A 576,716-nucleotide genomic window follows, 5' to 3' on the forward strand; every position below is an offset into this window, starting at 1 on the left:
CTCCCTTCCAGCCCTGAATTCACCATCTACCTACCTTCCCCATCAGATAACCTCTGCTCAGTGCAGGCCACTTATCACCTCATCAAAGCAGCCTGGCTAATCCTGTTAGCGCTGGCCAATCAGGCGAGACCACTAGCAGGCTGGAATTTGGCTACAGTAAAGAAAGTGTCATAACTTCACTGTAAAAGTCATTCCAAATTCAACATTTGCAAAATGCCAGCATTTATCATTACCATTCATTTGAGTCCTCACATGGCATTTTAAACTTTTTTCTAGCAATATTTAAGCTTATGAACAATATCTCCACTATAGCCCATGGGACTGACCTTCTACAATTGGGGGAATGAAAGGTGCAATTTTTCCCTCACCAGGGCATATAAAACAACTTTTATAATGTCCCTGCTTATAGATACATGCCACCCTACCTCTGGGGCATCTAGCTGAGACCTTGGGGGTGACTTATATGTAAACATAAGGTAGATTAATACTTTGGAAATACCTTTAATTCAAAAGTTGAATTTGCATGCATTTTACATTTAAAAGACAGCAGGCACTCAGCAGTGCACACTAAGTGCAGACAATCTACTGGGCCTCTAAACTTTCCTGCCCTATTATATACTAGGGACTTATAGGTAGCTTTAATCCCCCTTGCCCTATTATCTACTAGGGACTTACAGGGTCTGTCAATGTCAATTGGAATTATAACATTGTACCATTTGACCACATACCTTTTATTCAAAGACCTGGCCCTGTTAATCAGGGTCAGTTACCATCAGTATCAATCAGAAACATGGGGGTGAACATGCTAAAAGGGTGACTTTCTCACATGCCCACATTGTGGTTGGCTCTGAGACAGACAAACAGTGACTCAGCTATGTTGTCTGTCAGCTGTCCACCCCTGCCTACACCTGGAGGTGTTGTGGCCTTACCTTGCTGGCCTGCGTGCCTTCAGCTATCATATCTGTGGAGAAAAAAACAGTGAGAGAGTTAGTCGTCTTCACCTAGTGTGACTGGGGTTGGTGAATTTACATCAGGATGTCTGAATTATTGATTCCAAAAGGAGCAATGCCCAGTACTGGCCACCGCCATAACAATCTCCACCCCCTTCTGTATAGTTGGGCCACAGGGTTCTAGATAATTTGATACCTCTCATTAGTTTGCACACAAAAGGGTGGGAGCCCACTGGATTACCTGCTACCAAAAATTGTCCAACCGAGATGTCAGATCTAAACGAATTATTTGTGTAAAATGCTCTATCCACTTCCTCCAATTATGAAAGAAACTTCAGGATGAACACATTGGGGCCCCTCAAGGGATCCATGTACTTCTCCATACACCAAATGCACCAACCTGACCAGGCAGATCAGTATCTCTTAAGGGTTCCATAGACCAATGCTTGTTTCATGAAGAATGAATCGGTTTGTGAAAGTCCTGGCAGATTCCACCTCTGCCTGAGATCTGCCAGGCCATGAGTGCCAGTAGGTTGTTCAGAATCAAAGGGAGTAAAGCCCCCCGCCTCTGATAATTGGGAAGCAACACCAGGCAATCACAGGACACTTCTAGAAGCAACTGGAACCATTATGTGCTCTCCAGAGCCGAGTCACTGGGATCATCTCCCTTCTCTTTGACACCTGACCTGGGCCACAACTCTGGTTATAATACTGAACGGTGTCAACCAAATCACACACTCATTCATAAATACCAATCCTGGACTTCTGTTTAATTAACTGTGCACAATCCATACCCATGTTAAACATGTGCCAACGTGTTATAGGGACCAGCAGCCAGCTGAGACTGTGGCCTCAGGGGGAGAAGAAAAATATACTAAGACTGGTAATGTAATCATCACGATCCCGCAAGCACCCCCAGACATGTTGCAATTGCGCTCTATTGGCTGCATCATCTAACCATCAAATAAGTAACTGGAGGACATAGTTTGGATAGAATTGACCCGAGGCCATTCAGATACTCTCCCTGGCACAGTTTCCAATGCCAATAGAGAGTACAAGAACCGGAGACCCTAGTAGAGACCCTGAGTGATTGGGACTTCAACAATTGAGTAGATGGACGCCGGTTATTACAACAGTAGCCATAGCCCCAGGTGGCAGAGTCAATAAGGTCAATATAGCACAGGTGTGAACATAGTGAACCGTCATTACTCTGCTTAACAAAAACCTATATTAAAGACCTACATTGTATTGAAATTTAATCTGGGCCCCCTGTGCGCTCTGAATCTCAACTTTACTACAGAAAGGTTTGTTCATGTATTTTATGTGGCTTCCAAGCACCAAGACACAAACAGTGGCAAATTGACACTTTCCTTTACACCAGTTTATCAATCTAGGGGTAACCCTGATATCCTTAATAGGGGAAATGTACTTAATTTAGTGAATTAATTCCCAGGTTTACAATAGATAACATCAAGCGATCTGTGCACTGTAAGCTTTGTCCTGTCAACTGTGCCACAAGACATGGAAAAAACAATAAATACATGGTTTCACAATAACTTAGTCCAACACATAGTTATGCTAGGGATCTGGCAACCTGGATAGTACTAGTAGCCAAGGTAAGAACTGAACTGTGCCCCGACATTTTTCTGGAGGAAATGTAAATGAATAACCACACTTATCGGAATCGATAACCAATAATTCAACCAGTCCTGAAAACAGTTAGTGATCCTTCTAAGCCTTTTTCAATCGAAGAACATCTCTCAAAGATAAGTTTCTATGTTTCCATTGACAATAGCATTCCAGTTAAATGACCTAGCCCAGATCAACAGCCTACAGACAGTTATGATGCTAGAAGATTCTCCAGGATCTTGCCACCAGCACACATGGTGGCAACAGCCTACAGAATCTTTGAGTAGATGACTACAGAAAAAAACTCCAATCCCGAAATCTGCAAACAAGTTGCTGAGATTAACATGCAATATTTTTAAATAAACCTTGGTATAAGGCATAGCTGTGTCGCCCCTGTACTATTTTACATATATATAAACAGTGTAGGAAGCATTTTAACTGAGGTTTGTCATGATGTCCAAAAATTAGATGATGAATGAATGCATCCCAATGTTACTATTTGGAGGTGATCTAGTATTACTTGCACATTTAAGCTACCAGGCCCATATGTGCATTCTAGGCAGCATTTACAATGAACCCAGAGGGAATAAAATAGGCTAGTCTGGGAGTTCCAATGTACAGCACGTTTTGGGGGAATGCACAAGAGCTTTACTACCGTCTGGCGGGGGTAGTGCACACAGAGTGCTTAAGCCACTAGCACTTTTTTGAGCAGTCAAAGGGAGATGAAATGATAAACTGCTGCTGCATCCCTAAATTGATGGGACGAAGGAGTGGGGGGAAGAAATATGCTTGTCTCACCACTAGGGCCTTTGGGGGTTAGCACTTGTTTTATCGCAATGCGCTCTTGCACATCCCTTGATAACCTTGTTTTTTTAATTGGTTTACATTTTACCTGGTTATGTATTGTACAAAACACTTACATTTTATTGAACAGCCAACATTGAGATCAAATGATCAATTGTCGCTAGACAAAAAATGAAAAGTTGGTGGAAAGATGAGGAGGGGTAGGCATGTTTGTTGCGCTACAAGGGCCCACCTTCTTGTTAATGTTTTTATATTGTGTGATGGCACTTACACTATCTCAATGCATTTTTGCACTTAGTCTAGGAATCTTCTTTTTTCATTGTTTTAACTACTACACTGGTTCTGTGTTGTAGTAAGCAGATGAGATATGACCAGCTCACTACATAAGCTGAATTTGTTTACTTGCCAAAGCTTAATGCTGTGAAATGATGCTTACACTAATATCATATGTTTTTGCACTTTGTCTATTAACTTCGCTTAATGCTTGGTATTTAATGATACACCAGAGTGTGAATATTATTTGTAGCCAAAGCTGAGACATTTTGTTAATTTTATGCTATGATTCAGATTCCTAAAGGGCAGGTAATGTATTTTTTAATGAATATAGGTAAACTATGTTTATGAGATGTTTGAACCCTACCTATTGATAAACGTTTTTCATTGCGACTCCGTATTATACAAAATGAACTTTGCCATAAGTAATGTATTTATGTGTTTCTGAATTCAGAATTGTAGTAATTGTTATGGCTTAATGCTGAAAACAAATATATACAATTGAATGGAATGTAACATTTTCTAGCTATCATGGACGAAAGTTTCAATTCTATTATGGACACGGAGGCAAGGATTCTGCTTAACTCTTCCTTTAATTTCCACTCAGCAGCCTTAATATACAACATTAACACATCAAAATTACAAACCCCAAAGGTCTTTGCTGTAATGAGAACAATCACAGAGATACAGTCCCATAAATACAGCCATCCAGGACCACACTTTCTCTTTCTTCGAGCATGCTGCCTGATCCCGGTGCCTTTCAAAACTCCTGTTTTTGATCTGATCCTAAGAAAAAAATAAACAAAGAACCAGCTGTAAAAAAATTCTGAAACCATAACCTGGAATCATGAATCACCATCAATCAAGCTGAATCAGCAAGGAGCAGAGGGAAAGGTAATAAACTGTACCATCAAGAAAAGAAACACTGTGTCATGCACAGCATACAATTATACCATAGACCATCAAAGCGCTGTATACTTATCCTCACGTTGAACTACCAAAAAGCTAGGAAATTTTACATTCCATGTCAAGACCCGAGGCTCGGATTTTGCTAGTCTAAAGCTGAAAAAGAAAGTTTCAAAGGTAGATTCCGATGACCAATCAGCTGCTCTAAGAATGTCTTTTAAAGCCATGGCACCCCTAGTAGAGTGAGCACCAAAGGAGGACGTATTAATCCTCACTTCCTAGAGAATCCATCAAACCCAATGGGAGAGGGTAGAAGATGACACTGGTTTCAAGGGTTTCTTGAGTGAGATGAACAATATAGCTGTCCCAGCTGGGCGATAGTCTTCAGTCATGGTCTCATATGCTCTCAAACAACGGACCACACATAATTTAGGATAGTCAGAAAAGAAAGAGTAAAGGACCACCCCGGTATTGGATTTGGTTTGTCTCAAGATCGTAAAGGAGACTGCTTCCAGAGTAAACATATGTGCCGTGATGTCCAAGGCACGAACATCTGACACTCTTTTGCAGGAGATTAAACACAATAACATAGCCAACTTCAATGGCATGCTAACCCTTTGTCCACCAAATCAGAAAGGAAATTGACCACCTGGACTACATATGCCCCCACGGGATCCAAATCCCATTGCATACACCAGCGTAACCATCTATGCCAGATTGAGCCATATCGTTTAACTGTAGAGTCGGACTAGGCTCATTTGATAAGGGAAGCAGCGTGTGCCGTAAGACCTGGGACTTCCCAGCGACCCCTGTAATCCTCAACACCACCAAAATGAGATTGCCTTCCTGAACTAGCGGGTGTGAGTTGCCGTGTGGCTCTCTCAGCATCTGAGGGGTCTGGGGAAGACGAATTGGAGAAGCCATGGAAGAACTGGAAACCAGGCTTGAGATCTCTAGAGCTGTATAACCAGAATCACCTCTGGTTTCTGCTGCCTGGCCAAGGTCGACAGTCTGGTTATCATTGAAAGGAGGGCAGTGCATGACTCCAAAACTGGGACCAATCCAGGAGAAAAGCATTGGTAGCCTCTGCCAGAGGATCTGGCCACCAACTGAAAAAAATCCGGGTAGTTGGTGATTGAGGCGGGATGCAAACAGGTCCACTTGACAAGGGCCTCACAGGGCCATTATCTGCTTGAAGTGGACTGGGTCTAACTGCCAGTTGCTGTAGTTCTTTAAATGTAGAGATTGCCAATCTGCCATTTGACTCATTCTCCCGGGAAGATATTCCACTGTCACCGACAGGTTGTATTGGAGGCAGAAGCCCAAAATTCCTTGCCAAAATCCCCCAGAACCTTGGATCATGTGTCCCCAGGGATTGATGTATGTTACTGCAGAGACATTGTCCATCTTCAGTAGGATAGAACAAGACACTCTATTGGTTGCCAAGCTCCGAATGGAAAAGAAGCCTGCCAGGAGGTCCAAACAATTGATATGGAGAGATTGTTCTTGTTCTGATCACTGACTTTCTGTGGTAATATCTCCACAGCGGGCGTCTCATCCCTGCCGACTGGCTTTGACTCTATGACTAGAACCGGAGGAGACCAGAAAATGGCTGTGCCATTCCAGGCATGCATGTGATCGAGCTACCAATGAAGCTCTGTGCGAGTGTACGGGCAGAGGGATATCTCCTGGGTATACATTAGGCCTTGTCTGAGGTGTAGGGCCTTGAGGCGTTGGAGTGCCTGATAATGTGAGGGCCCGGGAAAAATCGCCTGAATGGACAACGACAGGAGGCCCACTATCCTGGCAAGGTTTCGTAAAGACATTTTTTCTCTCTGCAGCGTTCTCCGCAGCTCTCTGTGAATCAATGCCATTTTCTTCAGGGGAAGATGAAGGAACTGTTGCACTGTGACTATTTCGAATTCTAGAAAAGGCATTCTTTGGGCCGGAGAGAACTCCGATGTTTGATAATTCAGGAGGAAACCCAGGTCTTGTAGGAGGGCTTAGGTCGAGTCCAACTGTTGGAGGATCAGGAGAATATTGTCTAAATAGATGATGAGTCTGACTCCCTGGCCCGCAGCCATTCCACGACCGGTCTGATTACCTTGGTAAAATTGAATTGAAGGAACCCTCTGTGAGGTGGGAAAATGGCCACGGTAAGGTGGGCATCCTTTAGGTCGAGTCTCACTAACCAATTGTTGGGTAGAAGGATGTCTCTGAGGAAGTGAATACCCTCCATTTTCAAATGGCGATACACCACCCACCGGTTGAAAAACTTGAGGTTGATAATAGGTTGGAACCCTTTGTCTTTCTTTTTTGACAAGAAAAGTGTTGCTCACAAAGCCTCTTGGGTGGAACATTGAGTGGGCTATTGCACCTTTCTTGAGAAGCTTGGATACTTTGTGATCCACCATCCATGAATCTTACCGTGAAAACACCAGAGGTCGTGGATAAGCCCGTTGGACTGGGGTCCCGTAAAGTTCTACTTGAAAGCCCTGAATGGTTTGTAGGACCCAAGCATTCCCTTTGATGGATGTCCACTTTTGGGTGAACCACTGAAGTCCCCTCCCTACCACACAAAGGAAAGAAGGGGTATAACTTACTAGAGGCACCTTCTGGTGCGTTGCTTGCTCCACTATATTGTTCTCTGCTGCCACGTCCTCATGAGGGGTAGAAGCCTCTTAAGCTCTTCTGATCCTGCCTGCATGGGTCTCTTTTTTTGTGGTCGTGGGGGTTTATGAGGGAGCGGCTGAAGGAGCGCCCCCTACCTCTTCTGGCCCTGGCAAAAATGTGTTGGTTGAAAACTTTTTTAATAGATTGTTGTGCCTTATCCACAGAGGAAAAGGTATTGACGAAGCGGGTAAGCTCCTTAATGAAGGGATCTTCAAAGAGACCCGCTTTTGTGACAGGATCCGCCTTCGTAGAGGTCAGTTTGCCCAACCCAGGTTAAATTTTAATTAATAGGGTCGCCTCCTCTCCATGTAGAGGGCGCAGTTCACATTGCCCAGAAAACACAAGGCACGTTGGACCCATCCGGAAAAGACTGTGAGGTCAATGAGGTCACCCCACTCAATGGCATTTTCCGCCATGCCCAGGATCTTTGTAAGAGGTCCCAGGATGTCCAAGACTTATCCTGGCAAGCCCTCCAGGATCGATCAAGACCTTTCTTAGGGTCCTTAATAAACTTGACGATAAAGATCTTAGGAGGCCTCGCTTGTCTTGGTCCATGGGCTTGAGTATCCAGCCGGCCACATACCATGTCACCTTTTCCACAGGGACCCAATCTGCCGAGCAAGTACGATAAATGTCTTCAGGGTTGAACATCCCTGGCACGCTGGTGTCCTTGTCACCCTTATCCTCAGCATCGTCCACCTTGACTCTCTTGGTGCCACCTTGCGGCCGCCATAGTCTACTTGAGCCCGGCTCAGCTCCCCGAGTCCCCATCAGAGTTATCTGAGTCTTCCCCGGCATTGTCATCTGTTCCCCGGGGGGGGACCGGAGTTGTCTTCAGGGGTAAACACAAGCTGGGTACCCGCCCGCTGTTCTCTGGCTTCAAGGTTTCTTTTCAAAAAGGCCAAGCGTAACCACTTGAAAGCGTTGGAAGAGGAAGTTGGTGATTTAACAGTGGCGTTCGGTATAACCTAGTTCGAGGGCCCTTGCGCATTGACAGGAGGCAGTAGCCTTGGGCCTTCCCCAGCTGGGGGTGTAAAGTTACTTCTGACTGCCAGCTCTAGAAGTTGTTGACTCAGGGGTTGTAAGGCTTTAGCAACCACCCGTTTTAAGGATTAAGGATGCAGCAATTACATCCACTAACTCCTCATCAATAGGTACGAGAGAATGAGTCTCCTCCACTGATTCCCAACTTACATTAGTCTGATCGGCCATATTAAGTATAGTGCAGTACAATCAAGGAGGAAGAAAGAAAAACCTTGGAAAGGCCTTGTTCAATATTCAAAGTCACCTAAGCCAATGCTTATTTGTTATACGCCAGTCAGGTAGCACTGGCAAAAAACTCTTGGCTTTGCCAAGCCTTATTGACAGGAAAGGAGAAAAACCAAACTGCTGCCCTCTAAACAATAATGCAAACAACCACAAATGATGGAAGAAATGCAGAAGCAATCACTCACCTCCAGTCACAGATCTGGGTTTAATCCTTCAATTCTTTTGCTCACCACTCCACCCCAGTTTGGACCCAGCCATATGCAAATCAGTCTTGACCCTGTGGGAACAGCACAGTCCGAACTGCCAGGCCAGGCCCGCCCCAGACCGGAAACAACCATCCTGGGACAGGGTTCAGGGTATCACCCTTCATCAGTCAGGCTAGCTTGAATCCAGTGGCATAGTGAGCCCGAGACACACGTCTGGGCATACCTTGCACACTTATGGCGACAAAAGCAAACAAACACAAATGATGGACGGAATGCAGAACCAATCAAACATTCACCCCCAGTCACAGATCTGGGTTTAATCCTTCAATTCTTTTGCTCACCAGGCCACCCCAGTTTGGACACAGCCATATGCAAATCAGGCTTGACCCTGTTCCCCATAGGAACAGTCCAGCCCGAACTGCCAGGCCAGGACCTCCCTGAACCGGAAACAAGCATCCTTGTACCGGTTTCAGGGTATCAACCTTCATCAGACCAGGACCTTGGGCAAGATCGGCCTATTGTTATGAGGCCGCTCTGCCCCCGGGGGTGCAGAAACCTATAGACGCCAGGGATTTTTTTTTTGTTTTTTCAGAGGTAGGGAGCGAACCCTTAGGCAAGGGTCGCTCACCAAGGGGCAAATTATATTTAGGCCATTTCTGCCCCCCTTGGCCTATTTTTATGAATCCAATCTACCCTCAAGGGGGGCAGAAACCACTAGACACCAAGGAGGTTTATTTTTTTACAGCAAATTCACGAAAGGGGAGAAAATGTATTTTAGGCTATTTTTCCCCCCCCTGGGGGCAGATCGGCCTATTGATATTAGGCCGATCTGCCCCCAGGAGGGGCAGAAGCCTCTAGGCACCAGGGATCATTATTTGATTTTTTTGTTTTGTTTTGTTTTTTAGAGGTGGGGAGCGACCCCTTAGGCAAGGATCGCTCCCCTGTGGAGCAAATTATATTTAGACCATTTCTGCCCCCCTTGGGGGAAGATCGGCCGATTTTTGTTAGCCTAATCTGCCCCCAAAGGGGGCAGAAACCACTAGACACTGGGGATTTTTTTTTGCACCAATTTCACACAAGGGGAGCGACCCCTTAGGCAAGGGTCGCTCCCTTGGGGGGGGGGGCAAATTTATTTTAGGCCATTTCTGTTCCCCTTGTGGGCAGATTGGTGTATTTCTATTAGGCCAATCTGCCCCATGGGGGGCAGAAACCACTAGGCACCAGGGACTGGTGTGTGTGTATGTGTGTGTTTTCTTTAGGGGGACAGCCCCTTAGGTAAGGGTCGCTCCCCATGGGGCACATTACTGTGGGCCATATCTGCCCCCCTTGGGGGCAGATTGGCCTATTGTTGGAAACCCATCTGTCCCCAAGAGGGGGGGGGGGCAGAAAGCCCACCAGAGACAAGGGAAGTTTTTTTTTTTCCCAAAATAAGATGGTGGGGGTATGGCCATGCCCCTACCCCAAATAAATGGAGCCAAAGTTGTTCTGCCCACCAGTGGGCAGATGGGGCAATTACCCTTGATCCACACCCCGGGGGCAGAAAGTCTACTAGATGCCTGGGAATTAATAAAAAAAAGAAAGAGTGGGGTGGTGGCTACCAACCAGTATGAGCCTGGTTATGCCCCTACCCCAACTGAAGGGGGTAACAGTCTTTCAGCTCTCCCCCACACACTAAAACATCTTATCCCAAAGCAAGCAAGAAGACAATTGATTATTTGGGGTTTTGGTTTTACATTTGGGCCATGAGAGCTTGGCTAACTCTCAAAACCGTCCCACTTGGAATGGTGAGGGCTTCACTTTATGGATTTTGGGATGCTGCCATGTAGAAAAATCCACAGGACCTAGACACATCTGAATACTAAACATCTGGGTGATTCCAGGGTGGTGTGTTTCACATGCACCCGCACCATTTTCTAACCCACAATGCCCTGCAAACCTCCAACTTTGCTGGAAATCACACATTTTTCCTACATTTTTGTGATGGAACCTTCCGGAATCTGCAGGAATCCACAAAATTCCTACCACCCAGCATTGTCTCATCTATACCAATAAAAATTCTGCTCCACTTGTCAGTCTAAAAATGTTTTTTTTTTTCAAACTGCCCTTTTGGACCCACTTTGGTTCCCCCTCAATGTCAACATGTTTTTGGCTCTTCCCTGTCACAAGCACTTGGCCCACCTACACAAATGAGGTTTCATTTTTACCTGGAGACTGAGGGGAACGTTGGATGGTATGAAATTTGTCCCGGTGTGGTGATCTCACAGAGAAATGTGGGAAAATTTTGATTTTTTAGGTAATTTTGAGGTTTGCTGAGGATTCTGGGTAAGAAAACATTGGGGTATTCACGCAAGTCACACTTCCCTGAACACCCTTGGTGTCTAGTTTTCAGAAATGTCTGGGTTTGGTAGGTTTCGCTAGATGGCTGCTGAGCCCAGGACCAAAAACGCAGGTGGCCCCCACAAAAAGAGGTAGTTTTGTATTTGATAATTTTGATGTGTCCAGATAGTGTTTTGGGGCATTTCCTTTCACAGGCAGTAGGCCTACCCACAAAAGTGAGGTACCATTTTTATCAGGAGACTTGGGGGAAAGCTGGGTGGAAGACATTTTTTGGCTCCTCTCTCATTCCAGAACTTTCTGTCACCGAAATGAGAGGAAAAGGTGTTTTTTGGGCCAAATATTGAGATTTGCAAAGGATTCTGGGTAACAGAAACTGATCAGAGGCCCACAAGTCACCCCATATTGGATTCCCCTAGGTGTCTAGTTTTCAGACCTGCCCAGATTTGCTAGGTTACCCTAGGTGCCAGGTGAGCTAGAGGCAAAAATCCACAGCTAGGCACTTTGCAAAAAACAGCTCTGTTTCTTTGTGAAAATGTGATGTGTTCACGTTGTGTTTTGGGGCATTTGCTGTTGCGGGCGCTAGCCTAACCATACAAGTGAGTTACCATTTTTATCGGGAGACTTGGGGGAACACAGAATAGCAAAACAAGTGTTATTGCCCCTTGTCTTTGTCTAAATGTTTTCCTTCCAAATGTAAGACAGTGTGTAAAAAAGATGTCTATTTGAGGAATGCCCTGTAATTCACATGCTAGTATGGGCATCCCGGAATTCAGAGATGTGCAAATAACCACTGCTTCTCAACACCTTATCTTGTGGCCATTTTGGAAATACAAAGGTTTTCTTGATTCCTATTTTTCACTTTTTATATTTCAGCAAATTAATTGCTGTATACCCGGTATAGAATGAAAACCCATTGCAAGGTGCAGCTCATTTATTGGCTCTGGGTACCTAGGGTTCTTGATGAACCTACAAAGTCCAGCAGACATAATGGCATATTGCTTTAAAAAATCTGACATCGCAGGAAAAAGTTACAGAGTAAAACGTGGAGAAAAATGGCTGTTTTTTTCACCTCAATTTCAATATTCTTTTATTTCAGCTGTTATTTTCTGTAGGAAACACTTGTAGGATCTATACAAATGACCCCTTGCTGAATTCAGAATTTTGTCTACTTTTCAGGCTGAAAGCACAAAAAATAGTTAAAATGGGGTATGTCCCAGTATAATGTCAAAATTGTGTTGAAAAATTGTGTTTTCTAATTCTAGTCTGCCTGTTCCTGAAAGATGGGAAGATGGTGATTTTACCACTGCAAACCCTTTGTTGATGCCATTTTTAGGGGGAAAAACCACAAGCCTTCTTCTGCAGCCCTTTTTTCAATTTAAAAACTAAATTCTCGCTGTATTTTGGCTAATTTCTTGGTCTCCTTCAGCGTAACCCACAAAGTCTGGGTACCTCTAGAATCCCCAGGATGTTGGAAAAATAGGACGCAAATTTGGCATGGGCAGCTTATGTGGAGAAAAAGTTATGAGGGACTAAGCACAACTGCCCCAAATAGCCAAAAAACAGTATCGGCACAGGAGGGGAAATGGCCTGGCAGCGAAGGGGTTAAAAGAAGTACATGTTACGGCGCAGTTTACAATAGTCTTTCTTTTATGTTTAGCTACCTAGATTTTCACTGTGCCGTTAAGGTAGTCTTCTCTCTACGCCCACGACGTACTGTTTTCCTCTAGGCTCATACTTTCTATTTTAAATAACTGAAAATAAAACCAAAAAATGGCACACCCAATGTTTAATCGGGAAGAATCCCCCTATTTCTGTATAACAACCTTGAAAGTTATTTAAAACCGCGTTTATCCTTCCTTTGAACGGAAAAGTTGGTAAGTAGTGCTTTTACAAGATGGCGCCTTACTAGGCAGATTCCAGCATGGAGCAAATGCGTGATCAAGCATGGGAGCTAGTCCATCTCTGCGATGACGGTTGTAGTTCTTCGATGACTAGATTTTAGAAGTGCCTTTCCAATATGGCGGCCTTATTGGAACCTAGCATTCTCCTCTGTTGGAGGTGACAGTTGGTGCTGTTGGTTCAGAGAGCTTTAACTGACAAGCGCTAATTTTGTGGCAGGAGCCCTGCGGATGCGGGATGGCGCTGCTTCTCCGGCTGGCTGTTCTGCGCCCCAGAGGTCTTCCGCGGGTCCTGTCCCTGGGACTACAGCGTCACTGTCTCTCAACCGCAGGCGGACCCAGAACCCAGGGGGCGGGGATCATGGAGGTAAACAAGGGGTATCCCTGACAAACTGCTGGGTGTGGGAGAAGGGGGCTGGTTAAATTATGTCGTTTGTTTATAAGTTTGTGTGACATTTGGGGTGGCGAATTCACTTTTAGTGATGTTCTGAAGACTTTATTTGGAATTTCGTATTCATTTGTCTACACCACATTTGACTTAAGGTGTTCTCTTTTGGAGACTACCCTTGAGGAGTTTTTGAACCACACTGGGACGTTGTGCCCAGTTCTGAAGATGTTTAACTGTGCCCATTTGTGTTTTTGAGGGGCCAGTCTATGTGTATAAGTCGTTGTTTGTAAAGCAGAGGAAATTTCAGGCGTGATGCAGCCAAAATAAAACTATTTTTGGCTTCAAGATTTCGAGTCTCCTGCCTTAATCTTGTCTGTTGACATATATTATTGGTAGATGAATAGTAGGCTAAATAAAACCATTTGTAGATTTAATTTATGATTATGTGGATGGGCGAGAGTATGGAGGAGGATAGATTTGTGGATAGATGAATAAGAGTGTATTAATAGGAGCCATAGCAAATGGGTAAGTTGGTGTGTCAGGAATTGAGTTATTATTTTGGATTGGGGGAGGGTTCCTGTCAACTCAATAAACGGATTGTGGTTCACACATAGTGGTTCTCTGCGCTGAAAAAATATTAATTAAGAGAGAGGAAGATCATTAAAATAGGTTAAGGAGATGAATTGTTGAACTTTTAAGATATAAACGCCCTAAGAAAAGTAAAATGCCATTGGAAAAACAATAGTATGTGGTGGACCGGGATGTATGTACAATTTCAAGCCGACTGCGATAGAGCGGATGCCAGATACACAAAGCTAGTTGTCCTACTGCTTGGAGACTTACTACTGGACAGTCATACAGCCCTAGGGCAGTTTTATGGCCACCAGGCCATTTTCCAGCCAGGTTTCTTGTGGTCAGCTGGCCCCTGTTGGAGTCAGGAGCACCTCTTATTTTTGTGTTCCTAAAGCAGGCAAACAGAAAGCCCACAACCTAATCTCTGGAGAGCAGTTTCAAGCCCAGGATGCTAGCAAGAGTCTTTGTATGAGTCCTCTTCATCCAGAAAGGTCTCCTTCTTCAGTCTTCCCAAGTCCAGGAATGTTCTGAGGAGTTGAGGTTGAGGTGCCTGTTTTACTTTCTGCACTAGACAGTGATGGGAGAACTGTCACTCAATCCTAATAGTTTTCTTTTAGTCTCCCCACTTCCTTTTGCAGCACTTCCACTTTGCCTTACTGTAAAATTACCCAGGGGGCTCTGTTTCAAGATGTCAGAACCTGGCTACTATCAGGAAGGCCTGTCTTCACCTGCATAGCGGTTCTCTATTTAAATGAACTGTCCACCCACCTGATCGGGCAAAACTGATTCTACACTGCACTATGACTGGTGCCTGCCTGTCTGGGAGGATGTTTGGACAGATTAGGAGAAGCCCTCCTTGCCATCTAAAAGTAAAATGAGTTCGTGCTAAAGCTACCAACTGTTCCTGTCCACTCCAATATGGTGAATCCCTGCTAAAGGGTTAGCAGGTAACACCTGTTTACCCTTCTTGGTCTCAGATGAATGCTATCATACTCTGAGACAGATCTGTTAACTCTTCCAGTGTATTCCATCAGTGGAGGCTTGATGAGTGACAGACCTGGTCCCCTTTGGCTCAGCCAGCCTAAAGCACATCTTTAAAAAGTCACCTTTGCACTCAAGTTATCTAAAATTCCATTTCAACATTAAATCAGATTTTCAGATCTAAGCAAAGAATAACTTTGAAACATTTCCTAGCATTATCCTAAACAGATATAGAAATTAAGATTTTAATCCCATGTAGCCCTGTTCAGGGAAAAGTGTAGCGAGGCTTACACAGTTAAATTGTCATTCACTCCTCTGGTTCCAAGCCACAGGGACAACACTGGAGCCAGTGCTGGACTCCCACTCCCAATCTGGAAGAAGCCGAAAACCAGTGAGAGTAGTTGTAGTCCCAGTCCTGCTTCCAAGGGAGGAAAGGGGAATGGACAGAATAATAAACAAACACTTGTGGTACTGGTTCTGCTCAGTGACGGTGCTACTTTGCTTAACAGGGTCGTCACTTCTGGTACTCTCTGGTTTAGAGGGTTCCAAGAAAAGATTTTGCATTTTACAAGGACCATGTTGGTTTATTTTTCTTGTGACAAGCTAAACCCGATCTCCTCTTTTGTACTCTGGGGTTGTCTAGGATTTGTATTAGACTTTTTCTCAAAGTTCATCTGAACTTGTTCTAAGTGAGACCTCTTGTGGAGAATCAGAGAGGTGCTTAACAAAGTATTGTATTGCAGATACATTTTCTAGGTTTGTTGCCGACTTTTCGGGTCTCTTACATGGATATATGCTATTTACGCAACTAAAAAGGGAAGCCCCCATAACTGACTGTGGTGTGTTATTATAAGCAAACTCAGTGAATGGCAAAAAGGACTCCCAACAATTGGGAGCAATGGTCACAAGACATTAATGCATGCTCTAGACCCTGATTTACCCATTCTGTCTCTCCATCAGCACATAGGGGTCAGGCAGACACAAGTTGGACTTTAGTGTCCAAAGATGTGCAAAGACTGCACAAGCATCTTGAAACAAACTGCTTATCCCTTTTAGACACGACATCCAAAGGCAGCCTGTGCAATCCTACAATGTATCTATCAAACAGCATGGCAAGGGTTCTTACAGTAGGTGTTTTTTTAAGGGTAATAAAATGTGCCACTTTGGAACAAAGGTCTGTTACCACCAAAAAAATAGTATTGCCATTGGAGTTAGGAAGGTCCGAAATAAGCTCCATACTGATGGCATGTCAAAGATAACGAGTTGTGAACAGGACACATAAATCACTTAAAAGGGCAAAGTGAGGAGTTCTGTCCTGAAAACATATTGGGTTAGTCTGAGCACAATCATATATATTCCTGGACAACTGGAGCTACAAATGACAATCCGTTAAATTCTGTTGGATCTTTTGAAGTTCGACTTTTGAAATCTCAGGACACCTACCCAAGGCTTCTGGTTTTAATTCTTCCTTAGGAGCAGATAGGGCGTTGTCATAGTAAGGGAATTGCTGTTGTACAGGCTCATCTGTTTTTAGTTACCCACAGATCAGTTTCATCCTTAATCTCTTTCTGCCTCACACTATCCAAACAACATTTTTGGCCTCTGCGACTTTCACTGTGTTCAGAGTGGGTCATGTTTGAGGAATTTGGTTCCTGAGTATCTTGATTAAAACACCTTTGTTCTGCAGGCAATACCCTTTTTAACACTGGTAAACCTGGAGGCACGTTTTCATTCCTATTACTGTGTGATGTAAGAATCCTTCCAACAGACGTCTGCTATGCACTAACCTCTATAAGATAAGGCTGAGCCAGCTCTAAGTGTCGAAAAATTGAGTCTCTTTTTTTATTCAGAGTCACACCCTCAGCTGTCAAAATTGGTTCTGTCTCGGGCCCTAAAGGGTCAGAAGTCTGATTAGGGAATGGTGTTGTGTCTCATGCTGAATCAATTTGGTAATTGGATTCCTTATGGGGAAGTAGAGGTGAACTTGGTTGTTTGTCACTGTGGTCTGGAATATTCAAGTTACTTTCGGAGTTCAGAGTTAAGGAGTTAAGTGTAAGAGAAGCTCGTGCCAATAGAGACACACCTTTTAGTGTGTTATCATAGCAATGAATTTGACAATAATCTGATTCAAAAGTGACAAGGTGTATAGACCATTCAATGCCAGGATTGTACAATTGGAGCTAAGGAATCTCTAATATAGAGCCAAAGGTAGGTATATTAATGAGATCATAGGTCAGTCTCTGTGTGCCCTTCCTCACATGACACTGGAATAGTTTAGGATACGTTCAACCCAGAAGAGAGTTAAGAGCCCTCTGCTGTTCTTTCCTGTTCTGGCTCATTTTTAATGACCATGGGGAAATGCACTGAATGCGCTAGGTTTAAATCTAAGAAATTCCCAATGGCCCCAGAATCTATGAGCATAGAAAATCTCAGTTTCTGTTGAGAAGAAATGATCGAGGATACCGTTAGCATTATTAGTTGTGGAATATTGTGGGAAGTATCGGTCATGTGAGGGAGTTCCGGGTCAAGCGTAGTGTCAATCTGACTAGTCTCTATGTCAGTTGGGCATTCAAGTCTGTTAGGTGCTGTGTCCAAACACAAGGCACTAAACCTTCAAATTTTCTTTGTTTTGGCAGATCACTGTGAGGTAGAATACTCCGCCTCACCAAAATAAATACCCATTTATTTTTCTTTCTGCCTTCCATGTGTTGTTTTTGCTTTTATTGTTTTTTACTGTATTCAGAGTTGCATTACAAGCTCATAAACATGCATATTGTATCAACATACATTGCAGTGGGGGAAAGCTAATAACACATAGACCTCTGCTGGGGACATTCAACGCATCAGGTTTACAAGTTGTATTGAGATGCCCTGGCAATGAACAGCTCCGTTACATAGCATCATTTAAAGGTAAAGATTCAGCGTTAATAGTATGTGAAACAATGCAACCACAAGAACAGTTAACAACTTGGAGTCCGTTTCAAGCACCCTCCGCCTCCCAATCCCATGGATTCCGCACACCTCACCCATTCAATTCTCTCCTGCTTGACCATAGGGATTGTTTCCCTCCCGATCCACCAGGGCACCAACCCCTGCAAAGTGGGATGTAGACAGTGTGTGCGCGTCACTTAAGGTACAGCAGCCAATTCCTGCATGCAGGCAGGTCATCAAGCCATCAACGATGCATCATTGACCACAGCTGTTTCTGTGTCTGCCCTCCGCCCCAACTCCCGCAATTTATCCAGCATCACTTTCCAGCCAGTGGGTATTTACGTAGACCTAAACTGTCTTCCTTGCACAGCACCACCCCCTCGGCTTCTGCCCACACTACGAAAGATTTCTCCCATGCCACTGGTGTTGGTGACTCCATGGCTTTCCTTCGCCTGGTGATTAGGCGTTTGGCTGTCAAGAGACCAAGATCTAGGAATTTCAACAAGGCTTTGTGTTTCTTGGCTTTGGGAAAGAGGCCTAGGAGGCAGGCTTCCCATGTGGATAGCAGCGGATGCGACGTTCATTCCGATATTCGTACCGTGACGCAGCGCCAGTAAGTATTTAAAGAGGGGCAAGACCATAGCATATGGAGCAAGTCTGCCCCTACCAGCATACGGCAGGAACAGGCAGCGTCTACTCTATGGAAATATTTATTGAGTTTAACCGGCTTGAGATAGGCCCTGTGAAGGATATAAAACTGGATAAGGCGGAACCTAGAATTGCACGGGATGTTAGTGTGGCTTGACAATGCTACGGCCCATTCTTTGTCAAGACAGGGCCTGGCAAGGTCTGCTTCCCAGCTGGTGTGCAGCTCAAGTGTGGGCTGCATGTTTTCGAAGAGTGTCAGTAAACCAACTTACCAAGTGTCTGCCTTGCCCCATGACTCGCATATATTGTAACAATAAGTGCATTGGCGGCTCAGCTGTCATGTCTCCCCAGTGTCCTGATAGTGTTGCTAGCAAGGAATTGTATAAAAGAACTGCCCTCTTGGCAGGCCCGTCTCTGCCACTAACGTGGCAAAAGGGATGAGTGTGCCCTCACTGTATAGATCCCCAGTATATGCAACTCTGCTGCTTGCCAGGGTCTCAGCTCAGCACCGCTCCTGAGTCGCGAACCTCATGGTGTGCCCAGCAGTGCCACGGCTGGGGCATAGGGGAGGATTGCATGCGTGAGGCGAAAGCTTCTGCAGTAGAAGCGGTGCACCACACCCACCAGGGACACCTTAGGCTTTCTCGTCTTTGCAAGAGGGTGGAAGAGGTGTAGTATCTCGGACATTGCCGAGGGTGGTGGTTGTGTTGCTGTGTCAGACAGTTGGCGACCATTGAGCCACTGCAACACCCATTGGAGCTGGGAGGCCAGATAGTACTGCTCCATATTCGGCACTGCTAGGCCACCCCGATCCAGAGGCAGGTACAGTTTCTTCAGCGCTACTCTGCAGTGGCCTTTGTTCCAAATAAATTCCCTGATTTTGGTTTCCAGCTCCCTAAAGAATTTGGCCGGAACATAGTTTGGGAGATTGGAGAAATAGTAGAGCAGGCGAGGGAGAACCACCATCTTCAGGAGGGCAAGTCTTCCCATCACTGAGAGCGGTAATGTTTTCCAGAAAGTCATCTGGGTTTGGACGGAGGTCACTGCCCGTCTAAGGTTGCCATCATGAGGATCCTCTTCCATGTGGAAAACGTGGATGCCAAGATAGCGGAACGTTCTATGCTGCTAGAGAATATATACCCCGGAAAGGCAAAGGCCCGAATCTGGCAGGTCTGGGTTGAAGGGGAACAAGCATAATTTCTCCCAGTTGACCCGTAGTTCGGAGAGTGTGTCAAATTTTTGCAGTGTATTCACAATTCCAGCTGGGATGTTGTTCAATATTCCTAAGGTATAAAAGGAGGTCATCCACATATATGGATACAGTATGTGAGCCATTACTTTGCGGGATACTCCAGGACACCCCTTTTCGGCGGAGTTCGACCGCCAAAAGCTCCATTGCAAGGGAGGATAGCAGCAAGGAGAGGGGACAGCCCTGTCCGGTTCCTCTGCCCACCTTGATTGAGTCGGAAATGGTCACGCCAGTCTTAACCCTGAGCTGAGGTTGGGTGTATAACAGTTTCGCCAATCGCAGGAAGTAGGAGCCCAGTCCGAATCGTCGCAGTGCCTCAAATAGGTAGGGCCATTCCAGGGAATCAAAGGCTTTTTCCAGGTCGAGCACCAGGCAACTTGCCCGAGGCAGTCCTGTGTCTGGTATCTCCTGACCATGAATAGGCGCCTGATGTTCAGGGATATGTTGCGGGCCGGCACACAGCCGTTCTGGTCAGGGTGGATCAATCGGAGCACCAGGGGCGCTAGTCGCATCACCAATAGTTTGGCCAGGATTTTATAGTCTGTGTTGAGCATCGCCAGAGGTCTGTAGGAGCCCAGTTCCATTGGGCTTGAGAAGGGATACTAGCAGCACCTCTCGCTGTGACGTGGGCAGGATCGCAGTCTCCAACGCCTCTGCATAAAGGCAGAGAAGACGAGGTGCGGTCACTGAGGAGAATTATTTATAGGACTCTGATGGAAGGCCGTCAGGGCCCACGTTTTTGCCAGTAGTCAGTTCGCGTACACTGTCCTGTATCTCAAGTACCATCAAGGGTGCATCTAATTCCTCCCATTGCTCGTCCGCCAAATGGGGGTGAGTGTTAAGGGAGAAGAACTCTTCATAGTCTAGTGAATGCGCCGTCGCTGAGGAGCGGTATAGAGCTGTGTAATGGTGAGTAAACTTGGTATGTCTCTCACTTGGGATGTGGAGTATAGCACCTGCTGCTGAGCGCATTTCCACTATAGGGGCGCAATCTTGTTCTTGATGGATCAGCCAGGCCAACAGCCTGCCTGACTGATCAGCTGCGGCTTGCGTACGGGCTGAGTGGGCCACGTAATTGAGGCATCTTAGCCTCTCTAGTAGTAACACATGCTCTGCTTGAGCGGACACTAGCCCTCTGGTGTCTGGTGGGTGCTGTATGGTGTTTTGTTGATGTGATAGCAGGGACTTTTCCACTTGGGTTAAGTCATGCTCAATGGATGTGTGCAGGTTCCTTTGTGTGCCTAGACAGTGCCCTCTTATGAAGTCCTTGAATGCCTCCCATTCAAAAAGTCCTGACGATGTGGAACCAGTGTTGTGTTCAAAGTACTCCGGGATCGCTGCGTCCAATGATGCCTTAAACACAGCATCCTCCAGCATCTCAGGTCGTAGTCGCCATGTGGAGATGACTGGGGACGATGTGTTCCAACCCAACTGTAGAAACCGGGGATTATGATCAGAGTGAGTATGGCCTAAGTAGTCAGTCCGTAGAACCGCGGTGTTCAGATTGGTTGTGCAAAGTATTCTATCAAGCCATACTTGTAACTGATGTGGTGCTGAAAAAAATAGACCCTAGTTTCAGGATTATGCTGGTGCCATAGGTCCAGCAGCTGCCAATGCTGGAGCCATTTCTGTAGTGTGCAGCAACCACTTTGGGCACAGTAGGTAGCGGGGGAACGAACGATCCAGGTGGGGGTCTGGCACACTGTTGAAGTCACGTTCCAACAGCCAGGGAAGGTCGCTCTATTAAGAGAGGGGGCCAAATAGCTGGCAAAGGAAGGAGGCCTGATCTGCATTTGTCGCATAAATTGACCCCAGCAATACCGTCCGGCCCCTCAAGCATCCATGCACAAGCACATAGCTCCCCTCAGCGACAACCTTGTAGTCTTCAGCCACGAACATAGTACCTGGCCTTATCCAAATTAGGGCCCCTGCTGGCATAGGAAGAGAAATTTGTAGCGAACAGCTGCCCTCACCTGCGCGGCTGCAACCTGGCAACCTCTGGCTGTGTAAGGTGCGTTTCCTGTTAAAGCGCTATGTGAATTGAATGTCTCCTGAGGTATGAGTATATGGAATATCTGCGTGCTGGGGTGTGTATGCCGCACACGTTCCATGTAAGGATGTTGGTAGAAGTCGTATTTGTCAGAGGATGAATGGTTCCCTAGAGTCCTGGTCTCAGGAAGGTCCAACCCTACATGGCTGCTGGATGGTGTGCGTGGGGTTCGAGCTCCAATTTAAACCAAATGTACGCAGCTTGAAACTAACTGCTACCATAATGATAATGCTGTAGAATACCATCAGAGCAGAAGGACAACAGTATCTACCCAATCTATGTAACTTGCCTTTCTTGCGTTACCAATGCAGAAAGGAAGGACCCACAAACAACGGAGTGGAGGGGGGCTGAGTGTTGGTCAGCAAGCTCTAGGTCTGAGGCCCCTAACGCATTGCAGTCGTGGGCAGTAGATGGGCACGCAGCGCAGCACCTAATGCAGGACCTAACTGTCTAGGCATGGGACGGTCTCCGCCTTCCATCCAAAGGATGAGGGCGGCACAGGCAAACAGTTCACATAAGAAATGTTTCAACCAGACCATGTGGAAACGGGGACAATATATAGCGCAGCACGGCCCTTTAGTCATTTCGTATAAAAACATTGCATGCCAGGTTGCAGACTGAAAGTTCTGCATTTGACGGCTATAAAAGCTCAGATGATATTGTCTGCTGTCTAAGGTGACACTGCATGGGGGGGGCGGAGGAGCCAGTGTCAGAAAGCATATCGGCGAAGAAGCTGTTCTCAACATCAGAGTCAACTAGTTCTGCTCCTGTGCCAGAAGTGGCTATGGTTTGCTGACAGCTGCTGCGCTCTGCAGCCCCTGCCGTCGTTCCCATATGATCTGTTCCAGGTCAGGAGCGTGGCATGCATCTAGGGGAAGGGAGGAGCATCAGGTCATCTGCGTTTTTTCCGTCTGCGGGGTTGAGAGTCCCTTAGTGTCGTCCCCTCTGCCATTGCCTCTTTTTGGCTGACCAAGTTCCTCATTTCCAGCCACTCCCCTGTCTCTTCTGGGGTGTTAAAGAATTGAACCTTTTCATGGGACACTACTCGCAGCCTAGCGGTAAAGGGAAGGGAATATGTTAGGTTAAGGGCATGAAGTTTGGTTTCACAGACAGGAAGGAGGTCCGCTGTTTTTGTACGACTATGGTGTAGTCTGGGAACATCCTAACCTGTGCATTGTTGACCTGAAGTGTCAGGAGTGATTTTACCTCCCGTAAAATAATGTCTCTATCCATGAAGTGTAGCAGGCGGTTCAGGAAAGTATGCGGGCCCGCGCCCGGCGGTCTGGTCCTTGTCGGGACTCGATGGGCGCGTTCAACGGAGAAGAAAGGTGTTAGTGATCCCGCTGGGACCAGTGCTTGAAGGCAATTTGCAGCGTAAGTGACTGCGTCTGAGCCCTCTATGCCCTCCGGAAGGCCCACGACACGGATGATGTTTCTCCTGGCGCACCTCTCAACCTCCTCCGCACGGTGCTCCAGAGTCGCCAGCCTGCCCAGTACTGGTTGCATAGAGGTTTCTAGTTGATGTGTCTTGGGAGCAAGCTCATCCAGTCGGCCTTCCAGGGAGTGGGTTTTTTCTGCCAGTGTGTGATGGTCAGCATGAAGCAAGGTGAGGTCACTGGCCACCTTATCAATCTTGCTCTCCAGCGAGGTTCGAGCCTGGTCCAGCGAGTTTCTGATGCGTTCCACAGCTGCCAGCACTGCATCTAGTTTGTGGCCGTCAGAGTCCAAGGCACAAGTCCTCAGTGCTGGCTACTTGTTTCCCGTTCTGGAGCATAGGCGGCCCATCCCTTCAAACTCGGGGTCCTGACGGCTTAGGCTGATTGATTCGGTTGCTTCAGGCCGCAGCAGCCGCCAGGATGTAATGTTCCAGAGAAGCAGGGGGGCCCGCTTGCGTGCGCATTGTGTGGGTCACAGTGCGCAGCAGCACGAGCAGCCCTCCTCAAGGTGTCGACAGGCCCTAACTAGGGCATCGGTCCACATCGTTGCTCTGCCGCATGATTTCAAGTTTAGTCTCTGCTCCAGGGACTGCCCGAGGGCCTTCCTCGTGTACACCTCTAGTGTGGCCCCTCCAATATAGTCAGTGTCCCCAACATGGGCCATTGGCCCAGAGTGGTAGCGCCACATGGGTTCAGGGCTCCCGACTGTGTCAGAATCAGTCCGGATAGCTATGAGGGGGAAGGAGGGGACGGACAAAAGTGGGGACCCCCATACCTTCACCTTAGACCCAGTGCCGGCGGTCTTCTGGGCTGCACTGTCACCGGCGGTGGCAGTGCAGGGAAAGTCTAGTGGTTACCAACGCTCCCAGGCGCAGGCTGACTACCCACGCCGTACTCCGGTAACTTCTCACCGCCGCGTGGGCTGAATCCTTGCCATCTGCCACACTCCTTCCTCCCGCTGGTCGTCTGACCTTCGTTGGGTCTGCCCGGGCTAAATTGCCTGTGCGTAGGCTTCCCGGACCAGGCCTCCACTCACCGCCCGAATCCTTGTCGTGTAGGCCTTGATGGTTCCAGCGCCTCCCACGGCGACTCCTCTGGCTGGCTGACCAGCGCTGCCGGCTCTCTCCAGGCCCGCACACTTGTGTCCTGAGATGCGGTGGCCCATCTCCTGCCCATGTCGGTTAGGAGGCTGAAAACGGTGCCCTGCCGCGGAGCTCCACTATTTTGTGCCTGCCATCTTGGCCGGCCAAGCCACGTCTCCCTTCTGCCTTCCAGTATGTTATGATTTGACACAACAACTGAGTCAATATACTGGGAACAGTCAGAAGGTGGGCTTATAAGCGCATGTAAGCGCATGTACATTTTTTATTCACTACTCAATTCTCTAACAAAAGGAAGTCTTCTTGTTTCTTAAGACCATGGCAATTCCACAACTTGTTTATCAATGGCAATAATGTAAGTAAAAGGGTTCTTACTATTCTTCTGTTGAATTAGCAACTCAATATCAGTGGTCCAAACTAGGGTATGCACATCGAAGGGACAAGGTATCATCTTTTTTAGGTTTTTAAAGTCAAGTGAAGTCGGGCCAGTACGATTAGGAAATAGCTTTGCCCAGATAACTGTGACAGGGACAGAATTAACACGTCGGTTAGTGAGTGCTTTTGTTTTCTCAGATTGCCAAAATTAACTGCAAACTGCACATTCACTAAAGCCCTGACAAGGTCTACAGCTTTCAAGATATCTGTGAAGGGAATCTGGCCCAGATTCAAAAGATTCATCCGGCCACCCATGTTGCTGAAGTAATGGAATGTGTGAAGCTTGGCCTTCTGTCATGCACTCGCCTGGTTGCCTACCGCTGGGCCTGCTTCCCAAGGAGAGGAGGGAGCGAGGGACGAAAGGACAAAATAATACATGAACACTTGCAATATTGGTCTTGCTCAGCGACAGTGCTACTCTGCTTAACAGGGTCGTCACTTCTGGGACCTTCTGGTTTAGAAGAAGGTGGAAGATTACAAGACTGTACTATACTGGAAATAACAAGAAGAGACAAATACCATCAGTGCATCAAATCCTCCACACATGTTACAATACAATACTTGAGTATTTCACACGTGCAGGTTTCTTAATAATTGTAACATGAGAGCAGATCAACCAGATACTCGGTTGGATTCTTTTAGAACTCTTGAAGAAGAAGAACTTGAAGTACTGGGTAGAGTTTAAGGCACTCCACGGGCAAACTCAGAACATAGGTTGGAGTTAATGACTTTTCCACAATGGCACTGGTACTTAGTTTGTAATCGGACTGACTAATAAGGAAATAGAAAACCATTTGCTCTAGACACATAGGTTGGAACTTGCTAATACTCTCAAGGTATATTAGTGACCAGGTTATTCTCAGATTACATTCAGATTAAGTAAATTTGGAACAAGAGTATACATGGCACAAGGTTGGAGTTACTGACACTCTCAAGGTTGTACTCAATATATGGGCTAAACTCGGACATGAAACAAGATTACTTTGGGCACAAGGTTGAAGTTACAGACGCTCCAACGGTTGTGCTTGAAACATGGTTTGGAGTTATAGACACTCCCACGGTATGCTTAGAAAACAGGGATACACTCGGTACTAGGTTGGAGTTGGGGGTACTCTCAAGGTATGTCAGAAAACACGCTTACTGTTGGCACGAACGTTGGAGGTATGAAGTTGGTTCAGAAGACCGTGTCTTGTCCACGAGCAACACTACTCAGAAGCCAAGACTTGGCGAGAGGATCCAGAGCTAGGGCAAGCAAGAAGATAACAACAGGCCTGCAAATACTACTAAGGATTAGTGCTCACTAACTGGGGGGGGGGGGTTAAATATTTAGCCTGGGCTAGCACTTGGGCTGGAGTTAGAAGGAAGCAGGTAGGTTGTTGCAAGAAGTTCGAGAAGAGCCAGAATCGTAGTTCAAGGAGGGAGGCTTTGCAGAAATCAGCATCTCGGAGTCATCGGAAAGGACTTGGAAGACTAGAGTCCTGGAAGGTTTCCGGTTAAATCAGGAAGATGGGTCCAGAGACGAGGTTGCATAGAACTGAAGTGATGAAAGTCCGGGCTACTTGGGAGACGAGTGATGGGAAGCTGCTTGCGTAGGGCTGGGCAGGTGCTGGTCCGGATACAGCACAAGGCCAAGCCCGAAGGCAAGTGCAGAGGGGCTATTTATACAGGAGGCCAGGAGTGTTCCAGAAGGGTGCATGTCTCACGTAGAGGTTTCAAAGGAACCTGGGAAAAATCATGTGTTCCATACAAATGAATATGGCTTAACAGGCAGCAGATGCAAATGGTAATTGACAAGTACAACTGAACCCAAGTGCATGATGGTACAACCCAGTGGTTCACAATAGAAATGAAACATTACTATCCTAAAAAGGGCTTGTGATATCTGCAGGTGCTAACTCGCCTAAACTTGCATAGCAACGGAACTGAAGAGCTAATAGTTTAGGCCTTCGGGGAGGGGGAAGCCATGGAGTACTTGAGACAGAAAGACGCCACAGGGGAAGAAATGACATGAGCGAGTAATACCCACTGCACATAGGACACAAGATTGAGTTGTGACAGAAGTAGCTATGCCCAATATGCAGTAGGTCACATATATACATACAAACAAGGCTACACGTTTTACTGTTTTCTAGGGTTTTTTCCGTTTTTTTACTACAGATAAATACAGACAGAAAACCATCTATTTTCCTATCTGCGTTTATTTTGAAAAGTGGATAAAAACAGAACCCAGGATGTTATTCTAAATGCTGCCCGTCATGACTGGCAGGCCAATAGCAGTGTTGCATGTGAGGTAAACGCTTTATTAATTGAGAGGAAGTTTCTGTAGGAAGCTGGCTCATTATATAAAGGACCAAAAGTGGTACACTGAGCAAAGAGTCCAGGGAAACCTCAACGGTATCACAGAGGTACAAATGACAGCCCAAATGCTCTCTTTTGTGGTAGTGTGGGCGATAGTTGGGCATTTCAGAGGGTAGTGCTAAGCATGTAAGACACACACATAGGTAGTAAGTGAGACACACACACTTATTATAGAAATCCGACACCAATTTACAAAATAACACATACTTCTATATAAATTTAGATATCAAGCTCATCAGAATCAGTTGAGTACTGTTTGAGGTATGAATTTTTAGAGTTTGCAAAAGTTGATAGTACATTTTTCAGATGCAGTAATGGTATCCTATGGAGGAAGAACAAGCACTGCATACAGGTATAGTACAGCGACTTACAGGACCAATCTCCTGGAATAAAGGTACGTATGACACAGGCTACAGATGCCTTTGAGAATTCCACAGTGGGAAAGTTCAAGGTGGGCTTCATCTCTAGAGGGCCTGGGAACCACGCTGGCACTGTTGGTCCACTTCAGCTTGGGCTAGGAGACACGGGTGTAGTGGTGCTGTCCAGCATCTGGTTTTTTTGGAGGTCCTGGTCCTCACAGTTCTTTCTTGGGTGCCTGCAGATGCAGAGAAGCAGCTCCTATGCTCCAAGGGAGTTCTTTATGGTGATTTACGAAGCACTGGTAGCTCTCCCGGTTTCTTGGAGGCTGCAGTGGCAGGACAGGTTAGTTGCTCCTTGAGGGTCGGTGCAGCAGACAGGCTTGCAGGATTGGTGCTAAGTCCTCAATGCTCCTCAGGTTCCGCAGGCTTCTTGTCCACTCCTTCTTTTGCCTCCTGCGAAGATCTGCAGCCATGGTATCAGGGGTCCCCTAAATAATAATTTTAGGGTGCCTTAAGGGGAGTGAAAGGTAGTAGCCAATGAGCTGCTTACCCCTGGGATCACTACACTCCTATAGATGACCACTTCCTTTGGGGAGTAGGCGTCACCCTGTCCCAAAATTGCTAATTCCACCACACACAAGATGGGGGAATTCCTAAGGCTGTGCTCACTTTAGGCTGGTCACCCTAGGGGTGTGTCCAGCCTGCAATTGCAACACACCTCCCACATAGCTAATATTCCCAGGTGCTAAATGGACCCTGGGTGGGTGGCATCTTCCTCTGAGGAGAGCCAGATGTGCACACTAAAGACAGTGGGCTCCTTTGAAGCTTCCTGCCTTTGAATGAAGATTTGCAGGTCATCAAGTTGGGAGGGGTGTGTAACACACCTGCCAGAGCAGTCCTTGTTTCTGACATCCAGAGAGCAAAGTCTCTCACCCTTGGGGGTTAGAACTTTTTCTGTTGGTGGCAGGCTGCCTAGAACTAGTCAGTTAGCCCACCAGCAGTTGGTAGGTTTTCAGGGGGCACATCTAAGGTTCCCTCTGGGTGCAGGTATTAATAAATCCTTAAGTGAGGATTTATTAATATGAGATGCTTGATACCAAATATCCCTACTTTTAGTGAAGCCATCATGTAACTTGGGAGCTCGTATTGACCAGTGTCCAGCACTTGTACTTAAAATAGCTTCTCTGTTCACTTATTATGTCTAAGGATCAAGAAAGACATAGCAGGGGCATACCTGCTTTTGCAGATATGTCCATACATGTAGGATAATGCGCCCTGCCTTAGGGATGCAAAGCCTGCTGTAGGGGTGACTTACAAAATATTACATACAGTGTTTAGGGTCATGGCCCATAGGCTGTGTTTAATGCTGTGCTTTTGCTTTTTGGAGCACCCTTTTCAAGCAGACTGCAGTGGCAGTCTGTGTGAGATTGGTGTTGGGTCCCTTAGAGTGGCACAAACTGTGCTGCAGCTCTTATGGACCATCTTCAGTACCTAGTCCCTATGTACCAGGGATACCATTTACTAGGGGCTTACAGAGATGCTAAAGGGCGTGGCCACTTGGGGATCAAGTTACCAGGTGTCTTGTTTTGGGGGAATGGACACTGGCACTGGAGACCTGGTTAGCAGGAACCCAGTGCACTTTAGTCAATGTTGCATCAAAAACTAGGCAAAAAGGGGGAGGGACTGCAACCAGAACCCAGCTTCCTACAGTTTCCTAATGAGGCTGAAACAAGGGGGGGGGGGCAAGTGTGTGTATGTATGTGTGTGTGTGTGTGTATGTATGTATGTATGTGTGTGTGTGTGTGCGCACAAGGTTGTTACTAAAAATGTGCATGTTTTCATGTTATATTCATGTATCATTTATTAGTATTCTTATCATTGAAAGCTGTTAGACATTCACATTTATCAGTAAGAAATTGTGTACATTTACAATTTGAATATATGTAGAAATATACTAGTTTCAGCTTAATTTTTCACAAAACCCAAAATAATTATGACAAAAAAATTGATAACTACAAATGGAGTTGCCAAAAAATAAATAACATGAAACCGGAAGCCGTACTAATGAATGTATAAAAATAGGCTTTTCCTACAGGGCCAAAGCACTTCTCCTTATGTGCAGCTACAGTGTATTTAAACTGTGGCCCAGTCAGAGCAAAGTGGTGCTCTTTTCAGGCATATATGCAGGTGTTGTCAATACATTCTAAAGCCCGCATTTAAGCTACCAGGGTACAGGTGCATTTTAGGCAGAATTTACAATGAACCTAGAGGGAATGAAGTAGGCCAGACAGGGAGGTCCAATGTACAGCACACGTTTTGGGGAGATGCAAAGGCGCGTTACTACTGTATAGCAGTGGTAAAGCACACAAAGTGCTCATGCTAGCAAAATCAGATGGGTGAAAATATGGGGTGACCATGGGAAAAATTGAGATACTTCTCACATGGTAGATGGTGTGTTTTTTAAAATCAATCTTTATTTTAAGGAGACCATACAAAAATATTTGCACAATTCACGGATCCTTTTCGCGCTAGAATAAGACCCACATATTCTAGCCGTTCCCACCCGACCACCCCTCTCCCCAGCATGCCATGCAAAATTGTCACTAATTGTATATAACAAAGGAAGTAAAACTGATGTTTTTCGCTGTTGCCAAACATTTGCAGACATTATTTTAGCCCTACATAGGACATATGGTAAATTTTTATCATCGTGGTGGTCAGCTGTTTTAGCTTTTGATGCCAAAAGAATTGGGAGCCAAACCTTCGTAGGTTGCATTTAGTACTCCGGAGACACAGAGTAGTCAACATTGTCAGTGCTGCATAGTTCCTTTTAAGAATATTGTACATCTTCTTACTTTGTTCAAGTGCACCCCTTGCCTTCCAGGCCATTGGTGTGTCTGTTTGGTAATAATTAATGACAAATCTATGTACTTGCATTTTTGTGTGGTATCCTGTGTTCTCTTAATCTGCCCCAGCAAGAACTGTAGTGGCTCTGGGGGATCTCCAGCTCTGAGACCTGTTTGATTAACAATTGAACCTCTTTCTGGAAATCCTGTATGTATCTACATTCGCGTACCAAATGATAGAACCTGGTGCACAGCTGCACACATCTAGGACAAACATCAGTCACTCCAGGGGACATTGTGACTCTTCTATATGGAGACAGGTACATCTGTTTAAAATATTATATCTGGGTAAAACTGAAACGGGCGTTTTTAGAAACCTTATGGACATATTCCTAAACATTGCCCCACATGCCGTCGTTAATTTCTGTACCGAACGATCTCTCCCACACTTGCTTAGCACCTATTGTATATACATGAAAGATAGGGGGATACTGCATTTTTCAATATTGTGATCCTCATTAGATCAAATCGTCCTTATTGCAGCCCCAAAGCGGAATGGGCCAGATGTACTAAACTTTTTGCACATTTCAAACAGTGAATTTTGCTGCCTGCGACGTACAAAAAGCACATTGCGATGCCCAAACCCCGTTTTGCGATTCGGTAACCTGGTTACCGAATCGCAAAACGGGATTGTGAGTCGCAATTAGGAAGGAGTGTTCCCTTCCTAATTGCGAGTAGCAGCGCAATGTTGTATTGTTTTGTGACTGCGAACGCGGTCACAAAACAATCGCAGTCAGCACCCATTTCAAATGGGTGATAACCCATTCGCACCCCTTCCCCTTTGTGATTGGCATTAAAAACATTTTTCCAGAGCAGGCGGTGGCCCTGAAAAAATGAAACAAACGTTTCATTTTTTAGTTTTGTAATGCATCTCGTTTTCCTTTAAGGAAAACGGGCTGCATTACAAAAAAAAACTGCTTTATTTAAAAGCAGTCACAGACATGGTGGTCTGCTGTCTCCAGCAGGCCACCATCCCTGTGAGTCTCAAGGGAGTCGCAAATTGCGACCCACCTCATGAATATACATGAGGTGGGCCTTTGCGACCCCCTTGCGAGTCGCAGATGGTGTCAGGAACACCATCCTACATTCCGATTTGCGACTCGCAAATTGCGAGTCGCTTGACTAGCAATTTGCAAGTCGCAAATCGGAACATACCTACATCTGGCCCAATGTGCCTTAAACTGCCCCACAGACAGACCCATCTTAGCACATACATCAGGACTGTAACAGTCCCCCAGTAAAAAGATCGTCCAAATGTGAATTCCCACCTCAGCCCCGGTCCTCTTACCATTGTGTCTACCTACTTCCCTAAATTTTGGTAGACTCCACAGCAGGAACTGGGGCGCATATAGACGCATATTTTCAAGTTTCTGACTGTATTTATTCTTGCACTGGGCGCCCTTGCATGCTTTCTTGTTAGCTGATCACTTTCCAGTAGTGCTGCCACTATTGGCATTCCCATTACATCTGCCTAACCTTCCCTGGTCTTACTCCCTTTCTTGTCAATCAACCACCTCGTTGGCCACATTAATTGGGCTGCCTAGTAAAATGTCTCTGTGTTAGGCACCCCCATTCCTCCTCCCTACATTTGTTTGGGCCATTGACTGCCTTTTCCTCTTGCACATTTACAGCAAGTCAGAAAACAGATTGTTCGGCTCCACAAAAAAGCCCTTCTCAGGACCGTTGGTATTACCTGGAAAATGTGCAGCAGAACCACTATCTACAATATAGTAACCCTTCCCAACAGGACAAATGTCAGTAATACCCAAAATGAGGCTGAATACCTCCCTCCGCCGTTCCTGAGTTTAATCTGAGTAGGAGCTCATCAGCTCAATTTTTCCACACCCCAAAATACTTGACCGTGTGAGGAGGATACTGCAAAGATGTCTCCAGGTCTGTCAATCAATCAATTTGAACTGTGGCAGGTACAGGTTGCAGCAGCGACTTTTCCTAATTAATCTTTGATCCTGTTACTTTCCCAAAACATGTCAGAATAGATGATACTTGCGGAAGGCTGTTTCTCAGGTCCCTCGGGTACAATAATGCACCGCCTATGTACAGAGAGACCACATATGGCTCCTGTGTTATCTGTATTCCCCTATTCCAGTAGCCTTTCACGCAAAAGACACACCAACAGCTCAATCATCAAAGCAAAGAAGAGAGTCGACAGTGGGTAACCCTTTCTCACGCCCCTTTCTATGTACCATCTCTCTGTAATCACTCACCCATTCTTACCCTCGCAACTAGGTCAGAATACAACAGCTGTACCCATTTCAGAAACCAGTGAACGTCAGGCACATTCTATCTAGGACCTCTTACAGAGAAGACCATAATAAGATGATCAAGGCCTTTTCAATGTCAATGGATGCCATCATAGGACTCATAGGTGAATCAGGCGATCTATCCAGAATTAAAGGTGCTGAAGACGTATTTATGTATTCAGCCTAGGGGTAATTATTCAGAGAGGCCTAGTCAGCAATTGGTGGGTCGATGACTGAATGGGTAGGTAAGGGAGTGAAATGATGAGCTAGTGGGTGTATAAATGTACTGTTTTTTTTCAAATATGTAGATGGATGGGAAATTGGATTGACGGATAGGTAGATCACTCTGTATTTGTGTGAGCATAGATCATGGCAAGTTTGTGGATGGATGTATTAATGGTCACAGTGTGTTTGTGAAAGGGTGTGGATTGATGGATAGACCAACAGAAAGCTTGTGTTTTAAATATAGATGTTGCACGTGTGGCTGGATTGATGTTCAGTTGATGCAAGGAAGGATAGTGGGTGGAAGGTGTGCATCTGTCGATGGTGAGTGTCCCTCATTAATTCTTCCATCTTTCGTTTTACCTCTTTTATTCCATTGTCACCTCTGATATTGTACTGTTTCAAATAACCTCAAAACTCCTCTTCCTGCTGTCCACACACCAGCTGTTCTCTTTCACAATGATTAGCTCTCAAGTGACCCTCACTTTCAGAGCTCATATGGTGCTTTACCCCAGTTATGTGACAAAAATTACCAATTTCTTGCTGTGTTTCCCCCTTTCAAAAATAGTTTCCTAGGGTTTCTTCTTCCTTCAGGTTTTCCATTTACTGAAATATTCATAAGTGCCAGACTGGATTTGAAAACCTAATCCTGATTTTGGGTGACGGAGTATACCTCAGGGTCATAAAGGAGCTCCAGGCATCATTTTATTTGATGACACCACCCCATTTGGCTCTCGTGAAATCAGTTTTTTTTTCTTTTTTTGCATGTGCCATAGATGCTAGGATCTAGAACTCGTCCCACTGGATTCTAAAGGTTTCATCGTTTTTTAGTGCTCTTTGTTTATGGGGCTTAATCCATACTGTTGGACGTGCATTAAGTACAGAAATCAGAGGTTGGTGAACAACTACATTATAATGAAGGTTTGTCAAGATTGAGGGCTTCATAAGCCGCGTTGGACCGCCAAACTCACGGTAGGATGCCACTGCCATAGCGGTGGTATTTTCCTCGAGTGTATTACAATGTTCCTGTCAGGCTGACCGGTGGGAACATTGTAATAACCGTTCCCGCCGGACTGAGCGGCTGGAACAGTATTAGGCTATTGATCTCAGTTTCTTTAAGGGAGCCAAGGCCAATATCTTAACACTCCAGCACCTTTGGAATGCGCGCTGTCTCCTGGTACAGGCTTTCCACCAGCCTTTTCATGGCCAGGCCCCCTCTATGAGAAGGCTTGCGGAAATAGGGGTTGTAATCAGTCAGGCGGCTCTGAGTTTAGCGCTGCCCTGGCTGGTTGCAAGCCCGACCGCCGTCATGCCATCAAGAACCATGTTCCCAGCGGGGATGGCCGTCTTGTGGCGGGTCTGCCCACCAGGATTGTGATTCGGAGGTTGAACCGCCAAAGTTGCGGTGGTCCGAGCATCACCACCACACTCATAATGAGGCCCTGAGGCTTTTTCAGCCAGTCACTTTTTCAGAGGTGGACTGTAGGAAGAAGAAAGGGATTTTACATCTTTTCCTGGAAGGACTGAAAATAGAATGAACCACTATTGGTCCTCTACTCCTTCATTGTTCTTAAGGCACATCAAGACACAATAGCTTTAGTGAATCCATGGTATCTAAGCCCTCTTCATCTGAAGAACTATTATATCTTAGTGTAGATTCTAATTCTGTCAGTATCCAATCCATAAAGATAGTGTTGTTAACTTTGTCTATTAATTTTGGCTCAAGGCCTCCCTTTTTGCTCCAGTCTTTAATGCTCCTTTTTCTGGATGCTTTAGTCCCGTGAACTTGATTTTGGTTCTTATGTCAGCACATGTGGCTGTGGACCTGGTGCCTTTAAAATCTACAACATTTAAGCCCTTGAAGCCTGTCTGATGCTTACTGATGTCTTACAACTTCACAGTTCCCAGAGGCTCTGTCACACACTAAGAGGTAGAGCAGGAGACTTAAGAGTCCTTCCAGGACGTGCTCAAGTGTCCTTAAAGTAAAGGTAACAAAACATATTGCCCATAGCAACAAAGCAATTTGGGAAATAATTAGTTCCAAGTTTGACACGAAAAAGCAACCAAGTTTTGGTAGAATCCACAGCAGGAACTGGGAACCGAGGAGAATGCTTTTATGTCTTTAGAGACATATATGGAGGAAAGATGCACAAACTGTACCATCCCCTATTGAAGAATAGGACTCTAAAAATGAAATATTCTCCCACTTTAAGGTTTAAACACATAATTGTAGGTAGACATACAAAGAGTGAGTGTTCTCACAATCTTAGTCAGAATTTAAGTTTCATTACTCTGCTCTTTCAGAAGCATCTTCCTCATTGGCCACATGTTGACCAGGGCAGGGTAGGCACTAATCATTTCTTGTGTTGCAGCAGAAAACCGGACATTCATCCTAAAGGAGATTATCTTGTCTGAAAGTTAAAAAGTAGAACTCTGGCATCCGTTAAAGTCCAGGCACCCCCGGATCTGATTTTGGCTGTGTGGCACGGGCGGTGGTAGGTGGACGGAGAGGCAGCCAGTTAATTCTGCCCCCCTTGCCTCCCCATAGACCTAACTCAGGAGAACTTTGTTATGGTATCATATTGTCATTTCTGTGGTGGTTACACCATTACAGCCAGTATGACATCTGGACCCAGGAGTGCTATTGATTGTGTCTGTTTGGTTGTGTGAGATTATTACAGAGCTTTTTCAGTGTTTAGTTTAATAATAGTTTGTGTAAGCTACTATCAAAGTAAAATTATTCAGATTTTGGAAGATCTTTGTAGTGTGTCACATGTATTGATGAGTGTTCCAAAGGACTTTTCCTTTTTTCTTTGGGTTCTTTGTTCAGCGCTCACTTTAAGATAAGTGCTCTCTATAAATGCATCACTTATTATATGGTCATTCTAATGCATTGCTGCATTGTAGTGTTTCCATGGCCTTCCACCACTTCTCTGTTGGCGGATGGAGGTGTCATTTTTCTAGAGACCTATGATCTTTGACCCGTGGGTTGTGCAGGTATTAACTTAAGGTTACTATCTACCTTCTCTCACAACCATATCCACAGCCCCCGTCAACCTTCCCACTTGGAAGTCCTTGTTGAAGGACTCGAACCACTGTGTCATAAATGGATGATTGACCCGTTTATACCTCAAGATAGTGGTTGGCTGCTATTTCAGGTATTTCTTGCCTGAGAAAGGATGCAGTTTTCTTCACATCTTGGGGCTGCATTATTGTACAATTGCATGCTTAAATACACTTTCAAACAAGTGATTTAAGGCCTGATTTAGATTTCTGCGTACGGGTTCCTCCGTCACAGTGGTGACAGATATCCCATCTGCTGAAATATAAACCCCATTGTTTCCTATGGGATTTATATTTCGACGGATGGGATATCCGTCACCGTTGTGATGGAGTAAACAGTCAGCTGAAATCTAAATCAGGCTCTTAGTCTTTTGAATCCCCAGGACTAGTTGGTTAGCCTGAAGTTCCACTGTGCATATTTTTACATCCAAGTTTGAGCCGGCCACCGGAAATTCCTTAGGCTTCTAGTGGCTGGAGAGCAATTCCATTTCACCATCCTTACTTTTGGCTTAACGGCTGGCCCAAGTGTCTTCAACAAGATCAGAACTGTGGTATAATGTGCAGGAATTGAGGATCTTTATCTACCAATATCTAGATGACTGATTTTTCAAGGAGAGTTTTCCTTTTCTGTTGTTGAGCATCTTCCTCAATTCGCAGTCACTAAATTCAGCTGTTACTTGGCACTCTGTTAGGAGCTTCATTTTCATTAGAGCAGCCATGATCAACTGGAAGGAGTGTTGCCGTTCAGCACTCAGTTGACGTGTCTGTCTCAGAGCACTCTTACAAGCCCATGTTTTCTTCAGATCACACAAATATTTGAAATTTAATATCAAGAACAAAAATATTGCCTCTGTATACATAATAAAAAAAAACACTAATATCAGCACATAAATATCGTTGTTACAAACACAGATTTTTACAAATATCATTAACAAAAATATCGGACACACAAATATCGTCCCCTATAAACAAACATATAAAATGTTGCAATATCGACTACCAAAGTATCATCAAAATCACTAATAAATACACAAAATAAATACCAAAGTTCTTTGCAGTGAGCGCTGCAGCAGCAGGTGAATTGGGTGTTGAGCACGTCGGTTGTAACAGGTATAAGAGGCCCTAATAAGCCTTGAGTCAAACCTGATCAGTGTCGGGTGTGGAAGCGCGGTGAGTCGTCTTCGGATCGTCTAGACGATCCGAAGACGAAGATCAGGTTTGACTCGAGGCTTATTAGGGCCTCTTATACCTGTTAAAACCGACGTGCTCAACACCCAATTCACCTGCTGCTGCTCGGGCAGCTATACTACTCTTAGTTTCACTATCACTACAAGATCTTCTTCTTTTTTCGTATTTCAACTTACTTAGCTGATTATTTTATACTACTCTGGCCGGACGGCCCAGCCTTGATGAAGTCACTTGTGTGACGAAACACGTGTTGGCTGTATATCTATGATGACATTAAGATTTCTAATCTCTACAAATAAAGACGCCATCTACTAACAAGACTCAAGATTTCTCTTTACCTCATACTTCTTCTAGACCTTCAACACACCACCAGGGATTTTTTTATCCTCACTACATGATTGGACAATATACTCTGTGTGCTGTGGCCAATTTGTTCTAACAGATACAAAAGTGTAATATCCTGGAGTAGTTGACATGGAAATACCCATGTCACAATGGACACATTTCACCAATGTACAGCTCAAAAAGTGGCACCTGTCCCAATAGAGTCAAGGAGGTAGTATCAATGTCACTCTGATAGGCCTCACATGTGTCATTGAAAGGAACAACATTGACTTCAGGTCCAATATGTCAGGGAGAGATGTGTTCAGAATACACACAACAATTAATCAGTCAGCCCCAGATAGTCCCCACTAATGTCTGACACCTATTACAGTGACATCATCTGAGTGTGTCTGTAGTACACATCTGTACCTTGCATGTTGGAGAGAGACAGAAATTGCAAGAAAAAATAGAAGGACCCCAACCTGTTGTCCAATGAGACGCAACATCACTATCCATATCTAAGACATGCCAACTGTGGTATTTGTCTGTGGATGCATGCCTGAACCCAAACATATGTGATGTCAACATCACCGCAAGTCACTCCATAATGCATGCCAGGGAACAATCCTCAATCATTCAACATGTGCAGTGCACTTTTCCACAAGAATTCACATCAAGGGCGTAAATAAACACAGCGTGGTTCCACAATCTGGGCCTAAATGTCATGTCCCTCATTGCTATTGCAGTCCTACATGACAAATGACATACTATGATGCATGGAGGTGTCTGTCAGACAAGAAACAATGCTGACACACTCCTCTCTGTGGCATGGCATGAAATGGATCAGCATTGTAAATGTGCTATTCCACTAACAGTTTTCCATGCTCATATGTTTGAGGGAATACAGACATCATCCCATCAACATGGGTAGAACCTGCATGAAATTGCAGTATAAGGATGTTTCCTAAAGAAAAAAGGACTCATGCTGACATGTAGGCACAAGTAATGTTGGCTACAGTCATGGTACGTAACTCTACTCAATGGAAATTCCCCACTTATCGAGGGAAAGTAGCTTGCTACATCTGCAAACCATTGACCATGCATGCCATGTCACATGTACGCTGGGCACAATCACATCACAGGCTGCCGTGAGGCACCAGCCTCACATCATCCTCTCAAGGAAACTTGCTTTTGATTGGCAGATGTCCACATACACATATGCCCAGACACATGGCAGAGGACAGTGATCCATAACCCACTTTGCTTTGTTGGGTGACTTTCAGAGGAAGTGATCTTTGGGTCAGAAAATACACCCACCACAAAAAGTACATGAAAGAGCGCTGTACACAGCCATTCGTGGTGATGTGCAGAGAAATTTGTTTGACGATTACCCCCCAGGTTTGTATCAGTTCCCAGGTTCAGAAGGCAAGGTAGACCAGTTTGATACATGACATGTCAATACAAACAGTCTTCCATCTACTATCTGACACTTGGCTCATCCCTAATTGTCTGTGGGAGTAGTCAATACCCCACTCAATCACCTGACAAAGGGATAGGCAGGAATTTGCTGTCTACTCACCACTTGTGGCTGAGGGCTGCCCTCAAACGGACATCCAGCTCCAGGTAGGCTACTGTCAGAATGCTGGCCATTGTCCGACAGGCACCTCGCCCACGTTGAGAGGACAGCCCCAGATGTGCATCTTCGATCTTCCAGGGCTAGCGTCTCGGGACCTCCCACCATTTTCTGCAGTGGGCGCCCCGCCAGTTGTGGACCTCCAGGGGCGCACCATCTTGGCGATGTCTCTCAAAATCCCTTTCTTCTAATGGGTGTTGACCTGCATGGATGCAAAAGAAAATACAAGAAATTATGTCCACGCCTCTGTGAGTTCTGAATGGTACACTCCTTAGGCATGACTGCATTAATACATTCACACTCTGTGAGAATGATTCCCTGCATACATTTCCTACAGGCTACTGCCTGAATACAAACTCAAACATTACACATGGGTAACGATGAAGGGACTGGCATAGTGGGTAAAGAAGGTGTCAAACCTGTCCATATGTGGACTGAAAAATGCATACTTATGCCACCTCAGGGGGTAGGGTCTGTATCATGCACATGTGCCACCAAACATGCTACTGGACATATGTGTCCATACTACAGAGATGGCTTCCAATAAACAAAGGCATGCATTGTCCATTATCTGCTAGGTGACCAAAGCAGTGAGTCACATATCATGGGTTTCAAGGAATCTTGCACTATGGGACTATCACTTATGCAATAAGTCTGTAGAGGACAAATATGACCTGTGTGATGCTGTCAACAGGGCTGTGGGAGTAAGGGACCTGTCAGAGGTCAGACACGCACATTGACAGTGGTGCAAAGTGTAAATAATACACAGATCATTGTCTCCGTAGTGAAACCATTTACATACTCATCAGGGAAAGAACCTCAATAAGCTGCATTTTTTTTTTAACAGAGCCTACTTTGGTTCACATGACAGGACATCCTTGGATACAGGGAGTGGACACAGTGTCACAACTGCATAATCAAAAAGACTCAACACAAGCCTAGACTTGGACCCATACTGGGAGATTAATTTGACAGGCCCTGGTTTCCGCAGGCTGAGCAGACAGAACCTACATGGTGCTCCATTCCCTTCACTTCCATTCATGACAGTACATCATGCAGCCAACACATCTTGGCATGTGGTGTGTATGTGGTAACATGAAGGGCAGAGTGAGTCCGGAAATGCCTTCTGAGTAATAGTTTAGTAAGGCCAGATGTGATTTGAAATCTCACAGGCAACATACATATAGCTCACTTGACACACACCAGACACATACAACATGCATACATAGCTCATGTTGTCATGAAAATACATGTTGTCTCACGTTGACAACATCCATGTGTGAAGTGATGCATGGGGGTGGCTGTGATGTCACCTCACCTAGTTTTGTGAATCCAACATAAGGTACAACAGGGTACAATCCAAACAGACACACAAACTAAAGTCTAAGGACCCAACATCTGGCACTGAACACAGTTCCATGAACATTGAGTCTCCCATTGATGCCACACCAACTCCACCCGCATGGCCCTGACTTTTCCTTCTGGCACAAATGGGCACAATTTAGCTTATGAGGAGGGAAAAAATAGTGAGGTACAGTGGAAAAAAAGCAGATATGAGGTACTCACCTGCTCCTCTCGTGCACCATAGAGCTGTCCATACAGGAATAAGACCTCCTCCACTAGCTTCTCCAGTTCCTCTGGGAAAAAGGGAGGGGCCCCATCACGTGTTGGACGTGGCATGATTGCTCCCAAAGGTGGTACACAGCAGCTCAGGTCTTGGAGGTCTTGCTGGCAGCAGTGTCAGGAGTCATGTGAGGGATTTTTCAGAACATCAGGGTCACGTCCGCCACGTACGAGGCCAGCAAGGCACATCGCCATTGGCCTGCGACCGCCACTGCAACAACGTTAGCCTACAGCTGTGTCTGCTGCGGTAGCAACTGCCATGACTACTTCTATCAGCGATCTTGGGCGGTTCATAATGTCCAGTGGAGTTGGTCAGCCACTTGCTATTTTAGAGGCATGAAATGCGTTATATGGCTAAGAAAAATGTGTCACAAATCCGAAAACATTTTTAATACCAATAATAAGTGCTTGTCCTGTCCAGTAATGTGGGTCCTCGAGTTGGACACCATTTTTGTACATTGCTTGACACATGTGGCAACCTCCTTTGTGGCACAGCACGCCTCCCCACCAGCACCAGTGACCCCCCCCCAAGTAATTTAAGACTGCTGACATCAAGTCACAGTCCGACAGGCAAGTATTATGCACAAATTATTGCTGTCCAGATAGATGATGTGTACACAATTGTGGCAAAGCAAGAGGGAAACATGTTGATTCTGTGTCATTGACAGTGGTGATGTGTATCATGTCCTCAATTTATGACATGCCTTGTCAAAGTTTGTCATTGACATGCCTAATGTTTGTTGCAAGGGATACATTGAGTGATGGCTAAACTCATTACTTGTCCTGCATAGGTACCTAGGGAGAGGAAGGATCAGACATTCTCCTGTCTGCTGTCCACTGTCAGACCTTCAGGCCATGAAAAAAAAGATACATTATCCAGACCTACCGTCTGAATCAGCAAACAATTGTATATCTCTGTCGTCAGTTGGAGCCAGATCTGATGCCTGCCATTCGTCATGCAAATAGCATACCTCCCATTACACAAGTCATGGTAGTGTTGCACTTCCTGGCCACAAGGTCTTTCCAAAACATAGTGGCCCTATCTGCTGGGATGTCCCAGCCTATGTCCAATTTGTTGTTGAAGGATGTACTCTCAGCAATGTTAAAACACCTGGATACCTACATTTGGTTTCCTCAACATGTGGATTTTGCCCATGTTGTATGGTTTGGCACACATCCCAATTGTTGTGTGAACCATTGATGGTACACATGTTGCCTTAGTTCCACCGCATGGCAATGAACAAGTCTGTCGTAAGAGGAAGAACTTCCATTCCATCAATGCCCAAGTTGTTTGTCTGGCAGGCCTCTACATATCACAGGTCTGTGCCGGTTATCCTGGTTCAGTCCATGATAACTTCATCGTGCGGAGCGGCGCAATTCCACAGCTGATGTCACGACTGTTCCCAGAGAGCGCCTGACAGGTTGGTAAGTCACATATGTCCTGTTTGTTTGTATGCAATGTCTGCAGCAAACATTTGGATGAGAGGGACTCCTAGTTACACATATGTCCCATTCCGTTGCAAGGGACTCTGCATACCCAAACCGGACATGGTTGTTGATACCAGTGAGGAACCCAAATAGGCCAGGGGAAGTCAGCTTCAATTATGCCCATGGAAGAACACAGCTTGTCGTGGAGCAGGCTTTTTGGCTCCTGAAAGCCGGATTTAGGTGTTTGGACAAGACAGGTGGAGCCCTCCTCTACTCACCCGAAAAAGTAAGTAAGATCATTGTGGCCTGCTGCATGCTCCACCGCATTGCCCTCAGGAGAGATATCCCATATATTCCAGATGAGGGGGAGCTAGCAGTACCACTGGGTGAGAATCCACAAATACTAAGTGAGGATGACAGTGATGAAGAGGAAGGTGAAGACCTGCGGGCAGATCTCATCAATCAGTACTTCACTCGAGTGTAAGTATGTAATGTTATGTGATTAATGTTACTGTATGGGGAACTGTAGGGGTCAGGATATGTTGAGTAGGGTATTTGTTTCCAGTCAACAGGAGATATGAAGCTATGCAGTATACAGCCAAGGTTTGCTTGCTGAGTCAGACTCGGAAATGTTGCTACCTTGATGATCTGCTTTGTTTGTATTAGTCTCATTGCAATGTGAGTGGATCTACTGAAGTTTGAAATTAGTTAAGGGTCATATGTATGATTTTTCATGCCTACACTCCTTGTATTGTGTGTTATCCACATGTGGGCATTTCAGAGATGTGACATTGGCAGGGTCTTGTTGCTGTTCTGACATAAGAAGTGGACATGGATTGATCCTGTTCATGTTGGTCACAGATATGGGGTGTATGTGTCCTGTGCCAAAGCAGTTTGGACAGTGGGTGGATGGAATTCTGAAGGGCACAATTCACTTGTTTGATGTGGTGAGTTGGTCCTATTGTATCATGTGTGATCATGTGCTCTTGAAACATGTCATCCAGTGCAATCCATGCATTCTCCCTTCACATTAGGTTGACAATGATCCTGTATGAACTTTGTATAGCTGTCAATGTGTTTCCTCATTGCAAGCAACAGTGCCTGTGCCACAACACTGAGATAGGTTTGTGTTATGCCACCAGATGCTTGCTCATTATAATAGGATGGACCAATGATCAGGGACGGTTGTACTGCCCTCTGTCTGTGCCATGGCGGATGTTAAGTTGGCTGGCATGGTTTTGGTATGTGATGAAGCCCTAGCTAGTGAAAAGATACACTAATTTGTTAGGCTATTCTATGGGGCAAGGTCGGGCAAAGCCCTTTCTTCTGTGGTCTGGGGGATGGTACCTTTGGGATATCTAGCCTGACTCAAGATGGTTCTGTCATTTTTGGCTATGACAGTCCAGACATTTTGACAGCCTATGTGCTGTACTGTGCAATAAACTGTTTGATGTGACCAGACACTTGTGTCATTTTGTTGCTAATTCTCCTCAGTATGACATTACCTGAGACATATCCCTCCTTCCATGACCATCTTATATCTTCCTCATGTGCATCACATGGGTTTACAATTCAACCTTTAAAATGTAGAAAAATTGTAGTAGGCAGTGTTTTTGCCATAGGTGTGTTTATTTACACATGTAGAGTACATAATTGTAAGCGACTGAAGAAAAGGAAAGTGAAGGGATCAGTCACAGTGGATGAAATCAAATTAAAGGATGCCTCAACATTTGTAGTCCAAAGTCCAATGTCCTCCAACTTTAGAAAATAGGAAGTGGTTTAAGACCAGTCAACAGAGAGAATCTGTGGTACACAAAGGAGTTCCTTCAGGAAGGGGCCCCTTCTTGCTGTGGTTGATGTTTTGCCAGCCTCACCTCCTGGAGTCTTGGGGGGATGTCTCCGTTTGTGGGGGGTAAGGGGGGTATATTTCCCCTGACAGGGCCTCTCTTCCAGATGTTGAAGGGACTGGTGTTGCTTGGCCAAAGGAAGGGATGTGATGTTGATCTGGGTTGTAGTACCCTGATCAGTAGTACCCTGATTAGGGTACTACTGATCTCCCTGAATACCCCTGTTAGGGAGACCAAAATTATGTTAGTGTCCTCCCACTTTTCCAGAGACTCACGATGGAAGTCCCTCTGCAGCTGCTTCATCTCCCTGAGTTCGACAAGTACCTGGCCCATCACGCCTTGGGTTTATTGATAGGCTTCCAAGACTTGGCTGATGGTGTCCTGGCCAGGGCCATCTCTAGCAGCCTCATGCCGCAGGCACCTACCACTGGTTCCAGAACCATCATTGTTGGATGTGTTTTGCTGTGACTCCGGATCCTGGACTGGGGGCCACAAGATGGTAGTCACAGTCCTCAGGACACAGGTTTGTGGGCAACTGGCTGCCTGAGATGTTGAAGCAACGGGGCTGGGAGGAGTCGATGTGGTCACGTGAGGCTCACTGGTGTTGTCTGACCAGCTTGCCCGGATGGGCCAGAACCGTCTTCAACATCCAGACGTCCAGGAGTGGTGTCCTCACAGAGGGCTTCATCCACGGGGGTAGTGGCTGTCTCTTCAGTGGTCTTAGTATTCACAGTGGCAGCTAGACCTGTGGATGTGAGAGATACAATTTTAAAGGTTGTATTGTGAGATCTACTTCCAATAGTAAACTATGACATTTGGCTAAGGCCATGTCCACATTGTATTTGCAGATTTCTCCATATGTGACAGGTACACATGCTATTAATTGTACTGGCCTGACATTTGGGGAACATACCAATTTCATTTCAGTCAGCTAGCTTCAGATTGTCTGTGGTTATCAGCACTTGGAAGGATGGTCATAGACACATTTGGTGCCAACAGTGCAGGCGAAACAGTGCCTGGGCAGAATGTAGTTTAGGTCATTTTGAGACCTAGTTGACTGTTATGCAGGCAGACCAAGGACCTTGTTGTATGTCAGTGTATTGGGAATGTATCTGCTGCCAATACATTCATATAATGCATCTAGGGGCCTTTGATCTTTCTCAAATTTATTTGGCACACAGGTTGAGCTGTCCTTCCTATCCACAATATGTTCATCTTGGCATAGCTGCTGAAGATGGATCTAGGTGTTTAGCCACATCGCAGAGTATACCCTGATGTGTATCCAGGACCCTCCCATGTGGGTAAACTTCATTTGTGAGTTCACAGACAGATGCAGAATGTTACATGGACTCTGGCCTGGTGATTAGAGTTACAGGGACTGGCCCTCCTGGGAGCTAAAGTCATCTTATTCCAAGTACTACACACAGTATACAGATGTCATCCTTTCAGGTGAGCACAGTTCAAAGGCTGAGTAGAGGGAGAAGGGTCATTGGAGCAGAGGACACTGTGGTGGATGAGTGGAGTGAGAGTAGCAGTGCCTCCTGGCCTTAGCATTCCTGTCAGTGCTTGTCCCACCCACACTGTATACAAATGTCATCCTCTCAGGTGAGTACAGTTCAAAGGCAGAGTAGAGCGAGAAGGGTCATTGCAGTAGAGGACACTGTGGTGGCTAAGTGGCGTGAGAGCAGCAGTGCCTCCTGGCCTTAGCATTCCTGTCAGTGCCTGTCCTACCCACACAGTATGTAGATGGCATCCTCTCAGGTGTGCACATTCCCATGTGGCGATGACCATCAAGGTAATTTCGAGTAGGATACACTGTTCAGGTTTTTGTAATGGTGGAAGAGTGCCTGCTGGTAATTGTAGTGAAGTTAATCCTTGTACTACACACACTATACAGAGTTGTTGTTACCCCCAGGTAAGTCTAGTTCACATGTTGGCGGCCATACAGGAGTCTATGTACAGGTGGACACTGGGCTGCTGAGTAGGTTGACAGTGAATTTAGCAAAAGGCTGATCAATAAGCATGCATGACAATACAATTTGCTGATATTTTGTTGTTGTGACTTACCCGACTCCAAGCCCCCCAGTTATTCCTGTCAAGCCCTTGGGATGCAGGATGGGCAAAACGTTCTCCTCCCATGATGTGAGTTATAAGGGAGGAGGTGGGGCCCTCCGCCAGTCTTCTGGATCGTACCTTTTGCCTGAGATCGTTCCACCTCTTCCTGATGTTGTCCCTTGTGCGAGGGGTGGGGCCTACAGCATTCACTCTCTTGACTAACCTTTGCCACATTTCCATTTTCCTGGTGATAGTAGTGTGCTGGACCTGGGCTCCAAATAGATGTGGCTCTACTTTAATGATTTCATCCGCCATGACTCTTAATTCATCTTCAGTGAAACGGGGATTTTTCTGGGGTGACATGGTTGTGTTAATAAAAATCTGATTGGCAGTGGCAATTAAAAAGGTGACGGGGAGTAAATGTGGTAGTGTGGTGCTAATGGATGGGATAGTGTGTGTTGGGGGTATGGGATATGTACTTAGTGTAAGTTTATGGGGTGCCTATTCTATGGTTTTATTTTTTTTGATGATGCGCTCCAGTTACAGTGTTTGGAGTTATGTTGTGTGAAGGGGTATGTTTTATAGAGTGCTTTGCAAGTATGTCAGGTGTGGCAATGTGTGTCAGCTGTGTGGTTTTCAAATCCATCCAATGTGGTGTTATGTTTTACTTTGTTGAGCGCGACCCGCTGTGGCTTTTGGTGCTGGTGGTCGGACGGCCTATTTCCCGCCCTCCAAAGTATTGGCGGTGTTGAATTTTTGGCTGACTTTTGTCGGTCCTGCCTGTGTGACTCGTAATAAGGCGGTCTGTCCGACCACCAAACTCGTAGTGAGGCCCTAAACATCTAACCAACTTTAAAACAAATTCAAACCGTCATCTTAACTAAATACAACACATAATCCAAACAACTCTCATAATAATAAAATAAACAAAACATAAACAAAATATATCATTTCTTACCCACAACAAAAAATCAATATAAAAATATTGGAGCTGTAGCTTTCTCCACTTTCACTTAATAAATTATGATAATCCAATCAAAAAAGAAGAAAATTATTCTAAAAAGCCCCCCGCCTCCTCCAAAATGCAAACATATAAACAATTGGTTCAAAATTCCTCAAAATAATCCAAAGTGTGCAGGTTCCATACAAAAGAGTATTTAAAAAATAAAAAAAAGAACCGCTCTAGGAAACCTGAAAGGAAATCTAAGTAAAAACAATTGGTTTATAATAAGCCAAAATTAATTTCCCTACAAAAAAGTAAACTCCAACATTCTGTCAAGTTTGTTCGTAGATAAGAATCTGTAAAAAAATAAATAAATAATAATTAAACACCCACCCGTACAATACATTACATTCCCAAATATACATATACATTACACTTAGGGGTCGATTATGAGTTCGGTGGTTGAACTCCTCACCACCATCATATTATGATGTTTCTCTCGGGCTGACCGGCAGAAATAGGGCAGCAGCATTGGCCTTGGTTCCCTCAGGGAGCCGAGGCTAATACCCTAGGAATGCGCACTGTCTCCCACAGCAGACAGTGCGCATTCCAAGGGTACTGACGGGGGGGGCCTGCACTCCCCACGACATGGCCTCTGCCTATACACCAGCCTTTTCATGGTGAGGGCACCGCAATGAAAAGGCTGACGGAAAGTCGTGAACAGCATGGCAGTGTCGAACTCTGCACCCCGTGGCTGACCATGACTTTCACCGCCACCAACCCGTCGGTATCCCTGATCCCAGCGGAGGCAGTGGTCTCCAGGTGGCTGGCCAGGAATGTAATCTGGTGGACAGACCACCAGGATTTTGCAGTCGGACTGCCACCGCGAGTTTGGTGCTCTCAGGACCGCCAACTTTGTAATGAGGCCCTTAGTCATCAAAACATAAGGGCCTTATTGTGACATTGGCGGTCCAATGTCTGCCAATACCGCAGTGGGGTCAGACCGCCGCACTCCAGGCGGCCAACCACCACATATACATACTATAAATTATATACACTTATTTTATATTTAAAAAATGTTAAATGTTTAAAAATGTATAAAAAAAAGTTTTGAAATATGGGAAAATTGTATTCAACGTAAAATTACATGTGAAAATATACATTATACAGTTATGAATTAAAAAATATTTCTTTTACTTGACTTTATAATTTTTATTTTTTATCAAATATATTTAACAAAATGTTAAACTGTACAATAAATACAAATTATAAAAAATAAAATTTGAAAAATATGACATCTCTTTATTATTCTAAATGTCGTGACAATTTTATACACTAAAAAGTTCACATTTACTATTCCTACTCCAACCTAAACCAACTTGGGGAAGGTGTTACACACTAAAAGGGTGACATTTATTATTCCAACCACAACGTAAAACAACTTGGGGAGGATGTCGCATTATAAAGGAGTGACATTTACTATTCCCAGTCCAACCTAAACCGACTTGGGAAAAGTGTTGCACACTAAAGGGGTGACATTTACTATTCCCACACAAATCTAACCATATTGGGGAAGGTGTTGGACAGTGAAGGGTGGCATTTACTATTCCCACTCCAATCTAAGCCAACTCATAAAAGCTGTTGGATGCAAAAAGGGCAACATTTACTATTCCCACTCTAATCTAAACCAACTCATGGAAGGTGTTGTACACTAAAGGGGTGACATTTACTCCAGTCTAATCCAATTTAAAGAAAAAATAAAAACTACAATTTATTTTTATCCAATTCTAAATACAACCTTCACTTAGAATATTATATGTTAAATAACAGAATTCACCATTAATTGTAGAAATTACAAAACGTCAGTAAATGTTTACATTTGAAAAATATTAACATCATAAACCACTAATTTTAACCACCAACATTTATATGCAAATTTTAATTAGATGTTTTTAAATTGTATTTAATAATAGATTTTTCAATTTTGTAAATAACATTATTTACATACATAAACTTTAAAGAAAGAAGATACAATTCCAATTATTACAAATTAGCAAATTTACTAAATAAATTGCATAGAGAATTTTACATTTGTACATTAAAATGTTTTAAACATATTAAAAAAAATGATTTCCCCAAATTTAAATAATTTATACTATTATAACAATTTCGTTATAAATTTGCATATTTTTAACTAAACTATTCTAATTAAATATAATTCTTTATAAAAAAAAAATGTTTTTTTTACATTTTGTAAATTTGGAATATTCTATTTTTTTATAAAACAAATGCATTATCTTATTTCACATAAAATGTCAATATAAATTACAAATTTAACAAAATACATAACAATTGTATATTTAAAAAAATATTAACTTGAAAATAAAAATTAAAATATACATTTTTAAACAGTTGCCCTACTCTTTCCCCGATTAGCTAAAAATCCTGATACTAAAATTATTTTTTCTATAATTAATAAAAATATATCAAAATAATTAAACATCGAAATGTCAAACATAAACTTCCAAAATTAAAAAAAATATATAAACACAAAGATTATTTTTTTCAAGACATTGCATACTATTTCATAATAAAAAACAATACTATATCCAATTATATTTTGTACATCGATATTTGACATCGAAATTATAGACCACACTAAAAACAATATTTTTACTTCAATATTACCTACCACGATATATGTGACATCCCGATATTCTTGACACAATATTTCTGCAGCACGATATTTTTTATCCAATATTTTGTCCAAACACCCTTTTCTTAACCTGTTGGGCTCCAAGGCCTTGTGCAATGTACATTTTTCTCAGACGTGCCTGCAGATGTAAGTTCTTAAGTTGGACCCTGGAGGCTTTATTAGGGCTAATTGTTGGGTGATCTCTAGGATCTCATAATGGCAATACCAGTGGCAACAGTTCATAAGCGTTACCCATGCCCCCTTCATCAATTAATCTGTGGAGACCTCTCTATAAGCAATGTGTGCTGACCATGAAGAGTCAGTATTGCGTCAATCTCCCAGTGATTTATCTGGTTTGCTTTCTCTTGGCAGCTTTCTTTTTTTCCTTTCCTCTCTCTTGTGCTGTATGGCACAATATTTACAGAACAGCATCATGTCCATGGATAACTTTAACCAGAGGAAAGTTGTAAGCTTCTTTGAGTTTTACAATGAGGGCAGGATACTGTTGCATTGGTTAATGACTACCTGTGCCTTGTTGATAGCAGTTTACTTAGCCAATCTGGACAGTGATAATGTGATACACTGAGCATGTTAAGCAGGTGATTAAACAAGACATCTTGGGAATCTTTTCTTCTTTGGAGGATGACAGACATACATTGTGCCTTGATTGTGAGCAACAAGTGTCTGCAGATTTGCTTAAAGGAAATTTGAATGCGGTTTCTCCATAAGATGCTTTTTTATTTCCCATTCTTCATTTGTTTCCAATAATTTGGGGATCAGGCAAATAGAAATGATACTGATTGCATCTGACCGGGGTAATAAGAACCTGGTTTTCGGATCTTGTGATTCTCAGCTGGACATCTAATTTGGCTAGGTTTAGGTTGGACCTTCTGCCTGAGCAAAGTTGAAAGAAACTAGTTAGTGTCCCAGCTGGTTGTCAAAGCCACAAACATGGAGCCAACTGGTGCTGGAAATTAGTAAGCACCTGCTGTATGCCAGTAAAATTAGGGCTCCTGTAATTGATGAAAGGCTGGTGATGGTCAACAAAATCAGGTGGTTTGGGGAGAAGTTTTGAATTCTCTTCCTTGAAACGACAACCACATAGGTTTTCCCTCAGCTGGGTATCCTTATTCTCTTGGTCAGGTGTTGGGTCTTCTATGTGCACTAGCAGTACTGCTTCCCTTTCTTCAAGATCGATCATAGCAGCAGAAAGTTCACTTGATTTTCCAGGCTTGTTCCTAGCCTTGGGGCAGTAACTCACAACTTCCACAGTTCTGTTCCTATTCAGATACCATTCTGCAGCATAGCTTTTTCTGGGATCCAAAAACATTTAGCCTGAGGTTCGCATGGGGGAATTACACAACTAAAACTGTGGTCTTTAACTGGGTGCCAGTACCAGTCAGTTTTGGGTGAAAAGTTTAAAATTACGTTTAAGTAATGGTAATCCATTTTCAGACCTGTTTTTGTAATTAAATAAATTATTCAAAACTGTTTATTTGCATGTTCAGTAAAACAGTTACAAAGTGATTTTCCAGTCAGTTAACCTGCACATGACAGAAACTAACTCTGTTAATCCCAGCATCATATAATGTTCTGTTCTAAAATACCTAGAAGGCTTTTAGCATTCAAATCTAAACCTATTCTGTGAAACAATCTGTGCTACTCCAGTTTGTTTTTCTTATGGGTCTTTTTGCAAATAGAACCTTTAAAACTATTTCAGTATTATTATCAAACTCACCAGTTTGGGATCATCACTATCCATAATGTATAAAATGGCGTTCCAACAAGATTGCAGACCAAGTAGTGAATAAATTGGTTTAATCTCAGTCGGCGGTCCATGTTCAATAATGTACAAGAATGTAAAATAATCCAACAAATGAAGTTGTGCAATCAACAGCATCTGAATTTTCTCACAGCGATTAAGCAAAAGTATTTCTTTTGTGTTATCATGGAAATTGATTCATACATGCACGCCTATCTTAGACTTCATTTATAAGACTTCAGGTCAAGACAAGCATGTTGTGTCCCTATTGTATTTTTGGAACTCTTCCTCAAAGAAATAACATGAAGGCGAGCAGCAAATATCCTTTTGAAAGAAAGGTGTGGTAGTCAAGAGTTATCAAAAATGCCGACCATGTTCTCTTTTTACACTTGTAGTATGTCCCATAGCATGAATGTTAAGATGCGTGAAAGAACAATACGAGCCTTGTAGCAGATAAGTAAAAAATGGCTTTAATTGCACAGAAATGCTTAACAAGACCAAATTCAAGCCTAATGCGAGGTTGGACCATAGTGATTGGTAAACTAAGCATCAATCTGAACATGCAGCCTTTGAGGCTGGTCCAACCATCTCAAGAGGTTGGCTGAATAAGTCTCATCCCATACAAGAGAGATGCATACACTTTGTTTTGATCCCCTTTAATAGATCTGACAGATTGCAAGAGGGTTCCTTTTATAATAAGTGGAAAAATGTGAAAACATAGCTGTAGGCTAAAGTGGGGAGAGATGCAGTTGATGATTGTCCTTGTCTTCAATCAGTGATCTAACTGCACATAACCTCTCTTTCCATTTTGGAACAACTCAGAGATTATTTTCCTGGCTTTTAGGTTTCATCTACAGACTGATTTAGCTACCTGATGAGAGATCATGACATCACACAACACACCACACATACATACACACACATACCAACATTTTACACAAGGAAAGTAGGAGACTTGAAAAAAATAATAGGCAGAATGTATTTCGCCCATTGACTTTTATTGAAGTAGAGGGATTTTCATGTGTGAGACCGCAAAATAAAGCCATTTTTGGCTTCATGAATCTGGAGTCCCCTGTCTGAATCGGATATGTTAACATGTATACATACACAGAAAGGGGCTTATGGACAGCCCCTTTCAGCCATTGGTTACTAAGGTTCACCTTGTTTAGGCATTTTCTAAGAGGACTGTCAAGCAAGTATTAGCACCAGCCCATGTTATTTCACAGGTGTGAGCATACTAGAAGAAGTGCACACACACACAACACACCCCAACCCACCACAGCACACTCCATTCCAGCCTTGTGAAGTCCTGCCTGTGTTGCCAGATGTAGTTGGAGCATAGCACAATGATCCAGATTAAAATTCTAGTTGTGGTTGCTCAAAGAGAAATAGTGCAGTGTACTATATGCTCTTCAAGTATTTTACTGAGAAGGCAACAGTAACACCAACGCATTTCGGACTTTCCGGCTTTGTGCAGGCGAACATCAAAAGCCCTTTCAAAACTTTTAGGTACAAGTGCAATGTCACTGAACAAAGGCCTAAAGTGATAAGTGCTCAACGTTGAAAGTAGACAGCATTAACATACTTCCTTATTCTAATTGTGTTCTTTCACATCAAACTATGGGGGTCATTCTGACCCTGGCGGTCCAAGACCGCCAGGGCCGGGGACCACAGAAGCACCGCCAACAGGCTGGCAGTGCTTCCCAGCCCATTCTGACCGCGGCGGTAAAGCCGCGGTCAGAAAAGGGAATCCGGCGGTTTCCCGCCGGATTTCCCCTGCATGGGCTGAATCTCCATGGCGGCGCTGCAAGCAGCGCCGCCATGGAGATTCCGACCCCCTTCCCGCCACCCTGTTTCTGGCGGTTTTTACCGCCAGGAACAGGATGGCGGGAATGGGTGTCGTGGGTCCCCTGCACTGCCTATGCCACTGGCATGGGCAGTGCAGGGGCTCCCTAACAGGGCCCCATAAAGATTTTCACTGTCTGCATTGCAGACAGTGAAAATCGCGACGGGTGCAACTGCACCCGTCGCACTCCTGCAACTCCATTCGGAGCCGGCTTCATTGTTGCAGGGCCTTTCCCGCTGGGCCGGCGGCCGCTCCTTTGGCGGGCGCCCGCCGGCCCAGCGGGAAAGCCAGAATGGCCGCAGCGGTCTTTCTTCGGCCTAGTCTTTTCTCAATTTGCATATATTTTCAGTCATCATAAGCAGGAGACAGAACAGCAAACGTAAAGAACATTCCTTCCAGTTTTTTAAAGAAAACATGGCATTATTTGTTTTGCTTGGTTTTCATAGATATTCCTTTCGCTGTTCCATCATCACAGATATAATAGTAATAGCACAAAAATATAATTTAGCAGCACAATTCATTCCTCTACCATAAAAGGCAATAGTACGAGACAAAAGTGCTAAATAAAAAAAAATAAACGAAAATGGGACAATTCATTTAAGAGACATGTTGGTTCATTTAAATAGCATCAAAAACATACAACATAGTTTTTGATAACATTTATAATGATAGATTACACCCTGCATAACAGTTTGCTCAAGTGAGCAATTGAAATACTTTATACCAAGTTTGCTAGCATGTCCTCTATAAGGATAAAGTGCAAAAATGTGGAATTACAACTTTTAAAACCTATATAAAAGGAAAACTGCTGAAAACGGGACAATTCATTTAAGAGACATGTTGGTTCATTTAAATAGCATCAAAAACATACAACATAGTTTTTGATGACATTTATAATGATAGATTACACCCTGCATAACAGTTTGCTCAAGTGGGCAATTGAAATACTTTATACCAAGTTTGCTAGCATGTCCTCTATAAGGATAAAGTGCAAAAATGTGGAATTACAACTTTTAAAACCTATATAAAAGGAAAACTGCTGAAAACGGGACAATTCATTTAAGAGACATGTTGGTTCATTTAAATAGCATCAAAAACATACAACATAGTTTTTGATAACATTTATAATGATAGATTACACCCTGCATAACAGTTTGCTCAAGTGGGCAATTGAAATACTTTATACCAAGTTTGCTAGCATGTCCTCTATAAGGATAAAGTGCAAAAATGTGGAATTACAACTTTTAAAACCTATATAAAAGGAAAACTGCTGAAAACAAAATATTCAAATTCAAAGATGTACAAAGATAATTTCGTTTTAATTGTTAAGATCTAGGGGGATCATTAGTCAATTAAAACCATAAACATTGTCAAAGCATACACTTAGCATCAAAATAATGAATATTAAAAACAAAATATGCAAGCAATATGAAGGGATGACATCACGATATAAGACCACCTCCCAGTATTAAAAAGGCCTTCTTAATTATGAGCCCGGGATGCCTACTACATAAAACTTGCTGAGGTGCATGTCTTAGCAAGACTAATTGGTCGCTGCCCCTGAGTGCTAAAGCATGCATAAAGTACTGAGGTGCATATGCGGAACCTGTAGTATAACAGTATCCAACAAGGTGGGATGGGGTTTTAAGCATCCTAATGGAAAACTTACTACTCCCCTAGCAGCCCACCTTGATCTTAGCAATGTTGACTAATCACTGCCAATTGAGATTTTACCCTAGCAAGACTAACTGGCCTCTGCCCACGAATGCTACTGCACATCTAAAATGCTGAGGTGCACTTATGGAACCTGTAGTGAAACTGGTGCCCAACACAGCGGGATAGGGGTTTAAAGCATCCTTAGAGAAAGCTTGCTACTTCCCTAGCAGCCCACCTTCGTCTAAGCAGGGTTGAACAAACACTGGCCATAAGATCTAAAGCATATGTAAGTGCCCAAGTACATATACAGGTCCGGTTGGTGAAATCGATGCCAAGCAAGGCAGGATAGGGGAGGGGTAGGAGTATCCTGAAGAGGAAAAGCATACTACATCCCTAGCAGCCCACCTCGATCTAAGTAGGATTGACTAGTTTGGACCTTAACATTAGCTAGTTGGTGAATTTGGATCTCCTCATCTTGCTTAACCCCCTTGGCCTCCCACTTTTGCCTTCCTTAAGATTCCCATTAGGTGCACCCATCAAGTTATAAGTGACAGCCTTCGCCCCAATCTAGACAGAATTATTAACCTTAACAAGGTCCTTAAAAAAGTTCAAAAATTGCACCAGTCGAATATCAAGCATCACATTCCGTGGGTTCATTGATTCTATTACTGCCGATTTACATGTCCTAATTCCCAGTGCCTCAAACTCCTTTCTCAACAAGTACTTTCGCTGTTCGGCTAAGCGGGGGCTGTAGGAGGCTGGCCTGGCTTGTAGTGGGTACCAGAGGTACTTACACCTTGTGCCAGGTCCAGTTATCCCTTATTAGTGTAGAAGAGGTGTTTCTAGCAGCTAAGGCTGATAGAAGGTAGCTATAGCAAAGCAGCTTAGGCTGAACTAGGAGACATGTAAAGCTCCTACTATACCACTGGTGTCATATGCACAATATCATAAGAAAACACAATACACAGATATACTAAAAATAAAGGTACTTTATTTTTATGACAATATGCCAAAAGTATCTCAGTGAGTACCCTCAGTATGAGGATGACAAATATACACAAGATATATGTACACAATACCAAAAATATGCAGTAATAGCAAAAGGAAGTAATGCAAGCAGTGTAAAGTTACAATAGATTGCAATAGGAGCACATAGGTATAGGGGCAACACAAACCATATACTCCAAAAGTGGAATGCGAACCACGAATGGACCCCAAACCTATGTGAGCTTGTAGAGGGTCGCTGGGACTGTAAGAAAACAGTGAGGGTTAGAAAAATAGCCCACCCCAAGACCCTGTAAGGTAGGTGTAAAGTGCACCTACAACCACCAGAGAGCACAGAAGTCGTGATAGGGGGATTCTGCGAGGAAAACCAACACCAGCAATGCAACAACAGTGGATTTCCAGACCTGAGTACCTGTAAAACAAGGGGACCAAGTCCAAGAGTCGTGACAGTGTCGAGGGTGGGCAGATGCCCAGGAAATGCCAGCTGAGGGTTCAAAGGAGCTGCCACCGGATGGAAGAAGCTTGGTGTTTTGCAAGAACGAAGAGGACTAGGAACTTCCCCTTTGGAGGATGGATGTCCCACGTCGTGAAGAAGCTTGCAGAGGAGTTCCCACGCAGAAAGACCGCAAACAAGCCTTGCTAGCTGCAAGGGTCGCGGTTAGGGTTTTTGGATGCTGCTGTGGCTAAGGAGGGACCAGGATGTCGCCACGTGGATGAGGAGACAGAGGGGGCGCCCAGCAAGTCAGGGAGCCCTCACAGAAGCAGGCAGCACCCGCAGAAGTACCGGAACAGGCACTTAGAAGAGGAGTGAACTGGAATCTACCCGAAGTCAGAAAAGGGAGTCCCATGACGCTGGAGGACAACTCAGAAGGTTGTGCACTGCAGGTTAGAGTGTCGGGGACCCAGGCTTGGCTGTGCACGAAGGAAATCCTGGAAGAGTGCACAGGAGCCAGAGCAGCTGCAAATCACGCTGTACCCAGCAATGCAGTCTAGCGTGGGGAGGCAAGGACTTACCTCCACCAAACTTGGACTGAAGAGTCACTGGACTGTGGGAGTCACTTGGACAGAGTTGCTGAGTTCCAGGGACCACGCTCGTCGTGCTGAGAGGGGACCCAGAGGACCGGTGATGCAGTCTTTTGTTGCCTGTGGTTGCAGGGGGAAGATTCCGTCGACCCACGGGAGATTTCCTCAGAGCTCCTGGTGCAAGAAGGAGGCAGGCTACCCCCAGAGCATGCACCACCAGGAAACAGTCGAGAAAGCCGGCAGGATGAAGCGATACAAGGTTGCAGTAGTCGTCTTTGCTACTTTGTTGCGGTTTTGCAGGCGTCCTGAGCAGTCAGCGGTCAATCCTTTGGCAGAAGGTGAAGAGGGAGATGCAGTGGAACTCTGGTGAGCCCTTGCATTCGGTATCTGAAGAATTCCCCAAAGCAGAGACCCTAAATAGCCAGAAAAGGAGGTTTGGCTACCTAGGAAGGAGGATAGGCTAGTAAGAAAGGTAAGAGCCTATCAAAAGGAGTCTCTGACGTCACCTGATGGCACTGGCCACTCAGAGCAGTCCAGTGTGCCAGCAACACCTCTGTTTCCAAGATGGCAGAGGTCTGGGGCACACTGGAGGAGCTCTGGGCACCTCCCCTGGGAGGTGCAGGTCAGGGGAGTGGTCACTCCCCTTTCCTTTGTCCAGTTTCGCGCCAGAGCAGGGCTGGGGGATCCCTAAACCGGTGTAGGCTGGCTTATGCAGAGATGGGCAGCATCTGTGCCCATCAAAGCATTTCCAGAGGCTGGGAGAGGCTACTCCTCCCCAGCCATCACACCTATTTCCAGAGGGAGAGGGTGTCACATCCTCTCTGAGGAAATCCTTTGTTCTGCCTTCCTGGGCCAGGGCTGCCTGGACCCCAGGAGGGCAGAAACCTGTCTGAGGGGTTGGCAGCAGCAGCAGCTGCAGTGGAGACCCCGGAAAAGCAGTTTGGCAGTACCCGGGTTCTGTGCTAGAGACCCGGGGGCATCATGGAATTGTCTCCCCAATGCCAGAATGGCATTGGGGTGGCAATTCCATGATCTTAGACATGTTACATGGCCATGTTCGGAGTTACCATTGTGACGCTATACATAGGTAGTGACCTATGTATAGTGCACGCGTGTACTGGTGTCCCCACACTCACAAAGTCCGGGGAATTTGCCCTGAACGATGTGGGGGCACCTTGGCTAGTGCCAGGGTGCCCACACACTAAGTAACTTTGCACCTAACCTTCACCAGGTGAAGGTTAGACATATAGGTGACTTATAAGTTACTTAAGTGCAGTGGTAAATGGCTGTGAAATAACGTGGACGTTATTTCACTCAGGCTGCACTGGCAGGCGTGTGTAATAATTGTCAGATCTCCCTATGGGTGGCAAAAGCAATGCTGCAGCCCATAGGGATCTCCTGGAACCCCAATACCCTGGGTACCTTAGTACCATATACTAGGGAATTATAAGGGTGTTCCAGTATGCCAATGTGAATAGGTGAAATTGGTCACTAGCCTGTTAGTGACAATTTGGAAAGCAGAGAGAGCATAACCACTGAGTTTCTGGTTAGCAGAGCCTCAGTGAGACAGTTAGTCATCACACAGGGAACACATACAGGGCACACTTATGAGCACTGGGGCAGATACAAAGGACATGCAACAGCATTGCGTTTGTCTGGTGGCAAAAGTAGCACTTCATGTCCCCCCCCCCCCCCCCCCCCCCCCCTGCATTGCTCTACTTCCTGCCATTTTGACTTAAAGTCCAGGGTGGGAAGCTCTCCCAGTCTCATTTAAAGTAACGTCTGCTTGACCTACAGGGAGTAGGTAGCTCTCAAGTGAGGCCGGTCCTTTTGATCCTCATAGGAGCTCAACACCAGCCACCTGTGCGTTTGTTGGGCCACGATTCCTTTGACCTCTATCCAACTCCGCAGTTTGGTAATTTTGTTTACCATCCTTCTAAACCCTTGTTCGGTTGTATCTAGCTTCCACAGTTCACCCAGCCCAGGTTTTTCTGTTCTGTCCTCTAGATAATTTTTATAATCACCATATCCTCTTTGGAGGTAGATTTCGGCCCAGGCAAAGTTAGCTAGTGAACCCTTAGCGGCTGATCTCAACTTGAGACACCATTTTATAAATGCTCCTGGTTTTGCAAGAGGTAGTGGTCACTCTCTGGTGAGTGGGCAAAGCAAAAAATACACATTCCTGCTATATAATGGCTGATTTACCATGGTTTAATCCAGATAAGAGTCAGATTTGTTGGACGGCCTTATCCATGATGGTGTTGCATCATCCGGTAGGCAGCCATTCAGAACAATAAGCCCTGCTAGCTCACATGTTCTTAATAACGTTTGCCCAATCTTATCTTGGCGCTTATAACATGGGAGACATTGATCGAGAATGGACCCAATTGCCTAGGCATGCTCCTCTCTTGACCAATGAAACAGATTTGAATTAAAATATCCAGTGAATAGCAAATAAGATGTCTGACATTCATAAACTTGTCAACTGTTGCAGAGTTCCCCTTTGGGTTAATATAGACATAGTTAATAATTAATTAAAAGTATAATTAAAAGTTAATTAAAAGTATAATTAATTATATTTACTTTTACTTTTAATAAAAAAACGAATTAAACCGTGTTTCCAAGTCATAATTATATCGGGGCTCTAATCTTCTCAAGGAAAACAATCTGTTACCCGCCATGTGGGGTTTTATGTTCTTTATCAATTCCACAATATTTTGAAGATCACTTCTACCATCATGACTTTCATGGAAATGCCAGGCTAAAGGTTATGTCTTATAATTACTTTTATTGCCCTTGTGTGCTCCAAGGTTCTCTTTTTTGCTGGATCTATAGTGCTACCTATATATTGCAGATTACATGGGCAGGTTAGCATTTACTCTCTGTAATTTGAGTTAGAAGTAATGTTTATTGATCTTCATCTTTTCTTTCGCATACGGGACAGTATATTCTTGAATTGCACTGCAGGATGTGTTTCCTTTATTGCAAAGAGAGATTTTTTAAAAATATATATTTACCAACTGTTATTTTTTTTTCTTCTTTTTTTCGGTGGCTAGAAAGCAAATGTTTTGCCTTCCTATGTATTATCCTGGGCGTGGGGGTAATTATAGTTCCAATAATGTTCTCAGTTTTGAGAAAATGCCAATGGTTTCTCAGAAGGTTGAATAATACAGCTCTCTATTATTCATTCCTTCTTTTGGGTAAGGCCTATCTTTTTGCAAACAATGAACAAAATATAATTTACCTGATGTGATTACATAAGGATAACGTGTGGAATAAGCCTAAACTGTGCTGCATAAGGACACCTTGTTCTAGACTAGCATTGTGTACAAAAGGATTGATGCTGCCCTTCCACACCTCTTCCTTCGATTGCCGCCTTCACGTCCATGTCGCCCCTGCCTTCCTGTTCTGTCTATCTTTAATACCGTTCCTAACTTTTTGTTGTCTGCAGCTCTCACTTGTGTGTCCCATGACTACCAGTCTTCTGTTCTTCCCAGAGTGCTCCGTAGTGAACTAAAGGTGTAAATGTGCACTATAAAACACAATGAAAATAAATCAATATATACAATATTGTAAACTTCTGGAATCCTTGTTTCCCATGTAGAGTGTGCACACATTCAGCTGTCTGAATGTTGCATCCTGCTGATGCATTCCTATAGTTTTTCTAGATGTTTCCCAAGAAAGACATTTCTCTTTGCAAGTCCCTTATTTCCTACAGGAAAAATGATTCGAATTAAAACACAAAATTCCATGTTCTTAATCATAGAGTTGAAAGTAACATCTTTATTATTAGTAGGAACAAATGATTGTCATTGCGCCAAGCTCTTTCAGTCTTAACTACAATGAAGCCTATGTTTGAATATTTTTCTTTGCTGTCTTTCTCATTTACAGACTTTGCTGACACGGAAGCTTTCCCATACATTTCAAGGGGTTAGAGGATTATTGGTGAAACAGCATCTAATGCGTGATCCTATCGGGCTCTGGAAACTGCTCGGTGAGTACTTATAAATACATAGCGATTAGTGGTGTCCAACCTGGTCCAACAGATTTTTTTTTTTTTTTTTAATTAAAACAAGATGATTGTTAATCATGGTTTGCAGGCTTGTGTCAAGAACCATTTTTTATCTCACAAATACAACATTGGCTTTCTGCTTTATAGCCATTTGAATATATTTTTTTGTTACATAATGAAGTGAATCTTTCATTATGATTTGTATGTAAATCTAGGTAAAAGTGTCTTTATTCTCTGAGGCATTACATGTAGGTTTATAGATGGATAAGCTGGTGATAGATATGTATATATTTATGAAAACATGTTTAGAAGGAGTTGTTCTGCTTTCCCTCTTATTTCACAACCGAGCTTACAGAACCTCTCTGGAATGCACTTCTGAGTTTAAAGAAGACATTTATTGTTATTAATTCTCCACCACGAGGTTCCTGAGAGACGAAATTAGTAGATTGGAAGCACACGTTCAAAAGTAGTCGCAGCAATGAAAGCAAAATATATCAAAGTACTTCTCAGTTGCAATGTACACTTATTATATTATAGCATAACTTCAAAGCAAAGCATACAATTTAAAATTCACCACCGTAGGGCCTATAGCTCAGCTTAATCTTTCTGGGGTCTGCAAGTTGATGATTCCGGTCAACTGCGAGAAAGAGATTCTCTACCCAAACGGGAGACAGGCAACTGAGGTCTATCTCCTGTCTGAAGTCAAAGCAGATTCAATCTACCTCTCTGTAGCCCAGAGTCATCCTTAAAAGCAAACTCAGTGTGCGAACCGAAGGACCCTGGAGAGTGGTCAATTCTCCCAAGCCCCCGAGCTCTCAGGCTGGATTGTGAGGTAAACACAAAATCTATGTGCTCTTATCAGCTAAGGTCTGGTGTGAAGAAAACAGCTTGGTCCATCTGGTGGAAAAACACAGCTTGGAGAAACACAGCTCATCTGCAATGTCTCAAATGCAATGTCTAACCCCACGTCAAAGCCAATAGGCAGCTAACCTAAATAGCAAATGTAATGTCTAATGTCTAATGTCAAAGCCAATAGGCAGCTAAACTGAATACAGAATGTAATGTCTAATGCCATGTCAAAGCCAATAGGCAGTTAAACTGAATACAGAATATAATATGCTACTGGTGAACATTGAGCAACTAATCTGTGCAGTGGTGAAACACAAAGTCATTGGTCAAACACAATTAATAGCATCACATTCCACCCTATGACCAATTAATTTTTGTTTCATATACCTCTTATTTCAAACAAAGACATCAACACAAAAAACATTATAAGCAAATCAAATTTGAATGATAAAAGCAATCACTGTAAAGCAATGGAAGTGGATTAACATATTGATCTCATAACCTATCACATCAGATACATCTACACAGAAAAGACTAAAACTTATATACTCTGACTGGGATAATAACTGATTGAACAGTGTCTCTAAAACAGCAATTTGATTTAGCATGAGTTCTACTCATGTAAAGGTGCACGGTCCACCTGAAAGGTTTGCTGGAATGTAAGTTCCATACGAAAAAACACAGACAGTTAACTGGTTAGGTTGCTTAGTTCCAGTGGAAGAATGTAATCAAAGTTGAACTTGAACTGAAGGCGCCAGTTGCGCAAAATGGATCCATGGTGCTTGTACTTTAATCAATCAGGTTCAGGTTGGGGGTTCGTCCCTTCCCCGACCCCACACGCACACACCCGAAGGGAGACCACACAGCACACTCATGGTCAGTGGCGAAACGTGGTAGGATCTGCAAAAGAAAAAAGTATGACTTTTCATGCAAATAACATTTGTCATCTGAAATGTGCCCTTCCTCTTCCTTTCCCTGTTTTATAATCAGCAGGACGTTTTTGGGGCCCTTTGTTGTTATTTCTGCAGGTTCTGGAAGGTCATCTGGGTCTTCAACCCACACCTCAGCACTGAGGTTTTTATCTGCTGCACCACAGCTTCCCTTTTCTTGCACTGTCAGAAGGGCTGGGGCAGACTCCTTCTTTACCAAACCTCCATTCACTGCACTTTTGACAAGTTGGGCCATTCTGTCTCCAATTTGTATGAATGAATCAGATTATTTTCTAGTGATCAGCATAATTTGTATTTCTCCTTGGTAATCTGCAACAATCACTCCCCCTAAAACCTGATCAATTTGCCATATCTGTCCTGGCAACTTTCCTCTCCCCAACTGATCTTTGACTGTTTGTGGGACAGATTGCTCTTGTGTGTGCTGCACAGTTTTTATCAAATCTAAGGGAATGTGCATCCCTCTCATCTCTGCCCACCTGTAAGTGGCTTTTTCTCCCAGATGTCCACATTTCTGGTGCACCCACTTAGCCATCCCCACTAAGTCAGAATTCTGGATGGACATTTCAGACTCTGAATTTTTCTCTTTAACATCTACAAGCGAATTGAACCAGTTATGTACAAGCCATGTGGAAAACCAAACGGCTAAACCATTGGCAGTGAACCAAGAATCAGTGTAAAAATGACGCATCTCAAGCAGCTCTTGCTTTAAAGTCCGACACACATTGTACAACGCTGTTCCTTCTCCTGTGCTAGAAAACCACTTTTCAGTCAATTAATCATTGGTCAAACAAACATGCTTTTTATCCTCAGGGGACACAAATTCAAATGGTGCACTCAATTTCACTGGTGACTCTTTTACCTGTGGTACTCCCTGCACCCTCTCCACATCCTGAAAAGTGGCTTGTGACACCTGTTCATGTAGGGCTGCAGTGACACTAGCCCTGTCTTGCATGTACGAGATCCAGTTTATGATACTAGCTTCCTGTGCCTGTCCTAAACTGTGAGATTTAGGTGAATTCATCACCCACTACATGCTTGATATTTCAGTTTCCATACTCCAAAGTTCCAGGGGCACTCTTGTCTTCCCCTGTTCCTGATTTACATGTAAATCAGTGTTTCCCTCTTGCACTGCACAGAAACCTAAAGTCTGAATTATTTCATTTGCCAAATTAAAAGCGCGCAGCTGCTTATATTTTTTCCTAGTGACTTTATACCAAAGTGTTAGGATTTCACTCAGATAAGGGCTATACTGTTTCCAAAAATCAAACAAGCTAATGAAACTTGGTGTCCCTTGCTTAGTGCAAATAGTAAGAAACTCTAAAATCTTTTGTTTTACTTGTGCCAGTAACTGCACATTTTGCGACGGTACTTCTGCCATGTAATGAATTTTTCTTTACAGAAGCGGTCTGTAAATAACATTCTGAGCTCTGTTCTCAGTGTTATCAGTTAAGGAATGCGGGGTGTTTTGCTCTATGCTCTGCTCACACGGAGGCTCAGACTGGCTCACAGCTGTCTTAACCCCCTCATTACTGGAATGGGAAAAGCCAGATTATTCTAAAACAGCAGTTTTATAGATTTCAGCATTATCTTGCATTAATGTGTTCTGGCTAATTTGCTCACGTAAATTCTTATTTTCATGTGCTAACTGCCTACATCTCTCCTGCATTTTTCTGTAAGCAGATAAAAGTATCCAAACCCCTCTGTCAAGAACAAAAGGAGCATCATTTCTTTCAAAAGGCACATTTTCTAAATATGCTTTATCACAGCAAGAAAACATGTTTCTCACAGCACCATAAGGCAGTTTAACGTCACATGCATTTTCAAACATGGTCTGCTGTGCTTCTGTAATTCTCTAAACAACAAAAAACAATTACACTTTTAAATTGTGCACTAAGAAATCTCAAATTCCGACTCCGAAAACTGACGACTAAGCCAAAATGTTCTGCTTTCCCTCTTATCTTATAACCGAGCTTACAGAACCTCTCTGGAATGCACTTCTGAGTTTAAAGAAGCCATTTATTGTTATTAATTCTCCACCACGAGGTTCCTGAGAGACGAAGTTAGTAGATTGGAAGCACACGTTCAAAAGTAGTCGCAGCAATGAAAGAAAAATATATCAGAGTACTTCTCAGTTGCAATGTATACAGATTATATTATAGCATAACTTCAAAGCAAAGCATAAAAGCCAAAATTCATCACTGTAGGGCCTATAGCTCAGCTTCATCTTTCTGGGGTCTGCAAGTTGATGACTCCGGTCAACTGCGAGAAAGAGATTCTCTACCCAAACGGGAGACAGGCAACTGACGTCTAGCTCCTGTCTGAAGTCAAAGTAGATTCAATCTACCTCTCTGTAGCCCAGAGTCATCCTTAAAAGCAAACTCAGTGTGAGAACCGAAGGACCTGGAGAGTGGCCAATTCTCCCAAGCTCTCAGACTGGATTGCGAGGTAAACACAAAATCTACGTGCTCTTATCAGCTAAGGTCTGGTGTGAAGAAAACAGCTTGGTCCATCTTGTGGAAAAACACAGCTCATCTGCAATGTCTCAACTGCAATGTCTAACCCCACGTCAAAGCCAATAGGCAGCTAACCTAAATAGCAAATGTAATGTCTAATTTCATGTCAAAGCCAATAGGCAGCTAAACTGAATACAGAATGTAATGTCTAATGCCATGTCAAAGCCAATAGGCAGCTAAACTGAATACAGAATATAATGTGCTACTGGTGAACATTGAGCAACTAATATGCGCAGTGGTGAAACACAGTCATTGGACAAACACAATTAATAGCATCACAGAAGTCATTCCACTTAAGCCTTTCTCCTTATTCACCAATAAGGGAAGGGTATATTGTTCTATTTGCACTGCCTCCTAGCTGGGTTTTCACATGCACGGAACAGAGGCTCCAACTTCAGAAAGAGTAGTTATGGACCTTGTTTTTGCATAGTGTGCAATTTCCATTTGGGGTGATCCTCTTCTTCAGCCACCCTTGGCAGTTGGTCTGCTGCATTGTTATCTAGGTCACTCTGTTTTAACCATAGATGTGATCTCTTTGTTGAGGTATCCTTTGTTTAAATATCTCCTTTCAATTGCATACCTCCTACAGTTTTTTTTATCACCGTTAAAACAAAACTTGTAATATCAAATGTGTGTTTTCTGTAATGGCACCTTTTTACATCTTGCTATGTTAGTTGTCCCAGGTACACTAGCTGGCTTCAGAGATTTATCTTGTTATGACTACCGCTCTCCAGCTTCTTTTTTTTTTTTTTTTTTTTTTTAAACCATGTTTTTATTGGTGTTGATTCAAAATTATGACATGGAGGCAGAGTATGAGTACTGAGGTGCCGCGCAGGGCAGCCACGTTTTCAGCACAACTGTCCCTAAATATAAATTGCATAGTGAATCAACTGTACATTATCAATAACACAGGAGGGAGTTTAGAACATTTGCATGAACAACTTATATTAAGAAAAAACTGCAGCACAACAGGGACTGGCCTTGGGAGCATGAAGGGGTGTGGGGAAGGGACAGCGGACCATTGGCCCATAGGAGGGGGAGCGGGGAGGACTAAGCAGTATTACCTCTCTCTCACCATGCCAACCTCCAAAAGGTCTTAACATGTAGGGGTTATACATTCTCAAACTCTAACCTATCCCCCCGAGCTGGTTATGTGGAGCCTCTCTTGGTCTTGGCTCAGTGGGGTCGAGTGAGGGGTGCGTGCCAGAGCATCAATATCTGACAGGCTATTCAGCATATCCTCCCATATGTCTAAATCCTGTTCGGCATTTTCATCGGTGCGCTCCGCTCATAGGCGCGTCTCTTCTGCTACGCCCCATTCTTGCATATCATAGAGCCACCTATCACCCTTCGTGGTTATGGATGGGGTCCCGTGTATGGCCACCCTATGCTTAGCCATCACTAGACCCAGCTGTGCAAATCTGTGGCTGATTCGGTCCCCCTGTTTTGGCATCGGGAGCACTCCAAGTAAACAGTGTATTACAGAGGATTCTATTGACACCTGTGTGACCCCTGGACTCCCTCCCAGTATTTCCGCAAGGTGCCGCAGTTCCACGCCATATGGAGAAAGGTCACCTGTGTCATCCCACAGAGTGGGCATTCTGCTGAACGAGCACTATCAATTCTGTGTAAACGCAGAGGGGTCAGGTAGGCTTGGTGCAGGTAATAAAACTGAGTAAGTTTCACCCTGGCGTTGCTGACCACCTCCGGATGTACCCGCACCCAACGTGAGCCACTGTGGGAGTTCTGCCCATCACCCCCCGGACCACTTAGAGACTTCTCCATATTGGGGTCCTCTGAGCACCACTGAGCGGCATATTGCTGGAGGCTCGCAACGTAATACAGTCTGAGGTCTGGTAATCCCAGACCCCTTAGGTTGGTGTCTAATTTCAGGAAATCAAGCTTGACTCTGCTGCGTTTATCTGCAAATACTAGGGACACTAGGAGTTTATTAAGTTGAGTGAAGGTAGTTGGTGGAATTTTGTACATAGCATTTTGCAGGACGTATAAACAGCGAGGTAGAAAAACCATTTTACACAGTGCGACTCTGCCCACCACCTCTGGCATGCACAGAAACTAATGGATTCCTCTAGGCCTTGAAGAACTCTACCCATATTAAGGCAGTAGTGAACCACCAGGTCAGTTGCAATCTGGATCCCCAGATACCAAAAATGAGCGACTTCCCTTTGAAGCTGAGTCATAGGAAGTTCAGTGGGGCCTTTCCTTGCCAGTGCGACCAGTGGGAATAGTACTGTCTTCTGTTTATTGACCCGGAGGCCCGCCGCCCCTCGAAGTAAGACATGATGTGTAACAGTCGACAGACTGTTATCGGTGTGGACATACACCAGTGCGTTGTCCATATAAAATGAAACAACATGGTTGTTACTCCCCACTGCAATCCTCCAAACGGCCATGTCTTGCGATGATGTATCGCCAGCGGCTCCATCACTAAAGTGAAGAGGCGTGGTTATTAAAGGCACCCCTGCCTTGTACTCCTCTGAGGGGGGGATCCATTCCGACCCTAGTGGTCCTGTTCGAACCCTTGTGACCAGATTATCATAAAGTAGATCCAACAAGGACAGAAATGCCGGTCCAAATCTCATTCTCCGAAGAACCTCCTAGAGATACTCCCAATTGAGAGTGTTGAACACTTTCTGGATATCTAAAGCAACCAGCGCCGCTTCCATCCCACTGTCAGCGACCGAATGTTGGATGTGTGACAGCCGCCCAGGCATAAAGCCACACTGGTCGTTGTGTATTAAATGAGTGACCATGCCACGTAGTCTAGTGGCAAGGGCTCTTTCAAGAATGTTTGCATCGACTCCCAACATGGACAGGTGTTGGTAGGAACTGGAATCCAAGGGGTCACTGTTTGGTTTATGGAGCATAACTATCTGTGCTTCACGCATGGTCTGCAGCAGTATCCCACGCCCTTGCGCCTCTAACAGCACTTCTTGCAGGTGTAAAAGGAGGAGCACAAAATATGTTTGGCAATATTCCGCTCGCAAGCCATCTGGGCCTGGCGTCTTACACCGTGCCATTCCCCGAATAGCCTCTCCAAACTCTAGACATTCAGTCTGTGTGGCTGTGAGGCGAGTGAGTGGAAGCGGGTTCAGGAATCACACATGTTCTCTAATCTATTAACTTTTTGTGCATCATAAACTGACGCAAGGTGGTCCCGCAGAAGGAGGTTGACTGTCACCTGTGACCCTGCAAGAGTGCCATCATGTTGCCTTAGAGATAGGATCACCAGAGTGGTTGTTCCCTCTTGAGCAACCATGGCAGTAGGTATCAGGATTTATCACCCTCTCAATGTAGTAATTGGCAATAATCACATGAACTAATGTGTCCAGCCTATCCCAGGTCCCCTCCACTGCTCTACGGGACACCGGCATTGGTGCACTCTGGGCCCCCAGCACTGGTGCATCACGCTGTAAATGTCTTTCCTCCCCAAGCAGTTGAGCCTCCAGGCGATGTCTTTAGCCTCCTTGTCACTGCCTTCAGGACGTCGCACTCTATGCCCCTATAGGTTGATGTGGACCAGTTGGAGGCAAAGTAACCTGCTGTCATCGACCTGAGCTCCTTTAGAAAAGGGATCAGTGAGGGCCTCTGGAAGAAGTCTACTTAGGGGCACCAGGGGTCTCTCACCGCCCACATTCGAGTCTAGTAGGAGTGGTGCATGATCTGAGAGAAATCTACCTAGTATCTGTGACCGCACCACCTGGGTAGCAATGTTCTCTGTGGCCAAAAGGCCAAAAAGCAGTCAAGACGGCTATATGTATTATGTGTTGGAACATAGCAAGTGTATTTCTTGTCGTTTGAGTGCATCATTCACCAGACATCTAGTCAGCCTATTCAGCCTATCACCTCATGCAGTGCAGCCACCATATTGGGTTTCGTGCTCAACCGGGGTTGGGTTGTCGATCCCAATCACCATCCAGTACACAGTTGAAATTCCCAGCCCAGAGTATGGGGGTTCCCTGATATGGGGGGATTTCATGTTCTAACTTCAGATAGAACAACCCATTATCTGTTTTGGGTGCATACACATTCAGAAGACAGACTTCATGTCCATCCAGTAGATCGCATAGCAAAAGGTATCTACCTTCTAAATCCGCTTTTAAACTTTGCATCCGAAATGGGACCTGAGGCACAATCCAAACGGATACTCCCATGGCATAGTTGGAGAATGTAGCAGAGTAGAATTTCCCCCTCCATTTCCTCTGCACCTTCTGGGCCTTACTGTCCAGGAGGTGCATTTCTTGCAGCAGAGCATTCTGTATGCACTGCCATATGAGGTATGTGTGAATCCTGTATCTTTTAACACAAGAGTTGAGACCCCTCACATTCCAGGTCACTACCTAAAAGCGTGTAGCCATTGCCCTGTAGAACTTCAAGTCTCACCAAGTCCAACCCCCACCCACCACCATGTCCCTGCTGCAAAATGAAAAACAATTCAAACAGACAAAATCCCATCCCACCCACCAGGTAAACACTGTAGAGCAGCCTGTGTCTTCCGAATCCCCCAAAACCCATTACTCCCACGATCACTAGTTAACCCCCCCAATAACAATACTGGCTCTCAAACAGCCTACACATACACACAAACCTCTTTCAACCGCAATGATAGAAGTGGGGAATCAGAGCCCGGCATTCATGTTGGCCACTGACGACCCTGTTAGCCCCAATCACACACCTATGGTGGACATAGCACACACTCACTCAGCACCACAAACAGTCCTTCACACTCCTTGTTCCAATGCATGATCCCAAAAGAATTCAGAAACCAAGGTGTAGGAGCAAAGGGAGAGAAAGAGTGGGAGGCGTGGGTCCAGCCAACCCTGTTTAGCTCAGTACAATTCCCCCACAAGTCATCATCAATGATCAATACTTCGGACTCATCAATGGTAGCAGCAGGTGGTCGCTGTTGACACCCACCCACCCTACTCCCTAGTCGCCAAACAGAAAGGCCACGCCCAACGGAAGGGGGAGAAAATAATCCTCCACTCAGTATGATCTGGAATAGGATACTCGCACTGCTGGGACAATCATCGGGATCACAACTCTCCCAAGTCTGGTGTCTTCCCCACCACCACGTCTGCAGTGCTGGAGTCTGAGCCAGAGGCTGACACCGCTTCGACCAGTGCCATTTCTGCCTCTCTTTCTGATTTCTGCTGCTCCAGGTCCAGTGTACCACCACGCCTACCCACCACCCGGAAGGTGGATATAGATGTGCTGACGTGGCTTCTCCTTTTCCCTGATTGCCTGGACTACAGAGGTTCTTCACATGGTTGTCAGAGGCCTGGGGGGGTTGGTGTGGGGATTCTACCGTCGCCATGGATCTCCAGGCAATCCCAACCGCCTCAGGGCTGGTGAAGAAGTGCGCGCAGTCGTTGTGTAATACCTTCAATTTGGTGCGGTACAGGAGCATAAAGCGGAGTCCCATAGCCGTTTTTGCTTAACTCCCTCAAAGGTCTGGCGCAGCTGTTGCACTTGCTAAGTATAATTGGGGAAGATACGTATTACATGATTCTCAGATTTATGGTCTCCTTCCTGACAGACTGCTCAAAGTATAGCATCCCTGTTTCTATAGTTGAGAACCTTTGTTATGAGCGTGTGGGGGAAGGCCCATGCGTGAGGCCTAAGCACCAAGGTGTGATGAGCTCTCTTGACCTTGAAACATGTGGACAATTGAGCAGAGGGGACCATCGTGCTTATCCAGCCTTCAAGAAGGAGTTCCAGACTCTGTCCCTCCACCCCCTCCAGGAAGCCTATGAAGCGAAGGTTGCAGTGGCGTGAGTGGCCTTCTGAGTCCTCAGACCTGGCCGCTAGCATATTCGCTCTGGTCGATAAGGACGCCAGTTCAGCCCGTAGAGAGACAACCTACCCCTGCAATCAGAAGACTTCCTGCTTGGTAGATAAGGCGCATTCCGCCACTCCGCGGAGATCCGCACACAGGAGACCTACATCCTGAGACAGCCTCAATTTTTGCCTGAACAACCTCACTTAAGGCCTCTGTTGCAGCTAGCAGCTGGCCACTAGTCAGACCCTGGGGTTCTGGCCCACATCCTGGGGGTTCCTGTGGCAGAGGGTTTAACCCAGTGCCTGATACTGGAGCAGTGAATTGGTTTATTGTGGTCTGCTGAGCCCATCTCTGTTGTCTATCTTTCCTCATAAAGGGCGGCGACGCAATTGGCCTGTGTCACAGTGTGGTAGAAGACACTATTCTTGGGTAGGACCCGCTTGCTCTTCCAAGTTACCAGGCATGTGCAGCACAAGCAGCCTTGTGGCTTTAGTTGTCCATAGTGTCCATAGAAGGCACGGCAAATAATCTCAGGAGGGAGCAGAGCCTGCTTGCGCCTCTGTCAAAATGCAGCACTAGCAGCTCTGCGGGTCCAACAGTCTCAGCGGGACCCGATAAGGCAATATGGGTATCACACTCTGTGAAGTCTGGCAGGTTAAGGTGACCTGTGTCTCCTTTTTAAGCCACTCCCGGTGCCAATCCCCTCAATCTGGGTAGCCAGTATCTGTGGTTGCAGTGCAGGGGAGGCCGGATGCCTCGCCACAAACAGGGGGATAAAAGACTGTCCGAGGTGAGAATAAGGATCAGTGAGGCTCCCCCCCATGCTTACCTTCGCCTCTCTGTGCTCCAGAAAGGGCCGTAATCATCTCTGGGTTTTCCCAGACTTTTGTATTGTGGCGCTTCGCGAGCTCGGGCCTCATTCAGGAGCAGCAACGCATCAGTCGGTGCTGTGTTGAATGAATCTGGGCAGGTAACAGCTCAACGGTATCCCTACTGCTCTGACCGTACCTCTGGTTAATCTAATCCTGCCGATGAATCCGTGGGGACAGGATAAATGCAGCATACCAGAGTTCGGGGCACAGAGCTTACTAAACTACAGCCACCAATTTGCAATGCAGGCCACACCCCCAGCTCTCCAGATTCTTTTGAATGGTGAAAGATACACTAATTAAACCACAAAACATTCAACGGCAGTGTAAGTTATTAGCAACTTCATCCTTCTGTTAATACTCATAAATTGGGCAGGTCCCGGCATTCATTGGTGTTCAGACATGACAGTTACACTCATGACATGAAGCAGTGAGGTTGTTGGAAATGTTTGTTCAGTGTTTAAGGTGTGCATTCTGTGCTTCCTGCTCCAGATTTCCCAGTTCAAATTATTTTTCAAGCTCTACTTTTCTATCTTCTGTGTACACTATTTCCTTACAGTGTATTGTGATGTCACTTACTTCAAAATTACACTTTGTTTATATTTTGTAGGAGGAATTCACTATTTCAGTTCTTCTGAATCACAAAGGAATAGTAATAAAAATGAAGGTGCCAAAGGGAAGTCTCCAGAAGAGGATGAGGGTAAGTAGCGGGAATATAGGCACAACTGCCAAAAATCTTATTGTATCATTGGTGGCCTGACTTTTGGATTACAGTAGATACTTGATTGCTTTTCATTTAAACAGGTAGGTGTATATTACAAGTAGTAGCGTCAGCACAGTTTGTGTCTATTATTGTTTGCGTGAAATTTTCTTTGGCTTTTGGTCTCTGATGATTATTGCCTTGATGCTGATTATATGGTCAGTTGACTTGGTTCTCTTCATCTACATTGGGTTTCGTTGACTACATGAGCATTACTTATTGATTCTCATAGCTTATGTTGGATGTTTGATTGTGGTTTTTTTTGTCAGACCTGGTGGATTTTCTGATCAGTTTAAATTAGCTGTTGGAAGGACAATTATTGTTGTTCTCAGTCTTTTTACTCTGTGCTTGATGTGAGCAACACTGTTGGCAGTTGTTTCATCATGGATCATGGGTATTGAGATATTTGCTGTTTCAAAAAGACTTATTGTTCACATTGTTATGCAACTCGTGGATAGATAAGTACTGTACAGTGCTTTCTTGTCTGTTTGGCGTGTAAGGTGTATTGGTGCTGATTAGCGTGGACCAGAAGTGCTGTTAAGCCTACATTTGACCTAGACTTTGCTGTCTACTGTGATTGTATGGATGCTGAACATATAAGTAGCAACTGTCAAATCTTTAAACTGTTTGTTTAGATGCACACTTCATAAACAGTAGCCTCCTTTCCTTGTGTTTTGTTACGGATTTGTGCATGCTTACGGTTGGAACATTTAGGGCCTCATTACGAGTTTGTCGTCTTCAGGACCGCCATGTTGGTGGTGACGGTCGTACTGCCAATAAGCTGGTGGAGAAGTCCGCCAAATTATGGCCATGGCGGTATTTCCAACAGAATACAGCCAAAGTACTGCCGGCAGCGCCACTGTGGTCTGACCGCCACGGATGACGGTTGCCACCTGCAGGCCTACGGAGACCCTGTTTCTGCCGGATAGATTAAGAGGTTTCACACCGCCAAGGTTTCCACCACGGAAACCCAGGCGGAAACCAACTGCATAAAAGGAGACACTGACCTTCAGGGAGCCGCTATGGAACATGAACTACACAGCTCCCCGCTGCTCCTGCTCGGCCAAAGACTCTGGAATCTGTAACGACGACAGCACACTCTTACCTGGTACTGTTGTAGATTGGCAATTTTTGTACACTCGCACAACTGACATTCGAGAAGGGGGTGCGAGGGCGACACACGTAACTGCACACTTACATGCACACTCACATACAATCACACATACACATGCATATACACAACAAATACTCCACCAAACACACATACACACTTCACTAACACTCACAGGTACGCACGGAAACACCTCACAGGCCCACACTCACACAGTACAACACAACACATCTCAAACACAACACAACAGCACCATCTCTAATCACTTGGCAGGATCCACAGGGGAAACTATCAGGGTACACATCACACATACATCACAACGTAACACCAACAGGCACAATATTACATACAAATACACAATCACACGACTTGCACATCGACTTTCCAAGAACACCCTATCTAATATTTCATGCACATATCACAGACACAGTCAAAGCATACAAAGCCACGCAGCACACCAACAAACACCTCAACACAAACAACACACAATACCAACACAACAAAACCTCTTGGACACACAACTGTCCATCACACAACAGATACCATACCACTTTAATACAAAAGATTGCCACAACCTCACATACTGCCTAAGCAAAACACACATAGCCCAAGCAGAACACACACAACTATTGTCAGCCAGGAACAACTCCATACTGGGGAAAGAAATGCATGACAAAAATGTAACCAGGAAAACAACTACTTGTTGGTCCTAATAATTATTAAGTTAAACATTCTAAAAATATAAAAGGCCAGAGGCCAGTCCATTTATCTAACAGTCTGTATTCACACAAAGCACAGATGTGTGCCCCGAACTTGACTCCTGACTGCCATGTAACCTCCACAGGTAGGACCATCTATGGGGCAGACATGAATTACCAACCCTCCTGTGTTGCTCTATTTTGTCTATGGTGTACATGTGGTCTTGCACATTTTGGGCAGGACTTTTATTCCTTCCAACTCTATCGTCCCATTGGGTTCTAGAGCTAGTTTCTCCTAGTTCTTCTAGGACATCCATTGCTGTTTGTCTTTGTGCACCTTCAGGTGTTCTGTTATTTACTTCAGTACATCATGTCCTTCTGTTTTTTGCTTGTGTGTTCCTTCACACGTCTGCTCTGTTTTGGGGTTATCTATTTCTGTAGTGATACAGCTGTCACTAGCACATTTACTCTAGTCCTTCTGGTACCTTTTTTGTTACCTGTTTCTTCTTTCCAGTTTCATCTCGACACATTGTCCTTTGATGCGTGTTACATACCTATCTCTCACAGTCCTTTGGACATTTCTACCCCTTTTTCATTCAGTTCATTATTGGCAGCTCTGCCTACCTCTCTTGTCATGATCACAACCACGTGCCCTTCAGAGACATTCCTTTCCAGTCACGACTTATCATATCTCCTGTTGATATGTCGGTCATTTATTCATTGGGGGTAACTTACATTATCTTCTCAACATGTCTGTCTCGTGCCTGGCTTATTTCCTCTTCATTACCGGGATGTTCATTGCGAGACTGGTGAGATCCTTTTCGCAACCCTACTCCTGGATTGATATTGCTTTGGTATCGAATTCTAAGATAAGGAATCTGCGGCTATTTGTCTTTATCAGATGGACAAGTTATTTACCTTCAGTAAAGCCTTATCTGGTAGAGTCACAGCCTAGCTGCAGATTCCTTATCGATCCACCCATCCTCCCGCTTGCAAACTGTGTTCCCTTCAGTTTCCCTTTGGGTAGTCTCCGATGTCTTATCGTTATTGTACGCATAACATCTTGATTTTTCCATCCTAGTTGGCATATACACTGTTCCACTGCCAGTTTCTTTGTGGGTCCGCGTTGATGTTTAGATTCTAGTCACAGAAGAAACTGACATCAGCGTGTGGGGGGAGGGACTATATAAACTCCGCTGACGATGTCGCTGCGGAGTTGCTCGACGCCCTCTACTGACACGCAGGTACTGCTGAGGAAACGTTTCCGGATCCAGTCTGACGCCTGGGGAGAATTCTAAGATAAGGAATCTGCGGCTAGTCTGTGTCTCTACCAGGTAAGGCGTTACCGAAGGTAACTAACTTGTCCGTTGCTTGAGCGCATGCCGGTGGTGTGTCTTTGTGGTGCTTGTGTTTGTCAAAGCAACCCTTGAATGTTGAGGTGGATGCATGCTTGTCTGTCTGTGTGCTTTTGCTCGGTCTGGGAGGAGGGGTTTGGGATTGGGAAGAGGAAGGTGGAAGGGGACGGTAGACAAAGGGTGACTGGCTGCCGTCATTGTGGCGACCAGAGCCTGAAAGGATCTCTGTAGGCCAGCCAGTGCACCGTGAATGCCTTCCAGGAACGCATTACTCTGTTGGATCTAAGTTGCCAGTCCCTGGATGGCATTCACAATGGTCGACTGAGCCACAGAGATCGACCTCAGGATGTCAATAGCCTCCTCACTGAGGGCAGCAGGGCTGACAGGGGTAGGAGCAGGGGCAGAGGTACCTGTGGCAAAGGAGATGGCCACCCTCTCGGGTGAGTAGGCACGGCCAGCTGAGTGGGGAGCTACAGGGAGGGTGGTGGTAGTAAGGGGGGGTGGCAGACAGAGATGGTGCTGGGGTGGTCCCACATGGGTCCGCCACCACCAGGTAGTGTCTACTGGAGGAGGATTCTGAAGATGAAGATGTGGATCCTGTCTCCCCTGTGGCACTCCCCTCACCCTCCGGGCCACTGGGTCCCTCGGTGTTGGTGTTATCAGCACTCCGGGTCGCATGGCCAGCAACTTCCCCACTCGGCTGTGCCCAGTCTCCTTCGCCTGCCGATGCTGATGTAGAGAAACAGAGAGGGAGAAAGCACCATCACATTCTTAACATACACAATACACAACATTAGCAACATATCTATGTCTAATAAAGCCCCAGGTAAGGGCCATTTAGAGCCTATATCATGTCACAACTACATACTTCCAACAATCCATTATGACAACAGTATCACCACAACATAAGACAACCATTTAACCACTACATCACCATCCCATCAAATCAGCTGTAACACAAACTATTCATGCAAAAGATGAATTGGCTACATCCAAAGCCTCTCCCTATACAGATCATCACTGTTTATCAACAAATCATCCTTAGAAAATGCTGTCAACTGACAACACAATATCATGCCTACCCCTAATCCACACTTGCCCAGCCCATCACCAATAGTCATGTTACATGAAAGTAACTCTTTTCAAATACAACACAGCATGTTGCTTTGCAATCACATACCTAACATGTGGCTCTATCAATAACATTCATGTCAAATACCTCAGATTAAATCCCTGCATGTGGCATACCCAAATTGTGAGACTCATAAAATAACATAGCATGGCATACAAACATCTATCACAAGTATCTAAAAAAGTGTTAGAATGAGTTTCGCAACTCACTAAACTTACTCATTGACACATAGACAACAATTACATGCCCAGCAATAGGGACCTACTTAGGACACAGGATATGCCCACAGACAACCACAGGGAGCATACCAACATCTTCAACAAAATGGACACTAATCATGTCCATAAAAGCTGCATACTATTCCACTATTCATGCTGAGTATAAACTTCTACATGAATACATCCAGATACCTACATCACTAGCAAATGTCCAGCGATGTGTAACCTAACACCTTAGGACTGAAGTAACACTGACATAATCCACTACCAAGGTAACCATGATTGGCACATACAGCTAGAGTCCAGCAAATTGACTGACAACATACCCCAATGCATCCAACATGTGTTTGTCAAATGGAACCCTAGCTACACTGTTAAGTGAGGCAAAAATTAACTTATCAATTACAAAATCTGTCATAACTGCCTCAGATTAGCAAAGGTGTAAGTCTAGCAAAGTAGAGGCCTCCACATAACAGTAGTCACAAAGTACCAATTGACACATTATGTAGGCACAAAACAGAGTATGTTGCACCCATATAAGTATGGTACAGCCCTATGTAGCATGGACAAAATACAGGCTAATCACTTACCTTTTCAACACAATGTACATGGTATAAAATGTTTGGAAACGCATTTCAATGACATGTCTTGTACTTTTAATGCGTTATTAGCACCATACTTTTCACTATGCAGGATGTCTACCCTGATCAAACATCACATTTGCCAATGTATAGTGCAGACATAACAATGGGGACACTTCCATAACCTCTGGGGGAGTGTAGTAAGTATGCCATGTAACATTCCTGGTTGGGATGACAGCCTCACATGAAGTTCCCGATGATTTCAGGACACAGGATTATTTGGAATCTGTTACTCATCTGTCAGACCCTATGTTGCACATAGAGCTAAATCCAGTAGAATCGGACTGGTGAGAGGCCAAAGAGCTGGACAACTTACCAATTGGGTATATGGACTGTGGAACATTAGGTGGGAAGGATGACACTGCAGGTTACACATATGTATAGCAGTGAAGAGGTACACATATGACACTGTCACATGTGCATCACCACATGCTATCATATTATGTGGTTGACATAGGTGTGTAACATGTCCCTATACACAATACTGTGTCCACATCTGAGTATCAAAGTTGGCAACTGTACTACTATGTCTTCCTAGGAGACCCTTTACTTGTACCACTTACACATTGTCGCAGCTGAGATACTTAGACATCATACACCTAACTGGCAGAGGCATAAACGTGTTAAGTCAGTACTTACCCCTTGTGGCTGCTGTGCTGCCCTCAAATGCCCATCCACCTCAGGGTAGGCCACTGCCAAAATGTGGGCCATTAGGAGGGGTCAGAGTCCGACGGGTAGCCCTCCCTCGTTGGGAGGACATCCCCAGCTGGGCCTCTGCAGTCTTCCGGGCCCAGTGTCTCAAGTCCACCCACCGCTTCCTACAGTGGATGCTCTACCGGCTGTGGACCCCCAGGGTCTGCACTTGCTTGGCAATGGCACGCCATATTCCCTTTTTTTTATGGGAGTTGACCTGCGTGGATGCCACAGACAAAAGCAAAAAGTCAGGTCCACATGCACCATACCAACACAAGTGGACAGAACACTTCAGCGACAGCAGGTAGGACCACATTACCATCCTCTCAGTTGACACTCCAGCACAGTTTAGCATCTGCATGCATCAACAACTTCACAACTTCACACCTCAGGTACACCATCATACACCCCAAGTTTCACACATTGGTATACCACTGGACTCACCTGCTCCTCTGGTGCACTTTATAGCTGTTCATACAGGGGTAGGACCTCCTCCACGATCTTGTCCAGCTCTTCTGGGGTGAAGGCTGGGGCCCTATCACCTGCAGGATGTGACATGATAGCTGCCAGAGGCAGTACACAGCAGTTCAGGTAGTGGAGATCTTGCTGGCAGCAGTGTCAGGAGTCAAGTGAGCAACACTGCAGAAGATGGCGGTCATGTCTGCTACGGACAGGACCGTCACCGCTGGCGGACATTGCCATTAGCCCAAGTCCACCAAGGCAGCAATGTGTTCAAATGGCAATTTCCACTGCGGTTGTGACCACCTAAAGCCATGATGACGTCCGCCGGCGGAGTTAGGTCACTTCCACATGTCCAGTACAGTAGGTCAGACGGCAGCCATTTTGAGCACATTTCATGTATGGAAAAGGTTTTGAATCTGCGTCATTAACAAATCCTTATATTGTGCAAATTATCAGTAAGTACTGCCTTCAGGTTTATTAGTCTATTTGTGCATGTGAGTAGTTAAAGCAATGTAATAGAGGGATTTGTGGTGATATAAATGTACACCTATTCTCAACATTCTATGTGCGTTGGTAATGTATAGTGTGCTAAAAATGTGTTTTACTTGTAAAGTCGGTTGGAGTAACAAACACTGATAGTCACAGATAAATATGCATGTATAGTACATTAGAAAATTGAGGGAATGTGCACCAAAGGGAGTGTCATAGGTGGAATATCAATATGCGGTCCTGTAGATGTCAAATGTTGTAACCAACCTCGATTGAGGATATGTGTGAGTTGTATATGTATATGCTCATTATGTGTGCATTGTTCATGTCACCTACAAATTTTATATGTTTCCACATAGTTACCCCGGCATGAGGAGAGGAAGACAACCTCCAGTGTACCGCCCACTAGTAGACCTGTACACCGTGGAAGAAAGACATACTATCCAGACATATCGGCTGAATAGGCATACAATCATAAATCTTTGTGATCAGTTGGAGCCTGACCTGATGCCTGCCATTCGTAATTCCTATAGCATACCTCCCATCATTCAAGTGATGTCAGTGCTACACTTCCTGGCCACTGGGTCCTTTCAGAATACAGTGGCCTTAACTGCAGGGATGTCTCAGACCATGTTCAGTCTGGTTTTGAAGGATGTATGGTCAGCAGTGCTGAAGCACCTGTCCAGCTACATCAGGTTTCCCCAACATGCGTATTTGGCCTATGTGAAGGCAGAGTTTTATGCAATGGGACACATTCCACATGTGGTTGGAGCCATAGATGGCACCAATGTAGCCATGTTCCCCTCCCCCCTCCCCCACCCCCCAGTGCCAATGAACAGGTACACAGGAACAGGAAAAACTACCACTCCATCAACATTCAAGTTGTGTGTTTGGCTGGCCAGTACATTTCACAAGTCAGTGCAAAGATTCCAGGATCAGTCCATGATTACTTCATCGTGCGGAACAGCAATATCCCACTGATGAAGACATGACTCAAAACAGAGAGGGCCTGGCTGATTGGTATGTCATATTTGACATGTGTGTTTGCAAAGTTTATCTCCTGCTATCACAATTGTGCATGTCCTTGATATATATATAACCGTCTTTGGTTGTTGGCACCAGTGAGGTACCCAACCACGCCAGGGGAGGTCCGCTACAGTGAGGCCCATGGAAGGACAAAACGTGTTGTGAAGCAGATGTTTGGGCTCCTGAAGGCAAGATATTTCTGCCTGAACAGATCAGGAGGAGTCCTCCTCTACTCACCCAATAAGAAATAATTGTTGCCTGCTGCATGCTCCACAATCTTGCCCTGCGACGTGAGATACCATTTCTACCAGATGAGGAGGAGTCAGCAGAACCTGTGGGTGGAAATGCAGATTTGCCAAGTGATGATGCGCCAGATGAGGATGAAGCAGGAGACTCAAGGGCAGATCTCATCAATCAGTACTTCAACTAACTCAAGGTATGTGATATATTTTTGCTGCAATGATTTAAATTTGTAACCTAGAGTTGATGGATAGCATGTCACCTCCTTTTTACCATTAGCTATGAGATTTTAGGTAGCTCCAATGCCTACGAATGAGTTGTGCATGTAGACTGTTTTGTATTGTGGACAGAACAGAGTGGCCTACAGTGTCATATTTTGTTAATGAACATGCAAAGTCACTCTTGTGAACATGACTTTGTCTGAAATGAGGAATGTTTTCTGCTATCTCCTATCTCTTATCTATGTGATTCACATATTTGCTGAGTTCCAGTTTGGCTCCTCATCCTTGGCAAGTCACAGACCGTGTTAAAAGGAGATGGGAATTGCAGGCAGACATTAGAAGTGGACATGGCTGAAACCAGGTAATGATTGCAATGTGTATGTTGAGTATAGGTAATCTGGCCAGACTGTCAGGACACCGGGGTGGAACTGTGTTTTCCCATCAAGATAACCTGTAGAGTACTGGAGGTGGTCATATGGTGTCATTTGTGTGTCCATATGTGTCTGGCACATATGAAAATGTAGAACCATAGCCTCTATCATCACAATAGTTTTTGATGTATGTAAACTACCTTGGACCTAGCTGTCAGTGTGTTCCTACTTTGCAGACCAATGTGCATGTCCCCGTGGACTGACATAGGTGAGTGGCAAGCCTACAGGCATGTGACCAATGTAAGTGAAAGATCCCTGGACTGGGGACATCAGTACTGATATCTGTCTGCACCATGGGGTATGACTGTTAGGAAGCAAAGGTATGGTTATGTGATAAGGCTTTACCCGGTGATACAAAGGACCAATCTGTATGCCTTCTGGCTTGTAGGAAGACTGACATCTCCCTAACTTCAGTATTGTGTGGTTTAGCAGTGTTTGACACCTTAGCAAACATCCTGATGTTTCTATCAGTCATACTCTGTGCTGTTTGCATGTCTACAATAAATGTGTGTAGATGTAGCATACAAGTGTTTTTGAAATTGTCCATGTTGCAATCCTAATGTAATGAGTCTCCTGCCGATAGTCCACGTGTGATGTTCATAACATAGGTTGTAAAATACAGAGGGACATGTTGATAGCATAGTAGCCATGCATAACATTTGTACATGGTTGATAACTGACACATACACAGGACCTGTGTTCAAGTGTGATTTATTGTGAACAGTAAAACAATATTTGTGACCAGTAACTAACAAAAACACAATATAAACAGTGAAGGGTTCATACATGGTGGCTGGAATCATGAGGGAATCTGCTACACCATTAGGATACACAACTCCAGTGTCCTTGTACCATGGGAAAATGGAGATTGGTTTCAGAACAGTCAAAAGGCTGTATCTGTGGCACACAAGGGCAACAAGTCAGGAGAGGTTCACATCCTGGCTATGGGTTTTCTCTTGGCATCTCCTCCTCCTGGATGTCTGGGTGGACGTCCACAGTTGCGAGGGGGTCCTCTGCTACAGAGGGTGGGGTGTCTGAGGAATGTCCTTCCCCTGGCAGGGCCTCAATTCCACTAGCAGCCGCACATGTTGAAGGGCCTGAAGAGTTATTACTAGTGGAAAAGGCCTGATGTTGTGCTGCAGACCTACTCAGGGTAGTGCTGATGTCCCTCAGCACCCCAGCAATAGAAACCAGACAGGCATTTTGTGCCTGTCCCTGCTGCATGGCTTCCCTCCGCAGCTGTTGGATTTTCCCCATCATGGTGATTACCTCGCCCATCATGCCTTGGGAATTTTGGTAGGCTCCCAAGACTTGAGAGATGGTTTCCTGGCCAGTATTGTTCCTTTGAGTCCCCATCTTCTGGCCAACACCATCCCTCCCATGCACCCTACCCCCACGTGCCTGTGACCCTGGCACAGTGTGCCCACTTTCAGTGGTGGCAGAACCATAATTGTCAGGAGTGACAAGAGGAGACTCTGGTACCTGTACTGTGGGGCACACAATGGAGGATACAGTCCATGGGACTCAGGTTGGCGGGCGAATGGTTGCCTGTGATATAGATGCAACAGGGCTGGGAGGAGCCAATGCTGCAGGGTGAGGCTGACTGTTGTTGACTGCCCAGGTGTCCCTGATTGGCCAGCTTCCTCTTCAGTGTCCACACTTCCAGGGGTGTTGTGCTCACTGGGCCTTCATCCAGAGGGGCTTTGTCAGTCCCTGTTATCCTGTCCATCATGACATTGGCAAGGTTACCTGTGGGAGAAGTGGAACACAAAGTTGCTGTTATATTTAGGGTATTATTGATGTGTGAGATGCAGACAGTGCCTTAACATGATCACCAGAAATGACAATGTCAGCTGCTGCACAATATTTCTTTGTACAACATGAGACTTTGTAATTTCAATACCATACACCATGCTTGTAGCTGTTAAACTATGTTGGTAGTGATTGGACTGCTGATACCATCTTATGTTGCCAAATGATTCATCCTTTGTCGAAAATCCCAAATTGTTTCATTATTGCGATTTACTTCCATTTGGCGCTGTGAACTGCACAGCTATTCATGTTATTACTGTGACTATCGCTATGATATATTTATGTGCATTCCAAAAATAGTGTTTTTTTTCAGGGTGATGACATAGACATTAATTATTAATGCTAGACTTGAGCAGTGAAAGGGTCATCAACTGTAATTAACCGTCTATTCCACAAGCACCTTTTCTCTTTTAAAGCTAAGAGTTTTGAAATGGAAAGAATGAGAACAAAATTGATCTGGGAACTTGGGGTGCAAGAGGAGCCTATACAAGATGAGGATTGGCTTCAGGATAAGGGTTTCAAGACACTGTCATTGAGAACAGGATGGCTAATAGTATTTTGGAGTGGGCTGCACAGTGAAGTATCTGCTATGCTAATATAAGAGAAGTTAAATAAATGGAATCTTTGAATTCCATAATCCTTGAACTTCATTCCTCATAACTTCCTCTTAACGACGACGTGCATTTCCCCAGTAATTCTCTTGAGAAAATATAATGATGCAGTGATGTATTAGTTCATTTTTAGTATTCATTTTGTGATGTGCATGTTTACTTGATCATTGCAAAGTTTCTTGTTCCAAATCAAAGACCTTTGTGTGGGAAGGATTCAAAATAAGTCGATTAATTACAGTGAGTGTTCACACCTGCTGTTCATATGGACTTTCTCTTGAATGCTACCTGACAAAATTATTAGATGTCATGTTGCCAAACACTCTTCCTATCCCTTTGAAAAATAAGACTATGCAGCTGATCTATGACCATACATTTGTGAGCTTTCTAAAGCTAGAAGAGTTTATGTGGTAATCGTCTAGATTAGATGATCCTCTGCAGAACTCTTTTTGTAACTGTAAGTTGAAGCTTAGATCTTCCCTAATGCGGCACCCCCCAGTCTGGATCAATGCTACACTGTAATTTGATTCTGTGTGTTTTTTGCCCCTTGTACTCTTTTCCTTGATTTATATTTGTACAATTGCACTGAAGCTAGTTTTTTTATGTACTCTATAATCATTATCTGAATATTCTTAGTAGATCTCCCTTGACTCCTGGTATACAAAGAAATTACGTACGTAATGTTATCACTGTACGATAATTGTGAGTTGTATCCTTTATGATAATAGATTAATGTACCGATTGTAAGCTCCTGTAATCAAACTTTGTCAAAGTGTAAGAATTTGGGTTGCTACTATTTTGATCTTAGGGTGCCAGTTACTTAGTTAAATGAAAAGTGTAGTTTCATGCAAAGTAGTAATTAAAATAAAGTCGGATGTTCAAGCACTATCTGTGGTCTTTATTACACATACAGTGTCCATATATTTGCACTTTCCACCCAAGAACCAACAGCAGGCAAAGGATATAACCTTGCAGGGCACCATGCTTGTACAATTGGTTAAGAAAGGACCTGTCTAATTTCTATAAAAGTGGTTCACAGCAGTTTAGAATTAAGGAAGGATGTAGTACTTAAAATTAAGTACAGCTACTGCTAAGTTTATCCAATGAGAGGATACCTCCTGAACCCATAACTCTGCCAAAGGCAACGAAAAAAACAATGAAACACAAAGTGGAATGGGGAGTGCACAAACAAGAATAGGGGTTAACCTGGTTAATTGTAATTGATTTTCTTTGAGCAATTCCAGGTTCTTCAGCTAGGACAGTGGTTCCCAACCTTTTGATTTCCGTGGACCCCCACTGAATCATCATGGGAATCCGGGGACTCCCATCTGAGTCATTACTGGAAGCTGGGGACCTAATTTGTCAATATTTGTCAATATTTAGTAATTTTCCAGGCTCTCGCGGACCCCCTGAGAAGGCTTTGCGGACCCCCAGCGGTCCCCCCGGACCACAGGTTGGGAACCACTGAGCTAGGATAATTAGCAAAGTTTGCACATATTACATATTGAGATGAACAAGGAGAACATTGTTACACAACAGATCTATTAATTTTAGCAAAATAATTTGTTTGGGATCTAATTGGGAATACGTTCTTAAGAACTAATAAGCATTAGCCAGGACTCCTAGAATTAAAAAAGCCTCCTAAATTATAAAGACACTGACACCTGGATGATTAAACACTGACTTAAGAGTACAGATTGCTCATTTTTACTGTGTTAGGGTCCATTCTAGTTTGTTTATTCAACGTTGAACTTCTAATTGTAGTTTTCCCAAGTTTATCTGTTGTGTTAGGCTATAGGACACCGCCTTTCTACTGCCAGTGGCTTATGATGGAATTGTAGGGGTGAAGTGTCAGTTTGGTGCATAATCAATGATGTTTTCCAAACAGCTCACATGCTTAGGTAGACCTGCGTTGTGCTTAGTACTAGTCTGTCTGTTGAGATATTTCCTTTTAGGTATGTGCTCGGGTACTGCCAGACTGCCACATACCAGTCCTGAACATGGTCCGCGTTTGTTTGTTAAGCTCGTATAGACAAAGCCACCCTTCCACCATTGATCATAAATTAAACTTTATTAAGGAAATCTGGGTTATTGTGGTCCTAAATATGAGTGGTATGCTAACTTGTAAGCCATGAAACTACAGAAACAATTAAATGGCAATTTGATGTAGTCAAAAATGAATGTCCAAACTCCTTCACCATGAATAGAAAATACTGTATTTGAAGTATAAAAGTGTTACATAAGTAAAACATTTTCATAAAACATGGTACTGTAGCTTAATTGAAACTGGAATGAGAGTGGACTCTTGTATTGCACAGTGCCCCTTGGGGAAAATAAGGGGCTGCATTAGTGGTTTGCTCATTTAGAAAGACTAACGTGATGATGGTCCAAACATGGTATCTTAAGGTGCATATGGGGTTAAGTAATTGACCAAAATATTCTTGATAGTCTTTAATTGCTCTGTGATTTTCTTTTGATGAGTTCTGGGAATCCTCTAGGTGCACACATCAGTCTATGTGCTGTATTTCGACTGTACGGTGCTCTGTTTCAATCACATAATATGCCATTTCTCACTTGTGTGATTCACATGTATTGTTTTTATTCACATTCTTTTATTTTGGACTCTTGACTGTGTCAGACATCATGTTGATTACATTTAGTTTTGTGTGTTCTGCATCGTATGATCTTCATTGGTAGTCATAAACACTTGAATAATTCTCCGCTGGGTGCATGGACCTTAATATTGTCCATCCATATGATGAACAGCAGCCTTTAAGATTGCGTTTTTCTTGGCTAATTCCTGTTGCACGCTATATAACCAATTTTAAGCTTGCTTTTGAGCATCAGATGTACAAAATGGGCAGAAAGGTATTCTAAGAAGGAAAAATGCAGCCTGATAAGTCCAGATTAAAAGCTGTGGAAAATCATAAGAGTCCCTTTTCACACCTTTTTTTAATGAAAATTCTGCCAGTACTTCATTTTTCTGACTTTCACTCAACATTTTTAACATCTTATTGCTGAGTAGAATGATTTTTTCCATGGTTTTTAACAATGCATTGCTTTAAAATGTCTGTACCTACTAGACTAAGATTCATCTAAAGAATATGACATTTGAGAAAACAAATATTTAAAAGGACTTTGAAAGACCGGGAGAGCATAAGGCACATAGGGATATCCAAAGCCAAAAGAGCGGAGGAGAAAAGGAAATAAGAGGCTGGAGAATGCATGTACCATCTGAAAAAAGCCAGCTCCTAAAAAGGCTGGAAGATGTGAAGAAAATAGTTTCTTAATGTAGACATCAATATCGAAGACACCGTTCTCAATGCCACTCAATATGGATGTCCATTGTAATGGTGTCGATGTTGAGAGCATCCGCACCCAGCTACTCTCCATCCAAGACCAGCATCATCTAACATCATCACTGCCATTGAGAGCAAGCTTCTATGGTGCGACACCCATCGAAATCAGGACACTGACCTATTGGGGGCAAACCCATCAACACTGCCATGTAAGCCTAAACACTAATCTGCGCTGCCAACCCTCAACATCTCCTCCAATGTTGAAGATGACGCACCAATCAACGCCAGTCTCATCTGCGTGTTAGAAAAAATACAGAATGATGTCAACACGATCTCCATTGCTGTTGTCTTCAAAACAATCAAGATGGATATTTCTCCTTCTCTTATGAAGTCTGTTCCATTGCCACCCATAACTTATCTTTCCACAACATCGTCTCTCCACTCAGCAAGGCTAGGATCACCTCATCAAATTGTCATTTCTCCAAATATAACTAGCAAGATTTTCTATTCCCTCTTAATATTCAACTCCAAAGAAGAGACAAAATGCTCTAAAGTGTCCTTCATGTCCTCCTGAATCTACGTGTCCTCCTCCTGCCCTCCTGAATCTACGTGTCCTCCTCCTGCATGTACTACCTTCCGACCTGTGGCACCTATAATTCCACATGAAGACCCATCCCAGGTGCTATTAGCACATTATAACTGTTTCCTCCCAGGATGGCGTCAAGACCCACTTCTATGTCTCCAACAAGAGCAAGTAGACTGGCAACAATTTCCCCTCCCGGACGTACATTATCGCAGTGTCACATTGGAAAGAAGAAAAATAAAGATATCCCCTTCCAGGGCCTGATCTCCCATTTTGGATTCATATGATACCCGTTTATCCTATATGCCAGTGGCATCTCCCACCCTTGTCGCTGGCATGGATAACATTACTGTCAACTTCCATGCTGTCTTAGCCAGGGGTGTGGATCACCTAAATATACCTCTTGAGACACTGCAACCAACGGTGGTGGTCATATTGGATACAATACAGCTGAGATAAACTCCAAAGCCACTTTTGCTGTTAGTACTGGCCTTTCTTAACATTAAGACCGAAAGTGTCTACACTGATACACTAAAGACTGAAATTCTGCTGCTAATGAAAAATATAGCGAATCTCAAAAGGACCCTGAATTTCTGAGAAATGAACCAAAGCCTGATTCAGTCATAATGACTTCTATGAGACTCGTGAATACCCCAGCACCGGAGATTACCACACCCTAATAAAAGCATTTAGACACTACAGCACATAGCTGCCAAGTTTTCTGTTTGCTTATAGGTGACATTCCCATGGGTTCACTGTACAGATGAATAACATTCTACTGCAAAATGTGTGACACTTCAAATGACACTTATCTTATACTACGTATAATACAATTTTAAAATTATAACTTACATATTCACAGTATACACACACACACACACTCTCTCTCTGATTGCATTAACCACTTGTTGTTTCATAATGTTAAATAATGCATTTCCTTCTAGTTATTTATATTGCATTTATCTTTAAGGCATGTGGGTTATTTTAAAAGCAGGTACATGTACGTATTCCTAAACATATATTTTGAAAGCAACCTTTTATACTAACACTAAATCTCTGAACATACTTTAGCAGCCTATCTTAAACTGTGATACCATTTCAAAATAACTTGCATATTCAGTGCATTTTTGATCACAGACTGGAACCTTGTCAAATTATTAATATGTAAGTGATTAATCAGCACTGTGCCTTGCAGGATTCACATCTGGGAATTCAACCCAGATGTCTGCAGTAATTTCATTAACCAACTGAGGTTTCATAACGTAAAGGAGTGCTTTTCTTACAGATTACTTCAACCTGCATTTATCTTTCATTTAGGGGGGTCTGCGTTAATGTGTGTGCAGTTACATGAATGCGAGAAGCCAACAAAACAATATTGTGTTCTTTTTTTAGCCACATGTTTGAACCTGACCCCCAGTGCACATACGATGAGTTCAGTGTTCTGCTGAGCTCACTTGTGTCAGCCAGAAGTGCCTCCCCAGTTACAGCCAGGATAAGTCAAATAATATCTTTAGGCCATGCTGGGGGCCACTGGGCTGATTGTAAGCAGGCCTGATGGTGATTGGCCTGATAGTTGCTTGAGGCACCAGTAGGTTAAAGAGCACTGACTGTTTAATTATAGCCTGCAGCGCCTCACCAGTGAAGCTGTAATATGCATCAATAATGCATTGTGGTGCATTAGTGTAGACACCCGCACTAAAATTTGCTTGTTTAACCCCTGTTGCTTGGTATGCTAGCAGGATGGTATGTGGAACAACTGCCACCCAACTAAACGCGGGGGCCTGTCCATGTACTGCTCCACAAAGTTTATTTGGGTTCCCGAAACAATTGTTGCGGAGTAAACTGGCTACAAGCAATCAAGTTAACACATAAGAAGGTTAAATCCAATCAAAAGTCACTCCTTCATTAGAAGCGTTTACATTCATCCATCTAAAGAGAGGAAAGTGGAAAAAATGGCAATCCTGTTCAAGTTAGTAAAGACACCACAAAATCTACATTGGGATTTGATCATTGTCATTTCTGGTGACTTCAACACAAACCTAAGCCACGGCTGCAAAGGAAGAGGCAATCAACTTAGTGGCGTAAGGGTACAGAACAGGTTGGGAAAATTAGGCCTAAAAATCTTGGATGGTAATTTGGAGGAGGACAGCCCAGCATCAATTACCTATCTATGTGGCAGAATAAGCTCAACTATTGATTTCCCCTTGGAAAGTGAGGCAGCCTTGTTCCTATTGCGCCAATTTCAAATTATCCCACGGAAAGTGACAATTTTTCACAAACTTTACGAATAGGCTGTACATTCAACCAGCTGAGTGCAACAAATGGACTCATTACTGCCCCAGGCACCTACATCCTAAAAATAAATTACAGTGCCATGGTCCAGGGATAGAGAAAGTAATGGTGTTGTGCAGGACCGCATGAAGAGGCATAAAGAGTATTGTAAAATCCTGAGGAAGAAAATATGGTAGCAGGCGAGCATGATAAAGCATGGGTAACCCTGATTGCGTCTCTACTCACCAGATTCCCAGCCATAATGCAACCGTCATAGCTCTTTGTCAGCACATGTAAAATAGGGTGCTCAGTAAGGCAATGCTGGTACAGCAGTGAATTACAAAGCTAAAATCTCAGATCACAATAGAACTGAGAAGAATAGCAATAGAAGTTAATAAAGGGAAGCAGCATGATAAGTCTATATACTGCGTTTCTTGAGATTTCAATATTAAAAGGAATGCTGAGCAGTAGAGAGAATGTACCAAGAGGGTATCTTGAACAAGCTCTTATGGTACAGCAAACAGCCAAATAGCAATGAAATTTGGAAAGTGATCAGAGGTTTGCAAACTGAAAAGACCAGATATCAAAATGCTGGGATTGCCCGTAATCCTGGGAAGAGCACATTCGAACAATTGATGGCGGGGTCAAAGGCTGCCAGGTCAAACTCGAAAATAGTGATCGCGAAGCGGCAATGGCAGCATCTACATCTTGGGGGCAGCCAGGTACAGCTTGTAGAAAAGATGAGACGCACAAGAAACCTCCATAACAACACAACTCTAATTATGGACACTGACCAACTAGTAAAAATATTGAAAAAGCTGAATGGGCCACAGGGCCAAACGGTTTGCCAAATACCCTTTTTAAATGGGACATAGTTTATTGGGCCCATCATTTTTCACCGCTCTTGAACCTCATTTTTCATACAAATATCCCTAATTCATGTAAAGGTAGTCTTTCAACCAATTAATAAGAGCCAGAAGTCCAAACTCACCAAGCAACTATAGGTTAGTTGCTCTTATTGCTGTGGAAGCAAAATTATATGCGTCTTGTCTGCTCCGACAGGTGAAAGTATGGGCCAATAAACAAAATGTAATACCATAAATAAAACGGGGTTTATCCTAGCAGAGACAGCCAAACGGAGGAAAACACAGTTGTTTGCATGTTTCAGTGACATTGTCATCTTTTGACCAGGTCCCTCATGGTCGGCTCTGGGCGAAATTGGAAAAATGGGACATCCAGAGAGACTTGTTGAGGACAATTACAGCATTGTACTTTGAGGCCTGTGTGCAGCTCAAAATAGGAGACGGCAGCCAAGTCACGAATAAAATCACCACAATGAATGGCCTCAAACAGGGATGTGTACTTGCCCCAAGTCTTTTTAATTGATACCTAGCAGACCTTGTACAGTCCCTTCCACAAGCCAACTGCCATCAGCCATCGTTAGCATCAGAGAAAATATGATGTCTCCAATATGCAGACAACATTGTTCTCCTGAGTCAGACACCAATAGAGTTGCAACGCAGCATGAATGCCTTAAAATGCTACATGGACCATCATTGCCTGGAATTAAACTTTAGCAAAACCAAAGTGGTTCTCTTAATTGACACCAAACACAACTAATTCATCTGGTTCATAGAGGACAAAAAGGTTAAGGTCGTCACCACATATTGTGTTCAAGCAAATTACGTTCAGACATCATTTAGCCACATCGCAGGCCAAAGTCGCTTACCTTTGAGTTTAAGTTACTGCAAAATAAACTAACTTGCTTGTTTTTAGAGAATCGATTTTGCCTTAGTCAATTGTATGTTATAAATTGCGTTAAGTAAGATCTGAGGTCATCAAGACTTCTGATTTTTAAGAATTTTTAATGGTGTTACTTTCATTTTTTGTTAAATTAGGCTTTTTTTTGTTTTTGTGAACTGTGATTGTATTTGGCATTGTGAGAAATTGCTTATTTATAGCTGCATGCAATGGTTTCAATTAACTACGCAAATAAATACATTTGAAACATGAGATAAAGTATGAGTTCCCCTGGCTCTGCCTTACCACCTTAAAGCTGGAAGTCAAGTTGAAAATAATTAATCTTTCATTTTTTTGGGCTCCTTCTTCTTTGGCCAACACAGGAAAGAAGAAATGTTTAAAATGAAAAAATGAATTTCTGTTTGAGGCCATTCATTGTGGTGATGAAAGAATGAGGCTGAGACCCAGAAAGCGGTAGGCCAGGAAGAAAAGAAAAAAATCTTTAAAGTACTAATTGGAGAGACCGCAGATATTGCCTGTGGATTCAATCTCCTTGCTGGCATATTAAATCAAACAAGAAATATCTAGAGATACCCTTGCTAGGTGAGAACTACCAAGACCAAATCTTTGTCTACAAAAGAGTCCAACTTCAGAGGAAGACACTTCTCTGACAGCGGTTGGATTAATACCACCCCCTCTGTTTACCACTCCTGTAGGGGGAGCAGTATCTTTACATTTGGGACAGTGGTAGTCAATCACAAGAAACATTTGGGTGCTAAATATTGCATTATGTGGACAAATTCTTGTTTCAAGGCCTTTCACCTACAAGTTCCTCCAAAACCAAAGCCAAGGTACCAGATTTTCATCCTGTGGAACAAAACTTCTATCCTCCCAAAGAAGCATGCTGTCAACCCAGTTCCATGTCACCAAAAAAGGCTCTGAGTGTACTCCAGGAATTTCTTGGTGTAGAAAAAAAAAACAAATTCAGAATAGATATTAAATATACATCCTGGATCTCCAACCACTTCTATAACAAGCTATTCTTTTGATGAAAATAGTCCTGAGCTAATAATGACTTTGTCACTTGTTAAAGTAATGACCAAATCAGAGGCAATCACAGTGGTGACCATATCTTCCAGAATTACAATTAGTGCACACCCAGAGGTATGTCACAATATTGAGTGATGTCAAAATATTCTATCTTGAATATTGAATAATACAATATCATGAAGGTACATATGTATGTGTAAGAAATCTTTGCATTTCCCCCTCACCACCCCCAGATTTTTGCCTAATTAGTTTTGCTGGTGTTAGAACTCTGTGCACTTTATCCCTGCTTACCACTAGTAAAGTGCCTGTGCTTCCTCTTTAAACATTGTTTAATCAGCATACCTCAATTGCTATAAATACCTGAGCTAAATGTCCCCAATATATGGTACAATTTGTATCCAAGTCCTGGAAGGTAAAAATCACTAGTAGACTGCAGCACTTATGGTGTCGTCCACTATTGTGACAAGAAAAACATGGTGTCAGGCCTACCATTGTAGCCTGACTGCTGCAGTTTAAATCTGCACTCCCATCTGTTAAAATACTCCTTTTTTGGCAGGTAAAAACCTCCTTTTTAAATATTAGTAAGCAAACCCCTATGTGAGCCTTTCAGCCCACAAGGTAGTGGTTTTTAAAAGTGGGAAATGCACAAAATTAATATTACTATGGCCCTACAGTGACAAGGCCCTATTTACACTGGATGTCCTATGTAGAAAACTGGATGTCCTTGGGAATAGGACAAGTTTGAAAAATAATTTAACTGCTATATTTAATAGTTATTAAAAATCTAATTACATTCTGAAGTTAGAATTTCAATAAATGTTTAGGAAAAGTAACTTTTAGAAAGTTACCCGATAATTTCCTGAACTGCCAGAAGGCTAATTAGCGTAAGTGTTTGCCATCTCTTAAGTAGTCCTCATCCTTGAATAGGTGTGAAATGTGTGCCAGGAGCAAACAATAGTACATCTGTCAGTTTTTTGTGTCACCCTAAATGGGACGGGTGTGCCCAAACATGGGCCCATGTACACTGTGTCACCAACCAACCAATCTTAAATTGCTTGTGTTTTGGCTCAGGTAGGACCAGGCCTGACAGTTCAGGCTGGACTATTCCCATGGAGTAGGGTGAAGACTGGGGTGCATATGGCTTAGTCCAAACTGAGGTGGCATGGTGTGCAGAATAAAGATGTACTGGGATGCAGCTGTAAGTAATTACCAGTGGATGAGAGAAAACAGAAGACTGACCTGAGTGACCAAAAATTACTCCTCTGAATTCCACAGTTGCACGGTGGGGCTGTGGTCATCCTTTTTGACATTAAAGTATCAAAACCTGCTTGACAGGTCTGTTGAGCCACATGTAACGCTAGGGACATACTTGCAATGGAGAGAACAGGATGCTAAGACCATTCTTGTGGATCCCCTGACTAGTTGCTGAAATACCCTGCTTTTGTACTACCAGACCTCTGTCTCTGGGTTTGTTGTGGCTACAGTGCCTTACCCAAACTGTATATGTATGTAGGAAGACACCTGGATAACCATAGTACACTCACCACATACACCCTCAGCCCTCCGAGCCCAAGATGAGTGTGACCGAAGCCTTTTACCATCTTCGATTTGCCCTGACACGTTGCATTTTGGGCATGTTTGCAGGAAGGCAGACATGAACCACTGTGAAAGTAGGGCGGTCAAAGCCTGGATCTTTTACCCCATTTGTTAGGGAGGGGCCTGGAGTCACCCCCATACACCAGCTCATGGCAGGCATAATTGTGGCATTTTGAGATACTCCCTTCAGAACACTTTGTGGACTTGGGTAAGGTTAGAAGAGGTCAGGACCTGCTGTATATCACTTGAGTGGAGCTCTGAAGGACTGAACGTGCTCCCTCTTGTACCCTGGACAAAGAAGTGACTCCACTACCAGTTGCGTGACCGCCAGTGTGCCTACAGGCAGAAAGTAAGCTACAAGAGGCCTTTTAATGGAAGTACCCAACTGATTAGTGGCACATGAACCTGGACTGGACCCTGGAGTCAGCTTCCACCCTGTGAATCTTTAAGAACCTCCCCTGAGATCCTGGAGGCCTTAGAAGTGTACATCTGTTGGTTGAGACTTAAAATTAAGTCAGAAGGGAAGATCTTTGCTCAGGACAAACCTGGTTGGTGTACCCAACCCACACTCCATCGTGGTCGACCTTAACTTGCACCTAGGTCCTGGTCTACCTCAACCATTGACCATTATTGGCACTTATTTGCTATTAGGTGCTATTCCTTCCTAAAAACCTTAAAAATTCATACATCTGATTCCCCTTATTGGATTTTTGTCATTTTGGTGTCATTATTTTGTTTATTAAATTTTAATCTCTGTTTCTAATTCAGTTTGGGATTTTTATTGTTTTGCAGTTTAACATTATTACTGTTTTATACTGCATAAATACTTTACACACCACCCTACGTTATGTGTCATAGCTACTGGGGGATTGAGCTCAGGTTAATTTAGTGATTTGGAGGTTCTCTCTGAAAAGTGTTGTGATTATTCATTGAAGTTAGCAGTTGCTCACCACAAAAAACAATGCAGTTTGTTACCATAGGTAATTATAGATATATTGTTCTAAATTCCACATCTGCAGACCTTGGCGCTAAATATATGTATTTACAAGATAAATAAAACTCAGCTGCCTATGTATTCTTACTGTCAAGATTTGTCGGTGTTCTGGATACGATACTTTCGTTGGATAATATTAAATTTTGATGTTGTAGAACACCGTACAACCCCAACTCATAAAACAGGGTTATTAACAGCAGGAAAAGCTTTATCGTAATGAAATGCCTCCACGTGAATAATAAAATAACAGCCACATCCGCAACTTCCTGCTGACACAAAGGAAATGCTAAAAGCTGTACATTTCCACAACTCTCTAGGAAATGTCATTCATATTTAGACAGATGTCCTCCTTTCTAGGTTATTCTAAGTTCTATGGCATCGTGTACCTATATTGTCCTGAATGCATGGCTGCACATGAAAACCCTGCAACGCCTAGATGCCCAATGGTGTTAAAGTGAGAACAGTTGAGAAGAAAAACTATGCATCCCCATTAATGTAAAACAATCTGTAGCATGGTGGTGCGAAAATCAGAATTTACTTAGAAGTTCCTTTTCAACAGGAAATATGATCAGGAGTTATTTAACTGTTGCATCCCTGGCAGGTTGTGGAGCCCATTTAGGCCATCTGTCGGTTTAGCGACAGTGGTCGAACAAAGGAAGTCTTGCAGCATATTCGCTGAAGAAGAATAAAACCATTCTAATTCAAACAGACAACGCCACCACCCAGCTTTACCTGAGCAAACAAGGAGGTACCAGGTTGAAAACACTGTCCAGGGAAGCTCGGTGGATCTGACACCGGTTTCTTTTCAGGAACCTGTCTTTAACATCTGTACATAAGTCAAGAGTGTTTAATCAGCAGGCAGACATCTTTATTCGTTAATATGAAGAAAATCATGAGTGGGTCCTGGGTAATGAAGTGGTAGAAGACCTCTTGGAAGAGTGGGAAACCCCTTCATTAGACCTCTTTCAACAGCTCAAAACTAAAAATGCAGAGCCTTCATGTGCTAACAAACAGAACTGGAATCTCTGGGCAGTGCCCTTTTGATGAGTTGGTCGAGAGATTTTTATATGCTCTTCCCTTATCCCACACACACCTTCAGTAACAATGAAACAATACAGGTCAGTGTCAAAAATGATTCCAATAGTGCCTTTCTGGCTGAGACACTGGTGGTGGTATATGGATAGTCTACAGATGACTCTCAGACCACACAGGAGACTGTAGGCATGCCCAATCTGCTGCTCAAACTTCAGGGGCAAATGCAACACCTAAAGTTAACATTATGGACTTCTAAATCTTCCACCAGATGTGAAAGGATACAAAACCTGCATCCACAAGAATCTGTTGCTCCAAGATATGGAAACGATTCTGCTTATGATGTCAGAAAAATAGATATGATCCTTGTTTGAAATTGGGTTTCTGGTTGGAAGAGGTATGCACACTGTCCAAGCAGGAACCACAATCCTAATCAAGGTAAGTCAGATACACACTAAACGTTAACCAGTGCTCACCCTCCGGTAGCTTGGCACAGAATAGTCAGGCTTAACTTAAGAGGCAAATTATAAAGTATTTGTACAAAACTTCAAACCATAAAGCAGTGAAAACACCACACAAAAATACTCCTCACCAGATAAGATAATAAAGCTTAATTTCATGGACAAAAACAACAAAAATACAATAAATAGAAGTTGAGAGATGATTTTGTAAAGATCATATGTAAGATACCACTTAGAAACAATAAGTGCTTAAATGATATATTGAGTTGCCCTTGACTGGGACAAAGTTAAGAGTTTAGGCCACCCGCAATGAAGCGCAGGCAGGTTACAGGACCCACGTAGGGCCCGCAGAGCAACAGTATCTTGAGCCTTGTCGCAGTTGGGATTTTGTGACCGAATTCTCCACATGACGGCAGTGATGCGTCAAGTGAGATACACTGGTTCGGGTGTGGCATTTCCGAATGCGATGTCTCGGGTCAGCCCACGCTCGAGAGGCGAGGCGCCGATCTTCTCCACACAATGGCAGTGATGCGTTGGTTCCGGAGCGGTCGTTCTGGGCGATGCGGCAATACAGAGTGCAATACACCAGTCTGGTCCCTGTCGTGGCAGTGATGCATCGATCCCAATGTTGCAGCAGCCGTCACGGTAGGGATGCACAGTTTCTGCCAGCTCCAGCACTTTACACTCTCGTTCAAGGGTCCTGGACGGGGTTGGCACCACTTGGCAGAGCAGAATCTAAAGCAGGTAAAACCCAGGTGCTGTTTGTGGATGGAAGGAACATCTTTGATGTCCCAAAATTTCAGAACAGGAGGCAAGCCTGCAAGCCCTTAGTCACTTTGGCTCTAGGTTGGAGAGATGCAGGTCCAGTCCTTCTCACCCACAGGCAGGAGGCAACAGGCAAAGGAAAAGTTCAGCAGAGTAGCAGCTCATCAGACTGGCAGTCCTTTTAGCAGCACAGCAGTTCTTCTTCCTGGCAGAGTATCCACAGTTCCAGAAGTGTACAGGGTTGGTGTTGTCAGAGGTATAGTACTTATACCCACCTCAAGGCAAAATGTTGTGGGGGATGACCACCCTAAGGCTTTCAGGTCTAACAATCATGTATCTTGTAAGGAGGACATTATAATACTTTGTCTGCTACGCTCTCAATCCAAACTACAATTGTCATCTATAAAAGTTATTTTGGCAGCCATTACAGTCTATAGGAAAGCTATGAACCAAATATGTTTTTTAAATTGTTTCCACCAATGAGAAGACCATCTCCAACTCTGGACTAAATATTGTTTGCTCATCCCTAATGGGCTCTCCCCTTGATCTGCTTCACAAGCCTATATTGCAACATCTTTCTTGGAAAACAGCTTATCTAGTTGCGATCACCTCTGCTCAAGAGGTGAGCGATATTCATGCATTTCTGTCTAGAGCCTTACACTGTTTTCACGATAATAGGGTGGTTATGAGACAACATTTGTTTTTCCTTCCCAAATTAGTATTTGATTTGTGAATATATGCACTCATTTCCATGACTTCTGTTGGACTCTTCTGGTTGCGGGGATATATAGGGCTTGTAGGTTCATCAAGAACCCTAGGTACCCAGAGCCAATAAATGAGCTGCACCTCGCAGTGGGTTTTCATTCTATACCGGGTATACAGCAATTCATTTGCTGAAATATAAAGAGTGAAAAATAGTTAGCAAGAAAACCTTTGTATTTCCAAAATGGGCACAAGATAAGGTGTTGAGAAGCAGTGGTTATTTGCACATCCCTGAATTCCGGGGTGCCCATAGTAGCATGTGAATTACAGGGCATTTCTCAAATAGACGTCTTTTTTACACACTGTCTTACATTTTGAAGGAAAAAATGTAGAGAAAGGCAAGGGGCAATAACTCTTGTTTTGCTATTCTGTGTTCCCCAAGTCTCCCGATAAAAATTGTACCTCACTTGTGTTGGTAGGCCTAGCGCCTGCGACAGGAAATGCCCCAAAAAACAACTTGAACTCATCACATTTTTCCAAAGAAAACAGGTGTTTTTTTTTAGAGTGCCTACCTGTGGATTTTGGCTTCTAGCTCAGTCGGCACCTAGGGAAACCTACCAAACCTGTGCATTTATGAAAACTAGAGACCTAGGGGAATCCAAGATAGGGTGACTTGTGGGGCTCTCACCAGGTTCTGTTACCCATAATCCTTTGCAAACCTAAACATTTGGCTAAAGAAATACTTTTTCCTCACATTTCGGTGACAGAAAGTTCTGGAATCTGAGAGGAACCACAAATATCCTTCCACCCAGCGTTCCCCCAAGACTCCCTATAAAAATGGTACCTCACTTGTGTGGGCAGGCCTTGTGCTCGCAACAGGAAATACCCCCAAAACACTATCTGGACACATCAAAATGATCAAATACAAAACTACCTGTTTTTGCGGGGGCACCTGCGTTTTTGGTCCTGGGCTCAGCAGCCATCTAGGGAAACCTATCAAACCCAGACATTTCTGAAAAGTAGACACCCGAGGGAGTCCAGGGAGGTGTGACTTGCGTGGATCCCCCAATGTTTTCTTACCCAGAATCTTCAGCAAACCTCAAATGTAGCTAAAACATCACATTTTTCCCACATTTTTGTGTGGGATCACCACACTGGGACAAATTTCCTACCACCCAACGTTCTCCTCAGTCTCCCGGTAAAAATGATACCTCACTTGTGTAGGTGAGCCAAGTGCTTGTAACAGGGAAGAGCCCAAAAACATGTCGAAATTGAGGGGGAACCAAAGTGGGTCCAAAAGGGCAGTTTGAAAAAAAAGATTTTTAGGCTGACAAGTGCAGCAGAATTTTTATCGGTATAGATGAGACAATGCTGGGTGGTAGGAATTTTGTGAATTCCTGCAGATTCCGGAAGGTTCCATCACAAAAATGGGGAAAAAATGTGTGATTTCCAGCAAAGTTGGAGGTTTGCAAGGCATTGTGGGTAAGAAAATGGTGCGGGCTGCATGTGAAGCACACCACCTTGAACTCACCCAGATGATTAGTTTTCAGATGTGTCTAGGTCTTGTGGATTTTTTTTACTTGGCATCGTCCCAAAGTCCAAAAAATGCAGCCCTCACCATTCCAAGTGGGACGATTTTGGGAGTTAGCCAAGCTCTCATGGCCCAAATGTAAAACCAAAACCCCAAATAATCAAATGTCCTCTTGCTTGCTATGGGATAAGATGTTTTAGTGTGCGGGGGAGAGCTGAAAGACTGTTACCCCCTTCATTTGGGGTGGGGGCATAACCAGGCGCATACTGGTTGGTAGCCACCACCCCACTTTTTTAGTTTTTTAATTCCCTGGCATCTAGTAGTCTTTCTGCCCCCCTGGGGTGTGGATCAGGGGTAATTGCCCCATCTGCCCACTGGTGGGCGGAACAACTTTAGCCCCATTTATTTGGGGTGGGGGTATGGCCCACCCTCTTATTTTGAAAAAAAAAAATCTTCTCTGGTGGGCTTTCTGCCCCCTTTGGGGGCAGATGGGCCTTCCAAAAATAGGCCGATCTGCCCCCAATGGGGCAGATATGGCCAACAGTAATGTGCCCCCATGGGGAGTGACCCTTGCCCGAGGGGCTGCCCCCAAACAAAACACACACATATACACACACAAATCCCTGGTGCCTACGTGGTTTCTGGCCCCCGGGGGGCAGATCGGCCTAATAGAAATAGGCCGATCTGCCCCAATGGGAGCACAAATGGCCTAAAATAAATTTGCCGCCCAAGGGAAGCGACCCTTGCCTAAGGGGTCGCTCTCCTTGCGTGAATTTGGCACAGACAAAAATCCCTGGTGCCTAGTGGTTTCTGCCCCCCTTGGGGGCAGATCGGCCTAATAAAAAAAGGCCGATCTGCCTCCCTTGGGGGCGGAAACGGCCTAGAATTAATTTTGCCCCCAGGGGAGCAACCCTTGCCTAAGGGGTCGCTGCCCACATACATACAAAAACAAACAAACAAAAAAATATTCCTGGTGTCTAGGGGCCTAATTATAATCGGCCGATCTGCCCCGGGGGGTGGGGGGGAGAAATAGCCTAAAAAAAATTGCCCCCCTGGGGAGCGGCCCTTGCCCAAGGAGCCGCTCCCTTTATATCATAAACAGACAAAAAAAAATCCCTGGTGTCTAGTGGGGATTTCTGCTGCCCAATCACATCGCAATCGGGCAGCAGAAATGCTCAGAGACATGAAAGGAGAGGAAAAGCCTTTCCTCTCCTTTCATGCCTCTCTGCCCCCTCCACGTGGGCAGGGGGCCCATAGCAGGACGAGCTGGTCTCGTCTTTGGCACCGGGCAACCGTTGCTGAGGGCGAGACTAGCGCGTCCTGGGCACCCTAGGGGTTAAAGGTGTTGTTAGACTTTTCATCCTTTGCGTGGTCTTCCTTAACTTTTTGCCTCTGTTTTCCAGGTTGTTGATGTGTGCTGGACTCTGATTTTGCTGTTTTTGTTACTCTGGGCACTTTACCACTGCTAACCAGTGCTAAAGTGCAAGTGCTCCTTTACAAAATGTGTATGTAATTGGCTTATCCATGGCTTATCCATGATTGGCATATTTGATTTATTAGTAAGTCCCTAGTACAGTGCACTAGAGGTGCCCAGGGCCTTTAAATCAAATGCTACTAGTGGGCCTGCAGCACTGGTTGTGCCACCCACATAAGTAGCTCTGTAATCATGTCTCAGATCTGCCACTGCAGTGTCTGTGTGTGCAGATTTAACTGTAAATTCGACTTGGCAAGGGTACCCACTTGCCAGGCCTAAACCTTCCCTTTTCTAACATGGCAGACTCCCATAAGGTAGGCCCTAGGTAGCCCCAAGGGCAGGGTGCAGTCTATGGTTAAGGTAGGACATATAGTAATGTGTTTTATATGTCCTGACAGTGAAATATTGCTAAATTCGTTTTTCACTGTCTCAAGGCCTGTCCCTCTCATAGGTTAACATGGGGGCTACCTTTAAATCTGATTAAAGTGTAGATTCCCTTTGGGAGTGGATGGACATGTGGAGTTTGGGGTCTATGAGCTCACAATTTAAAAATACATCTTTTAGTAAAGTTGCTTTTAAGATTGTGTGTTTGAAAATGCCACTTTTAGAGAGTGAGCATTTTCTTGCTTATACCATTTTTGTGCCTCTGCCTATTTGTGGATTCCCTGTCTGGGTCAGTTTGACAGTTGGGCTGGTTGCACCTCACACTAGACAGTGACACAAAGGGAGCTGGGGTGTAGTCTGCATTTCCTGATGAGCCATCTGTGCTAGGAGGGAGGGGAGGAGTGGTCACTTACACCTGAAAGGGTTGTCCCTGTCCTCACACAATGCAGTCTCCAACCCCCTGGTGAGTGTCTGGGGCCTGGCCTGGGCAAGGCATGATTTCTCATTCAAAAGAGACTTTACTTTGAAGTAGGCCTACTTCAAAGGAGGAATTGGGTATTAGAACCACAGACTTTAGAAGACTTCTGGAACCAAGAGAAACCTCTGCCTGGAGAAGAGCTGAAGAGCTGAGGAAGAGGAGCTGCCCTGCCTGTGACTTTGCTCTGTGGAGCTTTCCTGCAGTTGCTGCTTCTGCCAGAGTAAGAGGGCAATGACTGGACTTTGTGTGCCTTCTATTGTGTGAAGATCTCTAAGGGCTTGATTTAGAGCTTGCCTCCTGTTGTTTGAAGTCTCAGGGACAGCAAAGACTTCTCTCTGCCAGCACCTGGAGTCTCCAGAGAGACTTCTACTCTGCTCTGTGGTGCCCATCTTGGTCCTGGGACCCTAAAAGGAGAAGCTGGAAGCCTAAGAGGAGGAAATCCATGCACAGAGCGCCGTGCGGGGAAAAGATTGACGCAACTATGATCTGCGGCTGAAGAAACGACATGCCCCAGACTGGCAGGTGAAAATCTACGCTCGCTACGCGACCAAAGGATCGACCACGGAGCTGGAGAAACGGCGCGCAGCATCGCTGATGGAGGCTGGGAGATCGCGATCTGCACTGCGTGGTTTTCGGATCATTGTGCGGCTGGATCTCAAACGCAAGCACTGCAGGGCGTGTAAAAACAATGCAAGGCCTGCCCGGACCCGAGAGTGCTGACCAGATTGACGCATTGCTCTCCTACGGGGAGAAGGAACAAAACGCCCGACCTGACAAAGGAGTAACAATGTAAGGTCCCGCTCATGAGTGGAATCGATGCATCGCAAGCCCTTTTTGACACCCACACGCCGGTGCGGGGTTATTTTTGAAGCACCCAAGGTACATTTTCACGCTAACAGTGTTAGTGTGTGTTTTAAACTACATAAAGGCTCTCTTTGCTTTTTAGTTGATAACTTGACTTGTGTATTGTGGATTTTTGTCATTTTGGTCTTGTTTTGTTTAGATAAATATTTCCTATTTTTCTAAACCTGTGTTGTGTCATTTTGTAGTGTTTTCATTAAGTTACTGTGTGTGTTGGTACAAATACTTTACATCTAGCACTCTGAAGTTAAGCCTACTGCTCTGCCAAGCTACCAAGGGGGTAAGCAGGGTTTAACTGAGGGTGATTCTCTTTTACCCTGACTAGAGTGAGGGTCCTTGCTTGAAAAGGGGATAACCTGAATGTCAACCAAAGACCCCATTTCTAACATTGGTGATCAGCGGTTGGGATTTGGACTTGTATTTGTACTTGACATACAATAATTAAGTGTACACTACTGTTTTGAGTGCAGACCACTACGTGACCACATACTACTTGTTTGTTGATCTTTGATTTTTCTCTTTTGCTTGGATTTTTCCCTACATCCATTTTTGGGGTAATGTTTGATTGACTTCTGAACTTCATTTGGGAACTTTTCTGCTTTTTGGAACTTTATACTTTTGTTGACTTTTCATGTCCCAATCTGGAGATGCATCAGTTGGAGCTGCATTTGACCTGGAGAAATTGGATAGCTATACCAAGGCTCAGCTAAACCAGTTCTGTAAACGTTTTGACTGTCCCATTAAGAGCTCATCCAAGAAGGAGGAGCTTCAAAAGGCGCTGAGGGCCTGGGTGACAGCCAAGAGCACTGAAGGGCACACAGAATATGAGGAGGAGGAAGGGCAGTCCATACACAATGGTATTGTGGGTGGGCCTGTTATGTCCAGGGTCAGGGTCTCCAGGGCACGTAGCAGTGTCTCATCTAAGGGTCTGACCCCTGGGGAATTGCAGGACGGACAGGCAGAGAGGGAGCACCAGAGGTAGTTGAAGAAAATGAGGATGGCCATTGAAGTGAAAAAGTTGCTGTTGGCTCGTGAGCTCAGCTTGAGGGAGCTGGATCATAGGAGCCAGTCTAGTAGGCATGGTGGCAGCCACATCACAGTGCAGCTGGAAAGGGGTTGCCTAGGAGATTCCTAAAAATTTTGTGAAGGATTACAAGAGGGAGGATGACATATACTTGTGGTTCAAGGGGTATGAGTCTGCTCTCCACATGAATCTGGTCCCTGAAGCTCATTGGGGGGGTGGGTGGGCCTGTGCAAGCACTTTGAGGTAGAGGGGAGGGATACACTGACAGCCTTAGGGGATGCTCAGAATCTCAATTACTCTAGCATGAGGGGGATGCCTTGCTTACAAGGTATGGTCTTACCCCTGAGCAGTACAAGGATAAGTTTAGGTCCTACAAGAAGAAGGAATCCCAAACATGGTTTGAATGTGTTGATTCTTATTGCAGGTCACTGGATGGTTGGGTGAAGGGCAGTAAGGTATCTACGTATGAGGGGCTTTACAATCTGATTGCTTGGGAACACTTGTACAGTTTGTTTTCCAGAGCTGCGCCAGCACCTAATTGACATCAAGCTGACTGACCGCAGGAAGCGGTCTGCTGGGAGAGCACCAGGGTCCAAAAGAGGTATGGGGGAGACCACGTCAAGGGTGGGCAGGATCCCTCTCAGAAGAAAGGGGGGGTAAGGGTAAACAGGGGGAGTTCTCTAAAGGGCCACAAACTGATTCCCAGGGTAAGGATGCCCAATCCCCAGTGAGAAGAAGCCATGGTTCTCCAAAGGGAAGCCAGTGGCAGGTGGTCCCCCACTTAAGTGCTATTCATGTGACCAGGTGGGTCATGTGAGGGGGGACCCCAAATGCCCTAAAAGTACACCGGCACCCACTGGTGCGAGGTCCCAGGGTTTGGCCAGTGTAGCGCTTGGGGAAGAGTTGGTTTCAGGTGGGTGGGAACCAGCTGAGATGACCCTTGTCTCACTAGGGGACAGTGAGATGGTCCAGAGAACACTAGTGCCTGGAAACACTAAGAAGTACAGTCAGTGGGTGACCATCAATGGACAGAGGGTGGAGGCTCTGAGAGATACTGGAGCCAGCATGACTACAGTGAGGAACCAGCTGATGTCTGAAGAGCAGATTGATCCCCGGGTACTTCATCAAGTAGTTGCAGTGGACAACTCGGAGCGCCTGTGCAGAGTGGCACAGGTTCCATTTGAATGGGGGGGGGGGTCTGAGGTTCCTTGAAGGTAGCTGTGAGTCCAAACGTGCCTGTTGATTGTTTGCTAGGCAGTGACCTGGAGGATTCCCCTTGGAAGGAGGTGGAACACAGGTTTCACTTGGAGATGTTGGGTCTGCCTGGGTGGGTATGCGTATCCACCCGGTCAATGGCAGCTGTCAGGGTAGTCGAGAGCCCCTGGAGCCTGAAACAGTGACCCAGGTGACAGCCAAGAAGAGGAAGGGCAGGGGGTACGGGAAACTGGCCCTAGAAGTTCTCACAGTCCAGGAGGAGGCGGAGCTTGAGGATGACGCCCTGGAGCCTACAGGGGAACAGGTGGCTGAACTGGGAGAGGTCCCTGAGCTGTCGCAGTGGCAGCAGGAATGGAGGCCCACCAGTGATGCATTCTGTGCAGCACAGAAAACATGCCCTACTCTGGAGGGTTTGCGGCAGCAGGCTGCAGACCAGGTGGCTGGCAAGGAGCAAGGATCACAACTGATTTATTGGGAGGTTGACCTCCTGTATAGCGAGTCTAAGGTTCCTGAGCCTGGGTAAGCCTGTGTGCTGGTGGTACCCCAGTGCTTCAGGGCCTTCCTACTGAGGTTGGCTCATGATGTGCCTTTAGCTGGACATTTGGGGCAGGTCAAGACCTTTGAAGGCTAGTGACCCACTTTTACTGGCCCCTAATGCGCAGACACTCAGATGCACATTGCAGGGCTTGTCAGACTTGCCAGGCAAGTGGCAAGAGTGGGAGGAAATGTAAGGCTCCCCTCCAGCCTTTGCCTGTTGTCAGTACTCCCTTTGAGAGGGTAGGCATTGACATTGTGGGGCCTCTGGATCCCAAGACAGCCATGGGCAACGGGTTTATCCTGATTTTGGTGGACCATGCCACCCGGTACCCAGAAGCCATTCCTTTGAGATCAGTCACTTCCCCTGTGGTGGGTCGTGCTTTGATGGGAGTTTTTAACCCGCTTGGGGTTCCCCAAGGAAGTGGTATCTGATAGGGTACCAACTTCATATCCACGTATATGAAGTCTCTGTGGAAGGAGTGTGGGGCAACCTACAAGTTCACCACCCCTAAAGTAATAGTCTCGTTCAGAGATTCAACCACACCTTAAAAGGCATGATCATGGGCCTGTCAGAGCTCTTGTGTCAACACCAGGACAGTGCGTGCTCTACGGGCAACATAATGCAAAATGACAAACCTTATTATGCAATGTAATAATTCATGCATTGTGTGCTGATATTGCATATTAACTTTTGCATTGCAGGTATTTATCTTGAACTGTCATTAATGCTGTTTGTAATGTATTGTTCATTTTCAAGCTTGTTCATTTTCAAGCCTTTCCTGCAACCTGGCTGGGTGTGGCATGTGGGCGGGGCTTGGGTCTATTTAAGGATCCCAGCCGAGCTCCACGTGCTCACTATTCAGAGGTCCAGGTCCAGGTGCAGAGCAGCAGCATTTTCCTGGGCTCTGGTTCCAGAGGCCTACTTGGACATTTCCTGGCCCTGTCCTCATTATCTTGCTGATCTTCAAGAAGGGCGGTAAGGCGGGGTTCGGGGAAATTTCCTCTACTCCATTTTCTAGAAACATTTGAGTTTTGGCTTTGTGATTTACAGTGTGTGCGATTTATTCTTGACACTTAACCCTTGCAGTTCGGATCGGCAGAGTGTGCGATCATATCAAGGCATTTGAATCTTGATGGTTGAATCGGCAACAGTGTGCGCGATTCATTCTTGGCAATTAACCCTTGCAGTTCAGATCGGCAGAGTGCGCGATCATTTCAAGGCATTTGAATCTTGATGGTTGAATCGGCAACAGTGTGCGCGATTCATTCTTGGCAATTAACCCTTGAAGTTTGGATCGGCAGAGTGCGCGATCATTTCGAGACATTTGAATCTTGATGGTTGAATCGGCAACAGTGTGCGCGATTCATTCTTGGCAATTAACCCTTGCAGTTCAGATCGGCAGAGTGCGCGATCATTTCAAGGCATTTGAATCTTGATGGTTGAATCGGCAACAGGGTGCGCTATTCATTCTTGGCAATTAACCCTTGAAGTTTGGATCGGCAGAGTGCGCGATCATTTCGAGACATTTGAATCTTGATGGTTGAATCGGCAATAGTTTGCGCAATTCATTCTTGGCAATTAACCCTTGCAGTTCGGATCGGCAGAGTGCACGATCATTTCAAGGCCTTTGAATCTTAATGGTTGAATCGGCAACAGTGTGCGTGATTCATTCTTGGCAATTAACCTTTGCAGTTCAGATCGACAGAGCGCACAATCATTCCAGGTACTTGAATCTTGATGCGCAGTCTGGCAATAAGGTGCGCAATAACTTTTGGACAATCGAATCTTGAAATCTAGAACAAACGGAGTGTGATCTTTCTAGACAAAACAAGTTTAGTCAGTTTGCCTATGCCACAGTATTATTCATGAATCCTATAGCAGTTAATTCTTTGGGAACAAAAGTACTCATTGATTCTTGTTGTGATGTAATTGCTATGCTAAGGATTAACTTGAGTGAGTTCAATGTTCAGAGCATATGAATATAAAAAGGTCACGTTATTGAAAAGTTCTTGATCTCTCATGTTGTTAGAGCATAAAGAATTAAAATCAAAGATTAATGTGAATAACCTTGCTATGGTGTTCTTAACTCTTGCTTCCACAGGTCTCCTTCCCCGCTGTTCCCAACCTAAAACCCATCCCCCACTTGGCCTTTCTTTATTTCTGTGCTATGATAGGTAGCAGAGTTTGGAGCTGCCAAGAGGTGGACATATTGGGAACAGGCGCAAACCCTGAGGATCTGGTCTCGCTGACACCTTGAGGCGGAAGTGGGATGTCCTCTTGCTATGCCTTCTGTTCGCCTACAGGGAGGTGCCTCAAAAGGGACTTGGGTTTAGTCCTTTTGAGCTGATTTATGGCCACCCTATGAGGGAACCTTTGAGTCTCGTTAAGGAAGCTTTGGAAAAAGCTCCTAGTAAACCGCCCCCCACACTCCCACAGGATGTATTCAGTTACATGCTGGCCTTGAGAAACCAGACTGCCCGGTTCAGGAGTCTCACTCAGGAGAACCTGGAAGCAAGCCAGGAGGACATGAAGCCCTGGTATGACCAGAATGCCACTCTGGTCGAGTTTTAACCTGGACAAAAAGTGTGGGTGATGGCACCAGTGGAGCCTAGGGCGCTCCAGGATAAATGGACTGGGCCATTTGAGGTTGTGGAGTGCATGAGTGAAGTCACCTACCTGGTGGACTTGCGGTCTCCAAGGAACCCTTTAAGGGTCCTACATGTCAACTGCCTCAAACCTCACTTTGTGCGGACTGAACTGTCCATGCTCCTTGCAACATATGACGGGGTAGAGGAGGAGAGTGAGCCTCTTCCTGACCTCCTGTCAGCAGGAGAAAAAGATGGGTCAGTGGGGGGAGTGATCATCTCCCCCTCCCTGACTGAGGAGCAGCAAGGTGACTGTTGCCACGTGTTGGGACAGTTTTCCTCAATGTTTTTCCTGATCCTAGGAGTCACATACGATGTGGACACTGGGGACAGTACACCCATTAAACAGAAGGTTTACAGGGTGACTGACCGGGTCAGGGCACGCATTAAGGATGAGGTATTCAAAATGCTTGCCATAGGGGTTATTGAGCACTCCAGCAGTCCTTGGGCCAGCCCAGTGGTATTGGTCCCAAAGGCTGCTGCACCTGGTGCCACCCCAGAACTTGTGTTCGGTGTGGACTACAGGTGACTCAATGCGGTCAGCAAAACTGACGCACACCCCATCCCTTGAGCAGATGAGCTCATTGACCGATTGGGAGCTGCCATGTACCTCAGTACGTTTGATTTAACATCTGGGTACTGGCGGATTGCCTTAACTGAGGGGGCCAAGGAGAGGTCAGCATTCTATACCCCAGGTGGACACTTTCCATTTAAGGTGATGCCATTTGGGATGAAGAATGCCCCTGCCACCTTTCAGAGGTTGGTCAACCAGTTGTTGGCTGGGCGGGATGAGTTCAGTGCCGCCTACCTGGATGACATTGCTGTGTTTAGTTCCACATGGGAGGAACATCTGCAACACCTCTGGAAAGTGTTAGAGGCCCTGCAGAAGGCAGGCCTCACTATTAAGGCGAGCAACTGCCAAATAGGGCAGGGTTCTGTGGTGTAATTAGGACACCAGGTGGGGAGTGGTCAGGTGGCACCCCTACAGCCTAAGATTGACAATTCTGGCTTGGGAGCCTCCCAAGACCCAGACTGACGTGAGAGCCTTTTTAGGTCTCACAGGATACTACAGGAGGTTTATTAAGTGATATGGTACCATTGTTACCCCCTTAATTGAGTTGACTTCGAAGAAGCAACCCAGGAAAGTGATCTGGACAAAGGCTTGCCAGAACGCTTTTGATGCCCTGAAGGTTGCCATGTGCACAGCACCTGTGCTGAAGGCACCTGACTACTCCAAGGAGTTTGTTGTGCAAACAGACGCCTCAGAGCATGGTATTGGAGCAGTAGTCTCACAGTTTAATGAAGAGGGCCTAGATCAACCCATAGCCTTCATTAGCAAGAGGTTACTACCCAGGGAATGTAGGTGGAGTGCCATGGAACGTGAAAACCACAGACTTCAGAACACTTCTGGAACCAAGAGGAACCTCTGCCTGGAGAAGAGCTGAAGAGCTGAGGAAGGAGAGCTGCCCTGCCTGTGACTGTGCTTTGTGGAGCTATCCTGCAGTTGCTGCTTCTGCCAGAGTAAGAGGGCAATGTCTAGACTTTGTGTGCCTTCCATCTTGTGAAGATCTCCAAGGGCTTGATTTAGAGCTTGCCTCCTGTTGTTTGAAGTCTCAGGGACAGCAAAGACCTCTCTCTGCCAGCACCTGGAGTCTCTGGAGAGACTCCTACTCTGCCCTGTGGTGCCCATCCAGGTCCTGGGACCCTGAAAGGAGAAGCTGGCAGCCTGAGAGGAGGAAATCCACGCACAGTGCGCTGTGCGGGGAAAAGATCGACGCAACTCTGATCTGCAGCTGAAGAAACGACACACCGCCGGGCCAAAAAAAAAAAAGGCTGATCTATCCCCATGGGGGGCAGAACTACCTAAAAGCGTTTGCGACTCTTGCCCAAGGGGCCGCCCCCGCACAAAAAAAAACAAAAAAAACCCACATCCCTGATGCCTTCGTGGCTTCTGCACCCCCCCCCCCCCCACTCCCCAAGGCAGATTGGCTGAAAAATAATTTGCTGAAACGGCATATAACATTATGCCCCCTTGGGGTAGCATCCCTTGCCCAAGGGGCGCCCCCCCGCACAACACACACACTAAAACACATCCCTGGTGCCATCGTGGCTTCTACCACCCCTGGGGGCAGATCGGCTGAAAAATAATTAGACAATCTGCCGCTGAGGGGGGGCAGAAACAGCGTATTCTGCCCAAGGGGCCAACCCCGCACAAAACACACACGCGCACAGAACAAATTCCCTGGTGGCTAGTGGGCATTCCTGCCACCCGATCGCGCGCTGACATCATTAGATGGGGGAGGAGGGGGGTTGGAGTGGAAGGGGAAGCGATTCCCTTTCCAGCCCTGCCAGGGTGGGGTGGGAGGGAGACTATCGGGCGGAGCGCCAGCGCTTCCTCCGAGGGCCGGGTGCAGGACGGAACGGTTACATCCTGGGCACACGGGCGTTGCGTCCCAGGCACCCTAGGGGTTAATAAACATGCTGGGCATACGTTCAGCGTTGGGGGGGTTTATTTGAGTGTGATCTGCTGAGTAAGTTATTTACTTTTTCATGAAACCATATCTACTTGTTCTCATAATACAACTAACCCAGAAGCAGCCGCTGCATAAATTCAATAAGAACGACATCTCCAAGGTAGACAGTCTTCTCTGTACAAACTTGAGCAGTGCCCTTCTCGTTGAGTGGGTGAAACATTGAACATAGATGATTTAGCTGTAGTGCCCCTATGTAGGTGCCAAAATGTAACCTGCCAAGATACTAGCTTCCTTTGAGGCAACTGTCTCCTACATTCCATCTCTTTTTCCTTTTGGAGTTTGTGTTTTTAGGTTTCATCACCTGCCTATAATTGTTACAGGCTAGCTGGTTATATTTGCAGTACCTACCCCAATTTTCACCACACTTTTAGGCCAGTTTTTTTTTGTTTTATCTTATGTCATACACAAGGAAACCAACCTTTTCATGGGTTGCACCTATATGGCTGTAATGATATTTGTGTTTTGACCGACCACTGACTCCACGTTGCTCTTAGCCTAGCAGCACACAGTCACTTTGGTGACCACCAGCTTCATTTTAACCTACTGACTTTATTTTAGCTTTAGCCACTGCCACGCTAGAAGTGCAGAACTGCAAGTATTTTTCCGTGCCCACGTTATGCAACATGCGTTTTGCTCATGTTTTAATTCTCATGTTCTTTCTTACCAAGTGCTTGGAGAGATAAGGATGTGCTACGATTATGTTTATTGTACGGCAGTGAACGGTTTTCTTTTGAGAGAGCACCTTGGGATCCTGGCCATTTCCAACGTGTTCCTTTCAAAGCTGACTTGAAGTAACCAGCATCTTTGAACAAAAACTTGCAGAGTGGGAGGGGTTTTCTAGAAATCTCCTCTCTGGCTTGTTCAAGGTATATAAGAGACCGAAAACCAGATAGAAGTGAAGTGATTCAGATCTCTTGCAGGGTCGGGACGCTGATGCCTGTCAACCTTCCTGTGAGGGCAGATCTTTTTCTTCACAGTCGATCTGGCTTTAACGACTTGTTGCTGGCGGGATAAAGATGAAGCAAGCAGCTGTGCCCCATGGTGAATTTTTAGTTCCTATTATCTGCTTTGCATTGTGTATGAAATATATATATATCTCCAAAACAATGCGGTCGATGATTTGCAAGATGAGGAATACACTGAATGGAAGTTCTGCAAACATTGAATATTGATATTAATCAACATAAATTTAGTAATTTTAAAGAAAAATCGAAATTCTGTCCAGTTTTATTGCCGGGCAATAAAATTGATATTTTCTCAGAACTTGTGTTGGAAGATGTTGAAAGATTGCAAAAGAGGAAACATCATGGATTACGAGAAATGTAACTAAGAATGATCGTTTGGTGTTGAAAAATCTGATGAATCACAATGAAATCATAATTAAACCAGCGGATAAGGGGGGAAATATTGTGATTCTCAACACACAAGATTATATTGCAGAAGCATATAGACAATTAAATAATGAGTCTAACTATAAAAAACTCACTCAGAATCCAATAAACCGAATGGTTTATCAATTACACTCAAAATTGGATGATTGGCATCAACAATTGTTGCTTAATACTGATGAATATACATTTTTGAAAAAGGAAAATCCAACTCTACCTACAATTTATTTTTTACCAAAGATTCATAAATCATTGACTGCCCCGCCAGGTAGACCAATTGTATCTTCATGTGACTCACTCTATGAGAGGATATCTGATTATGTAGATTACTATTTGGCACCTATTGTAATGACACTGAGTCCATATATAAAAGATTCAGGGGATCTATTGAGAATTTTAACAAATATAAGCTGGAGTGATGAATGCTTGTTAGTTACAATTGATGTGGTATCTCTATATACATCTACTAATCATGAAGTTGGATTGAAAGCCTGTGAATATTTTCAAAGGCAAAGATGCATAGCAGAATTTGAACACTCAAAGATGTTACTCTCTATGATAGAAATGTGTCTCAAGAATAACATATTCATGTTTAATCATTAGATTTATCAACAAATGTGTGGTACAGCAATGGGCGTTTCTCTTTCTCCAAACTATGCCAACCTAGTAATGGGATGGTGAGAAAGAGAAATAGCATGGGGTAAGACCAATGATTTGTATATGGATAAGATTGCATTGTGGGTACGGTTTATTGATGACCTTTTTATCATCTGGAAAAGGATAAACTAGAGACAACAGTATATTTCGTAAAGAAACTTCAACTAATAGTGTAATGCATGGTGAAAGCTTCCATCCTAAGCCTTTGATAAAAACATACCATATGGTGAGTTAATAAGAATGCAGAGGAATTGTTCAAGTGAAAAGGAGGTACAAATAAAATTTAAGGAAGCAATTTAGATATTTAAAAGGAGAGGCTCTAATCTAAACATTTTGAACAAAAATTTAGAAAAAATAAAAACGATGAGTCGCAACGATGTATTATTCTCAAAACAGACAAATAAAAGAGAAGAGAAACAAGATCAGAATAATTTGAGAATGATAATGACACAAAGGAAAGTGGTCTAATAAAAAACATCTTATGCAAACACTGGAATGTGATTTGCAGAGATCCTGACTTAGGTCCTAAAGTGGGCTCAGTACCTTTATTTACATATCGTAAAGCACCATCAATTAAAGATTATGTAGTGAGGAGTCACTTTTCATTAACAAATTAACAAAACTGGTTAGTGGGACAACAACAAGGATTTATCAAATGTAACAACTGCAGCGCATGTAATATTGGCAAATCAACAAAAATGATTAAATTGCCCAATGAAACTGAAATTCAAATTAAGCGTAGAATCACCTGTAATACCAAATACACAGCTTATGTGATTGAATGCCACTGCGGTTTGAAATACGTTGGCAGTACTATTTGTATGCTTAAAAAAATAATTTTGGAACACATTAGAGTGATTATACACAATGACTTTACTTATGCAGTAGCCAAACACCTAAAAATGCATGAAACTAACAGTTGGAAAACTTTGAGATATTATGGAATAGATCACATTCCGGAACATGAAAGAGGTGGTGATAGAACAAGGAAGTTAAGACAATTAGAGTCTAGATACATTATTCAAATGAGAACAAAAACACCTTGTGGATTGAATAACGATGAGGAACTGTTTGTACATTTATACAGGGAGTGCAGAATTATTAGGCAAGTTGTATTTTTGAGGATTAATTTTATTATTGAACAACAACCATGTTCTCAATGAACCCAAAAAACTCATTAATATCAAAGCTGAATATTTTTGGAAGTAGTTTTTAGTTTGTTTTTAGTTTTAGCTATGTTAGGGGGATATCTGTGTGTGCAGGTGACTATTACTGTGCATAATTATTAGGTAACTGAACAAAAAAAAATATATACCCATTTCAATTATTTATTATTACCAGTGAAACCAATATAACATCTCAACATTCACAAATATACATTTCTGACATTCAAAAACAAAACAAAAACAAATCAGTGACCAATATAGCCACCTTTCTTTGCAAGGACACTCAAAAGACTGCCATCCATGGATTCTGTCAGTGTTTTGATCTGTTCACCATCAACATTGCGTGCAGCAGCAACCACAGCCTCCCAGACACTGTTCAGAGAGGTGTACTGTTTTCCCTCCTTGTAAATCTCACATTTGATGATGGACCACAGGTTCTCAATGGGGTTCAGATCAGGTGAACAAGGAGGCCATGTCATTAGATTTCCTTCTTTTATACCCTTTCTTGCCAGCCACGCTGTGGAGTACTTGGACGCGTGTGATGGAGCATTGTCCTGCATGAGAATCATGTTTTTCTTGAAGGATGCAGACTTCTTCCTGTACCACTGCTTGAAGAAGGTGTCTTCCAGGAACTGGCAGTAGGACTGGGAGTTGAGCTTGACTCCATCCTCAACCCGAAAAGGCCCCACAAGCTCATCTTTGATGATACCAGCCCAAACCAGTACTCCACCTCCACCTTGCTGGCGTCTGAGTCGGACTGGAGCTCTCTGCCCTTTACCAATCCAGCCACGGGCCCATCCATCTGGCCCATCAAGACTCACTCTCATTTCATCAGTCCATAAAACCTTAGAAAAATCAGTCTTGGGATATTTCTTGGCCCAGTCTTGACGTTTCAGCTTGTGTGTCTTGTTCAGTGGTGGTCGTCTTTCAGCCTTTCTTACCTTGGCCATGTCTCTGAGTATTGCACACCTTGTGCTTTTGGGCACTCCAGTGATGTTGCAGCTCTGAAATATGGCCAAACTGGTGGCAAGTGGCATCGTGGCAGCTGCACGCTTGACTTTTCTAAGTTCATGGGCAGTTATTTTGCGCCTTGGTTTTTCCACACGCTTCTTGCGACCCTGTTGACTATTTTGAATGAAACGCTTGATTGTTCGATGATCACGCTTCAGAAGCTTTGCAATTTTAAGAGTGCTGCATCCCTCTGCAAGATATCTCACTATTTTTGACTTTTCTGAGCCTGTCAAGTCCTTCTTTTGACCCATTTTGCCAAAGGAAAGGAAGTTGCCTAATAATTATGCACACCTGATATAGGGTGTTGATGTCATTAGACCACACCCCTTCTCATTACAGAGATGCACATCACCTAATATGCTTAATTGGTAGTAGGCTTTCGAGCCTATACAGCTTGGAGTAAGACAACATGCATAAAGAGGATGATGTGGTCAAAATACTCATTTGCCTAATAATTCTGCACTCCCTGTAAAGTCTCTGTAGCTTGCAATCTGGTACCATACTGACATTTGTGAATAATCATTGGATTATTCGAATTAATACATATTTTACAGGTTCTTGACATAAATGTGAATCAGGCTCTGTAAAAACATCAAAGACATATTAAAATAAATCAAGGATTAATTTTTAAATTTCAAACATTTTGTATGGACTAGCAAACCATTTTTTGAGAATTTTTATACGATTTTAAAATTTATAGTCTTTTTTTCTTCAATTAATTTAATTTTGTAAAAATAATTCTTGTTGATATATATTTTTTTGTTTAGAAGTACATTGTGAGGTAATATAACATTTGGATTTATTTATATAGAAAGTAATCGACTTTTTTTTGTAACACACTACAAATCCCACAATGCATTGTAATGGTATTAATGATGTGTAAATATAAAAGTGAACAGAGTGAAAGGACTTGTAAACTTGGAAGAAGACCGTTTGGTTGAAAAGCGTCGTTTGTGGCACTGATTAAAATGAAGAAATAAGCCTTAACAGAGTGTATTGACATAATCTCTTTGTCTTACTAATATATATATATTATCATATATACTATCATCATCAAGCCCTCAGATAAGGGTGGCAACATTGTTGTCATGGACACAACTGATTACACTAAGGAAGCATATCAGCAATTGATGAATAGAGAGCATTATGAGAAGTTGAAGATTAGCCCCCTATCTCAATACCAAGGGACATATCATGATATGTTAAATGAATGGTATACAAAGCAATTGATGGATTATGATGAGTTTATGTATTTGAAAATTGATCATCCTAAAATTCCTTGTATTTACTTCCTACCTAAAATTCATAAGAACAAAACCCATCCTCCAGGTAGACCAATAGTTAGTATGAATCAATCACTACTTGAGAATACCTCACGATATTTGGACCTGTTTTTATGCACCTTTGTCACAGAATTACCTTCATACTTGCGTGACACCAATGATTTTCTGGCCAAGATACATGACATCCCATGGCATAAAGACTATTTATTGGTCACCATGGATGTAGCATCACTATATACATCCATTAAACATCAATATGGATTACAGGCATGTAGGTATTTTTTACAAACACGATCCATTGAATTTTTGGAACATACCAATATGCTCCTATCGATGCTACAATTCTGCCTGACACATAACCTGTTCCTCTTTGATAATGAAAGTTTCTTACAAAAACAAGGGACAGCTATGGGAGCATCCTTTGCTCCCACCTATGCCAATCTATATATGGGCTGGTGGGAGAAGGAGGTGGCATGGTCAGAAAGCAATAACATCTATATGGATAGAGTGATATTGTGGGTGCGATATATCGACGATCTGTTCATTATCTGGGATGGCACAGAACAACTGCTGTTGGAATACATAAATGTACTAAATAATAATCAATTCAACATTTATCTAGATGCCATCTACAATAGAGATACCATCTCTTTTTTGGATGTCCTACTACAAGTAGAAAACAATCATTTAAAGACATCCATATATCGAAAGCCCACGGCTTGTAATTCTATATTACATGCCAATAGTGGACATCCCCACTCACTGAAATGGAGCATTCCATATAGCCAGCTACTGCGGGCCCGCAGAATATGCTCTGATGAAAACCAATATGAGTTGGAATCTAAGGCTATGGTGAACATGTTTTTAAGTAGAGGCTATCCTCCAAAAATCTTAAATGATGCTTTACACAGAGTACGGAATAAAAGCAGAGATGAGTTACTTTTTAATAACAGCCAAAAAAGTTTGGGATTTTGGAAATGTGGCCACTGCAAGGCCTGCAAGTATGCTAAAAACACATACAAATACCAAACTTTTGATGGTCGACAGTGCGAGATCAAAGATCGGATTACATGTGACACTGAATTTGTGATTTATGTCATCGAATGTGGATGCCAGAAAAAATACATTGGAAGTACCATTCATAAATTAAAAGTTAGGTTCTTACAGCATTTTAGAGCCATTAAAAATCAGGACAAGACCTATCCTCTGGCTAAACATTTTTGGGAAGTACACAAAGGAGAATGTGGCACTTTAGCTTTCTATGGCATCAAACACATTAAAAACAACTCCAGAGGTGGCAATAGAACACTCGAGCTCAGACAAATGGAATCCAAGATGATTTTATTATTGGGATCTGAGTCCCCATTGGGGCACAATCTTGATGCTGAGCTCTATGTCCATCTTAGATGAAAACACACTGTTCATTGCTTTTTAGATGGAGACTCCCCCAGTGTTTCAATTCCTAAAAATAGTAGTGCTAATTTGGTAGTATGTTATCTATATTTCCTTTTTAGGAAGATGGGTGATAAGATCGTATCTACTTAAATGATCGTGCCATGATGTAATCTGTAAAATAGACATGACTTAATAACTTTCCCTAGTTTGAATTCATATCACAAACTGATGAAACATAGATGGAATTAGTTCGTATACAGATTTGTACTGTACCATTGATGATGATGTTTGATTCCATTTTATTCTTCTATAACTTGGCGACTGAAGAATATCAAATATCATATATAGAGGTATATATGCACATCTAGATTATAACATGGACCAAAAGATCAATAGATCTGACTGTTTTTAATTGGAGTTTTTGTAACACTTCTATGCTCTTTATATGCTCTTTTGCACTTATTATTAGTTTAGTTTTTCAGCACATTGCACTTTACGCCAAGGCCTCATTTTAATACAACATATTTATATGTATGTGTATGGAATTACCTAGTATACAGATAAGGACAGTGAGGAACTAGATTTGATTATACGGGCATCCGATAAAAACTATGGTATTAAAACATAACTATTGTTACTACCTAAACATGATTTTAATACAAGATACTAATTATATAGTATATATAACGAATGATAATTTAAACATTGTAAAATTGAAAAAATTGATATTACCGTTTCTTCGTTTATATTTATACTATTATTGTTCTTGTTATTTAATTAATGTTTGTATATGATCAAACATTATGAATTATTGGAAGCAATTGTCCTTTTTCCTAATATATTTATTATTCAATATTTATTCCTTATGACTGTCCAATTTTAACTTTGATGTTATCTGTAAATATTGGCATCAATGTAGGTTTATTCCTCTATTAATTGTTGTATCTATAATAATTATAATTACACACTTCAAAATGGCCGCCGCGTTTGTAGTACATCACAGTGTTATAGAAATAAATGTAGGACGTAATAGCTATATGTAAATGATGCCGGCTGATTAGCCAAACTGTCCAGTAGAAGGCGTTTTGCCGAAACGCGTTGACAGACATCTCATTCGGGACTCTGAATTACCTATATAAGCTAAATAAATAAATTTATCAACTAAATACGAGCGCTTTGGACTCAATTGACTTCGACACTTGGGAGATACGTGATACGTGATGGGATCGGTGCAGCCGTCAGATGGCTATCAGTCCATCTGTTGATGAAATAATATATATATATATATATATATATATATATATATATATGATTCTTCAACAGATGGACTGATAGCCATCTGACGGCTGCACCGATCCCGTCGAGTGTCTCCCAATCGTCGAAACCAATTAATTCCAATGCGCTCGTATTCAGTTCATAGATTTATTTCCTTACACAGGTAACCCAGCCTCCCAGAGCCTCTAGAAATGCTTTAAAGGGCACAAACGGTGCCCTCCCTGCATAATCCAGTCTACATCGGTTCAGGGCCCCCCAGTCCCTGATCTGGTGCGAAACTGGACAAAGGAAAGGGGAATAACCACTCCCTGTCCATCACCACCCCAGGGATGGTGCCCAGAGCTCCTCCAGAGTGCCCCTCGCGTTAGCCATCTTGGATGCATGTTAAATTACGGAGACAGCATCGGCAAACGGGTTTCGTTTCCTCCTAAGCCTCATCCAGTATGTATTAAATCCTATCGGAGACCATACATCTTAGGACCAGTTCTTGCAACTTTTTCTAGCCCCGTTAGATCGTCCTTCCTGTCCAATTGATGTTATCACGTCCATCTCAAGGATTGGACATACCATGAGCTTTGAACATTGCTCGATTTACCACTATATATTACTTCAATGACATGACTACAAGATTCCAGCGTACCAAGTATTTAATGAAAAAATAATTAGAACATTGGTTGCTGAAATGAACTTTGTTGTTTGTTATTAAGGGGATTGGCCCTGAAGAAGGTGACCTATAACCAATAGGAATAGGAACACCGAAACGCGCGTAGGCCTTTGGTTCCCTAAGAGTATCCCTGTCTCAACACCACTCTAATTTAATTTTTTCTAAACATCAATCTATATATTTATATATATTTATTTATCAGTATGATATCAATGTACATTTATGTATTGTTGGAAACAATCTTTACATGTTTGTATGTACTGTATTTTAGACACGTTAGTTTATTTATGTAGATTTATACGTTAATTGTTTTTTCATTTACCTCATATGTCTTTCTTATCCATTTTTTGTCGTCTAGTTTGATTGTGGTGTGCCTGATTTAGAAGTTTAACGTTATATATATTTCCATTCGTGTTTTATATTTCTTGATTCCTTGTGTTTTGTTATATCGCTTCATTAAAATGTGTTCAGTTGAGATTTAGTTCCCTGTTATCTTTTGTCATTCCTTTAATTCTTTCAGCAGCTGCTTATTGTTTTCTCATACGACTTTGAATTATCAATGGATATTTATCAGTCCTTATAAGGCTTTTTCTCTGAAGTGTATCTGTTACTTCAGATATTATATTATTTAGGTAGCTCACATTGTAGTTCCTCTTAACTGTATTTTTCCCTGATTGAGCTACTGTTACTCCATTAGGGTATCCCCATATAGTTTTTCTCTCACAGGTAACACATAGTCCTGAATGTAATGTCTGTCAACGCGTTTCGGCAAAACGCCTTCTACTGGACAGTTTGGCTACAGAGCCAACATCATTTACAAACAAATTCAGAGTCCTTCATTTCTTTCCATAACACCCTAGTGTGATATAAAGCGGCGGCCATTTTAAAACATGCAATGATCATTATTTAAATACAACACTTAATAAAAGAATCACCTACATTCATAAGAATACTTTTGGAGAAATTGGAATTAAGAAGTCATAAATATCAAATATATTACTTAAGAGGCCTAAATAGATGTTATTATTGTATACCATTAATTCATTCTAATATCAATCATAGATTAACTATCAGATGACAAACATTGTATGCAATTAGTACAGTTGATTCATCATTGAAACCACAATTATCAATTGTTCAGATCAACCTCTAATCAATCAGAGGATCAGATGTTTAATAGAATATATTTAAAATTTTTAAATTATATTTCTATAAATTATATTCTTCTCTATAAGTATACCATTATTTACTTTTGATTATTCTTAGTTTATAAACATCATCATCCAAACTCAAATTGAATAAATCTTGTGGATATTACAAAAAATCCTCAATTAAAGACTAATACATAAAAATAAATTGATAAGTTGTGTTGCATATAAGTCAATATTGAAAACGGGTAGAGTATATATATATATATATAATAATAATATAATATATGTATGTGTCTTTGCATATGTATCTGCTATTTATAGATTGAAGATTCTTTGTACATGCTTTCATATCATTATTGCGCACATTTTTGAACGTGCTCTTTCAGTTGTACTGACTCCGTTGTGAGCCTTGCAGAGTGATTTAATAAATGTATTCTCTAGACTAAGAGTTGCGTACCAGAGATTCTTTTCAGTGTGTGTGTATTTCAGCTCGGTCAGCAGTGAAGCAAAACAGTGGCTCCTACTGGCTTAGCCAAAGCTGCTGCTTTTTGGGCATCCATGATTTCCTGGCTGTAGTCACAACCCCACACTGTAAAAGTTGTGGTTTAAGCAAATCTCAAGAGACTTCAGCTATTACACGACCATCTGTTCATGCTTCCCATAAGAGATAATTTGATCCCAGTGGTGTCTGTTAGGGGTGCAGTATTGAAAGCTCCAACATTATTTTTGTTTGCAATACTCCACGTACAACCAACTGAAGACATCTTAAAGATTATGTTCAATTCAGTGAGTGCAATGATCACTGACCCAAGGGCATTTTATTCAACTGAAAGTGATGCATTTTCATTTGGAACGACGGTCCCACCAGAGCTAACAAACCTGTGCCTAAAGAGAGGGTTGCAGTTGCAATTTGCACTTCACAGGATGGTGACTAATTAAACTCTGGAGTCCTTCAAGACACTCAAGCACAGGCCCGTAATTAAATTCATTGAGGCGTTGACAGGTGATCAGTCACTAACTAAAGATAATCTTTCAAAACACCATCTGCATGAGGGACAGTGGAGGAGTTTGTACTGCGGATTTAATAATTCTAAGGTAATTTGTGGTGATAATAATCCACTTTCTTTATGCAGGTAGTGGTTGTTGAGGAGTGCTGGGTAGCACAGGCTCGCTGTTTGAGTGGAGCTCTTGGAAGATATAGGGCACAGAGATGAGTTTGAACTATGTAGATGCTGCCTGTTTTGGAAAATGGGTACACAGTATCTCACTTGACACTAGGAGTGCCGACGGACTGCAGCAACAGTTTACAACTTCAAACATACATTGTTCAGAGTTGCTGGGGATTCACATTGTCATCTGTGTATCAGTATTACAATTATGGGCCCGGTGTATCAGACCACAGTACTACGTCCTTCTTATGCAGTTGTTTTCAGTAATACTGGAACATCAGTTGCAGCATAGTTAATCTTGAGTTTCACTTTGGTAGGGAATTGAAAACAATGTTTTGGCTTTTTTTGACTGTATTTCACAGCCTTTTGTATAACCTCTTAGAGATTCCATGTGCATGCCCAAGCACGTTACTGAACATTGATGAAGGACTTCTGTTTCGCGCATATTTTCTGAGGACCTGGAAAGTGCACTTGTTTTTACATGACTTCCATAACAAAGAAGTAGCTTAAAATTGGGCTCATAAAATGCAATCGAAATGTTACATACACTTAGAACTATATGAAGTATTTACACTTATTACCATATGGGTTTAAATCCTATTATAACTTTCTAGAGTTTCTCAACATTTTGGAATCGTTTTATTGCGGCAGTACTCTTGTGTTAGAATTCCAGCGCTGTGTCATTTTTTAAAATATATATTACAGGAGATGATGTTTACATTGGAATGCGACATTTATGGCCAAACTGGCCCTCTGCATCTATTCTCCCACCCCGCCCTGAGAGGCAAGCTAGCTTACAACACAACTGTGCACATCTTTCTCCATTGTCTGACTTTCAAGGATATGTTTTGTGCAAATATACCTCACAATTATACCTGCTAACATGTTCCAGTGTCTCTTAGCACGATCCCTTTGCCTTACATTTTTTTTTTAATCATTATGTCAAGATGGGCTAGTTTTATAATTTAACAACCCACATCTAACTGATTATGTTTTATGGTTCATAAAATACTTTGTGAAGGCCAACTGACAATAAAAAAGCAAAGAAAACAATTTACATTCTCCTTAAAATCATTACAGAGCAATAATTAAAACATATATTCAACCTCATACTAGGGACGTAGATATTACAGATCTCGTCCCTGAAATCCTTACAAAGGGAAAAGCACAAATTCAGTTTCACTTTACAGATTTCCAAGTACTCTGATCTAAGTTGATGCAGATCATGTGTAGTTCTGTCAGTTATGTATGTGCTGTCTAACTCCTTGATGAATGTTACATCAGCCAAATCCCTATTAGTGTTTTGTGCTCTTTATGCTAATGTACTTTTTGAGTAATAACGGTATTGTTCTCTGTTCGTTTTATCTTTTGATGAGAGCTTGTTGGCAAACCCACTTTTCTACAAATTTATTTCAAATTGAGGCAAACTACAAGTTTTTAGATGGGGGTTTCCTAAATACTGATGCTTTCTCCCGTCACTCCCTCTTTCCTCTCACTTATCTCCATGAAGAAGAGAAGAAACGTCGGGAACGTGAAGACCAGATGTACCGTGAACGTCTGCGTACTCTCCTTATCATTGCTGTGGTGTTGAGCTTGCTGAACTCCTTGAGCACAAGCGGTGGAAATATTTCATGGAGTGACTTTGTGAATGAGATGCTGGCTAAGGGAGAGGTACAGCGCGTGCAGGTGGTCCCAGAAAGTGATATTGTAGAAATCTATCTGCACCCAGGCGCTGTTGTCTTCGGCAGACCTGTGAGTATCTTCAACTGTTTTTGTAAATTACATGGCCATATGACAGCAAGTTTATTTGGTTTATACGCTAGGGGTTTATGCATTTGTACAAGTTTTGGAACAGCACAGATGCATGTGGAAGGAGGGACTTGGAAATTCATACAGTTCATAATCATAGAGCATTAAACATAACCAACTTGATGCCACACGGTCTCCAAGCCTGTGGAGTTGCTGGGACATAGGATTTCTCAAATTATCCATGCGCTCTTTGACAACTTGCTGTTACTAATATGAGATTGGGGATGTGTGTATTAGTACAAGGTGCACAAAAGTGTAAAGTCTGACTTAGATTAAAGAAGAGTCTTCCTGATGTAAGCTTGTGTGGTACGCTATAGCAGTGGTTCCCAACCTTTTGACTTCTGTGGACCCGCACATTATCAGAACAGGAACCCGGGGACCCCCACTTAATCATTACTGGAATCTGGGGACCCCCCAACGAGTCATTACTTAAAGCTGGGGATCTAATCTGTTACATTTTTTAAGCAGCTGCGGACCCCCTGAGGAGGCTTTGCGGCCCCCCAGGGGTCCCCGGACCACAGGTTGGGAACCACTGCGCTATAGTGTCCTTGATTAGCCTCAGAATAGAAGGTGTTTGTATGATTGAGACCAGAATTCAAGCTACCATGTGACATCTGTTTTTTGTAGGGGAGGATTGGGTATATGTAAAATTAACCCTGTGGTGTTGTTTTTTGTGGGTGGACTAGAGCATGGATAGGCACAATTGTTGAAAACATTTCTGATGACTTGGGTCCTTCTGGATGTTGAATTTAGAAGTGCATTGATGTGACCTTTACCCGGTTCCCATTCTGATTAGTTTTGCCATCACCAGGGCGATTCTGTTACTGTAGGCTTATTCTACTTGACTTGGATTATACTGGAGAACATCACTAGTTTAGTCACAAAGAGACTTACTGGTGGGTCACAGTAATGTTCAAAGCACCAAAATGCATCCTTCAAACTCTGTTAAATATGTGTTGTTATCCATAAGAATTTTGCGAACTATATAGGTGGATAAAATACAAACCTGTGAAATGAAGCCTCTTTTCAGCATATGTGACTGTAAGTGTGTCATGGAATTTCAAAATGCATTGAGTGGAACATTATTTTATTTTGTCTGAGAGGTGAAGTGGTGGTCTGCGCCTGTTTAAATCCATGCACTTCTAATAACTGACGATGAGCTTTGCAATAATATGAAGCAGTGAAGACACTTGCTTCTTTGGAGTAGCCGAGTGAGCTTTAACAAATCTGTTGCTCCTCATTCATGACCGCGTGGCCTCAGTAATGGATAAGAGGTAATCAGTCCGAAAATTAAACTATTTTCATTTAGAGCATGGAATCGTCAGTTAAAGGGAATGACCTCTGAAAGGAAGATGAGATGTATTCAAGATCACTGATGACATTGGTGTTTAGGAAGCCAGTGAGGTGTGAATCCAGTCACTGTACTTTTGTAAAGCACTGGCTGTAGAGGAATTTGAAGGCGTAATGCCAAGCCTGTAAAGATGACATCACACACTAGGATAGATCTTCTTGTATGTATTTAATCTCCAACACACTTGAGGAGTTGTCAGGTTCACATCCGCTTGACGTCCTTTCCTGTCGGCTTCCAGTGCCGTTCTATCAACATTCCAGAACGTTCAGTTGTCACTACTGACATACCGGTGATGACACTGAGTACGGTGTCTCACTAGGACATTGTTATAACATTAGGCACCTTTCCCCTTTATTAATACATGTTTAATGTACACACTAACTTAGACATTTGTAAATGTATAATTCTGCAAAGCCTTTCTAGAGCAGTGAAGACTGGCAATACTAGTACCAGCTACAAGGAAACATCACTGTGTTCTAAATGGACGATCGACCTTGGCAACTGTGGATTAGTTAAGCGAAACCTTCTTTCTGCTTTTGAGCACTGGGAAACCCTAGGCGTCTCTAAGAAGACGGAGCTGAAAAGAGACACTAAATACATTTTTGTAAATTGAAGACACTAGCAGTGAGAAGGCAGTGAACTCTGAGAACAATCTGTATTACCTTGAAGGCACTCCGTACTCCTGTCTCCTGGTCTCCATCCTTCACAACTGGTTGGGAATTGCCTGCATTTCAGGCAGGACTGTCAACTGCTTCTCTAAAAAGAGATGCTGTCACTTCATATTTTTCTGCCCTACAATGCACGCTTCCTCTCCTTTGTATCCATGTGTCGCTTTCGGTTCCAGTCCAATTCTTTAACATTGGGTCTGTGATAAATTCACAGGCACAATTTATTTCTCATCAGTCTTGGAATTCTCCGTAGTCAATGTTTACATATCAATGCACGTAGATTTCACACTCCAATAACCTTAAAACAGCCATATATTAGTTGTAGCCTACCCATCTCATTAGGTAGCACAAATTCCAGCAAGGGGTCAAAGAGAAACAGAGAGTACTGTATACTGTGGGAACCTTTTCAGATAAGGTGAGCATCAATCCGGTCATCTTCTTTTTTTTTTATTTTTTATTTTACTACTGTTTAGTCGCAGTTCAGGCATGTGAAACTATGGCAAATCCATAGATGGTGAAAAATAAATGTGTTGTAGGATTCGCTCAGATATTCATACAAATTCGAATATATTCCTACAGGTCTTGGCTCTCAGGAACAATTTTTAAACAACATTTTTGTCTTCCAAATTTTTTTTTTTTAAATAACGAAATATGCTAATAAAATATCAAATTTTCTAGTTTTTTTAAAAACGTATAATCAGTTAAAGTTACAGAAAAATACATTGGCCTGAAAATGCCACTGACCTAAACCATGCTAAAACCAAAAACTAAAGGGAAAATGCAGCGTCTGTTAGGTTGAGCATTAACTATGCCAAAGCCTAACTGACTGATAAAGATTCCAGAAGCTGCCAGCCTTCTAATTGTGCAGCAGTTCGTTTTGAGGAACTTCAGTGGAAGGATCACTGCTCCTCAATAATTTCCTTCCATGGCTCTGGAATGGGGAGGCAGGATGGGATGTTTATGGGTTCAGAGAAAATGCCCATGACAGAAAACTAGGACTCCTGTTAAGCAGCTTTTTCATTTCGGTCATGGGATATTCTCTGACATCCATAAACTCTAGACTGTAGTAGCAAGCTAAATAACATCCCTGGAGGAAAGACTAAAGGTATAGGCGAAAAGAAACTAATTACTGATCAGATAGATTATGCAGCAGAGCCTGACCCATAAGGGTATAAATTCTGAAGTCTGAATGGATACATTAGCGCTCAGCAAAATGTGTGAACTGATCTCAAGGTCGCTGCTCTGTAGTTTTCCAGGCTGTGAACAATAATAATTTAAGCAGAAATTGCAGCCTCGAATAGAATGTTTCTTGGCTTTGCTCGATAATGACACGCTAGCTTTCCAGTAACATGAGACCACCCATTAACTATGGTTTGATTAGAGGATACAAGGCCTAGTGAGAAACAACCCTATAAATAATGAAAAACTGCTCCATAATTAAGGAATTACTAAACTGTAATCCCCTTTAAACAGATTATTTTTTGTGGTACTTAAAAAATATGAAGTGTTCCCCCTCCTGGGGTAGTCACTCTTTATCTCCCTCCAACTCACTGACTGGTGTTTGGAATACATAGGGAGATGGATAGGCTAAACAAAATATACACGTTATTAACTAAGGGGTTATGAGCACTGCTAATTAAACATTAATTACTGAGGATTACCAGTCTGACATCGAGGAATAATTCAGGCATGTGCACACATGGAAGATACCCATGCTGGAGAACTGTAATTACAGGTAATTAACTTTTTCTTTTTCAATCTGTTGTCCTCTTTGAACTGTTTTATGCATAGGGACATCTCTTATGGAAAAAACACTTTTACCCTGAAATATACCTCTAAAATCACATTTCAAAAAGCTCTGTATTAAAAATATAAGGTACCTAAGGTGTAGGAATTTACTGTGATGCATCTCAGCCCTTGTGATTTTTCTGTATTGGCTGAGGAGCTTTAGGAATGATGCAATGTTTTGTATGTGATGGCTTAACATTCGAGCATCATCTCCGCCACTCCTTTATTAACAGAGTAAATACTAATTTTATCCATCTTTAAGAGTCACACTAGTCGCAAAATTGATGAAGTATTATTGTAAGATAATACTGGATTTCCAAGTCACACCGTATCTCTGACAGTAAACGAAGCACAACCCTTTCTACAATTTACTGAGAAGGTGGCGTATTTTTTTTGTTAGAGGTGCAGATTTCTTGTCATTTTCAGTCATGCACAAACATCGCTAATTATAGGACCAATGCATCCTTTGATCAGTAGTGGCCTGGAATCACTCATGACCAGTGACCAAAGTTGTGGCTGTAGCGCAGATGCTCTGCCACTTCTGGACAGGAACAACAAACTCTTTCTGTTGGTTCCTCTCACATCAGAGGCTCTTAACAATCATTTAGTTGTCATTGCCTGCATTAAATTAGAGTTCTACTTCACCTTGCCCTTCATTAGGACTACAGCTGAATACCCTATTGTTCTAGGCAGTTTGGTGCACCTGGGAATATAAAAACTCGACATTTATTTTCTTATTCATGCTGCTATACTTCCAGTCACAATAACAGGTTGTTTCCTTGAAGGATGCTTTCAGGGGCTCATACTTAAAATAAAAAAAAACTGCCTATATTCTGCTCAAGAGTGGATCTTCCACATCAGCCTTCTGGAACTCATGTTTTCATCCTAGGACTCAACTAATATCGGTCACTTCTTCGGGAGAACTTTGTTAACATACAATCAGACAACATTTGTTAAGTATTTTACCTGAACAAGCACGGGGAAGCTGAGTTTGCTAGCTTATGATCCAGCTGGACACTTGGTTGTCTAGAATACATTCTTTCTTTGCAGCAATGCTTTGGGAGACTGGACAGTGCTCACCAAGAGTGACAACTAAATCAGACGGTGACATGCAAGGAGGCATGGGGTGTTTAGGGATGCTATCCTAGAGAGAACTGAAAGGTCCATTAAGCTCTCACATATCCAGTTGTCTACGTGCCATTCCAACCATGCCTTCTGTTCTACCAACTTGAATGCTGAATAAAAATGTATTCATTAGTTGTTTGACTTGGGAGCTTAAATGAAAGTGGTGCATTGGCCTAACCCACTTTCTACCGCTGAACCTGAGAGAAGGCATGTAATATGACAATTTTCTGGTTGGATAGATATCAAGCGTTTCTACACAGATTGGGGATCAAGTCATTTGTAGTTCCTTATGAAACCAAGTAAACACTTGACCCCTTAGCCATTACTTTGTACATGTATAGCTTGAAAGACCGATATGTTCCTGTTTGGTGTTTCCTGGATGCTGACAGTGCACGCTGCCTGCCTCTACGGCCTCTTCAGCTTGGGACCAAGCTATAAATGGTGAGCCTAAAGTGGCCTGCTGCTGGCAGAAGAACTTGGCTGTAGACAAGAAGGATCCCTGAGATTAGCCTTGGTACTTTCTGCCACAAATGATCAGTACACTGTGATGCTTATCTAAAGAGGATGATCTCAAATGCTGGAGGACGTTCATTGAACCACTCTGATGTGGAGGTGAGTAGCTGGAGTAGTGGCACCGTTTGGTGAGCTTATAGGTGGAACTGGAAAGTCAATCTAATTGAATTAGACTTGAACAAACTTTGCAAACAACAGCATCAGATATCTTGAGTTAGTGAAGAGAACAGTGCCATCTCTGACCCTGCTCAGTTAACCACCCCTTGTTCCCCCAAATGCCAGGATCCGAAGGGGCAGGCAAAAACGTTTGGGACCCAAGCATCTTTAGTTCTTCTTCCATTCTGTCTTCTGTTTAAATGCTGTCCTCTCACTTTTCTCGCTCAGCGTCACTTTGCTTCCATTTGTCCCCCATGGATCTGCTGCTTTGGACCAGTCGGTCTCCGCCCTCTTTCTCTGTCAACTGGCTTGCTCCTCTTCTCACGTTTCCCCACACCAGCAAATGGCCGATCAGGACCTCTGTTCCACAGATACCTTGATAGGAAAACCACATTGTTTTGCGACTTTCCATCCTGATATACAGTCAGAAATTAGAAGAGTTGAACAGCCAGAAACAATCGAAATATTCTTGCATTGGGGCTCTTATGTCTTGCCAGCCACACAAAAGGTGAATGATCTGTGTACAATGTAATATTCTGTTGTAACTGGTAATATTGCAGCAAATTGATCACCCATTTTATCTTCAAATATTTATTCTCAATTGTAGAATAGTGTTTTTTCCTTGGAAGTAAATTCCGACTAATGTATAGTACTGGCTGTGATATTTCTGTATTTGTGTACTGCAACAAAGCTGCCCCATCACTTTCTCAGTTGCAGGAGCTTGTAAAAAAAAAGTAATAATAAATATTCCCAAAATTTAGACAGTTCAACAGACCTTTGACACAACCTCTACTTTAGTTCCTGAAAACTTTACCAAAACCTTGGATCATTTTTTTAAAATTTGAGTTCCTGTTTCATGAAGAGGTTAGTTAGTGGTTTCACTTCTGCAAAGTCTGGGAATGACCCTGCAGTAGTATTCTACATTCTTTTGATTTTTGGTTACAGAATGACTTGTAACTTACCTATATATGATGTATTTCACCTATACTAATATACTGTATATGCTAGGTTTTTCATTTCCTGTCTTCCGAACTTGCTCTTATTTGGATTAGCTCACAATCATGTTTCTCTTATTTGGATTAGCTCACAATCCTGTTTAATCGACAAAGGCTGGCATGCACTTTGGAAAGTGTCAGTTTTTAGCTCCAGTTCAAGGCATGGATGAAAACTTTTACTTATTAAAAAAATAGAAGTGTGTCAGGATCCCCATACGGAGGCAGGAATATTGTATGTTTATGACTTCAGTGACGATACCTATAATGCAGAACTAGGATTGCAAATAAGTAACATTTCCTTCTGTCCCTCACAGGCCTAAACATGAGATGTCTTTGTCTGTGTCTGCCCAAACAGAAGAAGATCTTATATGTGTCTGTCCAGGATGTGTGTCATCCTACTGAGTTGACTGAATTAGTGGGAGGAGGAAATAAGTGTCAGGTTTGGTAACTAGTGATGCCACCTCCTGTTGAGATGGATTCTGGGGCGTTTGATGGCTTGCTTAAATATTTTCCATGTCTGTCCGGAATCCAGCTCCTCATTAGGATCTTAACTTGGTCTTTACCTCTCTTATGCTTTCATCCTATGAACCTCATGACTGCCAAAAGCATTTCCTTGCTGACTTGTAACAGTTCCTGCCTTCCTCCTTTCCTAAGGTCATTATGCTTTATTTCTTAAAGTGTATAAGGTGAAGCTTGTCCTTCACACTGAAGGTGTTACTATACTGCAGAATAATTTGAAACGAGAATTAATCCTTCTGGCAGGCTTTGTTGGTTGTATGAATACTTTATAATTTAGATGTCTTTAAATCTTTGAATGTTGTACCTGGTACCTAGCAAAACGTTTTTCGCCAAAAGTTGGACCATTTATCACATCTGGTGGCCCATACAACAAATTATGTAAGTCTACTATTGCTAGAGGAAACATTTCTTACATTTCTAAATCCTACAAGATTTAAGGGTTTAATCTCCCCTGAAACTTTCCACTAAAGCCAAGACACTATCTCTGTCTTTTCAGTGTTACCTTTCCCTGGGAGACATTAGCAGCATAGTGATTTGAGCCAATTCTCATACATTGTTGGAAAAAATATTCTTTAAATCTAGGTGCCTGATGTATGTACAGGAGGGCTAGGACTGTGACAGAGTTTTAGGATAACCACATAATATAACTGTACATGCATTACATTTAAATAGAAGTCATTAGCATAATCTGTGGTTCTGACCTTCCTGCACTTCTGCTGAACACCTCTACCCTAGAGATATGCTTTCAAAGGTTCTGCACTGCTTCACATTTGGCAAATGTTTTTAATTTCTGAAATCCTACTCCCGGCAGTGTGGATGGAGACCAGGATGAAAATGAGGAAACAACTGCTTTTATATTAATTCTAATGTTCCTGGTGCATTCTTTTCCTCTTCTAAAGCACTCCCTTAGTGAATATATGCCTTGCAAAGAGTTACAAAATCATTCTAGAGATCATTTTTTAATTTCTTGGACACCTAGTTCTGTTCTGGGCACTCAAGGTCCTTTGACATGAAACCTGCAGTATCTGCGAACATGGAAGCATCTGCCCTCTGGTGAAGCAAGAGATCTCTAGCAGGGACCTCAAGATTCTGTCCTTATAGTGGTGAGATCACTGGCTTTAGGGTATAGGCTATTTATTGTCTTGTAGATCAAAAAGCCATATGTTTTTAAATTACTGGTTGCTCTAGCCTGTGTAGAAATTGATTGACAGTGCCTTCTGTTGTACAGATGTGCAGACACTGAAATGTGATTGGGGAATATACATTTTGTGGAGGAGCACAGAAAACACTAGGGGTTAGGTAAATGTGAGCGAAGTGAGCTGTGAGAGATTATGTCTGCCTATATTTTGACATATTTTGGTTTGCTTTTGTTCAAAGCGCCTTGCTCTGATGTACAGAATGCAGGTAGCTAACATTGACAAGTTTGAAGAAAAACTTCGAGCTGCAGAGGAAGAATTGAAGATTAATTTAAAGGATCGGATCCCAGTCTCGTACAAACGCACTGGTTTCTTTGGAAAGTAAGTTATCTATGTATATATTTTGATAATTTTAACTGTAGCTTCCTCATCTTTTGAATTTTCCCAGGTACCAGACTGGATGTGGAACTTTTCCAGCAGTTGCTCCAGCACACTGAAAGGGGGTGCCATCGGACCTCTCATCTACATTGCACCGCCTGCAAATGTAATGGCATGTGCTGTATATAGGCACCACCCCTGCACTCTGATGTCAGTTCTGTTATTTCTGTGGCCTTTGATGCCGATCCAGCTCTCCTGTCCCAGTTTTGTTCCTCTTTGTTTTACCGCTTATAAAATCATTCTCCTCATTACAGTGCCAGGCAAAATGACTCCTTGGAATACCACAGGAAAATAAACCGTGCCTTGACTGCAGAAAGCAGATGTTGGTCATGGATCTGCAAAATATCTGCCTGTGCTATCTATAGTCTAAGAATGACATTAAGTCCGGCGATAAGTGTTCCCTAATGCTGTCGAAGGCTTTCAGGATGCTGGAGGTGAACCTGTATGTCGCTGATCACAAGTTGGGCCGATTGTGCTTGAAACTGCCCCTCATTTCTACTTCAAGTCGTGAAGCAGCTCCTGTTACAGGTCCTAGTCCTGCTCCTAGTACCTGTCATTGTGTAAGTCAAAGACAAAATCTAAAGGGAAGCCTCCCCAAAAACACAAGACTTCCAACCGGAAGTCTTCTCGGTCCTGACACTCCTGTTGAAAAGAAGTTGCACTTTCAGCACTCTAAGGACCTGACTCGCCCCTCATGCAACTCAGTCTTTTCCGAGGCCTGTCCTGCCATTCCCCTAGTTCCCGGGGATGCTTTTGGCCCTGCAGAAAGTAGAGACCATGAAGGAGGCAATGCTGCCTCTTTTCCAGGTAATGGCATTCCCTTCTGGAGCGTTTTCAGGCCATATAGCTCTGAGGATGCCTCAAATTAGATTTCCGCCATCGAGGCCTGTCCTGGCGCTGACTGACTCCATTAATGGCCCTTACTTACAAACCAGCACCTAAGGCAGCGCTGGTTGCCTCAGCGCCTTGTCTCGCCTTGGTTTCAATTGTGCATATTGTGGATCTAACCCCAATGCCTGTTTTGTATTGTAAGCCGATGTCAGCCTATGACCTGTTATGAGATAACCAAGACGCAGGCAGTTCCACTCCTTCGATTCCAGTCCTGCCAAAGACTAGAGACTCTGTTTGGATCAAATTCAGATGCTGTCCAGGACCTAAAAAAAAAATCCACATGACAATAATTTTGGTGATAAGGAGGCATATAGGTTAATTTCATCTTGTTAAACGGATCTTGACCTATATTTAAATTTGGAGAAAGCCTCTTCTCTAGATACAGACAGAACTGAAATGGCCCTCCTGGGCCCCCTCTGGAGGAGACTGACTCTTTTTTAGTGGTAATGTGCACATAGTAGAAACAATAGGTAAACCTATGGACGGAGATGTTGTATGTTGAGCAGGCCATTTCAGAGCCCTATTCTAGCTTTAACAGAGACATTGATCGTGACTTGTTGCAAGCCGTGCTCTGCTCATGCAAAAATAACATCAGGACTGGGAGAATAACTCCTGCCTTAAAAGTAACAAACTGAAATCTATCACCTATGCTGGTATTTTATTGAAGGAGTTGTGTGCGGGAGGATGCAGAGTTGGGTAAGAAGATTCATTTTTCTTTAGCTATTTTCAATTTATAGCATAAAGCCATGGAGATCAAGTTAACAAATTGTTATTTTACTCACAATATGTTGTCCATGCCGCTTTCTTTTGATTTAAATAAAGCAACAGGAAAAGTAATGCCTCACTCAAGATCAGAGCATCTGCAGCCCAGATCCAAACCCAGGGTCAGTAGATTCCATCTCCCTTTTGTGTGTCTCAATTTATTCATTTATGCCATCCTAAACAACAGTATTATCAATTGCTACAGGTATCCACTCATACAAACAACGTACAATAGGAACATATCTTCAGTATCAGAAGAAAACATGCAAATTCCACACCTTGTAATAGCCATAACAAGCAATTATCATAATAATGAAAAAAGAATAAAATCATTAAATTATAAAATGATAATATCACGGTGTCAGCTCAAACTGTGGTGATTCCAACTTACTTTTAACTGGTTAGATTTTTTTTGTTCACAGATTCTTCCTTAAGATGAAAACGACATAGACGAGAGGACAGAATCAAATTAAATATAGATTACTAAATGGATAGTGAGTTTCCACTCCAGGATGACTTGAATTGAGCAATTTTTATGGCCGTCATGAAGAGGAGGATGATTGATGTTTCTGATCTGATTAAGTGAGATTTGCCCTAACTGCCCAAAGGGATACCCAAAGGCCAAAGGCTAGCTACTGAATCTGGTTTTAAACGGTGTCATGGGTAGTGACCTGGTAAGAATAGCGACGATGTGTGTGCTAAATCAAGGGTAGGCAAGTTTCTGTAAGTGTCTGTTGGTCTTGTTGCATTTCCTTCTGAAAGGAAGCCTGTTTTGTGTGGCAATTTCTTTATGAACAAGGGCCCATAGATGGACTGGGTAACAGAAGAGAGAGGAAGCAATAGTATTTAGCACAAGTCTCTCAGAAGTTCAAGGAAGTACTGAACAGTGGTTGCTGTTGTGCACTTTGTTCCCCAGCATATTCAATCTTTCATAGATGTACATGCTTGAATCATTCCCAGGGCCACTCTTATTGTGCAGCAGGGGAGAGACAAATTATGCGGCAGGGTTAGGTAAATTATGCAACAGGACAAAGCAAACTATGAGGCATAAAGTGACACATTTTGTAATAGTCTTACTTCATTATTTTGTCATTTTAAACCTTGTTAACACTGTCTGGCCATTGGTTGCACCTCATTAGTACCAGTTTAATATAGAAGTATTGCAATAAGCATAAAAAAAGGGACTAGTCAACCTTTGCAAAGGACCTTCCACTGCGCGGCAACATGTGCTGCTACATTTTTAGGAACTCTTAAACCGTTTGAGCTAGAAACAGTTTTGTTTGTTAAAATGTGCCGATTATGCTGCAGATGATGGATTATGTGGCAAACGCAGCAAATCCATAAATATGCAAAAATTGCAGAGGCCGCACAATCACATAATCACATTCCAGTGGCCCTGATCATTACTCATTGACAGACTGACACTCTCGGTACTCAGTGTCAATAATGCAGTGTGCAATATGCTCTTTTACATTGAAAATACCACAGACTAATCACAGATGGTACATCTCCTTGTCTGACCCAGTATTCAGCTAGTCAGAGAGGAGCACTCGCATCCCTTCCCCTGATGGAGGCTTCCATCTGCCGGATTTTCAACTGCATGTTTAGTGATAGGGAATCCTGTACAGGTGTGCGCCATTCGACCATTCCAAGTGATTTTTTCCCTAACTACCTAAACCTTTTCTTTACATTGATCTTCTCTGCAGCTAAAGGATAACATACTGTCTTATTTTTATGGACTTTTCTGGAGAATTACCACTATATGAGAATGTTCTGAGAAGATGTATATGATCTATATAGAGGATCCACACACCAAATACACCTATTGTCTTCACCTAGGTCATAAACATATAGAGTGCAACATTTGGAAGGTTTTTTACAACCAAGAACCTGAAAGATAAAGAGAGAAGGCTGGCGTTGATTATCCTAGAAGAAAAACATAAAGCCTCCACCTAAAAAAAGAACCCACTTTAGACTATATTGAGGAGTTCTTCAGCAAGGATGAAAATCAGAGGGCCAAGAGGCATCCCAGCCTGCAGATGTTCACATCCAGTATGTGGACACTGAGGATGAGGAGGAGCAAGAGAAATTGTAACTCCAAAGTGCAAGAGATATCGGTCTTTTCCTTCTGACTCGGTGAAATGCCCAAGAATGCACCCAGAATATTTTCCATGTGTGCCTGTCGTTCAAATGCCTTTAAACTTACTTAACATGCTAAACACAGTGGTGCAGGATATTTATCAGAGATTGCCTCCCTTTCGGCAGAAAAGCCCAAGAAGCTGTGTTAACTCCTTGGCCACCAGATTTGCCGCAGATCACACAAGTCTGCTCCGCACCAGACCTTTATAGCTGTTGTCCATAAACCTGCCAAGCAAGTGCCAGGATATAGTGATATTTAGGAGGAACAGAAATGTGATGATTCCTCAGATTGATATGCAGACAGTGAGAATGTGAGCAACAGTGACAATACTGCAGGCACATATTCAGAGTTGCATTGCTTGTGTATACTGACATTTAGGACAAATATCGACAGAGTGATGATTCCTTAGATGGATATGCCAGCAATGAGAATGTGAATAACAATGCGATAAAGATTTGGAGTGAGAGCACTTTGTGAGGCAGGACGATGTAAGCACGACCCCTGTTCCCTGGGTTTCCTCCCAAGATGATATCAGCAGATCACATGCCCTCATTGAGAATGAATCACAAAGGTTTAGTCTTCCTTTATTCAGCGGGGAAATGACTTGATCCTTTTTCATCCAAGGAAACAAATTCATAGAATTGGTAGAGTAATCCAAAATCTCGACCACATCTGGGAGGAAGTCCTTTTAGCAATGAAGATTCCAGCTAATGTATCTTTGAACCTATTGAGAAGAGAGAAGAAATAGAAGGTAACAGGAAGAATCTTCTTTTGCATTTTAAACTAGGTGAAAGCAGACTCTATGGCCTGTGCTGCCACCAGTTGAGTCAGGTGACTCTGCAATTCCGCTAACTGCTCCTCCAGAGAGGGAGGAGCTTATATGGGACTCTGTTAGTGAGAGAGTCACTGTCTTGGCAGCAGACGATATAAAGATAGCAAATACATCAGCGGTGGTAACCAGACCTGCGCGTCAGCTATGGGTCAGACATAGCTCCCTTCCTAGACAAATTACCAGTGGAAGACCGAGTTCACGTTAAGGCGATTCTCAAGGAGGGAAAACAAGCCTCTGCCTCTTTGATTGATGCAGGAATGGACTCTTCACTGTGGATTCTGCCAGATTGGAAACACAGTGCTAATGAAGCGTTGGGGTTGGCAAAAATTTGCCCTTTAATTGACAAAATGTTTTATCTAAAAAGTAGATGAAACATTTCACTCAATAAAAGCTGATACTGTCACTGTAAGATTGTTGGACTCGCTGCAAAACCATCATCCATACAAATACTACAATTGTACAAAACAAAGGCCTTTCTATATGCATCTAATTTTTGCTTGCTTAGACAATACAGTAATTATGGCTCACAATATCATTATTCTGACCAACAAAGGCAGTCCAATCTAGCAAACAAGGTCAAAAGCGAAGAGGAATCCAGAGGTCTGGGGGCAAAGTATGGGAAGAAAGAAAGCAGAACCTGACTTGATCAGAATCTCCTCCTCTTACTTTACTCTGCTGGTGGGATGCATATCATCTTGCTTCTTCCAAAAAATGGCACAACTCCACCACGACAAATGGGTACTGGACAAAATCAAGTAGCAGGCATGTTCTGGAATTCATAGAAAAAAACATTCCGTTATCTTAGGAGGGAAACACACAAACATGTAAAAGATCTGAAAATTGAGATTGCCAAGATTTTAGAAACCTGTGTTCTAAAATAAATGTCAGCCTTAAAAAGGGTCTGAGATTTTTGTTCAGGTTCTTTCACATAGAAAAGAAATCCAGAGAATGGCGTTTAGTGCTACATTTGAGACACCTCAACAAGTATCTCAAGAACCAAGGTTTTCAAATGATCACACTTCAACATTTCCTTCCATTCCTTAGGCAAAGGGATTTCTTGGCCTCGTTGGATTTAAAAGATGCATAATGTCAAAATTCTGATTCACATGGGGCACAGGAAATTCCTTTGCTGCATGGTAGAGGGTCACCATTATCAGTTTAGAACACTACCCTGTAGCCTTAAGTCTGCCCCTAGAGTCTTCCCCATGTGCATGGCTCCAGCGTTGGCATTCCTTCACAAAAAACACTGCACAATCTACCCATACCAACAGTTAAAGGTAATGCCAGAACACAAAATGGATACCCTGGCAAGTCTGGCCCTAGCTATCAATAATAGAAAATTAACCTTCATCCCAATAAGGAATGTATTTCTTGGAACCATAATATTATCAGAAAGATTTGTATATCTGTTGGCGGACAGGAGAAACAAGCTGATGTGCCTAGCTTCAATCCTTTCCTCAAAACAAGAGTCAACTTTTTGGACATTGAGTGCCTTGCTAGGGACCATGTTTCAGTACATCCTGTCAGTACCTCAATGCCGTCTAAAGATGAGGGTAATTCAAGAGCAGTTAAACATGCAAGGGAAATGAGTAAATAGACACTGGGATGATTTCCAAAAGCCCAGGTGTACTTAAAAACGGATGCTTCTCTTTCAGGATGGGGAGCACATCTACAAAGCCTGCATGTAAATGGCTATGGACAAGTGATGAAGCTAGTATTCACATCAGTCTGCTCGAGCTCAAGGTGGTCAAACAAGCTTGAAAAGGCTTCCTCACAAACATAAAGAAATCCCAAGTCCTTGAGCTAACAGACAGCACCACCACAATGTGCTACATTCAGAAGAAGGGATGTACAAAGTCTCTTCTATAATCACATGAAGCCAAAAAATCTATGTCTGTAGGCTCTGAGACACAACATAGAACTGTCTGGAGAGCATGTCCCCGGTTTGCAGAACCAGTTGAGAATGTTGTCTGAGGCAAATCCGCCTTTTAGGAAGCCGATCTGTGCAGGATGTACTAATGTGTTTAGTGCTTTATTTAAACATCTTGCTTGTATTTAAGCATTAATTTTGCAGTCAATGTTACTAAGAGAAATGGGTTGGCAGTTTTTTTCATTACAAAGGATCTTTTCTGTCCTTTGGTTTGACTATTATTGTAGTTTTTGCAGCAGGATGACATTTTGTAAAATGTTTGTAGAGGACTTCGAGCAATTCTATAATGAGGTGTGTGAGGAGGTATCATAGAATTTTTATGGATAATCATAATTGTAGATTTTTTTCATTTAGGCCGTCTGAACCAGGAGCATTGCCAAATTTTAAAGACTCTATGGACTTCAAGGTTTCTGAGCCTGCAATAGGTTGACTAAGCACTGCTTTTCCCTCTTCATTTTGTTTAGGAAGCTGGATGTTCTCCAGGTATTTTTTGCATACGTTACCAATTATCACCTCATTTCACTGGTATAGGTTTCTGTAGGAGGAGTGGAATTCCTCAAGCATCTCTTTGGTGCAGGTTTTGGTCTTTCCTTTAGAGTCCTTTATAGGTAGGATCGTTGCTTTATTTTTGTGGAAGTTGTTATAGGGAGCTAACCTGCCTTGTTACCTTGACATATGTTTTATTGCTTCCTTCCTAGTCCAGGTAGCTTGGGATTTCTATTTGACTTTTGTTGTTTGTTGTTTTAGGAGGCTTGACATTGGGACCGTTGGGAACACGTCATATAAGCATCTAGACCAGGCAGCCATCTCTGTTGTGAATCTCTGTAAACATTATTTTCATTCATTGACTAAATATTGTTGAAGGAGTGTTGCGGTTAGCTACACAAATCATATACCAGGGATTATAAAAATGGACTTGGACTTAAGCCTCATTTAAAGAGATCTTGTGGTTGAAATCTAAAGCATAAAATTGACCAGTTATGGTTAGCTACACATTATCTCATCATAAGCGCACAAATGCCAAAATGGATGAGTTAACTAACAAAAACCTCTTTATTATTCAGTCACTCAATATAGACTAGAATGATGCTTAAGTCTCTTACACCACTGAATTATTGATGTCAATTAACACCCACAATCTGGATCAAGTACCACAGTGTCCCACTCATAATGAAGGGAAACTGCTAGATCTAGATATCTCAGACTACAACAACATTTCATGCCAAGAATCGGTTGAGATGGATTGTCTGGCCATCATACGATCCCAATTGAAATTAGATTAAATAAGTTCCACCAAACCAAACACCACCCTTCTTTATTGCCAAAAGATATTTCCAAAATATATTGTATCTTGCAGTTATCATACAGGTTGAACTGTCATATCTAAGGAAATAAGCTACTCCTTTTTATTTAAGTTATGTCACTGTGGTAAAAAAAAACCAGCCTCTACAGTGCCCCTCAAAAATAAGAAAATACAACTGTGGTTCATGGATAATCTTTTCTTCACAATAAGAGAACAGAGGTCAGAAAGAAGTTGGAGAACTAGATCTCTATCAGATCGGAACACGACGAGGATACAGTATGTTAGGACATTACCCAATCACCATCTTAACATCTAACAAATAAAGTCAACAACTCTCTCAACAAAACCAAGTAAAAGAAAACCTTGTTAAATTTGCACCAAAACTCTGTACGACACCAGTCCTCAGACTTCTAAAATTACTTGCAACTGAAACTTCATCTGTATAGCAACAGATAATCAGTGATCACTAAACAATTAGTCGACCCGTGTCACGTTGGTGATCTGTAGGGAATTTGATCTGATCTCAAAAGATTACATACAGGGTCGAACTGGCCTATAAGTAAATCTGCCTGAGGCAGAACGGCTTGTCTAACAGATTATTGTGGGAGCTTTATTGGTTGTTTGTAGGTGTGTTTTGTGGTCTGGTGGGCCAGTTTCTACTGTTGATTTCTCGGTTATTACCACAAACCTATCCTGCTGTAAGCTCAAATGCATGCAGTCTCCGTTACACTGCTGAACACCTATACAGTGTGTCATTACAAGTGCAACAATACTCTGATTTGCCAAATGTGGGCTGCTTTTTTTATCTATTTAATTTAGTAATGAAAGCCAAGTTAATTTTAGTGCCTGAGCCTATTTTCTGTTACAGGCTGACCCAGATTATCTATCTGAAGTTATCAAAAGTATATGACCAATATCATACTTTGATCAGATTTTGCCAGCCAAACAAATCAAAGCTAACTTTAATCTTTTCAACAAAATACTGGGTTCCTGCATCAACACCTCACTTCTAACAGCATTTTTCCTCAAACCCTAAAAACTGGTCAAATTATTCCCAAGCTGAAGACATCTGCAGCAGACTCCAATGTGCTCTCCAGTTTCAGGATAGTTACATTGGATGCGTAAGGTGATCGAGAAATGTGTTTCCAACCAATTAGATTCCATCCTAGAAAATCACAAACTACTTGTTCCTTACAAACCAAGACTCTGCAAGGGATTCATTGACAGAACTGTCACATTAAAAATACTCTATGAAACCTATTGTATAATTGACAGAGGTGACCTCTTCCTGCTCGTTCTCCTTGTTTCTGTAAGTGGCATTTGGGGCTTTAGACCGCCAAAATCTAATCTGCACTCTTGATTAGCACATACAAACAAAATATAGAATTGATATTGACTGTTCATCAGTTAAAATCATTACAGTAAAAATGATATACATATTCCGTAAAAACTATGTCCACCCTCCATCTTGTGCCTTCTTAAACCAGGCATCATGCAGAATGGATCTTAATGCTCCCAGCAAACATGCTTACATTGCACACAGTCAAACTGACATGTATGTGACCAGGACACACAATATACACACCAACTCAACTTTCACATGAGTAGGGCTGGTGGGGCACACTTTGTGCTATGCCGCAAAACTATTGTGCTTAGGGTTGTTCTATAAAAAACCGGTACGCTGCAATCATCGCTTTATATCAGCAACCCAGGACGTTGACAGTAGTCCCATGTCATCATAGAAGGTGCGCTTCTCCAGATATGACAGGTTCTGGAGCTTGACTTTACCATGGGCAGGTCTAGGCTTCAGCACCAAACTAAATTGGTGTGCAAACTAGGTCAAGAAGAAGTCTGGATACCAGTTTCACATGTTGCTGGGGCACTCAGGGCAGGTGTATATGCCTGTATACCATCTCTCCCCACTCTCAATCATTTATTCCCGATTTGTATACCCTTGGGATGTTCCTGTCTTTGTTTCTGCCTCTTGACTGTCCCTTCACCTATTCTTAGCTCGTGTTTGTTTTTTCAGACGCCCTCCTCCCTCATTACTCTTCATTTCTCCAGCTTATTGTCCCCTGTTATTATGTAACCCGCGTTTTGGTTTCATAATACACTTGTGGTTTCTGTGTCATTGTGTTCAATGTAGGAGAGATCCATTTCAAACTGTAGGTTATTTGTTAAAGTGTATTGACACTGACCTTCGTTATGGTGTTCTGTATTAAAATCTAAAAGGAATAAAATAACCTGTTTACACATGGTTCCCTTGTACCTGGTATCTGCTGTGCATGGCCAGCAGATGGAGTGCACAGGAAATGGACACTGTATGTGACCTTCTGCCAGTCCTGTGCTCAGTATCCAAGCTTCTGTACCTGCTATGCATGAATTTGTAGGAAACAGAGTCATTTTCTCCCTGTCTTGTGAGTCACTAATACCAACATGATCATTTTTTCTACCTTCTAAGTCTGATGAGCCAGCGCGGCAGTGGGCAGCAGCCCCCTCCCAACTCCCCCTCCCCCTGCAATTGCTGAGCCCTTTTTTGCCTTTTTGGGATAGTTTGCGCTTAGGCCTTCATAATGTTTTTCCACATAGGCTCTCCATGTCAAATTTGTGTCTCGTTTTCCCAATATCCTGGGGATTCTAACGGTACCCAGGGTATATGGATTCCTCTTGAGGGGCCTGAGAAATTAGGCAAAATATTGGAAAATGTTCATTCTTTTTGGGAAAAATGGGGAAAAAGTGGTGCTGAAGAAAGTGTCTGTTTATTTTCCTGCAAATTGTATCAACAAAAGGCTTGCGGTGCTAAATCGCCATCTTCAGAAACAAGCAGACTTGATTCAGAAAAACAGTTTTTTTGCTACAGTTTTGGCATTTTATTGGGACATAGCCCATTTTTCCTATTTTTTTGTGTTTTTAACCTTCTTTCAGTTTAGGGTGGAAACAGGTGTGAAACCCATGGTGGATTCTTAGGAATGTACTGCCTAAAAACCAAATGCCCCTTGAGCAGGACCAAAGACACTTTCACTGCTATTTCTTTCCCTGGAACATAGATCCTTAGAAAGCAGTCTACAAAATGATCATGGACAGACCAAATCTTGAATAGATGGTCACAATCAGGGTGATCCCGTCACAATGCTGGAGCATTTTCAACAAAATGCAGCATCCGAAGCAGAAGCAAATACTGATCACGACTCATGGTTGCAGGAAATAAAGCAGTTGCCATCAAAGGACTAGTAGACCAATATGAAGACAGCGACAGCTTCCTTATCGAGTCCATAAAAAAAGTTAAACCCAAGAACTTCAACTGATCCAGATTTGTGGGAGTCCATCAGCTAGCTCTAGAGTGGTGCTTAAGTCTGGTGTTGTGGTCCCTCAAATACTGTTCAGCATACAAATTAGTCTGGTCAACAATCTCATCCAAAAATACATCATCTATAACAACTGAAAGAAACTTATAGGCAAAAAAAATCAGTATTGACTCTACACCCTGCAACACCATTAAAGGCAGGCATCACAGGCTGCACCATGTTTGGGGCAACCCAGAGTTCAGCACTTCCAGTGGGAAGCCTTTCAGCCTTAGGCTCCAGTCCAGATTCCTCTTGCTGCATTATTGGCATATCAGTGTCCTCCTCTAAAAAATGCACTTGCTCCACACTGAGAGTGTTGTCATGATCAGATGATTCCTCTCAGACAGAAGATTTACTGCCAGAACCTTGGGCTTCCTCCTCTGCCTCAGATGCAGAGTCAGTCTCAGAACCATGGCCAGAGGAAGATTCAAAAAGCAAACCAACAACCTGCTGAGTGGTAATCCTGCGGCTAGCCATAATCCTTACTAATGAAAGTAGCACAACAAATAGGTCAACTATAACCAACACACTGTAAAATAAGTAATAAACAAACTGTGGCTTTATCAGACAGAAAGGAAAAATACTGGCATATAGTAATCAGGAAGGAAAAGCCAATCAATACAAAGCACATAAAGACATATATACTCAAAAATGATATCACTTGTCGCCAGAGACAGCAAGACTGAGTATCAGCTGCACCTTCTCTCCACAGACACAGCAGGTACCAAAGAAGTCCCACTGGAAAGGAAAAAAAAAAAAAAAACACATTACACATATCACCAGGCAGTATAGAACTTGTATACAGCAATATGTTACTTTGAAAGACAGTCACATAAAATACTAAAGATTCAAACATTAGGACAGCAGACAAACAAAGTATACAAATATGCCAAGGATACACATTAGATGAAAAGATTACAAAATAAGTTGCTTACTGACCACAAGTCCACAAACTACAGATCTGCCAAAGCTGCACCTGCAAACAGGATTCACCACCATGACAAAGGAAACGATTGGCTCTGCAATAACAAAAATAAATCACAAATAAAAATGATAAGTATCAATCAAAAGACATTGATATTCCCCTGAAAGGAGGCGTGACAAAGGCAAAAAGCAAGCCTTACCCAGAAGCAGATCCCCCCACTTGCCAATCTGCCCCCTTTATTGGGGGGAGGGGGGAAGTGAGGGAAGGGGAGGATAAAAAAAAAAAACAAGGGCCTTCAACGGGAGCGACCCTTCTACACACTATCCCTGGTGTGAAGAGATGATTCATACAAACAATGAATCAGAAACCCGAAAGGCAGTTGGGCTTGAAGAACAAAAGAAATACTTTAAACAGTAGTACATGTTCAAAGAGAATTGATACATTAATCAGAGTGTCCCATTCCTGAAATAGTTGTATCAGCCTCATCAACACCAGAGGTATTGCATACACTGCAATATCATTATCAGTATCTAAAAAGGAAGACCACTACCCCAAAGACCACACATTCTAGAAAGTGGATTCCTTTGGAAATACAGTGTTGGCCTAACACCTGCACCTGCCCCTTCTAGCCACTTCTTTAGAAACTGTTATGACATCTTACCTGGACAGATGGGATCTGGACATCATATATCAAGGATATTTAATTTGTTTCAGGGCAGTTCCACTGCCCATTCCACCAAAACCAACATCAAAGCATCAATTGTCTCTACTGAAAGACAAAACTCATCTTCTTTAGCAAAAGCTGGCAATTTAAATGGTTCCATTTGATCAGCAGAATGAGGGGATATACTTCAGGTACTTTCTGGCCCTAATGAAAAACCAAGCAAACCCTCTACAGCAGTGCCTCAAAGGCAAGAGGTCTCAAAGAAGAGACAATTGGGAGCACAACCTTCATCTCGCATCGCCAGATGCGAGACTTACAGGCATTTCGGTCCCACAGTCAGAATCTGTTATTAGGAGTCCAATTCTAAAAGAAGGCCCCAATTCAAACCATAGTCACAGATGTGTTACTGTCAGAGTGTAGAGTCCACATGAAGTATCTGACAAACAAAAGGACTTTGTGCAGACGAAGAGAAGACATATTACATCAGTCTTGTAGAACTGATGCTGTACACTTGCAACGCAAGACATTCCTCCTCTGTCTGACTGCAAGAGACATCATGATTCAGATGTACAATACCACCATCATGCACTATACCAACAAACGAAGGGGAGCAAGGTTAAGTCGCTTATCTCTGCAGGTAAAAACCATGTGGTATTGGTCCCTGGATAGAGGAATCAGTTTGTGGCGATATATATACCATGAGTTCACAACCAATAAGCAAATTTCCTCAGCCAACATTATTAGGAAAACTGCACGTGGGTACTGAATGACGGAATCATAGAAGACATTTTCAGGGAATGGGAAACTCCATCCTTAAACCTATTTACTATGGCACAAAAAGAGAAAATGCAGAGACTTCGTGCATGGAGTACCAGAAGTGATCTCTTCTGGAAATATCCTTTTAATCAAATCCTCAACTTCATTTGTCTATACATTTCCTCTGGTCCCACTCATATCAACAGGAATTGTGAAACTATGCAAATTAAGGACAAATATGATATTAGTTTGGCTGAGATAAGGGTTCTCCCAGGACCTTCTGTAGATGTCACTCACGCAACACAAACGATTCTTGCCTGCCAGATTTTGTGACTAGACTTCAGGGCCAGATCCAGCATTCAAACCTTCAATCATTGAATTTGCTACATGGCTCCTTAAGGTAGATAGTACAACCATTTGTATCTGCCTTCTGATGGCATATAGATACTAAAAGAGGCAGAACACCTAAATCCCTGTTATGCAGTAAAATGGAGACTGGTCTGCGTTTTGTACCAGAGCAAAGGTCACAATCCCATTTTCTGTCAGCAGGATGTGATACTTTCTATATTTGCTACATCCTGCCAGATAGAAATGGTGTGTTTCATCATTAAAAGTTCATTTAATTGCTATTAAAGCTGATAGAAAATCACCACAGCAGTTATTCTTCTGTAATATTAGAGTGATTGCCAATTTTCTATATGGCCTCAAAACAGTTTTTGCCACAGTGAAGAAACCACATCCTTCAAAGGAGCTCAATTTAGTGCTGCCTAAACTAATGTGCCACCATTTAAGCATTTACAGCTTTTTTTAAACAAAGTCACATTCACTAGAAGCGTTAGTGAATTTACAAGCACTATCTAGAGTAGAACCTTTTAACATTTTTCATTATAATACACTTTTCTTCAGGACTCACCGTGCTTACCAAACGTGGTATCTTACACATCAACCGGACTATTACACTATATGCTTTCTTCTTATTCACAACGTACTTTCTTTCCAAATCCATCTGCACCAGCAGAGAGGACTCTTCATTCATTAGATGTTATGAGTCTTACCTTGTCACTTTGACATGACCAAGGGTATTAGGAAAATTAAACAACTGTTTTTTTTTTCTTCAAACTATGGCCACATTAAACAAGGGCTGACTACTTCCAAACAGTCTATTGCTAGATAGATAGTAGTGTGTATTTCTTTGATATCAGTTGTCTAACTCGCCTTTCCCTGGTAGCCCCAAGGCCTACATTATAAGAGGGAAGGCTTTGCAGGAAAGTAGCATCTTTCTGGTATAGGTGCCCCCACTTTTTGACAGCTGTCAGTGTGTTTAGACTGTAGTACACTGGGATCCTGCTAAGCAGGACTCCTGTTTGTGCTCTCTCCTCTAATTTTGGTTGCTAGTAAATGTTTACACCCTACAATTGGCATACCGGTGTGCCCATGTAAGTCCCAAGTATATGGTGCTAAGGTACCCAGGGTATTATGCCACCCATGGGAGCCCATCCAAACTGTGTCTGCAGGCCTGCCATTGCAGCCTGCGTGAAATGCTGCATGCATCTTTCGCTTTGGGTATTAGGCTTGCCTTATATCGTGGTCACTGCACTTGGACACTATAAGTCACCCCTCTAGTTGGCCCTTGAGCTCAAGGGCAGGGTGCATATTCCTGAGTGTAAGGGTATCCCTGTATGAGCAGGGGTATCCCTACAAACCTCGAACTCCATTCCCTGGGCTTTGTAAGTGTGGGGGAAGCCATCTTAAGATATGTAGTGGAAACTGGTCAACACAAGGGATCCAACTACATAATGGCTTCTCCGAACCTAGGCATGTTTGGTATCAAACGTGTTGGAATCATGCAACTACACCGATTCCAGTCTGAGTTGCATGACACCATGTACTCTGGGGGTTCCTTAGAAGATCCCCCAGTTCTGCCTGTACAGCCTTGCAGGGTCTGCATGCCAGCCCTCGCTGCTGCTGACCCAAGACACTGTTCTGCCTTCCTGCTGGTGAGCTTAACTCGACCAGGGGAAGGCAGAACAAAGGATTTCCTAAAAGAGAGAGGTGTGACCACCTCTCCCTTTGAAATGGATGTCTCTGGGCTGGGGTTGGGTGGCCTCGGAGCGCCATCAGACTGCTTTGAAGGGCACATTTGGTGCTCGCCTTGCATTAACCAGTTTGCACCAGTGCAGGAACCCACGGTTCCCGCTTTGGCATGAAACCACACAAAGGACAGGGGAGTGACCACCCCCGTCCAGCTCCTCCCTTAGGGAGGTGCACAGCGATCTGCCAGGTGGCCGGTTTATTATGCCATCTTGGAAACAAGATAGGTAGAGGCCCCTGGGAGCATCTGACTGGTTAGGCCAGGTAGCTAATGTCCCCCGGCCCGCTTTGATAGGTGACCAACCCCCTTTTAGGGTTACTCAAGGGTTCCCCCAATGGTGGGTCCTTAGATTCGTCAAGCAAGACTCTACAAGGAACTGTCTGCAAGACATCTTCTGCTCCTGGCCTCCGGAACCGCTGCTGGTCTGCTTTTGGAACTGAAACAAGACTGTATCCAGTTGGAAGGGCTCCCACTGCAATATTTTCTCTAGCTCCTGCAAGATGTCTGCAACATCTGTGGCTGTGCATCCTTCAGGGTCACAAAGACTCTATCAGGGTCACAAAGACTCTGTCTGCATTCAAGAAGCAAGAATGAATCTCCCTTGGAGTGAAGGGGTCACTCCCCTGCATCCATAAGCACCTCAAGACGACAACGACCTGATGGTGGATCCTCCTGTCCCACAGACCTCGAAAGCCTCTACAACACAGGTGGTGGTTCTGTGGTCCTCTCCGGTTCTCTGTTGTCTTCTGGCCAACTTGGGAGACTATGGGCCCTTGATACAGTCACTGGAACGGAACCGATATGCACCGTGACTATTGCTCTTGCAAAGGCTTGTTGACTCTTCCTCCAGGGGATCTTCAGGCTTCAAGAAGCCCCAGCCTCTAGCACTCTGCAACTCCGAGTTCAGCTTCCACTCTGCAGCTCCTGTGACGTGGGACTCCTGTTTTGTTGTGCTGCTGAGGCCTCCCTGCAACTCCCTGTACCTGCTGCTGTCACGTTACCTCTCATTGTACCATTGAGTCTGCTGGATTTGTTCGGCAGTATCACCTGAATTCTGAGTTTGATCCTACACCATGTGACATCTGTCGGCCTAATCTGTTTCTGGCCAGTCAGCAGCACCTCACCTATGCCAAGAGCAAGGGTGATTTTGGCAACTGGGTGCATGGCATTGTGACTTCTTAGGGAAATCGTGATGGATCAGAACTCATCCTTTTCTCACAGTTAGATTCGTCGCACTCATGCAAAGACAAACGGAAGCAGGGAATGGTTCATAGGATTTATTGAATTAACTGCGTCCTGGATAAAATAACATGAACTGCAATAATTAGAATGATAAAACATACTGGAAGTGGAAGCAAAATGGTGACAATAAAAGTGAAACAGAAGAAAAGTCTCACCATACTGTCACTATACAAGATGTGTGATTCCTACCTGCGCTACTAATGTTCTATGTTGGAGCACAGCCGGATAAGTCCTAATCTGCCCTTCAGGACCACCGGGAAGACATCATCCCCCCATACCGGAGTATGACAGTAGTGAAGGAGTCTGTTGTCTATTGAGACACCATCCCGATATAAGCCAGGGAATTGGCAGTCTCAGCAAGCAGCTGTACCAAAGACAGACAGCATGCAGTAGCGGTCATCTGGCTGGAACCTCCCTCTAATGTGCAGGGGACAGAGATGTTTTTACAAAAAAGCAGATACTGTCCTGAGAAAAGTGTCCCCGCGTAAAAATACATATTTTATGTGAAATGTTAAAGGCAGCGTGTACCCCTTGTGCTGGCAATAATTTCTCGTTACAACCTTGGCGAAAGCACAAAGTGATAGAATTTTGTGCTAAGAAAAGTAAATGCTTTCCTAAGCGAAAGAACAGCAAGATACAGGAAAATAAATAAAAAATCACCACAAATGTGATCATTTCTAAAATAATAAAATAAAATGATACATTAGTAGTTTAAAGGGCACGGATAGCAGGCCTAGTTACTAAAATAACGTGCCCACAGACATTACTAAAATGGCTCCACGACACCCGGTCTAACAAGATAACAGTCTGTGAGACAGGCATAGGTCATGGCACACATACCTAATCTGTGTTCGCTGCCATGACCAAAAATTAATACAAAGGATCCAGATACTTTTGCAGCTGGGTTGCTCAGGGCAGGGTTTCATGTCCTTCACCATGCGGGGGACATTTCTGTCCCAACATCCCATGTCTAAGAGGCTATAAGCTCATGTGAGCTACCTTGTTGACCTTTGAGAGACATATCCCTATTAAAGAGATTTGTGTCGCAGCAAAATTAGCGATCTTCTGAAAACAAATCTGGATTCACATGTGGCCAGGAAGTTCTGTGCAACGTATTTCCTAGAAGCCTGATTTGCTGCTTTCAGCATTTTGGAATATATAATCTAATACCTAACTGGTTAGAAAGGACTGAGAGCTGGACCACAAAGTAAGTTTCCTTCATGATGTCTTTGCTGTCCTTCTTCACAACGCACATTCAGCCATCCACTCAATAAGTATAGAGCGTGGGGATGATGAGGCAAATATAAGGATGTTAAAAGCTGGAGTTCTGGTTTGTTCATCAACTCAGCTCTTAGGGTAGTAGGTTCTTCAATCTGTTCCAAGTGTTTAACCGGTATGGAACATCTTAACTTGCTTATAACCAGGAAGTAGAACGACCCCCGCCGCAAAGTCCTCATTACAGGTGGATATCCTATTCATTCTTTGGTGTACAAAACTGTAATTTAGTATGCTTGTTAGAACCATGGTAAAACTATATACATGTTTGTACCTTCACTAATACATTTTCCCACATTTCAGCGCTCTCTATGCCCTGGGGATGGCAGCTGTAGGTGTGGGTATACTGTGGTACATCTTCCGCCTCGCAGGAATGGCTGGCAGGGAAGGCGGCTTCAGCGCTTTTGTAAGTAAATGCTCTGGATCCTTCTAGCATGAACCTTTACAAGAAGTGAACCAGTACCGAGTCATTGATGCTGTCACGATTCTGATTCTATGCCTTTCTCACGAAGCCTCTGTGAACCAGCCCTAGGATCACTCTTCACCACACTTGCTTCCAAATGAAGCCCTTTCTCTTATGCTATGAAAGCCCTTCACCCAATATAAACTTTACAAATTTTATGTGAGTGCTGTCCTAGGAGCTTGAAGATGGCTGCATCATTTGTATGCACATTTGTCCTTGCTTTGCTCAGCCATTATTTGTACTTTTTGTAATAAACTGATGTAATTCTTCTGGAAGGAGGGATTGCAGAAACACAAATTACTCTTGTTGTTGGAATCTGAACTGGGGCACACGTACTCTCCTCCTAATTCTGACTGACTGGATTAGACAAGGATGTAGGTGTGACCCCTGCTTCCTCCCTTGAATCATTGGTTGATCTTCAAGCCCTAAGGCCAGAAGCAGTCTGCTGTTTAGACGTAAATCTAGTGGCGTCATGAACCCCTCGCCTTCAAGGCATAAGCCGGGGTGGTGCTGACACATTTGTTCATGAGCCTGTTCTGTGCGCAGCTCTGCAGACAACAGCTCTTAAAAAAACAAAATAAGGGAAAACCATGAGCGAGGGCGGGGATGCGAAGCCGTTCATGATAGAGGAGGGCACATTGCGAAATCATGAGAGAGTGAAGGAATGTGCAGTGGCGTAGCTTCCAGTGGTGCAACAGGTGCATTATCGCGAGGGACCCACTGAACCCGTTCTATTGCGGCATTTTGTAATTCAAGTAGCAGTCGGGGCACCTTTCCTTCCAACCACTAGAGCCCACATTACACTGGCTACGCTACTGAGTGTGTGTGAGAGAGAGGCTGGAAGGAAGAGTGAGAGGAAGAACATGAAAATAAGTTTTGACAAAGAAGAAGGGCCAACAGCCTTACAAGATGAATGTGTGGATGAACAAACTGATTGATGAGGTATAAAACAACATTTGCATGGGTGGTTAAAAGGAAGAGCAAGATTGATGAAAGGGTAGATGAATGGGTGGGTGGATGGATGCATGAAAGTCTGGATGAATGGGTAGATGTATGAACGTCTGAATGGATGGGTGAATTGATAGGAGGGTGAAATCTTGCTTTGATGGAAATTAATGGATTTGTCTATGGGGAAAAACGGATGAATGGCTGGAAGTGTGAGTGGAAGGACCGAAGGATGGATGGAAGAGTGTAATGATGAAAGGGTGGATGGACTGAATGGTAAAGAAAGGATATATGGGATGGTGAAAGGATGGCTCGATAGATGGATGGGTGCATGAAAGGCTTAAAGGATGGAGAGAAAGATGAACAGAAGAAGGGTTGAAGGGATCTCGTTTAGGGTGGTAGGGATCACTCACTTCGCTTACCGCTTGTATTCGTGGCATGGATCAAAGTGCAGGGTAATTTCGTTTTCTGGCTAATCCATTGCCCAACAGGGTGGCATGTCCTGGTGATTTAAAGTTTAGACAATGACTCTTCCTGAACCGCATTTTCTGAGTTTACACGGCCACCCTGAGCGAGGCTGCCTGCTCTGCTTCCGATGGTTATCAGAACGCGTTGAGAGCCGCTGCACTGTGACAGTGGAGACCGTCATTAAACAGCTTCTCCTTTGCAGCTATTTCAGAAATGCAGTAAGGGGTGAAATGCCCTGAAACCGAACTGCTCTTTTGAAAACACCAAACCCACCGACTCGTCTTTTTTCAAAGAAAAAATATTCCTACTTAGAACAACAGATGAAAACAAATATTTGAAAACTGTTATAGGTTTTTCGCAATTATACACGCACAGTATTCACATTTCGATCGAGGCAGTAGAAGACAGTCGATCGCATGTTTATTTGTGTAAGAACTACATCAGAGTTTGCCAGTCGTACACCTTCAAATCTAGAATGTGCTACTGATCTCTGGGCAGCCCAGAATCGATAAAGGTGGATTCACTGAGGAATAATTTATTGTGTGTGGCCCCAAACAATTTAGAGATTTGATGTGAACCGCGATTATCCGACTTTTTGTTGGTTTTAATCTGAGAGCATGGAGACTGCATGCTGATTAGATGAATGGCCTGCTGAACAACCTCGTATCTTGTAGGCCTGCACTGAAAATGTTTTTGTTTCAATGAATTTCTGTCCTTATCTGCTCACGTGCTTTCTGTTTTTAACTCCTTAGTGCCAGGAAAACTTAGGGTGTCAGTTACCCTTTACAAATACATTAATAATACTACCAAATGGCCCATGGGTATTGCTCCTGTGCTCGAGGCATGGTTTATTCAGGCGCATTGGTCAGATTGGCTGATGATGGGGGAACGTGTTTGGTGATGTCACAGAGGAGCGTGTGTTGCGTCAGATTCCTCAAGGGTTAAGGAGATTAAGAAAGATAACTCAGAGGGAGTAGTTTTCCAGACCAGACAGTGGGATCTCTCTGGGTGAATAGTCTGCCACAAAGATTATGTTGGCTTCTGAGAAAGACTGACCACTGACGAGCACGGCCAGGTGGGGATTGGAGGTGGTTGGCCTGTCTGGTTTAGGTAAGGGGTTCTCTTTTCTCCTTAAGATGCTGACAGATTTGGGGTTGGAGGCAGTCCTTCACCTTGCTGTGGTCAATTTCTGAGGAAGACGGCTGGCCCCAAGAAGAAGGAATCATCATGCTTGGTGAATTAATGATATTAAACCTGTTGTCAAGCCAAATATCAATATAGTGTTGAAATGTAAGTGCGCAGAAGAATGTTTAGAAATAGATAACATGGGCTGGGTATGCTGTTAGGAATTGTCGATACGCAGGCGTCTACACAGTGCTCCAGATAAAAAGTGAAAACTCGTAGATCGGAGGACAGACAGACTGGAGTGGAGATGCAGCCCCCTTTACAACTCACTCAGAAACAAGACTGACAAAAGCAGACAGAGAGAAAACGGGAAATGTGAAAACAGAAATCAGGCTCTGGGTGAAGGGACACCAGCAGCTACATTTTCCTATATTTTGTCTACATTAATTTAAATTCTGTCTTACTCCAATATGATATTACAGCTTAATATATTGTCTCAGTTTGTCTGAGCTCACAGAGAGGACCATCTTATCTTGGTTATTTCTAAGAGTCCCTCAATATTATCATCATTAAACAAGTGATGCCCTAGCAGAAAGAAAAACTACTTGTGCTATTAAGACAATCTAAGGGTTAAGAGTCTCGGACACATGGACTGTAATACTTGCGCACAGGGTGGAGTAGAATAGCACAGACTCAGTAACCTAAAGGTGGACACAGAAACTAGGTATTAGGAGGAAGTCATTTGGGCCAGGGAGACAAAGGGTGAGTGAGACAGCCATTTGTAACTACTGAGTCAACTAGTGGAGGATGCGCAGTGAGCTTTATCTTCTTCATTTTATTAATGTCTATTCTGCATGTAAATATAAAGGGTTGACATTGTGTATGTTATGCTTTCATCAAATCCTACATTCTTTGGCCTGAGTGTTCAGTTCGACAAATCCAGATACTTGGTGGCCTGTTTTTCAATTTTAATGTTCTTTTCATCACAGAACCAGCTCAAAATGGCACGTTTTACAATTGTGGATGGGAAGTCTGGCAAAGGCATTAGCTTCAAAGATGTTGCTGGGATGCACGAAGCAAAAATGGAGGTCAAGGAATTTGTGGATTATCTAAAGGTAAAACAACTTGGAGCATTTTCTTGTAGATTTGGAGAATACACTGCACTTGCAGACCATTTCATCCACAGTAGTGCTCAAGAAAAAGCTAGGTGCTCTATGAGGAGGAGTAAAAGGCCTTATAGTTATCAAGATAAGACACAAGAACATTATCTGCTTTGCACAGGAGGCTGCTATTTAAATTTTAGCTTAGTAATGCTCTAGTGCCACCAAGCATAAACCATTAGACCGGTATAACAAGAAATTTATCATACAGCACAAGTAGGTGGTTGCGTTATGGAGCTTGGCCTTATTAAAGGCAAAGTATACAAAATGTTATGGATGGAATGCATTAATTAATCTCAGCCACTGGTAATTACTGCAGGAGGCTGGCTCAGTTAATGGTGTACACCTAGGGTGTGGCACCCCATACTGAGTCCAGGCAACCTTAAGTGATAATGAATAGGTGTCCAGATAGCAGAAGCTCTCTAGGGGTAGCTGAGGCGAGCAGCTAGAGCTTATCCAGGAGGAATGTAAAGCACTTGCCACAGTAGTCGGACAGTAACTCACTCACAAGAAAGAACCATACAAGTGTTGCAAAAATAAAGAATATTTAATTACAGCACTACTACTAAACTTGCATGGTATATCTCCCTTTGGAGATTTCTGCACACACATTGACCATGAGAAATAGCATAAAGTGTGGTAGTTAGCTATGGGCTGGGGGCTGTTACAAACACCAATGGTAAGCACAGTAAGTGTCCCCAGCAACCAGGTGCAAGGTAGTTACCCACCCAGTTGTCCCATAGGCTAACACAGAGAGTAGTGGTTGGGGTTTGTGGAATTCAGGACACCACCCAGTGGATCCCTAGGAAAACAGCAGACAAGAGGATGGATGGAGAGTGTCCCCACCCCAGAATACAGAGAAAACAGGTGTACCTACACCAAGGACCCGGATGCAGAGGGGAGAAGGGACTCTCTGAAGTTTGTGGATGCCTCGGATTTTCCCGGTGCCGTCACAACCTGTGAACCAGGTTGGTGGAACCCAGGGATGGATTCCGGACGTGGAGGACCTGCAAAGGAAGGGGACAGAGTCCACCACCCTTGAAGGTGCCAAGGTAGTGCAGGTGGCAAGGTTGAAGTTCCTGCAAGTCGGTGGAAGAAGATGTCAAGCTGTGGAGTCCAGGAGCTACCAAAGATCCCAGGAGTTGCCTACTAGCTGCCCCTCGACAGTCGCTGGATTGCAGGAGGGTTAGTGACCAGCCAGGGCACCAACAAGCATTGGCAAATGCAAACATGAGCTGAAGAAGAGTTTGCAAAGCTTTTGGGCCCAGCAAGGTCCAGGGGACTCTACCTAGGAAGGAGGAGTCAGTGCTGATCCTCAGCACACAGGAAGGCCAATAGAAGTCGATGGGGCCCCCCACAAGTAACGAGTGCTGGAGGCCAGGGCTTCTTGGAGCCTGAAGATTTCCTGGAAAAAGAGTCAACAATTCTTAGCAAGTGCTGCAGATATGGTGCACAGGTGTTCCAGTCCAGTGGCGGGAGCAGGGGCCCACAGTCTCCCAAGTTGGTTAGAAGACAAGCAGGGTCCGGAGGAGGTCACAGACTCACCACCTGTTTTGCAGAGTCATAGCCTTTCCATGGGACAGCAGACTCCACCATTCGGTCGACCTTGTCTTGAGGTGCCTGCGGTTGCTGGGGAGTGACTCCTTCACTCCAAGGCAGATTCTTTTGTGCTTCCTGGTGCAAACAGAGCCCTTGCGATACTGGAGGATGCACAGTCTTGGATGTTGCAGAATTCTTGCAAGATTCAGAGAAACAATGTTGCAATGGGAGTTTTCCCACCAGGCGCAGACTTGTTCGGTTCCAATGCAGACCAGCAGTTGTTCCAAAGGCTAGGAGCAGAAGATGTCTTGCAGAGAGTTTCAGCCAAGGATGAAGGTCGATCACACAGTTCTCAGTCTGTTGCCTCAGGGACAGAGTTTCCCTCTTTTGCTTTGGAGCAGTGGGCAGTGTCCCATTGTTGATGGTGCAGAACTTCTTCTGGTCCTTCTTTGAACTTAATTGCTCATATCAGATGTTCTGGTGTCAGGAGTGTCCCTTAAATCTTAGATTTAGGGGAGCTAGGGGCTGTGGAGACTAATGGTCAATGGGCAGCTGGCTCCTACAGCTAATCTGCCCCTGACGTCATCACATCCGGTGGGACAGGTCACCGTTAACTACCCAGAACCCTCTTTTCTGCCACTTCTAAGATGGCTGAAACTAAAATTTAGAGCACAGACCAGGATGCTCACCCTGGAGGTGTGGTCATCTTGCTTGGGGTGTGCACAGTCCTACAAACCTAATTTCCCACGTGTTCACAAGCAAATGTGCCTTGGGGCAGGGGGAGGGTTGTTTTATTGCTCAGAGGCTGCCTGGCAGGAGGTCAGAACTCTGTTGTGGCAGCAACAAGTGCGGGGAAAAAGTGCAGGCTGCTCGGCCACAGCAGAAAGGAGGGTGGCAGACAGTTGGGCAACCTCTAGTGTGCCACCTGGGTGCATGCCAGCTGTCCGTCAACATGAAATTGTGTTGGGGGAGAGAAGGCAAGCGGTTTGACACCAAACCCGACATATCTAGGTGGTACCATAATGGAGCTAGCAGCCTTGGTCAATCAGGGCTTGAGTCCTATGTAATCCTATGGACCGGCCTGCACTTATGATGTACCTTAATGGAAAGGACGCTATTGGGACATAGAAGCTCATGCTTCTGCACCTTAAATGTAATGTGCTGTGCCTCCTGGGTTGAAGAGTCCTACCCTACAGGAGTCTGGCATACGTAAGGCAGTGCCACTGGCACTCTTGGTGAGGGTACAGCCATACTCAAGCAGTTTGCACTGTTCTGGCAGTCTGCAAGGGCAGATCTGCCTCCAGTACTGTAGGAGGGCCACCTAGAGTAGCACAAACTCGTACTGCAGCCTTGGGGACCAATGCCTCGGGAACCCTGGGTACCATCTACTAGGGCCTTATAAGCAATTAAGGTTTTGCCAATCAGGTAATCACCAGGTATACATAGCAATTTAGGGAGAGAGCACACGCACTGGGGCCTACATAGCAGGCTTCCAGTGCACCAACTGAGTCACACACATCAGCATTGGGGGCCCAAAGTGGGGATGACATAAATAAAGGGGCACTTTCCTACAGCGGGAATCCCAGAACACTTTTGAATTACACATATGTTCATCTAACTTTGTACAACAGTACACTACGTATATGTTTGCAGCTTAAAGAATGGTTAAGGAAGGTAACATTTCATTTAGTTTTCATGATAGAGAAGTGACCATAGAAAATCTTTCACAAACCTTTTTAAAAAGGAATGGGGATGTGTGACTTTATTAGCCAGTAGGCCTCAATGAAAAGCACAAGAGAGAATTACTCACATTATGCCCTGCATGCCATCATGCCCCAATATTATTTTTTGCAAAATCCATTGGAAATCTTTCCAAAAGTTTTATTTGATATTTTTTGACAGTGCAACTGAGAACCCTTTGGTGACAGAAAAACATTTCTTTGTCCTGTCAAAAATGCCTTCACAGTTTATGAAGTGTCCTTGTGGAAAAAAGAAGACGCAGGCAGACAAGGTCTGTATACTGTGTCTTCCCGAAGATCACCTTTCCGACTACTGTACTAACTGAAACACCTTCTCAAGAAGAACTTTGAAAGATAGACAGAAGATTAGAATACATAGGTTGCAGCAAAGAAAGGAGCTTGAAGATGCTGCTAGATTTTCCAGTGGCCAGACTGCCCTTCTGCCTGCTCCAAGGACTACCCACGACTAGATCCAAGGAGAGAAGACATCAGAAGAAGAGACATCTCTCCTGATCAACGTTGAAAAGCATGACGTCAAAGACTGGCAATCTGCATGTTCACTGTAATCAGGTATAACGTTGAGACACCCCTTGAGGACAAGACACCACTTGACAGCAAAAGAACCCCGACAGTCGGCTTAAAAAAATCTATTGACTTTGAAGCCACCGTTGTCTGCGTCAAAGCCCCTGCTGCTGGTGTCAAAGCCATCAACATTGAAACCACCGCTGTCGACATCGAAGCCACCCCCTCCATTGATGTTGAAAACAAAACCTTTTTTGTCAACCGGAACAAGATCCCTTTCACCATCTTTCCAGTTTTCACCAATATGACCACAAGAACTTGTGAAAAGAGATGGTCCATGCTACTCCAGGCTCAGATTATCACAAACATACTCATCCTCTCGTCATACTTCTGCAGTAGTATTGTCTGATAGATCTTCACCTAGGGTAGCAACACCATCTGGTCCCTAGACATTAACCTAGGATCGCCTCATCACAATCACCGGCTAGTTCCAGAAGGTCACAAGTACTTACAAGTCCACGGTCAACTCAGACATCGTTCAAGATCTAATTTAAGATCTAGATCTTAGAGAAGGTCTTCTCACTCTAGGTCACAAAGATCCAGTACAAAACCTAGCAGGAAGTCAGAATCAATCTCGACATAGAATTGATCTCCATCTTGGACAACTACTTTGATATCTTCTATCAGAGATTACTCTCTGACTCGGTCAAACACACTTCCAGCAGAGGGTGTCACCAGCTGATGTCCTGAGAACATTTAATGATCTGTTAGTAAGAGAGGCAGCAAAGTTAAACATTGCTATGCTTACTGCAACTGTCATCTTTGAAACATTACAATAGAGAACACAGTCAAGAGGTCTCATCCCTCTAGTTCCTTGTCTTCCTGAGCCGTTAATGCAGTTACTTTTAACACATGCAGCAATAAAATCTGCTCCATCTAGGCTCTTGAAGAAATATAAGCCAGCTGTTCAGGACTCTCTGTTCTTGAGATCAGACTCAACTGGATTCTGCAAATGTAACTACAGCAAGGAAGTTATCCACAACAGTGTGCAAAGAAAGTAAGAAGATAGATTCTCTGGGAAGGAAAATGTGTGAGACATTAGCTTCCACTATGAAAGCAGCCTGTGCTAATGTTCCTCTAGGGAGATATGATCGATCACTCTGAGACTCTCTCCGAAGGTTTACAGGCAAAATTCATAAATGAGGGCATGCTGGACTAAAACCAAATAATCAGCTCTGTGACACATGTATCAAATCCTGCTGCTCATGGCTACTGCTATGGTATTTATGCTAGGAGACACTCATGACTTACGGCCTGATTTAGATCTTGATGGTGTTACCGCCATTCCGCATCGGAGGCAGATCGGAGAAGACCGTCAAATCGATAGTGTTCCACCTGCCATATTTAAATGTATTGCGGCTGAGCCAAAGACCACTACAACGGAGTGCCCTTCTTAGTCGTCAGACAGGCAAGTTCATGCTGGCCGTATGTAGATGTTACAGTTGCACAGGTGGTGTACTGCTGGCGGTTTGCTAATGGATGGAGGACATCGCTGGACCCAATGGACATCGGAAAATGCCAGTGACCGCAAAATAAAGGTAAGTCATACACACACACTCTATCCTTGCCATAAGTGTGCCCCTGCATCACATGACACCACACACCATATACACACCAATGTCCATTGCCATTCCGACACAACACATACATGCTGCAAACACTCTTACACATCCATGACAAAACATGCACACACTAGTAACACTGAGCCAACAGACAACACAGCCAACACAGGTACATACTCATCTACACAAACATATGCAAACACAAGTACAACTACACACATCATGATAGTGACCGCCACACAACAAAATGCAACTCAATTCTGCACGCACCAACACAACACACAACATACACGCCATATGCAAGTGGCACACATACTAACACAACATCACCCTCTACACCCCACTCCCCTCACACAGCCAGTTGCATCACACACACACACACACATACACGTACTGACTCACACACACAACTGGATGCACAACATGACAGGTACAGATCACCTTGCAATGTGCACACACCGGCACAGTTGACAAGTGTGAATGTCCTTTCATTGCGGTGCCAGCATTAATTTCATAGTGAATACTGACGCCATAATGACAGTTGTATATGAGTTCAATATGTGTTGTGTACCAGAATGCCCCCATCTGTGTCTGGCCTACCTGTGTCCCTGACATATGCATTTCACAGTGATTTAAAAAAAATGACTGTGACATGTATATGTCTGCAGTGGCCCCTTGCCCATGGGAAGTGACACCCCCCCCCCCCAAACGTACACAGTCAATGAGGGTGCCCTACCTTCGTGTCCAACGGGGGTGTCATATGTTCTCCATGGTCCTGTGACAGCAGCAACAGAGGGTCCTTTCCAGTCGGAAACAGAAGTGGAATAGGGGGAAACAGTGAGTTTTCACCCCAATCCACCAACTCACAAGTGGATGTCAGACCGGGAAGTGGCGGAATGGCACATCCAGATCTACTCGATGGTAAGTGTGGCTGAAGTCCCACTGTCAGCCGGGCTTTCCTGTGGCACTGTCGCCGTAGATGGGAATGCTTGGCGGAGTCGGTCGCTCCCCTCTCCGCCACCCGCGCCACCTCCTCACCTCTTTGTTCTGCTTCCAAATCCCCGCCGCTGCGTCCCCTGCGGCCCCTCCCGCCTCCCCCCTCCTCCTCCTCCTCACCGCTTTGTTCTGCTTCCAAATCCCCACCGCTGCGTCCCCTGGGGCCCCTCTCACCTCCCCCTCCTCCTCCTCACCGTCTTTTTCAGCTTCCAAGTCCCCGCCGCTGCGACCCCTGCGGCCCCTCACCCCTCCTCCACCTCCCCCATCCTTCTACTCACCGCTTTGTTTTGCTTCCAAATCCCCGCCGCTGCGTCCCCTGCGGCCCCTCCCACCTCCCCCCCCCTCCTCACCTTTTTGTTCTGCTTCCCACGTGCACCCCTTCCAGCCCCACACACACTCACGGCCCTTTCACCTGCCACACCTGTCATTTTTCCTGCTCCACATCCCTCACACCACACACCAACCATAGCGACCCCCCTTTCAGCAAACACAACACCCCCAACGCAATAAACCTGCTCTGCCCCCACACCCACCAAACAACCCCGCCGCACACCAGCCCACAACTAGACCACACCCTGCAACAACACCCTTATGCACCACACCAATACCGCCCATCACAACCACCTCAACTGCCTGCGCCTGAACACCCGCTCCCTTCACAAAGATGCTATAGAACTCTGGGACCTCATCACATCTCACTCACCTGACGTCGCCTTCCTCACGGAAACCTGGACCAACCCCTCCTCCGAACCCAACATAGCTATCGCCACCCCCAAGGGATACATTTGATTAGAGCGGGCTGATTGCTTTTGATTAGAGCGGGGCTGATTGCTTTTGATTAGAGCGGGGCTGATTGCTTTTGATTAGAGCGGGGCTGATTGCTTTTGATTAGAGCGGGGCTGATTGCTTTTGATTAGAGCGGGCTGATTGCTTTTGATTAGAGCGGGGCTGATTGCTTTTGATTGGAGCGGGGCTGATTGCTTTTGATTGGAGCGGGGCTGATTGCTTTTGATTGGAGCGGGGCTGATTGCTTTTGATTGGAGCGGGGCTGATTGCTTTGGATTGGCGTGGGGCATAGGGCCGATTGCTTTGGATTGGAGCAGGGCTGATTGGATTGGAGCGGGCTGATTGCTTTGGATTGGAGCGGGCTGATTGCTTTGGATTGGAGCGGGGTTGATTGCTTTGGATTGGAGCGGGGTTGATTGCTTTGGATTGGAGCGGGTTGGGGCTGATTGCTTTGGATTGGAGCGGGGTTGATTGCTTTGGATTGGAGCGGGGTTGATTGCTTTGGATTGGAGCGGGGTTGATTGCTTTGGATTGGAGCGGGGTTGATTGCTTTGGATTGGAGCGGGGTTGATTGCTTTGGATTGGAGCGGGGTTGATTGCTTTGGATTAGAGCGGGGCAGATTGCTTTGGATTAGAGCGGGGCAGATTGTTTTGGATTGGAGCGGGGCAGATTGTTTTGGATTGGAGCGGGGCAGATTGTTTTGGATTGGAGCGGGGCAGATTGTTTTGGATTGGAGCGGGGCAGATTGTTTTGGATTGGAGCGGGGCAGATTGTTTTGGATTGGAGCGGGGCAGATTGTTTTGGATTGGAGCGGGGCAGATTGTTTTGGATTGGAGCGGGGCAGATTGTTTTGGATTGGAGCGGGGCAGATTGTTTTGGATTGGAGCGGGGCAGATTGTTTTGGATTGGAGCGGGGCAGATTGTTTTGGATTGGAGCGGGGCAGATTGTTTTGGATTGGAGCGGGGCAGATTGTTTTGGATTGGAGCGGGGCAGATTGTTTTGGATTGGAGCGGGGCAGATTGTTTTGGATTGGAGCGGGGCAGATTGTTTTGGATTGGAGCGGGGCAGATTAGAGTGGAGTGGATTCGGAGGATTGGAGTGAAATGGATTGGGGTGAGTGGTTTTTATTTGAGTGGGGAGGAATTGGATTGGAGTGGGTGGTTTTGGTTTGATCTGGGGTGGATGATGTGGGTTGGATTAGCATTGATTGGAGTAGGGTGTATTGGGGTGTTCGGCACAATTAGGTGTTAAAACATAGGTTCGGAAATAACACATAACCAAAAGAAATATGTTGCTTTGCAATATTTAGATCACGGTAATCGTCATCATTTGAGAACAGTGCCCTCTAGCAAAAACAAAACATGAGTGCAAAGTGAGAAAATAGGACTTTGCAAAATAAAATAAAGTTAACTATAGAAAATACAACTTTGCAATTTTGTTTGCCCTGCTGGGCAGTCACACAATTCTGTTTGCAGGGCAGTAGTCGTTAAAAAGAATGAAATAGTACCTCTGTCATGTCGGGAGCAGTGCCCAGGCACTGATTAAGTGCTTGGTCCCTGCTCCCCAGAGGGTAATGGAAGCGATGCCAGGCCTGCAGTGATGAATTATGAGGCTGTAAAGAAGAGTTCCAGGCAAGTCAACAAATGCTAAGCAACAGGCGTGGGCTCCAAGCCCTTTTTTGTTAACATAAGTGTGTCGCAAGCAAAACACATGTGCTAGGGCTTGCTCCCGCTGGCTCAACTCTAAAAAGCACGTTTTTAGCCAAAGTTTAAGGTTTGGTAGGCCTTCTTGGTTAAAAAAGAAAAGCATTGTGAGATCCTCACAAGTCACACCACCCTGGCCTCGGTTAGGTGACTACCATTTCAATCTGTTGCGGGCAAGACAGAGGCCAAAATCCCTAGTTTCCCACGTTGCTAAACCGGGTCATTTTTCTCTCAGAGTTTTGATGTCTCAGTGTTGTTTTGGAGAGATTTGTGTTTCAGATGCTAGGCCCAGCTACATAGTGGTATGCCTTTTTTTATCAGGAGAAGTGTAGAAAAGGTAGGTGATAGGAATTTTGGGGATCCCCTCAACTTCCAGAGCTTTCTCTCTAAGAAATGTGAGATAATGGGTGTTTGTTCCAAAGTCTGATGTTTGCTTTGTTGTCTGGATAAAAAAAAAACATTGTGTGATCTGCATAAGTCAATCCACTATATACTTCCCTCGGTGTCTAGTTTTCAGAAATGTCTGAGTTTTATAAGTTTTCCTGGACCCCCATTGTTAAAACAAAAATGTGCAATGTGATCTCACCTAGCCAGGAGGTACCATGGTTATCTGGAACTGTGTTGGAACACAAAATAGTAGAACATTGGTTATTTCCAACTGGATTTCTCTACAATTTTGTCTTCCAAATGTGAGCCAGTGTGCAAGAAAGACGACATTCTGCAAAATGCCCTTCTGAATCACATGATAGTATGGGTAACCCCAAATTTTGAGGTGTACAAATAACTACTGTTCCTAAATTCTGGCTCATATTTCAGAAATGTGCAAGTTTCCTACATAACCATTTTTCATTCATTGTATATTACTACAATGAACACACACAATGAAAATTCACTATAAGCTGCTGCTCAGTTGTTGGCTCTAGCTATCATGTTGTTTGGGGAACCTACAAACCCTATGCCCAGAAAGGTCTGTCGGACTTAACAGTATATTGGTTTTGTAAATTGTAATTGTAATTGTGACAAAAAAAGATTGATGAAAACTTTGTCACCATTGGTCATTGTTTCCCTACTTTTTCATAGTTTTTTATTTCAACAATTAGTTTCTTTTAACCTTGAGGGATCTATAAAGATGACCCCTTGCTGAATTTAGGGTATTCTCTGTTTCAGTAATGTATAGCTTTCCAGAATCACCCATGGGTTTCATATCTGTTTTCACTGTAAACTGCAAATAGGTGGAAACCACAAAATTTAGCAAAACTTGACCACTTCTTAGAAAAATGCAAAAGCCGTTAAAATGTTATTTGCTAATGCTGTGGTTGGTCATGGAAGCTGAAAAGATAGTTCTCCAGTATTGAATCTTTTATAGATTCACATACTTGAGTCTTCCCTGTTGTCATGGTGGGAGCCTCACGGTATTGTAAAATAAGCAGTACCTGTAGGAAGTTCACCTGGTGTGTGGTGGACACCTATGGTGTTGGCACCTTATCCCAGGTCCATGCAACCCTTATTAGTGAATAAACACAGTGTCTAGGAAGACAGGGCTCTCTATAGGTAGCTGTGGATGAGCAGCCAAGACTTATCTAGGAGGCATGCAAAGCTTATGCAATACCACAATAGTCGCACAGTAACGTATCACACATGAAAGGAACCACACAGTGTTAAAAAATAAAGGTACTTTAGTACAGTAACACTACACTAGAATAATTAATGGGCAGTCCCCCCAACTGGAGGTAAGTACACACTAATATATATATATATATATATATATATATATATATATATATATATATATATACACACACACACATTAGCAATCAGAAATTAGCATAGAAACAACAAGCATTGGCAAGAATTATAGAAAATAGTGAGGGCCCTAGGGGGGGACCAACCCATATACTAAAATAGTGGAATGTGAAGTAAAGTCCCCCACCCAAGGATATGGAGTCATTAGAGAGAAGCTGGAAGAACCTGGGACCCCAAGAGGTGAGTACTTGAGTAATCCCCAGCGACCAGGAGAGCAGAGGTAAGTACCTGGTCTTCCCAAGGACTAACAAGAGGAGTTAGAAAATGGATTGTGCAAGAACAGGACCAGACTAGAAGAAACCAAAGGTGGACTCTGGAAGAAGATGACCTGCAAAAGAAGAGGACAGAGTTGAAGGGGGAAGAAGACGACCAGCTGTGAAGAGGAGCCCTTGGAGTGGTGCAGATGGTGTCCCACGTCGGTCGTCGGGTCACAGATGGTCAGTGGTGTAGGAGAACCACCAACAGGCCTTGGCAAATGCAAGAGGAGCAGAAGAAGAGTTGCAAGGCTGAAGAGGACCAGCAAGGTTCAGGGAACTTAACTCTTGGAGGGGAGTCCAGGCTGACCCTCAGCAGTCGGGAGAGTCAGCATAAGCAGTCTCAGCCTCCACAGGCAATCCACTGGCAGCAGGCACAGTAGGTTACAGTGAGACCCAGTCGGCACACCTGAAGAGATGTCCCACGTTGTTGGAGCAGCAGAGAGGAGACTGTGCTTGGCAAGGAGAAGTGCTGGGGGCCGGGGCTGCTCAGAGCCTGAAGATCCCTTGGAGCAGTAGACAACAAGCCTTCATAGCTGCAAGAGTCACGGTGAACAGGGGTACTGTCCTGCAAGGAGAGGCAAAGGCTCACTGTCTCCCAAGCTGGGCAGAGAGGACCGAGGGGGACCACACCGGACCACCACCTGTGATGCAGGATCCACACGTTTCAGGGGAGAGCAGATCCACGCAGCTGGCCATCGTTGCTGTAGGTGCCTGCAGATACAGGGAAGTGACTCCTTCATTCAAAGGGAGATTCCTTCGGATTTCCTAGTACAGCTGAAGTCTTGCCGACCCTAGAGGATGCTCAGCAGAGGAAATGTTGCACTTGCCGGAAGGAGCCGGAGAAACAATGTTGCAAGATGAGGTTGTCTCGAGAGTTGCAGTCTTGTTGGTTCTTAAAGTGTCCAATTGCGGTTTCGGTGGCCAGGAGCAGAAGTAAACGATGCAGAGGGGTCATGGTGGAGTCTTGCACGTCAAATCTGGGGACCCACTCTCAAAGGAGTCCCTAAATAGCCCTAAAAGGGGGTTTGGTCACCTTGCACGGTGACCAACTATCAGGAGGGGTCTCTGACGTCACCGGCCTGACCTGGCCACTGAGATGCTCCCAGGTGCCTCTGCACATCTTGGTTACAAGATGGCAGAATTGAGTGGCCACCTGTAGGAGCTCTGGGCACCACCCCTGGTGCGGTGATGGACAGGGGAATGGTCACTTCTCTTTCCTTTGGCCAGTTTTGCAACAGAGCAGGGACTGGGGTTAATGGACTGGTGCAAACCGATTTATGCAAGGAGGGCACCAAATGTGCCCTTCAAAGCAAACCTATGGCTTGGGGAGGTTACCTCTCCCAAGTCTTGAACACCTATTTTCAAGAGAGAGGGTGTTCCTTCCCTCTCCTACAGGAAATCCTTTCTTCTGCCTTCCCCTGTCTGAGCTGATCAAGCAGCAGGAGGGCAGAACCCTGTCTGAGGTGTGGCAGCAGTGTGGGCTGCCTGGAAAACCCTTGGAAGACTGGTAGGAGCAATGTTGGGGGGGGGTCCTCTAAGGAGCACCCAGAGTGCGGGGAATCATACAACCAATACTGGCATTAGTATTGGGGTATGATTACCACATGTTTGATACCAAGCATTTCCAGGTTCGGAGTTACCATTATGTAGCTGGACACAGGTAGTGAGTGACCATTGTCCAGTAAACGGGTAAAATGGCTTCCCCGCACTTACGAAGTCCAGTGCAATGGAACTGGAGTTCGTAGGGGCACCTCTGCTTATACATGGGTGCCCTCACACATAGAGACCTGCACCTTGCCCTCTGGGCTAAGAGGACGTACCATAGGGGTGACTTACAGTGCCCTGGTGTGGTGACCTGTGGCGAAAAGGTGCATGCACCTTTTCACACAGACTGCAATGGCAGGCCTTCAGGCACATTTTGCATAGGGTCACATTGGATTGGAGCGGGGCTGATTGCTTTTGATTAGAGCAGGGCTGATTGCTTTTGATTAGAGCGGGGCTAATTGCTTTTGATTAGAGCAGGGCTGATTGCTTTTGATTAGAGCGGGGCTGATTGCTTTTGATTAGAGCGGGGCTGATTGCTTTGATTAGAGCGGGGCTGATTGCTTTGATTAGAGCGGGGCTGATTGCTTTTGATTGGAGCGGGGCTGATTGCTTTTGATTGGAGCGGGGCTGATTGCTTTTGATTGGAGCGGGGCTGATTGCTTTGGATTGGAGCAGGGCTGATTGCTTTGGATTGGAGCGGGGCTGATTGCTTTGGATTGGAGCGGGGTTGATTGCTTTGGATTGGAGCGGGGTTGATTGCTTTGGATTGGCGTGGGGCATAGGGCCGATTGCTTTGGATTGGAGCAGGGCTGATTGGATTGGAGCGGGGCTGATTGGATTGGAGCGAGCTGATTGCTTTGGATTGGAGCGGGGCTGATTGCTTTGGATTGGAGCGGGGCTGATTGCTTTGGATTGGAGCGGGGCTGATTGCTTTGGATTGGAGCGGGGCTGATTGCTTTTGATTAGAGCGGGGCGGGGCTAATTGCTTTTGATTAGAGCGGGCCTGATTGCTTTTGATTAGAGCAGGGCTGATTGCTTTTGATTAGAGCGGGGCTGATTGCTTTGATTAGAGCGGGGCTGATTGCTTTTGATTGGAGCGGGGCTGATTGCTTTTGATTGGAGCGGGGTTGATTGCTTTTGATTGGAGCGGGCTGATTGCTTTTGATTGGAGCGGGGCTGATTGCTTTGGATTGGAGCGGGCTGATTGCTTTGGATTGGAGCGGGGCTGATTGCTTTGGATTGGAGCGGGGCTGATTGCTTTGGATTGGAGCGGGGTTGATTGCTTTGGATTGGAGCGGGGTTGATTGCTTTGGATTGGAGCGGGGCTGATTGCTTTGGATTGGAGCGGGGCTGATTGCTTTGGATTGGAGCGGGGCTGATTGCTTTGGATTGGAGCGGGGCTGATTGCTTTGGATTGGAGCGGGGTTGATTGCTTTGGATTGGAGCGGGGTTGATTGCTTTGGATTGGAGCGGGGCTGATTGCTTTGGATTGGAGCGGGGCTGATTGCTTTGGATTGGAGCGGGGCTGATTGCTTTGGATTGGAGCGGGGCTGATTGCTTTGGATTGGAGCGGGGCTGATTGCTTTGGATTGGAGCGGGGCTGATTGCTTTGGATTGGAGCGGGGCTGATTGCTTTGGATTAGAGCGGGGCTGATTGCTTTTGATTAGAGCGGGGCTAATTGCTTTTGATTAGAGCGGGGCTGATTGCTTTTGATTAGAGCGGGGCTGATTGCTTTTGATTAGAGCGGGGCTGATTGCTTTGATTAGAGCGGGGCTGATTGCTTTTGATTGGAGCGGGGCTGATTGCTTTTGATTGGAGCGGGGCTGATTGCTTTTGATTGGAGCGGGGCTGATTGCTTTGGATTGGAGCAGGGCTGATTGCTTTGGATTGGAGCGGGCTGATTGCTTTGGATTGGAGCGGGGCTGATTGCTTTGGATTGGAGCGGGGTTGATTGCTTTGGATTGGAGCGGGGTTGATTGCTTTGGATTGGAGCGGGGTTGATTGCTTTGGATTGGCGTGGGGCATAGGGCCGATTGCTTTGGATTGGAGCAGGGCTGATTGGATTGGAGCGGGGCTGATTGGATTGGAGCGAGCTGATTGCTTTGGATTGGAGCGGGGCTGATTGCTTTGGATTGGAGCGGGGCTGATTGCTTTGGATTGGAGCGGGGCTGATTGCTTTGGATTGGAGCGGGGCTGATTGCTTTGGATTGGAGCGGGGCTGATTGCTTTGGATTGGAGCGGGGCTGATTGCTTTGGATTGGAGCGGGGCTGATTGCTTTGGATTGGAGCGGGGCTGATTGCTTTGGATTGGAGCGGGGTTGATTGCTTTGGATTGGAGCGGGGTTGATTGCTTTGGATTGGAGCGGGGTTGATTGCTTTGGATTAGAGCGGGCAGATTGTTTTGGATTAGAGCGGGCAGATTGTTTTGGATTAGAGCGGGCAGATTGTTTTGGATTGGAGCGGGGCAGATTGTTTTGGATTGGAGCGGGGCAGATTGTTTTGGATTGGAGCGGGGCAGATTGTTTTGGATTGGAGCGGGGCAGATTGTTTTGGATTGGAGCGGGGCAGATTGTTTTGGATTGGAGCGGGGCAGATTGTTTTGGATTGGAGCGGGGCAGATTGTTTTGGATTGGAGCGGGGCAGATTGTTTTGGATTGGAGCGGGGCAGATTGTTTTGGATTGGAGCGGGGCAGATTGTTTTGGATTGGAGCGGGGCAGATTGTTTTGGATTGGAGCGGGGCAGATTGTTTTGGATTGGAGCGGGGCAGATTGTTTTGGATTGGAGCGGGCAGATTGTTTTGGATTGGAGCGGGCAGATTAGAGTGGAGTGGATTCGGAGGATTGGAGTGAAATGGATTTGGGTGAGTGGTTTTTATTTGAGTGGGGAGGAATTTAATTGGAGTGGGTGGTTTTGGTTTGATCTGGGGTGGATGATGTGGGTTGGATTAGCATTGATTGGAGTAGGGTGTATTGGGGTGTTCTGCACAATTAGGTGTTAAAACATAGGTTCGGAAATAACACATAACCAAAAGAAATATGTTGCTTTGCAATATTCAGATCACGGTAATCGTCATCATTTGAGAACAGTGCCCTCTAGCAAAAACAAAACATGAGTGCAAAGTGAGAAAATAGGACTTTGCAAAATAAAATAAAGTTAACTATAGAAAATACAACTTTGCAATTTTGTTTGCCCTGCTGGGCAGTCACACAATTCTGTTTGCAGGGCAGTAGTCGTTAAAAAGAATGAAATAGTACCTCTGTCATGTCGGGAGCAGTGCCCAGGCACTGATTAAGTGCTTGGTCCCTGCTCCCCAGAGGGTAATGGAAGCGATGCCAGGCCTGCAGTGATGAATTATGAGGCTGTAAAGAAGAGTTCCAGGCAAGTCAACAAATGCTAAGCAACAGGCGTGGGCTCCAAGCCCTTTTTTGTTAACATAAGTGTGTCGCAAGCAAAACACATGTGCTAGGGCTTGCTCCCGCTGGCTCAACTCTAAAAAGCACGTTTATAGACAAAGTTTAAGGTTTGGTAGGCCTTCTTGGTTAAAAAAGAAAAGCATTGTGAGATCCACACAAGTCACACCACCCTGGCCTCGGTTAGGTGACTACCATTTCAATCTGTTGCGGGCAAGACAGAGGCCAAAATCCCTAGTTTCCCACATTGCTAAACCGGGTCATTTTTCTCTCAGAGTTTTGATGTCTCAGTGTTGTTTTGGAGAGATTTGTGTTTCAGATGCTAGGCCCAGCTACATAGTGGTATGCCTTTTTTATCAGGAGAAGTGTAGAAAAGGTAGGTGATAGTAATTTTGGGGATCCCCTCAACTTCCAGAGCTTTCTCTCTTAGAAATGTGAGATAATGGGTGTTTGTTCCAAAATCTGATGTTTGCTTTGTTGTCTGGATAAAAAAAAACATTGTGTGATCTGCATAAGTCAATCCACTATATACTTCCCTCGGTGTCTAGTTTTCAGAAATGTCTGAGTTTTATAAGTTTTCCTGGACCCCCATTGTTAAAACAAAAATGTGCAATGTGATCTCACCTAGCCAGGAGGTACCATGGTTATCTGGAACTGTGTTGGAACACAAAATAGTAGAACATTGGTTATTCCCAACTGGATTTCTCTACAATTTTGTCTTCCAAATGTGAGCCAGTGTGCAAGAAAGACGACATTCTGCAAAATGCCCTTCTGAATCACATGATAGTATGGGTAACCCCAAATTTTGAGGTGTACAAATAACTACTGTTCCTAAATTCTGGCTCATATTTCAGAAATGTGCAAGTTTCCTACATAACCATTTTTCATTCATTGTATATTACTACAATGAACACACACAATGAAAATTCACTATAAGCTGCTGCTCAGTTGTTGGCTCTAGCTATCATGTTGTTTGGGGAACCTACAAACCCTATGCCCAGAAAGGTCTGTCGGACTTAACAGTATATTGGTTTTGTAAATTGTAATTGTAATTGTGACAAAAAAAGATTGATGAAAACTTTGTCACCATTGGTCATTGTTTCCCTACTTCTTCATAGTTTTTTATTTCAACAATTAGTTTCTTTTAACCTTGAGGGATCTATACAGATGACCCCTTGCTGAATTTAGGGTATTCTCTGTTTCAGTAATGTATAGCTTTCCAGAATCACCCATGGGTTTCATATCTGTTTTCACTGTAAACTGCAAATAGGTGGAAACCACAAAATTTAGCAAAACTTGACCACTTCTTAGAAAAATGCAAAAGCCGTTAAAATGTTATTTGCTAATGCTGTGGTTGGTCATGGAAGCTGAAAAGATAGTTCTCCAGTATTGAATCTTTTATAGATTCACATACTTGAGTCTTCCCTGTTGTCATGGTGGGAGCCTCACGGTATTGTAAAATAAGCAGTACCTGTAGGAAGTTCACCTGGTGTGTGGTGGACACCTATGGTGTTGGCACCTTATCCCAGGTCCATGCAACCCTTTTTAGTGAATAAACACAGTGTCTAGGAAGACAGGGCTCTCTATAGGTAGCTGTGGATGAGCAGCCAAGACTTATCTAGGAGGCATGCAAAGCTTATGCAATACCACAATAGTCGCACAGTAACGTATCACACATGAAAGGAACCACACAGTGTTAAAAAATAAAGGTACTTTAGTACAGTAACACTACACTAGAATAATTAATGGGCAGTCCCCCCAACTGGAGGTAAGTACACACTAATATATATATATATATATATATATATATACACATATATATATACACACACACACACATTAGCAATCAGAAATTAGCATAGAAACAACAAGAATTATAGAAAATAGTGAGGGCCCTGGGGGGGACCAACCCATATACTAAAATAGTGGAATGTGAAGTAAAGTCCCCCACCCAAGGATATGGAGTCATTAGAGAGAAGCTGGAAGAACCTGGGACCCCAAGAGGTGAGTACTTGAGTAATCCCCAGCGACCTGGAGAGCAGAGGTAAGTACCTGGTCTTCCCAAGGACTAACAAGAGGAGTTAGAAAATGTATTGTGCAAGAACAGGACCAGACTAGAAGAAACCAAAGGTGGACTCTGGAAGAAGATGACCTGCAAAAGAAGAGGACAGAGTTGAAGGGGGAAGAAGACGACCAGCTGTGAAGAGGAGCCCTTGGAGTGGTGCAGATGGTGTCCCACGTCGGTCGTCGGGTCACAGATGGTCAGTGGTGTAGGAGAACCACCAACAGGCCTTGGCAAATGCAAGAGGAGCAAAGGAAGAGTTGCAAGGCTGAAGAGGACCAGCAAGGTTCAGGGAACTTAACTCTTGGAGGGGAGTCCAGGCTGACCCTCAGCAGTCGGGAGAGTCAGCATAAGCAGTCTCAGCCTCCACAGGCAATCCACTGGCAGCAGGCACAGTAGGTTACAGTGAGACCCAGTCGGCACACCTGAAGAGGTGTCCCACGTTGTTGGAGCAGCAGAGAGGAGACTGTGCTTGGCAAGAAGAAGTGCTGGGGGCCGGGGCTGCTCAGAGCCTGAAGATCCCTTGGAGCAGTAGACAGCAATCCTTCATAGCTGCAAGAGTCACGGTGAACAGGGGTACTGTCCTGCAAGGAGAGGCAAAGGCTCACTGTCTCCCAAGCTGGGCAGAGAGGACCGAGGGGGACCACACCGGACCACCACCTGTGATGCAGGATTCACACGTTTCAGAGGAGAGCAGATCCACGCAGCTGGCCATCGTTGCTGTAGGTGCCTGCAGATACAGGGAAGTGACTCCTTCATTCAAAGGGAGATTCCTTCGGATTTCCTAGTACAGCTGAAGTCTTGCCGACCCTAGAGGATGCTCAGCAGAGGAAATGTTGCACTTGCCGGAAGGAGCCGGAGAAACAATGTTGCAAGATGAGGTTGTCTCGAGAGTTGCAGTCTTGTTGGTTCTTAAAGTGTCCAATTGCGGTTTCGGTGGCCAGGAGCAGAAGTAAACGATGCAGAGGGGTCATGGTGGAGTCTTGCACGTCAAATCTGGGGACCCACTCTCAAAGGAGTCCCTAAATAGCCCTAAAAGGGGGTTTGGTCACCTTGCACGGTGACCAACTATCAGGAGGGGTCTCTGACGTCACCGGCCTGACCTGGCCACTGAGATGCTCCCAGGTGCCTCTGCACATCTTGGTTACAAGATGGCAGAATTGAGTGGCCACCTGTAGGAGCTCTGGGCACCACCCCTGGTGCGATGATGGACAGGGGAATGGTCACAGGGACTGGGGTTAATGGACTGGTGCAAACCGATTTATGCAAGGAGTGCACCAAATGTGCCCTTCAAAGCAAACCTATGGCTTTGGGAGGTTACCTCTCCCAAGTCTTGAACACCTATTTTCAAGAGAGAGGGTGTTCCTTCCCTCTCCTACAGGAAATCCTTTCTTCTGCCTTCCCCTGTCTGAGCTGATCAAGCAGCAGGAGGGCAGAACCCTGTCTGAGGTGTGGCAGCAGTGTGGGCTGCCTGGAAAACCCTTGGAAGACTGGTAGGAGCAATGTTGGGGGGGGTCCTCTAAGGAGCACCCAGAGTGCGGGGAATCATACAACCAATACTGGCACTAGTATTGGGGTATGATTACCACATGTTTGATACCAAGCATTTCCAGGTTCGGAGTTACCATTATGTAGCTGGACACAGGTAGTGAGTGACCATTGTCCAGTAAACGGGTAAAATGGCTTCCCCGCACTTACGAAGTCCAGTGCAATGGAACTGGAGTTCGTAGGGGCACCTCTGCTTATACATGGGTGCCCTCACACATAGAGACCTGCACCTTGCCCTCTGGGCTAAGAGGACGTACCATAGGGGTGACTTACAGTGCCCTGGTGTGGTGACCTGTGGCGAAAGGGTGCATGCACCTTTTCACACAGACTGCAATGGCAGGCCTTCAGGCACATTCTGCATAGGGTCTCATGGGTGGCATAATACGTGCTGCAGCCCATGGGGGACCCCTGAGTGTCCCAATGTCCTGGGTGCCTAAGTGCCATATAGTAGGGTCTTATAAGGGGACAACAGTATGCCAATTGTGGAGTGCACAAAGGTCCTGCGTAACCAAATTTTGGGGGAGAGAGCACAATCACTAGGGTCCTGGTTAGCAGGATCCCAGTAAAGACAGTCTAAGCACACTGATGGGCAAACCGTGGGGGTAACCATGCCAAAAAGAGGGTACTTTCCTACAGTACAAAAAGTACATTAACAGGCCATAGAAAGTCAATTGACGTTGTTAACCAATTCACATTGTTTTAATAGACACAAACTACAGCCAGTTAGAGGCTGGACTCATGACCACTTCACACCAGCAGAGCCACTCTTCCTCAGATTTCTAACCACATGTCGTGTGTGAGGGATACTCACTGAGCTCTGCTCAGTTGCCTCAGTTTGTGAACTTTTAACCTCTTTTACAGTTAAGGACCTGTTGGTATCATCTTTGAGGTACTGCACTTTATTTATTTTTACCATGTCTGAGGGATTTAAAATGAGGCTTTCCAGGACCTGTAGATCATGTGGAAAAGCAAGACCGTTTTCTGAGGACCCTCACAAGGAGTGCCCCTGTTGCCTCCATCCAAACCATGTGCCTAAGGACTGTAAACACTGCAGAACTTTCCCTGCAGAATCTCTAAAGGACAGAGAAGCCAGATGCTGTTATGGCTGCAAAAGAAAAAATCCAGATCAAATTCTGGATCTGAGGAGGAGGAAGGACCTAGTCACATTTCTCAGGAGCACAAATGTAAAAATGAGGGCTCAGCCTCATTTATAAAGGACTTTAAGAATCTCAAAACTAAAGATAAGGACAGAACAGAAGAAATCAAAATCTTTTTCTTCGTGCCTGTTACACCTCAAAAAAGAGACCGTCAACTGACCCGTCGGCCTGAAAGGTAGCGTCAGCGAAGATTTTGTCGACGGCTATTTCTTCAGTGAACACAGTCACATCGATGATGACAACTACCATAACCACAACCACTTTGTAGACGGCAGCTTTGCCGAAGACCACCACCTTGTGGTCGACAGCGACATCAGCTACACAGTCGACCACTGTCCAATCGACACCACCAGTTGTGGCCGCTGCGTCGACAGTTTTCAAATCACCATCGATGAGACCTGTGTCACAGAACATTGCATCGTCGGCAAGAGAGAAAACTACAGCCTTCATATCTGCAAAGCTAAAAACCAGCTTTAACATCTCCCCACTGCCTCATCTTCTAGCTACAGAAGAATCAGAAGACAGGGGCAAGTTCGGGTTCACATACAGCCCATCACAGCTGCCTGTAAAATACCAGGACTCGGAGGATGATGCGGCCAACCTAGGCAAAGACACTTCCAGTGACTTGGAAGGTTACTACTCTTTTTCATTCTGTGATCAGCCCATCTCCCACAGATATGACTCTTTTCAAGAGCACTATCCCTACGATGAGCAAGAAGAGGAGGAGCAACACCATGTGCAAAAAGAGACCATCTCAATCCCTATTTCACTGGTATGTATATGATTTTAGATATATGCTCAGTGATTAATACAAACACTTCCCAGGTTCACATGCACCAACCACTCTCACTCCGGGAAGTACGGTACCACTCGTTGGGCAGCACCTACCTGCAACCCCTATACCAGAGGAGACTGGAGAGCAAAGAGCAGAAACACCCATTGTAACAATAAGAGATGACTATATAGAAAGTGATCAGGATGACCAGCCTGAAGAAGAATTGCTTAATGACCTTGGTACACCTGGAGACGAATGGGGCGATTATGTTACCCCTTCATCTCCTTCACCAACACCATCTCCAGCTCAATCCCCACCTGAGGATATTGGGGAATTCCATGAGATAATGGAGCGAGCATCCAAGAGGTTCGATTTGCCTCTTCCAGCTAAGCAGACTGGTTGCTTTCTGTATGATTTTAAAGATTCAATAAGAAAATCTTTCCATTCTATCCCAATTATAGTTCATATGTGGGAGGGAGATCTAAAATTGATGAGACATTCTGCATCGGTCCCTCATGTGGTCCCACGGATGGAGAAGAAATACAAAGCCCCGGTTGCCTCACCAGCCTGCCTAATAGGACATCCTGGAGTGGATTCTATGGTGATACAAGCAGCTCAAAGACGTTCACAGAACCCATCAGCCCCTTGTTCAACTCCACCAGACAAAGAAGGCCATAGATTAGATAACATAGGAAAACGTTTTGCTGCAATGTCAGCCACATCCATTAGAGCATCATATGCATTGGCCATTCTAGCTTGATAGGATAGGCAGATGTGGTCAGATCTCGCTCTGCTTCTTGATCATCTGCCGGAGGACAAACGGAAGGACGCCAAGGAGATCCTAGAGGAAGGTGTCAAAGCTTCCTCTGAGATAATCGACACAACCGTGGACTTGTCTTTGCAATGGGGCAGAGGGCTTTATTCAAACTTCTCCCTAATACAGAAAAGGGCCAGGAAATGAAGGCAGGTCCTGGATCTCAGGCAACTAAACAAATACATAAAAAAGCAACCCTTTTGCATGCTGTCATTTTAGGAGACCCTTCCCATGATCAACAAAGGGGATTTCACGATGTCTTAGTATCTTCTAGATGCACATTTTCACATATGCAGCAGGCATCTGCAATTTTTAAGGTTTGAGGTGGTGATGTCTGTCCCACCACCAATTCAGAGTTCTCCCTTTCGGGCTAAGGTCGGCCCCAAGAGTATAGAGTGCATGGCACCAGTAACGGCCTTCCTCAGAAGACAGGGTCACCAGGTATTTCCTTACCAGGATGACTGGTTGATCAAAGGTCCAACATTCCATGTTGCAAGAGACTCTACCATAGATTGCAAGCAGCTTTTCAAGTCTCTGAAGCTTCAGGTAATTGCGAAAAAGTTGTCTCATTCCAGCTCAGTCTTGACTTTTCTAGGAGCCATTCTAGCCAAAGCTTACCCAGCCAGGTAAAGAATACTCTGGTCTGGCCTCTTCTCTGCAGGTAAGAAAGTTAGCTTCAGTGGGGATGTACAAGTCAATGTTGGGGATGCTATCCTCATGTATCCCATTGATTCTAAACTGTCATTTTAAGGATTAGTCCTTTACAAGAGCAGCTCGACACTCAGTGGGTTCAGGCCACGATTCGTTCGAGGACGTCATTAACATCACACCTACCATGACTAAAGCTCTATCGTGGTGGAGAAAGGAAAGCAACATATCTCCAGGTCTCTCATTCGAAGCAACGCAACCGAGTTTCATAATGACAATGCGTGCCTCATTAGAAGGCTGGGAAGCACATCTTCAGGAACTACTAATCTCTTGGAAATGGTCCTCAAAAGAGGTTCAGAAACACATCAGTCCCTTAGAGTTGAGAGCTGTCTTCCTGGGCCTCCAATAATTTCCTCCCAGAATTCACGGCTCCTCTGTCCTAGTCAGTATGGACAACACCACTACAGTGTTTTACCTAGCAAAGAAAGGTGGCACAAGGTTGCAGACCCTTTTGTCTCAGGCCCAGCAGATTTGGGAATGGTTGCTGAAACACAACATATCACTGAAAATAGAGCATGTCCCACGCATAGACAGTGGGCAGGCAGACTGTCTAAGCGTTGTGTCTGCTCAATGCTGAGAGTGGGAAATAGTAAAAAAACTGCTCCTCAGGTCTTCAGGAACTGAGGCACACCAGCTGGTGACCTGTTCGCAAATCTATCCAACAAGAAGTGCCAGAGATTTACCAGCAGATTCTCACAGAAAGGGTCTTTGGGAAATGCGCTCCGGATTCAATGGAAGGGAATGTTTGCATATGCCTTTCCACCATTTCCAGGTGCTGCGCAAGGAGAGGAGAGAGCCATGTCACCTCATTCTAATAGCCTCAGGCTGGCTGAGAAAATACTGGTACACGGAGCCCCTCCTTCTGTCGATATTCCTGCCCATACACTTCCAACCAAGGAGCAATCTAATATCAATGAGCAACGGACAGAATCTGTATCCTCAGATACAATCTCTCAATTTATCAGCATATCACCTCATGAGCATGAGTTCAGATCCTTAGTAATACCAGAGGAATACAGATCTATACTGGGACAGGCAAGAGCTTTTTCCACAAATACATCTTACGCTGCAAAGTGGAAGATATTGTGTCAGTGGTGTATCAGAGAAATAAGAACCACCCATTTTATTCTGCCCCAGAGCAAATAGTACCGTATCTCCTGCACTTGGCTAAGTCAGGCTTAGTGCTATTTTCCATAAAGGCGCATTTAGCAGCAGTCTCCAGATTCCATAGAAAACCTGGTGAAGTCTCTCTATGGTCCTACAGCCTAGTAAAATAATTCATTAAAGGCCTTTTCAGAGTCTACCCAGCTAATTAAGCCTCCTTTTAGACCCTTCGTAAGGTAACATGAAGTATGCCTCATTTTAAGCGACCCTTCTTGTAGCCCTTATGTCAGCCAGGATATTTAGGGAAATTCAGGCTTTTTCTGTCTTCCGAGCCTTTCCTGCAGGTCAAAAACGAGAAGTTGCTCTTGAGAACAAATCCAAAATTAATTCCTAACATTCCTTCCTCTTTACATCTAAATGAGCCAGTAATCTTGACATAATATTTCAAAGACCCTTCTTCTTCGGAGGAGGAAACTCTTTGCTCTTTTGATGTAAGATGATGCTTAAAATTCTACATCTGCTGCATAAAACCTTTCAGGAAATCGGATCAATTGTTCATTTCCTTCGCACCTCCCAGAAAGGGGAGAACGGTTTCTAGAAGCATCATTGCTCTATGGATATAGTCAGCTATTACATTTTGTCATGACAAGGCGGGAAGACCGCTATCCAGGAACGTGACAGCACACTGGACTAGAAAGATGGCCACATCAACTGCCTTATGCGTGGGAGTGTCGCTCCCAGATATTTGCAGGCTTGCAACTTGGTCTAATGTGCACACTTTATCCAAGCATTATTGTTTGGAATCAGCATGGAAAGCTGATACAGCCGCCGGCCAGGCAGTCTTACGCCACCTCTTTGATCAAGGTACTGGTTTATATTACACCTTATCTGACTGTTTCTATCATTCGCTATAGTTATATATATATATTTTGGTTTTTTTCTTATAAGTGGTCTGTTATCGTGTGCTATACATTTCACAGTAGTTTGAAGCTTATGTTGAGTACCTTTTATCTGTCGCATGGTTATGCCTAAACGTGCTACGTTATCTACTGCTAGCTATTCTGATTCAAGCATGTGAATCTATGGAAGATTTGATACTGGAGAAAAAAACTAGTTACTTACCTGTACACTGTGGTTCTCCAGTATTGGCATATTTCATTGATTTACAATCGGGCCACCCACCACCCTGTATAGGCATACCACTCAACTATATTTATATCCACACTTATGCTAAGAAATCTGAGGAAGAGTGGCTCTGCTGTGGTGAAGTGGTCCTGGGTCCAGCCTGTGGTAGGCTGAAGTTTGTGTCTATTAAAACAATGTGAGTTTGTTAACAATGTCAATTGATTTTTTTTTATGGTTTGTTAATTTACTTTTGGCACTACTTATTTTAAAATACCGTGGGACTCCCACCATGACGATGGGGAAGATTCAAGCATGTGAATTTATGAAAGATGTTGATGCGGGAGAACCACAATGTGCAGGTAACAAACTAGTTTTTAATCCTAGCACAGCAAACCTTTTGTTGATGCCACCTTTGGGGAAAAAAATATGTTTTCCTGCACAGCACCACATTCCCAGTTTTTCCCCAAAAACATAAATTTAGATATATTTTGGCGATTTATCGGTTCTGTCCAGAGGGTTCTAAGACCCTAGTTACTGTATAAATCTCCAGGATGTTGCAAAAAAAGGACCCACAACTAACATAGCTACCTTTAGTGGAAAAAGGTTATAAAGCTCTTGCTGCCAACTAACCCAAACATCCAAAAAAGGGCTCTGTGCCGAGGGAGAATGGATTATCAGTCAAGTGGCTATCTCCTTCAGTTTTCAGATTCCCACTGGGCATCTGCTTTGAAGTGCTTAACTCACTAAAGACTGTTCCATAGGGTGGTTTGTGGCTATGTGGCTCCAAGTTTGAACTCTTGCACAGTCTCCTAGACTTGATGTTTAATGCCACTTCAATGGAATTTGTTCTATGTGTTGTTTCCGCCACCATATCATGTTGGTATGAGATCATTCAGTGCAGTGCTTGTAATCCTGTTATTCAGTCAATTTTTCCACATTTACCCTCTTCACTCTTTTGCTGATGCAACATTTGATAACTTGTTTTAACACCTTGATATTTGGCCCTTACCACTCATTGGGTTAACTTGGCTCGATCATAAACCATAAAACAAGCATGTGCAAAGCAAATAGATTGCTGTTGGAATGCTCCTTTTTGAATTTGTCAATGCTTGTTTTGACATTTTTTTTGTAAATATTATTTGTGAGGCAGCTGCTAGGCCTTCGGCTATATGAAAACTAAAAATATTTTTTGGTCTCAGAAAGTATACATTTCCATACTAGTGCCTAACAATGAAGGAAACTACTTTGTGTACAAATGTGCTCCTTGTGAAAGAGCAGAATGCCATCACTTATAGTGATGTTAGCCAGTGGCTGAAGAGGGTTGCACCATTGTCCCATGCAGTGGGCAGAAATAAAATCTGAATGATAAAATCTGAATGACACAACAACATACCTGTGGATGAAGAGGGACTGCTGAAAGCCACTACATTGAAGGTCTGGGATGCACTTGACGTGCCAAAGAGCAGTTGCAGTTCTGTTAGTCAAATGTTATTTTCTTTCTGGTATTGGGACAAAGCAGTACTGTGTTTAGCATATACAATCTATCCCATGTAATGTGTATTTTTTGTGTATCTGTAACTTTGAGACTAAAGATGTAAATGGCTTTGATGATCAAATAGGGGTAATCAATCTGTTTGTAAACAAAAATATAAATAGCTTACCATTTTATTTTACTTAGAGCCCCGAGCGCTACCTGCAGCTTGGCGCAAAAGTCCCTAAGGGATCCCTTCTTCTAGGACCGCCAGGCTGTGGAAAAACCTTGTTGGCGAAAGCAGTGGCAACTGAAGCACAAGTTCCATTCCTGGCAATGGCTGGATCAGAATTTGTGGAAGTGATTGGAGGTAGGGTATGATTGAGTGGTCTTCAGTTTATTAACCATTATTAATGCAAATCTTTCTTTCTTTGTTTCTTTGTTTTTGGCTGCATACACAAAACTTAATGGAGCAGGCATCACTTGTGTTACTCTTGCTGATATACATTTAAGGTCTAAGTGCTGTAGTAGCACTATACGTACAGCGCCAGTGAACAGCTAACCCTTTCATTTGTCTACGCATTGATACTTTAGTGGTGTAACAGGATTTGGGAGTTTCACTCTCTCAGGAATACGGCAAAAAGTAGGTCGACCTGAACTCTTTGCAAGCTCAATATAAATATGTTTATCCTCAGTGTGATAAAATACAATTTTTAAATCTTGTCAACATGAAGCCTCTGCTTTGCCTGAGCAGATATCTGGTAAAGATATTTAATGTGTTATTTGTTCATGACCTGACTGGCAGAGACATCATGACTGAAAACCTAGGCAGGTAAACCAATTTACCCACGTTGTTTTTGGGTGTAAAATATTTATTTTTTGTTGAAAACTAACCAGGTGACTAAAACTAAACAGGCCATAGACTCAGCTTGGCTTACACCATTATCTACCTTAATAACATCCCCTAGAGCAGGTGAAACCCCTCATATCTCACACTTGCAATTTACAATTGATTCAGACCATTTTTATAACTAATTTTTGCATGAATCTCCCAGTGAGCCTTCATTACAATCTAGGCTTCATTCACCAGGTTTTGGTGGTTACAGGGGCATTCCTCTGATAATTAATTTTATCCTTTTTTTTCTGACTGTCATGGAAGTCTGGTAAGGGTACATGCAGGTTCATCTTGTCAAATCATTGCTCTTCCTCTTACGTTTGCACTCACCTGCACTCTCCTTCCAGTTCTACATACTTTTCAATCAATGTATAGGCTCTTAAGGGAATGGCCTTGTTATCTCACATAGTGGGTGAAAATCCTGGCATTACAACCAAAATACTGTTTATTTCAGGGTCTCTCCATGAGGATGCAAGGTTAGTTCACTGAAAATACATTTGAAGTTCTCCGGAACTAGGGACCTTTCTCAGGATAGCTTGAGATAGGCCCCTGTTAATATGCCCTTTGTAGGAAAGTCACTCTTTTTGGTATAGTTGCTCTACATTTTGCCTGTTTATCAGTGTGCTTAGACCGTTTTCACTGGGATCCCACTAACCAGGACCCCCATATGATTGTGCTCTCTCCTCTAAACGTGGTTGCTATGATACTCTTAAACCCCACAGTTGGCATACCTTTAAGTCCACAGTACATGGTACTTGGGTACCCAGGGCATTGGTATGCCAGGTGTCCCTCATGGGCTGCAGCATGTATGATGCCTCCCACAGGAGCCCATGCAAAATGTGTCTTCAGGCCTGCCATTGTAGCCTGTGTGAAAACGTGCATGCATCCTTTCACTCCTGGTCACTACACCAGATCACTCTAAGCCACAGCTGTGGTAGGCCCTCCTGGCCCATAAGGCAGGGTGCAGGTTCTGGTGTGTGAGGGCACCCGTGCATGAGTAGAGGTACCCCTTCAAACTTCAGTTCCAATGCACTGGACTTGGTAAGTGCGGGGAAGCCAGTTTATCCATGTACTTTACACCTGTGGTCCAGCTACATAATGATAACACCGATATCAAACATGTCGGAATCAGACACCAATACTAATGCCAATATTCGTGGCATGATTCCATGCACTCTGGGGCTCCTTTGAGGGCCCACCAGGATTGCTCCTACCAGTCTTTCATGGTTTGCGGGCAGCCCATGCTGCTGCATCTTCTCAGACAGGTTTCTGCCCTCCTACTGCTTGACCATCTCAAGCAGGGGAAGGCAGAACAAAGGATTACCTGTGGGAGAAGAGATGCAACACCCTTTTCCTTGGAAATAGGTGTTACATGGTCGGGGAGGGGTAGCCTCCCCACATCACCGGCTTGCTTTGAAGGGCACATTTGGTGCCCTCCTTGCATAATTCAGTTTGCACCAGTCCAGGGACCCCTGGTCCCTGCTCTGGCGCAAAACATCAGAAAGGAACGAGGACTAACCACTCCCCTGCCCATACCATCTCAGGGGTGGTGCCCAGAGCTACTCCAGGTGGCCACTTGATTCTGCCATCTTGGAAACAAGATGTGCAGAGGACCCTGGGAGCATCTCGTTGGTCAGGACAGGTGACTGAGGTCAGTCTGATAGGTGGTCACCCTGCAGAGTGACCAAGCCCCCTGTTAGTAGTATTTAATGACTCCCTTGTGGGTGAGTTCCCAGTTCGGCATGCAAGACTCCACCAGGACTCCTCTGCATCGACCTCTTCTGCTCCTGGCCACCGGAACCGCTACTGAACTCCACGGGAACCAAACAAGCCTGCAACTCCCGAGATAACATCGCCTTGCAGCATTGTTTCTCCAACTCCTTCCAGCAATTGCAACATTTCCACAGCTGTGCATCCTCTGGGGCCGGCAGGAATTCATCTGCACCAAAGAAGCAAGAAGGAATCTCCCTCGGAATTAAAGAGTCACTCCTCTGCGTTTGCAGGGACCTAAGGCAACAACGTCTGGCTGCTGGGATCTGCTCTCCACAGGAACTGTGTGGATCCTCCAACACAGGTGGTGGTTCTGAGTGGTCCTCTTAGTCCTCTCTGCCTTCTGACCGACTTGGGAGACGGTGAGCCCTTGCCTCTCCTTGCAGGACAGAACTCCTGGTCATTGCAGCTCTTGCAGCAACCAAGGCTTGTTGACTCCTGCTCCGAGGGATCTTTAGGCTCCAAGTAGCCACGACCTCCAGCACTTTATCCTTGCAAGGACAGTCTCTCCTCTGCTGCTCCAGCGATGTGAGACACCTCTTCAGGTGTGCTGATGGGGCCTCAGTGCAACTTACTCTGCTTGCTGCCAGTGGGTTGCCTGTGGGGTTTTCAACTGCTTCTGCTGGCTCTTCCCACTGCTGAGGGGGAGCCTGGACTCCCCTCTCAGGGGTCATGTCCTCTGGACCTTGCTGGTCCTTTTCTTCTCTGCAAATCCTCTTCTGCCCAGATTTATGTTTGCCAAGGCTTGTTGGTGGTCCTCCTGACCACTGGCCAGACTGCGACCGGGCGACCGGTGTGGGACAACTGCTGCATGACTTCAAGGACCTCCCTGCAGCTCCTGGGCTCCACATCTGATCTTCATCTTTCACTGTTGACTCTGATTTTCATCCACAGAGGCATGGGTAGTGGCTCCTGCCCCACCTGTATAATCCTGCACGGACTGGACTCTGTCCCCTTCTTTTGCAGGTCCCCTTCTACTGGAATCCACCCTTGGGTTCCACTGGGCTGGTCCTGTTCTTGCAAAGTTGCTTTTCCATGTCCTGTTGATAGTCCTTGGGAAGACTAGGTAACTTAACACTGCTCTCCTGGTCGCTGGGGGTCATCTAGGTACTCCCCTCTTGGGGTCCCGCATTCTCCCAACTCCCTTTTAACTATTCCACACCCTTGGGTGGGGGACCTAACTTCACATTCCACTATTTTAATATATGGTTAGCCCCACCACCCCCCAATAGGGTCCTAACTATTTTCTGCTTGTTGTTTTTCTATGCTAAGCTTGTTGTTTTTCTATGCTAATTCCTAATACTTAACATGTATATATAGTGTGTACTTATCTCCAGTTGGAGGGCTGCCTATTGGTAATCTAGTTCAGTGTTACTGTAATAAAGTACCCTTATTTTTGCAACACTGTATGGTTCCTTGCATGTGAGATAAATTACTGTGTGACTACTGTGGTATTGTAAGTGCTTTACACTCCTCCTAGATCATTCTTGGCTGCTCATGACCCCTACCAATAGAGAGTCCTGGCTTCCTAGGCACTGTCTCACTAACAAATAGGGGTTGGCTGGACCTAGTATAATGTGTAAACACCCTAGGTGTCCACAACACACCCGGCCAGCTTCCTACACCCTTTATGTCACCATCATCATTCTGTTGTTGACACCACACAATTTCTACATCATGTTAAACATCTGTCATGCAGACAGAAATGCATTACAAAATGCAGACCAAGAGATACGCACATCCTTTTTGGAAAAAAATGCAGCACTGTTTAAATACTGCAGATGAAATATCATCAAAACACACTCTACCAATATTACCCTTACTGTGCCAGTGTATGATCCTGCCAGCACTAAATTGTTTTCTTCACAGGGGTTAAATAAACACCAAATATATCAGCTGTACGGAATTTCATTTATTGGTTTGGAAATTGTCTGACAAGATCTTGCACCATTACAGTGGGTGGGTTTTGGCAGCACATCTGGAAACCAGTTGAGAGCACATCTGTATTGATCCAGCTCTTGGCTCTGTGCATTAGGGCAAACATTTACCTGCCAATGTCCCTCTGGTAACCTAACATTGTTTTTCCTTTACCAGTGTCTGCTACCATATGGCAATGTCATTTGTGATATGATGTATTGATAGTGTAAGCGTTAATTGCAGCAGTGTCTTTTGTCCTGGCACTGTTTCATTGGTGTTACCTATTCACCACTCATTCTCTATTATTGGAGTATCTTTCATAGATTCAGATGCTTGAATCTTTCCTCCTCGTCGAAGTAGGAGTCCCACGGTATCGTAGTAAGCAATATATATCAGTATAATGAGCTGTAAAGGGAATGCAAGGTTCAGCTTAATAGCCTATCTATGTCCTTTGTAAAAAAGGACCAAAGTTGAACAATGCCAAATCAGACGACACCTTTTAAAACACTCCCAACAGAGGCATCTTCCCTCAGATTGTCACTGCATATCATGTGTGAGGGAGTCTCCCTGAGCTCTGCTCAGTTTCTTCAGAATTGCTGATCTTCAAACATTTATTTCTCTGTTCCAGTATGTCAGAACATGTCAAGAAAAGGAGTCTTTAGACCCCGTGCAACCTGTGGTAAGAAAAGACTCCATTCAGAAGATCGTCATAAGGATTGTATATATTGCATTCATCCATCCCACAAGGTGAGAGACTGTAAGATTTGCAGACATTTTTCTCCAAACATCCTCAAAGACCGCAAGGAAAGACTTCTATTATGGCTACAGAAATTAAAGTCTAAGCGTAGTGAGTGCTCCATCTCCTCACAACCTTCTAGGAAGAGAGAAAGTTCTCACCTTGAGTCCCATCAGCTCAGCAAAAAAGCCTTAAGAAAGACACATTGTGGATCTATGGAAGGCTCTTCCTAAATCCTCCTTCAGACTAAAAATCCGAGCCTTCTACATCTTCTGTAGTCATATCTATTGAAACAAGATCTTTGCCTGAACCAGTCTCAAAAAATATAAAAGTATTTGAAAAATCGACAGCGAGAAACATTTAAAAAACATGGACGTTGACAACTAAAGACAAAGGCCGGACGATGACTTTACCGTCACCTCTTCCATCGTCAACGACATCAACACTACCTTGTCGACGATGACAGGCACACCGTTATCGAGAGCCATTGTGTTGATGATGACCGTTACGTCAATGAGAACTGTTCCCACGCCGTCAACAACTGCATCAGCGCCATTCTCACTGTTAATGGCACCAACAACATTGTCAATGAAACCGGCAACAAGGAATTGTTTTTTAAAAACCTCGGCAACCACAAAATCAAAACATAGGAGGACATCAACACTAGCATTATCTACACCATAGATGACCTCATCCATAACACTTCTGTCATCTCTTCACCGCATAAATCTTTCATTTTAACACCCTCTGATATATCACCACTAATGCCTAGTCACTTTCTGGTTATCCAAGGCTCTGATTAAGACCATGGAATGTCTGGTGCAGCTCACAGTCCTTCTGAATTGCACGTGAAGTATCGGGACGACCAGGATGAACAAGAATATTATGAGCCTGTTTACCAAACCTAACACTATGTTAAGCAGTACCATCTTATGTGCCTCCGCTCAGGTTCCAGCTAACCTCACGCAAGATTTACAAAGCATGCTTAAGGATTATTATGTGTGTTTTCCAACACCAGTTGAGGGGCATCTGTCACCTACAGTAAAAGTCACATCTACTCCTAATTCTCCAGAGAATCTTCCTCCACCTCCTAATCCTATGATGACTACATAATCTTGTATTGTCATGGCCCCTTGGGGCAATCCATTCACTACTGATAATGGTCATCATCATGATCCCTAAAGAGACAGAGAAGATGATGAAATAACAGATAATCGTACCATAACCAACGAAAGGGATGATCATCTTGTTCCTCCGCCTTCCCCTCCAGGGCAACTGCCAATAGATTCTCCACCGGGGACAGTTTTCATACATTAATGGAGAGAGCTGCCAAACGTTTCCAACTCCCCATTACTGTTGCACAGACTGACTGTTTCTTATATGACTTTAAAGATCAGTCCAGCAAAACAGTCAAAGCTATACCAATTGTGGACCACATATGGGAAGAAGAAATAAAAATAATGAAAACACCATCGACTGTCACTGCTGTTTTTTCCAGAATTGACAAGAAATACAAATCACCAGATGATTTGCCAACGTGCTTAATAGGACATCCTAGACCTGAGTCACTCATCACTCAGGCTGCGCAACGGAGGTATGAAAACTCTTCTACGCCTATCACTTCTTTGCCTGATAAAGAGGGCAGGTGGTTGAATAATGTAGGCAAAAGAGTCACAGTGATGTCAGGAACAACTGTGTGAACTGCAAATTCTCTGGCCATTCTAGGTGGACATGATTGCCAAATGTGGTCAAATATTGCTGCATACCTGGATCTTCTGCCAACATTGATCACACTATGGGTAGGAAAGTACCATCTTTTTGGCATAGTTACTCCCACTTTGTGCCTGCTGTCAGTGTGTTTTGACTGTTCACTGGGATCCTGCTAACCAGGACCCCAGTGACTGTGCTCTCTCCCCCTAAATTTGGTTGTTCCTGACTTTGTACACCCTACAATTGGCATACTGGTGCCCCCATGTAGGCTCCTAGTATATCGACCCAGGTACTCAGAGCATTGGGGCACCAGGGGATCCCCATGGGCTGCAGCATGTATTGTGCCACCCAGGGGAGCCAATGTAAATGTGCCTGCAGGCCTGCTTTTGCATCCTGCGTGAAAGGGTGCATGCACCCTTTCACTACAGGTCGCTGCACCAGGTCACTGAAAGTCACCCCTATCGCGGGCCCTCCTAGCCCAGAGGGCAGGGTGCAAGTACCTTTGTGTGAGGGCGCCCCTGCATGAGCAAAGGTGCCCCTACGAACTCCAGCACCATTGTCCTGGACTTCATAAGTGCGGGACGCCATTATATATGTATACTGGACACCGGTCACTACCTGTGTCCAGCTACTTAATGGTAACTCCGAAACTGGGCATGTTTGGTATCAAACATATTGGATTCATATCCCAATGCTGTTGCCAGTATTGGTTGTATGATTCCATGCATTCTGAGGACTCCTTAGAGGGCACCCAGCTTTGTTCCTCCCAGGTTGCAGGGTTTTCCCAGGCAGCCCACGCTGCTGCCATCCTACAGACAGAATTCTGTCCTCCTGCTTGACCAGCTCAAGTCCAGGAAGGCAAAACAATGGATTTCCTTTTGGGGGTAGGGGAACACCCTCTCTCTTTGGAAATAGGCGTTCCATGGCTTGGGAGGGGTAACCTTCCCAAGCCACTGGTATGCTTTGAAGGGCACATTTGGTGCCTTCCTTGCATAAACTGGTTTGCACTAGTCCAGGGACTCCCTGGTCCCTGCTCTGGCGTGAATCTGGACTATGGAAAGGGGAGTAACCACTCCCCTGTCCAGCACCACCCCAGAGGTGGTGCCCAGAGCTCCTCCAGGTGGCCACTTGATTCTCTCATCTTGAATCCAAGGTTGGCAGAGGCCTCTGGGAGCATCTGAGTGGCCAGGTCAGGCAGGTGATGTCACAGCCCCCTCCTGATAGGTGGTCACCCTGCTAGGTGACCAGTCCCCTTTTTAGGGCTATTTAGGGTCTCCTCCTTGGGTGGATTTTGAGAGTCGACGTGCAAGATCCCAGCAGGACTCCTCTGCAACTTTTACTTTTACTTCTGGCCACTGAAAACGCAACTTGACTTCACAGGAACCCACAATCTGCAGCTCCAGCAATGACTTCATTCTGCAACATTATTTCTCCGGCTCCTTCCAGCAACTGCAACATTTCCCCGGATGTGCATCCTTTGAGGGTGGCAAGTCTTCAGTCTGCACCAAGAAGTAAGAAGAGATCTCCCTTGGAATGAATTACTCCCCTCCATCCGCAGGCACCAACTGCATCGATGACCGGCTGTGTGGATCCCTGATCCTGCAACACAGGTTGTGGTCTGGAGTGGTCCCCTCTAGCAGCTGTTCAACTTGGGAGGTGGTGAGTCTTTACCTCTCCTTGCAGGACAGTACCCCTGTGCACCACGATTCTTGCAACTACCAAGGCTTGTTGGCTCCTCTTCCAAGGGATCTTCAAGCTCTGTGTACCCCCGGCCTCCAGCACTCTTCCCTGCAAAACACAGTCTCCTGCCTGCTGCTCCAGCGATGTGGGACACCTCTCCAGGTTTGCTGAGTGGGCGTCACTGCGACTCTTGTGCCTGCTGTCTGTGAGTTGCCTGTGGGGGCTGCATCCTCCACTTCAGGCTCTCCTCACTGCTGAGGGTCTCCTGGGACTCCCCTCCTTGGGTTGAGTCCTCTCTGACCTTCCTGGTCCCCAGCAGCTCTGCAACTCTTCTTCTGCAACTCTTGCCTTTGCCAAGGCTTGTTGGTGGTTTTTCCACACCACTGACAGACTGCAACTCTTCTTCCGACGTGGGACATCGACTGCATCACTTCTGGAACTCTTCTCCTGCTCCTTTGCTTCATAGCCAACTCCTGGTCTTCATTGTCAACCTGGTTCTGCATCTCCAGAAGGGTGGACCCAGCCGGGCACTCCAACTGGAATTGGAACTGGACTTGGTCTGCTTCATTTGCAGGCCCTCTTCTGTCCGGATCCATCTTATGTTTCTTCCAGTCTTGCTTGGGTCTTGCACAGTCCTTTAACAAAGTTTACCTGTGGGTTTGGGAAAAAAACAGGTACTTACCTCTTCTCTCCTGGTCGCTGGGGGGCACTCTGGTACTTACCTTTTGGGGTTTCTAGTTCATCCAGCTCCCCTCTACAGATTCCTGCTTTTCTCATTCCATTTACTTAGTATATGGTTTGGTCTCCCCATAAGGTCTCTTATTATTCACTGTTATTTTACTGTTTTCTATTGCTCTCTATGCCATTCCTGATTACTAATGTGTATATAATAGTGCTAGTAGAGTATTACCTATGTAGTATTTTAGTATTTGTGTTAACATAATAAAGTACCTTTATTTTTGTAACACTGCGTGGTTCTTTCATGTGTGTAAGTGCTGTGTGACTATATTTGTATTGCATAAGCTTTGCATGTGTCCCAGATAAGTCTTTGCTGGTTATCCACAGCTACCTTTAGAGAGCCTGGCTTCCTAGACACTGACTAAACCTCACTAAAAGGGGATACCTGGACCTGGTATAAGGTGATAACACCATAGGTGCTCACCACACACCAGGCCAGCTTCCTACACTATGGCTATAGTATCTGTAGGTTTCCGGAAGTTAGCAAAATCTGCTGTTCTTCGATGCCAGGGTTGGCTTAAGGCTACGTCGTTCTGCTCTGAAGTGCAGACAAAAATACTAGACATGTCTTTCAATGGTGATTCTTTGTTTGGAAAACATGTAAAAGATGCTCTGCAAGCGATAAAGACTAACACAGAGGCAGCTTGTTCTCTCAGGACCCTCCAGTACCGTAGACACCTTTTCTTTGAGTGCGTGGCCGCCCCTTTTACTCTTACCACTGAGAATATCACAGATACCAACCCCAATCCTACCATCGATCCTTTCGGCCCGCTTACCAACAGCATCAACCCTACAGAGCATCAACCCTACAGAGAGCACTTCTGTCGGCTGCCTATGCTAAACAGCAACCAAGAAGAAGTCAACCAGAGACGCCACTAAAAAAATTGTGACAACATCAGCGTACCAGCTACAACCCCTAGTAAATTTCCTATTGGTTCCAGAATTTCCCACTACTTACATCACTGGGCCAACATAACTACAGACAGATGGGTCCTAGATCTCATCAAACATCGCCATATCTTAAAGTTAACTCCCTGGGGCTCACAGTCAATTTTCAGAAGTCCCTTCTCGCCCACAACACTGATAACTCTGGGAGACACTATAGACACCTTGCTCAACAAGGCATTATTGTCTATAGACAGACAGCAGAAACTCTCCTCTCTGGTCCGCTCTCTTTAAAAAAGAAGGTATGCTCCAGTTCACCTGAAAAAATCTCTTCTCGGCATGATGTCCTCAGCCATTCTCCTAGTACCTTATGCTTGTCTCGAAATGCAACTCTTCCAGAAATAATTGGACACACAGTGGCTGCAGTCGAGGGGCCTTTTCGACGATACTGCACAGACCACACATCTCATGCAAGCAGCTTTTCCCTGGTGGACGGACTCCAGCAATCTTTCTGCGGGACTCGCGTTCTTTTGTCCCATTTTAGAATACATCATTACAACAGATGCTTATCTAGAAGGGTGGGGAGCTCATCTGCAAGTCCTCCAGATTCAGGGCAAGTGGACCCTGAATCAGTCAAAGCTACACATCAACTTCCTCAAATCCAGCATAGTCTCCCTAGCTATTCAAGTGTTTCTCCAGAGAATTCAAGGTTACCTGTGTTGGTAAAAACAGACAACACAACTTGCGTGCAGTATCTCAACAAACAGGGAGGTACGAAATCCCAGATTCTATCCCAAGAAGCTCAGCCTATCTGGCAGTGGGCACTAACTCATCAAGTGACCATAAGGGCAGAAAATCTCCCAGGAGTTCACAACTCTATAGCAGATACCTTGAGCAGATTGACCCAAAGCTGTCACGAGTGGGAGCTAAATGAGTGAGTCCTGAATACCATATTTCAAACATGGGGAAGCCCAATCTAGACTTATTTGCATCATGAGAGAGCAAGAAGTGCTGCTTTTATGCCAGCAGGTATCCTTAAAAGGGATCTTGGGGGAATGCCCTTTTGATGCAGTGGTTTGGAATCTGTGCTTTTCCCCCAGTCCATCTTATTCCCAGAGTTCTCAGAAAGATCAAACAGGAACCATGCCAGCTGATACTCATTGCGCCACAATGGCCAAGACAAATTTGGTTTACCGAGCTCCTCACGTTATCGATAGACAAACACATTCAGCTCAAGCCTCAGGTAGACTTGTTGTAGATGAACAATCAGCAGGTCCTTCATCCAGACCTGACTTTCCTGCATTTAACAGCTTGACTCCTGAGCACTATGAATTACAGCAACTAGCTATCCCAGAAGACTGCGGACAAATTCTAGCGAGAGCCAGAGCAGACTCCACTAAAAAAACGTACTGCCTCAAATGGAAACGGTTTTACTTTTGGTGCAAGAAGTCTAACATACACCCTATTTCATCTCCTCCTGAACATGTGTTGCGAGATTTACTATCTCTAGCCAAATCCAGTCTAGAACATTCTTCTGTCAAAGTACAATTGGCCGCTATTTCCAGATATAGACGAACTTTGGGTTCTCCTTCATTATGGTCACACAAATTAATCATCCAAGGGAGTTTCACAGCATATCCTCCAATAAAGTTGCTACGTCTTGCATGGTAACTTAATACGGTGTTATCTCAGTTGATTGAAAGCCCATTTGAACTGATTCACAGGGGTGAGTTAAAATTTCTTACCTGAAAAGTGTCTCACTTGCGTGCCCACACCTCTGCTAGAAGAGTAAGCGAACTGCAAGCGTTCCCTATTAACAAGCCCTTATTACAATTCAAATAATCCATGGTAATCTTGCAAACTAATCCCAAATTCATACCACAGGTTCCTACTGATTTTCATCTAAATCAACCTGTCATGCTTCAGACTTTCTTTCCTAATCCCCAAACACCAGCAGCACGGAATTTGCATACACTTGATGTCAGGAGATGTTTAAAATATTACCTACGTCAAACAAAGCATATTCGGTCTACTGACCAACTTTTTGTGGCCTATGGTAACAATAATAAAGGTGGACCAGTCTCCAAATCCACTACAGCAAGATGGATTTCATCAGTCATACAGTACTGCCATTCTAGAACAGGCAGACCGTTAACACAAAAGACTAGAACTCACTCCTCGAGAGGAGTTTCTTCTACAGTGGCCTTATTTGCTGGGGCCCCCATTAAAAGATATGTAGTGCTACAACATGGAAGATCACACACAATCAATCAATCGATTTGTAAAGCACGCTACATACCCGTAAGGGTTTCAAGGCGCTGGGGTGGGGGGAAGGGTGCGCTACTGCTTGAAAAGCCAGGTCTTGAGGAGTTTTCTGAAGGAAAGAAGGTCCTGGGTCTGTCGTAGATCTGACGGGAGGGTGTTCCAGGTCTTGGCGGCGAGGTACGAGAATGATCTGCCACCGGAAGATTTGCGCCGGATGCGGGGGATGGAGGCGAGGGCGAGGTTGGCGGAGCGGAGTTGCCAGGTGGGGGTGTAGAAGCTGAGTCTGTTGTTCAGGTATGTTGGTCCGGTGTTTTGGAGTGCCTTGTGTGCGTGGGTGAGGAGCTTGAAGGTGATCCTCTTGTTGACGGGGAGCCAGTGAAGGTCTCTTAGGTGGGGGGTGATGTGGCAGTGGCAAGGGATGTTGAGGATGAGTCGGGCGGAGGCGTTTTGGATGTGTTGGAGGCGTTGTAGGAGTTTGGATGAGATACCGATGTAGAGGGCGTTGCCGTAGTCGAGTCTGCTGCTGACGAGGGCCTGGGTTACTGATTTTCTTGTTTCTGTTGGGATCCATTTGTAAACTCTGCGGAGCATGCAGAGGGTGTTGTAGCAGGAGGAGGAGATTGCGCTGACCTTCTTTGACATGGAGAGTGAGGAGTCGAGGGTGAAGCCAAGGTTTCGTGCGCTGTTGGTGGGTGTCGGTGGGGGACCCAGTGTGGTCGGCCACCATGTGTTGTTCCAGGCGGAGGGGGTGCGCCCAAGGATGAGGACCTCTGTTTTTGTCTGAGTTCAGTTTTAGCCGGCTGTCTCTCTCATGCAGTCGGTGATGGCTTTTAGTCCCTTATGGAGGTTGGTTTTGGCGGTGTGCGGGTCCTTGGTGAGGGAGAGGATGAGTTGGGTGTCGTCGGCGTAGGAGATGATGTTGAGGTTGTGCTGACGGGCCACTTGTGCGAGGGGGGTTCCCAAATCCCAATACAAACATTTTAGGCTAGATAGTTGTAAACCAATGTAAGTAGTGAAAGGCTTAATACATGACATGTTAAAAAAAGACAGACTGTGGGTTCAATAGAAAAGGCAGGTCCTATTTAGGACAAACAAATACTTATTACTTAGGAAACTTATACACATGCTGCATTGTTAAGTTAGCTGTGTTGAAACACACAAGAGGCCCAAGCCACATTAGAATGAGAGTTTTTCTTTAAAGCTGCACCAACTGTTGCTTTCAAAATGTTCACTTAGCATGAACAGGGTGTAACAGAAGGGTGTATCCTTCCTTAGCACAGGGGTCCTAAAAACCACAAGTCATTCATATCGTGTTAAGGGGAACTGTGTAAGGGCCAGATAAGTATTTGCAGGGCAGGGTTACCATGAGCAGCACGCAACATATAATCTCTTGTTGTGCAGAAAGATAGATATGGTGAATGACGTCAGTGTAACTAACCCACCCATGAGGCCAACAAGTGCATGTGCTTCTTTCCATAGGCACCTCATTATCTTATCTGTACTGCTTGTAATTGCTTACGTCAATGGTGAACTCTTCACCACAGTTTTTTGTGTTTTTTATAGTATAAATGCTACTGGTGTTTGAACCAGAACTTTGAACTTCAGTCATGGCCTCTATGTTGAGACTGCCTGTTGTTCCCAGCTGAAAATCGATTAAACCTATGTTATTGTGTCAAATTGATCTGTCTTATTTTATTAACAGATTTCCCTCTAACACCATCTGCTGTCATATGCATATGTATTTGATTAAGATATATTGCACTGCTAACTATTCTGATTCAAGCATGTGATTCTATGAAAGATACCTCAATACTGCAGAAAGAATTTGTTACTTACCTGTAACTTCTGTTCTCCAGTATTGGTATCTTTCATAGATTCACATGCAACCCACCCTTCTCCCCTTAGAGGCTCTCCTTCTTGGCTGTTAAGGTCTGTACCACTAGTGCTTTGAAAATCTGAGGGAAGATTCTTCTGTTGGGAGTGTTCTAAAAGGTTCTGTCGCCTAATGGGTCATTATTCCATTTTGGTCCTTTTTCAAAAAGTACGTAGGTAGGCTATTAAGCTGAACCTTGTGTACTCTTTACAGCCTGTTTTCATGATATATATACCGCTTACTACGATACCGAGGGACTCCCACTTTGACGACGGGGAATGATTGAAGCATGTCACTCTATGAAAGATACCTATCCCGGAGAATAGGAAAGACCAATGATTATTTGATAGTCATGTTATTTTAGGGCTATCTGTAGCTTGTGCTTCTGTGTTAGTGGGTTTTCCTTCCCCTACTTGTTTGTGATTGGTGATTACCTGTACCAGTGTTGGAACCCTTATTGCCACTTAATTTGAAGGAAATTATATTAATTTCCTCTAATATTATGTTAAATGGCTAAATGATGGCAACAACATTCCATCTAGTCTTACAGTTTGGGATGTCTGGGTTTAAAACTCTATTTCCTGGTCACTATATTGAAGTATGCCAAGCTGATAAGCTAAGTGTTAAGTCCCTCTAACTCTCATTTCAGGTCTTGGAGCAGCTCGTGTACGAAGTCTTTTCAAGGAAGCAAGAGCCCGGGCTCCGTGCATCGTCTACATTGATGAAATAGATGCTGTGGGGAAGAAACGCTCCACCAATGTTTCTGGCTTTTCCAACACAGAGGAGGAGCAGACCCTGAACCAACTCCTGGTGGAAATGGATGGTGAGGTATCATAGCACCTGTTAAAGGTGTGAGTGGAGCAGCATGAATTAATGAATGGATTGGTGATGGGCAGTGCAGACCATAATGATGAAAGTGTTGCTGGACATGGAGATTGTGTTGAATGGTGAGCAGTGAAGAGTTAGTTGGTATTAGCATGAGAAGGAGGTGGTAAAGTAGATTCCTGATGACAGATGATAATGACCTGCATCTCCTGATATTGCTGGGCCACCCTGAGATTGACAGTCACCCCTCATTTACACCCATAAGTCTCAAATGGAATTTACTGGCAACATCCTTCTTGGTTCTTCCTTCTGTCCTACAAAAACACTTTGTTCACACTGGCACCTACTGATCCCAGATGATTCCTATTGCCTGCAGAGGTTCTGAGGGTTCCATTGTTCCCTGTTATCTTCAACCTTTAATTTGAGGACCTTGGGGCTCTGCTCATGGATAATATTTACTGAAAACATCATCAAAATTGAACAATAGACCAATGGCACACTAATCTACATAAGTCTTCTTCTCTTCCAACATCTAGTTCATCAGCCTCTGCCTGCAGTTCATCCACTCTTCATTGTGTGCCTAAAACTCAACCCCATCAAAATAGAATTCATTCTACTGTCCAGAACCAAGCAACAACTAGTCCAAGCTTGGCTCAACAACATGAACCTAGACAGATTCAAACTCCAACTTTCACCCATTTGCAAGTTCTATGAATTTACTCTAGATACTGACCTTCCGCTCAAGAAAGACATAGCCATTCCTGCCAGAAAGCAACCATAGAGCAATTATTCATTCCCTCTTTGCACCCAGGATCTAGAACAGCATTCCTGTTTCCATCAGTTTTCCAACCCTGCCCCAGTTTAGGAAACAGCTGAAGGCATGCATCTTTAAAGAATGCTACACCATGACCAAGAAACAATCCATTTCTGCTGTGGGAAACCAATTACCTCTGTAATCATTGGCTCACTTTGTCTTTACCTTTGACCTTGTGAAGCGCTTCTCTGTCTTCTGATGGATACAACTACCTGTGGATTCCTCACCTCATGAATACTCCCATGGCGCCAGCATTCGACGGAAATCTTCTTACTAGTCTCTGCACGTCGACGAGGACGTCACTGTCTCGCACGCGACGCCGTCTGACGTCATACAGGCAATAAGAGGTCCTCGACGACGTGCGGACGTCAGTTCCCTTTTTTCTGTGCATTCGAAACGGTTATCTTCGAGGGAGCAACTGTTACTCTTGCGGTTACAGTGTATATCTTGCTGCGTACTCTTTCTCTGTGGAAATAATGTCGCAGAGAAAGTCTGGATTTAAGCCTTGTCGTGAGTGTGGAGGCAAGATGTCGGTGACGGATCCTCATTCCGATTGCCTTTGGTGTTTGAGCTCCGACCACGACGTCTCGACTTGTGATTCATGTCAGCACATGAATCCGAAGGCCCTTAAAGAACGTGAGGCGAAGCTGTTTATGGCCAAGTCAAAGGAGAAGCATCACAAGAAGTCTTCTCCAAGACATCGGCGTCATCGAGACTCCCGGCGCCGTAGAGAATCTCGGCGTCATTCAAGGGAGGCTCGTTCCAGGTCTCCGGATCGGCGCCGAAAGACATGGGAGGTCAGCCCCACGGTGACGCCGCATCCTTCGACGCCGTTGCCCTCTCCGGCGTCACCAACTTCGCCTGGACAGGCGTCGGTGATTGAGGTATTGGAGCCTCACATGTTTTCTCCGGCGCAGACGCCGAGGCCGGCGTCGGGGTCGCCTCCGAGACAGGCACCCCAGTATCCGGCTTTTCCCACCCCTGGAGCCGATAGTTCCGCATTCTTGAATGCGATGTATGCCATCTTCCAACAGATGGCTCCAGGGGGTGCTCCGGCTGGGCCTTTGGCCTTTTCTTTGGGTGATCCTGCGCCTCTTCGGCCGGCACCCTTTATGCCCTTTCTCCCGTTTGGGAACGTGGGCTCGGCGCCAGTGTCGGCGCCGGTGGCCGCTCCGGTGGCTTCGGAGGGATTGGCCCCAGGGATTTCCATCCCGTCGACGTCGAGATTTCGGCCTGTGACTCCGGTGGGTCCATCTGTTTCAGCTGCTCTTCAGTCGGCGCCGAAGTTACCCGTGGCGCCGGATGCGGCGTCGGTGGCTTCGGAAGATCGGCGCCGATCTCCGACTTCGGCGGAGGCATTGTCGACTCCGCGGATTGAGCAACGACTGCATTCAAGGAGGCGTGCTCTCCGGGTACTAGAAGAGCAGGAGTACCAACGAGCCCTAGAGGAAGGAGAGCTAGAGGACTCGGGTGATGGGCTGCGTGGACTGGAGTCGGCCAGTGGGCTGGACACTTCCCCTGAGTGGGACCTTTCGTCCCCGGGGGAATATACTGAGGAAGCTGCTTCCTTTCATACAGTGGTACGGAAGGCAGCTAGTTTTTTGGACCTGCCTTTGCCGGTGGTGGAGGCGAAACAAAACCTTTTGACGGAGGTGTTGCATCCGGCCTCAGCCGCGGCGGAGCCTCTGTTACCTTTTAATGACGCTCTGCTGGATCCGGTTTTAGAGGTGTGGAAGAGGCCGGCATCTTCCCCAGCAGTTCACAGAGCCGTGGCCAGGAGGTATCGGACGGCTCCAACTGATCCTGGTTTCCTATCTAGGCACCCTACACCGGAGAGCTTGGTAGTGCAGGCCTCCTGTTCGTCCAAGTCAGCGCCTGGTTCTTTCCCGACGGTGCCTGGGGACAGAGACTCAAAAAAGCTAGAGGCGCAGTCGAAGAAGATTTTTTCGTCCTGCAGTCTGGCGTTAAAAGCCACTAATGCGACCTGTATCCTGGGGAGGTATATTCATGCTCTGATGGATGACATCTCCTCTTCGTTTACAGAGCTTCCCCAGGGTCTTTTGGATCTTGTCTCTGATGCCCAGGCTGCTGCGACCCAAATTATCCAGACGGGACTGGATACCACCGACTCGGTAGCCAGAGCAATGGGCACAACTGTGGTGGAAAGGAGACAGGCCTGGCTCCGTAACTCGGGCTTTTCGGCAGATGTACAGTCCACATTGTTGGATCTCCCGTTTGATGGGGACAAACTGTTTGGGGCTAAGGCTGATTCGGCCTTGGAACGTTTTAAGGAGAGCAGGGCCACGGCTAAGTCGTTGGGACTCCAAGCTCCTTCTTCCACGGCCTCTTCCAGATTCTTCAGGAGGTTTCGTGGATTTGGGCGTGGCTCTTCCTCCTCTTCCTTTCGGGGAAGATATCAGCAACCTGCCTCTTCCCATCCCTATAGATCTTTTAGGGGGAGGGGTAGGGTCCGCACCAGGGGAGCCTCTCAGCAGCACTCTGCCTCTTCCTCATCCTCTGGCGGGGTGCAGCAGGGGAAGCAGCCTTAGGCTTCCACCATTTCCCACTCACTCCTCTCCTGTAGGGGGAAGATTACAGCATTTTCTCACCAAATGGGAGACTGTTACGTCGGACACTTGGGTTCTCAGTGTTGTGGGAAAAGGCTACACCCTTCCCTTTCGGGAGTTTCCGCCCCTCATCCCGCCCCGCCCTTCGTATTGTTCACAAGAACACCTCCTGTTGCTAGAACAGGAGGTAGAAGTCCTCCTTTTAAAGGGCGCGGTGGAGTTGGTCCCGGAGCAGGAAAGGGGTCAAGGAGTTTACTCAAGGTATTTCCTGATTCCCAAGAAGGATGGTCGTTTGAGACCAATTCTGGACCTGAGGATCTTGAATTGGTTCCTCAAGCAGGAAAAGTTCAAGATGCTGACCCTAGCACAGGTGCTTTTGGCGTTGAACATGGAAGACTGGATGGTGTCTGTCGACTTGCAGGATGCTTACTTTCATATCCCGATACTCAAGTCACACAGGAAGTATCTCCGGTTTGTGGTGGGATCGCAACACTACCAGTTTGCGGTCCTTCCGTTTGGTCTTACTTCAGCACCTCGAGTCTTCACGAAGGTGATGTCGGTGGTTGCGGCAGAGCTCAGAAGGAAGGGGATAGCAGTATTCCCTTACTTGGACGATTGGTTGATCAAAGCCAAGTCCCCGGAGCTTGTGTTGCGTCATCTGCAGTCAACAACCCAGTTGTTGTTCGACCTGGGCTTTTCGGTGAACGAGCCCAAATCTCACCTAGAGCCCTCTCAGCGCCTCCTGTTCATAGGGGCAGTACTGGATACAACATTGGGTCGGGCCTTTCCTCCGCCTCAGCGGATTCAAGATATTCAGGATTTGGTTCCAATGTTTCGAAATGGAGCGGTAGTTCCAGTCCTCAAGGTCCTTCGTCTGCTCGGTCTTTTTGCCTCCTGCATTCTGTTGGTCACGCATGCTCGCTGGCACATGAGGGCTCTTCAGTGGTGCCTCCGAAGGCAGTGGTCTCAACACAGAGGGGATCTAGAGGGTACTGTCAAGATCTCCAGAGATGCTGCTGTGGATTTGAAGTGGTGGATTGCAAGCAACAATCTTTCACAAGGAAAGCCGTTCCTGCAGTCGCCACCAGTGGCCACAGTCATAACGGATGCTTCCACTCTAGGGTGGGGAGCTCATCTGGGGGATCTGGAGATCAAAGGTCTTTGGTCTCCAGAGGAACAGATTTTTCACATCAATCTGTTAGAGTTACGGGCTGTACGTCTGGCTCTCAAGGCCTTCCTCCCTTCCCTTCGTGGTCCCGTCGGTACAGGTCCTAACGGACAATACTACCACGATGTGGTACATAAACAAGCAGGGAGGAGTGGGGTCGTACCTTCTCTGCAGAGAAGCTCTTCGACTATGGTCCTGGGCAAAGGACCATCGGATTTGCTTGATAGCAAACCATCTGGCCGGAGTCTTGAACGTGCGTGCGGACAGTCTCAGTCGCCACTTCTCGGCAGACCACGAGTGGCGTCTCCATCCAGATCAAGTCCGTTTAATCTTCCAGAAGTGGGGGTTTCCTCGGGTAGATCTGTTCGCCACTCGAGAGAACGCGCATTGTCCGTTGTTCTGCAGCCTTCAGTATCCGATGCAGGAAGCGTTGGGGGACGCGTTTCAAATGACCTGGTGCGGCCAGTTGCTTTACGCGTTTCCTCCCATACCCTTGATTCCTCGAGTATTGAGGAAGATTCGCCAAGACCGGGCTCTAGTAATCTTAATAGCTCCGGATTGGCCAAGGAGGGTGTGGTACTCCGACCTTCTCCAACTCTCAACGTGCCCGCCGCTCCGTCTCCCTTTCAGGGCAGACCTCCTCTCACAGTCGCAGGGGCAGGTTCTACACCCCAACCTCCAGAGTCTGCACCTACATGCCTGGAGATTGAACGGGGCAACCTGAGTTCCTTCTCTCTCCCGCCTGAGGTAGTGGATGTTATATTAGCGGCCAGGCGACACTCCACTAAATCTATCTACGCTAATAGGTGGTCTAAATTTGTTGCGTGGTGTGGAGAGAATCAGATTGATCCTTTACATGCTCATCTATCGGACGTTTTGTCTTTTGCTCTATCTCTGGCGCAGAAAGGTTGTGCAGTGGCTACCATTAAGGGTTATTTATCGGCCTTGTCAGCCTTCATATGTCTTCCAGACCAACCATCTTTATTTAAATCCCCTATTGTTATCAGATTCTTGAAAGGTCTTCTAAATCAATATCCTCCAAAGCCATTCGTTATGCCGCAATGGGATTTGTCCTTAGTCCTGACTTTCCTTATGGGGTCCCCTTTTGAACCTATGCATTCTTGCCCCTTGAGGTATTTGGTTTTAAAAACAGTCTTCCTGATAGCTATAACATCAGCAAGGAGAGTGAGTGAGTTGCAGGCCTTATCAGTAAAACCCCCTTATACAACTTTTTATGGGGATAAGGTGGTGTTGAGGACCAAGGCTGCTTTCCTCCCGAAGGTTGTTTCACCCTTCCATTTGGCTCAGGCAATTACTTTGTCCACGTTCTATCCTCCGCCTCATCCTTCCAAAGAGGAAGAAAGACTGCACCGTCTGGACCCAAAGAGAGCGTTGAGCTTCTTTATCGATAGAACAAAGGATTTCAGGCTGGAGGATCAGCTGTTTATTGGATACCTGGGCAAGAGGAGAGGAAAGGCAGTCCACAAGAGAACACTATCCAGGTGGGTTGTTCTTTGCATTAAAATATGTTACTCTTTGGCAAAGAAGGATCCTCCTGAGGGCATTAGAGCTCATTCCACCAGAGCTAAGTCGGCCACTTCGGCCTTAGCCAGAGGTGTTCCTGTGGTCGACATCTGCAAGGCCGCAACTTGGTCGTCCCTTCACACTTTTGCAAAACATTACTGTTTAGATTCTGAGGTTAGAAGGGACGGCCATTTTGCACGGTCAGTGCTGCAGGATTTCTTGGTTTGACCATTTAGGCACCCACCGCCGGGCGTGGTACTGCTTTGGGACTCTATTCATGAGGTGAGGAATCCACAGGTAGTTGTATCCATCAGAAGAACGAGTTACTTACCTTCGGTAACGACTTTTCTGGTGGATACATTAGCTACCTGTGGATTCCTCACGGTCCCACCCGCCTCCCCGTTGCCTTTATGGTCTTGCCAAGTAATCCTTGAGTGCGCTCCTCTTGGTCTTTGAGGGTGCAATAGATGTATATATATAATATATTTATATATATATAGGTATATGTGTATATATCTTTATGTATATACTTGGTGTGTGTATATATTTTAAAAGAGAGAGTTTTATATATATATATATATATATATATATATATGTACATAAAAAGATTTACAGTTATTCATACAATGTGGTGTATTTTTACAATATAATGGATGTTGCTTTGTTCTTTCATTGCATTGCCTGGTTGTTCTCATGCACGTAAAAAATGATTGGTACTGACGTCCGCACGTCGTCGAGGACCTCTTATTGCCTGTATGACGTCAGACGGCGTCGCGTGCGAGACAGTGACGTCCTCGTCGACGTGCAGAGACTAGTAAGAAGATTTCCGTCGAATGCTGGCGCCATGGGAGTATTCATGAGGTGAGGAATCCACAGGTAGCTAATGTATCCACCAGAAAAGTCGTTACCGAAGGTAAGTAACTCGTTCATCTGGGCTATACAAGTGCCACATACGTGTTCAAGCATACATAAATGCAGAAAGAGACAAGTAAAGCAGAGCTAGCTCTTCAACTTGAAAACAATTTTTCTGGGAGGGCAGTTAGCAGTGCTACTCTAGCTGAAGTGAGACTGAAGTAGTTTGGACTCTTGTTTCTAGATAACAGGAATGTAGGTATGGGAGCATCACAGAACTTGGTCAACGGCCAAAGAAGGATACAAATCTTGTGGTGATATTAGTGCAGAATTATTTCATTGCTAAGAGCCACGTGGAACAGTGTTATTTTTGCCAATATGGTAGGGCATCTAATAAAAGAATTTGAGAATTATGAAGATAAAGTTGCTTACCTGAAACACTACTAGTTTTCCATCCTGGGTATCTTCATTGATAGTCAAACATGCTTGACAAATTCACCACTGCATGAGTGAACCTTGGAACATCTTTTGTTTATTTTTCTTCCATGAAAACATCATCATAGAATGTCTTTGTCCATAATTTTATTTACAGATCTGAGGTATGTAGGCATAACAGAGGCCTTATTTATTTAATGAATGGTCAAAATAACTCTCTAGATTATCTTCATAGGCCTGCATTACAACATTTAAACACAGAAAAAATGACCCAGACTACTGTCAGTAGCATGATGGTGCAAAGTTCAGAATCTCCAAAAGGAGTGCTCTTCAAAAAGAAAACTACAAAACATATCATAGTGCCGGATGCCTTACTGTTAGTATGCGGAAACCACCTCAGTTGCCTGACAATTGAAGGCTTGAACTGAAGGACGTTCAACTTGTCCTTGTGGCTTTTCTACTCTTTCTGGAATAATAATAAATAATGATTTAAACAGACAACATCATTATCATGCCTTATATCAAGAACAGGAGGAAATTAGATCAAGACGTTTGTCTCTTCAAGTTCAAATGATGTGGTATTGACCAGAGGTATATCTCTGAGAGCAATCCCAGGAAATTAGAACCAACAAATTGATTCTCTTGGTCTACATCACGAGAAAAAGAAAAAATGGATCCTGAATGAGAAACTTGTACAAAACATCTGTTACGAATGGGGATTCCTAACATTAGTTTTTCAGCATGAGTCCGTTTCTGTATTCATGTGCTGTGCATGTATTCTGACAGAGGTTGGGTCTGGAAGCATATCCTGCCCTTCTCTCTTTTTCTTCTGTGTGTCGGCGTCATCGATGACCATTTGGTGGTAAGTCCATCCCTTTTTTTATGTCAAATTGCGCCCCAGAAGGGTCTGCTGTGTGGTCGTCACTTTCAGATTCTTTTTTCCTTTACTAAATCTGGAAGCACACCAGAAAATCTCCGAAGAATCTTGGAAGGTTTGCTGAAAGAAGAGAGAAAAAGTTGACTGAAAAGTTCTGAAAATCAAAGGAGGCCACACCAAACATGGAGACAAAGAAATGCTGAGACTTTGTGTCCAAGGCACAGAACAGAACTCTTTCGACAATGCCCTTTTTTATCAACTAGTCAACAGCATTTGTACATGCTTTTTCTCTAATTCCATTAATTCCTATAGTGATTGAAAAATTAAGCATTTCCAAGCTCAGAATGATCCTAATAGATTCAGATTGACTGAGGCAGCGGTGGTACCCGGATATGCTGGCATTGTCATGCACCAAAGGAGACTCCCTTGCAGACCAGATCTACTGACCAGATGTCAAGGCCAGGTTCAACCCCGAAGTTTGCAGTCCTTGAATTTGGATATATGGCTCCTGAAGTCAGTCAGTATGAACATCTAAATCTTCCTCTGGAATGCATAGACATACATAAAGATGCAAAACACCACAGACAATGCTATGCACTAAAATGGAAGAGTCTGTATATGGTGCCATAACCAGGGGCTTGATCCTATTTCATCTCAGGAAAAGGTACTACTACCTTATTTGCCATATCTAGCTAAATCAGAGTTACAAATCTATTCTACATAATATAAGGGCATATAGAAAGTTGAGACAGCAACTTTCATTTCTAAAGATTTTAATCATTAAAGATTTTTTGGAAGGACTTAAAATAGTTTTTCCACCACTGAAAAAAACCTTCTCTCGTAGGGGATTTCCATGTATAGTCATAAGCGTAGAATAATTCCCCACCCGCCTGCGGGGACCCCGGAGCACTTTTTCCAATATCACTTCTTAAGTGTCCCTGTTCGCCTTACTTTAGGATGGCTTATCAAGACACTTAAGAATGTTCCCATGCAGCCTATACAAAGGGCTACAGTGTTCAAGCTTCTTCATTCAGATTGTCATGGAAGTAAAAACATTACATGCTTGACAAATAAAAGCCATTTTCCAGACCAACCTCTTCCAAAAACTTCTTTTATTTCACAAAACCTCTAAGAAGGAGTGCAGAACGGTGTAGTCCATAGGCTGCCATTAGTAATGAAGAAAAAGGGATACTGTGCCTTTAAGAACAGCCAGTCCTCCAGTATCCCATCATGCCTAGAGAGAGGCTGTTACCTCAGCTTTTTTTTCTGGCACCTGCTGACAGGACCCTGGAGAATTGAACTCAACCTTTTTAGGTTTTTCCTTCAAAAATCTAGAGAAACTTTCAGAAAAAAGGCTTCATTCAACGTCTTTTGTCTTTGTCTACTACATTTTCAAGTTTTCTGACAGAAGTTTAAGTTTTTTTTAATCAAAAGGCCTTCCTTGTTTGACAAGCCCTAAATGTGGCAGAAAAAAGGCTAAAACAGACCCTCATGAGCTCTGTATTTGTCTGCCTTCATCACACATTCCTGCCTCCTGCAACATCTGCAAGATGTTCTCCAGGCGCACTTTACGGGACAGAGATAAAATTTGCCTTCAAGGGAGAGCAGAGAGAAGATGCCAAGGAACCAGTGGGACCTCTGAGCGAGAGGAAGGTCAGTCTTCCACCGGGGCTTATACCTCAGCCTCCAGTGGTTGTGGGAGGTCTACGAGACGCTCTTCAGGGCGAAAACGACATCCGTCCCGGTCGACGTCGAGAGGAGGTACGGCGCCGACATGTTCGCCGTGAGGTCTGGTTTGACGTCGTACAGAAGTCACCAGTCGACATCGAGGCACCGTACGACGGCGAAGACCCCAAGGCGCACGATGTCGAGGAGCAGATCGGCGACGTCGAGAGGTCGACGTAGACGTCATGGCTCGACGCCTCGCACAGCGTCGACGTCGAGACGGAGAGAGAGGTCGACGTCGAGGAGCCACAAGAGGCGGAGAATTTACTCCTCATCGGAGCGCTCTTCCTCAGTAGTGCTGCTGCCTTTGTCTCCTTCTTCTCGTCTTTCTCAGCCTAGGTCTCCTCCTCAAGAACTTCCGGCAACGCCGCCTCAGCCAACGGGCCTAGAGCTGCCACAACCAACGCCGCTCCCGGCACCTCAAGTACTGGTTAGTATACCGCCTAGACCGCGCTCTACATCGCACCACCATTCACGCCATGGCCATGACTCTTCCAGATCAAGATCGCACCGCTGATCGAGGCACAGATCAAGTTCGAGGGAATGTGAGAGAGACTCTTGGTCTTCCACCAGAGACTATTCACCTACGTTGTCGGACTCTCCTCCTCCTCGGTCCTCACCGGTGGATGACATCAACACCTTCCACGAGGTACTACTTTGAGGTACGTCGAAACTAAGTATACCGATGGTTGCCCCTACGCCATCGGCATCTGTAATCTTTGAAACACTTCAACAGCGGTCGGCTTCCAGACCCTTACTACCCCTAGTGCCGGGCCTCTTGGAGCCTGCTTTGGAGGTTTTCCTTACACCGGCATCGACAAGGCCTGCACCGTCCAGGCTGCAGAAGAAGTATCGCCCTCCGGAACAAGATCTGCTCTTCTTGCGCTCTGATCTGCCACCGGACTCAGTAGTTATTTTGGCGGTACACAAGGCTCACACAACTTCTCCGTCCTCCACCTCTCCTCCCGATAAGGAGAGTAAGTGATTGGACTCGACAGGCCGTAAAGTCTGTGCTTCAGCGGCATCCTCTATGAAAACGGTGAGCGCCACAGCCCTTTTGGGCAGGTACAATAGATCTTTGTGAGACTCCATCTTGCAGTTCGCAGAACATCTCCTAAGAGACCACAGAGAGGACTTCTTAGAAGTAGCTAAGAGGGCGCTATGGTCTCCAACCAAATCATAAGCGCGGCAGCAGATGCGTCGCTGCTTTCAGCACATTCGTACTGCCATGGTGTGACACTGAGGAGACACTCCTGGCTGCGGCTCACGTCATTAAAACCGGATGCGCAGCAAAGAATTTTGAATCTGCCATTTTCAGGATCCACATTATTCGGATCACACGCAGATGACGAAATGGCAAGAATGAAAGCGGAGGTGGACACATTGAAGGCAGTAGGATTGGACAAACCTAAAAAGCAACGTAGGTCCTTCCGTCCTTTCCATAGCCGCTACACCACGCAGAGGGTTCAAGCCCCTTGATGGGCCCCTAAGAGACCACACCAGCAGTACCAGCGGCCCTACAAGCACCAGCATAAGGCGCAGAGGGGACGATCAGCCCATCAGTCCACTCAGAGCACCCGACAGCCTACCACCTCAAAGCCCTGAGAATTTCCTCCCCCCAACTTCGTTAACCACTCCGGTGGGGGGAAGCGTTACCAATTGCCTGGTAGAGTGGGTCTTAGACATTGTACAGAATGGATATTGTCTCAGATTTTCATCACCACCTCCGGCCATCCCGCCAAGGCAGGCGACTGCACACCTCGATCTCCTAAAAGTCGGAAGTTTCCATCCTCCTTGAAAAGAGAGCAGTGGAATCGGTTCCCCTCAGCCAACAGGGGAAGGGTATCTACTCAAAATACTTTCTCATCCCAAAAAAGGACAAAAACGAATTCAGACCCATTCTGGACCTCAAAACGGCCAACAAATGGATCCGAAAGGAGAAGTTCAGGATGCTATCCTTATACCAGATATATCCTCAGATTCAGCAAGGAGACTGGCTTTGCTCAGTGAATCTACACGATGCATATTTCCACATCCCCATCGCAAAGAAACATTGGAAATTCCTGAGGTTTCTGGTAGGCCAAGATCACTTCCAGTATACGGTCCTACCATTCGGTCTCAAGTCTGCTCCCAGGACCTTTTCCAAGTGCATGTCGGTGGTGGCAGCTCACCTCCGTAGGAAACAAATCTTCATATACCCGTATCTCGACGACTGGTTATTCAAAGCATCCACTTATGCAGAAGTAAAATGGCATTTCCAGATGACCTGCGACCTTCTGTACCGATTAGGTCTTCATATCAACTTTCAAAAGTCAACGACAGTACCGGTCCAGAGGTTACATTACTTAGGAGCTACCATAGACACACTGCAGTCAAAAGTGTGTGTCCTTTGGAGGAACGACGCTTCTCTATTCTCTGGAAGTGTCGGGATCTCCGTTCAATGCGTCACCCAACAGTGCGGACAGTCTCCTCACTTCTCGGATCCATGGCATCCTGCATTTACCTGACACCCAACGGCCGCCTCCACATGCGTCTGCTTCAGGAATGCCTGGAGGACCAGTGGAATCAGTGGTCGGGGAGCTGGGAAGATCGAATTCGCCTCTCCACTCATGCAATCAGATCTCTAACTTGGTGGTGCTCTCCAACCAATTTCCTAAAGGGGATGCCATTCCGGGCACAGCCTCCGACGCAGGCTATGGTGACAGATGCCTCTCTCCTCAGATGGGGAGCTCATATGGATCACCTGCAAATACAAGGCAGATGGACACAGAAAGAATCGTTATACCACATCAATCTCCTAGAGCTACGAGCGGAACACCTAGCTCTCAAGGTGTTCCTACCCTCAATCACAGCAGACAACTTGCTAGTGCAGACAGACAATACCACCACTATGTTCTATCTGATCAAACAGGGGGGCACCAGATCCAGAATCCTGTCTCAGGAATCCCAGACAATATGACACTGGCTCCTAGCCAGGAAATTGAACATAGTGGCTACCCATCTGCCAGGGGTTCAGAACAGTCAAGTGGATGCCCTCAGCAGAGTTCTAGAAGAGAACCACGAGTGGGTGCTCAACGAAGACGTCACTCGAGACATTTTCCGTTTGTGGGGCACACCTTCTATCGACCTATTCGCCACAGAAGAAAACAGGAAATGCTGCGACTTCGCCGCCAGGTTTTACCACCCACAGTCGCAGGGCAATGCTCTGTGGATAGACTGGTCCAACAAATTTCTGTACGCCTTTCCACCGATTCCGCTGATCCCAGCAGTCCTCCTCAAACTGTCGATGACATCAGCCACAATGATCCTCATTGCACCACAGTGGCCGAGACAGTGGTGGTTCCCGGATCTTCTTCAGAGATCACTCCAGCCCCATCTCAGGCTACCCTGCAGACCGGACCTCCTGACGAAGTTCGGGGGACAAATGAAACATCCCAATCTCTCATCACTGAATTTGGTGGCATGGCTCCTGAGCTAGTCCAGTATGGTCACCTCAACCTGCCACAGGATTGTATGGCCATTTTAAAGGAGGCGAAGAGGCTGTCTACTTGTTCGGCGTACTCCTTTAAGTGGAAAAGATTCTGCATCTGGTGTTCTTCTAAAGGGATGGATCCGACATCTTGCAAAGAAGAGGTCATTCTGCCTTACTTGTTGCATCTGGCACGATAGGGGCCTACAGCTTTCTTCCATAAAAGTGCATTTGGCAGCCTTAACTGCTTATAGGAAGACTCCTTCGCAGACCTCTTTCTTCAGAATCCCAGTGATAAAAGATTTTCTAGAGGGGTTAAAGAAGGTCTTTCCCCCAATTAGACGCACTTCGCCACCATGGGAACTTAATGTGGTCCTTTCATGTTTAATGCAGCACCCATTTGAACCCATACACAAGGCATCCTTCCAACACCACACTTGGAAGACAGCCTTTCTAGTAGCGATCACTTCAACACGAAGAGTCAGTGAAATCCAGGCCCTCTGTGCTCACGAACCTTACACAATATTGAATTCTTCTAAAGTAGTCTTATGGACACATCCGAAGTTTCTGCCTAAGGTCCTATCCGACTTCCACATTAACCAGTCAATTTCCTTGCCCACATTCTTTCCAAACGCTTCCACCCCAGCTGAGAGGGCTCTCCATTCTCTGGATGTTAAGAGAGTATTGAAATTTTATCTAGATAAGACCAATCCTTTACGGAGAACTACACAACTGTTTGTTAATTACGGATCTGTACGTACTGGCTTAGCCACCTCCAAGCAATCAATAGCGAAATGGATAGTCTCTTTTATTTTATTGTGTTATCAACTAGCAAAGAAAACCTTATAGGTTAAGCCTAGAGCCCATTCCACCAGAGGAAAAGCGGCTACCACTGCTCTATTGCGCAGTATTCCTTTTGCAGAAATTTGTAAAGCTGCGACTTGGAAATCAGTTCACACCTTTACTAAACATTATTGTCTAGATTCGGATGCTAGAGCAGATGCTCAAGTAGGCCAGGCTTCTCTTAGAAACCTTTTTGCTTGAGAACATATGCATGGATTACTCTAACTGCTCCTCCGCTGGTTCTGGGATGGGCTTGGTATTCTATTCTACGCTTATGACTATACATGGAAATCCCCTACGAGAGAAGGTATAGTTTCTTACCTGTATCTCCAGTTCTCTCGTAGGGGTATTTCCATGATAGTCATATGCAACCCTCCCTCCTCCCCGGGGGAGCAGTTAGATGTCTTGATTACATTTATTCCGATTGTCAGCCAGTGACTACCTGCAAAAAGAACTGAGATATCAGCCTCTCTCTAGGCATGATGGGATACTGGAGGACTGGCTGTTCTTAAAAGCATGGCATCCCTTTTTTCTTCATTACTAATGACAGCCTATGGACTACACTGTTCTGCACTCCTTCTTAGAGGTTTTGTGAAATAAAAGAAGTTTTTGGAAGTAGTTGGTCTGGGAAATGGCTTTTATTTGTCAAGCATTTCATGTTTTTACTTCCAGGACAATCTGAATGAAGAAGCTTGAACACTGTAGCCCTTCCTATAGGCTGCATGGGAACATTATTAAGTGTCTTGACAAGCCTTCCTGAAGTAAGGCGAACAGGGACACTTAAGAAGTGATATTGGAAAAAGTGCTCCGGGGTCCCCGCAGGCGGGCGGGGAATTATTCTACGCTTATGACTATCATGGAAATACCCCTACGAGAGAACTGGAGTTACAAGTAAGAAAGTATACCTTCTGATGGATACACCTACCTGTGGATTCCTCACCAAAAGAATTCTCCCCTCGTGCAAGCCCTCGACGGAAATTTCTTCTAGCTCTGCACGTCGACGATGACGTCACAATCGCCCGACTCCACGCGACACCACATGACGTCATCCAGGCAATAAGAAGCCCTCGTCGACGTGCAGACGTCAGCTCCCTTTTTTCCGTGCCCGAATAACGGTTACTTCTTCGAGGCTCACAGGGAGCTACTGTTTCCAACGGCGGTTACGATGTCGCAACCTAGAAAATCCGGCTTTAAACCTTGTAGCCAGTGCGGGGGTCGAATGTCTGTTACCGACCCCCACGAAAACTGCCTCTGGTGCCTTAGTTCCGACCATGAGGTCGAGGCATGCGGTTCGTATCAACGCATGAACCCTAAGGCACTTAAAGAAAGGGAGGCGAAATTGTTCTTGGCCCGGTCCAAGAAGAAGAAGGAGAGGCGTCCTAGGAGGGAGTCTTCGTCGAGATCCTTGAGGTCTCGCCACCATCATAGTGGCTCTCCGCGCCGTCATGGATCTCGGCGCCGATCGAGCAAGGGACGGTCCAGATCGGCTTCTCCGTCGGCTCGGCGTCGTCCGACGTGGGAGATAAGCCCGACCGTCACCCCTCCGCCTCCGACGATCCCGACATCACCCGGGTCGGTCTTTGAGGTCGAGCCTCCCCAGAGGCCTGAAGGTTCTCCTGGCCAGGAGTTACCTGGACCCTCTTCGGCAGCTATGCCGGCGCCGGTGCAGCAGCAGCAGTACCCGGCTTTCCCGACTCCGGGATCGGACCCTGCGGCGTTTTTAAACGCCATGTATAACATCTTTGCTTCCATGACGCCGGGTGGAAGTCGTGCAGGTCCGTCTGGCCCTCTGGCCTATGATTTGGGTGTTCCGGCGTCTTACAGGTCGGTGCCGTTCACCCCGTTTTTGTCTGCTGCACCTGATGCGGCGCCGATGCCTATGACGTCGCCCAGGATTCCTACACCTGTTACGGCGCCGTCGGATTCGCCTCGGATCCAATCGACGTTAAAGACCCCTTTGGAGCCGGAACCTCTGGCTTCGGACGGATCCGAGGTTTTGCGCCGACGGAGATCTTCGGCGTCGGCCGACGCCTTGTCAACTCCAGGCTTGGAGTCAAGACTTAAGTCAAGACGTCTGGCTCTTCGTCTCTAGGAGGAAGAAGAGTACGCGAGGCAACACCTGGAGGAAGGTGAAGTCTTAGAGCCATCTGGTGACTTCCAAGGACTGGATTCAGCTAGTGGCCTTGACACTACCCCGGAATGGGATCTGGCTTCCCCTGGAGAGGTCATGGAGGAAGCTGCTTCATTCCACGCAGTCATTCGCAAGGCTGCAGATTTTTTGGACCTTCCCCTTCCTACCGCGGAAGTCAAGAGGAACTTGTTGACAGAGGTTCTGCATCCGGTGTCTGCTTCGGCTGAACCTCTTCTGCCTTTCAATGAGGTTTTGCTGGACCCCATTAAGGATATCTGGCTAAAGCCTGTGTCCACCACTACGGTCAACAGAGTGGTGGCTCGGCGGTACAGATCGGCGCCTGGGGATCCGGTGTTTCTTTCTAGACAACCAACTCCGGAGAGTCTAGTGGTGCAAGCCTCGTGTTCGTCTAGATCTTCTCCTGGTTTGTTTCCTGGAACCCCTGCGGACAGAGAGTCAAAAAAGATGGACCATACCGCTAAAAAGACATTTTCATCTTGCAGTATAGCCCTGAAATCTTCTAATGCAACATGCATACTAGGGCGTTACATCCATGCCCTTATGGAAGAGGCAAAGGGCCACCCTAATTTGTCCCAGGAGATGCTTCAACTTTTGGCAGATGCTCAGGCGGCTGCAACGCAAGTGATCCAGTCTGGGTTGGACACTTCAGATTCGGTGGCTAGGGCTATGGGCACGACCATAGTCTCTAGGAGGCAGTCTTGGCTTCGATCATCTGGCTTCTCTTCGGACGTCCAGGCCACACTCCTTGATCTTCCGTTTGATGGGGAGAAGCTCTTCGGCACAAAGGCTGACTCTGCCCTGGAACGTTTGAAAGAAAGCAGAGCGACTGCTAGGTCTTTGGGACTCCAGTCGTCGGCCTCATCCTCCTTCAGAGGCTTTCGGAGATTTAAGGGATTTGGACGTGGTTCCTTTCGGGGAAGATTACAAGGACTGCAACAATCTGTTTCTACCCTGCCGTACAGATCCTTCAGGGGCAGGGGCAGAGTCCGTACGAGAGGAGCCACCTTGCAGCACTCTGCCTCTTTCTCGGGAGGGGTGCAGCAAGGAAAGCAGCCGTAGTCCTCCACCACTCCCTGTCCACTTGTCTCCGGTAGGGGAGAGACTTGACCATTTTCTTCCAATGTGGGAGGTTATAACATCGGACTCCTGGGTCATTGACATTGTGAAGAAGGGGTACGCTCTTCCCTTTCGGGAATTCCCTCCTACTTTCCCTCCCCGCCCATCCTTCTGTTTGGAAGACCATCTTCTCCTATTACAGCAGGAGATAGTTTCTCTATTAGAAAAAGGTGCGATAGAGTTGGTTCCCGCGCAAGAGAGGGGTCAGGGGTGTTATTCAAGATACTTCCTGATTCCCAAAAAGTATGGTCGGCTGAGACCGATTTTGGACTTGAGGATTTTGAATTGGTTCCTCAAACAGGAAAAATTCAAAATGCTGACCCTCTCACAGGTTCTTTTGGCGTTGAACGAAGGAGACTGGATGGTGTCAGTCGATTTGCAGGACGCGTATTTTCATATACCGATCCTCAAATCGCACAGGAAGTATCTCCGGTTTGTAGTAGGATCGCAACATTATCAGTTTGCGGTCCTTCCTTTTGGTCTTACTTCAGCACCTCGAGTCTTCACGAAGGTGATGGCGGTGGTAGCAGCAGAGCTCAGAAAAAGGGGGATAGCTGTGTTTCCCTATCTGGACGATTGGTTGATCAAGGCCAAAACTCCGGAGCTCGTGCGGTGCCATCTCCAGTCGACGACTCAATTGTTGTACGACGTGGGTTTTTCAGTCAGTGTACCCAAATCTCACCTGGAGCCCTCTCAACGCCTCCTGTTCATAGGGGCAGTATTGGTCACGACACTGAATCTGGCCTTTCCTTCGCCCCAGCGGGTTCAGGACATCCAGGCATTGATTCCGATGTTTCGAAATGGAGCGGTAGTTCCAGTCCTCAAGGTCCTTCGTCTGCTCGGTCTGTTCGCTTCTTGCATACTGTTGGTCACTCATGCACGCTGGCACATGAGGGCTCTCCAGTGGTGCGTCCGCAAGCAGTGGTTTCAGCACAAAGGGGATCTCGAAGATTCGATCACCAGAGACACTGCAGTGGATCTTCAATGGTGGGCAGCGGTCGACAACCTGTCTCAAGGAATGCCGTTCTCGCTGCCGCCTCCAGTGGCCACGGTGGTAACGGATGCTTCCACTCTAGGGTGGGGAGCTCATCTGGGGGACCTGGAGATCAAAGGCCTTCGGTCTCCAGGGGAACAGAGATTACACATCAATCTGTTGGAGTTGCGGGCAGTACGTCTGGCACTCAAGGCCTTCCTCCCTTCCATTCGCGGTCAGTCAGTCCAAGTTCTAACGGACAACACGACCGCGATGTGGTATATAAACAAACAGGCAGGAGTGGGGTCGTATCTTCTCTGCAGAGAAGCTCTTCGTCTCTGGTCTTGGGTTCAAGACCACAAGATCTGCTTGATTGCACATCACTTGGCCGGGGTCCTGAATGTGCGTGCAGACATTCTCAGTCGACGCAGCTCGGTCGACCACGAGTGGCGTCTTCATCCAGTTCTAGTTCTGGATATCTTCAGGATGTGGGGATATCCGCAAATAGATCTGTTTGCCACTCAAGAGAATGTGCAGTGCCCGCTATTTTGCAGCCTCCAGTATCCGGTGCAAGGAGCATTGGGGGATGCGTTTCAGATGACCTGGAAGGGTCAGTTACTTTACGCGTTTCCCCCCATACCCTTGATTCCTCGAGTTCTCAGGAAGATCCCCCAAGACCGAGCCCAAGTCATCCTAATAGCTCCGGATTGGCCGAGAAGGGTCTGGTATTCGGACCTACTCCAACTCTCTCAGTGCCCTCCGCTCTGTCTCCCTTGCAGGGTGGACCTCCTCTCGCAGTCGCAGGGGCAGATTCTACACCCCCACCTCCAGAGCCTGCATCTTCATGCCTGGAGATTGAACGGGGCAATCGGAGTTCCTTTTCTCTCCATCCAGATGTGGTGGAAGTTATTCTATCGGCCAGGCGATCCTCCACCAAGTCAATCTATGCAAATCGTTGGGCTAAGTTTACAAGCTGGTGTGGAGAGAATAGTTTAGATCCTTTAAGAGCTGGTCTATCTGACATTTTGTCTTTTGCGCTCTATTTAGCACAGAAAGGTTTTTCAGTTGCCACTGTTAAAGGTTATCTGTCTGCACTATCTGCTTTTCTGTGCCTTCCTGATCAACCGCCCTTCTTTAAATCACCAATTGTTTTAAAGTTTCTAAAGGGACTCACTAATAAGTATCCGCCCACGCCATTCGTTATGCCTCAGTGGGACCTTAACTTAGTTTTAACTTTTCTTATGGGGGCCCCGTTTGAACCTATGCACTCTTGTTCTCTGCGGTTCCTAGTATTTAAAACAGTTTTCCTGGTGGCAATAACATCTACCAGAAGGGTTAGTGAGCTTCAGGCTCTCACTGTGGAAACCCCATACCTTTCCTTCTTCAAGGACAAAGTGGTGTTGAGGACCAAGGCGGCTTTCCTACAGAAGGTTGTTACACCCTTTTACCTGGGGCAGTCAATTACTCTCTCTTTCTTTTACCCTCCACCTCATCCATCCAAGGAGGAAGAGAGGCTCCACCGGCTGGATCCGCGAAGAGCACTGAGCTTCTACGTCGCCAGGACGAAAGAGTTCAGACAGGATGAACAGCTCTTCGTTGGATACGTGGGGAAGAGGATAGGTAGAGCGGTCAACAAGAGAACGCTATCCAGGTGGGCCATTCTATGTATTAAGATCTGCTATTCTTTGGCGAAGAGAGATCCACCTTTGGGGCTTCGTGCCCATTCCACCAGGGCCAAAGCAGCTTCATCAGCTTTGGCTGGAGGTGTTCCTGTGGCTGACATCTGCAGGGCAGCGACCTGGGCATCCCTCCATACTTTTGCCAAGCATTACTGTTTGGACTCTGGGGTCAGGAGGGATGGCCATTTTGCTCGCTCGGTCCTGCAAGATTTCTTGGTTTGACCATTTGGGCACCCGCCACCGGAGGTTATACTGCTTGGGGACTCTATTCTTTTGGTGAGGAATCCACAGGTAGGTGTATCCATCAGAAGAATAAGTTACTTACCTTCGGTGATGCTTTTTCTGGTGGATACAATAACTACTTGTGGATTCCTCACGGTCCCACCCTCCTCCCCGTTGCCTGACTGGTCAAACCAGGATCTCCTTGGGTGCGCATCCTTGGACTTGTATATATATGTATATAGTTTTTTCACGCATATAGTTGTGTTCTTTGTATATACTTTTCCTTGACAAGTTACAATAGTGTAAAGGATATTTCGAACTGGAATTGTACATATGTATATATATTTATTTATTTTTGTCTCAAAATGAGCATTCATAACTGTGGTTTTTATTGAGTTTTATATTAAATATTTCGTTTTCACCTATTCTGCATGAATATGTACTCTTTAGGTTGAACCTGTTCGCCTCTATGGCACGTAAAAAATGGTGATAACTGACGTCTGCACGTCGACAAGGGCTTCTTATTGCCTGGATGACGTCATGTGGTGTCGCGTGGAGTCGGGCAATTGTGACGTCATCGTCGACGTGCAGAGCTAGAAGAACTTTCCGTCGAAGGCTAGCACGAGGGGAGAATTCTTTTGGTGAGGAATCCACAGGTAGTTATTGTATCCACCAGAAAAAGCGTCACCGAAGGTAAGTAACTTATTCATCGCCGCCATTGGAGTCCAGCCTGGTAGTATCAAGATTGGTGAGCTCCCCTGTTGAGCTTATTAACTGAGCAACATTGCTGCATCTCACAAAACTACTTTTAAATTAGCCTTCACCTCCGCTAAACGAGTCATTGATTTACATGCTTTATCAGCAGTAAAACTGTTTATCTTTTGTAATTCCAATAGTTATTATAAGAGTTCATTCTTACCCAAAGTTGTCTGATTTCCACATCAGAGTATTACCTTGCTAATGTTCTTCTAGCACCCATCTATAGTAGTAGAGAGGGCTTTCCACTTGCTAGATATTAAGAGGGCCCTGCAGTTGTATCGAGGCAAACCTAAAGTGTTTAGAAAAACAGTTGCTTTTAAATTGTGTTCACGTTAGGCAAAGGCTGACCACTTCCAAATAATCCATAGCAAAGTGCATAGTAGCTTGTTATTTCCTCATGGTACCTGCTTTCGAACAAGTCATTACCTGAGAATTCAGCGCTCACTCCACAAGACGAAAAGCAGGTGCCACAGCATTGACAAGAAATATCCCTATTGCAGGTATTTGAAGAGCCACAGCATGAAACTCTGTCCATACATTCTCTAGACATAATTGTCTAGAGTCTGATGCCTGCTCAAGCAGTTGTCAAAGCAGGAGAATAAACTCTGTTGTAGAGAGTGACAAAGCCTTTTGCCATTTTTATGCAGAAAAGGGAGTAAGGAAATCTGGGTAGTTCCCATGTTTAGGTGAAGAACACGTCCTTTATATGGCTTACCCTACAACACCATCAACAATGAATCTGCTCGGCTTTAATGTCTGTTTCTCTAGTAGAGTTTTTAAGCAAAGGTTTAGCGCAATGCGATCCACACCGAGCTAGAGAGTGCCAAAGTGTTTAGTCATTTTTACAGCAAAATCTTTAAGGATAGGATTATCAAGTGCCATCCACGCCAAGGTGAAAAATGACAAAAGCCTTATTTGTTGCATGTGTTGCTGTAGATACACATGCTGTGTACACTCCTGATATATGATGTTGGCTCAGATGTTTACACCTTGATTTTCTTCGAAGACGTCTTTTGAGTCACAAGATCCAGTGACAACTCCTCTTCGATCAAGCTCTATCTTCAGATTGTTTTTGTCTGCCATTAGGCTTGGACCTGTGCGTCGTAGCTCACTATTGATGTTCTTCGCGAGGCCAACTCGAACGGTAGAAGCTGTCGTTGTTGTTTACCCTCTCTTCGACAAGGCCAGGATATCTATGAACAGTCGCTGGAACCTTGACTCGTAGACCACTCTGCCTTCTAATGGTACTGGAGAATATTCCAGGAGAGATGATGAAACTAATCCTATTTCGAAAGTGCCTGCAGTGCCACGCAAAGTACCTGCACAATGACCAACACCTGGTCTGCAAAAGGACCAGAACTGTGCAGCATGTCAACAGTGCAAATCCAAGAAAACTTCTAGGTAGTGTTGGGCATGTAGCCTTGCCCACAACATGGAGACCACCACTGGACAAGAGGTCTTGGAGGGAGACAAAATCATTGTCACTGACAAGGAAGCCATCTCGATATGTAGCTCACACTATGTAGCATCTGGGGACTCCAAAGTCTACAACAGAGTCAGCGATGAAGAACGGCAGCCATCCATCTCCATTCCACTGAGTCCAGATGTTGACCCAGGAATACCCACGAAGCCAAAGACCACGCCACGGGTCGTGAGTACTGTTACCCCTCTAGCTCACTCACACAAAGCACAACCACACCCTAGAGCAGATCTGCCCAGCATCTCAGACAAAGTCACAAGTCTTGGTGCTCTGTTACTTGGTGGTCCCAGTCAACACCGAGAGAAGGATTCGGAGCCAAAAAAAGGACAAAAGGCATCTCGATCCTAATTGAGCCCATAAACACAAATACAGCGCAGAGGCAATAAAACCAAAGACCTCAAGATGCAAAGTCACCCTGACAATGTCAGTGCAGCAAGGCATGGCGTCAAAGTCTACGGTGTCGAAGACACATAAACCATTGACTATAAGGGAGCTGTCTTTCAGGAGGCACTCCAAAAGCCCTTACAAGGACATTTCAGTCCAAAGCTCAAGTCTTCCATGAAAGACCCCGCATTCGAGAGACTGCAAGAAGTCCTTTGTTCACTCCAGAGAATAATAGATCTGCGAACTGGCAAACTAACTGCCCCAAGGAAGAGGAGGCTACAGTTTGAGGAACCCTTTCTACATTCACCAAAGAAGACATTGGTCAACAAAGCACTAGAACAACACCACCACCACCACCAATGCCACACAGCTCACCTGCACATTCTCTTCCATTGCAGTCATCTACACATTAAGCTGGGAATGTAAAACAATATTCTCCGGGGGATGATTTAGAGGGGCCTATTGACTACCCACAGAGTCCAGACAACATCTGTCTAGTGTTGATTCGTCCCACAGTTAATTTTTTCCTGCAGTGATGGAACAGCAACAATCTGCTGCAGGGAAAGGCTTTTAAGGACCAGCTTCCGCAAATGGTCATTACCACAGACGCTCCACTCACAGGCGAGGGGATGCACATGCCCGAAATGACAGTGCAAGGATTATGGACTGTTCAACAAAGATTTTATCACATCAGATACCTAGAACTCTTTGAAATTCAGCTGTCGTTGTAGGCCTTCCTATCACACATTTGTCACAAGGTTGTCCTTATAAAAACAGACAATACAGGGATGTATTACATTAAAAACAGGGAGGCTCTAATTCTGTAATGTTGTCTCAGCACAGAGCATATGGAAATGGGCATTGTGACATCACATTAACCTCCTGACAGAATATCTGCCAGGAGTAGACAATGACTTTGCAGACCACCTAAGCAGGATGCAGCAACAAGTCCACAAGTGGAAGCTCCACTTTCAAGGCTTCCACCTGTACATTCAATTGTAGAGAACACCATAGTTAGGTCTGTTCACAACATAGGGGAATGCAAAATGCCAACAATTCGCCTCTAGGTATCATCACTCACAGTCACTAGGCAATGTACTATGGATGAATACGTCATGGATATTTCTCACTCTAATTCTGGTGGCTTCAACATAGGCATGGCAACCATGGTGCACCACATTGCTCGAATTGTCATTGGCCCCTCACCGGAAGCTCCCCAATCGGTGGGATCTTCTCACACCACACCAAACCATAGCGTAATCAGACACCCTGTTCCAAAACAACTCAATCTAGCCATATGGCTCCTGATGTCCTAGAGTTTGGGTACTTAAATTTGCTAACATAATGTATGGACATTCTTAAAGAGGTGAGATGACCTACCACTAGGACATGCTATGCAGCTAAGTGAAAAAGGTTTGTCTGTTACCGCACAGCTCAACACATCGATCCTATGAACCCTACAGTTCAAAGCCTGTTATACTTCCTTTTACATCTCCAACACTCAGGTCTAGCTTACACATCCATACGTCCTCATCTTGTAGCCATAGCCCGAAACCTGCCAAACAAGGAACATCGTTCACTGTTTAAAATACCTGTTGCCAAAGCATTCATGGAAGGTCTGAAAAAGGTAATACCACCAAGAAAACCACCAGCCCCAGTATGGAATCTAAATGTAGTACTAACTAGTCTCACTTACATTACTGCCCACTTTAATGCCTTTTATGCAAAGTGCCGTTCTTAGTTGCAATTACTTCTTTGCGAAGAGTCAGTGAAACACAAAGGCTCATTTTACAAGAGCCGTTCTTCCAAATGCATGCAGACAGGGTAATCTTATGATCCAATTCAAAATGTTTACCTAAAGTTCTGCCGTCTTTCGATCTCAATCAAACTATTGAGCTGCTAGTTTTCTTTCCAAATCTGGGATCAGTAGCTCAAAGGGCAGCTACACACCTTAGATGTTAAAAGAACAATACTATACCACATTGACAGAATTAAATAATTTAGGAAAATACAACTAATATTCATAGCTTTCTCTATACCCAGACAGGATAATGCTGTATTCAAAGCAGGTATTGGCTAGATGGATAGTTGGATGCATTCAGACTTGCTATGCCAAAGCAAAAAGAACCCTACTAGTTTTCCCATTGGTACCTTCTGCTAGGAAGAAGCATGCATCGATGGCTTTCTTAGGGAACATTCCTACAGCTGACATATGCAAAGTAGTTACTAGGGCAACTCCACTCACATTTACCAAACACTACTATGCGAATGTCCTTGCATGCCAGCAAGCATGTGTAGGACAAGCTGTACTAAGAACTTTATTCCAAACAGCAGCAACACCCAGTTACTAGCTACTGCATGGGGAGAACTGCTTAGCAGTCTCTCCGCCGTGGGGTTCGAGCATGTGTGGTTTTGCTTTGTCTATTGACTTGCTTATTTTTTTTTTCCTTCCTTACTTTATTTCGATGGTATTGTCCTCAATCTCTCTTTCTTATCTTAGCTCTCTCCTCGTTTTGTCGGGTCAGACACCGTCTGACTGCCCTTCAGGGCGCCAGCGCCGGCTTCAAGACTACCTTCCATGCAGCACCAAAGGAAATGCTTCCCTGTGGAATGGACACCATTCTGCTTCTGTCAGTGCCACGCCAAATTTCCACACTCTTACCAGCATCTCGTGTGCAGTCTCTGCTGCTCCTCGGATCATCATGGGGCCAACTGTGACGCCTGCAAGTCCTTCCACTCCAGGAAAACTCTTTAGGACTGAAAAGCTTGTTGGCTGGAGATGGCCCAGAAGACATCGGACGACACCCTGGACATCTCCAGAGAGGAGCATGCTCAGGAGGAACCTGAACAAGAGGAAGAGGCCCTCTCTTTCAGGATAGCTTGGACTCCGACATCGAGTCTGGCATCAAAAGCCACAAAATCACTTCTGCCCAGTGCATGAGTACCGTGACCCCTTCCCACAAAAAAACTTTAAAGAAGACTTTCCAACTCCTCCTTGAGGTCGCTGGTCTGCCACTGCCACAGACCATGGTCTGTACCGAAAGACTGCCTTGGATGCCCCGCTTTCCGGAAGGCACGGAAACTATCCATTAAATCCAAGGCTGCACCCTTGGCTTCGACCACCATTTCCTTTGAAATGGTTTTGCTTTCGATCCAGACCTCTGGTCCGAGCTGGCAGCCTCCACTTTCGTGCCAAAACCTTTGGCAAAAACTTTGGAGTTTAAATCCTCGGAAACTCAAGACCATGGGCAGTCTTCCACCACCCCTTCTCTGGTCAAGCCACTTTTTGAAACAATGGACACTTGTCAGTGCCAAAGCCAAATACAGGAGGCTGTGGGTCGGATTATTAACAATCCTTCCTCTTCTGCGCTCCTCAAGAGAAATCTCTCTTTCCAGGAGGCATTGGACGTTCCTTTCCCTTCAAAAAGAAGGACCAAGAACAAAGCTCCCAGCCCTCCACATCGGCCTTGAACACCACCTCCTCCTCCTCCACCACCTTCCCCGCCTCCATCTTCACCTCCTCCTCCTTCCCAGCCTCACACTTCACACGTACCAGAGCATTACACACCTTGGGTTCTCCTTTGTTTTCCACTGGGCATTTAGGAGGGCCTCAGGATGACACAGACCCTTGGGACGCATATGACCCTGAACTCTACCCACCATACCCCTCACAACCTGAGGACCCTACCTCTTACCAACAGGTAGTAGCTAGGGCAGCTGTGTTCCACAATGTGGAGCTGCATAAGGACCCGATCGAGCAGGACTTCCTGTTCAACACACTAACATCCACTCAAAGGGTCATACAATATCTTCTCATGCTCACCGGCATGCTTTGCCATGCAGAAGATATTTTTAAGGAGCCTTTCCGCTGTAAGATAATCACACCAAGGGTGTATAAAAAGTACAAGGCACCACCATCTGACCCTATCTACATCAGGTGACCGGTTCCACCCAACTCTATTGTGACAACAAGAGCTTATAAGGGAGCAGACAGGCCACTGGGGGCTCCTCCGCCTGAGGAGGACAGTAAGAAAATAAATGCTATGGGTAAAAGAGTGGTGGCACAGGCTGAAAACCACTGGTGTATAGCCCACTCCCAAGCCTGTAGGAAGCTGGCCTAGTGTGTGGTGAGCACCTATGGTGTTATCACCTTATACCAGGTATCCCCTATTACTGAAGTGTAGGCAGTGTTCAGGAAGCCAGGGCTCTCTAGAGGTAGCTGTGGATGAGCAGCCAAGACTTGTCTAGGAGACATGCAAAGCTTATGCAATACCACTGTAGTCACACAGCACTATCACACATGAAAGAAAAAGCTACTTTAGTATGGTAACACAAACACTAGAATACTAATAGGCAGTCCCTCCAACTGGAGGTAAGTAAACACACTAACTATATACACCATAGCAATCCGTAAGTAGCATAAAAACAAGCATTGGCAAAAATATTAGAAAATAGTGAGGGCCCTAGGGGAGGGCTAAACCATATACTAAATAAGTGGAATGTGAGATACAGTCCCCCACCAAAGGATGTGGAATCGTTAGAGGGGAGCTGGAGGAACTAGCAACCCCAAGAGGTAAGTACCAGAGTGACCCACAGTGACCAGGAGAGCAGAGGTAAGTACCTGTTTTCTCCAAAACCAACAGGACGACTTGGGAAAAGGATTGTGCAAGACCCAGACAAAACTGAAAGAACCTAAAGGTGTATTCTGACAGAAGAGGACCTGCAAAGGAAGGAGACCAAGTCCAGTTCGTGATGGAGTGTCCGGTCGTGTCAGGAGCCACTACCACCCTTCTGTGGATGCAGGACCAGGTCGATGGGGGAGGAAGAAGACCAGCTGTACTGCATTGAAGATGGAGAGGAGTTCCTCGGCTGTTGGGTTGCAGTGGGTCAGTGGTGCTGGAGAACCACAAACAAGCCTTGGTAAATGCAAAAGAAGAAAAGGGAGAGTTGCAAGGCTGAAGAGGACCAGCAAAGTCCAGGGGGCCCGACCCAAGGAGTGGGGTCCGGGGTGACCTTCAGCAGTCGGGAGAGTCACCAGAAGCAATTGCAGCCCCCACAGGCAACCCACTGGCAGCAGGCACAGCAAGTCGCAGTGAGGCCTAGTCAAAAACCTGAAGAGAAGTCCCACTTCACTGGAGCAGCAGAAGGAGACTGTGCTTGGCAGTAGGAAGTGCTGGGTGCTGGGGCTACACAGAGCCTGAAGATCACTTGGAGCAGGAGCAAACAAGCCTTTATATCTACAAGAGTCGCGGTGCATAGGGGTACTGTCCTGCAAGGAGAGGCAAGGGCTTACCGTCTCCCAAGTTGGATAGCTAGCAGAGAGAACCAAGGGTATCACTCCAGACAACCACCTGTGATGCAGGAGACCCGCAGTTCTGGAGGAGAGCAGATCCACGCAGCCGGCCGTCGTTGCAGTTGGTGCCTACAGATGCAGGGGAGTGACTCCTTCACTCTAATGGAGATTCCTTCTTACTTCTTGGTGCAGGCTGGGGTCTCATCGATTTCAGAGGATGCACAGCTGGGGAAATGTTGCAGTTGCTGGAAGGAGCTGGAGAAACAATGTTGCAAAGCAGAGTTGTCGCTGATGTGCAGATTGTTGGTTTCTGAAGAGTCCATTTGTTGTTCCAGCGGCCAGTAGATGAAGCAAACGATGCAGAGGAGTCCTGCTGTAATCTTGCATGACGAATCTGAGGCCCCAAACAAGAGAGAGACCCTAAATAGCCCAGGAAGGTGATTTGCTCACCTATCAGGGTGATCATCTATCAGGAGGGGGCTGTGATGTCACCTACCTGACCTGGCCACGCAGATGCTCCCAGGGGCCTCTGCACATCTTGGTTTTTCAAGATGGCAGAATCAAGCAGCCACCGGGAGGAGCTTTGGGCACCACCCCTGGGGTGGTGATTAACAGGGAAGTATTCACTCCCCTTTCCTTTGCCAGTTTCGTGCCAGAGCAGGAACTGGGGGTCCCTGAGCTGGTACAAATTGGTTTATGCACGCAGGGCATAAAACGTGCCCTTCAACGGAAACCGGTGGCTAGGGAAGGCTACCTCTTCCAAGCATTGTAACACCTATTTCCAAAGGAGGGAGAGGCTGTTATCTCCCTATCCCACAGAAAATCTGTTGTTCTGCCGGAGCTGGTCAAGCAGAAGGAGGGCAGAAATCTGTCTGAGGGGTGGCAGCAGCGCAGGCTGCCCGGAAAACCCCAGAAGACTGGTAAGATCAGTGTTGGGGGTCCTCTAAGGAGCCCCCAGAGTGCATGGAATCATACAGCCAAATCTGGCACAAGTATTGGGGTATGATTCTGACATGTTTGATACCAAACATGCCAATGTTTGGAGTTACCATTATGTGGCGGGACACAGGAAGTGAGTGACCTGTGCCTAGTACACGGGTAAAATGGCTTCCCCGTACCTATGAAATCCCATGCAATGGAGCTGGAGTTCGTAGGGGCGCCTGTGTTAGTGCAAGGGTGCCATCACACACTGGGACCTGCACCCTGCCCTCTGGGCTTGGAGGGCCTGCCATAAGGGTGACTTACAGTGACCTGTTGTGAAAGGATACATGCACCTTTTCACGCAGGCTGCAATGGCAGACCTGTGGACACATTTTACATGGGCTCCCATTGGTGGCACAATACATGCTGCAGCCCATGGAGATCCCATGGTGCCCCAATGCTCTGGTTACCGTATACTAGGGACTTATAAAGGGGCAGCAGCATGCCAATTGTGGGTTGTGCAAAGTCCTAGGCAACCAAATTTAGAGGGAGAGAGCACAATCACTGGGGTCCTAGTTATCAGGATCCCAGTGAAAACAGTGAAAGCATACTGATAACAGGCAAAAAGTGGGGGTAACCATGCTAAAAAGAGTGACTTTGGTAGAGGTGCAACCAGGCTCATTGGGACGGAATGGAGGAGATCCTTCAATTGTTACGTGATGAGCATCGTAAAAGGGAGCAACAGGTAGTCGCAGAGGGACAGGTCATTTCTAATAGTTCCATCAGGTGCACTCTCAATGCTGCAGACACTGCAGCTAGAGGCATTTACTCCAGTATTAATTTCCAGAGGCATGCCTAGTTAGGTTGCTCAGGTTTTGACCCTGAGGTTCAGCAGGTAGGCCTCAATATGGTTGTTGATAAGGAGCACTTTTTTGGGCCCCAGGTGGATACCTCCTTAGAAAAACTCAAAAAAGACAGAGACACTGCTAAGGCCATCGGTGCCCTTCAGTCCCCTACACAAAGAGGCACTTTTCGTCACCCTGGGTTCAGAGGCTCATACAAATCCTCCACCTCTGAGGCATCAACCTCCCGCTCTAGAGAGTCTCAATCCACCTATACTACAGGATTTGACAGAAGCTCTTATAGAGGCACCAACACAAAGTGAGGGGAGAGAGCACCGCCACACCCGGATCCTCCTCCACTGCCAAGCAGTGACTACCTCCTCCTTCCCTTGCTCATCCAACAACTGTAGGGGGAAGAGTCAAACAATTCTATTCAACATGGCACACCATTACCATGGAACAATAGGTCCTTGCCATTATCCAACATGGTTATTTTCTGGATCGTACCACCACTTCTCCAAGTATTCCCCCTTACACTCACAGGCTAACTCCGAAACACTTAACCCGCCTCAAATAAGAGTTCCAACCCCTTTTTCTCAGTAGGGTCATAGAACCTGTTCCGCTCCAACATCAAGGGACAGGAGTATACTCCCTATACTTCCTGATTCCCAAAAAGGACAGCTCCCATAGGCCAGAACTCGACCTCTGGTCTCTAAACAAAGACATCCTGTCCGAACACTTCCACATGGTCACCCTTCAGGATGTTCTTCCACTCCTACAGCTTGGCGACTTTATGACCTCTCTAGATCTAAAAGATGCCCACTTTTACAATCCAATTAACCCTGCACATCAGAAATACTTAAGATTCAGTATTGCAGGCAAACACTACCAGAGTCCTTCCATTTAAAGTCACTACCGCTTCCAGAGTTTTCACAAAGTGCTTAGCAGAAATCACTGCACACATTCATATGTTTCCCTACCTCGACAACTGGCTCTGTGCCAACAACACACTCAGTTGACAGTGGATCTCCTTCACCACCTGAGTTTCACTCTTCACCTTCTAAATTCTCATATCCAGCCCCTGCAGGTGCAGCCTTACTAAGGGGCTGTCTTGAATGCGGAGCTAGGCTTGGCATATCACAACCCAGCTTCTGTCCAGAATTTTCAAACCCTAGTCTCTCAATTTCCGCAAAACCCCTTAACACAAAGAGGGCCATCGGGCGTCTGTTGGGGATGATAGCCTCATGCGTCACCATTGTTCCACAGGCCAGACTACACATGCCTCCCCTACAACAGTGTTTGTCTCGCCAATGGTCTAAGTCACAGGGTCACCTGGAAGATCTAGTGTTGTTAGACCGCCAGACTCATCGTACTCTAGCAACCCCTTTAAGGGGGGCCCTTTCTAAATCCTATTCCTCATGTCACATTGACCGCAGTCGCATCACTTACAGGTTGAGGTGCTCACCTTCAAGCCCTGACAATACAGTGCCTCTGGGATGCCAATCTCCAGTCCCTACACATCAGTTACCTATAACTTCAAGCAGTATTCCTAGCCTTCAAAGCATTCCTTCTCACCTGTCTCACAAGGTTGTCTTAGTCCGCATGGACAACATGAGAGACATGTATTACTTACAGAAACGGGGGGGACACGGTCTATCAGCTCTCACAACTCTATCAGACCATATGGAAGTGGGCCCTTCGCTACCACATCACCTGGTTGCGGACTACCTCCCTAGGATGGACAGCAACTTTGCAAACCTACTAAGGGAACTCCACCCACAAGTCTTTTAATCATACTTGGCAAAGTCGGGAAGTCCTCACATGGACCTTTTCGCCACAGCAGAAAAAGCAATATGCCCAAACGTCCCCTCCAGGAATCCACACCCTATATTCAAGGGCAAAGCTCTGTGGATAAATTGGTGAGGGATGTGTTCCTGTGCTTTTCCACCTCTCCCTCTGATTTCTGGTTTAGAGGATCAGGCAAACATCTCTCACCATGATCCTTGTGGCTCCCACTTGGGCACACTAGCCTTTGTTCACCACAATCCTGGATCTCTCAGTTCCCCATGAAAGCTCCCCAACAGGCCGGACCTTCTCACGTAAAATCAAGGACAGATCAGAAATCCTGACCCCAAGTCACACGACCTTGTGACATGGCTCCTGAGGTCATAGAGTTTCCCTCCCTAGGCTCGCCAACAGAATATATGGACATTCTCAGGGACGCCTGTAGACCTACTACTAGAGCCTGTTATGTTGCAAAATTGAAACATTTTGTTTGCTACTGCCAACCCTACAATTTGACCCCAAGAAAGCTACAGTACAAGAGATCGTCTGTTATTTGCTCCTTACAAAAAGCAAATCTAGTCTACACTTCCATTCAACGACATCTCACAGCTATAGCTGCATATCTACCAAACAGACAACATATTTGCTCGTTCCAGTTTCCAGTCATTAAGACTTTCATGAAATATCTTAAACGTGTAATTCCATCTAGGGTCCCTCCTGCACCATAGCGGGACCTTAGCATTGTGTTTACCAGACTCGTAGGTCCCCCATTTGAACCACTCCAATCATGTCCACTTCAATTCCTCTCATGGAAAGTGGCTCTCTTAGTCACTATCACATCACATCACTTCGGCGTGTCGACGAGCTACAGGCACTACTGTTGGAAGAATCCTTCCTCCAATATTCATAGAGATAAAGTAGCCTTTTGCACTAACCCAAAATTTCTCATTAAAGAGGTTTCACATTAACCAGTCCATCGAACTACTAGTCTTCTTCCTACAACCATACTCTGTTGCAAACAAAAGCCCTTCACACTCTAGATGTAAAAAGAGCCCTCATGTTCTGCATTGACAGAACCAAAGTGTATAGGAAGACCAAGCTATTTTTTGTGGCTTTTTGACCACCTCATAAAGGCAACCCAAAGTCCAAATCAGGCATAGCCAGAAGTTTAGTTAAATATATACATAATTGTTATGCTAAGGCCAAGAGATCTTTGCCTGTTACACCTAGAGCACACTATACTTGAAAAAAGGAAAGGGTGCTACCATGGCCTTCCTTGGAAACATGTTTTACATTTGTAAGGCAACACCATTCACATTCACAAAATATTACTGTGTGGATGTGTTCGCATGCCAACAAGCCGATGTATGTTAGGCTGTGCTGTGTACACTTTTCCAGTCAACTGCAACTCCTATAGGCTAACCACTGCTCTTTTGTTTTTTGGAGGGCCTGCTTAACAGTCTATGCAGAGCATGTGTATCTACAGCCACACATTCCATCAAACGGTTTGTTACGTACCCTGCAAAAATCTGTTTGTTGCATGTAGAACTGTAGATTCACATGCAGCCTTCCTCCCCTGATGGCTGGCACCATTGCAGTTACATTAGATTTGTATATATGTGTACTTATGTATTTACTTTTTGCATGGACATCTTTCTCGATACTTTACTTCCTTACACTCCTTTCTCACCTGCCTGGAGAAAAACAGTCTAAGAAAGGAGTTGATACACATGCTCAATTTCACCGAGAGGAGTAGTCACTCGATCTCGTGACTCAGAAAACGTCTTTGAAGAAAAACAACTTGCACCACTCCGGACCCAACACTATATGGCAGATGTATGCAGAGGGATAGACAGAGATACTTCCCTGCACAGTATAAAATTAGGAAGACAAATAAGAGGAGTTTATCTTATAGAGACTTCTAGCTGCAGATTTCTTACCTTTGATTTTCCTCAGGTGTGTTACTGGATCCGGAAACGTTTGCTGGAGCAGTACCCCTGCGGTTACAGTCAGGTGGCTCCATTCGGTTTCACGTGGTATCGTCAGCATCGTTTATGCCGGATGTGACATTGCGGTCACCTACATAGGCGCCACCCAGGCACATGGACATCAATTGTGTTCTTTATGTGCAAGTTAGCGCAGATCTGGTGAAAGCTATCCCACTGTCGTTTTTGGACAGGCATTTTTTCGACATTTTGACAGTGTTTGGAGGATGACAGCCAGAAAGGTAGGATTCAAGCTGTGTGGCGCTTGTCACAGCACCGTGTCAGTTATGGACCCTCACCATGTCTGCCTACGGTGTCTTGAACGTGACTACGACACAAGGTCATGCGTGAACTGCTGGGCCATGGCACCAAATGTTTGAGAGAGCCGTTCATAAAGCTGCTTGCGGCCTGGCAGTCAACACCATCCGGCGCGACTCCTCGGAGGTCACAGTCCCAGTTGAGGAGAAGGTCCCGGGACTGCTTCAGGAGCACCGGGTCCTACTTGAGGTCCTCGGGCACTCAGGAAAGAGGCACAAAAAAAAGAAGTCTAAACAGTCTTCCAATTCACCTTGTCCGTCAGCTGACGCAATAAGTTCTGAACATCACTGTGCAGCAGAATCGATGTCGGGTCAAACTCTGCTCCGTCCTTCATTTCTGGGAGCTGGAGTGACCCCTGCTCAGGTAAAAGACTTTTGCAGGGCCATCCACTGCATATTTGAGTGGGCCAACGCCCTCTAGAGTTCTTTTGGGCACCGTGGGCTCAGAGGAGGCCCCATCAGGTTTTGTTCCGGTGGTTTCAGCTCTGATAGGGTCTCATAAATCGGGATCAGCGCCGGTCGTACCAACATGACCTTCTTTTGCGCCCGGCATGAAGCTGATGCTCCTGGTGCCATCCCCATTCTGAATCCATACGATCCAGAGCTGGAACGTCATCACTTGACTCCTATTCTGACGGTGACGGACCCCATAGGTGCCAGATCGTTGTCTGAGCATTATTTTCAATAGCCAGGCATGGGAGAAGATTGGGAGGAGTCACTTGGACCCTTTAGAACATCAGTTAAAGAGATCTAATGACTGGTATGAAAACTAGGAGAGGCCAATGTACTGGACACCTCTCCAGATCCTGGCTTGCTGTCTTCCCCCCACTGTGGCTACAGAAGAGGGAGCTTCCTATGCAGTGGTGGTGCGTATGGCAGCGGAGGTCCTCGACCTCAAACTGCCCTCAGTGGCTGTCAAAACGAACTTGTCGACTGAAGTGCTTCAGCCTCGGACTTCCACTTCTGACACCCTCCTGCCCTTTAATGAAGCACTTACTGACGTCCTGCTGGGAACTTGGTCCAAGCCCAGCACAGGGACTCCTGTTAATATGATAATTACCCGCCGGCATCATCCTGCACCGGGGAACCTTTGTTTCCTCAGCCAACACCATACCCATGAGAATTTGGTAGTCCAAGCCTTAACTTCCCAGGGTGCATTCCCTTCTGTTCCCCCGAACAGGGAATCCAAGAGGCTGAACCAACTTGAGAAGAAAATGTTTTGTTCGACCAGCATGACATTGAGGTTGGTGAACGCCTCATGCTTATTGGGCCCTTTCTTGCACACCATATGGGATACAGGTGCACAAGTGCTGCTGCAGGTCCCAGAGGAGGCCAGGGCCATCTTCTCCCAGGCAGTGAAATACAGGAAAGATGCAGCAAAGTTCACCATTAGGTGTGGCCTGGATATGAGTGATTCACTGGGCAGAGCGATTTTGCTGATGGTGGCCTTACAGCGCCACTCCTGGCTGAGAGCTGGCTTTCTGGGGATGTTCAGGCAAACCTTATGGACATGCCCTTCGACAGGACTCGCTTGTTTGGGGAGAAGGCAGAATCTGTGCTAGAGCGCTTTAAGGACTCTTGGGCTACGGCCAAGTCCTTGGGCCTCTCGGCGACCCCTCACCCACCATCTTACTTTTGCGACCATGGAAGGGGCATACCACCGCACCAGCCCTATGCCAGCCACAGTCCCACGCAAGCACTCCAAGCATATGCGACGACTTGGGTGCGGTGTCTTCAAACCTAGAGGGTTTGGAAGACAGTAGTCACCTGCCACCCAGCCCCTGGCAGCTGCACCTTCCAAGTCCTCCTAGTTTGATTCTGCAGAACCGTGGTTGTCCTGTTGGCGGGAGAATTCAACATCATCTCCTCCACTGGCAGTCCATTACATCGGACCCTTGGGTTCTGCAGATCATTCAAAAGGCATATGCCCTGCCTTTTCAAACCTTTCCTCCCCGAGTACCTCCAGCATCCGAACGTCTGATGTTTATCTCTGCTCCAAGAGGAAGTTACAGCTCTCTTGGCCAAAGGAGCTATAGAAAGGGTCCCAATATCAGAAGTAGGCAGTGGGTGTTATTCCTGCTGCTTTCTGATACCCAGCAAGAACAAGGGTCTTCGCCCTATTCTAGACCTACGTACCGTCAATCTCTTCCTCAAGAAGGAGAAGTTCAACATGCTCACATTGGTTCAGGTCTTGTCTGCAACAGACCCAGAAGACTGGTTGGTAGTGTTGAAATTACAGGATGCACATTTTCATTTTCTCATCCTGCCTGCCCACAGGCTTTACCTGCGGTTCAAGGTAGGCCACAAGCACTTTCAGTTCACCATGCTCCCATTTAGCCTGACCAACTCCCCTTGGGTGTTCACCAAGGTGATGGTGGTCGCAACACATCTGCGCAGGTTAGGAGTTTGTCTTCGCCTACCTCGATGACTGGGTGTTGAAGGCAGCCTCGCGATAGACTGTCGTTTCCCACCGCCAGACTACGACGGACCTACTGCTTTCACTGGAGAACTGCAAATGACCCACAGTGGTGGATTACAGACAGAGCCTAGGTCGAAGGCAGAATCCTCTCCCGCCCCCAACCAGACCTCACAGTAGTGACAGATGCATCCCGTCTGAGATGGGTTGGCCATCTGGGAGAGGCGGAGGTCAGGGGGCTCTGGTTTCTGGCGGATTCCGGACTCCACACCAATCTGCTGGAACTCTAGGTGATCTGGCTATCACTGAAAACATTTCTTCCCTCTGTCAAGGGGAAGTTAGTGCAGGTGTTCACAGGCAATATCACCGCCATGTGGTACTGCAACAACAGGGCGGGGTGGGGTTTTGGACCCTTTGTCAAGAGGCTCTGCATCTCTGGGCATGGCTGGAACAGCAGGGCATAACCCTGGTGATCAACATCTGGCAAGTTCTCTAAACGCCAGAGCAGACCAACTCAGATGTCGATGCCTAGTGGATCACGAGTGGCATCTCCATCCAGAGGTGACGCAGTGACTCTTTCAGCAGTGGGGAAAGTCTTGATTAGATCTTTTTGCCTCCAAATGGAACGTGCAATATCAGCAGTATTGCTCGTTGGCGTTTCCAAGGCGGCAATTGCTCAGCAGCACTTTTTGTTGCGAATGGAGTCCAGGCCTCCTTTCTACTTTTCTGCCCATACCACTCCTGTCCAGAGTTCTCAAGAAGATGGGGGCCAAAGTAATCCTTGTGGCTCTGGACTGGGTATGGATAGTCTGAAATCCCGAGCTTCTGAAAATAAGCAATTGATCCTCTAATCAGACTTCCCCTCTGGGAGGATCTTCCGTTGCAGCAGCAGGGGAGGGTTCTCCATCCAAACCTTCCAACTCTGTGCCTTCATACGTGGAGATTGAGTGGCGACAGTTGACAGCCTTTGATTTTCCTCCTGACGTCTGTAATGTTATTTTAGTAGCCAGGCTTTCCTCCACAAAAATGGTATATGCCTGCCATTGGCAAAGATTTGTAAAATATTGTACAGAGAAGTCTTTAGATCCTCTTTCTGCTTCTCACTCTGATGTTCGTCTTTTCATTCTATTTCCTGCCCTGCAGGACTCTGCACTGGGCAGTTTTAAGGGATATCTGTCTGCTTTATCTGCTTTTCTGCGGCTGCCTGGCCAACCCTCTCTGTTTAAGTCCCCTATTGTAAATAGGTTTCTAAAAGGGCTTGTACATATGTTTCCCCCTTCATCATGCCTCCATGGAACCTGAACTTTTTCTTACATATCTGATATGTGCTCCGTTTGAGCCACTTCATAACTGTCCCCTCAGGCTGCTCACCATCAAAACAACCTTTCTAGTAGCCAAAACATCTGCCAAGAGGGTGAGTGAGCTGCAGGCCTTGTCATCCAAGCCTCCATATCTCAGTGTTTCCTGATAAAATGGTGCTTTGCACCAGTGCCTCTTTTCTCCCAAAAGTGGTGATCCCATTTCATTTGGGACAGACTGTCACCTTGCCCACCTTCTTTGCTCCCCTGCATCCCTCTAAGGAAGAGGAGCAACTCCACTGGCTGGACCCAAAATGAGTGTTGTCGTTCTACCCTGGTCATACAAAAGAGTTCCGGGCAGATGACCAACTGTTTGTGGGATTTGTGGGATTTGTGGGAGCAAAGAAAGGTCGGGCAGTACAGAAACAAATCATTTTTTTTGCTCTGGATCATTCTCTGTTTAAAATTCTGCTACACACTGGCCAAAAAGAGGCCACCCGAAGGCTTGTGGCCCCATTCCAGCAGGCGAAAAGCTGCGACTACGGCATTGGCACACAGTGTTCAAGTCCTGGACATTTGTTAGGCAGTAACATGGGCATCTCTGCACACATTTGCAAAACGTACTGCCTGGACAGTCAGGTCCGCAGAGACTGATGTTTTGCCTGTTCGGTCCTACAGGGCTTCCTAGTGGAAAAATTTGCCTGCAGCCCACCACCAGGATGGTGTGTCTTGGGTATCTATTCAGACGTAAGGAATCTGCAGCTAGAAGTCTCTATCAGATAAACAATTGACATACCTTTGGCAACTCATTATCTGATAGAGACTATATCTAGCTGCAGATTCCTTACACCCATCCATTCCTCCACGCTCTGTGGGCTCATTTGCTAGTGTCAGGGTGATCCCTTTCAGGGCCCTAGATTGGACACGCACTCATGAGTTAATTTCATGTCTCTGCTTTCCTGACGTGGAAAGTCGTGGAAAAAGTAACTGACATCCGTGCGCCTATGTAGGAGGCTGGCTTGGCTTATAGTGGGTACCTTGTGGTACTTACACCTTATGTCAGGTCCAGTTATCCCTTATTAGTAGATTAGAGGTGTGCTAGCAGCTTAGGCTGATAGAGGTAGCTATAGCAGAGCAGCTTAGACTGAACTAGGAGACATGCAAAGCTCCTACCATACCACTTATAACACTTAGTACTATATCATATGAAAACACAATACTCGGAGTTACTAAAAATAAAGGTACTTTATTTTAGTGACAATATGCCAAAAGTATCTCAGAGGATATACTCCCTTAGGAGGTAAGTAATATACACAAAATATATACACACAAACCAAAATCAGGTAAGTAACAGTTAGAAAAGTAGTGCAAACAAAGTAGAACACAATAGAATGCAATAGGGAGAAATAGGCCTAGGGGCAACACAATCCATATACTCCAAAAGTGGAATGCGAACCATGAATGTACCCCAGGCCTAGTGTAGTGTGTAGAGGGTCGCTGGGAGTGTAAGAAAACACTAAGGGTGTCCATTATACCCCACCCCAAGACCAGGAAAAGTAGGAGTAAAGTTACCCTACTATCCCAGAAAGACAGTAAAGTCGAGATAGGGGATTCTGCAAGGACAACAACTGACTGCAAGACACTGAAGATGGATTCCTGGACCTGAGGACCTGTAAAGGAAGGGGACCAAGTCCAAGAGTCACGCAAGTGTCCAGGGGGGGCAGGAGCCCACTAAACCCCGGATGAAAGTGCAAAAGGGCTGCCTCCGGGTAGAAGAAGCCAAAGATTCTGCAACAACGGAAGGTGCCAGGAACTTCTCCTTTGGTCAGAAGATGTCCCACGGCATGCTGGAGGATGCAGAGTGGTTTCCATGCAGAAAGACCGCAAACAAGCCTTGCTAGTTGCAAGACTCGCGGTTGAGGATTTAGGGTGCTGCCAGGGCCCAGTAAGGACCAGGAGGTCGCCCCTTGGAGGAGGAGACAGAGGGGACGCTCAACAACACAGAGAGCCCACGCAGAAGCAGGCAGCACCCGCAGAAGCACCTGAACAGGCACTTAGAAGATCTGAGGACAACGGTCGACTCAGAGCCACAAACGTCAGAGTCCAACTCAGCGAGTTGGGCAATGCAGGACGGAGTGCTGGGGACCTGGGCTAGGCTGTGCACGAAGGAAGTCTTGGAAAAAGTGCACAGAAGCCCAAGTAGCTGCAGTTCACCCAGTACACAGGATTACTGTCTGGCGTGGGGAGGCAAGGACTTACCTCCACCAAATTTGGACAGAAGGGCCACTGGATTGTCGAAGGCACTTGGACCCAGCTCCTGTGTTCCAGGGACCACGCTCGTCAGGATGAGAGGGGACCCAGAGGACCGTGATGCAGAAGTTTGGTGCCTGCGTTAGCAGGGGGAAGATTCCGTTGACCCATGGGAGATTTCTACTTTGTTGCGGCTCTGCAGGCATCCTGGAGCAGTCAGCAGTCGATCCTTGGCAGAAGTCGAAGACGGAAGTGCAGAGGAACTCTGGTGAGCTCTTGCATTCGTTATCTGGTGAGATACCCAGAGGAGAGACCCTAAATAGCCCACAGAGGAGGATTGGCTACAGAGAGGTAAGCACCTATCAGGAGGGGTCTCTGACGTCACCTGCTGGCACTGGCCACTCAGAGCTGCCCATTGTGCCCTCACACCTCTGCATCCAAGATGGCAGAGGTTTGGGACACACTGGAGGAACTCTGGGCACCTCCCCAGGGAGGTGCTGGTCAGGGGAGTGGTCACTCCCCTTTCCTTTGTCCAGTTTTGCGCCAGAGCAGGGCTGGGGGGGGGGGGAGGGAATCCCTGAACCGGTGTAGACTGGCTTATGCAAGGAGGGCAGCATCTGTGCCCTTCAAAGCATTTCCAGAGGCCAGGAGAGGGTACTCCTCCCAGGCCCTTCACACCTATTTCCAAAGGGAGAGGGTGTAACACCCTCTCTCAGAGGAAATCCTTTGTTCTGCCTTCCTGGGACCAGGCGGCCCAGGCCCGAGGGGGGGGCAGAAACCTGTCTGAGGGGTTGGCAGCAGCGGTAGCTGCTGTGGAGGCCCCGGAAAGTTAGTTTGGCAGTACCCGGGCTCTATGCTGAAGACCCAGGGATGCATGGAATTGTCCCCCCAATACCAGAATGGTATTGGGGTGACAATTACATGATCCTAGACATGTTACATGGCCATGTTCGGAGTTACCATTGTGACGCTACATATAGGTATTGACCTACATGTAGTGCACGCGTGTAATGGTGCCCTGAACAATGTGGGGGCTCCTTGGCTAGTGCCAGGGTGCCCACACACTAAGTAACGTTGCACCTAACCTTCACCAGGTGAGGGTTAGACATATAGGTGGCTTATAAGTTACTTAAGTGCAGTGTAAAATGGCTGTGAAATAACGTGGACGTTATTTCACTCAGGCTGCAGTGGCAGTCCTTTGTAAGGATTGTCTGAGCTCCCTATGGGTGACAAAAGAAATGCTGCAGCCCGTAGGGATCTCCAGGAACCCCAATACCCTGGGTACCTAGGTACCATATACTAGGGAATTATAAGGGTGTTCCAGTGTGCCAATCAGAATTGGTAAAATTAGTCACTAGCCTGCAGTGACAATTTTAAAAGTAGCGAGAGCATAAACACTGAGGTCCTGGTTAGCAGAGCCTCAGTGATACAATTAGGCACCACACAGGGAACACACACAGGCCATACTTTATGAGCACTGGGGTTCTGACTAGCAGGATCCCAGTGACACATAGGCAAAAACAAACACACATACAGTAAAAATGGGGGTAACATGCCAGGCAACATGGTACTTTCCTTCAGCCTGGGTGGCACCTATATGGGTGACCTCGCCACCATGCGGAACCAAATGGAGCCACCAATGGCGCGCACAGAGGTATTGCTCAAGCAAAGGTTTTTGGTTCCAGTCTGACACCTGGGGAAATTCAAAGGTAAGGAATCCGCAGCTAGATATAGTCTCTACCAGATAATGTGTTACCGAAGGGAAGTAACTTGTTCTTCTAATGGATGCATCCATCTGTGGATTCCTCACCTTTTGATTATCCCAGTGCATAGCTCGCCACATCGACGAGAACGTCACAATGGAACGGATCTGCACACGACTCCGTCTGATGTTATTGGAGCCATAAGAAGCGCTCACCGGCGTGCTAACATCAGTTCCCTTTTTTCTGCGTCTTGGACGCATAACGGTTTTTCTCAGCTTTTCATTGGAGATACTCTCTATCTAAGGGAATAGACTTTTTTGTCATTCTAGTGATAATGTCTCCCCCCAAGAAATCGGGCTTTAAGGCGTGTAGAGTATGAGGGGGTCACATGTCTATGATGGATCCGCATGTGGATTGCCTTTGGTGCTTGAGCTGTGACCATGAGAATCGAGGAGTGTCCGTCATTTCAGAGCATGAATCCCAAGGCCTTAAAGGAGAGGGAAGCAAAGCTCTTCCTGGCCGAAGGAGAAAAGGGGTCGTCCAGGAAGGAGTATAAAAAGAGGAGATGCCATAGCCCTCGGCACTGTTCTCTAGAGACGCGCCTCCACAGCGGTGTATGACTTCTGCGAAGTCAGCCAAAGATTCACCAATTCAGTTGTTTGTGGAGATTCCGGTGATGCTGGTGCAGCAGTTTTCCCCAGTAACTTCTTGGTAACGACACCAGGCTCTTCTCAGCCTCAACAGCAGGGGGGAGACTTTCTGATCGTTCCAGCTCCTGGTGCAGATCCGTTGCATTTTTTTTAATGCCATGTACGGCATCTTCGCCAGCGCCATGACTCCCTCAGGTGTGCCGGATGGCCCCTTTGGGAGGATTCCTGGCCCCGTACTAGCAGGCTCCATTCCTGCCTTTTTTTAATTTTTTTTATAGATGGTCCAGTTACCCAGTTGCAGGCGCCAAGTTAGATGACGACTGATACTCAGCAGGAATCATCAATGCCAGTGACATCTGTTCTGACGTAGGATGGATCTCAGCCAATGTTGCATCACACAACTCCAGCCCGAGTTGGTCCTGTATCGCCAGTACCGAAGTCACCGATGCTGATGCCAATGTTGCTGACACCGCTATATACGCTTCCGACGTCACTGCTGGAGTTGAGGCTCAGTTCCAGGAGGGAAGCTCTGGGGCGGTTGGAGGAGGAACAATATCTTACCTCATATCCTGATCCGGACCTTGAGGAAGGCAAGATTATTTTGGCAAGTTATGACCTTGAGGAAATAGAGGTCGCTAGTGGTTTCAGTACTTCTCCGGAGTGGGAGTTATCTCCACAGGGGTTGCTTCCACCTGAAGTGACTTAGTATCACTCAGTCATTAGAAAAGCAGCTGAGGTGTTGGACTTGTCTCTCCCAACAACAGAGATGACATCTAATTTATTGACAGTGGTACTTCACTCTTCTGTGTCATCCTCAGAGCCTTTGCTGCAAATTAACAAGGCTTTGACAGAGCCAGTTTTGGAAATTTGGCAAAAGCCTACGTCAGCCCTAGCGGTGTCAAGAGCCATCACTAGGAGGTATGAGACTGCACCGGGTATTCCTGAGTTCCTGAGTCGTCATCCAACGGCTGAGAGTTTGGTGGTGCAGGCCTCATGCTCTTCAAAGTTGTCGCCTGGTTCTTTTCCATCTGCCCCGGCTGAAAGGGAGTCCAAAAAGATGGAATAGACTGCAAAAAAGGCACTTTCATCTGGTAGTAAGACACTAAAATCAGTGAATGCCACTTGTTTGCTAGGTCGTTATATACATGCCCTTATAGACTGGCCCAGATCTGTCTTACCCAAGCTACCAGATGATTTGTAGGGGCATGTTTCGGAACTGTTACATGACAGTCATGCTGCGGCTAAGCAAATCATTCAGTTGGGCCTAGATACGGCCGACTCTACAGCCAGGGCGATGGGTTCATCAGTCACCACAAGAAGGCATTCGTTAAACATGCCCAAGTCTCATCTGGATCCCTCTCAGCGCCTCCTGGTCATAGGGGCAGTACTGGACACAACAATTAATCTTGCCTACCCTCGTCCTCCGAGGATTCAAGGCATTCAGGCTATGATTCTGATGTTTCAGAATGGAGTGGTTGGTCCTGTCCTAAAGCTCCTACGCCTGCTCGGTCTTTGCTTCTTGTATTCTGTTGGTCACTCACGCACATTGGCATATGAGGGCTCTCCAGTGGTGCCTCAGCAAGCAGTGGTTTCAACACGACAGAGATCTCAAGGAGTCAATAAGAAACTCCAGGGACACTGCATTGGATCTTCATTGGTGGAGTGTGGACGGCAACCTGACACAAGGGAAACTGTTTTGTCCACCATCTCCAGTGACCACAGTGATAACGGATGCTTCCACTGTAGGTTGGAGAGCACATCTGGGGAATCCGGAGATCAAGGGACTCTTGTCTTCAGAAGAACAGTTGTTTCACATCAATCTGTTGGAACTGCAGGCGATACGTCTGGCTCTCAAGGCCTTCCCCCTTTCTATTTGCAGTCATTCGGTACAAGTCTTGACAGACAACACTACCCGGGATGTGGTACATCAACAAACAGGGAGGAGTAGGGACATATCTTCTCTGCAGAGAGGCTCTATGACTCTGGTCCTGGGCTCAGGAACATCAGATTTGCATAGTAGTAAACCATTTGGCCGGAGTTTTCAACGTATGTGTGGACAGTCTCAGTTGGCACTTTTCAGCCAACCACAAGTGGCGACTCCTTCCGGAGATTGTTCTTCACATCTTCCACTTATGGGCGTTGCCTCAGATAGACCTGTTTGCCACTCACTCAAGCATGCTCTGCCCGTTGTTCTGCAATCTCCAGTATCCGATGCAGGGAGCATTGTGGGATGTGTTTCAGTTGGACTGGAGCAGCTAGTTGCCCTCACGCGTTTCCCCCTTAACCTTAATTCCTCGGGTTCTGAGGAAAATTTGCCAAGACTGGACCCAAGTCATATTAATAGCCCCAGATTGGTCAAGAAGGATGTGTCACACAGACCTCCTTCAGCTCTCACTGTGCCCTCCGCTCTGTCTTCCTCACAGGGCAGATTCCTCTCGCAGGGGCAAGTTCTACACCCCCCACCTCCAGAGCCTGCACCTACATGCCTGGAGATTGAATGAGGCAACCTGAATTCCTTTTCTCTTCCTGCTGATGTGGTGGATGTTATTCTATCGGCCAGGCGACACTCCACCAAAACTGTCAATGCTGGTAGATGGTCCAAATTTGTCAAATGGTGTGAAGAACAATATGTTGACTCTTTAAAGGCCCACTTATCCAATGTTTTGAAAGTTGCTCTTTCTTTAACACAACAGTGTTGTGCAGTTGCAACACTAAAGGGCTATTTGTCTGCACACTGAATTTATTTGTTTGCTTGACCAACCCTCATTGTTTAAGTCCCCTATAGTTTTAAGGTTTGACTAATATGTATACCCCCACTCTGTTCATCATGCCTCAGTGGGATTTAAATTTTATTTTAACGTACCTGATGGATACACCGTTTGAGCGTTTACATAGTTGCCCATTGAGGCTCCTTACGATAAAGGCTGTTTTTCTAGTCACGCTGGCTATACTTGTTAGCGAGCTACAAGCTCTGAGTCTTAAACTCCTGTTTACTACTTTTCATGCCAACAAGGTGGTTCTGAGAACCAGGGTGGCTTTCCTGCCAAAGGTAGCGACTCCATTTCTTTTTAGGGCAGTCCATCACTCTTCGGACCATTTACCCTCCTCCCCATCCCACTAAAGAGGAGGAAAAGCTGCAGTGTCTGGATTCAAAGAGAGCGTTATGCTTTTACATGGACAGGACAGTAGAATTTTGAACAGACGGTCAGATGTTCATTGGCTACGTAGGCAAGATGAAGGGCAAAGCCATCCACAAAAGAACATTGTCATGTTGGGATTAGCATCAAAATATGTTATGCTTTGGCAAAGAATGAACTTAACTGAGGGTATAATAGCTCATTCAACCAGAGCTAAGTCTGCTACAGCGTCCTTGGCTGGAGGTGTTTTTGTTGCTGATATTTGCAAGGCGGCAACTTGGGCTCCCCTTCACACTTTAGCAAAGCATTACTGCTTGGACTCAGAAATGAGGTGGGACAGTCACTTTGCCTGTTCTGGTTTGCAGGACGTGTTGGTATCAGCTGACAGACACCCACCTCTGAGGTGCAGGCCTGCTTTGGGACTCTATTCAAAAGGTGAGGAATCTACAGGTAGATGTATCCATCAGAAGAACAAGTTACTTACCTTCTGTAAAGCTTTTTCTGGTGGATACAGTATCTATCTGTGGATTCCTCCATGACCCACTCGCCTCCCCATTACCTGTCTGGATATGCCAAGAAGAGAAATGTTTGTAAATGTTGTATATATTGGAAATTGTATATACAGAATGTGTGTATATATATATATATATATATATATATATATATCTTTGAGTTGAGTTTGCACATGCTGTGCTTGTGATAATAGTGTTCACCCGTTCGCCTCGAAGGCACAGAGAAAAAGTGGGTGAAACTGACTTCAGCATGTCGGCGAGGACTTCTTATGGCTCTGATGACATCAGGCGGAGTCACGTGTGGAGCTGTTCCACTGTGATGCCCTTGTCAACATGGAGAACTATGGAAACGTTTCCGTTGAGTGCTGCGGAGTGGCTTATTCAAAAAGTGAGGAATCCACACGTAGGTACTGTATCCACCAGAAAAAGCGTTACTGAAGGTAAGTAACTTGTTCCTTAATGATTGAGTAATGTTGTATTGGGGTTATGAAACATTTACAGAATTATTTTATAGGCCCTTCTGGCCAAAGTGAAGTCCACAAAGAATAATCCCTAACAGGAGTAATTATGTAAATCACACAGAATTCTGGGATTGAAGAAAACACACATCTAGTTGGAAATATTAATGGTCATATCTGCGGCTGAGAAATAAAATAATCCTCACAGGAATGAATCCATTTTTTTTCAAAAACACTTCAATTTTGACATGAGAAGAGGCAAGTATTCTTGAAAGAGGAATAAATGTTTAGCTATTCAGAATTAAAGAGCTCTTTGCTGGATAAAAAAAAAAATCTGAAGTGGTATACATCATGTCGCTTTCTCGTGAATACTCCAGGATAAGCACTTTGGCCAAAGTGAAGTCCATAAAGAATAATCCCAAACAAAACTAAAGATGTAAATCACACAATTCTGAGAGTGAAGAAAATACACATCTAGTTAGAAACATTAATGGTTATAACAGCGGCTGGGAGGTAATTCTCACAGGAATGTAATATTTTTTTTTTATAAACACTTCAATTTTGACATGACATGAGACAATTACTCTTGAAAGAGGAACAAATGTTTAGCCATTTCCGAATTAAAGAGCTCTTAGATGATGAAAACATATCTACTATAGTGGTATACACCATGTCTCTTTCACTTGAATACTCCATGATAGGCGTTTTGTCTTTACCAAAAGACTTCAGAGGTCTGTATGCTCATTTAGATGACTATGCTTGAAGGAACTTTTAAGACCAACAGTAATTCCATGTGTTCCAAACCTTGGAGAGAAAAAACTTGCTTTTATGTCTGGACAGAAGTGTCCGACTCCAACACAAGCCTTAATATGGTTCTTAGACAACCAAGAATGTCATGTCTATTGTAGACACCAATATGTTGGGAAAACTAACCTTACTGTCCCTGTCAAGAGGTTTGGCAAGTACCTTCTCTTCTTAGTAAGTGCGCATGAGGAGGAAAACACATGACGGGATGATGTGCTCTTTAGCTTTTTAAGTGATTTTTAGTGAGGATCTCTCAAAAGTATTTGATGACCTGGAAGATGAAGAGCTCTGAATGTCTGGCTGTGATCTGTGGCTCTGTGACACAGGAGCTGTTGGGATTATGTAGAATAATACAGATATTCTATATGACTTCCAAAGAAAGCCTTTGTTGTGGACAATTGGATACAAATCCGGTTATTCACTGCAGTGACGTCACCACTGTGGGTAATCAAGATGGTTAACTACTGTTGTGACCCAATAATTCAGAACTGATTGTCCTAGATTGTCTTGGTTGTTGGGAGCGTATTTCCAGTACCTGAGGCATGATCCATGGTGAACCTAGGCTTATGTTAAAACCCAAAGCCAACTGCTCCCTTTAAGAAAAGGTATTTAATTTTGTGCAGGTTTTAGTTTGAAGGAATAAGGCCCTTTACTTGTACAATTGCTTAATGTAGGCACACAAGTGACCACAATAAGACTCTTAGGAGGACATGCTTTTTAAGGGTAAGCTGGTCGGACGCTTGCCAAACCAGAAGTGGGTTTAGTCATTTGGATAGGGTGGACTTTGTTTTGATTAATGCCGCAGACCCACTTGGGCCTTAAATGCAGCAGAGACATGTTGCCACAAAACCGAGGGGACTGCATAATACAGTCTTCTTAGTATTTTGTTGGTTTTTAATAATGTGATGGGGAGTAAGCCATAAAAATGGCAAGACATTCAGCCTCCAATACATTTTTATACCTCTGTATTAATAGGTCCTCAAGGACATATATAATGAAAAATCTGGCACGCTTACCCACTCCTCCATCTAAGGAGCTCCAGGGAGAGCCCATCATGGACAAATAGACCCATGTCCCGGGTGAAGGAGGGACCCAATGATGAAGCATGTCACCTCGGTCACTGAGAGCGTTTGTCCTTTTTAGTGAAACTACCTTATCTTTGGTTGTTTCCTTTTGTTGGATATGATCTTATGTGAGTCCTGGCAATACTAATGTAAAGGCGTACCTAGTACTTTAATGACTGAGCTGTTTCCTGAGGAAGTACTCTGACACTGTCAGCTTTTTAAACTCTATCTTACTCTTTTGTGATACAGACTAATTCACTGAGCATTTTTTCTATGAAAAGTCATTGATACCTCCTACAAAGAGGCGGTCCAGTTAGTGTCTACTGACATTTATGCATCCAGACACTAATGTTTGAAGGAGATATGGAAGGACTTCCTGCTGGCCATTTTACAGATTTCAGCCAATGGTGTGATAGCCATGTACGTGGCATTGGTGCCTCTTCCTCCTGTCAATTGGAAGTCATCTGCCGGGCAGTGGCAACTGGTCTTTAGCTTTCTTGTATGTGAATATGATGCCGAGCAGAAGCAATCTAGTTCAAGCTGACTTTACCTCAAAGATTTACTCATTTTAGTGTAGTATCTCAGTGCCCACTTAGTAGTGGGTTAAACTCTTATCATCCGGTTGTTGGTTTAATTGAAGATGGTTACTGTCTAACAGTACCATGTTCATTTACAGCACCGGGCAACAGCTTGGACCAGCAGGAGCTTTCATAACAGAACATCTTGGACCAGAGCTGCAGTGGCATTGGCACTTCCTGCTTCTAGAGGTACTCATGTAGAAGCATTTTAGAGGCCTGATGTTTTGAGGCCCAACTGGCATAGCCACACATATTGAGGCTTGTTCATAATCAGATGCATACCGTCGGTCAGACACGAGATTCAGAACACATTTCACTTATTACAGAAGTTGACATTAGTCAGGCCCTCTCTGGTGCTGATCAGCAACTTTATGCAGTCACAGGCCAAACTGAAATAATCGCACTACGTTAGTGAAACTGAGTTGTGATTGACGATCTTCTCAGAATTTCTGGACAGAGGTTTGGAATGTTCCAAATGCAGACTGGGTTCCTGGAGGCAAATCGGAAGTACAGCTAGAAACCAAGTTTGCTGCGCCCATCTTTGCGCTATTATGGGATCTGATGTGGAATGTGTGCATTATGCGCTGCACCTTGAACATCAACAGCAAATGCCTCCCCAAAACAGACTTACCTTTGGATACCTGAAGGCAATGGAAGAACCCTTTTTTCTGCTAGATATCAATAAGCAGATGCCAGAGGTGTCCAAATAATGAAACAAAGTGGTCCTTGACATTTTGGTCGAGAGATTATTATGTGATTTTAACCAGACCTGGTTAGATAATCTACTGTGTTGTTCTATATGTTTTAGTAACCTGTATTCACATCTTTAGCTTTTGGAACCCTCCTAAGAGAACTAGCAAATGGGTGTCTTTCTACTTGAGGATCTAAAATGTTGTTTTGTCCACCTACAACAAGGTGCATTTTCTAGGGATGCTGGGGCAAGATCTCTTGACCATCCTGAGCTGCAGTTCATTGATGTGTAGTCTGTGCTTCAACATATCTTGAACATCTGCTTCAGAAACTGTAATCTATGCTCTGAATGTTGAGTCTTTGAGATAAGTAAATCCAGCCAAACTCCCAAGAACAGTATGTCCTGCAATCATTCTTTGACCTTTGTGAGTTCATGGCTTCAAGGATTGTTTTCATGTCTCATTTGCTCTAGTACACCTTTAGCAGCTAGTAATCTAAATAGAGGTAGCTGTAAATCTCCATCCTATGCAAATATGCAACCACTGGCACCATTTGCTTCATAAAAGGCTGGGTTCATGGAACTGACAGTTGCCTTGAACTACCATGAAACCTATAGTACTTGTGTTCTTTTCTTTATGGACCTGGGCATGGGATCATGCTTCCTTCAAGCTCATTGAACACATTCAGCCCATTACCCATGGGCTTGGTACCACCTCTGAAAGAATCTTCTTGAAGAGCTGCTTTCCAATAAATGTATAGATTAATCTTGCATCCATATTGGGGACGAGGCTTCTTGTGCACCATGATATAGCTGACATGTAACCTTGGTTTCTCTGTGGAAATAGGATGGCCTTGGCCACTCCTTGCTAATCAGCATGTGGGTCTTTACCACCAACTTCAGGGTGTGTGCTGTGTACTTAGTTCGATAATCCAGTTGTTTGGGTTGCAAACCTATTGAATGTGGCCAGTCAACAGTATGTCATGAATGGAATGTCTTCACATGTCTAAGCACAGTGGGAGATGAGTCTCCACACAAATGAATGGAGACATCAAGTCACACGGAAAGCTCTCAGGTCTTTCTTTGGTGAACTGCCCTTGATAGGACCCCTCCACCTCTAAATTCTTGTGTTGATATTCCTCCTGGGTCCTACAGGGGATTGGACTTGGGGGAGGGGATTGCACTTGGTGGGAGAACGAAACAGCTGTTCTGTTTGCCCATGCACAACCTGCCATTTTGGGTCTGGGAAGGGGATGGATAACCTAATGAAATGGCCCCAGGAACTTCTTTGTATCGGTCTGATCTTAATATGTGCAAGGAATCATCAGTCTCTTTGCTGAACAAATCATCACCATTGAAGTACATTTCAAGACCTCCTTGACCTGCAAATGGAGACTGGCTCCTTTGCATCCACCAGACTCAGCAATACTACATGCGTTCTTTAAAAGACAGTCTGTCCTTTGTCATAATTTGTGTCACCATGGCTTAATTGTCATCAGGGAAGAAGAGAATAAGTGTAAACAGCAGGACAGTGAGTGAAAAATGCTGTGCTTGACAAGTCCTCTCCTTTTCTTCTAGTTTCTCTGTTTCTAGGCTGGAATAACTAATGCCGTTCACATGGGGTTCATCAGTGTCATCCTGACTTGGGACCTCCACTGAATCCATCTTTGCATCAGAAAAATAGAGATGTTGGGGTCAAGCACTTTATTTTTTGTCTGGTTCGAGGGTATGGCCATTAGAGGCCCTTGCTCTGAACAAGTCCTGACTTTTCAACAAAGTTATCTAAAAAAACAAAAGTTGGGGGGGTAAAAGTGTGGTATGTGGCGAGGGATGGCTTTTCTGGCTTTTTGGGGTTTCTGCTCAGCAGTGAATAAAAAAACTGGATTATTCTGTCTCACCCTGCATTGACTGGCTGGACTTTTCCGAGATCCACTTGCTAGAGATGATCTCCAGGATAATGTTCTTGTGATGGGATAAATAAAGGGGCAAATGTATAGACAACTACTTGTCTCAGATCTGTGTTACCATGAGGTATCCAATGACTATAGTATTTTTCATCCATACCTTATCCCTGTGAGTCCTTAGATTAAGTATGGTAATAAGGGTTTGGGGACAGATGTAGCAAGCCTTTTGCGCTTCACAAACTCCGAAAAACGCAGTTTGCGAGGCGCAAAAGGCCAAACGCGATGCACAACCGCAAATTGCGAGTCAGTACCGACTCGCAATTTGAGGCTGCGACTCGCAAATAGGAAGGGGTGTTCCCTTCCTATTTGCGACCGCATCGCCATGCAGAGTTGCTTTGGGACCGCGAATGCGATCGCAAACCAACTCGCAGTTACCATCCACTTGAAGTGGATGGTAACTCATTCGCAAAAGGGAAGGGGTCCCATGGGACCCCTTCCCCTTTGTGAATGCCAATCAAAATATTTTTTCAGAGCAGGCAATGGTGCTATGGACCACTGCCTACTCTGAAAAAAACTAAACCAAATGGTTTCGGAATTTTTCTTTTTGCAGCTCGTTTTCCTTTAAGGAAAATGGGCTGCAAAAAGAAAAAAAAAGCTGCTTTATCCAAAAAGCAGTCACGGACATGGTGGTCTGCTGTCTCCAGCAGGCCACCATCCCTGTGAGTGCCTAGACTCGCTATGGGGTCGCAAACTGCGACCCACCTCATTAATATTCATGAGGTGGGTCTTTGCGACCCCATAGCGAGTCGCAGAAGGTGTCTGAGACACCTTTCTGCATAATATTTTGCGAGTTGCAATTTGCGAGTCGCTGTGACTCGCAAATTGCAAGTCGCAAAATATTGTTTTGCTACATCTGGCCCTTAATCCCCTTCCTGGATAGGATTGTCTGGATACATTTTGCATAAAGGTAGCATGTAGCTTTATTTTTGCCTTTCTGAACTTGTGTTCCCTAAAGATTGACCTAGGTGAGCATCTATATATACATATACTTTTAAAAGATGGGTCACATCCAAGGTGTATACGCCTGATCTGGGGCTGCTTCCTTTCTTGTTATTCTTTTTCCATTTTCTTGTTTGTATGACACTCTTTTGCTTCTGATGAAACAGTGACATCCTTCCTGTTTGAAGTGTTTTCCTCTTTTTCACCATCTAACTTCTTCATTGCTCAAACATCTGGGTCTTCAGTACTGTTCTTGGAACACTTCTTGCCATAACTAGGAGCACCAATATTGTTTGTCATTCGAGGGCTCAGAGGTATAGGTGATGACTTCATGGACAGTAGCATTGAAGGAAATGGTGCTGAAGGATGTCAAAGGCTTTGGTGCTGGGTCCTAAGTAGATAATTTTAGTGCTGGTGCAGTCAGTGCTTTCTGCTACCCTGGAGGACAATTCCTCTTTGTAAACGTTCATTATGAAATGAGAGAGTAAGTGGACTTGCTCTTCAGTTGAACGCCATGCACATATTTTGCTATGATGATTCTGGTGTGTTACAGATTCTGTAGATTTATCAAATTACACTAAAGTTATTAAGTCTAGAAAACACACGTTTCCTATCTGTTAACCAACTTATCAATAGCTACTGAGTGGTTTTCGATGAGTTGGGAATATGTGTATTTGTTAAAAAAGATAAATGAAAATATTGCTTTAGATAGGTATTTTTATAATTGAAAAGCTTTGTTTCTGAGGGTCTTGCTGGAACTGTCAAGACTCCGCAGGTACACTATGCCACATGCTTTTTCAATGCAGAAAACTTTGAAAATTTTGGTATGAGGTTCAAAGAGTAATTAATGATATATTTAACGCCACAGTACCTTTAGACTTCCATCTAATCACCCTTAGCTCTTGGGCCCATCTGGCGGATTTGAGACCTAACCCCACCAACAAATGTCTCCTCGACTTCCCACTAAAAATAGGAATAAAAAACATTTCATATGAATGGAAAACTTTTCACATCATACCTGGTGGGCATGGGCCTGTTTTACTAGAAGCAGAGATATCCAACAGCAACTTCAACTGTCAAATATGGCAGAAACTATTGAACAAATTAGATCTATATCTACAAATATTGTAACCCACCCCCCAAACCAATATCTCACACCCAACATCCTTTAAGGACGATATCACATATATGTTAATGATATGACTAAATATAGGTCACACACCCTATCTAACCCACTTCTCAATACATGCAATACATTTTACACCATCCACTCATCGATTTGACTTTAACGCTGACATCTATCTCTACCCTTTGCCCTGATCTATATCCCCCACTTCCCCTCTGGGGCACACACGTTTCTCCCCTCACCTCTATCCCTCTACCTGTCTTTCTTCCTCTTTCGGGGCTTACAAGACTTAATATATAAAATGGTTGTAATGTGGATTCCTCTATACTGTGATGTTACACTATATTACTCCAGATTGCAAGGTATGTCCTCAGATTCCTCTGTGTACTGTATTAAGTATCCCTCTTCGTTATCTTTACTTCGTTTTTTCTTTTTGTACCCTTAGAACAAAGAAAACTTAATAAAATATTTTGCAAACAATAAAAAAGAGAAGCAAAAATATTGCTTTAGATAGATAGATATTTTTTATAATTGAAAAGTTTTGTTTCTCTCTATTATAGTGTTCCAGTATCTCTCAAATAAAAGAGAATTTTGAGTGTTTATGAATTTTAATGACGATCCTGTGATGGAGAACATATTAGTATTATCTTAAGGTTTACTGTGGAAATGGTGATGGAAATTCTGGAATATGATTCATAGCTGGGTAACATTATTGAATAGCATTGAATGACTGTTTTTTTTTTTTATTAGAGATGTCACACAGTGCGTTTTCATTTATTTTCTTCTCTCCTTAGGAATGGGAACAACAGATCACGTCATTGTGTTGGCTTCTACGAACCGTGCTGACATTTTAGACAATGCTCTGATGAGACCTGGCCGGCTGGACAGACACATCTTCATTGACCTTCCTACTCTGCAAGTATGCAAAAACTAACATCAAAGGGTCTTGGGACTGTTCACATATAATATGGTTTCTGCAGGACTTTTCACATCCATAGTGCCTGGATAATAATGCTCATTAGTGGCTATTTGTACTCTTAGAGGGCTGGTATTGGGTGCTCATGGGGGATGTGGATCGTGATATGATTGCTCATGAGGAATGTATATCATTACTGGTTAATTTAGTTGCTAAAAGTAATATTGTGTGAATGACGGGGTCTTGCTACTCACATTGGCAAAAGATGTGACTGCTCATGGGGGGGTAGGGTGTGTGGTTCCTCTGTTGTTTTAATTATGGCTTTGGCATAATGCTCAAGGTGTTCTTTCCCACCCACAGGTGAACTTGGTTCAGAGCACCAGCAGTGAATGTGAAAGACAGGTTATTTTAGTCGCGTAAAACACTATTCAATGTGTAATTGAGGTAGAGGCATTGCTTTTGGGTTACTAATAATACCATGAAGGGATCAGAGACACTGTGCAAACAGCAGCAACCCTCATTTTATTATTCCTAGTATCACACACACTGTACTAAGAAGAATGAACACTTTTAAGTTAACCATATTTATTACTACAGGAACAATCTCTTTCTCAGTACGTCTAGAACAACGACACAGAATGTTATAAAAACAGCAAGAAGGCATGTTATAAATAACGAGAAAAAAATGAACCTTTCCAACATGTCTTGAAATATCATCTAAAATCTAACACCCTAAAGTCTACTTCCATGCACTGCACTAAGAGAGCATGATAGGCAGAGCAACATGCAGTCTAGAGTTTCTTAGGCAGAAGAGACGCACTGCATGCCTGTTGAAAGCAAAGGCTGTCTTTCTTAGCGGAGGCTTGAAGACAATGTTCCCCACGAAGGGCCAACACATGCTGCGGTAGCAGCCAGTCGGTCTTCATTCGGTACTCAGCTTAATCAGTTTAAGGCTTCAGACGAGATGTTGCATCTGAGAAATGTAAAGTATGCTGACAGTAGGTGAGATGGTCTCTGGCAGAATCTTGGGCGATAATCTTGGCGAAGGGCCTCTCCTGCCAAGTGGTAGTCCTTAAATAGTAAATTTTACCTAAAATTGGAATTTCTGACAACTTTATGGATGTCTGACATGGATTACATGCTTTTAGATGTGCGTCCCTGAACATACAAGGTAAAAGGACATTAATTCAGAATACAGTATTTTGGCTATATGTCTTAATACGTTTTTATGTGACCTTGACATGATGAAAAGTAGACATGTTACCCAGTTGAACGTCGGATCAAGTATTGTATCTTTGTTATCAATCTGATGACTTGATGCATTCACAGTTCTTAGAAAGATAAGGTCAGACAGCATCTGCGTCTAATCATAGATATGACAATGGTTCTGCATAAATTTGGTAAGATGGCGACTGCCACTGTTTAAGAGTGAAAAGATGGTGACGGTCATTAGCCAGCATGTAGTCTGTACCTCAGTAAAATGGAGTTGGACCTTAGGGGCTATATGTCACCTCAAAGAAGAGGGGGGGGGGTTGCTTTTAGCAGCATGAGTTGCGACTCACCATGTGCTTGGGTGGCTGTTCACAAGGGGTGTAGCTATTCACTGCAGCCAGCTAATCAGTAATCCATTTTGAGTACAGTTGGTTGCTGAAATGGTCATTTGACTACTCACTAGGCTGGTGTTGTTGCTATTCCTCCTCCTTTAGTGCAAATGAGCTTAACTGCCTCAAGGTAAAGGAGTTATGCATTATTTAAAATTAATTAAAGTGAAAAATTGTAAAACTATCTCAAATATTAAACTATATAGAAGATATCTAAGTATGAAGCAAAGATAAGTTGCAGTTTGTATGGGGGATGTGGCTTGTTTAACAAGTTACTGATGCTTTGGAGATCTCTAGAATGCACACCAAAATGAACAAGTTACTTACCTTTGGTAGTGCTCTTTTGTCGTATCCTATGTATAGTGCTCGTATGTCGTATCCACTCTCCCTCCTAGGTGAGACTGCTGGTTTAGGGATGGCGGCACTTTTGTAGGCGACGAGGCCAATCCTACAGCAAGTCGCAACTGTCTGCCCAACCCTCCCGGCTGACAAGCAGTACCTCACCAAAAACCAAAACAGTAAAAAGTGATTTCTGGCAGCCATTACAAAGGACTCTTGAATGCAACATCTCAGGGGAGTCGTGGTGGAACAGAGATTACCCTTTTCCCAATTTAGCGCAATAAGTCTCAGTCACACAAGGCAATAAAGGAAATGCAGGAAAGTTTTTTTTGTTTTTTTTAACAGGTTTATTAAAAATACTACAATCTAAGATAAAATGCATGAGCTGCAATGATTAGGATAATGAACAATGCAAGTAGCAGAATGATAAAGATAAGAGTCGTGAATACAAAGACCCCCACCATAGTGTAATGAAACTGTCTAAAAATCCCTATCATAGAGAACCTAATCCCTAACCTAACGAGAGCTAAGTGTGCTAAACCTGATCTGCTAGTACCAGGTCCATGAGAAGCTCCTGCCCCCCGTTGTTACCTTGGAATGAGGTCTAGATCAGACTTCGTGGTGACACAAAGGCTGAATCTGCATCAAGGCGACATGCAGCATAGATGGCATTGATAGCATCTGGTAAGAATCCCTCTGATAACCTTGTCTGTTTCAGATGTTTTTATACAGATCTTGTAGGACCCCTGACACAGGTAAGTTCCCCAAACAATAGATAAGGGGCAGGCTTGTGACGACAATTATGTAAATAATTCCCTCCAAAAGTACATTCTGTTCCTGTCACACATAAGTGGGAAAGGGACATGAGGTGAATACCTACGTACATCACTTGACTTTGACGCTGATAGTGACACCTTCACAGAGTGGTACAGATAACGTAAAATCAAAACATCTCTCTAACTAGAAACATGGCAGCCACTTTAAAAGAAATAATAAAATAAATAGGCTAAGACAGAGCAAGCTAAATAGGTTAAATTTCTCAAGGCGACAAGAGCACAGGCCTGCGACCCTGAAGACCAAGCTAAAGTCCTGATACCCATTAAAACTAAACAGGATCCATTACATTTTCCTATGGATACTCTAGCTAACTGCAGATCTAGCAGATCTTATGGGACTGCCGGCAAGGTCTTGCTGGGCAATGGTTTGCAAACAAGCATCAGTCTGTTTGAATTCTCCATCCGTGTGACGGATTGGACGTTAGTTAGGAAATGTATCCTATTGGTGAGGAAATCTGGACCATCAAGCATAAGTCTGTGTCACCTGACTACTTGCCCACTAAAAGACAGAGAAGAATAAGGTTCTGACCACGTAGCCATCAAGGCATATGTGAGGGTGGTCATAAAATGGGAGCAAGGGCTCTGATGTTGCTGGCCCAAGTTAGAGAATCTCTATTAGAACATTTGTCTCAGTGGAGGATACCTGCAACTCTAGCACATCCACTGCCCTGTGAACCACCACAGCAAACAAGGCACTCCTCAGGTGGCCAATGTTGGCATGTTTATGAGCCAAAGTATAGGGCAACATCAGTATGATTCCCTGTCAGGAGGACCTGCCATTGGTATCCTGACTGGAGGCCTCTGTGGCTTGATGTGGCTTGAAGGTGTACTAAAGGCTGTCAACAGCACAGTAAGAATGTGGGTAGTGGCCTCCTTGAATGCCTTGATTTGCTCTGGGGTCAGCCATGGCCCAGAAACCAGGGCATGTCAGGATCAGCTAAGGTATTGGTTATCGGTCAGTGACCTCAATGGTGTTTAGCTCAGATCTTGACACCCTCATGTCTTCGCTTTGGAACCAGTGTGACAGTAACAGGATTGAACCCTGCTTTGTTTTCTTGCACTTGCATTTGGACTTGGGCTTTGACTTACGTGCAGAATATGTGATGGAATTGAAGCAGTAGCATGACACGGCTTGGGTAGGAATGGGACCTGAACGATGTGTAACTTCTTCCTATGCTTAATGATGTACAGTTTTGCCCCTGGTCTCGAATAGCCTTGGGTGCAAGAGGGTGCATTTGTTTCGTTACTTGGAGTCATAACCAAAGCCCAGACACCAAAGACTGGCCATGTTGCGGTCCTTTTTGGCACACCTTAAAGGCTGTAGTTCTTGGGGGGCACATGCTACTTTGCGCGTTATTTGCCAAATCAATTTTGGAAACCCTGAAGATCAACAAAAGATGGGAGCTCCATCTCTCTTTCGGATGGCGCAGACAGAAAGGAACTGCCGTTAGTGCACATGAGTAGTGCTCGTATGTGGCTTAGCCCCGTAACTTCAGGGGTTGTACATATCCAACGAGGAGCGGCACACCACCACCTATTAGAGCACAGGAGCACTGAAGAAAAATTCTCTGGATCTCACTGTCGAAATCTGAAGTTACAAGTATTCATCAGAACAAGTGTTAGCTCAGCCTGTTGCCTGTAACATAAATGTCTGCAAGCACTAAACTTGTCATCGATCGGCAGCATTGCTGCTTTGGGCTCCTACATTTTTTTGGGAACTTGACGCACAATGAACTAATTACAGTGAATCAGGAAGTGAACCAGCACAAACTGAGAATTGTGTAGACATCGTCTTACATTCTTGTAATTCCCAACACTATACTGATTATGTTACAAAACAGCACTAAGTCTCGAAGCATATTATCTAATATTGGCTCTAGTACCCCGTGTTTTCACAGTTATGGATGCATAAAAATATCAGCTCTTTGCAGACAGATGTGTGTTATATGGTACCTCATTTTGTTGTTTGACCTGATTTAACATCTCTAACCGTGCAAACAATTTCCTAATGCTGAGTATTTGTTTCATTGCTTAGTTCTGTCTTCCTTAGAATGGTGTCTGGTCAGAAGGATCTAACATATAGGTCTTTATACTTAGCATTCACTATCCTACAATCCATGTTCCACCTAGCAACACAATCCTTATGCATGGGGTTATATGGTAAAATCCACTTTTTATTCCTCCCGACTGTTGCTGTATTCATTGTGAATGTTAAAATCTGAATAGCCGTTGCACAATTTTCACACTACTAAACATGATATGTTTGGCTAGATAAACAATAAAGTAATGGATTAAGATACAGTTTGACTATAATGGAATTCTGTGTTATTTATAGTTCATTATAAAGTAGACAGTTGGGAGACCACTGTTATTAGACTAGCACAGTCTGGCTAGCGAGCTGAAAAGTGTGTAACGAGGTCCGCTATTTATAATGATTTGAAAGTGGTGGATACATTTTAAGTGAAAGTTATAACTTCAAATGTTTAAAGTTTGTGTAGTTTCAACTTGATTTGTATTGGGGAAATACATTTCCCTAACTATAACTAAGCTTTAACCTTTGATTTTTTTTCACTTAACACATATATTATATCAGTTATATTTATTGCACCAAGATATCTGCACTGATTCTTTTCAAGCCAGTCTCAGGTCTATCGCAAAGTACTGTTCGATCAAAACAAGGCAAAATGACTGGCATTTGTACTTCTTTAGTAGATTGTACTTCTTTAGTAGACAGAGTTGAAATACCTATGTGTGCACAGTATTATATGTATACAACTAGTACCACAATTCTATCTTATTATTAATTTACCGTTTACTAAATATGACGTTGCTTCCCTCCTCTAGAATGAAACTGATAGCTTCATATTGTAGTTGGGTAGTAATCACTCTGTGCTTCACATAACAATACCTCATAACTTTTTCCATATAACCCAAGCCATATAATCCAAGCCCAATTAGCTTTTGTATCTTTACATAGAAAACAAGAAAAAAAGGAAAAATAAGCAGTCACCCCAGTGGGCCTATTTTCCTCATATAGTGTCATATAGCCTTTAGCCTTCAGTCTTCAGCAGATATTGTTTCTATAGCATAACATAAATTTACATTCTTATAGCTTATTCTTAACTCAACTTTTACTAGACAATTTTCAAGTAATCTTCAAAAGTATTAGCTTCTTCTCAATAGTCTGAACCTATAGAAAAAAGTGAAGAAATGCAAATCTACCAGGACATAGCTTCTCATCAAACACACAATAAATCATAAGAGTGAATATATAAACAAACCCATTATTTAGACATTGTTTCTCACCTCAAAGGAAGATATGTTACCTATTTATTATGAAGCATTTCACTCACACATATGTACAGCATAGATGCCAACACTTTAGAAGAGGAAGTTGGAGATTTAATCAAAATAAGGGGAAGAATTTATTTCTTACGTTGACTTCTGTTGGGGCCTGAATCAGATCTATTGGTATTTATGGGGCTTGCAAATGTGCTGCTGTGGATCGGATATCAGAAATGCAAATATACATTTTTCCTTTCCTGTCAGGAGCATGGAGAAAACGATATGTCAGGCAGAGAGAGCTTGACAAACATGTTGTGACCTGGCTGCAAGAGTAGGTTACTGACAGTGCACACTTCAGGTCACAGAAAAACAGTCCGTATTGGTGAAGCCTGCCGAGAAATCGAGATTTTGCATGCAGGAATCTGGTGGCCAATTTTGTTTTACATTGTGTTTGAAAAAAAGGGTAATGAATGTATTAAGTACATGTACATTTAAGTCAAATTATTTGGAAAAAAAAGTTATTTGACTTCTTAAAACTCTTTTGCAAACCCTGTTTTTATAAAAAGAGAAAGATGAAGGAAAAGTGGAAGTGTAGTCCTTTAGGCTGCCATTATGTAAATGTGTAAATAGTGTCAGCACCTTTAAGGACCCTTTCAGCTCTTTTTTCCGGCTCCTGGTAACATGATTTTGGAGCCCTGAGCTTGGCCTTTTTCTTTTTTTCCCACCAAAAATCACATTGGGACATTTTGGGAAACTGATTCACTTGATGGTTTTAATGTGTTCCTGTGTTTTTCTGTCTTTTTTTCTGGCATAATTGTTTTCTCATTAGTCAAATAAAATGCCATCTTTATTTGACAAGTGTCTTGCTGTAAGAAAACATCCTTTTGCCATTGTTAGCCCCCACTTTCTGCCTGTTTTTTTTATTTGGTTTTGACTGTTGATGCACTGGGTCCCTGCTAACCAGATCCCCATTGTCAGATCTCTTTCCCAAACTGCACAGTTGTTTTTCACAATTGGCACACTCTTTAGCACCCACTGTTAAGTCCCTAGTAAATGGTACCCCTAGTACCTAGGGCCTGGGGTACTAAAGAAGGGTCCCTGAGGGCTGCAGCACCAGTTGTGCCACCCCCAGGGACCCCTCACCAAACCCACACACTGCTGCCATTGCAGACTGCGTGTGTTGGTGCAAGTTAAATTGAAAACACGACCTGTCACACACCCCGGGTGCCAGGTCCCTCATCACTGCATGTACCATGTGTAGGTTACCCTTAAGGCAGGGTGCCTCAGGGCACATGTGAGGGCATATATGCATGAGCAGATATGCCCCTGCTATGTGTCTGCCAATTCTGAGACATAGTAAGTGAACAGGGAGGCCATTTTAAATGCCTGTGCTGGACACTGGTCATTACGAGTTCCCCAGCTACATGATTGCTTCTCTGAACCCTTGGATGTTTGGTGTCAAACATCTCAGGATAATAAATCGTCACTGAATCCAGTGATGGATTTATCAATAAATGCACACAGAGGGCACCTAAGAGGTGCCCCCTGAAAACCTACTACTAGCTACTAGTGTGTTGACTGACTGATCCTGACCAGTTCACCCACTCTAGACATGTTTCTGGCCCCCAAGGTGAGAGCCAGCGCTGTTGAGGGCCTGATGCAAAAGCCTGTACTGGGCGGAGGTGTTACCACCTCACCAAAGCAGGATGGACATTCCAGGGCGAAGAGCTTCAAAGGCCTAGCTGCCTTTGTAATGCGACCCAGAACTCTTCAGATGGTGGAGAATACCAACCCCCCCCCCCCCATCCTCACCCCACTTGGAGGCACACCGGTGGGAAAACTAGGATGTGTGCCCACTTCATGCCAGTCCCAACCCTAAGGTGCATGAGCTGAAGTGGACACCACTTTTCAAATTCCTCCATCTTGTTTGGAAGGAATTAGGCCACTAGGGTTAGGGTTATGCCCACTTCCCAACGGAAATGGCCATAGGAGGTGTGTGGTCACCCTAAAGGTGGGCAGCCCATTGGTTACCACCTAGCAGAGTAAATGTGACTGCTAAGGGCACCCCTGCATCCATTGCCCCTGGGCCCTAGAGAAAAGGACCAACGATGCACCCACATCCCTGAGCACCCCAAGTCTACTACCTACCTGCTTGTTTTCCCTGACTGGCTTCTTAGCCAGAGCCTGCAGCCTGTTTGTTACGAGGTCCAACTCCCATAGAGAACCATTAGACACCCAACACCTTTCTGCACCCAGCCACCCCATTGTTGACCAGTGTGACCTGTTGGTGTGGTTTTGGTCAGTGCCCAGTACTTGCCTTAACTCCCTGACCTCATAAGTTGTTCTTCCCTGTGTTTGCTGAACATTGTTTTCCTCCATAGGAAAACATTGAAAGAACTCTGAGAATTGCACTAAGTGTTGATTTCTGAAACTGCAAAGTAATTATGCTTAAAAGTCCACTTACCTGATTGCGAAGTTCTTGGGTTTGAAACTTATATAAAAAGTGTTGTTGTTTTTCTAATTTTGTCTTGGATTTATTTTTTGATTATGTGTCTCATTTATTGCCTCTGTGAGTACAACAAGTGCTTAGCACTACCCTTGAATAAGTCTAACTGCTCGCCCACACTACCACAAAATAGAGCATTAGTCCTATCTACGTTTGCCTCTGCAAACCAATTGAGGATCCACTGGACTCTCTGCATGGTGTACTTATTTTTAATGCACCATATAGAGAGCCAGCTTCCTACACCTGCCTATGAATGCAAGAAGGCCAAATCAAACCCTCATGATGTCTGTGTCATCTGTCTTCCTGAAATCCATGTTCCTGACAGATGTCCACACAGCAGGAAGTGTTCCAGACGCACTCTGAGGGAAAGGGAGAACATTTTCCTCCATGGTGCAGAGGAGCGAGACAGGTAGCAGATACAGTCTGAAGGTGGGACATCCCGAGAGGAAGGAGAGGGTCAGTCCTTTACCAGGGCTTTTCCACTTTCCTCTGAGGACTCCAGGCGTGGTAGATCCAAAAAGCGAAGCACAGCCCAAAGACGATGACGTTCCAGGTCGACGCCAAGAGCATTGACATTTAGACAAGGTGACATACCTACATGTTCTTTGTCAAGAGCTTGGTCGACGTTAATACATAGCAGGTAGACATCGAAAGAGACTACAAAGTCAAGGCACGGAGGAAGTTTGACATCAAGGAGTGTGTTGATGTTGAGACATAGGAGAAGGTTGACCTTGAGGAGTGTGTTGAGGTCAAGACATAGGAGAAAGTCGATATTGAGGAGTCTGTCAAAGACAAGACCACCCAGACGATTAGAAATGGGCAAAAATCAAAGCACAGACGTCTACCATCATCCCTGGAATATGAGTACTCCAGGGTATATTCTTCATTGTCGCCCATAGTGGTGGCAGATTCCTATTCCACCTGCATCTCCTCAACTGCCTCCACTTCCACTACCTCCCCCACCTATGCCTTCAATGCCTTTTCCACTATTGCCACTATCTCTTCCACAGCTACACCCTGTGGATGTTCCTCCTCTGAGGCCTTTACCTTCTCCGTGACGATCGTGTTCCAGAGTACACCATCGTCCACGCTACTCCAGGCATCGCCATGTGTCCCGGCGTTTATCATTTCGACCATCCTCCAGACGTTCACATTACCATCATGCATCCAGGTCTGGGTCACAAGGTCAAGGCATCATTTGACCTGTTATTCTCCCACTTCTTCGACTATCACAGGCAAATACTCCCCAATGCCGTCAGATTCGCCCCAACCATGGGTCTCTCCAGTGGATGATATCAACATGTTCCAGGAGGTCCTGGTGAAATGCGCTTCAATGTTAAACATCCTGATGCCGGTTTCTGCTCCATCCACATCAGTCATTTTTTAGTTGCTTTATCGTAGATCAACATCTAGCCCTCTCCTAATATTGGTTCCAGGCCTCTTAGGTCCATTGCTGGCTCTATCACTCCAGTATTGGAAGTTCAATGATTCATATGCTTGAAACATTCCCCATCGTCGAAGTGGGAGTCCCATGGTACCATTAGAAAGCAGTGTAATGTTAAACATAGCCTGGGAAGGCCATAAGGCCTTCACATTAGTAACATATCCCTATCATTTAACAAGGCCTGAACTTCAAGCAATCATGTTGAAGCACTCTCTAGAACACTCCCCTCAGAGGCCTCTGCCTCTCAGATTTTTTACTGCACATTATGTGATGGAGTCTCTCCTGAGATCTACTCAGTTCAGCTTATTTCCAGTATCTACTTTTATAGTACTAGGTACCATCTGCTTCAAATCTGACTCTACGGTGTCGGAGCAAGCTAAAAAAATGTATTTTTAGACCACGTAGGACCTGTGCCAAAAACAGAAGGCTTTGTTCAGAAGATCAACACAAGTGTTGAACCTTTACTTCCAAAACCCTAAACGACAGAGGGGAGGCTGCTGCTTTGGCTCCAAAAACTAAAGGCTAAGAAGGACACTGTTTCTGAGGATGACAGTGAGGATTCTTCCTCATCCACCACGAAAGTTCACAAGAGGAAGAGGTCAAGTTTGCTCTCCTCGTGAACCTCCCAGAAAATCTACTAAAAAGAAAAATCTCATAGATAACATAGTTCCTCAGAAAAACATTCTCAAAAGCATAAATAATGTATTTTTTTTCATCGAAAAAGCCTGAAAAATCAAGGTTTTAGCCTTCTACATCTTCACCTCAAATTTCCCACAAATTCAATAAAACGTTATTGGTACAGTTGATAGAAAGATAGTCAATGAGTCTATTGTCGACGAAGAAATCGTCTACTATGCCGAGGTCAACTACGGCAGCGACTACGACTCCAACCACGATGACGGTGACAGTTGTGATTGTAACCAGATCACCATCGACGATACAGTCTGCGGCGTCCATCTTGTCAACGGTCAGTCTGGTCTCTGCCTTGTTGACGATCACACCCCCATTGACGATGACCTCAACAACAACATCGTCGATGAAAGAAAAATTTCAGGAAAGACCAAAAGAGAGAGGAAAGCAATGTACTTAATACCAGATCATATACCGCCAAACAAAGCCTCACCCTTAACACTCAGTCTTCTCCTGGATGAGGATGACTCCGAGGATGATTGTCCTTTTGGAGTTGCACGCATTCCCTCAGAACTGCATGTAAAATAACAGCAGGAAGATGATGAAGAGGAAGATGGTTACTGTGGCCAAGATTACTATCCCCTACAACAAGATGGTTTACAATAGCAAGAACAGCTTCAGCCATATGAAGAGTATCAGGAAGATGAGGTTTACTTACTGAGCTTTGGTCTCAAACTTACAGATAATGCTGACAGATTACCACAAATGCTTTCCGCCTACAACCACTTCACCCAGACAGGTGACTGTGCCTCCAAACATCCTCCAGTACAACCCTCCCCTCCACAAGCATCATGAAATATACCCACATTCACCTCGGCAAGACATACTCCACAGTTTACAATGGTGCCTCTGCATGATACCTCGTCTTAAGATGATGACCGGGAGGAGGGGGAACTTCGAGATGTCCACACTGAATGGAATGATTGCCTCATTCCAGCAGCGTCATCCTCCACACCACCACCCACTATTCACCACTGAAGACATAAGACATTTCCATAATCTCCTGGAGAGAGTGGCAAAGAGGCTTGATCTTCCCATGACGACGAAGCAAACTGATTGCTTCTAATATGACTTCAGGGAACCATTCCGGAAGAGTGTCAGGGCTATTCCCATCATGGATTACATCTTGGAAGAAGGGATAAAGACCATGAAAAACCCAGCCACAGTGGCTGCAGTATTGCCGTGCTGGAGAAAAAATATAAAGTCCTCGAAGATTCTCATGTGTGCCTCATTGGGCATCCCAAAATGGGCTCTTTAATCACCCAGGCAGCACTGCGCCATTGTAAGAATCCATCTGCACCAATCTTCGCACCTCCTGATAAGGAAGGTAGGCATCTGGACAAAATCGGGAAACGTTTTTCTTCAATGTCCGCACTCATGGTGAGAGCAGCAAACTCTTTAGCAGGGTTTGAAAGATATGACTGACAAATGTGGTCAGACATTGTGGTTCTAAAAATTCTGGACCCATGTAATTTACTTTGCCACAGCAGTACGATTTTAGTATCAAAAGACCGATAATGACTAGTACACTAAGCATGAGCATTTTCGCTCAATTCCAGCAGCGTTTTCACCTCGAAATCGCCATTTTCATCCTGCACTCGTGGCTCCCATTTTATACACGGCAGCCATTTTTAAAAGTTGCCCTCACATAGGCTTATAATACAGTCAGATTTGATTCCAAGGACACGTACACCTTGATTGACTTTTCTCTGACCTGGGCAAGCTGGAACCATTGCCTCAGGCCAAACCTGTTTGGTCAGTCCCTCTCCCAGTGGCCGAATCAGATAGCATCAAGGCACACCATGCCATAAAACCCTTATTATCGCTCACACACCCTGCCTAATCTTGCTCACACCTGCACCTGCTCTTTTCTTCTTCTTACTTTACGAGGGGGAGGTGCCCGTTTTTATTGGGGGTCCACACTTATCTGATGTAAAATACTAGGCCTTGCCGGGTAATTTATTATGGGTTGGATGACATGAAATATGAGGTTTCATCATGACACTGTTTTTTCCTTTGTAGTGAAAACATGTGAATGACCAACCAAAATGTCAAGAATGTTTGCCTGAAGCTTAAAAAACTGTATATAAGGAAACCTGACTTTGCATTGAAACACAGTCTCCTGAGAACATACAAACCGTGCTGTTGTACTTCTAGGACGCTTATTACTTGGCTGCAGCCAATAAATTCGATCTTTGACTTCACCTAGAAGACTCTGAGTTTCTGTGGTCTGAATCAGGAAAGTACCAGAGGTCTTTGGGTGTACCCTGGCACCGCTGGGTTACCGGATCAGTACTGGTTCTGAAAAACCCAGTACCTCAACATTGCACCATATTTTGACCGTGTTCTAGATTATATCAAAGCCAAGGCTAAGAAAATCCTACAGGAAGGATAACATACCTCCTCAGAAATCATTGACTTCGCCATGGACATTGCGTCCACAGGTTTTCAACAGCTGGCAGGCTCAGCAGTCCTATGGAGGCAAGGTTAATTGAAAGCCACTTCCTTAAGACTAGAGGTACAGAGTAAGATTCTGGGCATCCCATAGGACAACGAAGCACTCTTTGGGAAACTGGCAGGCTCAGTCCTATGGAGGCAAGGTTAATTGAAAGCCACTTCCTTGAGACTAGAGGTACAGAGTAAGATTCTGGACATCCCACAGGACGGCGAAGCCTTCTTTGGGAAACATGTTCATGATGCCCTCCAATTCATAAAAACAGACCCTGGGTACCCTACAGTATTATTAAATTACCTTCTGTGGCGCACAAGATGGAGGGCAATTCTCCTACAGAGGGAGTTATCAACGATACAGGTATTCATCATACCAATCTGGGTCACAACAGTTTCGTCCTCAGTACCAGCATGGACAGCCTCCTCAGACGGCATACTAGAGGCAAACCCAGAGAGGAAACTGGGTCATCAGAGCAAAGACACAGCACATCGACAGTGACAAACTATATGCACCGGCTACATCTCCATACCCTCAGATATGCCTGAGAGGCAAAATATCCAATCACCTCCACGAATGGCAGAAAATAGCAACAGACCAGTGGGTATTGGATTTAATTCAATTTGGCCACACACTAGAATTCATACAAAAAAACACCTCTGTCTCGGCCCCAGACGTCCCTGCCAAAACCCCTACATCTTCTCAGGTTAGAAGTCCAGACCATGCTCAGCGATGGGGTCATAGAACGAGTCCCTGGAAACCAGAAGGGAAGAGGGTTTTTAGTCACACTTCTTCTTAATCCTGAAGAAGTCAGGGAAATGGAGATCTATCCTGGATCTAAGGAAACTGAACAAATATTTAAGAAAACAGTAATTTTGCATGGTCACGCTTCAGGAGATCCTGCATCTTCCAAACCAGGGAGATTAGATGCCAGCATTAGATCTCCAAGATACATATTTTCACGTCCCCATACATCCACGCCATCGAAAACTTTGAAGATTCACAGCAGATGGCAACCATTATCAGTTCAAGGTCCTCCTATTCAGCCTGACATCAGCTCCTTGAATTTTTACAAAGCGCTTAGCACCAGTAGCGGCATTCTTAAGACAAGAAATGTAGGAGGGCACCCTCTCTGGCACGGTTACCCCCACTTTCTGCCTTCTGTCAGTGTGTTTTGACTGTTTTCACTGGGATCCTACTAACCAGGACACAAGTGATTGAGTTCCTCCCCTCTAAATTTGGTTGCTTAGGACTTTGCACACCCCACAATTGGCATACTGGTGCCCCCACATATGTCCCTAGTATATGGTATTTAAGTACCCAGGGTATTGGGGCACCAGGGGTCACTACCTGTGTGCAGCTACAAAATGGTAACTCCGAACCTGAGCACATTTGGTATCAAACTTGTCGGAATCATACCCCAATAGTGTTGCCATTATTGGTTGTATGATTCCAGGCAGTCTGGGGACTCCTTAGAGGACCTCCAGCATTGTTGCTACTAGTCTTCTGGGGTTTTCTGGGCAGCCCTCGCTGCTGCCACCCCTCTGGCAGGTTTCTGCCCTCCTGCTGCTTGACCTGCTTAGACAGAGGAAGGCAGAATACAGGATTTCCTGTAGGAAAGGGAGGTAACACCTTGGAAATAGGTGTTACATGGCTTGGGAGGGGTAGCCTCCCAAAGCCACAGGTATGCTTTGAAGGGCACATTTGGTTCCCTCCTTGCATAAACCGGCTTGCACCAGTCTCGGGACCCCGGCCCCTGCTCTGGTACGAAACTGGACAATGGTATGGGGAGTGACCACTCCCCTGTCCATTACCACCCTAGGAGTGGTGCCCAGAGATCCTCCAGGTGGCCACTTGATTCTGCCATCTTGAATCCAAGGTAGGCAGAAGCCCCTGGGAGCATCTGAGTGGCCAGGTCAGGTAGGTGACGTCACAGCCCCCTCCTGATAGGCGGTCACCCTGCTAGGTGACCAATCCCTCTTTGTAAGCTATTTAGGGTCTCCCTCCTGGATGGGTCCTCCGATTTGATGTGCAAGATTCCAGCAGGGCTCCTCTGCATTGTTTACGTCATCTTCTGGCCACTGGGACTGCACCTGGGCCCTCCAGAAACAGTCATTCTGCAACTTCAGCAACTACTCTGCTCTGCAACATTGTTTCCCCAGCACATTCCAGCACCTGCCCTCTGAGGGCAGCGAGTCTTCAGCCTGCACAAGAAGTAAGAAGGAATCTCCCTTGGAGTTAAGGAATCACTCCACTGCATCAGCAAGCACCAACTGCAATGACAACCAGCTGTGTGGGTCTTCTCTCCTTTGGAGCTGCGTGTATCCTGCATCACATGTGGTGATCTGGAGTGGTCCCCTTGGTCCTCTCTACCAGCTGTCCAACTTGAGAGACGGTAAGCCCTTACCTCTCCTTGCAGGACAGTAGCCCTGTGCACCTCATCTCTTGCAGCTACCAAGGCTTGTTTGTTCCTCCTCCAAGAAACCTTCAGGCTCCGTGCAGCCCCTGCGTCCTGCACTTCTTCCTGCAATTCACAGTCTCCTGCCTGCTGCTCCAGTGACGTGGGATACACCTCTAGGTGTGCTGAGTGGTCCTCACTGCGACTCCTGTGCCTGCTGTCCGTGGGTCAGCTGTAGGGCTGCCTTCTCTTCTTGTGACTCTCCCAGCCGCTGAGGTTCACTTCAGACTCCCCACCTTGGGGCAAGTCCTTGCTGGTCCTCTTCAGCCTTGCAAAACCTTCTTTTCCGACTCTTGCATTTGCCATGGCTTTTTGGTGGTTCTCCAGCACCACTAACCAACTGCAACATGACCGCTGATGTCAGACATCACTTGCATCACTTTTGGGACTCCTCTTCTGCTCCTGTGCTGCACTGCTGACCTTTGTCATCCACCGTCGACCTGATCCTACAGCCACAGAAGGGTGGGTAGTGGCTCCTGCCATAACAAGTCACTCCAACTCGAACTGGACTTGGTCCCCTTCCTTTGCAGGTCCTCTTCTGTTAGGATCCACCTTTTAGTTCTTCCAGTCTTTGTCTTGGTTTGGCCTTGCACAATCCTTTTCCAAAGTCCTCCTGTTGGTTTTGGGGAAAAGCAGGTACTTGCCTCTGCTCTCCTGGTCACTGGGGGTCACTCTGGTACTCACCTTTTGGGGATCCTATTTCCTCCAGCTCCCTTCTACTGATTCCACTTCCTTGGGTGAGGGACTGCCTTTCACATTCCACGTTTTAAATATATGGCTTGGCCCTCTCTGTTTGCTATTGCTTTTACCAATGCCTATTGCTTTTTTTGCTGTTTTCTTACTTCTAATGTGTAAATAATAGTATGTTTACTTACCTCCGGTTGGGATATTGCCTGCACAGTATTTTAGTATTTGTGTTACTATAATAAAGTACCTTTATTTTTGTAACACTGTGTGGTTCTTTCATATGTGTAAGAGCTGTGTGACTGTAGTGATATTGCATAAGCTTTGCATGTCTCCTAGATAAGTCTTGGCTGCTCATCCACGGCTACCTCTAGAGAGTCCTGGCTTCCTAGACACTGCCCATGCTTCACTGATAGGGGATACCTGGACCTGGTATAAAGTGATAACACCATAGGTGCTCACCACACACCAGTCCAACTTCCTCCAGGAAAAATACCTAGTCTTTCCATATCTCGACAACTGACTGGTCAAGGCACCTTCCCATCAATCCGTAAGCCCGGTTACACCTTTTCATCAAATTGGGCCGTATACTGAATCCACAAAAGTCAGCCCCTTAGCCATCCAAGAGGATAGCGTTCTTGAGAGCTACACACGGCACAGTGCTAAACAAAGAATATCCAACTCTTAAAGAAGGACAAAATTACTGCACTTGGCCTGTCTAGTGCAAGGAAAAAAGTCACTTTCTGTTTGTCCCTTCAAATCCCTGCTAGGGATGATGTCTTCATGCATTCCCTTGGTACCAATTTGCTGCCTTTGAATGCAACAGTTGCAAGAGGAATTAGACAGGCAATGGATCTAAACACAAAGCATTTTTGACAATTTAGTTTGTCACCCCAGAGATGCGCACAGCTCTGTTTTGCTGGATTTGTAAGGCAAATCTCTCCACAGCCCTAACATTCCTATCCCAAGCTTCCCAGTCGGTCATCACCACAGAATCTTCCTTAGAGGGTTTGGGAGCTCATCTGCAAGAGTTGTAAGCCCGCGACAAATGGGAGCCATCTCAGTTGTTTCTTCACATCAGCTTGCTAGAACTGAAGCTGGTACATCTAGCCTTCCTGCCCAGGATACACAAATCGACAGTACTTATCCACACAGACAACACCACAACAATGCACTGTTTCGACAAGGAAGGTGGCACAAGGTCGTATGTACTGACCCAAGTGACTCAAAGATTTTGGGAGTGGTCGATCCATCACAAGGTGAATCTGAAAGCAGAACATATGCCAGAATAGCAAAGTATCATAGGAGACACTCTGAGCAGGATGAAAAGTACTTGCCAGAATGGGAGATCAATCAGGAAGCACTGGAGGGGATGTTCCATCAGTGGGGCAGACCGAATCAGGACTTGTTTGCAACCTCCCAGAATTGGAAATGCCATTTCTACGCAAGCTGGCATTTGCACTCAGTCGTGGGTGAATGCGTTTTCGATCTCACGATCTAGAATCTTTGCTTACGCTTTTCCTCCAACTCCTCTCCTCCCAAGGATTCTCATGAAGATTAAGTCAGAGCCCAGCAGGATCATTCTCATCACTCTGAGTTGGCCATGCCAATACTGGTTCACAGAGGTACTTCTCCTCTCAGAGAGACAGCACCGACAACTGCACTTAGGGGGTTATTCCAACTTTGGAGGAGGTGGTAATCCGTCCCAAATGTGACGGATTTACCACCAGCCGTATTACGAGTTCCATAGGATATAATGGACTCATAATACGGCTGGTGGTATATCCGTCACTTTACCGTCACTTTTGGGACGGATTACCACTTCCTCCAAAGTTGGAATAACCCCCTTAGTCTCTACGGAAGATGAGCCAAGGCTAAGCCCTTCATCCAGATCCAAAATCCTTACACTGATCAGCTTGGCTTCTGTATTCAATGAACTTGTGAATCTAAACATCCCAGGAGAATGCAGGGGATATTTTAGCCGGAGCTTGTGCAGGTAGTACAAACAAGACTCACAGTCTTAAATGTTCATACCAATAATATGCCATTCAACTGATATTTAATCTGATTAAAGCATGTGAATCTATGAAAGATCCAATACTGTAGTAAGAAAATAAGCTCTCATCCAGGGGATCCTCATCAATAGTCGTAAACACTGAAGAGTCCCACCCATGTGCAGGGACTCCGGAGCACTTTAAAAATATATATATATTTATGCGTGTGTGTAGAAAAGAACTTGTATATAGTACATACTATATAAATAAACAAATATACATATATATATCATTGTCACCTCCTGCCCCATAAGGGGCCACAGACCATGCGTTGGAGTTTGGTCATTGAAGTCACATGACTGTGTTTTTAAAAAGCACTGGCTTACTCACACCTGCTCTTACTTACCTGTGAACAAGGCATGCTGTTGCCGAAACGCGTCAGGACTTTTTGTCTTGCTGCTCAGAAATGCTATTAAATGCTTGGATTTTAACGTGAACTGGCGGCTGGGCTTTTCATGTTTGGGATATGTATATATATATATATATATATATATATGTATATGTATATGTATATGTTCGATGGCATGTGTAGCTGCAGATACACATGCTGTGCACTGTTACTGCCATCTAGTGTTGGGCTCGGAGTGTTACAAGTTGCTTTTCTTCAAAGAAGTCTTTTCAAGTCACAGGACCGAGTCTCCTTTTCGGCTCTATTGCACGTGGGCATCGACTCCATCTTAGATTGTTTTCTTTCCGCCATCGGGTTCGGATGTGTTCCTCTTCGCTCCATGATTCGAATCGGGAAAGTAATAAAATCATCGAAAAACCGTCGGTATTGTTACGTTCGGTAAAGCTCTTCTATCGATACATCGGCACTGACGAGACAACCACTTCGGTGGCCCTTCACGGCATCCGCGCCCAGCCGAGGCCTGGTCGGCCCGACCACACCCATCGTCGAAGCCTCATGGACCGGACCCTTTTCCGTTTCTGTCCGACGTGCCACGCAAAGTATCCATACACAGACCAGCATCGGGTCTGTAATCTGTGTCTGTCTCGGAACACAGAGAGGATACTTGCGAGGCCTGCAAGGCCTTTCGGTCGAAAAAGACCTTAAGAGATCGGAAGGAGAGACGCTTGCAGATGGCGTCGATGGCGTTGAAATCGTCGCAGCACCTCAACGTCGAAGAGGAGATGGCTATCTCCATCAAGGGATCGGAATTGGACGACTCCAACGGAGACCGACCGTCGACAGCGGGCCAAAAAGTGAGTACGCCTGCCCCGACCAAACCCCAAAGTCAGCCGAAAAAGCAAAAGGCCTTGGGGACGCCACTGCCTGAAGGCCATGGCTCAACCCATAAAAAAGCGGTGACCAAGCAACACCTTCGGCACCGAAGAAGGCCAAGATCGTGCCAAAGTCTTCCGACTCGAGTCGAGAAACGGGCGTCGAAAAAAGTCGACATCGCCTGGTCGAAGCCACTAAGCCTCGAAAGAGCCTTTCGGAGCCGAGGCCAACTGTCACCATGGGCATTTCAGTGCAGAGAAAACCAGCTTCGGAGCCGAAAAAGACCTCTTATACAGAGGAACATGGGCTCTCCAAGCAACTGAAGGAGAGGCACAGGTTAGAAGAGGAGTTGGATATTGAAGAGTTTGATCAAAATCAAGCAAGAATACAGATCCATAAGGATACTGGAAAGATTCAAACTGCCCCTCCTCTCAAATTTTAAGAGAAAGTTGGCTTTTCAACCACAGACAGAGACTGAAACTGATCAGCCAAAAGCTAAAGTGCCTAGAGAGAAATCACCAACTCGCCATTTCTCTCCTGAAATATCGCCACCACATTCACCACAAAGGACAAGGTCACCAATTGGCACGCCAACTGCACAGTTACCCACACATACTGTGCAAACACAGGATGAAGTAGATCCCTGAGACCTCTACGATCCCCCTGTATCGGACAATAGCCCTGAGTGCTACCCCTCAAAACCTTCGCCACCAGAGGATAGCACCTCTTATACCCAAGTCCTGTCCAGGGCTGCGACATTTCATAATGTGAGTATGCATTCGGAGCCATTGGAGGATGACTTACTTTTCAGTACCCTGGCTTCCACGCATGCGTCATACCAAAGCCTGCCTATGCTACCAGGCATGCTTAAGCATGCACAGCAAGTGTTTCAAGAGCCGGTTAAGGGAAGTGCCATCACTCCGAGGGTGGAAATAGTACAAACCACCCCCGTCGGACCCAGTGTTCATTACGCAGCAGCTCCCACCGGACTCTGTAGTGGTTGGTGCCACAAGGAAACGTGCAAACTCGCAATCATCAGGAGATGCACCACCCCCTGATAAAGAAAGTCGCAAGTTTGACGCAGCGGGGAAAAGAGTGGCGTCGCAAGCGGCCAATCAGTGGCGTATTGCAAATTCACAGGCCCAAGATCAAGGGGAAAGTTTCAGCCTACCAAGCAGACCCCCAGTAACAAACAGTGACTCCAATGTCACACTTCCCCAACACACATCACCAGTAGGGGGAAGATTAACACACTACCACAAACATTGGTCAGACATAACCACGGACACATGGGTTCTATCAATTATCCAACATGGTTATTGCATAGAGTTCACACATTTCCCTCCAGATGTTCCCCCAAAGAGCGCGCAAACTGTCGACACAACATCTAGACCTGTTACAAATAGGAACAGGGGTTTACTCCCTATATTTCCGTATTCCCGAAAAAGACAAAACACTAAGACCAATTTTAGATCTCAGGACATTAAACCTCTTCATCAAATCTGAACATTTCCACATGGTCACATTACAAGATGTAGTTCCCTTACTAAAACATGGAGAATACATGGCAACACTGGATCTAAAAGATGCGTATTTCCATATACCCATCCATCCATCTCACAGGAAATACCTCAGATTTGTCATACAGGGCAAACATTACCAATTCAAGGTACTGCCCTTCGGGATAACAACAGCGCCCAGAGTATTTACAAAATGCCTCGCTGTAGTAGCAGCTCATATAAGGAGACATCACATGCACGTATTCCCATATCTCGACGATTGGCTAATAAAAGCCAGCACTCAACACCAGTGTCAAAATCACACCCAGTATGTAATAGATACCCTACACAAACTAGGCTTTTCTATAAATTACCAAAAATCTCACTTGCAACCATCCCAACTACAACAATTCTTGGGAGCGACGCTCAACACACAAAGAGCAATTGCCGCTACAAGCCCACAGAGAGTTCAATCTTTTCAAACTATGGTGTCAAACATACAACCAAATCACCAGTACACAGTCAGATTTGTCATGAAACTACTAGGCATGATGGCCTCATGCATCGCTATTGTCCCAAACGCACGGCTACACATGCAGCCCTTGCAGCAGTGCCTAGCAAAACAGTGGACGCAGGCACAGGGTCAACTTCAGGATCTAGTGTTGATAGACCGCCAAACACACTTTTTGCTTTAATGGTGGAACCCTGTAAACAAAGGGCGGCCATTTCAAGACCTGCTGCCTCACGTCATTATCACAACAGATGCTTCGATGATTGGGTGGGGAGCACACCTCAACAATCACAATATACAAGTACAATGGGACAATCAACATAAACAACTACACATAAATCACTTAGAACTACTAGCGGTTTCCCTAGCACTAAAAGCTTTTCAACCCCTTCTAGTCCACAAACACATTCTTGTCAAGACAGACACTATGACAAGAATGTACTATCTAAACAAACGGGGGGTACACTCGTCACAACTATGCCTCCTAGCACAAAGAATTTGGCATTGGGCAATTCACAACAACATTCGCCTGATAGCGCAATATATACCAGGCATTCACAATCAGTTAGCCGACAATCTCAGTCAAGATCACCAGTAAACTCACGAGTGGGAAATACATCCCCAGATTCTACAAGATTACTTCTGCCACTGGGGAACACCAGACATAGATCTGTTTGCAACAAAACAAAATGCAAAATGCCAAAACTTTGCATCCAAGTACCCACACCCTCAGTCCAAGGGCAATGCTCTATGGATGAATTGGTCAGGGATATTTGCTTACGCTTTTCCCCCTCTCCCACTCATTCCTTTCCTAGTCAACAAACTGAGTCAAAACAAACTCAAGCTAATACTCATAGCACCAACGTGGGCTTGCCAACCGTGGTACACCACCCTGTTGGACATCTCAGTAGTACATCACACCAAACTCCCAAACAGACCAGATCTGTTAACACAACACAAACAACAGATCAGACACCCCAATCCAGCATCGCTCAACCTAGCAATCTGGCTCCTGAAGTCTTAGAATTTGGCTATCTAAACCTTTCAAATGAGTGTATGGAAGTCATTAAACAGGCAAGAAAACCCACAACAAGGCATTGTTATGCTAATAAATGGAAAAGGTTTGTTTTCTACTGACAAGCAAACCAAATCACACCGTTAGATGCCTCCATACAAAACATTGTGAGTTACTTACTACACCTACAAAAAGCAAAGCTCGCTTTTTCTTCCATCAAAATTAATCTCACTGCAATCTCTGCTTACCTGCAGATTAAACATACAAAGTCACTTTTTAGAATCCCAGTTAATAAAGCCTTTATGGGGGGACTAAAAAAGGATCATACCTCCAAGAACCCCACCAGTAGCTTTGTGGAATCTTAATATTGTACTTGCATGATTCATGGGCCCACCTTTTGAACCCATGCATTCTTGCCAAATCCAATTCTTGACTTGGAAGGTAGCATTTCTAATAGCCATCACTTCACTACGAAGAGTTAGCGAAATACAGGCGTTCACTATTGAAGAACAATTTATACAAATACACAAACATAAAGTGGTTCTCTGCCACAAATCCAAAATTTCTGCCAAAAGTCATACTGTTTCATCTAAACCAAACTGTAGAACTCCCATTCTTCTTCCCACAGCCAGACTCAGTAGCAGAAAGAGCACTGCATACATTAGACATAAAGAGAGCACTAATGTATTACATAGACAGAACAAAATAATTTCGTAAAACTAAGCAATTGTTTGTTGCTTTCCAAAAACCCCATGCTGGTAACCCTATATTCAAACAGGGCATAGCCAGATGGATAGTCAAATGCATACAGACCTGTTACCTCAAAGCTAAAAGAGAGTTACCCATTACACCAAAGGCACACTCTACTAGAAATAAAGGAGCAACAATGGCCTTTCTAGGTAACATACCAATGACAGAGATTTGTAAGGCTGCCACTTGGTCTACACCTCATACGTTTACCAAACATTACTGTGTAGATGTGTTAGCAACACAACAAGCCACAAGAACATTATTTCAAACGACTTCAACTCCTGACAGGCTGACCACCGCTTTGGGGAGGATTATTGCTTTGTAGTCAATGCACAGCATATGTATCTGCAGCTACACATGCCATCGAACGGAAAATGTCACTTACCCAGTGTACATCTGTTCGTGGCATGTTCCGCTGCAGATTCACATGCGCCCTCCCACCTCCCCGGGAGCCTGTAGTCGTTTAAGTTAACAACACTTGTACATATGTATATATATTTAGATTTGCATTAGCATGGACATCTCTTTTCTTTTTCACCTATATACTCTATCACTCCTACCTTACCCTTTGCGGGAAAACAATCTAAGATGGAGTCGATGCCCATGCGCAGTGGAACCGAAGAGGAGGAGTCACTCGATCTTGTGACTCGAAAACACTTCTTCGAAGAAAAACAACTTGTAACACTCCGAGCTCAACAATAGATGGCAGAAGTATAATGCACAGCATGTGAATCTGCAGTGGAACATGCCACAAACAGATGTACACTGGGTAAGTGACATTTTCCATATATATTCTATAGGCTGCAGCTATATATATATATATATATATATATATATATATATATATATATATATATATAGCTGCAGTCTATAGAAAGAGTAAAAAAAAATTCAGATTTCATTTACTTTTTCTTCTAAAATCATGGCAATCCATATAATTCATGTTATTCAAGAAAAAAGCTGACTATAGAAAGCCTTCCACAAACCTTTATTGAAAAGGAAAGGGAACATGAGGCAATGTTAACCAGTTGGCTGCATTCAAAGAGTAAACGTAAAACGGGCACTATCCCTTTAAGAATCTCACAGTACCCCTGTATCCCATCATGCCCCACAGGTCACCATTGTGGGATGGAAGAGTGACAGGACCACAAGGGGAGCCTCAAGGCCCCCACTGTCCTAGCCGGTTCCCCATGTCCTGCAGGAGCCGGCATTGCTCCCACAAACAGGGGAGCTGCTTTAACTAGCAACTCCCAGCTTGGAGGAGCAATGTTTTCACCTGTGAAAGCTGTTTGAGAGCTCTCACTTTCAGAAAGTGAAGTGTTTGCTCTCACTTGGTGGGAGCTGTTAAACAGCTATGACCTGGGGGTGGTCACCCTGGGACATAGCAGGAGCTGGCCCTGGGGGGTGGTTGTAACCAGGGCCATCAGTGGCTCCTCGAAGGGGGCCACGTTGCCCCCCTTCAATGTAAATAGTCCTGTGGCGTTGTTGGTTTCCAAAATTAGCAGCGGGGAGCTTGCGGACTCTCCACAACCATTACGTTTCATGCCCTGTGGAGATGGCGGTCCTAGGGGCTGTAGTAGGGCCGGGCACTCCCCTTTCCATTTACTTTCAGGTGGAGCTCCCTGGGGTCGGGGGTGGGGGTCTTGTGGGCAACGCTTTCTCAACCCTTCCCTCCTGCGTATTAGAAATCATAAACTCTGGGTAGGTGCCGGTCCCCCAGGGAAGGTAGGCCCATGTGCCCACCTCCTTATGTTTTTTATATGCCCCATGTTCCTAACTATAACTACATAGTGGCGACTTCAGTCCCTGCATGTGGATTCACTTGGAAGAGAAATAGGATTACAGGTAAGCACTTTATCTTACTTACATGCAACTGTAGTTCTACAACATTGTTATTCTTCATAGATTTACATACGACCCACCCTCCTGCACTGAGAGGTTCACCTTTTCAGGGTACGATAGATATACATACTTGTGCTCCGAGAGACAGAAGCCTCTGAGAGGAGCGTTCTAGAGGGTGCTTCAACATGATTGGTTGAAATTCAGGCTCTTTTAAATGATAGTGATATCTTTCTAATGTGAAGGCATTATTGCATTCCCATGCTATGTTTAACATTACACTGCTTTCTAATCGTACCGTGGGACTCCCATTTTGACGTTGGGGAATGATTCAAGCATGTGAATGTATGAAAGATACCAATACTGGAGAACTACAGTTACAGGTAAGTAACTTATTTTTTTCTGTTGCATATTTTAAGAATAGCAATGTTATTTCCACTCGAAGATGGTGCAGCTGCTATTGAGGTGCTCGTTTTGGTGGAATTCAAGTGCAGTGTAGCCTCTCTGAATAAATTGTAAGGCTCATTTGTCTGTTGTAAATTTTCTCTATTCTTCCAGGTGTTTTGTTTTTATACTCCTTCTCGTTGTATTGGAGAACATAGTAAATGGAGTGATGTGCTCATTTTTCATTTTTGTGGATAGATATGATAGAGAGCTCTGGGATTCCATCCAACAATTTGCTGATGATCTTCTTAGAGACAGGAGACAGGACTTCCTAGAAATGGGTAACAAAGGCCCCATTGTGTCCAACCAAGTCTTCAGCGCTGCAGCAGAATACTCCCTTTTAGATGCACATGAATATTGATGACATTCTTGGCTCATCCTCACATCTCTAAAATAAGAGTTACAGCAAAGGATTTTAAATCTTCCTTTTTCATGATCTACCCTCTTTGGCAGCCACACAGATGAGATGTCTCACATGAAGTCTGAAATGGAGACTCTTAAGGCTGTCAGCCTATAAAGACCAAAAGAGCACAGGTGTTTCTTCAGGCCTCACCTATGCCAGTTTTACCCTCAGAGGGTTCAAACCCCTTATTAGTACCAGGGTTGCCAGCAACCACAACAATAGCGACTTTACCATCAGCAAAGATAATCTAGAGGGCGATCTTCCCCACAACTCTCCCAAGGCGGTAAACCCATGACGGGCGCCAAAGAATGAAACTTCCCTTCCCCGTCTTCCATTGCCCACTCCAGTAGGGGGAAGAATCTCACACTTTCTGGCAGAGTGGCAAAAGCTCACAAAAGGCATCTGGGTGCTGAATATTCAAAATGCATATTGTCTCAGATTCACCAGTCCCCCCCCCCCCGACCATACCACCAAAGCCATCCGACCATCACTTTCACATGCTTCAGAAAGAAGCCAACATCTTGGTACAGAAGCATGCAATGGAGTTTGTCCCCCACAAACAACGGGGTACAGGCATCTGAACGAATTCAGACCCATTCTCGGTTTAAAAGTAGCCAACAAATGGATTTGGAGAGGGAGGTTTTGGATGCTGACAATGCATCAGATCTATCCCTAACTACACCAGGGAGATTGTCTTTGATCCATAGACCCCCAAGATGCATACTTTCATATACTGATTGCCAAGAAACATCACATGTTCCTGAGGTTTGTAGTGGGGCAGGATCACTATCAATACCAGGTCTTTCCATTTAGCCTCAAGTCAGCTCCCAGAACTTTCTCTAAGTGCACGGCAGTAATTGTTGCTCATCTCAGGAGGCACCGAATCTTTGTCAATCCCTATCTAGACGATTTGTTAACCAAAGTGCCAACTTCACAAGAACCCCAACGGCATCACACATGTAGATGCAAAGTCCTTCAATGGTTGGGTCTTCACATCAACCACTGCAAGCCAGTCTCCACTCTGGTTCAGAGACTGCAGTATTTAGGGGTTACCATCAACACCATCCAGGCTAGAGTGTGTCCTTCAGAGGAGAGACGTTCATCGATCAGTTGGAAATGTCACTATAATGAAAGCCTCCTATCCCACAATGAGGTCAGTGTCATCCCTTCTTGGCTCAATGACCTTATGTATCTTCCTCACTTTGAATGTACGCTTTGATGCCTTTAAGTGGAAGGGATTTTACATTTGGTGTTCTTCCAAGAACATAGACCCTACTTCTTGCCAGAAAGAAGCCATTCTTCCTTACCTCCTGTATTTGGCAAAATCTGGTTTGCAATTCTCTTCCGTAAAGGTTCACCTGGTGGCTCTTACTGCCTATGGAAAATGTCCTTCACAAACTTCTTTTTTTCAAAATCGGAGTAATTAAAGATTTTTTTGAAGGGTTAAAAAAGGTATGCCTTCCGTTCAGTCATTATTTCCCTTCCTGGGAGCATAACATAGTTCTTTCACGCCTAGTTGAGGATTCTTTTGAACCCACTCATAAGGCATCCCTGCAGCATGTGTCTTAGAAAACAGCGTTCCTCGTAGCAATCACATCAGTTTATAGGGTTAGCGAGATCCAAGCGTTGTGTTATCAAACCTTATACAGTTTTCCACTCTAATAAGGTAGTTCTGAGAACTCACCCGAAATTTCTTCTCAAAGGTATTTGGGATTTTCATGTCAGACAATGGTGGTCATTATGACATTGGCGGAGACTGTTAAAGTGGCGGTAATACCGCCAACAGGCTGGCGGTAATACCGCCAACAGGCTGGCGGTAATTACTGCCAAAATATGACCATGGCGGTGATAACTCCCATAGATAGCCAATGTACCACACCAACCGCCAGGACGTTAACGCTACTGACCACAGCGGTAGCCATCAACAGCCAGGCGGAAGACAAAGCACGGTCCACCATATTATGACACAGCACACCGCCACAATTTCCGGGGCACCACCCACCATATTATGACACAGCACACCGCCACAATTTCTGGGACGGTACCAACACCATCAAAAGCCTGGCGGAAACACAACACAGAAGACCGAAGACTCACCATTAGATACACAGAGAAGATCAACGCCGCCATGGAACCGAAACTGCAGGTCCTCCCTATGCTTTTCTACGCCATGCTCCACCTGGAACACTAACGCTGACAAAGACGACGATGGTGAGTACAGCTGCCTAAGCACACAAGGGAGGGAGGGAGGAAAAGGAGAGTGACACAAACACTCGCACACACACCATACAAACAACCAGCTGCAGATGAAAAACAATGTCACACGTCATAGTAATGCAAGGACAACAGTAAGGCAAAATTGAAAATGTATTCGCATGACAACAGCCACAATTAGTACCGAAGTGATGAATATTATACAGGAACCATTGTCCAGAAAGGGCCAATGCCCAATCCAAAGTAAAAAAGTACCACATGCCCAAAGGGCAGCGTCCAAGCCCCAACTTGATCCTGACATTCACAGCACCAAACTGTGCAGGGGCAACTTGTTGGAAGTGGGTAGGCTCCTCAGGGGGAAGGGGAATGGGGGGGGCACCTCAGCTGAGGTGGGGAACTCGCCCACTGCTTCTGGAGGGGGCTCCATGCCCATTTCCCAATGCTGGGGAGTGCAAGGTCACAGTCTCTGAAGTGGGGAACTCGCCCACTGCTTCTGGAGGGGGCTCCATGCCCACATCCAATGCTGGGGAGTGCAAGGTCATAGACTCTGAACTGGCAAACTCGCCCACTGCTTCTGGAGGTGGCTCCATGCCCATTTCCCAATGCTGGGGAGTGCAAGGTCACAGTCTCTGAAGTGGGGAACTCGCCCACTGCTACTGGAGGGGGCTCTGTGTCCAACAGTCCCTGGAGGGTGGCCTACATGCCCTCTGCTGGAGGTGAGGGCTGCATTGTCTCTGCTGGGGAGGTGTCGCCTGGGCAGCCTCTGCTGGAGGGGAGGCCTGCATTGTCTCTGCTGGGGGAGGTGTCTCCTGGGCATCCTCTGCTGGAGGTGAGGGCTGCTTTGTCTCTGCTGGGGGAGGTGTCTCCTGGGCAGCCTTTGCTGGAGGTGAGGGCTACTGTGTCTCAGCTGGAGGTGAGGACTTCTTGCCTTTCATTGGTGGTTGAGTGGGAACCATTACTGTCATTGGTGGTTGGGTAGGAACCTCTTCTGTCATTGGTGGTTGAGTGGGAACCGCTGCTGTCATTGGTGGTTGAGTGGGAACCTTACCCTTCCTGGCTGGTGGAGTGGGATCCTCCCCTTTCCTGGCTGGTGGAGTGGGATCCTTCCCTTTCCTGGCTGGTGGAGTGGGATCCTTCCCTTTCCTGGCTGGTGGAGTGGGATCTTTCCCTTTCCTGGCTGGTGGAGTTGGGATCCTTCCCTTTCCTGGCTGGTAAGTGGGATCCTTCCCTTTCCTGGCTGGTACAGTGGGATCTTTCACTTTCTTGCCTCCATGACTAGGAGGTGCCTCCACTGTCCCTTGGACTGTTTGGCTTAGGTGCTGGGCTGGGTCGTTGGGACCCTGCTCTTACGGGCAGGGCGGAAGAGGTCAAGTTTGGCAAGGAAAAGCTTCTTAGGGACGGTGTGGCGGGATGAGGGAAGAGGGTTGGGAGTGGAGGTTGAAGGAGTGGTTGTTGGAGGAGTACGTCTGCTGGACTTGGGTGCAGGTGCATGAGCAGTGTGCTGATGTGAGGTGGGATGGCTGTTGGGTGTATGAGTGCCTGCTTTTGTGTCCCTTAGGAGGGGAGGGACAGACAGGGTGAGAGAGGACACGGGGGACGCGTGGATGGATGTGTGTGGAGGTGTCTGCTAGTGAGGTGTGTGTGCTGCTTGGTGTGGTGATGGTGGTGCTGGCTGTTGAAGCAGTGCATGCAGGTGTGAGTGTGGATGTGACTGTGAGGGAACAGGTGGGGGAGACAGTGGAGGCAGTGGATGTTGTTTGTGTGCGACTGTCTGTTGTTTGTGTGAGTGCTTGTGGCCTGAAGTGTGCTGCCTGTGTTTGACTGTGCTACTCTTGTGTGATGTTTTGTGTGCATGTTTGTCTATATGTGTGCATGGGATGGGTTGGGGTTGAGGAGACTGGGACTGGGAATTGGTAGTTGGGGGGGGGGGGGGAACGGTAGGAACATGGACAATGGCTGCAATCAGAGAGGAGGCCATAGCCTGGAACGATGTCTGTTGGGCCGCCAGTCCACCATGGATGCCCTCTAGGAATGCATTGCATTGCTGCATCTGGGATGCCAGCCCCTGGATGGCATTCACACTATAGTTGCCTGCCCTACAGAGATGGTTCTCAGGAGGTCAATAGCCTCCTCACTCAGGGCAGCAGGGCTCACTGGGGCAGGGCCTGAGGTGCCTGGGGCGAAGGAGATGCTCACGCTCCTGGGTGAGTGGGCACGGGCAACTCGGTGAGGGGCTACTGGGAGGGCGGTGCTGGTACGGGGTGGTGGCTGTACCTGGAGATGGGGTGGTCCCAGAGGTGCCCACCACCACCAGGGAGCTCGCATCTGAGGAGGAATCAAAGCCAAATGGATTTTTAGACTTAGAGCCATAGAACTTGGAATGAATTTGGATGATGAAATGTACCATTTTTTATGAACACATCCATTGTTTATATTTTGTTCATTTATTGAAAGCTTTTATATATAAGCATTTGTGAATGTCGATATACTAACCTTTCTGTTCATCTATGGGTGATATGGACATTGGTGTTCATCATGCACACTAATTGCATGTATTACTAAGAAATAACTATATAACAACATACTACGATCCAGACTAATATATAAGATGCTCTATTAACACATTACATGACTAACATGCAATTGGGAATAATTTGCTTTTGAGATGAAAGTTTAATTGATGATACATATTGCTGTAGTAGGTCTACTTAACTACGTAATATTGAATCGATTTTTTGCTGTGAGATACACTATTGACATTGTTATAATGATTTCAGGGACATTGAGTAATAATGCAATATGTGGCCGCCGTATTGGTTTGGAGTGAGATCGGTAGTAAGGTGTTTATGACAGTCTTAGTAATATTGCGCATTTGATGGGAATTGTGACTCTATTTTCTCATTTCGCCACAATCATGTTTGTATAACATGATAAATGTTAGCGATTATAGTACACACGATAAGGGTTGTCATATCAGATACCCCAGGATTGGTTCCATTTTTTCATTGAACAATATTAAAATGGCCGCCGTTTTCGGACTTAGCAAGACTATTTCTATGTCGATTACTGTGATGTTGTTTACTTTCTGACTTGGAAATATACTGGCAATATGGCGTCCATTGTTCATACTGGTGAACAACGCAAGATATCATTGGTTAATTGAAATGCAGAGTAAAAGAGGACTTTCCTATTTAATTGAGTTTGAGATGTAGTACTAGTTTCTGCACGATTTTCTGTATGTCCGCGATGTTGCGTATCAATCAATCAATCAAGGCATTTATAGAGCGCGCTACTCAACCGTGAGGGTCTCAAGGCGCTAGGTGGGGGGGGCGTCACTGCTGCTCGAAGAACCAGGTCTTGAGGCGCTTCCTGAAGGCGAGGTGGTCCTGGGTAATCCTGAGGTGGACAGGGAGGGAATTCCATGTCTTGGCTGCCAGGTAGGAGAAGGATTTACCTCCAGCGGTGGTTCTGCGGATGCGAGGGACGGCGGCGAGGGCGAGGCTGGTTGAGCGAAGTTGACGGGTGGGCGTGTAGAAGGCGAGGCGACTGTTGAGGTATTCTGGGCCCTTGTTGTGGAGGGCTTTGTGTGCGTGGGTGAGGAGCTTGAAGGTGATCCTTTTGTTGACGGGTAGCCAGTGCAGGTGTTTCAGGTGGGTGGAGATGTGGCTGTGGCGTGGTACGTCGAGGATGAGGCGTGCAGAGGCGTTTTGTATGTGCTGAAGATGTTTCAGAAGTTTTGCGGTGGTTCCTGCGTATAGGGTGTTTCCGTAGTCCAGGCGACTTGTAACGAGGGCGTGGGTCACAGTTTTTCTGGTGTCGGCAGGGATCCAGCGGAAGATCTTTCGGAGCATGCGAAGGGTGTGGAAGCAAGAGGACGAGACGACGTTGACTTGCTTAGTCATGGTGAGAAGGGGGTCCAGGATGAATCTGAGGTTGCGTGCGTGGTCTGAAGGGGATGGTGCGGTGCCCAGGGCCGTGGGCCACCAAGAGTCGTCCCAGGCGGACAGGGAGTTTCCGAGGATGAGGACTTCTGTCTTGTCAGAGTTCAGCTTCAGGCGGCTGAGTTTCATCCATTGTGCGACGTCTGTCATTCCATCCTGCAGGTTGGCTTTGGCGGTGGCTGGGTCTTTGGTGAGGGAGAGTATCAGCTGGGTGTCGTCTGCGTAGGAGATGATGTTGATGTTGTGTTTGCGAGCGATGTTGGCGAGGGGGCTCATGTAGATATTGAAGAGAGTAGGGCTGAGCGAGGAGCCTTGTGGGACGCCGCAGATGATCTCGGTGGGTTCTGAGCGGAAGGGCGGGAGGTAGACTCTTTGGGATCGGTCCGAGAGGAACGAGATGATCCAGGCAAGGGCCTGTACTTGGATACCGGTGGAGCGGAGGCGGGTTATTAGGGTGTGGTGGCAGACGGTGTTGAAGTCAGCCGAGAGGTCAAGGAGGATGAGGGCGGTTGTTTCTCCGTTGTCCAACAGGGTTCTGATGTCGTCGGTGACTGCGATGAGGGCGGTTTCCGTGCTGTGGTTGTCCCGAAAGCCAGACTGGGAGGGGTCGAGCAAGTTGTTGTCTTCGAGGAAGTTGGTCAGTTGCTTGTTGACGGCCTTCTCGATGACCTTGGAAGGGAAGGGGAGGAGCAAGATGGGGCGGAAGTTCTTCAGGTCGTTGGGGTCCGCCGTAGGTTTTTTCAGGAGAGCGTTGACTTCCGCCTGTTTCCTGCTCTCGGGGAAGGGGGCAGATGCAAACGAGCTGTTGATGCTCTGGAGATAGGGGGTGATGATGGCGTCGGCTTTGTTGAAGATGTGAAGGGGGCACAGGTCCGAGGGGGCGCCGAAGTGGATGGTGTTCATGGTGGTTCTAGTCTCTTCGGGGCTGATGGATGTCCAGGCGTTGAGGGTGATGGTTGGGGCTGTGAGTTCCGTGGTGGTCGGCGGGATCCGTGGTCCGAAGCTGTCGTGTAGGTCGGTGATCTTTCGATGGAAGAAAGTAGCGAGGGAGTTGCAGAGTTCTTGTGAGGGCGTGATGGAATTGGAGCTGACTTTGGGATTGGAGAGCTCTTTGACGATGTTGAAGAGTTCTTTGCTGTTGTGGGTGTTCTTGTCCAGTCTCTCTTTGAAAGATGTCCTTTTGGTGGAGCGGATCAGCTGGTAGTGTTCGCGGGTGGCGATCTTGAGGGCTGACATGTTTTCTGCAGTGGGTTCTTTGCGCCAGGTTTTTTCGAGGGTACGGCAGGTTTTCTTGGATTCTTTGAGGGCGTCTGTGAACCAAGGAGGTTTCCTGATGTTGGTCTGTCTTGGGTGGCTTCTGAGGGGGGCGAGGTTGTCGGCGCAGTTGGTGATCCACTGTGTGAGGCTGAGGGCTGCGTTGTTGGCGTCGGAGGTGATGGCAGGTTGGTTATGGTTGAGAGTAGCTGTTCTGTGGAGATTTTGTTCCAGGGTCTGCGAGTGATAAGTTGTGTGTGAAGGTGGTGGGTCTTGCATCTGAAGGTGATGTGGACACATCTGTGGTCGGTCCAGTGTATCTCGGAGGAGTGGCTGAAGGATACGTGGTTGCTGGCGGAGAAGATGGGGTCGAGCGTGTGGCCAGCGTTGTGGGTGGGGATGTTCACCAGTTGCTTGAGTCCGAGATTGGCGAGGTTGTCGAGCAAGGTGGCGGTGTTGGTGTCGTTGTTCTTCTCCAGGTTAAAGTTCAGGTCTCTGAGGAGGATGTAGTCTGGTGAGGCTAGGGCGTGCGGGGAGATGAAGTCTGTGATGGATTCACTGAATAGGGCGCGTGGGCCAGGGGGCCTGTAGACAAGAGTGCCTATGAGGGTGGTCCTGGGGTCGGTGTGGATCTGGAAGTGCATGTGTTTCGGCGGCGAGGAGGGTGTCTTCGGTGGAGGTGGTGACGTTGATGGAGCTCTTGTAGATGATGGCGATTCCACCTCCGATTTGGTTGGCGCGGTCTTTCCTGGCGATCTTGTAGCCGTCTGGGATGGCTAGGGTGATGTCGGGAGCCGATGAGGCGTTCATCCAGGTTTCAGTGATGAAGGCGACGTCTGGTCGGATCGGATATTTTTACACACAGGTATTATCGCCACAGATTAATAGTTTCTTTGTACAAATAAAAGTTAAAATAGGATGCTTTGGTTTGTTGCAATAGATAACGTATATGGATTTTTGATGATAAAATAATTTTTGTTTTTGATTATATTTGATAACGGAGCCTATAATCTTAATTATAAAGTCAAGTCAATTAAGGCTTTTGAATTGAATATATCAACAAGTCAAAAGTGTATTTCTAGCTTTAAATACTAGCTATAGTGACCTTCATTAGATTTAATTAGGTTGTTTGTGATTTATGATAGAAAACAGAAAGGATTATTCCTTGGGTGCGCTGGAGTGGTGCATGCTGAACTGACCACATACGAAGGTCCATACCACATTTTGAACGGGTGGTTGAGAGGATGGACAATTTTTATCTGCGAGGATGGTGTTACTATTTCCTTAGTGGACTCTGTATAAAAAAAAAAAAAAATGGTATGTAAAATCAGACTTGGCTATTACCTTTAGTTATATTAGCCACTATTATGGTTCAGGATCTAAGACCATTCCTGTTTATTGCAGGTTTAACTTATAGACTAAGGTTAGTTCCAAATACTTATTAGGGACTATGTATGGACTCTGGGTTCTACTAATATGTTGGTTTCTGGATTGAATTTCATAATTATATTATGGAAAGGTTTGTTTTGTGGTTGCATGTTTTGCTTTCCTTAAGACTTCACTTTCCGTCACATGTTTGGGTTGCATGTTTTGGGATATGACTTTTCTGGTTTTGAATTACACATTATGCACCACTGAGTTTTCTGATTTGGTGAAGGATATAGGGTGTTCTTTCTTTTATTAATGTCTATTTGGAGGTTTTATATATTGGAAGACTTTTGGGAATAAATAATGGACTAAATTTGATAAGTGAAGACAAATTATGTATGATATTGATTGTTGTAATTAATTTGAGGTTTCCTTATTGTGATTTATCAGCCTTGAAAAAGTCCGTCAGTGGACGAAACACGTGTCGGCTGAAGCAGTGCTACTAAGGGATTGTAGTGCACATCGTTCTGTCTTTGTCCAAAGCTATTTTTTGATTATTTGGAAATTGTTTGTTTGATACATTTATACGACAAGATCGTATTGTATTTAGGGTGTATATGTACAATGTTGTTTTATATGTTAATTTATTTTATAATATTTTTTGTATGGTTACATTACATTTTTCTAATCTTGTATCATTGCATATGTTTGTGTATTTATAGACAGAATAATGAACACCCCTTTCCTGCCATTGGATACATTTTTTCATGAATGTATAATTTATTGATATTTCTTTGCATAGATTGAATTTAATATGAGTTAATAGTGTTCGAGTTGTACTTGGTGTGCTCCGCCATTTCTGCAGGAATCAGATTCAGTGTTGTCACCTCCTGTCTCCGCCTTGGTGCTCCCCTCGCCCTCCGTCCCACTGGTTCCCTCGGCGTTGATGGACTCTACCTCCTGGGTCCTGTGGGATGCAGCTCCCTCAGTTGTTAGTGCCCCTGCTCCCCTGCCAGATGATGCTAATGCACACATGGACAGGATGACAGAAGGAAAAAGGGGAAGAGAGAGAGAATGGGAACATTGGGTCAATTACAGCACCAACACCACAGTTGGCATACACATTACCATCACACACAGGGTTCAGGATTGAGCACTGTGTACCACACTGGCAATCAATTGGCTAGATGCCACAGCAGGATGAGGGCCAAACACTACCAACTGCACCCCTCCTAGTACCCACTAAGCCCTGTCGGACATGGAATACAACCTAGCTATGTTTCCTGAATTTGCTATACACCCATTACCCTTGAGCTGGGTAACGCTGCAATGTCTGACCTGGCATTAAGGGGCACCCACTGACTCACAACCACCACCCGGATCCCATGCCACCTACCAATGACTGTAGTTACACCCACTGTACTCACCCCCTTGTGGCTGCCGTGATGCCCTCAAGCGCCCATCCAGCTCTGGGAACGCCACCACCAGTATGCGGGCCATCAGGGGGTCAGGTTCCGTCGGGCACCCCTTCTCCGTTGGGAGGCCATCCCCAGCTGGGCCTCCGCGGTCTTCTGTGCCCAGCGTCTCAGGTCCTCTCACCTTTTCCGACAGTGGGTGCTCCGCCTGCTGTAGACTCCCCAGAGTCCGCACGTCACAATCCCTTCTTCTGATGGGCGCTGACCTGCAGAGGTAACCTGCAGAGGTAATACAGACAGAAAGACAGAAAGACACCATTACACATACAATCCAGCCTGTCACACATTAATTGTATGCTATCACAGTTGTGAGATTATTTTCACATGATGTGACTGTTTCCCTAAATGCACATTTTCATCACATTAAACACTATCAGTCAAGTTGTGTTCAAGGGTGTTTATTGTAGTGCAAATAATTGGCGGAAAAGTGCAATGGAATAGGGTGATGGTAGAGGAAAGTCCAGGGTATGGTTCCATTATTTTTGTAGCACAGGTCCAGTGTCCAAAGGCCATAGGAAGGGGAGCAAAGGCAGCTCAAAGTGGACAAGGTGATAGGGTGGTACACAAGGGGGACATTCAGGAGGGTCTTATTTCCTGGCAGTGGTCTTTATCTTGGCAAGTGTCTCTGGCCTCTGTCTGGGTCGCAGGGAACGTTTGCCGGGTGGTTCACCTTCTGCAGGGGGAGGGGTGCTGGTGGCCTGTGGGTCCTGTGGCAGGGCCTCGTGTCCACCAGCTGCAGCAGATGTGGTGGGCTGGTCAGTAGGCTGGCTATTGGTAGAGGCCTGGTGGTGTGCTGTCCATTCCCTCAAGATGTTGGCCATGTCTGCCAGCACACCTGCTATGGAGATCATGGTGGTGTTGAGGGCCTGCAAATCCTCCCTGATCTCATGATGGTGTTCCTCCTGCAGCCGCTTGTTCTCCTACATGTTGGTAAGGATTTTGGCCCATCTTGTCCTTAGATTGTTGGTAAGTCCCCAGGACATTAATGAGTGCCTCCCAGAGAGTCGGTTCCCTGGGCCTGTCCTCCCCCTGGCGCACAGCGGTCCTACCAGTGTCCCTGTAGCCCTGTGCTTCTGTCCCCTGAACGGTGTGCCCACTGCACTGACCCCAGGACCCTGATTGTCTTGGGTGTGAGGTGTGGAGTGAGGTCCCTGTATAGGTGGGCACACTGCTGATTGATGTGTCCTGGGGACAGAGGTGTGGGGACGTTGGGTGGCTGCTGTGGTGTTGGATACTGATGGGGAAGGCTCTGTGGTGGACTGTGAGTGGACTGGGGTGTCTGACTGACCAGGGGTCCCTGATGGGCCAGGTAGTTCATCCATATCTTGAAGTCATCACTGGGGGCATCTTCTGTTGGGGGAACTGGTTAGATGTGACACCTCCTCTCCGCTGAGATTGACTGGTGCACCTATGGGTATGTAAGTGATATATTAGGCCTCATGTCTGTGACAAATTGTACATCCCTGGCTTCCCTTCTATCGTTGCTGTTGCTTTGCCACCTTTGTTTGTATGGTGCTGTATTGTGTGCTTGTTAGTTCTCCATGCTGTGCATGCTTTTGTGATGGGTGTCCATGCAGGGCAGGGAGGGCTGTCCATGAATTGGTATAGCATGCAGGGCTAGGCATTGGGGTTAGCCATATGTATAGGTGCAGTGTGTGGGATGTAGTGGAGTGATGGGAGTGATGGTGAGGTGGTGTGATGGCATGCAGGTATGGGTCTGATAAGTAGTAAATCTTGACTCATCAGTGTCCAGTCCTCCGGCAACTCCAGTGAGTCCCTCAGGATGCAGTATTGCCAAGGCTTGCTCCTCCGATGCTGTGAGCTGTGGGGGAGGAGGTGGGGGTCCACAGCCAGTCCTCTGTATGGCGAGCTGGTGCCTTGCTGCCACGAAACATACCTTACCCCGTAGGTCATTCCACCTCTTCCTGATGCCATCCCTTGCTCTTGGATGCTGTCCCACGATTCTCCACCATAGCTCCATCTTCCTGGCAATGGATATGTGCTCCAAACAGCTGTTGCTCTACCCTGACTAGTTCCTCGACCATGACCCGGAACTCCTCATCAGTGAAACGGGAGTGCCTTAGTGGGGACATGGGTGTTGTGTGGTGTGTGTTGGTGGGAGGGTGTTGAGTAATGTGGTGGGATGTGGGGTGCGTGACGGATGTGTGTGGTTTGTGCTGTGTGTGTAGTTGTCTAAGTGGTCTTGGTTTCAGTCTGGTGGCAATAATTGGTGTTCGTAAAGGGTTGTCGGTAATGTGGGTGTGTTTTATGGTGCTGTGGGTGTGCTGTGTGTATGAGTGTCAGTTGTGTGATTTCGGTTTTGGCCAATGTAGTGTTGTTATGTATTTGGGTGTCCATTTTGAGCGCGTCGGTGTGTACCGCCAATGGTTTACTGCTGTTGAATGTCCCCCATGGTGATTCATGGGTCATAATGTGGTGGGCGTTTTTGTTGGCGTAACGGTATGGGTGTTGGTATGACCACTTTAGCCCTGACCTTTGGGCTGACGGATTTGTGTATGTGGCAGTATTCTGTCATAATATGGCAAACGGATATCCGCCACTGCGGCGGTATGTTGGTGCCCGTCACTGCGGCGGTAAGCAGCATTTACCGCCAATGTCATAATGTGGGCCAATATCTTTACAGACCTTTTTTCCTGAAATCTGCAACCCCGGCTAAGAGCACTTCTCATTCCCTAGATATAAGGAGAGTCTTGAAGTTTTACCAAAAAGCCAACAATACTTTTTTGGCTAGACCTAAGGCCCATTCTACGTGGGGCAAAGCAGCTACAGCTGCTTTAATGAAAAATGTCCCTATTGCCAAGACTTGTAAAGCTGCCACATAGAGATCTGTTCACACATTCACCAAACACTACTTTTTTGACTTGGATGCTAGAGCAGATGCTCCAGTGGCACAAGCCTCCCTCAGAAATGTATTTTTCTAATCCAGTCTTATCCTATCGCCTCTGTTCTTTCCACCGGAGTTGGTCGGGGTGGGCTTGCTATTCTATTCAAATGCTTGTAACTATCAACGGAGATCCTCTACAAGAAAAGGAATAGTTTCTTACCTCTAACTCCAGTTCTCTCATATAAAATCTCCATTGAAACCATAAGCAACCGTCCCCCCTCCCCAGTGGACAGAGCAGAGGAAAGTATTGGACTTACCTATCACTGACTCTTATCATAAAAAAGAACTGAAGCAACTGCCACCTGCTGAGCTTGATGGGATACTGGTGGTCTCTGCATCCTTAAAGGCATAGTCACTGTTTTACACTCACACAATAGCAGCCTATTGGGCTACACTGTCCTTTTATTCTGTATCTCTTACTTTTACAAAAAAAGGGATTGTGAAGGAGATTTTGAAAAACATTGACCTCAAATTATACATCCATATGGATGCTTTGTCCCTTTTCTAAGTACAATCTGAAGAATTTCACCACTGTGGCCTGTTTCCTAGGCTGCATGTTTTGGTCTTTCTTAAGTGTTTCTACAGTCATTTCTGAACAAAGGCGAATGCTTACACTTAAGATATTATATAAAGAAGGCGGTCCAGGATCCCAGCACCTGGGCGGAACTATTCAAATGGTTAAGACTTCAATGGCGATTCCCCTACGAGAGACAGGAGTTAAAGGTAAAAAACTATTCCTTTTTTGCTATCTAAATTTGTCCTGATTTTCATTTTGACCAAACCATTTCACTTCCTGTTTTCTTCCCAAAGTCCATCATATTCAGCAAACAGAACTTGACATTCATTAGATCTCCAAAAGGTCCTAAAATGTTGTCTAGATAAAACAGTTATAAGAAGGACATTATGGACCTCTGTGGACAGAATTGGTTTCCCTCTAAGCACACTATTGCTTGTGGAATTGTCTCCTGAATTACATGCTGTTACCACTTAGAAAACAACCCTCTACCCGGTAGACCAAGGCACAGTCCATTGGTGCAAAGGTGGTGCCCACCACTTGAGTCAAGAATGTTACCTCTTCTGAAATATGTAAGGCAGCAAGTGGAAATCTAATCATACTTTGACTAGACATTACTGTGATGAAGATTCTTGAGCTGACACATTGGTGGGTCAGGCAACTCTGTGTAATTTGTTCAGTTAGCTTGCCCAGAGTTTGTCACAACTATACCACATGCTTTAGATAGAAACACTTCATATCGACAATCCCACAGTGAACATGCGCTTGCTCTGCGTTTATGACTATCAGTGAGAATCATTTGATGCAGAAGGAAATATTATTTACTTGAAATCCTATTTCTGCATCGTAGGTGATTCTCACTGAAGTCATCAACAACCCTCCCTCCTTCTGGGTTGTCAATTCAAGTTATATTTTTCTTTGCATCATACCCTTTGGGACATCATATTCTCCAGTTCAAAAAGCTGTGAGGGCAAACTGCCAACACACTACATGTTAGGTAATGGAAGCTTCTGATTTCCTTAAAGCTACAGTGCATGCAAAATGAAGACAGTGCACTTTACACTACATGTGACAGGCAAATTTCCATCATTTTTCTCCTCTGCGGCAAGAGTAGCTTTTCTGGTTATTTTAGCTATATAAGGCACTTCAGCAACTAGATGCTGCAATGTGGTGGTTTTTTATTACAATATTGTACCTTTCTACAGGCAAATGCAGTTAAAGCTGGATGTGACAGACCATATGGAGATGTTACCCAACAGTGGAACATTGGGATGTCCACCTCCAACATCAGAAAAACACACACACGCACCCATACACAAATGTTCCGGGGTCTCCTCATGGAGGCAAGACAATTTAATGTTTGACTTCAGTGAGAATACCTAGGATGCAGAACAAAGATTACAAGTAAGTAACATTTACTTCTACCCCTTTGGGACACATGAGAATATTGGTCATAGGATGGGAACAGTTCCTATCCCGCTCCTGTAATAACTATATACACTATTAATGTGGTATTAATCACAGGAGTTGTGTCTCCCTCTGTTTACCGCTTTATTTTAAATAGTGTGGCACATGCAAGGTAAAATACCAGTCTGTACCTGTTGTCAGATTCAGAAGATATGATTCGAGGATTCAGATGATCCAGGAAATTAAGACAAGACAAGTCAGAAAGAATTGTCCCACACCCAGGAGTGTGTATGATGCAGCTTAACATGATACAGTGACTTTCCAGCAGTTGTCTCAAGTTCAGGTGCAGGGAGGGAAATTAGAAGTGTGACTCAGGAAGGAAATAAAAAGGAGGTTACATCAGTGATTAGTGGCGTATTGGTCTAATACAATGAGTATGTGGCTGCAGTTTCTGTTTCTAGCATAGCTAGATTGATCCTCGCTATTTATGAGCACACTAACTCTGGCTATCTACAGCCTCATCACAGGCATATTACCTTATCTCGGATACCCTGTTTGCTTTTATGTGTACACTACTTTTGGTTTGATAGTCAAAGAGCGTACATCATTCTGCATTAGCTGTATAAGAGTGTGCAACATCTAGTCCTGATGGTGAATGTCTGTAACCACAGTATCTCTGGCAGTCCATGGCTGTTCTGCCCCTTTTGCACTAAGAGCAGCCAACATCTACCTATATATATTAATAAGCAATTATGTGACCACACTGCCTCTAGCCATGCCAATCACAGGCAACTGTTATATCATCTTTTTTCATAGGAGAGAAGAGAAATCTTTGAGCAGCATTTGAAAGGACTGAAGCTGACTCAACCAGGCAGTTTTTATTCTCAGCGGCTGGCAGAGCTCACACCAGGATTCAGTGGTATGAATGGGCGTTTCAAGGGTCTACTGATTTTCCCTGTTTGCTAGATTGCCATATCTTTAACATTACTGCGATTTTAGCTGTTCATGTTTAACCAGCTAGGAAGGTTCCTTTTTTTTTGCATTCACCGGCACACACAATTAATGAATCTTGCCTTATAATACGTACTCCTTGATTGGTTATTGAGACAAAATGTATTTGCTTACATTACAACATATTTTCAGATTTCCACTGCAGTATTTACATCGTAATTAATTTCCTGTCTTAAGTATTTTTTATTTTTCCTGGGAAATATGGGAAAAAAATGTATTTGGTGGGACCTCCCAGCCCTTTGCCTAAGCTTAAACCCATAATTGAGGCTGTGGTCTCTCAGCTCAACTTTTGTCCAGAGTAGATGGAATAAATATATTTGGTATCTCTCTCTGACATTCAAAATCAATACTCGTTGTAGTTATGGGTAAGACTTGCATAATTCACATACTTTATTTAAGTGCAGGAAAGAAGAGGTACCTTGATTTTCCCTTAATCCCAAATCTTAGCATGTATAGATACAAACAATGGCCAGCTATAGAGCTCCTTTATACACCCAACAACTTCTAACAGGTCACTAATATAGCAACCTCATGTCAACCTTAGTCACTCTCCTATTTTAATTTTTTCTTTGTCAGATGTTCAAGAACTGCCCTCTCAGCAAAGCCAACCACAAGTCCAGTATTAAATTAAGAACAAGTTTGTTGCGTTGGCTCTCATTATCCTAAATGAGACTACTGGATGTTTGGGTATCAGGGTCGTTCTCAGTGTGGGGGACTAAGTCGAACCTACGGAGAAGGATCCCTGTCACCCTCGATCCGGTTTTGCTCCGGCTAACTAGCAGTGCCTCATCTCTCCCGAAGGGAAGGGATGATTGGGCAGCCGAGCGCATGACATCTTAGAGCTTCTCAGGGAAGTCGTGGTCACTCAGATCCCAACCAGCTCTCTCATACAAAGTGTGGTCTCATATACAAATGACAAAGGCAGTTTAGGTTTTATAGATTGATTTAATAAAACAACTGCATTTTAGATAATAAGGCGTGAGCCGCAATAACCAGAACCATACAACACAGTAGGATTGAAATAGTAACGAGGAGAGTGAAACATAGAAATAACGCTATAATAGTGTTACCAGATTACGTTCTCTCTACTAAGTTCTATTTTGAGCACAGCATGTTAAGCTCTAAGCTTGCCTTTCAGATTCCACAGGAGGACATCAACCCTCATACCTGAGCAAAGGCCTGTGATCTGTATCAGCATCTGCAACAGGGCAGTCAGCGTCTAGTTGTGGTTCCCTGGTCGGAATCTCCCTCTTACGTGTATTAGGACTAGGAAGTGTTTTTATAACTAACATGTCGGTGTGCTAAAAAACGTCCCTACGTAAGAATGTGTAACGTCTACGAACCCAAAAGACTAAACTCCTACCACATCTGTCGGCAATGTACCAGACTGTATCCTTGACTGAGGCACAGAGTGAGCAAGAATGTATTATTTGAGAACTCCGGTGCTGAAGTAGGCTAAACAGTGTGATAGAAGAAAATAAAACAAGACCGTGAAACTGGCTATTGAAAAATAACAGTGCGAGGCTGAATAAAACGCATCTAGGGCAAAGTGCACAAAGGCCTAATGCTTTAAGCAAATCCACAAAGGCTATATAAAAATGGCTACACTACAAGTTAATCTTTTTTAATCAAATTGCCACTTGGAGAAAAGACACAACAAGAACAAAAGTAGACTTTTCAGTTCTTGCAGATGTCAGCTTTTCAATTTTTTTATATAGGTATTTGTCCTCCTTATTATATGCAAACTTAATTCTTGTGGTAAAACCACTATTGAAACACATCAGCCTAACCTTCAAAGGAAGAGAGAGTTAAAGAGGAGAGGCACAAAGGAGGAAATGGAAACTAAACACCGAGTCTAGGAGAGGGAGGTACGTGGTTACTTTATGACAACATTGGCACTGACCATTACAGGTGGCATATAACACATTATACACACGTTTTGTATCCTATTTGGAGCATATTATTTTATTTCTGCTTTTTTGAGTAGGTTGTCCTTATGTCTTTACTTTCTGTGAGGAACATGTATTGAGAATTGGTCGGTTTATTTTGGACACAAGTTGAAATCCTTGATTGTATTAACACTTTCATGTAAAATAGGGTTTGTTTCTTCTTTTTAATTTGTCTGTTGGTACTCGGCATATCAGACTAAATTACCTTTTTGTGAAATTCCTTTCATGTAAGAGAAAGAAGGCTAAGAAAAGATCCTGTTGCTTTTGAAGTGTGTGTCCATTGCTCTAGTGTGCCACTCTGTTTTAAACATTTATATACAACATGTTTACATGAATCACCAAAGATATCTTCCTACTCCACAGATCTTGCTGTGAGAACTTTCAGACTTAAATCACAATTGTGTTTTCTCTCAATTGTTCAAAAAGCATAAGTCTCCCAAAAAACATAATAGTTTCCTACAAAACAATGTGCAGCCACGTTGAGTCATTAGTTTGCTTATAACCACATGAGACATCTATAGCTGTTTCTTCCATACCACTATATAAAAAAGACTGAGAAAATGTTTTCAATATGTTACTCCAGTATTGGAACGTTCATAGATTCACATGCTTGAATCATTCCCCATCATCGAGATTGGAGCCCCCAGTATATTTAATTATGTAGTATTAACATAGGTTTGAACCTAAAGGCCCATAGGCCTCTCCGTTTAGCACCCTTTCAGAGTCATGTTAAGAAAAAAGACCAAACTTCAGGGTCCACCAATCAGGCAACACCACCCTCTAGAACCTTCCTGAGAGAAGCTCCAGCACCTCAGATTTTCTACTGCACGTCGTGCTAGGGAGTCTCCTCAGAGCTCTGCTCTATTCTTCACATCTTTTGGCATAGCTTCAAGGTTATACTCTTCAAAACGTATTCTGACTGATTGCTGATAAAGCCTAACACATGTCTGACAAGGAAAAGAAGGGTTTGTTCAGATTCTGCAAGACCTGTGGAAAAAAGAGATTACACTCTGAAGACCCTCATCAGGACTGCATTTACTGCCTTTACCCAGACCACTCTGCCAAAGACTGCAAGGTATGTCACACCTTCTCTTCTAAGACCCTGAAGGATAGAGAGGGCAGATGATTAATATGGCTGCAGAAACTAAGATCTAGAGACAACCCAGCCTCTGATTCAAACAGCGATGATTCTTCCACATCTTCCAGAAAGTCATCTACGAGACCTAGATCTCATTCAGGGTCTTCCTCAGAGCAGCCAAGAAAGGCCTACAAAAAGACCACCTCAGGGTCTTACAAAGGCCGCAGCCCTTCATCACCTCACAAATTCTCCACTAAAGGGGAAAGAAGACATGTCAGCAGTTCTGAAAGGCCTAGAAAATCATCATCTGTTTCTCCATCTAAGTCTGCTGAAACATTTAAAATGCCTTCCTCTGCTCCTACAGTTGACAGGCCATTGGCCAAAACTACCATCAACATCATCCTCAACGACGACGGCAGCAGTGAGTGTCATTCCACCGTCGGCGATGGTTTCTATATTAATACCGCCGATGGCCACTCCGACGGCGACATCTTCGATGACGAGTCTTCTACCGTCAACGAGGACATCGTCGACGAAGACCTACACATTGTCATTGTATATGACAGTAACCACAGTCTCCTCATTGCCGTCTTCATCGTCGACGACCCTGTCGACGGTAGCTTCCACCTCAAAGCCGTCAACGGTTAAGATTTCTAGGCAGACATCAAAGACTGCTCAGAGTACACCGTTGACGAAGGCGTCTACAACTCTGTTGATGAGCTCGTCAACAACAGTCGACGAGGGAAAAAATCAGCAGAAGTCAGGAAATAGCAAGAATTACTCCTGAGCATACTTCTCCTAGTAAGATAACCCCTCTAATTCCAGTAGATCGTTTGGAGGGTGATGACGACTCAGATGATGAGGGTCCAATTGGACCGCACACAGTCCCTCACAGTTGAACGTAAAGTATCAGGATGACGATGAGGAGTACGGCGAAACTTATGATCCACAGTACTACGCAAGTGATCAACCATATTAGCAGGATTTGTATTTGCCAAGCTCATTATTATCTGACCTCAGAGCGATGCTAGCCGACTACAGTAGGCACTTTCCTCCTACAGAACATGTGCAACCTCATCCTACTTCATCGCCTGTTTCAAGAGTAGCCACTCCATGTCAGAGGCCAACTACACTACCACTGTGGAATGTGGCCACACCGGATATGACCCTACCACATGAGATTGACATATCAGAGGGAGAACGAGAGGAAGGTGAGCTACTCGACAACCAGTCAGAGTGGAATGAGTATATTATTCCAGCTCCTCTTTCTCCTTCACATCCAAAAGTAGTTTCACCTCCAGATGACATCGAAGGATTCTATAATCTTATGGAAGGAGCAGCTGAGCGTTTTGCACTTCCAGTGCCATCCAAGCAAACTGATTGTTTTCTATATGATTTTAAAGAACCATTTCAGAAGTCTGTACGCTCCATGCCACTGGTCAGTTACATATGGGAGGAAGGTTTGAAGGTTATTCAAAACCATGCTACAGTCACAGCAGTACTTCCTTGCTTGGATGAGAAGTACAAAGTGCCAGTAGATGCCCCAACATGCTTGACTGGTCACCCCCATCCAGATTCAGTGGTAACACAAGCAGCCCAGAGAAGATCCAAAAATCCCTCTGCTCCATTTTCCACACCTCCAGACAAAGAGGGCAGACGATAATACAACATCGGTAAAAGATTTTCATCAATGTCTAGTCTCACTACAAGAGCGGCTAACTCCCTGGCAGTGTTAGCCAGGTATGATAGGCAATTATGGGCTGACATCGCCCCATATTTTGATCAGATGCTGGAGGACATTAAATCGGAGGCTAGAAAGACATTGCATGAACGAGAACGCACATTGGCGTAGATAATAGGGTTGTGTGTCGGAAAAACGCAGGTCTTTAGCACGCCTGCCTTAAGAACGCAGCCGAAACCACGAATGCGTCTTTGCAACGCATTCTTTTACCACGCAAGTCATTACAACGACTTGCCTTGGGGAAAGCGCTGGACTTTGGAATAGTATAGTTTACTATTCCAACTCCAGTGAGCACCACAGTAGGGAAAGTGTTGGACTTAAAGTCCGACATCAGTCCAACAACACTTTCCCTAAGGCAAGTTGTTGTAATGACTTGAGTGGTAAAGGAATGCGTTGTAGAGACGCATTCGTGGTTCAGGCCGCGTTGTAAAGGCACAGCGTGACTCGAGCCGCATTGTTAAGGCTGTTTCCCAGGTAATACATTGTGCGATGGACAGAGCCACTACTGTGTTTCGTCAGGTTGCAGGTGCGGCTGTCTTCCGAAGGCAAGGTTGGCTGAAGGCCACATCATTCCATCTGGAAGTGCAGAATAAGATACTCGATCTTCCTTTCGATGGTCATGCGCTGTTTGACAAGCATATTGACGAGGCATTGCAGTCGATTAAATCCAACACGGACATGGAACATTTTTTGGGTACACTCCAGTTTCTGAAGCCTTCCGAGAGCCACGAGAGGGCGTGGAATGCTTTTATATATGGGAGACTACCAGCAATTCAGATATCCTCCTTCAGCAATTTCGCCAACATTACATCCAAAGACAGCCGCCACAAGCGGCTTACAGTAGGTCTGCCACCAGGGGACGGTCAGCTCGTCCAACTAAAGACTCGGCTCGCAGAGCATGATGTGTCCAGGGCTCCGGCTACCCCTAACCATATGCCCCCAATACTAGGCGGAAAAATATCTTCGTTTCCCCAGCAATGGCAAACCATAACATCAGACAGGTGGGTCTTACAGCTGATAAAGTGTGGACACACACCAGAGTTTGTCCAAATACCTCCTCCCAATCCTCCTCGCAGAACTTCCCCAAACTATCCAGAACAACTCAAGAGAGAGATCAACAAAATTCTCCTCAAGGGCGCAATAGAAAGGGTGCCTCCATGACAGCAAGGAAAAGGTGTTTACTCCAGATTCTTCCTGATTTGCAAAAAGTGGAAAGACTGGATACTGATCCTCGATCTCAGAGAATTAAACACCTACTTGAAAAAACAGTTGTTCCGCATGATCATCCTGCAGGTTGTTCTTCTTTGGTTGAACCAGGGAGACTTTGTCTACCCTGGACCTAAAGGATGCATATTTCCACATCCCAATTCACCCAGCCCACAGACAGTACCTGAGATTCATGGTAGCCGGAAGCCATTTTCAATTTAGAGTCCTTCCATTCAGTCTAGAATCAGCCTCCAGAATATTCACAAAGTGCCTAGCTCCTATTGCAGCTTTTCTCAGGAGAAGAAAACATCAAGTATTCCCATACTTAGATGACCGGCTGATAAAAGCAGACAACTATGCGGCAGCACGCAGGTCAACAAGAAAGTGCATTGCCATACTCAACAGCTTAGGCCTGACTATCAACTGGGAGAAATCCAAACCTCAACCATCACGCACAATCAATTTCCTAGGGGCAAACCTGGACATTCAATCCACCATGGCTTCCCTCACTGTAGAAAGACAACAGAATCAGCTATCTCTGGCAAAGCCAATATAAAGAAAATAATACATTTCAGTACGCCTTTACAAGTCCTTATTGGGGATGATGTCTTCATGCATACCTCTAGTTCCCCTCTGCAGACTCAAAATGCGCCACCTGCAAGAGCAGATCAATCTGCAATGGCTCCAGGTTTCAGGAAGCTTCGAAGAGCAGATAAAAATCACTTCAGCAATCACCAAGGCTCTGGTGTGGTGGTTTCAGGAACACCATTTTTCTATCGCTCCATCTTTTCTTCATCGCCCAGCACGTGGACAATCACCACAGATGCCTCTCTGGAGGGTTGGGGAGCGGTTTTACAAGATCTACAAATAAGTAGCAAATGGCCACCGGAGTTGCAAACAATGCACATCAGTCTGCTAGAGCTGAAAGCAGTCCGCCTAGCTTTACAGGCTTTCCTCCCAAAGATTGCCAATTCAGAAGTGGTAATAGAAATGGACAACACCAATACAATACATTACCTCAACAAATAGTAAGGCGCAAGATCTCTTCCTCTCTCCAGGGAAGCTCAGGAGATTGGAACTGGGCTGTACAGCATGGCATACTCCTCACAACAGTTCATCTTCCAGGCATCCAGAACAGGATAGCAGACTCGCTCAGCAGGCAAAAATCAATATGTCATGAATGGGAACTAGACCAGTTCACGGTCAACCACATATTTTCTCAGTGGGGGTCACCCAACCTCAACCTCTTCACCAGCCGGTCAAATGCCAATACCAAATGCCAATACCACGCAAGCTGGCATCACCAGAGGGGATCACGGGGGAATGCGCTTTCCATAGCATGGTCAGGAATCTTTGCATACGCTTTTCCACCAATTCCCTTGATTCCAAGAGTCCTAACGAAGAAGAAGAGAGAACCATGCACACTAATATTAATGGCCCCACACTGGCCTTGTCAGCATTGCTTCACGGAGCTTCTTCTCCTGTCAGTGAAGCCTTGCATCTCACTGAGAATATCTCCGCATCTGCTAACAATGAACAACAAACAAATCTTACATCCGAATCCTCAAATCAGTTATCAGCATGGCTCCCAACCACCTTGAGTTTGCACACCTAAACATTCTGCAGGAGTGCAGAGATATACTGTCCAAAGCCAGAGCAATTAGCACCAACAGGACTTACTCATGTGAGTGGAAAAGATTTTGTTTGTGGTGTCATCAACCATAAAGGTTCACCTGGCTGCGATTGCGTCTTATAGATGGTCAGACTCTTCACCTTCGTTATGGTCCTCCAGGCTGATTAAGCAATTTCTAAAAGGGCTTTTCAGAGTTTTTTCACCATTCAGACCTCCTGGAATTTAAATATTGTTCTTGTGCAACTTTTGAGCAGCCATTTGAGCCAATCCATAGAGCTTCTACGAAAATGCTTTCCTGGAGAGTTGCCCTCCTTATTGCTCCTACATCAACCAGGCATGTCAGTGAGATACAAGCACTTTCCATACAGGATCTGTTTTTACAGATTAAACAAGATCGAATAATCTTGCGCACAAATCCATGTTTCATTCCAAAGGTCCCCTCGGATTTTCATTTGATTGAGCCCTTAGTTTTCAGGACATTCTTTCCAAATCCTACACCTCCAGCAGAGAAGGCATTACACTCTTTAGACATTAAAAGATGTATTAAATTCTATCTGGACAGGACTAAAGCATTTCGCGAAACCAACCAACTATTTGTGGCCTTCAGCGCACCGAGACGGGGCCTGCAGCTCTCTAAACAGAGCATCGCTAGATGGATCTCTTCAGCAATTCGATTTTGCCATCAGGCGGCGGGCAAGCCACTGCAAACCTCTCTCCGTGCACATTCAACGTGGGCAGTTTCCTCTTCAGCAGTGCTGTTTGCAGGTGTACCGCTTCAAGACATTTGTAGGGCAGCAACTTGGAAGAGCTGCCATACTTTTACTAGACATTACTGCTTGGAGGCATTATCTTAAGGAGAGGTAGCGGTGGGCCAAGCAGTCCTCAGGAATCTTTTCCGGGGAAGGTGAGCTATATTTTTCATCCCACCATCCTAATTTCAGGTATGCTCATTGCCTATAAAAAAGACTTTTGAACTACATGCCAACGGGGCGTGGTTTGGCTGCCGAGGAGAATGGCCGCCTGAGGACGGAGCTCCGCGCGCCGGGTCGGATTTCAGCTTCAGCAGGAGCTACGTCCTCCTCAGGCAGCCTCCTCTACAACCTCCCGGTACTGCAGGAAACGCGGACCGGAGAGGCAACGGGGTTTTACAGCTGAGCCGCTTAAGACCTACAGACATGCGCCAAGCTGCGGCCTGGAGTAAGCGACCCATCCGTCCTGAGGAGCGGCCGCGAAAGGGATTTGCGACGCTGCCGCTCCTCGACAGTGCGGCTAACAACAAAAAAACAGGACCGGACGCTGAGGGGAGCACAAGTAAGAAATAGGGGGGCTGCAGCTCCTCTCCCCCCCCTCCCACTCACCCCCACACCCCACGGGCAGCGCTGAAAATAAAATTTTGCTCTTGCTATGGACTAGCACCAAGCCCTGACACGACAGTGCTAGCAGCATGAAACACAGCACCAGGTGCCCACCAGAATAGCCAGCAAATATTGAAGGGCATACTTGAGTGAGGAACTCTGAACTCTGGCCACCTAACATTTATGCCCTAAATGGAGGCAATATCTCTGCACACCCATGGCAGGAAACCAAGAGGATATTGCAAATATAAAAGGTATCCCCCTTCTTGATATAAACTACTACCTTGTTCGGAGATCCACGTAAAGAGCCCCTCGCTGAGGTAGTGAGATAGAACGGGACAACACGAATACGGAGGGGCAGGACCCAGCACTCACCTGCAATACCGTCCTACTTGATGTAGTAGGTACTCAGGCCCAACCTACAGGTCCCCCCACTACAGATGCTGCCTCCTTCCTAATAGTCTCAACACCGGAAAGGGACCCGGAGGCAGATCGATGCATAGAGCGCAAAGCACCAGATGACGCAGGACACGAGGCCTATCGCCACCCGGACAGCTTGAAAGGAAAGCGAGAACGCCATCCGCAGTCCGCACAGTTTCTCAACTGCCCCATACTACGTGTCAATTCACCCTTTTCTCAACCATCGCCTACGGAGACTAGCCCTCTGCAACTAATGTGGTCTCAACACCTGGATCAATAGACACAAGTACTGTGAGTGGCGCAACTCTGATCCACCACGCGCCCGTACACTAAGTACCCCCCATCTAGAGGCCCTCACACTCTGAGGGAAATGCCCAATGAGAAGTCTTCAGACAAACACTCCCGGCAACTTCTGTTCTCTGAGGCTATTGCACAATCGAAAACCATGGCAGCACAAACGGCAGCACCCTGCCCCACGTCTTCGCCAGCGGACCCCCCTGCACTGGAAGCTACAAATCGTATATTGCAGGAGATCACCTCGGTGGGACGTCGTCTCGAGGCAAGGGACCTAAAGGTTACTGATCTGGAAGATCGGAGTCGCCAGGACAACGTGCGCTTCTTTGGCGTTCCGGAACACAAAGAGGGATCTGATATCAAGACCTTCCTCAAATCACTCCTGCCTGACCTCTTTGGCATAGAGTTTTCACCACCACCAGAGTTCCAGAGAGCACACAGGATCGGCCCACCCTATAAAGCCACATCTGACAAACCACGGCCTATCATAGCATGCTTTTTACGCCATGAGCAAGCTCGCCAAGTTCTTTCCGCAGCTAAAACACATGGCCCGGTCTCCCTGGACGGTCACGAGATCAGAGTAGCTGCGGATTTTTCCAGACTGACAAATGAAAAACGAAAGGCATTCCTGGCTGTTCGGCCGCAACTCAGGAACCTAGGCATTAAAAATGGCCTTTTTGAACCAGCACGGATGTGGATCACTCACCATGGCAAATCCAAGGACTTTACCGAGCCGGAAGACCTCAGCTCCTTTCTGAATGACCTTGCTTCACACCCCATGGACATCTCATCCAGACACGTGGATCCTGACTCCTATCAGACTGGGAACATCCCTCCTGCCACAATCTTACGATCCCAACCCCAGCGCCCTTCCTCACAAAAGAGAGGCAGAATACATGAACGCCCCCCTTAATCACAAGACAACTGTGAACATATATTACAGGCAGTAATTGACCACACCCAAGGCATGGGCAGAGACAAATCCCGCTCCCCCTGAAACCGTCATTGGACAATCATCCTGGACATTGAGTACCCAGAGCCCTGGAGGAATGCCGGATTTATACCCATCGCCGGGCCCACCTACCTCCGGACAGCTAAGTGGCGAATCCAATTAATCTAATCAAGGACTATCTTTTTGGTGGGGAGGGATCCGGGTGGACTCTGGGTCCTACTACCATCCTTCTGTATGAAAAAGATCCATAACGGTTGATGTTTATTAGCAATTCTACTACCATACCAGCTCATATAGTAGCAATTTTAGGAGATGTAAATGTCTTGTTAAATATGTTATTACATATTGTACTCTTTATTTTTTTACGATCAGGCCTCCTTGATATAATCGTTACGAGGTTGACAGTATCCCTCTCCCATGAGTAGTCCATTCCGCACTCACCCCTCAAGGTTATTTTACAAATTAGATACAGGAACGGACGGCTCCACATTAGTATAATATTCCCTTCACACATGATAGATGGGAAACCTATGCAGGGTACTAGCACGACAAAACCCTACAACCACACTATGTTACTGGTAGACCTATCGGTCCTCCCTAAACACGCCCCGCAGACAAAGACCCACGGCCAACTCTTGACGAATTGACCACTGAGGACACGAATATCAGCCGCTAAAACAGATTTATTCGGCAATACCCTCCTCAGATAAAGACAATAATAACGCTATCTCCATCCCGTATTTACCAGCATTGGGTCCATACCCTCTGAATTTCTATCTGGGCACTCACACAGACTGCAACACTATCCACCACAATGTTTGGTACTTTGCATCACCAAGCAATACACACACCATCAACTACATATACTCATAGATATAAGAGGTACCGAATGCCCTACCATCTCCGTTTCTCCAAGCCTCGACCCTCACATCTATAATCCCTAAAGCCCCATCACCCCCATGACACGAAACACATACAAGAAGGAGGCTGCCTGACGGACCTTCAAAGCTATTTAAGAATCAACCCCTCCACTGTACTCCCACCCCATAACAACATCCTTTCGGCGCGCGGACCCTACAGGTTCAAACCCGCAGTTTAATCGAATTTCCGGTAGTGAGTTATTTCTCGCTACTGGTCTCTCCCATAGCCCTCCTACCACTAGCACTCATTCCGGCTCTTTAATTTCAGAGCTTCATACCCTCCATTCACCCGTATGCCAACTTAGGTCACCAGCCAGTTCCCGACCATCTAGAGACTAGTCCTCCTTCTCTTATACCTTCCTCACTGCACCCTATTTACTATTTTTCTACTCTCTCCTTTTATCTACGTCATTTATTCCTCTCGGTGACCGAGGGTTCTGGATCCACCGCATTCTTTACTCTTCACAGCATCACCCTCACTGCACGTTCAGGTGGGGCTATCCTATACCTGACACCCCTTCTCCCTATTTCTCCCCCCTCTTCTTTCATCGCCAAACACAAAACACAGGTACACACCATAGACTAGATCCCATCTACAAGGCACCCATGGGAACGACAACTCCACTCACAGTCCTATCCTGGAATGTACATGGTATGACCCACTATGTCAAACGACAGAAGATATTATCCTATCTCCGCTCTAAACATGCTGATATTACCCTGTTGCAAGAAATGCGCCTCACCTCAGTAGAATCTGAAAAACTCCGTAGAGATTGGGTGGGCAAAGTGCTCTTTAGTGGACGGCCATCCATACATGACGCAACACAGGGCACTGGGAGGAGATGCGGGGTAGCAATTCTCATCCGTCGTTCACTACAGTTTCGGCTGCTCAAAACATGGCATGACCCGGAAGGACGTTACGTACTCGCCAAACTCAAGGTAGGCCTCTCCACAATTTGCACAGGATCCATATATGCTCCCACAGGCTCTAAACACACCTTCTTCCTCTCTCTCAATCGGTTATTTACACAGATTGGCGCCTCACAATATATATTGGGAGGAGATTGGAACGTACAAGATGCCATTCTTGATCGATCAAGCGGTCTCGATGCAGGCAACAATACAGATCGGGCTCTTCTACATGACATTCTTTCTGATCATGGCCTGTTTAGACTGTTGGCGTCTATCACACCGTTCTGACCGCGAATACACCCTTCTCTCCTCGGTCCATGGGACCCAATCACGACTAGACTATTTCCTGATTGATCACCGACTGATGCAATCGATACGACTGTCGGACATCCTCATGTGCGTACTATCCGACCACTTCCCGGTTTTAATAACATTGGAACTAGGGATGATTATGCCCGGCCATAAGCCCTGGCGTCTCCCCAACTCCAGATATCGAACCCCGAAAGGAAAGGAACAACTCAAAGCTCATCTAGCCACATACCTTAAGGACAATAAGGGCTCAGTATCCTCACCCCAACTTCTATGGGCAGCGGCAATGGCAACTATTAGAGGCCAGCTAATGAGAGATGCTGCCATCTCCAATGCTCAAAAGAGGAACCAACAGGACAAACTAGAAGAAAGTATATCCCACGCGACCAGGGAATACACTCGAGCCCCTACTTCACTTAACCTCCGCCACCTAGAACAAGCTAAAATGGAGCTCAACTCACTCTACACCTCACGGGCGGAATATGCATTACAGAAGCTAAAGGGCCGCCACTACGAACATGGTGAGAAAGCGAGTCGCCTACTAGCTGCTCAACTACATCAAAGAGAAGCCACACTAGCTATACCAGCAATAAATAACTGAGACAACAAACTTCTTACACACCTGCAGGCAACTGCAAACAAATTCGGCTGCTATTATCAAGCCCTCTGTACCCTAGAAACAGTAGATGCCGCTGACCGTTTAGATGCTTTTATACAGAGAGCACATATACCTTGTCTCACGGCTGAAGGTATGGCGCTATTAGAGGGTGATATCAGTAAAGTAGATATTCAACAGGCGATAGCCAACTTGTCATATCATAAAGCACCAGGAGAGGACGGGTTTACATCTGAATTCTATAAATGGTCCGGGTTCGACACTGTGGAAACCTTATACGAGGCATTCCGGGGGGGGGGGCGACCGCATGGGATCCCTACATCCTCTCTACAATAAGGCAACCATCACAGTTTTACCCAAACCAGGGAAGGACCCTCTTATCTGTGGAAGCTACCGCCCCATCTCCCTACTCAATGGAGACATCAAAATATTAGCAGGGATATTAGCGACATGGCTCAAAAAAGTAATTCCTTCCCTAATTCACCACACTCGACTAGGCTTTGTACCTGGTCGCTCATCGAGGAACCATCTCCATACATTATTCCACACCACCTGGACAGCGCGAGACTCACGGGAAGAGGCTCTTGCCCTCTCATTAAATGCTGAGAAGGTGTTTGACCGAATAGAATGGTGGTATATCTTCGAAGTCCTAAAACGTTTTGGATTGGGGACTAATTAATCAATAGAGTACGATTACTCTATGACTCTCCGACAGCCCAGGTAAACTGTGGGGGGTTTCTTTCGGACACCTCCCCGATCCACAGAGGAACTTGACAGGGCTGCCCGTTATCCCCTCTACTATTCCTGCTGGCCGTAGAGCCCTTAGCAGCGGTAATTCGGAGCTCCAACCTTATATCAGGAATCTCAATTTCAGGCGGATGCTCTACCATCTACCTGTATGCAGATGATATTTTGCTCACCCTCACTGACCTACCCAATTCCCTCCCAGCCCTCAAGCAGATATTAACAGAATTTGAACATCTCTCGGGCTACCGGATAAACTGGGATAAAAGCGAAGCACTACATCTATCACTTATAACAGTCAGCGCCACCTTACAAGGCTTACCGGTCAAATGGAAACACTCACGTCTTCGTTACCTGGGCATTGACATAAATAGAGGTCTAGAAAAAATAGTGACTGATATCTTAGACCCCTTAATTAACAATATGAAGCGAGATTTCGAGAAGTGGAAACAACTGGGATTCTCCATGTGGGGTAGAGTCCAAGCGGTGCGAATGGTAACCCTCCCACGATTTCTCTATGTCCTGGGTATGCTCCCCCTACATATACCACTAGCTCTACTCCGAGAGATTGACCTCTGTATCCGTGCTTTCGTCTGGGGATCCATGTGCCCACCATTACCTAGAGCCACATTACTAGCCCGGCGTGAATTTGGGGGTTCCTCAGTTGAACATTACGCCTCCACATTACATTTCTCACAGTTGAGCTTCCTACTCCCGAACACGCGAGACCCACCACTTTGGGTGGAAGTGGAAAGAACGCTTGCAGACGCTCCACAAGTCCTCCAGATAATATACAATACAGGCCTGACGGATCAACGATCCACCAACCCCATAATTGGAGCCATGAGGAAAGTTTGGTGACGGGCACATCGCTCCTTGAAAATAGATTCACATCTATATGATAGAGCCCCCTTATGGGGCAATAAAGGGTTTCAGATAGGGGGGAAGACTATTTACTGGAAGGACTGGTACCTATAAGGTATCACACGGATAGACCAGCTTATTTCCGGAGACACATGGAAGACGTTCGGAGAACTCAAAGACTAATTCGATCTCCCTGAACATTACTCGTGGCGTTATCTACAACTACGACACTGTCTAGTACAACGGCTAGGGCGCTCTCCCCGACGACTTGTACACTCCCCGATACTCCAAAATCTAAAAATGTGGGGCCAACTGAAGGGGGCTGTATCTGGACTACAGGCAGCGCTGAACCGGCACCTCTTCTCACTACCCCTTCTTAACTCCCTTAAGACTAAATGGCAGGCTCGCCTACAGAATTACTATGACTTAGAGGACTGGGCTGACTTGATTGAGGCCAGAGATCCTAGAGATTGTGAGGCCCGCCTAAAATTTTGTCTTTTTAAGACTCTACATGACTGGTATTGGACCCCCCAGAAACTATGTGCGGCGAGACACTTACCCCATGCGTCATGCTGGAGATGCTCCCACACTCACTGTGACCTAACCCATATTTTACATGACTGATCAGCTATACAACCCTTTTGGCGGGCAATAGGACACACTCTTAGGGAAGTGCTACCCCTACCGCTACTCCTCACCCCATCCCTTCTACTATTGCATGATACTGGGGAGTTACATCATCTCTCCCGCCCCAAGGCCGACTACTACACACCGCATTGGCCATGGCAAAATTATGCATTCTCAGACATTGGTGGGCAACAGCCGTTCCTTCCCAAGAAGAATGGATTGTTGCAATATATCAGGCAGCCTCCCATGACCGACTCATTTATGATTTACAGGATAAAACGGACGTATTCTTACAAACCTGGTTACCCTTTCTCTCCGATTTGACGAATTAAGTTTACCTTATGGGCCCACAACTAAACCACACAAATGAAGCCCCACCGCTACTCCATTAACTCATTCAATATTGCCCCCTGCTACATTATGCCCCTCTTCCTGCCCCCTTGATCTGCTTCAACGATACCCTATTGAATGCCCCCTCTCAACTTAGCATAGATAATTCATTTCCCTAACCCCACCACTCCCTGTATCCCCTATCTCTACATCCACACCTCCATTAACCTATTATCTCCCATCCCCCCTTCTTCGTAGGAACACCGCTCTGCCTACCCTATGACTCTAGCTTTATCACCTTTACTCCTTTCCTATAATCTTGGCTTTCCCCCCTCGGTCACCATTATTATTATTATTATTATTATTATTATTATTATTATTATTATCTCCTTTCCAGGACTACTATCATAGTCACCTTTACCAACACTACCTTTCTGATCCGAACATCCCCTGCCCATAGGATAATTCCCACCCCTTGCGTTTGATTATCTCATCGTAAATAGTGCTGCGAATGACCTGTTCTTGTTATTTGCACTATTACTTCTAGGGAACTCCGACACTCCTACGTTTCATATCCCTAGATCCCTAACCCGAGTCACACCCTCAAACATCTCCTCCCATGTCAAGAGCAGAACATTACCTTCCTCCATATTATGATAGAACAACTCCCCTAACCCTCGGCCATTACTCCCTCAACGGAGATCACTTGGAATTATTCTCCCCGCATCATTACCCGCCGAGCCCCTATAACCCTCCTTTGTGCAATTATCTTCTCCTGCTCCCCCGGTTTAGTTAGGGAAGGGTTACTCCTAGGGGTAGAAACAAAAAGCAATAAGCGGACCCCTCCCTCTTGGAGACACAGAATAGGATAGTGAGAGATCATCAGACTACTACTGAATCCTGCCACTAGTATAACTCTACTGCCATATAGCCATACCCCGGAACGGATGTACCCGACACCCACAGTTATATTATAGTAAGATAAGGTACGAGAACCTCCTTGATTTATTGTACTGGCAATAATGGTTCTAAAACGCAAATAATAATATTGGTTTAAATTGTTTACTAATTTGACATGTATGTATACGATGGATCACAGACTGTAAGTGTCACGCAAGCCCTGAAGGGTACGACTCTGTTTGCTTTTGTACACCTGTTTAATGATGTAAAATAATTAAAAAAAATACAACACAAAAAAAAGAAATACATGCTAAATTCTCATTCAAGTTTTGTGCATCGATACTGCTTACTACTCTGATTCAAGCATGTGAATCTATGAAAATTCCAATACTGGAGTAAGAAAATGAGTTACTTACCTGTAACTTTAGTTCTCCAGTATTGGAATCTTTCATATGCACATGCAACCCACTGGCCTCCCCGGAGAAGCTCACCTTCACCTCTTTTATCTTTTATATCCTATATGCACTTGTGCTTAGAAAATCTGAGGTGCTGGAGCTTCTCTCAGGAATGTTCTAGAGGGTGGTGTCACCTGATTGGTGGACCCTGAAGTTTGGTCTTTCTTCTTAAAATGACTCTGATACAGTGCTAAACTGAGAGGCCTAAGGGCCTTTAGGTTTAAACCTATGTTAATACTACTTAATTATATATACCGGGGGCTCCCGTCTCGATGACGGGGAATGATTCAAGCATGTGAATCTATGATAGAATCCAATACTGGAGAACTAAAGTTACAGGTAAGTAACTAATTTTCTTATTCACTATAACAAAAGCTGTAAGGGTTTGTGTGTTTCTACGTAGACATGATATAGTGCCCTCTGAGAATCTATGATGACATTATGAAAGAGTTTAGCCCCCTTTTTGGCCTTGGCAAAAATGCTGCTCTTCTACCATAAATATACCATGTACAAAGGTAACTTGATAAGCCTAGTAGGAACCTGCGTTATAATATATGCTTAAAACAGGTAGTTCACTATGTACTCAATTAAGTACATTTAAGATTTATGGCAGACAAGTTCCAAACTACCAAGGAAAGCTTGAACACTGTGCTAGCCAACAGACAGAGTTTATTACTGTAGAAAGGAGTTATCAACAGGAATAAAACTACTCCAGAAAGTGGTGAATAATGTGCCGGGTGCTCAAAGCGATCACACTGTGACAAGTAAGAGCAAAAGTGTTTGTGTGTACATTTACAGAATAATGGACTGTGGCCAGAATGGCACGTATGGGTGCGCTCAGTGTGGTTACACAACAGCCTCTTAGTCTGACTGTCATATTGTCAATGTTTCAACCTTGTTAGCTATCATCAGAACATATTTGTTTGAGGAAATCTTAGAAAAATAAGAAAAGGGGAAGGTTTAAAACCTTGGATTTAAGTATCTAGTCAATTTCATTGTAGTGTCTGACCAAGATCAAAATGAAGTTAGTTTTTAACACTAGCTTAAGCTGAGGGACTTCTGGTTTGCACATCGATCCTCTCCAGTATAGTCAGCATGGTATCAGATGAAATCCATCTTCCATCTTAATTTTACTGGAATTGAAAATAGTTAATTGAGCCTTAAAGTCCTTCCTCTCCTCCTTAACTTCAAAGTTGGAAATCACCCGGATGGTATGAGAACTTCTGCTGGGCCTGATGGCCTCCTGTATCCTGCTGGTAAATCATGCAAGATAGCCTATGCGGGCTCTGCAGTGGGACCTGAAGTTCCAGTGGGCACAGCATCAGGGAAATCTCTCCATCATGGTCCAGATCTCGGAGGGAACTGGGAAAGACCTGCAGTGGTGGATTACGAACCAGGACTGGTTTGGAGGCAGACTCTTCTCCCTTCCCCAACCAGACCTCACAGTAGTGACAGATGCATCCCTTCTGGGATGGGGCTGCCACCTGGGAGAGGTGGAGATCAGATAACTTTGGTCTCTGGTGGAATTGAGGCTCCACATCGACCTTTTGGAGGTCTGGGCGATCCAATTAGCATTGAAGGCTTTTCTTGCCTTTGTCAAGGGGATGTTAGTTGCAGGTGTTGGCGGACAACTTCACCACCATATGCTACTGCAACAAGCAAGGCACAGTGGGGTCGTCTACCCGTTGTCAAGAGGCATCTCTGGATGTGGCTGGAATAGCAGGCCATAACCCTGGTGCTTCAACACCAGGCAGGTTCTCTGAATGCCAGGGTGGAAACACTCAGCCACCGATGCCTAGTGGATCCTGAGTGGTGTTCCCACTCGGAGGTGGCGCAAGGACTTTTTCAACAGTGGGGAGAACCTTGGTTAGATCTGTTTGCCTTTGAAGAGAATGTGGAATGGCAGCAGTATTGCGCATTGTAGTTTCCAAAGTGAAATCACTTGGCAACACTTGGTACAAGTGGAGCTCAGGCCTGCTGTATGCCTTTCTGACCTTACCACTCCTACCCAGAATTCTCAAGAAGATCAAGAACAACCGGGCCCAAGTATCCTTGTGGCTCCAGACTGGGAAGGAGAGTCTGGTATCCCAAGCTTTTGAAGATGAACATCGATCTTCCGATCAGGCTGCCCCTTTGGGAGGATCTTGTGTTGCAGCAGCAGGGGAGGGCTCTCCATCCGAACCTTTCAACTCTGTGCCTTCATGCATGGAGATTGAGCGGCGACAGTTGACAGCCTTCGACCTTCCTCCTGAAGTCTGTAATGTTATTTTAGCAGCCAGGCATTCCTCCACAAAAACTCTGCTGTTGGCAGAGATTTGTAAATTATTGCTCAGAGAAGTTTGTAGATCCTCTTTCTCCTTCTCTCTCTGATGATGTTCTTTTCATCCTGTCCCTTGCCCAGCAGAGCTGTGCACTAGGCACTCTTAGGGCTATCTGTCTGCTTTTCTGCATCTGCCTGACCAAATGTCTCTATTTAAGGCACCTAATGTAAATAGGTTTCTCAAAGGGCTTGTGCATATGTTTCCCCCTTCGCCTTTCATTATGCTTCAGTGGGACCTGAACTTGGTCCTTACATTTCTAATGTGTGCTCCTTTTACCCCTTCATAACTGTCCCGTCAGGCTGCTCACTTTCTTGTGCCCATAACATCTGCCCGGAGGGTGAGTGAACTGCAGGCCTTGTCATCCAAGTCTCCATATCTCACAGTGTTTCCTGATAAAGTGGTGCCTTGCACCTGTGCCTCTTTTCTCCCAAATGAGAATTTTATTTGGGACAGACTTTCACCCGTCCCACCTTTTTTTTTCCCCTGCATCCCTCTAAGGAAAAGTAGAGACTCCACCGGCTGGAATCAAAAAGAGTGTTGTGTTCTACCTTGACCACACAAAACCACACAAAAGAGTTCCCGGTGGACGACCAACTCTTTGTGGGATATATGGAAGCAAAGAAAGGTCAGGAAGTACAGAAACAAACCATTTTGTGCTGGGTCGCCTCTGTACAAAAATTGGCTACGCTCTAGCTAAAAGCATACTCCTGAGGGCTCACAAGACCATCCCACTAAAGGAAAAGCTGCAGCCACAGCGTTAGCTCGTGGAGTCCCAGTCATGGACATCTGTCAGACAGCAACGTTGGCATCCCTGCACACATTTGCCAAACAATACTGCCTGGACAGTCAGGTCCGCAAGGATGAGCTTTTTCCTCTTTAGGTCCTGCAGGACTTTCTAGTTGAGAATGTTTGCAGCCCACTGCCAGGAGGAAATGGCTTGGGGATCTATTCAGAGGTAAGGAATCTGCTGCTAGAAGTCTATATCAGATGAACAAATTACTTACCTTCGGTAACGCATTATCTTGTAGATAATATATCTATCTGCAGATTCCTTATATCCACTCATGCCTCCCCACGGACAGATTTTAAAGGTCAGGGTAATCTGTTTTCAGGGCCCTAGATTTGACACAATATTGTCAGTTTGCTTCATGGCTCTGCGCTCCTGACGTGGAAAGTCGTGAAGAAAGTAACTGATGTCTGCGTGCCTGGGTAGTGCCTATATAGGTGACTGAGACATCACATCTGGCTCCGACAATGCCATGCGGAACTGAACTGAGCCAGCTGGCGGCACACACAGGTGTATTGCTTGAGGAAAAGATTCCGGATCCAGCCAGACGAATGGGAAATTCAAAGGTAAGGAATCTGCAACTAGATAGTCTCTACCAGATAATGCGTTACTGAAGGTCAGTAACTTGTTCATTAAGCCGAAAGAACCCAAGGCAACAGTGATTTTGATCTCAGAATGGCTTTACCAGTGGTGACTGTTGGATCTCCTTTATTTTTTGGGGCAAACCACACATGAAATTCTGATTTTAGATTGATTGCTTTCTCCGCTTCAAGTCAGAATTTACACTAACTTTTAGTCCTTCAAATTGGTGGTCTGGCTCCTGATTGCTTCTGAAATGACCACTTAAATCTACCTCCAGACTGAATGAATATTTTGAAAGGAGCAACGCCCTATAATCTTTTAAGTGGATAAGGTTCTACATCCTGGAAGTTTAACTGACTATAAACTCGTCAATAGGAAACACTCACCCTATATTAGGTGTTTGAAAACTGCCACCCAGACTTAGCCATTCATTGAAGCATAGCAGCTATCATACCACAGAATAAATCAGTCAATCGATCAATCAGTCAATCATTCAGTAGTAGATTTGCAGAGCACTACTTGTGAGGGTACCCAGGTGCTGGCAGAGGCCTTTTGATTAGCAGAGTAGCCAGGTCCTAAGGGACTTCTGAAACTGTGGAAGAGATGGGGAGGTCCGTAGATGAAAAGGTAGCTCATGCCACGTCTTCGCTGCTAGGTAGAAAAAGGAGTGCATCTGCCACATCGGATACGGGCGTGAGGTGTCTTGTGGGCTGATGGAAGTTCAGGTGGTGGTCCAAGTAGTCAGGTCCGCAGTTGTGTAGGGCCCTATATGCATTGCTATAGCGGAGCCATTGTTACATCAACATCTGATATTCTTTCCTCAGGAAGACGAACGGGACCACTCCGTTGGTTTCCCAGACGCCTGCCATGGTGGAAAGACCACTGTTGTCCCAGCCCCGGAAGCCCTTCAATGCCACTACTGGCTTCAGTCTGATCCTTTCCCATAATGGTGTTTTGTGGATCAGCTCCCACCCCAACCCATCACCTTGGTGTCTACAACTGTCCTAGTTGCCGGGCTTTCCTGAGGATCCAGCCTTTCCCCGTACAATACATACACATAACTCCGGGCACCCATACCTAGCCTGTCCTGGTGGAATGCTAGGTCCCCCCATTCTGCATGCACCCAGTCATTAACCACAGTAATCTGTGCAGCTTCATAGTACTTTTTGATGCATGGCAGAGCTATACCCCTGTCAAACTCTGACTTTTGGTGGAACTTCATAGCTATGCGGGGTTGTTCCCCCCACCCCCTATAATAGCGTTCTCGCAAGTGTTTCCACCTTGGTGAACAGGGCATCAGGAACAGTGTACGGGCAGTTCTGATGAATATATAGGAATTGGGGGAGAGCTGTCATTTTAAACATTGCTGCCTTTTCCATTGAAGAGAGCGACAATGTGTGCCAGTCTTTTACGTCCCACTCTCAGGGGCAACAGATTTACCTCATAGTTCGAGTCAGCATCTCTAAACACCCAAATCCCCAAAACTTAAACCTGAGGGTCTCCACCGAAGAGGCAAAGGCAGTGCTCCCTCAGGCACCCAGTCCCCTACCGGAAACAACAGGTACTTTTCCCAATTTATGACGAAGCTGGTATACCTGTGGAATATCCGGAAGACATTCTTCAACCAGTCCAACTTCTGGTCCGGTTTTGTCAAATATAACAGAGTGTCATCTGCGTATAATGATATATGCTGTTCCCATCCAGAACTACCTGTTCTGATGGATACAACTACCTGTGGATTCCTCACCTAATGAATACTCCCATGGCGCCAGCATTCGACGGAAATCTTCTTACTAGTCTCTGCACGTCGACGAGGACGTCACTCTAGCCCACGCGACGCCGTCTAACGTCATACAGGCAATAAGAGGTCCTCGACAACGTGCGGACGTCAGTTCCCTTTTTTCCGTGCATTCGAAACGGTTATCTTCGAGGGAGCAACTGTTACTTTTGTGGTTACAGTGTATTTTTGCTGCGTAGTCTTTCGCTGTGGTAATAATGTCGCAGAGAAAGTCTGGATTTAAGCCTTGTCGTGAGTGTGGAGGCAAGATGTCGGTGACTGATCCTCATTCCGATTGCCTTTGGTGTTTGAGCTCCGACCACGACGTCTCGACTTGTGATTCATGCCAGCACATGAATCCAAAGGCCCTCAAGGAACGTGAGGCGAAGCTGTTTATGGCAAAATCGAAGGAGAAGCATCACAAGAATTCTTCTTCTCCAAGACATCGGCGTCATCGAGACTCCCGGCGCCGTAGAGAATCATTCGAAGGAGACTCGTTCCAGGTCTTCGGATCGGCGCCGAAGGACATGGGAGATCAGTCCCACGGTTACGCCGCATCCTTCGACGCCGTTGCCCTCTCCGGCGTCTCCAACTTCACCTGGACAGGCGTCGGTGATTGAGGTATTGGAGCCTCAGGTGTTTTCTCCGGCGCAGACGTCGAGGCCGGCGTCGGGGTCGCCTCCGAGACAGGCACCTCAGTATCCGGCTTTTCCCACCCCTGGAGCCGATAGTTCCGCATTCTTGAATGCGATGTATGCCATCTTCCAACAGATGGCTCCAGGGGGTGCTCCGGCTGGGCCTTTGGCCTTTTCTTTGGGTGATCCTGCGCCTCTTCGGCCGGCACCCTTTATGCCCTTTCTCCCTTTTGGGAACGTGGGCTCGGCGCCAGTGTCGGCGCCGGTGGCCGCTCCGGTGGCTTCAGAAGGATTGGCCCCGGGGATTTCCATCCCGTCGACGTCGACGTCGGGATTTCGGCCTGTGACTCCGGTGGGTCCATCTGCTTCAGCTGCTCTTTCGTCGGCGCCGAAGTTACCTGTGGCGCCGGACGCGGCGTCGGTGGCTTCTGAAGATCGGCGCCGATCTTCGACTTCGGCGGAGGCATTGTCGACTCCGCGTATTGAACAACGACTTCATTCGAGGAGACGTGCTCTCCGTGTATTAGAAGAGCAGGAGTACCAACGAGCCCTGGAGGAAGGAGAGCTAGAGGACTCGGGTGATGGGCTGCGTGGACTGGAGTCGGCCAGTGGGCTGGACACTTCCCCTGAGTGGGATCTTTCGTCCCCGGGGGAATATACTGAGGAGGCTGCTTCCTTTCATGCAGTGGTACGGAAGGCAGCTAGTTTTTTGGACCTGCCTTTGCCGGTGGTGGAGGCTAAACAAAACCTTCTAACAGAGGTGCTACATCCGGCCTCAGCTGCGGCGGAGCCTCTGTTGCCATTTAATGACGCTCTGCTGGATCCGGTGTTAGAGGTGTGGAAGAGGCCAGCATCTTCCCCAGCAGTTCACAGAGCCGTGGCCAGGAGGTATCGGGCGGCTCCGACTGACCCTGGTTTTCTATCTAGGCACCCTACGCCAGAGAGCTTGGTGGTGCAGGCCTCCTGTTCATCCAAGTCAGCGCCTGGTTCTTTCCCGACGGTGCCTGGGGACAGAGATTCAAAGAAACTAGAGGCGCAGTCCAAGAAGATTTTTTCGTCCTGCAGTCTGGCGTTAAAAGCCACCAATGCAACCTGTATCCTGGGGAGGTATATTCATGCTCTGATGGATGACATTTCCTCATCGTTTACAGAGCTTCCCCAGGGTCTTTTGGATCTTGTTTCAAATGCCCAGGCTGCTGCGACCCAGATTATCCAGACGGGACTGGATACCACCGACTCGGTAGCCAGAGCAATGGGCACAACTGTGGTGGCAAGGAGACAGGCCTGGCTCCGTAACTCGGGCTTTTCTGCAGATGTACAGTCCACATTGTTGGATCTCCCGTTTGATGGGGACAAACTGTTTGGAGCCAAGGCTGATTCGGCCTTGGAACGTTTTAAGGAAAGCAGGGCCACGGCTAAGTCGTTAGGGCTCCAAGCTCCTTCTTCCACGGCCTCTTCCAGATTTTTCAGGAGGTTTCGTGGATTTGGGCGTGGCTCTTCCTCCTCTTCCTTTCGGGGAAGATATCAGCAACCTGCCTCTTCCCATCCCTATAGATCTTTTAGGGGGAGAGGTAGGGTCCGCACCAGAGGAGCCTCTCAGCAGCACTCTGCCTCTTCCTCATCCTCTGGTGGGGTGCAGCAGGGGAAGCAGCCTTAGGCTTCCACCATTTCCCACTCACTCCTCTCCTGTAGGGGGAAGATTACAGCATTTTCTCACCAAATGGAAGACTGTTACAACGGACACTTGGGTTCTCAGTATTGTGGGAAAAGGCTACACCCTTCCCTTTCGGGAGTTCCCGCCCCTCATCCCGCCCCGCCCTTCTTATTGTTCAGAAGAACACCTCCTGTTGCTAGAACAGGAGGTACAAGCCCTCCTTTCCAAGGGCGCGGTGGAGTTGGTACCAGAGCAGGAAAGGGGTCGAGGATGTTACTCAAGGTATTTCCTGATTCCCAAAAGGATGGTCGTTTGAGACCAATTCTGGACCTGAGGATCTTGAATTGGTTCCTCAAGCAGGAAAAGTTCAAGATGCTGACCCTAGCACAGGTGCTTTTGGCGTTGAACAAGGAAGACTGGATGGTGTCTGTCGACTTGCAGGATGCTTACTTTCATATCCCGATACTCAAGTCACACAGGAAGTATCTCCGGTTTGTGGTGGGATCGCAACACTATCAGTTTGCGGTCCTTCCGTTTGGTCTTACTTCAGCACCTCGAGTCTTCACGAAGGTGATGTCGGTGGTTGCGGCAGAACTCAGAAGGAAGGGGATAGCAGTATTCCCTTACTTGGACGACTGGTTGATCAAAGCCAAGTCCCCGGAGCTTGTGTCGCATCATCTGCAGTCAACAACCCAGTTGTTGTTCGACCTGGGTTTTTCGGTGAACGAGCCCAAATCTCACCTAGAGCCCTCTCAGCGCCTCCTGTTCATAGGGGCAGTACTGGATACAACATTGGGTCGGGCCTTTCTCCGCCTCAGCGGATTCAAGATATTCAGGATTTGGTTCCAATGTTTCGAAATGGAGCGGTAGTTCCAGTCCTCAAGGTCCTTTGTCTGCTCGGTCTGTTTGCCTCCTGCATTCTGTTGGTCATGCATGCTCGCTGGCACATGAGGGCTCTTCAGTGGTGCCTCCGAAGGCAGTGGTCTCAACACAATGGGGATCTAGAGGGTACTGTCAAGATCTCCAGAGATGCTGCTGTGGATTTGAAGTGGTGGATTGCAAGCAACAATCTATCACAAGGAAAGCCGTTCCAGCAGTCGCCACCAGTGGCCACAGTCATAACGGATGCTTCCACTCTAGGGTGGGGAGCTCATCTGGGGGATCTGGAGATCAAAGGTCTTTGGTCTCCAGAGGAACAGATTTTTCACATCAATCTGTTAGAGTTACGGGCTGTACGTCTGGCTCTCAAGGCCTTCCTCCCTTCCCTTCGTGGTCAGTCTGTACAGGTCCTAACGGACAATACTACCACGATGTGGTACATAAACAAGCAGGGAGGAGTGGGGTCGTACCTTCTCTGCAGAGAAGCTCTTCGACTATGGTCCTGGGCAAAGGACCATCAGATTTGCTTGATAGCAAACCATCTGGCCGGAGTCTTGAACGTGCGTGCGGACAGTCTCAGTCGCCATTTCTCGGCAGACCACGAGTGGCGTCTCCATCCAGATCAAGTCCGTTTTATCTTCCAGAGGTGGGGGTTTCCTCGGGTAGATCTGTTTGCCACTCGAGAAAACGCGCATTGTCCGTTATTCTGCAGCCTCCAGTATCCGATGCAGGGAGCGTTGGGGGACGCGTTTCAAATAACCTGGTGCGGCCAGTTGCTTTACGCGTTTCCTCCCATACCCTTGATTCCTCGAGTATTGAGGAAGATTCGCCAGGACCGGGCTCTAGTCATCCTAATAGCTCCGGATTGGCCAAGGAGGGTATGGTACTCCGACCTTCTCCAACTCTCAATGTGCCCTCTGCTCCGTCTCCCTTTCAGGGCAGACCTCCTCTCGCAGTCGCAGGGGCAGGTTCTACACCCCAACCTCCAGAGTCTGCACCTACATGCCTGGAGATTGAACGGGGCAACCTGAGTTCCTTCTCTCTCCCACCTGAGGTAGTGGATGTTATATTAGCGGGCAGGCGACACTCCACTAAATCTATCTACGCTAATAGATGGTCTAAATTTGTTGCGTGGTGTGGAGAGAGGCAGATTGATCCTTTGCATGCTCATCTATCGGACGTTTTGTCTTTTGCTCTGTCTCTAGCACAGAAAGGTTGTGCAGTGGCTACCATTAAGGGTTATTTATCGGCCTTGTCAGCCTTCATATGTCTTCCAGACCAACCATCTTTATTTAAATCCCCTATTGTTATCAGATTCTTGAAAGGTCTTCTAAATAAATATCCTCCAAAGCCATTCGTTATGCCGCAATGGGATTTGTCCTTGGTCCTGACTTTCCTTATGGGGTCCCCTTTTGAACCTATGCATTCTTGCCCCTTAAGGTATTTGGTTTTAAAAACAGTCTTCCTGATAGCTATAACATCAGCAAGGAGAGTGAGTGAGTTGCAGGCCTTATCAGTAAAGCCCCCCTATACAACTTTTTATGGGGATAAGGTGGTGTTGAGGACCAAGGCTGCTTTCCTCCCGAAGGTTGTTTCACCCTTCCATTTGGCTCAGGCAATTACTTTGTCCACGTTCTATCCTCCGCCTCATCCTTCCAAAGAGGAAGAAAGACTGCACCGTCTGGACCCAAAGAGAGCGTTGAGCTTCTTTAGTGATAGAACAAAGGATTTCAGGCTGGAGGATTAGCTGTTTATTGGATACGTGGGCAAGAGGAGAGGAAAGGCAGTCCACAAGAGAACACTATCCAGGTGGGTTGTTCTTTGCATTAAAATCTGTTACTCTTTGGCAAAGAAGGATCCTCCTGAGGGCATTAGAGCTCATTCCACCAGAGCTAAGTCGGCCACTTCGGCCTTGGCCAGAGGTGTTCCTGTGGTCGACATCTGCAAGGCCGCAACTTGGTCGTCCCTTCACACTTTTGCAAAACATTACTGTTTGGATTCTGAGGTTAGAAGGGACGGCCATTTTCCACGGTCAGTGCTGCAGGATTTCTTGGTTTGACCATTTAGGCACCCACCGCCGGGTGTGGTACTGCTTTGGGACTCTATTCATTAGGTGAGGAATCCACAGGTAGTTGTATCCATCAGAAGAACGAGTTACTTACCTTCGGTAACGACTTTTCTGGTGGATACATTAGCTACCTGTGGATTCCTCACGGTCCCACCCGCCTCCCCGTTGCCTTTCTGGTCTTACCAAGTAATCCTTGAGTACGCTCGTCTTGGTCTTTGAGGGTGCAATAGATGTTGTATATATTATATTTATATACATGTATATATGTATATATCTTTGTGTATATACTTGATGTGTATATATATTTTAAAAAAGAGAGAGTTATATATATATATAAAAGATTTACAGTTATTCATGCAATGTTGTGTATTTTTACAATGTAATGGGATGTTGCCTTGCTCTTTCATTGCATTGCCTGGTTGTTCTCATGCACGTAAAAAATGATTGGTACTGACGTCCGCACGTCGTCGAGGACCTCTTATTGCCTGTATGACGTCAGACGGCGTCGCGTGGGCTAGAGTGACGTCCTCGTCGACGTGCAGAGACTAGTAAGAAGATTTCCGTCGAATGCTGGCGCCATGGGAGTATTCATTAGGTGAGGAATCCACAGGTAGCTAATGTATCCACCAGAAAAGTCGTTACCAAAGGTAAGTAACTCATTCTTCAGCCCCAGATCTGGGCATCAATATGTATCCACGCCACCAGTGCCTCTATTGCCAGCTCAAATAGCATTGGCAACAGTGGGCACCCTTGTCTGGTACACCACTGCACTCTGAAATTCTCTGAGATGTGACCATTCATTCTCTGGCTCTCGGCCTATCGTGAAGTAGCTTGACCCATCTGATGTATTTTGGGCCAAAGACCATCTTCTCCAGGATCCCACACACATATGGCCACTCCACTGAATCAGAGACCTTGTTGGCATCTAGCACCACAATGACTTTTTGTTCAGACGTGACCTCTGCTACTGCTATACTGTTGTGTAGTTATCTCCGTTTCAGTCGGGTCAAGCAGCCCGACATAAACCCGTTTTGATCCGGGTGCACCACATCATTCACCACCTTTCACAGTCTAGTTGCTAAGACCTTTGCCTGGATTTTAGCATCTGCATTAATCAGGGAAATCACCCTATATGATTTAATTCTTTCTTGGGGCTTCCCTACTTTCAGAATGAGAAGGACGGTTCCCATCCTCATATCTGCCGGCAGTTCCCTGGACTCAAATGTTGACATGGATGCTGGGTGGAAAGGCACCGCTATCGTCCTATTCATTCTCAGAAGAACTCCATAGGAAACCCGTTTTGGCCTGAAGCCTTCCCAGTCTGCATCTGCCCCACCACCAGTGTCACCTCTTCTACCGAGACGTTAGCCTCCAATTTCCTTGCTTGTTCTGGGTGGAGGCACTGCACCGGGCAGTCATTTACAAATGCTAGTACATCCTCCTCTGGGTTCCGCAGCTGTGTACTATAAAATGTTTCCTTGTATTATGCAAATTCCTCCATTATCTGCTCACTGTCCCTCACCATTTCCCCGGGCGCCGTTGTTATTTCTCGTACATGCATCCCTTCCCTTTCCTTACTGCCTATCCTCTCCAGCAATTTACCTGCCCTGTCCTCATCTTCATAAATGGGTTTGTTTGGCTGAGTATGCCGTTTTCACCTCATGTCTAGCTATCAATTGGTACTCCTCTCTCTTCAAATCCATATCAGCCTTTTTGCGGGTTTAGGGGCGGCAGCATAATCTCTCTCCATCTGCACCAATTCTGTTTATGTTCCAAGTTGGTCAATCTGAGGAGCCTTTCTCTCTTGTACCCTATCACCCCAGTAATGATCATACCAGCGATTGTAGTCTTATACGCTTCCCACAGCATGTCTGGACTCCGCACTGTGCCCTTATACTCCTCAAAGTAGAGTTTGTTGGCCTTATCTAGTCTTTGGACTTCCTACTTGTTCCTGAAAACCAGATCTCCATCCTCCAGTCCCTTTGTGCCCTCTGCCCACCAGTGGCCCTAGTAACACTCAGGGGGAGTGACCTCTCATGCCACGAGCCAGATATCTGGCTTCAGTAAACCTGTGAAGTGTGCTCCTAGGAGTGAGGAAATAGTCAAGCCTGAACTGCATGTCATGCACCTTTGAGTGTAGCGAGAATCTTACCCATGAAGGGCCCTCCAAATATCGCTGTTCCCCAGACCCTGCAGAAAATCCTCCATCTTTCCACTGGTTGCCTCAACCTCCCTCCTCATCCTATCCATCTGTGCGTCCATCACCAGATTAAAGTGCCTGCTAATGATTGTGAGGGTTGGTGGGGCATCAATCAGGACAGTCCCCAATTTGTGAAGCTTTGCTGATTAAAGTCCTAGTAGGACATGCACATTTATCAACTGCAGGGTCCCACCCTCACAGTCGCCTAACATGGAGTGCAGCCTGAGGATGCTCAGTCTTTGTGGTCTGTGTTGACTCCATAGCCCTCTGCAGTGACCGAGGCTCCAGAGTATGTCCTATATATTACCGCCTCAAGCAGTGGCCTTCATTTGATAGGAACATTTTGTGCTCAGGCCACCTAAGGGATGCTCCCAAGGGCTGGCTTTGCACTTCTCACTGTGGTCTCCTCATCCAGAGTGTTGCCATCACTGTTTTCACTTGTGTTTTCTTTTGTTCTTTTGACAGGGATGCTGTGGAGCGTTTGCTGTTCCTGCACCTGAAGGGCACCTACATCCAGCCATTGTTTCTCTGTGAGCGATGCGGTTGGCCCGAGCACAGACCCTGTTGCTCCAGCCAACACCAGGCCTCTTGTGCTGTCGACATGAAGTGAGCCTTGTCTCCATGCAGAATCCAGAGGTTTGCCAGGAATATAAGTGAATACTTCAGTTCTAGTTTGCTGAGCATTTTTTTGAACAGCACAAATGCCCCTCTCTGTCGCTGGACTAGGTTAGTGTAATCCGGATACAGGTTGACAGCTTGTCCTTCATTTAACCAGAGTCCAGGGTTCCAGGCCGCCTGGAGTATGATGTCTCTATCTCTGAAGTTCATCAGGTGGGCTATGAGCGGGCGTGGGCCCACCTCTGGCAGAACCATTGGTATTCTTTGGGCTCGTTCCACTGAAAATAACAATGAAGAGAGGCCCTGTAGGACAGTCTTTGCAAGCCAATCTTCCACAAACAGTTCTGCGCTGGGCCCCCCTGCTTTTTCTGTGCCCCTCCACTACATTTACATTGTGCCAGCAAGACCTGCCCCCTGCATCTTCCAGATGGTTCGCCAGTGAATTCACCTCCCTTCCCAAAGTGGAACACTTCAGTGTAAGCTCCTTAGCTCTTGGTAAGACAGTACACAGCTGGTCCTCTGTTTTCTTCACTTGGTCAACCGACTTTCTCTGGTTCTCTCACAACAGGCCTACCTCGTTTACCATCGCTGCGCCCTGGATCTCCAGCATCACGTTTGTGCTGTATGCATGGCCAGAGAGGTGTTCCTCTCCTCCTCTGTTATCCGGACTTTCCCCTCTGCTGAGGCCTGCGGGTCCGGAATCCCCCCTTCACTGTATGGATCTTCCCCATACTGTTGTGGACTTGTCTGCCGGTAGCTACTGCTGGGGGGCAAGCGGTGGATGTGGTGGGGCGGAGGCAGGTCCCGCCACTTCCCCTTGTGGATGGCAGACCCACGCAACTGCAGTTGTGGACCTACAGCTCCTGCCTTTCCGCGTAATGCACTGTGACAGATCCCCAAATACACTATGCTCTTCGAGGGTGGGAGGACCAAATGTCCCATCCACAGCACCTATCAATGTGGACCTCGGGCCGCCCTCGCTCATCTCCACAGATGCTCAGCAGAACAGGCCCCAGTTGCAGAGCATCTCCAGGGTGCCGGCCTACATCGCTGCTCAGCGTCATAATCATGCCCTCTCCTGTCCGGTCTCAGGTGTCACCGCGGCCCGCTAGGGTGTGCTCTCCTGCTGTCTCCTTGGAGTCCAAGCTATTCTACTCTCTGCTGTGCCTCCACTATCAGCCAGTCTCCCATGTTGTTTGCCGCTCTAGCGCAGCCTTACTTGTTAACGGCTGCCATCTTGGCCTATCTGTCGCTGCGTTGCCGTTGTTCGGGAGACTTTCCTCATAATGTAGTCGAGCAATCACCACCCCCACTTTTGTCTCCCCCAACACATTGGGGCAACCCTCCTTATCATTTGGGGGCCAGAGTTCTGTGGAAAATCAGGATTAACAACCCCGGGGCCTCCACAAGAAGTGTCGTACTCCATGGCTGATCAGGCCACGCCCCCCTTTGAGAATTTTCTGCATCTTTGTGTGTTGAAGAAGATGCTTGCTATTAACGGAGAAGAACTAAGTTCCTTATGTGAAACTATATTTCTTCTGCCTTGGTGTTCTACATAGATTGACATGCTTGAATATTTCCCTGTTGTCAGCCTGTCTACTACAGGGAAATTTTCAAGTATATGAATTTCTGAATGATCCAATGCTAAAGTAGAAAAATATACTTATTTGTAACTACAGATTTTCAGCATTGACATTATTGGTTCCTTCTGTGTTGCCTGGAAACAGGGAAGTAGTCAAGCATGTTAATCTACATAACATTGAATGCTGAAGAAGGGAAATTACTTGCACTGCACCAGATGGGACATTATTATTCTTTGTTAATTCTCCATAGGCTTCCATGCTTTAGTGAGTCTGTCACTCATTCTCAGAAGCAAGGTATGCTTTTTAATAAGGATACCACTTGATCGCTTCGAATGTTGCTAACCAGCTGTGTACTAGTTATCCTAGTTTTCCATAATGCTTATTTTTGCTGAAATAATAGTCGTCCGTTCTTTCTCTCTGGTGAATTCAATAGTCTAAGAAGTTGATTAAGGAACAAGATTGTATTTGGGTGTATGTTATTGGTTGCCAAAAGCGATGAACTAGCTTTCAACTGTTCCAGCATTTCATTATGGAGCCATAAATAAGCTTGATTGCTTAAATATTCACTGTTTTGTTTCCTCTCTAAAGTGTCTGCTGCCTATTTGTCCCCATTTCCTTCTCTTTTTCAGTTCAGGGAAATGATTAAAAAAGTGCTGTTAAAGCCTGACTAAGTTAGGTTTTCTTAATTTTATTTGTGTTGCTCCAATGAAGATTTACCTTAAAAAGAAAACAAGAGACAAGAGGCGTCAGGCAAAACAGGATACCGTTTGTTTAATTAAACATTGCGGTTGGAAGAGCAGTTACAGCACCGGGGTCTGAGGACTGTCTCTCTATCTCTCTGTCTCTCTGTCTCAGAGCATCGAAATTACCCATGTTCTGTACATCTCTCTGAGAGCAATACACACATAAACATTATTTTCCTGGTGAAATATGCAAACTATTGACAAGGAGTCACAGATACAATTTCCAGATAGGGAATGCAGGTGCTCCTCGACCTGGTTTGGACACTGTGGGTTAGCAAGTACGTGTCCATATGTCTGACCTGAGGGGTGCATGGTCGCTGCGTGTGCTGTGTCCTGATTGGCTAAGTGTCCCTAACTTTATGTGGCACCTAACTTTATGGTGTTTAGGAATGCATTGTTCCTTTGGCCATTTGTGCTTTATTGGGCCCAATCTCCAGGGGCCATTGTAGTGATGCTGCCTATCGGTAGGATCTGATCTAAGCTTGTGTTTTTGACTGTCGACTAAGAGTTACCCCCCATCTGTGACCTGTTGGTCATTAACCTTCAGGCCTGGGCCATAGAGCCTGCCTCACCACGTACCTATGTGCTGGGGTTGACAGAAGCTTCATGATGAGGGAACCCAACAGGGGTGATATGACGTCCTTTGTGTAGAAAAATATACCGTTCTTGTATAAAGATGTCTTGTTGTGTGCATCTATTGGTCTAATATTAACACTTGGATTACGTTTAAATAAAATAAAAAATCTTCAGTTAATAGCGTTTCTTTAAATACAATAATATTTGAAAGTGAGGATGTTATCTTAGTAAACGTGTTGTGTGATCCTGCATATGGGCAGACGTTTTAGTGTTTATGAAATTAATGAATAAAATAAGAACTAGTATTACAAGTAAGTATGTTTTCATTCTCACCTACTAGAGGTAAGTTCTCATTGTTTCTATTAAAGATAAATATTCATCTCACCTTGAAGACGTAAAGACTGGTGTGCATTTTGATCAATCTGCACCTCCTCTTATTAGAACGTCACACATTCTTGGTTTACTTAAAATATTTATTTGTGGTTCTTTTAACATTTGTTCCCAAAATATGGCTAATGTGTACATAGTCACATAATGTAGAAGCAGACACCGAAAATAGGTGCCCTATTTTTTCAGAAAACACATACTCTAACCTACCTGAACCCTTCTGTATTTCACAGACCATAAGGCATCATTTTAATTTTAATATGTCTAGTTTCAGGATCTACCTCGACTTCTTAATTATTCCATGGCCATTTTTATTTAATTGTTTTACCGAAAAATCAGATTTATTGTCCTCTGTTTAGTGTACAGGTTTTCAAGAGGGAAAACATAGATACAAATCTATTCACTTTTAGTTAGTCTATACATAATGGGCCTCAGCTCTATAATCTCTATTCATTGTGTAGGTTTAGGAAAGCGCCTTGAAACCTTTTAGTCGGGGGTTCGACCAAGATTTCTCCTTTCTCAGAAGTGTCTTTGTGTGGTTTGCCATTTGTCAATGTATTGGCATGGATTGGATTTCCTGATCCTGTGATTTTTCTTCTACATAGGTGCGGACATAGCCAACATTTGCAATGAAGCTGCCTTGCATGCTGCCAGGGAGGGCCTGAAATCTGTTGACACGTTAAGCTTCGAGTATGCAGTGGAGCGTATTATTGCAGGTGAGCTGAGTGCTAGGCAAACCTTCACTTTCATGGTGACTGATCTATTATAGTCCCTTCTGTCCCCCGTATATGCTGTATGATTTTTTTTTATTTGCTATTGCAAGGCTTGAAATTTTCAAAAACCTGCAAAATGACACCTCTTCTGTCACTCCTAGTAGTCTTTACAATGGACAAGAGAGTGTTTTACTCCTCCCCAAAACAATCTCAGCTACTCTTGCAAGTCTAATTTGAGAACCTGTGCATGGGCATGTTTTACCATTAACAGTGCAGTGCTTGGTGTTGGAACATTTGTTATTTTCATGTCTTGAAAATCTGTGCCACTCTGTCAGTCCTAGCTGGTTTATGCTTTCCCCAGTGTACTTTAAAGTCAGTGGAGGCAATTCGCCAGCTTAGTTTGGTTCAAAGGAAGTTGTGTACCTACAACTTTGTGAGGCTGGCTACAGCTCCCCAACCAGGATATAAAACAGCTGGTTATATTTCGAGGTAGCGCTCTTTTTTAACAACCCTCATCCCCTCAGTGTGGAGGCTGCCTGCTGACCTTCCAAGGTAAAGGTCCAATAATTGCACCTTTGTATGTTGTTTTTTATGTGCTTGTTCAGGGACCGATCTGCATGGAATGAACTACATTTAGGGCTCCATATGTGAGTTACACAAGATGGAAGTTCCTTTTAGGCTTACTTCATACATGGCAGACTTGACAACTGTCCAGTTTCCTTTTTTTCTGAGCCCCCCAACTCCTAAACCGGAGCTGTTTCCTGGGGTAGAAGAATCATCCTATAGAACAGATTTCTCTGCACTATGTTGTCCTTTGACAACACTAAAAAGGAGCATCTCCTTTCTAGTGTTGTACAAGCTGTGTCTTAGCACCTGGAGCTATTTCTCTTGACCTCCTGAATTTTGTTTGGTTCTGATAAGCCTGCCTTCACTACCCGCCTGGAAAAGCCCATTAAGGTCAGGATAAAAAACAAGAGTGCTTTTACTCAGGATTGGAGGCAAATTTTAACTTGAAACCAAAGCGGATCTTCAGTTCGCTGTGTGCTCCAATCATTGTCCCGAATGTGGAATAAAATTGCATACTTACTCAATGTTGAGAGCCTGGGCATTGAGCACCTTAACATTGTATGCCTGGATGTTGATCCCTATTTTTGTAACTCTTTGTGGCTCTTTCATTTGTGTAAGTGCTGTGTGGCTATAGTGATATTGCCTACGCTTTGCATGTCTCCTAGAAAAGTCTTGGCTGCTCATCCATAGCTACCTTTAGAGAGCATTGGCTTCCTAGACACTGCAGATACTTCACTAATAGGGATACCTGGACCTGTTATAAGTTGATAACACCATATGTGCTCACCACACATCAGGCCAGCTTCCTACATTGGGGGTGCGACTGTGGGATAAGACACTTGCAATTGCCTTACCACTTTGTCACTAGTCACTTTCCACAGGAAAGACCACTACACTTAGTTGTCAGGATTTTTAGTCTCCTAAGTTTTAGTAAGTTTGGATCTAGCATACCCCTTGCTCCAAACTTTTCATGGTAGCCTAGTTGTTAGAGTATTTAGGTGCACCCACAGCACTTCAGCAAGAATGTCTTCAGTAGAGCACACCTTTCAGGCCCTAGACTCCCGCTATGAGAGTCTCACTTTCCAAGAGTTGAGGGAGATGTGTGCCTCTAGAAAACTAAAGACGGGGAGAAATCCCAATAAAAGTCTGTTTCTAGGGTTACTTCTCTGGGCTGACCAGGACAATGCAGGCAGCCAGGAAGAGGAGGAAGAAGAAACTTACCCTGCATTCCTATGCACAGTAGATTCAGGCTGCACTGGGGAGGGTCAAGAAGAACCTGGGGAACTGTGGGTAGTGAGAGGGGGGTTCATTTCAGTAGGCCCACAATTACTCCTAGAAGGTTGGTTCAAAGAGTCCCCAGGAGGAGGGATGGATCCTCCTCTGTCAACACCCTTGTCTCCTCAGTATCTGAGGGGACCCACTGCTCCCACTTAGGGTAGGATTCCTTAGACAGGGAGCTCAGGAAGCTGAGGTTGGAGGAGACCAGGCCTAGGCTGCAGCAGCAACAGCTAGCTCTAGACAGGGAGGCCTTAGCAATTGAAAGGAAGAGACAAGGTTTGGGGCTAGCACCCCATGGTGGCAGCAATATTATCTTTAGGGACACCAGAGTCCGGGAGGACTCCTGTGATTCTAGGAACCTGAGCAAGATAGTCCCACCTTAGGAGGTGGGAGATGATATTTATAAATGTTCTACTGCTTTGGAAGAGGGCCTGTAAGGTACAGGAGGTCCCCCAAAGACAGTGGGCAGAAATCTTGTGGCTCTCCTTCTCTGACAAAGACAGAGACAAACTCCTCACCGTCAGAGAGGTAGATGCAGACAATTGTGAGGCACTCACAAATGCACTGTTAAATGGTTTTGGCTTGACCACTGAACAGTACAGAATTAAGTTCAGGAAAACCAAAAAGGAGTCCTCCCAAGATTGGGTAGATTTTGTGGACTGCTCAGTTGAAGCGCTGGAAGGATGGTTGCATGGGAGCAAAGTGACTGACTACCAGGGCTTATACAATTTGATTCTAAGAGAGCACATTTTGAATAACTGTATATCTGATCAGCTGCATCAATATCTGGTAGACTCTTATCTGACCTCGCCCCAAGAATTTAGAAAGAAGGCAGGCAAGTGAGTCCACACCAGGGTGAGTATACAAACTCACACATGGGATGACCACAAAAAGAAGGAAGCAGGTAAGCATCAGGATAAGGATGGGGACAAAGATAAAAAAAGAGTCTTCATCAAGCCCACAAAACTCTTCTGAGGGTGGGAATAAACCCCTGTCCTCTTCCTCAAACTTTAAAGCTTTAAGAAACCTTGGTGCTACATTTGTTAGAACAAAGGCCATAGGGCAGGGGACAGCTCCTGTCATAAGAAAGGCACCCAGCCCCCCCACCACCACTACTAATATCACATTTACTCCTAGTGCCCCCAGAAATATTAATAGTAACAATAATAACAGTAGTCAGTCCAGAAGTATAGCTGACCTCACCTTGGGGACTGTAGTGGGATCTGGGCTAGTCAGGGAGACCACTGAAGCTGTGTTGGTCTCTGATGGGGGCATTGACTTTGCCACTCTAGCTGCCTGTCCCCTTAACATTGATAAGTACATGCAGTATCCCTTAATAAATGGTGTTGAGGCCTACAGGGACACTGGTGCCAGTGTCACTACAGTGACTGAAAAACTGATGTCGCCTGAGCAACAACTACTTGGTCACATGTACCAAGTGACTGATGCTCAAAGTAACACTTTGTGCCACCCCATGGCAGTTATTGACTTTAGTTGGGGAGGGGTTACTGGCCCTAGACAGGTTGTAGTGTTCTCTGATCTACCTGTAGAATGTCTGCTAGGTAATGACTTGGAGACTTCAACTTGGGCTGAAGTGGAATTAGAGGCCCATGCAGCAGTGCTGGGCATCCCTGGTCATATATTTGCCCTTACCAGAGCACAGACCAAGAAACAAATGGACCAGGAAGCCCTGGAGCCTACACCAATGGCACAAGAGGCTCCTAAACAGAAGAGCAGAAAGGGTAAAAAGATACCTCCTGCTCCAGCCTCCAGTGAAGATTCAACTCATAAAGGAGAAGAACCTACTCCTTGGGTGGAACCTTCACTAGAAAAGCTCAAAGCTGGCACATCTGAGCACTTGAGTACAGGGGGCCCACCAGGGAAGAACTCCGCATGGAACAGAAAACCTGCCCCACACTGGAGAGCTTAGGGCAGCAAGCTGCAGCAGAGGAGGCAGGGGATGTTAGTGACTCCCATAAGGTGTACTGGGATAACAGCCTCCTTTACTCGGAAGCAAGTAACCCTAAACCTGGTGCCACCAGGAGACTGGTCTTCACTCTGAAGTTTAGAGAGTTCAGGTTAACCCTTGCACATGACATTCCCCTTGCATGTCACTTGGGGCAAAGCAAGCCTAGGGGCAGCCTTGTCCCTCACTTTCACTGGCTTCACATGTCTGAAGACACCAATGAGTTGTGTCGCTCCTGTGTCACTTGCCAAGCCAATGGCAAGACAGTTGGCACTCCGAAGGCCCCTTTAATCCCATTACCAGTGGTTGGGGTGGATATTGTTGGCCCCCTGGACTCTTCAACAGCCTCTGGCAATTGATTTATACTGGTGGTGGTGGACCATGACACCAGGTATCCAGAGGCCATTCCTTTTAGGACCACTACAGCTCCTGCAGTGGCCAAAGCCCTCGTGGGAATTTTCTCAAGGGTGGGCTTTCCTAAAGAGGTGGTATCAGACAGAGGTGCATACTTCAGGTCCTTACCTTAATGCAATGTGGAAGGAGTGAGGTGTCACTTATAAATTCACCACTCCTTACCATCCTCAAACCAATGGATTAGTTGAGAGGTTTAACAGAACCCTCAAAGGCAAGATAATGGGACTCTCAGAGAAACTCAGAAGGAGGTGGGAAGTCCTGTTATCTTGTCTCCTCTTTGCCTATAGGGAGGTTCCTCAAAAGGGAGTGGGCTACAGCCCCTTTGAACTTTAGTTTGGACACCATGTTAGGGGTCCCTTTTCTCTTGTGAAATGCGAGTGGGAGCAACCTCTCAAGCCTCCAAAACAGGACATTGTGGACTATGTATTAGGCCTCAGATTTAGAATGGGCGAGTACATGAAGAGGGCTTCCAAACATCTTCAGGTCAGCCAAGAGCTGCTGCGAGAAAGTACCCTCTTTCTAGCATGGTTACCCCCAATTTTGGCCTGTTTGTGAGTGTGTGTCAGTGTGTTTTTACTGTGTCACTGGGATCCTACTAGCCAGGACCCCAGTGCTCATAGATAAAAACCTATATGCCAGTATGTTTTGCCTGTCTCATTGGGATCCTGCTAGCAAAGGACCCCAGTGCTCATAGTTTGTGGCCTAATGTGTATGCCTGTGTAGTGCCTAACTGTGTCACTGAGGCTCTGCTAATCAGAACTTCAGTGCTCATGCTCTCTCTGCTTTTAAATTTGTCACTGTAGGCCAGTGACTTCATTTACCAATTTCAATTGGCACACTGGACCCCTCTTAAAAGTCCCTAGTATATGGTACCTAGGTACCCAGGGCATTGGGGTTCCAGGAGATCCATATGCGCTGCAGCATTTCTTTTGCCACCCATAGGGAGCTCAGACAAACCCTTACACAGGACTGCCACTGCACCCTGCGTGAAATAGTGCACACACTATTTCACAACCATTTTTACTGCACTTAAGTAACTTATAAGTCACCTATATGTCTAACCGTCACTTGCTGAAGGTTAGGTGCAAAGTTACTAAGTGTGAGGGCATCCTTGCACTAACAAAGGTGCCTCCACGTAGTTCAGGGCCATTTCCCCAGACTTTGTGAGTGCGGGGACGCCATTACACGCGTGCACTACATATAGGTCAATACCTATATGTAGCTTCACAATGGTAACTACGAATATGGCCATGTAACTTGTCTAAGATCATGGAACTGTCCCCCGATTCCAAATCTGGTATTGGGCAGCCAATTCCATGCATCCATGGACCCCCATTACTGCCAAACCGGCTCTCTGAGGCTTGCACTGCAGCTACACTGCTGCCACCTCAGACAGGGTTCAGCCCAGTCCCGGTAAGGCAGAACAAAGCATTTGCTCTGAGAGCAGGGTGTTACACCCTCTCCCTTTGGAAATAGGTGTTACAGGCTGGGGAGGGGTAGCCTCCCCTAGCTTCTGGAAATGCTTTGAAGGGAACAGATGGTGCCCTCCTTGCATAAACCAGTATACACCGGTTCAGAGACCCCTTCTCCCCTGCTCTGGTGGGAAACTGGACAAAGGAAAGAGGAGTGACCACTCCCCAGTCCATCACCACCCCAGGAGCGGTGCCCAGAGCTCCTCCAGTGTGTCCCAGACTTCAGCCATCTTGCTTTGCAACGTTTGGGGGCACTCTGGAGGGCTATGAGTGGCCGGTGCCAGTAGGTGACGTCAGAGACCCCTCCTGATAGGTCCATACCTGATAAGGTAGCCAGTCCCCCTCTCAGGGCTATTTGGGTCTCTCCTGTGGGTTCTCTTCAGATTCTGCTTGCAAGTTTCCTTCAGGAACCCTCTGCAACAACTTCAGACTCTTCTGACCTCGGATAAACCGCTACCTGCACCAAGAAACGCTGTAACTGCAACACAATGTCTACAGGAGACACTTTTCTTCAGCAACCTCAGCTCCAAGTCAGCAACTGCAACAGTTTCCACAGTGTGCACGCTCTGGAGACTCCCTGTCTTCATCCTGCACCACAAGAAATGAAGAAATCGGCCGTGGAGTGACAGAGTCACTCCCCTGCTCCAAGCAGGCACCTTCCAAGACGACGACCGGTACCCTAGGACTCCACTCACAGCGACGAGCGTGCTCCTAAGGACACAGAGGGTGGACATCATCGATATAGACTGTCCTGAGGTCCTGCTGATGCAATTTGGAGGAGGTAAGACCTTGCCTTCCCAGAGATCGACGGTACCCCTGTGTACTGTGCCGTCTTTGCCTCCTGAGGCCTCTGTGCACTCTTTGCAAAATTAGTTCGTGCACAGCATGGCCCAGGTCCCCAGCACTCCATTCTGCGACGCTCAACTCGCAGAGTTGTTCTCCACCGGCGTGGGACCTTCTTTTGTTGTGCTACATTAATTGTGTTTTGCACATCCTTTGAACCCAGATCCTGCGACTCCTGGGGGTGCTGGCTGGGATCCTGAGGGCTCTCTAAAGTGCTGAAAGCCCCCTTTTCCTCCTCACACAGAGTTGAGGCCCCCAGGTCCCTCCTGGGTCCATCCAGCGCCATTTTGATGAAAAACGCACTTTTTTCATAGCCAAGGCTTGTTGGCGACTTCCAACACGAAATCTCTTCTGAAACGATCTTCGCGCTGTGGGACATCTTTTGCATCACTCAGGAACCCACTGGCATCTTCCTAGGGTGCATTCCTGCAGTCTTTGACTCACCGGGGACTCTTCTTTTGCACCCACTTCTGGGTTGGCAGGGGCCCCTGTCCCTTCTGGAACTTCTTTTGACTTCTGGGCTTGGGTCCCCTTCCTTTGCAGGTCTTCAGGTCCAATAATCCAGCAGTTGTTCTTTGCAGACTTGGTTGGCTGCTGCTAAATCCCCAAAACAAGGTGTAGTGTGTCCTAAGGAAACTTGCAGTACTTTACTCCTGCTTTTCCGGGCTCTGGGGTGGGGTAATTTACTTACCTTTACTGTATTCTTACTCTCCCAGCGTTTCTGCACACACTACACTTGTCTAGGGGGGAATTTGTGATTTGCATTCCACTTTCTTCGTCTATGGTTTGTGTTGCCCCTAGACCTATTTCCTCCCATTGCACTCTATAGGATTTCCCACTGTTTGCATTGTTCTATGACTATTTACATGTCTAATTTTGGTGTCTAGTGTATATATTGTGTATAATACTTACCTCCAGAAGGAGTATTGCCTCTAAGATATTTTTGGTACTGTGTCACCCAAAAAAATACCTTTATTTTTGGTAACACTGAGCATTGTCTTTACTTGTGAGTAAGTACTGTGTAACTATAAGTGGTATTGCAGGAGCTTTGCATGTCTCCTAGTTCAGCCTAAGCTGCTCTGCTCTAGCTACCTCTATTAGCCTAAGCTGCTAGAACACTACTACTTCACTAATAATGGATAACTGGACCTGGTATAAGGTGTAAGTACCCAAGGTACCCACTAAAAACCAAGCCAGCCTCCTACAACTGCAGAAGCAGTTGCATGACCAGAAAGCTGTGCTGACTATTTACCAGCCAGGACAGAAGGTGTGGGTCCTGTGGCTCCCAGGGCACTCCAAGACAAATGGAGGGGACCACACAGTATTGTGGAGAGAAAGGGTACGGTCACCTACCTGGTTGACCTAGGCACTCCTAAAAGCCCCCACAGGGTGCTTCATGTGAACCGCCTGAAGCCCTACTGTGATAGTTCTGACATGAAATTGCTCATGGCAACTGATGAGGAACAGGAAGAAGAGTGTGATCTTCTCCCTGACCTCTTCTCCCACAATACAGTGGATGGCTCAGTAGACGGGGTTGTGCTTGCAGACTGCCTCTTTGAGTCACAGAAAGATGATTGTAGAAACCTCCTACAACAGTTTTCTGAACTACTCTCCCTGCCCCCTGGTCAAACTACATGGTGGGAACACACCATTGACATAGATGACAGCCTGCCTGTCAAAAGTAAAAGTAAAATTTAAAGGCAGCCTGATCATGTCAGGGGGTGCATCAAAGCTGAGGTGCAAAGGGTGGTTGACTTGGGAGTCATTGAGCCTTCAGACAGCCCTTGAGCTAGTCCTGTAGTCCTTGTCCCAAAACCCTACTCTCAGAATGGTAAAAGAGAGATGAGGTTCTGTGTGGACTACAGAGACCTCAATACAGTAACCAAAACAGATGCTCATCCTATCTCTAGGGCAGATGAGCTACTAGATACACTGGCTTCTGCCAAGTATCTAAGCACCTTTGACCTGACTGATGGGATCTGGCAGATCAATTTGTCAGAGGATGCCAAACCAAAAACTGCATTCTCCACTCCTAGTGGTCACTATCTCTTTCCAGTGATGTCCTTTGAACTAAAGAATGCACCTGCCACTTTCCAGAGGTTGGTGAACAAAGTTTTCCAAGGCCTGGAAAGCTTCAATGCAGCTTATCTAGATGATATAGCTGTTTATAGCTCTACCTTGGAGCATTACCTGGTCAACCTTGGCAATGTTACTGGAGGCTCTGCGGATAGCAGGCCTCACTATCAAGGCCTCAAAGTGCCAGATAGGGCAGGGGAAATGGTTTACCTGGGCCACCTGATAGGTGGAGGCCAGATTCAACTATGTAGGAAAGTACCATCTTGCCTGGCATGTTGCCCCCATTTTTCACTGTATATATGTTGTTTTAGTTGTATGTGTCACTGGGACCCTGGTAACCCAGGGCCCCAGTGCTCATAAGTGTGCCTGAATGTGTTACCTGTGTAGTGACTAACTGTCTCACTGAGGCTCTGCTAATCAGAACCTCAGTGGTTATGCTCTCTCATTTCTTTCCAAATTGTCACTAACAGGCTAGTGACCATTTTTACCAATTTACATTGGCTTACTGGAACACCCTTATAATTCCCTAGTATATGGTACTGAGGTACCCAGGGTATTGGGGTTCCAGGAGATCCCTATGGGCTGCAGCATTTATTTTGCCACCCATAGGGAGCTCTGACAATTCTTACACAGGCCTGCCACTGCAGCCTGAGTGAAATAACGTCCACGTTATTTCACAGCCATTTTACACTGCACTTAAGTAAATTATAAGTCACCTATATGTCTAACCTTTACCTGGTAAAGGTTAGGTGCAAAGTTACTTAGTGTGAGGGCACCCTGGCACTAGCCAAGGTGCCACCACATTGTTCAGAGCCAATTCCCTGAACTTTGTGAGTGCGGGGACACCATTACACGCGTGCACTACATATAGGTCACTACCTATATGTAGCTTCACAATGGTAACTCCGAATATGGCCATGTAACATGTCTATGATCATGGAATTGCCCCCTCTATGCCATCCTGGCATAGTTGGCACAATCCCATGATCCCAGTGGTCTGTAGCACAGACCCTGGTACTGCCAAACTGCCCTTCCTGGGGTTTCACTGCAGCTGCTGCTGCTGCCAACCCCTCAGACAGGCATCTGCCCTCCTGGGGTCCAGCCAGGCCTGGCCCAGGATGGCAGAACAAAGAACTTCCTCTGAGAGAGGGTGTGACACCCTCTCCCTTTGGAAAATGGTGTGAAGGCAGGGGAGGAGTAGCCTCCCCCAGCCTCTGGAAATGCTTTGTTGGGCACAGAGGTGCCCAATTCTGCATAAGCCAGTCTACACCGGTTCAGGGGACCCCTTAGCCCTGCTCTGGCGCGAAACTGGACAAAGGAAAGGGGAGTGACCACTCCCCTGGCCTGCACCTCCCCTGGGAGGTGTCCAGAGCTCCTCCAGTGTGCTCCAGACCTCTGCCATCTTGGAAACAGAGGTGCTGCAGGCACACTGGACTGCTCTGAGTGGCCAGTGCCACCAGGTGACGTCAGAGACTCCTTCTGATAGGCTCCTTCAGGTGTTAGTAGCCTATCCTCTCTCCTAGGTAGCCAAACCCTCTTTTCTGGCTATTTAGGGTCTCGGTCTCTGGGGAAACTTTAGATAACGAATGCAAGAGCTCATCCGAGTTCCTCTGCATCTCTCTCTTCACCTTCTGCCAAGGAATCGACTGCTGACCGCGCTGGGAGCCTGCAAACCTGCAACATAGTAGCAAAGACGACTACTGCAACTCTGTAACGCTGATCCTGCCGCCTTCTCGACTGTTTTCCTGCTTCTGCATGCTGTGGGGGTAGTCTGCCTCCTCTCTGCACCAGAAGCTCCGAAGAAATCTCCCGTGGGTCGACGGAATCTTCCCCCTGCAACCGCAGGCACCAAAAAGCTGCATTACCGGTCCCTTGGGTCTCCTCTCAGCACGACGAGCGAGGTCCCTCGAATCCAGCGACTCTGTCCAAGTGACCCCCACAGTCCAGTGACTCTTCAGTCCAAGTTTGGTGGAGGTAAGTCCTTGCCTCACCTCGCTGGGCTGCATTGCTGGGAACCGCGACTTTTGCAGCTACTCCGGCCCCTGTGCACTTCCGGCGGAAATCCTTTGTGCACAGCCAAGCCTGGGTCCACGGCACTCTAACCTGCATTGCACGACTTTCTAAGTTGGTCTCCGGCGACGTGGGACTCCTTTGTGCGACTTCGGGTGAGCACCGTTTCACGCATCCTCATAGTGCCTGTTTCTGGCACTTCTCCGGGTGCTACCTGCTGCTGAGAGGGCTCCTTGTCTTGCTCGACGTCCCCTCTCTCTCCTGGTCCAATTTTCGACCTCCTGGTCCCTCCAGGGCCACAGCAGCGTCCAAAAACGCTAACCGCACGATTTGCAGCTAGCAAGGCTTGTTGGCGTTCTTTCGGCGGGAAAACACTTCTGCACGACTCTCCACGGCGAGAGGGATCCGTCCACCAAAGGGGAAGTCTCTAGCCCTTTTCGTTGCTGCAGAAACCTCCGCTTCTTCTGTCCAGTAGAAGCTTCTTTGCACCCGCAGCTGGCATTTCCTGGGCATTTGCCCATCTCCGACTTGCTTGTGACTTTTGGACTTGGTCCCCTTGTTCCACAGGTACCCTAGATTAGAAATCCACAGTTGTTGCATTGTTGGTTTGTGTCTTTCCTGCATTATTCCTCTAACACGACTTCTTTGTCCTTAGGGGAACTTTAGTGCACTTTGCACTCAGTTTTCAGGGTCTTGGGGAGGGTTATTTTTCTAACTCTCACTATTTTCTAATAGTCCCAGCGACCCTCTACAAGGTCACATAGGTTTGGGGTCCATTCGTGGTTCGCATTCCACTTTTGGAGTATATGGTTTGTGTTGCCCCTATCCCTATGTTTCCCCATTGCATCCTATTGTAACTATACATTGTTTGCACTGTTTTCTAAGACTATACTGCATATTTTTGCTATTGTGTATATATATCTTGTGTATATTTCCTATCCTCTCACTGAGGGTACACTCTAAGATACTTTGGCATATTGTCATAAAAATAAAGTACCTTTATTTTTAGTATAACTGTGTATTGTGTTTTCTTATGATATTGTGCATATGACACTAGGTGGTACTGTAGTAGCTTCACACGTCTCCTAGTTCAGCCTAAGCTGCTCTGCTAAGCTACCATTATCTATCAGCCTAAGCTGCTAGACACCCTCCACACTAATAAGGGATAACAGGGCCTGGTGCAAGGTGCAAGTACCCCTTGGTACTCACTACAAGCCAGTCCAGCCTCCTACATTGGTTGTGCAGCGGTGGGATAAGTGCTTTGAGACTACTTACCACTCTTGTCATTGTACTTTTCATAAGAGAAAAATATACAAAACAAGGTCAGTGTATATACACATAGCCAAAAAGTTTTGCATTTCCTCTTTTCACTCTTTTCTAAGTGCTGAAAAGTACTTCTAACTTTCTAAAAAGTTCTAAAAAGTTTTTAAAGTTTTTTTTCTCTGTCTTTCTAAAAGCTCTAACAAACTTTTTATCTTTTACTATCACTTTAACTCTCTCTAAAAATGTCTGGCACAGGCCAAAATGTTGATCTGTCCAAACTTGCATATGACCACCTTAGCTGGAAAGGAGCAAGGAGTCTCTGTGTAGAGAGAGGTTTGAGTGTAGGGAAGAATCCTTCCTTGGAACTGTTACTTAACATGCTTAGAGAACAGGATAAGGCTAGAAGTGCCCCATCTGTTGAAAAAGTAGCTAATGGTTCTCAATCTGATCCAGGGACTCCCCCAGGAAAAGATTCAGGAAAGAAACTTCCTAGCCTGCCCATTACTAGACAGTCTAGCATAGTTGGTAATGATGATGAGGCACACCATACAAATAGTGTTGTCTCACATCATAGCAAAAGCATTTATTCTCACCATACTGGTAGTGATGTTTCTGTTAGCCAAGCTGTTAGGGTGGCTTCTGTAAGGGACAGGTCTCCTTCTGTCCATTCTCACCATACTTCTGTTTCAAGGCATGTCCCTCCCACCCACCCTGATGACAGATTGTTAGAAAGGGAGCTCAATAGATTGAGAGTGGAACAAACCAGACTGAAGCTCAAGAAGCAACAGCTGGATTTGGATAGACAGACTTTAGAAGTAGAGAAGGAGAGACAGAAACTGGGTTTAGAAACCCATGGTGGCAGCAGCAGTATTCCCCATAGTCATCCTGCAAAAGAGCATGATTCCAGGAATCTGCACAAGATAGTTCCCCCTTACAAGGAGGGGGATGACATTAACAAGTGGTTTGCTGCACTTGAGAGGGCCTGTGTTGTACAGGGTGTCCCTCAAAGGCAGTGGGCTGCTATCCTATGGCTATCATTTAGTGGAAAAGGTAGGGATAGGCTCCTTACTGTGAAAGAAAATGATGCTAATAATTTCCAAGTTCTTAAGAATGCACTCCTGGATGGTTATGGCTTAACCACTGAACAATACAGGATAAAGTTCAGAGAGACCAAAAAGGAGTCTTCACAAGACTGGGTTGATTTCATTGACCATTCAGTGAAGGCCTTGGAGGGGTGGTTACATGGCAGTAAAGTTACTGATTATGACAGCCTGTATAACTTGATCCTGAGAGAGCATATTCTTAATAATTGTGTGTCTGATTTGTTGCACCAGTACTTGGTGGACTCTGATCTGACCTCTCCCCAAGAATTGGGAAAGAAGGCAGACAAATGGGTCAGAACAAGGGTGAACAGAAAAGTTCATACAGGGGGTGACAAAGATGGCAACAAAAAGAAGGATGGTAAGTCTTCTGACAAGGGTGGGGACAAATCTAAAAATGAGTCTTCATCAGGCCCACAAAAACACTCTGGTGGGGGTGGTGGGCCCAAATCCTCTTTTAATCAGAACAAGGAAAAGAAACCATGGTGCTATTTATGTAAAATAAAAGGCCATTGGACAACAGATCCCAGTTGTCCAAAGAAAGGCACCAAGCCTCCTACCACTACAACCCCTACTGCTACACCTAGTGTCCCTACTAATAGCAGTGGTGGTGGGAGCAAACCTACTAATAGCCAATCCAAGGGTGTAGCTGGGCTCACTATTGGTAACTTAGTTGGGGTTGGCCTTGTTAGGGAGGCCACAGAGGCTGTGTTAGTCTCTGAGGGGGCTATTGATTTAGCCACCTTAGTTGCTTGTCCCCTTAATATGGATAAGTACAAGCAGCTACCCCTAATAAATGGTGTTGAGGTTCAGGCCTACAGGGACACTGGTGCCAGTGTGACTATGGTCATAGAGAAACTGGTCCACCCTGAACAACACCTACTTGGTCACCAGTACCAAGTAACCGATGCTCACAACAACACACTTAGCCACCCCATGGCTGTTGTTAATCTCAACTGGGGGGGGGGGTTACTGGTCCAAAGAAAGTTGTGGTAGCTTCAGATTTACCTGTAGACTGTCTATTAGGGAATGATTTGGAGACATCAGCTTGGTCAGATGTGGAGTTGGAGGCCCATGCAGCAATGCTGGGCATCCCAGGGCATATTTTTGCTTTGACAAGGGCTCAGGCCAAAAAGCAAAAAGGACAGGGAAGCTTGGATCCTGGAACAATGGACCAAGTGCTCCCTAAAGCTAGGGCTAGTAGAAGCAAACCACTTCCTACTATCCCTCCCTCTACAGTGGATTCTACTTCTGAGGAAGATGAATTCCCTCCCTGTGCAGAACCTACACCAGAGGAGCTGGAAGCCGACACTGTTGAGCTTTTGGGTGAAGGGGGGCCTGCCAGAGAGGAGCTGAGTGTGGCACAGCAAACCTGTCCCACATTAGAGGGTGTCAGACAGCAAGCTGTCAAACAGGCTAATGGGGATGTCAGTGACTCTCACAGAGTTTACTGGGAGGACAACTTCTTGTACACTGAGCATAGGGATCCTAAACCTGGAGCTGCCAGGAGATTAGTGATTCCTCAGGAGTACAGAAAGTTCCTCCTAACCCTGGCACATGACATTCCCCTAGCTGGGCACCTGGGTCAAATGAAAACTTGGGACAGACTGGTTCCATTGTTTCATTGGCCTAGGAATTTTGTAAGTCCTGTGAAACCTGTCAAGCCAGTGGCAAGACAGGTGGCACCCCAAAGGCACCCCTTATTCCACTACCTGTGGTTGGGGTTCCCTTTGAAAGGGTAGGGGTTGACATAGTTGGCCCCCTTGACCCTCCTACTGCTTCAGGCAATAGATTTATCTTGGTGGTAGTGGACCATGCCACAAGATATCCTGAAGCTATTCCTTTAAGGACCACTACAGCACCTGCAGTGGCAAAGGCCCTCCTGGGAATATTTTCCAGGGTGGGCTTCCCAAAGGAAGTAGTATCAGACAGGGGAAGCAATTTCATGTCTGCATACTTAAAGGCCATGTGGAAGGAGTGTGGTGTAACGTACAAGTTCACAACACCCTATCATCCACAAACAAATGGACTGGTGGAGAGATTTAATAAAACTCTCAAAGGCATGATTATGGGTCTCCCTGAAAAACTCCGCAGGAGATGGGATATCCTTCTACCATTCCTCCTTTTTGCCTACAGGGAGGTACCCCAGAAAGGAGTGGGCTTCAGCCCCTTTGAACTTCTTTTTGGACACCCTGTTAGGGGTCCACTCACACTTGTAAAGGAGGGTTGGGAACAACCTTTAAAAGCTCCTAAGCAGGATATTGTGGATTATGTACTTGGCCTCAGATCAAGGATGGCTGAGTACATGAAAAAGGCCAGTAAAAACCTTCAGGCCAGCCAAGAGCTCCAGAAGCAATGGCATGATCAGAAGGCTGTTTTGGTTCAGTACCAACCAGGGCAGAAAGTGTGGGTCTTGGAGCCTGTGGCCCCAAGAGCACTCCAAGATAAATGGAGTGGACCCCACACAATTGTTGAAAAGAAGGGAGAAGTCACCTATTTAGTTGACTTAGGCACTGCCAGGAGTCCCCTTAGGGTGCTCCATGTCAACCGCCTGAAACCCTACTATGACAGGGCTGATCTCACCCTGCTCATGGCAACAGATGAGGGACAGGAAGAAGACAGTGATTCTCTACCTGATCTCTTCTCTTCCACAGAACAAGATGCTCTTGTGGAAGGTGTAGTTTTGGCTGATTGTCTTACTGCTGAGCAGAAAGACAATTGCATAAATCTCCTAGATCAATTCTCTGAACTCTTCTCTACTGTGCAAGGTACCACTTCTTGGTGTGAGCACACTATAGATACTGGAGACAGCTTGCCTGTCAAAAGTAAGATCTATAGGCAGCCTGACCATGTCAGGGACTGCATAAAGCAAGAGGTCCAGAAAATGTTAGAACTAGGAGTGGTTGAGCACTCTGACAGTCCATGGGCTTCTCCTGTGGTACTGGTACCAAAACCCCATTCCAAAGATGGAAAGAAGGAAATGCGGTTTTGTGTAGACTATAGAGGTCTCAACTTGGTAACCAAAACTGATGCTCACCCTATACCCAGGGCAGATGAGCTCATAGATACACTGGCATCTGCCAAGTATCTAAGCACTTTTGACTTGACTGCAGGGTATTGGCAGATCAAATTGTCAGAAGATGCTAAACCTAAGACTGCATTTTCTACCATTGGAGGACATTACCAGTTTACTGTAATGCCTTTTGGTTTGAAAAATGCACCTGCCACTTTTCAAAGGTTGGTGAACACAGCCCTGCAAGGGCTGGAAGCTTTCAGTGCAGCATATTTGGACGATATAGCTGTCTTTAGCTCCAGCTGGGATGATCACCTGGTCCACCTATGGAAAGTTTTGGAGGCCCTGCAAAAGGCAGGCCTCACTATCAAGGCTTCAAAGTGCCAGATAGGGGAGGGTAAGGTGGTTTATCTGGGACACCTTGTCGGTGGGGAACAGATTGCACCACTTCAGGGGAAAATCCAAACAATTATTGATTGGGTTCCCCCTACCACTCAGACTCAAGTGAGAGCCTTCCTAGGCCTCACTGGGTATTACAGGAGGTTCATTAAGAACTATGGCTCCATTGCAGCCCCTCTTAATGACCTCACATCCAAGAAAATGCCTAAAAAGGTATTATGGACAGCAAACTGTCAGAAAGCTTTTGAGGAGCTGAAGCAGGCCATGTGCTCTGCACCTGTCCTGAAAAGCCCTTGTTACTCTTAAAAATTCTATGTCCAAACTGATGCATCTGAATTAGGAGTAGGGGCAGTCCTATCACAACTTAATTCTGAGGGCCAGGATCAACCTGTTGCTTTTATTAGTAGGAGGTTGACCCCTAGAGAAAAGCGTTGGTCTGCCATTGAGAGGGAGGCCTTTGCTGTGGTCTGGGCACTGAAGAAGTTGAGGCCATACCTGTTTGGCACTCACTTCATTGTTCAGACAGACCACAAACCTCTACTTTGGCTAAAACAAATGAAAGGTGAAAATCCTAAATTGTTGAGGTGGTCCATATCTCTACAGGGAATGGACTATACAGTGGAACATAGACCTGGGAGTAGCCACTCCAATGCAGATGGACTCTCCAGATATTTCCACTTAGACAATGAAGACTCATCAGGTCATGGCTAGTCTTATTGTCCTTCGTTTGGGGGGGGTGGGGGGGGGTTGTGTAGGAAAGTACCATCTTGCCTGGCATGTTACCCCCATTTTTCACTGTATATATGTTGTTTTAGTTGTATGTGTCACTGGGACCCTGGTACCCCAGGGCCCCAGTGCTCATAAGTGTGCCTGAATGTGTTACCTGTGTATTGACTAACTGTCTCACTGAGGCTCTGCTAATCAGAACCTCAGTGGTTATGCTCTCTCATTTCTTTCCAAATTGTCACTAACAGGCTAGTGACCATTTTTACCAATTTACATTGGCTTACTGGAACACCCTTATAATTCCCTAGTATATGGTACTGAGGTACCCAGGGTATTGGGGTTCCAGGAGATCCCTATGGGCTGCAGCATTTCTTTTGCCACCCATAGGGAGCTCTGACAATTCTTACACAGGCCTGCCACTGCAGCCTGAGTGAAATAACGTCCACGTTATTTCACAGCCATTTTACACTGCACTTAAGTAACTTATAAGTCACCTATATGTCTAACCTTTACCTGGTAAAGGTTAGGTGCAAAGTTACTTAGTGTGAGGGCACCCTGGCACTAGTCAAGGTGCCCCCACATTGTTCAGAGCCAATTCCCTGAACTTTGTGAGTGCAGGGACACCATTACACGCGTGCACTACATATAGGTCACTACCTATATGTAGCTTCACAATGGTAACTCCGAATATGGCCATGTAACATGTCTATGATCATGGAATTGCCCCCTCTATGCCATCCTGGCATAGTTGGCACAATCCCACGATCCCAGTGGTCTGTAGCACAGACCCTGGTACTGCCAAACTGCCCTTCCTGGGGTTTCACTGCAGCTGCTGCTGCTGCCAACCCCTCAGACAGGCATCTGCCCTCCTGGGGTCCAGCCAGGCCTGGCCCAGGATGGCAGAACAAAGAACTTCCTCTGAGAGAGGGTGTGACACCCTCTCCCTTTGGAAAATGGTGTGAAGGCAGGGGAGGAGTAGCCTCCCCCAGCCTCTGGAAATGCTTTGTTGGGCACAGAGGTGCCCAATTCTGCATAAGCCAGTCTACACCGGTTCAGGGGACCCCTTAGCCCTGCTCTGGCGCGAAACTGGACAAAGGAAAGGGGAGTGACCACTCCCCTGGCCTGCACCTCCCCTGGGAGGTGTCCAGAGCTCCTCCAGTGTGCTCCAGACCTCTGCCATCTTGGAAACAGAGGTGCTGCAGGCACACTGGACTGCTCTGAGTGGCCAGTGCCACCAGGTGACGTCAGAGACTCCTTCTGATAGGCTCCTTCAGGTGTTAGTAGCCTATCCTCTCTCCTAGGTAGCCAAACCCTCTTTTCTGGCTATTTAGGGTCTCTGTCTCTGGGGAAACTTTAGATAACGAATGCAAGAGCTCATCCGAGTTCCTCTGCATCTCTCTCTTCACCTTCTGCCAAGGAATCGACTGCTGACCGCGCTGGAAGCCTGCAAACCTGCAACATAGTAGCAAAGACGACTACTGCAACTCTGTAACGCTGATCCTGCCGCCTTCTCGACTGTTTTCCTGCTTGTGCATGCTGTGGGGGTAGTCTGCCTCCTCTCTGCACCAGAAGCTCTGAAGAAATCTCCCGTGGGTCGACGGAATCTTCCCCCTGCAACCGCAGGCACCAAAAAGCTGCATTACCGGTCCCTTGGGTCTCCTCTCAGCACGACGAGCGAGGTCCCTCGAATCCAGCGACTCTGTCCAAGTGACCCCCACAGTCCAGTGACTCTTCAGTCCAAGTTTGGTGGAGGTAAGTCCTTGCCTCACCTCGCTGGGCTGCATTGCTGGGAACCGCGACTTTTGCAGCTACTCCGGCCCCTGTGCACTTCCGGCGGAAATCCTTTGTGCACAGCCAAGCCTGGTCCACGGCACTCTAACCTGCATTGCACGTCTTTCTAAGTTGGTCTCCGGCGACGTGGGACTCCTTTGTGCGACTTCGGGTGAGCACCGTTTCACGCATCCTCGTAGTGCCTGTTTCTGTCACTTCTCCGGGTGCTACCTGCTGCTGAGAGGGCTCCTTGTCTTGCTCGACGTCCCCTCTCTCTCCTGGTCCAATTTTCGACCTCCTGGTCCCTCAAGGGCCACAGCAGCGTCCAAAAACGCTAACCGCACGATTTGCAGCTAGCAAGACTTGTTGGCGTTCTTTCGGCGGGAAAACACTTCTGCACGACTCTCCACGGCGAGAGGGATCCGTCCACCAAAGGGGAAGTCTCTAGCCCTTTTCGTTCCTGCAGAAACCTCCGCTTCTTCTGTCCAGTAGAAGCTTCTTTGCACCCGCAGCTGGCATTTCCTGGGCATTTGCCCATCTCCGACTTGCTTGTGACTTTTGGACTTGGTCCCCTTGTTCCACAGGTACCCTAGATTGGAAATCCACAGTTGTTGCATTGTTGGTTTGTGTCTTTCCTGCATTATTCCTCTAACACGACTTCTTTGTCCTTAGGGGAACTTTAGTGCACTTTGCACTCACTTTTCAGGGTCTTGGGGAGGGTTATTTTTCTAACTCTCACTATTTTCTAATAGTCCCAGCGACCCTCTACAAGGTCACATAGGTTTGGGGTCCATTCGTGGTTCGCATTCCACTTTTGGAGTATATGGTTTGTGTTGCCCCTATCCCTATGTTTCCCCATTGCATCCTATTGTAACTATACATTGTTTGCACTGTTTTCTAAGACTATACTGCATATTTTTGCTATTGTGTATATATATCTTGTGTATATTTCCTATCCTCTCACTGAGGGTACACTCTAAGATACTTTGGCATATTGTCATAAAAATAAAGTACCTTTATTTTTAGTATAACTGTGTATTGTGTTTTCTTTTGATATTGTGCATATGACACTAGGTGGTACTGTAGTAGCTTCACACGTCTCCTAGTTCAGCCTAAGCTGCTCTGCTAAGCTACCATTATCTATCAGCCTAAGCTGCTAGACACCCTCTACACTAATAAGGGATAACTGGGCCTGGTGCAAGGTGCAAGTACCCCTTGGTACTCACTACAAGCCAGTCCAGCCTCCTACAAACTACTAAAGGGCAACATCCAAACCATTCTGGATTGGACTGCCCCTACCACACAGACCCAGGTCAGAGCCTACTAGGCCTGACAGGATACTGTAGGAAGTTCATTTAGAACTATGGCTCCATTGTAGCTCCCTAAAATGACCTCACGTCCAAAAAGATGCTCAAGAAAGTTTTATGGACAGCTAGCTGCCAAAAAGCTTTTGGTGACCTCCAACATGCCATATGCTTTGCTCCTATACTAAGAAGCCCTGATTACTCCAGATGCTGACAGATGCTTCTGAGGTAGATATAGGGGTAGTACTGTCAACTGAATGAAGAGGGCCTGTAGCTTTCATAAGCAGAAGGTTAACCCCCAGGGAAAAGCGTTGGTCAGCCTTAGAGAAGGAGACCTTTGCTGTGGTCTGGGCTTTGAAGAAGCTGAGGCCATACTTGTTTGGCACTCACCTCCTTGTTCAAACATACTACAGGCCCATCCTGTGGTTAAAACAGATGAAAGGTGAAAATCCCAAAGTTTTGAGGTGGTCCATCTCCCTACAGGGAATGGACTATACAGGGGAACATAGACCTTGGAGTAACCACTCCAATGCAGATGGCAGTCTCCAGATATTTCCGCTTAGACAATGAACACTCAACTGAACAAGATAAGTCTTATTGTCCTTAGTTTGGGGGGATAGAGTGGCTATGTAGGAAAGAACCCTCTTTTTGGCCTAGTTATCCCCACTTCTTGCCTGCTGTCAGTGTGTTTTGACTGTTTTCGCTGGGATCCTGCTAACCAGGACCCCAGTGATTGTGCTCTCTCCCTCCCAATTTGGTTGCTTAGGACTTTGCACACCCCACAATTGGCATACTGGTGCCCCAATATAAGTCCCTAGTATATGGTACTTAGGTGCCCAGGGCACTGGGTCACCAGGTGTACCCCATGGGCTGCAGCATGTATTGCCACCAATGGGAGCCCATTCAAAATGGGTCTGCAGGTCTGCTATTGCAGCCTGCGTGAAAAGGTGCATGCACCCTTTCACTACAGGTCACTGCACCAGGTCACTGTAAGTCACCCCTATGGTAGGCTCTCCTAGCCCAGCGGGCAGGGTGCAAGTACCTGTGTGTAAGGTCAACCCTGCATCAGCTGAGGTGGCCGTACGAACTCCCGTTCCATTACACTGGAATTTGTGTGTAGAGGCCATTTTACGCGTGTACTGGACACAGGTCCAGCTACATAATGGTAACTCCGAACTTGGGCATGTTTGGTATCAAACATGTCAAAATCATATCCCAATACTGTTGTCAGTATTAGTTGCATGCCTCCATGCACTCTGGGGATTCCTTAGAGGACTCCCCAGTATTGCTCCTACTGGTCTTCCAGGGTTTTCCAGGTAGCCCACACTGCTGCCACCACTCAGACAGGTTTCTGCCCTCCTGCTGCTTGACCAGGTCAGGCAGGGGAAGACAGAACAAAGGATTTCCTGTGGGAGAGGGGGCAACACCCTCTCCTTTGGAAATAGGTGTTACATGGCCTGGGAGAGGCAGCCTCCCGAAGCCACCGGTATGCTTTGAAGGGCACATTTGGTGCCCTCCTTGCATAAACCGGTTTGCACCACTCCACTGCTATGGCACGAAACTGGACAACAAAAAGGGGAGTGACCTCTCCCCTGTCCATCACTACCCCAAGGGTGGTGCCCAGAGGCTCCTCCAGGTGGCCACTTGATTCTCCCATCTTTGATCCAAGGTGGGAAGAGGCTGCTGGGATTATCTAAATGGCCAGGTCAGGTAGGTGACGTCACAGCCCCCCCCTGATAGGTGGTCACCCTGCTAGGTGACCAGTCCCCCTTTCTAGGCTATTTCTGGTCGCCCTCTTTGGTGGGTCCTCATATGCAACGTGCAAGATTCCAGAAGGACTCCTCTGCATCATTTACTTAATCTTCTGGCCACTGGGGCTGCACCTGGACCCTCCAGGACCAGACAATCAGCAACTCCACCAACAACTCCGCTCTGCAACATTGTTTCTCCGGCCACTTCCAGCAACTGCAACATTTCTCCTGCTGTGTATCTTCTAAGAGTGCCGAGTCTTCAGCCTGTACAAGAATTAAGAAGGAATCTCCTTTAGAGTGAAGGAGTCACTCCCCTGCATCAGTAGGCAGCAACTGCAACCAAGACCGGCTGCGTGAATACTCTCTCCTCCGGAATTGCGTTGATCCGGCATCACATATTGTGGTCTGGATTGGTCTCCTGGATCCTCTCTACCAGCTATCCAACTTGGGAGACGGTATGCTGTTGCCTTTCCCTGCAGACAGTACCCCTGTGCACTGTGACTCCTGCAGCTACCAAGAATGTTTGTTCCTCTTCCAAGGGATCTTCAGGCTCCGTGTAGCCCCGGCCTCCAGCGCTTCTTCCTGCAACACACACAGTCTCCTGCCTGCTGTTCCAACGACGTGGGACATTCCTCCAGGTGTGCTGAGTGGGCCTCACTGCGACTCCTGTGCCTGCTGCCTTTAGGGGTTGCCTCCTCCTCTTGTGACTGAGAAAAGGCCTCTTTTGAGGCGTGGGGAAGCTGACTACCTTCAGCTCTTGACTTTCTTGTTCTTGTTTGTGTGGTAAGAGTTTTGGTCAAATAACTTTTTAAAGTGCTTTTGTTGGCCAATTAACTATTGGGTCTCAAATGCATTGTGGTGTTCAGCTTTGCGCACAGTGTCAGGGACACCTGATCCAACTGCCTATTTTGTATCTCCCCATCTCCGCAAGACAAGAATGCAAAGTCTGTTTGCAAACTTTGCACTAAGATCTCTCAAACCAGAACCCATTAGCTTCAGCCTTAGATGTTCACTGTTTCATTGTTGCGTACAAAATGGTCAGTTTTCCCTTGGGAAAACATTGGCCTTAGAGAGTCCTTTGTCATTTATAGCTCCTGAGCCCAGGCAGCAAACACTATGGCCCTCATTACAACCCTGGCGGTCGGTGTTAAAGCAGTGGTAATACCTCCAACGGGCCGGCGGTAACAAAAATGGAATCATGACCACGGTGGAAACCGCCAACACATACAGCCACTTTAACACTCCGACCGCCACAGCGATAGCTACAAACACTGAAGCGGTAACTGTCAACAGACAGGTGGAAGACAAAGTACCACCCACCCCATTACAATCCCCCCATCCATCAGCTTTTCCGGGGCGGTACCAACGCCATCAAAAGCACGGCGGAAACAGTACTTTGAAGGGAAACCACTCACGTCTCGACACTCAAGGATGAACCCCGACGACATGGAGCCTGAACTACAGGTGTTACCCATGCTGATGTATCTTCTCATATACCAGGAGTACGAACGCCGGCGACAACAACAGGGGAGGCGGGGAAAAAGAGAGTGACACACACACACACACACACACACACACGCAACCACCCCCAACACCATACACACAAACGCATGCAACAACATTACATATACACCCGTAACCCTCTGGAATAATGCAAGGACAAAAGGAATGGAGTCAAAATAGTGTAATATTAGAAGTTTAGAGTGATACGATCATATATAAACAGTATGTACAATATATACAAGATATACAAAATGAGGGACAATGTCCTCACAAAAATAGTCCGTGGCCCACTGGGCTATAACACATAGGCCAAGCCCACACTTGACTCTTGCCTCAAAACAGAGAGAACACTGCAGGGGCAACAGGTCGAAAACACACAGGCACCTCAGGGGGAAGGGGAAGTGTGGGCACCTCAGCCAAAAGATGGTACTATGCCACTGCTCCTGGAGGGGGCTCCATGCCCACTGTTTGGTCCTGGGGATTTCAAAGCCACATTCACTCAAGTGGGTGCTGTGCCCACTGCTTTATCATGGGGAGTGCAAAGCCACAGTCTCTAAAGTGGATGGTTTGCCCACTGCTTGGTCCTGGGGAGTGCAAAGCCACATTCTCTCAAGTCTCTCAAGTGGCTGGTTTGCCCACTGCTTGGTCCTGGATAGTGCAAAGCCACAGTCTCTCAAGTCTCTCCAGTGGATGATTTGTTCACTGCTTGGTCCTGGGGAGTGCAAAGCCACAGTCTCTCAAGTGGGTGGTTTGCCCACTGCTTGGCCCTGGGGAGTGCAAAGCCACAGTCTCCCAAGTGGGTGACATGTTCCACTGGTTCTGGAGGGGGCTTTGTGCCCAGTGTGCTTCATCCTGCCAAGGATAGGGTGAGTGGATGCCTTTCTCCACTGGTTCTGGAGGGGTCTTTGTGCCCAGTGTGCTTCATCCTGCAAAGGATAGGGTGAGTGGATGCCTTTCTCCACTGGTTCTGGATGGGGCTTGGTGCCCAATGTGCTTCATCCTGCCAAAGATAGGATGAGTGGATGCCTTTCTCCACTGGTTCTGGAGGGGGCTTTGTGCCCAGTGTGCTTCATTCTGCAAAGGATAGGGTGAGTGGATGCCTTTCTCCACTGGTTCTGGAGGGGGCTTGGTGCCCAGTGTGCTTCATCCTGCCCAGGATAGGGTGAGTGGATGCCTTTCTCCACTGGTTCCGGAGGGGGCTTTGTGCCCAGTGTGCTTCATCCTGCCAAGGATAGGGTGAGTGGATGACTTTCTCCACTGGTTCCGGAGGGGGCTTTGTGCCCCGTGTGCTTCATCCTGTCAATGATAGGGTGAGTGGATACCTTTCTCCACTGGTTCTGGAGGGGGCTTTGTGCACAGTGATGCAGCACATGGGGGGTGCCAGGTCCCAGTCCCTCACCTGGGTGTCAGAGCCACGAGATTTCCAGTGACCATGATGCATGATAGTCCATGGAGGGAGGGCTACAGTCCATCCGCCGGCGGATACGGCTGCACAGTGTTGGTAGTGCTGGTGGTGGTGCTGCCAGTGGTGGTGGGAGGCTCCAGCCCTTCTCCTGCAGCCTCAGACGTCTGCCCACTGGGGCTGCTGCTGCTGCTGGCAGTGGTGCTACTGTCAGCGGTGCAGGTGGCGGTGCTTGCCGCGGTGCTGGCCACGGTGCAGGTGCTGGTGCTGCCAGTGGTGGGGGGAGGCTTCAGCCCTTCTACTGCAGCCTCGGGCGGCTGCCCACTGGGGCTGCTGCTGCTGACAGTAGTGGTGCTTGTGGCGGTGCTTGCGGCAGTGCAGGTGGCGGTGCTGGCGGCGGTGCAGGTGCCAGTGCTGGTGGTTGTGCTGGTAGCCACCAGGCCTTCACCTGCAGGCTCGGACGGCTGACCTGGCCTGGCTGGTGTTTTGTGCCCCTTCCTGCCCTTGGCAGATGGTGGTGTCACCTTGGGTCTGGCAGCTGGAGTCTTTGAGGTGGCTTTGCAGGGTAGTTGTGGCTCCTTCCCCTTGCTGGATGCTGTCCCCTTCTTCACCTTGCCAGGTGGCGGAATGTTCTTGGCCTTGGCAGGGGTTGGTGGCACACTGGCTGGGCTGACAGGTGCCCCCTTTGAACCTCTGACAGCTGCAGACACCACAGCGGATGTGGATTTGGTGGCTGAGGTGCTGGTCTGGGTTTTAGCCACCCTGGCCCGAGGTGAAGGACGGGGGTGGTGGAGGGGTAGGGAAGAGGTTAATGTTTGCTAGGAAGAGCTTCTTAGGGACATTGGGGCGGGAAGAGGGTGAAGGTGTGGGAGTGGAGGAAGAGGGAGTGCTTGTAGGAGGTGTCAGTCTGCTGTGTTTGGGTGCAGGTGCATGTGCTGGATGCCTTTGTGAGGTGGATGGCTGTTGGGTGGGTGTCTGCTTGCGTTTGTGTACTTTGGGAGGAGGGGTCACAGACACAGTGGGAGAGGACACAAGGGACATGTGCATGGATGTGAGGGTGGTGACTGCCAGTGATGGGTGTGTAGTGATGGAGGTAGTGGATGAGGATGTAGGGCATGCAGGTGTGAGTGGAGCCGCAACTGGGAGGGAGGTGGACGAGGAAGAGAAGGGGGACACAGTGGAGGCAGTGGATGTTGGAGTGTCTGCATGGGGATGGTGCTTGTGTGAGTGCCTGTGAGATGAAGTGTGGTGCTTGTGTTTGCCTGAGCCACTTCTGTATATTGATTTGGGTGAATGCTGGTCTGAAAGTGTGCTTGGGATGGGCTGGGGTTGAGGGGATTGGGACTGGGTAGAGGAAGTTGGAGGGGGGAGGCTGGATACAGGGACAGTGGCTACCATTAGTGCATAGGCCAGAGCCTGAAATGCTCTCTTTTGGGCCGTCACGCCAGAGTGAATGCCCTCCAGGTATGCATTTGTTTGTTGCAAATGCCTTGAGGCACCCTGGATGGCATTCAGTATGGTTGACTGCCCAAAAGTGAGGGATCTCAGGAGGTCAATAGCCTCCTCACTGAGGGCAGCAGGGCTGACTGGGGCAGGGCCTGAGGTGCCTGGGGCGAATTAGATGCCCACTCTCTTGTGTGAGCAGGCACAGGAAACCCCCTGAGGGGCTACTGGGAGGGCGGTGCTGGTAGGGGGGGGGGTGGCGGCTGTACCTGTTGTTCAGGTGGGCACAGAGGTGTCCGCCACCGCCAGGGAGCTTCCATCGGAGGAGGAGTCGCTGACTGTAGTGTCCCCTCCTGTCTTCGTTGTGGTTCTCCCCTCGCCCTCCGTCTGACTGGTGCCCTTACCGTCGGTGGATCTGGCCTCCAGGCCCATGTGAGATGCAGCTCCCTCCGTCGCCAGTGTCTCTGCTCCTCTGCCAGATGATGCTAATGCACAGGAGGACAGGGTGACAAAACAAAAAGGGTGGGGGGGTGGGGCGAGACATAGGATATATTTGGTCAATGTCAGCAACAACACTACCGTTGACGTACACAACACACAGGGAGCTGCCCTATGCACTAGGCCATGCACTCCCAGTTACACAGCTAGTCACCAGCACATGGGGTACAATGCCTAACGCCATGAGCTGCACACCTGAAACCGAAATCACCCTGCCCAGTAGTAGATGCCCACTAACACTATTGGGGTTGGAGTGCTTCTGAGCCTGCCCAAATATGGACCTACCCTGCCATGTTCGCCCTGGCCTAGGTGCAGCCACAGTCCACATCCCCCACCTAGGTAATACCTTAACACGCGCAAAATCATAAATCTGAATTTGTACCCACTCCCTTGAGGCTGCTGTGATGCCCTCAAGCGCCCATCCAACTCGGGATAGGCCACCGCCAGGATGCGGAACATCAGGGGGGTCAGGGTACGACGGGCACCCCTTCCTCATTGGGAGTCCAGCCCCAGCTGGTTCTCCGCCGTCTTCCTTGCCCAGCGGCGCAGGTCCTCCCACCGTTTGCGGCAGTGGGTGCTCTGCCTGTCAATGACCCCAGGGTCCACACCTCCTTGGCGATGGCATGCCAAATACCCTTTTTCTGATGGGCACTGACTTGCAGGAAAGACAGCATAAAAGGGATTAGTCATACCGTCCGGACTGTCATACTCCTGGCCCACCATATCCCTCCCATCCCCTTATGCACATTCATTGACCACCATACATGCAGCACTCTGCCCAGGACACCTCAGCCCCCCACCCCCCATACATGTGGCTTACACACACAACACTCCATACATTCATGGCCTACGCATCATGCTCACAGTGTACTCACCTGTTTGTCTGGAGGACAATAGAGTAAAGTGTACTGGGGTAGGACCCCATCCACCAGTCTCTCCAACTCCTATGAAGTGAAGGCAGGGGCCCGTTCCCCAGACACATTAGCCATTGTCGCTTCCAGACACAGGTCCCAGCAGCACTTGCAGTGTAGGTCCTCTCCTGTTGAAGGTCAGGTAGCAAGTGAGTGAACAGGTAGAAAATGGTGGTCACGTTCACGGCGGGGCGTACCATCACCGCCGGCGTACATCGCCATTGGCTCCTGGAACCCATAGGGCCTAATGTTAACCAATGCGAAGTTGTGCGGCGGTCATCGACCGCCGACCGCAACAGCGCACAATGATTGGAATTACCTAATTTCCACTTGTCCCCCCTCACAGGTCAGGCAGCTGCCATTTCAGGGGGGCACAGGCCATGGCATCTAACTGCGTCACAGCAGACATTGGCACATAAACTGACTCTCGGATTCACATACTGGTTCTGTAAATGAAGATATGCACCATTATTTCAATAGATGTGTGAATGTTGACCCTCTGCTCAACGTTTTCCTCCCTAAACTTCAACCGCTGAGGATGAAAATGAGATGGAGACATCCTCCAGTGTACAGACCCCTGGTGGACCTGGCGACAATGGAGAACAGACACATTATCCTAACTTACAGACTTGATAGGGCCACAATCCAAGAACTGTGTGCCCAATTCGAGCCAGACCTGATTTCAGCTATCCGCCAGCCCACAGGTATCCCCCCTCTAGTGCAGTTTTTATCAGTGCTCCATTTCCTTGCAAGTGGTTCCTTCCAAACAACAGTGGCCATGGCATCAGGGATGTCTCAGCCAATGTTCTCCAACGTGTTGACCAGAGTGTTGTCTGCCCTGCTGAAACACATGCACAACTACATCGTATTCCCCCAGGTGGAGGATTTGGCCACAGTGAAGGCTGACTTTTATGCCCTGGGACATATCCCCAACATCATTGGTGCCATTGATGGTACCCATGTAGCATTTGTCCCCCTCCCCCCCCCCCCCCCCCCCCCCCCCCAGAGAAATGAACAAGTGTTCAGGAATAGAAAAAGCTATCACTCTCTGAATGTGCAGATGGTGTGTTTGGCGGGCCAGTACATCTCCCATGTGAATGCCAAGTATCCTGGCTCTGTTCATGACGCCTTTATCTTGAGGAATAGCAGCATCCCATATGTGATGACTCAACTCCAGAAGCACCGGGTGTGACTAATAGGTGAGCCCAAGGTCCCCACCCAGTATATATTGGTGTATGGGTATGGGGTTGTCCCTAAGGGTGAGTGTGTGGCTAACAGGTATCCCTCAATATTTACAGGTGACTCTGGTTACCCCAACCTCTCATGGCTATTGATGCAAGTGAAGAATGCCAGGACAAGAGCAGAGGAACGTTACAATGAGGCACATGGGCGAACAAGGTGGATAATTGAAAGAACCTTCGGCCTCCTGAAGGCCAGGTTCAGGTGCATCCATCTGACTGGTGGATCCCTGTACTATTCACCCAAGAAGGTGTGCCAGATCATCTTTGCATGTTGCACAACCTGGCCTTGAGATGCCAGGTGCCTTTTCTGCAGGAGGATGAGCCTGGAGATGGTCTTGTGGCAGCGGTGGAGCCTGTGGACAGTGAGGCAGAGGAGGCAGAGGATGAAGATGTGGACAACAGACGTTCTCTCATACAGCAGTACGCCCAGTGACACACAGGTAAGACACTGTTACTTCACTTTACATTGCAGTGTTGTGTTGGACATTGGACATGGCAGCATGATTTCCCTATGTCTATGGCCACTTACTGTACCCTTTGGCATCTCTATTTTCAGATCTCTGTGCCCCACTCTGGCTCCTGGTGTGTTTACTGCTGCCCACTATAGGTCATACCAATGTATATATAACTGTACATATGAATTGCAATGTTTACAGATTGTTGAACTAATACATATTTCAAACAATCAAAAGACTCCAGACTTGTATTTGTTCCAAGGGTGTTTATTTAAGTGCTAAGAGGTTGAGAGAGATGTGCAATGGGCTTGGGTGATGGTGGAGGAATGCCCAGTTAGAGTCCAGTCTCTTTGTATCACAGGTGCATTGTCCAGTGGGGCATAGGAAGGGGCGCAATGGCAGTTCAAGGTGGACAGAGTAACAGAGTCGGACAGAAGGGTGACAATCAGGAGAGTCTTATTCCCTGGTGGGGGTCTTGGCAGTGTTCTCTGGCTTCTGCATGGATCGCAGAGACCATTTGCGGGGTGGTTCTCCTTCTGCAGGGGGTGGGCTGCTGGTGGCCTGTTGTTCCAGTGGCGGGGCCTCCTGTCCACTAGCGCCAGCAGAGGTGGAGGGCTGTTCTTCATTGTGGTGAGTGTCAGGGGCCCGTTATTGTGCCACTGCCTCCCTCATGGTGTTGGCCATGTCAGCCAGCACCCCTGCAATGGTGACCAGGATGGTGTGGATGTGTTTGAGGTCCTCCCTGATCCCCAGGTACTGTCCCTCCTGCAGCCACTGGGTCTCCTGCAACTTGGCCAGTATCTGGCCCAAGGTCTCCTGGGAATGTTCGTATGCTTCCAGGATCCCTGCAAGTACCTCGTGGAGAGTGGGTTCCCTGGGCCTGTCCTCCCCCTGTCGCACAGCAGTCCTCCCAGCTTCCCTGTTGTCCTGTGCCTCTGTCCCCTGAACTGTGTGCCCACTGCCAGTGACCCCAGATCCCGAATTGTCTTGTGTTTGTGAGTTGCCTGGCGTCCCTGTAGTGGCGGACACACTGCTGATTGACAGGTCCTGGGGACAGTGGTATGGGCCCGCTGGGTGGGTTCTGTGCTGGTGTTTCCTGAGGGGGGAGGATCTGTTGTGGTATGTGACTGTGCCTGGGTTCCCGACTGTCCAGAGGTCCCTGAGGGGCCAGGTTGGTCATCGTGATCCAGGCATGCAGAGCTGCTGTCATCACTGTGGGCCTCTTCTGTGGGGGGGACTGGATGTTGGTGGCATCTCCTCTCCCGTGAAGTTGAGTGTGGGTCCTGTGGGGATGTAAATGCAGTTTTATTGTATCTGCGTGTGCCATCTTGTACATGGGTGTGTTTCCCTGTATGGTTGCGATTGCCCTGTCAGCTTTGCCTTGTGTGCGTGGTGATTTTGTGGGCTAGGTGATTCTCTCTAATGGGCATGCTTTAGTGATGGGTGTCCATGCAGCCCGACTGAAACATTTGATCTCCAAACTTTCAGAGCTGAAACCTGTGGATGGAAAATATGCTCCAGCTGCTGAAGTGTCTTCTGAAATAAGGCCCATATTCGAGGTAATGGAAGCTAAACAGCGCAAAATCCATATACACAAGGACACATGAAGAATTATTGCTTCTCCACCTCCTACAACAAAGAGAAAGTAACTTTCCAAGAGACTCTAGAAGCTGGGCCTCCACCTGCTAAAATATTTAAGCATAAGGAGAAACCAAAGGCACTACAGCAGCCTTCACCACCACATTCTACTTCACTTCCTGCTCCTCCACTACCAGATACTCCCAATTCACAATTTTACAACACATGTTCTTTCAGCGGCTCTTACAAAGGAAATAATAGGTAGAGGTAAATCAACCACCACCAGAGGTTCCCCCACCTCAACCAAACAGTGACTTTTTGGATATCCCCACACAGCATACATCTCCTGTGGGAGGAAGACTGGGACATTTCTACCAACAATGACACATCATTACAACAGATCAATGGGTGTTATCAATTATCCAGGATGATTATTGCCTAGAACTCATCTGTACTCCACCAAACATTCCACCTCACTCGCACAGACTTTCTCTGAAACACCTACATTTATTAAAACAAGAGGTATAATCACTTCTACTCAGAGGTGCCATAGAGATGGTACCTATATCCCAACAAGGGTCAGGAGTGTATTCCCTATAATTCCTCATACCAAAGAAGGATGGTACTTTCAGACCAATCCTGGATCTCTGTCCCCTCAATCAGTACATTCTGTCAGAGCACTTCCACATAGTCACTCTACAGCATGTCATTCCCCTGCTACAAAACAAGACTACATGACCGCATTAGATCTAAAAGATGCCTGCTTCCACATTCCCATACATCCAGCACATCGCAAATATTTAGCAGACAAGCACTAACAGTTCAAAGTACTACCCTTTGGAGTAACAATAGCACCAAGGGTATTCACCAAATGCCTTGCAGTGGTTGCAGCATACCTCAGAAGGCAACATATACATGCCTTTCCCTATCTGGGAGACTGGCTTGTAAAAGCCAGCACCATTTAAACCTGTCAACAGCACACAGTACACAGTGGACACCCTACATAACCTAGGATTCACAATCAATTGCTAAAAATCTCATCTGCAACCAGCGCAAATACAACCGTATCTGGGAGCAATTCTGAACACTCAATTAGCATTAGCGTACCCAAACTCAATGAGAAGTCAAGCTTTCCACATTCTGATTTCTCTACTACAATACAATTACACTTACACAGTAAGGTTTATCATAAAACATTTGGGAATGATGGCATCATGCATAGCAATAGTACCCAATGCATGTCTAAAAGTGACAACCCTGCAACAGTGTCTCTCGCAACAATGGTCTCGGGCACAGGGCCAACTTCATGAACTAGTGTTGTTGGACCACCAAACTTACAACTCTCTGCAATGGTACAATCACACCAACTTATTAAAAAGGTGGCCATTTCAGGACCCTGTGCCACAGACAATAATCGCAACCGATTCATCAATGATAGGTTGGGGAGCCCATATCAACAACCTTACCATACAAGGAGAATGGGACTCAATTCAACAATCTTATCACATAAACCACTTGGAATTGCTAGCAATGTTTTTAGCACTCACAGCTTTCCAACCACAGATCACACACAAAACAGTGTTGATAAGGACCAACAACAATCCCACAATGTATTATCTGCAAAAACGGGGGGGGGGGGGAGGGGGACACTCATCTCACTTGTCCCTTCTAGCACAGCCAATTTGGAAATGAGCAGTTCTCAATCACATTCAAGTACTAGCAGAGGATATCCCTGGGATACACAACCAACTAGCGAACCTCTTAAGCAGGACGCAGCAACAAATATGCAAATGGGAGATTCACCCACAAGTGATTCCGCAATACTTCCATATGTGGGGAACCCCAGACATAGACCCCTTCGCCACAAGCGAAAATGCAAAATGCCCAAACTTCGCATCCAGGTACCCACACCCTCAATCCAAGGGCAATACTCTATGGATCAATTGGTCAGGGATATTTGCTTACGCTTTTCACCCTCTCCCACTAATTCCATTTCTGGTCGACAAGATCCGTTACACTTCCCTCACTATGATACTCATAGCGCCCACGTGGGCATGTCAACACTGGTACACAAAACTGTTGAATCTGTCTGTAGTACCACATCACAAGCTTCCAAACAGACCGGACCTATTGACTCAAAACAAAGGTCAAATCAGGCATCCCAATCCCAGTATGCTAAACCTGGCGATTTGGCTCCTGATGTCATAGAGTTTGGATATCTACAGCTTCCATCAGAATGCACGGATATTCTAAAGGGTGCACGCAAACCTACAACCAGACAGTGTTATGTAGCTAAATGGAAATGTTTTGTACATTACTGTCAATCCAAAAACATTAATCCATTTAATGCCTCAGTACAGGATATTGTCTGTTATTTGCTTTATTTACAAAAAGCAAATCTTGCATCCTCGTCTATTAAAATCCATTTAACGGCAATAGCTGCCTACCTCCAAAACGGACAGCATACTTCTCTGTTTAGGATTCCTGTCACAACAGCTTATATGGAAGGCCTCAAAAGAATTATTCCACCAAGAGCTCCACCAGCTCCTGCCTGGAATCTAAACATCGCACTCACAAGGCTTATGGGTCCACCATTCAAACCCATGCATGCTTGCACTCTGCAATTTCTCTCATGGAAAGTTGCTTTTCTAGTAGCAATTACTTCCTTAAGGAGACTTAGTGAAATTCAGGCATTCACTTTAGAAGAGCCTTTCTGCCAAATTCATAAAAATAAAATAATACTTAGGACAAACCCAAATTCCTACCTAAAGTAGTTTCACCATTTTACATCAATGTATCGGTGGAATTGCCAGTCTTCTTTCCACAGCCAGATTCAGTTGGTGAAAGGGCTCTTCACACGCTTGATGTTAAAAGAACTCTCATGTATTATGTAGATAGAACAAAAGATTTCAGAAAATCTGAACAACTTTTTGTGGCTTTTCAACAACCTCATAAGAGTAATCCTATTCAACCAAGGATTAGCCAGATGGATAGTAAAGTGTATTCAAACTTGCTATCTTAAGTCTAAAAGACAGCTATTAGTAACTCCTAAAGCACATTCTACTAGGAAAAAAAGGAGCTTCAATGGCATTCTTAGGAAATATACCAATGGCAGATATATGCAAAGCAGCCACATGGTCCACACTGCACACATTTACTAAACACTGCTGTTGGATGTGTTATCCTGCCAACAAGCAAATGTTGGTCAAGCTGTGCTTAAAACACTATTTCAAACTACTCCAACTCCTACAGGCTAACCACTGCTTATTTTGGGAGGGGACTACTTTTCAGTCTATACAAAGCATATGAATCTGCAACTACACATGCCATTGAACGGAAAATGTTAGTTACCCAGTAGACATCTGTTTGTGGCATGTAGTGCTGCAGATTCACATGCACCCACCCTCCTCCCCGGAAGCCTGTAGCCATTGTGGTATTTTCTTTATGTAGATATGTATATACACTGCATGGACATCTTCTTTCCTTACTATATATAGATATATGTTCGGTGGCATGTGTAGCAGCAGATATGCATGCTGTGCATTATACTTCTGCCATCTAGTGTTGGGCTTGGAGTGTTACAAGTTGTTTTTCTGCGAAGAAGCGTTTTCGAGTCACTGGATCGAGTGACGACTCCTCTTCGGTTCCATTGATCATGGGCATTGGCTCCGTGTTAGATTGTTTTCTTCCCGCCATCGGGTTCGGACGTGTTTCCTTTCGCTCCGAAAGTTTGATTCGGAAAACTTAGAAAACACCTTATTTTCGTTGGTATTGTATCGATCGGTACCGTCGGAGAAGATAACTTTACTCGCCCTTCGGGGCGCACATGCCCAACTCGGGCCTAGACGGGCCGGCCACTTGGAAGCCCCATGGATCGGACTACATTCTGATTCTGTCCTTGGTGCCACGCAAATTTCCCTTATACAGACCAACATCTCGTCTGTAATCTTTGCCTTTCCCTAGATCATTGGGAAGAAAATTGTGAGGCCTGTTGATCCTTCTGGTCCAAGAAGATGCTTCAAGACAGAAGGGCATGAAGACTCAAGATGGCGTCCAGAAGCTCCGAACATCTCGACATGGAGGAGGAAGAGATCATGCAGACAGCAGTCTCCGTCCGAGGTTCCGACTCTGACCAAGAATCTGAGGAGGACAGACTGGTCACGGCAGGACAGCATGTGAGCACGCCTGCCCCTGTACCATCTCAAAGACACAAGCATAAGGCCTTGGGTACGCCACTGCTGGAAGGCCATGGCACGGCCCGAAAAAAGACATCCGGTGACCAAACTGCCAGTTCAGCACCGAAAAAGGCTACACCTCCGAAACCATCGGAGTCGTTAAAAGGCTCCGTGTCCGACTCCAGTAAACATCTTCTTTTGGAGTCGAAAATTCGGAAATCCCTTTCGGAGCCGAGAACATCCACTACACCATCTTTTTCAATACCAAAAAAGCCGGCTTTCGAACTGAAAAGAGCAGGATACACAGAGGAACATGGACTTTCAAAAAGACTAAAAGAAAGCCACAAAACCTCTGAAGAGGAAACTCAAGTACAGCCAATACTTGAAGTAATGGATGAGAGGCAAGCCAGGATTCATAGCCACAAAGAATCCAGCAGAATCCTAACAGCACCTCCTCTAAATCCTATGAGGAAATGAGCCTTTCAGGAGGAATTGTACACTACGCATCCTCCAGCTAAAGTGCCAAAGCCAAAGGAGAGACCACCATCTCCTCAATTTTCTCCTCCTCACTCTCCACACCTGCATACCTCTCCTCCTACCAGTCCTACACCAGTGTGTGGTCACCATCACATTCGTTTGACTCACAACAGAACAAAATAGATCCATGGCATCTTTATGATCCAGATCCCATGCCCAACAACGACCCGGACTGCTATCCCTCTAAGCCTTCACCGCCTGAGGATAGTACGGTGTACAATCAGGTTTTAACTAGGGCTGCAGCATACCATGGTGTCACCATGCACACTGAACCGTTGGAGGAGGATTTTTTGTTTAATACACTCTCCTCAACACATTCAAAATACCAGTCGTTGCCCATGCTCCCGGCATGCTAAAACACGCTGACCAGATATTTAATGAGCCAGTTAAAGCAAGGATAATTACTCCTAGGATAGAGAAAAAATACAAACCAACTCCCTCTGATCCTGATTACATAACTCGACAAATCCCTCCAGATTTGTTAGTAGTTAGCGCTGCCAGAAAAAGGGAAAACTCACAGTCATCAGGTGATGCACCCCCACCAGACAAAGAAAGCAGGAAGTTTGATGCTACAAGGAAGAGAGTTGCATCCCAGGCAGCGAATCAATGGAGGATAGACAACTCACAGGCGTTGTTAGCTAGATAAGACAGGGCCCATTGGGATGAGATGCAAGACATAATTCAGCATCTCCCCAAAGAACATCAAAAAAGGGCACAGCAAATAGTGGAGGAAGGGCAAGCCATCACCAATAATCAGATTAGGTCTGCCCTAGACACAGCAGACACAGCTGCCAGGAGTGTCAACACTGCTGTGACAATAAGGAGGCGTGCATGGCTCAGGTCCTCGGGTTTTAATCCCGAAATCCAGCAAGCGGTGTTAAATATGCCATTCAATAAAAAACAACTTTTTGGCCCAGAAGTTGACACTGCAATTGAGAAATTGCGCAAAGATTCAGACACTGCAAAAGCTATGGGTACACTATACACCACAACATACAGGGGATCCTTTCGGAAACCTCAGTTTAGAGGTGGATTTAGAGCTCAAACAGCAGAGGCATCCACATCGCAGGCAAAACCAACCTACCAACCACAATACCAACAAGATGGTTTTAGGGGCACATATAGGGGGCAGTATCCCAAAAGTAGAGGGAAGTTTCAAACTTCTAAACAAACTCCACAGCACCCTAAACAGTGACTTGTCTCATACCCTTCCACTCCACACTTTTCCTGTGAGGGGAAGACTACAACAGTTCCACACCAATTGGCAAAACATTACCACAGACAGTTGGATACTATCAATTATCCACAATGGTTATTGCCTGGAATTGATACAAACGCCCCCAAACATTCCACCAAAACAACACAAACTATCCACAGAACACATCAATCTGTTACAGGAAGAAGTTGAATCTCTATTACTCAAACAAGCAATAGAACCCATCCCACAAGATCAAGTAGGGACAGGAGTTTATTCTCTATACTTCCTAATTCCCAAAAAAGATGGCACCCTCAGACCAATATTAGATCTCAGGACCCTCAATCTTTACACTCTGTCAGAACATTTTCACATGGTAACTCTTCAAGATGTTATCCCACTACTCCAAAAACATGATTTCATGGCAACATTAGACCTCAAGGATGCGAATTTTCATATACCCATCCATCCTGCACACAGAAAATATCTCAGGTTTGTCATTCAAGGAAAGCACTATCAGTTCAAAGTGTTGCCCTTTGGAATAACAACAGCACCCAGGGTATGCACAAAGTGCCTAGCGGTAGTCGCAGCCTACCTAGGAAGACAACATATACATGTCTTTCCATATCTAGACGACTGGCTAATAAAATCAAACAGTCATACACAGTGTCAAAACCGTATGCCTTACGTTATCCAAACCCTGCACATGGTAGGGTTCTCAATAAATTACCAAAAATCTCATCTACAACCAGCACAAATACAACAGTATCTGGGTGCAATACTAAACACTCAAAAGCATGTCCAAATACTCAAAGAATACAAGCATTCCAGGACATAATCACACAAATATAGACAAATCAACAGTACACTGTCAGATTTGTCATGAACATTTTAGGCATGATGGCATCATGTATTGCAATTGTTCCACACACAAGACTAAACATGCGGCCCTTACAAGAGTGCCTTGCACAACAATTGTCATAAGCACATGGTCAACTTCAAGATCTAGTGTTGATAGACCGCCAAACATGCATGTCTCTTCAGTGGTGGAATTCCACAAATCTAAACAAAGGGCGGCTATTTCAAGACGCTGTGCCTCAGACCATCATTACAACAGATGCATTGATGATTGGTTGGGGAGCTCACCTCAACAATCACAACATTTAAGGACAATGGGATGCAAAACACAAACAGCTACACATAAATCACTTGGAATTGTTAGCTGTCTTCCTAGCACTCAAAGCTTTTCAGCCTCTTCTCACACAGAAGAATGTCCTTATGAGAATAGACAATATGACAACCATGTATTACCTAAACAAACAAGGAGGGACACATTTGTCCCAACTCTCCCTTCTAGCCCAGAAAATTTGGAAATGGGCAATCCACAACCAAATTCACCTGGTAGCACAATAAATTCCAGGGATACACAACCAATTGGCGGATGTTCTCAGCAGAAATCACCAACGGACACACGACTGGGAAATTCACCCTCAAGTACTTCAGAAATACTTTCAACAATGGGGAACACCAAACATAGACCTGTTCGCCACAAGCGAAAACGCAAAATGCCAAAACTTTGCATCCAGACACCTGCATTCCTTATCCAAGGGCAATGCTCTATGGATCAATTGGTCAGGGATATTTGCTTACGCTTTTCCCCCTCTCCCACTCATTCCATTTGTAGTCAACAAATTGCGCCAAACCGCACTCAATATGATACTCATAGCACCAACGTGGGCCCATCAACCGTGGTACACAACATTGTTAGACCTGTCAGCAGTACCACACTCCAGACTCCCAAACAGGCCAGACCTGTTGACACAAAACAAAGGACAAATCAGGCACCCAAATCCCAACACACTCAATCTGGCGATTTGGCTCCTGAGGTCATAGAGTTTGGATATTTACAACTGCCATCAGAATGTATGCAAGTTATTAAACAAGCAAGAAAACCCACTACTAGACAGTGCTATGCTAACAAATGGAAAAGATTTGTATATTACTGTCAATCTCAACAGATTGACCCTATTACAGCATCAATTCAAGATACTGTATGCTATTTACTTCATTACAGAAATCAATTTTAGCAATCTCTTCCATAAAAATATATCTTACTACAATTTCAGCATATTTACAAAATATACAGCATAGCTCCTTAGTTAGAGTTCCTGTTATTAAAGCTTTCATGGAAGGCTTAAAACGCATCATTCCACCCAGGACACCGCCAGTTCCCTCTCGGAATTTAAACACAGTGCTTGCACGACTTATGGGCCCTCCATTTGAACCTATGCCAAATGCAATTCTTAACATGCAAGGTTGCCTCCCTAGTCGCAATAACGTCATTGCGAAGAGTCAGTGAAATTCAAGCATTCACTATTGAAGAACTGTTCATACAAGTACACAAACATAAAGTTGTACTAAGAACAAACCCCAAATTTCTTCCAAAGGTAGTATCGCCTTTTCATATAAATCAAACAGTGGAACTACCAGTCTTCTTCCAACGGCCAGACTCTCTGGCAGAAAGAGCTCTACATACATTAGACATTAAAAGAGCGCTAATGTACTATATAGACAGAACAAAACCATTCAGAAAAACAAAACAGCTGTTTGTAGCTTTTCAAAAACCTCATACAGGTAACCCCATTTCAAAACAAGGATTAGCAAGATGGATTGTAAGATGCATCCAAACATGCTACATTAAAGCCAAAAGACAACTTTTAGTTACTCCTAAAGCACATTCTACAAGGAAAAAAGGTGCTACAATGGCTTTTTTTTAGGAAATATACCAATGGCTGAAATATGTAAAGCAGCTACTTGGTTAACACCACATACATTCACTAAACACTACTGTGTAGATGTTTTAGCAACACAACAAGCCACAGTAGGTCAAGCTGTACTCAGAACATTGTTTCAAACAATTTCAACTCCTACAGGCTAACCACCGCTTTTATGGGAGGACAAACTGCTTTGTAGTCTATGCACAGCATGTGTATCTGCAGCTACACATGCCACCGAATGGAAAATGTCACTTACCCAGTGTACATCTGTTCGTGGCATGTTCCGTTGCAGATTCACATGCACCCTCCCTTCTCCCCGGGAGCCTGTAGTCGTTTGTTAACAACACTTGTACATATGTAGGTATTATTCCATATATATATAGATATATAGATTTGCATTAGCATGGACATCTCTTTTCTTTATCACCTATATACTCTATCACTTCTACCTTACCCTCTGCGGGAAAACAATCTAACATGGAGTCGATGCCCATGCGCAATGGAACCGAAGAGGAGGAGTCAATCGATCCCTTGACTCAAAAACACTTCTTCGAAGAAAAACAACTTGTAACACTTCGAGCCCAACACTAGATGGCAGAAGTATAATGCACAGCATGTGAATCTGCAGCGGAACATGCCACGAACAGATGTACACTGGGTAAGTGACATTTTCCATATCTACATTTACATTTCTTCACTCTTTACTTCACCCTCTTGCTGGAAAACAATCTAACGAAGGACTCTATGTCCATGCACACTATCACCGAGAGGAGTCGTCGCTCGTTCTCGTGACTCGAAAAAGCTTCTTTGAAGAAAAACAACTTGTGAGACTCCAAGCCCAACACTAGATGGCTGACTTATGGAAAGCATGTGAATCTGCAGCACTACATACCACGAACAGATGTCTACTTGGGTAAGTAACATTTTCCATAGATATATACTTATATATAAATATAAATAACCTAATGTTGGTCGCCACTACGTAGTTATAGTTAATTCCTAGTTTCTATAGAAAAAGCATTTTTTACTTGCCTATACCTTTGGCACCGGTTGACGAATCTTCACAAAAGTTTCCAAAAAAAGTCACCAGTCACGTCAGCTGCTGTCTTGAAAGTTTCAGAGTGATCCATCTAGCGGAGGCTGACAAAAGAGGGGGGGGGGTCCCAAAACGTGTTTTCCCTATTCATTTTTCCAGAGGGATTTTGAACAGCGATATCGCTGAGACCACTGGACTGAATTACACCAAATTTGGCAGAAAGGTAGCTCTTGGTCCATAAAGCGACCTTTTTCATGATTTGGTGTAAATTAATTGAAGAAAATCCAAATTTTTATATATAGGGACGCACAGGATTTGTGATGACCTCCGATCTCGTGGTGAGATCTTAATGGCTGCTAACACTTCAACAGGGAAGTAATGGTAGCCATCTTGGGCCTCTGTTTCAGCTGAGTCCCAGAAAAAATGTAAAAAAATAATGAAATGGGGCCAGGGTACGGAAACCCTGACAACTTAGCTCTGGTGGTGGGGTTCCAGAGGGACCAGCCCAGAGGTAGAAAGCATTTTTTAAAGAATGTTTGCTGTAAATTTGTGACCGGGTTGTGAATCTGCAGCAAAATTATTTTAAAAAACGAAGTGCGTATTCCTGTCCTTTGTAACTCTGAAGCCCCTGGACCCTCCCGCAGCCCCGGGGACCACCACCTTCCCGGGGCTTCAATCTAATTCTGTGCAGGAGTGCCATGTGCCCCACCTCCTCCTCCACTCCCCCACAGCCCTGGGGACCTCCACCATAGGGCACGAGTAATAGTTACTTGCGATAACTCTAAGTATAACTGGTGAATATCTGTATTTGATATGTTTAAAATGTGAGCCTAACTGTAACGTCCCTGTAACCTTTGGTTTTTTAACGGAATATATATATATATATATATATATATATATATATATATATATATTATTTTTATGTTTGGGCCCTAGGGTAACTATAACTTGCTCCTCCGCAATGCACAGTTTTCTCATCAATAATTTTATTGCAAATGTTGTAGTAATATCAATGTTGTCATAGAAGGTGTCATCAGTGATGTAATATGTGGAGTAATCTATGCATGGCAAAGGCGCAAGTTATAGTTACCTTAGGGCGCCAGTTATAGTTGCTTGAGTTAACCATATCTCTAACTGATGAATTTCTATGGTTTTGTGTGAGGAAATTCAGAACCTAACTATAATGTCCCTGTAACCTTTGTTTTTTTCAGTGAATTTTTTATGTTTTTTTTTTTAACACGCACATATGTAAATAAAAGCAGCGCTGTACACAACCAAAGGCGAGGCATGGCAGCCAACTCTCCTGCATGCACCCAAACCCACACCTTTGTCAGTGCACAACATGAATTTGGATGTAATGGGTGGGAATTATTTTTTCAATTTATCTCTAGATTTGCAGATCCACCCTCGGATTTGTGAATCCAAGATCTGTGGACCGGACAAAAAAAAAAAAAATGGGCAATTTCTTGCCCTCACGGGGAGCCCTCTATGTGTCTTATGGGGTCAGGATACCTATATCATGACCTCTTATGTGTTTTTTCCCTCTTCTTCCCACCCCCATGCCGATGTGAAAAACAAAATGGCAGCAGCAACCTTTCTTTCAGGTTGTGGCCAGCCAATCAGGACCTTGCTTTCCCCTGAATCCGCAGTTCCGAATCAGGGAATCAAAATCTGCGGTCCTATATATCTATACTTTTTCAACTTTAACATCTCAAAAACTACTGAACGGATTTACACCAAATTGCACAAGCATGCTTTGGGGCCACGATCTAGCTTTCTCCCAAATTTGGTGTGATTCTGTTCAGTGGTTCAGGCTGTTGTCATGTTCAAAATTTTGAATAATCCCATTGTCACAGAACAAAAAAGTGTTTTGGGACCCCCTGTTTTTCTCAGCCCCCACTCGATGGATCACCCCGAAACCTCACACAAAGCAGCTGAACTGGCCAAAGTATACTTTTGGAAACTTTTGTGAAGATGCATCAAGCGGTGCCCAAGTTATTGGCAAAACAAAAAATGCTCTGTCTATGGAATAAAATGGTCCTAACTATAACTAGTGGCAACCACCACTAGGTAATTTATATATAGTATATTTACGCACCCTATTTCACTTACCTCTTAACAAAGTTGTTTTATTGTCAGATTCTGCAAAGTTATATCACTAACTGTTCATTCAGTTGGTGGGTTATTTACCATGTCACAAAGTATCTGAGTTTCTAGCCGCTGACACCTAATAGAGTAAACCTCGAGTAAATTGAACTACCCTTAGAGGACAATATGGCCAAAGGGAGTAATTTGGTTGTGCAACTGAAATGAAGTAATTAAGTTGGATCCTGGACCCAATTGGTCGATAGCTGTTGCAATTTCGAATACTACCAACTTTCTACTGAATATCAGACTACCCTAAAACAAATATCTAGCTCTTGATGCTGACTGCTATTCTAGGCACCCTTATTCACTGTGAGTGAGACTTCTGGCAGATTGCATTTCTCTTCCTACTTTTTCTTTCAAGATTTAAAATGAAGTCGTTATTGTGATACACAAGACTTGTTCACTTTCTTCTTAACTGGATGAACTGTTTTTAATGACCTTGTCTTAGAGTTTCCGAGGTAAGCACCACGGCGGCTCAGTACTATTTTAAGCTTAAGAATATTTTCTGTTCAGAATCTGTTTTGCCTGCCCAAAACAATAGTGACACAGGAAGCCAATTAGTAGCGGCAAGGAATGATGAGGATTTTACAATCCTAGTGTAATTAGTATGAACACTAAGAAATATATCATGAAAGGGAGGAAAAGGAGAGCTGTAAGATACACTCAGCCTAGGTAGATCCAGACAGATGAGTTTTCAGCAGGTTTCTGAAGGTAAGCAGATTCGGTTGTGTCCTGTGTGATGGTAAAAGGAAGTTCCAGAGACTGATCTTAGCACCAGTTACTGTTTGAAGTCAGTGTAGAGTTAAATATAGGTGCTTGTAAGAGTGAGTTTTTATTCCTAAACCTTGCCAGTCCTCTGTAGATGGTAAGAAGTGAAACTGGAAAGGGAAGGATCTATACATGTAAGGGTGTGGTGTGTCAGACAACATATTTTGAAATGTGTTCTGGCTTGGGTAGGTGTACAGTGAAGTTCTTTTAGCACTGCTGCAATGTGATCAAATTTCCTCTTTGACAAAATCAGCCAAGCTGTTGTGTGGGAACCCCCTTGATGAGAGTGGGGGAGAACTGTAGGACAAATGTGTAAACAGCATTAATGTAATCTAGGCCAGAAATTCATCTGCGCAAGTGCTGTGGTTCTCAATTGGTTGAAAGCCAGGAGATGTTTGATTTTTATCAGCGCTTGGAGAAAAATATTTGCACATTGGGTCAGTGATGAACCTGACCTGTTGATTTTTTTTTTCACTTTAGTTTTTTGTGCACTTTACCACTGCTAACCGGTGCTAAAGTGATTATGCTCTCTCCCTAACACATGGTACAATTGGCCTACACATGATTGGCACGTTTGATTTGCCTGTAGTCTCTAGTAAATGGGATTACATGTATCCAGGACCTGTAAATTAAATGCTACTAGTGAACCTGCAGCACTCATTGTGTCATCCACTAAAGTAGCTTTTGAAAACAGGTATCAGGCCTACCACTGAAGGACGTATTGCAGGTTTCAACTGCCATTTCGACCTGGCACAATAAGACTTTTGCCATTCCAAAACCTTCCTTTTTAGTACATATGCCACCTCTAAAGCAAGCCCTAAAGGCTCATAGGGCTAAATGCTTTGTATTGAAAAAGTAGGACATGTGAGTTTCAAAGTAGGACATGTGGTAGTTTTCACTATTGTAGGGCCTATCCTTCTCATAGGATAAGATTGAATTAGCCTATTACACTTAATAAGTGATAACTTAAGTATGGGAGTAAATGGGAAAATATTCTTACACCCTAATGAATAGATAATTGCTAGGAAAGGGAGGGATGTAAGAGAGTGCATGGATACATCTGTGCGAGTGAGGGATTGGGGTGTGCTATCGCAAAATGATAGTATTGTAAGAGTGGTAGGGAGGAGCTGCCTGCAAGTGAGGGTATTGCCATTGCTGAACATAGCCTTTAATGGTAAAGTCCGATTTTAAGTCATAATTCTGAAAATACCGCTTTTAGAAATTGGGCATTTTCTTATTCTGACCATCTGGTGCCTGCTACCTGTGTCCTGGGTCACATGATTGTGAATAGCTTGGTATTTGTCCTTTTTTTATTCCTTCCAGACTGTGAGGCAAAGGTGGGGACTAGGTGTTGGCAGGTTTGGCCATCCTGCCCGGGTGGCTGAGGTAGAGTTGTTCCCTGCCCCACTTAAATTTCAAAGTGCTGCCTCCAGCATACACAGAAAGGAACTTGACTCCAGACTTTTGTCACCCTAAACTACTGGGTTCCTTGACAATTGGGAGGAGGAACTCTCCAGAAGCAGTTGGCGGAGGGTAGTATAGGGAATCCCCCACTTCAAAATCTGGCACTTGGTATAAATATTGAACCTCTTGAAATACTCATCAGATACCTCCTGGAGCTGTGAAAGATTTACAAGAAGGACTGCTCTGCTTCCCTGCTGCTGAAAGGGCTACCCTACTGTCCTGCTGCATGAGCAAGGAAGCCTTGGCACGCTTCTTGAACCCAGGACAACCAAAGTCACTCCAAGACTTAGCTGGTCGGTTTCTTCTGAGCTAGAGCGACACAGCAAGCTTCAGAGGCCTGCCTACAACTGCCCTTCCATGACGTGCTGCAACTGGACCTTCATGAGCCCTCCTGGCCTCTGCTAGAGTGAGTCTCTGATCCCCCTAGAGATGCCTCCCTAGGTCCTGGATCATTAGTTAGCATCAGAGTGCACTCCTCTGCCAAGAAAGGTGAAATCCTGAAGGTCTGGGATCTTTGCTACTGAATCGGCCCATTCACGGCGATACTTTGCCACCCACGATGGCTGCCAACTTGAAGGTCTGGTGAACCTGACCGCAACTGCCAGTGATGACCTGCAACAAGAGATCTGCACTTCGCACTCTTGTGAAAGCCATGGCTATATATATATATATATTGACAACAGTGAACAACCTATTTCTATTCCTTGATAAATTACCTAATGAGAACAGAGAGCAAGCTAAAGCAATCCTGAGCGAATGGGAGGGAACTTCATCAATCCTCATAAATGCATTTCTTAATGCTTCCAGTATGGCCTTCAGATAGAGGGCAACTATAGGTGTATTGAGATGTGGCTAGCTTTGCGTTACTAAGTTTGGACCTGAGGTGCAGTCAAGGGTAAGTACACCATTTGTTCATCAAGTGGACAAAGTCTCTTTGGTAAACACATGGATGATGCTGTTCAGAAAATCAAGGTTGATACAGATACTTCCAAGATAATAGGAGTCCTGCAAAGGACTCAACAATACTCCTTTTATAGAAGACTACAGTATGGCCAGAGATGTTTTCAATCCTGCAGCTTTTCTTCCTTTCGTCCTCATAACCAGGGGATCAACGCACCACTCCAAATAACAGTCAACAAAAGCAAAGCACTGCATTATTATTTAGAAACCTTTAAACAGTTGGTACCCCGCAACAAAAAGGAACCTGAGAATTCTACTCCAGATTTGTCCTCGTTCTGAAAAAGGCCTTGACGTGGAAACCTATACCAGTTTTAGGGGAACTAAATAAATATATATTAAAACTTAAGTGTAGATTACTAAAACTTCAGGTGTGCTGCAATCCATAAACAAATTAGAATTCATGGCATCAACAGATTTAGAGGATTCATATTTCTATTTGCCAATCCACCAAAGGTATCCGTAGTTTCTAGTGGACAGAAAACATTACCAATTCAAGACCCTCCTGTTTGGCTTCAAGTTTGTGACCATGATATTCACAAAATGCTTAGTACCAGTAGCCATCTCTTTCAGCCAGCAGCGCATAAGGGTATGTAGATTTATCCAATATTGGATCTTTCATAGATTTACATTCTTAAATCATTCGCCATCGTCGACGTGGGAGTCCCGTGGTGTCATAACATAGCAGTATGTATCATTACCACAGGCTTCAACAGCAACAAATTGTCTCTTTAATAACATATCCATGTCCTTTTTAAAAAGGACCAAACTTGAACTATGACAAATCAGGTGACAGCACCCTCTAGAACACTCCCCAGAGAGGTTGTTTCCTTCAGATTTTCTACTGCATGTCGTGTGAAGGGAGTCTTCCCTGAGCTCTGCTCAAGTTTTTTTTCACTTTCTTTGTATTACTATCTCTTCCAGAATGTTTAAAACCTCTAAAAAAAGGTTTATTCCAAGCCTGGAAGTCCTATGGCAGAAAACGCCTACATGTGGAAGACCCACATAAAGAACACCTTTTCTACTTCTACCCCAATCACCAGATGAAGGACTGCAAAATACGTAGAACCTTTTCCTCAAAGACTCTAAAAATCAGAGAAGGTGGGCTACTTCTGTGTCTACAGAAATCCAAGAGCCAAAAGACAACCACTTCTGAAGAGGACAGCGACACTTCAGAAAGGTCAAGGAAAAGGGCGAGGTCCTTCAAAAGATATCTGAGGAAGATAAGAATGCCTTCAAATCACATCATAAAGACCCTCTGAGAAAGGAGAAAAAAATACCATATCTCCTCAGTGAAGGCAGCTTCTCAACCTACTACTCCATTTAACAAAATTGGAGAACTTCGATGACTAAAACAGTTAAACTATTGTCGACGACATCACCGTCAACAGCACTCTTGGCGGCAGTTGTTACAGTTTCATCGACAAGACCATTGTCCGCAGGAACTACAATGGACCTCAATGTGCCCTTCCCGTCATCGGGGATATCACCCTTGTGGACGCTACAGTCAACATCACCACTGTGGACGACGGCACTAAAAAAGGCACATTCGACCGCAGAAGCATCAACATCTGTCACGACGACCACGCTGCCCTAAATTACATTGACGAGACCGTCAACATTGATAATAAAAGTGGCCACAAACACAATTATACCATCCATACTTCTCCAAGTAAGGTCTCTCTTTTTCCTCCTTCACATCTATTGGATCTAGAGGAATGTGATGAAAAAGGGCCATTTGGAACTGCACATCACATAGCCCATCTGAGCTCCTGGTTAAATGTCAGGATGATGACGAAGTCTATGAAAATGATGACCAATACTTTCATCAATATCATTCTCCTCCCCAAAGGAGACATTATAAACATCAATATCATTATCAAGAAACCAAAGATTGATCCTGGAAGAAGAAGACCTGGAAAGGAAGGGGACCAAGTCCAGTTCACTTTGGATTGTCCGGTGGTGGCAGGAGCCACTACCCACCCATCTGTGGATGCAGCACCAGGTTGACGGTGAACGAAGACGATCAGCAGTGCAGCACTGGAGCCACTGAAATGTTCCTGAAGTGATGCAGTCACCTGAAAAAGGATTGCAGTCAGTCAGTGGTGTGGAAGAACCAACATCAAACCTTGGCAAAGGCAAATGTGGTTGGAGAAGAAATGTGGGGCTGCTGGGAACCAGCAAGGTCCAGGTGGACTCAGCCCACTGAGGGGAGTCCCGGGTGACCCCCAGCAGTAAGGAGAGTCACAGGAAGAGGAGGCAGCCCCCACAGGCAGCAAGCACAGGAGTCACGGTGAGGCCCATGCAGCACACTTTGGAAGGAGTCCCACGTCGTAGGTGAAGCACGTAGAGGGCTGTGCGTCACAGGTAAGAGTGCTGGGGCTACACGGAGCCTGAAGATCATGGCAACAGGCCTTGGTAGCTGCAAGAGAAGTGGTTCACGGAGGTACTGTCTTGTGTGGAGATGCAAGGGCTTACTGTCTCCCAAGTTGGACAGCTGGTAGAAAAGACCCAGTGGACCACTCTAGACGACCACACATGATGCGGGATCCATACAGCTCTAGAGGAGAGGAAATCCACACAGCTGGCTGTCATCGTAGTTGGTGCCTGCGGATGCAGGGGAGTGACTCCTTCACTCCAAGGGAGATTCCTTCTTGCTTCTTGTGCAGGCTGAAGACTCGTCGCCCTCAGAGGAAGCACAGCTGGGGTTGCAGTTGCTGGGCTGGAAGGGGTCAGAGAAGCAATGTTGCAGAGCAGAGTTGTCGCTGTAGCTGCAAATGATAGGTTCCAGTGAAGTTCAGTTGCTGCTCCAGTGGCCAGAAGTCGAAGTAAATGTTGCAGAGGACTCCTGCTGGAGTCTTGCACGTCAAATCTGAGGACCCACTCAAGAGGGAGACCCTTAATTGCCAAGAAAGATGGATTGGTCTCCTAGCAGGGCGACCACCTATCAGAAGGAGGCTGTGATGTCACCTGCCTGTCCTGGCCACTCAGACGTTCCCAGAGGCCTCTTCGCATCTTGGAAAAGTGGCCACCTGGAGGAGCTCTGGGCACCACCTCTAGGGTGGTGATGGACAGGGGAGTGGTTACTCCTCTTTCCATTGTCCAGTTTGCGCCAGAGCAAGGACCGGGGGTGGACTGGTGCAAACCAGTTTATGCAAGGAGGGCACTAAATGTGCCCTTCAGAGCATACCAGTGGTTTGGGGAGGCTACCCCTCCCAAGCCATGTACACCTATTTCCAAAGGGAGAGTGTGTTGCCCCCCTCTCCCAAAGAAAATCCTTTGTTCTGTCTTCCCGGGCTTGAGCTGGTCAAGCAGCAGGAGGGCAGAAACCTGTCTGTAGGATTGCAGGAGCGTGGGCTGCCTGGGAAAACCCTGCAAACTGGTAGGAGCAAAGTTTGGGGTCCTCTAAGAAACCCCCAGAGTGCATGTAATCATACAACCAATACTGGCAACAGCATTGGTTTATGGTTCTGACATGTTTGGTACCAAGCATGCCCAGGTTCGGCATTACCATTATGTATCTGGACACGGGTAGTGACTTGTGTCCAGTACAGGAATACAATAGCTTCCCTGCACTTACGAAGTCCAGGAAAATGGAGCACCTCTGCTAATGCAGGGGTGCCTCACACACAGGTACCTGCACCCTGCCCTCTGGGCTAGGATGCCTACCATAGGGTGACTTACAGTGACCTGAAGTGAAAGGGTGCATGTACCTTTTCATGCAGGCTGCAATGACAGGCCTGCAGACACATTTTACATGGGCTCCCATTGGTGACATAATACATGCTGCAGCCCATTGGGAACCCCTGGTGCCCCAGTGCCCTGGGTACCTGGGTATCATATACTAGGGACTTATATGGGGGCTCCAGTATGCCAAATGTGGGGTAATGTTCAAAACAACCAAATTTAAAAGGGGGAGATCACAGTCATTGGGGCCCTGGTTAGCAGGATCCCAGTGAACACATAAAAAAAACACGCTGACAGTAGGCAAAAAGTGGGGGTAACCATGCCATAAAGAGGGTTCCTTCCTACACCACATTCTTATTGAAAAATCTTACAAGCAGCCAGAGGTACTTCCACTATTAAAACATACTCAATGAAAGGGAAGAGGTTTTGCATTGGGGCTGCAAGGACTAATATAGATCCTCTCACCCTGCCCCCGCATGAAACCCCATCTTACCTTTTGAGCCCAGCTGAATCTCTTTTCAGTTGTTTCTCCTTCAAGCTCCACTGGAAAGCTTTCTTCAAGTGTATTCCCCTCTAGCCAAGAGTCCACTAGAATGTGAAATAAATACGGTGATAAGCCAACTCATCAGGGTGTCATTTGGATCAATTCATATAACATCCCTTCAAATGTTATCAAGGAAGGCAGCTTTGTTTTTGTCTTCAACATCCACAAGAAGAATTGGAGAAATTAAAGTATTTTTAGTCAGACCTCAATACATTGGATGAAAATAAGGTAACTTTGTTAACCAATTCAAAGTTTATCCGGAAAATACCAACATCTATTCATCTCAACACAAGGATTAATTTGCCAACAAGCCTTGCACTCACTTGACCTTAGGAGATGTTTGAAATTTTGTAATTACAGAACAAACAAGCTCTGGAAAACAGATTGTTTGCTTGCCTCTTATGGAAATTCAAACAAAGAATGTATTTTGTTGAAACAAAGCATATCCAGATGAATTTCTACATCTTTGTGAACGGGCGGTCCCGAACACAGTCTCGATGCCAGCCGGTACAGACGTGTCGGATAGTTCCGACACGTCATTTCCGCGTTCCCACGTTGCCACGGGAACGCTCGCGGACGGAGGTTGGCGTCCAAGTGTTGCCGCGGCAACCCAGGAGGGTTTCTGGGCCGCGGCAATGACGAGGCAGGATGATCTCCGTTTTAAGGAGAGTGACGACGGACGATGGGGGAAGGAGACGGCGAACAGCGCAGAGGAGACGGCGAACAGCGAAGGAGAGACGGCGAACAGCAGAAGAGAGACAGGAGACGGAGGAAGGACCGGGACAACACGGAGTGCCGACAAGGAGTGGAAGAAGGAGAGCAGTTTACAGGATCCTCCACCGAAGGAACACCCCAGCGCCAGCCACGACCCAGGAGGGTTGTGGCTTGCTAAGGTACGGTCCTTGTGGGACAACAGAGGGAGTACCACGGTTAAGAGGGCACTGGGGAAGGGGGCTAAGAAGGAGTGAGGGGAGGACTGGGAGGGAGCTTAGAGAGCACAAGAAAAAACCACGAGTGAGCCACATACAAGTGCACTATAAGTAGTTTATTCACTTTTTGCCCTAACTCACCACCAACACCACCCCACCTTTGTTACCTCTTCCCCTTTAGTGAAATAAAACATAAACCTTATTTAATACCCCACTTACCGTAGCGTTTTTCCTTTTTTTTCCCGGTACCACACCATTTGAGGCCACTGAAAAGCCAGAGGGAACGTCCACCTAAAAGAGAACGAAGAGAAGAAGAGAAATCCAATAAGAAGAATAACAGACAGCGACTTAAGACCTAAAAACATAGTAAACAAAAGAAGGACAATTAGAGACAAACCCATAGTATTTAAATAAACCACTTACTTGATCATCGCAATTACTCTCCGTGGTCTTTATACCGTTCGACCTGCCACAGTGGTGTCAGAAGTGGGATTCGGAAAGGAACCAACCCACGGCAACCGAACGGTATAAACAATGAGTGAAAATCCGTCCTTAGAAGATATGATCAAACAACTGGCGGAAGGCCAAAGCCATTTGCAGTTAGTTTGGGAAGCACACCAACGAGAGGCAAAAGAGGACAGGGAGGCCTTGCAGTCAGCCTTAAAGAGCCAAGCGACAATACTAGCAAACAACCAATTGGTTCACGAAACGGCAATGAAAAAATTAACGGAAACAATCGCCGCCAGCAAAGTACACCCCAACGTCCCCAGTTCGGTGTTGCAAAAATATCAGGAGGGGGAAGACCCGGAGTCTTTCTTCACTAACTTTGAAAGGGTTGCTTCTTCGGCTCAATGGCCGGAAGAAAGATGGGGACAATATGTTGCACCGTTGCTTACCGGACTCTTGCAAGCTGCATATCAAGCAGCGAATCCCGGGGGAACAACACCATATAAAGACATAAAGACCAGCATCTTAGAACGGGTAGGACACGACTCAGAATATTATCGAGTTAAATTCCGGAAAGTAAAGTGGGGACCAATAGAGGACCCCCGAACCTTCTATTTTCGCGTGAAAGATTTGGCCTTGAAATGGTTGGGTCCCATCGGGAATAGCAGAGAGGAGGTTATACAGACTATTATCCTCGAACAGTATTTAGATTCTTTACCTCCTTCTACCAAAAACTGGATACGACAACATCCAAAGGTGGATACAGAGATGGCCATTGACTTAGCCTGCGCATACCATCGATCCACAGATGTGAGAGGAATGCCACCCAGACCCAACATAAAACCTGTTGTACCCAATCCCAAACCTTCGCCGAGATTTCCCATAGAAGACTCGGTTCCCCGCAGATTGGTAGAAGGTCCTCCCTTACAGGGACCACAATGCTACAGCTGTGGAGAATGGGGACACATAGCTCGTATGTGCCCGCGGAAACTAGAGGGCAGTGAACCTATGGAAATAGGGGTGACCAGGAGACGCGTACTCTGTACAGGAAAGGGAGACATTAAATTCAAGCAAACCCTGAAACTTAATGGGCGGTCTGTATGTGCTCTCATTGATTCGGGTTGCAGCCAATCCGTGGTTCGCGAAGATTTAATAAGCCCAATAGACCGGGAATCAAGTCAGTGGGTTACTATTTGCTGTATTCACGGCGATAAGGAACAGTACCCTGTGACAGGAGTTGACGTAGAGTGGGGAGAATACAGGGACTTACTTCAGATGGGAGTAATGTCTCAACTTATTGAGGAATGTATCATTGGTACCGACTATGACCATTTCCCAGAGCTCCTGGATCATGTTCGAAACCCAAAAACTCACCAGGATTGGTGGGTTGAGGCCCCTTTTTCCGAAAGCAATATTGAATGTCCTCTACCCCGTAAGAAACTTTCACGTAGAGAGAAGCGAGATGGAAGAGTACAGTTCCGGACTCATACAGAGCAGGAACAAAACCAAGGACTTATAGCAGAAACACATGACGCACCACTAAGTTTCCACCACCAACAAAGAGAAGATCCCTCCCTCGCTCAGGCCTGGAAATCCGCAAAAACTGAAGAAACTGAGGAGGTGGGTCCTTACTTCCTGGTTAAAAAAAATCTCCTATATAGGGTGACCACTAACCAAGCTGGGGATCGCAAACATCAGCTAATAGTACCAGAAAATTATAGGAATCAAGTCCTGACACTAGCCCACAATCAACCAGTTGGAGGTCATTTTGGGAGGGAAAAAACTGAAGAGTATCTCCTCAGACGATTCTATTGGCCAGGTGTTTTTGCCCACATTAGGAGGTATTGTTCCCAGTGTCCCCGGTGTCAGTTGACAGAACCTGGTAGGCCCAGAAAAGCACCGCTTTTACTCCTTCCCATCATAGACATACCATTTAGCAGGGTGGGGATGGATTTAATTGGACCCTTAGTGCCTTCCTCTAAAGGTCACACATATATATTGGTCATCGTGGACTATGCCACCCGATACCCTGAGGCCATCCCCCTGACCAGTATGACCACAAAAACTGTTGCACAAGCAATGATAACAGTCTTCGCTCGAATAGGGTTTCCCCGCGAAATACTTACAGACCAAGGGACCCCGTTCATGTCTAATCTCATGAAACAAGTTTGTAAGACATTGGGGATTTCCCAAATAAAAACCTCTGTTTATCATCCGCAGACAGATGGATTGGTGGAACGCTACAATCGGACCATCAAAACCCTACTAAGAAAAATAGTCACAGATTCAGGGAGAGATTGGGATCAAAAATTACCTCTAGTTTTGTACGCTATCAGAACTCATGAACAGGCCTCAACAGGACATAGCCCATTCGAATTAGTGTTCGGGAGGCAACCGCGTTCCCTTTTAGACATGGCCATAGAAACATGGGAGGAAGAAGCCGAGGAAGGGGGAAGACCATTGCTGGAATACGCCCACAACTTGAAGTCCCATTTACAAGGGCTATGGGAGGAGGTACGAGAAAATATGGAACAGGCACAAACAACACAAAAACACTATTATGACAAAGGGAGTAAGTTGAGAGTTTTCCAGCCAGAAGACCAGGTACTCATAATGCGTCCCACGTCAGAGCAGAAGCTCCTCGCGAGATGGCAAGGTCCTTATCGAGTGATCCGAGCAGTTTCCCCTGTTACTTACCTTATTGAACTAATGGCCAATCCCAAAAAGACACAAATTTATCATGTGAACCTCTTAAAGAAATGGGAAGTGTCAGAGAACGCAGACAATGCAGTAGAAATGGGCAGGTTCCTATATCAAAGTAAAGAGTTAAACATTGAGTTCTACCCTAAAGGCCAGGACGAGAATAACAACTTACCCTCTATCAATAGTTCATTGACAAATTCCGAGAAAGGGCAGTTATCTCTCCTATTGAATCGCTTCCAACAGTTTTTTTCAGAGACCCCCGGAAAAACCTCTTTGATTTGCCATCAAATACGAACAACCCCAGGTAAAATAGATTGCGTCCTTATCGTATTCCGGAAGCAAGAAAAAAAATCAATGAGGACGAGATCCAGAAAATGTTAGCTCTCGGAGTGGTGGAACCCTCGAATAGTCCCTGGTGCTCCCCGGTAGTCCTAGTACCAAAGCCTGACGGGACCGTAAGATTCTGTATTGATTTTCGGAAACTTAATGAAATATCTATGTTTGACACCTATCCAATTCCTAGAGTAGACGACGTCCTTGAAAAATTAGGCAAAGCTAAATATATGTCCACAGTAGACCTAACTAAAGGGTACTGGCGGATTCCTTTGGCGCCAGAGGATAAAGAAAAAACAGCCTTCTCTACCCAATCTGGGCTTTATCACTTCACAGTGTTACCTTTTGGATTACATGGAGCTCCGGCTACCTTCCAAAGGTTAATGGATAGGTTACTAAAACCCTTCCACACATTCTCGGCGGCTTATTTGGACGATGTAGTCATTTTTAGCGAGACATGGGGGGATCATCTAGACCATCTTCAGAAAATTTTCCATACCCTGACAAAAGCAGGATTAACAGCCAACCCCAAGAAATGTGTCATAGGGAAAACCGACATCTCCTACCTCGGATACAATATTAGCCAGGGCACGCTACAACCCCAAACAAAAAAAGTAGAAGCCATAAAAAATGCTCCTACCCCTAAAACAAAGAAGGACTTACGCTCTTTCCTGGGACTAGTAGGCTATTATCGTAGGTTCATACCTGAATATTCCACCCTTGCTGCCCCTCTCACAGACCTCTTGTCCAAATCCCACCCTAACCAGTTGTTACCCTTTTTTGACCTTCAGACGAATAGCTTTGAGAGACTAAAATCCTATCTGACCAGGGAACCGATATTGCAATTCCCAGACTTCTCCAAATCGTTTCATCTGTACACAGATGCCTCCGATGTGGGACTTGGGGCAGTTCTGGCTCAGCCTGACGGGGAGGGCCGAGATCTCCCTATACTATTTATTAGCAGAAAACTGTTTCCTTGGGAACGTCATTATCCTATCATCCAAAGGGAGTGTCTAGCCATTAAATGGGCAGTAGACAGTTTACAGTATTATCTGTTGGGCCGACCTTTTATTCTTTATACGGACCACGCTCCCCTCACCTGGATGGCTGCTCATAAAGATTCTAATTCTCGGATTTTGCGATGGTTCCTTGAACTACAGCCTTTTTCCTTTCAGGTTCGACACGTCCCGGGGTCGCAACAGGGTCCTGCTGACTATTTGTCTCGTTTCCCTTGCTCCTCTTCGGTCCTAGAGCGGGACCGTTCTTGGGAAGGGGTGTGTGAACGGGCGGTCCCAAACACAGTCTCGATGCCAGCCGGTACAGACGTGTCGGATAGTTCTGACACGTCATGTCCGCGTTCCCACGTTGTCGTGGGAACGCTCGCGGACGGAGGTTGGCGTCCAAGTGTTGCCGCGGCAACCCAGGAGGGTTTCCGGGCCGCGGCAATGACGAGGCAGGATGATCTCCGTTTTAAGGAGAGTGACGACGGACGATGGGGGGAGGAGATGGCGAACAGCGAAGGAGAGACGGCGAACAGCAGAAGAGAGACGGGAGACAGAGGAAGGACCCGGGACAACACGGAGTGCCGACAAGGAGTGGAAGAAGGAGAGCAGTTTACAGGATCCTCCACCGAAGGAACACCCCAGCGCCAGCCACGACCCAGGAGGGTCGTGGCTTGCTAAGGTACGGTCCTTGTGGGACAACAGAGGGACTACCACGGTTAAGAGGGCACTGGGGAAGGGGGCTAAGAAGGAGTGAGGGGAGGACTGGGAGGGAGCTTAGAGAGCACAAGAAAAAAACACGAGTGAGCCACATACAAGTGCACTATAAGTAGTTTATTCACTTTTTGCCCTAACTCACCACCAACACCACCCCAACTTTGTTACCTCTTCCCCTTCAGTGAAATAAAACATAAACCTTATTTAATACCCCACTTACCGTAGCGTTTTTCCTTTTTTTTCCCGGTACCACACCATTTGAGGCCACTGAAAAGCCAGAGGGAACGTCCACCTAAAAGAGAACGAAGAGAAGAAGAGAAATCCAATAAGAAGAATAACAGACAGCGACTTAAGACCTAAAAACATAGTAAACAAAAGAAGGACAATTAGAGACAAACCCATAGTATTTAAATAAACCACTTACTTGATCATCGCAATTACTCTCCGTGGTCTTTATACCGTTCGACCTGCCACAATCTTATTGTCATGTCAAAACTGGTAAGTATTTGTGGCACAAAGTTGGAACAAACTTTTGGACGTGCATGGCTGCACTGTTTGCTGGAGAGACTGCCAGAACCCCATTCAGAGGGCCACGGGGCAAGCAGGATATTCTGGGCCCAACTATGGGGTTTGAGGCCTTCTACTCCTGATGTCCCGGGGGCCGATAAGCTATGAATCCTGAGCTAATAGGCCAAGTATCCTTTCAGCACTTGACTGTCAGTGGTAGTGCGGGTCGAGCAGTCCAAGGTTTTGGAAGGGGGGGGTGTTGGTAGGCACAGGTGAGTTAACACAGGCTCACTCAAAATTTGTTCAGCAGCAGCAATCAGTGATTATCCAGTCAAATACTTTCTTTATAAAGAGGAGAATTTATATGTGAACACAAAGTAAAATACAACATTCACAAACAATACACACAGTCCCTTGAGGTCCGGGCTCTAATATTACATAGACTGGTCCCTGAGTTCCACTTCCCTTTCGCTAGCAGTAGTGGTTGCTCCCTGTTTACTGTAGGTGCTGTTCAAGTTAAGCCCTATTTGTAGTCAGAGTTACAGGAGTCCCACTCCAACTTTTTATTAAAGTCAAGTGTTCTAACCCAAAGCGCTATCTGGTAGGCAGGTTCCAACAGGGCCTCACTGTGCACATTCTGCGACCCGATTGGTGTAGCAGCAACCTTCATGGTGGTCCCACCTGACATACAGGGTCGCCGACTTAGTTCTACACAAGCGCTACTGCCCAACTGGCACAGCAGCAATCTTTATGGCGGCCCCACCTGGCATACAGGGTCGCTGATTTACAATCTGCACAAGGGCAACAACCTAATCAATGCAGCAGTGATCATGGCTTACCTCACAGCAGCCCTCCTCTTGCATACGGGTCACTGACGTTTGCCTGCATACTGGCAACCATTCAATCAATGCAGCAGCCATCTCCTCATACCTTGCTACAGGGAACCAATCGCCAGAATTCCTCACTGGATCTTGCTCCATCAAACTCTCTCCTCTTCCTCACGGAGCACACTGGGCTTGGCAATTAGGTAGGTGATAGTGCTCCAGAGACAAGAGGTCTTGGATTTCCTGAGTGATGTCCCATCACCCAGCTAGGAGACTAGCAGGCCTTGGCTCTCAGTCCTGATCACAGACAAAAGTCTTGCAGAGCTTCTTCTCACACAGCTTGACTGGCTGCTTGACAGTTGACAATTTTGGGGTCTCCCTTCCTCCAGTGTGTCCTGTCCAGCTTACAGGAATGCAGCAATCCACAAATCTGTCTGAAGTGGGGGGGGGGATTCCTCTACCACCTTACGTTCCTCCAGTTAGCCCCGAGTCTCCTCAAATGGAACCTACAGTCTTCCATGCATATAGCATACCTGCGCTGCACAGTACTACATCCTTCATGGACTGTACTGTTCAACGGCACAAATGCACACATATTTCCTGCACATGTATAATATATACAAGCTCTACACAGTACTGCATTATTCCTTTATTGTACCACTCACATGAATACATACATCCAGCACATGTACAGCAGAATTAGTTTATTGAGTGAACCTGTATGCCTCATTCCAGTAACACAGGTAACAAGCATTGGCAAAACAAATAGGTCTCGTCTATGTCTTATTGGCTGTAAGAGAAGCAGCAACCTTGTTGCCATCCCAGACTTTCTCTAAACACTATTGTCTTGATGTCCCATCTTCAGCTGAGAGAGCAGCAGGGCGAGCGGTATTGTGTAGCCTTTTTTGTTTAGGTAAGCCTAATTTCTGCATTTTATCTGTGATGAGGAATACTTTGTCAATCATAATTCAAGCATCTTCATCTATAAAAGATCCAGTGTTGCAGATGGTAAAGGTGCTTTCCTGTAACTACAGTTTTCTTCCAGGGGATCTTCATCAACAGTCATAAGCACTGAATATTCCTGCCTACAAGTCGGGACCGTAGAGTACATATTAAACATATAATATGTATATATGTATAGCATAAATAATGTACGTAGTACTTTAATAAACATATATTTGCATATATCTATGCAGCCAATACAAAAGGCTAAAAATGCCACATATACATTGAGTTTTCCTTTCATAAACCGCTTACCAGACTCAAGCATTTCTGTAAATCAGAAAAAGAGAGAGAGCATCAATTGTAAAACAAAGCCTTTATTGAAGAGAAAACTGCCAGGAAGTACAAAGGCATTGTTAGCTAGTAGGCTGCATTAAAAGCATAACAGGGAATACTGGCACCGCACCTTTAAGACCTGCTGTATCCCATCATGCCCTAAAGGTGACAGATAGGTCAGTTATTTTTTCCAGCACTTTCAGTGAGGATATTGGAGCACTGAGCTCTCTCAGTTTTTGACATTTTGTCAAAAATTGCTTTATAAAAATATTTTTTCTCTGATTCACTCAACGTCTTTTTCCATCTAGAGGGAAAAAGAATTATTTTTTTGACAGGAATTTCAATTTTTTCGTTTAAAAAATGCCTTCTCTTTTCGTCAAGTACCCTGCCTGTGGTAAAAAGACGGCACAGACTGATCCCCGACCATTCTGCATCTTATGTCTACCTGATACTCATCTGCCTGAGTCTTGCCACCATTGTCAGAAACTTTCCAAAAAGGACCTTAAAAGATAGAGAGAAAATACGTCTGCATGGTCTTCAGGAGAGAAAAAAAACTGGAACAGCAGATCATCCTCTTCCATCTTTCTCCAAGAAACCTACCTCTCTTCACAGTGCTCCGTCCAAAGGCAGATCTCCTGAAAGGCAAAATCAAGAGGTAGGAAAATACCTATTAGTTCCCGCCGGGATCGATGTCAAGAGTAGTGCCCTCATCATAGTCAACGACGACTTACGTCAGGGAACTCTACACCTGAACGGTCTCTATTGACAGTGAAACACTATCACAAGCCATCTAAGCCCACATCATCGAGGGAAGTCACCTCATCCCACCGTCGCTCGATGTCAATGCAGGAGAAATCTCTTTTCGATGGCATGTCTGCCCCTATAGAGGTTGAGTAAGTACACCAGGCAGGCACTCCATCGACGACTGCTGCTCGATGTCGAGTCATGCTCCAGGAAAGACTCTGTCGACGGTGTCCCATCATCACTTTGTCGTGCCACACTTCACCGGGGCAGTCTCTGTCGGTGGCAACCAGGTGCCGCTCGACGTCGAGATAGACCCTTCTGTCGGTGGCAACTAGACACCAATCGACATCGAGACAGACACCTCCTAGGCATTCTCCGTCAACGGCAGTGAGGTGCTGTTCGACATCGAGGGCTCACTCACTGTCTAGGCTTTGTGAAACATCCACGAGACCACCGTCGACAACACCACCTCATCTCTCAGTGTCAAAGCAGACAGGCCTATGATGCATCTCCTGCCTATTGGTATAGTGTCACAGAGGATAGCTTCAGCTATCTCTTCAGGTGCTTTCTCCCACTCCTCTATATGGGGACAAAGACTGGAAAGTGTTCACAACTGCTCTGTTCCACAGAGTCCGCATTTACGATACTCTAGGAAATTTTCGCCTTCACGGTCTCCCCTACTGACACAGTCTCTGAAAGCAACGTCCGCAACCCAAGTCTCGTCTAGTCTGTTTGGTAGAAGCCAGCTCTCTGGGGTCCCCCATAAGATCCAGGTTCCCTAGGGAGACCACTTCTTGGCGCAGAGCTAGATCACGGACAAAAAACAGATCTCAGTGCAGGCCCAGAACAAGATCCACTACATGTGCCTGAAGATCTTGATGGTCTCGCTCTCACCCCCGCACACATAGATCCCCTACATGGTCTGTGTCCACAGGATCATCACAGAGTGATAACTCACCAACACTTACGGACACTCCACCAATGAGGGTATCTCCAATGGACAATCTGAATACGTTTAATGAAGTGTTAGTTAGAGGAGCTGCTAAGCTGAACATTGATATTCCAGCACCATCTACAACCTCATGGTCATAATGAGACTTTACATCATAGGTCTTTCTCAAGACCATTGCTGCCTTTGGTCCCAGGTCTTCAACCAGTGATTGACATTTTTCTAACTCCAGCCTCCCTTAGAGCAGCTCCAGCGAGAATGTTAAAGAAATCTAAGTACCGGCCCTCCACCAGATTCAGTCATTAGACTGCAGCCAGGAAGATGCATTCCATTGCAGCTTCATCAGCCATCCCACCCGACAAGGAAAGTAAACAAATAGATTCTTTGGGCAGGAAAATGTGCGACACATCAGCCTTTATTTATGAAGGTGTCTAGCACTATAGCATTACTGGGGCAATATGATGGGTCTCTCTGGGCCTCACTGGCCAGATTTACAGAAAAGCTACCCAGGAAAGACAGACAGGACTTCAAGGAGATCCTGCAAGAAGGAGGTTTGGTCGCTAGCCAAATAATTATCGCAGCATCAGATGGCTCTGACCTGGCGGCGCATGGAGCATCTGGTATATATGCCAGACGCTCTGCATGGCTTCGCCTTACAGGTCTTAAACCAGCGGTGCAGCAGCGCATCATAAACCTTCCTTTTACCGGCATCTCATTGTTTGGGTCACACCTGGATGTTGAGATGGCAAAGATAAAAACTGAGTTGGACACACCACTCAAGGCCATGGGACTAGAGAAACAGAAAGAATTCCCCCGACTGTACAGGCCTTATGTCAGGCGCCCCTGCCATCAGAGGATTCAGGCCCATCACCAACAACATCAACAAGCCAGGTCTCAGTACCATTCCCGCAGATCAGCGTTTGGACGAGGAGCTTACCACAACCACCAGCTTCCACCGCGACACCAAGTAAAAAAATTAGTTCTCAATTCCCCCGTTGTGTTTACCCACTCCAGTAGGGGGAAGTATCACCATGTATCTAAACGAGTGGCGCACTATTACCAACGACAACTGGGTCTTAAATATTGTGGAGAATGGGTATTCACTTTGCTTCAAATTCCCTCCTCCTGCGGTTCCACCTAAAAAACATCTTGCCACCAGCAGAAGTTGCTGCATCTTTCGTAAGGATGCAATAGAGGAGGTTCCATTCTCTCTAAGAGCAGCAGGAGTATACTCACTTTATTTCCTCGTAAAGAAAAAAGGCCCAAAAGTAGAATTTAGGCCCATTCTGGACTTACGTCTGCTCAACAAATACAAGATGCAAGAATAAGTTCTGAATGCCTGCTCTTCACCAGATATACCCCCAGCTACATCAGGGGGATTGAATGTGTTTCATCAATTTCCAGGATGCTACTTCCACATCTCATTCCCTAGGATGCAGCAGAAATTCCTAAGGTTCAAAGAGGCATCCAAACATTACCAGTACAAGGGACAACCGTTCGGCCTGAAATCAGCGCCCCAGACATTTCCGAAGTGCATGGCTGTCATAGAAGCAGCCTTCCAAAGTAAAGATATCTTTGTCTACCCATACTCAGACGACTGGCTGGTAAAAAGCTACTCTTCGGATCTGATGAGAAAACATTACTAAATCTGCATCAACACGTTTCAATCTTTAGATCTACAGATCAATGTTGAAAAATCAATTTGGATTCTAACTCAACAATACACTACCTAGGTGCAACTCTGGACACAAAAGTCGCAAATGTGTGTCCGTTAGAGGAGAGAAACTCCTTAATTGCTCAGAAGTGTGCCAACCCCCTTCACACTACACATCCATCGGCTAGGCAGATGGCGTCTCTTCTGGAATCAATGGTGTCATGTATCTTCCTTGTTTCCAGTGCCAGACTGCACATGAGTCAGTTGCAGCAGAATCTGGAGGATCAGTGGAATCAATTTACAGGCCATTGGGACACCAAGCTAACCCTGTCTCAGGCTGCAAAAGCATCACTACCATGGTGGTCTCATCGACAAAATCAGCAAATCCTCTTCCACTTTCACCAGGATACTCCTACGCAAACAATCATAACAGATGCGTTTGTCCAGGGCTGGGGTGCTCACATGGGTTCCCTACAGATGCGAGGCCTTTGGTAGACCAAGGCGAACAATACCATATCACCCTTCTGGAGCTGAGGATGGTACATTTAGCCCTTCAGTCATTTTATCCTTCCATTCAAACCTTCACTCTCCTTATCTGAACGGACAAAACAAGCACAATGCACTATTTAACCGAGCAAGGGGGCACGCGCTCCTGCCCTCTATCCCTTGAAGCGCAGGCCATCTGGAACTGGCTCATAGCAAGGAATTTGACCATCTCAGTGATTCACCTGCTCAGAGTCCAGAACACCCAAGCAGACTCCTTAAACTGAAACTTCGCTGAATCACATAGCTGGATTCTGTACGACAACGTCATACAAGATATTTTTCAGGAATGGGGGCATCCACAAATAGACCTGTTGCAGATGAAAACAACAAAAAATGCCCATACTTTGCATACATGTTCTACCGACTAGGGACAAAGGGGAATACCCTTTTGATTAACTGGTCCGGGGCATTTCTTTACTCGTTTCCTCCCATTCCGTTGATCCCAACCGTCATCAAGAAAATATACAGAGCCAGAACCAGAATGATTCTGATAGCCCCAGAATGACCCTGCGAGTGCTGGTACCTGGATCTCTTCCAGGTGTCTGAAAGACCTCACAGGATGCTGCCATGCAGACCGGATCTCGTCTGCATGTTTGGAGGGAATATTTTCCATCCCAGTCTTCCCTCTCTGAGCTTGACAGCATGGCTCCTCAATTCCTCCAGTATGGACATTTAGGTGTCTCACAGGAATGCATGAAAGTTCTTAAGGAATCCAGAAGACCCATCGATCAGGCATTCTTACACTTTTAAGTGGAAAGGATTTTACATGTGGTGTGCTCAAAATGATTTCCATTCAATCCTAGGGCAGGAAGAGGTAATATTGCCTTACCTCCTTCATTTAGCAAAATGTGACCTACAGCTTGCCTCTATTCGGATACATCTTGCAGTGATTACTGCATACAGGAAGTCCCCTACAGAAATGTCATTCTTCCAAATGTCTGTAGTAGAGGATTTTTAGAGGGTCTGAAGAAGATGTTTCCACCTGTTAATTCTCCCTCTCCTCCTTGAGAATTGAATGTGGTGTTTTCGAAACTCATGGGCCCACCTTTCGAGCCTATACATAAAGCATCCCTGCAGCACTTTAGCTGGAAAACTGCTTTCCTTGTGGCCATAACTTTAGCACACAGAGTCAGCGAGATTCAGGCTCTCTGTGTCAAAGAACCCTACACAGTATTCCTTGCTAACAGGGTGGTGATGAGAACTCATCTGCGTTTTCTTTGCAAGGTAGTGTCTGATTTCCACATAAACAAGGTGATTTTACTTTCTACGTTCTTTCCTAATCCTCCTACGCCAGTAGAAAGAGCATTGCATTAATTAGATCTTGAGAGCTTTGAGATTTTTATTTAGACAAGACTGAAGATATCAGACAATCTGATAACTATGGCCCTATGAGGACAGACATCATCTTCTCTAAACAAACCATTTCTACATGGATAGTTTCTTGTATTCTGTTTGCCTATCAGTTAGCCAACAAACAGCTGCCTACCAGACTCAAAGCCCACTCTACGAGGGGCAAGGCAACAACAGCAGCCATGTTAAGGAACGTTCCCATCTCCAAAATCTGCAAAGCTGCTACCGGGAGATCAGCTTATTCTTTCACAAGGCACTACTTTCTAGATTCAGACACTAACACAGACACCCAAGTAGGGCAGGCCTCCTTGAGAAATCTATTCCAAGGATGGTTACAGCTGCCGTGCTTGCTTTTGATTCGACCGCAGGCGTGTGGAATGGGCTTGCTACTCTATTCATTGCTTATGACTATTGATGAGGATTCCCTGGAAGAGAAGGATAAGTTACTTACCTGTATTCCTAGTTCTTTTCCAGGGGAATCCTCATCAAAGTCATATGCAACCCTCCCACCTCTCCGGACAAATATGCATGCTGCAGTTTATACATCTCTTTAGTTTGTTCTTTGTCACCGTAGAAAAGTACTGACCTAACTGTCATCTTTGGGGCATGAAGGGATACAGGCGGTGCTGGAGGTCTTAAAAGCACAGTACCAGTATTTCCTGTTATGCTTTTAATGCAGCTTATTGGCTAACAGTGCCTTTTATTCCCTTGCAGTTTTCTCTTCAATAAAGGCTGTTTTTTTACAATGTATGCTTTCTGTCTCTTTCTGATTTACAGAAATGCTTGAGTCCGGTAAGAGGTTTATCAAAGGAAAACTCAATGTAAATTGCGCATTTTTAGCCTTTTATATAGGCGTAAATATATATGTGTGTGTGTGTGTGTGTGTGTATATATATATGTGTATCAAAGTACAACATACATTTTTATGCTATACAAATATACATATTATATATTTAATATGTCCTCTGGGGTCCCCATTCATAGGCGGGAATATTCAGTGCTTATGAATTTGATAAGGATTCCCCAGGAAGAGAACTAGGATTACAGGTAAGTAATTTATCCTTCTGCAGCACTGGTATCTTTCTTTCATTCACATGCGCCCACCCAAATCACTGTTTATAAGGTTTTTAGTTGCTAGTTACAAGCTGTGAAAATCAGCAGATGGAGGCTGTGAGTAAGGGGAATGGACCCACTCCACCTTATAGGATAGACTTCAAGTCATATAATGAGGTGTATGAGTTAAGTGTGGTCTATGAAGGCTTGTCCTTTGTTTTTAGGGGTCATTAAGAACACGGCGGTTCACACTGCCGTATTCATGCTGGCGGTCTTTCCAGTGACCGCCAGCCCCCCTGGGACCCTGCTGGCCGTATTACAAACATTCTGCTGGGCCGGGACATTACCGGCGGCTCCACATGGAGCTGCCGTCAGTGCCTCTGTGCAGGGGGTGCAGCTGCACCCGTTGCGCAGATCACTGCCCATAAATCGGGCAGTGACATGCATGACGGGGCACTGTGCAGGGGCCCCCAGGGGGGCCCGAGGCTGTTGGAATTGGTATCATTATCCGAGGGGCAGCAGCGCTGGCCTGTCGGATAATGATGCCATTCACTGCCAGACTGCCTGTCGGAGGCAGCCTGGCGGTGGGTGAGGGCCGCCTATGGTGGCCCTCCCTGTCCTCCTTATGGGGCGGTGTGGGCCGCCATACCGGATGGCGGGATTTCCCGCCACTGCCGGCATGGCGGCCCACACCGCCACGTTCATAATGAGGGCCTTAGTGTCAGATGAACTGAAAAAGGGCTATGTTAATTATTGTCTACCAGGGATTTTAGTCTGACATTCGGAGATAATTCAAGCGTTTAAATTTGTGAAAGATACCAATGCTGCAGAACTGTAGTTTCAAGTAAGTAATTTTTTCCTACATGCAAGAGAACCCACAACCCTATTGTTTGATTTATACTGGTGCTTCAGCCCTTCGTGTTTGTGACTTATTCCCAGTGAACTAGATATCTGAGCAAACAAATATGAAAAATATGTTATTCTGTTCCTTACTAGTCACAACAAAGTGCTATTCATGTCACCACATCTTTGAAACAACCAGTACAGTTCCTACTGGAATTTATGTCCACTGACATGACTTGGATCCTGATAATTAGTCATGTAGAGCTATTGTTTCAAAGTTATTTCTCATTGCTTTCTCTAATTTCAAATGCAACTTTTTAGACAATGCTCCACAGCTTCTGTCCAGACTGTCAAAACCAGATTTAGTTTATATCTGGCATACTTTTATTTAATCGGGTCCCAGTTTATATTTCTCCTTTTCACACCATCCTTTCTTTCACCGCTTTTCATTCCCACTCCTCACCCAGTAGGTGCTGGTTGCTGGTGTATTGACTGTTTGAACTTCTGAATGTTGCATTTCTATATATCATCTGAACAGATTCAAGAGACATTTCCTGTGCATTTCTGTTTGCAGGCACTGCCAAAAAGAGCAAGATCATGTCGAAGGAGGAGAGAAAGGTGGTAGCATTCCATGAATCTGGACATGCTCTGGTAGGATGGTTGCTTGAACACACTGAGGCTGTGATGAAGGTGAGCTCATGGCAAACCAACCTGGGTATTTGGTATGGGCAGGGGGGAAAATCATTCCAAAACATGCTTGTGATACTAGACACACATATAGGCCATTCTGTTACTCCGCCCATAAGATATCACATCAGTAAGGTTTTATTTAAATTATTCAGAATTCAAAGTTAATAATCCTTACTCAGAAAGCTTAGAGATCAGTAAAGCATGTACTTAATCAATGAGAGTAGTTATTCAACACAGAACATAATGGATGTTACATAAAGGCCTAATGTCTTTAACGTTAGATGTGCAAATATGGAAATTTGGTTCTAGCCATAAAGACCCTCCCTCTTGGAGAGAAGAGGAACGTGGGGAGAACAACGTAGCATTCAGTCTTTTGTTCTACACATGAAAGTGCATTTGTAGTGGTCTTACATGTTGCTCCATTCTCTTCCCAACTGTTGGTATCTTTGAGCCACATTGCTGCCTTGTACATGAGACCAATCCAAGAATAGCTACTCCTTGGTGATGGGACGCGACCAATTAAGGTGAATCTGCAATTGAAAAGAAGCACTCCTGTGGTAGGTGAAAGATTTTTTCAGAGGCCATGTGTCTCTCATTCCCCTCTGAATAGCTTTTTTACAACACATGGTGCACCTGCAAGACGTTCAGCGTCTGTGGCCTTAGTCTGACACCAGGTTACAGACCTATTCAGGGCCTCCCACGAGGAAAGAACCCAAAGTTGCTGATTCACACACATACTATTACCATGTATCTGGAAACAGTGATGAACATGGGTTCTTGTGATTTCACTGGAAGCTCAGTGCATGTGTCATGTTTTGTTAAATTTTTCGGCCATTTTAACTGAGACCAAAAATATATGCTTGGATGCAGTCGTCATACAACTGAAAAATCATGAATTGGAGACAGACAACAATTGTCCCTTTTTTTACAATGCTGTGGACTTCCTCTTTGGGAGCTATTTATAATGGACCAAAACTCTGTGTCACTTATTTGCCAGCAGATCGACCTCCCTTGGGAGTTATAAGGACCCTTTTGAGAAACGGGTAGCGCAGGGTTCTCCAGGCAATGTTTTTGGTGAGTTAGCACTGCTTGTCGTAATGGTGGGAAATGCCAATGTGCATGCTGATTCAGTTCAAAACCGATTTTCGTTTGTTATTATGGGACAATGGTTAGGTACACCACCACAATTCCCAACCTTTACAGGTGACAACTTGGCTGCGTAAGACTTAGGGGGTTATTCTAACTTTGGAGGAGTGTTAATCCGTCCCAAAAGTGACGGTAAAGTGACGGATATACCACCAGCCGTATTACGAGTTCCATAGGATATAATGGACTCGTAATACGGCTGGTGGTAAATCCGTCACTTTTCCGTCACTTTTGGGACGGATTAACACCTCCTCCAAAGTTAGAATAAACCCCTTAGTGTTTGGCTCTTGTCACCTGCTGGACAACTAAAAGCAAATTTTGCAGTCAACTAGAGCACCTTCTACCGTGAGATCTTATGAATGAATTGGAAACCTTTTTGGGTGTTACATACTGCATTAGGGGCCTGTTATGAAAAACATATTGTGTACAAAATTCAATAAAATGTAGAGTGGACTTTCGATCAGCCCCTTCCTTATAACTGTATAAATTTGTCTCACTCAGATGTCACTGATTCATTGATATTCTTCCTAGTTCTTGTTTTTGTCCCCCAGAGCATTGCTTCTTTTATCATTTGAATAAGTTGTATACTTCCTCTCCTGACATCAGAGACCTATTTCTTTTACTTAACTTTTGGTTTTACCCGCTCTTTCAGCCTGTCTCCCCCCTCATCTGCTCACCACAAGTGCTGTTCTTTGCTCCCACCAAGACATATTTCAGTAATTATTTATGCAAGTGCCCACTAGCTGCACACTGCTACCAGGATGGTTGCTTCCCCACTTGTCTGTTGCTTCCCTTGTCTTCCCTCTTGCTCTGCATTGTTTTTAAAACCTTTTCTTTAAGTACTTAGCAGCTTTTTTTAATACCATTCTAAACTTGTTGTCGACCATCTTGAATAGCAGATCAAAGTTAAAAAAAAAAAATGTCTGCTGGTAGGTCAGAGCGCATGCATATGAGCACTACAAACACCACTTTTTGTTTTTTTTTTACACAAAAGCCAATCCAAGGTGTTCACCCAAGCATGTGTCATGACGTTTCCTCAGCCATCTTGGAATATTTTTTCTCATAAAGAAAAAGAAAAAAGAAATCCATGATGGATACCTGTGCCTCCTGCCCCATGAGGGGAGAAGGGCGGTGAGACATTTTGGAATTTCTCTTTTTGTTTTTACCAGTGCATAAAACAGTGCAAAGAATGTAGTTTAGCAGTTTCCTTTCAAAGGTGTGACATGTTGGTTTTACCAATGCTTACAATTGTTCGAGCATGATCAAAAAAACTATTCCAGTTCTCCAGTATTGGATCTTTCTTTGATTCACATGCTTGAATCATTCCCCGTTGTCGACGTGGGAGTCCCATGGTACCATTAAGTAGCTGTATGGAGAAACTTTATATAAAGACAGTGTTAAAGTTCATTCACTTTCACAGTTTATTCACATCATTAGAAAAGAGCTGAAGTCCAGCTAATCAGGTGACAGCACCCTTTAAAACACTCATCATGGAAGCTCCAGTCTCTGAGTTTCTACTGCACATCGTGTGAAGGGAGTTTCCCTCATTCCAGCTTCTGGAAATCATCAAATTACATTCTATAATGTCAGACACGTCAGAGAAAGGTTACTTTAAATCCTGCAAGACATGTGGGAAGAAAAGACTTCATGTGGATCACCCACATGAGGACTGTCTCTGCTGCCTCTACATTCAACACAAGGTAGAAGATTGTAAAGTCTGCCGCACTTTTTCATCCAAAACCTTGCGGGACAGGGAAGGGAGGCTTTTATTGTGGCTACAAAAAGCCATGGCAGAGAAGCCTACATCTTTGGAGAAAGATAGTGGCACATCTGCTAAGTCTCACAAAACGGAAAGTTCCCATGACCAAGGGACCTCTGAGGAAAGTAGGAAGGCCCTTAAAGTTTTCCATCATGGGTCACCCAAAGAATTACACAAAAAGGGCAAATAGACAGCAACTTCACTGTCGACAGCACTGTTGTTTACGCCCACTATGACAACAATCACTACCATCTCGTCGATGACGACCATAGATGACGACGACACCATCCTTCGATGCACCAATCCCATCTATGAAGATGTCAACGAGAACTTCACAACTGTTGACGATACCGATGGCAACGAAGCTGATGACCTCTGTTACTATTACCTATTTCTAAAAAAATTCTTAAGGCCTCAGGATACCTCCTCAAGCAAAGTCGCAATATATCCTCCAAGCCATCTACTGGATTTAGAGGAGTTGGAGGATGAGGGTCCTTTGTACCAGCTCACAGCCCATCAAAACTCCAGGTGAAATATCAAGACGACATAGAGGAAGAAGAACAGTCATATTATGGCCACTATTCTAATCCACTAGCAAAACAAAAACATTTTCACTACAACTAGGACTATTCTGATCCACCACCCATGCAAAGTGATATTGAAGTACCTCTTTCAGGACGTACAGGCCATGCTGCAGGATTATTGTAGAAGGTTCCCAGAACCTCTGCAGGACCAACCTGCAACTTCACCTCCACTGGCATCTACTGCATCTTCTGCAACTTCTGCAACACCATGTCCTATCCCTCTGCCAAAAACTCCCCGGATGACACCTGCTTCCAATATAGCAGCACCCCCAAGGGAGGATCCAGCATCAGCGGATGATGTCAGAGAGGAAGGTGCGATCCCAGATACTCATCCACCCCATTTTGATTGGGGTAATTATCTACTCTCTATTCCATTGCCTTCCACAACTTATCTTGCGGACTCTACCCCAGAAGACATCAGGGGTCTGCATAATTTAATTGAGAGGGCTGCAGTAAGATTTGACTTACCTATTTCAGTGAAGCAGTCGGAGTGCTTTCTATAAAACTTTTAGGAGCAGACGTGAAAATCTAATCGCGTCATTCCATTAATTGACTATATGGAAATAAAGGATATAAGGGAACAAGCTCAAACCTGGCAACATTAGCAGTGCTTGTACCACGTATTGATAAAAAATACAAAGCCCCAGAGGATTCCCCTGCTTGCCTAATAGGACATCCTAAACCTGATTCTATAGTCTCACAAGCGGCACAGCATTGTTAAAAAAAAATAAAAAAATCAATCCTTCCACTCCGATCTCAGCTCCAACGGACAAGGAAGGCAGGCATTTAGACAACATTGGGAAGCACTTCTCCACCAGGTCTGCCATCACAGTTTGTGCGGCCAATTCCATAGCTATTTTAGCCCCCTACGATAGGCAGATGTGGTCGGACATCGGCGCCCTGATGAATCTAGTGCCTGAAGAAAGGAAGTCAGAAGCAAGGAAGATACTGCAAGAGGGCCTGCGCACGTCTTCTGAAATAAGAATACGTGATGGACATAGCCTCCACTTGCTTCCGGCAGGTGGCAGAAGCAGCAGTTTTACAGTGCCAAGGCTGGCTGAAATCAACACCCTTCATGCCAGAAGTACAGTCCAAGATTCTAGATATAATATTCAGTGGACAAACACTGTTTGGAAAGCACATAGATGACGCTTTACTAGCCATCAAGATTGACACGAATACAGCAAAATCCCTTGGCACCTTGCAATTTAGTAAGTTAAACTTTAGAGGACACAACAGCCATACCGTCCACCACCATCAGCAGCCTACAAAAAACAGAGTATTAGACTCAAACAGCCCACCTAGTCCCGGGACATCAGATGTAAGTAGTGACCTCGATCAGGTGCCAGCTACCCAAGCTTCTTCCCATCCTGTAGGTGCGAACATTTCAACCACCTCCACTAATGGCGGATAATAACTACAGACAGATAGGTATTGGATCTTGTCAACTATGGTCATACCCTGGACTTTATCAAGAGACTACCAAACGTCCCTCCAAGGGGAGCGCCCCCTTCTCATCTTCATATATTAAAGAAAGAATCCCATATTTTGCTCGCCAAGGCAGCAATCAAACATGTTCCTTATTCCCAGAAAGTTACGGGTTTGTACTCCTGTTTTCCTTGTCAAGAAGAAATCAGTGGAACGGAGACCCATCCTAGACCTCACGAAGCTCAACACATTTCTATGAAAACAATCCTTCCATGTAGTCACTCGCATTGACATCCTGCATCTCTTGAACCACGGGGTTTATATGACAACTCTTGACTTACAGGATGTATACTTCCACATCCCCATACATCCCAAGCATTGCAAGTATTTTCGTTTCACCATAGCTGGCACTCATTACCAGTTCAGAGTCCTCGCATTCGGCCTCAGATCAGTTTCTCGCATTTTCACCAAATGCCTGGCCCGAGTTGCAGACGCTTTCAGAAAGGAAGGTCACCAGTTATGCCCCTACCTGTATGGCTAGCTGCTTTAAGCCCAGACACCTCTGCAAGCCTCCAAAGCAAAGAATCTTGTATGATATTGTTTCACAAATTGGGTCTCATGGTGAATCATCAGAAGTCATCCACTGTTCCAAAACAAAAGATAATGTTTTTGGGTTCTACCCTAGATACCATCCAGGACAAAGAATTTATTTCCCAAGAAAGTCAAGTCAGCTAGCTATCAAGGTGTCCAGAAGAAAGTCAATTTCTGTGCTTATGTACAAATCACTACTAGGAATGATGTCATCCGCAATCAATCTTGGCCCTCTGGCATGCCTGAAAATTAGACCTTTACAGGAGGCTGTTTGACTACTGTAGGAAAGTACTCTCTTTTTGACATGGTTACCCCCCACTTTTTGCCTGATGTCAGTGTGTTTTGACTGTGTTTACTGGGATCCTGATAACCAGGACCCTAGTAACTGTGCTCTCTCCCTCTGGATTTGGTTAGCCCTATGTTTTTACACCCCACAGTTAGCATACTGATGCCCCCACATAAGTCCCTAGTATAGGGTACCTAGGTACCCAGGGAATTGGGGCACCAGGTGTTCCCCATGGGCTGCAACATGCATAATAACACCCATGGGAGCCCATGCAAAGTGTGTCTACAGGCCTGCCATTGCAGCCTGCTTGAAAGGGTGCGTGCACCCTTATCACTACAGGTTGCACCAGGTCACTGTAAGTCATCCCTATGGCAGGCCCTCCTAGCCCTGAGAGCAGGGTGCAAATACCTGTGTGTGAGGGCACCCCTTCATGATCAGAGGTGCCCCCGTGAACACCAGCTCCCTTTTCTCAGACCGCATGAGTGCAGAGAATCAATTTTACCCATGTACTGGACATAGGTCAATATCTGTGTCCAGCTACATAATGGTAACTCAGAACCTGGCCATGTTTGGTATCAAACATGTTGGAATCATACCCCAATACTGTTGCCAGCATTGGTTGTATGAGTCCATGCACTCTGGGGGCTTTGCTCCTAACAGTTTGCAAGGTTTTTCCGGGAAGCCAGCGCTGCTGCCATCCTACGGATTGGTTTCTGCCCTCCTGCTGCTTGAACAGCTCAAGTCCAGGAAGGCAGAACAATGGATTTTCTTTGGGAGAGTGAAGCAACACCCTTTCCCTTTGGAAATAGGTGTTCTCTTCCAGGGGATCCTCATCAAAGTCATAAACATTGAATATTCCCGCCCTTGTGCGGGGACCCCGGAGCATATATATATAAAATACATACATATTATCATGTGTAAAACAGCAATGCAGGCTATAATCATAAATAGGCAAAAATGCTTTATTTCTATGCAAGTTTTTTTTTTTTTTTTTTTTTTATATTATAAAATCACAATAGATCATAAATATCTACCTAAGCCCCAAAAACTGGACTTAGGGAAGTAAACAGCAGTAAATAGCAGAGAAAAATAGAAAAAAACACATTGAAAAACAATGAAGCATTCTTAGCCAATAGGCTGCATGCAGGTTAACACAGGAGAACCATAAAAACTTTGGCACCGTGCCTTTAAGACCCTGAGCACCTCCAGTATCCCACCATGCCTCAGGGGTGAAGGGAAGGTGACAGTTGGTTCACAGTTAGGTCAGTTCTTTTTTCCGGCTTCTTCTGAGAGGATCCTGGAGCATTGAGCTCTCAGTTTTTCTGATTTTTTTTCTTCAGAAAAATCCCTAAAGATAGTGTTTTTCCTGTTTACTCGACAGATAACATCTTTTGTCTGAGTTTGGCAGTCTTTTCTGACAGAAAATGCCATCTCTTTTTGTAAAATGTCCTTCTTGTGGGAAGAAGAAAGCCCAGTCAGACCCACACTCTCTGTGTATTGTCTGCCTGCCACAGAGTCACTGTCCTGACACCTGCAAGTATTGTAAGAAGATGTCAAGGAGGACTCTCAAAGACAGAGAGAAAATCAGGCTACATGGGCTTCAGGAGAGGAAAAAGTCAACATCCTTTTCACTTCCCAGGCCTACAACAGAAGGAATGGCCAGATCGGCGTCGACAGGTAGGATTGTGCCTGTTTGTTCTCCATCGACGTCATCGGCGCCACCGTCTCACCGGCATAGATCGCCGTCGACGGTGACCAGACCGACGTCGAGGGACAAAGCGTCGAAGCATGGACAGCACAGGGGTACATCTCCGTCGACGGCAGGCCGCCGTTCGGCGTCGAGCCATCTCCGGCGCTCCCGTTCGCCGTCGAGAACATCTCGCCCCTTGGCGTCGAAGGACACGACACCAAAAACACCACGACGGCATGAACATCCGCCGTCGACCACTCGCCACTCAACGTCGAGACACACGACGGCGAGTAGGTCCAGGTCCCGCGATCGGCGATCGGCGTCAAGGCCTTCGACGTCAAGACCTTCGACGTCGAGAACAGACCAGCCATCGCAACTTTCGACGTCGAGGATGCAATCGACGTCGACACAACCTTCAGCTGTGTCACAGGCAGTAGAGCCAGCGGATAAAGCCCCCTCACCAGTGGTCTCTATACGGAGTGCATCATCCCATTCCAGAGCGGGCTCATCGGGGCATGTTTCTCCCATCACTCTATCACCTAGATGGTTAGAGAGCCTGAATAGACCGGCAGCATCCCCGGATTCCCAATACTCTAGGATGTATTCTCCTACTGCCTCATTACCTAGAACGCCATCGCCTACAGCTAGAGCAGGATGGGCTCGTTCTGCTTCTCGTCAGCCGACCACAAGACCTGCACACTCTGCTACAGCTTCTCGTAGTAGGTCTCGTTCCCGAAGGAGAACCAGGTCGCGAACACCGCACAGAAGATCACCTTCTTGGTCTTCTTCAGGATCGTCTGTTGGGCGCTACTCCCCCACACTGACAGATTCTCCACCTGCTAGGATCTCACCGGTGGATGATATCACCACTTTTAATGAGGTTCTTTTAAGGGGAGCGCAGAAACTAAATATTGAGGTACCGGAGCCGGCCACCTCATCCTCAGTTATCTTTGAGACCCTACAACACAGATCAGTCTCGAGAAAACTGCTGCCACTAGTACCGGGTTTGCTGCAACCTACTATGGACACCTTTCTGACTCCAGCCACTCTCAAGTCTGCCCCGGCTAGGATTCAAAAGAAGTACAAAGCTCCGGAGCAAGATCCTTTATTACTGCGGAAGGATCCGCCACCGGACTCTGTGATCTTAGCCGCAGCCAGAAAGACACACTCTGTGGCATCATCTTCCACAGTCCCCCCGGATAAGGAGAGCAGACACCTAGACTCCCTGGGGAGAAAGATGTGCGGTACGGCGGCATCTGCTATGAAGGTCTCCAGCGCCTCAGCACTTCTGGGCAGATATGACCGCTCTCTGTGGGACTCACTCCACAGATTTACAGAAAAGTTGCCCAGGGAAGATAGACAGGACTTCCAGGAAATCTTGCAGGAAGGGGGCCTAGTATCTAACCAGGTCATCAGCGCGGCGGCGGACGGGGCGGATTTGGCTGCGCATGGGTATGCACACGGAATCTGCGCTAGGAGGTCTTCCTGGCTACGGCTCACGGGTCTGAAACAGGAAGCACAGCAACGCATTTTAAACCTCCCATTCAGCGGGAATTCGTTGTTCGGTACCCACGCGGATGAAGAGATGGCCCGAATGAAAACGGAGGTGGACACTATGAGGGCAGTGGGCCTGGAACGTAAGAAAGACTTCAGGCGGAGGTACAGGCCGTACGACAGACGACCATTCCAGCAGAGGGTTCAAACCCCTCACTGGTCTCAGAGGCCACAACAACGACAAGGACGTCCCCTGTTTCAGGCACGTAGACCCACAAGAGACCGAGGGGCAAGTAGACCTCAACAGTCTACAGCAAAGACACCAACAAAGCAATGAAGCATTGCTTCCCTCAGCACTGTGCACCACTCCGGTGGGGGGAAGTATTACGCATCATCTTCACGAGTGGCACTCCATCACAAGAGACAAATGGGTGCTCAATATTTTCGAACATGGCTATTCTCTCCTTTTCAAAAAACCTCCGCCACACTTGCCGCCAGCAAGATGTTTTCCTTCTCATCTCAGCCTGCTACGCAAGGAAGTTCTTGCACTCCTACAAAAGAAAGCTGTAGAAAAGGTTCCTCCGGCACAAAAAGGAAAAGGGGTGTACTCCCGTTACTTTCTGGTGGCGAAAAAAGGTCAACAGGGCATCTTCAGGCCAATTCTGGACTTACGGCTCCTGAACAAGTACATAAGAAAACAGAAGTTCAGGATGCTAGCCCTTCACCAGATTGTTCCGCAACTGCATCAGGGAGACTGGATGTGCTCCATCGACCTACAGGATGCATATTTTCACATCCCAATAGCATCCAAACATCGGAAATTCTTACGTTTCCAGATAGCGTCACAGCACTACCAATTCAGAGTCCTACCATTCGGCCTGAAGTCTGCACCCCGAGTCTTTTCAAAATGTGTAGCAGTGGTAGCGGCACATCTTCGAAGGCAAAAAATATTCGTCTACCCCTACCTGGACGACTGGCTATTGAAGGCTTCCTCTCCGGATCAGGCGAGAAAACATCGAGACATTGTACTAAGAACTTTCGAGTCTCTAGGTCTTCAAATCAACCACAACAAGTCAACCTTGATTCCAACACAAAACCTCCACTACCTGGGAGCTATACTAAACACAGAGCTCCAAAGAGTGTATCCTTCGGAGGAACGACTTTTATCAATCCACAGGAAGTGTCAACAACTATTAACAGCCGATGCACCTACTGCTCGTCAGGTGACATCGCTTCTGGGCTCCATGGCTTCATGCATCTTCATTGTCCCGAATGCCAGGCTACACATGAGGCCCCTTCAGGAGGCATTAGAGAACAACTGGAGCCAAAAGACGGGTCGCTGGGAGGACAGAGTACGACTACCAGCAGCGGCTTTTCAATCACTACAATGGTGGATGCACAGACCTCACCTGTCGATAGGTTCTCCGTTTCACCAGACAATTCCAGCCGACACTCTGGTAACGGATGCGTCTCTTCAGGGTTGGGGTGCTCATCTGGGTTCCCTCCAAGCTCAGGGTCTGTGGTCCGACAAGGAAAAGAACTATCACATAAATCTACTGGAGCTCAGAGCGGTCCATCTGGCTCTCAAATCTTTCTCTCCATTGGTTCAGGGGAAATCTCTCCTAGTTCAGACAGACAATACAACCACAATGTATTACCTGAACAAACAGGGGGGAACAAGATCACTACCTCTGTCTCGAGAGTCCCAAACGATATGGCATTGGCTCCTGGCCAGGGGAATGTCTATCACAGCGATACACCTGCCAGGTCAGCAAAACGTAGAGGCAGATTTCCTGAGCAGACATCTAGAAGACGCGCACGACTGGGTCCTACACGACGAAGTCGTCGAGGACATCTTCGGTCAATGGGGTCGACCCCAGTTGGATCTCTTTGCAGACGAAGCAAACAAGAAATGCCCAGACTTCGCATCCAGGTTCTGCCGTCCGGGATCTCAAGGGAATGCCCTGTTGATCAACTGGTCAGGGATATTTCTCTACGCCTTTCCACCGATTCCCCTCAGTAATCAACAAACTTTACAACTCCAGAACCAGAATGATTCTGATAGCGCCACAATGGCCCCGCCAATTCTGGTACACGGATCTACTCAACTTATCGGAAAAACCTCACAGGAGGTTGCCGTGCAGACCGGATCTCCTGAGCAGAATGGAAGGCAGAATCCTACATCCCAACCTTCCCTCTCTGAGCTTGACAGCATGGCTCCTGAATTCCTACAGTATGGGCACCTAGGGCTCTCACAGGAGTGCATGAACATCTTGAAAGAGTCAAAACGACCTTCCACGCGGCGTTCTTACGCTTTTAAGTGGAAGAGATTTTACATCTGGTGCTCTCAACAAGGTATAAATCCCATACGAGCTCAGGAGGATGTCATACTGTCCTATTTGCTTCATCTGGCGAAGTCTGGTCTGCAGGTATCTTCTATTAAGGTTCATTTGTCTGCAATTACAGCGTATCGTAAGTCGCCTTCTCAGGAATCCTTCTTTACGATACCTGTAGTCAAGGATTTCTTAGAAGGCTTGAAAAAGGTTTTTCCTCCCATTCGGAGACCTTCTCCTCCATGGGAACTGAATGTAGTCCTGTCAAAACTTATGGGCCCTCCCTTTGAACCTATCCACAAGGCCTCTTTACAGCACCTTACGTGGAAGACGGCTTTTTTGGTGGCCATTACTTCAGCGAGGAGGGTCAGCGAAATTCAGGCTCTGTCTTGCAGAGAACCGTACACGGTTTTTCACTATAATAGAGTGGTTCTGCGAACTCACCCATCTTTCCTTCCGAAGGTGGTGTCAGAATTCCATATCAATCAGACTATATCTTTACCGACTTTCTTTCCCAATCCGGAGACTCCGGCTGAGAAAGCATTGCATTCTTTAGACTTGAAAAGAGTGCTGAAATTCTATTTGGACAAAACAAAACCGATTAGACATTCTAACCATTTGTTTCTGAATTATGGTCATTTAAGAACAGGAGAGGCAGCGTCTAAACGAACGATATCAAGATGGATTGTGTCTTGTATTGTTAACACTTACCAACTGGCTAATAAGCAATTACTGGCTAGGCCAAAAGCGCATTCCACAAGGGGAAAAGCGGCTACTGCTGCCCTCCTTAACAATGTACCAATTTCCGAGATTTGTAAGGCTGCTACATGGAAGTCTGTGCATACCTTTACTAAGCATTACTGTTTAGACTTGGATGCAAGAGCGGATGCCCAGGTGGGGCAGGCCTCTCTTAGAAATCTATTTGCATGAATATGTATTCTTTCCTGCACTTCTTTCAGACAGTCCGCAGAGTTTAGGGATGGGCTTGCTAATCTATTCAATGTTTATGACTATTGATGAGGATCCCCTGGAAGAGAAGGATAAGTTACTTACCTGTAAATCCTAGTTCTCTTCCAGGGGTATCCTCATCAAAGTCATAAACAACCCACCCTCCTCCCCGGACTCAAGTCTCCTAGAAGTGCAGGACAGATTATCTTTCTGATCAGTTACACAGATTGTCACCGTAAAAAAGTACTGACCTAACTGTGAACCAACTGTCACCTTCCCTTCACCCCTGAGGCATGGTGGGATACTGGAGGTGCTCAGGGTCTTAAAGGCACGGTGCCAAAGTTTTTATGGTTCTCCTGTGTTAACCTGCATGCAGCCTATTGGCTAAGAATGCTTCATTGTTTTTCAATGTGGTTTTTTCTATTTTTCTCTGCTATTTACTGCTGTTTACTTCCCTAAGTCCAGTTTTTGGGGCTTAGGTAGATATTTATGATCTATTGTGATTTTATAATATAAAAAAAAAAAAAAAAAAAAAAAAAAAACTTGCATAGAAATAAAGCATTTTAGCCTATTTATGATTATAGCCTGCATTGCTGTTTTACACATGATAATATGTATGTATTTTATATATATATGCTCCGGGGTCCCCGCACAAGGGTGGGAATATTCAATGTTTATGACTTTGATGAGGATACCCCTGGAAGAGAACTAGGATTTACAGGTAAGTAACTTATCCTTACATGGCATGGGAGGGGTGGCCTCCCCAAGCCACTGGTATGCTTTGAAGGACACATTTAATGCCCTCCTTGCATAAACCAGTCTGCACTGGTTCAGGGACATCCAGTCCCTGCTCTGGCATGAAAGTGGACAATGGAAATAGGAGTTACCACTCCTCTGTCCTTCACCACCCCAGGGGTGGTGCCCAGAGCTCCTCCAGGTGGCCTCTTGGTTCTGCCATCTTGAATCCAAGGTGGGTAGAGGCTTCTGAGAGCATCTGAGTGACCAGGTCAGGTCAGTGACATCACAGCCCCCTCCTTAACAGGTGGTCACCCTGCTAGGTAACCAGTACCCCTTCCAGGGCTATTTAGGGTCTCCCTCCTGCGTGGGTCCTCAGAGTCGATGTGCAAGATTCCAGCAGGACTCCTCTGCAACTTTTACTTCGACTTCTGGTCACTGGAACCGCAACTGGACTTCACAGGAACCTACAGTCTGCAGCTCCAGATACGACTTCGCTCTGCAACATTGTTTCTCCGGCTCCTTCCAGCAACTGCAACATTTCCCTGGTTGTGCATCCTCTGTGGGTGGCAAGTCTCCATTCCAAAGAAATTTCCCTTGGAATGGAGGAGTCATTCCTGTGCATCCGCAGGCACCTACTGCAACGACATTTGGCTGCATGGATCTTCTCTCCTTCAACTCTTCGTGGATCTTGCAACACAGGTGGTGGTCTTGAGTGGTTCCCTTGGTCCCCTTTACCAGCTGTCCAACTTTGAAGGTGGTGAGCTTTTGCCTCTCCTTGCAGGACGGTACCCCTTTGCACCTTGACTCTTGCATTTACCAAGGCTTGTAGGCTTGTCTTCAGAGGGGCCTTTAGGCTCTGTGTAGCCCCAGCCTCCAGCACTCTTCCCTGCAACGTGTGGTCTCCTGCCTGCTGCTCCAGCGACGTGGTACTCCTTTCAGGTGTGCTGAGTTGCCTCACTGCAACCCCTGTGCCTGCTGCCTGTGAGTTGCTTGTGGGGGCTGTATCCATGACTTCTTGCTCTCCTGACTGCTGGGGATCGCCTGGGACTCCCTTCCTTGGATTGTGTTTGTGTTTTTTCCAGCACCACTGATGGACTGCAACTCTTCTTCCGACATGGGACATCAACTGCATCACTTCTGGAACTCTTCTTCGGCTCCTGTGCTGAATACCCGACTCCTGGTCCTCACCGTCAACCTGGTCCTGCACCTCCAGAAGGGTGGGTAGTGGCTCCTGCCCCAACCGGACACTCCAACTGTAACTGGACTTGGTCCCCTTCATTTGCAGGTCCTCTTCTGTCTGGATCAATCTTCCTTTTCTTGCAGTCTTGCTTGGGTCTTGCACAGTCCTTTCATTGTTTGTCTGTAGGTTTGGGAAAAAAACAGGTACTTACCTTTCCTCTCCTGGTGTCTGGCGGGCACTCTGGTACTTACCTTTTGGGGTTCCTAGTTCTTCCAGCTCCCCTCTACAGATTCCACTTACCTGGGTAGGGGTCCATCATGCGCATTCCATTTTTTTAGTATATGGTTTGGGCTTCCCACAGGGTAGCTATTGTCTATTGTCTATTGTTATTGCACTGTTCAGAGGAGCTCTGGGCACCACTCCTGGGTTGGTGATGGACAGGGGAGTGGTCACTCCCTTTTCCTTTGTCCAATTTCAGGCGTCCCTGGGCTGGTGCAAACCAGTTTATGCAAGGAGGGCACCAAATGTGCCCTTCAAATCAAACTGGTGGCTTGGGAGGCTACCCCTCCCAAGTCTTGTAACACCTATTTCCAAGGAGGAGGGTGTTGCCTCCCTCTCCCACAGGAAATCCTTTGTTCCTCCTTCCCCTGCTTGAGCTGGTCAAGCAGCAGGAGGGCAGAAACCTGCCTGAGGGATGGCAGCAATGCGTGCTGCCTGGAAAACCTTAGAAGACTGGTAGGAGCTAGGCTGGGGTGTCCTCTAAGGAACCCCCAGAGTCCATGGAATCATGCAACCAATACTGGCAACAGTATTTGGGTATGATTCCTACATGTTTGATACCAAACATGCCCAAGTTTGGAGTTTCCATTATGTAGCTGGACCGGTGTCCAGTACATGTGTAAAATGGCTTCCCCGCACTTACGAAGTCCAGTGTAATGGAACTGGAGTTCGTATGGCGACCTCTGCTCATGCAGTGGTGCAAGGACCTTCACCCTGTCCTCTGGGCTAGGAGGGCCTACCATAGGGGTGACTTACATAGGGGTGACTTACAGTGATCTGGTGCAGTTACCTTTGGTGAAACGCTGCAGTGGCAGGCCTGCATACACATTTTGCATGGGCTCCCATGGGTGGAACAATACATGGTGCAACCCATGGGGGACCCCTGGTGTCCCAGTGCCCTGGATACCTAAGTACCATATACTAGGGACCTATAAGGGGACACTAGTATGCCAATTGTGGAGTGCAAAAAAGTCCTAGGCAACCATATTTGGAGGGTGAGAGCACAATCACTGGGTCCTAGCTAGCAGGATCCCAGGAAAGACACTCTAAGCACACTGATAGCAGCCAAAAAGTTGGAGTAACCATGCCAAAAAGAGGGTGCTTTCCTTCACTAGTGCGTACGGGCAATACGACCAGCATGATTTACACCACAAGCAGGGGAGTTTAAGGTCACTGGTGCTCGCCCAGGAGCTACGGCACTGGCTAGCAACACACACATCACTCTGAAGGCTGAGCACATACTGAAAGTAAACAACATCTAGGTAGACACACTCAGCAGATCCCTAGACAGCTGCCATAAGTGGAAACTGGACCAGATGGAACTCAACTGAATATTTTGACTTTGGGGCAAGCCAGCATTGGACCTCTTTGTGACAAACGAGAACATCAAATGCTGATTCTACGCCAGTTGGCACCCTCTCCCAGAGTTGTGGGTGAGTGCCTTTTTGATAAGGTGGTCTGAGATCTGTTTACCTTTTTCCCCCAACCCTGTGATACCGAAAGTTCTCAGAAAGATGAAAGTGGAGAGGTGTCAACTAATCCTGATCACTCCTAGGTGGCTTAGGCAATACTGGTTCACAGAACTTCTCCTCCTGTCCCCACCCATTCGCCTTCAGACCATGTGAACACCACTAATGATGAACCAGTGCCAACTTCTACATCCGGACCCAGGCTTGCTCTAATTATGTGCATGGCTCCTAAATTCCATGAGGTCTAGGATCTGACTATTCTCCAAGAATGCAGGAACATCCTCTCAAGAGCGGATTCCACTAACAGGTAAGACACATTTAAATAGAAGAGATTCTGCTGATGGTGTCAACAATCCAACCTGCATTCATTAAAAGCACCACCGGAGCAGATCTTACCTGATATTTTCTCTCTTGCTGATTCAGGTTTAGTGCATGTGTCTGTAAGGGTACATCTTGCAGTATCGCAGTATAGACACTCCCCACAATCTCTCCCATTGTGTTCCACAAGGATAATCAAACAATTCATGAAGGGATTGTTAGGGCTTTCCCTCCTGTAGAAGCTCCTTCACCTGAATGGCACCTAAATGTGGTTCTCAACTTATCAAATCTCTCTTTGAACCCATTCGCAAAGAGGGGCATGAAATTACTCACATGGAAGTAGCTATGCTGTTGGTGCTCACATCCGCTAGAAGTATTGTATTCTCAAGGTGCCATCACAGTTTCATCTTAATGAACCGATTATATTACAAACCATTTTACTGAACCAATATCTCCAGCAGAGAGATCTCTGGATGACCTAGACATTAAAAGAAGTCTGAAATTCTACTTGCATCATACCAAACAGTTTTGTAAAACTGAAAAGCTGTTAGTTGCTTATGGACAAACTAGACAATCTACTCAAGTCATGAAGTGAACCATCACTTGGTGGATTTCAGCAACAATAGAGTTCTGCCACTCCAAAGCCGGCAAACTGCTTTCAGAAAAAGCAACGACTTTACTCCACAAGTGTGGTTTGCACATCAGCTGCCCTGTTTGCAAGTGTTCCACTAGAAAAGATTTGTTGTGCTGCAACCTGAAAGAGCATCCACACATTTACGCAGCACTATTGCCTGGATTCGGCACAGTTCAGTGATGCAGCAGTCGGACAGGCAGTGAAGCTGGCCCAGTGTGTGGTGGACCCCTATGGTGTTACGCCTTATACTGGGTCCAGGCAAACCCCAATTAGATAGTGTTACGGTCTCTAGACAGCCAGGGCTCCCTAGGGTAGCTGTGGTGAGCAGCCAAGATTTAACTAGAATGCATGTGAAGCACTTGCAATACCACAGTAGTCACACAGTAACTTATCACACATGAAAGGAACCACATAGTGTTGCAAAAATAAAGGTACTTTATTATAGGCACACCAAACTAGACTACCATTGTTATACCTCCCTTTGGCAGTATGAACACACAAAGTATACTGAAGTAAGTACTCAAGAAAAGCATAAATTAGCAAGGGCCCTACGGGGGACAAACCATATACTAAAAAAATTTAATGCAAACAGGTGTCCCCACCAGAGTGTATGGAGTAGTTACACAAGGGCTGAGGGAGAGTGGAACCCCAAAATGTAAGTACCCAGAAGATCCCCAGCTGCCGGTTGCAGAGAAGTAAGTTTTCCCATAGGCTAACTTGGGGACCTCGTGGTTGGAGAATGCAGAGAATGCAGAGGACCTGCAAAAGAAGGGGACAGAGTCCAGTACACACAGGAGTGTCCAGGTGAGGCAGGAGTCAATGCCAACCCTTCTATAGCCGAAGATCTGGATCGTTGGTGATGGCTGAAGTCCAGCTGCAGGGTCCTGGAGTCCCTGAAGTCACCTACGAGCTGTCCCTCGATGGTCACCTGAATGCAGACGGGTCAGTGGTCAGGAGGAGCACCAACAAGCACTGGCAAATGCAAATGGAGCTGTTGAAGGTTTTGAAAAGCTGTGGAGCACCAGCAAAGTCCTGGGGACTCGACCCTTGGAGGGGAGTCCGGGCTGATCGTCAGGATTCAGGAAAGCCAGAAGAAGCAGTCAGAGCCCGCACAAGCAACCCACTGGCAGCAGGCACAGTAAGTTCAGTGAGGTCCAGTCAGCACAGCTGAAGAGACCCACGTCACTGGAGCAGAAGAGAGGAGACTGTCCTTGCAGAGGTGGAGTGCTGGGGGCCAGGTCTACTTGGAGCCTGAAGATCCCTCGGAGCAAGAATCAACACGCCTTGGTTGGTGCAACAGTCACGGTGCACAAGGATTCTGTCCCAGTGTCAGAGACAAGGGCTCACCTCTACCATGTTGGACAGAAGACAGAGAGAAGGATACAGAGGATCCCTCATGTTGGAAAGTAGCCTCTTTCTAGCTTGGTTACCCCCACTTTTGGCCTGTTTGTCAGTGTGTTTGTGTCCACTGGGATCCTGCTAACCGGGACCCCAGTTACTGTGCTCTCTCCCCTACATTTGGTTGCTGGTAACTTTTTATCCCCCACAATTAGCATACTGGTGCCCCCATGTAAGTCCCTAGTATGGTACCTAGGTACCCAGAGCTTTGGGGTTCCAGGTGTTCCCTATGGGCTTCTGCAGTTATTCTGCCACCCATTGGGAGTCCATGCAAAGGGTTCGGCAGGCCTGCCATTGCAGCCTGCGTGAAACAGGTGCATGCACCCGTTTTCACTACAGGTCACTACATCAGGTCACTGTAATCACCCCTATGGTAGGCCCTCTCAGCCCAGAGGGCAGGGTGCAGGTACCTTTGTGTTAGGGCACCCCTGCACTCGCAGAGGTGCCTGCACAAACTCCAGTCCCATTTTATTGGGCTTCGTGAGTGTGGGGACGCCATTTTATATGTGTACTGGACAAAGGTCACTACCTACATACAGCTACATTATGGTAACACTGAACCTGGACGCGTTTGGTATCAAACATGTCGGAATCATGCCCCAATACTGTTCCAAGTATTGGGAGTATGATTCCATGCACACTGGGGGCTGCTTAGAGGTCCCCCAGCATTTTCTACCAGTTTTCTGAGGTTTTTCAGGCAGCCCGCGCTGTTGCCACCCCTCAGACAGGTTTCTGCCCTCCTGCTGCTTGACCAGCTCAAGCAGAAAAAGGCAGAACAAAGGATTTCCTTTGGGAGAGGGAGGCAACACCCTCTGCCTTTGGAAATAGGTGTCACATGGCTTGAGAGGAGTAGCCTCCCCAAGCCACCGGTGGTATGCTTTGAAGGGCACATTTGGTGCCCTCCTTGCATAAACCGGTTTGCACCGGACCAGAGACCCCCCAGTCCCTGCTCTGGCTGAAACTGGACAATGGAATGGGAAGTGACTACTCCCCTGTCCATCACCACCCCAGGGGGAGGTGCTCAGTGCTCCTCCAGGTGGCCACTTGATTCTGCCATCTTGAATCGAAGGTGGGCACATGCCCCAGGGAGCGTCTGAGAGGCCAGGTCAGGCAGATGATGTCACAGCCCCCCGATAGGTGGCCAATCCCCCACCTCCTGGGCTATTCAGGGTCTCCCTCCCAGGTGGGTCTTCAGATTTGACGTGCAAGAGTCCAGTAGGACTCCTCTACATCGTTTCCTTCATCTTCTGGCCACGGGACTGCAACTGGACCCTCCAGGAACCGATAATCTGCAACTCCAACAATGACTCCGATTCGCAAAATTGTTTCTCCGGCTCCTTCCATGAACTGCAACATTTCCCTGACTGTGCATCTTCTGAGGGTGACAAGTCTTCAGCCTGCACAAGAAACAAGAAGGAATCTCCCTTGAAGTGAATGAGTCACTCCCCTGCATCCACAAGCACCAATTGCAGTGACAACCGGCTGCGTGGGTCATCTCTCCTCCAGAACTGCGTGGATCCTATACCACAGGTGGTGGTCTGGAGTGGTGCCCTTGGTCCTCTCTATCAGCTTTCCAACTTGGGAGACGGTAAGCACCTTGCTTCTCCCTGCAGACAGTACACCTGTGCACCATGGCTCTTGCAGACAGTACACCTGTGCACCATGACTCTTGCAGCTACTAGGGCTTATTTGTTCCTCCTTCAAGGGATCTTCAGGTTCTGAGTAGCCCCGGCCTCAGCACTCTTACCTGCAAAGCACAGTCTCCTGTCTGCTGCTCCAGCAACATAGGATTCCTCTTTAAGTATGCTGAGCGGGCCTCACTGCGACTCCTGTGCCTGCTGCCTGTGTGGGATGCCTCCTCTTCTTCTGATTCTCCCAGCTGCTCCCCTTCTTAGGCCGAGTCCCCTGGGCCTTATTGGTCCTCTCCAGCCTTGCAAAACCTTCTTCTCCAACTCTTTCATTTGCCAAGGCTTGTTGGTGGTTTTCCAGCACCACTGAGTGACTGCATCACGACCACCGGCGCAAGACATCACTTGCATCACTTCTGGAACTCCTGTGCCGCACTGCTGACTTTCTTTGTCCACCGCCGACCTGGTACAGCATCCACATAAGGGTGTGTAGTGGCTCCTGCCACTGCCGGGCACTCCAACTCAAACTGGACTTGGTCTCCTTCTTTTGCAGGTCCTCTTCTTTCAGGATCCACCTTTGGTTTCTTCCAGTCTTGTCTGACTCTTACACAGTCCTTTTCCAAAGTTCTCCTGTGGGTTTTGGGAAAACCAGGTACTTACTTCTTCTCTTCTGGTTGCTGACTGGCACCCTGGTAGTTACCTTGTGGGGTTCCTAGTTCCTCCAGCTCTCCTCTACGGATCCTTCTTCCTTGGGTGGGGTACTGCCTGTCACATTTCACTTACTTAAATATGATTTGTCTCCCCTAGGGCCTTCATTTTTTGCTCTTTGCAGTTGCTTTATATGCTAATCACTGATTTCTTATGTGTACTGAGTACTATTGCCTATTCAGTATTTTAGTATCTGTGTTACTATAATAAAATACCTTTATTTTTGTAATACTGTGTGGTTCTTTCATGTGTGTAAGTGCTGTGTGACTGTAGTGGTATTGCAAAGGCATTGCATGTCTCCTAGATAAGTCTTGGCTGCTCATCCACAGCTACCTTTAGAGAGTCCTGGCTTCCTAGAAACTGTCTAACCTCACTAATATGGGATACCTGGTATAAAGTGATAGGTGCTCACCGCACACCTGGCCAGCTTCCTACAGCGATGTCCAGTTCTCTATATCACCGTAAAAAATTACTGACCTAACTGTCACCTCTCTCACCTTTGGGGCATGATGGGAAACAGGAGTTCTTAAAGGCACAGTGCCAGTATTTCTTTTGCTATGGTTTGATGCACCCTATTTGCTAACAATGCCTGTGCGTTTCCTTGCAGTTTTTCTCTTTAATAAAGGATGTGTTTGTATTCTTTGTTCTTCTTTTATGATTTACAAAAATGCTAAGACTGAGGAAGTGTTTATAAAAATACAAAAACCTCAACGTAAATGGTCATTTTTAATCTTTAATGTAGGCTGCACAGAAGTGAATATATATATATATATATATATATATTTTTTTTTTCTTTTTTTTTTATATATATATATATATATATATAATATTAAACACATAATATGCCCCTAAAACACACCTATATCACACCCCTGGGGTCATGGTACCTTCACCCTGACCCCTTATGCCACTTTCAATTTCAATTTTCTCCCCTGGGGAACATGTCCCATGAAATACAATGGTGGTCGCAACTTTCTAGTCAGGTTGCAGTCAGCCCATTGCAACGCTTATTTTCACACGTGTATTCGTGAAAATCCGCGAATTTCTTGATTAATCGTGACCAGAGATATACACATTTGTTTGCCCTTAAATATCTTTTAAACTACTGAACGCATTTACACCAAAACACAGAAAGCACAATCTGCATACTGGCAGCTAGCTTGGTGCCAAATTTGGTGTAATTCTAGCCAGTGGTCCAGGCTGTAGACGTGTTGACAGGTCCTATGGGAATTAACTTGGGAAATGCAGTGTTTTTTTAGCCCCCTTTTTCTCGCGCCCCCCACTTGACAGATCACCCAGAAACTTCCAGTGTGCAACAAGAATCACCATGCCACTGTTTTTTGGAAAATTTCGTGAAGATTCGTCAAGCGGTGTCAAAGATATAGGCAGGTCAAAAAAAAAATTCTATGGACACATGGTCCTAACTATAACTACCTACTGGTGTCTGCTATATCTCCGGTGTCCTCGCACATAGGCGGAAATATTCAGTGCTTATGATTTTGATGAAGATTCTCCTGGAAGAGAACTAGGATTACAGGTAAATAACTTATCCTTTGTCTTCATGGACATGATGTGTTTTTTAATTCTCTAAACATGCCTAAACCACTTTAAACGTAAATCTTCTGGCTTTATTGTAGGTTTCGATCGCACCTCGGACAAATGCAGCCTTGGGATTCGCTCAGATCCTCCCCAGAGATCAGCACTTGTTCACCAAAGAGCAGCTGTTTGAGAGGATGTGCATGGCTTTAGGAGGTCGAGTGTCTGAGGCCATCACATTCAACAAAGTCACCACTGGTAAGAAATGTTCATTCTTGTCATAGGTTGTCACACTGAAAGAGAGCATGATGTTCAGTGGAAAGGTTCAACTTTGTCAAAGGGTTGGGATATCTATCATCAGTGGCAGACTTACAACTTTTAGACAGCAGGTGACTCTGGCATTGGAGGTAATTCATCACACTGCTGGAAGAGTGGCCGTGCCAAACATCTAAGGTCCGATTGGACTGCAAATATATCATACATGAAAGGTAAGATGTCACATTGATGGGAGGCAGAAGGAAATCACTTTTGTTGGCACCTTATACCAGGTCCAGGCAACCCCTCTTAATGCAGTGTAGGCAGTGTCTAGGAAGTCAGGGCTCTCTAGAGGTAGCTGTGGATGAGCAGCCAAGACTTATCTAGGAGACATGCAAAGCTTATGCAAAACCACTATAGTCACATAGCATCTATCACACATGAAAGAACCACACAGTGTTATAAAAATAAACGCACTTCACTATGGTCACACAACACTAGAAGACTTATCGGCAGTCGTACCCCCCCCCCCACCCAAACTGGAGGTAAGTACATGCTAATTATATACACATTAGCAATCCGAAATTAGCAAATTAGCATAGAAACAACAAGTATTGGCAATACTTAGTGAAAATAGTAAGGGCCCTATCGGAGGACCAAACCATATACTAAGAAAGTGGATTGCAGAATGAAATCCCCCACCCAAGAATATGGAGTTGTTAGAGGGGAGCTGGCAGAACTAGGAACCACCAGAGGTGAGTACCTGAGTGACACCCAGCGATCAGGAGAGCAGAGGTAAATACCTGGTCTCCCCAAGGATTACCAGGAGGACTTGGAAAAAGGATTGTACAAGAGCAGGACCAGAATAGAAGAAGCCAAAAGTGGAACAGAAGACAACAAGCCTTGGTAGCTGCAAGAGTTGCGGTGCACAAGGTTACAGTCCTGCAAGGAGTGACAAGAGCTCACCGTTTCCCGAGTTGGACAGCTGGTAGAGAGGACCAAGAGGACCACTCCAGATCACCACCTGTGATGCATGATCCACGTGGTTCCAGAGGAGAGCAGATCCACGCAGCCGGACGTCGTTGCTGTAGGTGCCTGCAGATGCAGGGGAGTGACTCCTTCACTCCAAGGGAGATTCCTTCTTGTTTCTTGGTGCAGTCTGGAGTCTCGTCAACCCCACAGGATGCACAGGCAGGGAAATGTTGCAGTTACTGTAAGGAGCCGGAGAAACAATGTTGTGAAGCAAAGTTGTCGCTGGAGTTGCAGTCTTGTCAGTTCCTGAAGAGTCCAATTGGAGTTCCATTGGCAGGTTCCCAAACCCCATATCAATCCCTTTTCCTTGGCAGATCAACAACATTAGCCTGTGCCTTTCCCCCAATACCACTGCTTCACAAGTTAATCAGAAAAAGTATGTAGTGTGAAATAAGATCATACTGATACACCAGGCTGACTGAAGCAGTAGTGGTACCTTGCCATGCTTCACCTGTCGTTTCACCCTCACAGGAGACTTGCACTCAAACAGAACCTACTTTCCAGGATGTTAGTCAGGATTTTCCACTCTAGTCTTCAAACGCTGATCTTATATATGAACACTTGAATCTTGCTGATGATTGTATACAAATTTTAAAGCGAAGAGACCATCTGCTTGCATGCCTATAAATGGAAGAAGTTCTGCATATGGTGTCTCCAGGGGCAAGCGAACCTGAGAACCATTCAGGAAGAGATGGCACTACCTTATCTTCTTCACTTGGGTAAATCTGTCCTTCAGTTCTCTTTCACAAAGGTACATTTGGCTGCAATCGCTGCTTATAAGAAAAAACTAGACATGCTTTTCACTATGCCTGTGACGATATTTTTTTTAGCAGGGTTTAGGACGTTTTTTCCACCAATTAAGAGACTATCAGCTTGGGAGCTTAACATTGTACTTTCCAAATCGAAGGGTCACTCTTTTGAACCAATGCACAAGGCAGATCTCCAACATAATTTATTCAGAGTTACCATTTTTTTTTTTTTTGCTTTAACATTGGTCAGACAAGTGAGTTCTCTGTTTAGTGGAACTGTATCTAGTCTTTCACAGTTTCCTTAAAGTCTCATCCTTCCTTTTTATCTAAAGTGATTTAAGGCTCTTTTATCTGATAGAGACTTCTAGCCACAGATTTCTTACCTAAGAATATTCCCCCACCATCAGACTGGATCCAGAAAATCTTGAACACTACCTCTGCGTGCCAGTAGGTGATGCCGATCAGCTCCGTGTCAGTGTTCTTCGCAGCAGATGTGCTGACATTAGTTACTCCAGAACTTTCATAGATTCACATGCTTGAACCATTCCCTGTTGTCGAGATGGGAGTCCCCGGATCCTTAGAAAAGACAATTTTACAAAGACATAACATCTATAACAAACAAATTCTCTTCATTTTAGCAACCCATCCAAGTCCTTATGTAAAAAGGACCAAACTTGAACCTCAGCCAATCAGAGAGCACCACCCTTTAGAACCATCCTGAGAGAAGATCCAGCACCTCAGATTTTCTACTGCACGTCGTGCTAGGGAGTCTCCTCTGAGCTCTGCTCAGTTTGTTCTTGTGAGAGAAGATTTTCTCAATATATCTGAATTCCTTTTGCTCATTGGGTGTCTCTGATTTACACTCATACTTTTTGGAGCCTGTTATACCAACAGGATGAGGAAAAGTCTCTTTAGAGCCTGCAGCACTTGTGGGAAGAAAAGGCTCCATTCAGAAGACCCTCATACAGATTGTATACATTGCCTCTACCCTGAACACTCTGCTGCTGATTTTAAGGTATGTCGTACCTTTTCATCAAAGACTTTGAAAGATAGACAGGGGAGGCGGTTGATATGGCTCCAAAAGCTTAAAACAAGAAAAAACTCTGTCTTAGACTCTGACAGTGAGGAGTCTTCATGGTCTTCTAGGAAGTCCCAAAAGAGGCATAGATCACCTCATTCTGAAAAGGATTCAAGACAACCTTCAAAGACTTTTAAAAAGACCTCACAGGGGTCTGGTGAAGGCCACAGTTTCTCATCTTCACCTCAGGAAAGAAGATCCTCCTCTAAATCCAGCCATCGGCCTTCAACATCGAAGAAGGTCCCAAAATCCTCCTCAGAGCCTTCTACACCCCCTCCAAAGGTGTTGATGACGTTTAGAAAGCCTTCTTCAGCTTCTGAAGATAGACCGTCGATGACGATTCCACCGTCGATGACGATTCCACCGTCGATTAGATCATCGTCGTCGACTCAGTCATCGACGAGGACGTAAACGGCAGCTGCATCGGCAGTGACAACGACGACTGTAACCTGTCTAGCGATGGTGATTCCTTCCTCGTCCACGACAATGGTAACAAAATCGAGACCGTCGACGCTGAAGATCAGAACGTCATCGACGATGGTTCCGACGACGATTCCGTTGACGGCGAGGATCCCTTTGTCCACGCTGTCGTCGGCGACACTGTCGACGGGAGCACTTGGATTGCTGGAGACGACTCCGTTGAGGACCTCGTCGACGGTACCGTTGTCGACACCGTCAACGAAGAGGAAAATGCAGTCTGTGTCTGGAAGGGGAAATATCACTCCAGGAGCTACATCCCTAAGTAAGATTACTTCATTGATCCCTACTCATCTTCTGAAAGAAGATTCGGATGATGGGCCGTTCGGGGCAGGCCATAGCCCTTCACAGCTTCATGTAAAGTGACAAGAGGATGATGAAGAATATTATCAGCAGTATTATTCTCCCAGCAGCAGCAGACTTATGTTTCAGAGGAGATGCTTTGTGTTCCGAGTTCCCTGATCTGCAGTCTATGTTGTTAGATTACAAAAGGAGATTTCAGTCAGTGCCGCAACCGGACATTCAGACGGCACCTCCTCCATCGATGCCTGCCACTCCAGTGCCACAACCTAGAGCATCCCCTAGATTAGCCAGAAGTACCCAGCAAAGGTCCTTCATACAGGTTACTGACTCTTCGGATGAAGAGATAGAAGAAGGGGAATTGCAGGACAACTCGGATTGAGGCAATTATATATTGCCGACACCCTCTTCTCTGTCGCCTACCCCAGTGGATTCTCCCCCAGGAGATATTGGGGGTTTCCATAATTTGCTTGAGAGGGCAGCAAAGAGATTTGCGATACCCATGCCATCCAAACAGATGGATTGTTTTTTATATGACTTCAAGGAGCCGTATCAAAAGAGTGTTCACTCCATACCTATAGTAGGATACATCTGGGAGGAAGGTCTCAAAGTAATGAGAAATCCAGCTACGGTAACTGGAGTCTTGCCCAGGTTGGACAAAAAGTATAAGGCCCCAGAGGACGCCCCAGCGTGTCTTGTTAGTCACCCGAAACCGGACTCTGTTATAACCCAGGCAGCGCAGAGGCGTTCTAAAGACCATCAACGCCATTTTCGGCTCCTCTGGACAAGGAGGGGAGAAGACTAGACAACATCGGGAAGCGTTTCACTTCCAGTCTGGCCTAATAGTGAGAGCAGCAAATTCATTGGCAATCCTGGGGAGGTACGACAGACAGCTGTGGGCTGATATTGCCCCGTATCTGGATCACGTCTTGGAAGACTCTAAGGCAGAAGAAAAGAAGATCCTCTTGGAGGGTGAGCGCACCTCGGCTGAGGTGATTGACTGCGCTATAGATTTTGCAACAACAGCTTTTTGGCAAACAGCTGGCGGAGCAGTGCTGCGGCGTCAGGGCAGGCTAAGGGCAACTTTCTTCCGTCCAGAGGTTCAGAACAAGGTATTGGACCTCCTTTTTGATGGAGAAGCGTTGTTCGGCAACCATGTGGGTGAAGCCTTGCAGGCCATAAAAACAGATAGACGCCGCAAGGTCCTTAGGGACACTTCAGTTTAAGAAAGTGCCTTTTCGTGCTTCCAGAGGTCGGGGAGTCTCGACATATCGAGGGGGGTCACCAGACTTTTCGTTACCCCTCCTATACTACACAGCAGTTTTGGCCTCAATATACCCAAAGGCAACCGCCTCAGGCATCATATTCCAGACCCCATCCTAGGGGAAGACCGCGTCTGGGTAAAGAGGCAGACAGACGTCAATGACAAGTTTCAGGCTCCGGCTACAGCCTTGCCACAGAGCAGGAAGATAGGATGAAGGATATCACACTTCTACAAGAAGTGGGAGCAAATTACATCAGACCAGTGGGTCTTAAACATTGTTCGATTTGGCCATACCTTAGAGTTTGTTCAACGCCCACCTTCTTGTCCTCCTCATACCTTCTTGCAGAAGCATCTAAAACAACTCCGGCTGGAGGTTGTGACCATGCTCAGAAAGGGAGCAATAGAAAGAGTTCCTCCTTTGGAGAAAGGCAAAGGTTTTTACTCCTGTTTCTTCCTGGTATGCAAAAACTGGGAATCTTGGTGTCCCATTCTAGATCTCAGGGTCCTAAACAAGTACCTCAAACGCCAAACCTTTCGCATGGTCACATTGCAAGATATTCTTCTCCGCATGAACCACGGAGATTATATGACGTCTCTGGATCTGCAGGATGCATACTTTCATATTCCAATTTCACTTGCCCACAGGAAATATCTCTGTTTTGTGGCAGCCGGCAGCCATTTCCAATTCAAAGTTCTTTCATTCGGCTTGAAGTCCGCCCCCAGGATCTTTACAAAGTGCCTAGCTCCGGTATCGGCTTTCCTGAGGAAGAAGAAAATGCAAACTTTTCCCTACTTAAATGATTGGCTCATAAAGGCACAGTCTTCTCAAGCAGCTCACGAATCAACAACGGTTTGCATAGCATTATTCGCCGTGATGGGTCTCACTCTGAATTGGAACAAGTCAAACTTCTTGCCTACAAGGGTAACAACCTTCGTAGGAGCAAAAATCCACACCATCAAAGACAGAGCTTTCACGTCGATGGAGAGACAAGCAAAGCTTGTTTGCTTGGCAAGCAGAGTGCAAAGAAAAAAGTATCTTTCTGTACGCACTTACAAATCGCTTCTGGGGATGATGTCTTCTTGCATACAATTAGTCCCCTTTTGTCACTTAAGAATGCGTCCCCTGCAGGAGGAATTAGATCTCCAGTGGATACAGAGAGACAACTCGTTCGACAATCTGATCATAGTAACTCCTCAGATGGTCCAGGCTCTCTACTGGTGGAAAGACCAGCGAAACATCGCAGTAGGTCTTCCTACCACCTCGGCCTCCGTTGATCATCACCACGGACGCTTCCCTAGAGGGGTGTGGAGCACATCTTCAAGATCTTCAAATCAGTGGGAAGTGGAGCAACTCCTTCCAAAAGTATCATATCAACTTTCTAGAGTTGAGAGCGATCTTCTTGGCCCTACAGGCTTTCCTTCCAAGGATAGAACACTCAACAGTTCTCATAAGGACCGACAATACTGCAGCAATGCATTATTTAATCAAACAAGGGGGAACAAAATCTCTCCTCCTGTCTCTGGAATCGCAGACGATTTGGGATTGGGCCATTCGCAATGGCATCAGTCTTTGAGCAGAACATCTACCAGGAAGGCAGAATGAGACAGCAGACACTCTCAGCGGACTGATGTCCTCCTGTCTCGAATGGGAGCTGAATCAGGACGTGCTCGACTAGGTCTTCAGAAGGTGGGGGAAACCCCAGCTGGATCTGTTTGCAACCCAGCAGAACACCAAATGCTGCTAATATGCAAGTTGGGTTCACCAGCCGGGTTCTTGGGGGAGTGCGTTTTTGATGAAATGGTGCGGAATATGTGCCTACGCTTTTCCACCCATTCCTCTGATCTCAAGAGTGCTTGCAAAGATCAAACAGGAGCATTGCAGGCTCATCCTGATAGCTCCGTTTTGGCCCCGCCAACATTGGTTCTCGAACTCTTCCTGTTCTCGGAGGCGGATCACATTTCGCTGAAAGTTTCGCCACAGCTCTTGACGAGGAACAAGGGCCAGATTTTGCACCCAGACCTCAGATCACTCAAGTTATCGGCCTGGCTCCTGAACACAGTGAGTTTGCCGATTTAGATATTCGCCCTGAGTGTCGGGATATTTTGGCAAAGGCCAGAGTTGAGAGCACCAACAAATCGTACTCATTGAAATGGAAGAGATTTTGTTTGTGGTGTGAGGAGCGCATTGATCCACTATTATCACTGCCGGAGCTAATACTACCCGATCTCCTCCATCTGGCATCTACAGGTTTGGCACATGCATCCATTAGGGTGCACTTGGTGGCGATATCTCGCTACAGACGTTCACCTACGTTTCCATCTCTGTGGTCATCTAGATTAATTAAGCAGTTTCTCAGAGGGCTTTTTCGAGTTTTTCCGCTGGTAAGGCCTCCCCCACCGTCTTGGCAACTCAACATGGTTCTCTCTCAGCTTATGAAACACCCATTTGAACCGATACACCGAGCGGATCTGAAGCATTTATCATGGAAAGTGGCTCTGCTTCTAGCCCTTACTTCTTCCAGGCGGGTCAGTGAGATCCAGGCTTTGACTATTCAGGAGCCTTTCCTCCAATTTAAACAGGGTATAGTCATACTTCGTACGAACCCCAAGTTTGTACCAAAGGTGCCATCAGACTTTCATATTAACCAACCAGTGGTTCTGAAATCTTTCTTTCTGAACCCAACGTCTCCAGCGGAGAGAGCTCTCCATTCATTGGACATCAAAAGGAACCTCAAGTTTTACTTGGAAAGAACTAAGAATTTTAGAAAGGCTACTCAATTGTTTGTGGCATATAGTGCCCCTAGGAAAGGATAGGCCCTTTCTAAAAGAAGAATAGCCATATGGATAGTAGCGTCTATAAACGTTTGTCACCAAGCAGCTGGAAAGTCTTTACAATCCTCAGTAAGGGCACATTCTACGAGAACTGTCTCAGCATCCATGGCACTATTTGAAGGTGTACCCCTGCAGGACATTTGCAGAGCAGCCACCTGGAAGACGACTCACACGTTTACGAGGCACTATTGTCGGAATTTCATTCCTAAGGGCGATGCAGCGGTTGGTCAGGCGGTCCTGCGACATCTGTTCCAGTAACGGTGAGCTCACATTTCCTCCCTCCATCCTTTTTTTCTACTTCGCACATTGCATGGTTTAAGTTTGCTATGTTTTATTTGCAGGTGTTCCTTATATCATAACATATAAGTGTCTGTGAAAATGTAGTATATTATATGTACGGAGCATAATGTTTTCATGCTATTAAGGACATCTCGACAATCTCAGATTGAGGGGGTTGGATGTGCGATTAATGCAATGTGCTCTTAATACTGCTTTATAGTCTGATTCAAGCATGTGAATCTATGAAAGTTCCAATACTGGAGTAAGAAAATAAGTTACTTACCTGTAACTATAGATCTCCAGTATTGGAATCTTTCATAGATTAACATGCGACCCACCCGCCTCCCGGGGGAAGCTCACCTTTTAATATCTTTTGTTTAATCGTTGATTGGTGCACTAGTGCTTAGAAAATCTGAGGTGCTGGAGCTTCTCTCAGGAGGGATCTAAAGGGTGGTACTCTCTGATTGGCTGAGGTTCAAGTTTCGTCCTTTTTACATAAGGACTTGGATGGGTTGCTAAAATGAAGAGAATTTGTATGTTATAGATGTTATGTCTTCGGGACATTGTCTTTTCTAAGTTACAGGGGACTCACATCTCGACAACGGGGAATGATTCAAGCATGTGAATCTATGAAAGATTCCAATACTGGAGAACTATAGTTACAGGTAAGTAACTTATTTTCTTATTTTCTTTCTGCAGCATGAGCATAGCTTCGGAAGAGCTACCTCAGTCATTTTTTGGCTTCTGTTTTTTACTTTTCGTTGGCAAATGTCTGTGACAGACCACCACTTGGTTTGCTTATGGTGCCTGGAGAGGGACCACAATTCCAAGGCTTACCCTGACTGCCCTACGATGAACTCCATGGCAGTCCAGGAATGTGCTTTGAAGCTCCTGGTCACTCAGCAACAAATTACCTGGCACCGCTCCATGTCCTGGACCAGTGAAAGGTCCAGGTCCTGCTCTGAGTCATTCCTTTTGGTTTTCATTTAGGTCAAGATCTTCCTCATGTAAATCCTTAAAATAGACCAAGAAGATTTAGTGTTTTTTGACTTTGCTGTATCAGTCCAGATCATCGGATGAGACGCTGGACCAACCCCACAAGTCTAGGCTCTGCTGCCACACTTACACTGCAGAACCTGAGCCTAGTTCTGCTCTGCACCGCCCAGAATTTCCTGGAGCCGGAAGGACCCTCACCCAATTGAAAGAATTTTGTGAGGCTGCCACCTCATCTTTGGGCAAGTCAACCCTTACTGGAGCGCCTTTGGACCCCATGGGTTTAGAAGGTGTCCCAGCTGGATTCCTGCTGGCGGGTTCGCTCCTTGCATCTGTTTGGGCCCTATGGAGCTGTTCCTGGATCCAGACCTGATCCTGTCACAAATCCACAACCTGATCCAGAGTCTTTTCCAGTGACACTGTTTCTGGCGCTGCTCACCCATTGTAATTCCCTACTCCAATATGAAGCCGGACCTCCATTGTTTGATGTCGACTAGACCAAGATCATCTGGGTAGGAGACAGTGCCTCCATTATTTGACAGGACCTGTGAGGAATATACTTGGGGCAGATCTGAGGTTCCATATGGATATCCTCTCTTCTTAAGGAGCCTTGGTATAAGGAACTGGCTGATGTCACTGTTCTTTACACTAGCCTTGTTTCTCTTACTAGTGTGGCAGTGGAGGAAGGGGCTTCTTATGCTGTGGTGGTGCAGAGGGCAGCTGTCGTCTTGGACCTTACGCTGCAGTTGTGGCTGTCATGACTAGTGTCTTGATAGAGGGGCTTGAACCTGTGGTACCCCCCACATAGTCTCTCCTCCTCTTCAATGAAGCCCTCACTGATGTCCTGCTCGAGGCCGAAGGCCAAGCCCTGCACAAGCGCTCCTATGCATAGGATGATCGTCCATTGCCCCGCTACTGGGGATCCAGCTTTCCTCACCCAGTATTCAACCCCTGAGAGCCCAGTCATGCAGGCCTCAACGGCCCAGGTTAACCTTGGTGCCTTCCCTACTTCACCTCTGGATAGGAAATCCAAAAGGCTTGACATCTTTGGTAAGGTGATTTTCTTTTCCACCAACCTGCAGCTCTTCAGTCCCTGAACACCGTGTTCCTCTTGGGATGGTGCATCCACAAAGTATGGGACTCGGTTGTGCAAGTGCTACCTCTAATCTTGGAGGAGGCCCGAGCCATTCTAATTCAAGCTATTGCTGATGGCAAGGATGCAGCAGAGTTCGCAATAAACTGCAGATTTAACAGAACAGACTCACTGGGAAGAGCAATTGCTTCATCAGCAGCGCTTTGTCACAAAGCTTAGCTGAGGTCAACTGGCTTCTTGGGGGATGTTCAGGCATCCCTTATGGACATGCCCTTCGATGGCACTTGCCTGTTTTGCTACCAGGCAAATTCAGAGCTTGAGCGCTTCAAGGATAGCAGGACCACTGCCCTGTCGATGAGATTTTCCATGGCCCCATGACAATCTCATTCTGCCTTCCATTTCTTTCATGCCTACGTTAGAGGCTACCAGTCGCATCCAGTTCCACCCAGATACCATGACCAGCACACTCCCCCAGTCCGTTTGTAGCTGTGGACGCTGCTCAGACAAGACTCATGGGACCCAAAGCCAGAGATCCACCCATTCCACCACCCTTCCTCTTGGCAGTCGTAGAATCCAAACCTCTTTAACATGCCCTCGCAACATCAGGAGAAACTGGTTAGCGGCAGGGTCCAGCACCACCTGCCACACTAGCATCCATAACTTCGGACAAGTGGGTGCTCCAAATTATTCTTTGGGGTTTCGCCCTTCCATTCACAGGAACTGTACCACCCATGCCATCAGCAGATGGAGGATCAACTGTCCCTCTTGTGTCAGGAAGAACTTAAACTTGTAGGGCGCATATTTCCATATAGTCATTCTGTTGGCCACCAGACTTTGTCTGCTGTTCATGGTGTACCACAAGCACTTTCATTTAGCTATGCTCCCCTTTGGCCTTACCAGCACCCCTTGGTGTTCACCAAAGTGATAGCAGTGGTCACAGCTCATCTGCCGAATTCAGGGGGTTCCAGTCTTCTTCTACCTCAACGACTGGCTGCTGAAGGTGAGCTCACCCCAGGTAGTCGTTACCCATGTCCAGAATACAGCGAGTGTCCTGCATTCTCTGGGGTGCACTATCAACGTGCTGCAGTCACACCTGGCCCCCTCTCAGGCACTCCTTTTCACTATAGCTATTCTGGACACAGTGCAATACCATGGCTATCCTGTGGAGCGGCGAGTCAAGTATATTAATACTATGATCCCAATTTTTCAGCCTCTACCCTGGATTTCTTTGAGACCGACTGAGGCTGCTGGGTCTTCTGGCCTCTTGCATCCTGCTGATAAAACATGCCCGCTGGCTATGTGGGCTCTGCAATGGGACCTGAAGTCCCAATGGGTGCAGCATCAGGGAAGTCTCTCTGTCCTGGTCTAAATAGTGGATATAACTGCAAAAGACTTGCAGTGGTGGCTAAAGAGTCACGATTTTGGTGACAGATTTGTCACTCCTCCATACGGGCTGCCATCACGGAGAAGCGGAAATCATAGAACACTGGTCTCCGGTAGAGTCTCAGCTTCTCATCAACATGTTGGATTTGAGAGCAATTTGCTTAGCATTGAAAGCCTTCCTCCTCTCTATCAATTAAAGGCTGGTTCAGGTGTTCACAGTCAACACCATCAGCATGTAGTATACTGCAAAAAGAAGGTGGGATGAGATTGTGGACCCTGTGTAAGAAGGCTCTGTGCTTCTGAACATGACTGGAACGTCAAGACATTTTCCTGGTCGTGCAACACCAGGCTGTGTCTCTGAACACCAGGTCAGACAAACTCAGCCATAGATTTCTGGCAGATAACTAATGGCATTTACAACTGGAGGTGGTACAAGGTCTTTTCCACGACTGGGGAGAACCTTATTTAGATCTATTCGCCTCCACCAAAAACACACATTGTTAGCACTTCCAATTGGATTTCCAAGGCAGCTGTCGGTCAGAGACACATTTTGTCTTGAGTGGGACTCAGGACTCCTGTACATGTTTGCACAGATGCTACTTCTTACCTGAGTTCTAAAGAAGATCAAGACAGACTGGGCCCAAGAAATGCTTGCGGCTTCAGATTGAGCAGGGAGAGTATGGTATCCTGAACTCCTGAGCATAAGCATCAGTCCTTTGATAAGGCAGCCCCTTAGGGAGAATCTCCTTCTCTTGTCTCAGCCACATGGCAGGGTTCTGCATCCGAACCTGCGCATGTTCCGCCTTCATGCATGGAGATTGAGCAACGGCTGTCTTTGATCTCCCTTTTGAAGTCCCTGACGTCATTTTCGTAGCTAGGCTTCCCGCCACAAAGACCGTATACGCCTGCCGTTGGGACATCTTTGTTGCTTGGTGCACTGAAAAACATGTTGACCCTCATTCTGCATCTTTTTTCTGAAATGTTGCTGTTGTTTTGTCTTTCACCTGGCAAGGCCTTGCTCTGGGCACAGTTAAGGGATATATTTCCACCATCTCTACCTTTTGGTGGTTGCCAGATCAACCCTCCCTGTTCAAGTCACTTATTGTGACATGGTTTCTGAAGGGTCTTCATATGTTTTCCCCCAAACCTTTTGTTATGCTCCAATCAGACCTTAATTTGGTTTTAACTTTTTTCAATGTGTTCATCATTTGAACCCAGACATAGCTGCCCCCTAAAACGTCTCACGATCAAGACAGTTTCTTGGTGGCCATCACATTGTTCAGGAAGGTTGATGAACTGCTGGTGCTTTCTAGTCACGCCCCATTCACCTGCTTCTTCCCAGACAAACCGATTCTCTGCACCCGTGCCACCTTACTGCTCACCTCAGCCAAAGCATCATGCTGCCTGCCTTCTTTGCTTCACCTCACCCCTCCAAGAAGGAGGAGAGACTCCTCCGCTTGGACCCAAAAAAGCATTGTCATTCTACATCGATCACATCAAACAACACAAGGTGAAAGATCATCTCTTTTTTGGGTTCACTGGAGCGACGAAGGGGAAAGCAGTGCAGAAACAGACCATCTCCAAATGGATTCTACTCTTCATTATGATTTGCTTTGTCCAAGAAGCAGCGCCCTGAAGGCTTGCAGGCTCATTCCACCAGAGCCAAAGCTGCGATCACAGCGTTAGCTCATGGAATCTCTGTCCTGGACATTTGTCAGGCTGTGATGTGGGCATCTTTGCACACGTACACCAAACACTACTGCCTTGAAAGTCAGGTCTGTTTTAATTGACACTTTGCCTGTTCGGTCCTCCAGTTCTTTTTGGTCTGAACCTGTTTGCAAAACCTGCTTCTGGAGAGGTATTGCTTTTGTATATTTTCTAATATAAGGAATCTGCTGCTTGAAATCTCTATCAGATGAGCAAGTTACTCACCTTCGCTAACGCCTTAGCTGGTAGAAACTCTGTGTAGTCGCAGATTCCTTACTGACCGTCCCATCCTCCCCTCTTATACAAACTAGTCTTCTTACCTAAAAAGGGCCCTGTAGGCTCTTTTTTTCTGCACACTGGTCAATTAGCTGTCTGGTGTGTCTCCATTCTTCTGGTGCGGAAAGAATCCCATAAATAAACAGATGTCAGCCTGCTGGAGTGGCAACTATATAGCCACCGTTCACTTAACATCTGGCACGCCCAATGCTGAGCAAATCTGCACCAATTACAGCACGCAGAGGTACTGCTCAAGATTTTCCGGACCCAGTCTGACCTGGGAAATATTATAAGGTAAGGAATCTGCAGCGGGATAGTCTTTTCCAGATAAGACGTTACCAAAGATAAATAAATTGTTCATTAACCCCTTCGCTGCTAGGCCTTTCCCCCCTCAGATGCCAGGCCTTTTTGTTGGCTATTTGGGGCAGTTGCGCTTAGGCCCTCATAACATTTTGTCCACATAAGCTACCCTCGCCAAATTTGCGTCCTTTTTTTCCAACATCCTAGGGATTCTAGAGGTACCCAGAGTTTGTGGGTTCCCCTGAAGGAGACCAACAAATTAGCCAAAATACAGCGAACATTTAGTTTTTAGTTTTTTTTTTAATGGGAATAAAGGGCTGCAGAAGAAGGCTTGTGGTTTTTTCCCTGAAAATGGCATCAAAAAAGGGTTTGCGGTTCTAAAATCACCAGCTTCCCAGCTTTCAGGAACAGGCAGACTTGAATTAGAAAAACACATTTTTCAACACAATTTTGGTATTTTACTGGGACATAGCCCATTTTTACTATTTTTGTGCTTTTAGCCTCCTTCCAGTTGGTGACAGAAATAGGTGTGAAAGCAATACTGGATCCCGGACAACTAAACATTTCTGAAAAGTAGACAAAATTTTGAATTCAGCAAGGGGTCAGTTGTGTAGATCCTACAAGGTTTTCCTACCGAAAATAACAGCTGAAATAAAAAAAAAAATATTGAGATTGAGGTAAAAAACAGCAATTTTTCTTCACTTTTTACTCTGTAACTTTTTCCAGCAATGTTACATTTTTCAAAGCAATATACCGTTACGTCTGCTGGACTATGCTAGTTACCCAGAGCCAATAAATGAGCTACACCTTGCAATGGGTTTTCATTCTATACCGGGTATACAGCAATTCATTTGCTAAAATATAAAGAGTGAAAAGTTATCAAGAAAACCTTTGTATTTCCAAAATGGGCACACGATAAGGTGTTGAGAAGCAGTGGTTATTTGCACATCTCTGAATTCTGGGGTGCCCATACTAGCATGGGAAATACAGGGCATTTCTCAAATAGATGTCTTTTTTACACACTGTCTTACATTTGGAAGGAAAAAATTTACAGAAAGACAAGGGGCAATAACACTTGTTTGGCTATTCCATGTTCCCCCAAGTCTCCGGATAGAAATGGTACCTCACTTGAGTGGGTAGGCCTAATGCTCGCGACAGGAAACGCAACATGGACACATCACATTTTTACATTGAAATCTGACATGTTTTTTGCAAAGTGCCTAGCTGTAGATTTTTGCCTCTAGCTCAGCCGACACCTAAGGAAACATACCAGACCTGTGCATTTTTGAAAACTAGACACATAGGGGAATCCAAGATGGGGCGATCACCAGGTTCTGTTACCCATAATCCATTGCAAACCTCAAAATGTGGCCAAAAAAACACTTTCCTCACATTTTGGTGACAGAAAGTTCTGGAATCTGAGAGGAATCACAAATTTCCTTCCACCCAGTGTTCCCCCCAAGTCTCTTGATAAAAATGGTACCTCACTTGTGTGGGTAGGCCTAGCGCACGCAACAGGAAATGCCCCAAAACACAATGTGGACACATCACATTTTCCCAAAGAAAATAGAGCTGTTTTTTGGAAAGTGCTTAGCTGTGGATTTTGGCCTCTTGCTCAGCCGGCACCTAGGGAAACCTACCAAACCTGTGCATTTTTGAAAACTAGATACTCAGGGGAATCCAGGATGGGGTGACTTGTGGGGCTCTCACGAGGTTCTGTTACCCAAAATTCTCTGCAAACCTCAACATTTGGCAAAAAACACTTTTTCCTCACATTTCGGTGACAGAAGGTTCTGCACTTTGAGAAGAGCCACAAATTTCCTTCCGCCCAGCGTTCCCCCAAGTCTCCCAATAAAAATGGTACCTCACTTGTGTGGGTAGGCCTGGTGCCTGCGAAAGGTATTGACCCAAAACACTATCTGGACACATCAAAATTATCTAACTACCTGTTTTTGCAGGGGGTGGGGGCACCTGTGTTTTTGTTACAGGGCTCAGCAGCCATCTAGGGAAACCTTCCAAACCCAGACATTTATGAAAACTAGACACCTGAGGGAGTCCAGGAAGGTGTGGCGTGCGTGGATCCCCCAGTGTTTTCTTACCCAGAATCCTCAGCAAACCACAAATTTAGCTAAAAAAAATCAAATTTTTCCCACATTTCTTTGTGGGATCACCGCACTGGGACAAATTTCCTACCACCCAATGTTCCCCTCAGTCTCCCGGTAAAAATGATTCCTCATTTGTGTTGGTGGGCCAAGTGCCTGTGACAGAGAAGAGCCAAAAACATGTTGAATTTGGGGGGGAACCAAATTGGGTCTAAAAGGGCAGTTTGGAAAAAAAACATTTCTAAGCTGACAAGTGGGGCAGAATTTTTATCGGTATAGATGAGACAGTGCTGGGTGGTAGGAATTTTTTGGATTCCTGCAGATTCCGGAAGGTTCCATCACAAAAATGTGTGATTTCCAGCAAAGTTAGAGGTTTGCAAGTCATTGTGGGTAAGAAAATGGTGTGGGGTTCATGTGAAGCACACCACCCTGGACTCACCCAGATGTTTAGTTTTCAGATGTGTCTAGGTCTTGTGGATTTTCTACATGGCAGAATCCCAAAGTCCAAAAAGTGCAGCCCTCACCATTGCAAGTAGGACGATTTTGAGAGTTAGCCAAGCTCTCATGGCCCAAATGTAAAACCAAAACTCAAAATAATCAAATGTCCTCTTTTTTGCAGTGGGATAAGATGTTTTAGTGTGCAGGGGGAGAGCTGAAAAACTGTTACCCCTTCATTTGGGGTGGGGGCATAACCATGCCCATACTGGTTGGTAGCACCATTGTTTTTATTTATTTTTTATTCTCTGGCATCTAGTAGACTTTCTGCCCCCAGGGTGTGGATCAGGAGTAATTGCCCCATCTGCCCACTGGTGGGCAGAACAACTTTGGCCCCATTTATTTTGGGTGGGGGTATGGCCATACCCCCACCCTCTTATTTTGAAAAAAAAATCTTCCCTGGTCTCTGGTGGGCTTTCTGCCCCCCCAGGGGGCCGATGGGCCTTTAAAAAATAGGCTGATCTGCCCCCAAGGGAGGCAGATATGGGCAACAGTAATGTGCCCCCCCCAAACAAAACACACACAAACCAAAAAAAGTCCCTGGTGATTAGGGGTTTCGCCCTCCCCCCCCCCACTCCCCCGGGTGGAGATCGTCCTAATTATAATAGGCTGATCTACCCCCAGGGTGGGGCAGAAAAGGCCTACAAATTATTTTGCCCCCCTGGGGAGCGGCTTTTGCCCAAGGGGCCGCTCCCCTTTGTATAAATATAAATACAAATAGAAATCCCTGGTGTCTAGTGGTTTCTGACACCCTTTGGGGGGGAGATTGGTCTAATAAAAATAGGCCGATCTGCCTAAAGGGTGGCAGAAATGGCTTAAAAGTAATTTTGCTTCCAGGGGAGCAACCCTTGCCTAAGGGGTTGCTCCCCACATATAAAAATATATATATAATATGCTGATCTGCCCCCAGGGGGGCAGAAATGGCTTAAAAATAAATCGCCCCCAGGGGTGTGGCCCTTGCCCAAGGGGCCGCTCCCGTTATTCAATTACAGAGGAAAAAAAAACTCCCTGGTGTCCAGTGGGCATTTCTGCTGCCTGATCGCAATGCGATCGGGCAGCAGAAATGCAGAGAGACATCAAAGAAAATGAAAGGCCTTTCCTTTCCTTTGATGCCTCTCTTGGCCCCTCCACGTGATTGGAGGAGAAATGCTTTTCCATATTGGAATCTGAGCTTCCACCGCAGAGTGGTAGGTCTCTGATGAGGTCAGTGCGCATTCACGCGCTGATGTTATCAGACACCACGGGAGTCGGGCGGAAGGGGAAGCAATTCCCCTTCCATCCCTGCCCTGGGGGAGGCGAGGCGAGGCTCATGGGGGGAGTGCTAGTGCTCCCCCCATGAGCCGGTCCAAGGACGTAACTGTGGCGCTGAGGTGCCAAGGACGTAACCATTACGTCCTTGGCTGCCAACGGGTTAAGCACCTGATCTCTGTCCTTACGTTCTATTCAGACCATTCCTCACCTGCAGATAGGTTACTCCATAGCTTGGAGAGTTTAGAATTATTACCTGGATGCGATTGAATCTGTCTGTCAATCCAAACAGGTGTTTATAATCTACAGCATAATCTGCACATCTGTGTGGTTAATTACTTGCACCGCTACTAGCCATCGAAAGACAAACAAGCCCCTTCCGGGTAGTTCTACTGCCCATTCTACTTGGAGAAGGGGAGCACAGCTACTGTTTCTCTCATGCAGAACGTGCCTATTCAAGTAATTTGTAAGGCTGCTACCTGGTGCTACTCTATTAAAATTGTTTAAGGATATCAGCGAGAATCCGATGGTGGAGAAGGAAAAGTTGGTTACCTGTAATCCTAGTTCTCTGTCACTGGTGTTCTGTCATAATCCATAGAACAACCCTGCCACCTCCTCAGTTTGGAAAGATGATGCCAGAAAGACAATGGTTATTTTAGACGTTGTCTTATGCCTTTCAAAACAAACTCCCTCACAGACCCTGCAGTGCATGAAGGCAACACTGCCTGGCACTGGAGTTCTTAAAAGCGTAGTGTCCTAATTTGGAACTGTGTGCGCATCGCCTATTAGTGGCTATGTTTTCCCTAGTTTGTGGTTTTTAAAAGAGGTTGTACAGTATGGTTTTCAGTCAAAAGTATAAAGTTTTAATTGAGCTAATTGGAACTACCTTTTAAAATCAAAAACAGTTGCTTACCCTTAAATTGTTTATAGGGAGTGTTCCTGGGATTTTGAACTATGCTGAGCTATTCAAATTGTTTATGGATTCAGAGGAAATACACATGACAGAGAACCAGTGTTGCGTGTAAGCAGGCTTTGATTTTCATTTCTTTCTGAATTAAGCCCATATCCTCACTTGTGAACGGTTGAACAGTGCCCCAATGGAATATTATTACTTAGCCAGACTGAAAATACAAAGCAGTTGCTTTATGGTTGTTTCCCTAACCTTTTTATTTCTGCTTTAGGTGCACAGGATGACCTCCGGAAGGTAACTAAGGTGGCATATTCCATGGTGAAGCAGTACGGGATGGTGCCAAGCATTGGGCATGTATCCTATCCAGACTCTGAGACGGTTTCAGGGATTGGACGACGTCCCTTCAGCCAGGGGCTGCAGGATCTAATGGACCATGTAGGTAGTAGCAACCTGTGTCTGTTTAATGCTAATGTCTGACAGGATGTGTCGTTTAGGTTATGGAGCTTATTGAACCTTTTTCTTTCAGTTATTTGTCTTCACCATTTCAAACATGGATAGTGGGAGGCTGGAGGTTTCATCACTAATTCAGTGTGTATTTTGGCAAATCCAGATATAATGCTAATAATACATGTGAATAGTAGCTCCTATTTCTACTAGTTGAAATCTCTTTGCTGCCTCCATCAAATACGTAAGGAGGGATGAATTAGGCATATTTGTGGAGAATAAGGTTTGTTGATCTTTGATGAAATGAGCATATTCATATTTGTGTGGTGCCTGTACTTTATAGCACTTTGAATCACCCATCTGACCTGCATACTTTCAGGTATGGGATGTGCATGTGATTGACTGTTATTGTAAATCATGACAGTATCACTGCCACTGCATTATTCTAATATTCCACAAAACCTGTCCTCTGCAACAGTGGGCATTTTCTGTTGCTGATCCTCTAGTACTAGATCTGTTTTTTTTAAGATCGAACTCTGGTTGTCAAACACTTTGTTACTGTTAAACACACAGATACAGTGAGCTTCAAAGGCGGAAAACTGTCTCACCAAATATGATTGGCTGTTTGATGTATCATTTTGCCTCCTGTGTTTCCATTGTAATAAGGGACTATTTTACTACTCAAAAACACAATGCATCCTCTCACTTTCTGTCACATTCAATCCTCCATGATACCCATCGATTCTAAACACAAACACTGCTGCATATGAAACAAAGGGATTTTTAATTTGGTCACTATTCAGGACAGATTTGCCCATAATTGATTTTCTTATTTAGCCATGGCAGCAGCCTAGAATCTTTCAAGATACCAGTTTTTTCTTTTTAAGAAATCTAAAGAAAAATGTATGATTCTTTAGCATTGAGTCTTCCACAGGTTTCACATGCTTCCCCGGCAGCAGGCTGGGAACCCGCGACATCTTAATGGTAACACAGCAGTGTTATCTACTGCTTCCCTTAACATTAAACATCACCATAGAACATATGTACCCTAACCACCTCACAGCGTGCTCCAAGCTCTGGCCAGTAAGGTGTAGGGACAGTGCCCATTAACCCTTCCCTGCAACTGCCGAATTTTCAACTGCTTTGTGTGAGGAATTCATTGAACTCTGCTCCTACATTTGATTTTTTTTTCAAGAAAATGAACACCAATTTAGCATTTTTGAACGGGTATGCATTGAGGTACCGATTTTGAAGTAGTACTACAATATTTCAAAGGGTACAGCATTAATTCTTATCATAACTTTGCTCAGAGTCTGGTTATTACATTTTCAAGTAGTATAGAAACATTGTACAAATAAATGGGGTTAATTTCTATGACAGCACATAACTAAATTGTCCACGCTTACAGGGTTCAGTATGAAAGTTTAAGGGTTGGTGACTAGTATAATCATAAGGGTGGTGTAGGTCAACCCAGTAGCGCTGCACCAAATCCCATGAACCACCAGTTCATACTTATGTGCCTATTTGTCACTATCAACCCAGCGATTCTGTGTGAGGGAATGTGGTAAGTTCCTGTGGTGGGTGTTTTAAGAACTGGGGCATTGGCAGAAGGGCACAGTCCAGTATGAGTACAGCGATTGACTCAAGGTGTGAGAACAGAGTTAAGCTGGCTGTCACAGTTGCTGCCTCCAGTATACTGTCAGGGATGCGGGTGAAATGTCAACTAACCAACCGTAAAACTAGAGGGGTCGGAGGGAGGTAGTCTGCTCTGTCTAATGCCACAGGGGGGGGGTCATATCAGTAAACCTAAGCATAGCTGGGGCTTGGGTACTCGCATGGGTCCAAACCCTAGGGACCCTCTGAGGGCTCCTGAGACTCTAATATCGCAGTGAGGGCAGAGGGGAACATATGTAGGGGTATGTTACTCCTAATAGTTTAGTCAGATAGTTGCAGAGTACGGAACTTAGGAGGCTGGCAGTGAAGATGTTCTAGCCGTGAGAAGTAATCCAAGAGGGGCTGCCAAAGACAGTGGACCGACTTACCAGTTAGGGCAAGTTTGTGCGAGAGATGTTCCTTTGCTTGCCAAAGCCTGGTGAACCCGGCCACAATGGGAGGGGGGGAAGAGGATTTCCAAACCAAAGTGATCAACTGTTTGGCAGCGCCTGCCATGTGACGGATAAGATACCAGTCAGTGTGTGTAAGAGCGTCAAGGGTGGTGGGATGTAAGCTTAGGATGACCATGTGAAAATATGCTGGGATTGGAAAGCCTAAGGTGCTTTTAATGTGGCTCAACACTTCCTTCCCAAAAAGAGTAAGTTGAGATCATGACCACCAAATATTTATTAAGGTGCTCTCAGAAGCACCTTAGCGCCAGCAGGTCAAGGAGGCTGCGGGGAACATAGCATGGAGACGAACTGGGGTATAGTACCATTGGAGCATGAGCTTATTGGCGGATTCCAGATGTAGAATGCTACAGTGAGTTTTGGGGATCTCCCTCCACAGGGTGTCTGTTGGAAATGGCCTCTCTGCAGGGTCACCACCAAACTTTTTGCATTCCTCCTTTTCTTTTTCTGACCTCATTTTTGCTGGCTTTAGGACTCTGCACACTTTACCACTGTAAATCAGTGCCAAGGTGCATATGCTCCCTCCCTAAAACATGGTAACATTGGCTCATACCCAATTGGCATATTTAATTGACTTGTAAGTCCCTAGTAAAATGCACTACATGTGCCCAGGGCCTGTAAATCAATAACTTTGTCCTGCACGCCCAGGATTTCCAGGCAACGTCCCTGGGCGTTAAAAGAACCCGCATCGCAGTGAGGATCCAAGACTGCACACCAGTAAACGCCGCAAAGCCCTTGCAGCGTGGGAAGAATCTACGCATCGCTTATGTGCGTCAGGAAATCCGATGATCACCTTCCTTTTCCCAGGCATCTCCTCCTCTGCGGTCTTCATGTGTGTAATTTTGATGCATAACAGGTACTTTGTGCACACAAGATATTTGTTGATTTCTAAGGACTTTTCTTATCATTGAAAAAGTGATATGTCAACTTGTGCTTATCAAATCATGATCGTTTTGACCTTAATTTACTCAGATAAATATCTTATATTTATCTACACCTGTGTGGTGTATTTTTGTGGTGTTTTCACTGTGTTATTGCATGATTCATTGCACAAATAATTTACACATTGCCTTCTAAGTTAAACCTGACTGCTCAGTGCCAAGCTACTAGAGAGTGGGCACAGGATAATTTGGATTGTGTGTGACTTACCCTGACTAGGACTGCAGTCCCTACTTGAACAAGGGTGTATACCTCTGCCAACTAAAGACCCCATTTCTAACAGCGTCCCATTGTTTCTGTGTCCACTTCGGCCTCTAACTTTATCAGGTATGAGTGTATCTGCATTAAGCTGGGTTGCTGAAGGATACTGTAGATCTTGGAAATCAGCCTCTTGGTGCCCGCATAGTTCTGTACCAATGTCTCAAAGGGCGTGAGTGAACGGGTCACCTCTAGCACATTGGAGGGGTGGAATGCCCAGTGTTGGAGTTGAAAGTATTGGTACCTAAGTTTCTCAGGTATGGTAAATTCAGATTTGCATTGTTCAAATGGCTTAGAGGGCCCTGGAATAAGTCTTGCAATATCCTACACTCTCTCCTTCCCCACCCCAGGAGAGAGCCCGGGAGCAGTCCTGGGGTAAATTCTGCATTGCGCAGGAGCGGTATTTGTTGAGGTGAATGAGGTGAGACCAAAGGCGGTCACAGTCCTGTCTCTGATGCCGAGCACCGTCCTGGTGGTTGTTTCCAGGTATGTACTGTGAGGCCGGTGGGGTTTGGCTAGTCATGCTACGTCCGAAAGAGGTCTCCAAGCCACAGCCCGATCCTTGTGCAGCCAATGTGTTTCACTCTCCCTGACCACTCACTCAGAAATAAACCGTAGGTGGCCCGCCCTATAGTAATGGAGCAGATTAGGGCATGCAAGACCACCTCAACCTTTGGGGAGCATAAGTATGCTGCTAGATTTGTGAGGTTGTTTCCCCTTCCAGATAAAAGATCATATATCCTTCTGTAGGCAATTGATGTTCTCAGCAGGGATAGGAGTCGGAAGAGCTTGAAACAAAGAGTATACTGGGCACTATATTCATTTTTATTACATTAATTTGCCCTATCCAGGAGATATAAAGGGGTTTCCACCTACGAAGATCTTCTAGGATGGACTTGCGATAGTGAGGCCAATTAGCCTGCGTCCAAGTACGTAAGGAGTTGGCGATGTTGAGCCCCAGGTAACGGATGGACTGCATGGTCCATTGGAATGTGGCTAGGCTCTGCAAGTCGTAGAGATTTTGTGCTGGTATAGTGAGGTTGAGAGCTTGCGGTTTTGACATACTGATTTTGTACCGAGAGACTAATTCAAATTCACAAAGCCCCCGGGTGAGCATGGGTAGGGTCATCTCGGGGTGGTGAAGGTCAGTAGTAAGTCATCTGCATATAGGAGGACCTTATGATCCCTTCCTCCGAAGGGAATGCCAGAGATATCGGAAGCCATAATTTTACTAATCATGTTAGGTTCCAGGCCTGTTTTGACTAGGACAGCGTGGAGGAAGGTCAACCTGAGCCTGTTGAGCACCTTCTCCGCATCAAGTGACAGGAGAAGGGCAGGAATATTAGGCATGTGGACCTTCTCTATAAGAAGTGCCAGGTGTCGAGTATTGTAAGACCTTTGGCGTTGATGTATGAAGCTGACCTGGTCAGGATCTATCAGGCTTGGAAGAAAAGCTGCCAATCGGTTGGCTAGCATTTTAGTACAGATATTTTGGCGCCTGAATTTAAAAGTGCTATTGGTCTTTAGGAAGAGCATAAGGTGGAGTCCTTGCCAGGCTTTTGGAGTAAGGATATCGTTGACGTGGGTGTGAGGGCAGGCTGATGGGTGAAGGTGTTGAACAAGGTGAGCAAGTGGTCCTTCAGGAAAGGGGAGAAAAGCTTATAAAAGGTAATTGGAAGGCCCACTGGCAGTCACCAAAATGCCTTTTTAAGTTCAGATATGGTGAAGGACGATTCTAAGTACCGAGCATGTTGGGTGTTCAGGGGTGTCCATGGACAATCTCTCAAGTATGCCCTGATAGCCTTTGGGTCTTCCCCCCTCCAAATGAGTATAGGGCACAATAGTAGTCGTGGAAGGTCTGCAGCTTGTCCGCTTCCTTGGTGGTGTATCAAGTGTATGGTGTGCAGATTTTAGCTATGTGGGATCAGGCAGTTTTGTGTCATAAACAACTGGCCAAGAGGGAGACAACTTTGTCACCCCCATCGTAATATTGTTGCTTGAGTGCCAAAAGGGACTGTTCTGCTTTGTTGATCCTGTGGGTGCGTAGCTGTCCCCTAAGTAGTACCAACTGTTGCTAGGTGCACAGGGAGGGTGTTTGTTTGTAAAGGCTCCCTAGGTTTTGGATGTCATCTGTAAACTTGGCCTCTGAGAGGCGGGCTTCATGGGTGTGCGCTATAGCAATGGAAGTACTGACCCTGGAAATTATAGCCTTAAAGCCATCCCAAAGCATCTGTGGGTAGGGGGGTGGAAGGTAAAGGGATGAGTTAGAAATGTTCCCTGATACGCTCAGTGATAGTGGTTCTGTCTATCGGGTCTCGTAAGATGTGAGGTGGAAGGCGCCAATGGGGCTGTGTCCCTTTCTCCTACGTGTGAGGGACAGATCAGTGCAATGTGGGCATGATCTGTGCTTGAGATGTTGGATATCTGCGCTGATTCTAGCTGAGGTAAAAAGGAATGTGTGATGAAAACAGAGTCGATGCTGGAATGTGTACGATGGACATAAGAGTAGAACAAATAATCCTGGGCATCAGGATGTAAATAGCGCCAGGCATCGACTAGGCCTGCATCTGTGATTTCTTTCTTCAGTTGCACCGCCATAGTTCCCAACACTTAAACTGATGTGGAACTTCTATCCAGAGAAGCTTCCCTGACTGAAATAAAATAGCCTCCCTCAAGTATTTCACCCTGCTCAAAGGTGAGCTGTGTTTTAAGGGTTCTATGAATAAAAGTGCCCTATGATTGATTGATTGAATGGGGGCGTATAAGTTAAAGAGATTTAAGGGTGGTGCACTCTTTTTGTATTATGGCCAGCAGGAAGCGTCCTTGGGGTGCCTAATCATCTGGGTTAGTGTGGAGATAAAGACCCATTTGAGCAGCATACCAACTCCCGCTGTTTTAGTGTCATTGTGTGCCCAATATCGTGAGGGGTATCTTGGATGAGACATAAGGTGGCAGTCCTTCCTGAGGAGGTATGTTTCCTGGGAGAAGATTGTCGGGTTTAGGTTGTAAAACAAAAGCGCTATATCTGTTTCCTCTTATTGGGGGATTGAGTCCCTTCACGCTTAGGGAGAGGAGTCGCATTTTGTGAAGGGTTCCTTTGGGAAACTGGCCCCTTGTTTGTAGTACCCCTCCACTTTTTGTCTGATACCTGATGGTAGCTTGACTCTGTGTGTACTGGGATCCTGCTAACCAGGTCCCATCACCTGGGTTCTTTCCCTAAAAGTGTACCATTGTTCCACAATTGGCATAACACTGGCCCACAGCCAAGTCCCTTGTAACTTGTACCAGTGGTAACAAGGGCCCTGGGACCAGGAAGGATGTGCCATCCTAAGGGACCAGTCATCAAACACATGCATAGTGCCAATGCAGCTTGTGTGTGCTGGTTGGGAGAGAAAGATAAAGTCGACATTGCATCCCCCTCAGGATGCCATGCACACAAACCACTGCCTTTGGCATAGGTAAGTCACCCCTCTAGCAGGCCTTACAGTCCTAAGGCAGGTTTCACTATACCACAGGTCAGGGCATAGCTGCATGAGCACTTTGCCCCTACAGTGTCTAAGTCCATTCTTAGATATTGTTAGTGTAGTGTGCCCATAATAAGTATATGGGCTGGGAGTTTGTCATCACGAACTCCAAAACTCGATGATGGCTACACTGAAGTCTGGGAAGTTTGGTATCAAACTTCTCAGCACAATAAACCCACACTGATGCCGGTGTTGGATTTATTTTAAAATGCACATGGAGGGCATCTCTATGCCCCCTGCATTTTACCCAATCCTTTAGTGCAGGACTGACCAATCTGTGCCAGTCTGCCACTAAGAGACATGTTTCTGACCCCATGGGGTGACAGCTTTTGTGGTCTCTGAGGCCAGAAACAAAGCCTGCAGTGGGTGGTGGTGCTTCAGCCCCCACACCCCCTTGCAGGAACTATACACTTGACAGTGAGCTTCAAAGGCTCATGCCTCCTGTTATAGAGCCCCCAGGACACTTCAGCTAGTGGAGATGCCTGCCCCCCGGACAAAGCCCCACCTTTGGTAGCAAGTTCAGCAGGAAACTTTGGAAAAACAAGGGTGCGTGGCTACTTCAGCTGGGACCACCCCTAAGATGTCCAGAGCTGAACTGACCCTCTCCTCGCAAAATCCTCCATCTTGGTTTGGAGGACAGGGACCAATAGAGTTAGGTCTGTGTCCACCTCCCCCAAAGGAGTGGACACCATAAGGGTGTAGTCACTCTCAGGGACAGTAGCCATTGGCTACTGCCTTCTGACCTGTGTAATGCCCCTAAATCCAGGATTTAAGCGCCTCCCTGAACCCAGCTCACCAGATTCCTGGCGACCTCAGAGGGAAGAAAGAAGGACTGCTAATCTGACCCCCAGCAGAGAAGACTGAAGACGCAAACTGACTTGGCCCCAGCCCTACCATCCTGTCTCCAGCTTACAAAGCCCTGCTAAAAGAAGGTGACCTATCCTGCAGGACCAGCAACCTCTGAAAATCCTCAAGAGGACTGCATGCACCCCAGATGACCAAGAACTGCAGTGGACAATAGCCCTGTCCAGAAATAAACACCAACAAAGGACTCCAAAACCGCCCCGGATCTGCGAGTCCTGCCCACTCTGCACCCGACGCCCACTGCCCATGACCAGGTGGCCCAACCGACTAGAGCTGGTCTCCCGGCGATTCTGAGCAAGTGCCCACCCTCTGTTTGAACCCTCCTGTCCAGCACAACAATGCCTGCAGCCTAAATCCAGAGGACCCCTCTGACCGCGACAGAGCCAGACTAAGATTCCCATTGCCAAAAGGTACCCCTGCACCCGCAGCCCCCTGACTTGGGGAATCCAACCTTCGGTGCAGCAGCATCCAGCAGGTGGCCCTTCTCCTTGTCCAGCCTATGGTTTCCCGGAACCGACCCCTGGGACCCAGCGTGCAGCATCTTTGTGACCCCTGGGGCCCCCCCTATAGGAAAGCATTGGGAGCCTGATACTGTGTTTGCACTCTGCACCCGGCCGCCCCTGCACCTCTGAGGGTGTTTGTTTGGTGCTGACCTGTGGCCCCTCCGGTGCTCCTCTAAACGCCCCAGGTCTGCCCTCTGAAGACGCGGGTACTTACTTGCAAGCAGGCCTGATTCCGAGTTTCCTCAATCTCCATAGGAGCCCATGTTAAATCGACCTCAACTTTGACCTATGCACCGACCGGCCCTGTGTTGCTGGTGGTGGGTGTTTGGAGTTAACTTGAACCCCAGCCTGTGGACATCCTAACCCCTGGAGACTGGAACTGTAAGACTTGTAATTACCTACAAACTGTGCTAACATTTCTTCCCCCTTAGAACTGTTTCTGAAAATTGCAGTTTCAGCTTTTAAAACAGATTATTGCTATTTACTTGGAAACTATTTAAATTACCAAATTGAAACAAAGTGGTATTGATACACATTTTGGATTCTTACTTGCAAATGTACTTAACTGCAACTTGAATCTTGTGGTTCTAGAAATAAAGTAACAAAATATATTTGTTGCTGCATAAAAACAATTGACATGGAATTAGTCATTGAGTGTGTGCTTCATTTATTGCCTGTGTGTGTACAACAAATGCTTTGCACTACCCTCTGATAAGCCTAACTGCTCGACCACACTACCACAAAAGGGAGCATTAGTATTATCTACTTTAGCCTCTGTTAAACCTCTGGGGAACCCCTAGAATCTGTGCACACAATATCTAATTTTGATGTAGTATATACAGAGCCATCTTCTTACAGTTCCCATATCAAAGTCATGCAGGGTGTAGGAAGACAGGATAGGGTCCAACTAACAATTAACGGACCAAGTGGGCCCAACATAATGGGGATCTCCCTCCTAGGACTAGAGAGGAAAAACCTCAGTGTCCGCCAGGGGGTACCTCAATGGGAGCGATGCTCTGTGAAGGAAATAGAAAGGGGGGCAAATAAGGCAGTTGTGGGATCATAAGCCTCTATTAGTAACGTGATACAGTAGTTCAGTCCAAGTCACCACTGTAGATGGTGTGAGGAGGTTCCGATCAGTTCTTGGTGGCTGGCTCCGAGACCACAGGACCTGCTAAAAAGAAAAAGAGAGAAGAAAGAGCACATTGGATATACAGTAGCCCATTGCAGTACTCAAGGTAGCATGTGCCCTGCCTAGGTAGACGACCATGACAGCAGCTAATCCTCTGAGACGTCCCTTTGAGCTGCTTCCTTTTTCATGTTCGGTAAGGGAGAGATTATATCTTTGGCCTCGCATAGTGGTCTCGCTTTCGATTGGCGGTCCCTATTCTGTCGCCCAACAGGTGTTTTAAGATGGGCGCCATTGCTTCAATGTCACTGGGGTATGTGGTAGAGTTTTATTTTCTGAGGGGTCACCTGGGAGGCCCAGTATGCTTCGAGCTTCAGATATAGAATGGACATGCTGTTGCTTGCCATTAAGTTGGAAAATCAGTTCGAAAGGGTTGGGACCATTGATCCTGTATTGACAGTTCCCTGGGTTTGTCTGTTACCAGTTTAAAGTCTCTTTATTTCCTCAGGGTTACTAGTGAGAGGTCTTGGAAAATGTGCACAGTATGGCCTCTAGACACTAAGGCCCTCATTCCAACCCTGGTGGTCTATGACCGCCAGGGCGGAGGGCAGCGGAAGCACCGCCAACAGGCTGGCGGTGCTTCCCGGGCTATTCTGACCGCGGCGGTAAAGCCGCGGTCAGAAAAGGGGAACCAGCGGTTTCCCGCCGGTTTACCCCTGGCCCAGGGAATCCTCCAAGCAGCGCCGCCATGGGGATTCCGACACCCTTCCCGCCAGCCTGTTTCTGGCGGTTTTCACCGCCAGAACCAGGCTGGCGGGAACGGGTGTCGTGGGGCCCCCTAACAGGGCCCCACAAAGATTTTCACTGTTTGCTTAGCAGACAGTGAAAATCGCGACGAGTGCCACTGCACCCGTCGCACCCCTGCAACTCCGCCGGCTCCATTTGGAGCCGGCTTCCTCGTTGCAGGGGCTTTCCCGCTGGGCCGGCGGGCGGCCTTTTGGCAGTCGCCCGCCGGCCCAGCAGGAAAGCCAGAATGGCCTCCGCGGTCTTTTGCCGCCCGCCGGATTCTGAATTAGCCCCTAAATCTGCTTTACTCAGACCTGCCCTCAAAATGGTCTCCTTTTCTTGAAAGAAATGTACCCTGGTGTGGATATCGGGGGCTGCATCGGATCTGGCAGTCCTCTAGGAGACCTGATGGGCACGGTCCTGGATTAGTTGCTCCTCCCTGGATTGCGCAAAGCAAGTCTCTGGTGAAAGTCAGGAAGTCGTCTCCCTCTGCGCCTCATGAGATACCGCGATGCAGAGTTTATTTCTACAACTGTGGTTTTTTTAGATCTTCTTGCTTGCCCTGTAGTTCATATTGTTGTTCTTCCAGGGCTAACACTCGTTGCATGAGCATTTCTTGATCCTACATGTAGGAGTCCAGTGAGCACTCAAGATCATCGGCCCACATGCCCATTTCAGACACATCTCTCCAAAAGACGTGCAGGCATGTTTTAAAGCCGTCTTAAGGAGTCAATCTGTCATTAAGAAATTGTGCCATGTGGGTGATTAATGGGGGGTCGGATGATTCCAGGTGAGGGGAGGAGGAGGGCCCTTTGTTTGACATGGTAGGTGAGGGAGCTTTGGCCCACAGGGAAGCAACTGAGCTGTCCTTAGAGGATTTGCCTCTAGGCATCATGCCATTGTGACTGACGATCAGGCCTCGTGAGTGCGGCATGACCGGTGATAAGTAGAAACAGCCAGTCTCTCCAATAGCAGTAGGTGAAGGTTGGGAAGAGAGGTCCAAGGGCCACCATCCCCCAACAATTGTGCGCAGCAAGCCGTTCCTATGGCCACCAAGAGGGCCCCTGACCACGACGCAGAGCTGGAGTGGGTCAGGCCCTAGGATTACCCCACAGCAACAAACAGGAGCGCAGACTTCACAGGGGTCACTAAGCCAGGCCCAGGCCGATGCCATCTCTACCCAGTATTACGATGCGACAGGTGATGTTCCCCTTGTGCCAGCCGAAGACGCAGAGCAGGCTGAGATTAATCCACTAGGGTCTCCAGCCAACGAGGACTCCCCTAAGTAGCCAAAGCACTAGGCCCCAAATTGCGAACCGCACTGTGTCCCAAACCAACGGTAAATACTGCATGCAAAGGATGAGCAGGGAGGTTCCTGAGTAGGTACGTATGACACTGGGGCCATGCAGGAGATAAATGTCTCTATATTGCTCAACAAAGTGCTCTGATATTGTTGTGTGCACTCACCAGATGACGTGGAGGGTGAAGGCCTCAGCCGGCAGAGTGACTCGCTCCTGGGCTCCTGTGGATTATGTTGGGAATGTTGTGTAAAGCAGGACGGCGCTGTGTAGGAAGGGCGCAAGAGTATGTGGCCTTCTCTGGTGACCCCACCCGATGCGCGAGTTGATGTAAATAACCACAACTCAGAACCGATGCACCGGCTCAGAAGAAATGCTGGGAGGACACCGTCTTCACAACGGGCCCTCCGGCAATGCCGGGGTGCTTTCCTGGTAAACATCTCTCTAATTCTAGCTGGGTTTAGCGCCGGTTAGGCCGATTTCGGGAGTCGCCGTGCCTAGCGGGGCCTGATGGGGATTGTGGAAACTGCATTTGAGGTGGCAGAGTGTGGGCGAAGATGGGGCCACGATGTAGGTGGATGAGTGCTTTTAGGCCCACCGTAGCTCGGAGCCGGAGCAAGCAGCGTCTTACATGTTGCGCTTTGCCACACCCTTTCCTAGCATATTTAAGAAGTATCTGAGGAGAAAATACATGCTTAAAAAAATGTCTTTCATAAAGAACAAGAAAAATGTATGGCACAGACAGGCATATATTATGTGTAACCTGCCTCCATCCAGGACAAATGGAATGTTAAACTGGTCTCCCTTTCTTTGGGGGAAAAAAGAATGAAAGTAATTAGCGTTTTCTGTTTTGAGATTTATCTCACTAAAGTATGCAAAGAAGTGATGGATGTAATGCTTGAAATAATCTCAGCCAGTGGCAATCTTTCTGGGACATATTCCATTCCGTTATTTTTCGCCCACCATGCCACCTCAGTTTGGACCCAACCATATAGGCACAGTCTAGCCTGAGCTGCCTGGCCAGAACCTCCATGAACTGGAGTACAAGTAACATAGGACTGGTTTTGCTCTAGTGAGGGCTCATCAGCTAGGTATAGCTTGGTTCCAGTGACAGTGTATTTGGGACCTATGTCTAGGCAATACCATCCCTTTTAAGGCCGCACACTAAAGTATACAAAAAAGGAGAAACTAAATGACAAAACAATGCACTCACAATAGTCACCATTACTTTTATTGACACAAGATGTGAAACCATAACCATAATTGTACCCTTCAAGCATGTAAAGAATGTACACATTTAAGTGCTAGTTTATATAGGCATTACTAAAGTTAGATCGAACTGGTCTGTTGGGTAATTGGGTATTGTTAGCAGGTAACTAGCAAATGTCGGTAGGAGTTATCTATAATGTAATGAATTCTGAATCCCTGGAGGATAACTATATTCTACTTTGGACAAATGCAATGCCTGGTGAAATTTAATGAATAAAGTTGTTAAAAATAAATATACCTTTTTTGCCACCTGAGCTAATTTTACAAGATCCAGTCATCATCAGAGATTAGGGAGCGGAGACAGCCGTGAGGAACAAGAACAGGTGGAAGATTTCTTTATTTCAGATGAAAATGATGACGATGATAATAAGGAGGCCTCTAGTCGGGTCAGCTGCACATCCGATACCTCATCCACGCTGTGAGGAGACTATGCAACCAAAAGGGTGAGGTGCGGTTTATACTTGATATATGCAATCCCAAAGGAAAATCTACAGCTTTGAAGCACCACAACCAGTTCAAAACACATCATTACAATGGTTTAGGTACCAGAAGATTTCCTTACATCAGTGCAACAAATGATACATACCTTAGCCAAATACCTTATACCTGGAGAGCTATGTATCAGCATGCAGAACCACAATGATGGATTAAGTCAAGTGGGATTGTAAATGCACAAGTGAAGTTACGTGCACCAGAAGCAACATTAGTTGCTACATAACAACAAAGTTCAGCAGGGGAGGAAATGCTTTAAAAAAGTACTGCTGTTCTCTCCAACATTTGAGGAATTTGCTGCTCACAGCAAGGATGCCAAGGACTTTGATGATTCCTATATCTTTGTAACTGATAATGATAACAATTACGATGGTTGCCCACACCAGAATGAACCTCAAAAGACTGCTTGGGAGTCAGATAGGAAGATTGTATAGTAGAAGATAGCAGTGTGGCGCCAGAACCAGATGATTTACCTGCAAATGACAATAAGCTATACCAAGCTGTCAGAGCAGGCTCAATAAGCTCAGCCTGCCTCAAGTAGTTGAAAAAAGTAAAGAAGATCTGCTTTTGTCATTCCCATTCGTGATTACATCAGTAAATATTTCTCACCTGGAAAAGAAATACAAGGTGCTAGACACAACACCGCCATGTCTGATTAATCTCAGTCAGTCAGTGTTACAGCATCTCAGAGATGACAAAGAAACCCCACAGCTCTCTGTTCAGCTCCTCCAAACTTGGAGGACCAGGAAGTGAACACAATGGCAATTGGGTAAATGCACTAGAAGCAACCTGGAGGCAACCAATACTAGGGATGGATCCAATCCAGAAATTAGAACCAGGTACGACAGTAAGCTTTGTAACAATGTAGCACCTATGTACAAGAAGCACTGGCAAAGCTATTAGCTTTGGCAGTCAGGTGGGGGAAGGGGGATTAGGGGTAGGTAGGGTGGATAATGGGATGGTTAAAAAATAAAGTGCAAGAAGTGGACAATGCTGGCTCATTCATAGCACTTTTCTTCCCTTCTGTCAGCTGGGAGAATAAACAGAGACTTGAAATCAAACAGGGTTGGGGCGTGTAAGAGGGGAGAAGAACCAGCGGCTGATTTTTGTTGGTGTTGTTATTATTCAACATGGGCAATAGGTGCAGTTTGGATTGGTGCTTGGGTAACAACACGAGCTATGGAAGGACGGAGAGTGGGTGGGGAGATGGTAAAAAAGCAATATGATGCTGCTAGCACAGTCTGCATCTTAACACTTTTGTTATGGTGGATGAAGGGGCCAACACGACAATGGGAGGAAGGAGCAACACAGAAAAGAGGTGGAAGGGAACACTCATATACGGACAACGAGAGGCGGGGGAACCAAACAGACAGGGGATAAATTATTTTTGTCTGTATAAAAAGTGAAACAGGCTTAAAATATGCTTTACGAATAGATGCTGTAAATGGAGTAATAATTTTTAACATTAAGGGAGGGGGGCACTCAAAGCCACATGCAAACGAAGTGGATAAGGGAACTGGCACATAGGAGAAAAGAGCACGGGCAGTAAAATCAAAGAGCAGATGGAAAGACAAACCGGGATGAAACAGAGGAGAAGGGACCAGCAGACTATGAATAAGAAAGAATTGGAGTGGAAGTAATGATTGGGACCGACCGGGGAAGTGCTTTGGTTGGACAGTGAAAGCAAAAACTCGATTAGGAGATGGTGGGAAGCAAAGAGACCCACTCTTTAGAGTGCATAAACAACAAAAGAAAAATAGCCTCCAAAAATGCGAGCAGTTGAAGTGCACAAATACTTGGGCTATGCTCCTGGGGAGGGCCACTCACAACAAGAGGAATTGGCGACCTCAGTGCAAACCAGTGGAAAGCAAGCAATTAAGAATGACAGTAAAGCCAATCAGTGGTAAGTAATGTGGGGCCTCCAAGCCCACTGATATTAAACAAACTGTCTCAAAGGGACAGTGTAAACAAGACTTAAAAAACTACCATTAGAATACAAGTTTCAAGCTTTCAACATCTTAAAGAAGGGAGAAGCAGCTTTCACTTACCAATTCAGCTTACGCCTCCGCAATTATAGGATTTCGGTAAATTGGCAATGTAACCTCTAATTCACGTTATGAATGGCTATTTTTTTACCATAGTTCTGACAAAACTCTTAAATATGCTTCTTGTTGAAACTAACATCTATGGCAGCTTTTCTCAAATTGTGGATAGCGACACACTGCTGGGTCCCCAACCAATTTCTCATATTTATTTATTTTCAGAGCTTTATATAGCGCAAACGTGACCCTACAGGATGTCAGAACACTGAACGTATAGCATAGAAGTCTAATATACAAGAGATGTAATGTAAACATGATCCTTCAGGGTGGCCGGGCAACGTTCAAGTAGCATAAAAGTCAGACAAACAAGAGAAAAAGTAGGAAAAATGCAGGTAGAAAGCAACAAATAAATACAGGTGCAATATCCAAGGATGGCCTGGAAGATCCATGATCTCGAAGAGTCCACCAGAAAAAGATGAGTGATTGAAGAAACTAGTGAAGGAACAATTCATCATAAATGTTTTTGCTTCTTTTTTTGAAGAAGGAAAGAAGGTAGTGGAGGAGTTTGTCCTAATTTCTGGCAGCTGTGTGTTCCATATTCTTAGGGCTAGACCAAAAAGGACTGGTTGTAGGTCTTTTTTTGTCTTCTTGAAGTTCTGTGTCTTTAACAGTAGGGAGTTAGAGCTTCTTGAAGATCGACTACCACCAGATAATTCAAGTTTTTTGGCCTGGCAGGCAGTTGTGTTGTGGTGAAGGGCCTTGTGTCTCATGCAAGCTACCTTCAACTGGATTCCAGCTTTGAATGGAAGCCATTTCAGATGGTTGAGGTCAGGAGTAATGTGGTTGGATCTACTGGAACAAGTGACGAGCATAGCAACTGAAATCAAAGTGGCCCTTAGAGGAGCCAGCTTTACTTTGGGTACACCAACAAGACTAGCACTCCCGTAGTCTAAACGGGAGATAACCAGGGATTGGACTGCTAACTTAAGGTCAGCTGGGTGCAAGAAAGGTTTGATTTTCCTTTGTTTAGTTGGCTCCTCTGGTGGTTGCACTGATATAATAGTGCATATTCAGGTATTAGTCCAACGTTATACCTAGTGATCTAGTGGAATCGATCAAATGCAGGGTGTAGTTGAGAGCAGTTTGTTGTTTGAGCCAATCGTCCATGGGGGCAGAGTAGTTGTGAGGGGCAATCAGGAGGAATTCATTTTTGAGAGCGTTAAGGATGAAGTGATTACGGGTCAGCCATTGCAGGGTTTTGTGGAGGGTACAGTTGAGCAGTTTGATGTCTTCTTGTGAGGAAATTTTCAAATACAGTTGTGTGTCATTGGCGTACAAGTAGTAGTGAATGTTAGAGAGATTCAGAAGTTCTGTAAGAGGTTCCATGAGCAAGTTGAATTAGGTGGGTGAGAGCGTAGCTCCATGGGGAACTCTAGTCATAACTTGTGTGGTGTCCGATAGGGTTTGATTGACTTTGAACCTTTGAGCTCTGTTATGAAGGAATGCGGCAAACCAGTTTGACAGGGCCAGACAGCCCCATCCTATTCTCAAGCAGGTCAATCAAACTACCATGTTTGACAGTACCAAAAGCAGAGTGGAAATCAAGTAGTATAAGAAGGCAGGGTTTGTTCAGGTCTTGCATTCTCAGGGCATCATCACCAATGTTTGTTCCAGACATTTCAGTGCTATGACCCTTATTGAAACCCGATTGAAGATGATCAAGGAGTTGATATTGCTCAATGTGGTTACAGAGTTGTAGGTGAACGTATTTTTCTAATAGCTTTACCAATGTCAGGATGTTGGTGATAGGACGGTAGTTGTTGAGGTCATGCAGGTCCGTATTTGTGTTTTTTTTTTTATAGAATAGGGGTGACCTGTCCAATATTTAGGAAATTAGCCCTGAGAAAGAGATGCATTGACAATCTTGGTCCAAAGGGGGAGTAAGGAAGGGCTAAGCGGTTTGAAGAGGTTTTGCGGGTAGAGGATCATTGAAGTGGTTGGAGGGTCTTATTGTTGTTAATGCTGTGAGTAAAGCACCATCATCTGGGATTTTGAAGGCATTCCATGTAGCATTGTTTTCAGTAGTATAGCCAAAAGGAGGGGAGCTAGCCTGGTGCTGCATAGGTAGGAGATTGGGCTGTGCCTTAGTTAGTAGAATCTGAGAGATGCAAAGCAAATCAGATTCAACTCTGCTTGCCTTTTCAATGAAATAGCGGTGCACTCCTTGCCAAATGGCAAGGATCCGGTGTCTGCCGAGTGTTGGTTAGGTTTGCAAACTGCTTGTTGCTTGATTTCAAATAATTTTTTGGTCTGTTTTTGGCATTGTCTAGTTGCGTCCTAAAGTATTCTGCTTTGGAACTTCGGATGCATCTCCATGATCTCTCTGCGAGCCTTAATTTGCATCTTTACTCAGCTCCGAATTCTTTTTAGCTGCTTCGGAGCAACTGCATCAAGTATGTCTGAAATGGATTGTAAATAATGTTCACTAACATTATTCACATTTTTCAAGTTTGTGGGAGGCGATACAGTGTTATTGCTAGTAGACTTTAGATCAGATAGATTAATGTTTCTCAAGTCTCTGGACCAATGTTTGGGTTTTCGAGGTTAGTCCTTCCTAGCCACCACCTTCTCCAGGATGATGGAGATTAGGTAGCGGTCTGACAAGTCGCAGGGGTAATGGACTCTAGTTCAATGGTATTGTCCTTAAAGATGATTAAATCAAGGGTAGAACCTCTGTTGTGAGTTGGGCCATTACATGATTGGGTAAGGTTGAGGTCAAAGTCTTGTGTAAGAAAGAGATCCGCAATGTCAGCTGTATGTTTTACCACCGACCTACAGTTGAGAAGGATAGAGCTGAAATGAGATTTGGTTTCTAAAGCTTCAAGGTGTGTTGTGGAAGCTTGGACTAGGTTGTACTCATTCAAGGTTTTGTAGTTGACACTAGGTTCTCTAACTGGGTTGGAGGGGATAGTCTGGATAGTGAATGTTGCGGGTGACAAATCCCTATTAGTTGTGGTATAAGAGAACAGAAAGGAGTGAATGTCATCATCAGATAGGTGGTCTATGTCCCTCTGTGGTCTGGATATGGTGATGCAGTGGGGTTGCCAGTTACAGTTTGGAGAGTTTTCGTTGTACAATGTCCCATTCCAAGAGTATTTCGGCTGATTTGGGGTGAGTTGTGTTGTTTGGTGTGTGGTTGTGTTAGCCCATGTGGACAAATTGAGTTTCAAGAGCTTTTCGAGCTTTGAAGTGGTAGGAATAAGGTTCCGAATATTCGTTTTAACTAGCTTTATGTCTTGACTATGATCAGCAAGTTCGTTCTCCAGGGAATGGGGATGGTCAGTACCCATGGAAGTGTTGTGCAGTCTGGGGACAGGAGACGTATAAACCCCCTCAGGGGCAGAGAGGGTGGTTAGCCGACCATCAGGATCAAGGGAGGTGAGGGTTGTGATGGGAAAAAGATAGGAGGATGATGGTTTGCTAGGGGTGGTGATAGGAAGAGGGGTCGAAATAGGACTCATAGGAGCACCAGCAACAGGCGGCATATGGTACCTTGGTGTAGCTACTGACGGGCTGACGGTTGGAGTCCGGAGTGATCAAGTGGGTCAACCTTTAGGTGTCAGATGAGGTAGTGGAGGCTGTGCCATTGAACGAGGGATGCAGCATAGTATCCATGATTATCTCTGGGCTAAGGCTGTTGTTTGCTCTCATGCTGTGAGTATTAGTTGTTCTGTGAGCGAAGGGAAGAGATAGTTCAGATAGGAGGGATAAAGGGGAAGAGCAAGTGGCCTCTCTAGGAGCAGGAGAAGTGGAGCCATCTGCTATGGTTCCAGTGTTAGAAAAGAGATAGTAGTCATGAGGAGGTATGGGTTAAGAGGTAGGGTAGTGGCTGGAGGATGGCTGTGTATCTAGCGAGGAGCAGGAGGGGAGATGTAGACATTTGGAGGAGCTGGAAACATTGCTCAAGATTATATTTTTGATCTTCATTAATATTTTGTCAAAAAGCTCTAGCTTACAGTCTGATGCTTGAATGAGAATGTTTCCATTGTTCTAGAGGGAGATGGTAGCTTTGGCCATGAAGACTGGTAAGGGAGTTATGGGGAGTTGTAGGCCATGTGGTGTTTTCCTTGTTGTGTTAATCATGAGCGTTGAGGCAATGGCTCTCCTGCTATGGGTTCTTTTGTTGGTGAAAAAGATGAAATCAGCAACCATGGTTACTTTATTGGCACAGAAGTAGATATCAGAAATTAGCGTTTCGGGGTTCATTTTGAGTAGTCTATGTTTGAAGTTTTTGGCTGCGTTTTTAGATAGGTTAGGGGGGTATTTAATCTTGAGCGCATTGCGGTATAATAGTTTAGAAGTTAGTAGTGACTTACTCCGAAGCGCATCAAATAATAAACAAGTGTCCATTCACGTATGTCATGAAATGAAAGATCGATAAATAAAGATGCCTTCAAATTTTGTAATTATTTTGTAACATTTGCTGTGTTTTGAAGACGGGGGTTACATTTCAAAATGTTTTAGGACAAATTGCTGCTTATTCTTTTAACATGGGAAGTGATAGTTACTTATCTTTTCCTGATTGCAGTGAGAGGAGTTTTTAAAATGCACTACGAGACAATCTTGTTGGGTTTACAGCCAGTGTGAAAGGGAAGGCTGTAGGATGTCATTTTTTGTAACACATCTCAAATTAGATACCTGTAAATGAACTGTACATATATTTCAGAATATATCACCGTTTAGGATAGCAAACATTAAGCACATTTCATAAATTCTGAAGTATGATGGAAGCAAAGATTTTAATGGGATCAAAACAAATCAAGACACTTACTTGGTGATACGCTAATGATAAATATTCAGTGAAACCCAAATTCCACACATCATCATTTGTCTGCTATATTGTGCAGATTTAGTGGCCATTGCATGAAAAAATATGCTGTCTGGAAACAATAGTGCGCTACTGCGTGGTGCTTTAGTAATATACTTGCAACAGTATGCTCCAAAACGCACCACCAGATATGTACTGCACCTTTATCACTCTCCTACTGAATACATTTGCTGCAATTTGCGTTAGGATTTTTCCCAATCCTATGACTTCATTGATTTAACATTGGCTTCGGCACCCACCACTCTGAAAATTATTCCAGCAGAGCTGGTGCAAAGGTGCTGAAATATGACCCTAATTTCAGTTTTAAAACAAACTTGTGCAACCATTCCTGAGCAATACTCTGGGGAGCCTTCCAGTATTTTTTGCTGTCTTGCTTTTTTACTTCACAAAGCCATTTCAAAAGATAACATGCTCACTATATACACCATCATCCCACTCGTGTATGGCTTTCACACCTAAATTGAGAATTATAGCTGTGGTCTAATGGCCAGAGCTGCCAAAGTTGCATCTAGGGAACCAAGTTCAGATTGAAGCTTTGGCTCTGGGCAAGTCACTTAATATCCTGTGCTTATTTAATGCAATCTTAGCACTCATGTAATGCGCTCCAATGCCCCTTTACACATATAAAACTTCAAAATCTATATGCGTGTGTTTGTGTATGTGTGTGTGTATGTGTATGTATGTGGTACTACTGGTCCTTGGTTTTGCAGAAAAAAATTGAATATGAGGCCTTACTCCATACTTTGCTGAAGAAGGGTATTTTTCAAGTTTGCTACACTTAACGGTATCAACACGAAGATTTTTCAGAATCCTTATGATTTTAGTGAACATACGCCACAGGCCAGCCCCCCATTCTGAAAAGCGTTCCAGTTCCAGTGCAGTTTGCCATCTGCCACTTTTATAGGCAGATTAATATCTTGGCCAAAGTCTGATAATGGCATGTCCAAGGGTATGGTCATGGCAGTGACCTTGACAATCAATCTGAGTTGGAGATGAACACAAACAATTGTAAACAATATGCTATTTTGGTAATTCACAGCATTTTGAAAACATGTTTAGTATTAAAATAGAAAATCACCCTCTCCTCATGTCCATTAAATCTAGATGAGTCACAAAAAATTTGCCGTTCTGAAAATTGGATTGCGGTTATAAAATGTTTGGGAAGCACTGATCAGTGGGAAACATTGTGGCACTGAAACTGCAAGGTCATTAGGCTCTTTATGAAGACAGATCCTTATGATCTTTACAGTATCAAGATATGGATTATTAACATCTAGTTGAAAATGTTAATTTTTGCCGAAATAGGGATAAAGGTCCCACATTATTGATACAATTATGATAATAAAAGCAGGGACGAGGCTGAACCACACAATTGAGAAGAGGCAGCTAGGTGGTCCGCTCCCATGGTCAAAACAACAGAACCTGAATACAACCTTAGTGTTCTATCATCATCTCCCTTGCTGGTGCAGAGGCAGCATTCAGAAGTACCAGCAGGATTGGCAGAAAATGAAGGATGCCTGTGTACTGAACATTATCTGCTAGGGCCGTTTAATAGAGTTTGTGAAAAAATTCAAAAGAAGAAATACCACAAACATTTAGAAGAACTCAAGAGACCAGTATTACAGATAATACTCAAGGAAGCCATAGAAAAGCTGCTGCATTAAGGAAAGAACTTTGGGTTTTACTCAAGATTTATCCTCATTCTAAAAACGAACAGAGATTTGAGACCAATTCTGGCCATCTGATTTTAACACATTTCTTAATACGGTTGTCCAAGGATTACCCTGCAAGATATTCTACTGTTCATACAAAAGGGCCTGACCTCAGTAGACCTAGAAGACCTGCATTTTAATACCACAATACTTCAGAAACATCATCAGTTTCTGAGATTTCTGGTGGATGGGCTGCATTACCACTTTTGGGCCTTTCTCTTCAGGCACAAATCTGCCCTTACAGTGTTTCCAAAATGCATGGCACCAGTAGTACTATATATTCGATGACAAGAATACATGAATTACCCATACTAAGACAATTGCTTAATAAAAACAAGGACTGTCAAACCGACAAAGTGGGCTCTGTAGGTGACTCCTAAAATCTTAGTAGAGGAGGGCCTTGTGGTAAGCAGAAACAAATCGGTAATGCAACCATCCTAGGAAATCATTTTTTTGGCACAAAAAAGTTTATCTTGGAAGGGAAGGTGAATCCTTCAAGAGGCAGAGATCAAAAGCTCATGGCTGAAGGGTGGCATTTTCTATCCAAAAAAGGTCAACAATAAAGTGAATCAGTCAGCTGTCGATTTTGCATGCCTTTGTGTATTTCGTTAATACCCACTGCGGGTTGCACATGAGAACAATTCACAAGGAATTGAACTAACAATGCTGTCAGGTGCAAGGAGATTTGCACAATACAACTTAAGTAACAAAGCAAATTAAAGAATCCTTACTATGGGGGACAAGACACTCCAATATGTCTGCAAGACAGTCATTGATTCCTGTAGTTCCCAGGTGATAATAACAACAGATGCGTCTGTAACAGGTTGGGGAGTGCATCTTCAAAGGCTATATGCCAGTGGATTGTAGACGTAAAAAAAGCCTCCATATAAACGTTCTGGAGTTGAGAGCGTTAAGGTTTGCTGTAAAAGCTTTCGTACCCAAAGTAAGAAACAAACGTTCTTCTGCGTAGACAGTACAGCAATGTATTGTAGAAAGAAACCAGACAGAAAAGATCATTTATACTATCCCAGGAAGTACAACAATATGGTTGCTTGCCTTGCATTACAAAATGGTTATCACTGTGCATGATCTTTCAGGAATACACAATGTGTGTGCAGACACCCTCACCAGGTTGCCAACAAACAACCACAAATGTAAGTTGAATGAACATTAGATACAGGCAGTATCTCGGGAGGGGCAGAAACCAATATGGGATCAATTTGCAACTCACCTCAGAAAGAAAGTACCATTATTAGTGAGCATGTAGCCATGCTTGAGCTCACAGGGTGAATCTTTTCCATCAAACTGGAAAGAGAAATTCAGTTCTTTCATGCCCTTCCACCAAACCCAGTAATACCCTGAACACTTTGCAAGACGAGGAAAGATCCATGTCTGATCAATCCAGTAGCCCCAGCTTGGCCCAGACAGCACTGGTTCAGAGAGCTATGGGACAGATGAGTTGATAGCCCATTTCGCTTTAAGGTCAGTCTAACATTCATGTCCTGGAATCACTGGCAAATTCGTCATCTAAACCCATATTCACTGCATTTGACAGCTTGGTTTGTGTGGGCTTAGCATTTGATTTGTTGAAAATTCTAAAAGATAGTCGAAGAGTGTTGCGGTGGCCAGAGCTAAACAATAGAGACATATGTTTGCAAATGGAAAAGTCTTTGTACTTGGGCAAGTGACAGTGCCTTGAATCCTCTGACTATGGAGCTTCATACATTTTTACCATACTTATTACTACTTGATAAATCAGACCTTAGATATCCATCCACAAGAGTTAATTTAGCAGCAATTTGGGAATATCTAAAAAGGCCTATAACTCCTTCGTGATTTTTCTACTAGATTTATAAAAAAAAAAACTTTTTAAAAGTGATTTTTGAACATTTCCTCCAGTACTGTCACTTGTCATTTCTTGGAAGATTCACATTGTTTTAGCTTCTTTGATGAAACAAGCTTTCGAGCTAATACATATATCCACAGTTTAGCACTATCATGCAAAACCGCTTTTCTGTTGGCTGTTAAGTCAGCAAGGAGCGTAATTGAGATTGAAAGTTTTTTTTTGAATAAAGGTAAGGCCCTCTTAAAAATCAATACAAAACATATTTCTAATGTGCCAGCAATTTTTCTCTTGAACTAGTAAATGTACACTTTGTTCCATAACCAATGTCAACTTTAGAAAGACCTTTATATTTGCTGTACATATAGAGATGTATGAAGTTCTATCTTTAACAAAAACATTTCTGCAAACAGACCAACTTTTTGTAGCATTTGGCAACACAAAGGCAACCCTTTATTGAAACAAGGCATTTCAAAATGGATTTTTTTGTATCTGAACTGCTTTTTCTTGCAAAGGGTTGTTATTAAAAAAAAAAACACAATTTGAGTTTTTGAAAATCTGGCATTTGTTTTCTCAGGCGTTCTAGGGAGGCACTGTCTCCACCTCATTGGTACAGTGAATGTTTTACAATAAGGTGATAGGCTGCATATATTCTGTGTCAAAGATTAATGCTCTTAAAGGCAGTAGAACGACTGCTGATTTAATGTTAGAGTATAGAGGGTTCCCAGCCTGATGATGGGGAAATACTCACACACATGAATGTATGAAATAAACCAACACTGGAGAACTAACTATAAGTGCAGGTGAGTAACTTTTTCTTCTTCTTCCAACACAGGGATCCATAGTACAATGTAGATGTAGCACAGATCATCGAGTAACCGTGGAAACGGCTGGTGTGCTCAGGCCTTTCATTGTGACTCAGCCCACAGCCCATCCTAGGGCACTGTGACAAAACCAATCCCTCCTGTGTCACCCACTCACAGCCCGAGGATTTGAGGTGGGAAGCTTATTGGAGACAGGATGGTGACAGTCTTGCTGTGGAAGGGTGTTTCGTATTTGCGGAAGGCACAGGTGATGTCTGTTCAGCCTGTGGTTGCACAACCAAAGAAGGCAGTGTCTAAAAAGCTTGCCATGCTGCCCTTTTGTGCAGAATGATAGGGCTGGAAAATTTCAGGTTGCTTTCTACCCGATGCACCTCTGTTCTGCTCCACCTTGCTGCTTAGGTGACCCTGGGTGATGTTGGTTGAGTGGAAAAGTGTATATGAAAACATGGAGTAGCCTTTGTGGAATTTGGTGCTTGAGGAAGGAGTGTTACAAACCATAAATCCCTTGAGAATGATAACAGCAAGAGTGATAGCCAGAAGCATTTGTAACTAACTGTTGATCATCGTTTATTTTTATAAGCTAGGTAATCGTCAGTAGCCTTAACATTGTCATTTTGTAGCCTTTAGAAGGCACATTGAAGAGCACTAGAGAACAGTGAAGTCCACATGACTTCAACAATACTATATGTGGTAAATACCAGTGTAAAATTACTGTATAAATGTGGAAACTCTTGGCATACGGTTACTGGTGCTATTGGTGTGCTTTACGGGATTCCAACCTGAGACTATCCACTGATATTTTGGCTTCTGGGTGGGGGGTTGACACATTTGTCTGACTCAGGAGGGATTTTCAAGGTTTTTCACGTCAGACAAATTAAGACTTTTTTTTTTGTTTGTGGTTGGAAAATGGCAGGGTGGAGTTGTTAGGAGAATCAGGTCCAGAGGCTGTCAAGAGGTTCTAGAGGAGGTGAGAGTTGGTCTCTCTGTGTCTCTACTCTAGTCAACTGTTGGACTCCTGAGAGAAAGGGAACTGCCCGCCTTTATCAACTTCTCTACAGAATTTTGTAACTGAACATTTTAAGATCTCAGAGGGTCCTATATTTCTGAAAAAGTCTAGCGCTAAGTCTGAAACCATCAACAACATTATAGATTCAAAGCTTCAGATTTTTACCTTCATAGCTGCGCCAGGTATGGTAGCCTCGATGGACTCCGTAGAGACTCCTGGGGACATGATAGTACCTTTGCTGAAAATGTTCTGTGATGTTGACCCTAAACTAATTATGATTTCTGGTCAATCTGTAATTACCCTACTTGTTGAGGTTGCTGAGCTTGGTTCTAATTTAGATAACTGACATAATATTGTATTCTTCAGTATTGGATCTTTCAGAGATTCACATGCTTGAATCATTTCCTGCCGTTGACATGGGAGTCTCACGGTACAATTGAAAAAGCAGTACAGATTACACATAGCTTAGACGGGCAAGAAAACATTTACTACAGTAACTTATCCACATCATTAAATTATTATTCTAATTAGTAATATAAAATCGCTGTCTGCCGGCGGTCTAAATAATCTGCCCGTAGTACTTTTTAATGGAGACCCCCCTCTCTGGTGGGCATTTGTTCTGGGTCCTTTCTTTGAATGTGTCTTATCCTCAGGCTAATTACCAGAGGCCATATGGGGTGCAATTGAAAAGTTGATTCACAAAAAGGTCTCCCTCTCTTCTCTCTTGAAGCTTGAGCATTTGGGACTGGCATTGTTTCAAAAGAGCAGGAATTATTTAGGCAGAATTGCTGTACTGTCGATCACTGTATGGCAGTGGCAGGGAGGTCAGTATCAACCGTGGGCAAACAATTATTATTTTGTTGACTTCTGACCAAGTTGATCGTAGTACCCTCTGGGATAAATTAGGCAGATGGAAAATCCTTTAGGATTTGCTGTTTATGCCGCAAGGCGTAAATTCTACCAAATGAGTCCGGGTCAGGTTGACCTAAATGATTTAGGGACTTTACCAGCAATAAATCCAGTGCAAAATAGCCTTAGGCACAGGGGTGTGTTTTAACACTCCCCTCTTTTTTTTTATCCTTTCCATCGTTTATATCCGACAGCATTAGAAAGTACGAATTACTCCAGTCTTGGAACTTTCATAGATTCACATGCTTGAATACTTCCTCGTCGTCAAGATAGGATTCCCCGGTGGAATATAAAACCAGGCCTGAAGATGTATGCACACAATACATGAAGTAGGCCTCAAAACAATAACCCATCATAGTCATTTTGTAAAATAGACACAAACTCAAACTTGAACCAATCAGGTTGCCTCCCCCTCCTAGAACCTCCTGTGAGGAGCTGCCTTCCCTCAGATTTTCCACCGCACGTTGTGCTGAGGAGTCTCCTTTGAGCTTTGCTCAAAATTTTCTGTCAGAAGACCTGTTTCTACAGCTTTTGGATATTTCTATCTACTGTGGTGATTCAAACTGGCTGCCATGTCAGAGACTCCAAAGAAAGGCCTTTTCAGATCATGTGCCTCATGTTTAAAAAAGAGATTATATGTGGAGGATCCACAAGAGGAGTGTATTTACTGCCTGTACCCCAGCCACAAGACTAAGGACTGCAAAATCTGCAGGAAGTTTTCTGCTAAGACCCTGAAGGACCGGGAGAGTCACCTTCTGTTGTGGCTGCAAAGAGGTAAGACTAGACACTCTGCCTCTGATGAGGACAGTGCCTCTTCTTCGATTTCTGCCCCTAAAACACCTCTTAAAAGAAAACAAGAAAGTTCTGAGGGGCAAGAGCCACCTAGGAAAATGGTGCAAAAGACATCAAAGCATGGTTTTCCACAAAAGAAGAAACTGGGTACAGAATCCTTCAAAAAAAGCAAAGAAAACTGCTTCAGAGCCAGCCACTCCTCCTCCTAAAGTGCTTCACAGATTTAAGAAGCCTAGCTCAGCACCGTCAACGATGCCATCGTCGATGATACCCTCGTCGCCGACAGTTTCATCGGTGATGCCGGTGGTGGTAACCATCTCTACGTTGATGGCAGCGGCTGCAGGATCTTCGTCGATGACCGTATCATCCTCATCGACGGTGCGCCCCATCTCTTCGACGCTTCTCTCGTCGACAAAACTCCTGGCAATGACACACCCGTCGGCGATGCCCCTGTCGATGATGCTCTCGTCGACAACACCTCCGTCGACGATTTCAACGATGCCTCCATCGCCGGCGACAATGTTTCCAGCGACTACAGTATCATCACCCCCCCACCCCACCGTTGATGACAAGTGGTTTCTTGTCTTCAACACCAGGATTGCTTCCAACGAAAAGACAAAGACCATCTACGTTACTTTTGGGTCAACCTGCACAACATACTCCGCTTAAAAAGCTCGTTTAACACCTTCTGTTACGTTACCGAGCAAAGTTTCAAGACTCTTGCCATCTAGGTTTTTAGATGATGACGATGATGATGAGGGTGCAGATCAAGATACAATGTTTGGAGTAGCTAGAAGTCCTTCAGAGCTACACATGAAATGCCAGGAGTACTCGGACTACGATTCATAATATGGCCAACAATACTATGACCCAGTACCACACTAGCAGGGAACAGTATCTCTGCCCTCCAGTCTAGTGTCCGAACTCCAGGCTATGCTGGCAGACTACAGAGAACGCTTCTACCCTCACCCGGGGAAAGATCCCACACAGCAGCTTCTGCTCCAGCTACTCCAGCGCCTCTGCCAGTTTTTCCAACGACGCCACAAGTTCCTCTTCAGAGTCCTCAGGTCCAGGCCTCTTCTGATGAAGCGGCAGAGGAAGGAGAGGTTCTCTCCGACCAGGACGAATGGGATGAGTATATGCTCCCGGCACCCCCTTCACCAGAGCCATTAGCAGTCGAATCTCCTCCTGAGGATATTGGCTCTTTCCATAACCTCTTAGAGAAAGCTGCAATGAGGTTTGACCTGCAGTTGCCATCTACGCAGCAGGACTGTTTTCGGTATGATTTTAAAGAGCCACACAGAAAATCCGCTAGGGCTATCCCGAGTATTGACCATGTCTGGAGTCAGGGGTTGAAGATTATGAAAAACCTGGTGACAGTGCCAGCGGTGTTGCCAAAGCTGGACAAGAAGTATAAGGCAACAGAAGACGCTCCTGCGTGCCTAGTGGGTCACCCAAAACCAGACTCTGTGGTTTGCCAGGCTGCCTAGAGACGCTCCAAGAACCCTTCAGCGCCTTTATCGGCCCTTCCTGATAAGGACGGAAGGGGCCTGGACAATATCGGGAAGAGGTTCTCTTCTATGTCGGCAATTATGGTCAGTGCAGCAAATTAATTGGCACTACTGGGCAGATACAACAGGCAGCTGTGGTCTGACATCTCCCACTCTGTAGAGTATCTTTCAGATACCAACAAGTCAGATGCTAAAAAGATCATTATGGAGGGTCAACAAACATCTGCAGAAGTAATTGACTGCGCCCTGGACATTGCAGTCATGGGATTTAGGCTTCTGGCTGGGTTAGCCGTCTTAAGGCGCCAGGGGTGGTTCAAAGCCCCTAATTTCAGGCCAGATGTCCAAATAAAGATCCTGGATCTCCCGTCCGATGGCCAAGACCTGTTCTGCAAGCATGTCAACGATGCCCTTCAGGCGATCAAGGCTGATACTGATACTGCCAGGTCGTTGGGATCCCTAAAGTACAAGCGTACTCCCTTTCGGGGAGCCAGGGGCAGAGGCTACTCCTCTTTTCGAGGTGGCTACCAGCCTTTTCGTTATCCAGCCTACTCCTCCCAGTATCAGTCATCCAGACCCCAGTACCATCAAAGGCAGCCTCCAGCATCGGCATACAGCAGACCTCCTCCTAGAGGAAGATTGGGACGACAGTCCAAGGGTGCCTCGCGCAGCCAATGACAGCCTCCAGGGGCCGGCTACCCCTCCCTCCTTGTCTCGTCACGTAACTCATGGCCATCTCTTAGAATTCACTTCCAGGCCTCCCGAAACTCCACCTTCCCGGGAGCGTCAACAACATCTACATCTCCTCCTCCTAGAGATAGCTGGCAGGTTGTCCAAAGGGGCGATGGACTGGTACCCTCTTTGCAGCGAGGAAGAGGTTTTTATTCTCGATTCTTCCTTGTCAGAAAGAAGTCCAGTTGTGGAGGCCCATCCTGGATCTGAGGCAGCTCAACAAATATCTCAAAAAGCAATCCTTTTGATGGTAACTTTGAAGGATGTACTACAGGTTCTCAGCAGAGGCAACTTCATGGCTTCCCTAGATCTTCAGGATTTGTATTTCCACATTCCCATTCACCCCAAGCACAGGAAATTTCTGAGATTCATGGTAGCCGGCCAGCATTTTAAGTTCAGAGAGCTACACTTCGCACTCAAATCTGACCCCCGGAGTTTCAAAAAGTGTCTAGCCCCAGTGGCTGCATATTTGAGATGTCTTAAGCACCAGGTATTCCCATATCTGGACGATTGGTTACTAAAGGCTCCGAATATCTCTGCTCTACGTCACTCCCTCACGACCACGTTACGTCTTTTCCAACAACTAGGTCTCACTCTCAACAGAGACAAGTCACAGCTTCAACCTACCAGAAGGATAGTGTTTCTGTGTGCTATATTGGACACGACTCTTGTGAAAGCCTTTCCTACAGAAGAACGTCAACTCAAGCTTTTGACCTCAGCAGACTCAGTTCGAAGAAAAAAGTCTCTTTCAGTTTGGAGGTTCAAATCATTACTGGGGATGATGTCCTCCTGTATCAGCCTAGTTCCACACTGTCGTCTTTGTCGAGCTCTTCCTGAAGAGGACGCATCCAAACAGTGGAAGCAGGCGCAAGGGTCCTTCGGGGACATAATTCACATTACACCAAGGATGGTCCACTCCCTCCAGTGGTGGTCAACGACTGCAAACATTTCAGTAGGTCTGGAGTTCCTGAATCAAATCCCTCCGTTCACCATCACGACGGATGCTTCGATGGAGGGGTGGGGAGCATGTCTCCAGGATCTGCAAGTCAGTGGCAGATGGCCCAATTCTCATGCGACGCTGCACATCAACTTCCTCGAACTCAGAGCTGTGTACCTTCCACTACAAGCTTTTCTACCGAGAATCCGAGGTTCGTCGGTGCTGGTCTGGACAGACAATACGACCACCATGAACTACATAAACAAGCAAGGCAGGACTCAGGCTCGCTTACTTTCCACAGAAGCTCAGCTCATCCTGACCTGGTACATTCAGAATTCAGTGCACATACGGGCGGAACATCTCCCGGGAATCAGAAACACCACAGCAGACTCATTAAGCAGGCTAAGCACATCTTCACACAAGTGGGAGCTGAACCAGACAACGCTGGATGCAGTGTTCCGCAGGTGGGAGACACCGAACCTGGACCTCTTCGCGACATCTCAGAACACGAAATGCCGGTTTTCTGCAAGCTGGCATCCCCAACCAGGGTTGTGGGGAAATGCCCTTTCGATAGCATGGTCAGGGATTTATGCTTACATCTTTTCTCCGAAACCCCTTCTTCCTCAGGTCATCAGCAAGATCAAATTGGAGCCCTGCCAGATAATTCTAATTGCTCCAGCTTGGCCACGTCAACCGTGGTACACAGAGCTTCTGTTGCTATCCTCGTGTCCTCCCATCAGGTTAGCACCCATTCCGGACCTGCTCACCATCAGCCCAGGGCCAAGTGAGGCATGCAGATCCCAAGCATCTCAGGTTATGTGCATGACTCCTGAGTTCAATGAATTTGGCCATCTAAATATTCCCATGGACTGTCAAACAGTTTTAGCTAAAGCAAGTGCAGATAGCACCAATAAGACGTATACCTTAAAATGGAAGCGGTTTTGTTTATGGTATACCCCGAATAACATTCATCCGCTTACATCTGCTCCAGAACAAATTTTACCGTACCTTTTCCACCTGGTGAAGTCTGGTCTCGCCCATGTATCTATTAAGGTCCACTTAGCTGCTATCTCCAGATATAGATGACTATCCAAAGGACTGTCTCATCGACTGATAAAGCAGTTTATGAAGGGCTTATTCCGATCCTTTCCTTCAGCCAAACGACCTCCTCCATCTTGGCAACTGAATACAGTCTTAACTCAGTTAATGAAGGAGCCATTCAAACCTATTCATAAATTAGACACTAAGGGCCTGATTACAACTTTGGAGGAGGTGTTAATCCGTCCCAAATGTGACGGATATACCACCAGCCGTATTACGAGTTCCATAGGATATAATGGACTCGTAATACGGCTGTTGGTATATCCGTCACTTTTGGGACGGATTAAAACCTTCCTCCAAAGTTGTAATCAGGCCCTAAGTATCTTACCTGGAAGGTAGCACTCCTATTAGCGTTGACATCTGCTCGCAGAGTAAGCGTGATTCAAGCCTTTACCATCCAAGAGTATTTCATGAGATTTACAGATGACACAGTCATCCTACCGACAAACCCGAAATGTATCCCAAAGGTGCCAAACTGATTTCCACATTAACAAGCCAGTGGTCCTAAAGACTTTCTTTCCACGGCCCCAGACTGGGGCAGAAAGATCACTGCATTCTTTGGACATCAAGCGATGCCTTAAATTTTATTTGCAGCAGACATCCTCAATCGGAAAGTCCAGTCAGCTGTTCGTGGCATTTAGTCTGCCCAGGAGAGGGCTTTCTGCTTCTAGGCAAACCATTTCTAGATGGATTTCTAGTGCCATAGCCTTTTGCCACCAAAAAGCTAGTCGACCGCTGGACACTAAAGTTTGTGCACATACTACACGAGCAGTGTCCACTTCTTGTGCACTCTTCTCTGGGGTATCCCTTCCAGACATCTGTCGTGCAGCCACGTGGAGGACAACGCACGCCTTCACGAAGCACTACTGCCTGGATGCTGAGATGCTCCATGATGCCGCAGTGGGTCTAGCAGTTCTTAGACATTTGTTCAGATATGGCGAGCTGTTTGTTTCCCTCCATCCGCTTTTGATTTAATCACATTTTCTGGTTGTTATTACCGTACCATTCTTGCATATTCATATATTTGTGTTTAAAGCGTTATTTTAGTGCTCTGCATGTAACTGTCTAATGACACTGTTTTATAATGATTGAGATAGACAGTATTTCTTGGTACAGAAAATGTGTTACTTACTGCTTTTTACTCTATTCAAGCATGTGAATCTATGAAAGTTCCATTACTGGAGTAAGAAATAAGTTACTTACCTGTAACTGTAGTTCTCCAGTATTGGACACTTTCATAGATTCACATGCAGCCCGCCCACCTCCCCGGAGGAGCTCACCTTCTCTCTTATCAGTGTGTTGGGGTATTTCAGCACTTGTGCTCCGAAAATCTGAGGGAAGGCAGCTCCTCACAGGAGGTTCTAGAGGGGTGGGGCAATCTGATTGGTTCAAGTTTGAGTTTGGGTCTATTTTACAAAACGACTGTGATGGGATATTGTATTGATGCCTACTTCATGTATTGTGTGCATACATCTTCAGGCCTGGTTTTATATTCCACCTGAAACTCCCATCTCGACGACGGGGAAGTATTCAAGCATTTGAATCTATGAAAGTGTCCATTACTGGAGAACTACTGTTACAGCTAAGTAACTTATGTCTTCTTTACTTCCAAAAAAAGGGCCTGTTCATATATCCATTTGCTTATGTACGAAGACAATTTAGTTCTAATGGACTACACTACTCTAATAGGTCTGCAGCATAAACGTCATGCTTTTCATTCCTGTTGTTAATATAATAGACTTATTCTCAATGTAAAAAAAAAAACACTAACACTTTGACTTTCTCCAATCGGCCTAAGAAATTGAATTGGTACCTATTAGGGTTGGTTTGGAACAGTTTAGTTGTTATAGATAACTGAGTCTACATTTGCAAGTAATTTAAAATGGGATAACCATTAGGCAAATCTGAGAGCTCCGATTTTTGCAGCTGTCTGTACCCTGAAAACGTTTGATTCCTGTTTTGGAGGCCTGTGGGACTAGCCCTTAAAAAGAGCAATAATAAGTCAATTATTTCTGCAAGCCTTGAATGGAGTCAGTTTACTTACTAATGGACTGCAGGTTAATTGGGAGCCCCTGGAAAACCTTTGCTTAAAGATTCTTTTGGGCCTTCCACAAAGCATTAGTATGAGTTAAGGAAAAGTGGCACCTTACAGTGCCTGTGTCAGGAGACTTGATCAGCTGTGGAAGTTAAGACTGAGTCAAAATAGTCAATCAGTCGATGATAATGATGTTGATAGGATTTTTTATAGGAAATACCATTAGCAGGTGCCTTGGAGCTGATTGGATAAACTGGAAAGTTAGGTGAAGCAGCATGGCAATACTGTTGTTGATAGAAGCTGCAATTACGCATGTTCCCTTGGTTCATCTTTCTTGCTTCAAGTTACTTACAGTTTGAGGCAAGAATTTTAAAGAGATTATAACCTTTTCCATTCACCACAAAAAACAAGATGTCTGTAGTTCCCTTAAAAGTCTTCCCAGTGTGTGAGAATCGGCTAGCGAGCTGTAAGAACTCATGCTTAACAAAGGGAAGCAAGCTTAAAATCTGTATTTTATTTTTTTGGAACTAAATTAGGGAATTCCCAAAATCTTATATGAGTGATGAATAATGGTGATACTTAGGGTCAGATGTAGCATGCATTTTGCATGGTGCAAACTGCGAAAGTCTCAGTTTGCGCCATGCAAAATGCCGAATGCAATGCTCATTCACAATTTGCAAGTCGGTACCGACTCGCAAATTGTGAATGCGACTCGCAAATACGAAGGGGTGCCCCCTTCCTATTTGCGACCCGCTTCGCTATGCTAAATTGCTTTGTGACCGCGAATGCGGTCGCAAAGCAATTCGCAGTTACCACCAGTGTCACACTGGTGGTAACCCATTTGCAAAAGGGAAGGGGTCCCCATGGGACCCCTTCCCCTTTGTGAATGTTGCCAAAAAGGGGTTTTCAGAGCATGCAGTGGTCCAGTGAACCACTGCCTACTCTGAAAAACCGAAACCAAACGGGTTTTTATTTTTTTTATTTTGCAACTCGTTTTCCTTTAAGGAAAACAGGCTGCAAAATAAAAATAAAAAACTGCTTTATTTAAAAAGCAGTCACAGACATGGAGGTCTGCAGTCTTCAGCAGGCCACCATCCCTGTGAGTGCTGGGAATCGCTATGGGGTCGCAAAATGCGACCCATCTCATTAATATTAATGAGGTGCGTCTTTGCAAACCCATAGCGACTCGCAGAAGGTGTCTGAGACACCCTTCTGCATATGCTTTTGTGACTCGGAAATTACAAGTCGCACCCACTCGCAATTTCCGAGTCGCAAAAGCATTTCTTGCTGCATCTGGCCCTTAGCTCTTACTTTCGATGTTATAGCATTAGTTCCTAATGCATGACAGATGGTGTTGAAAGCGGATTTCTAAAGGGCAAGGTACATGAGGAGACAGGTTGCAAATTGCACACTTTTTGTGACCGGTGTCCGATTTTACAGTGTGATGTGTGTACTAATAAATCTTCTCGCAAAATCTTCAGTTTCAAAGCTTCACTCTTTGACATGCAATTGGCTACAAACACATGCATAAGTGTCTGTTGTCAGGAGCAGACCACACACGCCCCTGTTATGTTTTGAAGCAGCTCGTATTCCTTAAACGAACGGGTGTAGTTTAAAAAATGTTTTTAAAAAAATCCCATGTGGTAAGACATCTAGGGGAACAGGCTGTGGTCGTCACAAGACACAATTCTGAAAGCATAGCAGAGCTCTCCTTAGCAAATCAGTTCCCACCGCCTTGGAGGTGTTTTTAACTGGTGAATGCGATTGAGAACTACTCCGGCATGCCATAGTGAATCACAAATATGAAGCAACGCTCCTTTTAAACTCCTGCCTAATTGCAATTTTGTATGGTTCGCCAAATCCATTTTGAGAAGCAGAAACCCATCTCCGATTAGCAAAATGGGTTTATTACATTGTTAAAAAAACATTTTCTGTTTGCAAACACTGTGATTTTGCGAAATGTAGATGTTGCAAAAGAAAAGTGGTTTCACACATCTAACCTTTTTTCTCTAATTTATGAACTTATTGGTACCTATTTGGCTACCGACTGATTCCAGCGTCTGTAAAATCAAATTAACTTTGCTCTTCTTAGTCAATTATAACACAGTGCTGGTTTATCAAATTACACACCCAGATTTTTTTGTTGCGCTGCATGCAAATGTGGATTTTCAGCCAGGTTAATTTCGAAATTGACCTTTAAAATGTTTGGTTCGCCTTTATATATGTTCACGAGGTGAACCTACATATTCATGTGAAGGGTCATGCTGGCTGAGCAGATTTTAGCAAATTGGAATATATTTCTTTAGTGACCCCTCAGAACTTCCTGCAAAACATTTTAGCCAATGTCTTTGGAAAATGTTTTTTTTCTCAGAGGAGGAGTTTGGGATTGTCTTAACTGATCCCAAAAATCCCAAATTGAGGAAAACGGGCGTCTTTTCTTTGATTACTATGTGCAATTTAGCAGTGTTTTTACTCTATCTGTTTGAAATTTCACCACGCACATGGTTGGAAGCCTAGAAAGGATTCCTATGAGGCTTCCAAAGCAGATAGTTTAGTTTAATGTATTTTTAAGCTGCCCTCCTCCCAGCTACCTCTCTCTGTATGGGCATGCAGCCAGGGTAGAGTTAGCTTCTCTTGCCTCTCGGATACAGTTTTCAATCCTATCTAAAGGAGCACCTTGGACTACCCTTTGTGGTTTTTGTGGAATTTACTCTGAAAAAGCAGTTATATCACTGTTTGGTTAAGATATTTGTGGTTAATCGTTCTTATTGTGGAGCTCTGTTCCCATTTGTAGGATTGATGACACTAGCATGCAAGAATAGGTATGTGTTATTCATTGCAGTAATTCACATATCCTTAGCCCTGTATTCCTTAACCACCAGCTTCCCTCATCTTGTGTTGGCCATAAATAATACCATTTGATAGAAGAAAAGAGGCCTGGAGTTCTAAAGCTATCCAGGGGACAGGGGTGGGGCGTGGTAGTGACTAGAGCCTCCGAGTCACAGGCTTCTACAACCTGACTTTGAGGATCTAGTGTGTTTCTACTAGAGTATCAGCTCATTGAAATCATTGCTAAGGTCTTCCCATTATTATGCTGAACAAACTGAAAGACTAATAATGCAAGAATTACTACCATGTGTAGATTACTCTTTTTCCCCCTGTGCAAAGTGAGACCCTCCCCTTAAAGCTGGGGACAGTTTTTAAGCTTGCGAAGCTAATGAAAATGTTGATTCTGAATGTCTTTAGACTCAGATGGATATTGCAGATGGATAGTGCGAGTGTAATATTTTGGTAGAGCATTGTATGGTAGATACATGGTCCAACTTGCCTGTTGAAATTCAGACTTTTTTCTTCATTAACTTCTCTTGTTTTGTTTCCTTTCTTCAGGAAGCTAAGCTTCTAATTGCTCAAGCATACAGGCGCACAGAAAAGCTACTACTGGACAACAGGGACAAACTGCAAGCGGTATGAGTCGCATTGTTATTAGGTTACTGGACAGACTATATGTAGAAGACCAAAGAAAAAGCTGAGGGCCTTTACTAAACTAAATGTCCAGGTTTGGGTAGGCATCTATCTCATTCAGACCAACCTTTCTGCTTTTCATGCTATGTAACAGACATCGCTCTAGTCTGCAGAAATCCTATAAAATACACAAAATAATCTCTATCCTATTTTTATCATTTTGATATGATTGGTAATCAAAGGGGCCCCTCTTTAAAATCCCATCAAAGAAACCTAAGTTTTGAAACATTTATCTCTGAGCACTGCTGTTTCACTTGATTTATCAGAAATACTTAAGAGAACCTTGCAGACATAGGGCCATCTGCTGTCCTCTTTCGAGAAGGGAAATGCTTTGAGGTCGAAATTACTGATCTGAAGAAAAAGAGACACTAGAAACTGCTAGGTTTGTAAAATGGTGGCTTAGGCTTTAGGGACAATACGTCCTATAGGAGGAGACATGACATGGCAGTGCGGGGTGCCAGACAATACATCTGCCTTTCACATTGCATGGTGATACATTGTGAAGCCTGGGCTTGTCCTGCGAACTCTTGTGTGTAACAGCATGTTTTTTCTTGAAGTGCATGTCCTGCTTTAGTAAATATGACAAGTACTGCCTCCACCGTCATGCCTGCAAACTAAGAAGTAGAGGTCTAAGACTAGACAATAAATATCGGTTCTCTTTACTGATTTTTTTAATGTGCAACGTAGCCTATAGGGTTTGAGGGATTATTGTGTGAACAGAGAGTAAAGAACAAGTAGGAAGCAAAGAACAAATGGACATGGTATGTGCCATGCTGAAAGTTTATGGCCATTGGAAAGAAGTTAGTTTAAAAGTGAAAGAAATGAAGAAACGTCACTGAAAGTTAGAAAAATCTCACTGGGAGGGCAGACGCTACCAGCTTTTGACAACAAAATAGTCAAGCTTTTCTAAGTCTTCTTCTTTTTGTTTCGGTGGCATATTAATAACCCCCACATTTTTTTTTTTTTTACTTTTAGCTGGCCAATCTTCTGTTGGAGAAAGAGGTCATCAATTACAATGACATTGAAGAACTGATTGGGGCACATCCATATGGCCCCAAAAAAATGATTGCACCGCAGAGCTGGATCGAGGCAGAAAAGGACAAACAAGACACAGGAGATGAGGAGCCACCCAAGAAGCAAAAAGATCGAGAGGAGGATGAAGAGGAGTCCAACCTGAGACCTGTATGAAGTTGCCTGGCACTTGATGGAGAAGTCTTCATTCTAAGTCCCATTGCTCCCTCTCCATAATTACTTCCCTTCACTGTGCTGTTACAGAGGCACATTCCATTGATGGTGGGAAATAACATCTTAAGAGAGGGCGATCAGGAGACTGCAGGAATATTGCACAACAATGTGTTGTACTATTTTGTCATCTGTTTCTGCATTCAGAGGGGTTTTTGGAGGCGGCTTGCAGCACTAACACGAATAGACTGTTGTAAACTTAAGTGGCAACTGTAAAATCCAACACTATATGTACAATTGGTAAACAAAGTATATGAACTGCCACCCCTATACCGTTTCACTAGGGTGTTACTTGAGTCTCTCCATTTTAGAAGAGCCTTAAACTGTATCTGACCACCTTGGCTATGTTCCTGAGTACCGCTCCTTCCCATGAAAATAGATTTGTTTTTCACCTTCCGTTCTAAAGAAGTACAATGGGTATTCAACATCACCCACATATGGTACATGACCGTGCTCTAGCAGGGTGTGCTAATGTGTTGGAGAAAGCAGGCACTGTCTCCACCAGGAGAACAGCCACGCCATGCTTTCTGTTTTGATTGTAAACTTGTAACTGGTGTTAGATTTTCATAACAAGGCTAGCCGTTACCAACAATGGGGGCCTTTGCAGGAAAGCACAAACATCGCCTTTTGGAAATGATTTTCTGTTTTCAAATATTGTCATAAAGACCTATCTTTAAAAGAAATAGTTTTTGTATTTTATGATCGTTAAATCCTTTCATGCATTTTCTGTATTCAAACGTTATGGCTTCTTCCCAAGACCTTTCAAGGCTACAGTTCCTTTTTAAACTCCTCAAATTATGGAGTCAAGTTGAGTATGGAGCTGTGCAGTGTCAGCGGTCTAAAAAGCTTTTAGTCCGGAGACTGAAAGTAAGGCTTTTGAGCAATTTGCATGCACATCCTTTCTCTAAAAGCAGTATCATTTTATAGTGTGATGCTTCGCACTGAAGCATGGTTCATCAACTGCATAAGTCGTATAGAAGGCTTGATGTGACATAAAAACATTTATCTATTATAAATTTGGCATTTCCAATGTCTTTTTTCTGAAATGATCATGATTTTAGCGTTGTGGGTGCCGTGTCAAATCAGGCCACCATGAAATTTCACGTGCCATCGGCTAACTGCTGCCTTAGTAGCAAGTCAGATTTTTCGCTTTTTTCCAAACTTTTTTATCCTGGGTTTTTTCCAGACTCTGCACTTTACCGCTGCTCAACAGGAGTGACATGCCATTGCCCTTCCTCCTTTAAACACAGTTAAATTGATTGGTTTATTAACTGATTGACATATAACCAGTGGCGTAAGGAAACTTGAGGGAGGGCCCCTTGCAAAGTACATGGAGGAGCACACCTCCCCCGGATGCACTCAGGAGCTCTCAGTCCAGGGTACGATGCTGCTGGGGCCTTTGTTATGCCACTGCATATAACCTGCCTATAACTCACTGGTATATGGTGTAGAAAATGCACCCAATGCCTGGAAGTTAAATGCCACCTGTGGAGCACAGTACCTTTTGTGCCTTCCACAGAGTGGGCCTGTAAAACATGACTTCAGGCATACCATGTGCAACCTGATTGCTGTAGCCTAAAAAGCTGATGTCTTGCCAAAATAACCCTTCTTGACAGATGGGAAACCCTGCTTTTAAATATTAAGAAGTCGCCACTAAGTCCATCTTGTTGCTTTTAAAGTAGGACACTGATATTTAAAAGTAGAATATGTGCAAAATTAAAGTTGGCATGTTCCTCCAGTGACTTGACTCAAAAGCTATTTTAACCGGCAGGGCAGTAGCTGAATCATAGAAAATGGCAAAGTACTGGTTATAAACTTTAATCTGTATTGTTTTACAGCAACCAGCTAAAATAGTCATTCAAATGTATTAAAAGTCTAGTTCATTGATGAAGTAGTACTTTTAATGAATACTTAGGAAAAGCAACGTTTAGAAAGTTACCTTTTCCCTGTCTGAAGCTCCTCAAGGCAAATCTGCATTTCCTCTGCAGCAACTGCCTGGCAAGTTCTTGACTTTAATGAGGTGTGATAACTGTTCCCAAAGCAGACCAATGGCTCAAGCCTGGTGACAAGATGGACTAGGTCTGGGGCTTTGGATCCCTGCCGGCCTAGAAAGTACACTTGAGGTAGACCGAGGAAATTCATAAATTTGAAAGTAGACACAGGGAAGGGGACTCCTCAGTTACCTTGGTACACTTCTGGATAGAAGCAAGAGGTTTGCTCAGGGGAGGAGGGGTCCCCAAATCTTGAATTTTCAGGAGTGATGTGGACTTGAGGGATTGTTTGAGGTAAGGGAAACAGGATATGCTGATCACGTGGGTATGGCTGCCCTCTGGGACCTTTTCCCCATTGGTTAGGGAATTTCCCAAAGTCACCCCCACCCACTGGCTAGTGCCAACCATAAATGTAGCACCCGAAGGACCCCTCTTCAGAACACTTTCTGGATCTGTGGATGCTGAGAAGAGGACTAGACCTGTTGTCTGTGACCTGCGAGGAAACCTAAAAGGACTGGACCTGCTTCCCCTTGTTCTGAGGACAAGGTGTCAGACTCCACAGGCCAGTTGACTGACCTCCTGTGTGGCTACAGTGACACAACAAGCTGGAACAGGCATTTTTCCTGAAGTGACCAGTTGACTGGTACCAACTGGGCCTGGACTGGACCTTGCAAGTGACCTCTGCTGGAGTGAGCATTGGCCCCCAACTACTTGAGGTACTGGGAGCCTTAGAAGTGATCCAGAGGAGCTGCTCCAGAAACCCTGAAAAGTTGGGGCTTAGAAAATGTTTGGACTTCCAAGGCATCCGGTGATGTCAGTGAGATATAGCAGGAAAAGTGTCCAATTTCAGTGCACCTTCCTTGGATATAGTTTTAGGGTTACCTAGTTGGAGGATTTTAAGTTTCATTAAATAGTCTAAGGGGCTGATTACCATCTTGGTGGACAGAATACTCTGTCACAAACATGACGGATATTCTGTCCACCGGGGAAACAGCCTTTTCTACAAGGCCGGAGCAACGCGTAGTGTAGCCACGCAAGAGTTATCACGCATCTCTGAACCATGCATATGCGTGGTTAAGGCACGATGCATATGCGTGGTTCAAGCACACAACAGTAACAGCCGGGAGAGGAACGCATGCCGGGTAAGTGGAACTGGGTTGGGTGGAGGGATTTTAATGACAGGGCAGGGTAGGTTTTACAGTTCAAGGTGGTGGTGTCGGGGTAGGGTTTAGGGTTCAGGGCAGGAGATCGGGTAGTTTTTAGGACAGGGCAGAGTAGGGTTTAGGACAGGGGCAGAGCTTGGGATAGTTTTTAGGACAGGGTTGGGTAGTTTTTAGGACAGGTTAGGTTTTAGGGGTTAGGGCAGGGGGTCGGGTAGTTTTTAGGACAAGCTGGGGTAGGTTTTAGTGTTCAGGGGTGGGGTGTTGAGGTAGTTTTTAGGATAGGGTGGGATAGTTTTTAGGACAGAGTAGGCTTTAGGGTGGGGGGGGGGTCATGGTAGTTTAGGGCCCGGCAGGGTAGGTTTTAGGGTTTAGGGTGGGGTAGGGGGGTCTGGGTACTTTTTAGGACAGGGCGGGAAATCTTGTTGGGTTCAGGGCAGGGGGGGGTCAGGGTAGTTTTTAGGACAGGACGGGTTGTTTTTAGGACAGGGTAGGTTTTAGGGTTCAGGGCGGGGGGTTGAGGGCATTTTTAGAATGGGGTAGGCTTTAGGGTTCAGGGCAGGGGGTCGGGTAGTTTTTAGGAAAGGGTGGGGTCGTTTTTAGGACAGGGTGGGGTAGGTTTTAGGGTTTAATGCAGGGCAGAGTAGGTTTTAGGGTTTAGGAGTGGGGTAGGGGGTCGGGTAGTGTTTTAAGACAGGGTGGGGTCGTTTTTAGGACAAGGTAGGTTTTTGGGTTTAGGGCGAGGGGGGTCAGGGTAGTTTTTAGGTCACAGTGTGGTAGTTTTCAGGACAGGGTAGGGTTGGGGGTGGGGGATTAGGGAAGCTATTAAGACAGGGTTGGGTAGTTTTTAGGACAGGGTAGGTTTTTGGGTTTAGGGCAGGGGGGGTCAGGGTAGTTTTTAGGACCCGTGGTAGTTTTCAGGGTAGGGTTGGGGGATCAGGGAAGCTTTTAAGGCAGGGTTGGGTAGTTTTTAGGACAGGATGGGGTAGGTTTTAGGGTTTGGGTCGAGGTCGTTTTTAGGACAGGATGGGGTCGGTTTTAGAACAGGGCAGGGTAGCTTTTAGGGTTTAGGGCAGGGGATCACGGTAGTTTTTAGGACAGAGCAGGGTAGGGTTTAAGTGGTAATGGCATGAGTGGCAAAGACAGCGTTGTTAAGCCATTTGTGGTTCTGCCCTGCATGGTTCTGTCATACAACCTGTCCTTCATATTATGATATCCATAGGATAAAAATGGGATTGTAATACGGCGGACGGGATATCTGTCCGTCACATTTATGATGGAGTAACCCTCTCCGCCAGGGTCGTAATAAGGCCCTAATTGAGAAGATACAATCTTTGATGGGAAAGAACCCACTTGGTGTATCCGATCCTGGCTTAATCAAGGGCATCCGAAATTACACCTATGTCCCGATCTACTACTTCAGTAGATTGCCATTTGATTTTAGTGCTTTTTTAGCACTATTTTTACCAAAAAGTATTAAAAATGCGTATCTCCGGTTCCCATTTTTGGATTTTAATCCTTTTGGCGTCCTTTAATTTATTAAATTGTACTTTTTTCTAATTCAGTTTGGCATTTGTATTGTTTGAATTTATTACTGTCTTGATAGTGCATAAATATTTTACATATTGTCCTAAGTTCAGACTGTATGCTCTGTGCCATAGCTACTGTGGGGGTGAGTCCAGGTTAATTTAGTGATTTTGGGCTTCACTCTATTTTAGTGTTATTGTGGTTATTGTTTCTTGATGTGGGCCATCTAAAATAGTAATCCACTGTCTTACAGTCAATTATTATAAAAAGCACTTTGACACATCAGTGTTTCAGTTTCCAGGAGCATTCATAATTTTCAGATGAAAAATCAAGTTATTGGCCTATAATTTAATACATGTGAAGGGTTTTCACAGTTATGCACGTTGCAGTTCTTCAGAATTTGTTACTTTCATAGATTGACATTATAGAATTATTCCCCAAAACACCCAAAGGGAGGTTGGGAACCCTTGGGAGCCAATGTTAACATATAAAGTTATAGATTATTACCAGTGAATAACAGATATATTTTTCACCAGGCGGTTCTGAGACTAAAGTGAAACTCGAGCTGTCTATGACTTCACTCAGAACTCCAAAGTGAAAAGCATACCTGTAATTTATGTTTTTTACCACTCTAATTGCATTTAATGTATGGCCCTAAAAATCATCTGCCACTGCTTTCAACTTGCATGTAGGGGCAGAGATGTAATGGGCAGCCATACAAATCATGGCCTCTCTTTTCTGTCCCAACTATGAAAAAATCCTGCTCTCCTGCTTCCCACCAACATTACCCCTGTACTTGCTCTCTCTACTCCACCTCCTTTCCCAAAGCTGTACTATCTGCTGTCCATTGGAGCTGAAAGACTGCCTCGGAGAGTCCTGTCAGAGCAGCCTGGAATTCCTTAGACTTTTCAGCAATGGAAAATAACTTTTATTTCCTACTGCTACTACACCACGACAGTCAATGACCATGTTTAGAATCGGTTACTCATACTGGTGGCTGTCTGTGAGAGCCATACATAACATAGAAGTATCCGAAAACAGCAGTAGTCCGCCTTGAAGAAGTTTTGATCTGCCAGTCTTTGAGATTTGGGAAGACTTTTTGGACCAGGACACCATGAATAAGCCAGCCACTAGGCACTTGATAAATATGAGGACAGGTGGGTTTAGACTACATGTCAATGTGTCATCTTCCCTTTGTTTGATTTCAAATAGTCTTTATTGATTTTTCTACGCATAACACAAACATAGGGACAGTTTATGAATGCAATTAAGTAAGAGAGCGTGTGCTTGACATTAGTCGTATTACATTGATATAGTTGACCTTATTAAGCACGGTTGAAATGTGTACAGAAGATAAGAGGGAAGGGGTTCAGGCTGTGCATAACTTTCACATTCGTCTTCTATGAAACCCAGAGTGCCAAACAGACTGTATAAGAATTGGTACATTAAGTCAGTACAGTAAGCGAGTGAATATATGAACATTAGTTGAAATCCATTGAGTTTGCTTAAGAAGCCACCTTCAGTTTGCCTTATACACACAGTGTAGCAAACAGTCACCACTTAAAGTAGACAGCTAGGTCATTACAGTTAGCAAGTGAATACAAGAGCGTACATTGAGTTCTACTGAGTTTGGAAATTGGAGGTCATAAATTAGGAAAAACCAAGGCCAAGCTCGTCTTGGGACATATGGTTCAGGCGTTAGTGAGAGGTAAATGGGCCTATGGTGGTTCAAAGTGGATTGTGGTAGCTTCAAGTGAGCCCCACATAGGTCTATGTGATGGGCGCCAAAGAGAGGAAGGTGTTATCCTCTCCTTGGAAATGTGAAGCATTCACACCATGTATGGATTGATACTATGCTGAAGTTCGTCCACTTAGTGGAATAAGTTTACAGGCAAGGGTCCACTTTAGGTCTGAGAGCTTCATCTGCCTCGTTTTTGTATTTGAAGATCTAGCTGTCTCAGTAATATATATGAGAATAAGGGGGTGGGAGTAATACCTACAGTGTTTTTGATAAATTTAAATATGTTTTCGCAATATTTCTGGAGGATGGGGCAATAAAAGAACATGTGTAGCATGTCACCTATGTGATCACCACTGTTCCAGCAATTGGGATCTTGTATCAGATTAAGTTTGTGAAGTCTTACTGCTGTCCAGTAGGATTTGTTGATGATCATGTATTTGGTTTGAGATAGCATCAGTGTTCTATTAAATGTAGAAGTGGATCTGTAGATAAGTTTCCAGTAATAGATTATATTGCTTTTGGATGGTTCTGTCCCCCATTTTTGCTCATTCCGAATTTCAGCTCTGTGGGAATTAGGTAGAAGTAATTTATATACTTTGGATACTACATGTCACATTTTGTATAGGCCCCAAATTAGAGGAAGGAGTGAGAGATTAATCTTTATTTTTGGATGTTTTGAACTCTTAACATCAAGAATTTATGAAAGTCAGGGTTGTCCAATCGGAAATATGATTATAAAGTGAAATGGAAGGTTGCCGTAAACAAATATGTTTGATCAAATGTATTCCTTTCTTCGACCATTTGGGCCACAGTACGGACTGACCATAGAGTTTAATTTTGGCATTGAGCTAGATGGATGACAAATTAGAATTACTCTAAGAATAGCCTTTTTAGTGTTATTTATAATATATTTGGAGTGTAGAAGGTGGAAATTGGTCATTGTTAGGTAGGCACTAATGGGTTTGTAGTTCATTACCTTTTTCACTCATTTTACCCAAACAGATATATAATCTGCCACCTAAAGAAACCAGTTAGTTCCTTGTTAGAATAAATACCACCATTATCTTTAGAGAGCCTACGTTTTTTGAGTGAAATTCTAGGTTTCTTACCTTACCTTAAAAATGGATTAAAAGTATTGTCGATTTTTATTAGGAAGTCATCTGAGAGAGACATACAGAGCATACTAATTAGGTAGTTGACTAGGGGAGTAATCATAATTTTTAGCGACCCTGCTCTAACCCACCATGACAGAAATTTAGGTGACCAGCTGTCTAGGAGGTTATTAAGCTTTTTAAGTAACACGTCTTCATTATGTTTTAAAGTAGTGATATGGCCGAGGAAAAATCTACCCCTAAGTATTTTATGCAGCCTGGTTGTCAAGCGAGGCCTGAGTCACCTAGAATATCTTTATTTCCCGTAATATTGAGAAGTTTAACCTCAGATTTGTCCTTATTGAGTGTGTAGTCTCCCACAACAGCAAATTCTTGAATCAGTGTCATTAACGCAGCAGTAGAGAAGGGGGTGTCCTCAGTGGTAATTAAGATATTATATGCAGCTATTTTTTTTATAGTATAGTCACTGAACTTTACTTCTGATATTTCCTTATTTTCCCTTAAATAGTGTAAGAAGGGCTCTAAAGCTAGGAGAAAGAGAGGGTGCAAGAGGGGACAGCCTTGTTTAGTTCCTTGCTTCAGGGAGAATGTGTTAGAGATGGTGGTCCCCCACCCCTGCTCTAACCCTAGTGTTCGGATTGTGTTAGAGTGACATGATCATTCAAACCAGGGAATGCACCTAGATTAAACTTCTCCAGGACCAAATTTAACTAGTGCTAATCAAGTTTGTCAAACGCTTTTTCTGTGTCGAGTGTAATTGCTACCGTGGGGGACTTTGAAAGTTTTTCCTTTTCTAGTACATGACAGAGTCTGTGTGTTGTTGCTAGATAGTCTGTTATTTAGAAATGTGACCTGTGAGGGATGAATAAGTTTAGATATTTATTTTGGAGCCTGGCAGAAAATATCATGGCATATATTTTGCAATCCAAATTAATGAATGAGATTGCTCTATAGTTTTTTCGAAGCAGGGTATCTTTCCCCTCCTTGGTGATCATAGTTATGATAGCCTCTGCAGGAGTGCCCGTGACTTGACCGAGTTGGCAAAGTGGGCATAGAGATCTACTAAAGGTGGGATAATTCTTGAGGAGAAAGATTTAAAGAATTGTGCAGCATACCCATCCGGGCTAGGGCCCTTGCCCGTTTTGAGTTTTTGATAGCGCAGGCTATGTCTTCTTTTGTAATTGGTCCATTAATTGTTTCGATTTCCTGTTCTGTTAATTTGGGTAAGTTGGCCTTCTCTAGATATACTCACGTTTTCTATGATCTAGGGCACTATTGTTTTTGAAAAGGCTCTGGTAAAAATCTTTAAAGGCCTCCACAATTTTAATAGGGTTAGTATGGACTAGGCCTTTGTTGTCTTAAACAGTGTTTATGGAATATCTTTGTAATCTGTATTTTAGGTACGATGCTAGGGTTTTGCCCGCTTGTAGCATAGTGCCACTGTTGGCATGGTTACCCCCCCCCCACACACACTGCCTGATGTGATGCCAACTTTAATTGAATGTGTGCTGTGATCCTGCTAACCAGCCCTTCCACCAGTGTTCTTTCCCGAAATCTGTACCTTTGTTTACACAATTGGCACACCCATGGCACACAGATAAGTCCCTTGTAAAAGGTACCCATGGTACCAGGGGCCCTGTGGCCAGGGAAGGTCCCCAAGGGCTGCAACATGTATTATGCCACCCTGGGCGACCCCTCACCAAGCACATGCACACTGCCTTAGCATCTTGTGTGTGCTGAGGGAAAGAAAATGACAACATTGACATGGCACCCCTCTCAGGGTGCTGTGTCTACAAACCACTGCCTTTGGCATAGGTAAGTCACCCCTCTAGTAGGCTTTACAGCCCTAAGGCAGGGCGCAGTATACCACAGGTGGGGGCATAGCTGCATGAGCAATACGCCCCTACAATGTCTAAGTCCATCCTTAGACATTGTAAGTGCACTGTAGCCATATTGAGTATATGGTCTGGGAGTTTGTCATTACGAACTCCACAGCTCCATAATGGCTTCACTGAATACTGGGAAGTTTAGTATCAAAGCTCTCAGCACAGTAAACCCACACTGATGCCAGTGTGGAATTTATTGAAAAATGCACCCAGAGGGCATCTTAGAGATGCCCCCTGTATGTTAGCCAATCTGGTAGTGCAAGACTGACCGATCTGTGCCAGCCTGCCACTTTCAGACAAGTTTTCTAACCACATGGGGTGAGAGCCTTTGATCTCTCTGTGGTAAGAAATAAAGCCTGTCCTGGGTGGAGGTGCTTCACACCTCCCCCTTCAGGAACTGCAACACCTGGAAGTGAGCCTCAAAGGCACAAGCTAGTGGAGCTGCCACCCCCCCTCCATCCCCCCAGACAAAGGCCCACTTTTGGCTGCAAGTCCAGCGGGAAAACTAGGAAAAACAGGGAGAAGTGACTACCCCTTTGGTGTCAAGAGCTGAAATGACCCCCTCCCTGCAGGATCCTCCATCTTGGTTTGGAGGACAGGGACCAATTAGGGTTAGGTTTGTGCTCCCCCTTCCCAAAGCGAGTAGACACAAGAAGGCTGTAGCCCCCCCCCCTCCCCGGGACAGTAGCCATTGGCTACTGCCCTGTTACCCCTGCAATGTCCATAAATCTAGGATTTAAGGGCCTCCCTGAACGCAGCTCACCAGATTCCTGGCGAACTCACAAGAAGAAGAAGGACTGCATAGCTGAAACCCCCGCAATGAAGGAGGACAACACAAACTCACTTGGCCTCAGCCATACCGGCCTGTCTCCTGCTTCAGAAAACCTGCAGCAAGAAAGCAGTGCATCCCGCAGGACCAGCGACCTCTGCCACGTTCCAGAGGACTGACCTGCACCCCAAAGGACCAAGAACTCCTGAGGACAGCGGCCCTGTCCACAAAGAAACTACAACCAAGGGACTCCAGAGCCTCCAAGGATCTGTGAGTCCTGACCACCCTGCACCCGACACCCATGGCTGGTGTCCAGGTGGTCAAACCAGCTCTAGAGTGTCCCCAGCTGATTGTAACTGCCCACCCTGGGTTGACCTCTCCACCCCTCCACGACGATGCCTGCAGAGGGAATCCTGAGGATCCCCCTGATCGCGAAAGCTCAGGACGAAGATAACCTACCCCTAAAAAACACATGTTGCCCGCAGCCCCCAGGCCCTGGAGAACCCAACTTCAGTGCAGCTATGTCCAGCGGGCAGCCCTCCTCCTTGTCCAGCCTGTGGTTTGCCCAAGTCAGCCCCCTGGACCTCACCTCCAGCATCTCAGTGTCTCCGGTGGTCCCCTCATAGAAAAGCATTGGAAGCCCGATGCTCTGTTTGCACCCTGCACCCGACCACCCCTGTGCTGCTAAAGGACTGTGTTTGGTGCCTACTTATGGCGCCCCTGGTGCTCCGCTAAACCCTCCAGGTCTACCCTCCGAAGACATGGGTACTTACCTGCCAGTAGATCTGAAACTGAGTGCCCCCCCCCCCCCCCCCCCCCAGCTCCATAGGAGCCCATGTTAATTTTGCCTCAACTTTGACCTCTGCACCCGGCCGGCCCGGTGTTGCTGGTGGTGTGGGTGTTTGGGGTTAACTTGAACCCCAACATGTGGACTTCCTAACCCCTGGAGACTGGAACTGTAAGTAGAGTACTTACATGTAAAACATACTAACTTTTCTTCCCCCGGAACTGTTTCTAAAAATTACACTTTCAACTTTTAAAACAGATAATTGCCAATATTTCAACAATTGTATAACTTATCGATTTCAAACAAAGTCCTATTGATACAAATGTGAAATACGAATCTATTGAAGTACTTACCTGCAACTTGAATCTTGTGGTTCTAAAAATAAATTAAGGAAAGATATTTGTGCTATATAAAAAACAATGATCTGGGGTTAAGTCATTGACTGTGTGCTTCTTCTATTGTCTGTGTGTGTACAGCAAATGCTATGCACTACCCTCTGATAAGCCTAACTGCTCAACCATACTACCACAAAAGTGAGCATTAGTATTATCTGCTTTAGCCTCTGTTAGGCTTCTGGGGAACTCCTGGAACTTGTGCACACTATGGGGGTTATTCCAACTTTGGAGGAGGTGTTAATCCGTCCCAAAAGTGACGGTAAAGTGACGGATATACCACCAGCCGTATTACGAGTCCATTATATCCTATGGAACTCGTAATACGGCTGGTGGTATATCCGTCACTTTACCGTCACTTTTGGGACGGATTAACACCTCCTCCAAAGTTGGAATAACCCCCTATGTCTCATTTTGATAAGTATATACACAGCCAGCTTCCTACACCGCTTTGTTAGCTTCACTAAGCCTAATGCTTTTTTGTTTATTGACCCAAATACCTGCTCTTGTACTTATACTTGTATTGTATTCATATTTGCTCTTGACAAACACATTTTGTATGAGGTTATCTTTAGAGGAGGTGTGGCGTTTTTCTAGGTCACTAATTTGCTTCTCTAAATCTGTGAGCTTACTGTTTGTTTCCTTGTTCATATTAGATCCTATTTTAATAATCATACCTCTTAGTAGATCTTTGAAGGCTTCCCATCTAGTGATATCAGAAGATTTTTGTTGTTGGCATTAAGGAAGTCCTGAATTTGACTCGTCAATGACCTGTACATTATTTTGGTATTTAAGTATTTCATCATTGAACCTCTAATGTGTTTGTTTTGGGTCTGGAGAGGAGTCAGTGATAGACAGTTACACAAGAATGATCAGGTATCACACTTAGCTCAGTTGTTGTTTGTTCAACCTTGCTAATGGAGTGACCAGAGAATAATAAGTAGTCAATACAGAAATATGACATGTGGGAATAAGTAAAATATATAATCCCTTTCAACTGGGCTTTGCATTCTCCAAGAATCAATAAGATTGTATCTAGAACAGAGGTTCTTAAGAACTTTATGGCTTTTGTTAGGGCGGAATGAGAATTATGAGTTTCTGTTTAATGTAGGATCTATTGGTAAATTAAACTCCCCTGCAAAGATGATCTTGGATGATTCTGGGATCGTTTTGAGTTGGGCAGAAGGCTCATTCCGAAAGGACGTTTCATCTGATGTAGATGCAGTGACATTGATCACAAAGAACTCATTATTGTATTTGGAGAATTTAGAGATAATCCATCTCCTGTGTTTGTCAGAGAGGTTAGACAACATGTTTATATTTGGGTTCTTAGTGATCAAAATCAGGACACCATTTTTTTCCCAACTGTGGCGGAGCATGCTACATTGGAAAACTGGTCATTTCTGAGTGATGTGATGTGCGTGGAGTCAACTTTGGTTTCCTTAAGGAAGATGATATCCCCTTGAAGTTTATATAAACAGTCCGTGATTTTCCTTTTATTAATTGGGCGGTTGATCCCTTTTACATTCAAAGATATTACATTAATATTCGGTGTAGGGTTTGTCATGAGTACGTTTTTAGGATTGTGTGGTTTCTATATGGGAACTATTTGATTTTCTCAAAATGTTGAGGTGGAATATCTTTGCAAGCCAATTAAAATTAAGAAACTCCTATGTTGAGTATAATGTGAAAACACTCCCTGGTTTGGAAGCAGAACAGCAAAAAATTAACCTCCAGAGTTTGTTGCTTATGGAATGATATTGTGCACAGATCAAAGTGTATGTAGTCTTGATTTGGTATAAAATGATCACTCGCGTCAGACCATACCTTTTCTTGCTAGTACAATAAAGATAAAAAAAAAAAAAGTAGGAAGCTGTAAAATAATATCCAAAAAAGTAGCATTGTGAAACAATCCCTACAAGTTGAAAAACCCTCACACACCCATTTATCCCCCCCTCCCTTTCACCCCTCCAAGATAGCAAAAGGAATAGCAAGATGGAGAAAATGCTCCTCCATGGAAATGGTAAGACAAGAACAAAAGGTAAGTAATACCTACAATACCTTAATAAGGTATAGATTTACCTACTTAATGCAAAGAAGATATTTAGGGCTTTTAGAACTATAATAATAAAATCAATTAGATAATGTAACCATAAAATATGAATGATCTCCAGATAGTTTCACAAGTGGGTTAATGGTTCTAGGGAGACTACTGATTGAGAAAGTGTCAGAATCTTAAATGAACATTCATCCATTGCTACAGGATATTATTATCAATCGCATGCATTATTGTCATGGTTTTGTACCTTAGTTTAGTTGGTGTTAAAGGGACAAACGAGGTTTGAGTCACTAACACAGTATGGTAAGAAACCTTACAGATGTAAATCGTGTTAGAGAACTTGTTCTGAAGACCTTAGTCCTTGAAATAATATTGATGAGACGCGAGAGCCTTAAAAGTTATGAGCCACTGTGACTGACAAAGTCTAAACGTTAAGGCTAAGGTCGCATGAGGACACTCCATCTTAAAGCAGGTGAAGAGCTATATTTGGCGAGTAGACTTTGAAAAAGAGTTTGTAGTAAGTTGGGTTCTGGTTGTAGTACCCCCCCACTTTTTTGCCTGGTGTCATCATGTTTTGTACTCTAGTGCACTGGGATCCTGCTAACCAGGACCCCAGTGGCAGTGCTCTCTCCCCACAATGTGGTAAAATTATACTTTTACACCCCACGATTTGCATACTGGTGCACCCATGTAAGTCCCTAGTATATGGTACCCAGGGCGTTGGTATCCCAAGGGTCTCCCATGAGCTACAGCATGTATTGCGCCACCCATGGGAGCCCATGCAAGCTGTGTCTGCCGGCCTGCTATTGCAGCCTACGTGATATGGTGCATGCACCCTTTCACAACTCATATAAGGCTTACCTTATATCGTGGTCACTGAACTTACACACGACCCCGGCGGTCGGTTTAATAGTACCACCACTGTTATGACATTGGCAGTTTGGCCAAAGCCAAACCGCCAAATTAACACACCGACCTCAACGGCGGTAATGACAGCCGGGGTAGAGACTACAGTCTCCAGCCCGGCAGCCGTCACTAGGCCACCCATGGCATTTTGACCCCACCCACCGCCATGGTTTCCGTGGTTTCTGTACTGCCACGAAAACCATGGCAGTAGGCACTATCAGTGCCAGGGAATTCCTTCCCTGGCACTGACAGGGGTCGTCTCCGCCTCCCTCCACCTCCCTAGAATCTGCCCCCACCCGACCCATACACAGATACACGCACATACATACACACGCATACCCACATTCACCCACGCATGCATACATTCATGCACACTCACTAACATACATCCAGGCACACACGCAATCACACAACACAACATGCATGCACACTCGCATCCATTCATGCACATACAGATTACACACGCATGCACACATTCAAACACAGGTACACACACCCCCCAATCCCCTCTCCTGTCGGAGAACCCGACTTACCTGCTTGCAGGGGCTTTTCCGGCAGGAGACTGGACGTGGTGCTGCTGCCAGCAGCAGCGTCCGCCAGCAAAACACCGCCAGGCCATATCATGGCTCATGATACGGTTGGGGGCGTTCTGCTGGCGTGGTGCTGCTGCTAGCAGCAGCGCCATCTTACTGCTGCCATGACCATTGCCGGAATTTCGCCAGCCTTCGGTATGTTGGCGGCCGTCACCGTGACAGTAGGCGGCATTTGCTGCCAATGTCATAATGAGGGCCTATGTCACCCCTCTTGTAGGCCCTCCGGCACCAAGGGCAGGATGCATGTCCCTAAGTGTGAGGGTACCCTTGCATGAGCAGGGTAGCCCTACAAACCCCAGATTCCATTCACTGAACTTTGTAAGTGTGGGAAGCCATCTTAAGGTATGTAGTGGACACTGGTCAAGACAAGTGGTCCAACTACATAATGGCTTCTTTGAACCTAGGCATGTTTTGTATCAAACATAAGGAATCATGCAACTACACCAATTCCAGTGCTAGTTGCATGATCCCCTGTACTCTGGGGGTTACTTAGAGGATCTCCCAGTTCTGCCTGTGCAGCCTACCCACGCTGCTGCTGACTCCAGACATTGTTCTGGCCTCCTGCTGGCAAGCAAGATTCAAGCAGCAGATGCCATAACAAAGGATTTCCTGCAAGGGAGAGGTGTGACCGCCTCGCCTTTTGTATTTTGGTGTCTATGGGCTGGGGTGGGGCGGCCTGTGAGTGCCACCAGAATGCTTTGAAGGGCAATTTTGGAGCCCTTCTTGCATAATCTGGTTTCCATCAGTTCAGGTACCCCCGGCACCCGCTGTGGCGTGACACCACACAAAGGACTACCCTGTCCAACTTCTCTCCTAGAGAGGTGCTCAGCACTCTGCCAAGTGGCCACTTGACTGTGCCATCTTAAAAATAAGATGTGCAGAGGCCCATGGGAGCATCTGACTGGTTAGGCCAGTTAGATGACGTCCCTGACCCCCTCTGATAGGTGGGTCACTTCAGAGAGTGACCAACCTCCTTTTAGGGCTACTTAGGGGCTTCCCCAAGGGTGGGTCATCAGTTTCGTCAAGCAAGACTTTCCAAGGAACTCTCTGAAAGACATCTTCTGCTCCTGGCCTCTGGAACCGCTGCTGGTCTGCTTTGGAAACGAAACACATCTGCTTCTGGTGGGAGGGCTCCATTGCAGCATTGTTTCTGCGGATCCTGCAAAAATTCTGCAACATCCTAGACTGCTCATCTTCCAGGGACAAGGACTCTGCACCTGGAAGCATAAAGGAATCTCCCTTGGAGTAAAGAAGTCACTCCTTTGCATCTGCAGGCACCTCAAGACAGCGACGGCCGGCTGGTGGATCCTGCTGTCCGACTGCTAATGTGAAGGTTCTGCTCACAGGTGGTGGTTCTGTGGCCGTCTCTGGGTCCTGCCTGATTTCTTACCAACTTGGGAGACGGTGAGCCCCTGCTTCTGCCACTGGACTGGAACTCCTGTGCACTGTGACTGTTGCTCTTGCCAAGGCTTGTTGGCTCTTCCTCCAACAGATTTTTGAGCACCAAGAAGCCCCAGCCTACAGCACTCTGCAGTCCGAAGATCAGCCTCCGTTCTTCAACTCCAGCGACGTGGGACTTCTGTTTTGTTGTGCTGCTGAGGCCTCTTTGTGACTTCTTGTGTCCATCGCCTGTGGGTCACTCGTGGGGGCTCCAAATACTTCTGCTGGCCTTCCTGTGTGCTGAGGGCCACCCCGACTCCCCCTCAAGGGTAGAGTCTCCTGGACCTTGGTGTTCTCAGAAACTTGCAAATCCATCTTCAGTTCCTGCTTTCATTTGCCAGTGCTTGTTGGTGGCCTCACTGGTCACTGACCCACCTGCAACCCAGCGACCGATGTGGGACAGCTCATAGGTGGCTCCTAGAATCTTCCGCAGCTTCTGGACCCCGCAGCTGGACTTCTTCCTTCACCATCCTGGAGGAACTTCACCTCTAGGAGGATGGGCATTGCCACTTGCACCACCTGGGCACCTTCTAGGGTGCTGGACTCTGTCCTCTTCCTTTTCAGGTCTTTTATGTCTGGAATCCATCCTTGGGTTCCACAAGCCTGGTCCATGGGTCGTGACAGCAGCTGGACCCAGAGGCCTCCATTGACTCCAGCGAGGGTTTCAAAAGTCTTTTTGCCCCTATGCATCCGGGTCTCCTGGTGTAGGTACTCCTGTCTTCTTGGTATCCTTGAGTGGGGACACTCTCCAACCTTCCTCCTGTCTTTGGGTTTCCTCGGGGTCCACTGGGAATGGGTCCTGAAACTCACAAATTACAACTGTGACTTCCCTGTGTTAGTCTATGGGCCGACCGTGACACTGGTTGTACTTACCTCAGGTGTTTTCATTCTTCCCCAGCCCCTAGCTAGCTACTTGGTTGGGTTCACTATTTCGCATTCCACTTACTTAGTATATGGTTTGTCAACCCCCCCCAGTTATGGCCCTGTACACTTTATACAATTTCTGCTTGTTATTTGGTGTATATATATTGTGTGTAGATATCTCGAAAGGGAGATAAACCAATGCTAGTCTAGTAGTTAGTGCAGTAATAAAGAATCCTTTATTCGTGCAACACTTGTGTGGTTCTTTCTTGTGTGAAAGTTACTGTCCGACTACTGTGATATTGCAAGTGATTTGCATTCCTCCTGGATAAGCTTTAGCTGCTCGGCTTAGCTACCCCCAGAGAGCTTTTGAAATCTGGACACCTAAACACTATTAGTAGGAGTTCTCTGGACTCAGTATTGGGTGCCATACACCATAAAATTAGCTAGTTTTCTACAGAGTTAATGTTTGCTTCTTGACAATCCTGTCTTGTGCGATGAGGTATCCATGTTCACATCGTCCTTGTCATCCAAGAATTTCATGATGGCAAGCTGATTATTAAAGATGTGCAAAGTGTCTTGGATTGTCACACGGACTTTGAAAGGGTCTGCAAAGAAAAATTGACAGTTCATTGCTTTTAACTGTAGATTTAAAATAGTCTTGTGAAATGAAAACCTTGCTGCCTTTCCATTGTATGTGGTTATGTTTCTTCATAAATTAGATGATTTTTTCCACATGTTGATAATGAAGGGGTTTGCATACGATTGGGCATGGATTTGTTTGGTTAATGGGTTTCCATGAAGGAACTCTGTGTGCTCTTTTGAATTCAAGCACTTTTTCAAATATTTTGTGTGTGTTTTATGAAAACCAATTCTCTAGAAATAAAATATTGGACCAAGCCGGATCATCTTCTCTTTCTGGGATACCGAAGATACGGAGATTACCACTTCTGTTTCTGCCTTCTAGGGCTGCTAACGCTTTTGCAATAGAGATTGAGTTGTGGTATTGAGAGCCAAAATAGCTTTGTAAGATTTGCATTCAGAATCCTCCAGGTTACTGATTCTGCTCTGTTTCCATGATTCTGGAGTTGATTTGTTTGATGTCTGAGTAGATAGCACAGTTTTACAAATTTAATTCTGTATTGCGTCTAAATTGTCTTTTGTGGATTGAGCGAGAATCATCTTCAATGTGGAGTTAGTCATTTTTATTTTTGACCGGTGAGTCAGGGTTTGGTGGGTCCGCCTTTACTCTTTTCATTTTCTGTTTCATAATTCTATATTGAAATTTCATAAGAACCGGGGTACGGACACATAGGTGGCACGACAGGGCATAAAGAAAAGACAGTAGATTTACAACACCCATTCACGTGGGAGGGGCGGGGCAGCTCCGCAAATCTCCAAAAGTGATCCTGACTCATACAAGAAGGCCTGGGCCCCCTCAACTGAGGCCCCCCGCAATCCATTGTACAGTAGGAGAGAGGTTGTTTAGGGCACAGTGGGGGTGAGTTTGGGCAGTGCCCCGGGGAGGGGGTGCAGTGTGGGAAGAGAGGAGTGGATAAGTCAGGAAGGGACAAAGAAGAAAGAGAGGAGGGGGTTTGTGAGAATGAGAAAAAGGGACCAGAGAGGGAGGAAGAAGAAGGATGTCTATCATGGTGGTGAGGAGAGAGGAGACATATCCATTGGTCCTGAGGGGTCCTGTAGAAAGGGTGTCTACATCTGGAGGAATACCTCAGTGTGGTCCTGAAGGTTATTAATGACATGCTTGGGTGAGGCAGCTAGGAACATGGCTGATAGCCATTCTTCATGGGTGGGGGGGGGTTGGGGAGCACCAGTGACAAAGTATGCTTATTTCTGCTGTGACGAGGGCCATATGTAAAAGGTGGCGCTGGGGGTGGGAAAGGTCTGTGAGTTCCCCAGGATCAAGGAGGAAAATTGGGGTATGGGAGAGAGGGGACCAGATCAGCAGGGTCTCTATAAGTGTGGAACCCACTCCATCCCAGAAGGGCCATATCGAGGGACAGTCGCAGCGGATGTGTAATATGTCACACTGGTGCGCAGGCCAGCACCAGCAGTTTGCATGGGGTAGGAGTCCCGCCGCATGCAGTTTCACCAGTGTCCAGTGCCAATCATGAAGTATCTTGAATATTCAGAATTTCAATCGCACCTCTCTCGCCCCGAGGTCAAGCACCTCAAAGAATTCAGCCCATTCCTGTCTCATAGTCCGTCTGCAGCTGTACCTGCCACTTGGTATAGAGGCTACTGAGAGGGAAAGAGAAAAGGTGGTGTGTCAAAGGCTATAGAAAATAGACATCAGCCCACAGAAGTGACCCCATGTCCTGAGGTATGCAAATACCGGTGTGGACTGTATGGTCCAGGGGTGGGTCCCCGATGGCAATTGAGGCAATGCCGTAATTTAAGATATCTCCAGGACTGCTGTGCCTGGAGGTCAAACTGCTCGCACAGCTGCTCAAAGGGTTTGTGGGGGCCTCCTCAATGACTTGGCTCAGACTGGCAATGCCTGCCCGAGCACCACCCTGCCCAATAAAAAGCCTTCTCTCGTAGGGGATTTCCATGTATAGTCATAAGCACTGAATAGTTCTGCACGCCTGCGGGGACCTTGAGCACTGTTCTGTAGTGTATTCATAAGTGTAGATGTTTGCCTTTCTTGAAAAATGGCCTGGTAAGTCACTTAAGAATATCAATGTGCAGCCTATGTGAAAGGCTACAAAGGCCAAATTGTTCATTCTTTGGTTGGTAAGAAAGGAAGCTGTAGTACAGATATACCTTTAAAAATGTATTTATTCTAGAAATATAGTAAAAAACATGTTCTCTAACTTTATTTACAACTTCAAATGAGGATGAAAAACAATGCAGGGCAGTGTAGCCCATAGGCTGCCATTATACAGAATGTAAATACAGCTGTGCCTTTAAGAAAAGAAAGTCTTCCTGTATCCCATCATGCACAGCAAAAGGCAGTTGCCTCAGTTCTTTTTTCCTTCTGACAGGACCCTGAAGCATTGAGCTCTACCTTTCATAGCTTTTTTTTACAAAAACTCAACTAAATCCTTTGGATTTCAATTTCACTCTACGTTTTTCATCTAGAGTGAACATTTTCTAGCTTTTCCTGTCAAATTCTGACAGAAACTTGAGTTTTTTTGCCACCAGAATGCCTTCTCTTATTGATAAGTGCCCTAGCTGTGGCAGGAAAAAGGCCAAAACAGACCCACATCAAGTCTGTATTATTTGTCTTCCGTCAAGTCATAAACCTGATGCCTGTGACATTTGTAAAACCTTCTCCAGAAGAACTCTTCGTGACAGGGAGAAAATCCGTCTTCAGGCAAAAGAGGACAGGAGACGAAGAGCACAATCTGCTACAGAGCGAGGAGAAGGTCAGTCTTCTACCAGGGCTCTCACTGTGTCCTCTGGAGCAGCTGCCATATCTGCTCACAAGCGTCATAGGTCCCCGACGACGTCGAGACCAGGAACAGCGCCGACATGCTCACCGTCGAGAAAGAGACATCGCTCGACGTCGACAGCCTTATCGCCGTCGAGACGGCGTAGACACTCGCCGTCGAGAAGTTCCCGGTCCAGGTCACCGTTGACGCGAAGGGGAAGATCGACGTCGGTGGACAGTACTCGTCATCGGAGATGATCGCTGTCATCCCATCAACGGCGAGAGGAGTCAACGCCGACAGGTACTCATCGGCGTCGTACTTCGTCGAGAAGTGTGTTGACGTCGAGGAGGCACTCAAAGAGACCAAGGAGGGTATATACCACCTCAGAATCCTCGGCCTATCTCATTTTTTTACCACCTTCGCCTCAACCTTCTCCTCAGCCATCGCCTCTACCACAGACACCTCTGGCACCTACAGCTCCTCCGCTGGTACCTCTTTCAGAGTTCGCTCCAGTGACTCCTGCAGAATCCACAAGGTATTCTCGACATTCTTCGAGACGCTCTTCTTCATCTCGACATCATCATCGGCATGACTCAGTTCGCAGGTCTCCTCGTTCCCACCATAGACATTCCTCCTCATCCACAAGGGATTACTCTCCAACTTTATCTGACTCCCCGTCTCCGAGAGTTTCTCCCATAGACGATATAAACACCTTTCAAGAGGTCCTAATTTGCGGCGCCGCTAAGTTGAACATCCCTCTGGCAGTACCCGCTCCAACAACGTCTGTAATTTTTGAGACACTGCATCAGCGTTCTGCTTCTAGACCATTATTGCCGCTGGTCCCAGGTCTACTTGAACTGGCAATGGACATATTTTTAACACCGTCCACAGCTAAAACTGCTCCTTCCCGGCTTATAAAGAAATATCGTCCTCCGGAGCAGGACCCTTTGTTTCTTAGGGGGGATCCAGTGCCCGATTCGGTGGTGATCGTGGCTACTAAGAAATTACATTCTACGTCTCCATCTTCTTCTTCGCCACCGGACAAGGAGAGTAGAAAAATTTATGCCACAGGCCGTAAAGTTTGCTCCACCTCAGCCATCACTATGAAAGCGGCTAGTGCTACTTCCCTGTTTGGCAGGTATGATCGTGCCCTTTGGGACTCTGTGCTGCAATTTGCGGAACACCTCCCTAAGGAGAAAAAGGAGGATTTTTTGGAGATCGTAAGTGAAGGTGCCATGGTCTCCAATCAAGTGATAAGCGCGGCCGCACATAATTATTCTCATGGAATTTCTTTGAGAAGACATGCCTGGCTACGACTTACTTCTCTTAAGCCAGAGACGCAACAGAGGATACAAAATTTGCCCTTTTCAGGTTCCACTTTGTTTGGTTCTCATGCTGACGACGAAATGTCGAGGATGAAAACGGAACTGGACACACTAAAAGCAGTGGGCATTGAGAGACCAAGAGAGCAACGGAAAACATTCCGTCCTTACCATTGTAGACTCTACTCAAAGATTTCAAACAACACAGTGGATGCCTTCAAGATCCCAGCAACAACAACAACATCAGAGAACCTTTTCGACCCAACGAAAGCAAACAAGGGGTCGCTCTACGCCACAAACTGCCCAGACAGCCCGTCAGGCATCAGCGTCTAAGCCCTGAATCCTTGCTTCCCCCTCCTCCGTTACCCACTCCGGTAGGGGGAAGTATCTCAAGTCATCTGGAAGAGTGGCAACACATAACGTCAGACGCCTGGGTGTTGAATATTGTGCGGAATGGCTACTGTCTCAGGTTCATAAGTCCCCCGCCTTCTATTCCACCCAAACCGGTGAATCACCATCTCGACACTCTCAAAGCGGAAGTAACAACCCTATTACAAAAGAAGGCAATAGAACCTGTCCCTATCAACCAGCAGGGAAAGGGGATCTATTCGAGGTATTTTCTGGTACCAAAGAAAGACAAAAACGAGTTCCGTCCCATTCTAGATCTAAGGGTAGCCAACAAATGGATTCGCAGAGAGAAATTCAGGATGCTATCCTTACACCAAATCTATCCCCAACTTCGTCAAGGCGATTGGCTCTGTGCAATAGATCTCCGCGACGCTTACTTTCACATTCCTGTGATCAAAAAGCATTGCAAGTTTTTGAGATTCCTCGTCGGAAAAAGTCATTACCAATTTACAGTGCTACCTTTCGGCCTCAAATCAGCACCGAGAACTTTTTCCAAATGCATGGCGGTGGTGGCAGCCCATTTAAGGAAACATCGGATATTCGTCTACCCCTATCTAGACAATTGGCTCATAAAAGCATCCACATACCTAGAGGCTCAACAGCATTTCAACTGGACTCAACAGCTACTCCAGAGACTGGGCCTTCAGGTCAACCTCTCCAAATCCACAGCAACACCTGTTCAGAGGTTGCATTACTTAGGCGCCATCATAGACACCACTCAAGGAAAGGTGTTTCCTTCGGAGGAACGACGGTTATCAATCCTCCAAAAGTGCCAGAAGCTCGAGAAAATGCCTCAGACCACTGCAAGAGCGATATCCTCTCTTCTAGGCTCGATGGCGTCTTGCATCTACCTCATTCCCAATGCTCGCCTCCATATGAGACCCTTACAGGAATGTCTAGAGGATCAATGGTGTCAACTAATGGACAGTTGGGAGAACAGCATCCTTCTTTCTCCCCATGCCGTTCAATCTCTCGAGTGGTGGTGTTCTCCTAACAGTCTTCTGAAGGGGATGCCATTCCACCAACACCCTCCAACTCAAACCATAGTCACGGATGCATCGCTGCTCAGATGGGGAGCTCATATGGATCACATCCAAATACAATGCACGTGGTCGCAGAGAGAGCCAATGTATCACATCAATCTTTTGGAACTTTGCGCAGTCCATCTGGCACTCAAGGCCTTCCTCCCCACACTGAAGGCTAAAACTCTGCTTCTCCAGACAGACAACATGGCCACCATGTATTAATTAAACAAACAAGGGGGTACCTGATCCAGGACTCTGTCAACAGAGGCCCAAACAATTTGGCACTGCCTTTTAGCCAGGAACCTATCGCTAGTGGCAACTCACCTTCCGGGCATAGAGAATGTCCAAGCGGATGCCCTCAGCCGAGCAATGGACGAAAACCACAAGTGGGTTTTGCACTACGACGTCGTCCTCTCCATTTTTTCATGTGGGGTACCCCTTCTATAGACCTATTCGCAACCCCAGAAAACAAAAAATGCCAAAGCTTCGCCTCCAGATACTACCATCCAGGAACATTGGGGAATGTCCTGTGGATAAACTGGTCAGGAGCATTTCTTTACGTCTTTCCACCGCTTCCCCTGATACCAACAGTCCTCCTCAAACTGTCCCGCTCTCACACCAAGATGATTCTCATCGTTCCAGAATGGCCACGCCAGTGGTGGTTTCCAGACCTCCTTCACCGGTCACTCAAACCACACATCAGATTACCTTACCGTCCCGACCTTCTCAGGAAATTTCGAGGCCAGATAACACATCCCAACCTCTCATCGTTGAATTTGGCAGCATGGCTCCTGAGTTAGTACAATATGGTCACCTGAATCTGCCTCAGGACTGCATGGAGATTCTAAGGGAGGCAAAGCGCCCTTCCACAAGAATAGCTTATGCCTTCAAATGGAAGAGGTTCTGCATGTGGTGCTTGGACAAGAACGTCGACCCAATAACATGCGGAGAAGAAGCTATTCTTCCATATTTGTTAAACCTGGTGAAGTCTGGTTTACAGTTGTCATCAATAAAAGTACACCTGGCAGCTCTAACGGCATATAGGAAGAGCCCTTCCCAATCCTCTTTCTTTAAAATTCCAATCATAAAAGATTTCCTAGAAGGTTTGAAAAAGGTCTTTCCTCCCATTAGAAGTCCATCTCCTCCATGGGAGCTGAATATTGTCCTCTCGCGTCTGATGCTACATCCTTTTGAACCAATACACAAAGGATCACTCCAGCATCTTACATGGAAAACTGCTTTTCTGGTTGCAATCACTTCAGCTCGCAGGGTCAGTGAGATCCAGGCCCTTTGCGCTCAAGAACCTTATACGGTTTTTCATTCCTCAAAAGTAGTATTGAGAACACATCCAAAATTTCTACCTAAAGTCATTTCAGGCTTTCACGTAAACCAGACCATCTCATTATCGACTTTCTTCCAAAATCCGTCTACTCCTGCTGAGAGAACCCTACATTCTCTCGATGTTAAAAGGGTTTTAAAATTCTACTTGGATAGAACAAAATCTTTGCGCAAATCACAGCAGCTGTTTATTAACTATGGCCCAGTTAGAACAGGTTTAGCCACCTCCAAACAATCCTTATCCAGGTGGATTGTTTGTTGTATTGTATTCTGTTATCAGTTAGCAAATAAATCCCTCGATGGCAGACCAAAAGCCCATTCTACTAGGGGGAAGGCAGCAACTGTTGCTTTGATGAGAAACATTCCTTTGGCAGAAATATGCAAAGCGGCTACCTGGAAATCTGTCCACACCTTTACTAAGCATTACTGCTTTGATTCAGATGCTAGGACAGATGCTCAGGTTGGACAGGCCTTTCTTAAGAATCTATTTGCGTAATGTATTGTTCCGGTATTGTTCTGTCTACTCCACCGCGGTTATTGGGAAGGGCTTGCTATTCTATTCAGTGCTTATGACTATACATGGAAATCCCCTACGAGAGAAGGAATGGTTTCTTACCTGTAACTCCAGTTCTCTCGTAGGGGTATTCCATGATAGTCATAAGCAACCCTCCCTCCTCCCCAGTGGAGTTGACATAAGGATATCCACAATAATAATAACAATATTATTAATTAAAGGGATATTCAGGTTTCTTCATGTCATATTACAATCCTACAAAAAGAACTGAGGCAACTGCCTTTTGCTGTGCTTGATGGGATACAGCTCTATTTACATTCTGTATAATGGCAGCCTATGGGCTACACTGCCCTGCATTGTTTTTCATCCTCATTTGAAGTTGTAAATAAAGTTAGAGAAAATGTTTTTTACTATATTTCTAGACTAAATACGTTTTTAAAGGTATATCTGTACTACAGCTTCCTTTCTTACCAACCAAAGAATGAACAATTTGGCCTTTGTAGCCTTTCACATAGGCTGCACATTGATATTCTTAAGTGACTTAACAGGCCTTTTTTCAAGAAAGGCAAACATCTACACTTAAGAATACACTACAGAACAGTGCTCCGGGGTCCCCACAGGTGTGCAGAACTATTCAGTGCTTATGACTATCATGGAAATACCCCTAGGAGCGAACTGGAGTTACAGGTAAGAAACCATTCCTTCCTTCCCATACGCAAGCTGGCCTTGCCCGACAGGGGTGCGTGTTCGTGAAGGAAGGGATCCACTCCGAAGAGGCAATGGGCCCGCCTCCAGGATTTCATCATAGCTTGCAGAACTGGGTTAAGTGTGTGGCAGGCAGGCCCCCATTGTATAGCGGAGATAGTCCCTGCAGGGAGGACAGCAGTGTGTGTTCCGTTACCGTCCATTGCAGTGGGTCAGGCATCCCAGGGAGCATATAGGCCAGATGGGAGAGATGGAGTGCCAGGGCATAGTGTTCAACCGAAGGGAGGCCCAGTCCCCCCGTTCGAACAATGCATCAGGAGTTTGATCTGGGTGAGGCGGGGGGTGTTGGGGGGAGCCGAGCCCCAAACAAAAGAGCGGATGCATTTGTCAATGGACTGAAGTATGGATAACGAGGCCAGCAGGGGGATCATGCCAAGAACGTAGGTAACTCTAGGCAGCCGGCCTGGACCCTGCTTCACATTGACAGCCCAAGATGCGATCATTTTTCAAAGTCAAGTTTCATGCAGGTGATTAGGGGTGCAAGATTGTCAGCCATTATGCAGTCCAAGCCTCGATTGACAAGAATCCCCAGGCACTTAAGGTGTGAAGGCTTGCAATGAAAGGGGTACCCGAATATCACTGCAGTAGTGGTTAAGTGTGATGTGGGTAATGCCTCGCTTTTGTCCGTTTAGTCGGTAGCCCGACAGTGCTGCAGAGTCATCAGTGGTACCCATCAAGGTCTGGAGATAGTGAGGGAGATCTGTGAGGGTGAGAAGTATGTCATCCACATAAAGGTACACCTTGGAATCGTCTCCTGGGGGAGGGACCCCAAATATGAGTGGGAACTGGTGCAGGGAGGCTGCAAGGGGCTCCAAAGCCAACATGAATAGCAGGGGCAAAAGCGGGCATCCCTGCAGGGTCCCCCTGTGAATTGGATATATGTCCGATAGGCAGCCACTGCAGTTCACCTATACAATCATAGAGTTGTGAAAAGGTATTCCCAGTCAATCCGGTCGAACGCCTTCTCAGCGTCCAGCAAGAGGGCAAGGGGTTTGACCTGTTGGTCTGTTGCCGCCCATAAGGCATGGGCAAGAGCGTGGAGGTGGTCCAGGAGGAGCGCCCAGGGACAAATCCCACCTGCGTGTGGTGGATCAGGGATGGGATCACCTTGCGGAGGCAGGCAGCCAGGATGCTAACCAGTATCTTGATGTCCCTGTTGAGGAGGGATATGGGCCTGTAGCTCCCACAAAGAGGGGGGTACCCCCCTGGTTTGGGGAGAACCTCTCACTGCTCTATTGGAGAGTGTGCCTAGGGAGCCCGACTGAGTCACCTCGCAGAAGGTGCCATAGAAGGAATCAACAACATCTCCCCCCCCCTTTGTAAAACTCCTCGGGGCAGCCATCCTCCCCGGGGACCCTATGGTAGGGGAGGTCAGAGATTGCCTGCACAATTTTGTTTTTGTTTCGCTCCTCAGCAAGGCGGACACCAGCAAAGAAGGCCTCCAAGTGGTTGGGGTCAACCGCCTTTTCTGGGGTATAGAAGGTCCAGTAGAAACCCACAAATTTGTTAATAATATCTTGTAGGTGAGTAAGTATCGTACTAACTGATGACCGTATGGCGGGGATTGCAAGCGCTCCCTCCTGCTGGCAAAGTTGGGCCACAAGAAGACGTCCTGCCTTCTCACCCTGTTCATAGTGGCGACCTTTAAACCTCTAAAGAGTATATTCGGCTTTGGATCTGAACAGAGCATTGAGGTCCATTCGGGCTTTTTCCAGACGGCAGCAACTGTGTATGGAAGGTCGCACCTTGTAAAGGCGCATGAGGGTGGCAATCTCGCTCCCTAGGTCCTTTTGACACGCCACTCTCTGAGTGTTGGCCAGGGCAGCATCCCCCATTGGTTGGCCCTGGTTGGTTGCCTTTGCTGACACCCATAGCATTCTGTGGGAGGCCACTTACCACTTGTTGTCCTCCAGGTTCATGGAGACCTGCAACTCGAGTAAGGAAATTCCCTGAGGTGTGCAGTATAAGGATAAACTCAGACACCATGGCTTCTGGCCTGGCAAGACAAAGAGAGCAGAACTGTGGAGTGATCTGAAATCATTCCCTCGAGTATCTGGGAATCTTGGACAATAGTCACTACATGATGGGATTCCAGGGAGTAGTCCAATCTGGACTGGGTGCCATGCACAGGGGAAATAAAATGTGTATTTCCTGTCTTATGGGTGAGCAAGGTTCCTGTGGTCCACCAGGCAATACTCAGCAAGTAAGTTTGCCATGATGATCCTATCCACATTACTGGCTACGTCCATGGGGACTGTGCGGTCCAGTACCGCTTTCATTGCAGGTTCCAGTCCCACTAGTAGGAAGTGGAAGGCCGCAATCTCTGTGAGCAGGCAAGTGAGTTGAAGAAAAAAAGGCTGCTTAATATCTGTGGGGCCATACAAGGAGCCCACGCAGATCGTCTGTTCTCGCATCTTCAATTTGGCAAAAACGTAGCGACCAGACGGGTCCGACCAAGACTTAAGGAGGATGGCAGGGAGGGACCTACGAATAAGGATTGCCACGCTACACTTCATAGTAGGGCCGTGATCGGCCACTTCTGACTGGGGAAGCTGCTATGGATCACCCTTCCCACCCAGTAATGGCACAGTTTTTCGAACACAGGTGGGTCTCCTTGTAGTGTGGTCAGTTTTACGTATATTTTGCGCATTAGCTTCAGGCCTTAGGCCTCTGTGCACTTTGCCCTAAATATATTTTATTCATTTGGTAACAGCTTAGAGCCTCTGTGCACTTTACTCTAAATGCTTTCTATTAGGCTTCGTACTGTTATTTTACAGAATAGCCAGTTCTACGGTGTTGTTTTTATTCATATCACACTGTTTTGCCTACTTCAGCACTGGAGTTCTTCATAACATATTCACTCTCTGCTTTAGTCAAGGATACAGTCTGGTACATTGCCGATAGACGTGGTAGGAGTCTAGACTTGCCATTCCTGCGTAGGAATATTTTGTGATCACAATGACATGTTAGTTATAAAATCACTTCCTTGTCCCAATACATGCAAGAGGGAGATTCCGACCATGGAACCACTACTAGACGCTGACTGCCTCGTTGCAGATGCTGAACCAGATCACAGGCCTTTGCTCAGGTATGAGTGTGTCCGTCTCCCTAGTGATACAGAAAGGCAAGCTAGAAGCTTAACATGCTGTGCTCTAAATAGAACAAGCAGAGGGAGAGTAGAAACGGTTAGGAATTATGATAGCGTTATTCTTATGTTTTACTCTCCTGGTTACTATATCAATCCTACTATGTTGTATTGTTCTGGTTATTGCGGCTCACGCCTTAATATCTAAAATACAGTCGTTTTATTAAAACATTCTATAAAACTTATACTGTCTTTGTCATTTGTATATGAGACCATATTGTGAATGAGAGAGTTGGTTTGGATCTGAGTGACCACGACTTCCCTGAGAAGTTCCAAAGATGTCATGCGCTCGGCTGCCCAATCATTTCTTCCCCGTGGGAGAAATGAGGCACTGCTAGTTAGCCGGAGCAACAACCGGATTTAGGGTGACAGAGTTCCTTACACGTGGGTCAGACTCAGTCCCCCACACCGTTAACGATCCTGCTGCCTAGAAATCCAGTAGTCTCATTTAGGATAATGAGAGCCCACGCGACATGGCGCCGCCAACGTTTGGTCTGGCTCTAATGTTTGGGTCCGGCTGACTCTCTCAGTCTCGTATATATTTTGACTCCTCGGTTCCGTATACGGAGACGTCCGTGGGGCTGAGGGTTTCCGCCACCACAGGTTGGGTACATCCTATTACTTAGTGGTTGGTTGTTCAAGCTTGAACTTTGAAAGGAAAAACCCCGATATTGGTGTACCTTCTCTGTCCTAGAGCTATTTTTGTTATACTAATGGCGAATCCAGTTGTAGTAAATATACCGCTTAATATGCGATTTCCGCTCACGGGTCATCTGATAGCACATGGACTGACGGTCCAGGGGGGTCCGGTCACTTTTGTGGTGGACGCCCATGCAGCCTATAGAACTGAACTTTTTTATTCTTGGGTCGTATTTCCAGCAGCTGATGGGGGTACAAATACTTTTCACGAATATACTGTTGCAAATGTCCCTGGACAATACAGGGCTTATGCATACTTAGAAATACCTTTATCTTATCAAGAACACCATAATTGGCTTGATGGCGCCCTCCCACACTCAGTAACACCAGTAAGGTTAGGTCCGTTAAGTAATGATGGTCCGACCTGGCCTTTATTGGCTACATATACACCATATCCTGGAGTGGCAAATGTGGCAGTGGCTGAAGTGCGTCGTTTATATATGGAATTAACTGCAACATACAGACGATTAGTTCAGTTTGTGATGCAGACATTAAATACTAATGCAGCGCGTGCTGCTCCAGCACACCCACATGCGGTGGTACCGGGGATCAATCCGGCCACTGTACACTCAGTGATGGGCAAAGTACCGGCTAAACGTGAGGAGACTCCGTTTTGGCTGGCGCAAAAAATTAATACGCTGGAAGCAGTATTTCCCCATACGGGACCTCAGGATAAGCATAGAATTTTGACAATGTGTTTGCCGTATGGGATGGTTCCTACGGTGGATCTTTGTAATACTTGGGGCACGGTGTTTGCCGCACTCTATACTACAGCACACGGTACACCGACTTTGGCTAATTTGCCGGAGGTGCTTAAACAAATTCAGGATGAATATGGGGCTGCCCCTGCCTTGGATTTAGGCATGCAATTGATGGGTAATTTTGATGCGGTTTCTTCTATTATTTTGAGTAATCTCAAGGGGGAGGCTGTAGCACTAGCAGTGCGAATGCGTCTTCGGGACGTTCCGCAGATTAATCAGGAGCGGGAACTTCCGAGAATAATAGCTGAAACATATTCTACTATTGGTCGTGATAGCCTAGGGGCTCGACCGCAGAAGCCACAATTGCAGGGTAAAAATAATAAGGATAATTCTAAGCAACAGCAACCTGAGGGTGCGAAAAAGTGCTGGGACAAGAAACAGCAAACACCTAAGAAAGATGGTGGGCAGTCTCCGCAACCGGAGACCCCACAAAATAAGTATAATCTCAGGAATAGGGATACTTTGAAGACGCCTGATAGATATCAATATACTGATACGCGCCAATCTCGTTCCTTTCAGGACTCCTCGGAGAAAAGAAGTGAGAGAGGTGGGCGGTCAGAGCGGAGGACGGAGTACGTGAAACCGAGACAGGATTCACAACGCTCAGCGGAGATTTCTATTAAACAAGAAGAGAAACCGCTGCAACAAAAACAGCAATTTAAAAAGAAGAAAGTGGCAGCAGTCTCAGTTAGACATGCCGCTCAAGAAGAGAGTTCTCTTGACGAACAAGACGTGGGCGTTAGCACTGTTAGACAGCGCGGCAGAGGTCACAATAGTTCGCCGGAGTCTTCTAGAGCATCTGGAGGCGAAAGCAACTGATGACTTCATACAAGTCGAGACGGCGGATATGCGAGTCTCTGATCCTGATCAAGTATATCTTGTGACTCTACAATTAGAAGGGGACATTGACCGCATTGTACACGCCATCTTTTGGGACCATGTGGTGAAATCATATGATGTCCTGTTGGCTGAACAAGATTGGCCACCTGACTTTGTTCGCGACTGTCCGGTTGGGGAGGAGGTTATTGTGCCTTCCTTTTCACCGCTTGTTCCGAGAGAACTAGCGGAGTCCTATTGTAAATCATGGGCTCTAGCACAAGCCCCCGCCCTATATAGGAATAATGTGGGGTGGGATAAACAATCACCTTATCATGTCATTCCAATTAAAGGCGAACCTCAGCCACAGCCGCAATATCCTATTAAATTTGAAGCAAGGGCATTGGTTAGGAAAATTCTTACACAATTGGAGTACCAAGGTGTGATTGAGCCTTGTGTCTCGCCGATGAATAATCCCTTATTTCCGGTTGCTAAACCGGACCATTCCTATAGGATAGTGGTGGATTATAGACATTTGAATAGTCATACACGCACATATGCCATACAGAATTCACATAGCGCTGCGCTTATGAATAATATAGTGCGTAAAAAATACAAAACAACCTTGGATATCTCGAATGGATTTTTCTGCCAGAATATAGCACCCGAAAGTCGGGACTATACCAGTTTCAGTGCGTTTGGCTCTCAGAAAAAGTTTTGTCGTTTACCTCAGGGGTATAAGAATAGCCCAGGACTGTTTTCGGCTCGTGTGACTGAACTTCTACACGAGTTGGACCCTGAGGCGTTATCATATGTTGATGACATTTATTTGACGGACGATGAGATTCTCCAACATCTCAGACGCGTATCGCGCATTGTTGTGGGTTTTGCTGATATTGGCTATAAGTTTAATTTTAAGAAATCCAAGATTGCCTTCCTCAGTGTTATTTTCCTGGGATATGAGTTATCGAGTGAGGGCAAGAGCCTGGCGCCACATTTTTTGGAGAAATGTGCTTTATTGCAGCCTCCTAATACGGTTCAGAAGCTCCAGTCATTATTGGGGTTTCTGAATTTTGGCAGAACTTACATTCCTGATTATGCTACACGTATAAAACCTTTATATGAACTGATTCGCCCGAATTTTTCAAGTAGATTTTGGACGATTGAGCATACACACATACTGCGAGAGTTGCAGAATGATCTCTTAGCGGTTAAACATTTACACACACGGGACAATAAAACTAATTTGGTCATCAGGGTGATTCCTGGGGCTGTTGGATTTACGTATGTCACCTTTAATGAAGGGGAGACAGTCCCGATAGCATACAAGTCCCACTTGTATTCTGCTGCAGAACAACGTTTTGCACAGACTGAGAAAATTCTCACTGCCGTACAGATGGCTGTGATCAAAGAAAGACCGCTAGCCCAGGGCCAACGCATTATTGTCGTTTCCCCAATTCCGGCCTTAGAGGCTGTTACAAAAGCGAGTGTTCCTAATTCGAAAGCTTTACACCCGCGGTGGATACAATGGGCTACGTCTTTGACGGCCACTGATGTGGATTACATATTTGACCCTAAGCTGCAGACTCAAGAATTTCTTCAATATGAAATAGAGTACCCAGTTCCTGCTGGCACATTGCCTATTGACCAATATGAAGTGGTCATGTATACCGATGGCTCTGCGGAACCGGCGGTTGGGACTAAACAGCAGTATTCTGCTGCATGTGCGGTGGTGAGCGGGACTATGGAGGGGGAAGTCTTCTGCCCCCGACATACTTATACTAAAACCTTGGGAGATTGCACGGCGCAGCTGGCTGAGCTCAAAGCTCTTTTGTTAGCGTTGGAGCATGCGGAGCCGGCGATATTGACCTTGCTGGTCTGTGACTCCTACTACTGTGTGCAATCCTTCAATGAATATCTGCACTATTGGAAAATGAATGGGTTCAGAGATTCTAAAGGCAACACCATTAAACATAAATTGTTGTGGGGTAAGGTTTCGGGTCTGAAAGAAACACTTCCTAAAGTCCATGTTGTACATACACTTGGACACCAGCGCGTTGGAATACACGTTGCTGGGAATACTTTGGCTGATGAGGCTGCAAAGTCGGCGGTGGCTATCGCCACTGTAGCCTCAGTGACTCGTTCGAGTTCAAATCCAGACATAGAGATTTCGGCTGCCATAAAACCTACGGCTGATGGCACGCCATTTCCTAAAGGATTCCCTTCTAAATATAGTTACTGCTTGAGTGGTGCACTACATGCTGTTGTTAATATTCCTGGCATTGGTGTATGTGAGTTACCAAATAAAATTGAGAGACCTCGATTAATTTCTGCAGCACATGAAGGGGTGGCGTCTGCGCATGCTGGTGTGGCTGCCACAATTTCACTTTTACAGGCCCGTTATTGGTGGCCTGGTCTCTATAAGGAGACAAAGCAGTATGTCCTTTGTTGTGACGTCTGTCAGCAAATTAAAGCATTGTCGGCTAGACGCCCGCAGCAGACGCCTCTTCTGATTTCAAACAGACCGTTACAGTGTGTGTACTTGGACCATTGTGGTCCGCTGACACCGGATAGTGCATACAAATACATATTGGTTGCTGTAGATTCGTGCTCCAGATTTGTGTGGGTCTGGCCACAGCGCTCGGCTGACGCTCGGACTGTTATTAAAGATTTGCGTATCTTTGTCGATACATTTGCAGTTGCGGCTTTTCATTCGGACCAGGGCACTGCTTTTGCCTCTAAGGCATTCAGGGACACCATGGCTTCGTTGGGGGTCCAACTCCAATTCTCGTCTCCATTTCATCCCGAGGGAAATTCTGTTGTGGAGCGTTTAAATCGTGATTTAAAGCAATCCTTAACAGCCAGGGTTATAGGTATGGGTCGTAGTTGGCTAGCCCACCTGTATGGAGTACAGAGAGCACTTAATAACTTGCCTAGAAGGTCACTGGGGGGTCGTACTTCATATGAGTGCCTGTTCGGAACACAAATGTATGTTCCTGATCTAGATGGTCCTGGTGTGGAGGCGGCAGATACGCCCTTTGACATAAATGATCGTGTCGCTGTTTTGCAGGATTTACAACAATTTCGTGAAGATAACTCTTCTGCGAGTGCTGCCTCCTCTGGAATTAAGGATGAGCCAGTAACACCTACTGGTTGGATACCCAGGATTGGGGATCTAGTGCGTGAAAAGGTCGCAGTAAAGAAAGAATTTGGTCCTTCTTATCGAGCACCTGTCCCGGTGTTGGGGCTGAGCGGCACGAGAACTGTGATTTTGCCGCCGCTGCAAGGGGCCAAAGGAAATCGTTTTGTTTCCATTGATAATGTCAAGTTACAACATGTGGCCGATTCTGCACAGCAGACCAAGAGGGACACCCAGTAGTTCCGGCATCCCTCTCACTACTGGGGAAGAAGTCCCGCTGCAGGTGATTTGCACCGACCCTGTTTCCTCTCCGAGCTTGGGGAGGGTGGAAGATGATCTTGCGATTGTTCCACAGTCAACGATTGATATCGATTCTTTTGCTCAAGTTGCTGTACGTTCCAATGATGTTTCTGAACATGTGATTTATAGCGTACCTAGGAGAGAACCTCCATCAGCTTCCTTGTTCACTGTTGCACCTTTTGCAAGAACTGCCTCTGGCTGCTTCAACGACGCAGATGCGGCTGTATCCAGCTCTTCGTCTTCGCTGTCTTCAATCCGAGGTCCACGTAAGCTACTGGGTTGGCTTAAACGTACATATTTTGTTATTCCTTGGAACTATTTGTGGCTTTTTATGGCTGTAATGACTCTTTTTTTATGGTTGGGATTTGTGGTTACTTTTTTTCTAGTAATACATGGTCATTTTCTTCCTGATCGATCAGACATTGAGCACGTGGAGACTGTGTTGAGACCACATTTTTCGTCTCATATGGTTCGAAGAGACTTATCCAATGTGAACATTTCTGCAATACCAATTCCGGATGGGATTGTGTGGGATAAAGTTATGTTTGATATATATGGTCCCACTGAATTGATTCAAATACCGTATGTCCTTAAGTTATCAATGAATGATATTGTTATTCCAGGCATTGTTTCTGATGATTGGGATGTGAAGACAGTAGATTCTATGCTAAAAGATTTGCAATATTATACTGTCAATGACGATGAAGATGCTTACCAATTTAGAGATAATCATGGTGATATGTTTTGCTACACCCATTATGGACACCGCTTTATTCACAAAGCGAGTAGCCCTAAGTCCATCTTTAATTATGTACAATGGGAACATTGCTCGACTCCTCCACAAGGGAGTTCGAAAACGTATAATGATAAATTTGCATATTTTTCTGGGCATGATCAGCGAAATGCTAAGTCTTACTATTTTAAAGTGACACCGTATTCTAATAAGCAAATTTTGTTGACCGATACTAAATTACTATATTCTAATTCGTTTGTATCTAAACTTTCGGTCGAAGGATATGAATACTGGTTAAAGACTGTTGACTTGAAAAGTGTTTGGGGTACGAAAAATTGGCAGATGCAAGGCAGAGATACATTATTTCGAGCATGCATTATCCCTGTGCAAATGATTTTCCTCAGTGACACGGTACAACAGACTAGTTGTTTGGGCTTGGCGTCGATTAGAGAATTGACTTTGCCTAGTATACCTGTCCCTTCTGAATTAAATAACTGGCAGCACTATGTGAATGCTACTTTTAGTGAATTTACGCATTGGGTCCAGAATGGTACGCTTAACGCTTCATCGTTACATCCGGGCGGGTGGTTATTGTGGCCTGTAGACACTAATCAGTGTCATCAACGTTTTGTTACCTCTTCTGGGGGGTTCAGGACGAGTAGGGCAGACCCTCGTTACATTTCACCAGAACATGCTGATATAATAACTACATACAGTGTGGGGAAACTTTGTCAACAATGGTTGAAGTACTCCACGCTGGGTGCAGTTAAGTCACACCTCAAGTTACTGTCTAATGGTACTGATTTACAAGATTTCTTATCAGGTCCCAAGGTGCCCCAGAGAAAAAGGTTCTTATACGAAGTGTATAATGAGTTTTGGAAACTTTCCCAGCAGGAGGCTGCAGCCAAGTTAAGACAGATTGATCAAGAAAATCTGCTGCAGACTTTGTCTGTTGTTGATAATGGCATACATACCCTTTCTGACCATGTTTACACGATTGACAGCATTGTCTCTTCTGCTATTGACATTATAAAATCAGACATGTCTTCTTTATATCATGGGCAGAGTCAGACACGACCTATCATGCAGCTGGGTTGGACTCTTCAGACCTTGAAGGCGGGTCGCGTTCCATGGCAGCACATTCGTGCCAGAGAGATCTTTATCTCCTTTAATTTAACTCGTCAACAACAATTGATGGCTAAGAAGGAAGCGACGTATGTTATGTTAAATATTGAAAAATTGGAGAAACTGCCTTTTACGGTGGCTGAGATTCCGTCAGCTGAGTGGTTGATTCATGGGGTTATTAATTTGCCTATCTCCACTCTGCAATTTACTTCTTGTTTGAAGCACATTCCGGTGGGTAGATATGAACTATTGGGTGACAGTTACATACACGAGGTGTGGGAACTTCCTTTTCAGTACAGATGTGTTAATGGTTTGCGAGAGGTTTTTCTTAGCGGTAGCGAATGCGAAGCTTCTGTTAGCCATTCCATGGTTTGTAAACAGCTGTCCTTGCACGGAGCGTGTAACGCTTCGATTGCTAACTTAGCTTGTTATCTGAAGGGAGTTCCAGTCCCAGTAATTAAAAACACTTTCCAGGTGCTTTCTAACGGCAGTTACATTGTTCTTAACAGCGAACGCTGCTGTGGCATGCGTGCCGGAATAGTTTACGTCGTTGTTGTCAACAAGGCCGTTACGTGCTGCGGGAATGTGTTGTTTCCCCCTACTGAATTTAGGGAGGTAGCGGACATCTGGCCTCATATTGCTACTTCCAAGGTTGATTTCGACAAGTTGAGTCAGCTGAAAGCTTTATTGTTTCAAAAGCATGTGGCCCTTACATCTGCTAGCGAGACCTACGCACTTCAAGTGGGAAGGTCGTCGGCGGAGATACAGTCCCTTTTGAATACTAACTTTCCGAGTCACTTCGGTGAACTTGTGGGACGTATATTTAATGCATCCAGCACTGCTGGTGTTGCTCATTTTTTCAAAGCCGTTGGTGTTGGTTTCGTTCACACCTTCTCTTCCATATTCGGTTTGATACCCTTGGCTATACACTCTATTTTCGGAAGCATTTTTGGGGGTTTCCAGATTACTTTGGCTTTATTGGCTGGAGTTTTGCTGTTGTTACTATTTTTTCGCAATGGCTGTCCCGCTGCGACGAGATCCTATACTGCTGCTCCCGTCAGCGCAGCTGTGTCGTGAACGCATGATGCAGCGTTTTGGAGCTACACTCCTGGCTCATTTGGAGTGTGACTGGTCTTTGTCATTCAGGCCGGTTTTGGATTGTGTGCAACCCGTGTTTCGATGTCTTTGGTGCTCGTTTGAACATGCACTGGCTTTCTGTCTCTCACTGCAGCGCTCTCCAGTGGTTGATCTTGATCTGTTGATGTTCCCGATTAGGGCTCATTCCCAGACTTGTGCACTACGGTTGCGTTTGCTTCGTGAAGCGGATTATGAGATTCCTTTCCTGGAGGAAGATGGTTTTGTCTCTTTCCTTGGCACTACACGGGGTGCCGCCCTAAATGGTTTGGGGGCTTTGGAACACACCTGCTCCATGGTACTTTGTGGCGTGGATCTTCCGATATTGACATATCTCGAAGTGGAGGAGCTTCTACGTTCTATTGCTTCTGTCTGACAATTGGATTTTTTTTTCTCTCTCCCGACTAAATTGACACTATATTGCAATTCACTCTATCGTCACATGTTTCCTAAATTTATGACTTTGTTGTCTTCTCATCTTGTCGAAATGTTGGGTTTAAATTTAGGTCATTTTTTTTTTTTTTTTAATGCTATTAGAACCACTTGCTACCGACAAGGGGAGGGTGTAGTGTGGTCAGTTTTACGTATATTTCGCGCATTAGCTTCAGGCCTTAGGCCTCTGTGCACTTTGCCCTAAATATATTTTATTCATTTGCTAACAGCTTAGAGCCTCTGTGCACTTTACTCTAAATGCTTTCTATTAGGCTTCGTACTGTTATTTTACAGAATAGCCAGTTCTACGGTGTTGTTTTTTATTCATATCACACTGTCTTGCCTAATTCAGCACTGGAGTTCTTCATAACATATTCACTCTGTGGTTTAGTCAAGGATACAGTCTGGTACATTGCCGATAGACGTGGTAGGAGTCTAGACTTGCCATTCCTGCGTAGGAACATTTTGTGATCACGATGACATGTTAGTTATAAAATCACTTCCTTGTCCCAATACATGCAAGAGGGAGATTCCGACCAGGGAACCACTACTAGACGCTGACTGCCTCGTTGCAGATGCTGAACCAGATCACAGGCCTTTGCTCAGATATGAGTGTGGCTGTCTCCCTAGTGATACAGAAAGGCAAGCTAGAAGCTTAACATGCTGTGCTCTAAATAGAACAAGCAGAGGGAGAGTAGAAACGGTTAGGAATTATGATAGCGTTATTCTTATGTTTTACTCTCCTGGTTACTATATCAATCCTACTATGTTGTATTGTTCTGGTTATTGCGGCTCACGCCTTAATATCTAAAATACAGTCGTTTTATTAAAACATTCTATAAAACTTATACTGTCTTTGTCATTTGTATATGAGACCATATTGTGAATGAGAGAGTTGGTTTGGATCTGAGTGACCACGACTTCCCTGAGAAGTTCCAAAGATGTCATGCGCTCGGCTGCCCAATCATTTCTTCCCCGTGGGAGAAATGAGGCACTGCTAGTTAGCCGGAGCAACAACCGGATTTAGGGTGACAGAGTTCCTTACACGTGGGTCAGACTCAGTCCCCCACACCGTTAACGATCCTGCTGCCTAGAAATCCAGTAGTCTCATTTAGGATAATGAGAGCCCACGCGTAGGACCACGTCTACCAACTTTGTGCTTAAATAGGAGAGCACCTTTTGGTGCTTGATATAATGTGTCAGGTCATGGATGTTCCAGGATACGACAGGCAAAGATTCTTCAGAGGGTGGGGGATGCCAGCAATGCGGGTGCAGGTTATCATCTGACAGGAGAAAACAGAAGTCACAGGGTGGGGGATGGGCAGGTGGGGAGGAAAGTATAGAGTGTCTGCAAGGGGAGGGGAAAGAAGGGAGAGAGGGCAAAGGAGTATGGAACCCCAATAGTGCAGGGAATAGGAAATGTGACCAACGCAAGGGTGGTCGGTTCAATATGTGGGGGGGGGGGAAGGGAGGCAAGTGACAGGGGGTATTTCTGCTCTGATCCGAGGGTGTACCCCTGGGAGGGCCATAAACTGTGAACTGCGGGTCTAGCCTTGAAGCACCAATGTGCCGGGAGCCCCAAGGGGAAGGGCAGGGAATGAAGTTGTCAAGGAGATGTCATGACGATGGTAGGCCGGGGTAGTGGGTGTCGTGTCTGGGTAACCGGAGAGCCGGGAAGGCCAGGTCGTGTTGTCCTGTGGGGTCAGGGAGGGAGAAGGGAGAGTCCTTGTGCCAAAAGGCAGGTGCTGAAGCTGTGAGGGGGTGGCCCATGGGAGCCTAACATACAGCAGCACCAGCCGGAGGTAATGAAGGATCAAAATAAACACTGCAGTAGTGAGGACTGGCGTATAGCATCATAAAACATCATGAAGCTGTGAAGAACATCATTAGAGTACTATAACATAGAACAATATGAAGGCTTGCAGACTCATAAATATGAAAAAGTTTGTGCAGCAAAGAGCATGGTGAGATGCAGGGATATAAAGGCATGCATTAAAACATAGAGGCGAGGGAACTGATGCATGGAGAATTAATACATTTGCAAACTTCATACTGTACACTCCGCCTTCTGGGACTTAAAGCTCCAGAATCTGATCCTCTGCAGTTGATGCAAGGGGGCCATTATCACTGCAACGAAGAGTACAGTTCAGCCATCCAGGTGATGGGAGTTTAATGGTGACCATGATTTGTCCTGGCAATGGTCATTTGTGATGTCTGTCTCCGCCTTGAGCGCCATGTTCCTGTCATCCTGTGATGTGTCGGGCCTCTCCAGGTCTCTGCTACTTTTGTGGTTGTCATTGTGGCGCAAGCGGCCACAGCAGGCGGGCAGGTGGTTTAGGCAGTTTCTGAGTCCACTGTACTGAGGTCCATGACTTGTTCTGCGAGACCATCCAAGAAGAGACCTAGGGTCGTAAAAGTCCTTGGATCTGCCATCCTTCGTGATCCACATCTGGCGAGGGTCGAACAATCAAAATTCAATGTCTATTTTGCAGAGCTGGGGTCCAAGGGCCAGGAAAGCTTTCTTCCTGTTGTTGGTCTCCTGTGAAATGTGGGAAGCTATGCGGATTGCGTGACACTCATAGTCATATGGACGTTGGTCCGGGCCACAGTCAAGAGTTACCACACCTGTTTGTGATGGAGGAAGCATGCTATAATAGGGTGTAGTCGCTCCGACATGGCCTGGCGCACGGAACTCAGGCGATTGACCAGTTGGACTCCATTGGAGGGACAACGGTGAGTCCAACAAGCGAGGGGAGGGAGCCTTTGAGAAAGTCCTTGACATCTGCCCTCTCTACACTCTTTCGGAAGGTCATTGTTTCTATACTAGAGTGGTCAGATGAATGTCATCCAATCCTGGATCTTTCTGGTTATTACCACAAACTGAATTGTCCTGTCGAAGGGCTGCTGTATCATCTCCAGTGTCCCTGTTGTGGGCATCGGCAGCCATGTTTTACATTCTGTTTGAGTAATTAGATGGTTGGTTTCTGACCGCTCCAGAGTATGGTGTCTGAGGTTGCAGCATTGCAGGAAGTGTCACTGGAGTCTTTTCTGGTGGAGCCTGTAGAAAAGGCTGTGGACATACTTTAGGTAACATTTGTAAAAACCCTCCATCAGTTTTTTACAAACTCCATAGGCACCTCTATGCACCAGAGCAGGACATATTTGGTAATCAAACCACAGCATCATGTCCCTATGCAAAAACCTAATGCCACTGCTGACTGTAAATGTGACTGGTTCAAAAAGAGGAGGACAATCAGTGGATCCAAGGAACAGCATCTTTGAACAACCAAATGGCAGTCACCCCCAGAAGCGCTTATTTGGTGAATGTCTGCAGTGAATACAGGGATAGACTTCTTGTTTCTTCCACCCTAGTAATACTTTGAAATAAATGTGAGTACATCAAAGGACGAGTGGGATTCCCACCTTCAAGAACGTTCAACAGGAGGGTGATAACCCTTGCATGAAAATAAAATCTACGTAAATATTTCGGAGTTAAGAGCTGTCAGCGAAGCCCTGGACCCATTTCTCCCTCTCTTTGAAAATTTGTCAGTGTTGGTCTGGGCAGACAACACCACAACAGTGTTCTGTACAAACAAGCAGGGAGGTACAAGACCTTAGATTCTCTCCTCAGAAGCACAGGTTGTATGGCACTGGCCCATTCCACATTGCGTAGCTCTAAGAGCAGAACACCTTTCAGGGATGAAAAACAATAAAGCAGACTTTCGCAACAAAACAATGTCACGAGTGAGCTGCGATCTCAATAAGGCATTCAGCTCATGGGGGTAATCGAAAATCGACCTATTTACAACAAAAAGTAACAGAGGTTGCATTACTATGCAAGCAAGCAAGCATCCAAACTCAGTCTTGAGGGAATGCCTTTTTGATTGGATGGTACAAGATATTTGCTAATTCCTTTCTACTACTCTCCATACTGCCTTCAGTAATTGGCTAAAATGAAGCGAGAACCTCTTAGGATGATACTGACTGCTCCAACTTAGCCCAGACAGTATTGCTTCACAGACTTTCTTTTCTGTCAGAAAGGCTAAGTATTCTACTTGGAATAATTGCAGATATTTCCTGGTGTCAAGGGCAGACCCTGTTTCTCAACCCAGAATCCCTGAGGTTATTGGTTTGCCTCCTAAATTCAGTGAATCTTATAATGTAGACATTCCAGAGGGCTGCAGAAATATTCTAGTACATGCCAGAGCACTTTCTATGAACAGGACATGTGTGCCCAAATGAAAGCGGTTCTGTGTCTGGTGCTTTTCAAAAAAGGCTAAATCCAACCCTACCAAATTTTAAGTTATTCATTACAATCTGCTCTATCAGGACTGAAGAAGCACGCATCCATGTTGAAATACGGATGAACTTCAGGGGTACAGTCTATATGAATGCAAAGAAATGTTAAACAATTCCTAAATAATCATTTCAGTCTTTCCACTGACAAGAACCCTCCAGCAATGTGGGAACTGACAGGGTATTATGACAGCTGTTGAGAAGCCCATTTGAACTGAGTCATAAAACACACATAAAATATCTCATAGAAGACAGCTTTACAATTGCCTTTCACTTACACAGGAAGGGTAAGTAAGACTCAAACATTTACAATTACAAAGCCTTACCTGCAGTTCTACATGGATACATTTGTGCTAACAACTAAACCATGCCTTATACCAAAGGTTCCTACATTTTCACTTCAATTAACCCATAGTTCTTAAAGCTTTTTTCATATCCTTCTCTGATACAGCAAAGAGGGAGTTACATTCACTGGATGTACGAAGATGCCTCAAATGTTTTATAGCGATAACAGAACAGTTCTGAGAGGCAAACCAATTATTAGTCTTGTTTTCTAATTCACATACAGTCTTCCCATTATCGAAGTAGGGAATATCCAGATGTATCACAGCAATAATTGTGTTCTGGCATTTAAAAGCCAGGAAGGTAACTTACAGGGACTGTCACATCCACCTATGCAAGATGCATGGCAACTTCAGCAGGGATTTACTCTGAAGTACCTCTGGTGGATTTTTGCTGTGCAGCTACTTTGAGGAACCGCTTAGAGGCTGTTGTGGAGTTGGAGGAGGACTGGACTCTGGTAAGTCAACTTTCAACAATTATCACCCCCTTACCTGCATGCCATCACATACCCTCACCCTCACTCCCATCAATCCACTCCATCCCGCACACTCTACCATCACATTTCACTAATCCCAATGCCAAACCCTGCATGCTGTACCAATGCATGGATACCCATCACTAAAGCATGCACAGCATAGAGAACTAACAATCCCACCATACACTAACACACAAAAGTGAAAGCTGGCAGGGCAAAACCAACCATAGAGGGGATGCCAGGGGTGTACAATATGCCATACACATGAACCATAACACATAATTTACATCCCCAAGGGCATTAATTATATCACATATAACTTTCCTACATGCATAAGGTTAAACTAAAAGGAACAAAAACAATCCAAGAAATACAAATCTCCACTCTGGGTTTAAACAGTTACGGTGGCACAGTTTGGTTTGGTTTCACTGTGTGTGTGAAAAACCCTTCAAAAGCAAATTCCTCAAACCTGAAACACAGGCATGAATGACACAATTAAAATCCAAGACACATGCTATTAGAGAAAGAAAAGTCACGTAAATGCTCTTTTAAAATTGCACTGTCACTTTTTGTAGTACTTGAGCAAAAGCAGATTTCCTGAAGCACATTTAGGCAAGTAACTACAATAATAATGTAGAATGTTCAGAAGGGCATTTGTCTCTTCAAGATAAGCACTCTGCCAAAATACGAGATCTGAAATACACCAGCTGTTCTAAGAAAGCGTAGCGCTCAAAGAACAAACTCCCTGGAGAATACTAGTCACTTAGCTGCAGTCTTTTCCAGAGTGCTGGAGGAATGCCTGGTGTCAGCTGGTACAGGAACGAAGAAAAGAAGTGCCTCAAAAGTCCTGAATACAAGGATGACAGCAGGGGCTGGACTGACAAATCAGATGCTGAGATCAGGAAGCAAAACAAAGCCAAGCAGGGAGGGAGGCATGTTTCACTCAGCTATTTATAGCCAATCAGGAAAGCAGTTGAGTTTCCACATGTGGATGAGTCACCACACCCAATCAGAAGCACATGTCTACACCACACCCGATTAGAAGCACATGTCTATATCTGCTCACATTAGCAAACAAGCTTTGGTAAAACAAGCATTGATAAAACCAATTGTGTAACACAGCACATTATGTTTACTTAGAAACATGAAGGTTTAACCAAGAACAGAGATATGATTCAACCCTAATCCCTGGGGATGCTGACAGATAACGCAGGAGGCACCTTGGGGATTCTTGACATTATGTGCCTGTCCTCCAGTGTAGCCAAGTCCACAGGGGTCTGTACACAGGGGTATGTCTCTATCCTCTATTCATCCGCAACGGTAGGAATCTATGGGACAAAAGAGCAAGGAGCCTGTCACAAACTGAACAATGGAGGCATAAGAGTAGTTTGTATTCTATGAACATGTAATGGGTCATTGTGATTTGTCCAGTATGTGCCTATTTCTCCTGTGATGCAGCATTATTCCAAAGGGCTGCCCCACCCCAAAATGGCGTCCGCCTGTCCTGTGTGGAGGAACAGGTGGAAGTGAGGTAATTCCACTGACCTTGTGCGCCGTGGCAGGAGGCGGTTGGGAACCGCCGTGCAACTCCTCATTGGTTAATTTTGGGCCCTATGGGTTACAGTGGCCAATGGTGATCTACGCCGGTGGTGACGGTATGCACCTTCACGGACGTGACCGTCATATCCTATCATATTCCTCACTCGTTACCTGACCTTCCACAGGAGAGAACCTACACTGCATGTGCTGCTGTGACCTGTGTTTGGAACCTACCATGGCCCGTGTGACCGGGGAAAGGGCCCCAGCCTTCACTTCAGAGGAGCTGGAGCGACTGGTGGATGGGGTCCTACCCCAGTACAGATTGCTGTATGGGCCTCCAGACCAACAGGTGAGTACACTGTGGGCACTATGCATGTGGCATGGATGCATGGAAATGTGTGTGAAGGCATTGTGTAAGGGGTGGATTATCTGTTGGCAGTGTACATGTTATGAGCTGGGATATGTGTGTGCCAATGGTGCTGGAAAGGGGTATGGGGCGCCATATGTGTGACAGGCTGGACTATTTGTCTAATGGTGTACTCCTGTCTGTATTGCCTCTGCAGATCAGCCCCCATCAAAAGAAGGGTATATGACGTGCCATCGCCAAGGAGGTGCCGACTCTGGGGGTCTATGGCAGGCGGAGCAGCAACTGTCGCAAACTGTGGGAGGACCTGAGACGCTAGGCATGGAAGACCATTGAGGCCCAGCTGGGGATGGCCTCCCAACGCGGAAGGGGTGCCCGTTGAACCCTGACCCCCCTGGTGGCCTGCATACTGGCGGTGTCTTATCCAGAGCTGAATGGGCGCTTGAGGGCATCACGACAGCCACAAGGGGGTGAGTACAGTGGCTATCATTACAGCTTACGCCTGGTGGAGTGGTATCCGGTGGTGGGTGTGTGTCAGTGGGTGCCCCTAGGCCAGGCCAGACATAGCAGCGTAGGTCCTCTGGTGGCTTGGGTTCAGAATGGAAAATGATGGCTACCTAGCTTGTTAGCATCCACTACTGGCCAGGGCTGCGTGGGTCCCAGGTGTTCTGCAGTTGGCGGTGTGTGCCCCTCCTCATGCCTTGGTGGCTAGCAAAATCACTGGTAGTGCAATGCATAGTGTGTAGGGGTGTTTGCTGTGTGTGAGGGTGCTGTATACGCCTACGGTGGTGTTGGTGCAGTCATTGACCCAGTGTATCCTTTGTCTCTCTACCCCCCTTTCTTGTTTTGTCATCCTGTCCTTATGTGCATTAGCATCTTCCGGAGGAGGAGCAGAGGCACCGGCGACGGAGGGGGCTGCATCCCACAGGACCCAGGAGGCAGAGTCCACTGATGCTGAGGGTACAAGTGGGACGGAGGGCGAGGGAAGCACCAGGGTGGTGACTGGAGGAGACAATACAGACTCTGATACCTCCTCCGATGGGAGCTCCCTGGTGGTGGCGGACACCTCTGTGACCACCCCAGCTACAGGTAGCTCCTAGGGTGCACAAACGCAAGCACTTAGACACCCAAAACCCATCCACCTCACAACAGCCCATGCACCTGCACCCAAATCCAGCATACACCTCCAACAACCACTCCCTCATCCTCCACTCCCATTACTTCTGCCTCTTCCCATCCCAATGTCCCTAAAAAGCTTTTCCTTTTCACCATTGACCTCTTCCCTACCCTCAACCCCCCCCCTGTCCTGCACATATGGCCAGGGTGCCAAGCACCTCAGCCGCACAGTCCACGGGCCCACTTCAAGCCGGTCCTACTTGTGGTGGAAAGGATTCCAGGCCACAGATACTGAAGGGGAAGGAGCCTGCACCAGCCAGCGGAAAGGGGAAGGAGCCTGCACCAGCCAGCGTAAAGGGGAAGGGGCCTGCACCAGCCAGCAGAAAGGAGAAGGAGCCTGCACCAGCCATCAGAAAGGGGAAGGAGCCTGCACCAGCCAGCAGAAAGGGGAAGGAGCCTGCACCAACCAGCAGAAAGGGGAAGGAGCCTGCACCAACAAGCAACAAGGCGAAGGAGCCTGCACCAGCAGCTGTCACATAGCCCCCACCACCAACTCTGATTGTACAGCATCAGTGAGTGTAGGGGCTGAGCAGGAGCCTCCTACTACTACCACCACCACCACCACCACCGTGCAGCCATTGCAGGGGGCAGGAGATGAGCAGGAGCCTCCCACTACCTCCACCACCACCACCACAGTGCATCCATCGCAGGGTGCAGGGGCTAAGCAGGAGCCTCTCACTACCACCACCACTGTGCAGCCATCGGAGGGTGCAGGGGCTGAGCAGGAGCCTCCCACTACCACCACAGTGCAGCCATCGCAGGGTGCAGGGGTTGAACAGGAGCCTCCCACCACCACCACACTGCAGGCATCGGAGGGTGCAGGGGCTGAGCAGAAGCCTCCCAATACCACCACCACAGTGCAGCCATGGCAGGGTGCAGGGGTTGAGCAGGAGCCTCCCACCACAGTGCAGGCATCAGAGGGTGCATGAGCTGAGCAGGAGCCTTCCACTACCACCACCACCACCACCAAAGTGCAGACGTCACTGCCAGCAGACGCAATGTGATCCAGCCTCCATGGGCTGCTGTGCGGCCTATCCACTTCAGAACCAGTGGGAAAGACACCCACCCAAGAGATTGTGGCCTTGCACTCCCCAGGACCAAGCACAGGGCATGTTGCCCCCTCCAGAACCAGTGGGGATGACACCCACCCGGTAGAGACTGTGGCATTGCACTCCCCAGGACCAGGCACAGGGCATGTTGCCCCCTCCAGAACCAGTGGGGAAGACACCCACCCGAGAGACTGTGGCCTCGCACTCCCCAGGGCCAAGCACAGGGCATGATGCCCCCTTCAGAACCAGTGGGGAAGACACCCACCCAAGAGACTGGCCTTGCACTTCCCAGGACCAAGCACAGGGCATGTTGCTCCCTCCAGAACCAGTGGGAATGACACCCACCCGAGAGACTGTGGCCTTGCACTCCCCAGGACCAAGCACAGGGCATGTTGCCCCCTCCAGAACCAGTGAGGAAGACACACACCTGAGAGACTGTGGCCTTGCACTCCCCAGGAACAAGCACAGGGCTTGTTGCCCCCTCCAGATCCAGTGGTCTTGTTTCCGCATTCGGCTGGGGTGCACTCCCTCTTCCCTTTGAGGTGCTTGCCTATGTGCCAACTGATGCCCCTTGGTGTTTGTGGTGGAGCATGACGTAGAATATCATCGGGAAAACATGCAGTTCTGGTTCCATGGCGGCTTGGTTCTTCCCTGTGTCTCCAGTGGTGAGTCCTTTCACTTCTGTGCAGTGCTTCCGCCAGGCTTTTGATGTCATTGGTACCGCCCCGGAAAAGGTAGTGGATTGTCTTGTCATAATATGGTGGGCGGAAGTTTGACTTCCGCCTGGCTGTAGGTGGCTACCGGCGTGGTACCTGTTGTTTCCGTCCTAGCGGTCGGTGTGGTACATTGGCTGTCTTTCGGAGATCTTTCTGCCATGGTCATAATTTGGCGGTAGCTACCTCCAGCCTGTTGGCGGTATTACCGCCACTTTATCACCGACCGTTAGGGTCGTAATGAGGGCCTAAATGTTCTCCAAACACAAAAACCAGTGAGAACTGTAGAAAAGTACCCTCCTTTTGGAATGGTTACCCCCATGCTTAGACTTTTTCACTGGAATCCTGCTAAGCAGGACCCCAGTGATTGCTCTCACTCCCTCTAAATTTGGCTGCTAAGGACCTTTGTGCACTCCACAATTGGCATACTGGTGTCCCCTTGTAAGTCCGTAGTATATGGTACTTAGGTACCCAGGGCATTGGGACACCAGGGGCTCCCATGGGTTGCAGCATGTATTATGCCACCCATGGGAGCCCATGTAAAATGTGTCTTCAGGCCTGCATTTGCAGCCTGCGTGAAAAGGTGCATGCACCCTTTCACCACAGGTCACTACACCAGGTCACTGTAAGTCACTCTTATGGTAGGCCCTTCTAGCACAGAGGGCAGGGTGCTCTTACCTGTGTGTGAGGGCACACCTGCATGAACAGAGGTGCCCTTACGAACTCCAGTTCCATTACACTGGACTTCGTAAGTGCGGGGAACCCATTTTACCCAAGTACTGGTCACAGGTCACTGCCTATGTCCAGGTACATAATGGTAACTCTGAAACTGGGCATGTTTGGTAACATAACCCAATACTGTTGCCAATATTGGTTGTATGATGCCATGCATCTCCTTAGAGGACTCCCCAGTATTGCTCCTACCAGTCTTCTGGGGTTTTCCGGGAAGCCTGCGCTGCTGCCACCCCCTAGACATGTTTCTGCCCTCCTGCTGCTTGACCAGCTCAGGCAGGGAAAGGCAGAACAAAAGATTTCCTATAGGAGAGGGAGGCAACACCCTCTTCCTTGGCAATAGATGTTATAAGGCTCGGGAGGGACAGCCTCCCCAAGCAACCCGTTAGCTTTGAAGGGCACATTTGATGTCCTCCTTGCATAAGCCGGTTTGCACAAGTCCAGGGACCCCTGGTCCCTGCTCTGGTGTGAAACTGAACAAAGGAAAGGGGAGTGACCATTCCCTTGTCCATCACTACTCCAGGGGTGGTGCCCAGTGCTCCTCCAGGTGGTCACTCGATTCTGCCAACTTCAACCCAAGATATGCAGAGGCCTCTGGGAGCTTCTGAGTGAAATTATCAGGTAGGTGTCGTCAGAGGCCCCTCCTGATAGGTGGTCACCTCGCAAGATGACCAAACCTCCTTTTAGGGCTATTTAGGGACTCCGTTCAGGGTGGCACACCAGATTACAGTATATACACAATAGCAATCAGTAAAATCAGCATAAAAGCAACAAGCATTGGCAATTCTTAGTAAAAATAGACAGGGCCCTAGGGAGGGACAAACCATATACTAAGAAAGTGGAATGCGAGCTACAGTCCACCACCCAAGGATGTGGAGTTGTTAGAGGGGAGCTGGATGAACTAGGAACCCCAAGAGGTGAGTACCAGAGTGACCAGGAGAGCAGAGGTAAGTCCTTGGTTTTCCCAAGGACTAATAGGACTTAGAAAAAAGATTATATGAGAACAGGACCAGACAGGAAGAAACCAAAAGCCGATTCCGACAGAAGAGGACCTGCAAAAGAATGGGACAGAGTCCAATCCATGATGGAGTCCTGTGGGGGCAGAAGCCACTTCCCACCGTTTTGTGGATGCAGAACCAGGTCGGCGGGGAAGGAAGAGGACCAGCTGTGAAGTCCAGGAGCTAAATAGGAGTCCTTGGAGTGGTACAGATGGTGTCCCACATCACTTGTCGGGTCGCAGATGGTCAGTGGTGCAGAATAACCACCAACAAGCCTTGGCAAATGCAAGAGGAGCAAAAGAAGTGTTGCAAAGCTGAAGAGGATCAACAAGGCCCACGGGACTTGATTCAAGGAGGGGAGGCTGAGGTGGCCTTCAGCAACCAGGAGAGGCAAAAGAAGCAGTCACAGATCCCACAGACAACCCACTGGCAACAGGCACAGTAAATTGCAATGAGGTCCAGTCAGCACATTTGAAGAGGAGTCCCACCTCACTGGAGCAGCAGAGAGGAAACTGAGCTTGACAGGATGGAGTGCTGGGGGCTGGGGCTACATGGAGTCTAAAGATCCCTGGGAACAGGACCAAACAAGCCTTGGTAGCTGCAAGTGTCACGGGGCACATTGGCACTGTCCTGCAAGGAGAGGCAAGGGCTTACCGTCTTCAACATTGGACAGGTGACAGAGGGGACCAAAAGGGGTGGGTGTAACCATGCCAAAAGAGGTTGCTTTCCTACAACTACGACTCAAAGTCGTGTTCTGACTGCCAGGCCATGGCAACGAAAGCTTTGATGTAACAGTTCTTCAAGGTCATGGCGGCCCAGCAGTCGACGTCAACGGGTATGACTCCTTGGATGTCATGGTCCCAGTCGAGGAGGAGGTAACAGGACCGCTCCAGGACCCCAAAGACCTCTTCATCCCACTCTAGGTCCTCCGGGCACTCGGGGAAGAGGCAGAAGAAGAAGAAAAACTCCTAGCGAACTTTGACTTTGCGTCACCCATCAACTGACAAGGCAAGTCGGGAATGTCAACGTTCCAGGCACTGTTCCGCTAAACTGTTGCCAGGGCCAACTCCAAGCCTCCCCCACCTTTCCAGGAGCCACAGCGACCTCCACTCAACTCAACTAGTTTTATAAGACCATGTGCCTCGTATTTGAGAGGGCTGGCCCTGTCGGTGTACCTTTGGGCCCTGTGGGGTCAGCAGAGGCTTCATCAGATTCCACACTGGCGGCTTCGGCCTTCGCGCTGATGAGGTCTCTTGGATCTGATATTGGATCCGGAACGACACCGAGTCCACACAGTCAGCCTCCTCCGGTGTAGCACCCGACGTTGGCGCTCCTGGCGCCTAAGGTGGTGTGAGCCCCATTCTAATAACTGATGATGCAGAGCCAGAACGGTGTTGTATGAAGCCAATCCTGGCACCGGTGGCGCCAACAGGTGTCAGATCATTGCCTGAGCCTTTCTATGATCAGCCAAGCATTGGTGAGGAATGTAAGGGGTCTCGGGACCCTCTGGAGACCCAGTTTGAGCAAATGGACTGGTATGAGGAGTTAGGAAAGGCCAGTGGACTGGATACCTCTTGAGATACTGGCATGCTCTCACCTCCTAGGTTGGCTACTGAGCATCGTATCCTATGGTGGTGCATAGGGCAGCTGAGGTCTTGGACCTAAATGTGCCTACGGTACCAGTCAGGACTAACCTCCTGACTGAGGTGCTTCAGCCAGGGGGTTCCAATTTAGAACCAATGTTAGCCTTTAATGAAGCCCTCGCGGATGTCTTTGTGGGGATGTGGTCCAAACCCAGCACAGGGGCTCCTATAAATGATAGAATTGGCTGTCGTCATCACCTAGCTCTGGGTGATCCTAGCCTCCTCACACAACACCCCACCCCGGAGACCTTTGTGGTCCAACCTCCACTTCCCATGGCGCATTCCCTTCTGCTCCCCCTGAGAGGGAAACCAAGAGGCTAGATCAATTCGGGAAGAAGATGTTTTCTTCCTCTAGCCTGGCATTGAGGTCGGTAAACACCTCATGCCTATTGGGCTGTTTTTCCCATACTTTATGGGATACAGTTGTACAGGTGCTGCCTCAGGTCCCGGAGGACGTACGGACCACTCTCTCACAGGCAGTCAAAGATGGGAGAGATGCAGCCAAGTTAACTATCAGGTGTGGATTGGACACAACTGACTTGATGGGTAGAGCGATTTTGGTGACGGTGGCCCTTCAACGCCACACCTGGCTTTGCACATCTGGCTTTTGGAGGGAAGACTCACAGGCTACGGCCAAGTCCTTGGGCCTCTCGGCGACCCCTCGCCAACAGTCTGTCTTTTGCCTCTTTTGAGGCTTTGGAAGGAGCAGGGAAGCACGACACGTAGAGCCCAGCCCCGTCCTCCGTCAGGCTAACATCTTGCACGAGGATGCGGTCTGGGTTTCTTCACACCCAGAGGGTCTGGTCAGAAGTCATAAACTCCCCAGCCCCCCACCTCTACAACGTCCAAGTCCTCCTAATGTGATTCTGAAAGACCATGGGGGTGATTCTGATTGAGGCGGGCGGCGGTAGCCGCCCGCCTCGCGGGAACCGACATATGGCCGCTCTGCGGTCGAAAGACCGCGGAGGCCATTCAGGCTTTCCCGCTGGGCTGGCGGGCGACCGCCAGAAGGCCGCCCGCCAGCCCAGCGGGAAACCCCTCCCCACGAGGAAGCCGGCTCCGAATGGAGCCGGCGGAGTGGGTATGTGCGACGGGTGCAGTGGCACCCGTCGCGTATTTCAGTGTCTGCCTGGCAGACACTGAAATACAAAGTGGGGCCCTCTTACGGGGGCCCCTGCAGTGCCCATGCCATTGGCATGGGCACTGCAGGGGCCCCCAGGGGCCCCGCGGCACCCCCTACCGCCATCCTGTTCCTGGCGGGAGATCCGCCAGGAACAGGATGGCGGTAGGGGGTGTCAGAATCCCCATGGCGGCGGAGCGCGCTCCGCCGCCATGGATGATTCACAAGGGCAGCGGAAAACCGGCGGGAGACCGCCGGTTTTCCGCATCTGACCGCGGCCGAACCGCCGCGGTCAGAATGCCCTGCAGGGCACTGCCGGCCTGTCGGCGGTGCTCCCGCCGACCCTGGCCCCGGCGGTCTCTGACCACTGGGGTCAGAATGACCCCCCATGTACTTCCAGTTGGAGTGAGGATTCAATGTCATCTCCCTCACTGGTGGTCCATAAAATCGAACAGATGGGTCTTGCAGATCAGACAGAAGGGCTATTCCCTCCCCTTCCAGTCTTTTACTCCCCCTATGCCTCCATCAAAAGAACAGGTGATGAAGGATCACTTAGTTTTGCTCCGCTAAGAAGGTACAGCTGTCTTGGCCAAGGGAGCCATAGAAAAAGACCTGATATCAGAAGTAGGCTGTGGTTGTTATTCCTGTAACTATTCTGAATTTGCTCAAAAAGGAGTAATTCAAAATGCTCACCCTGGCTCAGGTCTTATATGCCCGAGACCAAGGAGACTGGATGGTAGCGTTGGACTTGCAGGATGCGTATTTTCACATCCCCATCCCGTGTGCTCACATGCATTACCTGCTGTTCAATGTGGGCCACAAGCACTTTCAGTTAACCATGCTCCCCTTCGGTCTCACCAGTGCCCCTCGGATGTTCACCAGAGTGATGGTGGTGGTAGCAGCTCATCTGCGCAGGTTAGAGGTTTCACTCTTTCCCTACCTTGACGACTCCTAAGCCCCAGGCAGTCATCACCCACCTTCAGACCACGGCAAACCCCTGCATTCGCCTGGGTTCACTACAAACGTGCCAAAGTCACACCTGACTCCCTCTCAGACGCTCCCTTTTATCTGAGCAGTTTCGGGCCTATCCTCCAGAGCAGCGAGTCCAGGATATTCAGGTTATGATTCAGATGTTTCAGCCTCTTTCCTGGATTTTGGTGAGGTAGCCTGAGGCTGTTTATTTACATGGCTGCCTGCATCCTGTTAGTCAAACATGCCGGATGGCATATGAGGGCTGTGCAGCGGAACCTGAAGTTCCAATGGGCACAGCATCAGGGAAATCTCACAGACACCGTTCAGATCTCGAAAGGAACTATAAAAGATCTGCAGTGGTGGTTAATGAACTGTGATTGGGTCCGAGGCAAACTCCTCTCCCTTTCCCAACCATAGTTTACAGTAGTGACAGATGCGTCACTTCTAGAATGGGGAGGCCATCTAGGAGAGGTGGAGATCAGAGGTCTCTGGTCTCCGGCGGAATCTGGACTCCATAGCAATTTACTGGAGCTCTGGGCAATCCGACTGGCATCAAAACCATTTCTTCCTGTTGTAAAAGGAAAGATGGTGAAAGTGTTCATGGACAACACCACCGCAATGTGGTAGTGCAACAAGCAGGGCTGTGTGGGGTTGTGGATCTTTTGTCAAGAGGCCCTGAATCTCTGCACATGGCTGGAACAACAAGGCATAACCCTGGTGGTTCAACAACGGGCAGGTTCTCTGATCCCTCAGGTAGGCGAACTCAGCTGTCAATCGATACCGTATCATAAGTGATTTCTCCATCCGGAGGTGGCACAAGGACTCTTTCAGCAGTGGGGAGAGCCTTGGTTAGATCTGTTTGCCTCCGCAGAGAATGCACAATGTCAGCAGTATTGCGAATTGGAGTTTCCAAGGTGGCACTCACTCAGAGATGCTTTTCGTCGCAAGTGGAGCTCAGGCCTCATGTATGCCTTTCCGCTCATATTACTTCTGCCCAGAATTCTCAGGAAGATCAAGAATGACTGGGCCCAACTAATCATGGTGGCTCTGGATTGAGCACAGAGAATCTGATATCCAGAGGTTCTGAAAATTAGCATTCATCATCCGATCAGGCTGCCCCTTCGGGAAGATCTTCTGCACCAGCAGCAGGAGAAGGTTCTCCTCCCGAGACTTTCACCTTCCTCCCAAAGTCTGTAAAGTTATTTTAGCAGCCAGGCGTCCCTCCACTAAGTCGGTATATGCCTGCCATTGGAATAATTTTGTAAATTATTGTACAGAAAGATCTATTGCTCCTCTTTCTGATTTTTCCTCTGACATTCTTCTCTTTGTCTTATCCCTTGCCCAGAAGGGTTCTGCCTTATCAGCATTCCTTCGGCTGCCTGATCAGTCTTCATTATTCAAATAACCAATTGTACATAGATTTCTCAAAGGCCTTATATATGTTTCCCCCTACACCCTTTTTTATGCCTCAGTGAGACTTGAATCTGGTTCTCACCTTTTTGTGGGTGCTCCCTTTGAGCCACTACATAACTGTTTCCTCTGGCTGATCACCATCAAGATAGCCTTCTTAGTGGCAATAACTTCTGCCAGGAGGGTGAGTGAGATGTAGGCTCTCTCATCTAAACCGCCATATCTCATCATGTTTCCAGACAAGATGGTACTTAGAACTCGCGCTTCTTTCCTCCCCAAAGTGGTGACCCCATCTCACCTGGGTCATAACATCACCCTAATCCACCGCATCCCTCTAAAGGAGAGGAGGGACTCCACCGGCTGAACCCAAAAACAGTGTCATGGCTCTACCTTGACCACACAAAAGAGTTCCGGGTGGATGATCAACTCTTTGTGAGGTATGTGGGAGCAAAAACAGGTTGGGCATTGCAGAAAAGAACCATTTCGCACTGGGTTGTTCTCTGCATTAAGATCTGTGACTCACTGGCCAAGAAGCGGCCTGCTGAGGGCTTGAGAGCTCATTCTACCAGGGGCAAGGCTGCTACCACTGCACTAGCATGAGGAGTTCTAGTCCTAGTTTAATAGGGTCAGGGATTGTCCCTTTCAGGGTCCCAGTTTTTTGCACAGACAAGCTGTTAGTTCTTTCCATGGCTCTGCACCATTTATATTGGTGCCTTTATAAGCAACTGTCATGTCACAGACGGCTCCAACAATGCAGATGACTTCACGTGGATCCGAACGATGCTACCCGACGTTGTGTGGAAGGGTATTGCTCAGCAAAAGTTCTGGATTCCAACTGACGCCAGGAAATTCTAAGGTAAGGAATTTGCAGCTAGATATAGAGTCTCTACCAGATAATGCGTTACCAAAGGTAAGCAACTTGTTCTTCAAAACCATGACACAAAAGAAAAAATGTGCAATGTACAATTCAGGACAAAGACATTGTTATTTCTAGAGTGCTAAAAATTAGGCATAACTATAGTGAGTTTATGTGCAGGCCTCTTGACAAAGAACTCTCCCTTCAAGGCATGCAAGACACTTGGAAAAAAGAAAATATACATGGATGCTTCACATATTAAATGCCTGTATTGCCTTTATTCCAGTCACAACCCAAAACAGTGCGTAATCTGCAATACTTTCTCAGCCAATACTTTAAAGGAAAGAGAAACAAGGCTAGTGTGGGCAATATTAGAGTAAAAGTCTGTAGCTAAGTCTTCATGGCAGTCTTCAAGACCTTCTCATACTGTCCCAAAGGGTCAGACACTTAGTCAGCTGTTGACCTTAACCAAAAAGAAGATTTGATGGCAAAAACTCACTCTCAGCAACCAAAGAATTTGACACCGTCCACTGAGGAAAAGCCTGTGAAGAAGCTTAAGGTCACATCTGATGCCAGAAACATGAGTGCCCTCCCATTGACGAAAACAGTAAAAACAGTGAGAAATAGGCACATCAGTCACTCTGATGTCAAGACATATGCCTACTGAGAAGCACACAGAATGACAATTTGTAGAGCGTTCGTACACTAAATGGTTGGCTTGGCTAAGTAACTAAACTAACACGGCTCCTAATATCTATTGATAAGCTTGCTTGAACAGCCAAATCTTCAGCAGCTGTCTGAATCTCACATAATTAAAATTTGTCCTGATGTCTAAAGGCAGGGAGTTCCAGATGTGGGGAGCAATGGCTGTGAAGCAAGCTCCAACTGTCCGTTTCCTATAAAAGTGGGGGATAGCTAAATAAAGTAGATAAGTAGACTGGAGGGGTCTTCCCAGAAAACATTTATGAATTCAGGATTTTACAAAAGCTGGACTCTATGTTCAAGGATTTGAAGACAATGCAAGAAGATGGAAATGCTGCTGGGCAACAGGGAGTCAATGATGAACTTCTGTGACTTGGGAAAAGTGGCAATGTCTAGGGAGTTGATAGATCAACTGTACCACTTGATTTCACACTAATTGGAGCTTACGGATGAGATGTTTAGAGAGGCCTAAGTACAGTGAGGTGGCATAGTCAGTTCTTGACATTACCACAGCTATGATGACTTATGTAGCTTAACTTCCATTTTTTAGAGGAAATGGACGAGGGGATGAATGTATAGGTTGAAGAGGTGTGCAGAAAGCGATGACCCCTGTGGCACTCCACAATTTAGCTGTACTTGGAGGGGAAACGAAGCAGGACAGCCTGACCGATTGTAATCTATCTTGTAAAAAAGAAGCCACCCAATTAATAGCAGAGTTCTGGAGACCTGCGGCCCTGACACGTTCCTCCAGAAGATTATGATCCACTGTGTTGAAGGCCAGTGAGAGATCGACCAGAACCAGGGCCTGGGTTGTACCTCTGTCCACCTCTTCATGCAAATCATCCATAACTGCTAGAATAACTGCTTCAGTGGTGTGTGCCGGTCGAAAGCTAGCTTGGTAAGGGTCCAGATAGTCTGTATCTTCGAGAAAGGAACAAAGGCACCTAGCTACATGTCTTGAGAGTTTTTGACTGATTGGCCGATCGTTTTTCAAGTTGAGAGGGTCCTCACCTACTTTCTTTTGTAGTGGGACCACCACTACCTCTTTGAAGGAACTCGAAACAATTCTTTGATTAGGAGAGTTGTTGAGGAGTGGTAATGTAATGCCACATCAGGGAGTAATGTGAATACTGTTTTTAAAATATGTGGGGGACAGGTATTGTTAGGGGAGCCTGATTTAACTTTTGGTAGTAGGACAATTAATTCCTTCTGACTGATCTCAGGGAACGATGAGATGTAAGGGATTTTTCTAATCAGTATTGTACACTGTGATATTGTTCCTCGGACTAGAAGGGATACTCTTTTTTTTATTTTTATGGATGCAGTCTTGCTGATAAAGAAAGATTTGAGAGAGACACTTAAGTGTTGAGATGGATAATAGGAAGAATGGTTCTGTCTGGACTTGCAAGCTCAGAGACAAGTTTAAATATATCTTTTGAGTGATTGGTAGAATTTAGTATCTTATTGGCAAAGAAGGTGGTTTTAGCTTACCTAATTAGTTTGTTTATGCTCTTTGAATAGTCTTACAAAGATTCCCTTAGAATCTTCGGTTTGGTTCTTTTTGCCATCTGCAGACTGACCTCCTGAGTTCCAGTTTAGCTGCTTTTAGCTCTTCTGAGAACCATTTGGTGGCTTCATGACGTCTCATCTGTTTAACTTTATGAGGGGGTGCATACTTGTTACTAGCCTCCACTAGCCATCCTGCTAGCCTTTGCATGGCTATCAATGTCTGCTATGTGATTAGGAGGAAATGTTTTCAACTGATTGCAAAAGGAGTTCAAATCAACACTGGACCAGTTTCTGGATACTGTGCTGGGGCTGGGCATGGGTTTAGGTGGGGCAGGGTTAACTAGTGAAAAATAAATGAATTGTGATCATACCATACACAGGGAACAATTCTCAGTGCCCCTGTGAGAATTATGGTGTGTCCTTTAATATGTGTAGGCTGAAAAACCTGCTTTCCAAGTTGAGACTAGTGGGATAATCAGCAAAATCAGCTTGCTGACCTTTTTCCTCATTAGCCCAATAATTAAAATCGCCAATCAAGAGTACATTGGCCTGGCCAATGAGTAGTGGGGACGCTAATTCCGCCAAAAGTTGAGGAAAGTTTTGCAGATACTTAGGAGGTCTATATAGGAGGACACACATCCAATTGCAATACTATATTTTCTGCAGAAGTTAGACTTAATGAAGTGAGTTTGGTAAATGTAATATGTTTCCTAAATGCTGCTGCTACACCACCTCCCATTTTCTCTGCCGCTCTGTTCATTTGCAGGATATTGTAATCTGGGTGTAGAGCCGATGATATATCAGGGACCGATTCATCAGAGAGCCAGGTTTCGGTTAGTATATCTGGGTGATTAGTGTCCATTAGATGTAAAATTTCTGTCTGGTGTTTAACCATAGATTGTGTGTTAAGATAGATCACTGAGAGTTGAGTGGAATCTGGCTTATGGATGGTGAAAGCAGGGCTGTCTGAGCTAAGACTCAGTAGTGGTTCAACCATTTTTTAGTACTTAGTCATAAAGTCATCAGTGTTTAGTAAGCCAAACTCATGTAAGTGCATAGTGGCAGGGGTAACGTTCAGACTTTTTAAATAAAAATATTTCTTTATTGACATTTGCAAAAAGGACAATCAACTGTGTTCATCATCAAAGGAGTATTGCACAATTACTCCCCTTTACATCTTGTACATATGCTGGAATGTAGGGCTGATCCAGCTGATCGCTGTGTGTCTTTTTGCAATATTAACCCCAACATTGTGAAACAGCGGCTCAATTTTTGTCTTTGAGTTATTGGGGAGGAGACCCAGCACACACTGTTTAATCGTACTCAGCTTTTCCCATTCCGTCACCCCCCCCAGAGGTGGCGTAATACCAAAGTCCAGTATAGCGTGATCACCAGACATCGCTACATCATGTGTAGAAAATCGGCTATTTTGGTTTTGAATCTAGGACAGACCGGTGGCCTGGAGAGGTAGATTGTGTGTAATCGTCTGGGAGAGAGATATGTTGTGTGCACTATATTAAATTAAATTAAATCAGTTTAAATTGTGTGTTAATGGAAACCCTGCGTACTGCTGTTGAAGTAAGCCTCAGCAAGGCCTACTAGTGCAAGGGGTTCACCCTTCTCTACTCAAAGTCCTCCGACCCTATAGGAAGAAGTTGACACGGAAACTGAAATAAAAGACAAAGTTTATTAAACCTCATGAGGTGGTACTACAGTTCAAACAGCACCCTGTGTTTGAAGTAGCACACTGAACTGAGAGAGCATGGTCCTTTTATTCACACGCAGGGGCTAAAAGGAGGTGGTACAATTATAGAAGCAAGACTTCTATACATATAAGGTCATGTGGAAATGCACAGTTCACAGGTAGGAGGGGCTAATAGTTTTCAAGGACTAACAGCTGCAGACCTTACTGGGCATGTGCGAAAGTGGGAGATGCTAAATATAACTTGTCACTAGGCAGATTTTCAAGAGTAGTTAACAGAAAGGTAGGACAGAGCACATGGTGAGCACATGGCAGCATGTGGCAGAGAAAATGGCTGCCATGAATACAAAATGGATTCCGCGAAATGTTCACAATAGTTGCTAAATACAAGATGTCTTCTGCTAATGCTTAATCTAATCGCTATTAAGTTACAACAGACGACCCTTTCAGCATTAGCTGAAGACATCCGTCTTTCTGGGATAATCTAAATATTCATCTTGTATATTTATGCTCATCATTTCAGCTATTTCCTTATCTAACATATGTTGTGCTTTCATTTCTGTAATATTTCTTTTGGTAGGCATACAAGCAGTAATACACATGGAGCAGAACATTGAACCACACTGAATACAGATACAGCATGTGAAAAATATTGCAATCATTACACACAGGATAGTCAGTAATTTCCAGCCCCAAGCGGAAACAAGAGCCTAAAACCATCCAGAAAAAGTCCAAGTACCAGTCTCTGTGTGGATTTCTGCAGCAATTTTATGCAATTTAGATATTGCATCATATACTGAAGGTGAGTGATCTGGAATAAAAACACAGCAGCTACTATCGATGATGCGACATGCACCACCTCGATCAGCTAATATCACATCTAGTACCATACGATTTTGGATCGCTACAATCCTTGCAATTTGGAGCTCCTCGGTAATATTCCCAAGTGCCAGAGCTGCCTGATTGGTAACAGCTTCCACAACCCTAGTCAATCGTCTCACTTTCCTACTGTTTAATGCAGCACCCACAAAGGAGAACAACCCTAAATTAAAATCAACATATTGTTGCAGGCTAGTATCCATTTGGTCTACCTCATTTGTACTTATTGTCCTTTTATATCTATTTTTAATGATGTCATTGAACAGTTTAAAATCTTGGTGATATGATGCAGGGGCCAAAAACACAGGGGGTAATAGAAAAGATACATAACACACACCTGACCACCCAACAGGTAGTTGGTAATATCCATAGTTACCACAAAAAAAATATGTATTTTGTGAAGCTGTAAAACTACTATTATTTACACCCTCAATAGTTAAAATCAAGGTACAATCGCTTATCCCTACTGGAATTCGCCCAATGCTACGTATACATAAATCTGCTTTAGTTTTTGTAACAGAAATCACAAATTGTTCTTTCTTGTCAGAGTCTCTTATATTTGTGAAGACATATGGTATTGAAACATTGTCCGGTTGATACTCTTCCCATTCAGTTCCTTTTGGCTTGGGGATACCCATCTTTGTCTTGGTAGCATACTTTATTAAGGCGAAAAAGAAGTCCGCCCTTTGTATGTTTTCCAGATGCAAACAAAAGCGTATACCAAGCTTGACAAGAACCATTGTGTGAAAAAGGAAGAGGAATGAAAGGTATTCCTCCTTTCTTTTGATGCGCAGGTATCATTCCACATACCCAACAGTTAGTAGTATTTGTAGCATTATGAGTATGATGCAACATCTGAAGGAAAGTATTATTGAAGTACGATTGACGGTGCTCCTGCTCATGATAGGGAAGCGTAAAGTAATAGTGATCCTCTGGTACTGGAGTAGTGGCAACAAAAAACTCACGAGCAGGAGCCTTCTTTTCAACAAACCAGGTGATTATTGCTATAACCACCAAAACAACAACAAACCCCATAGTACTAATGATCAGTTTGTTATTCATTTTAGCAACAGTGATAATCAACCCTTTCAGAAATTAATTAAAAACAATCGTTGGAGCTCTTATCCCTGGGCAGCCGCTGATTTCTTCACCACGGGCCAAGACGGGTGTCACTACTCTAATGCATGGCTGATCCCCCCCCCCCTTGCCACATTGGCTCTTCGTTTCACTAACCCAGAGCGGTAGCTCAACCAGTTTTTTTAAAAAAAAATTCAGATTCTTTCCTCTGTCTCAAATTATATCGCAACACTCCAGACATCGTATGGTCCGGGAAGACCTCTGCAGATTCGTCAGGTGATATAGCACGGCCTTTCTCCGTAGTCAAAATCTCTCGATGATCGGTCAGCACAGCAGGTTCCACCAAGGTAGGTAGCACTCTCTTGCAGTGAGTACTATGGACCCAATTCTTTCGGTTCGTCACTCGAACTGCTGTCCTTGTTGCAAGGAGCACCTGTTCTGGGCCTCGCCACCTTGGTTCCACGCTGCTTGATCTTTCAAAGGACTTAATCATCACCTGGTCGGAGTTCATGGACTTCACCTGTAGATCTGTCAGGAAGTGCTTCTCGAACCTGTTGATGAATAGAAACCAAATTGTCGGTTAACTGTGCCAAATAATCATTCATCAGGACACAAGGTACATCATATACAGTACTTGGCTTAGGAACTACCCAAATGTTCATTGGCCTTCCAAATACCACTTCATAAGGACTAAGGCCGATTCGAGAGTGTGGCACTGACCTAATAGACAATAATGCCAACGGTAATGCATCCGGCCAAGTTAAGGATGTGGAAGCCTGAATCTTCTCTAACTTCAGCTTCAAAGTAGCATTATACCTTTCCACCAACCCTGCTGATTGTGGGTGGAAAACCGCATGGAATTTCTGTTTGATCCCTAATCCTTTCAGGACATACTAACTTCCCCAACAAAATGAGGTCCGTTATCATTCCATAAAAGTCTGCAAACACCAAACCTAGGGAAAAATTATTTCAAAAGCACCTTTGCTGTGGTAATGGCAGTATTATCCTTTGTGGGGTAAGCCTCTATCCATTTACTGAAGGCACATACTACCACCAAGGCATGCTTTAAATTGTTGCAGCGTTCAAGCTGAATATAATCCATTTGTAGAACTTCAAAAGGTGCAGTTGGTGTAGCAAACCCTCCCGCAGGAGTACGTGTCCCTTTTCCAGGATTGTATTGTAAACAGATCAAACAAGACTGTACTACTCTCTTAGCTGTACTGGAAATTTCTGGATGCTCCAAAACTTGCGTAAGCAACTTTGTTATTGTTGAAGCTCCAACATGTGCCAGCCCATGTGCCACCTGAACCAAAGGTTGTACAAAAGCTATAGGCAATTTCCATTTATCCATCTGCTTATTCTGCCAACAGCCCTCATCATCCAATTCTCCTTCTTCAGACCATTGCTCACGTTCTTTCACAGAAGCAGATTTCTGTATATCTAATACGTCTTGTCTAGCATTATGCCAACGTTCAGCTTGTGACTTCACTACCTACATAGAAGTAGTACTTCGCTGCATCGCAGTCTCACGTGCTACGCGGTCCGCAAGAGCATTACCTTGCCCTATCTTATCGGTCACTTTCTTATGTGCACTACATTTCACAATAGCTAGTTTCTTTAGATATATCAATGCAGTCAAGATGTTATGCACTAGTTCTCCGTGCATTATCTGCATCCCGTGGGATGTGAGAAAGCCTCTCTCCTTTCAAAGCAAACCAAAATCATGAGCCACTCCAAAAGCATAGCGGCTGTCTGTATAAATGTTCACACATAAGTCAGTACTAAGCTCACATGCTCGTGTCAAAGCTATTAGTTCAGCTGCTTGAACTGACTTCTGTGGTATACGAGCTGTCTCCACTACTGTGTGTATTGTGGTGATTGCATATGCAGCTGAGGTCGACCGTCTGGCAACTTCAAACAAGACCCATCAACCCACAATTCCGCATCTACATCTGGAAGGGGCGTATCTTGTAAATCAATACGACCCTTTGTCTGTTCTTGGATTTATTGTTGCACATCTCTTCAGTGTAATGTGAGGAGCCAGCAATGTCAATTCATATCCTGTCAGGCGAGCGCTAGTTAAATGTTGTGCCTTTGTTTGATTTAAAAGAGCATCAACCGCATTGGGTACTAACACCAACAGCTTATGTGACAAAACTATCCCTTCACTCTGAAGTATTGACACAGCTGTTGCGGCAACTGAACGAAAACACCCAGGCAACGCTCGAGCGACAGGGTCAAGTACTGCTGAAAAATATGCACAGGGACACTGCTTATCGCCATGTGTCTGCACTAAAACTGACAATGCACATCCATCTTTCTCATGTACGTAAAGTGCAAAAGGCTTCATGTAATCTGGAGTACCTAACACTGGTGCTGAACAAAGGGCTTTTCGTAGCTGCCGGAAAGCAGTCTCACATTCATCTGTCCATGGGAGGGGCATTGGAGTATCTTTAGTCAAAAGTGCTAGCAAAGGTTTGACAATGTGCGAAAACCCTAATATCCATTGCCTACAAAAAGAAGACCAAGGAATGCACAAACATCTTTCTGAGTAGAGGGTACTGGTGTGTCTAAAATTGCTTGAATACGATCTGATGTAAGTGCACGGCCCTCCTTGGACAAAAGGTGACCTAAATAGGTTACCTTTGGTCTACAATATTGCAATTTCTTTCGTGACACTTTATGATGGTGTGAAGCAACAAAAGAAAGTAAGGACAAAGTGCACTTTTCACATTGCTCAGGGTTATCAGCTGCCAACAAAATATCATCAACATATTGTATGAGAGCCACACCTTCAGGCAAAACAAAAGAATCAAGTTGTCGTTTTAACGCTTGACTATAAATACTTGGACTCTCAGTATAGCCTTGAGGAACTCTACAAAATCTATATGATCGTTTATTCAAAGTAAAACCGAACAAATATCGGCTGTCAGGATGAATAGGGATCGAAAAGAAAGCATTCTTCAAGTCTATCACAGAGAACGTAGTTGCTGTCGGGGTTACCAACGTAAGAAGTGTTGTGATGTCAGATACCACAGGATATTGTGGTATCACAATCTTATTGACTTCTCGTAAATCAATAATGAATCGTTAAATCCTAGTATCAGTATCCTTTTTCAGAATAGGAAGAATCGGACTGTTACAAACATTATACAGAACTTCCTCAACAACTCCAACTGCAATAAGATCATGCACAATTTGTGTGAGTGCTTCTTCGCCCTCCTGTGAAATTTTGTATTGAGGCAAACGTGGCAATACAGCTCCCTCCTTGACACTAATATGTACCGGTGGAATAATCATTTGTCCCACATCAGTATCTGAAGTAGCCCACAAAGTACTAGGGAGTGAAGCTAATGCAGTATCCTCTTTAACAAGACAAACTCTTTCCATCACAGGATGATTATCATTTAAAATAACACGCACCCCTTCAGGAGAGCATTGTATTGTAGCCCTGAAATACTTGAGCATATCAAGACCCACAATATTGTCTGGTGTATTTGGAGAAAGCAAAAATGGACATGGAGCAGTAAATTTATCAACATGGAATGCAAGTGGTTGTGACAAAGGGGTAGGGGAAGGTGTTCCATCGAAACCTATCGATGTAATGGTTAAGCCAGACAGGGGAGCCCTTGGAATCAATTGTTTCGACAAGGCGCTACGAGTAACTCCTTTATCAACCAGAAACTGATCAGTAGAACCCAAAACATATGCTGCAACATAGGGACCCCTCTGATCTACTGGAACTTCAACTGATTCCTTATCCCATCCTAGGCAATCCTATGCATAAGCAGAATCGTGGAAATCAGGCTGCACATACTTAGACATCTGGTATTGGTTGCGTCTATCAAAAGTGTTAAACCCATCCTGCCCTCATACATTAGCATCAACCCTAGCATGATCATTCGTGCTTCTTCTAGGTCCTGAATATCCTGAGTGATTTCTCATTTGTCCCCGACCACATGAACACTACTGAACACGTAGTGCTGGACAATCGGCAGCCCAATGCCCAAATTTCTTACAATACGCACACTGATCAACAGACAAATTTGAACGAGTGTAAGAAGAACCATAAGATCCACGTCCACCTCTATCACTACCTCTAAAAGGTGGACCATAAGCTTGAGCCAACATAACCTTTGTCTTTAATTCTTTAATCTTTTTATCCTCGCTACCTTTTGCTTCTAATTCCTGACGTTCATAATACTGAGCCATAGTCAAAAGAGAAACCGGAGTAGAGGTAGTCCATGAACTTTCACTAGCTTTTAGACGACTAGCTATTCCTGGTAACAGATTTGCGACATATTTATCGACAAACAAATGTCTGCCCGTATCATCTAACAATAACTGGCTGCTAAAATCATGAAATGCTTCTTCAAAGCGTGTAAAGAAATCAGAGACCGATTCATCTGCCTTTTGCTTACAAGACACTAAAACAGTCCAATCTATCTTTTTAGGGGGAATAATCGTTTTTTACTTAACTAATATGGCTGCGGGAAGATCTAGAATCAACTGATATGGCTTTTTCGCAGGTTCCCTATCGCCGTCCATCTGTTCTAATTCTTTCCATGACGCCCCAAAAACTACATGATCATCAATTTTACAAACAGTTCTCCACATATCTGGCGGTAATATCAATCCGAAAAATAAATCAATGTCAGCCAAAGTCATAGTACAAGAACTAATTGCTCCCTCAACTTCCTCATAAAAGGCGGCTGGATTTTTCTGTGGGTCAGGTAATGCTGTTTTAAGTGCCATTACCTCTGCCCTATTCCAAGGAGTATACACCCAATTATAAATAAAATAACCCTTAGCATCAACAGAAGTTTTATCATCACTTGTACCCAATCCTTTAGGAGGAACATACAAAGGCGCGGCCTCCCGCATTGGTTTCGCGTGAACTATCATAGTCTTTTCTGTTCCGAAGATGGAAGCTTGCAGCCCGCCGGTCTGAGATGTCCGAGCAACTACGTCCACAGCCCTTTTCTCCTCTTGCAAACAGACTGCCACAACACATAAATTCACCAAACGCCTGATTGCATCACCACCTGGGAGAAAACAAAAAGACCATCACGCATTTGCTTATGATCAGCTGCTACATCATCGGGCTCTAACTCATCAGAATATTTCCGACATAGTTCAATAACTTCTGTGCCAAATGCCTCAGTAAAATATAGCTGCTCCTTTTCCGTCCACCCTTTCATGTTGTCTAAAAGTTCAGAAGCAGAGACAACGCTACGAATTGTTTTACGAGCAATAGATCTAAGCTCAGACGCACGGTCAGCAGGCAACATAGAGCGACTGTCTCGCATCTTCTGTTGGTCCGAACTGGAGACCTTAGCTAACTCATGAGGGGCAGAAGGAATGACATACGGAGGTGGAGGGCGATCTAGTAACAAAAAATCATTGTGTGGTTTATTAAGGATAGGATAGAGAGGTTGCCTAACGGTGTATTGGCCAGTTACCTGTAATTTACGTTCTTTCTCTTTTAGCTCCTTTAAGTAATTTATTTCTTTCTTTCTCATTTCCAATGCTTTCACATATACATTCTTCCGCTGCTCTTTCTCATGCAAGGCTTGCTCACGCTTCACTCGTCCACGCACTTCTTACTCCCACATTCGTACACAGTCTGTTACGACTCGGTCGTCCCATTTCCAGGGGGCGCTGTAAGGGGACTGTCAGAAGCCTGGGAATCACCTTGAACACCTATCTAGAGTCCCTTGCTGACTCCTGTTTGTTTCTCTTTTCTCCATGGTACACTTGTGTAGGACTACATTTGCTTCTTGGGACTGCAAATCCCATAATGCACAGCTTGGTAGTCAGGAAAACCCGGATTCTGTTTCCCATTGTTTTCAATGGGAGAAGTCCAGTTGCTCCTTTTCACTGGATCCTCTCCTCCAGGACTTGCAAGTGTCCGAAACCACACACACCTGAAACCTCTCCTGTGCAGCCCAGCTTGGAACTGCTTATAAGCAGCCATTTCCTCAAGCTCCCCGTCGTGCATCGGACTTCAATTCCTTTGTGTTACAGACCCCTTGTCGGATGGTGTTCCAGTTTTGTTCCTGTTCTGTTCCAGCCTGATCCTGTTTCCTGTTTCTCTGCCCTGCTCCTGATTGTTCCAGCCAGAGTCTGCTCCCTACTTCTTAGCCTTGTACCTGTTTGTTTCTTCCAAAGCCTGCTCCCTGTTTCTCTGCCCTGCTCCTGCCTTGTTTCAGCCTGAACCTTCTCTCTGTTTCCCAGTCCTGTTTACTGCTCATTTCCTACTCCCTGTATTCCAGTCCTGTCCTTGCCTGTTCCAGCCAGAGCCTGTTCTCAGTTTCCCAGTCCTGTCTCTGTCTGTCCCAGCCAGAAGTTTGCGCCCTGTTTTCAAGTCCTAGTCCCGCCTTTGCTTCAGCCTGAGCCTGTTCCTAGTTCTTGCCTCTGCCTCTTTGTTTGTTCCCTTCTGTTTCTGTTTCTTCTTGGTTCTTTGTGTCTGGTAAGTGTTCTATCAGTCTTCACCAGTGTATACGTGTCCTCCTGTGTACTGGGGTTGGCTCCTGGTTTCCAGGAGGCAATTCCAGCCCCCATCCTTGTCCAGTGTTATACGTTGTATTTCGTGCCTAACAGTGACAGTGTGCTATTGCTGTTTTCTCAGGAATCGCCACTGTGTTTCCAGCTGGACCCACAAGAGCGTGTCCTGTGTATGTAAGTACTATCCTTGTTTGTGCTCTAGGGTCCAGAGACAGAATCACTTCTGCTGCCTCCTTTCTATGGGGCTGGCAGGGTGACTATCTGTAAGAGCAAACTGCACAGAGGCATTGAGATTCCCTGTCACTGTGGGAGGTTCTGCGCCTTACTCTGTGTACAACCCCAGCGTGTTTGTCCACTGGTAATCCGTTTCCTGTTTGTTCACACAAGGGTTGCTCTGCTTTTACTTTCCTGTTTCCTGTGCCTATCCATAGCTGTCCTTTCCGTGTATGCCTTTAGCTGCTCTTCTGCCCCAGTACACTACCTCTGTAGGATATTTGGTGACCTCAAGGGGTGTCCCAACCAAAGTCCTGATCAGCCCTGCCCGAAACCGTGACAGAATGCACGAACCAAACATTTCAAGCTCTCCTGGCAGTAAAGGCACACACAAACCTAAAATGCTTTCCTATCATGTTAAGACACCCCTTTCTAAACCTAGACTTTCTCAGAAGACCTCTAAAAAAGGCCTTAGTTTAAAGGATAGACTTGTTAAAGAAAATCAAAGATTGCAAATGCAGTACTACATTGCGTGGCTTGCTGATTCCTCAATGTTCAGCTATTATAATATATGTGATTATGACCCCCAATCCCTGTCTGTAGAAGAATTACAAAGTAATAATGAGTTTTTGGAGGTTCTATTACCTCAAACAGGGGAGAATGTTCCTAACAGTGAAAGTGCTTTTGCTACTTCTGCACAAGACATTTACTCTCAAGAAAACCTGGTTAATTCCTTGCCTCATGCTAGTGCATCCCAGATTCACTTCCAGCACTCTGCCAAAACAAAGAACCCTCACACTGTTCAAGAAGCCACACTACTGATTCCCTTGTTTTCTGTTGAGTGCTTCAGCCCATCTAGGCCAGTTTCTCAGAATTCAAAGTGCAGTGCTGACTCTTATAAAGACCTATCAGTCCCTCAGAGTTTTCAAGTCAGCAGGCTAGACCCTGTATCTAAGGGATCAGTAAAAACTGTGGGATTCCTTAGTTCAACTCAAATGGCTTGTGCTCCTCCCAAATTGGATGAAAGTACATCAGTCTCAATTCCTAAGTGTTGTGCTGACTCGTGTAAAGATCTACCAGTCCCTCAGTGCTTTCAAGTGAGCAGGATAGAACCTGTATCAAAGGGATCAGTAAAGACTGTGGGATTCCTTAGTTCAATTCAAAAAGCTTGTGCTCTTCCCAAACTGGATCATAATATACCAGTCTCAATCCCTAAAAGCTCTGCTAAACCCTTTTCTATTCTGAGTGGGTTTGATAACAATATGGACATACACACACTAAAAGAGCAGTTTTGGCAGATTAAAAGGCAGATATCAGACTTCTATGATGAATATGTTGTAACATACACAAGAAATCTTGCACATGGGCTCTTTTCATCAATGCATATTTCACTGTTGGCAGAACCAGACATTCTGTTTATCTGTAAGGTAGAAGAAGTAACAGAGCAGCGGATGGAAACTACTGCAAGGCAATTTGAAAACCTGAAAAAAGAAAATGATCACCAGCTTTGGCTTAAAGAACAGTATGCTACTTTGTGTGCCTCTCCAAAGACTTCTATCGAGCAGATTGTCCCTTCTATTTATGACAGTCAAAAGACAGCTCCAGTTATAAATATATCAGCCTCTTCCTCAGACTCTCTCTCAGCCTGTAGTTCTCCAGTGAAAATTCCTGTACAGTTGACTGAATCTCTGACATCTCTGAGAGATTTGACACCTCTTGATTCAAAGGATGGATCAGAGTCTTCAGAAGGAAGTGTCTCAGCCCCTCTATCAGAACAAATAAAGCCAAAGGAAGAAGAGAGTTCTGATACAGACTACAATAGCTGCACCTTAAGAAACCAAGATATGACTTTTCTGGAGATTAATGGCAAGTTGTGCAACAGTGTTGAAGAATCTGAATCTAGTGATGACAGTGGTTCCTGCCTTGCCGTGAACAAACCTGCAGATAGTGCTGTTCAAATGGCGCACACACCAGAATTTTCAGATTGTGGGGATACTCCTGCCCTTTCAAACAATATCATAGAATTTTCAGATAATGAAGAGACAGTTTCTGTTTCAAGTGAATTCATGGATTTTTCTGACCGTGAAGAAATACCCGCAATTACTAAGAATGTAATGGACTTCTCAGAAAGTTTAAAAATCTCTTCTGTGTCAAAGCAAACCGTGGAGATTTCAGACAAGGAAGAAAGCCAGCAATCTGAAACTGAACAGCCTGCCATAAGAAATGAGAGCCTTCTCCTAGAACAGGACACAGTTGCAGCCTCAACCACTGATTCTGAGTTGCTGTTCCCTGCCACTGCGTTTCCTGTTTCCAGTTCAACGGTTAGTGAAGAACAGATCTCTGATCTACCGGTATCTGATTTTGATGTAAAATCAGCCACACCAATGCCACCTGCTGTGTCTCTGAAATTAAAGACTCCTGAAAACCAGCAATCTGAAACCGAAGCTCAAGTACTGAAAGATATAATATGTCCCACTAAAACTAAAGACTTGAATTTGAATCTTGTATTCGAAGATCTGATGATAAGTACTGTTCTTAGTGTTTTATTGCAAGAAACCATCATCAATTCAAAGGCTAGAGCTGAAAATTTAGGTAACAGTGTAAAGGTGATTTCTGAAGAGACTCCAGTTCTATTTCTTTCCAAAGAACAACCTTTCAATGTTAACAGAGTTGAAGATCAACTACCTGTAGTAGAAACACCTTGCAAAGAAACAATTTCTGATACCACGAACACGCCACAGAGCACTTGCAATGAAGAAATCCCAGTCTTGTCTGAAGATCACCCTAAAGAATTAGTTTGTGGAACTTCTACATTTTCAGATGTTAATCCAGTTTCTAAAGACATGAAAACTCTTGTTCCTCCTGAATTTGATACTCCGAAGTCATCCAAGATGAAAGAAAATTCTGACTTTTTCATGTTTACCTTGAGAACACCAGTTACCCATGTCTCCCAAGTCTCTATGCTTTGCAAGCCTCAGACCACAATCGATGCAAATACTGCTGCAGAAACAGACAAATCCTGCTTGTCAGAAGGTGTTACAGACCTGACAGTTACTAATACACCAATCAGCTCCTCCAAAGAGGAAAGTATTGAACAGGAAACTAATGTCATAAAGATAACTGCCCGTAATGCCATTCCAGATCTCCTTGCTCCTGAATCTACTTCACCAGAAACCAACTCTATGCACTCCTCCCATATCAATCGAACAATAGAGAGGAAAGACATCGGAGCCCATATGGGTATTAATACATGCTTTGCTCATTGGAAGTTTCACCTATGGCAGGACTGTAAACTTATCCACCAAGGTTGGTGTTGGATTTTCTTGCTGTGGCTGTTCCTCTTCAACTTTTTTCAGCCAAAGGATCGCCTTCTCTTCTTGAGCAGACTGGTGGGAGGGGGTATACTGTTACGACTCGGTCGTCCCATTTCCAGGGGGCGCTGTAAGGGGACTGTCAGAAGCCTGGGAATCACCTTGAACACCTATCTAGAGTCCCTTGCTGACTCCTGTTTGTTTCTCTTTTCTCCATGGTACACTTGTGTAGGACTACATTTGCTTCTTGGGACTGCAAATCCCATAATGCACAGCTTGGTAGTCAGGAAAACCCGGATTCTGTTTCCCATTGTTTTCAATGGGAGAAGTCCAGTTGCTCCTTTTCACTGGATCCTCTCCTCCAGGACTTGCAAGTGTCCGAAACCACACACACCTGAAACCTCTCCTGTGCAGCCCAGCTTGGAACTGCTTATAAGCAGCCATTTCCTCAAGCTCCCCGTCGTGCATCGGACTTCAATTCCTTTGTGTTACAGACCCCTTGTCGGATGGTGTTCCAGTTTTGTTCCTGTTCTGTTCCAGCCTGATCCTGTTTCCTGTTTCTCTGCCCTGCTCCTGATTGTTCCAGCCAGAGTCTGCTCCCTACTTCTTAGCCTTGTACCTGTTTGTTTCTTCCAAAGCCTGCTCCCTGTTTCTCTGCCCTGCTCCTGCCTTGTTTCAGCCTGAACCTTCTCTCTGTTTCCCAGTCCTGTTTACTGCTCATTTCCTACTCCCTGTATTCCAGTCCTTGCCTGTTCCAGCCAGAGCCTGTTCTCAGTTTCCCAGTCCTGTCTCTGTCTGTCCCAGCCAGAAGTTTGCGCCCTGTTTTCAAGTCCTAGTCCCGCCTTTGCTTCAGCCTGAGCCTGTTCCTAGTTCTTGCCTCTGCCTCTTTGTTTGTTCCCTTCTGTTTCTGTTTCTTCTTGGTTCTTTGTGTCTGGTAAGTGTTCTATCAGTCTTCACCAGTGTATACGTGTCCTCCTGTGTACTGGGGTTGGCTCCTGGTTTCCAGGAGGCAATTCCAGCCCCCATCCTTGTCCAGTGTTATACGTTGTATTTCGTGCCTAACAGTGACAGTGTGCTATTGCTGTTTTCTCAGGAATCGCCACTGTGTTTCCAGCTGGACCCACAAGAGCGTGTCCTGTGTATGTAAGTACTATCCTTGTTTGTGCTCTAGGGTCCAGAGACAGAATCACTTCTGCTGCCTCCTTTCTATGGGGCTGGCAGGGTGACTATCTGTAAGAGCAAACTGCACAGAGGCATTGAGATTCCCTGTCACTGTGGGAGGTTCTGCGCCTTACTCTGTGTACAACCCCAGCGTGTTTGTCCACTGGTAATCCGTTTCCTGTTTGTTCACACAAGGGTTGCTCTGCTTTTACTTTCCTGTTTCCTGTGCCTATCCATAGCTGTCCTTTCCGTGTATGCCTTTAGCTGCTCTTCTGCCCCAGTACACTACCTCTGTAGGATATTCGGTGACCTCAAGGGGTGTCCCAACCAAAGTCCTGATCAGCCCTGCCCGAAACCGTGACACAGTCAAACATATCTTGCCTAGACTTTCGCTTACACATACATTGTTCTACATACTCAATCTTTTGCAAATCAAATGACCCATGCATAGGCCAACGTAACTCAGGATCCGCACGAGTGTATTTATTCCATAATGTGCTGTACATTATAGAAGAAAGACCATGTTTAACACACATATCTCTATTGGGCGTCCCCTCTGGGGGTGCCGGTTGCGATTCTTCCAGTCTCAAATTGGTACCATTACAAAAGCAACACATCCTACGAAGTGCGCTAAAAACAGGCATGCCAAAAATAGTGCAGAATATGCAATATTATAATCAAAGTAGCACTTAAGGTGCAGTTCAAATCAAAATTAAATTGGAGAAAATTCTCCTCATTACCTGCCTATATAAATTGCAATTTATATATCAATTCAAAGGACACAAATTGACAAGTCACCCAAAACACGAGAGCCACCGTAAGTAGTGCTAAACTTTATTACCAAACAAAGGCATCAAAACCCACAGCAAGTGCCGTAAAACGGCTCTTACCAATCACAAGGTGTCCAGGTTCCAACTGCCAAGTTCTAAAATCGACCAAATGGTCACTGCATGACGAATGAACAAAAAGGATCTCAGTCGAGGACCGGTGCCACCTGGATGGTCAAATCAGAAGAAGGGAAAAACGCCGTGGTTGCCAAGACTCGGGTCTCCTCAGGCATTGATCGTCCGCAGCGAAATCCCAATCCTTCGTCGTGACCAATCCGTTGGGTGTCCGAGTCACCAATGAGTCCCTGTTCGGGCGCCAATTTGTTGAAGTAAGCCTCAGCAAGGCCTACTAGTGCAAGGGGCTCACCCTTCTCTGCTCAAAGTCCTCAGACCATATAGGAAGAAGTCGGCACAGAAACTGAAATGAAAGACAAAGTTTATTAAACCTCATGAGGTGGTACTACAGTTCAAACAGCACCCTTTGGTAATGTTTGAAGTAGCACACTGAACTGAGAGAGCATGGTCCTTTTATACCCACGCAGGGGCTAAAAGGAGGTGGTACAATTATAGAAGCAAGACTTCTATACATATAAGGTCATGTGGAAATGCACAATTGACAGGTAGGAGGGGCTAACAGTTTTCAAGGACTAACAGCTGCAGACCTTACTGGGCATGTGCGAAAGTGGGAGATGCTAAATACAACTTCTCACTAGGCAGATTTTCAAGAGTAGTTAACAGAAAGGTAGGACAGAGCACATGGTGAGCACATGGCAGCATGTGGCAGAGAAAATGGCTGCCATTAATACAAAATGGATTCCGCGAAATGGTCACAATAGTTGCTAAAAACAAGATGTCTTCTGCTAATGCTTAATCTAATCGCTATTAAGTTACAACACTGCAGTTGTACTTTTGACCAATCTTTATGTTTGAATGGCTCCCTGCTGTCACGTTGCCAGATTTCCTCCACACCCAGTGGAGCTAAGCACCTGTCAGCGCGGAGCACGCGATATATGTATGTAATGAACTTATGACCCGCCACCATAGAAAAGAGTGCTACCAGAGTATGCGAAGGTCCGGGGGCCTCGGGGAATGGCGGCCAGAGCTGCCAAGCTGTGGCTGCTATTTTAGAGTAGTAGAGGAATTGTCCTTTCCCTAGATCATTTGTCTTTATGGCATTCGTCAGGGTTACAAAGCGACCCATCAGATACAAATCCAAAAGCATAATGTAACCTCCCTCCTGCCATTGATCTATTGCCATTGCTCAAGATATTTGTTCAAAAGGGCGCACTATCTATATGGCTAACTCTGGGCATTTGGTGCTCTACCTGTTACCCACGGCACAGCAGTCTCCAATAGCCAGCCCATCAGACAGATTAGATGCTGGAATACATCAGGCATGACACCTTCATGTATCAACAGCACCCCCAGTTTGTATCCATCATGAGTGCCTTCCAATAAGGCCTTATCCCAATTATAGTCCCCATCCAGTCAGTGGATAGCATGCTGCTGACCTGCTAAGTAGTAAAGGTCCATATCGGGGACCTCCATTCCACCCTTGTCCCTTGGAGGAGCAGCAAGCAAGTCTTGGTAGCTGCAGAAGTCGCTGTGCATAGGGGTACTGTCCTGTAAGGAGAGGCAAGGGCTTACCATCTCCCAAGTGGGATAGCTGGCAGAAAGGACCAAGGGGACCACTCCAGATCACCACCTGTGTTGCAGGATCCACGCAGTTCCAGAGGAGAGCAGATCCTGTCAGCCGGTCGTCGTTGTAGTTGGTGCATGCAGGTGCAGGGGAGTGACTCCTTCACCCCAAGGGAGGTCCTTCTTAATTCTTGAGCAGGCTGAAGACTCGCAGCCATCAGAAGGATGCTCAGCCAAGGAAATTTTGCAGTTGCAGGAAAGTGACGGAGAAACAATGTTGCAGAGCTGAGTCGTCTCTGAAGTTGCAGATTGTTGGTCCTTGGAGGCTCCATTTACAGTCCCAGTGGCCAGAAGAGGAAGTAAACGATGCAGAGGAGGCCTGCTAGAATCTTGCACGTTGACCCATCCAAGAGGGAGACCCTAAATAGCACAGGAAGACGGATTGGTCTCCTAGCAGGGTAACCACATATCAGGAGGGGGCTGTGATGTCACTACCTGACCTGGGCAGTCAGATGCTCTCAGGGGCCTCTGCCCACCTTGGATCCAAGATGACAGAATCAAATGGCCACCTGGAGGAGCTCTGGGCACCACTCCTGGGGTGGTGATATACAGGGGAGTAGTCACTCCCCCTTACTTTGTCCAGTTTTGCGCCAGAGGAGAGACCTGGTGTAGGAAGTTGGCTCTGTATATACTATCTTAAAGTAAGAGATAGTGTGCACAGAGTCCAAGGGTTCCCCTTAGAGGTAAGGTAGTGGCAAAATTGGATAATTCAATGCTCTATTTTGTGGTAGTGTGGTCGAGCAGTAGGCTTATCAGAGGGTAGTGTTAAGCATTTGTTGTACACACACAGGCAATAAATGAGGAACACACACTCAAAGACTTAACTCCAGGCCAATAGTTTTTATATAGAAAAATATATTTTCTAAATTTATGTTTAGAACCACAAGTTCAAGATTTCAAGTAAATACATAAAATGCAAGGTACTCTACACAGGTAAGTTAGGAACTTTGAATTAGAGCAATAACATATACAGTTTTTGTTAAAATGGCAATAAGCTATTTTAAAAGTAGACGCAGTGCAAACATCAACAGTTCCTGGGGGAGGTAAGTATTGGTTAGATTGCGAGGTAAGTAAGACACTTACAAGCCTCAGTTCCTGGACATAGGCAGCCCACTGCTGGGGGTTCAAGGAAACCTCAAAGTTACCACACCAGCAGCTCAGGGCCGGTCAGGTGCAGAGGTGCCCAAAACACATAGGCGTCTATGGAGAACAGAGGTGCTCCGGTTCCAGTCTGCCAGCAGGTAAGTACCCGCTTCCTAGGGGGACAGACCAGGGAGGTTTTGTAGAGCACTGGGGGGGACACAAGTAGGCATACAAAACACACCCTCAGAGCGCAGGTGCGGCCGGGTGCAGTGTGCAAAGCAGACATCAGGTTTTGTATTGGATTCAATGGAGGGACCCGGGGGTCGGTCTAGCGGTGCAGGCAGGGCACGGGGGGCTTCTCAGGCCAGCCACCAACTGGGCTAGGCAGAGGGTCACCTGGGGGTCACTCCTGCACTGAGGTTCTGTTCCTTCTGGTCCTGGGGGCTGCGGGTGCAGTGCTTGGTCCAGGCTTCGGGTCCCTTGTTACAGGCAGTCGCGGTCAGGGGGAGTCTCTGTATTCTCTCTGCATGCGTCGCTGTGGGGGGGGGGGTGCAGGGGGGTCGTCTCGGGCTACTCACGGGTCGCAGTTGCCTGGGAGTCCTCCCTGTGGTGTTGGTTCTCTGGATCCCGAGCCGGGGGCATCAGGTGCAGAGGGTGAAGTCTCACGCTTCCAGCAGGAAGAGTGAAGTCCTTAGAAGTTGCAGAAAAGTTGCAATATTGTTGCTGTTTGTTGAGTAGAGCCTCTGCTCATGGGAGTTTCTTGGTCCTTAGGTTCAAGGCAGTCCTCTGAGGCTTCAGAGGTCGCTGGTCCCTGTTGGATGCATCGCTGTTGCAGTTTTTCGAGTCAGGAGACAGGCCGGTACGGCTGGGGCCAAAGCAGTTGTCGCCTTCCGTCGTCTCTGCAGGGCTTTCAGGTCAGCAGTCCTTCTTAGTTCAGGTTGCAGGAATCTGATTTCCTGGGTTCTTGGGTGCCCCTAAATACTAGATTTAGGGCTGTGTTTAGGTCTGGGAGGAAGTCACCAATGGCTACTGTCCTGGAGGTTGGCTACACCCTGTAGGAAAGTACCATCTTGCCTGGCATGTTCCCCCCATATTTCACTGTATATATGTTGTTTTAGTCTCTGTGTCACTGGGACCCTGCCAGGCAGGGCCCCAGTGCTCATAAGTATGTGCCCTGTATGTGTTCCCTGTGTGATGCCTGTCTCACTGAGGCTCTGCTAACCAGAACCTCAGTGGTTATGCTCTCTCTGCTTTCCAAATTTGTCACTAACAGGCTAGTGACTGCATTTACCAATTTACATTGGCATACTGGTACACCCATATAATTCCCTAGTATTTGGTACTGAGGTACCCAGGGTATTGGGGTTCCAGGAGATCCCTATGGGCTGCAGCATTTCTTTTGCCACCCATAGGGAGCTCTGACAATTCTTACACAGGCCTGCCAGTGCAGCCTGAGTGAAATAATGTCCACGTTATTTCACAGCCATTTACCACTGCACTTAAGTAACTTATAAGTCACCAATATATGTCTAACCTTCACCTGGTGAAGGTTCGGTGCAAAGTTACTTAGTGTGTGGGCACCCTGGCACTAGCCAAGGTGCCCCCACATCGTTCAGGGCAAATTCCCCAGACTTTGTGAGTGCGGGGACACCATTACACGCGTGCACTGTACATAGGTCACTACCTATGTACAGCATCACAATGGTAACTCCGAACATGGCCATGTAACATGTCTAAGATCATGGAATTGTCACCCCAATGCCATTCTGGCATTGGGGGGACAATTCCATGATCACCCAGGTCTCTAGCATAGTACCCGGGTACTGCCTTTACGGGGTCTCCACTGCAGCTGCTGCTGCTGCCAACCCCTCAGACAGGTGTCTGCCCTCCTGGGGTCCAGGCAGCCCTGGCCCAGGAAGGCAGAACAAAGGATTTCCTCTGAGAGAGGGTGTAACACCCTCTTCCTTTGGAAATAGGTGTGAAGGCTGGGGAGGAGTAGCCTCCCCCAGCCTCTGGAAATGCTTTGATGGGCACAAATGGTGCCCATCTCTGCATAAGCCAGTCTACACTGGTTCAGGGATCCCCCAGCCCTGCTCTGGTGCGAAACTGGACAAAGGAAAGGGGAGTGACCACTCCCCTGACCTGCACCTCCCAGGGGAGGTGCCCAGAGCCCCTCCAGTGTGTCCCAGACCTCTGCCATCTTGGAAACAGAGGTGTCTGTGGCACACTGGACTGCTCTGAGTGGCCAGTGTCAGCAGGTGACATCAGAGGCTCCTTCTGATAGGATCTTACCTCTCTTGGTAGCCAATCCTCCTTCCTAGGTAGCCAAACCTCCTTTTCTGGCTATTTAGGGTCTCTGCTTTGGGGATCTCACCAGATAACGAATGCAAGAGCTCATCAGAGTTCCTCTGCATCTCCCTCTTCACCTTCTGCCAAAGGATCGACCGCTGACTGCTCAGGATGCCTGCAAAACTGCAACAAAGTAGCAAGACGACTACTAGCAACCTTGTATCGCTTCATCCTGCCGGCTTTCTCGACTGTTTCCAGGTGGTGCATGCTCTGGGGGTAGCCTGCCTCCTCTCTGCACCAGGAGCTCTGAAGAAATCTCCCGTGGGTCGACTGAATCTTTCCCCTGCAACCGCAGGGACAAAAAGACTGCATCACTGGTCCTCTGGTTCCCCTCTCAGCACAATGAGCGTGGTCCCTGGAACTCAGCAACTCTGTCCAAGTGACTCCCACAGTCCAGTGACTCTTCAGTCCAAGTTTGGTGGAGGTAAGTCCTTGCCTCCCCACGCTAGACTGCATTACTGGGTACCGTGTGATTTGCCGCTGCTCCAGCTCCTGTGCACTCTTCCAGGATTTCCTTTGTGCACATCCAAGCCTGGGTCCCCAACACTCCTGCAGTGCACAACCTTCTGAGTTGTCTTCCGGCATCGTGGGACTCCCTTTTGTGACTTCGGGTGGACTCCTGTTCACTTTTCTTCCAAGTGCCTGTTCAGGTACTTCTACGGGTGCTGCCTGCTTCTGTGAGGGCTCCCTGAGTTGCTGGGTGTCCCCTCTGTCTCCTCCTCCAAGTGGCGACATCCTGGTCCCTTCTGGGCCACAGCGGCACCCAAAAACCTCTACCGCAACCCTTGCAGTTAGCAAGGCTTGTTTGCAGTCTTTCTGCGTGGAAACACCTCTGCAAGCTTCATTGTGACGTGCGACATCCATCCTCCAAAGGAGAAGTTCCTAATCTTCTTCTTTCTTGCAGAACTCCAAGCTTCTTCCAACAGGTGGCAGCTTCCTTGCACCCTCAGCTGGCATTTCCTGGGCTCCTGCCCACTCTCGACAATGTCGCGACTATTGGACTTGGTCCACTTGTCTTACAGGTACTCATGTCCGGAAATCCACTGTTGTTGCATTGCTGGTGTTTGTTCTTCCTGCAGAATCCCCCTATCACGACTTCTGTTCTCTCTGGGGGTAGTAGGTGCACTTTACACCTACCTTTCAGGGTCTTGGGGTGGGCTATTTTTCTAACCCTCACTGTTTTCTTATAGTCCCAGCGACCCTCTACAAGCTCACATAGGTTTGGGGTCCATTCGTGGTTCACATTCCACCTTTGAAGTATATGGTTTGTGTTGCCCCTATACCTATGTGCTCCTATTGCAATCTACTGTAATTTTACACTGCTTGCATTACTTTTCTTGCTATTACCTGCATAATTTTGGTTTGTGTACATATATCTTGTGTATATAACTTATCCTCATACTGAGGGTTATCACTGAGATACTTTTGGCATATTGTCATAAAAATAAAGTACCTTTATTTTTTAGTACTTCTGTGTATTGTGTTTTCTTATGATATTGTGCATATGACACCAGTGGTATAGTAGGAGCTTTACATGTCTCCTAGTTCAGCCTAAACTGCTTTGCCATAGCTACCTTCGATCAGCCTAAGCTGCTAGAAACACCTCTTCTACACTAATAAGGGATAACTGGACCTGGCACAAGGTGTAAGTACCTCTGGTACCCACTACAAGCCAGGCCAGCCTCCTACACACCCTCTTTGTGCCTCCTCCCTGAGGGAAGGGGGGCACATCCCTAATCCTGTTGGGGGAATCCTCCAAACTTAAGATGGAGGATTTATAAAGGCAGGGGTCACCTCAGCTCAGGACACCTTAGGGGCTGTCCTGACTGGTGGGTGACGACTCTTTGTTTTTCTAATTATCTCCTCCCGCCTTGCTGCCAAAAGTAGGGGCAGTTGCCGGAGGGGTGGGCATCTCCACTAGCTGGGATGCCCTGTAGGGCTGTAACAGAAGGGGTGAGCCTTTGAGGCTCACTGCCAGGTGTTACAGTTCCTGCAGGGGGAGCTGAGAAGCACCTCCACCCAGTACAGGCTTTGTTCCTGGCCACAGAGTGACAAAGGCACTCTCCCCATTTGGCCAGCAACTCATCTGGTTGTGGCAGGCTGGCAGAAATTGGTCAGCCTAACACTAGAAATCCGATTGGTATGCAGATGGCATTTTTGAGATGCCCTCTTGGTGCATTTTACAATAAATTCCACACTGGCATCAGTGTGCATTTATTGTGCTGAGAAGTTTGATACCAAACTTCACAGATTTCAGCGTAGCCATAATGGAACTGTGGAGTTCGTGTTTGACAAACTCCCAGGCCATATACTCTTATGGCTACCCTGCACTTACAATGTCTAAGGTTTTGCTTAGACACTGTAGGGGCATAGTGCTCATGCACATATGTCTTCACTTGTGGTATTTTGCACCCTGCCTTATGGCTGTAAGGCCTGCTAGAGGGGTGACTTACCTATGCCACAGGCAGTGTGAGGTTGGCATAGCACTCTGAGGAGAGTGGCATGTCGACTTAGTAATTTTCTCTCCACCAACACACACAAGCTGTGAGGCAGTGTGCATGTGCTGAGTGAGGGGGTCCCCAGGGTGGCATAAGACATGCTGCAGCCCTTAGAGACCTTCCCTGGCATCAGGGCCCGTGGTACCAGGGGTACCATTTACAAGGGACTTATCTGAGTGCCAAGGCTGTGCCAATTGTGGAAGCAAAGGTACAGTTTAAGGAAAGAACACTGGTGCTAGGGCCTGGTTAGCAGGGTCCCAACACACTTTCAATCATAAAAGGCAAAAAGTCCGGGGGTAACCATGCCAAGGAGGCATTTCCTTACACCTGGGGTCCCTGGACTGGCGCAAACCTGTTTATGCAAGGAGGGCACCAAATGTGCCCTTCAAAGCATACCGGTGGCTTGGGGAGGTTACCCCTCCTAAGCCATGTAACAACAATTTCCAAGGAAGAAGGCATTACCTCCCTCTCCCACAGGAAATATTTTGTTCTGCCTTCCTCTGCCTGAGCTGGTCAAGCAGCAGGAGGGCAAAAACCTATCTGAGGGGTGGCAGCAGCGCGGGCTGCCCAGAAAACCCCAGAAGACCGGTAGGAGCAGTGCTGGGGGTCCTCTAAGTAGCCTTCAGAGTGTGTGGAATCTTACAACCAATACTGGCATCAGTCTTGTGGTATGATTCCGACATGTTTGACACCAAACATGCTCAGGTTCAGAGTTACCATTCTATAGCTAGTGACCTGTGTTCCGTACACGGGTAAAATGGCTTCCCCACACTTACGAAGTCCCTTGTAATGGAGTTGGAGTTCGTAGGGGCACCTCCGCTCATGCAGGGGTGCCCTCACACACAGATACCTGCATCCTGCCCTCTGGGCTTGGAGGGCCTGCCATAGGGGTGACTTACAGTGACCTGGTGCAGTAACTTGTGGTGAAAGGGTGCATGCACCTTTTCACGCAGGCTGCAATGGCCACAGACACATTTTGCGTGGGCTCCCATGGGTGGAGCAATACATGCTGCAGCCCAGGGGGAACCCCTGGTGCCCCAGTGCCCTGGGTACCTAAGTACCATATACTAGAGACTTATATGGGGGCACCAGTATGCCAATTGTGGGGTGTGCAAAGTCCTAGGTAACCAAATTTAGAGGGAGAGAGCACAATCACTGGGGGTCCTGGTTAGCAGGATCCCAGTGAAAACAGTCAAAGCATACTGACAGCAGACAAACAGTGAAGGTAACCATGCCAAAAAGAGGGTACTTTTCTACACCCCTGCTCAGCTCAAAGAGTTTTACGAGGCCATGCATCTCCTATTTGAGAAGGCTGGTCTGACGGTGCACCCTTGGGCCCCGCGGGGGCTCTTATCAGGTTCCACGCTGGTGGCTTTGGTACTGATGGGGTCTCTTGGATCCGATATCGGATCTGGAATGAGGCTGAGTCCACACAGTCGACTCCCATAGCCACTGGCGCCCATCGGTGGTGCGAGCCTCATTTTAATAACCAATGATCCAGAACAGATGGCACCAACAGATCCCAGTTCATTGCCTGAGCCTTTCTACAGTCAGCCAGGCACTGATGAGGAATGGGAGAGGTCTGAGGACCCTCTGGAGTCCCAATTGGAGCCAATGGACTGGTATGAGGAGTTAGGAGAGGCCTGTGACTGGATACCTCTTCAGCTACTGGCATGCTCTCACCTCCTATTGCGGCTACAGAGGAAGGATCATCATTTGCAATGGTGCTGCGTAGGGCAGCTGAGGTCTTGGACCTAGATCTGCCTTTGGTGCTGGTTAGGACTAACCTCCTGACAGGTGCTTCAGCAGGGGGTTTTCACATTGAATCGAAACCGATGTTACCCTATTAATGAATCCCTCACGGATGTCTCCCAGATGTCCGGATAGTTGCAGGCATGGCGTTGAAAAGCCACCACCGACAAAATCGCTCTACCCAGCGAGTCATTCATGTCCAATCCACACCTGATGGTAAACTTGGCTGCATCTCTTCCATCTTTGACTGCCTGTAAGAGAGTGCCCCGCACATCTTCCAGGACCTGAGGCAGTACCTGTGCCACTGTATCCCATAAAGTATGGCCCAATAAGCATATTTTCTTACAGTTGATGCCAGTGATTATGGATTGGGTGCAGTTCTTACCCAAAGGGTGGACAGAGAAGAGCAAATCATAGGTTTTGCATCAAGTGTACTTCGTAATGCTGAGTTACATTATTCAGTAATTGAAAAAGAACTGTTGGCGGGTGATTTTCAATGCTACCTACGGGCTAGAAGATTCACTCTGCAGACAGACCACAACCGCAATACCCCACATATAGCTAGGTTGCCCACAAAATTACTGCAATTCCAGTACAATGTCGAACATATTCCTGTTCAAAGAAACTCCAGAGTTGATTATTTGTCATGATTCCCAGTAGATGAAGATGGCCAGGGTGTCAAAACAGTGAGTCAGTGGTCCACAATGATGATGATCTGGAGAATTGTATAGTAGCTGCAGTGGAGGTGGAAAATGTATGTGCGTTTTCTGAGGTGGAATGGAAAGTTGCACAACAAGATAATGTCCTGAAACTGGTATCTCAGTATATAATTAAAGGCTAGTCCAAGGAAAAGAATGTGGATACTGTGATTCAACTTTATATAAAGTTTGCTGATGAGCTATCATTAGAGGATGGTTTGGTGATGAAATTACACAAAGTAATTCCCCCTGAGAATGTGAGAAACATTCTGCTAAAATATGCACACAAGGAGCATTTGGGAGCTACTCTTACCAAACGCAGGATGCATACATACTTTTGATGGCCTCTGATGGACAAAGACATTGATCTCATGATCCGTGAATAAGTAATTTGCTCAAGTAGTGACACGTTTTTGAGATCGTCCAACCCACCATTAACTCTCATTGAACTACTTTCAAGGCATAGGGTAAAACTGGGTATTGATCTCCTGGGACCATTTACCTCAGTTCCACATCATTCTTGTTTTGCATTGATCTTAGTCAACTATTATTCAGAATGGCCAGAGGTCAAGTTTATTGGAGGAGCAGACTCCAAAGCATGAGGGCCAGTTTGTGTCATCTGAAACAGAGTATTTTCTAAATTAAAGTGGCATCAGACATCATAAAAGCTCGCTTTAATCACCAACAAACGAGTGGCCTGGTAGAACTTCTAAACAGAGTGGTGCATAAGCTGGTGTGTGGTACCAGTGGCTGTCAGGACCATATTATGGTTCTGCAGAAAAACGCCCCATTCCTCAAATATGTTTCATCTTTTGAACTGTTGAGAGGTAGAAAACCCTCAACTGAGTTTCAACCAGCTTGGATGTCAAAGTGGCCTAGGCAAATTGTCTCTCTTTCCAATCTGGACTTGTTGTAAGGAACAATGTTGAGGATGCTCAAACCAAGCAAAATACCTTTTATGATAAAAATAAGAGTGTCTGTAAAATATTTTGCCATGGGGGATGTTTCTGGATGAAGAAAATGTCTTTTGTGAAGAAGGGAAAGTCAAAATTTTCAGATCGAGTAAAGATTGCTAAAATTTGTAGAAGTGCGCATGAATAGTCAAAATAGGTGGAATGAATCTAAAGTGGTAAAGGTCGATGCCAAAATGGATTCTGATGTTCAGCCCCCAAGAAGAAAGAACGATGACCTTACCTGAGAGGGAGTCCCTAAAAGTTCTATAATTGAGAATGCTAATGAAATGTTAAATTTTCCACACAGTGTTCAGAAAAGCTCCCGACAATGCAGGGTACCTTTAAGGTACAGGTAATCCGAGTAATTTTATGAAGTTTTTATTGCTATAAGGTGTAGCAGTACTTGTATATGACATGCAGTTTTTTTTAAAATTTATTATTTTCTCTCTATTAGGATAAGAGCTAACTTAGTTGGTTTTGATTTTTTATCTTGTTTGCTATTTTCTTTTAGATCTGTGGGAAGTTCACTGAGTTCAAAACTGTATTTATGCTGTAAGGTTTGTAAACTTTATCAATGCTATATAAGGAAAAGAGATATGTAGTAGTCTGCCTCGCGTTGACCTTCTGGTTGCCATAGTGATTGCTTGGAGGATTTATGCGAGGAAGATTTTGTTAAATTGTTGAGGTTTGAACCCAGAGTGTCACTTGGGGTTTTGCTGTGAACTGTGACATCCTATGGGTGCGGTGATTACCTTTATTTTTACATGAAATAAACCAATTTAGGAAACCTCTTCAGCCCTTTTCCTGAATTAAACTTAGGCTTGGCTATCAACAAAAGCAAATCACATCTAACAGAAACAGAGAATTCATATTTCTTGGGGCCAGAATTTCCACAGAAGTAGGATCAGTGTATTTGTCTCAGAAGAAGAGAGGTTATCAGGCACAAAGTAAGTGAACAATCAGTGGTAACGGGTTTTGGGAGAATGGGATGATGTGATCAGAACAACACGTATGATGCAAGCCCTTCGGTGGGGGATCAAGAAAATATTTTCAAAGGCCATCAGCTGAATCCTATGAAGCCCTAGCTTTTCTTATCAATGGATGTGTCCCTCATGGAATGGAGCAAGCACCCGCATGAAATGGAGACAAATGAACTATAGTCTGGGGAAGAGTGACAATTGCAGATCAATTTTCTGGAACTCAGAGCTGTCAGGTTGGCATTAAAAGCATTTGTTCATATAGTTTTTGGCATGCATGTCTTGGTGCCTACAGACACCACCACCATTATGTTTTACATCTTTAAGTAAGGAGGAACCAGAACACTCCTTTGTCACAAGAGGCCCAGCAGTTGTGGAGATGGCCAATCCATCATGATGTGAAGCTGCTTGTGGAGTTTGTCCCAGGGAGTATGAAATACATGACAATCAGTTGCATTTCATTTTTCAAACATGGGGCACTCTTCAGTGAGATATGTTCGCCACACATGCAAAAGACTGAACCATGCCAGCTGATGGGTTTAACAAGCTAGCAAGGCAACACCATCACAATAGAATGGAAAAGGAATTTCTCCAGATTACTTTGCAAAACAAGAAGGGCCCAGGGAATTGACAGTTCCAGCATGGGCAAGTGAGCATTGGAATGCAGAGTTGTAAAGTATGTCTGTTGAAACACCAATCCAAATCCCAATTCAAGCCAGATGGAAACTTGCTCTCAAGGAGCAAGGGAAGAATACTTCACCACAATCTGCATTCTCTTCCGTTGACCATCAGGCTCATTAAGACAGAGTTTGGACATTTGCCAATCCCTGAAAACAGCAAACATGTTGAAAGTTGCCATAGCACCTTTAAAAGTGAGACCATATAATCTAGAATGAGAAAGTTTTCTTTATTGGGCAAAGAAGGAAACATTCATTAGGAATGTTACTATGCAAATGTTGACCTTATCTCTTAAGTTTAGCAGAAGCTGGAGTTTCTTTTGCGTCTTAGAGTTCTATCTGCAAAGTGAGATTTAGCGGCAGTATTTGTTATTTATAAGAGCCCCTAAAAAGATGTTGTTATATGGTCAAAGAGTAATAAAGGAATTTATGAACGGACTATTCAGAATGTTTCTGCCTGCTCCCAAGCTGGCTGTAGAATGGTGTGGTGAATCCATTTTAGTTTCCCCTTGGGAGACAGGAGTCTGCTTAGCCTTTGGCTTGCAGGCCTGTGCCCTAGTGATCTTTTACCTACTTAGCATGCTCTGTTTTATTTAATTTATTTTATTATTTCTTTTAGTTTTAGCATGTGCTTACATTTTATAAGAAATGTTTTGATTTTTATTAGCAGTGCCATTCTGAGAAGGCGTCATTATCGGTGTCACTATCAGTGATACAATTAGGTATTGTGATCATGCCCCTTTCCCACTTACATGTGATGGGAACACCATGCGCACTTGTTAAGAATTGTTACTGCAATTGCCAACACAGATCTGCCACATTCTCAGTTGTTTAGGAACATCCCTGCGTCAGGGATCCTACATGCTCTGTATAAATACATCTCTCACGGAAAAGGTCATTAGAGGGGTTCCTTCCAGATGCCATCTATGCCGCACTTCACCTTGCTGCAGAACTCAGCCTTGTGTCACCACTCAGTCTGACGTAGAGACCTAATTTCAAGGTAACAAGGGTTGGTGGGCTCTTCTCATGGACATGGTACTGGCAGATTGGGTTTATCATTCCTAGCTCTCACTAGGGTAGAGAGTAGGCTTTCTTTGCTAAGAATTTTATATCTCATGATTAGTGTAAGATGGTGGGGGGTTTATATTCACAATTCTCATCTTCACAATTCTGCTTCTATTACTGTTCATTATCCTAATCATTGCAGCACATGCATTTGATCATAGATTGCATTCTTTTCAATAAATGAGACTTATTGGTAACAAGAGAAAAGGGTAACTTCCATTCCACCACGACTGCCCTGAGAGGTTATATTTAGAGGCAATGCATAAGGCTGCCAGAAATCACCTTTACTGTCTGAGTTTTGGTGAGGTACTGCTTCTGAGCTGGGACGTTTGGGCCGACAGTTGCGACTTGTTTGACAGGCGTGACTCAGTCGCCTATAAACAAAAGTGCTGTCACCCCTAAACCAGCAGTCTCACATAGGAGCAAGAGTCCAACTACAACAATAGGAGCTGAATATAGGATAGCAGTTTTAATGCAGCAACTATTCAAACCCATTGATAAATAATCTATTTGTCATATTTGATTGCTATCACGTCAGCAAGAAGGGTGTGTGAACTACAATTGCTGTCTTGAAAAGAGTTGTTCTTACATTTTTCAAAGGAAAAGTATCCTGACAACCAAACCAAAATTAATTCCTAAAGTTCCTACATCATTTCATATAAGGCAGAAAGTTATCTTTCCATCATACTTTTCAAATCCAATCCCAGCAGCCGTAAGGTCATTGCAATTGTTGGATATAGGGAGATGCCTTAAATTCTCTTTGAGGGGATTCTGAAAATTGTATGATACATTTGTAGCTGTTGGCATAGTAAACAAGGGCAATCCAGTAAACAAGCAAACTTTAGTAAGATGGATTACTGTTTATTTTTTAGCCATTGAGTTGTCCAAAAATGGTTTGCCTAGGATTAAGCAGCCTGAAGCTGGCTTCAGTCTCACTATTAATTTTCAGTTGTTGTTCAGTAAAGTTACCTTTAATTCTAATAAACCTTTTTCCAGCACTGAAGGTTTGCCAAGCAGGTGCCATGTTTAAGGCATCCGCTCTCCAAACTATTTTTGTTTATGCAACTTAAACTCCCAAAGTGGTAGTTTCTTTTCTCTAAATAAAAATAAAATGCTGCAACATGATACAAGTTTTCTCCCTGTTCATGGGTGCCATTTGTGTCTGCTATACCTTGAAAAGCAGAATCTGGCAAGGAAAATCAGTTGTGGTTGCTACATACTCAAGAGGGTGGGATGATCGTTGCCATGACCCATATGTCCTGAGGCCAACAGATGGCAGGGTCAGGAGTTACTGGCACTCCTGGCAGCCCCTCATTTCGAAATTGGGAAGAGGAACTGCCAGTTTGGCCGGGCAGGAAGACTGCTGGTTTAAGGAGTGGCTCACACTGTGCCTGTAAGGAAATGCCTCTTTTTTCATGTTCAACCCCACATTTCTGAAGTGATGCTGCTGGTTTTTTTGACTCGTAGAGTGCATTGAGGCCTACTAATAGACCTAGGTGTCAATGTTCTGCCCCTATACAAATTGCATGTTCCCTAAGAGAGGCCTATAGAGCCCTAATGCAGGGAGCTGTATTGTGTTAAGTAGGACATATATGTTTAACATGTTTTAACAGCAACACTTCCAAATTATCATTTTGCTGTGGATAAAGTTAGTAGCCCTATTGGCTAACACAGGGTTGCCATTTGGCACCCCAACCTGGCTAACTCCTGAGTGGGACTACCTAACTGGGTCATGTAAGGTATCAAATTAATTGTGGCATTAAGTGTGACTTGATGGACAAGCCGAAATTAATGACACTTTTAAAGTTCAGCAACTTTTAGAAAGTTGCCATTCTGCACTCCATTTAGCTCTGCGGCCTCACAAAGGCCCTGGCACAGAGACAGCTTTGTGACTGCCTGGGGAGACATGTGAACAACTACCCAACACAGGAACAAAGACAATTGCCACCGTGCTAGGTGTCATCTCTTCTCCCAGAATGGCCAGTCAGGGTGTTGGCCCAAAAAGCATGTTTCAAAGGCGAAGTTGCCTTTTTGAGGGAAGTAGCTCCAACACTCCTGAGCAGGATGCCTTTTTTCCCTGCAGACAAAGTGGAGACAGGGTTAAGGAGGAAAAACTAGTCTCCAAATCGGCTCTACTGTGGGTGTCTAGCCCTCTGGTTTCACACCTCTATGGTGGACTACCAAGCTCCGAATGGCTGAGGAAGGGTGGTGCCATCTTGAAAGGGGCAAAAATATGGCACTCTGAGACAGCCAGATACCACATATCACAGGAACTTTGCCACTAGGTAGGAGGGGACCCAGTAGCCCATTAGTGAGTGACCCTGTGGTTCCCTCTGGACACTTTCCTGGGATAAATATGGTACCTCTAGCACTCTGATCCTCATATCATGCTGGAATCGGAGAGAAGACCGAAAAACTGTCCAACTGCCCTTGGACCCACATAAAGAGAGGCTGCAACGTGGCAAGGACTGTACCTGCTGCACTTTGGGCTAGCAAAGTTTGGACTGTGCTTGCAGCTCCTGACACAGGAGAATGTTGATTCCCAGCCTACATCTTTGACTACAAGGATCAGTCGACTGATCACCTGGAACCTGCTCCGTTGACAAAAGAGTTGATTTCCAAGCCGACATGGTGGTAAACACTGAACATGTTTTGCCGCTTCAAATCGCTGGGCGCACCACAGGACAAATCTGAGATGGCAGAAAGTTGCTCCTGAGTCTGCCTGACTCAGGAGTGCCATGCCAGTTTGGATTTCTTGCACCCAAGAGACACTTGCCTCAACCTAAGGATTTCACCCCAACCACGGTGCAGACTGACCAGTAGCCCAGCATTGATTGGCCTGCTACTGCAATGTAGAGGAGTTCGAGGGACATTGATCTCTGTGGCTAAGTTTGCCCCACTTCATCCGTGGACTGAGGTGTAATCACGAAGACACTCCCATCAACTGCACCACAACCGGAGCATCCTTTGAGCAACTTTTGCCTGCATCTCTCTGCATCAGGACCACTCCGTTGATGTCTATGGTGGTCGTCCTATAAAGTTTGGATCTGCCTTAAAAATGCTGTGTTGGCCAGGTGACTGTCCAGAGTGTCCACTCTGGCCCCCTACACCTCTGTCTTGCCGAAATCAGTCATCCAGCCTGGCCCATAGTAGTCGAACGAACTGTTTCAAACTTTTCAAAAGTTTCCAAAGTTTTTGTTGTCCCATGCTTGTTTGTGGTTGCATTTAAAAGTTATAATATATTCTAAAATCTTTATCTCTGGAACCCTCTGGTGGGTTTTGCTAATCAAGGACTCTAGAAATTCATAAAAATATAATCTATTTTGATAAATTAGTGTCTTCTTTCTTCCTTGTGTTGTGCCTTTCTTAGTTTTTTGTTCAGTGCTGTTAAATGCTTTACGCATAAGTTCCTTTGCCAAGCCTTACGTATTGCAGCCGCAGCTATCCAGGATTGAGCTTAGGTTAAGTAAACGAGCCTGACAGGTACTAAGATGGTATTTGTGAGTATACTGCAGGATAAGGCCCCACAGTCATATCATATAGTTCACGTATTTGACGGCATTTGGTGTGTGTGTGTCTAAGAAAATCTTTGGTTTGCATAGCACTGTTGCCTGTATTGTACATGAGAAACCGCTGGGACCGAGCATTACTTCTCTGGACGGCATGGGCAGCCTTTCTTCTCGAAACTTCCTAACTTACTCTATCTTGTCCAGAGCTGCTCCGCCCGTGGTTCATGGCATCGCCTCAGAATTGCCGCTGTACTCTGCATCTGTAGCGCCTTGAGACGGTTACATGTGTACTCAAATTTACAAATACACTCAACAGCAAAATGATAAACAATGGAATGCTTCCCATCTCTCCAAATACGTTCACTCTTTTATAGTCTGAGAATTGCTTTTTTACCCATCCTCGTGCATAAGGTTCTAGTGCCACCTAATGGCCATTAAGAAGTTTACACAGTTAAAAAAACGTGTTCGAATATAGTTTTGTAGTCCGCTGTGGATGGCTATATAGTCCATTACATTAAAGGCCCTATTCCACCTGAGGCGAGGGCCTAAAGGAGGGAGTATCAGGGACAGAGTCTTTAAGGAACAGGATAAATCTTTTTAGTAAGGCCTATATAGTTATTGGAAAATTCCACCCACTGAGGATAGAATGTTCTAAATTAAACAGTAAGAAATAATAAGATAGATATTGTAATGCTGGCGCAAACAGTAGAAGCAAGCGACTATCGGATCTCAGCTGCTCTATTGTCAATCTACTGTTTTGAGTATTATTGCCTGCAGATGTGGGCAATAACGACTATTAAATACCAACCAGCAGATAAGGAGCATAACAAGGAGAGAGAGAAGTATTTCCAGCCATGACTGCCCTTCAGCTGTGTGTAACAAGGTTAACATTCTACCACGAAGTGAGTGATGGCTGCAGAAAGCATCACAGCTTAAAGTGTTTTTTCTTTTCAGCCACGTACGTCCTGCTTTTCTACCTGCACCACTGGGAAAGAGAAGTAGCTACATTGAGCCCACCTCTAGCCTCGTTAATATGGAAGCAGGCCCCATCAGCCACAGAACAGTGAAGAGTTGTGCACTTTTGTGGTTAATAAGGCTTGCGCCTTGCGTTCCACCTCAGTCAGGCACGGGTGTGGCGACTGCAGCGAAGGCTTGTCTTTCAATGGGGGCACCGGGAAACACACAGGCGCTGCACGGTTAACATGAAAAGCTACTGAAATAAACAGGGTTTAAAAGAGCAAAACGGAACGGTGCCGATCTAGAGGCCAGCGAGAGGTCTGCCTCCTCCTCCTGTTGAGTCTCCTTGCTCGCTTTTATTCAGGTGAAGATCTGAGTTTGCTATTTTGTAAAGCAGGGTGAACTGTTAGCGTAAATAGTCTGAGTTTTGAAGTGGGCAGGCATTCCACAAGAGGTCCAGCAGTTTCAGTGAACTATTCCTTGTGGGGAGCCCCGGGCCTGTCAGGATAGAATATAGTGAGGAACCAGGACGACAGCAGGATGGTAGGAGGCAAGATATGTTCTGAACCTCGTTATTCTTCTGCCCAACGTTCCTGCCCTTATCCGTGGTCCTCAAAGTGTTATCCCTACTGGGGAGTGGGGAATTGGCGCTGTCCTCAGACAGGTGATTTTTTTTAAAGCACATTCCTTGTATCTTGGAACGTTCAAGAAGGAAGCTGTCTTGCACACATGATGACCAGCTTTAAACTTAGAAATATTACTTTTGCTTCTTCTATTTCCATTAATCCATCTTGGTTTCGGATGAATTGAATATTCTTCCATTGGTCTTATGGTGTTCTATGTAGGAAGCTGGCCTGGTGGGTGGTGATCACCTGTGGTGTTATAACCTTATACCAGGACCAAGTATCCGCTAGTAGTGAGACCGTGTCTAGGAACTCAGGACTCTCTAGAGGTGGAGGAGCAGCCAAGATTTATCTAGAAGACATGCAAAGCTTATGCAATACCACTATAGTCACACAGCACTATCACACATGAAAGAATCACACAGTGTTACACAAATAAAGGTGCTTTATTATAGTAACACAAATACTAAAATATTGTATATGCAATACTCCATTAGGAGGTGAGTAAACATACTATTATGTACACATTAGAAGTCAGTGATTAGCATAGAAAGCAATAGTAAATAAGAAAAACAATAGAACATAGTGAAGGGGGGACCAAACCATATACTGAGTAAGTGGAATGTGAAAGGCAGTCCCCCACCCAAGGAAGTGGAATCAGAAGAAGGAAGCTGGAAGAACTAGGAACCCCAAAAGGTAAGTACTAGGGTGCCCCCCAGCAACCAGGAGAGAAGAGGTAAGTACCTGGTTTTTCCCCAAGCCCACAGGAGAACTTTGGAATAGGACTGTGCAAGACCCAGCCAAGACTGGAAGGAACCAAAGGTGGATCCTGACAGAAGAGGACCTGCAAAAGAAGGGGACCAAGTCCAGTTCGAGTTAGAGTGTCCGGCTGTGACAGGAGCCACTATCTACCCTTCTGTGCATGCAGGACCAGGTCGACGGTGGATGAAGAAAGTCAGCAGTGCAGCACAGGAGCTGAAGAGGAGTTCCAGAAGTGATGCAAGTGATGTCCCACGTCGGCAGTTGTGATGCAGTCAGTCAGTGGTTCTGGAAAACCACCTACAAGCCCTGGCAAATGCAAGAGTTGGAGAAGAAGATTATGCAAGGTTGAAGAGGACCAGCAAGGCCCAGGGGACTCAACCCAAGGAGGGGAGTCAGAGGTGACCCTCAGCAGTTGGGAGAGTCACAAGAAGAGGAGGCAGTCCCCACAGATGACCCACGGGCAGCTGGCACAGGAGTCGCAGTGAGGCCCACACAGCACACCTAGAGAGGAGTCCCATGTCGCTGGAGCAGCAGCCAGGAGACTGTGCTTTCCAGGGTAGAGTACTGGAGGCCGGTACTACACAGAGCCTGAAGATCCCTTGGAGGAGGAACGAACAAGCCCCGGTAGCTACAAGATTAGTGGTGCACAGGGGTACTGTCCTGCAAGGAGAGTCAAAGGCTTACCATCTCCAAAGTTGCAAAGCTGGTAGAGAGGACCAAGGGGACCACTCCAGACCACCACCTGTAATGCCGGATCCATGCAGTTCCAGAGGACAGAGGATTCATGCCGCGAGTCATCGTTGCAGTTGGTGCCTGCGGATGCAGGGGAGTGACTCATTCACTCCAAGGGAGATTCCTTCTTACTTCTTGTGCAGACTGAAGACTCCTTGCCCCCAGAGGATTCACAGCCAGGGAAATGTTGCAGTTGCTAGAAGGAGCCAGAGAAACAATGTTGCAGAGCGAAGTCATCACCGAAGATGCAGATTGTTGGTTCCTGGAGGGTCATGTTGCAATCCCGGTGGTCAGAAGATGAAGTTAATGATGCAGAGGAGTCCTGCTAGAATCTTGCACATTGAATCTGAAGACCCACCAGGGAGGGAGACCCTAAATAGTCCAGGAAGGTGGATTGGTCACCTAGGTGGTCACCCTGCTATCAGGAGAGGGGTGTGATGTCACCTGCCTGACCTGGCTACTCAGTTACTCCCAGGGGTTTCTGTCCACCTTGGATTGAGGATGACAGAATCAAGTGGCCACCTCGAGGAGATCTGAGCACCACGCCTGGAGTGGTGATGGACAGGGGAGTGGTCACTAGTCTTTTCAGGCCGCCAACAGACCGCACGGAGGTGGCAATCCGCCTGCCAGATTATGACACACAAACACAAAACTGCCAGAAAGCCGCTAAAGAAAATCCTAGACCTAAAGGAGGTGCAAAACAGTTGGTCCCATCACCCTCCACACCACGCCTGCAACACACAGCCCTCCAAATAATGACCCACAAATCACCACAGCGGTCACTCAACGACAGTCACCCATTGGCGGTGCGGACCAGCGCGGCGATTTAGCCACTCCACATCAACAGAAGACAACAGTGGCCAGATTGAAAAACCCTCACCTGACACATATACACACACCAACAGCACTATAAAAAACACCCCCACATACCCCACAATTCTTTGTAAACTCAAAAATACTGCTACACGTTGCCAGCCGACATATCCATAGAACTGCACACACAAACCACAGCCACCTGTACACCCTTCACACATCACACACCACACACCATACCTCAACACCTAACACCCTCTGCACAACTCACACACTACACAATAGGCATGTCCCCACAAAAGAACTCCCGTTTTACTGACGAAGAGTTGCGGGTGATGGTAGAAGAAATCGTTCGGATAGAGCCACAGCTGTTCAGTGCACAGGTCCAGAAGCTTTCCATTGCCAGGAAGATGGAGCTATGGCGAAGGATCGTGGACAAGGTGAACTCTGTGGGAACCTATCTACGCACAAGGCACGACATTAGAAAGAGGCTGGAATGACCTACAGGGGATGGTGCATGCAATGGCACCACATTGCATTAATAAAGACTGGTGGTAGACCTCCTACCCCACAGTTGACAGGATGGGAGGAGAAAGTCCTGGCTACCATGCATCCAGAGGGCCTCACTGAAATCACTGGAGGGCTGGACACTGATAAGTCACCATTACCACCCAACACCACCAATACCTGCATGGCATGTCACCCCCTCACCCTGACTCCCTTCACCCCACTCCATCTCAAACAGAAAACTACCCCCATAACCACTCTCAACTGTGTACCCCTGCATGCCCCACCCACTGCAAGCACACCCTTCCAAGCTCTGCATGCACACACAACAACAATGCATGGGCAGCAGGTAGCACTACCAAGCCCACAATCCATCACAATCCACTAACCACAGGTGTGAGGACCACACCCATCCCATAGGGAAAGCCAGAAATGCTGAATATGTAACTGACAATGACTGTAACAAATTTTTATACATGTCCACAGGTACCCCAACCAATGTCAGCGGCCAGCATGTGCCATGGCAACCCAGTCCTCCACCAGAAGAATGCTCCAGTGATGACAGCAACTCTGGATGTCTGGATCAGGATGATCTCCTGACTCTGGGATCTGGGACCACTGGTCAGTCGGACGGACACCACAGTCAACACCCAGTCCACCACACAGACACCCAACGACCCCAAATCTCTGTCCCCAGGACACAACAACCGACCATGTACCCACCTTTACAGGGACCTGGGCCAACACCACACAGGCAAGACGATGAAAGTCCTGGTGTCAGTGGCAGTGGGCACACAATTCAGGGGACATAGACACAGTGGGCCTGGGCCAGTGGGAGGATATCTGTGCGCCAAGGGGTTGGCCAACCCCGGGAATTGACTGCCCATGAGGCACTGTCACATGTCCTGGGAGCATACCAGAAATCCCAGGACAGGATGGGCCAGGTTCTTACCATCTTGCAGGAGAACCAGAGGCTACAGGGGAAACACCACCAGGAGGTCATGCAGCAGTTGCATGCTTTAAATGCCAACATGGCCTCCATTGCAGCGGTGCTCAGTGATATGGCTACCATCATATGTGAGTACACAACACACCAGCGGGCCCCTTCCCCTAGCCAGTGTACTGACCAGCCCTCCACATCTGCTGCAGCTAGTGGACAGGAGGATCTGCCACAGGACTCACAAACTACCAGCACCCCTCCCTCTGCAGCAGAACCACCGTGTAAATGTTCCCTGCAACCCAGACAGACACCAGAGACTGTAGCCAAGACCCAAACCACTGCCAGGAAGTGAGCCTCACCAACATGTCTCCTTTGTGTGCCACTGAGACACCTTGTCTACTTTGGACTGCCATTGCTCCTTTTCCTGTGGCCCCAGGGATATTGGGTCTGTGCTACAAACCAACTGGGCCACTACACTGAAGATTACGTCCCCCATCACCCCACTCTGTTGCACTACCCCTTCCTTTATGTCACTTCAATAAACACACTTAAACGCAACTGAAAGTTTTGTGCCTTAATTACAACAATATGCAATGTATTGACCTTTATAAACCTGTGCAAATGTTATGTTAAGTGTGAATCCATCCAATGGACAGTCAGTTTGGGGTACACATAACCAGTGTGAGAGCATGCCACAAGTCACCATCCACCAAACTGTGTGAAAGCCATATGTAGGCATCACATGAGTTCACAGTAGTGACCACACCAACATCTGCAAAAAGTGAAACCATTAGTGACATTCAATTGAGAAGTAAAGGAAGTAGAGGAACATGAGCCCCTGTAACATAACAGCCTACATTCAGCTGGTCATTTCTACTCAAAAATGTGCACAGCAATTGACTTTAAACACCATAAGTGATGAGAATCAACTCATTTCAGGCCTCTGGACCACCTAGTCTGGGCCACACTGTCAGGGACATTGAAGTCACAGAGCGGTTATGTAAGCACATTGTACTTCATATGACATTCCTAGCAACATATGCTAAGTACTTTATGGAATGAGGACACAGTTTGTAGTGGGTATGTATCTTAAAAAGCTAAACTACTGACACATTGCATGGGCTGAATAAGCTTGTTCACTATAACCATAGCACTGGCACGACTGACCACAGATGGAACAGTGTCAGGTCACATAATGCACACATTTGTGCTTGGCACAACACAGCAGCCACACAGCACTTAAGTGTAATGGAGGTATTAACAAATGTATAGTCTCATCTGAGTGTCACTGGACGTTCTGTTGTATCAGATGTGCTTCATCTGTCTCTGTGATTTAAATTGTGTTTAGGAATTGTCTGCATCACCTGTTTTGCCTTGAAAAAGCCAAATGTCTGAGTGTGTGACAGTATTTCAGTGTTTGTTACAATCTCTCCCTTACCTGGAAAGTAGACTCTGATAGCTTGGAAGTGTGGATTCAGTAGCAGCAGCTCCTTCCTCCCTTTCCACAGGGGCTGGGGCTTCAGTTAACTTTGCCCTTATATAGGTTTCTATTGGTTGTTGCATATGGTGTTGTGATTGGTAGTAGGGTTGAGATTCATATTGGCTCTTAGTTTTTAGGCTTGGGTTTGTGATTGGTAGTAGGGTTGAAATTCCCATTGGCTCTTGCTTTCTAGGGTTGGGTTTGTGATTGGTAATAGGGTTGAGATTCCTATTGGCTCTTGGTTTTTAGGGTTGGGTTTGTGATGGTAGTAGGGTTGTAATTCCTATTGGATTCTGGTTTTAGGGTTCTGATTGTGATTGCTTGTTAGGATTAGGGGTATGATTGGTGTATAGGGTTGGGTTTCCCATTGGTTGTGAGATTTAGGGTTACAGATCTGATTGGTTAGGGTTACGTTTAGGTTTCTATTGGCCAGTATGGCTATTTAAGCTTAGGGCTCTGGGCTTCTCAGCCCGGGCACCATGGCTAAGGGAGGAGAGGACAAGGGCAGATGCTTGTTTGGGCCAGTTCGGGACCGGCAGGGCCTAGGGCCAGAAATGCTGCCCAATTTGCCATTTATAAAAAAGGAACCTTACTTCCTATACATCCATCAACATTCAAACACATTATCAGCAAAGACATCCAACTCCTGCCTCACAAACCGACCTCATACAGATTGCAATGTCTCATCAACCAACACAAAACCCCATATACCACACTTATACACATATCCGCCACAACTACAACAGTAAAACACCTTTATTCTCACAGCAAACATAACTCTGCCCATTCCCACTAACACAACCTGCCATCGCCCACACAACACAAAACCACATTATACATTACTTTCAGCCATCCAGGTACACACTCCCTGTTCATGGAAACCAACAGCACTATCCTCTATTTGCTCCACAAAGACCCCTTTTATCATGACAATGCCTAAACCCAGCATTCCAACACACCATCTAAAAACACCCTTCCCCTCTCTTCACTAATTACACATAACCATACAATCCTCACACTCCACCACACATATTACTTCTTCCATTCATCACAACTAACACAAACTCCCAGGACACATATCCATCCCCTCTTACACACATCATACACTCATCACCAAAACACATCAACACCCCCTGTAATACTCTAATACCACTCACCCCCACTAACGCCCATACAAATCCTTCACATAAAACCCTACATGATTATCCCCTCTAACTATTCCACAAAAACTATACAAACCACACACATCAGCACATCAAAATGACACAAACTTTCATTATACGTTCCGTTACACCCACTCCCACCCTCATGACTGCACAAAGAATACAAATCCTGACCTATCTTCACCCCTGCTTTCTCACTCTTCACAAATATCTACCATAAACACCCCAACACAGCAACATTCATTCACCCACCTCTTATCCATTGCACAGTTTAGAGCCTTACATTATGATACACATGTTCCTCCACCACCCCTAACCCATACTCCTTCCACACCAAACAGACGCAAACAATATAAACAACAGGCCACTCTTTACAACTTTGCATCCCCTTGTCAATTACATAATAAGGCGAACCTACAAAAAAAGTACACTCTTCATGTCTCTCTCAGCCACCAAGTCCACCACCAACACACACAGACCCAACAAAATGCCCCCTGAACATGCTGGAAGAGGAACACTGTACTGAAAAAACAGGACTTGTGTGACCCTCACACCCCCAACTAACAACACTGCTACAAGCGCAAAATATACTGCACACCTTTCTCCTAAACAAAACAACAGTGCCACTAACACACTTTTTCTAAACTGCCAGCTTATAAATGCTCGGTCACTCAAAAAAAACAAGCACCACATCTACGTCTGTTCACAGACACACAACATGACTTACTATTCATAACAGAATCATGATTAGGGGATGACATGGCCCCAGTGTTACATGAAGCCTTTTCTCCGGGCTATCAAACCATCACACAAAACCATATAGGTAAGAGAGGAGGTGGACTAGCAATAATATTCAAACAAGCAATAAATCTGAATAAAACAGACAACATTTCCATACAAGGTTGTGAAGCCCTCCTCACCAGATGCAACCCTCTCCAACTTCCTTCTGTAACTTTCTCCTCCTTTACAGACCTCCACCTAACAACTCAACTTTCCCAGATGCTTTTCTAGATAAAGTCTCAAACCTTATTACGTTATACTCAAACCTATGCATTCTTGGGGACCTAAATATTTGGTTTGACAAACCCAATATGGCCCCATCCGAAAGCTATTACCACTGACCTAGTCGCATTGACCCTACATCAGATTGAACACAATCCCACACACATCTCTGGACACATCCTAGATGCCATTTTTGCTAAGCCTGAACTGGTTACTGTTCATAGCATTATGCCAATCACATGGTTAGACCACCATTTGATAACTTCCCAACATAAAACACCACACATCAACACACCCCACAACTACTTACATACATGCACCTATCGACCAGGGAGCAAACTCAATTTTGATGACACAACTAACAGCCAACAGAAATCTAGATACAATTAATTCTGTTCCAAAACTTTGAGTGCCTACAGGAAGCTTTTGATATCCTAATACCACTCAGAAAATCTAAACAGGACAAAAGAAAACCAACACCTTGGAGAAACACAGAACCTAAAAAGATAAAGCAACAAATCAGAAGGTTGCAGTAGACTTGGCTCAAAACAAACAACATTCAAGACAAACTTCAGATACACAAACTTAACAGAAAATACAAATCATCAATCAAAAAAGCTACTACTCAGACCGAATACAAAATGCTAAATCTGCAACCACAGAATTTTATAAAATTCTCAATGAATTAAAAAAATCTAAATGCATGGAAGGAAGTCATCCCACTACTGAAGATTTCACAAACAAACTGGCAACTCATTACACAACCAAGGCAGACACATTGGACTCCTATTTAAAGCAGAAGAAAACCATCAGCGCCAACCCCTTTCCTAAAATCCTCTCTAAGAATAATCCAACCCAGCCTCTACAGTCCTTCAAACAAATATCACAAGGTTAATTTATGTATTTGGACAAAGCAAGCAAGCCTTCTGGTTGCCCTTCTGACCCTTGTCTACCACACATCTTCAAGAACATTATTTTATCTACTTCTGCTGCCACTCCTGTAAGAAGAATCATCAACAACTCTTTAACTACAGGAACTTTTTCCAAAGACCTGAAAAAGGCATACATACGTCAGTTATTAAAGAAAACAAACCTAGACCCACAGGACCCCAACAACTACAGACCAATTACAAATGGAACTTTCCTGGGCAAACTGACAGAAAGAGAAGCATTCGCCCAGATGTCACAATTCATTGAAGACAATTCCATACTTCCAGACTACCAAACTGGATTCTGCCCAGGAAGAGGCACTGAATCGAAACTCATAGCAATCTGGGATGATCTTAAAAACACAGTCGACCGCAATGGACTTGAGGCCCTATTTCTCTTGGGCCTCTCGGCTGCCTTTGATATGGTTGACCATGACACCCTCATTCAAAGACTCAACGAAGCCGGCATAGAAGGGACTACTCTCAACTGGATTATATCCTACCTTCAAAACAGAACTAATATTATCTATTCTACCCCCCCCTCTCATCCAAACACTATCTCACAAAAGCAGGGGTCCCCCAAGGATCAATCATCCCACCTTTGCTTTTTAACACCTACATGATATCA

At 45.6% G+C, this 576,716-nt stretch overlaps 1 protein-coding gene across 1 annotated transcript; it reads left to right on the forward strand.

Annotated features, from left to right (window-relative positions):
* The first annotated feature begins 13,049 nt into the window (after window positions 1–13,049).
* SPG7 (SPG7 matrix AAA peptidase subunit, paraplegin) lies at window positions 13,050–475,756 on the forward strand. Its single transcript, XM_069216631.1, has 17 exons — window positions 13,050–13,312; window positions 60,825–60,927; window positions 72,540–72,629; window positions 123,673–123,914; window positions 132,464–132,603; window positions 151,120–151,222; window positions 154,807–154,932; window positions 181,875–182,037; window positions 196,786–196,959; window positions 251,525–251,649; window positions 293,570–293,672; window positions 328,485–328,595; window positions 395,316–395,431; window positions 417,680–417,836; window positions 436,623–436,786; window positions 473,697–473,774; window positions 474,807–475,756. Exons 1-17 carry the CDS (start codon window positions 13,184–13,186, stop codon window positions 475,017–475,019), a joined length of 2,337 nt encoding a protein of 778 aa, XP_069072732.1. The 5' UTR covers window positions 13,050–13,183; the 3' UTR covers window positions 475,020–475,756.
* Window positions 475,757–576,716: the final 100,960 nt, after the last annotated feature.

Source organism: Pleurodeles waltl, chromosome 12 (assembly GCF_031143425.1).
Source record: "Pleurodeles waltl isolate 20211129_DDA chromosome 12, aPleWal1.hap1.20221129, whole genome shotgun sequence".
Classification (NCBI taxonomy): Eukaryota; Metazoa; Chordata; class Amphibia; order Caudata; family Salamandridae; genus Pleurodeles; species Pleurodeles waltl.

Coding starts and splice junctions, on each gene's coding strand:
- SPG7 (XM_069216631.1), top strand. CDS start 13,184: ATGGCGCTGCTTCTCCGGCTGGCTGTTCTGCGCCCCAGAGGTCTTCCG. Junction 13,313..60,824: donor AGGGGGCGGGGATCATGGAG/GTAAACAAGGGG, acceptor TCTCATTTACAG/ACTTTGCTGACACGGAAGCT. Junction 436,787..473,696: donor TGCAGGATCTAATGGACCAT/GTAGGTAGTAGC, acceptor TCCTTTCTTCAG/GAAGCTAAGCTTCTAATTGC.